Genomic DNA, 576716 nt, shown 5'->3' with positions numbered 1-576716 from the left:
GGATGCAGGGTCCACAGGGGACAGTGGTGGTGGGACAGTGCTGCCTAGCCCACGGTATAGGAAACAGTTGGCTGTAGGCGTTCCACCCTCCTCCTCCTCCTCCTCCTCCAGAAGCGAAAGCTCGTCCACAGAGCGCAGTCGTACGAGCACTCCATCTGCAGCTGCCACTGTTGCACACGAGGTGTCCCCCTATCGAGCAGCTAGTGGAAAGCGTCAGCAGGCTGTGTTGCAGATGATGTGTTTGGGCGACAGACACACCGCCGAGGTGCTGGCCGAGTACTTGAAGCGACAAACTGAGTCATGGCTGGGCAGTGTACATCTTGAGGCAGGCAAGGTAGTTAGTGATAACGGTCGTAATTTTGTGGCAGCCATAGCCACATACCTTGCTTGGCTCACACCTTGAACCTGGTGGTGCAGTGCTTCCTCAAAAATTATCCGGAGTTAACAGCCCTGCTCCAGAAGGTGCGAAGACTGTGCGCGCACATCCGCCGGTCGCCTGTACATTCCGTTCATATGCAGAAGCTGCAGCGATTCCTCCACCTTCCCAACCACCGCCTCATTATCGACATTGCAACAAGGTGGAACTCCACCCTGCACATGGTGGAGCGGCTGTGCGAGCAGAGGCAGGCCATAATGCATTTGTGGGAGGATACACGGCCAGGCACTTTGAGAGCAGACATGGAGTTGACAGGTGTGCAGTGGTCGAAGCTGAAAGACCTCTGTAAAGTCCTTCAGTGTTTTGAGAAATGCACACGGCTGGTAAGCGCAGATGATGCCATCCTAAGCATGAGCATCCCACTTATGCGTCTGCTCATGCAAACTTTGAAGCACCTTAAGGAGCAGGCATCTGCAGCCAATGTTGACGAGGAGGAAGAGGTGGAGGGAATCCTTGATGACATTCAGCCATTGTCTGCTCAGGGACCTCTCCTGGACGAGTTGGAGGAAGAAGAGGAGGAGGAGGATGATGATGGGGATGATTACTTAGGGGAGGAGGATGCATCTCGTGGGGCAAGTGAAAATGTTGGCGTGGCAAGGTCTGGTACAGGGTTTGTGCGTGACTGGAGAGATGTGGATTTGCCAGAAAGTGCTCCTCCAACCAGCACTCGCAGTGCATCATTGACACCGGGAACATTGGCCCACATGTCAGATTATGCCTTGCGGATGGGTCAGAACCAAAGCGCTGGATGGATTTGCCCTGACTTCCATACCAATGATCCCTTTAATAGAAGCCTGGGGTGAGAATCAGAGCGCTGAGGGATTTACCTTAACTTCCATACCGGAGATCCCTTTAAGAGAGGCCTGGGGTCAGTACCAAAGAGCAGAGTGGATTTGCCCTCACTTCCATACCGGGATCCCATTAAGAGACCCTTGGGTCAGAACCACAGAGCTGAGTGGAACGGTCCTAACTTCCATACCGGGGATCCTTATAAGAGAGGCCTGGGGTCAGAACCAGAGTGCTTAGTGGAATTGCCCTAACTTCCATACCAATGATCCCTTTAATAGAAGCCTGGGGTCAGAATCAGAGCGCTGAGGGATTTGCCCTAACTTCCATACCGGAGATCCCTTCAAGAGGGAAGATGTGCCTATGGGATGGAGGATGTGTGATGGGGATATGGGCATGGGAGGGGGTGATTCATTTCTGTCATGTGCTCTCTGCTCCTTTCTGGGGGACAGACAATGGCTGGGAACTTATGTTCCCGGGGATGCTAGATTTCTTCCACCCGGTCAGTGTCTGAAGAGGTGTTGTTGTGGAGTGGGAAAACTGATAGCAACCAATCATAGCTCAGGTTCTTTTAAGCAGTTCTGGTGAAATGAAAGATGCTTCGTGATTGGTTGATGATACACACATACACACATACATTCAATTTTATATATATATATATATATATATATATATATATATATATATATATAGATGAATCAAGAAAAGAGTAAGAAAGGAGAAAAAATAAGAAGTGAGATATAAGGGGGTGGGTAAGGGAAACGCCCTATTGTTGGATAAAGGGCCAGTCACACTAAGAGATATCGCTAGCAATATCGCTATAACTAGTGACGTTATAGCGATATTGCTAGCGATATCTCTGTGTGTGATACTTACCTACGACCGGCTCCCCTGCTGGTTATCGCTGATCGCGCGAGAACGTTCAGGACTGTTTCTCGTCGTCAGCTTCCTGCGGCGCCTCCTGCTGTGAAGACGAGCGACGCGTGGAGCCGGGCGGGAGGACGCAGGATCGCCTGGTGTGACAGGTAAGTAGCGACCCCCGTCCCCAGCGATGTCGCTAGTGAGATCTGCCTATGTGGCAGCTCACTAGTGACCACTTAGCGATGTACCAGCGATCCTGACCGCGTCATATCGCTGGTCGGGATCGCTGGTACATCGCTAAGTGTGACAGTACCTTAAAACTTGCAAACAAGATTAAGAGTCTGGGTGGGATAGTTCTCCATATTCCCTGAACTGTTGGAATTCTACAATGTAGTGCAAACTTTTGGAGAAAGTATCCTATCTACTATAAAGAGAAGCCATTAGGTCCTACATGTGCATTATATAATTAACCTTAGTAATCCAAACAGATAAGCTTAGCAGATTTGCCTTTATCCTTAGTAAAGTGACTCAAGCATGAGCAGCTATTACTAGGAATCTTAAAAGAAATGAGCAGGAGTCTCACAAGGCTAAAGGAGGAATAATTCTGGACCTATCTCTGCTTCATGTCCATTGAAAGGCCTAATTATTCCCTTCACATCAATCCAGAAGGGCTGTAGTACAGGGAAGGGTCTAAATATAGGTAAGAAAATTTTCTCATGACTTCAACAGCTCCAACACACAGGTCTAATCGAGGGGACCACCCTAATACCATCTGGTCAATATTTTGTCATTTGTTTCCTGTACATAGAGAACTTATGGACCGTAGACAAAACTTTTTTCATTTGAGAGACTGACAGAGATATGCTCAAATCATCTTCATATTGGGACAGAAATCTAGGAGGAGGTTGATCTAGAGAACAAAAAATAAGAATAAATGATAGATATAATGAATGACAAATTGTACCCGCACCTGTACAAAGGGTTTTGAAGACAGTTTGTTAGAGCGATTTAGGAGGGAACAAAAAAAAGTGCAAATCTAAACGCATTGCCAAGGTCCCACAGCAGTCTTGAACTGGCCCACAGGAAAGTAGGAGAGTCCTGTGCAAGAATGAGCCACCAGCCTCTTACATGACCAGTACTTGACACAATATGCCTGAATTACTATGGACAGACAATTATTCATTTATCAATCTACCCAGCTCATTGTTATATAAATGTGTGATTGATGATGATAATGTCACATTTGCATGTAGCTGAAAAGTGAGGCCCTGGAGTTGGTTACTGGTGTGCGCACCCCAGTCTGACCCTGTCCCACGGGGACTAATGGGGCAGGATCTTCTATTTCTTATAAAGCCTCTAATGAGGGTCAGTCTAATCCCTTCCCTAGTCAAATTGCCTTAAACTTCCTCCTAGAGGTTAAAAATTGAAACACAGGGTCTGTCAGGCTTGATGGAAACTTAGAAGAACTGTGGACTGGAGTGAGAGAGATGATAGGATGGCCAAGAGAAGTTTAAGTATCTCTGATTGGTAAGAGCACCAATCCATAGTATGTGGGGTCCCACCTATTTAATAAAACCAGCAAAGGTCCTTCCCAGCCTAAAAATACCAGCCAGCATCCACTGCTAAAGTGGAGCATCATATGAGATGCTCCAAGTCTAGCAGTTCGCCTATGCTCTTCTCGATTGCCCTGGTGCATTGGCAATCGGGGTAACTGTTGTTGATTTGTCCAAAAACAGCTGACATAAAGCCCTGGTGTTAGTACTGGAGAGTTGTCTGTCAGACACCCCCATCATTAACCCAATAAGCCAAAAAAAAACACACACAAAAATACTTTATTATTACTGGTTCACAAATTTTTTGGGCAAAACAGAAACATCCAAGGCAGGTCCAACATAGTCCAGGGAATCTAACATTGTCCACAAATGGAAACCTGAAAAAAACATAAAAAGTGAGAAATAAAAACAAAACACTGTCCCTTGTTTAGAGAGCAAAGCTCACACGCAGGTCCGATGAAGTACAGCGCTTCCCACAATGTTCCCCGAAACGGTCGATCAAGGCCTTTGAGCAGCAGCCACTCCCAGATCATGCTGTTCTCTGCAAGACCCAGAGACTATGAAGACAGTGACGTCAGTTTAGAAATTACCATGTTTAGAGATCACCGAGTTATAGTTTTCAGCACTTTTTAAAGGAAACAAGTGTGCATGTAAAAAGGAAGAAAAGAGAAAAGTGAGAAGGAGAAAAAAATGAAAAAGGATAATCAAGTCTAAGATTTGGCATTACCACCCATTTTGCATGAAAGGTGCTTCACAGCCACACTGTTCAAAAGAATGTATTTCGGAAGATATTTTAGTAGTACGTCATAGACCTCTTCTCTCAGAGATGAGTTAAAGGAAAACTAGGAAGTTAAGAATATACTGCAATGTTCCGCAACTGGTGACATTCCAATTTCCTGCCAATCTTCTCTTTTTTTTTGGAGGAGGGGGGGAATGATCAAATCTGTATGTGAGTATGATATCTTCTCCTTTGGGGCAGATGATTTACACAGAGGTAAAGGTCAAAATATAAAAATTGGTTTTCAATTAAATCAAAATACAGTATATCAGATATCGGATATAATTTTATCTGAATTATTCATAAAGCGGCATGGAGAAAGACTCCATAAAGAATTACATGTTTCCGATGTTCCTATTGAAAAAAAGTCTTTTATTTGAAATCCTTTGTTGACCCAACCCCACAAGGCCATGTGTTGTGTACCAGGACGAATGTCAGGATTGCATCATTTTCTTGTGAGCAACGTCCCTTAAATGCATCTCACAAGCTCCTCATTTACAGCAAATTTAGTGCCAAAGCAGACGGGAGATTCTGGGACTGGAGCCAAAGAAGAAGCTTGCTAGTGATCTTGTTCCCTCACCAATACCACAAGATGGCAAATCCTGGATATCCCAGGGCCTGCGAATCACAACCATAACTATAACCAAAAATAACCGGATGCAGGTAGAAGACATGGTGAAAAATAGGAAAAAAACTTGTGGAATAGACAGACCTCTAGCTACTAGGGATTAGAGAATCCACCACCATCTCCTACCCTCTGTACACTATCATGTAATTCAACACAAGTCTGATCATAGACAACTACTAAAACATTTGGGTTTCATTTTATTTTTGTAGAAATTCTATTTAATTCCTTTTTTTTTTCCACATAACACAAAAGTAATTGTTATCTTGTTGAGCTCCATGGAGAGATACATTGCAGACTTGACATTTGGAGGAAAAATCTGTAGTGTCTTCACAATTGGAAAAAAATCAACATTTCCCCTTGGCAAACATACGTAACTTGCTTCTCGGAGCTGGATCACCTCATCTTTAGCTGGATGTGCCTCGTTTTGGCCCAAGCAGTGCTGACACAGTGAGGTTAAAAATGTTGAGGTTAAATAATCTGCAGTGCCTTTGGGGTTTGCAAGCACAAACAATGTGGAATTTAGTTAAAACTCACATATATTTTTTTAGCACATTCTTCATGAATTTTTTTAATGTTGCTTTAGATCCTTTATATGTGTTCTTTACATTGAAAACATAGAGTTGTAAAAGAATTACATCCACATGAGTGTTACTGGAAATACTGGTCCACTAATTGGTGGACATTCTAAAAATGTATTAACCTTCTAAACTAAGCTGCAGAAAAATAGTGTACAAAAATATAGTGGTAAAAAATGGTTTCAATAAAAAAAAGATTGGACTTTTGATATAAGATAAACTATGATTGTGTTTTTCCCCATCTAATATATAAAGCTCAAGTGTGTGTATGTATGTATGTGTGTGTGTGTCCGAGATAGGCATCCGCACCGTCGCAGCTACAGCCACAAAATTTGGCACAGTCACACGTCTGGACCCCGAGAGTGTCCTAAGCTATGATGTGAGGCGAAATTTTAACCCCGCGCGTTCCAATTCACCAAACAATTTTGCCCCTATCTACAAAATAGGGAAAAAGTGTGTGTGTATCAAGCCCTGCCCCTCATTATGATGTCATAATGGTTGCCATGGCGACGCTGATGTCATCATAGGTTGCAAGCCCCGCCGCTCATTATGATGTCATAATGGTTGTCTATGGGATGGAGGATGTGTGATGGGTATATGGGCACTGGACTATGGGATGGAGGATACGTATGACGGGTATATGGGCACGGGACTATGGGATGGCGAATATGTATGATGGGTATATGGGCATGGGACTATCGGATGGAGGATGTGTGATGGGTATATGTGCATGGGACTATGGGATAGAGGATGTGTGATGGGTATATGGGCACTCGACTATGGGATGGAGGATATGTATGATGGGTATATGGGCACGGGCCTATGGGAGCGTGAATATGTATGATTGGTATATGGGCACGGGACTATGGGATGGAGGATAATTATAATTTGCTATAACTAACCACAGTTAGTTACTATGCCCGGGCAGCGCCGGGCTCTTCAGCTAGTCTAATATATAAAGCTCAAAGTGTGTATGTATGTATGTATGTGTGTATGTCCGGAATTGGCATTCGCACCGTCGCAGCTACAGCCACAAAATTTGGCACAGTCACATGTCTGGACCCCGAGAGCGTCCTAGGCTATGTTGTGAGGTGAAATTTTAACCCCACATGTTCCAATTCACCAAACAATTTTGCCCCTATCTACATACTGGGGAAAAAGTGTGTGTGTCAAGCCCCGCCCCTCATTATGATGTCACAATGGTTGCCATGGCGACGCTGATGTCATCGTAGGTTGCAAGCCCCGCCGCTCATTATGATGTCATAATAGTTGACTATGGGGTGGAGGATGTGTCATGGGTATATGGGCACTGGATTATGGGATGGAGGATATGTATGATGGGTATATGGGCACGGGACTATGGGATGGAGGATGTGTGATGGGTATATGGGCACTGGACTATGGGATGGAGGATATGTATGACGGGTATATGGGCACGGGACTATGGTATGGAGAATGTGTGATGGTTATATGGGCACGGGACTGTGGGATGTGTGATGGGTATATGGACAAGGGACTATAAGATGGAGGAAATGTGTGATGGTATATGGAAATGGGACTATCGGATGGAGGATATGTATGATGGGTATATGGGCATGGGACTATGGGATGGCGGATATGTATGATGGGTATATGGGCACGGGACTATGGGATGGAGGATATGTATGATGGGTATATGGGCATGGGACTATGAGATGGATATGTATGATGGGTATATGGGCACGGGACTATGGGATGGAGAATGTGTGATGGTTATATGGGCACGGGACTGTGGGATGTGTGATGGGTATATGGACAAGGGACTATAAGATGGAGGAAATGTATGATGGGTATATGGAAATGGGACTATAGGATGGAGGATATGTATGATGGGTATATGGGCACGGGACTATGGGATGGAGGATGTGTGATGGGTATATGGGCACTGGACTATGGGATGGAGGATATGTATGACGGGTATAAGGGCACGGGACTATGGGATGGAGAAGGTGTGATGGTTATATGGGCACGGGACTGTGGGATGTGTGATGGGTATATGGACAAGGGACTATAAGATGGAGGAAATGTATGATGGGTATATGGAAATGGGACTATGGGATGGAGGATATGTATGATGGGTATATGGGCACGGGCCTATGGGATGGTGGATATGTATGATGGGTATATGGGCACGGGACTATGGGATGGAGGATAATTATAATTTGTTATAACTAACCACAGTTAGTCACTATGCCCTGGCAGCACCAGGCTCTTCAGCTAGTTTTACATAAAATTGGTAAAACAGAAGGTATCAGGATACAACATATTCTCAGATAGTCTTTTAATAATTCAGACTTTTATTGACTTATGGACCAACATTACTTCATTTTGTGGGCATTTAAAGTGACACTAATAGTTTTAAAAATGAGAAAAACAAAAATTTATTTAGTTTTGTTCCACTTCACAATCCTATGGGGTGAAAACTAAAAATGAGATGGGAAAAGAAGTGGGACAAATAATGTTCTTTATTTACTTTTAAATGACTTATTACCAAGAATTTACATTGTATTCTTTATTTTCAAGTTCTGATTAAAAAAAAAGTTATTCTAAAAAATGTAGAGAAAGAAATATCTACAGTGGGGAAAAAAAGTATTTAGTCAGTCAGCAATAGTGCAAGTTCCACCACTTAAAAAGATGAGAGGCGTCTGTAATTTACATCATAGGTAGACCTCAACTATGGGAGACAAACTGAGAAAAAAAAATCCAGAAAATCACATTGTCTGTTTTTTTTTTCATTTTATTTGCATATTATGGTGGAAAATAAGTATTTGGTCAGAAACAAAATTTCATCTCAATACTTTGTGATATATCCTTTGTTGGCAATGACAAAGGTCAAACGTTTTCTGTAAGTCTTCACAAGGTTGCCACACACTGTTGTTGTTATGTTGGCCCATTCCTCCATGCAGATCTCCTCTAGAGCAGTGATGTTTTTGGCTTTTCGCTTGGCAACACGGACTTTCAACTCCCTCCAAAGGTTTTCTATAGGGTTGAGATCTGGAGACTGGCTAGGCCACTCCAGGACCTTGAAATGCTTCTTATGAAGCCACTCCTTCGTTGCCCTGGCGGTGTGCTTTGGATCATTGTCATGTTGAAAGACCCAGCCACGTTTCATCTTCAATGCCCTTGCTGATGGAAGGAGGTTTGCACTCAAAATCTCACGATACATGGCCCCATTCATTCTTTCATGTACCCGGATCAGTCGTCCTGGCCCCTTTGCAGAGAAACAGCCCCAAAGCATTTTGTTTCCACCACCATGCTTTACAGTAGGTATGGTGTTTGATGGATGCAACTCAGTATTCTTTTTCCTCCAAACACGACAAGTTGTGTTTCTACCAAACAGTTCCAGTTTGGTTTCATCAGACCATAGGACATTCTCCCAAAACTCCTCTGGATCATCCAAATGCTCTCTAGCAAACTTCTGATGGGCCCGGACATGTACAGGCTTAAGCAGTGGGACACGTCTGGCACTGCAGGATCTGAGTCCATGGTGGCGTAGTGTGTTACTTATGGTAGGCCTTGTTACATTGGTCCCAGCTCTCTGCAGTTTATTCACTAGGTCCCCCCGCGTGGTTCTCGGATTTTTGCTCACCGTTCTTGTGATCATTCTGACCCCACGGGGTGGGATTTTGCGTGGAGCACCAGATCGAGGGAGATTATCAGTGGTCTTGTATGTCTTCCATTTTCTAATTATTGCTCCCACAGTTGATTTCTTCACTCCAAGCTGGTTGGCTATTGCAGATTCAGTCTTCCCAGCCTGGTGCAGGGCTACAATTTTGTTTCTGGTGTCCTTTGACAGCTCTTTGGTCTTCACCATAGTGGAGTTTGGAGTCAGACTGTTTGAGGGTGTGCACAGGTGTCTTTTTATACTGATAACAAGTTTAAACAGGTGCCATTACTACAGGTAATGAGTGGAGGAAAGAGGAGACTCTTAAAGAAGAAGTTACAGGTCTGTGAGAGCCAGAAATCTTGATTGCTTGTTTCTGACCAAATACTTATTTTCCACCATAATATGCAAATAAAATGAAAAAAAAACAGACAATGTGATTTTCTGGATTTTTTTTTCTCAGTTTGTCTCCCATAGTTGAGGTCTACCTATGATGTAAATTACAGACGCCTCTCATCTTTTTAAGTGGTGGAACTTGCACTATTGCTGACTGACTAAATACTTTTTTCCCCACTGTATATGAAAGCTTGTGAGAGTGTCTCAGACTACAGCTGAACAGCATGGTGAATCTGGTGGCTACGTTAAGTGAGAAAGAGGTGGCCAAAAAATTGTGGAAATGATGAAAAATAAGCTGAAAAGAGTCCACCAGGTGTATTAATTCTGCATACAAACGTTAATATTACAGTTTGTATTATCAGTCGAGTTGAACAAAAAGGTGTCCAGTCCCCCAGTCCAGCATTCGGTGCGGTCCTTAATGGCAGCCAGACTTGTGCAGTCTTCACTTCTGCACGCAGCATCCTAGGACCGGCATACTGACCACATCTTGTGCTTTACTAGGTTCCACAAAGTCACAATGTTGCGTCATGTCGTCACCGTAGTGACTAGTAAACGCAACTCGTTGTCTTAGATTATCTTATCTTTTACATGTTCACAAATTAAAAACACAAACTTTTGTGCATACTATTGCCTATTGACTGGCTTCCAGCGAATAATAGAAATATGGTTAATTTATTTGTAGTAAACTTAACCCAGTATTTGGAGCTCTACAGAATTCATCGCAACTAATCAACACACTTCTGTTTATTATGTATTCCACTTTAGTAAACTACTTGCTTCTGGCAAAAACCCCTATTGCTATTAAAGTCTATTTCCAAAGCATTTTTGACTTAAAAGTCTCATTGAGAGTTAAGCTAAAACTCCTCTATGTAAATGTAATATGTCTAAGTGCCTGAGACCAGAACAACTCTACCCAGGCTACAACCAGTAAAGGTGACGCTATGGAAGTGGCCCAGTGAGGCTGAGCTGTGCCACCGTAGCTCAGACTCTCTCGATATTACTAGATCTCTGTCTCCACTTGTCGTAGCCTGGGCAGAGTTATTCCAGTCTTAGACATGATAGAGATGGAAGAGATGAAAGCAGCCATTTAAATGTGTTGGACCCTACCTTTTCAATATTTGCTTATCCAAATATCTGATCGATGGGGATGCAACAGAATATGGGATGAATCTCTAGTACCCGGCTGTGGCCACTATAGTTTTGATGATGCTGCTGTGTTCTGGCGACATCTGAGAACTTCCAGCCACTGCCGATTCTGGTAACAATTGATCATCAGGGGTGCCAGCTGTTGCACTCCTACCAATCATATATTAATACCTAAGGGTAGGCCATCAATAAAAAAAGTAGTGGACAACCACATTAATGGACAAAACATGTTGTTATCATTATAAGTAGCCAAATTGTATATCTTATTGGATGATCCTGTTATGTCGTGGTTACGCCCTACAACAAGAGATCCAATGAAGGGCAATCAAATAATTGGCAACAGGGTCATTGATGCACATGGGCAGCATAGGCTAGCCCAGAAGGACCAAACCCACAAAAAGAGCCTTGCCTCAAAGTATCAGAGTTACGATGGTCTCACAAGGAGGACCTAGCCAATATTAGGCTTTTATTAGGTTTTATTTCTGTACCTGATCTATGTACAATGCTGGCTTAACAAGAATTCTGGCTTATCAATTATAGCTGGTCATGCTGCAAGGCTTGTTAAAGAGTCAGACATTGTCCTATAGGATAGCCACCTGTCCTAAATGGTAATTTGCATATTTTTTCTCATATCATACATATATAGTTACGTAGGTTGAAAAAAGACCTAGGTCCATGAAGTCCAACCTTTCTCCACCAATTGTACATTTCATTGCTTGTAAGATTCCATATTGAGCTAGTCTCATTAAGGAAAATCATTGCTTCCCCCACTTTGCCACAAGGGTGTCGCACTCAGCCAGGAAGATCTTGCTCTACACTGATGAGGGGCAGAGAACCCAAATCAGGCTTCTATAGATGACATTAAAGCAGTTGGACATTGAGCTAAGCATCATGCAGACATTTGTGTAACACAGTCCGTGTACAAACCGTGAATCACGGACTGGCTGCGAGATATATCGAGATATTTTCCTGTGTGGCTGTCAAGTCAGGAAACCTTCACCCAGCCTGTGAATCACAGTCTGTACACTGATGATGTTATATGGACGTCTAAATGAAGCCAACTCTCCTAAGCAGTAATTGCGGATAATTTATTTTGCGCTACGAGAGAGCTAATTTGCACACTTTTCTCCCATGGAGCATCTTTAAACAGGACCAGTACCTCTCCCATATTATCAAATAAGAGTCGGACATACAGTTATAAGCATTTTTCATGCAAATTTTTGTTTTTAATCAAGCAATCTTTCCTGCCGATTAGTCATTTTTCACTTGACACCTGTTATCCTAAGCAGTCACTTACTGGAAAACATTACCAGTCTACTATAAATTGCCCAATCAATAGCTATTTGGAAAATGTCTGGCCATCCTCGTCATTTGGCAGTCAGGTATGGCAAACAATCAGTTCTGTTGATGCAATGCACTGAAGATAACGCGTCATATCTTGGTACATTTCGAGATCAAACGTCAAAAACGGTTGCATCATTCAACTTCATCCTGTTATCACAGTCAATTCACCATTATGCAACTGGTATTGTGAATCATTTATGTCCCAACGAGCAGATCAGGGCTGAAAAAGACAAAAAATTCCTTCCCCTCGACTAAAATGTTTTATGTTTCTCTGTTTTGCATTACCACTTGATCCAATTCCCCAGCCTTAAATGGAGAAGAGGATATGAGCGAGTACAACGCAGCGTTCTTCTGTTTATAACACAAAGGAACCTTTTATTTTCTGCATGAGCTGGAGAATTTCATTGGCTACAACATCATTGTTGGAAGTCAGCATGTTAATCTTGCCAAATGAAGCTTGTGCAAGAGTTACATCTATCCTGATAAGAAACAGTACATATGTACAGTCCTGTTTAGATATGATTTTGAATTAAACACATAGAAATTATACACCAATGATCAAGACATGTTTTGTCCCAATTTTTTGGTCCATGTTTTTCCAAAAGTCCTAAATTACGGTAAGTAAATATTAATAAAGATTTGAATTCTTTTTTACCTTAGGACTACAGTCACACTATTGATGATTCTCTCTTCTGAGGGAATTGGGTCGATTATGGTAATGACACTTGGATCAAACTCTGATTCGCATTTTATCATGCAGTCAGTTTACTGTGATCCAATTCTCTTGAATGAAAGAATCATATATATCACAGGTGTAGAGAAGACGGAGAACTCAATTGCTCCATCTACTTCAATGTCTATCCACATAAATCTGACTGCAAGCTAAACATTCCCAAAACCTTTAACCATCCAGTTTTTCAATGTATTTTTTTAAAATTGGTGCCTAGAACTAGACACAGTATTGCAGATGAGGCCTGACCAAGGAAGAGGTGAGGGGGATAATTAGTTCACATGATCTACGCTGTGTGACTTTACCTCCGATCAGAGGTAATGATTGCCACGCTTTTATGAACACTGAATGTTTGGGTTGGGGTAATCGAACCAAACTTTTTTTAACTGTTCTGCATAAACCGAACATCCAGGGGTTCACTCATCTCTACTAATAATAATATTTTAGTAAATGGCCCAATCAAATTTGTAGCAATAATCATAAAGAGACCAACACCTTTAGTAATTGAGCATTACACTCCAGAATTGTTCTTCCTGAGAACTGGGTTACTGTACAGTCACAGCTACTCTGTCCTCTCTATGCCCTCCTTAACTGGCCTCAAGGCTGGACATACAGTTGTGGTCAAAAGTATTGACACCCCTGCAATTCTGTCAGATAATACTCAGTTTCTTCCTGAAAATGATTGCAAACACAAATTCTTTGGTATTATTATCTTCATTTATTTTGTCTTAAATGAAAAAACACAAAAGAGAATGAAGCAAAAAGCAAAACATTGATCATTTCACACAAAACTCCAAAAATGGGCCAGACAAAAGTATTGGCACCCTCAGCCTAATACTTGGTTGCACAACCTTTAGCCAAAATAACTGCGACCAACCGCTTCCGGTAACCATCAATGAGTTTCTTACAATGCTCTGCTGGAATTTTAGACCATTCTTCTTTGGCAAACTGCTCCAGATCCCTGATATTTGAAGGGTGCCTTCTCCAAACTGCCATTTTTAGATCTCTCCACGTGTTCTATGGGATTCAGGTCTGGACTCATTGTTGGTCACCTTAGAAGTCTCCAGTGATTTCTCTCAAACCATTTTCTAGTGCTTTTTGAAGTGTGTTTTGGGTCATTGTCCTGCTGGAAGACCCATGACCTCTGAGGGAGACCGAGCTTTCTCACACTGGGCCCTACATTATGCTGCAAAATTTGTTGGTAGTCTTCAGACTTCATAATGCCATGCACACGGTCAAGCAGTCCAGTGCCAGAGGCAGCAAAGCAACCCCAAAACATCAGGGAACGTCCGCCATGTTTGACTGTAGGGACTGTGTTCTTTTTTTTGAATGCCTCTTTTTTCTCCTGTAAACTCTATGTTGATGCCTTTGCCCAAAAAGCTCTACTTTTGTCTCATCTGACCAGAGAACATTCTTCCAAAATGTTTTAGGCTTTTTCAGGTAAGTTTTGGGAAACTCCAGCCTGGCTTTTTTATGTCTCGGGGTAAGAAGTGGGGTCTTCCTGGGTCTCACCATTCAGTCCCTTTTCATTCAGACGCCGACGGATAGTACGGGTTGACACTGTTGTGCCCTTGGACTGCAGGGCAGCTTGAACTTGTTTGGATGTTAGTCGAGGTTCTTTATCCAACATCTGCACAATCTTGCGTTGAAATCTCTTGTCAATTTTTCTTTTCCGTCCACATCTAGGGAGGTTAAGCACAGTGCCATGGGCTTTAAACTTCTTGATGACACTGCGCACGGTAGACACAGGAACATTCAGGTCTTTGGAGATGGACTTGTAGCCTTGAGATTGCTCATGCTTCCTCACAATGTGGTTTCTCAAGTCTTCAGACAGTTCTTTGGTCTTCTTTCTTTTCTCCATGCTCAATGTGGTACACACAAGGACACAGGACAGAGGTTGAGTCAACTTCAATCCATGTCAACTGGCTGCAAGTGTGATTTAGTTATTTCCAACACCTGTTAGGTGCCACAGGTAAGTTACAGGTGCTGTTAATTACACAAATTAGAGAAGCATCACATGATTTTTCGAACATTGCCAATACTTTTGCCCACCCTCTTTTCTATGTTTGGTGTGGAATTATATCCAATTTGGCTTTAGGACAATTCTTTTTGTGTTTTTTCATTTAAGACAAATTAAATGAAGATAATAATAACAAAGAATTTGCGTTTGCAATCATTTTCAGGAAGAAACTGAGTATTATCTGACAGAATTGCAGGGGTGTCAATACTTTTGGCCACAACTGTAACATTGCTGAAACCTGTGCGATCGCACAGGGACCCAGGAGGTAAATGGACCAACTTATATCTCCTAAGCAGGTGGAATTGTGCATTATAATGAAATATTCTACTGCAAAGGGCCCATTTATTGTTCTTGCTCAGGGATCATCCCCCATCTGTGTCTTCTCTTGGCGTAGATACTAGTTAGTAAGGGGCATGCTGATGTAATAAGCAAGTACTGGGATGCAGTAACACAAATGCTGCATAGCAGGGATTAACTATATTTAATTAGTCAACAGCAATAAACTCCTCACAGGGAGATAGCAAGGGAAAAGGGGTACAAAAACTAAACTGAATAACGGTTGTTTAACTAGAAAAATATTTAAAGTTGAGAGTCCTCAGTGGTTGATACCTTTTAATGGCTAACTGAAAAGATGGTAACACATTGCAAGCTTTCGATCGAGACTACTCAGGTCTCTTCAATCAGGCATAGAATAAAGCAAAATCTGAAGAATCACATATTTATGCACAACACAGCACAGAAAGAAAGAATGCAATAGATATTCCTTAATTGATGTAAAAAGACATAAACCCATGCATCACATTCATTCCTGCACTAAGTGTGTCAAAGGTCATCATGAGTTTGTACTCCCAGACTTCTGTCTTTCTGAGATTTGAAATGACCTTTTAAAACAAGTAATTTAATGTCCATGATGCTATGACCAGGGATACAAAAATGTTTTGCCACCGGTAGATCCATTCTTTTGTCTATTATTGTGTGGCGATGAGAATTCATCCTTGTTCTCAGTTTTTGCCCAGTCTCCCCCACATACAGACCCCCAATTGGACATTTCATACAAATAATTAAGTACAACACATTAGATGTGATGCAGCTGAAAGTACCTGGGATCTTGTAGCCCTGATGTGAAAGTGAATTGTGGTCATTATAAATGGACAGATTTTACATTTTTTCTGGTTTCAAGGAAAGGTTCCTGCAGCTGTTGGAGAGGACATTAAGCTTCTGACAATGATGCTTCTTAAATTTGGGGGTTGCCTAAAACACAGTAGTGAGAGGTCTGGAAAAATGGATTGTAATCGGGCATCTTTTTGTAGTAAAGGTTGTGATTTCCATGCAGCTCCCCTTAGCACCTCCAGATTTGGATTGTAAGTGACTACTAGAGACACCCGTTTATTTTCATCTTTAGCTTTGTAATGTAGCAGGTGATTCCTTGATATTCTGGTGGCTCTTGTAATTTTAGTTTTTTATGTGTTTTGGATGTAAACTGTGCCATTTAAGGTATGTTGGACGGTCGACTGGCTTCTGATACAGTGATGCCTCTATTTCATTGTTCTTTAGTTTAATGATGGTGTCCAAAAAGTTAATTTCAGTGCTGGAGTAGTTGAGTGTTAAGTGGATTAAACTGTTCGTGAAACGTCTTTAGCTGTTGCTCAGACTCCATCCAGATGGTTAAAATATCATCTATGTAGTGGTAGTAGGCCAGAGGCCTGATGGGACATGAGGACAAAAATTTGCTTTCAAGCTTGGCCATGAAAAGATTTGCATACTGTGGAGCCATTTTACTTCCATTGCTATGCCAGTTTCCTGTAGATAGATCTAGTTGTCAAATTCAAAGTAATTGTGGGTGAGGATGAATTTTGTGAGTTTCACCACAGAATCAGCATCATTCCCGGTGTTTTTTTAATGAAGAATTTGCAGGCATTTAATCCATCCTGGTGTGGGATATTAGAGTACAAAGATTAACATCCATGGTGGCCAGGATGGTTCCTTCTGGTAGAGGACCTATTGCTGCTAGTTTATTCAATAGGTCAGTTGTGTCCTGAATGTAGCTTGGTGTATCCTTTACCAGGGATTTAAGAACACCCTCTACCCATCCAGATACCTGCTCAGTAAGGGTGCCCATGTAATATCACGGCCGCCGGGGGGGTAGCCTCCTCAGCCGCTCCAGTACTTACAGTGCTGGAGGCTGTTCCATCCCTGGTATGCTGCTTACCTTTGAGGTTCAAATGACTGCAGACAGAGGCTGGAAACAACTTAAACAGTTCAACTTTATTCTCTTTAAGGCACAGCACATCCCAAACGCCATCAGGGCGCTTTATATGATACCAACAGTACATGGTCTTCTACAGCACCACACTACTTCTTCTGTTACACATGAGTGGACCACACAAGTATCCGAGCATGCCACATGGAACATGGTGAACACGGCACTTCGACCCCTCTTCCTGCAACCGACTTCAGCCCACGAAGGTACCTGTCTACTTCGTTATAGTTCACCCCTTTACGGCACTGTTGCTCCTGTATGTGTACTAGGCTTGCAGCTCACTTGACTCTTGAAACAGCTCCCGCACTCAAGCTGTCACTTCCACAGGGACTCACTCACTGACCTCCCTGGTTTGACCAATTCCAGACACGGGCTGGTTTCCACAGACTGGCTTCACTGTTACTTCAGCTCCTCGACTCAGGCTGACTTGACCCCAGAGTCTCTCCTGTTAGCCTCACTAACCCTTTAGCTCCCAGTCTCTAGCTAAAAAGGGCCTCCAGTGACCCTTCTCACTGGCTGCTGCTGTAGGCACTTTCTTCACTCTACTGCGCAGGATGGCTACCCCCAGATCCACTGACCTAAGCAGGAAATCTCGCTCTCCTTTTGCTCCCGGCTAACCACTCCTCTAGTTAACCCTTCTAAAGGCTCCCATCTGGTTGTGCTCAGTGCCACATCTAGTGTCCCTTTACTAATACTACATTACCTATTGCGTCTCTACAATACCCTATAGCCGTGAACACATATGTACAAGTCACACATTATACACTCAAACATGTCCATTACAACCAGGCAAATCATGGAAGCATATTAGCCAGGCCTAAGTCCTGGCACCCCCTTACTCCCACACATGAAATAATTGGCCTCCCTGGATTTCCAGATTTGTGGATTTTGGGAAGCATGTAGAATGTCCCTATTCTTGGACTCTCTGGTATCAGGTCATCAGCTCTTTTGAATTTGTCAGGCAGACAAGATACCAACTTGTTTGCTTCCTTCATATAGTCTGATGTGTTCATCATGACTATTGCACCTCCCTTGTCAGCAGGTTTAATGATGATTTCTTTGTTGGTTTTTTGAGAGACGGTATGGCCTTTCTATCCTGGGCACTGATGTTGGATGCTTGTCTCCTGTTGGTGTCTATGATGGTGGATTTTATCAAATGTCTGAATGAGTCTATGTATTTATCCAAATGAGGGTTGCGTCCAGGTGGAGGTGTCCAGTCTGACCTCTTCTTGGTTGTTATGATCCCTTTTCCTTCGGTCTGAGTGTTTTCTGAATCTTCTGTATCATTGAAATATTCCCTCAGGCGCAGTCTCCTGAAATAATGTTCCATATCACTGCAGAGTTCAGTTTTATCTAGGGCCTTAGTAGGACAAAATAAGAGTCCTCTAGAAAGCACGGCCAGCTCCACTGTGATGGGTTTATAATCTGAGAGATTGATGACACAGTTAGATGCTTTTGTGTCTGGAATGGAGTGGTTGTCCAAGTTGTAAGGATTTGGCTTTGTTTTGTATCTGTTTGTATAGAGTCCTGAATTGATGCGCAATCTGTGTAGTTTCTTTTCTTTGTTATGAATCAGAAATATCCGTAGTTTGTTGTAGTATTGTTGGAATTTTTGCTCTGTGCTTTCTGTAAGTGTTTTCCTCAGAGTTTCAAATTGCCCTTGGATTTTACTCTTTATGCTGCAGCAGATACAAAAGGTGGTTCCTTAGTCTCTCAGAAGTCCTGTGACAAAGGTTTTGTGCATAATGGGTATTGTAGGTATGAAGAATTGGGTTTGTAATCCAGAGTCCTTTGGGAATTAGATTCTCCTTTTTGCATTTAGATAATAAAAAAATGTTGCTGTCCATTTGTGTATGTGGCTTTAGTTCCATAAAGATGCGGTACATTCTGGTATCCTCCATTTTGATACAGAAAAGATGGATATCTTTGTACTGTGTTAGCCAGTAGATAGAAAAATATTTAGAATTGAGAGTCCTCAGTGGTTGATACCATTTAATGGCTAACTGAAAAGATGGACCAAACTGCAAGCTTTCAAGACTACTCGAAACACACATTCTCTGCCCATTACTCGCATTTTCCATAGACTAACATTGGACTCGCTACTCGTTATGAGTACCCGAGAATTAAGAGCTAGTCGTAACGAGTATAGCAAGTTTGAGTATTTCACTACTCACTCATCGCTACTCAGGTCTTTCATCAGGCATAGAATAAAGCAAAATCTGAAGAATCACATAACTAGACAGTTGTTAAATAACAGTTTCACTTGTCGTGGCTCCGCAGCCCATGACTCTCTGAAGGTCCGGTGGGCAGTAGAATGCCGGCAGCGGTCGGTGTAGCTTCTTTAGGCATCCCCGCCTAACATACGGTCCTGCTTCTGGCGGCAGCGGGTAGTCTCCGATTTTGCCCTCTGAGCCCCTAGTCCACGTAACAGCTGAGTGATAGGATAGAGCTCTCCGCATGGTTCCACTCGGCGCACGTCTCTCTGAGCAGCCATCGTCACCAGAATGGCTGCTCTGCAATGATCTGCCTGGCGTGCCCCTCACTGGATGTCAACTGACACCGAACGTCCATCCTGCAATGCTCTATCTGTTGCACATTCCCTTGCACACCCGCTGGTGTGGGTGAGTCTCTCACGCTGCCACCCTGACTATGCATGCTGCGGCCTATCGCTCTTCTCACTGTGGCTACGATCCGCATCTGCTCAGCGTTCTGGCAATAAGCCCCTCTCTGTTCCCGCACAGCCCCTTTTAGCTTACTGTCCCTGGCCATGCCCTCTTCACCCAGGTTACTGACTCGCTCCGGCTGCAATTGCATCCCCTCCAGCAACAGGAGATGCGGCCCCAGCAGTTCCGGACATGGCACTTCAGCAGCCTTGGCAGCCCGGTCCTCCCTTCTACACTGACATCACCTATTTTTCTCGTTGGATGAATAGGTAAGGTTGACGCATAGCTTCTAGGTAACAAGTCAACTTCATATTACATAAAAGATTTACTTGGAATTCCAAAATCTTTACAAAGTGCATTTCGAAAAATCCTATTCATGAAGTCTGTAAAAGAAGTCAATATTAAGAAATATGAGGTAACACTCATACATCAGTATATGACACTGCCAGGTCTTCACTCGGTGCTTCAAAATTACTATCAAATTCCTTAATATTCCCCTTTATACGTGAAATTCTGGAATATTCATTGTTAATAAACAGAGATATGCTCTGATAACACGTGCCAAAATGTATGATATAAAAATGCCTCCACTGCAAAGTAAAGCGAGTTCCAAGTACTGAAATAATGCAATTATCTGGGGATTGTGTAACCCAGCAACCTCACCTTGTTTGCAGCACACTGGACCGAGACCAGCACATGAATCTCATACCCCAAAGTCCAGGATATTTTACATTTTATTGAGCATGAATAGATCATATGTCTATAGAAAAGAAGTAGAGCGAATTCCACGTGTAGCCATACGAAACGGCATAGTTATCTTGCTCCTAAAACACGGATAGAAATTTTTTACCGTTGAGTTCTTGACTCTCAGTCTGATATTAATCTTATTTTTAATTGTCTCCTCTGGTTTTTGCTTCGATTGTGGTTTCTATTCTTGTACATGTGGTGAGCATTTTATTTATTTTCCTAATGAATATTTTTATGAACACTTACTTTTATATTTTTATCATTGTGATTTAATCCACACAATATACATATGTTATAAAAAGCCATCTGAAAAAGTAAACATTTGCCGCTTTTCATTACTACATTAATTTTATAGATTGCTTTTATTTTTTTTCTCTCATCTTTTCCTATATGGGCCCTTAAGACCACTATACACATCAGACTAATGTCAGACAAACCCGCCGATACCACTGGGTCCAGCTGAAAATCTAATATGTATGGGAGCCTCAGACAATTTATTGTTGGGGAAATAAATTTGACAGCCGCATTTAACAGGTTAATAGCCACAGGTGGATCGCGATTCCACCCGCGGCTGTTCCTGGCACATGTCAGCTGTTCAAAACAGGAAAAGATGTAGGCTCACCGCCAGAGCCTACCTCAAAGGGAGGGAGTCTGATGTACTATTACGCCCAACGTCAAAAAGGGGTTAAAGGATAAGGATACATTATGGGGCATTTTATTTTTTTACTTAAATGCATAATACATTTTTGGCTAAAAATAATTATGGTGCTTTAATTTTGGGTTTCAAAAAACATTTTCTATCTTTCCTTCTTTGGTCTCTGTAGCACTGTCTATTGCTGCCTGCATATTGAGTGAACTGAGAGTCCATCAGTTAGTTGGTTCTCACAAGAGAGTATATAATTCAAATCTTCCATCTTCTGAGCTTCTATCAGTTTATTTATTGTTACTCACCTCTCTTGGCTCAGGTTTCCTTCACAATCAACAGAGACTTGCCCAACAAGGCGCTAACTAATAACTCTAACTCACACTACCAGGGATGTGCGCAGGGCTTGGCTCTTCAGTAACTCAGCATTTCGCACATTTAGCCACCATGCATATTCTTCTCAGAAACACCATATCAGTCCGGAGGATGTCTCCCTCTCTCTGAATCTTTCTCCAGTCTTTTATGTGTCTGTAATGAGGTGACCTCTCTCAGCCGAGCTGGTTAAGCCTCCAGTACTACCCGCACTGAAGCAGGAGTGGGAGCGATAAGTTTCACCACTAAATCCTCCTCATCACTCCAATAAAACCCATCCTGCAATTACCATCAATGAAATGGCTCAGTACACAAGCTGTTGCATCAACCAGTACTACCAAAGTTTAACATCTGTCCTGTATCTTTCCAGTCGTCCGCCTACATACCCCCCTCTTTTCCAGACCAGAGGTCTTGGCATTTTGGGCCACCATACAATTAATTCTTAATAATGTGTCTGCATTCCTCTATGATTTCCCTGGTCTATGTTCTATGGAGAAGTTAAAATTCTGTAGCAAGAGAAACCACCTTGTTACCCTGGCCTTTATTCCTTATTATGTTTCATCCACCTCAGTGTTGCATGATCTGACACAACCTTAAAGGGAACCTGTCACTAGAAATAACACTGTTAACCTGCAGATATGTGCCTCTACAGGATAACAGCGTTATTATGCTGTCTGGCGCCTGCAAGCAGCCGAATGCAGCGGGGAGAGAATGATCTTTCTTCTCCCCACCAGCATTCGAAATTCAATCATAGGGGCAGGGACGCCGATGGTTAAGTCACACTCTGAGTATAGAGAGTGGCCACTCTAACCGCACCCAGGCAGAGCAAAATCATGAGGTCGGTCATTGAAACATCAGACGCAGGAGAAGAACGTACCCACAGTACCGACCTTGTGCACAGGAATCTCACTAGATGAAAACTTGAAAAGGTGATTAAACAAGAGCCAAGTAGAGGGTTTTTTCACCAAAGTTATCCATTTAATCAGTATAACAGCGCCATTATGGCCATGCTCTTACTTTACGCTGCTAAACTATGCTGAATGGTTAAAACACTCTGCAGATTTTACAATTAAATGTAAATTCAAGAGTTGCTTCTGTTTTTAACTGAAAGCACAATCCCCGTGTTTTAATATCTGCCAATTTTTTTTTTAAGCACAATCTCTTAAATCCTGAGACTTATACGCAAGTGTTTGCTTTACTAAAGTGTATGCATTGTTTAAAATAATTTGTTCCCATTAATTGCTCCAATTAGCCCAATATTAGACATGTACACACACCACTTGAGTACAGCAGCCAGTTTCACTTGATGCTTGTGTCAAGCGACTATCCCTACATTTTGTGGCCCCATCTGATCTTGTAAATTCATATGGCCTTTTTTTACCTTAACTTCTAATATAAAAGTTCTGTCTTTATTTTTGGCATACCTGTTTTGTTTCCTCTACATACAGTGGGGCAAAAAAGTATTTAGTCAGTCAGCAATAGTGCAAGTTCCACCACTTAAAAAGATGAGAGGCGTCTGTAATTTACATCATAGGTAGACCTCAACTATGGGAGACAAACTGAGAAAAAAAAATCCAGAAAATCACATTGTCTGTTTTGTTTTCATTTTATTTGCATATTATGGTGGAAAATAAGTATTTGGTCAGAAACAAAATTTCATCTCAATACTTTGTGATATATCCTTTGTTGGCAATGACAGAGGTCAAACGTTTTCTGTAAGTCTTCACAAGGTTGCCACACACTGTTGTTGGTATGTTGGCCCATTCCTCCATGCAGATCTCCTCTAGAGCAGTGATGTTTTTGGCTTTTCGCTTGGCAACACGGACTTTCAACTCCCTCCAAAGGTTTTCTATAGGGTTGAGATCTGGAGACTGGCTAGGCCACTCCAGGACCTTGAAATGCTTCTTACGAAGCCACTCCTTCGTTGCCCTGGCGGTGTGCTTTGGATCATTGTCATGTTGAAAGACCCAGCCACGTTTCATCTTCAATGCCCTTGCTGATGGAAGGAGGTTTGCACTCAAAATCTCACGATACATGGCCCCATTCATTCTTTCATGTACCCGGATCAGTCGTCCTGGCCCCTTTGCACAGAAACAGCCCCAAAGCATGATGTTTCCACCACCATGCTTTACAGTAGGTATGGTGTTTGATGGATGCAACTCAGTATTCTTTTTCCTCCAAACACGACGAGTTGTGTTTCTACCAATCAGTTCCAGTTTGGTTTCATCAGACCATAGGACATTCTCCCAAAACTCCTCTGGATCATCCAAATGCTTTCTAGCAAAATTCAGACGGGCCCGGACATGTACAGGCTTAAGCAGTGGGACACGTCTGGCACTGCAGGATCTGAGTCCATGGTGGCGCAGTGTGTTACTTATGGTAGGCCTTGTTACATTGGTCCCAGCTCTCTGCAGTTCATTCACTAGGTCCCCCCGCGTGGTTCTGGGATTTTTGCTCACCGTTCTTGTGATCATTCTGACCCCACGGGGTGGGATTTTGCGTGGAGCACCAGATCGAGGGAGATTATCAGTGGTATTGTATGTCTTCCATTTTCTAATTATTGCTCCCACAGTTGATTTCTTCACTCTATTGCAGATTCAGTCTTCCCAGCCTGGTGCAGGGCTACAATTTTGTTTCTGGTGTCCTTTGACAGCTCTTTGGTCTTCACCATAGTGGAGTTTGGAGTCAGACTGTTTGAGGGTGTGCACAGGTGTCTTTTTATACTGATAAGAAGTTTAAACAGGTGCCATTACTACAGGTAATGAGTGGAGGAAAGAGGAGACTCTTAAAGAAGAAGTTACAGGTCTGTGAGAGCCAGAAATCTTGATTGCTTGTTTCTGACCAAATACTTATTTTCCACCATAATATGCAAATAAAATGAAAAAAAAACAGGCAATGTGATTTTCTGGATTTTTTTTTCTCAGTTTGTCTCCCATAGTTGAGGTCTACCTATGATGTAAATTACAGACGCCTCTCATCTTTTTAAGTGGTGGAACTTGCACTATTGCTGACTGACTAAATACTTTTTTGCCCCACTGTACATTACACCCCATAGCCATGGTGCAGTTGTTGCCTCATATTTCTAACCAGTCATTGGCCTATGTGTCATGACTCTGTTGTCGGGTGTCCCAGGACCAGGAGCTCCTTCCCTGTCCCTAACTCTAGGGATTACTTCTTATGGTGAAAATGACGGGGCCTCGTACGTTGCCATAGCTCCAGAATCCACCCTCAGTCTGTACCCTTCCCCCACCCAGGGAAGAGGGAAGAAGTATACCGTAGAAGAAGAAAGGGAATTATCACACACTCAAAACCTAGCAACAGTCATATATGAATCCACCAAACACCTTTCTCCAATAATAACCACTAACAACCTCCAGGCATGCAACAAAATCTAACTCTGACAATGAGTGCTATCCAGGGCCCAGCTTATATAGGAGATGGCAGTGGTTTACAGTGGACAGCTGAGAGCCTAAGCTCCAAGAGCTCTCGACAGAGCAGATTAACCTGCACTGACAAAAGAAATTTACACTGTTTAATAAGAAGGTGAAGTGCTTCTAATAAGCGCAGGAGTTGAAGAAATCAAACGCTGAGGTTTTCTGGCTCCTATCTGTTGCGGTAAACCTGTGACGCTATGTATAGCAACTCTGGATTTCAGGTATCATTAAATTACTTTTCCGTTTGGTTGTCATTATTTAAAAAAAAAAAAATTAAAGTTTTGCTACTGTTTGATTTTTCTGCATTTAACATTCCTCTCTGGCCGCACAGGAGGCTGCTCAGCAGACTCGTTGATCCAGGCGCTCTGGTCAGACCAGCTCTGTAGGTTCGGTTGATGCTGCTACCTCTGGTCCAGCTATAGCAACGCAAACTGGTAGGCAGCGAGCTACTGCAGGGACTATGTCCTCCTTTCGGTCCACTGAGCATGCCCGTGGGACGATCTCTCATTGGAGATCGGAGGTCACATGCTCAGATCCTTCTCCAGCTTGGATTGGACCATCAGGAGGGTCAGGAAGGTCCCAGAAGGACACTGCTATAAAAGAGCTGCATGGCGGCACGGCCATGCGCTAGTATAGACTCTTATTATGTCTTGTGTGAGTGATGATGGATGCATGCTTCTGGTGACTGAGTCATTATGACTCCCATTCCTTGGATACGCATATTATAGGGCTATTAGGGTCAGAGTCAGTGCCTTGTAGTGGCTAAGTCTAGAGCCACAGTGCTTCCAAGTCACAGCACCTTTCTAAGCACCATATTGGGCCATTCAGCACAAGGCACCTGAGTGACTGCATCCGCCTGCATGACGCCAAAACTACTCGGAGAACATCTGAGCATGCTTGGAAATCTCAAGTAACGAGCATACTCACTCATCACTACTGGGGAGTGCATGAGCAAAGAGGTATCAGAGGGCGTAATGGAGTATATGTCCCACTGTTTATCTCAATCACAGCATGATGATGTAGCCTCTGACAGTGACACAATCAGCTGGAGTCAGCATTCTGCTCAGTCCATGTCCATAACAGTTAATATTGTGCAGAGCAAAATTCCAATCTATCAATAGCACCTGTTTCTAATATGATCCAAGTCCCTTAACTCACAACAGACTGGGGGCTAAGGAACATACTACAGCAGAAAAACTTATTCTGCTTAATACTTTGGAAGACATGAAAACTCAGCCTTTATTCTCAAAAGACATGGTGCTGGAGAAGATGGACAAAACAATTCTAATATCAATCTGTGTTGCAGGCCCTGCTATTAGGATCCTGACAGCACCGGCATACAGCCTCCGCTGAGCAGGGACTCACCCGCACTGTAGGGACCCCTGGGGGCCAGAACAGCCAGAAAGTACAGATGCACAGGACCTGAACGCTGAAGTTTAACAAGCCGGCACAGGACCTACGGTCATGTGACTGCAAGGGGGCGGGGCTTAGCATCCTGCATTCAGAGAACGTAGAAAACTCAGAGTCGGGCAAAACGGAAGTCATACACAGTACAGGCAAACGAGGTACAGGAGAGGTAAACAGACGGGAGGTCAGACAAAGCCAAAGGTCATACACAAGAGGGCGGTGCAGTACCAAAGGGATGAGCAGAGAGCAGGCGAGTCACAAAAAGAGAGTCATACACGAGAGAGAGGTGCGGTACAAGAGAGGCAGGCAGAACTCGTAACAGGGACAGAACCGGATCACAACCAAACAAGCAACAAGTTATCAGGCACAAGGCACACGTATATAAGAGGTCAACTAACTCACCCGAGGGCAGGAGTATTACTGACACCAGACCTAGGTCCAGTGAACATTAAATAGCCACCCTCTGCCAGAGAGAGGCAGAACAATTAACCCCCAGTCTGACCAGGACAGCCAAAGCGAAACCCCATCCTGGATAATGACAGTACCCACCCCTCAATGGGGGGCCACCGGACCCCCAGGTCTCTCAGGGTACTTGGCGTGAAAGGCTCGGACCAACCGATCTGCATGAACCGATCGAGCAGGAACCCACGAGCGTTCTTCAGGACCGTAGCCTTTCCAATGTACCTGATATTGAAGGGCACGACAGACCAACCTGGAGTTGACAATTCGTTCCACCTCGTACTCCGACTGCCCGTCTACCAAAACCGGTGGTGGGGAAACTGATGATCCCTCCCCACCGGACCTCACAGGTTTCAAAAGGGCCTTATGGAAAATATTTGGGATCCGTAGAGATGGCGGGAGACGCAACCGAAAAGCCACCGGGTTAACTGCTTCGGTAATTTCATAGGGACCTATAAACTTGGGTCCAAGCTTAGCAGAGGGGACCTTGAGTCTTATATTCTAGGTGGACAACCATACCTTATCCCCAATCTGAAACACCGGTCCCGCGGATCATTTTTTGTCCGCAAAAAATTTAAATTTGTCCTGGGCCTTCGTAATGTTACTCTGGACCTCCCGACATACCTCCCCCAACCGCTGGATCGTCTCATCCGCCCCAGGACACCCAGAATTCAAACGGGAAAATTCCCCAAAATGAGGATGAAACCCATAATTGCAGAAAAAGGGAGATGTACCCGTAGACTGGTTAATGTGGTTGTTAAATGCATCATGACTAAGACTATTTTTTAGTTGAAACGCGTTGATCTTCTTCACTGGTGAGCTTGGTGTTTGCTATAAGAAATTTTTAAGAACCAACATATTTTTAAGTTGTCCAATAAAGCTTTGTAAATTTCAGCCGCCTCCGTCTCAAGCTGGATCTCTTTTTTTCTTCCTCTTGTTGTTAAATGCAAACTCGGCCAACAGTAACACAGAACACCAATCATCCTGTCGGGCTGAGGTCAAGCAACGCAGAATTTGCTCCACAGTCTGATTGGTCCGCTCGGTCTGCCCATTAGTCTCTGGATGGTAAGCCGATGAAAAGGACAGACCAATACCTAACCTCTTACAAAAAGCTCTCCAAAATCTGGAAACAAATTGCACTCCCCTATCAGACACCACATTCAAGAGTACCCCATGCAACCGCACCACATGCTCAACAAACAATCTGGACAATGTTTCCGCATTAGGTAGAGCTGCCAAAGGTACAAAATGTGCCTGCTTACTAAACCTGTCCACCACAAACCAGACGATGGTATTACCCTTGGAGGGGGGAAGGTTGATGATGAAATCCATGGACAGATGAGTCCATGGTCTCTCAGGAATTGGCAGTGGTACCAATTCTCCGGCCGGCCGGTTATGGGGGTTTTTTGGACGGGCACAAACATCACATGCAGACACATATTCCCCAGCATCAGAGGCTAAAGAAGACCACCAGAATACTCTAGCAATGGCCTTCTGGGTGGCCGAGATCCCAGGATGTCCACCCAGAACTGAGTCATGGAACTCCCGGAGGACCTTGAGAAGAAACTGAGCTGGCACAAAAAGTTTATCCACCGGCTTAGCCGGAGGTGCAAGAGACTGGGCTTCCCGAATCTCCCATTCCAACATATTAGAAGTACCTGCCACCACCACCCCAGGCTGAAGAATGGAGGATGGAGGTTCCGGGGGGGACACCGGATCTAGGCTGCGTGACAAGGCATCTGCTCTGACATTTTTGGATCCTGGCCGAAAAGTGATCGAGAAGTTAAATCGGGAAAAAAAAAGTGACCATCTAGCCTGTCTGGGAGTCAACCTTTTAGCTGACTCAATGTAGGCTACATTTTTGTGGTCCGTAATTACGGTTATAGGATGAACAGCCCCCTCCAAAAAATGCCTCCATTCTTCAAAGGCCAACTTTACGGCCAGAAGTTCTCGATTCCCCACATCATAGTTTCTCTCCGCAGGGGAGAATTTCTTTGAGAAAAAGGCGCAAGGTCTTAAATTGGTCAAAGTGGCGGGTCCCTGGGACAATATCGCCCCCACCCCCACCTCTGAGGCATCAACCTCAACAATAAGTGGTTGAGACGGGTCCGGTTGAATAAGAACCGGGGCAGACATGAAACATTTTTTCAAAAACTGAAATGCCGCTGCGGTTGACTAATTCTTGATATCGGCCCCATTTTGAGTCGTCAGTGAGGGGTTTAACCACCTGTGAGAACCCCTTTATAAATTTACGATAGTAATTGGCGAATCCTAGGAAACGCTGCAGAGCCTTCAAATCACAAGGTTGAACCCACTCAACAATGGCCTGCACCTTATTAGGATCCATACGATACCCTTCAGCGGACACGATGAACCCCAGAAAAGACAGTTCCTGAACAAAAAATAAACAATTTTCTAGTTTCGCAAAGAGACAGTTCTCCCGGAGCCTTTGGAGAACTGCCCGAACATGACCAATGTGAGCCTGTTTATCAGGAGAGTAGATCAATATGTCATCCAAATATACCACCAAAAAACGTCCAATAAAATCAGAAAACACATGATTTATGAAATTTTGGAAGACCGCTGGAGCATTGGTCGGGCCGAAAGGCATGACCAAATTTTCAAACAACCCTTCAGTAGTGAGAAAAGCGGTTTTCCACTCATCTCCATCCTGGACTCGGATAAGGTTATACGCTCCCCGTAGATCTAATTTCGAAAACCACTTAGCTCCGGACAACTGGTTGTATAAATCAGGAATAAGTGGAAGGGGACACGTATTCCTCACAGTTATCTTATTTAACTCATGAAAATCGAGGCATGGGCGTAAACCACCGTCTTTTTTCTTTACAAAAAAGAACCCCGCCGCCACGGGAGAAACAGAAGGACGAATGTGTCCCTTACGGAGACTCTCGGAAATATATTCCTTCATCGCATCTGGAACTAGGTCAATGGCACAATCAAACGGGCGGTGTGGCGGTAAAACCTCAGCCTCTTTTTCGGAGAAAACGTCCATTTTTCAGAACAATAGGGACCCCATTTAACAATGTCCCGAGATTCCCAATTAATCACTGGATTATGCAATTGTAACCAGGGGAACCCCAACACCAGTCCCGCAGGCAGGTTGTCCATCACAAAACATGAAGTATGTTCCTGGTGCAAGGAACTCACTTTAAGGAGAAACTCTTCAGTGCGAAACCTAACATCATTCTTAACCAGTGGTGTTTTGTCAATAGCAACAATGTGAATAGGAGTCTCCAACCTAACTGTCCCTAACTTATACCTGGACACGAAGTCAGAGTCAATAAAGTTCAATGACGATCCGCAATCCACGAAGGCAGAAGAGGATGTGGAGACACTCCCACAACAAAGTACCACTTGCAACAACATTTTAGAGAAGGCAGAAAAGGGTACCTGAGAGCCTGGGTGACCCCCACGACAATCACCTGGGCTCAGTTGCTTGTTGGTTAGTGGACGGGAGGGGCAATCCTTTTTCCAATGTCCAGAATCGCCACAGTGAAAACAGCATTTTCCTATGCGCTGTTGTCTCCTTTCATTCTCTTTGAGGTCGATGGTTCCCATCTCCGTGATTTCCAGTGTAGGACTGGCTCCCCTTACTTGGGAGAATAACGGTGTCTCAATTTGCATTACTCCCCTCGCCCGTAGCCTGCGATCCATTCGGACGGCCTGTGTCATAGCCTCCTCCAGGGAATCAGGCGGAGGGTGGAGAGCCAAGGCATCTTTCAGATGTTTAGACAGGCCTCTATGAACAAACCCCGGAGGACGGCATCATTCCAGCAGACCTCAGCAGCCCAGCGTCTGAACTCTGAGCAAAACCACTCGGCTGAGTGCTTCCCCTGGCACACACTCATCACCATGTCCTCAGCCATACGCATCTGATCAGGCTCATCATAAATATGCCCCAGGGCCTCAAAAAAGGCATCCACAGTCATACGCTCAGGGGCCGTGGTCGGAAGGGAGAAAGTCCAAGCTTGGGGGGCTCCCTTTAACAGAGACATAATGACCCCCACTCTCTGACTTTCATCCCCAGAAGAGTGTGGTCTTAATGAAAAAAAGCTTACAGCCCTCCTTGAAAACTATGAATTCTTTTGTATCTCCAGAAAAGATATCCGGTATCTTAACCGGAGACTCAGGGGAAACTAATGTAACATCCCGAGCCCCCGATAAAAAAGCCCCCTGCACAGTGTCAGTGATCAGCTGCTGAGACTGAGCCAGGACTCGTTGTTCTCCAAGGAGTTTCTGAGACATCTGAGTCAGGTGCTTTACCTGCTCCGAAAGAGCGTGCATAAGATCCATCAGACACACAGGGGAAGAGGAGCAGAGGAAAAAAAATAGTATTGGTCAGTTATAATATCAGGATCCTGACAGCGCCGGCGTACAGCCTCCGCTGAGCAGGGACTCACCCGCACTGTAGGGACCCCTGGGGACCAGAACAGCCAGAAAGTACAGATGCACAGGACCTGAACGCTGAAGTTTAACAAGCCGGGACAGGACCTACGGTCATGTGACTGCAAGGGGGCGGGGCTTAGCGTCCTGCATTCAGAGAACATAGAAAACTCAGAGTCAGGCAAAACGGAGGTCATACACAGTACGGGCAAACGAGGTACAGGAGGGGTAAACAGACGGGAGATCAGACAAAGCCAAAGGTCATACACAAGAGGGCAGTGCGGTACCAAAGGGACGAGCAGAGAGCAGTCGAGTCACAAGCAGAGAGTCATACACGAGAGAGCGGTGCGGTACAAGAGGGGCAGGCAGAACTCGTAACAGGGACAGAACCGGATCACAACCAAACAAGCAACAAGTTATCAGGCACAAGGCACACGTATACAAGAGGTCAACTAACTCAGCCAAGGGCAGGAGTATAACTGACACCGGACCTAGGTCCAGTGAACATTAAATAGCCGCCCTCTGCCAGAGAGAGGCAGAACAATTAACCCCCAGTCTGACCAAGACGGGCCAAAGCGAAACCCCGTCCTGGATCATGACACCTGCAAGCTGAGGAGGTAGGGACACTGTCTGTGGTAGTGGAACTGTGAGCCAGAGAAAACTTCGGAGTGGGAATCAGACAGGAAGGCAAAGAGCACTGTCTACTTTACACACAAAGGCACTTGTCAGATGAATCGTGGATGATGATTTTCCTTTGGTCAGCTCTGAAGCAGGTAATGTAACACATGCTACCAGTAGAGGAGGCTCTACAGCGCCTGAAAGGTCTGGCACAGTGGTGGGCAGTTGTAAGTGAAGGCTTCTCGTGCATGGGAGCTCTTTTCCACGTTTCCAGAGGACCAATCTTCTGCATTGTGCAGCTTGTACAGTTAGAAAATAAGCGTGCAGATAGAAAATAAGCCGGGTTCTAACTGGCACACATTGAATACAGCACTTCAAAGCATCGGCAGAGTCAGTCGGCACTACGCATGACCGAGCTCACATTAGGTTTCACTCTCCTCTGCCTGAATGCTGCTTTGAAGTGCCATGCTTCAGCTAATAAGCCCTGTGATATACTTCCTAATGATCAGTGCATCGTAGGGCTTGTCAACTAAACAGTCATCATTTCAAAGCAGGATTCAAGCAGAGAGGAGATTGAAGTCTGATATGGGCATGCATGCTTGACTGTCACTCATCGAAACATGGCCCCAGCCCCACCAGTGAGGTGCCCTGCTCTGTTTATTTGATTCTGGTCCTCAGATCAGAAGTACCAAAACCAGAATCAACAGAATATAAATGCCAGGGCATCTAATAAAAGTATATTAGAAGAGTGTTAGTTAGGAACAGTTAGGAGAATTTAAAAGGGATTAAATTAGTAGTGAAAAACCTCTTTAAATTAAATTTCCTATAAAAACAAAAAAAAACTTTTTCAGAACATATCGAGATATTTTTGGGGTGGGGTATTGGCATATTAACAGAAAGTTCCAAAATTGCTGAAGCTTTTGTACAGTGGACGGTTGCTGACCGCATGCATGACCAGGTGACCACTATGTGCTCCCTGCAGAGTCAATGATATTAAGCCCCTGCGCAAGACAAGTCAGATAGGCAGAAATTACCAGAAAGCACCAAATTGTTTAAAATTTTTAAAACTAAATAATATGAATTTCATGTGTGTCATTTTATTTCATAAAATTAACATTTTTACAAATATCTAAGGTAGCAGCACCAATTACAATATATATAACATGAAGAACGGGATAATTTATTTGCCGGGGCCAAATTTGATGCACTTCAGCAGAGTTGCCTCACCTGAACAGCCAGGTTCAGTCATACTTAGACTAAGTTCTTTGTCAAGCAGATATCCTGAGCCCCTGTCATATGGATTTCTGGGTCAACAAATTGGACCAGTGGCAAAAACTGGCCTAGTTTGCGATTAAAGTACTGTCATGTGTGGTGCCCCTGAGGGTTCAGTCGCCACAGAGGTACTGCACCCACCTCACGAAGAGTGCTGGGAGGTGGGTGGAGCTTAGTCTGCACCTAAAGAGCGGGAAGACATTAGGAGTCACGGAGTCTGTCAGTCAGGCAGTCAGTCTGACAAGGAGTCAGAGAGACGATCCCCTGAGTGGGATAGATGAAGGAAGTGCTGCAGCAGACCTCGTGACCTGGTTCTGCTGGCACAGGAAAGAGATGTTCAGAAAGCCTAATTCTCCATAAGAAAGATTGATTTGTATGGAACGTGAGGAGAAGAAGTGAACTAAGGATTAGGGTTAGAGCAGAGCCCTTCCTCAAGTTCTAAGCGCATGGCCGGGGTCCGGTCCTCGAGGTCGTATGGATACTAATGGTCCTACGACAGACACCAGAGGAATAGAAGTTGTCACCACTTTATTCCCACACAAGACTTGGGTGCACAACAGCAACGAGAGTGAGCCGGGACTTAGTAGCAAGGAGTCCCCGAAGCAGGCTACAGCTGTCTGCCGTACAAGTAATAATAATAATCTTTATTTATATAGCGCCAACATATTCCGCAGCGCTTTACAGTTGAACAGTTTCAAACACAACAGTCATAAGTAACAACGTTAACAATACAATAATTAAAGCGAAATAAGACGACCCTGCTCGTGGAGCTTACAATCTACAATGAGGTAGGGGAGATACAAAGCACAGGTTTGTATTTACAATGATGTATTTACAATGACGGTCCAGTGGGGGTTAGATGGAGATAGTGAATGGGCTACACACACACAAACATAACATGACTTTGATTACTGAATGTGATAGGCCGCTCTGAACAAATGTGTTTTGAGCGAGCGCCTAAAACTATGCAAATTGTGGATGGTCCTAATATCTTGGGGTAGAGCATTCCAGAGGATTGGCGCAGCACGGGAGAAGTCTTGGAGTCGGGAGTGGGAGGTACGGATTAGGGCAGAGGTTAGTCGAAAGTCATTTGCAGAGCGCAGCGGTCGGTTAGGCCGATAGACAGAAATGAGGGAGGAGATGTAAGGGGGTGCCGCACTGTGGAGAGCTTTGTGGGTGAGAACAAGTACTTTGAATTGTACCCTGTAATGAATTGGCAGCCAGTGTAACGACTGGCAAAGAGCGGACGCGTCTGAGTAACGATTAGCCAGATGGACAACCCTGGCTGCTGCATTAAGGATAGACTGGAGAGGGGAGAGTCGAGTGAGAGGGAGGCCAATTAATAGAGCATTACAGTAGTCCAGGCGGGAGTGGATCAGGGCGACAGTGAGAGTTTTTGTTGTTTCCATGGTGAGAAAAGGGCGGATTCTAGAGATGTTCTTTAGGTGTAAGCGGCATGAGCGGGCAAGAGATTGTATATGGGAGGTGAAGGAGAGATCGGAGTCGAACATAACACCCTGACAACGCGCCTGCTGTCGGGGTGTTATTATGGTGCCACCCACAGAGAGGGAAATGTCAGATTTAGGGAGGTTAGTAGATGGTGGGAGCAGAAGAAGTTCAGTTTTGGAGAGGTTGAGTTTCAGATAGAGAGCAGACATGATGTTGGAGACTGCAGACAGACAGTCAGTGGCGTTCTGTAGTACAGCGGAGGTAAGGTCAGGGGATGATGTGTACAGTTGTGTGTCATCAGCATAAAGATGGTACTGAAAGCCAAATCTGCTGATGGTCTGTCCAATTGGGGCCGTATAGAGAGAGAAGAGAAGGGGGCCAAGGACTGAGCCCTGAGGTACCCCAACAGTGAGAGGAAGAGGAGATGAAGTGGAGCCAGAAAACAGAACACTGAAGGAGCGGTCGGAAAGATAGGAGGAGAACCAGGAAAGAGCAGTGTCCTTAATGCCTAGTGACCGGAGCCTAGAGAGTAGGAGAGGATGGTCGACAGTGTCGAAAGCTGCAGAAAGGTCGAGAAGAATGAGCAGAGAATGGTCACCATTACGTTTTGCTGTCAGAAGGTCATTGGTCACTTTGATGAGTGCAGTTTCTGTCGAATGTAGGGGGCGGAAACCGGACTGTTAAGGGTCTAGGAGGGAGTGAGTGGAGAGGTAATGGGTAAGGCGTTAGTATATCAGGCGCTCCAAGAGTTTAGAGATGAAGGGGAGATTGGAGACTGGTCTGTAGTTGTTTGTGCAGGATGGGTCGAGGGTGGGTTTCTTTAGTAATGGAGTAATGATAGAGTGTTTGAAGGAGGATGGGAAAATGCCAGAGGAGAGGGAGAGATTAAAGATTGTAGTTAGGTGAGTTGTGACGACTGGGGAGAGAGACTGGAGGAGATGTGAGGGAATGGGGTCGGTTGTGCATGTAGTCGGACGAGAAGAGGAGAGGAGCCTGGAGACTTCTTCTTCTGTGATGGGAGCAAATGTGGAGAGTGAGCCAGGGGAAATGCAGGGAGGGATGGGAGTCACTGAACTTGGTGATTGGGAGCGGATTTCCTGACGGATATTGTCTATTTTCTCTATAAAGTGGGAGGCCAGGTCATCAGCGCAAATGTCTGTGATAGGGGCTTGTGCTTTTGGCCTGAGGAGGGAGTGAAAGGTGTCAAAAAGTTTCTTGGGGTTGTTGGATAGTGAGGAGATCAGGGTGGTGAAGTAGGTCTGTTTGGCGAGGTGAAGGGCAGAGTTATATGTCCTTAACATAAATTTGAAGTGTATGAAGTCTTCTGGTGTGCGTGTTTTCCTCCATAAGCGTTCAGCACACCTAGAGCATCGCTGGAGAAATCGGGTTTGCGATGTGAACCAGGGCTGTTTCACTCTGTGTTTGGAGGTTCTGAGGGTGAGGGGAGCTACTTGGTCAAGGGTGCTTCTAAGAGTGTCATTGAAGTGATGTACAGCCAGATCAGGACAGGACAAAGAAGAGATTGGGGACAATGATGAGTGTAGGGAGTCTGAAAGTGTATGAGGGTTAATGGCTTGTAGATTTCTGACTGAATGGTAGGTAGGAGGGTGCTGGAGTGAGCGAGGATTTGTGAGTGTAAAGGAGAGAATGTGGTGGTCAGAGAGGGGAAGCGGTGAGTTATCTAGGTAGGAGATTGAGCAGAGCCGGGCGAAAACCAGGTCCAGGGTGTTACCGTCTTTGTGTGTTTCAGAGGTTGAGAGCTGAGAGAGGCCTAGAGAAGTGGTTAGTGATAGAAGCTGGGATGCAGATGTGGAAGTGGGGCTGTTAATGGGGATGTTGAAGTCTCCCAGGATAAGGGTTGGTAGTTCTGAGGACATGAAGTGCGGCAGCCAGGCAGAGAAGAAATGGTCCAGGAAGTGGGTGGGTGAGCCTGGGGGCCGGTATATGACCGCTACTCTGAGGGAGAGGGGACGAAAGAGCCTGATGGTGTACAAGTAGAGTTCTAAGAACATCTGAAAGGAGGAACTCCAGTGTAACTCAGTACTGTGAGTACTTCACTACGAGCGCTAAGGAGGCAGACGTTCAGAAAAGGCACATATGTTGGCGGAGTGGTGGAATGGAGTACTTCATCTGGCCTGGAGGTTGGCTGAACCCCTGACCTGGAGGACACAGCATGGATGTGGCATCATGAATCATCCACTTATAAACTTTAAACATCATCATCCACTCTATCTCCCTTTTACAATGGACGCCCAGGGCCACGGACCGGGTCACAGCTGCCGTGACACTTCCCATTGAAATCAATAGGCCTGGCTCCGAGTACCCCGCTGCCCTGGGTGAGGGCAATCCACATGTCCAGCCCCATTGTAATGGCAGAGAGGGTGCTCAGCATGACGGTTGATTTGTCACACCAAAGGGGAAAAATTATCCACCATAAGCATGAAAAACCTAATATTTGTCAAAATGAATCAGACATGGATCAGTGCAGACGTTCATGCACCATTGGACAATGCCAGTGATTAATCGTCTGTACCATCTGTCTTCCTGCCTGTCCGTTATCTGTCATCGACACCATTCTGCTGCAACCAGGACTAATAGTACTGTAACCACCATTGCTGGCCCTAAACTATCAAGCATTTTATTGCCTACCCCATCTAACTTCTCTACCATGTTGCTCTTGCCTCAGCCACTGCACAGTTACACCAGCCACACACCTCCTGGCTGCCCACAGTATTTAATTGCACTTTACTGTACTGCAGCGGCCAGGGCTGCCGATACTAGCCCTAAACTGCCAAGCATCTCCTTGCCTTCCCAATCTTAACGATCTACCATTCTGCTCCTGCCACAGCCACTGCACAGCCACCCCCACCAGCTACACATGTCCTGGCTTCTCATTATGTTTCATAGTGCATAACTGTGCTGCTGATGCTGGGAAACGTACCCTCAGGTTTTTGTACTCTCAAGAAACAGCTTTGAAAATAGAGCTAATGTATTAAAAGGCTTAATGGCAAGCAAGAATGTCTTCACATTCAAAAAAATGTTTGCCTAAAGATTTGCCTAATTGCCTATAGATTTTGTGATTGGCAAACTAGTTATGGACCACAAAAAAGGAATGTTTTTATTCACTTCTGGGCCTCTTCCTTTACTTGTTCACATTGTAAATGGTACAGTACATCTCCTGAGTCACCATATTAAAGGGAAGAATCTTAGATGGTTTATAAAGAAAAAGCTATCGCTTCATTTGGCAAAGTGCAAAGCTCTTAATGCCCCCCTGTGGCAACACGGCATTTTATCTCTATTAACCAGATGTCTATTTTCAGCAAGCCAGGAGGAATAGACTGTTATCTACAGTATATGTTGACTTTTGAATTTATGCATTTTTTTCTTCAGTTGGTCTAGAATCTGAAAGGTTGACTGTTCTTGCAGGCTAAAATTATATTTTTGAATGGTAAATGTTTGCGTCATTTCAGCTCCTACAATTTATTATCTGCTAACTTTGTAAAACAGTCATGCAGGGTCACTGAACAATGATGTTTGCTGATATGCTGATTACACTCTGTCCAGGCCAGCTAATTTGTTGACTTCCAAAGGAGGAGGAAAAACTATGTCAGTAGATTACATAATCTAATATATAAAGCTCAATGTGTGTGTATGTATGTGTGTGTATGTATGTGTGTGTGTATGTCCGGGATTGGCATCCGCACCATCGCAGCTACAGCCACAAAATTTTGCACAGTCACATGTCTGGACCCCGAGAGCATCATAGGCTATGTTGTGTGGCGAAATTTTAACCCCACGCGTTCCAATTCACCAAACAATTTTGCCCCTAGGTACATAATGGGGGAAAAAGTGTATGTATGTATTGGCATCTGCACCGTCGTAGCTACAGCCAAAAAAATTTTGCACAGTCACACGTCTGGACCCTGAGAGCGTCATAGGCTATGTTGTGAGGTGAAATTTTAACCCCACATGTTCCAATTCACCAATTTTGCCCCTAGGTACATAATGGGGAAAAAGTATATGTACAGTCATATGTTAAAGTTTGGGCACCCTTATTAATGTTAACCTTTTTTCTTTATAACAATTTTCGTTTTTGCAACAGCTATTTCAGTTTCACATATCTAATAACTGATGGACTCAGTTATATTTCTGGATTCAAATGAGGTTTATTGTACTAACAGAAAATGTGCAATCTGCATTTAAACAAAATTTGACCAGTGCAAAAGTATGGGCACCCTTATCATTTTCTTGATTTGAACACTCCTAACTACTTTTTACTGACTTCCTGAAGCACTAAATTGGTTTTGTAACCTCATTGAGCTTTGAACTTCATAGCCAGGTGTATCAAATCATGAGAAAAGGTATTTAAGGTGGCCACTTGCAAGTAGTTCTCCTATTTGATTCTCCTATGAAGAGTGGCATCATGGGCTTGTCAAAACAACTCTCAAATGATCTGAAAACAAAGATTATTCAACATAGCTTTTCAGGGGAAGGATACAAAAAGTTGTCTCAGAGATTTAACCTGTCAGTTTCCACTGTGAGTAACATAGTAAGGAAATGGAAGAACACAGGTACAGTTCTTGTTAAGCCCACAAGTGGCAGGCCAAGAAAAATATCAGAAAGGCAGAGAAGAAGAATGGTGAGAACAGTCAAGGACAATCCACAGACCACCTCCAAAGACCTGCAGCATCATCTTGCTGCATATGGTGTCACTGTGCATCGGTCAACAATACAGCGCACTTTGCACAAGGAGAAGCTGTATGGGAGAGCGATGCGAAAGAAGCCGTTTCTGCAAGCACGCCACAGAGTTGCCTGAGGTATGCAAAAGCACATTTGGACAAGCCAGTTACATTTTGGAAGAAGGTCCTGTGGACTGATGAAACAAAGATTGAGTTGTTTGGTCATACAAAAAGGCGTTATGCATGGAGGCTAAAAAACACAGCATTCCAAGAAAAACACTTGCTACCCACAGTAAAATTTGGTGGAGGTTCCATCATGCTTTGGGGCTGTGTGGCCAATGCCGACACCGGGAATCTTGTTAAAGTTGAGGGTCGCATGGCTTCAACTCAGTATCAGCAGATTCTTGACAATAATGTGCAAGAATCAGTGACGAAGTTGAAGTTACGCAGGGGATGGATATTTCAGCAAGACAATGATCCAAAACACCGCTCCAAATCTACTCAGGCATTCATGCAGAGGAACAATTACAATGTTCTGGCATGGCCATCCCAGTCCCCAGACCTGAATATCATTGAACATCTGTGGGATGATTTGAAGCGGGCTGTCCATGCTCGGCGACCATCCAACTTAACTGAACTGGAATTGTTTTGTAAACAGGAATGGTCACAAATACCTTCATCCAGGATCCAGGAACTCATTAATAGCTACAGGAAGCGACTAGAGGCTGTTATTTTTGCAAAAGGAGTATCTACGAAATATTAAATGTCACTTTTATGTTGAGGTGCCCATACTTTTGCACCGGTCAAATTTTGTTTAAATGCAGATTGCACATTTTCTGTTAGTACAATAAACCTCATTTGAATCCAGAAATATAACTGAGTCCATCAGTTACTAGATATATGAAACTGAAATAGCTGCTGCAAAAACCAAAATTTTTATAAAGAAAAAAGGTTAACATTAATAGGGGTGCCCAAACTTTAACATATGACTGTATGTATTGGCAACTGCACCGTCGTAGCTACAGCCACAAAATTTTGCACAGTCACACGTCTGGACCACGAAAGCGTCATAGGCTATGTTGTGAGGTGAAATTTTAACCCCGCGCGTTCCAATTCACCAAACAATTTTGCCCCTATCTACATATGGGGAAAAAGTGTATGTATGTATTGGCATCTGCATCGTCGCAGCTACAGCCACAAAATTTTGCACAGTCACACGTCTGGACCCCGACAGCGTCATAGGCTATGTTGTGAGGTGAAATTTTAACTTCCCACGTTCCAATTCACCAAACAATTTTGCCCCTGTCTACATACTGGGGAAAAAGTGAAAGGAAAAGTGTTGGAGGCAAATTGACAGCTGCCAGATGTGAACAAGGGGGACTTAAAGAATGAGAGCGATGGCACCAAAGAGTATATGCCGTACAGTTACTAAGGTGGGGCCCTGACATGGGATACTCACCACACACACAAAATGCGCCACACAATACCACGTGCTTCAACACATATACCACCCTCAGCACACATTTCACCACACATACACCAACCCCGCCACATAAAAGTCGAAACACAAAAGTCGTCACTCAAAACGCGCCACGCTGTCCCAGAGCTGTTTAAAAGATGAAAAATGAGCTGTGATTGGTTGCTATCAGCAACAGTTTTCTTTGTACACAGTTGTGGTAACTGAGGCCTATTATTCTTATCATTTCTATGGTGTTATCGCCCTTCTGTAAAGCTGAAAATAACACAATTTATTACCGTGCCAACACAGACCACCCTCTGACACAGACTGCAGGGGGAGCCCAGTATCACACAGGATAGGATTACAAACACGGCTCAGCAGTCAGTATCACACAGGATAGGATTAGATACACAGCTCAGCAGTCAGTATCACACAGAATAGTATTAGATACATGGCTCAGCAGACAATATCACACAGAATAGGATTAGATACACGGCTCAGCTGTCAGTATCACACAGGATAGGATTAGATGCACGGTTTTTATGTGCAATATAATCATTATAATTTGTTATAACTAACCACAGTTGGTTACTATGCCCAGACAACGCCGGGCTCTTCAGCTAGTCAATCAATATGAGTTGGTCTCGTCTTTACATTACTGTGCATTAACTAATAAAAATGCCTTAAAACATTTTCTCTCTCTCATGATTCTGGCATTTGGCAAATATTAATAATTATTGTAATCTTAATTGACCTAAAACGTGAAAGGTTTATTCTGATTTCATGTCAGATATTGACAAAAACATGCATACATGTCTGTTTATATAGTATATGTGTTACGGTTCTGCAGCACAGGACTAGAGTAGGAGGGGGAAAAACTGCACTGCGACTAGGCTGATACCCTACGATGGAGTGGGCGACCCATTCCTTGCGAATAGACCCACCGACGATCCTATGTTAATCTCAAGCGAAGATCTATAGATAGGGGGAAGGGGGTCCCTGAAAGATCTAAGGACTGGGTACAAAAACAGGTCACCTCCTAATAGAAAACAAAGAGAAGGCTGCAGAAACAAACTGAAAACAGAAACTAAGACTAGCAGAACCAGAGATCCCAGCACTGCACTAATTAAACACACAGAAAGCAAAGCTCCAAGCCAGAACTCAAGCGGATTAACACTGTTGTCCAGCAAGGAATGGGAGACAGGTGCAGGCTAATAAAGGGTTGTACAATCACCTGATCCAAGACAAACCCAGCACCAGGGGAGAAAGACCAGCAGCCAGAACACTACAAGAAAATGGTGGATTGTCACAAACTGAACAAATTCTAACAGTATGTAAACTTCTGGTTTCAACTATATATATACGGTATATATTGTGGTGTAGTGACCACTGTGTCCACTAGGGCACGCAGTGTGGGTGTCCCAGAACAAACGGATAGCCTTGTCCAGAGTGGTAACAGGAGCAGGGTTGCTAAAGTATCGTTATGTATCTCAAGGTGGGTGGCCTTGGCATGGAGGCTTGCTTATGTGTTCATCAGCAGTGATACTGCTGAGGTGCTGTTTCAATGTGTTTGGGAAGTCTCCAGGTAACTGGTGAGATGGACGATACCAGCTACCTACAAACCCACCCAGGGGGTGTGTTTAAGAACGCTATTATAAAGTGTGTATGAGTGGTTGAAGGACCATATAAGGTGGCCAGGGTAGGTCAAATGGTGTGAATGCTGGGACCGGGTTGGTCCATTTTGGAAGGTCCCGTCTGAGAGATGGGGCTGTCTTCCTGACAGCAAGTGAATGCTGTGTTAATGGCTGCACGTGCCTAAAAGTTCCTTGGAGGGAATGGACATCTGCAGCGTGGTGAAGCAGCCATGAGGTAAACCCAGAGAGGGGATATAACTGTGAGGCTGAAGAGACTGCGTATGGAACATTGCATAACCTGTGTGACCACAGGCTTAACAGAGGGAAGCTCTGTCATGGACGCTATGCTGTTTTCTATTGCTTTGATGGTTTTGATGCAGGGACTGTTATTATTTTATGGAAAACCCGTGCCGGATCTGGTTATTGGCTGCCAAGCGAGTATCCCCTACCCAAATGACAACGCTATCTTACAATATATATATATATATATATATATACACACTATATATATATATTGTGGTGTGACAGGTGGTCGAGTTGTCAATGGGACGTATATGTCACATGGATGGATGTTCCCTGCGATGCAACCCGAAGTATTTTGTTGTTAGTGTACATGGTGCACTAATATGGTGTTTAGTGCACTGGGTCTGGGTTGCGGGTAGCTTTGAGAGATGGGAGGGTCTGGCTACCCATATTGAGGGTGCGGACTGTACCCCATTTTGCCTGAAGATATGTGTATGTTCAGGACCTGTGGTGAGCCCCTGACCATGTGACCAGCTCATGTGATCCATACCTCACCTATGGGTGTGGTTACAGGGCTATGAAATTGAGGTGTTTAGCACATGTGGGAGTGAGTGTGAGGGAGTCTGTCAGAGTGTGGACAGACTTCCATGTGTCCAGGTGGGACACTACAGAGTGGTCTGTATTCTAAAGAAGGAGAAGCCTTCCTGTGTCTGTGGCTGCAGATAGAGCTCTGCTATGGACATTGCCCTGGCCTGTGTGTTAACAGGGCTTGAGGGAACAGAGCCCAGCTAAGGACTGTTTTTGTGTTGCTGTAAGGCTGTTTGCGTTTTGTTCTTCCTTCAATGGTTTATGGAGAAAATAAACCAAATGGACTCGTTTTAGCCCTGCGTGTGCCAGTGTTTACCTCCAAGACCTGCAAAGGGGGTAACCCCCGTCCACAGACAGTGTGGAACGTTACAATATATATATATATATATATATATATACAGTATATATATACTTTATATATATTTATTTACAGTATAGTGACAACATAAAGGGAAAAAAATGAATGTTGTCACCTTTCAGTGCAATATGAGTTATATGTCCAGTGTATATAAGGCAAATTTCTCACTTTCAAATAAACTCCAAATGTAAACTTTGACATCAACATCAATCATTAGCTCCATAAAATGTATGACTTTTCTTGAACATATTTGTAATTATATTACCAATGTCTGATGGAAGAAAAATTATTTTAAACACAGTCCAAATCCTCCATGGTGAGTCATGTACTTAATTTCTGTAGGGCAGATATTTTTATACTTTGTTTACATCAGTAATCCTATTTTCATGACTTATGGATATGGGACGGACCCCCACTCCATGTTAAAACCACCATAACTACAGTAAACCTAGGCACTAGAATAAATACACAACACATTATTTTGGTTGTCAAAATGGCCACAGCTTTATTTAAATCACAGGATTAACACAATCACAGTAGGAGTCAGGTGAAGTGCTAGTACATTGGGATTGACAAGTACTGTGATATCCCAGCTGTCTGACATGCAGAACCAGGCCAGACAGCCATAAAGGGGCGGCACACACTGGCTTGCCATTCAAGCAGAGCCAGTAAACTTTCAGGGCACCAATGACCCTATTATCCTCACTCCTGTGCTTAACCACTGTGCCCGCCCCTGATTGACGTTACCATTACAACGTCCTTGAGGCTGGCCACCAAAGCCGAGCCTGTTCACCACCATGAGGTTTTACATCCTCTATTAGTTAAAATGAGTCCACCTTAACTTGCCTGCAACTTCCACCTGACTCCTAAACCGCAAAGCTGTGACGGGTTATAAATTCACATTTGACACCTTTTTTTTTTTTTTTTTTTTAATAAATCACTTTAGTAAACTTATAAGCTAGAAGTCCCTGCAAAAGCATTATGGGGACTAGCTTGGCAAACCTCCGACTCACAAAGAGTCATCCTACAGCACTCAGGAGAGGAAAAACCCCCTGTGGAGGAAACCTCTAGGGAACCATGGCTGAAGGATGGCCCTTCCCTTGGGCTTAGAAGGTTAATGCTGTTAACTCTTTATAGCCATGATAAAATTGAGCCAGGAACAAGATATACATGGTAATTTCAAAAATACAATAAAGCATTCATCATACAAGCAATAATCAAAACGTTTTAGGACAATGATTGTAAACAGGGCGGGTGGGCGGGAAATGCTTCCTCCTGTTCATCCTGTCCAAGAAAGAGGGAAGAGACACAGATTTCCTGCTCTATATAAGCCCCACCCTCCTCACAGTAACTCACCAGGCACAGACAAACTGTGCTTCTTACTCTGAAAGCAACATCACTCTAGCTTAAAAATCTACACTATACCAAAAAGCTGCAGGAGTAAAGGTCCACCCATCCCCAAGTCATGTCCTCCTCCGCCTATGGCTCCAGTGGTTTCTTGACTTATGGATATGGGACGGACCCCCACTCCATGTTAAAACCACCATAACTACAGTAAACCTAGGCACTAGAATAAATACACAACACATTATTTTGGTTGTCAAAATGGCCACAGCTTTATTTAAATCACAGGATTAACACAATCACAGTAGGAGTCAGGTGAAGTGCTAGTACATTGGGATTGACAAGTACTGTGATATCCCAGCTGTCTGACATACAGAACCAGGCCAGACAGCCATAAAGGGGCGGCACACACTGGCTTGCCATTCAAGCAGAGCCAGTAAACTTTCAGGGCACCAATGACCCCATTATCCTCACTCCTGTGCTTAACCACTGTGGCCGCCCCTGATTGACGTTACCATTACAACGTCCTTGAGGCTGGCCACCAAAGCCGAGCCTGTTCACCACCATGAGGTTTTACATCCTCTATTAGTTAAAATGAGTCCACCTTAACTTGCCTGCAACTTCCACCTGACTCCTAAACCGCCACCAGAGAGGCCATTTGACACCTTAAATGGACTCGCCCCCACCAACCATGCCTAATAAAGCCATCAACCATTTCTACATGCTATGGAAAGTCTGTGCACACAAGTAATAAAATTAAAATTCCAGAGCTCCGACAGATTAATTTTATCGATGCCATGCTACCAAGTTATAATCGATAATACGGTAACTACAGCAAAATAGCAGTTGTTAAACATCCTGCAATGAGGATCCCATAATGGGGAATGTGGAAAGTAAGCCATAATTAAGGTCATAGCCACAATCTGAATACCTGCATAATGACATCTGTCATGCCTCAAAAAACTATTATACCGCATGTATTGTAGCCAGCTCTAATAATTCACCAAATCACAGATTTTAGTTCTAGAAACCACCATTATTTACAGTAGCTGTGCAGTAAAATGTCTTAAACCCACTTACTATCACTACCCGAAAAGTGATGAACATATCAATAGAAAGATATTATAAATAGGGAGTAATTAAAACTATACACAATATAATATCAACATTATAACCGACCATAAAATAACATTCAGAATATCTGGAAGCAGCAATTTAAATAAACCTAAAGCAGAAAAAAGTCTACAAAGGCATTATTAATAACCCGGCCACGCCATTGTTAATTGTTTTTTATGCACTTGATAACATTTACTGTTGACCTCTCCAACTGGGTCAAAGGCATTGGGAATAGGCATATTGCCCTTTTTGTTAATGCACTTGATTACTTTACCCTTAGCGGCTCCCACTGGCTCAAGGGCACCGGGAGTAGGCATACTGCCCTTTGTGTTAATGCACTTGATGATACCCTTAGCCGCTCACACCAGCTCAAGGGCATCAGGAATAGGCATGTCGCCCTTCATGTTAATGCACTTGATTACTTTACCCTTAGTCACTCCCACTGACTCAAGGGCACACAGATCAGGTGCAGTGCTCTTCAGTTTTGTGCACTAGATAACTGCATTGTCCAGACGACAACCTTGTTTTCTTCACCCCTCCAGCCGCGGTCCCTGGCACAGAGGAGCCAATTTCTTCTGTAGGCATGCAAAATATGATTGCCCTGACCCCAGGGACATTACCCTAACAGGGTCCTATAAAATATAAATGCTTCTGGAGACCAGGGGGCCATACCTTGATGGTCACCCCTCCATACCAGGGGGCCATACCCGAGATGGTTACCCCCTCCACACCAGGGGGCCATACACGAGATGGTTACCCTCCACACCAGGGGGCCATACACGAGATGATTACCCCTCAAAACCAGGGTGCCATACCTGAATTGGTTATCCTTCCAAACCCAGGGGGGGGGGGGGGTCCGCGGCCAGTTTATTAACAAATAACAAACATTTACAATAAGTATTAAATACACAATCATATACGACATGAGGGGAGGGTTCTTGGAGCCCCAAAAATACTGGCTAAATATTTTGGCAAACACACAAGAACTTAAAAAAATCCACGTTACCCACAGCCGTAAACCACCAGCTCGAGGGCACCAAACATCCCATTCCGGGAAGTCCAACCACCAAAAGCTCCCGGGTAACACCCCGTCCAGAGTTACCCGTCCAGAGCCGTAACCAAAAGCCAGATCCAGAATTTTAACTTCCAATTCCTTTTTGCTGATTCAGCATCAACTCCAAGAACCCCACCCAGAGGTCCATACTTAATATGGTTACCCCTACTGACCAATTTATAAATAGCTTCAAGGACCCACTAAAAGGAAAACACATGTTTGTTTGTTTTTTTCTTTTTTGTTTTTTTTTAAATTCATGTTCTTATTAAAATAAACATAAAATAAACTTTAAAGCATAAATCACATTAATACGCTGGGGGGAGTCCTTGAAGCTCCCAAATCTGGTGATTACCAAACATAAAATGTACCAACAATTACACCCAGCTGTTACCCCACTAGATCGGGAGCACATAGCCACAAGGGTTCCAACGTTCACTTGAATTTCCTCCACCTTTCACCAGGTCCAGAACCATATTAACTTCCAAAAAGAGGAATCCATATCCCAATGAATCCCCCAGACCAATTTCTAACCAACTTCTAGGACCCCCCTAACCACCAGGCTCCAGGTAATCCACTCAGGCCTGTGCCATCTGCCATCTTAAGTAATATAAAATAAGCACTTGGTGAGTATACACTGATCCCCTTTTTTTTTTTTTTTTTTTAAGTTATTATTCACACCTTTATTAAAACAAACATACCATAAAACATCAAAACATAAATAATATTAACACGCTGGTAGGAGTCCTTGAAGCTCCCAAAATCCAGTGATTACCAAACATAAAGTGAACATAAAATGTACCAACAATTACTCCCAGTCGTTACCCCACCAGCTTGGGAGCACCATAACCACAAGGGTTCCGATGTTCACTTGAATTTCCTGGGGATCGACAAACCCTTGCCGAAACTCCCCTCCACCTTTCACCAGATCCAGAACCATATTGAATTCCAAAAGGAGGAAACCATATCCCAATGGATTCCCCAGACCATATTTAACCAACTTCAAGGACCCCTCCAACCGCACAAAATGTGGGATAAGTGAGGGTGAAAAACTCACAGGTTTACAACCAAGGTATACAACAGGTTAATAATGGAAAATATCCCATCGTAAGGTCCAGAAATAGACAGAGATGGGCAATGCTGTGTTATATGAGAAGCCGCCTGCTCCTCTACAGCAGTTACAGACTCTAATCACCAGCTGCGCATAAATGGTAAGAAATATGTAGGTCTAATATGAGCTGCCTGCAGTCATAGGTGTGTGTGCAGAAAACTGCAAGTTCTGTATCCCAGCCAGTCACTCTACTACATACAATTACAATAGACAGGAGACAGGGCTGAAAACTGGGCCCATGATGTGTACTCCAGAGCAATGTGCAGCCTCACACTAGGAGTGCCCCCTCACTGCCCGCCATGTGCTGAGTTATTAGTGCACACTCAAATGTGCCGAGTCACTCACCGATTATTTATTTTACACATGATAAAACATAAACCATTCAGGCCTGTTCCATCCACCATCTTAGGTAATATAAAATAAGCTCTTGGTGGGTACACTCTGATCATGCAACATACGAGGGGGAGGACTAAAGGCAGCAATCGCTACAGAAATCAAGCACTAAGCTGGAAGTCATGTCCAGGTTATATGTACAGCCAGGAAAATGACCTGGAGACACAGGATGTCTATACCCAGCATGATCCGTATATAGCAGATTGAGGAGTGATATCATGTATACAGACCTGTGGTACAGGTTAAGTATACAGCACAGGAATAGAGCCTTTACATATACACCACATATAGTGAGTAACCTGGTTACACTGGATCTGCACACCCAGCATCACAGTATGTAACAGAGATGAGGTCACACAGCTCATCAGACTCCATAACTGGGATGGGGGGATAATCCGCACACAGCATGATCAGTATATAGCAGAGTGAGGAGTGATATCATGTATACAGACCTGTGGTACAGGTTAAGTATACAGCACAGGAATAGAGCCTTTACACATACACCACATATAGTGAGTAACCTGGTTACACAGGATCTGCACACCCAGCATCACAGTATGTAACAGAGATGAGGCCACATACAGATCATCAGACTCCATAACTGGGAAGGGGGGTAATCAGCACACAGCAGGGTCAGTATACAGTGCACTGACATGAAGTGCAGCCTCTCATCATCATACATATACCATCCCCCGACTGCTCCTCTCACCATCATACATATACCATCCCCCGACTGCTCCTCTCACCATCATACATATACCATCCCCCGACTGCTCCTCTCACCATCATACATATACCATCCCCCGACTGCTCCTCTCACCATCATACATATACCATCCCCCCGACTGCTCCTCTCACCATCATACATATACCATCCCCCGACTGCTCCTCTCACCAGTGTCTCTAATACATGTGACTGCCCAGCTCCACCATAGTAATGGCAGACACTGTATGCGTCCCTGCTCTGTCCTATCATACATAAACCCAGAACTCATGAAGACTCTGTACGTATAATACAGCAGTAATGTGGTATATCAGAAATGTCTGCAGGGAGGTCACACAAAAGCTGCCTCTGCAATAAGTGAGGGAACATGGCAGCTACATGAATTACTGAGGTAATCTTGATCCCAGATATGATGTAGGAGCTGATACTACCCTAGTACACACTACACAATGTCTGAGGTGAGTGCAGAGTAGTATATCAAACATGTCTGCAGGGAGGTCACACAGAAGTTATGTCACAGTCTGTGAGGAAAAAAGCAGCATGCACATGAGGGACATGGCAGCTACATGAATTGCTGAGGTAATATTGGTCCCATACATAATGTAGGTGCTGATACTACACTAGTAAATGATGTCTAAGGTGAATGTGCTCCTATCATCTGTTGTGTGAGGTGATAACCCCAGTATTATACTCCCTGAAACTGCAGACATGCTTCCTCCTGTTCATCCTGTCCAAGAAAGAGGGAAGAGACACAGATTTCCTGCTCTATATAAGCCCCACCCTCCTCACAGTAACTCACCAGGCACAGACAAACTGTGCTTCTTACTCTGAAAGCAACATCACTCTAGCTTAAAAATCTACACTATACCAAAAAGCTGCAGGAGTAAAGGTCCACCCATCCCCAAGTCATGTCCTCCTCCGCCTATGGCTCCAGTGGTTTCTGGATATGGCTATTAAAGGACTGAGATTTTTCTGTCATTTCTGCTTTGGTTTACCTTATTTTGAGCATACATTTTTCATAATAGTAGTCTACGAACTGGTTTGACTCAGAAACTTTTCATCTAACACGTTTCAGAACCTTTCCTTATTTTTATCTATAGGGCTCTTTTTGGTAAATGTTTCTCACTCACCTGTTTGCCTTATGCACTTGGAAAAGCTCCTGCAGATTATCTTATACAGAACCATTGGCTTCCATTTACCAAAAACAACCCAAAATAGTGTCCTTCTTTAACAGGTAAACCAAGGATTGGCCATGCACAATAGATAACAGTTAGCTGAGCTAACATTCGATTGATAGCTTGCTCTTCCCCAGTCTTCCTGTTTTCTCTACAAGAGACCTGCTGCCATGATCATCTGTCAGTAGAAGTCTTTTGTCCAAGCTAAAGGACTTGGCAATTTCATTCCAACCACCCGATTCTTCCATTCCTTAATATAATCTGTTGGAGGAACAGTCTGGATATACTGTACATTGAATACATATTGCATTGTTGGCCATCCCATCGAAATTCGCAGGTTGGGAAAACTTTGTCCAGTAAGTATGACAGTTGCCACTAGGTTGATCTTGTTGGTCTTGACTAATACCTTCAAGATGTTATAGTAATGTCATCTGAAGCCGCAGTTTCGACTTGACCAATTGACCATTTAATTATTAGAGGAGGCCTCTTGACTACCCCTACAAATGATGCAGAGAAAAGGAAGTACCAGTAACTTGCATCCTAAATTATATTGCCCCATTCTTGGAATTATAATGCTGCATTCTTTTGTGTTCCCAAGAGATAGGCCGTAGGCCAAAAGGTCTCTGGCCATGCTTCCCAATTAAAGGATATACACACTGTGCTTGACTGAAAGCACACGGGAATCAGGAAAGAAAGCTGTGGGCCGAGCAAAGGTTTGGCAGTCTGCTAAGTTGTATGCACAGCCTAAAGCCCCCGTCACACACAGCGAGATCGCTGCTGAGTCACAAGTTTTGTGACGCAACAGCGACCTTACAAGTGATCTCGCTATGTGTTAGATGTAGCGGCGACCAGGCCCCCGCTGTGAGATCGCTGGTCGTTTCGGAATAGTCTGGACATTTTTTTGGTCGTTGAGGCCCCGCTGGGTAGCATGCATCGTTCTGATTGACACCTAACCAACGACCTCGCTAGCGACTTGAAATGAGAAACATAGGCGTTTTTAAGCGGTGCCTTTTCTGCGCCCCTCAGCTCTGATTGGTGGTCGCTACTGTGTTCTGATTGGCGTCCTTGCCCTTAAAGATTGTAACACAATGGCGCTTTTCTTCTTTGTTCCTGACCCCGTGAAGAAGGCAGCATAGCAGCGTTTGTGTTCTTTGTTCCTTCTTGCTGGTCACAGATCGAATTAGCGTTCTCCGGCTGAGATTCCGCACTGAAATATCTATTTATCAGCGGTTCTCCTGATCACAGTAGGTATCATTTGGGGTCTCAACTGCGTATCCATTTTCAAAACTTTATAGAACAGTTACCAATTATGTGCTTTCATTGCTCTTGTTGGAGGGAGGGTGTGGTTTCTTTGTCTGTGCGTATGTTTAATGCCTGGTCAGCCATTTTAGGTGGTCTTGTGTGCATGCACCCAACACCCAACAAAACAACTATTGTATCTTTTTTTTTGTTTGTTTCAGTTTGCACCATCATGAATAATGCAGAGTGTGCTGTCGTGGTTGCTGCATTACTTGTTGAGGAACATCGGCGTCAAGAAGAATCTCGGATGCAGGAGAGGCAAAAAGAAAGCATCGCATGTGGACAAGAGAATGGCTGCAGAGGAGGTCCGAATTGTCCCACATGCAGTTGGTGAAAGAGCTTCAGGAAAAAAATCCGCATGATTTCTGCAATTATCTGCAGATGTCTGAGGAATCATTAAAATTTTTACTGGCCAAAATTACTCCACTCATCGAACACAAGGATACAGTGATGCGTGCTGGCATCCCAGCAGATGAGAGATTGGCAGTCATGCTACGCTTCCTGGCCACCGGACACTCCTTGCAAGATTTGCATTTTTCTTCCACCATTTCAAGGCCACTGCTGAGCATTCTCATTTCGGAAACGTGTAAAGCGATTTTTAGTTGTCTTCGGAGCTACATAGAGTTTCCCAACACGGAGGCAGAATGAAGCAAGATCGTCAACGATTTTGATCAGCTGTGGCAGTTCCCTAACTGTGGTGGGGCTTTGGACGGTAAACAAGTCCGTATAACTCAACTACCTAACAGCGGATCATATTTCTTCAACTACAAGGGCTATTTCAGCATCATACTGATGGCCCTTGTAAACGCCAACTACGAATTCATTTATGTTGACGTTGGAATGAATGGAAGAGTTTCCGATGGTGGAGTTTTGGAGAATACGTTTTTTGGAGAGCGTTTGTATAATTCTGAACTTCACCTGCCTCCCAACTCAAACACTAGAGGAAACCTTATCTTTGTTTATATTGGCGATGAGGTATTCCCGCTTCATCCCAATCTTATAAAACCTTTCCCTCAAAAACTCTCACACCGGAGCGGAGAATTTACAATTACCGTTTATCAAGGGCACATCGTGTTGTGGAGAATGCCTTTGGAATCATGGCAAATCGCTTTCGGGATTTGCACACACCCATTAACCTGAAACTTGAGTCTATTGACTCTGTTGTTTTAACATGTTGTGTGCTTCACAATTTTCTTCGCCACCGGGATTCTATTTCATACTGTCCTCCTGGCTTTGTGTACTCTGTGAACCAGAGCGGAGAAGGTCAGCTCGGCGAATGGCGGGCAAACGAACACACAATTGCTGGCCTTCGGCCTTTGGGACCCGGAAGAAACACACAGGATGCAAAGACCTGCAGAGACAATTACTGTGCTTATTTTAATGGTCCCGATGCTGTTAATTGGCAGCACCAGACCTTATAGTGGACTACTACCGATATATTTAAGAGTACTTTGATTTTTGTACATATTTGTATAATATAATGTGTTTTTTGCTTGCTTATGGATAACTATGTTTCTCTTCAGTATTTTTACAGTTTTCAAATTCTTTGTCTAATAAATTTGTTTTTTTACGTCACAAAACCTTGGTTTCTCACTGTTTCTTTTAGTAAGTACCCTTATTATTATTAATATTATCATTGGCATATACATGGTACTGGAATCCGTGGGACTTTGGGTGTCGCCCCAGGCCAAGTGGATAGTTTGAGAATATTTGGGGTATTAGAACAGAGCCTTGGGGAACTCCAACAGAAAGCCGGTGGGATGAGACGGAAGTGGGACCCGCTGAATGTGCAGTTGGAAAGGGCATGGTTTTTAATGCCAAAGTAGGTGAGGATCTGTATTAGGAGGCAGTGGTCAACTGTCAATTTTGTACAGTGGTCAATTTTGGTCAGGACTGTCTCTGTGGAGTGATGGGGGCGGAAACCATATGGTAGATTGACAAAGAGCATGTTAGACGAGAGATGGGAGGAAATTTCAGCGAGGACATGCTGCTCTTAAACCAACGTATCCTCAATTGTATACCAATATATACATAAAAACATACATATTCCTATACATACACATCTACACACATATATACAAACACACATATACACACACCCACATATACACAATCAAACTTACAGACATACATGTATGCATACATATATAGTCATATGGAGAAAAATCCATTTCAGGATGCAATTGTGTCGCCCCTGAGGGTTCAGTCGCCACAGAGGTACTGCACCTCCTCCTGAGGTGTGGTACCCCACCATCCAGGTAAGGTGGAGACACCTGACCACACTCCAACACCTGCACCCCACATCACAAAGTAGTGTAGCAAAGCACCTTCAGCGGCTCCCTGCTTGGAGTGTAGCATAGCACCCCTTTTGTGGCTCCCTGCTTGGAACACGAAACGTGCTGGGAGGTGGGTGGAGTTTAGTTCACATAAAAGAGCGGGAAGAGTTGAGTCAGTCAGTCTTTCATTCAGTCAGTGAGTGAGGATGTAGAAGGACAGAGTGTGAGACAGAGAAGATCCCCGGGGAGAGGGATGGAAGAAGGAAGTGCTGCAGCAGACCACCGTGATCTGGGTCTGCTGGCACAGGAAAGAGACAGAGAAAGGAAGCTTGATTCTCCATTGGGAAGGATTAGCACGGAACGTGAGGAGAATAAGAGAACAAGGACCAGGGTTAGAGGAAAAACCTTTTCAATTTCTAAGCGCAAGGCCGGGGTCCAGTCCCCGAAGTTGCACGGATACTAATGGTCCAGCAGCAGACACCGGAGGAATAGAAGTAGTGACCACTTTATTCCCATTCAAGACTTGGGGGAACAACAGCAACATATTAGTGAGCCAGGACTTAGTAGCAAGGAATCCAGAAAGCAGGCTACAGCTGTCTTCCGTACAAGTAGAGTTCATAGGAACATCTGACAGGAGGAACTCCAGTGTAACTCAGTACTAGGAGTACTTTATTCTAAGGCGCTATAAGAGGAGACGTTCAGAAAAGGCACATATGTTGGCGGAGTGTTGGAAAGGAGTACTTCATCTTGCCTGGAAGTTGGCTGAGCTCCTGACCCGGAGGACACGGCACAGATGCAGGGACCTGCACCTGCAACAGACTGTGAGTAAAGCTTTGGAACTACATGCCCTGGTGTCCTCCACTTATTCCTGCACCAACCTGTCCAGCACTGCTACATCCCTTGCGCCTGACACTACACCATCTACGTGTCACTTCACCTACACTGCCCTGGGACTACAACCCTGCCTGTGGAGGGCTATAACATCACTGCTGCACAACGCCATCTGTCCCAGAGGATCTGTCTGCAGCGTCGGCTTACATCTCTATTGCGGAACACCACAGGTGGTGTCACGAATCACTCATCATAAGCACACTGAACATTTCCCTTTTACAATGGGCACCCAGGGCCACGGCCCGGGTCCCAGCTGCCGTGACATCTCCCATTGAAGCTCATCGGGCCTGGTACCGAGTACCCCACAGCCCTGGGAGGGCGACCCAAAATTGCTTCGCAGTAATGAAATGAGACCACTGGCGAGGTTTTTGGGAACGCATTAGCGTTCTGTAATAGCCGCCGCATGTCAATAACACTGGGCGGAGCTGATGCGTCGTGGGCGTGTGTAAGAACGGTACTGCGACCTAGTCTGTGTACTGAGGCGATAAAATGGCGGCCAGGTGACGTGCATTACCGTGGGGGGAGGCTGAGGTACGTTACCTCATAGAAGAGATGACAGCACGCGACTACAAGCGTGCAGAATATTATGACCACCTGGTTCTGCACAAGCAGGCTGTGTTGCGTAGGATTAAGCGTGGCCTGGCAACACAGTTCGGCATTCACCGCACCACCACGCAGATCCGGAAAAAAATGGCCGATCTGCATTACAGATGGCGTGAACACCTTGCCAGCATACGCTCACAGAGCGCATTTCATCGTGGTGAGTGTTGTTATACCTAGACGTCATAAGTTTGCCTCCATCAGCAGCACTCACTGCACTTGTGAGATATAAATGGCAGAGGCCTTGATCTGACTCATCGCTGTCTGACGTACGAGATCAGCGATCTGATACATGCCATCGATGCCCCCCCCGGGCAATGCAATGTAATATTAAAAAAAAAGAGAGAATAATGTAAAAAAAACATGTATAAAGACAAAAAAACAGTGGAAACCTCCATAATAACAGAATATTTAAAAAAAACAAAAACATATTTAGTATTGACACGTTCATAACTTCCCGTCACATTAAAATATCCCATTTGTTGACCCATTAAAACACCCCCTGATATATGGAGCATTATTTGGGCCCATCAGACACTGGAGCATCATCCATGAGGCCCTTCATATACTGGAGCATTCAAAAAGGGACAGATAATATGTGGAGCATTATTTGGGGCCATCACACACTGGAGCATCATCCATGAGGCCCATCATATACTGGAGCATAACAAATGGGGGACATCCGATACTAGAGCAGCATGTACGGGGCCCATTATACACTGGTGCATAAGAAATGGGTCACATTAAATATGGTGCATTATTTGGGCCCATCAGACACTGGAGCATCATCCATGAGGCCCATCATATACTGTAGCAATCTGTGGAGCTCATCATATACTGTATGGAACATTATATTTGACCATTTATTCAGTATGGGGAAATATATGGGGCTCATTATTCTGTAGGGCACAGTATGTGTTGGCCATGATACTGTATGGAGTAATATACTGTCCGATTTTTGGACCTATTGTATAATTTATCATGGATATCAGTCATGTAATGTAAGAAGTATTTGTCATTGCACTATACCAATTCTTTTCTGCCGTATCGTAGCATAATGAATTGTCGTATGTGTTAACCCCTTCACGACCAATGACGCCACATAGGCGTCATGAAAACCTGAGCCAATCTGAGCAGTGACGCCTATGTGGCGTCATGACTTTAAACCTGCGGGTCGGGTGACCGGGGTCACTAAAAGGTCACCCGACCCGCAGATACAGGGGGCTTTGTTCTTCAACACAGGGGGCGTGGCTTCGCCCCCACGTGGCTACGATCGCTCTGATTGGCTGTTAAAAGTGAAACAGCCAATCAGTAACATCGGACATGGCTAGAGACAGTAATGTGACCCCCCCACACACCGGCTGGTGGGGGTGATCGGCCCCCCACCACTGAATGACAGCGGCGATGTGCTGCCGCTGTCATCATCAGCTCCCCCCGCCTCCCTCCTCTCCCCCCCGCAGTCCGATCATACCCCTTCCCACCCCCTGGTACCTACCGAGTGCCGCTGTTGCTACCGTGTCCCGCGGTCCTGGATCATGGGCGCCGCCATCTTGGAAAATGGCGGGCGCATGCGCAGTGCGCCTGCCCGAATCTGCCGGCTGCAGATTCGATTCATTCATTTTGATCACTCTCACAGTGATCACTCTCACAGTGATCAAAATGAAATGAAAAGTAAATAAAACCCCCCTCTATCACCCCCATAGGTAGGCACATATAATAAAATAAAGAAAATATTGTTATTTTTATTTTTCTATTAGGGTTAGGGCTAGGGTTAGGGATAGGGCTAGGGTTAGGGCTAGGGTTAGTGTTAGGGCTAGGGTTAGGGCTAGGGTTAGAGCTAGGGTTAGGGCTAGGGTTAGGGTTAGGGCTAGGGTTGGAATTAGGGTTAGGGTTGGAATTAGGGTTAGGGTTAGGGTGGAATTAGGGTTAGGGTTGGAATAAGGGTTAGCGTGGAATTAGGGTTAGGGTTGGAGTTAGGGTTAGGGTGGAATTAGGGTTAGGGTTACAAATAGGGTTAGGATTGCAATTAGGGTTAAGATTAGGGTTAGGCTTGTGGTTAGGGTTATAGTTAGGGTTGGGATTAGGGGTGTGTTGGAGTTAGGGTTGTGGTTAGGGGTGTGTTGAGGTTAGAATTGAGGGGTTTCCACTGTTTAGGAACATCCGGGGGTCTCCAAACTCAACATGGGGCCACCACTGATTCCAGCCAATTTTGCGTTTAAAAAGTCAAACTGTGCTCCCTCCCTTCCAAGCCCCGATGTGTGCCCAAACAGTGGTTTACCCCAACATATGGGGTATCAGCGTACTCAGGACAAATTGCACAACAACTTTGGGGGTCTAATTTCTCCTGTTACCCCTGGGAAAATAAAAAATTGGGGGCTAAAAAATTATTTTTGCGGGAAAAAAATGTTTTCTTTATTTTCACGTCTCTGCGTTATAAACTTCTGTGAAGCACTTGGGGGTTCAAAGTGCTCACCAGGCATCTAGGTAAGTTCCTTGGAAGGTCTAGTTTCCAAAATGGGGTCACTTCTGGGGGGTTTCTACTGTTTAGGCACATCAGGGGCTCTGCAAACGTAACGACGACCGCAGACCACTCCATCAAAGTCTGCATTTCAAAATGTCACTACTTCCATTCCGAGCCCTGATGTGTGCCCAAACAATGGTTCACCCCCACATATGGGGTGTCAGCGTACTCAGGACAAATTGGACAACAACTTTTGGGGTCCAAATTCTCCTCTTACCCTTGTGAAAATAAAAAATTGCAAGCTAAAAAATCATTTTTTGAAAAAATGATTTATTATTTTCACAGGTTTGCCTTAAAAACTTCTGTGAAACACTTAGGGGTGCTCACCATACATCTAGATAAGTTCCTTGGGCGGACTAGTTTCCAAAATGGGGTCACTTGTGGGGGTTTCCACAGATGAATCACATCGGGGCTCTGCAAAAGCAACATGACCCCCACAGACCATTCCATCAAGTCGGCATTTCAAATCCTCACTACTTCCCTTCCAATCCCCGACGTGTGCCCAAACAGTGGTCCTCCCGCACATATGGGGTGCCAGCGTACTCAGGACAAACTGGACAACAACTTTTGGGGTCCAATTTATCCTGTCACCCTTGTGGAAAAAAAATAGCGTGCTAAAAATAATTTTTGAGGAAAAAAAAATGACTTTTTTATTTTCACGGCTCTGCGTTATAAACTTCTGTGAAGCACTTGGGGGTTCAAGGTGCCCACCACACATCTAGATAAGTTCCTTGGGGGGTCTAGTTTCCAAAATGGGGTCACTTCTGGGGGGTTTCCACAGTTTAGGTACATAAGGGGCTCTGCAAATTTAACATGACGCCCGCAGACTATTCCATCAAAGTCAGCATTTCAAAATGTCACTACTTCCCTTCCGAGCCCCGACGTGTGCCCAAACAGTGGTCCCCCCACATATTGGGTCCCATCGTACTCAGGACAAACTGCACAACAACTTTAGGGGTCCAATTTATCCTGTTACCCTTGTGAAAATAAAAAATTGCGGACTAAAAAATAATTTTTGGAGGAAAAAAAATATTTTTTATTTTCACGGCTCTGCTTTATAAACTTCTGTGAAGCACCTGGGGGTTCAAAGTGCTCACTATGCATCTAGATAAGTTCCTTAGGGGGTCTAGTTTCCAAAATGGTGTCATTAGTGGGGGAGATCCAAAGTGTAGGCACACAGGGGCTCTCCAAACACGACATGGTGTCCACTAACTAATTTTCCTTTCAAAAAGTCAAATGGCGCTCCTTCCCTTCTGAGCCCTGCCATGCGCCCAAACAGTGGTTCCTCCCCACATATGGGGTACCAGCGTACTCAGGACAAACTGTAGAACAACTTTTGTGGTCCAATTTCTCATGTTAGCCATGTGAAAATAAAAAATAGCGTGCTAAAAAATAATTTTTGAGGAAAAAAAATGACTTTTTTATTTTCACTGCTCTGCGTTATAAACTTTTGTGAAGCACTTGGAGGTTCAAAGTGCTCACTACACATCTAGATAAGTTCCTTAAGGGGTCTAGTTTCCAAAATGGTGTCACTTGTGGGAGGTTTTTACTGTTTAGGCACACAGAGGCTCTCCAAACACGACATGGTGTCCGATAACGATTGGAGCTAATTTTCCATTCAAAAACTCAAATGGCGTTCCTTCCCTTCCGGACCCTGCCGTGTGCCCAAACAGTGGTTTATAATAATAATAATAATAATAATCTTTATTTATATAGCGCCAACATATTCCGCAGCGCTTTACAGTTTAACAGTTTCAAAACACAAGTCATAAGTAACAACGCTAACAATACAATAATTAAAGCAAAATAAGACGAAATAAGACGACCCTGCTCGTGAGAGCGTACAATCTACAATGAGGTGAGGGAGATACAGAGTACAGGTGTGTATTTACAATGGTGTATTTACAATGAAGGTCCAGCCATCTTGCAGGAGTGAAGGATGGATGGAGATAGTGAATGGGCTACGCACGCACACTTACACAGAGAATGACTTTGATTAGTGAATGTGATAGGCCGCTCTGAACAGGTGTGTTTTGAGGGAGCGCCTAAAACTATGCAAATTGTGGATAGTCCTGATTTCTTGGGGTAGAGCATTCCAGAGGATAGGAGCAGCACGGGAGAAGTCTTGGAGTCGGGAGTGGGAGGTACGGATTAGTGCAGAGGTTAGTCGAAAGTCGTTTGCAGAGCGCAGCGATCGGCTAGGCCGATAGACAGAAATGAGAGAAGAGATGTAAGGGGGTGCCGCACTGTGGAGAGCTTTGTGGGCGAGAACAAGTACTTTGAATTGGATCCTATAATGAATGGGCAGCCAATGTAAGGACTGGCGAAGAGCGGACGCGTCCGAGTACCGATTACCCAGATGGACGATCCTGGCTGCTGCATTGAGTATGGACTGGAGAGGGGATAGTCGAGTGACGGGGAGGCCAATTAATAGAGCGTTGCAGTAATCCAGGCGAGAGTGGATCAATGCAACAGTGAGGGTTTTTGTTGTTTCCATAGTGAGAAAAGGGCGGATTCTAGAGATGTTCTTTAGGTGTAAGCGGCAAGAGCGGGCAAGGGATTGTATATGGGATGTAAAGGAGAGATTGGTGTCAAACATAACACCCAGACAGCGCACCTGCTGCCGGGGTGTTATTGTGGTACCACCCACGGAGAAGGAAATGTCAGATTTAGGGAGGTTAGTAGACGGCGGGAGCAGAAGAAGTTCAGTTTTGGAGAGGTTGAGTTTCAAATAGAGAGCGGACATGATATTGGAGACTGCGGACAGACAGTCACTGGCGTTCTGTAGTACAGCGGGGGTAAGGTCGGGGGAAGACGTGTATAGTTGTGTGTCATCAGCATAAAGATGGTACTGAAAGCCAAATCTGCTGATGGTCTGTCCAATTGGGGCCGTGTAGAGAGAGAAAAGAAGGGGGCCAAGGACTGAGCCCTGAGGTACCCCGACAGCAAGAGGAAGAGGAGATGACGTGGAGCCAGAGAACAAAACACTGAAGGAGCGGTCAGAGAGATAGGAAGAGAACCAGGAGAGTGCAGTGTCCTTAATGCCTAGTGACTGGAGCCTAGAGAGTAGGAGATGGTGGTCAACAGTATCGAAAGCTGCAGATAGGTCAAGAAGAATGAGCAGAGAGTGGTCACCGTTACGTTTTGCTGTCAGAAGGTCATTGGTCACTTTGATGAGTGCAGTTTCAGTTGAATGTAGGGGGCGGAAGCCGGACTGTGAAGGGTCTAGAAGGGAGTGAATGGAGAGGTAACGGGTAAGGCGGGAGTAAACTAGGCGTTCCAAAAGTTTAGAGATGAAGGGGAGATTGGAGACTGGTCTGTAGTTGTTTGTGCAGGATGGGTCGAGAGCAGGTTTTTTTAGTAGTGGAGTAACGATGGCGTGTTTGAAGGAGGATGGGAAAATGCCCGAGGAGAGGGAGAGATTAAAGATTGTAGTTAGGTGGGTTGTGACGACTGGAGAGAGAGACTGGAGGAGATGTGAGGGAATGGGGTCGGTAGTGCATGTAGTCGGACGAGAAGAAGAGAGGAGTCTGGAGACTTCTTCTGTTATGGGATCAAATGTGGAGAGTGAGCCAGGGGAGATGTAGGAAGGGATGGGAGTCACAGCACTTGGTGGCTGGGAGCAGATTTCTTGACGGATATTATCTATTTTTTCTGTAAAGTGGGAGGCCAGGTCATCAGCACAAATGTCTGTGATAGGGGCTTGTGCTTTTGACCTGAGGAGGGAGTGAAAAGTGTCAAAAAGTTTCTTGGGGTTGTTGGCTAGTGAGGAGATCAGGGTGGTGAAGTAGGTCTGTTTGGCAAGGTGAAGGGCAGCGTTATAGGTTCTTAACATAAATTTGAAGTGGATGAAGTCTTCTGGTGTGCGGGTTTTTCTCCATAGGCGTTCAGCACTCCTGGAGCATCGCTGGAGAAGTTGAGTTTGCGATGTGAGCCAGGGCTCTTTTACTCTGTGTTTGGAGGTTCTGAGGGTGAGGGGAGCTACTTGGTCAAGGGTGCTTCTAAGAGTGTCATTGTAGTGATGAACAGCCAGATTAGGACAGGAAAGAGAGGAGATTGGGGACAGAGATGAGTGTAGGGAATCTGAAAGTGTCTGAGGGTTAATAGCTTGTAGATTTCTGACTGTGTGGTAGGTAGGAATGAGCTGGGGTGGGCGAGGATTTGTGAGCGTGAAGGAGAGAATGTTGTGGTCAGAGAGTGGAAGCAGTGAGTTGTTTAGGTGGGAGATTGAACAGAGCCGGCAGAAGACCAGATCAAGGGTGTTACCGTCCTTATGTGTCTCAGAGGTTGAAAGCTGTGAGAGGCCTAGAGAGGTGGTTAGTGATAGAAGCTGGGATGCAGATGTGGAATTAGGGCTGTTAATGGGGATGTTGAAGTCTCCCAGGATGAGGGTTGGTAGTTCTGAGGACATGAAGTGTGGCAGCCAGGCTGAAAAGTGGTCAAGGAAGAGGGTGGGTGAGCCTGGGGGCCGGTATATGACCGCTACCCTGAGGGAGAGGGGACGGAAGAGCCTGATGGTGTGGACCTCAAAAGAAGGGAATAAGAGTGATGGGACTGGGGGGATGACCTGGAAAGTGCATTGTGGGGACAGGAGTATGCCAACTCCACCACCAGGTCTGTTTGTTATGATGACATGCGAGGTATCGGTGTACTCAGGAGAAATTGCCCCACAAATTTTAGGATCCATTTTATCCTGTTGCCCATGTGAAAATGAAAAAACTGAGGCTAAAAGAAAATTTTTGTGAAAAAAAGTACTTTTTTTTTTACGGATCAATTTGTGAAGCACCTGGGGGTTCAAAGTGATCACTATGCATCTAGATAAGTTCCTTGTGGGGTCTAGTTTCCAAAATGGGGTCACTTGTGGGGGAGCTCAAATGTTTAGGCACACAGGGACTCTCCAAACGCGACATGGCAACCGCTAAATATTCCAGCATATTTTCCATTCAAAAAGTCAAATGGTGCTCCTTCCCTTCCGAGCCCTGCTGTGCGCCCAAACAGTGGTATATGACCACATAAGAGGTATCGGTGTACTCAGGAGAAATTGCCCAACAAATTTCAGGATCCATTTTATCTTGTTGCCCATGTGAAAATGAAAAAATTAATGATAAAAGAAAATTTTTGTTGGAAAAATTAAAATTAAGCACCTGAAGGGTTAATAATCTTCTTGAATGTAGTTTTGAGCACCTTGAGGGGTGCAGTTTTTAGAATGGTGTCATTTTTGGGTATTTTCCGCCATATAAACACCTCAAAGTGACTTCAAATGTGATGTGGTCCCTAAAAAAAATGGTTTTGTAAATTTTGTTGTAAAAATGAGAAATCACGGGTCAACTTTTAACCCTTATAACTTCCTAACAAAAAGATTTTGTTTCCAAAATTGTGTTGATGTAAAGTAGACATGTGGGAAATGTTATTTAGTAACTATTTTGTGTCACATAACTCTCTGGTTTAACAGAATAAAAATTCAAAATTTGAAAATTGCAAAATTTTCAAAATTTTCACCAAATTTCTGATTTTTTCACAAATAAATGCAAAAAATTTGACCTAAATTTACCACTAACATGAAGCCCAATATGTCACGAAAAAACAATTTCAGAATCGCTAGGATCCGTTGAAGCGTTCCTGAGTTATTACCTCATAAAGGAACACTGGTCAGAATTGCAAAAAATGGCCTGGTCATTAAGGTCAAAATAGGCTTGGTCATGAAGGGGTTAAAAGGGCGCACTGACACTCTCTGGCCCGGGACACACAAAAAACTGGAGCCAGCCCTACCCCCCCCAACTTTAGCCAAATAACCCTAGTTTTCAATGCGTACCTATTATTAACAAGTAAATTAAGGTTGACAAGCTTCAGTAATAAGAATTGATGTAGTTGGCATTGAAAAGGGCACTGTAGGTGTGTTTACTGTCCTCCACTCCCTGACGACTTTAATAATAAAAATCAAATTAAATAAACTTTAGATTATTCTTCGGCCTTCAGTTTAGTATCGTCTTGTACATAATGGGGTTTTCTTTCATCCCACACCTGCAGACCCGGAGCAAGAGGAGGAGGGGAATGATGACCGGGTCTCAACTGCCACCCCACAGCCCGAGGATGCAAGGGGCTCGGGGTGGTCCATAAGCCCATCCCCACCTGCTGACGCGGCATCCACTCATGATGAACTGGAAGCACAAAACCGTAAGTGTGAAATAACAAACACGTTCCATGTTAATTTAATCCTTGTATAGAATTAAAGATTTATCTTTAACTATCCCTTTCCTTTTAGAAATCCCCTCTACTGCTGACCTTGTGGCATCGCTGGGGAGAGCCATTGAGGCATTACAGGAGCACAGAGCCCTGCTGCTGCGTGCATTGCGGCCCAAGAACAAGGTGGCAGCCACAACTAAATTTTTTTTTTTTTGGTTCGTTTTACCATTTGTTTTCTGTTTACATGTCTGGGCATTGTTTTGCCCAGGTATTAAAAAAGTTGTTGACTTGTTATCCGCTGTCGTGTTGTGTATTTTTTTTTTTTTAAATGTTATGTCCCTGAGGCAGGGGGAAGGCGCACAGTCTGCACCGTGCGATCCGCGATGGCTGTTCTATGTGCACACTCTGCACAGGACCTGGGATGAGGTCACAGGAGGGGAGGGAGGAGTGAGGGGGTCACATGATCGGGGCCTCCATGCCAATTTTTTTAATTTTTTTGATGTGTGGCCCATTTTACTCAGCCGAGTTTGAAACCCATGATCTAGCACATCCATTACATCTACTCACATCCATAACATGTACGCATCAATATAGATGCACCAAGCCCATTACTCCGCCAAGTTTTCATGGCAAAAAGGGTAGGCTTAATTCATCAAAGACCAGTGCAAGTTGTAAGAACTAAAAAAATTTTATTTAAATACAACATTTATTTCAACAATAACATAACTTAATAAAATGGTAAATGTTCTATTAGTGTACAATATTACTATCAAAATATAAACAATAGGTTAAACAGCACTACAAGTCCTGGTACTGGTTTTCGTCAGTCAAATAACCTCGCCTGGGCGGAGAAGAAATTTGAGTCAAAAAAGATTGTTGAAACACGGGATACTGGGGTGGGGGGGGTGGATCGTCAGGTCTTGCGGAGGACCAATCCTTCGCACAGGCGTGCTCCGAAGTGGCTCCGGCATTTGTGTCCATGACTGCTCAGAAGACTGTTGAAGACTCATCCAGTTGACCTTCTGCAGCTTTTCTTAACATTTCAAATATCACCCTTTCGGCGTGGCTCCTTTGTCTAGCATCCAGCCTACCCAGTCTATCAGCCGCAAAGTTCACAAAAGTATCCATGCAGGTCTTGGCCTGAATAGCCATAATTTTATTAGCCAAACACAGAAGATCAGGAGATGGCTCAGCGGCGGCCTTTCTTTTTTCGAGAAAGCTGTTGTCAACAAAGTAGAGTGCGCTGGCTCTTGACTGTACCCTTCACAAGGGTCCTCCATACTTTGCTCATTACAGGTGATGTCCTCAGTTGTTGGAGATACAAGTTCTTGCTCATGGGGCTGCAGAAAAAGAAAATAACGGTTAAAACAAAACACAACAAAATATTTTTGAACATCATGCAGCACAACACTGAATTACTTGGCATTGCATTTATCATGGCCAGCATGGGTTAACTCAAGGTAATGAGAATGGAGTCAGGCAAATAGAATATAGTTGTGTACTTATCTGAACTGGAAGGGAAAACTTTGGTAAACTGCAGAATTAAACAGGTAAAACCTTAGTTACTATTTTCAATTCCACGATAAGAATGCACATAAAAATGTAAATTGCTATATTCTGGGAAGCAAAGAAGGTACTTACATCTCCAACCGGGGAGTCTGGATCATTATGGATCGCAGGGTCTTCTTCCAGGGTCGGCCGCACCGATGATACCGTTGCCCGTGGTAGCTCCTGGTCACGGGTGAAGCCAAGCAAGTCATAATACCACAAAGAGGGCACATAAACCTCATCCTTGCCAGCACCTGACTTCATTGACTTTTGCACCTTGTTGAGCTCCTTTTTATACACCGTGCGTAGACCTTGGATTTTTTTGCAAACAAGGCTTTCATCCACCTTCTCGCTTGGATTATGCCGCTTAAAGAGGGCAATCATTTTCTCGTATGCCTCCCTTTTTTTCATTCTATTTCTGTAATCGGCCGACTTAATTTGCCAAAGGCAGGGCAGAGACCGATACAGCTCGATAAGTTCACGAACAAACTTCTCAGTGTTGAAAGACATCTTAAATAAAGAAACGCATACTGTGAGCATACATGTAAAATTAAAAAAAAAAAAAATACGTTTGAAGTGCACTACTGTAGTCGTTAAAACGTGGGTGTGGGCACACAAGTCCACCTAAAATGGCTGCCCATCCACAGATAGAAAAATTGCTCCTCCCTCAAGAGCTATGATAGCAAAGAACATGTAGAACATCAATAAAATTGATGAAATGGAAATGCTTTTGATAACACAAACGGTACTTTTAAAAACCCTCCCCCCCAAAAAAGTTGGAAGCGCACAAGTTTTCGGCTTTTATGGGTATGTGCACACAAGCCCACCTAAAATGGCTGCCCATACAAAACCATATGGACACAGATAGGTGCCACTACCTCCCACCCTCTAAAGCGATCACAGATGATAATTGGAAATTGTTATTTAAAATACATCTCATTTGAGACCCCTAAGATACCCACCGTGCACAAAGTATAGGTGTCCAAGAATAACGTGGAAGAATATAGAATTTGGTTTAGAGTCGCAGCCGGAGAACGCTAGTGCGATCTGTAAACCAACACACAGGCAGGAACAAATAACAGAGTCGCTGCTAGTTTACTGTTGTTCATGGAGTCAGGAACAAAGAACAGAAGCGCTGCTAGTTTACTGTTGTTCACGGAGTCAGGAACAAAGAACAGAAGCGCCGCCAATCAGAACGCAGTAGTGACCACCAATCAGAGACAAGGGGGCATGGAAAAGGCAGCGTTAAACCACACATTGGTGCCTACAACGTCACAGAGTATATCCCACATCGTGATCTGCATCGTCAGAGCAGAAGTGGTGTGACAGGGTTTCAACGACCTCAGACATCATTACAAAAATCGCTGTGGGTCGTTGTATCATTGCTGCGTCGTTGGGAAGATCTGTCTGTTTGACATCTCACCAGCGATCACATAGCGATGCAGCAACAAACCTTATCTGGTCGTATCGTTAGCGGGATCCCTGTAGCGTCATTATGTGTGACGGGGCCCTTAGATACTGTTAGGCATCGGGTTCCTGCCACTGCACAGCAGGAATCCAGAGCCTTGCACCCAGCGGTCTCCCATTCTTCTTTGGCCACAGTGGAGCCTGCTCAGCAGATTTGTCGGTCCCGGCGCTCTTCCCAGGCCATCTCCGTGGGTTTGCTTGCTGCTGCCACCTCTGGCACAGTTATGACAATGCACGCTGCTCAGCAGCGAGATTCTCCAGGGACTAAGTCCTCATGTCTGGCCACTGAGCATGCCCGTGGAGTGATCTCCCATTGGAGATCGAGGGTCACATGCTCAGGTCCTGCTCGTGTTCGGATTGGCCCATCCGAGAAGCCAGGAAGGTCCCGGACGCCCGTGGCTATAAAAGGTTTGCATGGCCGCTCGCCAATGCGCTAGGATAGACTGTATTTACAGACTATAAGGTGTGAGAGATATATGCACGTATGAATGTATCTGGTGACTGACTCATTATGAAACCCCTACCCTTGGTACGCATGTGTTGTGCAGCCTAGCCTGCTAGTGCCTAGGCTTAGGTGTAGGTAGGTCTGGGTTTGAGTCAGACATTGGTCCTCACCAGTGATCCAGCACGCCTCAGTGCACGTGCTCCACACTCCACTGCCAGCATCTTTAGCGGCGCTCAAGGCAGCGACGCCGCGCACTCAGTGGGCCTAGAGGGACTCTAACCCCGTGTCCTTGGGGTAGCGTTCTGTGGCTGTACACTGTGCGCTCTTTTAGCCGAGCTCTGTGAGCACAAACAGGCTCCGGCGTTTATGTTCAGCAGTAGTGCGACTCTGTGAAGCAACAGAGTCCGCCCCCATACACACCGGGTGACGATAACCCGCGTGTCTTTACAGTATACCGCCATATAGCATCCGCCATTACTGAGCAGCAGGTTACCACCCCTGCACGGTGGACCTCGGGCTGCGAACGCACCTTATTACCATCTTTATTATTTGGTGCGTTCCGCCAGCCCTAACAGATACTAACCAACCAAAGGGGTGTGGAAATGTTCAATGTCAAAAGATTCTCATATTAAAATGCTTCTTTTGTTTCTTTTTACATGAAGTCTTAGAACGTGGCAGCTTATGATCCTATTTTCTGAGTGGAAGATATTTTTATACTTTACTTATAAGAGATAATATGGCAGTTAAAATTTGGGATTTTTGCTTAATATTATACACTGTGTTCCAAATTATTATGCAAATGATATTTTTCTCTGATTTTCCTAAATAGTCGGTATAGAGTATACATCAAATTTTATTGAAGAAACCTCCCAATAATAACAGTATAATCTCCAAAATGAATAAAAACTCAAAATGCACTGTTCCAAATTATTAGGCACAGTATAATTTCTAAACATTTGATATGTTTTAAAGAACTGAAAATGCTCATTTATGGAATTTGCAGCATTAGGAGGTCACATTCACTGAACAAAAAGGATATTTTGGAGTTAAATAGCTTAACAGGCCAAGTTACATGTTAACATAGGAGCCCTTCTTTGATATCACCTTCACAATTCTTGCATCCATTGAAATTGTAAGTTTTTGGAGAGTTTCTGCTTGGATTTCTTTGCATGAAGTCAGAATAGCCTCCCAGAGCTGCTGTTTTGATGTGAACTGCCTCCCACCCTCATAGATCTTTTGCTTGATGATACTCCAAAGGTTCTCCATAGGGTTGAGGTCAGGGGAAGATGGTGGCCACACCATGAGTTTATCTCCTTTTGTGCCTATAGCAGTCAATGACTCAGAGGTATTCTTTGCAGCATGAAATGGTGCATTGTCATGCATGAAGATGATTTTGCTCCTGAAGGCACGTTTCGGCTTTTTATACCATGGAAGACAGCTGTCATATACTTTGCAGAGGTCATTTTCACACCTTCAGGAACCTTAAAGAACCCTACCAGCTGTTTCCCCTTGATTCCGGCCCAAAACATGACTCCTCCACCTCCTTGCTGACGTCGCAGCCTTGTTGGGACATAGTGGCCATCCCCCAACCATCCACTACTCCATCCATCTGGACCATCCAGGGTTGCTCGACACTCATCAGTAAACAAGACTGTTTGAAAATTAGTCTTCATGTATGTCTGGGCCCACTGCAACCATTTCTGCTTGTGAACACTGTTTAGGGGTGGCCGAATAGTAGGTTTATGCACCACAGCAAGCCTTTGAAGGATCCTACACCTTGAGGTTCGAGGGACTCCAGAGGCACCAGCAGCTTTTAAATATCTGTTTGCTGGTTTGTAATGGCTTTTTAGCAGCCACTCTCTTAATCCAATGAACTTGCCTGGCAGAAACCTTCCTCAATCTGCCTTTATCAGCACAAACATGTCTGTGCTCAGAATCAACCACAAATCTCTTAACAGTACAATGATCACGTTTAAATTTTTGGGAAATATCTAATGTTTTCATCTCTTGACCAAGGCATTGCACTATTTGATGCTTTTCAGCAGCAGAGAGATCCTTTTTATTTCCTAAATTCCTTGAAACCTGTGCCCTGCTTAATAATGTGGAACATCATCCTTAAGTAGTTTTCCTTTAATTGAGCTCACCTGGTAAACTAATTATCACAGGTATTTGAGATTGATTTCAGTGATCCAAAGAGCCCTGATACACAATACCATCTATGAGTTTATTTGAAAAACAAAAAATAAAATCTTTATGACACTTAAATCCAATTTGCATAATAATTTGGAACACAGTGTAAGCTAAAAATCACCTTTTTATAAATAATTCTTCATGTTTTGTGAATCATCTTCAATAAAATCTGGAGATGAGAAGTTTTTTAGATTGTTAGAAACTCTCCCCTCTGAGGCTGAGTGCAGACGGAGTTTTGAGCCCTGCGGATTTTTCCGTGCAGAATGGAAGAAAACCGCAGGTCAAATGACCTGCATTTTTCCTGCGGATTTCTTCCATTTTTCACGCGGTTTTCATGCGTTTTTTGTGCGGTTTCCATTGCGGTCTTCCCCCTGCGGATTTGGTGACAGGGGAGATAGAAAACCGCACAAAAGAAGTAACATGCTGCGGATTTTGTACCGCACGAAAACCGCGCGGAAAAATCCGCAGCGTCTGCACAGCGTTTTTTTTTTTTCATTCATTTTAAAGGTACTGTACATCACAATGCGGATATGCAACGTTTCTGCGCGGTAAAATCCGCTGCGGAAACGCTGCAAATCTGCATCGTGTGCACATGGCCTAATGGTGTCAACCACCCAAGCCGGTCATATAAAAAAGTATGAGATGAAAATAAGATGTATGCTTTTTAGCAGGAACAGTTGTCTATAGGCCGTCCATGCTGTCCCTGGTATTGCATCTCAGCCGCATTCACTTGGGAGACAGTTACATGGAGTGGGCCTGTTTTTGGAAAAAAAAAATCTATCTTTTTTTTCTAATCTCATACAGCCTGTTTAACCCCTTGACTACATCTACAAATATAATTTAGGTTTGCAGATGTACTTTAGAAGGATATCCTGGCTTCCTTCCCATCCTTCTTCGATTCAGGCTAATCTCCATAAGTGAGTACTAAACCCCCCATATGTACCACACACACTCTTACACATTACGATCTCCATTTCCCTTTAATACCTTTCAGATGCTGTAGAATCACTAAAAACCTGGGTCTGTCCTGCTGGCGATATCTATCTTTCCCTATTGTAAATTCCTTCCTTCCAAAGATAATACTGGCTTTTTGGTTTCAGATTTTTCATGCATTGGAAAAATAGCAGTGATATGTGACAACATAAGTTAAAGGGGTTTTCCGCCCATTTACTTAACTATACCTGTGACTCCAGTGTAATAAAAAAAATAAGAATATGCTCACTTTCTGATATCTTGTCGCTACTCTGTCCCTTTATCTGTGTCCTGTCCCACCTCCCCCTATTGATCTCTCTTTTTCTGTCAGCACTTGATAGCTGCAGCCAATCACTGATTGCCTGTAGTGTTCACATGTTTCCTACCCCGTAAGTGAAGACGATACTGTGAGGAGACTGCAGGCACATAGGATGCAGTAACGGACTGTACACAGACCAAGGTTGAAAGGGGTTCATTATACAGTAGAATCTCCACGCAGGGAGAAAACGGAGGGATAATATTCCCTAATTCAGCAAAAGGCTAATGGGGATAACTTAAGGAACAGGGACAAGTAAAACCGACAATACAATGCTCAAGAAAGACATTAGTGAACTTAAAAGGGTTCAAAGGCGGGCTACTAAAATGATAAATGGAGTTGGTTCACTACAATACCCAGAAAGGTTATCAAAATTAGGTCTATTTACTCTAGAAAAGAGAAGACTTAGGGGAGACTTAATATATATGTACAAGTATATCAGAGGGCAATACAGAGATCTCTCCAATGAACTGTATGTACCAGGACTGTGACAAGAACAAGGGGGCATTCTCTTCGTTTGGAGGAAAATCAATTTCTGCACCAGCATAGAAGAGGGTTCTTCACGGTAAGAGCAGTGAGGCTCTGGAATTCTCTTCCTGAGGAAGTGGTGATGGCCAACTCACTGAATGCATTTAAGAAAGGAATGGATGCTTTTCTTGTGAGTAACAGTATAGAAGGTTATGAATAACATAATATTATAGGTAGATGGTTGACCCAGCTTAGGGGAAGGAATTTTTTTTTCCCTATGGAGAAAATTGGCTTCTACTCTGTGGGTTTTTTGCCTTCCCCAGGATCAACAATGCAGAACAGCTGCACTAAAAATAGGCTGAACTAGATGGACATAAGGTCTTCCTTCAGCCTTCAAAACTATGTTACTATGTTATAATAAAATATAACGTATCACTCAGGCGCCAGTCACGGTTGAACTTCTGTCTGTGACTGGTGCTGCCTAGATTGCGTCGCAGTGGGGGTCTGTCACAATCCTGAGGTAAATGATGTAGTATCTTTTGACGTTGGTGGTGTCCCCCCCGGTGGTCCTGACGATGGCAGCGAATCCTCGGGATCTTATGCGGGTCTTGGGTCCAGTAGATGAGTTGATGAAAAGGGATATGTCCTTATCCTCAGCGGTGAGTGTTCCCAACACTACGGAGATTTGCAGCACTGCCCAAAACACGGTTTACAAAGGGCAGCCCGGTTCGCGGTGCCTAATCAACACACGCCTGAGGCTATGTGCACACGTTTGCGGATTTTGCTGGGGATCCGCAGCGTTTCTGGCCCTGCGGGTCCGCAGCAGAATCTGCGGAATCTGCTGCGTTGTACAGTACCATTTTACTCTATGTAAAATGGAAACTGCTGTGCACATGCTGCGGAATTTTCTGTGCGGTTTTGCTGCGGTTTCAAATCCGCAGAAAGAAATGACATGTCAGTCTTTTCTGTGGATTCCGCTGCGGTTTGCCATCTCCTCCATTGTAGAGGTGATAAACCGCAGGGCAAAACCGCAGCCTAATCCGCAGGTTAACCACAGGTCTTTTGACCTGAAATTTACCTGCGGATTTTACAAAATCCACGGGGAGAAATCCGCAGCACCTAAAAACTACGTGTGCACATACCCTAAGTCCCGTTCACAGACCTTGTCTCTCACGGTCAGTGCTGTCAGTGGGGACGGCTGTGGCAGTGTTGTCAGCTGAGTCAGAGGTCTCAGCAAGGGCAGTGATGTCGGCTGGGACAGCGGTGTCTGAGTGGTACTCAGTCGATGGTCTCCTGTCAAAGCACTCTGCCGTCCCAGGCTCTGCTCTGCCCAGATGCCTCTCAGCTGATTTCACCTCACAGGCGTCCCGCGCACCCGAAGTTCCCTCCCAAACTGTCTGGTCGCTCGCGCTCTGCAGCTCTGTCCACTTAGCCATGCCCCCTTTTCTCAAACACAGAGTACAGTCTGGAGTCTCAAGCTTTCTACCCCACAATGTAGGTGACAGCCCCAACGGTTCCGGACCCTTCACGGAGGAGATATGCCTAGTTAGTTCCTTCCCTTAACAATACGGGCGGAGGACATGGGCATCAGGTATGGAGAAGTGATGGAGGATTGTAAGTTAAGTATATGCTGTTTTTTTTAACCACACCAAGGACATACCGTATGTAAAATTAAAAAAAAGGCAAAAAAAAACTCTTAAAATTCCATGATGTCTTTATTATGCTTGATTACATTAGCTTAATTGGATAAATATTATACCTTATCTTCCATCAGTAATTGGAATGGTGTCCATACATGGATGCATACACCTTGGATTTTTCAACATTCTTCACCCCATAGAAGTTCAAAGTTCCCTCTAAAACTTTGGTAAGGTGTTCATTCAAAATAGCTGTCATGGGTTCACCTGGTGAGGTGGACTCTCTAAGCCATAAATTAGGGTGAGCAGCACGGACAGGAAACGATGGTATATTGGAGCTGAACTTGTCACACAGCAGGTGGAACAGTGAGGACCAATGCAAATGGACAAACAGGATGGCAGATGTATAAGAGTAGCAGGAAGCACTAGATAGAGCAGAGGCAAATGTGCAGATTGTACCGGATCGATAGAATAGAAGATGCAGCAGGGATGAGTTAGTTACTAGGAACTTGACACAGCAAAGTTGTAAATAAAGCAGCATCACAATAGGTGAGAAACGTTTATTAATATGTAACAAAACACAGCAGAGTTGTAGATGAGGTATTGCCAGAATAGCAGAGATAAGTTGGTTATCGGGTACCGTGTTCTAGGTTGAGAACAGCACCATTGTTTATTACAGGTACATTGTTGCAGCAGAGTTGAGTTGTAGGTGTGAATGTCATCACTACAAACAGGACTGGTAGCAGTGTAAAGAAGTGGTGCTGCCCATACTCCCCTTTAAAACATGTATATTGCTGTAATGTGTTATGATTTGTATTGTTAGTCATGTTGTTATATTCTGCTCAGCCACAGGGAGTTGATAGGGAAAGATAGAGTTAATATCTGGGACTAGCCCAGGGGGAGGAGTTAAGTGAGGGGACACCAGAGGTTTTGAGATAGGGACAAGCCTGCAGTAGTATCAGATCTCAGGGCTGGCTGAGTAACAGTACCGCATGCAGTGGGTGATTTTGTGACAAGAGGGAGAAGAACAAGGCATGTAGTAAACTCATGCGATTCTCCACCTGGCTTCTTCACTTCCTCTCTGCTGACATCCCCACCATCATAATTGGTGACTTTAATATCCCTACCGACACCTGCCAGCCAGCAGCCTCCAAACTCCTGTACCTTACTTCATCCTTTGGACTTACTCAGTGGTCCTCCGCAGCCACCCACACAGATGGACATACATTAGACCTCATCTTCACCCACCTTTGTTCCCTATCTAATCTCATAACATCTCCCCTCCCCCTATCTGACCACCACCTACTCACCTTCTCATTCCTGTCCTCCTCACCTGCCCCCCATGTCCAGCCACTAGCACATCTCCGCAGAAACCTTGCACACCTAGACATTCACAGGCTCTCAGACTCTCTTCTACCTTTGTCCTTCATATCTTCAGTCCACGACACGGACAGCGCCACCGCTTTCTATAACACCACCCTTACATCAGCCATAAACTCAGTCGCCCCTCTCACGCATGGCAAAATGTGACAAATTAATAGGCAACCCTCGCACAACAAAAAACTTTGACAATCATCCAGGGTCACGGAGCAGCGTTGGAAGAAAACACGCCTGCCAGACAACTTCACTGCTTTCAAACAAGCTACACTTTCCTTTAAATCAGCCCTCACCTCTGCTGAACAGACCTATTTCACAAACCTTGTATCTTCATTATCCTACCACCCAAAACAACTGTTCAAGACATTCAACTCTCTCCTCCGCCCATCAATGCCACCTCCAACCCCCCTCATCTCTGCCGAGGACTTTGTCACCTACTTCAAAAATAAGATTGACCAAACAAGGCAAACCTTTACTGTTCCACCACCCCAACCACTCCACATACCAGACCTCTGCCCTTTCCTAATAACCTCCCTCTCCAACACCACTGAAAGAGAGCTTACTCATCTCCTTTCCAAATCACACCTCACCACTTGTGCACTCGACCCGATCCCTTCCCACCTGCTCCCCAACCTCACTAACACGCTCATCCCAGCCCTAACCCATCTCTTCAACCTATCGCTATCTTCTGGTACCTTCCCTTCTGCCTTCAAACATGCTACCATCACACCCATCCTCAAAAAAACAAACCTTGATCCAACTGCTATGCCCAGCTATCTCCCCATATCACTGCTCCCGTTTGCTTCCAAACTCCTTGAGCAGCATGTCCATGCTCAACTTTCCTCCCACCTCTCATCTAACTCTCTCGTTGACAACCTCTAATCTGGCTTCCGCCCCCACCACTCCACCAAAACTGCTCTGACCAAAATTATTAATGACTTATTCACAGCCAAAGCTAACAGACAGTTCTCCATCCTCCTCCTACTCGACCTGTCCTCTGCCTTCAACACAGTCGACCACTGCCTACTGCTACAGATTTTCTTCCCTTGGCATTAAAATCCTTGCCCTGTCCTTGATCGCCTCTTACCTTTCCAACCGCACATTTAGCGTTTCCCACTCCCATACTTCCTCCTCATCCCGCCCTCTCTCTGTTGGGGTCCCTCAAGGCTCTGTCCTGGGGCACTTACTTTTTTCCATCTATACTCTTGGCCTAGGACAACTCATAAAGTCCCATGGCTTCCAGTACCACCTGTATGCGAACGACATTCAGATCTACCTCTCTGGCCCAGATGTCACCTCTCTGCTGTCCAGAATCCCAGAGTGCCTATCAGCCATATCCTCCTTCTTCACCTCTCGCTTCCTAAAACTCAATGTAGACAAAACCGAACTCATCATCTTTCCTCCATCTGCCCTACCCGATTTATCTACTATGGTAAACGGCATCACGCTCTCTCCCGCACCTGAAATCCGCTGGCTCGGAGTAACTCTCGACTGCCCTGTCCTTCAAACCACACGTCCAAACTCTTGCCACCTCCTGTCGCCTCCAACTCAAAAATATTTCCAAAATCCGTCCCTTCCTCAGTCCTCAATCTACTAAAACTCTTGTGCATGCCCTCATCATCTCCCGACTTGATTACTGCAACACCCTTCTCTGTGGCCTCCCCGCCAACTCTCTTGCACTGCTCCAGTCTGTCCTCAACTCTGCTGCCCGACTAATCCACCTCTCTCCTCGCTACTCCCCTGTTTCTCCCCTCTGCAAATCCCTCCACTGGCTCCCAATTCCCCAATGAATCCAGTTCAAACTACTAACACTGACCTACAAAGCCATCCACACCGTCCCCTCCCTATATCTCTGAACTAATCTCCCACTATCTTCCCTCACGTAATCTTCGATCCTCCCAACACCTAGTACAAGCCTCCACACTTATTTGTTCCTCACACAACCGCCTCCAAGATTTCTCCCGAATATCCCCATCCTCTGGAATTCCACGCCTCTACTACACGTCCGATTATCCACCACCCTCAGATCCTTCAGACAGAACCTGAAAACCCATCTCTTCAGGAAAGCTTACAGCCTGCAATAACCATTGTGCCGCCTCACCACCGCCCGAGCTGCTGCCTCACCACCGCCCGAGCTGCTGCCTCACCACCGCCCGAGCTGTCGCCTCACCACCGCCTGAGCTGGCGCCTCACCACCGCCCGAGCTGCTGTCTCACCACCGCCCGAGCTGCCCCCTCACCACCACCTGAGCTGCTGCCTCACCACCGCTCGAGCTGCCACACCCCCAACCTTCTGTCTCTTCCCCATTATCCTGTAGAATGTAAGTCCGCAAGGACGGGGTCCTTTCCCCTCTGTATTAGTCTGTCAGTGTAAGTTTGTTTACTGTAAACGATATCTATTACTTTGTATGTAACCCCTTCTCATGTACAGCACCATGGAATTAATGGCGCTATATAAGTAAAAAATAATTAAAATACGAGAGAAGAGTCAAAAAGAGGAAGTGAGTAGTGTCCAGAGTCAGTCCAGAATAAAAGATAAAAAAAAGAATCATTGGGGCCTGGGGCAGGAAGCCTAGTGGGACTATACAAAGTTGTCTGTCAAAAAAAAATGCCCACTGATGAAGCCTTTGGGTGAAACGTGAGATGGGGCTGGTGGACCAGGACCCATATACTTGACCCCCTTCCATTTACATACCATCTTATCTGTAAGTATTGACTTTGGTGCATCTTTCTCACTAAACTTTTTAGTACTAGTCATGGCACTTGCTTTTTGACTTTATCAGGCTAGTAGGGTTATTTGTCCTATTTGGTATTTGACCTTGTACTTGTATATTTCTTACTTTGTACATGTAACTGGTAACAATGAGAGAAACATTCTGTTTTGCTATGTGTTTGTCTTTTTGAAATAAAAAAATCTATTTTTTTAATATATTTAATAAAGTGTCAGATTATATGACACCCATGTGTGCACTAGTTTTCATATGTTGGTTTGTAAGAAAGTTGTCAGTTGGGTAAAGAGACAGTGAAGGAAGGATAAGCGAGACAAAGATGAAATGTCCCATGAGGTTGTCCAGATGTGTCAAAAAAGTGTAAGGGTATGTGCACACGCTGCGGATTCCGCTGCGTTTCCGCAGCGGTTTTGGCCTCTGCGGACCCGCAGCAGTTTTAGCTGTGGTGTACAGTACCATTCAAATGAATGGTAAAAAAAAAACGCTGTGTAGACATTGCGGAAAAATCCGCGCGGTTCTTCTGCGGTTTTGAAACCGCAGAAAGAAGTGACATGTCAATTCTTTCTGCGGAATCCGCAGCGGGTTCCTATCTCCACCATTGTGGAGATGGTGAATCCGCAGGACCAAACCGCAGGCAAAACCGCAGATAATCCGCAGGTCTTTTGACCTGCGGGTTATCTGCGGTTTTTGCAAAATCCGTGCGGATTAATCCGCAGCGTCTGCACACACCCTAAAACTAATTAATGGCCTCATTGGCATAGAAAACTCCTCTAAGGGAAAAGGAATAGGTTGTGGAACCGCAGGTGGAAATACATGTCTCTTGCTTGTCAGACTGTTATGCCATGATTGGGGATGAGCAGGCTCCCAGAATACTGTAGAGAATGCTGGGCTGTGTTGAGACAGAAATACTAAGCGAAATAGAAAGCGAGAGCCGCTCCAGGAAGAGAAGGCAAAGTACGTGATAAAGTTCCGTGTCACAACAGAAATATTCCTACGGATGAATACCTGCTGCCTGCTGCCCGTAGTGCTTCAAAAGTTATCATTCAGTAAAAACAGGTTTATTTATGCACTATTGTCTCCCGCATTGAACTCTGTAACGTCTAGTCTTGGTCGGCTGAATACAATGGTACCTTGCATTCTGCAAGGGCGTATCGCTGCCACAGCTATAGTCCAAACACCCAGCCAGGACACCCATTTTCCTGTAGCGCGCCGGAGAGGGAAGCATATGTATATCACCCATGGCTACTGCCCCACGCCACGTTACAGCAGTATAACAGATAATTAGACACCTAGCTGCAGCAGAGCCAAGAGGAATTATAGCTTGTGTGAGGGGTGCTAGGGTCGTAGTAATGGCCCGCAATGATAGCTGCTTAGGTGCACTCTGGCCCCCTGTCACATACACACAAAGTCCCTCTGACTCACTTGACTGGCCCCCAGGGTCCTCCCTGAGCCGGCGGGGGTTCCTTGCTTTGGTTACTTGACAAAGACAAGCAGATCCAGGTCCAACTTCAAACAGTTAACTTTACTCAACACTTGACACAGCTTGTCCAGTTCACATACGGATACAGCACACAGTTCCTTACACAGTCTGACATTCTCAGTCCCTGTGCTGTCCCTTGCCTCCATAGGAAAACTGCTGGGTCACACCGTACTTCCCAGCACCGCAGCTATATGTCTGACCAGCTTTAGGAGTTCCCCTTCCATTTCGCCCCATACACTCAGGCGTCTGCCTATGTAGCCGACGGTCTTCATGACGTAGCTGTCCTGCATTCCTTCTCTTTTCCAGTGTCTCACTACTCTTAGGGCCCTGTCACACATAGCAATCTCGTTAGCGAGATCGCTGTGTGTGACAGTGATCAGCGACCGGCCCCCTGCTGGTATCGCTGATCGCTGCAAGAAACCTCTGGACATTTCTTTGGTCGCTGGTCTCCCGCTGGCCAGCACGCATCGCTGTGTGTGACAGGCGGGAGACCAGCGATCAGGTGTAAAATAATAAAAAAAATTAAAAATATTGTTATTCTCACCTTCCAGCATCCCGCGCAGTCTTCCCGCCTCTCTCCACGCTCCCGGTCCCAGTAATCCTTTGCAAGAATGACCGCGAGACTTCGCGATCCCGCGAGAACGGACGTCATCACGGTAATTCTCGCAAAGGATTACTGGGACCGGAGCGTGGAGAGAGGCAGGAAGACTGCGCGGGACGTCGGAAGGTGAGAATAACAATATTTTTTATTTTAATTCTATTTTTGACATGAATATTTCATCAGCGCTAACGAACACAGCGATGCCGCACGCATTTACAGCCTCCTACTCCTCTGGTATCTGCTGTAGGACCTTTAGTATCCGTACAGCCGTGGAGACCAGGCTCCAGTTCGTGCGCTCTCAAGCTGAGGGAGCTCTCCTTCCTAGCTCAACCTCCAGCTCCCTTCTCCACGTCTGCACACTTCAACCTCCACAGACTAACTGACCACTCCTTCCTCTTGGCCCTCAGAGGGCACCCCTCCCCTCCATCCTGGTTCAGAGTTCCCCCTGGAGGCCTGGAGTGGAGCTGTGTTGCATGTATGGATTGACTGCGAGAGAGACCCATCATTGCCTCCAAGCCTGGCATTACCCTCCCCTGGAGGAAGGCAAAGCCACTGTGGCGACCATACTCCTGGGGGCGCCACACATGTGTCTGGTGACTGACTTATTTGAAACCCCCTTCCCTCTGATATTACGAATGGTGACAGAGTGTTGGTTATAGTCAGCTCCAGTTTGAGGCAAGCTAAGCGCCACTGTGCTTCCCGCACTTTACACTAGCGTCCGACGGTGTCCGGCTTTCCGGCCCTGTCGTCTAGCGGCTATTGTTACTGCCGCGCTGCAGTAGCAGCATTTATTGGCATTCGTGGCTGCGACGCCACACGCCAGCTGGTCCTGTGGAGTTAACAGGCCCAGCGCTTATTCCTAATTTATATTAGGGCGTCTCTGTGGCTTAGCAGAGTCCGCCTTCACTCCTCGGGTGACATTAAACCGAGTGCAGCACTTCACCAGCTAGCGAGTCTGCCATTGTCCAGCAGTGGTCTTGTCACCTACAGCACAGTGGACCCCGGGCGGCGAACGCACCTCCTATTATTTATATTTGGTGCGTTCCGCCGTCCCTAACACTCTTTATACTACTCCACACAGGACACATCCCCTATATACTACACCACACGAGACACATCCCCTATATGCTACACCACACGGGATACATCCTCTATACACTACACCACACATGACACGTTCTCTATATACTGCACCACACAGGACACATCCTCAAGACACTACACTACAAGGGACACATCCTCTATATACAGCACCACACCGGAGCGCTGAAAGATCCTCTTGTTTAAAATACCACACCACGGTATTTACCTGAGAGCCCCCTCACATACTTTGTCACCTGTTATTACCTGAGGGGCCCCCTCGTGCACTGTCACCGTTATTGCCTAAGGGACACCATCCCCACTGTGATACTCCTAATTTTCTGAGGGCCCCCTTCCCCCATTGTGTCACCCCTAATTACATGAGGGGCCGCTCACACACTTTGACATGCCTTATTACCTGAAGATCCCCTCACAAACTGTCCCCTCACAAGCGGTCACCCCTAATCACCTAATCTCTCTCTCACAGACACGCAACAGCTGAACTGACGGAACAACAGCGTTCCGATCAGTACACACATTCAGCTGTGACTGTGCTGACTCTGTGGCAATAAGCGCACACTGCTCTGTGAGGATCGATGACTGCAATAATGACCAGTATTGAAGCCGGCAGGCCATGTAAAGGAGCTGCACATTACATGTGTGGATGAGCAGTGCAGCCGGTTATAGAATTAAGCATACACCACTCTATAAGGAGCTGTGCATGTGAACCAATTACAGAAGAACGCAGGCGCAATGTGAAGGCATTCCATGATTAAGCCCTCTTAGGGTGAAACGCGTAGGAAATTGCTCCCCTCCATACTCCTCTTTATGTCGCTTTTACCTGATGGTATGAAGATTTTATATTCTCAATAAAGCAATTATCATTTTTATCTCCTGGAGACGCTGGAAAAATTCTTCTTTATGTTGTGCATGCACTATACACCCGGGTCAGGGTGTTTCCATGCATCGGAGGTGTGATCAGGAGTGAAGAGGGGTGAGCTGAATACTTCTTGTTTGTAGAATTAAGCATACACCACTCTATAAGGAGCGGTGCATGTGAACCAATTACAGAAGAACGCAGGCGCAATGTGAAGGAGCTGAATTTCGGCAAAGGAGCAGTGTAGTGGATGGGTGGGTCCTGGATGGGCAGGCACACCAGAGGATTCTCCGGTTATCCAATTGGCCAGTCCGACTATGCCCAAATCTACACATCTATCTAAAATAAATGTAAAATCAAGTACATTTGGACACCATGGTGTCAATGGAAGTACTTTATAAAGGTATGCTAGATGTCATTTTAAAAATCGATTTATTGTCTTAATAGTTTCAGGGCTTTTTTTTGTTTTTTTTGGGTAGATGTCAATGGTGTAAAAATACAAAACTGGGAAAGATCAGACATACTCAGTTTGAATAACCACAGCATGTCCAAAATCCATCAATCAGCCCTAACCCCTGTATATTAGTGGAAGATTCATACAATCGATGTTTATAGCAACTGGTAATTATTGGATTTTAGATGGAAACACTCCCTTATATAACCACATTTTTTACTGCTTTCCTCACATTCCCCTTGTCCTTCTACATCATTATGTGCTCGAAGTCTGTGAACTTTGGCAATGTCCTCCAATAAATGTGATATTTTCTCACTTCTCGTTTCTGTTAGGACGTGTGATTTCATATGCTGTAATAATACCCAAACCCTTCACTCTTTCATTGATCCACAATGCATTGTAAATAGTTCACATTCATTTAAATGATATTATTCAGATACAGTTAAGTCCTTACTGTACTAACACATAAAATCCTATGGAGTCTTCGGAGGGCAGTATATTGAGGGTCCATCAGGTGATTTATTATGAAATTATTTCTGACTTTATTCTCTATACTAAGTAGATAAAAATGTTTCACTATATAAACTAAACTTACTAGTGCTCATAACGTTAAGTACTTTACATTTGGCCTTTTATTTTTAATGTATCCACTACGATCAGATTTCCATTGATACGCTTAAAGAGGTTGTCCAGTTTCACCAGAAAGTTTTATTTTTCATCAGCAATAGCGCCACTCTTGTCCATGGGTTGTGTCTGGTATTGCAGATCAGTCCCATTAAAGAGAAAAGAGCTAAACTACGTACAATATCAGACCCATTTTTTTAAAAAGTCACACCATTTCTGGAAATATAATTGACTCTTTAGTTTAATTCTTGGACATTCTCTTTAAAAGGGACCTGTCACATTGATTAAGGTGTCCGAGGTAGCATGCTAAAGAGCAGAAGTGTCTGAGAACATTGATTTATTTATTTTTTCTTATTGATGATGAATGTACATTTCAGTCAGTTATATCCCTTCACTTTCTAGATTTTAGGAGTCTAAACGGTGGGCTTGCAAAGATCGCTGTCAATCACTGTGAAGCCCTCCCACCTGGCTCCTAAGTATAAAATGTGCCGGGATAAGTTATACGAAATCTTCTCTTTTACTTATTTCAATAGATAAGCCAGCCCCCTTCTCTTTTATGGCAGGAACTCCACCTTTTTAAAGAATAAGTGCCACACAATAGAGGTGAGGGGATGCATAGCCAAACTAATCCCTTCCTCTATGGCACAGCTAAAATTTAGATACAGAGGCAGACCCTTCCAAACTTTATACAAAACATAGGATGGGATCTGACAAAGTGAGAACAGAGGTTGTGGCTACCCCAGCTAAGTAGGGCACCACTAGGAAGTAATATGGATGCAGCGCAACAAGTCATTTTGAGATATATTTATAAGAGACTTGAATAAATGTTAGGTTTTAAAGGGGTTGTCAGGTATTAAACTACAAGTCTTCAGTCATTCTATGTGACTGCAGACTCGTGAATCCTCACATTGTGCACACTGCGCGCTGTGTGGATTCTCCAATGTCAGTGCGGGAAATGGTGGTCATGTCATCCACAAATATGCTGTTTGCCTAGCCTCGACATCATTTCGACTAGACACCCCTGCTTTCAGCCATTTATAATTCTAGGGTACTCATTTGTGGCAGAGGGGTCCCCTCATAACCTGCATGCAAGTACTACCTCTGCACCATTTGTACATTTGTAGCTATTATCAATATTATTATTATTACTTTTTATGTATTATTTTTCATTGTTAAAGTAAAAAAGATGTATGCCTTTTTCGATAAATCTGACTATTTAATTTGGGCTATGTTCACACTAGCCTGATTTTCCAATTTTAGTGAAGCATTATTATTATCTTATGACTAGTGATGAGTGAGCATGCTCGCCACTACTCGGTAGTCACCCAAGCATCTCACTGCTCGAGATGCTCAGAGCTCACCGAATATTTCCGTGGGTGCTCGGCGGGGGCTTGGGTCCCCTCCCTGCATGTTTGGAACTCTTTAGAGAGTCAATGAACATGCAGGGGTTGTCTGCCACACACGGTAATGCCGCAGCCATGCTGGTTATGGCATTACAGTGATTGGCTGGCCACACAGCGTCATCAGGTCTATATCAGACCTGGCACCGCCATGCTCGTCACAGTCTACTCTGGAATCAGACAGTGTAGAGAGAGTTGCTGCTGAGCTAGGTAGATATTTGCTTGTTTCTTAGTTAGTGTAGGTATAATGCTGAAAGACCCATCCACGTTTCATCTTCAATGCCCTTGCTGATTGAAGAAGGTTTGCACTCAAAATTTCACGATACATAGCCCCATTCATTCTTTCATGTACACGGATCAGTTGTCCTGGTCCCTTTGCAGAGAAACAGCCGCAAAGCATGATGTTGCCACCCCCATGCTTCACAGTAGGTATGGTGTTCTTTGGATGCAACTCTGCATTCTGTCTCCTCCAAACACGACAAATTTTGTTTCTATCAAACAGTTCTACTTTGGTTTCATCAGAACATATGACATTCTCCCAATTTTCTTCTGGATAATCCAAATGCTCTCTAGCAAACTTCAGGCAGGCCTGGAAATGTACTGGCTTAAGCAGGGGGACACGTCTGGCACTGCAGGATCTGAGTCCCTGGCGGTGTAATGTGTTACTGATGGTAGCCTTTGTTATGGTGGTCCCAGCAATATGCAGGTCACTCACTAGGTCCCCCTGTGTGGTTCTGGGATTTTTTCTCACCGTTCTTGTGATCATTTTGACCACACGGGGTGAGATCTTGTGTGGAGCCCCAGATCAAGGGAGATTATCAGTGGTCTTGTATGTCTTCATTTTCTTATTATTGCTCCCACAGTTGATTTCATCACACCAAGCTGCTTGCATATTGCAGATTCAGTCTTCCCAGCCTGGTTCAGGGCTGCAATTTTGTTTCTGGTGTCCTTCAACAGCTCTTTGGTCTTCACAAAATTGGAGTTTGGAGTGTGACTGTTTGAGGTTGTGGACAGGTGTCTTTTATACTGATAACAAGTTCAAACAGGTGCCATTACTACAGAAAATGAGTTGGGGACAGATTAGCCTCTTAATGAAGATGTTACAGGTCTGTGAGAACCAGAAATCTTGCATATTTTTAGGTGACCAAATACTTATTTTACACCCTAATTTGCTAAATAAATCTTGTCAAATTGGACAAGGTGATTTTCTGGATTGGTTTTCTCATTTTGTCTCTCATAGTTGTGGTCTACCTATGATGTCAGTTACAGGCCTCTCTCATCTTTTTAAGTGGGGGAACTTGCACAATTGGTGGCTGACTAAATACTTTTTTAGCCCACTGTATATACTATATACAGGAGGAGATGACATACAGCAACAATTTATGTGCAATATAATCATTATAATTTGTTATAACTAACCACAGTTAGTTACTGTGCCTGGGCAACGCCGGGCTCTTCAGCTAGTATTAAATAAAGACACACACACACCAGCCTATGTAGGAGTATTAACATAATTAACCTACATATGATATATGTGATGCAGTGACCGCTGTGACAGCCAGGGGGCACTGTCTGGGTCATGCACACAGGCATCTCCATTATTGTGATGGAGAAAGGATGAACGGCAGGATGGTAAATGACTAGAGTTGAGCGACTTTTGCTTTTTTAGGGTCGAGTTTCGTTTCATGAAACCTGACTTTTCCAAAAGTCGGGTCGAGCAAAATCGGCCGACTATAGGGAAAAGTCGGGGGTCCGACCGAAACACGAAACCCAATGTAAGTCAATGGGGAATTAAAGTCGGCAGTGAGAGGAGGACAGGAAACACACCTACAGTGCCCATTTGAATGCCAAAAGCATCAATTCTTATTACTTAATTTACGTCATAATACTAGTTACGCACTGAAAAATGGGGGTTATTTGGCTAAAGTTGTGGGGGGGTAGGGCTGGCTCCAGGTTTTCATGTGCCCTGGGTGAAAGAGCGCCCCTTTAACACATACCACAACTCATGATGCTCCGATACGGCAGAGAAATAGCGGTATAGTACAATGAAAAATACTTCACTTTTTACATCTCATGACGAGGCCCATCTATTTCTCCATACAGAATCATTGGTCCCATATAATGTTTGAAACAGTATACGATGAGCTCCACATAATGCTACAGTATATGTTGGTCTCCATGGATGAAGCTCCACTGTCTTATGGGCCCAAATAATGCTCCAAACATAATGGGCCCCATTTCTAATGCTCTAGTGTATAATGGGCCCTGTAAATGCTGCTCCAGTGTCTGATGTCCACCTTTGGAATGTTCCAGTGTATGGTGGGCCCCATCTATCATTCTCCAGAGTATAGTGCTCCCCAAAAATTGCTGTCCCAACATTGAAAACAATGAAATAAGTCTCCTCGCTAGGGATTCCCTGTACTAGTCTGGACTCCTCGTCGTCCCCATCTTCCATCTCACTGCACAGTATTTCAACCTTGCAAGTGCTGTGATCCTGAGCAAGCAGGGGGGGCCCACTCGTTGGCAACGGCACTGGCACAGGGCCCCTGATAGTACGGTGGTGTGTCTGACGGTGGGTGGGCCGAACCTGCACTTTCATCTGCAGCTTCCTCTTTGTCACCGTGTAAGATGGAACTGTATATGGGAAGGGTAACCTGAGTTTCATCAGGGTCAGATTCAGGCCGTGAAGCGTGCGAGGGGAATGTAGTGGTCTGGTTCAATGAACCAGCAGATTCATCGAGCAGTGGCTGGGCATCAGTGCACTTGTGTCGCCCCCAGGAGTACGGTCGCCACAGTGGCATTACCTTCCTCCTAGGGAGTGTGATGTCATGCTTGGGAGCAACGAAGGATCTCTCTAGCAGGTTAACTGATTGGGCGGCTTTATTCCCACGAGTCACGACCCTCCAAACAGCGTTCATCAAGGCAAAGTGTTTGTTTTACGTGGGCAGTATGGTTGCAAAGCTGAACCTTAAAGGAATGTCCAGAAGGGCTCCACCAGGAGTGGAGCCTACGGCGTAATTTGACTCAACGCGGGCAACCTCAACTATCCAGCAACAAAAAAGATGCACACATTGCAAGCTTAATTCCGTTAATGAACGAGACTCCGTCTTGCCCAGCAGTCCGAGTCCGGATTACTAGAGGGACACGCAAGGCTCTGGCACGTGAGATTGGCCAATAACTGGTGTGTCATGCCCTTACATGTCCATGGCTGCATGTGCGCTACACTGAAAAGGCCAGCGTTTGTCGCTTACAGGTGCAGATAACCCGCTGAACAACGTTAGTGATGGGGATCTGGGATTACAATTATTACCCGCGAACGATGATTTCCCAGTAAGTGCAGGTCAACCGCAGTTCCGGAATTAGGCCTAACCGTCATTCCTGAAAAAATGAAAATCTTACGTGTGCAAACCACAGGTGCTGTAGCTTGCTTAACAGCTCGCCAGCCATTCTCAGGCCCAGTATGGATTACACGTGATTGCACAAAGGTGAGAAAGGGTACCATATCACCGGATAACATGTATGGATAGCATAGTGTACACATTCAAAATATATGTCTATAGATCAGGAGGCAGGCCCAAACGGTGTCAGGCCCAGTATGGATTACACGTGATTGCACAAAGGTGAGAAAGGGTACCGTATCCCCGGAAAACATGTATGGATAGCATAGTGTACACATTCAAAATATATGTCTATAGATCAGGAGGCAGGCTCAGACGGTGTCAGGCACAGTATGGTTTACACGTGATTGCACAAAGGTGAGAAAGGGTACCGTATCCCCGGATAACATGTATGGATAGCATAGTGTACACATTCAAAATATATGTCTATAGATCAGGAGGCAGGCTCAAATGGTGTCAGGCCCAGTATGGATTTGACGGCCCAGAGTACACAGTGGAGGAGCAGGGAGAGGTAAAGATTGCAAATGCTGGGGTCCTGCCCAAGCAAGGGGGGCCCACTCGTGGGCGTCGGTACTGGCACTGGGCCCCTCATAGTACAGCGGTGTGTCTGACGGCGGGTGTGCACCACCATCGTCAGAGACACTTGATTGCACTATGAGGGACCCTGTGTCAGTGCCCGCGCCCAACAGTCGGCCTACCCACCTGTCCAGGGCAACGGCATTCGCACGGTTTCGTGCGTTAGGTGGTGACCCCGGCCATGGGGGGGGGAAGCAGCACAGTTAGGGAGTTTTAGAAAGTGGCATATGTTGATGTTGGACATTCAGCTGATGCAAAAGGCGAAATTGTTCAAGTCCCAGGAAGAGGAGGACCAAAGCAAGCCATTTTTCTGTCACCCTATGTGTCATCAGGAGAAGGTGGGACAAAATCCTTGGAAACCCATGCATGGTTCATTTTAATGAAGGTTAGATCATCCACATTTTGGGTTGACAGACGGGTCCTTTTTTCTGTCAGGATTGATCCAGCTGCACTGAAGACTCTTTCCGATAGTACACTTGCAGCTGGGCAAGCGAGCTCCTGTAAGGTATATTGTACCAATTCAGGCCAGGTGTCCAGTTTAGCAGCCCAATAGTCAAAGGGGAGTGACCTGTGCGGGAGAACATCGATATGGGAGGAAAAGTAGTTTGTAACCATAGTTGACAACTGCTGTCTCCTGTCACTTTCCATCGATGCAGTATTACCAGTTGTGTGAGCGGTACTTGAAAAATCAGTCCACAACATTGTCATGAAACCCCTGTCTCCAACGCCACTTCTGCTGTGTGCACCACGAACACCTCTGCCAAGCTGCCCCCGGCCCGTACGGCTCATGTGAGAACCATCACCGCTGCTGTGTGCTGGGAATGCCTCAACCAACCGGTTTACCAGAGGTGCTTGTTTATTAGCCAATATTAGGTCAAGGTTCTCCTGTGGCATGATGTTTTGTAATTTGTCTTTATAGCGTGGATCCAGGATGCTGGCCAACCAGTAGTCGTCATCGTTCATCATTTTGCAATGCGGGGGTCCCTTTTTAGGATCTGCAAGGCATAATCTGACATGTGGGCCAATGTTCCCGGTGTCAGTGATGCACTGCGAGTGCTGGTTGGAGGAGCACTTTCTGGCAAATCCACATCCCTCCAGTCACATACAAACCCTGTACCAGACCTTGCCACGCCAACATTTTCACTTGCCCCACGAGATGCATCCTCCTCCCCTAAGTAATCATCCCCATCATCATCCTCCTCCTCCTCTTCTTCCTCCACATCGTCCTGGAGAGGTCCCTGAGCAGACAATGGCTGAATGTCATCAAGGATTCCCTCCTCTTCTTCCTCCTCATCAACATTGGCTGCAGACACCTGCTCCTTAAGGTGCGTCAAAGTTTGCATGAGCAGACGCATAAGTGGGATGCTCATGCTTAGGATGGCGTCGTCTGCGCTTACCAGTCGTGTGCATTCCTCAAAACACTGAAGGACTTTACAGAGGTCTTTCAGCTTCGACCACTGGTGATGGAGTTGGTGTTCTTTCTGATGGCCTAGATTCAGTCTTTCGTTGATATAACAGTGGGATTCCCTGACTGCTTTGGCCTTGCAACGACACCTCAACATTTGCTGCTGTGCTAACTGGTGGGCTTACAGTGGGGGAAACAATGTAGCGTTGCTGACTACCTTCTTTGTGATCAGTTGCACATGTGGTACTTGAGGTTTGGTGTTGTGTCCATGCTTGCAAGTGCATGCTGGTTAAATGTCTAAGCATGCAACTGGTATTCAAATTTTTCAGATTTTTCCCTCGGCTAAAGGTCTTTGCGCACTTCTTACAGATAACCTTGGCCTGATCATGAAGATTTTGTTCAAAAAAGTGCCACACTGCACTCTTCCTACTTTGGAAGACATTTTGCGGCCTAGCACGCTGTGATATTTTGACCGTCTGGACAAGCTGTCCAGCAACTCTTTTGATTTTTGGAACCTGTCTTTGGAGTGCTCCGGGCCTGCCAGATAACAGCTGTTGCGATGTCGATGTCTGCTGTGGATGCTCCTCCTCCTCATCTGAGCTATTGGAAGCAGCACCCTCGTCCCCCAATGGATGCCAATCTGGGTCAACAACTGGGTCATCCATCACCTGTGCACCTTCCTCTGTGTCACCGTGTATGGTGGTATAGTGTGCGGGAAGGGGCACCTGAGTCTCATCAGGGTCAGAATCTGACTCTGTACACTGCGAGGACAATGTAGTGCTCTGAGTGAATGTACTAGCAGAATCATCTATCAGCTCCATGGAGTAATCAGTTGTATGGCCTGCGTCATCCTTCAATCTTGGTTGGGGTGAAGGACACAAGGAAAGGTGTGGTTCATGAACATGACCCTCCAATGACGACTCAGTGCTTTTATTTTTTACAACTTCAGAAGAGGAGATGATAGAGCTGGAGGCTGAGTCAGCAATGTAAGCCAAAACTTTTTCCTGAAGCTCTGGCTTTAAAAGTGGTTTGCCAACTCCAAGAAAACTAAGCCTTCGAGGCCTTGTGGAGCCAGACGATGATGCAGGCTCAACACCTCCTGCATTCGGATGAAAGAAAGGAGAGCCTAGAATCCAAATCCATTACAACCGTATAATGTTTTTATTTACCAAATATGACACACATTAGAGATACAGGAAAATTACAAAACCAATAAAATGGGCAATCACATGAAACCCGATACTAGAAAAATAAGCGGACAGCCTGTGATGGGCATGTGCAACCAAAGGACAGATACCACAGATTTACAATATAGTCACAATGACAGTAAAAAAATGGCATAGAGAGTAGTCACTGGACCAGCCACAAAACAGTTAATGAATCTATTATGCAGGAGTCACTATCAAAAAAACAACCCCAAAGCAGTGTTATGTGTTATATGGTACATGGAAATGTCAGTGCCAATGACTGGTAAATTGAGTATACATCACCCAATTTGTCCTGAGACTAAATGAGTGGGAACCTCAGACATACGCCATGTCAGTGTGCCATAAATCATGCAGTAAACGTCAAAATGAGCTCAGAATGAGCTGGTTAAACATACCCATCATGTCCCGGTGTATAAAGGCGTCTGCTTATATGCCCCTACGCGCGTTTCGCGGTATAGGAGACCGCTTCCTCGGGGAAGCTCATTTTGACGTTTACTGCATGATTTATGGCACACTGACATGGCGTATGTCTGAGGTTCCCACTCATTTAGTCTCAGGACAAATTGGGTGATGTATACTCAATTTACCAGTCATTGGCACTGACATTTCCATGTACCATATAACACATAACACTGCTTTGGGGTTGTTTTTTTGATAGTGACTCCTGCATAATAGATTCATTAACTGTTTTGTGGCTGGTCCAGTGACTACTCTCTATGCCATTTTTTTACTGTCATTGTGACTATATTGTAAATCTGTGGTATCTGTCCTTTGGTTGCACATGCCCATCACAGGCTGTCCGCTTATTTTTCTAGTATCGGGTTTCATGTGATTGCCCATTTTATTGGTTTTGTAATTTTCCTGTATCTCTAATGTGTGTCATATTTGGTAAATAAAAACATTATACGGTTGTAATGGATTTGGATTCTAGGCTCTCCTTTCTTTCATATCATTGAGAATCGTCTCCATGTTAATAGATTTAATGAGGCACCATTTATGTATTTTACTAACAATGTCATAAGGATGTTTCTTTGGAGTATTTTTCATATATACCTCCTGCATTCGGGCCTATTTTGCTTTTGCCACTACCATCAGATCCACCACCAACACCATCATTACCAGCTGGCAACCCCCGCCCAATTCCACGGCCTCTTCCACCAGCCTTCCTCATTTTTGGTAAAAATGTACACAAAATCCCACAAACTATATAGTAATGTAAAACAAGGTACAAGGTGTATATAGGACAGGGGAGACATAGAATTTCTGAACACACTTGTGGACACTGTTGGATTGTGTGAGGCCCAGTTAATATCACACCGCTATGTCACAGGCTCAATGTCGCAGGTGTGAAAAATGTCACTATAGGACAGGGGAGATGTAGAATTTCTGAACACACTTGTGGACACTGTTGGATTGTGTGAGGCCCAGTTAATATCACACCGCTATGTCACAGGCTCAATGTCGCAGGAGTGAAAAATGTCACTATAGGACAGGGGAGATGTAGAATTTCTGAACACACTTGTGGACACTGTTGTGTGAGGCCCAGTTAATATCACACCGCTATGTCACAGGCTCAATGTCGTAGGTGTGAAAAATGTCACTATAGGACAGGGGAGATGTAGAATTTCTGAACACACTTGTGGACACTGTTGGATTGTGTGAGGCCCAGTTAATATCACACCGCTATGTCACAGGCTCAATGTCGCAGGTGTGAAAAATGTCACTATAGGACAGGGGAGATGTAGAATTTCTGAACACACTTGTGGACACTGTTGGATTGTGTGAGGCCCAGTTAATATCACACCGCTATGTCACAGGCTCAATGTTGCAGGTGTGAAAAATGTCACTATAGGACAGGGGAGATGTAGAAATTCTGAACACACTTGTGGACACTGTTGTGTGAGGCCCAGTTAATATCACACCGCTATGTCACAGGCTCAATGTAGTAGGTGTGAAAAATGTCACTATAGGACAGGGGAGATGTAGAATTTCTGAACACACTTGTGGACACTGTTGGATTGTGTGAGGCCCAGTTAATATCACACCGCTATGTCACAGGCTCAATGTCGCAGGTGTGAAAAATGTCACTATAGGACAGGGGAGATGTAGAATTTCTGAACAAACTTGTGGACACTGTTGTGTGAGGCCCAGTTAATATCACACCGCTATGTCACAGGCTCAATGTCGTAGGTGTGAAAAATGTCACTATAGGACAGGGGAGATGTAGAATTTCTGAACACACTTGTGGACACTGTTGGATTGTGTGAGGCCCAGTGAATATCACACCGCTATGTCACAGGCAGAAATTGGCTAGTGTATGACAAACTACAAGGTGTATATAGAATTGGGCAGAATAGGAATCTCCCTAGAGTGTAGGTCTGTAAGAACGGAACATGTCCTCGACTTATCCTTACAGAGTGACACACAGATAGCTTCACTGTGGCCGTGATAACAGCCATTACACGGTACTGAGAGAGGAGCGTTCACGTACACCGCTGTCCGGTGTCCGTAAAGTCGTCAAGCTCCGTGTTTTTTAAGTATACGGACTGACACACGCTGTCTGTCTATAGTTTTGAATGTGATCAAACAGCAAATATACTTAACTGTTTGAAAAGCAGACAAAACTAGAAGGTGGAGGCTGTAAGAACGGAACATATCCTCGACTTATTCTTACAGAGTCACACACAGATAGCTTCACTGTGGCCGTGATAACAGCCGTTACACGGTACTGAGAGAGGAGCGTGCACGTACACTGCTGTCCGGTGTCCGTAAAATTGTCAAGCTCCGTGTTTTTTAAGTATACGGACTGACACACGCTGTCTGTCTATAGTTTTGAATGTGATCAAACAGCAAATATACTTAACTGTTTGAAAAGCAGACAAAACTAGAAGGTGGAGGTCTGTAAGAACAGAACATGTCCTCGACTTATTCTTACAGAGTCACACACAGATAGATTCACTGTGGCCGTGATAACAGCCGTTACACGGTACTGAGAGAGGAGCGTGCACGTACACCGCTGTCCGGTGTCCGTAAAATTGTCAAGCTCCATGTTTTTTAAGTATACGGACTGACACACGCTGACTCTCTATAGTTTTGAATGTGATCAAACAGCAAATATACTTAACTGTTTGAAAAGCAGACAAAACTAGAAGGTGGAGGTCTGTAAGAACGGAACATGTCCTCGACTTATTCTTACAGAGTCACACACAGATAGCTTCACTGTGGCCGTGATAACAGCCGTTACACGGTACTGTGTGAGGAGCGTACACCGCTGTATGGTGTGAAAAAATGCATGCTCAGTACCTCACCAGGACAAAAAAAAAATTTGGATTGCTTTTAAAAAAGCAGTTTGCAGAGCAGTGGGAAAACAGCAATGCAGCTATCAGGAAGCCTTATAAGGCAGCCTAACAAGCAACACAGCTGATCCAGCAAAATATAGCCTCCACTTGCACTGCACAAACAGTGACTGATGTGTTGTACAGGCAAAATCGCTAGCAGCAGAAGCAGTTTTTGGTGTCTTCTTCCCTGCCTAACGCTCTCCCTACAGAATCAGCAGCAGCAGCAGCTCTCCCTATTCTGAGATCAGCATGAGTAACATGGCGGTCGGCGTGCACGCCCTTTTATACCCCTCTGACACCCCCCAAAGCAAGCCAATCACTTGTATGCCCTTCTCAAAGATGGTGGTGACCCCTGCCTATGTCATCACGTTGCCCACAGTGTGCATGGATCCTGATTGACTGAAAAAGGGGGAAAACAAACTTTTGAAACGCGACTTTGGCGTTAAAGTCACCGAGCTCGTGGCCGACCTCACCCTAGGGTCCGGTTTCGTTTCATGAAACCCGACTTTACTAAAAGTTGGCGACTTTTGAAATTTTTCGACCCTTTTCGCTCAACTCTATAAATGACTGTTATGTATCCCAGGGTGGGTGACCCTGTGATGGAAGCTGCAATATGTGGTAATCAGCAGAGGTAATTCTGAGTGTTTGTTACTATGTATCAGGGAAGGCTTTCAGGTGGCTTGGTGAGATGGGCCGGACCAGTCACCTACAAACCCACCCAGGGGCATGAGTCTGAATGCCCAAAGTATATGTGTGTAGGGTTGAGTGGCTGAAATAGGACCTGCAATGAGGTCATAGCCATGTGATCCGGTGGGCGTGGCTACGGACCATATAAGGTGACCAGGGTAGGTTACATGGGGGAGAGTGCCTGGATCTGATCCGTGTTGAAGGTCCCGGAAGGTCGACGTGCTGGAAGGCGAGCTGCCTTCCTGATGAGCACATGCGGAGGCCGCTGACCCGGGGAGGCCTGTGTATAATGGTCTGCGAGTGTGTGACAGTTCCCAGGCAGGAATGGATGTCCGGAGTGAGAAGCAACTAAGAGGTAACCCCGGACAACGGGGAATTAACTGTGAGACTTTAGAGCCTGTTTGATGGACAAAGCACAGCCTATGTGAACACAGGGCTAAGGGAGCGGAGCTCCTTTATGAACTTTCATTTGGTCTGGTGTAAGACTGTTACCGTTTTCTTCATGCTGCTATGGTTTATGCCATGTACAATAAACCGTATGGACTATGTTATGTGAAAAAGCCAGTGCCGGACCTGGTTTATCTGCAGCCAAGTGAGTGTCCCACAATACACTCAGTGAGCGCTACCCTACATATGACAAAAAAGCAACTGTCAGAAATCTGCGTGATATGCAATATCTGTTTTTTTTTTTTTTAAAAATCTAAAAAATCGCGTGGGCTCCTGCTAATTTTAATAACAAGCAGAGAGAAAGCTGACGGCTGAGGGCAGATGTTAATATTCTGGGAAGGAGCCAATAGCCATAAATGTTCCCAGGCTACTAATATCAGCTCACAGCTGTTTGCTTAGCCTTTACTGGCTAGTTTACAGGGGAGCCCCAGAAAAAATTGACATGGGGTTCCCCTATAAAATCGAACCAGCAAAGGCTAGGCAGATAGCTGCGGGCTGAAATTGATAGACCGGGAAGGGGCCATGGATATTGGCACCCCCCCAGGCTAAAAACATCAGCTCTAGGAGCCCCAGAAAGGGTGCATCTTATAGATGCGCCAATTCTCACATATTTGTGGAGTTGATGTTTGTGGATGTTCATATTTGTGGAGTTGATGTCACCTTTGTATTGTCAGGTGACATCAAGCCCACAGGTTAGCAATAGAGAGGCGTCTATAAGTCACCTCTCCATAACTAATCCTATAGTTACATAGCCAGAATAAAGTCCTTTATTTGAAGTAATCACACAGACTCCTTTATTGAATCTTAATTTACCATACTTACTGAATGCCTAATCCCCGACGCCATCATCCCCTGCAAAAAAAAATAAAATAATAAACCAACATATAATACTCCCTGTCCAATGTAGCCCATTCCTGAGTGTCCCACAACGATCTCACGTGTAGAACAGTCACATCGGGAGATGTGGCTGCTCTACCCGGCTGTAACTATTATGTGGGTACTATGGAATCTGATTGCGTGGGATAAAACGAGTCTGAAACAAAAGCGGTGACAAATAATTGTTTTTAACAAAGCAAGAAGTAGAACATGAACTGGCAGAGACTTTCCTGCAATTATAACAAAGTGACAGCACAAAACAGAAATGTCAGCAAACTTAGTAGCGGGGCACGACCGCTCATACAAACAAGTCCAGCAGTAATATGCAGCAAGAGTGTGATTGGCACTTATACATGGAAGTCCAGCAGTAGTATGCAAACAAGAGTGTGACCCGCACTTATACGTGGAAGTCCAGCAGTAGTATGCAAACAAGAGTGTGGAAGTCCAGAACTATGCAGATAGAGGAGATGACACCATTCATGGAAGTCCAGAAATAGGTGGAGCATAACAGGGAGTAGGTCCTTAAATGTACATTTTGGGCTGATAAGACCCACTCAATTCCCGCAAAGCAGCCCACAACAGAACACAGTCTCAGAAGTCAGGACAGCAGGTAATCTCAGCAAGGATCCGAAAGAAGCTTAGAAGGCTGAAGGCAACTGGAAGTGGCGAGGCAAAGCACCGAGTAACGAACAGCAGCAGGAATTCCAGAGGCAAGCCAGGAGGAAGCTCAGAAGCAAACAGCAACAAAATACTCAGGAAAGGAAGATCTCCTGACCTGGACTTAAATAGCAGGGCAGACAGGAAGTTTCAAGACAGGGCGAAGTATCAGACTCCATCTTGGACAAGGGCAAAACAGGCTCCATGGACATATCTGGAATCCTTACATTACTCCCAACTTAGAAGCGGCCTCAAGACGATCCAGGACCAGGCTTTCCAGGATATTTCTGATGAAACAAGGCAACTTTTTGAGGAGCACAGATATTAGTCACCGGCTCCCAAGAGTTCTTCTCAAATGAATATCCCGGTCACTTAATGAGGTACTGCAGCTGATTCCTGCGGATCCTGGAGTCCACCAAGACAGGCTGAGGAGGAGGAGCAATACGACCCTGAAAGGTATTCAGAGACACAGGTTTTAATAAGGAGACATGGAACACAGGATGTACCTTCATGGTTCTTGGCTACTTCAGACAGCAGGCAACAGGGCTCATGATCTCAGAGATCTTGAATGGACCGATTAATTTTTGTCCTAGCTTCTGTGACGGAACATTCAATTTTAAATTCTTCGTGGATAACCACACAGAGTCTCCTACCTTAAACATGGGTGAAGGTCTCCGGAACCTATCGGCAGATTTCTTGTACCTCTCCTGTGCAGTAGATAGCAATTCCTTCAGAGTTTCCAGATTTTGTCTCATCACCGCCAACCTCTCATCTATTGCAGGCACCAGAGCATGGACCGGGGATCTGGAAAAAATACTAGGATGATAAACCAGGTTAGCAAAGAAGGGTGTTACCTTAGTAGATGCATTTTGCGAGTTATTGTAGGAGAGCTCTGCTAGAGGAAGCAACTTCAACCAGTCATCCTGCGAGTGGCTGATATAGCACAGAAGATACTGTTCCAGAGTCTGATTAGTCCGCTCTGTCTGCCCATTGGTCTGAGGATGACATGCTGAAGACATACAGACATTGATACCAAGCGCAGAACAAAATCCTTTCCAGAACCTGGAAGTAAATTGCACTCCCCAATCGGAGATGATCTCATCTGGAACTGTATGCAGCCGGAACACATTCTGAATGACCAGATCTACCGTCTCCTTAGCTGAGGGAAGACCAGTTCAAGGAACGAAGTGGACGGCTATGGTAAGGTGATCTACCATGACCAGAAAAGAGTTTTTACCCCCAGAGGTGGGCAATTCCACTCTAAAGTCCATAGAAATAGACCACCAGGCACGAGCAGAAATGGGTAGTGGTTGCAGCAATCCAGTTGGTGATACATGAGGAGTCTTAAAACGTGCACATACCTCACAAGAGAAAATGTAGCTCTTCACGTCCCTCAGACAGGTAGGCCACCAAAAGAAACGGGTCAGAATCTCCTGTGTATTCTGTACCTGCCAGTGACCAGCCAACTTGGATTCATGGACAAACTTGAGGACCTGCAGCCTTACGACCTTCGGAACATAAAAATGACGATCCCAGACCCACATACCGTTCTTGAGAACTAAGTTCACATTATCAGTAGGGTTAGCGAGAAATAGGTTTGCGTCATAGGCCTCCTTAATAGTCTTCCAAAAGTCTTTATCCTGGATGACTCTGACAAAGTTGGCATCTGACAAAATGGTCTTGGACGGGGTCCCAGGTATGGAATCCGTGGTATGGATTCTGGACAAAGCATCCACTTTCCCATTACGTGAACCTGGGCGGTACGAGATGACAAAATCAAATTGGTTCAAAAACAAACTCTAACAAGCCTGATGTGGAGATCTAGCAGATCTAAGAAATTCCAGATTACGATGATCCATGAGCACAACAACTTGTTGTGCTGCCCCCTGCAGATGGTGCCTCCATTCCTTAAATGCAGCGATGATGGCTAGAAGCTCTTTCTCTCCCACATCATAATCCCTCTCCGCAGCAGAAAGTTTACGAAAAAAAAGCACATGGATGTAACAGACCTTTGTCTCATGTTCTTTGCGAGAGGATGGCCCACAGAACACAATCCGAAGCGTCCACTTCCACGATGAAAGGATGTACTGGGTTAGGATGAATCAACAGAGGTACAGAAGTAAAGCAGGACTTAAGACAATCAAGAGCCTCTTGAGCCTGTGTAGATATCAAGAAAGTCTTTTCCTTCTTGGTTAGTTTCGTAATAGGATGAACAATCTCAGAGAAATTACAAATAAACTGTCTGTAAAAGTTAGCAAAGCCGTTAAATGTTGTGCCTCCTTGACATTCTTAGGTGTGGGCCAATCAAGAATAGCCTGGATCTTACTTGTCTCCATGTTAAGCCCCTGTGGCGAGATGACATAACCCAGAAATTGAATCTCTATGCAATGGAACTCACATTTCTCAAGTTTGATGTAGAGATGATTCTCTGTCAACCATCTTAAAACAGTCTTAACATGTTCCTGCAATGAATCAGAAAAAATCAAAATATTATCCAGATAGATTAAGACAAAATAGTCTGGGAGATCTCTAAAAATGTCATTAGCCAAGTGTTGAAAGGTTGCTGGAGCATTGCAGAGACCAAAAGGCATCACAATGTACTCGAAATACATCTAAATACTGTCTTCCATTCATCCCCAGAGCGGATCCAAACTAGGTTATAAGCTCCTCGAAGATCCAGCTTAGAGAAGATCTTAGCGTGTCGTACTCTTTCCAGCAGTTCAGGAATTAACGGCAAAGGATAACGGTTCCGAATGGTTACCTTGTTGAGCTCCTGATAGTCAATACAGGGTCTAAGAGTTCCATCCTTCTTTTTTACTAAAAATATGGGTGCTCCTGCTGGTGATGAGGAGGGGCGAATGAAACCCTTAGCCATATTCTCATCAATGTATTCCTTTAAGGCCTGCAGCTCCGGAGCTGCTAGTGGGTAGACATTCTTAAATGGAATAGCCGCCCCCAGAAGCAGTTCAGTAGGATGATCATAGGGTCTGTGAGGAGGAAGCTGATCTGCCATTTTCTTATCACAGATATCAGAAAATTCATTATAAATGGATGGTAACATAGATACCTTAGTGGTACATTTTGTATCCTGATATCTTGCCTGACTTGTTACTGGTGTGTCTCATGGACGAAAACTGATCTCTTTGGTCCCCCAGTTGATGATTTGGTTCTGTGCCTGCAGCCAGGGAATTTCTAGAATTAGAGGAAAATGTGGCAAAGAAATTAACATGAAGGAAAGCACATCCTGATGATTCGATTCTATACAAATCTCCAGAGGTACCGTCTCCTGATCCACTGATCTTGAAACTAGAGTGGAACCATTCACTGTTTCCATGGTTACTGGGGTGGCTCTCTGTTGCATCTGTATGCCATGCTCCCTGGCAAAGGTGAGGTCCATAAAGTTACCCCCCGCCACAGAATCCACCATAGCAGCACAGGAGATCCATTGTCCCGACAACAAGATCTTAATGGGGAGGGAGCAATGTGTAGATCTATCCTTCCATATCTTAGGAGAGGCAGTCATTGAAAGTGAATGAAAGACAGCATTGACAGAAAAATTGGACCCAGAAAAAACAGATTGAGCATCCTGATTGTCATGCTACTGCAGTGCAGTATCACGCAACCTCCAACAGGGGGTGCTGGTGAGGGAAGAGAGGTTGCACACACAGCGTAGCAACACTGAGCAGCAGCACAAGCACCACCAGGTGGCGAAACAGTGATCAGTCGAGCCGAGACAGAAACAGTCAGAAGCAGAAGTACCAGAGGTCACAGCAGTACACGTGGTCAGAAAAAAGCCAGGGGATTAGCAATGGTCGGAAGCGGATAACTCAAAGACACAAGACAGAAGCAGGTCCAAATGCAAGCCAAGTTAAAACCAGGGAGTCAACAAACTTACAGGGAAACACTAAGTCAAGACAGAAAGAAGCAATAAACAGACACAGGGCAAGTCAGGGATCACAGCAGGACAAATCAGGATATAACAGAGTCACATACACACGCCGAAGGCAGAACTATGCAACGGAGATAAATAGCAAACCTGAAATCAGACTGTGGCTGAGAAAAGTTAACCACTGAAATCACCAGACCGGGAACATGGAAAGACAGGACTCAAAACCCGATCATGACAGTGCCCTCCGGTCAAGGAGGGCCACCGGACCCCCAGGCTTCTCAGGATAACATAATACCAAAAAATTCTACTTAAGAAAAATTCCAAAACTAAATTATTATTAAATATATGATTTTTATTAAGTCTAAAAGACACCAACATAATTCCAGGGAGTGAACCTGAAGAAACCACGTGTGAAACGTGCGTTGGAGTGTGAGGCGGCGGTGTTCACATACACAGTATGAATCCAGGTGGGTAGTTTTTGATTAACTAAATACCTTCATGGCGTAGTTATTTCATGTTGAAAATGCACTATGCACTTTACATTTTTTTATATTAATCATGACAAATTTGCCCGTAAAATAACGAATGGATTTCTGATAGTATGATAAAAAACAGTGGGATAATTGATTATATGAAATAATGCACTGCATGGTATATTAAACAGAAAATTGTATAAAAAATTTTTTTTCTGCTTTTGAAAATCACCCTTTTTTTGTAGATTGAAACCTTATACAGTGGGGAAAAAAAGTATTTAGTCAGTCAGCAATAGTGCAAGTTCCACCACTTAAAAAGATGAGAGGCGTCTGTAATTTACATCATAGGTAGACCTCAACTATGGGAGACAAACTGAGAAAAAAAAATCCAGAAAATCACATTGTCTGTTTTTTTTTTCATTTTATTTGCATATTATGGTGGAAAATAAGTATTTGGTCAGAAACAAGCAATCAAGATTTCTGGCTCTCACAGACCTGTAACGTCTTCTTTAAGAGTCTCCTCTTTCCTCCACTCATTACCTGTAGTAATGGCACCTGTTTAAACTTGTTATCAGTATAAAAAGACACCTGTGCACACCCTCAAACAGTCTGACTCCAAACTCCACTATGGTGAAGACCAAAGAGCTGTCAAAGGACACCAGAAACAAAATTGTAGCCCTGCACCAGGCTGGGAAGACTGAATCTGCAATAGCCAACCAGCTTGGAGTGAAGAAATCAACTGTGGGAGCAATAATTAGAAAATGGAAGACATACAAGACCACTGATAATCTCCCTCGATCTGGTGCTCCACGCAAAATCCCACCCCGTGGGGTCAGAATGATCACAAGAACGGTGAGCAAAAATCCCAGAACCACGCGGGGGGACCTAGCGAATGAACTGCAGAGAGCTGGGACCAATGTAACAAGGCCTACCATAAGTAACACACTACGCCACCATGGACTCAGATCCTGCAGTGCCAGATGTGTCCCACTGCTTAAGCCTGTACATGTCCGGGCCCGTCTGAAGTTTGCTAGAGAGCATTTGGATGATCCAGAGGAGTTTTGGGAGAATGTCCTATGGTCTGATGAAACAAAACTGGAACTGTTTGGTAGAAACACAACTTGTCGTGTTTGGAGGAAAAAGAATACTGAGTTGCATCCATCAAACACCATACCTACTGTAAAGCATGGTGGTGGAAACATCATGCTTTTGGGCTGTTTCTCTGCAAAGGGGCCAGGACGACTGATCCGGGTACATGAAAGAATGAATGGGGCCATGTATCGTGAGATTTTGAGTGCAAACCTCCTTCCATCAGCACGGGCATTGAAGATGAAACGTGGCTGGGTCTTTCAACATGACAATGATCCAAAGCACACCGCCAGGGCAACGAAGGAGTGGCTTCGTAAGAAGCATTTCAAGGTCCTGGAGTGGCCTAGCCAGTCTCCAGATCTCAACCCTATAGAAAACCTTTGGAGGGAGTTGAAAGTCCGTGTTGCCAAGCAAAAAGCCAAAAACATCACTGCTCTAGAGGAGATCTGCATGGAGGAATGGGCCAACATACCAACAACAGTGTGTGGCAACCTTGTGAAGACTTACAGAAAACGTTTGACCTCTGTCATTGCCAACAAAGGATATATCACAAAGTATTGAGATGAAATTTTGTTTCTGACCAAATACTTATTTTCCACCATAATATGCAAATAAAATGAAAAAAAAAACAGACAATGTGATTTTCTGGATTTTTTTTTCTCAGTTTGTCTCCCATAGTTGAGGTCTACCTATGATGTAAATTACAGACGCCTCTCATCTTTTTAAGTGGTGGAACTTGCACTATTGCTGACTGACTAAATACTTTTTTTCCCCACTGTATATTGTCTACTGTGCATGTTGATCTGCTTCTTCTGTAGGAATTTTTTAGCGTTTTAAAATTGGAATTTAATAATAATTTAGTTTTGGAATTTTTCTTAAGTAGAATTTTTTGGTATTATTCTTAGGGTGTCTACTTAAAATTTAATGTTAAAATTTAGAGTTAATATCTAGCAAATCTCCTTTGTTTGGAATAAGTGTATTCTCAGGATAACATGTATGAAATGCCCAAACCAATCGATCAGCATGGACAGATCGCGCAGGGACCCAAGATCGATCCTCAGGACCGTAACCCCTCCAATGGACTAAATAATGAAGTGAACTGCAGACCATATGAGAATCCACAATCCGTTCCACTTCTAACTCAGTCTGACCATCCACAGAGACAGGAGGCAGAGGGGATGGGGATCCAGCAGAGGATGGTTCAAATTACTTAAGAAGGGACTTATGGAACACATTGGGGATCCGAAGCGACAAAGGAAGGTGTAAGCGAAAGGTAAATGGATTGAAAACCTCAATGATCTCGTAAGGACCAATAAACCTGGGACCAAGCTTAGCAGAAGGAACTATTAGACAAATGTTCTTAGTAGACAACCACACTTTATCTCCCACCAGGAATATAGGTCCTACATATCGTCGCTTATCAGCAAAATGTTTATGTTTGCCCTGAGCTTCCCCAATGTTCTTCTGGACCTCCCTCCACACCTTCCCTAACCGTTGAAGTATCAGCCCGTGGACATCCTGAATCCAGCCTAGAAAATTCACCAAAATGGGGGTGAAAACCATAGTTACAGAAGAACGGAGAGGTGCCAGTGGACTGGTTAATCCAATTGTTAAATGCAAACTCAGCCGCGGGCAATGAAGAACATCAATCATCCTGCTGAGACGTAGCAAGACACCACAAAATCTGTTCAAGTGACCGATTGGTCCTCTCTGTCTGACCGTCGGTCTCGGGATGGTAAGCAGAGGAGAAGGTCAAGCAAATACCCAATCTTTTACAAAATGCCCTCCAAAATTTGGAGACAAATTGTACCCCTCTATCAGAAACCACACTCAAAGGCACTCCATGCAGCCGTACAACGTACTCAACAAACATCTTAGATAGTGTTTCTTTTTGCATTAGGCAATGCTGTCAAAGGTATAAAATGCGCCTGTTTACTGAATCTGTCAACCACTACCCAGATAACGGTTTTGCAATTGGAAGGAGGGAGATCAGAGATAAAATCCATGGACAAATGAATCCAAGGTCTATCGGCAATTGGCAATGGCACCAATTCCCCGTCTGGCCGGATATGGGAGCTCTTAGCACAGGCACAGGTACCACAAGCGGACACAAACCTAGCAACATCAGAGGTCATGGTGGACCACCAAAACAGCCTAGCAATGGCTTTCTGAGTGGATGAGATCCCAGGATGCCCACTGAGAGGAGAATCGTGGAACTCCCAGAGAACGCTCAACCGGTACTGAACCGGGACAAAGAGCTTATTATCAGGCAAAGATGGAGGAGCAAGAAACTGAGCCTCCCGAATTTCATCCTCCAATTCAGAGAATACTCCAGCAACAAACACCCCGTGCTGAAGAATGGAGGAAGGAGGTTCGGGGGGTGATATCGGATCAAAACTGTGAGATAAGGCTCCACATTGACATTCTTGGAACCAGGCTGAAAAGTGATAGAAAAATGAAAACGAGAAAACAAAGCGACCACCTAGCCTGTCTAGGAGTTAACCGCTTGGCAGATTCAATGTAGGACAAAGTTCTTGTGGTCCATAATCACCGTAATCCGATGAACCGCCCCCTCAAAAAAATGCCTCCATTCTTCAAAAGCCAATTTTATGGCCAATAACTCCCGGTTGCAAACATCATAGTTCCTGTCTGCAGAAGAAAACTTCCTGGAGAAAAAGGCACATGGTCTTAAACTGGTCAAAGTAATGGGTCCCTGAGACAACACCACCTCCACTCCCACCTCCGATGCGTCCACCTCTACGATGAGCGGTTCTGATGGATCGGGCTGAACCAATACAGAAGCAGACATAAAACACTTCTTTAATGCAGTAAAACAACTGCCAAGGGTGACCAGACTTTGAGATCAGCCTTCTTGCGAGAGAGATCGGTGAGTGGCTTGACCACGTGAAAAAACCCCTTCATGAATTTCGATAATAATTGGCAAAAACCAGAAAATGCTGCAGACCCTTGAGGTCTCTTGGTTGCACCCAATCAACAATGGCCTGTACTTTTCCCGGGATCTATCCGAAACCAATTGGCAGAAAGGATGATCCCCAGAAAGGAAAGCTCCTGGACACAAAACAAACATTTCTTGGGTATTGCGAACAGAGAATTTTCCCGTAACCTATGAAGAACAGCACGTAAATGACCAATGTGGGATTCCTTGTCAGGCAAGAAAACAAGGATATCATCCAGGTATACAACCATAAAGCGCCCGATAAAATCAGAAAAAACATCACTCATGAAGTTCTGAAACACTGCAGGCGCGTTCATCAGACCGAAGAGCATGACCAAATTTTCAAACAGACCCTCCGAGGTGAGAAATGCCATTTTCCACTCATCCCCTTCCCAAATGCGGATAAGGTTATATGCTCCCCTGAGATCAAGTTTGGAAAACCACTTAGCCCCTGACAATTGGTTATAGAGATCAGGAATGAGTGGGAGAGGGTTGGTATTTCTCACCATAATTTTATTTAGTTCCCGGAAATCGAGGCACGGGCGTCAACTACCATCATTTTTCTTGACAAAAAAGAATCCACCGGCCACAGGTGAGACAGAAGGACGGATGTGACCTTTGCATAGGCTATCAGAGATATAGTTTTCATAGTGTTACGTTCCGGACCAGAAAGAATGTACAAACAGGCTTTTCGGAGAACATGTCCCCAAAGTCCTTCAGGTACTCAAGAATACCCTCCGGACTAATGGCAGACACAAAAACAGCAGAAAGACAATCATTGAAACAATTAGGACCCTGTTGTGAGTTCATTTTCCCCTTCGTCACTGAGGTCTGGTGAACTCCCTATTCTGGTGAAGGAAGGTAGTGAGCCTGATTATCAGGCACCTGGGACTAATGAGGATGACTGGCTGAGTGGAGTCACTGACTGGATATAAGGCTGCCGACGCCCTTCTGCCCTGCGGGTGATTTCTCTGTGGACTCCTAGGACACCAGTCTGATTCCTGCTTCCCTAAAGCTAAGTTTTCTGCTTTGACTTTTGCATTTATGTTTTGTTTTTGTTTTCCTTGCTTTTCTGGATTCTGCCATTCCCTGATGGGGTGAGCTGAATCTCCTTTTGCCTGTTTCTCTGTCTTCAGAATATTCCTGAGTACTGACATAGCTTTTTTGAAGCCTAGCGTCTTCAGGGCCTTTTTCACTGTCAGTCTGTTGGCTCTTATTTTCATAGGGTTTTTCACGGATTGCAGACAGCAGCCTTCCTGTCCTTTCCTATCTAGGTAGTTTGGGCCCCGTCTTTGCTCAGTCTATCTTTCTGTCTGTGTTAGTGTTTTCATCTTGCTTCACCGTCATTATATGTTGGGGGCTGCCTATTGCTTTGGGGTCTGCTCTGGGGCAGTTTAGATTTCCCCTTTCTTTCTGTAGGCCTATTTATTCTCCGGCTGTGATCGAGGGGTCTAGGGCATCGTAGGAACCCCCCACGGCTACTGTTAGTTGTGGTGATAGGATCAGGGGTCTGCAATCCGATAGCTGCCAACTGCTCTGGTTTTCTGGACTTAGCTAGCATTTCTGTTTTTGCCTCCTATGGTGACTCAATCATAACAGGACCCCATTTAACAATATCACGAGATCTCCTGTCTATAACAAGATTATGCCTCTGTAACCAGGGGAACCCCAACACCAGTTCCGCAGGAAGATTATTCATAACATAACATGAAATTTGTTCCTGGTGCAAGGAACCCATCTTGATAAGGAACTCCTCAGAGACAAATGTAATAACATTTTGAGCCAACATGTCATATCAATGGCAATGATATGGATGGGAGTCTCTAGCCTAACTGTCCCTATCTTTAACTTGGACACCAGACTAGAGTCAAAGAAGTTCATGGAAGATCAGTCCACAAAAGCTGAAGTGGATGCGAAACCACCTCCATAACACAGTTCCACCTCTAACAAAACTTTTTGAAATGATGATAATGGTATCTGAGAGTCTGGTTGACCTTCTCGACAATCACCCAGACGCGGCAGCTTGTTACTCGATGGACAAGAGGGGCAGTCCTTCTTCCAATATCCTGGATCTCCACAATAAAATAATTTCCCATCACATTGTCGCTTCCTCTCTTTCTCCTTGAAGTTGGTGGCACCAACTCCATAGTCTCCGTGAATGGCATCACCTCAGACTTGGCAGGCAATACAGGAATCTCATGCTGGATAATTCCTCTCTCCCGTAACCTCCGGTCCATACGAATGGCCTGGGTCATGGCCTCCTCCAGGGAACAGGGTGGTGGATGGAGGGCCAGCATGTCATTGAGATGATAAAGTCCTCTCCTGAGCTGGCATCTCAAAGCCGTCATCCCAAGACACCTCAGTAGATCACTGTCTAAACTTAGAACAATACCGTTCAGCATTGAGTTTACTCTGGGAGAGACCCATGATCATGTCCTCTGCTACCCTGACCCGGTCTGGTTCATCATAAATCAGTCCTAAAGCCTCAAAGAACCTGTACACAGACATACGTTCAGGGGCAGAAGCAGGTAAAGAAAAAGCCCAGGTTAGAGGCCCCTCCTGGAGTAATGAAATAATTATTCCCATCCGTTGACTCTCATCTCCAGAGGATCTGGGTCTAAGGGAAAAACATAGCTTACAACTTTCCCTGAATGCAAGAAACCTCTACTTCTCTCCAGAGAAAGTATCAGGGAGCCTGACCGTAGGTTCAGGAGAGTGTAAGGACACATCAGTGGGGTTAGATTGCCGATTTAGTCATGGAACCCTGAAAAGATGTAGCAGTCTGAATAAGCTCCCACTGGAGTTAGTTGTGAGAGGAAGCAAGAGCCCTATGTTCCAGTGACAAATCCTGCATCATTTGGGTCAGATTGGACACCTGATCCACCACTTTACAATGCGGATCCATGATTAGAGAAAAAAAAAAGCAAAATCCCCTTTAAATGTATTGGTCAGCTATAATGTCATGCTACTGCAGTGCAGTATCGCGTAACCTCCACCAGGGGGTGCTGGTGAGGGAAGAGAGGTTGCACACAGCATAGCAATACTGAGCAGCAGCACAAGCGCCACCAGGTGGTGAAAGAGTGGACAAACAAGGTGAGTCAGAAACAGTCAGGAGCAGAAGTACCAAAGGTCACAACAGTACACGTGGTCAGAAACAAGCCAGGGGATCAGCAACGGTCGGAAGCAGATAAGACAAAAACACAAGACAGAAGCAGGTCCGAAATGCAAGCCAAGTCAAAACCAGGGAGTCAACAAACTTACAGGGACACACTGAGTCAGGACAAACAGAGGGAATAAACAGACACAGGCAAGTCAGGGATCACAGCAGGGCAAATCAGGATATACCAGAGTCAGATACACACGCCGAAGGCAGAATTATAGCTGATACCGCCTGCAGGATGCAGCGGAGCTAAATAGCAAGCCTGAAACCAGACTGAGAAAAGTTACCGCAGTGAAAACACAAGCTCTCACGAAAACTATCTTCCCTACAATTGTTACTCTCACGCCGCTGTAAAGCATTCACTTGCATGGGAACTGGTTCATTTTCCCAAGAGGGTCTGCCTGCAGGTTCTTTAGGAGGAAGGGGAGAGTTAGTGACACGATTAGAGGCTGCAAATCTCTCCTGTCTACGTTCTGTAATACGGATGTCAATGCGCATGCAATGCTGTAAACACCTTTAACTCTTGAGTAGCATCTGCATGGTCTAACTCGTCCTTAATCACACTAGAAAGTCCCTCCTTAAAAATGGGTAATTGAGCATAACAGTCCAAACCGTATCTACCGCCAGCCGTCTAAACTCAGTAACATATTCAAGAACAGAACGCTTACCCTGATGTAATGACAACAATGCAGTTTCAGATGTAGTGCGACGATTAGGATCATCAAACATCATAGACATTGCAGCTGAAAAATCATCCAAGTTATTCAGTCGAGGGTCACGAGTCTCGATTAGTGGATTTGCCCAAGCAAGTGCTCATGAGGTAAGTAACATGATTATACATAAAACCTTGGATTGATCTGTAAGGAAGTAGGCAGCATGTGCATAAAAATAAAAAGTGCATTGGTTAATAAACCGACAAAATTTGTAGCGGTTTTCATTAAATTTAAACAGCGGTAACTTGGGAGGGCTAACTGGTGGTAACTGCCCCAAAGGTGCAGGCACCCGTACTGTTATTTGATTACCTAAGACCTGAAGCCTCTACCCAAAATGATCCTCCCAATTAGCAACCTTGTTTTGTAAAGCCTCCACATCCCCTTGTTAATCATGGATAATAACTGATCCAACTTTGCCTCAGCCGTCATTATCCCAGAAGACTCCTTAATGGCCTGAGTATCCTGTAACAATTATGTGGGTACTATGGAATCTGATTGCATGGGATAAAACGAGTCTGAGACCAAAGCTGTGACAAATAAGTGTATTTAACAAAGCAGGAAGTAGAACATGAGCTGGCAGAGACTTTCCTGCAATTGTAACAAAGTGACAGCACAAAACAGAAATGTCAGCAAACTTAGTAGCGGGTGCGACCGCTCATACAAGCAAGTCCAGCAGTAATATGCAGCAAGAGTGCAACCGGCACTTATACGTGAAAGTCCAGCAGTAGTATGCAAACAAGAAGTCCAGCAGTAGTATGCAAACAAGAGTGCGATGGGTACTTATACGTGGAAATCCAGGACTATGCAGATAGAGGAGATGACACCTTTCATGGAAGTCCAGAAATACATACTGTAGGTGGAGCATAACAGGGAGTAGGTCCTTAAATGTACCTTTTGGGCTGAGAAGTCCCGCTCAAGTTCCACAAAGCAGCCCACAACAGAACACAATTTCAGGACAACAGGTAACCCCTACCAGGATTCGGAACAAGCTTAAAAGACTGAAGGCAACTGGAAGTGGTGAGGCAAAGCACCGAGTAACCAGTAGCAGCAGGAACTCCAGGGGCAAGCCAGGAGGAAGCTCAGAAGCAAACAGCAACAAAATAATCAGGTAATCTGGATCTCCAGACCTGGACTTAAATAGCAGGGCAGACATGAAGTTCCAGGACAGGGCAAAGTACCAGACTCTATCTTGGACAAGGGCAAAACAGGCTGCATGGAAACATCTGGAATCCTTACACCGGTCTCCATCAATACACTGACAGGAGGTGATTGCTCCCCCAGTGTATCACTGCACTGCTGTGAAAGTTCACCAGAGTTCATCAGCTCCGATGCTGTCACTTAAGGCACTGCTGCGTGAGAATTTTCTCACGCAGCGGTGCCGCAAGTGACAGCACCAGAGCTGATCAGCTGATGAATTCCGGTTAACTCTCATGGCGACTCAGTGATACCCTGCAGGAGAGATCACCTCCTGTCAGTGTATCGCCGGAGACCGGGTAGAGCAATCACATCTCCCGATGTGACTGTTCTACACTTGAGATCATCATGGGACACTCGTTATTAAATGCACTATGGTGGACAGGGAGTATATGTTGGTTTATTATTTTTGAATGATTGCAGGAGACAAGGGCGTCGGGAGCTAGGTGTTCAGTAAGTATGTGTATTGTAATTATTGTAATTATGTAAATGTTTTTATTGTTTTTACAATTAAACACAGTCGCCAGATAATGGGACTACTCTCCCATCATTGGCTCATGCTGTCTCTGTTATATCCATCCATAGCAGGATGGGAGTAGTAGTCCCATCAGACGACGCCTGGGTGCACACACAGACACCCACAAACAGACACACACACAGACACCCGCAGGCAGACATACTCTACCGCAGACAGACACAGACACCCACAGACAGAAACACACACAGACACCCGCAAACAGACACACAAACACCTGCAGACAGATGCACACACATACACTCGCAGACAGACACACACACACAAAACCACAGACAGACACAGACAGACACGCACATATTCTCTGCTCACACATATTCTCTGCCCACACACTCTTTCTCCTTCTGACATCATTTCCTTTCTGCAGCGTTTTTAGTACGCAAATCTGCAGCAAATCCGCAAACATTTTTACACCTGCAGTTAGGCTGCGGATTTGACTGACTCAATGTAAGCAAATGACTGCAGAAACACTGCAGACCCACAAAAAGAATTGACATGCTGTGTAAAATAAAACGCTACGAATCAGGACGCAATTTTCAGCAGCATGTGCACACCAATTCTGGATTCCCATTGATTAACATTGCTTGAGCAATCCTTTGCAGATTTGGTGCAATTCCACACAGAAAAAATGCTGCAGATCCGCAACAAATCTGCAATGTGTGCACATAGCCTAAAACTGTAGTTTGTCCGTCACACGGATTACATATAAGTGAGCTCAAAATTCTGCCATTTCTGGCCTCCATTTAAATTTTGTTGCAGTTTGTTACAGAAGTTATTGACACCAGTTTGCTGTTAAAATAGTTACCTACAGGCCAGCTATTTAAAACTGTGGTCTGTCCGTCACACGGATCACATACAAGTGCGCTCAAAATTCTGCTATTTCTGGCCTCCATTTAAATTTTGTTGCAATGTTAGCGACGTTACTGACACCAGTTTGCTGTTAAAAATATTTACCTACAGGCCAGTTATTTAAAACTGGTTTTCCATCACACGGATCACATATAAGTTCGCCCCAAATTCAGCCATTTGTAGTGAACGTGGAAAATATTGTCCTCCATTTAAAATGGGCAAGGCGCGTGGCAAGAGACAGGAAACTGGACGTAATGGTGATGGTGAGGCCATGGGCAAGCTGAAGTTGTGTCACAACAAACACCCACATCTTCTTGCCCGACCTTCCTGTCCCAATTACTAGGGGACCGCAGCACACCACTGTTGAACCCAGAGCAGTGTCAAAGGTTGTTGGTTGGATTGCGGTTAATGCTTTCAGACAGTTTGCCACCACCACCACCCTGTTTTCCACACGGTCAAGTCTCAGTAGCCGTGAGTCTGGACCGCATATCCCTCAGCCTGATCCTCCTTCCTCCCACCATGCCGAGTGCCTGGAGGCAACTGATCCCACACTTGGATACTCTGAAGAGCTGTTCACTTTTCCATTTATAGATTTGGGCCTCTCGCCTGGCCCACTTGAAGCGGGTCAAGAGGAGATCGCATGTAGCAATGCCATAATATTAGAGCAGCCACGGTCACACAAAGGCGATGGTGGGAAAGTGTCACAAGAGGTGGACAATGATGAGACACAATTGCCAGAAAGTCAGGAGGGGGACCAGGGTGCGGAAGTGGAAGACGAGGTGGTGGATGATATAGTAACTGATCCAACCTGGCAGGAGGACATGCAGAGCAAGGACAGCAGCACACAGGGGGAGGGAGGTATAGCACCCCAACAGGCAGGAAGAAGCAGTGTGGAGGCCACAGACAGAAGGCAGGCAACCGTTCCCTGTAACACCAACATGACGGAAGTTGCCACTACAACTGTTAGGTCTTCCTGAGTCTGGTTGTTTGTTAAAGACTCTGCCGATAACCCCAAACAGACTATTTGCACCACCTGCCAGGCCACACTACTAATTTCCCACATTTCATGACTGCTTGTGGTCAAAATGTTGCCTTTTAAGCTCGTGAAGATGGAAGCTTTCCGCAACCTGATGGCGGCTGTCCTTCAGTACTCCGTCCCCAGCCACCACTATTTCTCCCAGTGTGCTGTCCCGCATTGCACAAGCATGTGTCCCACAACATTAGCTGTGCCCTCAACAATGCAGTTACTGGAAAAGTCCACCTAACCGCGGATACATGGACAAGTACTTATGGGCAGGGACGGTACATCTCACTGATGGCACACTGGATTATCAGTGGAAGCCGGGACCCAGTCAGACCTTGGGATGGAACACGTCCTTCCGACACAGAGGATCAGGTTTGCCCCCACAGTCTACACCTCCTGCACCTCATCCTATTCCTCCTCCTCTTCAGCCTCCATCTCTGAAATGACCACATCAGTCACAAGCTAGAAGCACTGCAGCACTGCCTCAGCCAAGCGGCAACAGGCTGTGCTGAACTAATATGCTTAGGTGACAAAGTGCACAATTCTGAAGAGTTGTGGACAGTTCTGAAAGAGTAGGCAGATCTGTGGCTGACACCGCTGAATCTACAGCCAGGCATGGTCATGTGTGACAATGACTGGAACCTAGTGGCGGCTTTGAAGCAAGGTGAGCTCAAACACATACCATGCCTGGCCCATGTGCTTAACCGTGGTTCGGCGGTTTCTCAAAACCTTCCATGAGCTGCTGGATCTGCTTGTGAAAGTATGCCGCCTGTGTGCCCATTTTAGAAAGTCAGCTACAGCTTCCGCCGCTCTTGCCATGCTTCAGCAGCATTTGCAGCTTCTGGCTCACCAACTGGTGTGTGATGTCCCCACGTGTCGGAGCTCTACACTGCAGATGTTGAGAAGGATTTGTGAGCAGAAGAGGGCAGTTGTTGCCTACCTGCATCAACAAGGCCACCGGTATTCAGTTCAGACTCCACACATACTTCAGGAGTAGACATAGATGTCGGATATATGTACCGTCCTCCAAAAGTTTGTGGACTCCACCAAGATAGCTAGCGGCGATGACGTCCTAATTAGCATCACAATCCTGCTTCTCTGTGTTCTGAAATGCTCTCTGGTCACAATCAAAGAGGATGCATTGCAGGAGGAGCATGAAGAGATTGAGCAAGGAACCATACAGGGTGATTACATACAGCCCAGCCTCACCTCATCTCAACGTGGATTGGATGACAATGAGAAGGAGGAGGAAGAACAGGAGCTAGTTTCATGTGCTATAGGCAGTACTACCTGCTCAACTGTTATACCGTCTGTTCAGTGTGGATGGCCTGAGGGCAGGGAGGAGGAGGAGGAGAGCACGGTAAGTTGTCCTCTTGGTAAGGACACAGAAGTCTTGCCTGTTGGTAGTCTGGCATGCATGGCTGAGTTTGTTACGCTGCCTTTCCCGTGACCCTCGCTTTCTCAAAATTTTGGGTGACAGTCAATACTGGTTGGTGACACTACTAGACCCACGCTACTAGGAGAACTTTTATCTCTTATTCCCTAGGCAGACAGGTCTACTAAAATGAGGCAGAACCCTTGTTGTGGAATTGTTAAAAAAAATTCCCTTCTGAAAACGCTGATGGCAGAGGTCACAGTTCGTTGGACAACCAAGGAGTACAGGTGAGAGAGACACATCTCCAATCCAGCAGAGGAAGGGTAACACTGTCAAAGGTCTTGGAGAGTTTTCTCAGACCCTTCCATTGCACAGGCCCTGAGGCACGGGGTTCTTTCCCAAGGAGTGCAAAGTTTGGGAAGATGCTGAGAGAGTACCTTGCTTACCATACCAACGTTCTCCATGATTCCTCCGTGCCTTATAATTATTGGGTATCCAAGCTGGACACGTGGCATGAACTGGCTCTCTATGCCTTGGAGATCCTAGCCTCCACTGCCGCTAGCGTTTTGTCAGAGAGTGTTTTTAGTGCCATTGGTGGAATTATAACTGATAAGCGCATCCACCTGTCAACTGAAAATGCTGACAGGCTGTCTCTTATAAAAATGAACAAGGGCTGGATTGGGCCAGACTTCTCAACACCAACGAATGATAGCAGCGTAACATAAACTCAAATCCAGTATCTTTTTTGGGAGGTCTATTCCCATGCACCTCTTCACACCCACACATGAGTATACGCTTTCTGATTTTGGCTATTTGCTGTTGTCCTCCTCCTTCTCCTCATCCTCCATCACCATATCACCAGGTCATCCGTGACCGTGGTCCGTGATCAACACTCACAGAAGTTTTTTAAAGGGTGTTTATGATGCCTGTAAAAAAAATGTTATACAGTATGTTCATGTATACCCCCAAAGGGTAAATGTTTGTCAGCCCATAAACTTAGGACATGGGCATTACAAGTATAAGAGACCCGCTCCTTTGGATTGCCTCCAAATTTTTGTCAGCCCTTCCATTCACTGCATAGGCAAACACTATGGGAGACCCACTTCCTAATAATGGGAACAATTTTTTCATGAGGCCCTCCTGTACATCTCTTCAAATGGGTATTGGGGTGTGTCCAAATTGTGGGCAGCCGTGCCACTCACTGCATACGCAATAACAGTATAGGAGACCCACTGTTTAATAACGGAAACAACAAAGCATAGCCAGCTGATGGCTCTCTAAGAATAGTAATGGCCAACTGCTGGCCCTTTAAGAAAAGTAAAGGCCGCCTGATAGCCCTATAAAAATAGGCTTTGTGACTTTCAGAGTCCCGCCTTCATAAATGAAACAGGATGTGTCTGATGATGTGTCACACACCGCATGGCCAGATAAGGTTGTAAAATGTTAAAATGACATTTCCCAGTGAATGTATTTGTCTTGGTTGAAAGGAATGCTAAAGTTCAAAAACACTCGCTACGTGTGAACATAGCCCAAGGTGTGGAGGAGCAATTTTGTTTTTGGTTATTTATTTTACCTTATATACAAGTCATTACCCTGGAAAGGATGTTCCTTAACATATTTCCTTGGAAGATCCATTTTGTTTTCGTTTTGGTATGTTTTATTGTGAGTCTGTAAAAGTGGCGTAAGACTCTGACAACATTGTTCACAGCAGTGACCTGGGAGTCAGAAATGCTTCCAGGGGTCTTCTCCGTGATGTTCCCATATGATTTGAGCACTGTTACCATTGATTTCTGCAATTTCTAGTCCCTCTGCAGACTGCCGGGGGGGGCGCCGGAAAAATGCTCGAGTTTGCCATAAACTTATATGGGGCTTGTTGCTAGGTTTTTTTTGGTTTTCAAGGGGATGTGTCACGGCAGCAGTGACTCGATCCATGGCCCTGGGGGTCCAATGAAAAATGATGATTAAAGGGAAAATAAAGTTTATAAGAGATGGTTTGTGACGCCACCTGTAGTACTCGGCCAAGAATGGCCGACGCTGCTTAAAGAGACCGCTGGGGCTGATGGTAAAGCAGCAGAGTTGATACAGCTCTCCACAGGTAGAGCTTAGTCCCACGGCAATTATATTGTTAAAGATGGTGATAATGGATGTAGTGCAGGGTGGATGGTGCAGTAAATAACTCCGAGGACACAGCAGGGTGCAGTTTCCACACTTTTAGGCTACGTGCACACGCTGCGGAATGGGGTGCGGATTTGGCCGCGCGGATTTTGTAAAATCCGCAGGTAAATCTGCAGGTCAAAAGACCTGCAGTTTTACCTGCGGAGTGCTCTGCAGTTTTGCCCTGTGGTTTTTCATCTCCTCAATGGAGGAGATGGCAAACCGCAGCGGAATCCGCAGAAAGAATTGACATGTCAATTCTTTCTGCGGTTTCAAAACCACAGGAAAACCGCGCGGAAAAATCCGCACCGTCTGCACTGCGGTTTTTTATTCCCATAGGGAATAATGGTACTGTACACCGCAGCAAAAACTGCTGCGGACCTGCAGCGGCCAAATCCGCTGCGGAACCGCAGCAGAATCCGCAGCGTGTGCACACACCCTTACTCACAGTTTGAAGTGCAGGCTGGGGCACTAGTTACAGATGACAATGGAGGTCTGGGGAGCCTGGAAGCAACTTAGGATCCACTAAGCCAGATGGGTTTTGAGGCCTTCTTTCTGCACTGTCCTCTGAGGTCCTTGCTGCCTAAAGCTATGCTCAAGTAGGCAAAAGAACACGGCACTCCAGAGAAAAAGGAAGGCTGTTCGGTGCTCAAAGTTAGGTATCCAACACATAAACATGTACAAAAATACTATGGCAGGCAGCTTGAGCCTATTGCAGGTGTCACTCCTTTATGGCAGCTCCGGGCTCTGGTCTGCTGCTGCGCCTTCTGGTGTTTGCTGGACCAGGAGACCTGCAATCCCCTGCCCTCCGGATTTAGCTGCTGGGACTGTTGTACCCATCAGTCACGGACTACGGCGTCCGGCTTCTAGCGCTGTACTGTGGGGTGAGTTTGGTCACAGCTCCACTCCCCAGGTTCTCTTTCACTTCTCCTCTCTCCTCTCGTCACTCAGACTCTGTATCTCTCAGTCCCAGAAACTGACTGACTGACCCTGTCTCCAGGCCAGAACTTATAAAGAAGCTCTCCTGAAACCAGATTTAGAGCTCCCCCTTTTGGTCTGGAGTCAGGAAAAGTGTTGGATGTAAGTGTTATCTGGTCATGGAACCCCTCCTTGCTTCCAGGCATGTCATCACCCCCCTGTAAGGGAGGCAATGCCACTGTGGCAACCGGACTCCTTTGGTGCCACAAGCACCTAGAACATTTTAGTGCTCTCCCATTACTACTTATGACATCCCTGTTTAGGGTATAAATAGATATTGTCTGAATCCTAAATCAATTTATAATCAGATTAGTTTTTATGGATCCCAAATTAAAACGAATATTCTAATCTCATAAATTTATGGTACATCATTTGCTTATGTCAAGAACGAGTTAACCTTGATTCTCATCCTGCCTAATGAAATGGAGACTATATAGAGGTTGGGATATGGGAGTTATAGACTGGTTGAGCATGCCTCTAATTCCCACTCAACATAATGGAGGGAGCCATGCACCTGCTGGAGGTGCTTGATGAGGTAGGGCTTCAGAATGTCCTTCAGGGTAGGACCTACACCTATCATACATAGTATATGCCATAGATACAACTGATATAGGCATACCACTTTAAAAACATATCCAATCACATAGCGTCTAATATTCGAGAACAGAAATAAACTTGTTGTGAAGGAGCTGTGCCTGGCAAAAGATGATGCTCTTGTTTCCTTCTCTCTGAACATGGCTTGTAGCATTTTACATGTAAATTCCTCCGTGTCGTAAAACAAAATTACCACCGCTGTGATGAATATCATTTCCAGACAACACACCCACCAGTCCCTGCTTATTAATCTGTGAGGATGAATTTTGCTTAATGGTTACCATGTAAGCCCTTGGGCCGTATGCCGTGCCAAGTATTGCTAGGGTAAAGACCTTAATGTGTTCACTAATTTCACTTCCTTTTTTATTATTATTCCAAATGATTTATCAACATTTCACACAAAAGCTCCGGCTCCGTGCTGAGTGGTTTTAATAATTTGTCCTGGACAACATCCCAATACCCTCAAATTCTACACATATTTGGGACTTGCTAATCTCTGTGGGGTTTTTTTCAATCAGTGGATTTAATGCAGTAAGTCCATTTTCCCTTTCGGGAACTCAGGTAATGTGAGGTGGTTTTCTATTCGGCTGCCAAATTTTTTTTTGAGGCCTGTACAGAACACGGCTGTTCTAGTATAACATCTTCATTGCTAAGATCACAGCCAAACATTTCATACATTGAGTCCTGTTGATTTTCTGCTGTACACCATGACTCATGTCTGTTTGCATTAGACGACCGGCGGCACTAAAGACCACCAATCAGCTGCTTGTTTGCTGATCGGTGATTGTTTAATAACCTTTGTTTACAGGCTGACGGCACTTCAGATGCGCATTGAGTCATCTACAATAGTTCATTCTATGCACAGAGGCGGCCATTCTTCTCAACAGCACAAATCCTATGTACAAAGAATGATGCGCTGCCAAGAAGGATGATCTGTTGTTCATCAAAAAAAAATTTCACCTAAAGAAAGAGGATTTACCTTGCTATTTTATTCAGAATATTGGTTCCTTCCAGCCATGTAATAAGATGTCACTGTGCATTATTCTGCAAACATAGAGGAGGAAGACATATTATTTTATAAAGGGTTATTGAGTAAGAGGACATAGCTGCTTGTAAAGGGTTACTCTGCAAAAGAATGAATCATCTGCTTGTAAAGAATAATTGTGACTCGAGTCACTACAGTAAATATTAGTCCCAGAAGTGGAGAAAAAGACTACAATAACAGATAGTAAAAATATATACTACTTACAGAATAAGTAAAGGGAGGTCAAACAATCCGAAGTCATGTCCAAGAAATGGCGTAGTACAACAAGGAGAAGACAGAGACAAAATCCAATACATGAGCCGAGGTCAGGAAAGCCAGAAAGACAAGCAGTTTACAGGGAGCAGACACAAGAGAAGTCAGGTCACAAGCAAAGAGTCGGAGTCCGGGAAGAGAATCAAGTCAAGCTGGGTCAGGCACAGAGCACAGAGGGATCAGTCTTACACAGGCAGCAGCAAGTGTACGATTGACAGTGGATGGAAGAGCTAGTATTCTTAAGTGGAAGACTAATCAAGGAAAGTTAACACAGATGATTGCAGCACAGACCCAGCACCACCAAAACAGACTGACAGCCCTTACACAAAGTAACATATCAGACAAGAACAGAGTGTAGATCGTGACAGCAATTCTGTGTTTTTCACTACCTTATTTGTACAAAGGCAAAGTCACAACATGCTAAGGCCATGTTCACATGTTTAGCATTTGAATATCATTTTACATCATTATTTGTAAGCATGGGCGTAATGACCATGGTTGCAGAGATCACGACCATGCCTGTGCAGGGGGGCCCATGCAGATAAGGAGCACACCGACGCCAGCACAAACTTCAAGTGAATGCCAAGTTGAAGTGTATTGCGGCACAGTGACCCATCGGGTTTGTGCATGGTAATACAAGTTGCTGGGCAATCAGATGATACTGGCATGCATGTGACTGAGGGTACAAAGAAGTGACGTCATGCGCTCCTTTTGCTTGCATGGTAAAGTCAGCTCCCGGCTTTAGAAGAGGATGCTGCTCTGTGGGGGAACGGAGGGAATAATAATAATAATAATCTTTATTTTTATATAGCGCTAACATATTCCGCAGCGCTTTACAGTTTGCACACATTTTCATCACTGTCCCCAATGGGGGCTCACAATCTAAATTCCCTATCAGTATGTCTTTGAAGTGTGGGAGGAAACCGGAGTACCCGGAGGAAACCCACGCAAACACGGGGAGAACATACAAACTCCTTGCAGATGTTGTCCTTGGTGGGATTCGAACCCAGGACCCCAGCGCTGCAAGGCTGCAGCGCTAACCACTGAGCCACCGTGCTGGGAAGGTGAGTTTAATTGTTTATTTTTTTCAACAATATTTTTTTATTTGGGGGATTTTTTATGCTTATTTTTTTGTCTATGCATTAAAGAATAGCAGCAGAATGAGAGACAGAATTAGGAACATACATGCCTGGATGTGGGAGATATACCAAAATGGGATATGTGTGTGTGTATATATAAAGGATGGGGCTAAGGCAGGATAAGGGACACATATACCAGAATTGGGGATATATATACCAAGATGGGGTCAGAACATATATACCAGAATAGATTAAATAAACAAATAAATATATATATATATATATATATATATATATATATACACAGTTGTGCTCAAAAGTTTACAGCTTGCTTGGCCTTTTTTTAGAGAATATGAATGATAACACCAAAACTTTTTCTCCACTCATGGTTAGTGGTTGGGTGAAGCCATTAATTGTCAAACTACTGTGTTTTCTCTTTTTAAATCATAACGACAACCCAAAATATCCAAATAACCCTGATCAAAAGTTTACGTACCCCATTTCATAATACCATGTATTTCCCCTTCTAACATCAGTGACAGCTTGAAGTCTTTTGTGGTAGTTGTGGATAAGGTTCTTTATTTTCTCAGATGGTAAAGCTGTCCACTCTTCTTGGCAAAAAGCCTCCAGTTCCTGTAAATTCCTGGGCTGTCTAGCATGAACTGCGCACTTGAGATCTCCCCGAGTGGCTCAATGATATTGATGCTGACAGAAGACTGAGATGGCCACTCCAGAACCTTCACTTTGTTCTGCTGTAGCCAATGGCAGGTCAACTTGGCCTTGTGTTTTGGATCGTTGTCATGTTGGAACGTCCAATTACGTCCCATGCGCAGCTTTCATTCTGATGATTGCAAATTTGCCTCCAGTATTTGCTGATAACGTGCTGCATTCATCTTTCCTTCAACTTTGATCAAGTTTCCTGTGCTTTTGTAGCTCACACATCACCAAAGCATCAGATATCCAACTCCATACTTTACTGTAGGAATGGTGTTCCTTTCATCATAAGCCTTGTTGACCTCTCTCCAAATGTAATTGTGGAGAAACGCATCTGCTAGCCGAAACCGCATGGACCAGGGATCGTCCCGCCTAACGCCCGCTCTACCTCCCGCTCTATCTCCCGGTGGGCTATACACTACACAGACAACACAGGGTTAGGGTAAAACAGTGTGGCAATACTTTATTGAACCACAACACCTAATAGCAAACAGAACAATCCCAGCAATTACCCCCAAGATAGTGCACATTACAGGGTCTCACCCTTCCGCTGTTTCGCCAGGATAATGGTAGATGTTACATCAGAGCTCCCAGGGTCGCTATTCCACCTGTGATACACACACAGAAAAGTGATATCGACAAACATATGGAGATGACTGAGAACAGTCCATAGAATCCGTACAAGGTCCAAAGCCAGTTGACAAAATGTCAGAGCTCCCAGGGTTGCTATTCCACCTGTGATACACACACAGAGAAGAGATATCGACAAGCTTAGGGAGATGACCAAGAATATTCCATAGACTCCGTACAAGGTCCAAAGCCAGTTGACATGAGAGTCACCACATGGCTTATCCGACCATCACCATGGAACCAGGCGACCGGCGGGTACCAAACCTGTCTTTCTCCAAGCATATCCATGGTTCAGAGATGGTCAATGGATCAGATCTGTGTCCTTCCAACCGGAGCCGAAAACCTCTAGGTTGATTCCATAGATCCGTGTCCCTCGTGATGGTGCCATGATGAATTGGCTGCAGTCCTCTCAAATGTTTTGCAGAATGTCTGACTGGTAGCTCTGTGTGAAGAGATCTGCTCTCTCTGTCTCTTTAGTCTTTTTATAGCCGAGGCATGTGATCTATTTTTAGATTTACCCAGTGTCCTTCAGTCCACCCTCACAGCCTTTCCCTGTCTATCTTCGAAGCCAACAACTGGTTATAGAATACAATACACAATTAGCCTATGAGCTCACAATAAACAAAGATAAACACACACTATGAACAAGTCACTATTACAGACTTGCACAGTATGTTAAATTGTAGGCAAGTCTGTCTTCTTGACTCACCAGAGATAAACACTTAAATCCACAAGCCAATATACAGATAAATAGTCAATTCTTCTTGGTTTGCAAAAATATATTCATCTGGGTAATTAAGATATACTCTGGTCTCTTCGCACTAATGTTTATGGTTGTGGCTAAAAAGTTCAATTTTGCTCTCATCACTCCAAATTACCTTCTTTCAGAAGTTTTGAGGCTTGTCTCTGTGCTGTTTTGCATATTGTAGGTGAGATACTTTGTAGCATTTGTGCAGTAATGGCTTTCTTCTGGCGACTTGACCATGCAGCCCATTTTTCTTCAAGTGCCTCCTTATTGTGCATCTTGACACAGTCACACCGCTAGTTTTCAGAGAGTTCAGTATTTCAGCTGATGTTATTTGTGGGTTTTTATATGCATCCTGAACAATTTTCCTGGCAGTTGTGGACAAAATACTTGTTGGTCTACCTGACTGTGGTTTTCTTTTTACAGAGCCCCTGCTTCTCCATTTGTTAGTCACAGTTTGATTCTGCTGACTGGCATTATCAATTCCTTGGATATCTTTTTGTATCTCTTTCCTGTTTTATATAGTTCAGCTACCTTTTCCCGGAGATCCATTGACAATTCTTTTGCTTTCCCCATGACTCACAATTCAGAAACATCAGTGGCTGGATGAAAGATGCAAGAGTCTGGATCCCAAAAACTCACTCAGCTTTTATGCACACACACTGAATACAAGAAGCAGGTGAGGATGTTACCTTTAGTAGCCATTCAAACCCTTTTTTGTCAACTTCTGTGCATGTTATCAGGCCAAAATCACCAGGGTATGTGAACTTTTGATCAGGGTCATTTGGATGTTTTGGGTTGTCATTATGATTTAAAAAGAGAAAACACAGTAGTTTGACAATAAATGGCTTCACCCAACCAATAACCTTGAGTGGAGAAAAAGTTTTGGTGTTATCATTCATATTCTCTGAAAAAAAGCCAAGAAAGCAAAAATTCTGTGTAAACTTTTGAACACAACTGTATATATAAGCCGCTGCATGGGATGTACCATCGACAGATAATGGAGGTGGCTGACATGGAGAAATCCTACCAGTGGCTGGAGAAAGCTGGACTCCGAGACAGCACAGAGGCATGAATCATAGCGGCACAAGAGCAAGCACCAAGTACCAGATCCATAGAAGCAGGAATCTACCACACAACACAAGGTGCAGACTATGCAAAGAATCCTCAGAAACAGTCCAACACATAGTAGCAGGATTCAAAATGCAAGCAGGAACAGCATATACCGAATGCCACAACCAAGTAGCGGGAATTGTATACAGGAACATCTGCACAGCATATGGGCTTGTCCCCCTAAGTCCACGTGGGAGACCCCAGAAAGAGTGGTGGAGAATGAAAGGGCTAAAATACTGTGGGACTTCAAGATCTAGACGGATAAGCAGGTGTTGGCTAACCAACCAGACATTGTGATAGTAGACAAGGATCAGAAGACAGCAATGATAATAGATGTAGCAGTGCCAAGTGACAGGAACATCAGACAGAAGGAATATGAGAAGCTGGAGAAATACTAGGACCTCAAAGGAGAACTGGAGAAGATGTGGAAGGTGAAGGCAACAGTGATTCCATCCCAGAGAGTAAACGCATGGCCAAGTGGCAAGGGCCTTATGAGATACGAGGGAAAGTGGGGGAAGTGAACTATAAAGTTTACCAACCCGGAAAAAGGAAACCCGAGCAGCTGTACCATGTAGACCTGCTAAAGGCCTGTAAAGACTGGGAATGTTTGGTCTCGGAGGGGACACCGGTCGTACCAACAGAGGGCCCTCTGGCACTGGCCAAGAACACAGCTGGGGGACAGGTTAAAATAAATGACTCGCTCACCAAACAGCAGCGGCAGGAGGCTCGGGCCCTCGTGCAGAGGAATACGGACATATTCTCAGTGCTGCCAAGTTGGACCTCAGTGATACAACATTACATTATCACTGAGCCCCAGGTAAGGGTGCAGATGAAACCGTACCGAGTACCAGAAGCCTGAAGGCAAGCCATCGCAGCCAAGGTGAAGCAAATGCTCCAGTTGGGAGTCATTGAAGAGTCCCGGAGAGAGTGGGCTAGCCCCATTGTGCTAATACGGAAACCGGACGGGTCGTTACGCTTCTGTAATGACTTCAGGAAGTTAAATGAGGTGTCAAAATTTGACCTCTACCCAATGCCTCAGGTGGACGAGCTAATTGAAAGACTGGGAAAGGCCCAGTAAGGCTACTTTCACACGTCCGTCGGTGGCATTCCGGCTCCGTGCGGCAAAAAGATGGAGTGCCGGATCCAGCCGTGAATGGAGGGACCGGAAGTATATGCGGCGCATCTTACGGCGCCTGACACAGCTATGTTGCGGAGTCGCCGTGGAAGAAAAGGATCCACGAGCCAGTGAACAGGGTATGAAAAAGAGAGAACGGGGTATGAAAGAGAGAGAGAGAGAACGGGGTATGAAAGAGAGCGAGAACGGGGTATGAAAGAGAGAGAGAACGGGGTATGAAAGAGAGAGAGAACGGGGTATGAAAGAGAGAGAGAACGGGGTATGAAAGAGAGAGAGAACGGGGTATGAAAGAGAGAGAGATATCCGGGCATGCGCACAGGGTAAAACCGTGCATGCGGTGGCCGGATCAGGTAGAAGCCTGATCCGGCGGCCGGAATGTGCCATAGCGTAACATTGTCCCGCAGAGCCGGGAGGGCCGCATCCGGCCATGTCCGGCTTTTTTCGCCGGACAAAAAAACGCTGCAGCACCCGTCCTGTCCAGCTGCCGGACAGAGGAATTCAGCCGGATCCGGTAAAAACCGGAACAAACGGAAGCACATGCGGCGCGATCCGGCGCATGTGCTTCTCAATGACAAAAAAACGCATCCGGCGGTAAAAAAAACCGGATCCGTTTTTTTACACACATGCCAGATTGTGCCTAACGGCACAAACCGGATGTGTGAAAGAGGCCTAATTCACCACACTCGACCTCACTAAAGGGTACTGGCTGCTTCCCCTGATAGAATCGGCTAAAGAGAAGACCGCATTTATCACGCCAGAGGGTCTGTTTCACTATGTTGTCTTACCCTTTGGGTTACATGGGGCTCCGGCTACATTCCAGAGGCTGATGGACATAGTATTAGAACCTCATCAGAAATACGCATCGGCCTACTTAGATGACATAGTCATCTTTAGTACCAACTGAGAGACCCACCAGGTACAAGCCGTGTTAGACTCGCTCCAAGTCGCGGGGTTAACAGCAAACCCAAAGAAATGTTCGATAGGGCTGACGGAAGCTCAGTACTTGGGTTACGTGATCGGTCGCGGGGTGATCAAACCCCAAGTAAACAAGATTGAGGCCATCCAAAACTGGCCCAAGCCCTTAAGTACTAAGCAGGTGAGGGCATTCCTTGGCAGGCCTGCAAGCTCCAAAAACACTGAAGGACCTTGCGTGACGTCACAGTCACGTGGTGTGTCACGTGACAGGCAGGAAGCGCTATGGAGCGCTAAAGGGGCCAGAATACTGTTGCAAATCCTATATAATCCAATATGTAAGGGACGGTACTGTACATAACAAGAGAGGGCACTGTATAATAAGCGACGGCAATATACATAATAAAGGAGACTATGTAATATATATACATATACGTGTGTGTATGACTGCAATATTGATGCACACCATAACACTTTCACTTAAAACAGTCCAATGCAGTTTATTGTTCCATCATAAACCGCACCGTAAGCCATGCTATACTTCACAGGCTTAAACATTGTCCATAACATTACATAGTACACGGCTTTAATCCGCTGTCACTAAACATGCTGGACCTCTTTGTCCAGTTACCGTGGGTGACCACATGCCGAACAATTCATTAGTGTCCACATCACGGGCACCAACAGTTATATCCCCATGTTCGGGGTTACCTCACAGGAGCTCCGGCTCCAGATGCCGACTCTTTGGCAGTCCTCTCTCTCAGGGAAGCATCCGAACTGGGATCATCGTCCCAGACAACGCTTTGCTCACCAGGCCACCTGACAGTCCAGATCCACAGACGGACAGTAGCTCCCCCAATGCAGTGCTGTCACTGACTCTGCAAACACCCATGGCCTGTCTGTGTGCTATTCAGGATGTCCGTTCCCACTTTGGAACCGTCCAACACACAGGCCTCACCGGGTGCTATTCAGGGATCCAACCCTCCTCCCAGGGTCTCCCAACACACCGGCCACCAGCTTCAGGGCCTCAGCGGGTTCTTTTTCGGACCTCCGTCTCCTCCTGAGACCATCCAACACTCACGCCTCACCAGGTCCAAGGTCGCAGCACGTGCTCCAGGGATCCGATACTTCTCCCCACACTGACCCTCCAGGACCTTGCACCCTGAACCATTCAGGTACACACTGTTTCCCCATGTGACCAGTCTCAGGCCCATTATATGGTCCATAACCACACCCATCGGTGAGGTATGGATCACATGGTTATGACTTCACTAAAGGTCCTATTTCATACAGCCACACACACACACAGGCTTTATCCTGGGCGTTCAGACACACGCCCCTGGGTGGGTTTGTAGGTGACTGGTCCCACCCATCTCACCAAGTCACCTGGAAGCTTTCCCAATACACAGCAACAAACCCTCAGCAGTATTATCTGCTGATCAATACACTTTCAAGCTTCCACCACAAGGCACCCACCCTTGTGATACATATCAGCCATTTACAATCCTGCCGCTCACCATTTCCCCATCACAATAAAGGAAACGCCTGCATGAATGTCCTGGGAAGCACAGGGGTCACTGCATCACAATATATATATGTATATATATATATATACAGTATATATATATATATATTATAGCTTTGTCGACATAAAAGGAAGGGGGCCCAGACACATTTCTTGCACAAGGGCCCCAAGCTGTCAGTGTCCTCAGTGCGAGTGCATGTCAGACCAAATGTGAATCATGAGGTAAAAGGAACTGGCCAAGGAGCTCAGAGACAGAATTGTGGCAAGGCACAGATCTGGTCAAGGTTACAAAAGAATTTCTGCAGTACTCCAGGTTCCTAAGAGCACAGTGGCCTCCATAATCCGTAAATGGAAGACGTTTGGGACCACCAGAAGTTTTCCTAGACCTGGCCATCCAGCCAAACTGAGCAATTGTGGGTGAAGAGCCTTGTTGAGAGAGGTAAAGAAGAACCCCAAGATCACTGTGGTTGAGATCCAAAAATGCAATAGGGAGATGGGCGAAAGTTCCACAAAGTCAACTATCACTGCAGCCCTCCACCAGTCGGGCCTTTATGGCAGAGTGGCCCGATGGAAGCCTCTCCTCAGTGCAAGACATTTGAAAGCCCGCTATGAATTTGCTAAAAAAACATAAGGACTCCCAGACTATGAAAAATAAGATTCTCTGGTCTGATGAGACGAAGATAGGACTTTTGGGTGATAATTTTAAGCGGAATGTGTGGAGAAAACCAGGCACTGCTCATCACAGGCCCAATACAATCCCAACAGTGAAACATGGTGGTGGCAGCATCATGCTATAGGGGTGTTTTTCAGCTGCAGGGATAGGACAACTGGTTGCAATTGAAGGAAAAATGAATGCGGCCCAGTACAGAGATATCCTGGATGAAAACCTCTTCCAGAGAGGTCTGGATCTCAGACTTAGCCTAAGGTTCACCTTCCAACAAGACAATGACCCTAAGCCCACAGCTAAAATAACCAAGGAGTGGCTTCAGAACTACTCTGTGACCATTCTTGACTGGCCCAGCCAGAGCCCTGACCTAAACCCAATTAAGCATCTCTGGAGAGACCTGAAAATGGCTGTTCATCAATGTTCACCATCCCACCTGACGGAACTGGAGAAGATCTGCAAAGAACAATGGCAGAGGATCGCAGGAGTGAAAAACTTGTTGCATCATTCCCAAGAAGACTCATGGCTGTACTATCTCAAAAGAATGCTTCTACTCAATACCGAGAAAAGGGTCTGAATACTTATGACCATGTGATATTTCAGTTTTTCTTTTTTAATAAATTTGCAAAAATTTCTACATTTCTGTTTTTTTTCAGTCAAGATGGGGTGCAGAGTGAACATTAATTAGACATAAAATGAACATTTTTGAATTTACCAAATGGCTGCAATGAAACAAAGAGTGAAAAATGTATTGGAGTCTGAATACTTTCCGTACCCACTGTATATTATAGTTAGAGATAGTTACTTACATCTGTCGTTCTTTCTGATGGAGTCATTGTCTTTTCTCATCTTTTCCATCTGGCTCATCTCGGCTGCAGAAATTACAACAAAGACACCCACCGACTTCTCACATTTCCAGCAGCTGAGCTACTGCTGTCGTATGTGTCCCTAATACTGTACATGCTGTTTGGTACGAAAACTGTGCTCCTCTTATTGCCCCACTAATGGCACCAATGTCTTCCTTACATGGTAATGCCTCCTTTGTGCCCTCTAGATGGTAAAGTTGCCCCCCTAGAAAATTTTAATACTCTGTGCAAGTGCCTTAGAAAACAGTGCCCACATTTTGCACTTAGAAAGTAATAATGCATCCTGTACATCACTGACGGTCACTTTACTCTGAGTGCCCCTATAACAATAATGCTTCTTAAGTGGCCACTTAACAGTTATTAATGTCCCCTGTGTCCCTCAAAGTGCAGTTCCCCTATACACAGTATAATTCCCCCCAGCTCCCCTATACCAAGTATGGTGGGCCCACAGCTCCCCTATACACAGTATAATGGGCCAACAGCTCCTCTATACACAGTTTAATTGACCCACAGCTCCCCTATGATGTATGATGGATCAACAGCTTTGCAATACACAGTATGATACACCCAAAGCTCCCTATACACAGTATAATGGACCAAAAGCTCAATATGATGGGCCAACAACTCCACTATACACAGTATACCCCCACAGCTCCCCTATACACAGTATAGTAGGTCCACAGATTCCCTATGCACAATATGGAGGGTCCACAGCTCACTTATACACAGTATAATGCACCCACAGCTCCCCTATACACAGTATGATGATCTAACAGCTCCTCTGTACACAGTATGATACCCCCACGGCTCCCCTATACACAGTATGATGGGTCAAATGCTCACCCAAAACATAGCATAATGACCCCCAGTATCCTTCACACTGTATAATGGTTCCCACAGTAGAACCTACACTGTATAATGGTCTCTACAGTAGTCCCCAAACTATATAATTGCCCCCACATTAGTTCTCATGCTGTATAATGACCTCCACACTTTATGAGAACCCTCCATAGATGTCTCTACAATGTCTGAGGTATCCATCCACAGTATGAGAGCGCACCACATTGTATCCCTGTATTAGCTCCCAAAACTGTGTAACGGCCCCCACAGTAAAACCCACAATGTATAATGGCCCTCATGTTATCTCCCTCCCACACTTTATGAAGTCCCCCCATAGATGTCCCTACAATGTATGAGGGGTGCGCCCACAGTATGAGAGCTCCAATACAGTATGATGCTCCTTAACACTGTATAAGGGCCCATTGCACTGTCTAAGGGCCCCCCCAGAGCAGTCCACAATCTGTTTAATGGCCCCCACAATAAACCCTAAATTGTAAAATTGCCCCCAAACTGAATAATGGCCTCACACTTTATGAGGGCCCAACAGTAGTTCCTACAATTTATGAGGCCCCCACAATATATTAGGGGGCCTCATACTTTATGATGACCCCACAGTCCCACCACAAGTTTCATCTAAAATAAAAAACATCATCTAGTCACACAATCAAGGCTTCTGACAAGGGACTTGCGGACCAACGAGCGGATGTTCTAGCGCCAACACACAAACAGGATATCAGAGTCCGATGCGGCACAATGATGACTTCACTCTAATCTCCTGCGTGTGTGTGTCACATCTCCCTGCCATTCCGTAGAACACAGGCTTAAAGTAACAACCGGTCTACGGAACAAAGAATGGGAGTGGAGGGGGATCATGTCTCCCTTCTCTACCGCACAGCTTAAAGAGGTTGTCCACTACTTTGTCATTGATGATTTATCCTTACGATAGTTCATCAATGTCTGATCAGTCGGGGTTCGACACCTAGCACTCCCAGCCAAACCAGCTGTTCTCGGTGATAGGTGTCGGATGTGCAGTACCGAGCCGTGCTCACTATCAGAAGATGGATCAGTTCCACAACTGAGCATTTCTGGCCTTTGGCCACTGCTGCTGGCACCAAGAACAGCTGGTCAACGGGGGTGCTGGGTGTCAGACCCCGATCAATCAGACATTGATGACCTATCCTAAGAATAGGTCATCAATGATAAAGTACTGGACAACCGCTTTAACTTCAGTTAAAGAGTACAGTTTATGGTAGCGGTGGCTCTGGGTGGGCCCCTCCGAGCACTGGGCCCATGGGACCTCACCCTCTTCCACTCCCAGTAACTTTGCTACTCCTTCAACCTATCATTAACTTCTCATATCTTCCCTTCTGCTTTCAAACATGCCACAGTCACATCTATCCTGAAGAAATCATCCCTTGACCCGGCCACTATGTCCAGCTATCGTCCAATATCGCTGTACCTCTTTGCCTTCAAATTGCTTGATCAACACGTCCATACTGAACTTTTCTCCCACCTCTCATCTAATTGACTTCTACAACCTACAATCTTGCGTAGGTCCCCACCACTCCACTGAAACTGCCCTAACCAAAATGACTACCAACTTATTTATCGCCAAAGCTAACAGACAATTCTCTATACTCCTCCTTCTAGACCTGTTCTCTGCCTTCAACACTGTGAACCACTCTTTTCCTTTTGGCGTCAAAGACCTTGCCCTTTCCTGGATCTCTTCATACCTTTTTAACCGCACATTTAGTGTCTCCTATTCCCATACAAACTCTTCATTCAAGGTTCTGACCTGGGACCCTTACTCTTCTCTATTTATACCTTTGGCATGGGACAACTTATATGGTCCCATGACTTCCAGTAACACCTGTATGCTGATGACACTCAGATCTACTCTCTGGCCTAGATGTCACCTCTCTGCTGTCCAGAATCCAAGAGTGTCTATCATCCATATCTTACTTCTTCTCCTCTTGTTTTCTAAAGCTCAATGTGGAAAAAGCTAAACTCTTTATCTTTCCGCCATCCCACTTAACTTCCCTACCCTATCTATCTATTACAATAAATGACATCACATTTTCCCTTACCGGAAGTCTGTTGCCTCAAAGTGAACCTTGACTCTGCCTTGTCCTTCACATGGCACATTCAAGCTCTTACCTCCTCCTGCTGCCTCCAGCTCAAAAATATTTCCAGAGTTTGGCTTTTCCTTAACCCTGAATCTACTAAAATGTCAGTGCCGGCTCTCATTATCACCCGCCTCGACTACTACAATACCCTCCTCTTTGGCCTCCCTGCTGACACTCACACCTCTCCAGTCAGTTCTTAAAGGACTGACATTTATTTTAATCCCAAATGTCTATTTAATGTAATAGTCTAATCTTTTTTCTAATATGCTTTCATTAAAATTAGAAATATATTTACTTTGAAAAATGGTGACATGTACAGTGCAAGACATGGGGCGGTGGATAGCCTTGCAGCGCTGGAGTCCTGGGTTCGAATCCCACCAAGGACAACATCTGCAAGGAGTTTGTATGTTCTCCCCGTGTTTGCGTGGGTTTTCTCCGGGTACTCCGGTTTCCTCCCACATTCCAAAGACATACTGATACAGAATTTAGATTGTGAGCCCCATCGGGGATAGTGATGGAAACTGTGCAAACTGTAAAGCGCTGCGGAATATGTTAGCACTATATAAAGAATATTATTATTGTTTCACTCACGGTATATTACATATTTTATATATGTTACTGCGTAGAAATATATTTTTGTTTGTGTTCTTCAGTGCTGCTTGCTTGCTTTTCATTCCTACTCAATTAGTGCTTTACTATGGCAAGTGACTGCAATTTAACCACAATGAAGCTAAATATTCATAATAAGCCAAAAAGGGAAGATTCACTGAAGAATATGGAGTATTTAATAGACCAACTAATTGGTTTTGCACTACATGTGATTACAGTTACTGAGCAATACCTCTTTATGACCTCTAGGTGTCATAGTGTTAGTGTCTTGTTTAGAAAAAAAAAATTGGAGATAATTAGTATCCAAATGTGAAATCTTTCTGGTATGTACACATGGGGCAGATACTCAGCAAATCTCATTGATGTGCTGCGAAAAAGAATAAATCAGTAGCTGAAATTGACCCATCTCCCAGTTTCAAATCGATTTCATATTCCTAGTAATTCTGTAACAAATCCTGTAAATAAGTGACATTTATAAATAATGCAGATTTTTATATTTGTAATATACAGCTAAAGTGTGAAACAAAAGATTCTGATGTATTTAATTTTCAAAATGTGATATTCAGCTTCTTAGCCTAATATGAATAATTGTAACAGTGACATCTACAGTCTACATGACAGTACTGCATTCAGTCAAATAAAACGCTCAAGGCTTGTGCATGATCTATAACAAAATTAAAAATGTAATAAAAATTGAGTGGGATACTTGCTTGATACATTCTATTATTTCTAATTTGCAGAGTCCACAAACATAAAACAGATAATGTTAAAATAAGAGCAAATCTTATACCTCATGTATAGTAATGGAACAGAAGTTGTGATACTTAACCCCTTAACCCCCCCCAAGGGTGGTTTGCACGTTAATGACCGGGCCAATTTTTACAATTCTGACCACTGTCCCTTTCTGAGGTAATAACTCTGGAACGCTTCCATGGTGATTCTGGGAATGTTTTCTCGTGACATATTGCACATCATGATAGTGGTAAAATTTCATTGATATGACTTGCGTTTATTTGTGAAAAAAATGGAAATTTGGCAAAAATTTTGAAAATTTTGCAATTTTCCAAATTTGAATTTTCATGTCCTTAAATCACAGAGATATGGCACATAAAACAGTTAATAAGTAACATTTCCCACATGTTTACTTTACATCAGCACAATTTTGGAACCAAAATTTTTTTGTTAGGAAGTTATAAGGGTTAAAAGTTGACCAGCGATTTCTCATTTTTACAACACCATTTTATTTTTAGGGACCACCTCGCATTTGAAGTCACTTTGAAGGGTCTATATGATAGAAAATACCCAAAAGTGACACCATTCTAAAAACTGCACCCCCCAAGGTGCTCAAAACCACATTCAAGAAGTTTATTAACCCTTCAGGTGCTTCACAGGAATTTTTTGAATGCTTAAAAAAATGAACATTTTTTTTCACAAAAAAAATTACTTCACGTCCAATTTTTATTTCATTTTCCCAAGGGTAACAGGAGAAATTAGACTGCAAAAGTTACTGTGCAATTTATTCTGAGTATGCAGTTACCCCATATATGCAGGTAAACCACTGTTTGGGCGTATGGCAGAGCTCGGAAGGGAAGGAGCGCCGTTTGACTTTTTCAGCGCAAAATTGGCTGGAATTGAGATCAGACACCATGTCGCGTTTGGAGAGCCCCTGATGTGCCTAAACAGTGGAAATTCCCCACAAGTGACCTCATTTTGGAAACTAGACCCCCCCAAGGAACTTATCTAGATGTGTGCTTAGAACTTTGAACCCCCAAGGTCTTCACAGAAGTTTATAACGTACAGCGTAAAATTAGAAAATCATATTTTTCCACAAAAATGAACTTTTCACCCCCGATTTTTAATTTCCCAAGGGTAACAGAAGAAATTGGACCCCAAGAGTTATTGTGCAATTTATCCTGAGTACGCTGATACCCCATATGTGGGGGTAAACCACTGTTTTTGCACATGGCAGAGCTCGGAAGGGAAGGAGCACTGTTTGACTTTTTCAGAATTGGCTGGAATTGAGATCGGATGCCATGTTGCGTTTGGAGAGCCCCTGACATGCCTAAACAGTGGAAACACCCCAATTCTAACTCCAACACTAATCCCAACCCTAACTATAACCCTAACCACAAACCTAACCCTAACACACCCCTAACTTTAGCCCCAACCCTAACCCTAACTTTAGCCCCAACCCTAACTCTAGCTCTAACCCTAACCCTAACTTTAGCCCCAACCCTAACTTTAGCCCCAACCCTAACTCTAGCTCTAACCCTAACCCTAACTTTAGCCCCAACCTCAACCCTAACTTTAGCCCCAACCCTAACCCTAAGTTTAGCCCCAATGTTAACCTTAACGTTAGCTCTAACCCTAATGGGAAAATGGAAATAAATACATATTTTTTATTTTATTAGGGGGTGATAAAGGGGGGTTTGATTTACTATTTATAGCGAGTTTTTATGTTTGGCCACTGTCACATGCTAAAAGACGCTTTTTATTGCAAAAATAGTTTTTGAATCACCACATTTTGAGAGCTATAATTTTTCCATATTTTGTCCCAAAGAATCATGTGAGGTCTTAATTTTTGCGGGAAGAGTTGATGTTTTTATTGGTACCATTTTTGGGCACATGACATTTTTTGATCGCTTTTTATTAAGATTTTTGGGAGGCAGAATGAACAAAAACCAGCAATTCATGAATTTCTTTGGGGTGGGCGTTTATACCGTTCTGCGTGTGGTAAAGCAGTTTTATTCTTTGGGTTAGTACGATTGCAGCAATTCCTCATTTATATCATTTTTAAATTTTTTGGCGCTTTTATACAATAAAAACAATTTTATATAAAAATTATTTTTGCATCGCTTTATTCTGTGAGCTATAACTTTTTTATTTTTTCGTTGATGATGCTGTATTGTGGCTTGTTGGCTTGTTTTTGTGGGACAAGATGACGTTTTCAGAGGTACCATGTTTATTTATATCCGTCTTTTTGATCGCGTGTTATTGCACTTTTTGTTCGGCGGTATGAGGATAAAGCATTATTTTTTTGCCTTGTTTTTTTTTTAAGGCTTTCACTAAAGGGGTTAACTAGTGGGACAGTTTTATAGGGCGGGTCGTTACGGACGCAGCAATACTAAATATGTGCATTGTTATTGTTTTTTTATTTACATAAAGAAATGTATTTTTTGGAACAATATATTTTTTTCTTTATTTAGGAATTTTTTAAAAATATTTTTACACGTTATTTATTTATTTTTTTTAATTGTTTACTTTGTCCCAGGGTGAAACATCACTATATAGTATCAGATCGCTGATCTCACACTTTGCACAGCACTGTGTCAGATCAGTGATCTGACAGGCAGTGGAGGAGGCTTGCCGGTGCCTGCTCTCAGCAGGCACTGACAAGCCACCTCCCGGCAGAACCCGGAAGGACCCCGTGTCCATCTTGGATCCGGGGGGCCTGCAGGGAGGAGGCCCTCGGAACAACGCAATCATAGTGCGTTGTTCTGAGGGTCTCAGGGAAGCATGCAGGGAGCCCCCTCCTTTTGTGATTCTTCTCTATGCCACAGGAACGCTGCGATCATGTTTGATCGCAGTTTTCCAAGGGTTAAAGTTCTGGAACTTAGTGCTGGGTGTCAGCTGTGATAATCAGCTGACACCAGGCAGCGATCAGCCGCGTTCCCCCCGTGAGCGCAGCTGATCTCGTATGATGTACTATTCCGTCCATGGGCGTTAAGTCCCAGGGCACATGGACGGAATAGTACGTCCAATATTGTGTCTCATCACAATATAGGATTTGCCATAAATGTCTGATAGATGTGTGTCCCACCTCTGGGACCTACCTATCTCCAGAACAAGGGTTCTATGAACCCCTATTCTGGCTAGTAGCATAGTGGCTCTCTCCTATTACTTGTATGGTAATTCAGAAAACTGCAGAGCGCCTCTCCTGTGACAGCTGCCATGCCATTAGTGAAGAAGGCAGATCAGGGAACCCAGTTCTAGGCATAGGTGGTAACCACATATATTAGACATTGATGTTAATTTGATGTTATATGCAGTGGATTAGACTGCCCTTATAGAGAATCTGTCACTGGGATTTAACCCCCCCCTTAAAACTATAAACGCATATAGCTCTTTTGAAAGAAGTCCAGCAATATGGTTAGGCCAGTCCATTCCTCAGTTATTGAAAAATTAGCATTAGAATCGATATGCAAATGAGGATGAAGAACTATTTGTAGATCTGAAGCTTCTGTCACCCCAGCTCTATTCCCAAGAAAAAAGGGGAAAGACACCACTGCAATAAGCGCACACTAAACCTGATAGAAATAAATTTTTATTGATGCAAAAGGTTAAACATTAAAAACATAATAAAACATGGTGAGCATCCCACAATGTATATAAAGTCAAATATGGCATATATAACATATCAGACCTGGTATAATAACCTATATACAATCCACATGCAATTCAACCCTGCTTATAATAACCACAACCACCACCCTATAACTAGGCTCATGGAGACCAGAGGCCTTAATGTTGCACAGTAATCACATGCAATCAATCAATGCAACAAGCCCTGCATACTACCTGATAATACCTGTATGCCACAAGTGGCCACAAAACCAGGTGACCCAAATAACAACCAATACTCAGTATGCCCCATCAAACCGTCTCAGAACCGCTAAGGGAAAGGAGGCTGCAATAAAAATATAAGAAGTGGGTGCTGACCCAGGACCACACCCCACGCGTATCGCCACAACCCGTGTGGCTTCGTTGATTGCATGTGATTACTGTGCAACATTAAGGCCTCTGGTCTCCATGAGCCTAGTTATAGGGTGGTGGTTGTGGTTATTATAAGCAGGGTTGAATTGCATGTGGATTGTATATAGGTTATTATACCAGGTCTGATATGTTATATATGCCATATTTGACTTTATATACATTGTGGGATGCTCACCATGTTTTATTATGTTTTTAATGTATAACCTTTTGCATCAATAAAAATTTATTTCTATCAGGTTTAGTGTGCGCTTATTGTAGTGGTGTCTTTCCACTTTTTTCTTGTTCATTGTTTATCCCACTGTTGCGGCACCTATACCTTCCAATTATATACTGGTTTATTTACACAGTTGGTGCGCCCAATTTTTTTCATTAGCCCAGCTCTATTCCCCACCCTGCAGCACCTCCTCCTGCTTGGCTCACAATCTCTATGCTATTTGATGTGACTTTAAGCAAAGGAGTTGTCAGTCAAGCAGGAGGAGGCAGAACTGACCGAGGAATAGAGCTGGAGTGACAGAGGCTTTAGATAAAAGCAGTGATTTTTCAGTAATGGAGAAACGGACTGCCTGTGCTTTGTGGACTGTGCTCGGACCTTATTTCACAGATGTGTGAAGCAGCCCTTAGCATTTGGCAAGCTGCACTGAAAGTTTGTCCTGGGGTGGAAAACTCATTTAAGTGCCCCCCCCCCGGATAATTAGTTGCATTCTTTTACCAACCGTGATAGTGATTGTATGGCTTATAGGATTTGTGCTTCTTACATCTTTTTAGGACAGTAGAGATCTGCAATAAAGAATAGTTTCTCCTTCCTCTTCTAAATATTCACATATTTTCATACATAGAAATATTCAGCTCTTTTATAAGTTTCTCACAAGCCGTTAGTGTTTTCCTTGAAAGAAAGTTTTCTGATCGCAGTAATCAATTAATAGTCTGCAGCAGTCATTGTCACCCTTTTTTTTGCTTGATTTGCATGTAAATGTGTATATTTCTTGGTATAGGGTACAGCTTAGGAAGTGAATAAATGGAAGAGGAAAGCAAAACTAGGTGAATCCGTCATTATGTGCTTCATAAAGATCTGACTGAAGAAAACAAGGATTGTCCCGAGATTAATGTTGTCATGCTCTAAGTCATGCTCTAAGTCCCGCAGTTAATGCATTGTCTCAAAGGGCTGCCGTGAAAATTGCTTTTCCCAGGAATTTATTCTCCTAAATGGGAATAGCTTATTTGCATATTTTCCCGAGCGGCATCCTGTTAACTCGTTAAGACAACACCTACAGCGTTTAACATTCAGCCCGAAGCGACATCGAATCTGGAAATGGAAACCCAGCTACATATGGAATCATGGGGTCCATTATCCTGAAAGTATCTAATCTTTGAAAGCATCATAGCTGAGGATGGATGAATAAATCAAGTTTGATAAACCCATGATAAGATCAGTGTTATAGCTAAAAGACCATGGACACATCTTGATTTTAACCTACAGGGAGTGTAGCCAAATGGCCAGTCCGTTCCTCAGTGTTTTCACTGAAAGTGTAACAGTACTTTCAAGTACTTTTTAAAAATAAGCTGTCATTCGTAGATACAGAATTATTCTGCCCATGTTATCACACTTATATCTGGCAGTTTTACCATTTTTTTCCTCCACAGGCTCAATCTCTTAATTTGCAATTGACTCTGAGCTGGTGGGTGTAGACTAACTGCTATGATAGCTCCCATGCACAGCATACAATGATGGACTTCTGTTCTTCACTGCAGAGAGAAGACAGAGCACCATGGAGGAAATTAAAAAGTTGTCCTGAGTTGTGCACATGTGACTCTAACAGAAAATTTGTTAGAAAGTTCAGCACAATCGTTATGTGTCTCACTCTGACTGTTTTCTCACTGTGATTCTCACTCTTCTAACAGGACCATCATCAGCACAGGAATGCATCACCAGAACCACCAGAACATCAGTGTCACGCCCGCCGGTGGCGCATGTGGTTCGGTTCGTGGACCCACTGTGCCACAGGACCGGGCTTACTTAGGAAAGGGTGTGACTAAGCAGCTACCTGTTATTCACTGGAGCTCCTGATGGTGGAGTCAGACTTGAACTGCAGGTAGCCTCCAGGTACCACTACTAGACAGAGCCCAGTACTGCAGCTGCGACTCCAAGGGTCAGGAAGGCTCGGAGTATCTGGCAGGACAGGATAACAGAATTGGACACAGTTCAGATTACACAAGTTCAGGATCATCGGCACCAGCTGGTCTCAGGTAATCAGACCAGTGTCAGACTGGTCAGGTTCTAGAACACAAGGCAGACTTAGGTATTGGTACAGGTTCTGACTGGTCAGGATCTAGAACACAGGACAGATTCAGGTATAGGTACAGGTTCAGACTGGTCAGGTTTTGGAACACAGGATGGACTCAGGTATAGATACAGGTTCAGACTGGTCAGATACTGGAACACAGGATTGACTCTGTTATAGGTACAAGTTCAGACTGGTCAGGTATGAATTCAGGTTCAGAGTTCAGGCCTGGGCCAGACAAGCCCTGGGAAGGTTTGGGTACAGACATGACCTGACTTAGCAGCTTGAAGACAAGCTAGACACTAAAATCCTAGATGTTGAGCAGACAAGGAACCGCAGGTGCGGACAGGCACAGAACCACAGGTATGGACTGGCATGGAACCGCAGGTGTGGACAGGCAAGGGCGGACAGGCGCGGAACTACAGGTGTAAACATGCAGGGAACATAAGTGGGGACAGACACAAAATTGCAGGTATGGACAGGCAGGGAACTGCAGGTGCAGACATAGTTGGCAGGTGCAGACAGGCACAAAAATGCAGGAGCAGACAGGCAAGGAACCGAATGTGCGGGCAGGCAGGGAACTGTAGGTGCGGACTGGCAGGAAACTGCAGGTGTGGGCAGGAATGGAACCGCAGAGGCAGACAGGTTCAGAACAAAAAGTGCATACAGGGAACACAGAAGCAGGAGCGGGATGCAGTGACGGGACGCAGGCAGAGCAAGGGTTAACAGATTTGTTTACAGGGGAATACTCCACGCAATGAGGTAAAGGGTTAAACAGCATGAATGGAAAAGGATGTAGGGGGACAAAGGGTTATACAGGGGAGACAAACAGCACATTAAATCAAAGCATATTCTTAAGGTGAAGAACAACAGTTCAAAATAACATCGGTCCAATAGCACAGATGTCAGGAAGTACTTAAACTGCAGCTCCAGCTTCAAACTCAATGGCGCCAGCAACGGCCGACGCAGTGTCCTTATTAATGGGGACCAGCAAGCAAACAATACCCCTTCTTCTGGTCACAGTGGTCGGTCTCCGGTACCTTTCACTGCCCCTAGTCCATATACTGTAGATGCCTAAAAGGTTACGGGCCATGGTGCTGTGGCGTCCCTGAGGGTTCAGTCGCCACAGAGGTACTGCACCTCATCCAGAGGTGTGGTATCCCACTACCCAGGTAAGGTGGAGGCACCTGACCACACTCTTTCACCTGCATCCAACACACACTTAGTACAGCAGGGCACCCTGGATAGACCCTAAGGGAGGATGATCTCATCCCTGCTGGTTAGGAAATGGTGTTGGGAGGTGGGTGGAGCTTAAGTTCAGAGCAGGAGAACTGAAAGGAAGTCAGGGGCAGTTCTCCCCTTGGGGGAGAAGTGGAAGGACGTAGTTGAAGCAGCTCCCTTTCGGGAGGAGCTTCCGGATGGAGGAAAGGTTGAAGGAAGCTCTCTGTGGAGGGAAGGGATTCCAGAGGCACGGACTGGGCATAGGCCATCCGTGTGGCTCGTTCCACGCTAACCACCGTCAGGTGGAGGGATCAGGTCGCAGAAGGGTCTGGTCTTGGCCTCAGCCTAGTGGAGTGGACAACAGGACTCAGCTAGAAATCCGACAGCTGTGGTAACTTTAGGGACCACAGCCACTAACCACAGTTATCTTTGCCGGAAAGGCAGCCAGAAAGGAGCAAGGAAATGCAGTGGGCACGTTATCTGACAAGGTACGTGGCTGCTGGCCTGGGACACTAACTGTGAGGTGTTGTGTAGGAAGAGACGAGAAAGCAACACAGTTAGATGGCCAGGAAAGGCATATACTGAAGGGAGTGCTGGAAAGGTGTGCTCCATCCGTCTGTGAGTTGACTGAGCCCGTCACCTGAAGGACATGACACCAACCGGTCATCTGTGTGCACCAGAACTGTGAGTAAAGCTTTGGAACTGCACCCAGCTGTGTCCTCTGAATTCTTGCCTCAACACTCACTCAGCACTGCTTCATCTACCATCAGCAAGCATAACATCCTTAATAGCAACTACTGCCCTGGGACAACAGCTCTGCCTGTGGAGAGCTATTCCAACTCTGCTGCATCACACCATCAGTCCCAGAGGATCTGCACTGCAACGCTGGTCACTTCTGACCACAAACCACAGGTGGCGTCACAAACACTTTAAAAACTTTTTATTTCTCATCCCCTGTAAATATACCCCTTTTATTGGATGTCCAGGGCCATTGCCACTGTGACACTGCCCCTTTAAGAAGCGCCCCCCGTACCGAGTACTCCCCACGGCCCTGGCGGGTACTCCAGTACTGTCTAAGCCCGATGTGACTCCTGCACAACTCTCCTCACAGTCTCAGTCAAGCGAACCCACAGTAGATGACGGTAGCACAGGTCACGGTCTTGTACGAGCCCAACGTGGCTTGGCAGGTGTCACGCCGCCTGTCATGTCGCTCTCACTTGGCGGTTGGACCTCGGGCCCGACGTCACCTCTTCCGCTGCCGCTCCACGGGTCCCGTCGGGTGTGCAAGCGCACTTATTGTACTTAGTTACATGTCTGCACAAGCTTCTTAGTGCGCATGTGCGCACTTCTCTGGTCTGCCTCCGGTGATGTCCTCTCTATGGTATTGGAGGACCTGACCCGGAAGTCCTAGTGGTCATGTGCTATATCAGGCCACCTCTTCCTATGGGAGGTGCCTGATTATTGTTGTGCTTCCTGGCTTGGTCTGCCTTGCCCTTGCCTGGCTGTGCGCTCTATTCGGGTCCTCTGCCTTGTGCTCCATTGTGCCTCCTGGCACATGCTGTCTCTGCCTTGTGCTCCATTGTGCCTCCTGGCACACGCTCTGTCCCTGTACTCTGTCTTTTGCTCCGTTGTGCCTCCTGGCACATGCCCTGTCGCTGTACTTTGCCTTGTGCTCTGTTGTGACTCCTGGAACGTGCTCTGCTCCTGCACTGTGTTCTGTCGTGCCCCTTGGCACACACTCTGCTCTATGCTCTGTGGTGCCTCCTGGCACACCTTCTGCCTAGCCCTGCACTCAGGCATGCTTCTTTGCACGCGCCCTGCTTTGCTCGCTCCCGGGAGTGCTAGTCAGTGCACGCCATACGTGCCCTCGTGTATACGCCTTGCACTATCCTGTATCTAGCGCACCGCCGTGTACCCGTCTTGTACCGTCCGGTACCCTGCGTGCCCCTGTGTCCACGCTTTGCATGTTCCTGCAGATACACTCACTCGTGTCTCCTGTGAGCCGGCCACCTGGTGCCAGCAGTCGTGGTACCTTACCCCCTTGGGCTTGCCCCTGACACTCCCTGTATAGGGGGTGGTCCTCACTAGGTCAGCTCGCCCTGGGAGGGATGGTGCCATGACCCAGCGTGTCCACTCCAGGAGTCGTCATAGTAGGTGTTTACTGGCCCAGTCAGGGTGCAAGTGTCTGTCCTGTCCCTGATCACTCTTAAAGGGCACGTATGTAGTACTCATGGACACGGTACGCTCTGCATCTTGCTTCCTGGTAGTCACTGGCACACCCTGCACGTTCCTATCCCCCTCTGGTCCCCGCTGCTGGTGACGGACAACGGCGGTCGCTGGCCTGCACAATGCTGGTGCTCCCCGGACGGAACACTTCTCTCTCTGTGGCTGCTGAACGGCCGGCTCTTTTCTGTCCTGTGTGCACAGTTCTGCTCTGTCCTGTGTGCACAGCTCTGCTCTGTCCTGTGTGCACAGCTCTGCTCTGTCCTGCACACGGCTTCTCTCCTGTCAGCGGTCGCTCTGAAGCCGGTCGGATGCTGCCACAGTGCCTGTACTTGGTGGGGGAAGGGGCAGTGGAGCGCAGCGCTCTGTGTGCTGCTCTGCATTCGCGCCAAACTCCCGTCCTTCGTGCGCTTTTCCTTTTTATATGCCGGCTGCTGGGCGTGCTTTCTACATTTCTCTCCCAGCCTCTCCAGGTCTGCAGGAAGGTTCCTCCCACTCAGTCTTCCCTCAGGTTCCAGGGGAAGGTAGGCCTCCTCAAAGTTGTCCCCCGGGAACAGAGGATGCAGCCTTTCTAGTTCCAGACCCGGCACGCAGGTACCAGCGGTCCGGTCAACCTCCTTACAGCAGGTTAAAGGTATTTGATCAGACACAACAAGTTTGTAGGTAGATACTGATTCAGACACAGCAGGTTTAGGAAAGGATACTCCTCCTGACACAGCAGGTTTAGAGGTAAGGACAGATTCAGACACAGCAGGTTTGGAGGGCGATACTGATTCTGACACATCAGGCGTGGAAGCAGAGACTGCAATTGTAGGAAAGTATACTGCTTCTGACACAGCAGGCTTAGAGGTAAGGACAGATTCTGAATCTGACACAGCAGGTTTAAAGAAAGGTGAGGATTCAGACACAGCAGATTTAGGAAAAGATACTGCTTCTGACACAGTATGGTTAGAGGTAGGAACAGATTCAGACACATCAGTTTTAGGAAGGGATAATGCTTCTGACACACCAGGGTTAAAGGTGTTGACAGATTCAGACACAGCAGGTTTAGTAAGAGATACTGCTTTTGTGGCGCCCCCAGGAGTATGGTCGCCACAGTGGCATTACCTCCCTCCTAGGGAGTGTGATATCATGCTTGGTAGCAATGAAAGGGTCTCTCTATCAGGTAATTCCAGCACACAGCACAGTTCCTACTCCGGGCAAACAGAGGGAGCTCTGACACAAACTGCTGAGGAGCTGCTCTCTGTGGTCAGGAATAGGAAGCTAGTTAGTTCGAGCAGAGAGAGGGAAGAGTGTGGACATGTGGAGACGAGCTGGGGATTTAGCAGGAGTCAAGCTCACCCCTAAGCTGAAGCGCATTGACCAGACCCCGGTGTCCGAGGCTGTGTGGATACTAAAGGTCCTGCAGCATAAACCGGAGGAACAAGAGGCTGTAAATGTTCTGTTCCCACCTAAGACTCGAAGACACAGCAGCAACATGTGTGAGTCAGAGAGAGAATGCTACAGCTGCCTGCCATGCGAGTGGAGTTCTAAGAGAGAGCAAGGAAAAAGAACTTGAGTGTAATTCATAACTACAAGTACTTCAAATTAGCGCTAGAAAGGAGACTACACAACCCATCTACATAGAGATTCCCAAGTTGCTTCCAGGCTGACCAACTCCTGTACCGTCTGTGATCTGAATCCTGGACTGTACCTTCAGTAAAAGGTAAAAGAAACTGCACTCTGTCGTGCTCTTTGAATCCTTCATGCAACCCCTTCAGCACTGCTACATCTCTGTGTCTAAACACTACATCCTCTACCTTAACATCTACTACTACTGCCCTGGGACTACAGCTCTGCCTGTGGAGAGCTTTACTAACTCTGCTGCATCATACCATCTGTCCCAGAGGATCTGCACTGCAGCGCTGGTCACCTCCCTTCTGACCAGAAACCACAAGTGCCGTTACAAATTATCTACCTATAAACTTTATTCAGCTTCATTCCACCTATTTTACATGGACACTCAGGGCCACGGACCGGGTCACTGCCACCATGACACATCCTTTTAAGACACCGGCCCGGTACCGAGTAATCCCACAGCCCTGGGGATGATCCACTTCTGACATAGCAGGGTTAGAGGTAGAGACAGATTCAGACACAGCAGGTTTAGGAAGAGATACTGCTTCTGACACAGAACGGTTAGAGGAAGGGACAGATTCAGAGACAGCAGGTTTGGAAGCAGCTACTTATTCAGACACTGATAGATTCAGACAAAGGTACAGATTCAGACATAGAAGGGTAAGAGAAATATTCAGAATAGATACAAGAAGATTCAGGGCCAGGTCCTAATTAGAGATTGGAGAGTCCAAACAGTAAATTTCAGGGTCCGTACTGAACATCAAGTGTTCAGGCATTGATCCCAACCCCGACATTTCCAGAAAGTCTGTGTTACTCTTCGGGTTCAGCGCACCAAACATCGGGTGTTACCCACGCTGTCATTTGCATCACAGTGTGAAAAACACCAGCGACTCTGGCCAGCAAAAGATTATTACTGCCAATCAGAGAGCCCAAGCCTGCTGTTGCTGATAACAGCAAGAGCAGGCACCACTGATGGGAGTATTCATCAGCCTGCTCTATAAATACATTTTAAAAAAGGGGTCTGTTCTATTTTGATAACCAGCACTGGCAAAACTGACAGCTGCAGGCTGCAACCCTCAGCTGTCATCTTTATCATGGCTGGTTATCAAGAAGAGAGGGGAAAGTGCTTCTATTTTGGCAGTCTTGAGCATATAATCTGCTCCTGTCCAGAGAAACTGGGAAAGTCCAGTTCCTAGGGTCTGTTGGTGAGGCAACCCCGGGCAAGAAACACTCCTCTCTAACGCTGACTCTGACTGTATCTGTTTCCTGTGGCAAGCAACGCCCTCAATATCCAGTAATAAAGATAAAATAAAAAAACAACAATATACCATACCTCTCTGTCGCTCTGTCCCACGCCATAATCCATATCTGGGGAATAATCAGTTTACAACCAGAGCGGTGCTAAATGCGACCGCCCCGGCTGTAAACTACTGGTGAATTATTATTATTATTATTTATTGTTATAGCGCCATTTATTCCATGGCGCTTTACATGTAAGGAGGGGTATACATAATAAAAACAAGTACAATAATGTTAAACAATACAAGTCATAACTGGTACAGGAGGAGAGAGGACCCTGCCCGCGAAGGCTCACAATCTACAAGGGATGGGTGAGAATATAGTAGGCAAGGGTAGAGCTGGTCATGCAGCGGTTTGGTCGATCGGTGGTTACTGCAGGTTATAGGCTTGCTGGAAAAGGTGGGTCTTCAGGCTCTTTTTGAAGGTTTCGATGGTAGGTGAGAGTCTGATATGTTGTGGTAGAGAGTTCCAGAGTAGGGGTGATGCGCGAGAGAAATCTTGTATGCGATTGTGGGAAGAGGAGATAAGAGGGGAGTAGAGAAGGAGATCTTGTGAGGATCGGAGGCGGTGTGCAGGAAAGTACCGGGAGACAAGGTCACAGATGTATGGAGGAGACAGGTTGTGGATGGCTTTGTATGTCATGGTTAGGGTTTTGTACTGGAGTCTCTGGGCAATGGGGAGCCAGTGAAGGGATTGACAGAGGGGAGAAGCTGGGGAATAGCGGGGGGACAGGTGGATTAGTCGGGCAGCAGAGTTTAGAATAGATTGGAGGGGTGCGAGAGTGTTCAAGGGGAGGCCACAGAGCAGGAGGTTGCAGTAGTCAAGGCGAGAGATTATGAGGGCATGGACTAGGGTTTTTGCAGATTTTTGGTTGAGGAATAAACGGATTCGTGAAATATTTTTGAGTTGAAGTCGGCAGGAAGTGGAAAGGGCTTGGATATGTGGTTCGAAGGAGAGATCAGCGTCAAGGATTACCCCAAGGCAGCGAGCTTGTGGGACTGGGGAGAGTGGGCAGCCATTTACTGTAATGGATAGGTTTGTTGGGGGGGGTCACGTGAGATGGGGGAAAGATGATGAATTCTGTTTTGTCCATGTTAAGTTTCAGAAATCTAGCAGAGAAGAAGGATGAAATAGTGGACAGACATTGAGGGATTCTGGTTAGAAGGGAGGTGATATCTGGTCCAGAGATGTAGATCTGTGTGTCATCAGCATAGAGATGATACTGAAAGCCATGAGATTCTATGAGCTGTCCCAGGCCAAAGGTGTAAATGGAGAAGAGCAGGAGTCCTAGGACTGAACCTTGTGGGACTCCGACAGATAGGGGGCGAGGTGAGGAGGTGGTGTGTGAGTGGGAGACGCTGAATGTCCGGTCTGTTAGGTATGATGAGATCCAGGATAGGGCCAAGTCTATGATGCCAAGGGATGAGAGGGTCTGTAATAATAGGGAATGGTCCACTGTGTCAAAGGCAGCCGACAGGTCCAGGAGGAAGAGGACAGAGTAGTGTCGCTTGCTCTTGGCGGTTAAGAGGTCATTGGTGACCTTAGTAAGGGCAGTTTCAGTGGAGTGGTGTGACCGGAAGACAGATTGTAAGCAGTCGAAGAGGGAGCAAGAAGAGAGATGGGAGGACAGTTCAAGGTAGACGTGTTGTTCCAGTAGCTTGGAGGCATAGGGGAGAAGTGAAATAGGTCGATAGCTAGATAAAGAGGATGGGTCAAGAGAGGGCTTTTTGAGGATAGGTGTGATGGAGGCATGTTTAAAGCTTGAGGGGAAAACACCAGTTGTTAGTGATAGGTTGAAGAGATGGGTTAGGGTTGGGATGAAGACTGTGGTGAGGTTTGGGATGAAGTGGGAAGGGATCGGGTCAAGTGCACAGGTGTTGAGATGTGATCTTGAGAGCGGAGTGCAGAGTCGATCTTCTGTAATGGTGGAGAAGTTGGTTTTGGAGGTGGAGGGCTGGGAAGTCAGGAGGAGGGGCTCTGGGGCTTGTTGACCAAAACTGTCTCTGATGTTATCAATCTTCTGCTTGAAAAATGAGGCAAAGTCTTCTGCTGAGATGAGTGGGGAGGGAGGAGGTGCTGGGGGACGGTGGAGAGAATTGAAGGTGTTGAATAACTGTCTGGGTTGTGAGACAGGGAGGATATGAGAGATGAGAAGTAGATTTGTTTAGCTGTGGCGAGTGTGGTCTTGAAAGTAGTGAGGGACTGTTTGAATGCGATGAAGTGCTCGTTGGAGTGGGTTCTTTTCCATCTGCGCTCAGCAGCCCTGGAAGCTCGCCTCACTTTTTTGGTCAGGCTGGTGTGCCAGTGCTGTCTGTTGATTTTGCGAGCTTTGGTATGTGTAAGTGGGGCAGCAGATTCCAAAGCTACAGCTATTGTGGTGTTATATACAGCAGCAGCGCCATCCGCATTGTGTAAGGAACTTATGTCTGTGAGAGGGAGGAGGGATTCAGAGAATGAGTGTAGGTCAAGGTGTTTAAGATTTCTGCGAGGATGTGAAAGTTTGTGGGGTGGGGATTGTAGACATGGAGTGGAGAGAGAAGAGAATGTGAGAAGGTTGTGGACAGAGAGAGAAAGAGGTGAGTTAGAGAGGTTAGATAGGGAGCAGAGGCGGGTGAAGATGAGGTCCAGTGTATGGCCATCTTTGTGGGTGGCTGTAGAAGACCATTGAGTGAGGCCGAAGGAGGAAGTGAGAGATAGAAGTTTAGTGGCAGCTGAGAGGGAAGTGTCAATGGGGATGTTGAAGTCGCCCATGATGATAGTAGGGATGTCCGCGGAAAGGAAATGAAGTAGCCAGGTGGTGAAGTGGTCAAAGAAGGTGGTGGCTGGCCCTGGGGGCCGGTAGATGACAGCCAGTTGGAGGTTGGAGGGGGAGTAGATGCGCACAGAGTGCACCTCAAAGGAAGGGAGGGTAACAGAGGGTGGCAGTGAGATTGGGGTGAAGGAGCAGGTATCTGACAGGAGAAAACCAACTCCTCCGCCATGTTTGCTGCTGGGGCAGGGGGTGTGAGAAAGGTGGAAGCCACCATATGAAAGTGCAGCAGGAGAGGCTGTGTCAGAAGGGGTGAGCCAGGTTTCGGTGATGGCGAGGAAGGAAAGTTTGGTAGTAATAAAAAGATCATGGATGTAGGAAAGCTTGTTGCAGACAGAGCGAGCGTTCCACAGAGCTCTGTTAGTGGGACTGGGGAAGCGGGGGCTGGGTGAATGGGTATAAGGTTGGAGTGGTTACGGAAGGTTGTGATAGAGCGTGGATGGGAGGTAGAAATGACTGTGGGAATGTGGTGAGGAGGACCAGGATTTGGAGAGATATCACCAGCAGTGAGGAGCAGAGAAAGTGTTAGCAGGTAGGAGCAGGAGAGGACACGAGGGGGCTGTCTGTGTATGGAGACAGAGGATTGTATGTTAAGGAACAGTTTTGAGGAGGAGGTGAGGTGGATGGGGAGGATTGAAGAAGAGATGAACAGTTCATTACTAGAAGTAGGGATTAGGGGAATTAGCAGAAAGTGAAGGATTATAGGGGTGAAAGTGAAAACAAACAGAAACATTGTTTACAGTGACTGTACAGTTACCTTCAGTTCCCTTCTGGTTCAATTCTGGTTTTAATTCTAAAATTTATGTTCACACTTCTAGCATACACTTATAGGAATCACACTGCAGACTGAAGTCTATGCAGACTTGAGCTATGCAATATATGTACAACTAAGTGCATTCAGGTGTGAAGCAGAGAGGAGTGGTCTCTGCTTATCTTGGTCACACAATTAAGAGTGGACCAGATGCATATGATCAAGCCAGAGTAAACAAGGTCTTAAATAACTCTGGGGTAAGCTGGGGTTAGCTGAAAGGCATACCATGTGAATGCTAGGTTCAGAGGCAAGTCTATGTGCAAAGCTGGGTGATGTACTATGTGCACTTCATAGACAGACAGCAGGAGAGCAGGAGAGCTGGGTGGATGAACATACCATGTGAATGCTAGGTGCAGAGGCAAGTCTATGTGCAAAGCTGGGTGATGTACTATGTGCACTTCATAGACAGACAGCAGGAGAGCTGGGTGGATGAACATACCATGTGAATGCTAGGTGCAGAGGCAAGTCTATGTGCAAAGCTGGGTGATGTACTATGTGCACTTCATAGACAGACAGCAGGAGAGCAGGAGAGCTGGGTGGATGAACATACCTGTCGGTAGAATAGAGATGCTTGTTAGAGTGCGATGGTGGCAGGTAGCAGGGCACAGTCTGTATACATCCTTCTGGTTTTAATTCTAAAATTAATTGTTTAATTCTAAAATTAATTGTTCGGCTAATCCAAGCGACACCCTTGATCTCCTGTAATAAAGATAAAATAATAAACCAACAATATACCATACCTGTCCGTCACTCTGTCCCATGCCATAATCCTTATCTGGGGGATAATCAGTTTACAACCGGAGTGGCGCTAAATGCGACCGCCTTGGGTATAAACTACTGGTGAATGCATGAGAAGCTACGGGTGCAGGCTCAGTGACTAGCGGTGACGTGAATGAGTCTGTGCTCGCTGTCGGCCTAAACTCCTGTGATCTCAGGACCATGGGAAAATGCAAGTGATGAGGTCACTGTGCATTTTCCCATGGTCCTGAGGTCACAGGAGTTCAGGCCAGCAGCGAGCACAGACTCAGTGACGTCACCACTAGTCACTGAGCCTGCGCCCACAGCTCCTCATTCATTCACCAGTAGTTTATACCCAAGGAGGTCGCATTTAGCACCACTCCAGTTGTAAACTGATTATCCCCCAGATATGGATTACGGCATGGGACAAAGTGACGGACAGGTATGGTATATTGTTGGTTTATTATTTTATCTTTATTACAGGAGATCAAGGGTGTTGCTTGGATTAGCAGAACAATAAAGATGGCAAAACTGTGTGGTGAATACTTTATTCTGGCTATGTGTTTATTTAACCCCTTAACAACTATAAGATTAGTAATGGATAGGTGTCTTTTTGACACCTCCCCATTAGAGTTGAACGACTTTAGTCGGATCGGGTTTCATGAAACAAAATTTGTTTCAGATGAAACTGGTCCGACTAGGGCAAAAAAAAGTCGGAGTTTCGTCCAAAACCTGACCCCAATGCATGTCAATGGAAATAAAAGTCGGCATTGAGCGGATGACATTCATCCACTCAATGCCGAATTTTATTCCCCATTGACTTGCATTGGGGTCGGGTTTCGGACGAAACTCCGACTTTTTTTGCCCTAGTCGGACCAGTTTCATCTGAAACAAATTTTGTTACATGAAACCCGATCCGACTAAAGTCACTCAACTCTACTCTCCATTACTAAGCCGTGGGCTTGATGTCACCTTACAATAGAAAGGTGACATTAATCCCACAAACATTAACCCCACATGCCACCGCTACAGAGCAAGTGGGAAGAGACGGGCAAAGCTCCAGAATTGATGCATAGATGCACCTTTTCTGGGCAGCTGCGGTCTGCTGTTTTTAGGCTGGGGGGCCCCATATCCATGGCCCATTACCAGCCTAAGAATAGCAGAAGGCTATGAGTTTTGCCGGGTTGCTTTAAAAACATAGGGGGAAACCACGTCAGGTTTTTCATTCATTTTCCTCTGCTCACGCCGATCACCGGCAGAGCAGGGGAGAATGAGAGCTACGTTCAGCACCTCCTGCAGGAGAACAGCGCTTTACAGTAGCGCTTCTTCCCCGTCTGCCGTCCGTGCACACGGAGGACATCAATATGTGTTCTCCAATGTGCACGTGTGCGAAATGTTTTGCCGTCCGTGGTGACGGCAAAAAACGGACACACAGTCCGCGAAAATACGCTGATATGTACACAGACCCATTCATTTGAATGGGTCTACGTGAGCACGTATCTCCGGTACGTGTGAAAACTGTCACCACATGTAGCGGAGACACGGACGTGTGAAAGAGGCATTAGAGAAGCCTATTGGATTTTACGTTTTAATACAAAGTTCCCTAATGGAATGAACTACAGAAACAACTTGTATTACATTTATTAATTGCATATATGTGTTCCTTATATCCTCGTTGCTTGTCTAATACCGCCGCCCATGTGTTTTCGTTTCATCTCTGTGCATTTCTAATTAATCACTGGGTTTCCAGGACAGGTCAAATTTCTTGTTATATTCCCAGGTTTAATTCCTTTTCCCTGTCCTATGACTAAGGGCACTTTATCGTGCCAGAAAGGCATCAGGTTTCTTTTATGTTTTTTAACTTGATTTAATAAATTGTTACCATTTTAATCAGGATGCTGAATGAAATCCTTTTTTATTATATTAACCCCTTCATGACCGAAGGTATTTTCTTTTTTGTGTTTTCATTTTTTGCTCCCTTTCTTCCCAGAGCCATAACTTCTTTAATTTTCCATCAATATAGTCATGTAAGGGCTTGTTTTTTGCGGGATGACTTGTACTTTTGAATGACACCATTGGTTTTACATACTGTCTACATACTGTTTACTGGAAAATGGGAAAAAAAATCGAAGTACGGTGAAATTGCGAACAAGTGCAATCCCGCCGTTGTTTTTTGCTTTGCTTTTTTACTGTGTTCACTACATGCTAAAACTGACCTGCCATTATGATTCTCCAGGTCATTGCAAGTTCATAGACACCAAACATGTCTAGTTTTTTAACTAAGTAGTGAAAAAAAAATTAGAAGGTTTGTTAAAAAAAAAAAATTGTGCCGATACCCGTAGCATCTCCATTTTTTGTGATCTCAGGTTGGGTGAGGGCTTATTCTTTGCATGCCGAGCTGAAGTTTTTAATTATACCATTTTGGTGCAGATACGATCTTTTGATCGCCCGTTTTTCTCGCTACGCCGTTTAGCAATCAGGTTAATACTTTTTTTATTGATAGATTGGGTAGATTCTGAGCTCGGCGATAATAAATATGTGCATGTTTAATTTTTTTATTGTTTTATTTTGAATGGGATGTAAGGGGGTGATTTGATCTTTTTTATATTTTTAAAAACCTTTTTTTTACTTTTGGCATGTTTCAATAGCCTCCATGGGAGACTAGAAGCTGCCACAACCTGATCAGCTCTACTACATACAGGCGATGATCAGATTGCAAGTATGTAGCCGAATTACTCACTCGTTATGACCACCAACCACCGAGCGGCGCTCACAGCAATCAGGCAGTGACAATCATAGAGGTCAGCAGGAGACCTCTGGTTGTCAATCCAACCTATTGTGACCCGCGATCACGTGACGGGGGTCACTGATGGGCGGATTTTCGGCGCGCTGGTCGGAAGTGTGTGTTAAATGCCGCTGTCAGAGTGATTAATAGCTGCGGATGGATCGCAATTCCACCCATGGTTGTTCCGGGCACATGTCAGCTGTTCAAAACAGCTGACATGTGCCAAGAAAGATGTGGTCTCAGTGCCGGAGCCCACATCAAAGAAAGTGTGTACAACATTGGAGTGGTATTAGGCCCGATGTCGGAAAACGGTTAAAGAGAATTGTGCCAGGGGATTTATTTGGAAATCTTCCTCACAGACTGGAGCAGCATTCTTTTTTTGTAAATAAAAAGGATGGTTCTCTTCGATACTGTATCAATTATAGGGGACTCAACCAAATAACGATCAAAAATAAATATCCCCTGCCTCTCATCTCCAAGCTGTTTGATCGTCTTAAACATTTCAGAGTGTTCTTGAAACTTGACCTCCGGGAGGCGTATAACTTGATTTGAATACACTAGGAAGATGAATGGAAGATGGCCTTTAATACTAGTGATGGCCATTATGAGTATTGTGTTATGCCATTTGGACTCTGTAATGCACCTGCCATCTTTCAAGAACTAGTGAGCGACATCTTACGGGATCTTCTCTACATGTGTTTTCTTAGTCGACATTTTGGAGTTCTCTTCAGATCTGCCTACACACAGGAGGGATGTTTTCCAGGTTCTGCAGAGATTAAGGAAGAACCGTCTGTACGCCAAGTATGAAAAGTGCGTCCTCGAGCAGATTTCTCTTCCATTCCGTTTTTCTCGGGTACATCATCTCCGAAACTAGCCTGAAAATAGATCCAGAGAAGGTGTCTGCTGTCTTGAAGTGGCGCTGTCCTGACAGTCTGAAAGCTATCCAGCAGTTTCTCGGATTTGAGAACTACCACAATCAGTTCATTTCACCTTTCTCCTCACGGACTGTTCCTATTTTTGCTTTGACCCGCAAGGGGGCCATCCCTAAAATATGGACTAAAGAAGCAGAGAACCTTTGTGTCTTTAAAACAGGCCTTCTCAGCTCCGATGCTGCATTCAATGGGCAAAATTAAGCAGTTCTTCTTGGAAGTGGATGCTTCTTCCTCAGGGGCCAGAGACACTCTTACCCAGAAATCTCCTTACAGCCATATGGTGACGTGCAGATTCATTTCAAAGATCTCAGTTCCAGAATGCAACTACTCGATAGGCGATTGAGAACTGTTAGCAATTAAACTGGCTGGCAGTTCTTGCTTGAAAGAGCAATGCACCCAATGGTAATTTACACAGACCACAAGAATCTAGCCTATCTCCATTCCTCACAGCAGCTGAATCCACGAAAAGCAAGGTGGTCTCTGTTCTTCAACTGCTTCAACCTTATTCTCCATTTCCGGCTGGCAGATAAAAACATCAAGGTGGATCCAGTATCTAGGTTTTTTCTGTTTTCAGATAATGAGAAAGAGCCTCAACACATCCAGCGTTCCAAAATAATTACAGTGGGGAAATAAGACATGAACAGTCTATAATTTTAAGGGTAGGTTAATTTTAACATTGAGAGATAGAATGTCAAAAATAAAATCCAGAAAATCAAATTGTATAAATTATATAAATGTATTTGCATTTTGCAGTGAGAAATAAGTATTTGATTCATCTGGCAAACAAGACAATACTAGGTGGCAAAACCTTTGTTGGCAAGCACAGCAGTCAGACGTTTTTTGTAGTTGATGATGTTGAGGTTTGTGCACATGTCAGGAGGAATTTTGGTCCACTCCTCTCTAAACCATTAAGATTTGAGGCTGTCACTTGGCAACTTCCTCCTTAAGTTTTTTATGGGATTAAGGTCTGGAGAATAGCTGGGCCACTCCATGACCTTAATGTGCTTCTGTTTGAGCCACTCCTTTGTTACCTTGGCTGTATGTTTTGGGTCATTGTCTTGCTGGAAGACCCTACTTCGACCCATTTTCAATGTCTTGGCGGAGGGAAGGATGTTGTCACTCAGCATTTTACGGTACATGGCTCCATCCATTCTCCCATTAATGCGGTGAAGTAGTACAATGCCCTTAACAGAGAAACACCCTCAAAACATAATATTTCCACTTCCATGCTTGACAGTGGTGACGGTGTTCTTTGGATCAAAGGAAGCATTTCTCTTCCTCCTGATGTTCATTGGCAAACTTCAGATGAGCTTGCACATGTGCCTGCTTGTGCAAGGGGACCTTGCGGGCACTGCAGGATTTAAAACCTTTACAGTATAATGTGTTACCAATGGTTTTCTTGGTGACTGTGGTCCCAGCTGCCTTGAGATCATTGCCAAGTTCTCCCCATATAGTATTAGACTGATCTCTCACCTTCCTCATGATAAAGGATACCCCGCAAGGTGAGATTTTGCATGGTGGCCCAGATCGATGTCGATTGACAGTCATTTTCTATTTCTTCCATTTTCTTACTATTGCACCAACAGTTGTCTCCTTGTCACCCAGCGTCTTACTTATGGTTTTGTAGCCCATTCCAGCTTTGTGAAGGTCTATAATCTTTTCCCTGACATCCGTAGAAAGCTCTTTGGTTTTGCCCATGTTGTGGAGGTTAGAGTCTGACTGATTAATTGAGTCTGTGGACAGGAGTCTTTTATAAAGGTGACTATGTAAGACAGCTGTCTTTAATGCAGGTAACAAGTTGATTAGGAGCATCTAACTGGTCTGTAGGAGCCAGAGATCTTAATGGTTAGTAGGGGATCAAATACTTATTTCTCACTGCAAAATGCAAATAAATTTATATAATTTATACAATGTGATTTTATAGATTTTATTTTTGATATTCTATCTCTCAATGTTAATATTAACCTACCCTTAAAATTATAGACTGTTCATTTCTTTGTCAGTGGGCAAACTTACAAAATCAGCAAGGGATCAAATACTTATTTCCCCCACTGTAGATAGATAGATAGATAGATAATAGATAGATAAATACTTACTTAGATAGATAGAATGTCTCATATGACCCAGGCAAGATCACATTGGGGAAAACAGAGGGAATACTGTGAGAACTTGGCTGCCAGACAATGTCATTGATGAACTAGAGGTAAATGGGAGCTATATTTAGTATAGGAGCCTTAGCTTTGTCAGCATATATCTTTCCATGTATCTAGGACATCTAGTTTTAGAACTTTCAAGGTTATATGATAAATGTAAATTTGGTTATTTTTATACTCCCTCATGTGAGTGGTCACAGGTCACGTTCTTATTAAAATACAGTATATCGCCCGAAGCTTGCTATACGTATTCCACCCAGAGCAATGACACAGAAAACGATGAAATGCCTGGAAATCCATTAATACTGGGAATATGAGCCATGGAATAAACAGGAATTTAGTGATTTGCTATTTAACCACTGACAAGTGCCATGATTTTGCTCGGCAATGTAGATGTATATTCTTCTTGATAATAATTGCATTGCAAAATCATGCTGAAATATATGCAGTAGGAGTGAGGACACGCGTCGTAGCTTTAGTGTGGTTTGCTGTGATTCTCAGAGAATCGCTGCAAAACCATCATATTTTTCCATGTGCTTTCATATGTGCGAACTGCATTAGAACTAACATAATGGATTCTCCTTTTACCCCTTGTGACAAAGTCACTGGCAAAGTGCTGGAGGGGAGAATATGTTTTACTGAGGCTATTAGCTTCAGTGAATTGAAACCCAGAAGTTTTCTCCAGCACATGTGTTGAGAGGGGTTAATCGGCCATTTTAAGGGCTGAGTTTTTGTGGACAACCATAGAGTGGGTGGGAAGTTGTCCACCTTTTCTCCACCCCTGGGTCTGGTCTGGGGTTAAATAGTCGGCCTCCTGGGGCATTTAGTGTGCCTGGAGAGGCCAACTCCAGAGAAGTGTTTGTGCTAACCAGAACTGTTTTTTGCTAACTCTGAGAGGGTGGATCCCCGCTACTGCTTTGTGCTAACACTTTGTGTTTATTTTTACTTCACCATGGTTTATGCTGCATATATAATAAACCGGTGAAGATCTTAAAGAGACAGTGTTCTCGTGTCTACCTCCGTGTACAGCTGAGTGAGCCAATCTACCACACCTTTTTAGCAAGGAGAACCTAACATTTTGTGTTATGGTATATGAAAAAAAGTAATGTTTTTATTCATTCAAGTAATCCCAAGATTTTTTTTTTTTTCAGGAAAAATATTTATTTTGTTGGACATTATAAGTTTAGAAGCAATTTTTACAAACATTTCAAAAAATTTTACCCCTTTAGCCCCTGAGGGTGGTTTGCATGTTAAAGACCAGGACAATTTTTACAATTCTGTCCAATGTCCCTTTATAAGGCAATAACTCTGGAACACTTCCATGGATCCCAGGGTTTCTGAAAATGTTTTCTCATGACATATTGTATTTCATGATAATGGTAAAATTTCTATGCTATGACATGCGTTTATTTGTGAAAAAAATGGAAATTTGGGGAAAATTTTGCAATTTTCCAACTTTGAATTTTCATGCCCTTAAATCACAGAGATATATCACATAAAATACTTAATAAGTAACACTTCCCACATGTTTACTTTACATCAGCACAATTTTAGAACCAAAATTTTTTTTGGTTAGGATGTTATAAGGGTTAAAAGTTAAACAGCGATTTCTCATTTTTACAACACCATTTTTTTTTAGGGACCACATCACATTTGAAGTCACTTTGAGTGGTCTATATGATAGAAAATACCCAAAAGTTTTTTCATTTTACCAAGGGTAACAGGAGAAATTGGACCTCAAAAGATGTTGTGCAATTTGTCCTGAGTATGCCGATATCTCATATTTGCAGATAAACCACTAATTGGGCGCATGGCAGAGCTCGGAAGGGAAGGAGCACCATTTGACTTTTCAATGCAAAATTGGCTAGAATTGAGATCAGAAGCCATGTCGCATTTGGAGAGCCCTTGATGTGCCTGAACAGTTGAAACCCACCCCCAGAAGTGACAACATTTTGGAAAATAGACCCCCAAAGGAACTTATCTAGATGTGTGGTGAGCGCTTTGAACCCCCAAGTGCTTCATAGAAGTTTATAAGGTGGAGCCATAAAAAATAAAAAATCATATTTTTTTCCACGAAAATGATCTTTACGCCCCCAATTTTTTATTTTCCCAAGGGTAACAGAAGAAATTGGACCCCAAGAGTCTGTGTGTAATTTGTTCTGAGCATGCTGATACCCCAAATGTGGGGTCAAACCACTGTTTGGGCACACGGCAGAGCTTGGAAGGGAAGGAGCGCCGTTTTACTTTTTTAACGCAAAATTGGCTGGAATTAAGATCAAACACCATGTCGCGTTTGGAGAGCCCCTGATGTGCCTAAACAGGGAAAACCCCCCAAAATGACACCATTTTGGAAACTATACCCCAAAGAACTTATCTAGATGTGTGGTGACCACTTTGCACCCCCAAGTGCTTCACATAAGTTTATGACGTAGAGCCATAAAAATAAAAAATTATATTTTTTCCACAAAAATGATCTTTTTGCCTCCAATTTTTTATTTTTCTCAAGGGTAACAGAAGAAATTTGACCCCAAAAGTTATTGTGCAAATTTCCTTGAGTATGCTGATACCCCATATATGGGGATAAACCACTGTTTGGGTGCATGGCAGAGCTCAGAAGGGAAAGAGCACCAGACTTTACCATTATGGTTTGCAGGTGCGATGACCCACTGGAAGAGCTCCTGAGGTGCCAAAACAGCAGAACTCCCCATAATTGACCCCATTTTATGAACTACACCTCTCAATGAATTCATTTAATGGTGCAGTGATCATATTGACACCATGGGTATGTCACAGAATGTTTTAACCTAAGATTTTACATTTTCACACAAGAAGTGGGTACAAATGGCAACAAAATTTGTCCCACAATTTATACTGAACGTGGCAATACCCTATACAGTCATATGTAAAAGTTTGGGCACCCCTATTAATGTTAACCTTTTTTCTTTATAACAATTTTGGTTTTTGCAACAGGTATTTCAGTTTCATATATCTAATAACTGATGGACTCAGTTATATTTCTGGATTCAAATGAGGTTTATTGTACTAACAGAAAATGTGCAATCTGCATTTAAACAAAATTTGACCGGTGCAAAAGTATGGGCACCCTTATCATTTTCTTGATTTGAACACTCCTAACTACTTTTTACTGACTTCCTGAAGCACTAAATTGGTTTTGTAACCTCATTGAGCTTTGAACTTCATAGCCAGGTGTATCAAATCATGAGAAAAGGTATTTAAAGTGGCCACTTGCAAGCAGTTCTCCTATTTGATTCTCCTATGAAGAGTGGCATCATGGGCTCCTCAAAACAACTCTCAAATGAACTGAAAACAAAGATTATTCAACATAGCTTTTCAGGGGAAGGATACAAAAAGTTGTCTCAGAGATTTAACCAGTCAGTTTCCACTGTGAGGAACATAGTAAGGAAATGGAAGAACACAGGTACAGTTCTTGTTAAGCCCAGAAGTGGCAGGCCAAGAAAAATATCAGAAAGGCAGAGAAGAAGAATGGTGAGAACAGTCAAGGACAATCCACAGACCACCTCCAAAGACCTGCAGCATCATCTTGCTGCAGATGGTGTCACTGTGCATCGGTCAACAATACAGCGCATGCATAACGCCTTTTTGTATGACCAAACAACTCAATCTTTGTTTCATCAGTTCACAGGACCTTCTTCCAAAATGTAACTGGCTTGTCCAAATGTGCTTTTGCATACCTCAGGCGACTGTTTGTGGCGTGCTTGCAGAAACGGCTTCTTTCGCATCACTCTCCCATACAGCGTCTCCTTGTGCAAAGTGCACTGTATTGTTGACCGATGCACAGTGACACCATCTGCAGCAAGATGATGCTGCAGGTCTTTGGAGGTGGTCTGTGGATTGTCCTTAACTGTTCTCACCATTCTTCTTCTCTGCCTTTCTGATATTTTTCTTGGCCTGCCACTTCTGGGCTTAACAAGAACTGTACCTGTGTTCTTCCATTTCCTTACTATGTTCCTCACAGTGGAAACTGACTGGTTAAATCTCTGAGACAACTTTTTGTATCCTTCCCCTGAAAAGCTATGTTGAATAATCTTTGTTTTCAGATCATTTGGGAGTTGTTTTGAGGAGCCCATGATGCCACTCTTCATAGGAGAATCAAATAGGAGAACTACTTGCAAGTGGCCACTTTAAATATCTTTTCTCATGATTTGATACACCTGGCTATGAAGTTCAAAGCTCAATGAGGTTACAAAACCAATTTAGTGCTTCAGGAAGTCAGTAAAAAGTAGTTAGGAGTGTTCAAATCAAGAAAATGATAAGGGTGCCCATACTTTTGCACCGGTCAAATTTTGTTTAAATGCAGATTGCACATTTTCTGTTAGTACAATAAACCTCATTTGAATCCAGAAATATAACTGAGTCCATCAGTTATTAGATATATGAAACTGAAATACCTGTTGCAAAAACCAAAATTGTTATAAAGAAAAAAGGTTAACATTAATAGGGGTGCCCAAACTTTTACATATGACTGTATGTGGCTGTACAGTGTTACTTAGCCATGTGGAGAGACTCGGGAGGAATGGAGCGCCAAGTGTATGGGTCTGTGCACATGTCAGTTTTTTTCCACAGACACTTTGACATGTCCATTTTTTAATGTCAGCACGGGCCATAAAACATCCTGCACATGTGCATACACATAACACAAATGGATGTCATCCATGTGATACGCATCGGCACCGGGGAAGAAGCGTTACAGTAAGCGCTGTTCCCTGGGTGCTGAACACGGCTCTCCTCATTCTTCTCTGCTCTGCTGGCGATCGGCGTGAGCAGAGGAGAGTGATGAGAGTTACATTTAAGTTAGAGAAAACACTATTACTCCCATCAGCCTACCCCTGCTGCTTCTAATAACAGTTACAGCAGGAGCGGCGGGTGGGAGTATTCATCTGCCGCTCCTGCGCTGTAAATAAATACGGTAATTTAAAAAAAAAAACGGTGTGGATTCCCCCCTATTTTTGATAACCAGCCAGACAAAACTCACAGCTGGGGGCTGCAACCCTCAGCTGTCAGCTTCAGCAATGCTGGTTATCAAGAATAGAGGGGTCGCCACTCCATATTTTTTAATTATTTAAATATAGAATTAAAAAGCGGCATGGGGTCACCCCTATTTTTGACAACCAGCCTTGTTAAAGCTCACAGCTGAGGGTGATGTCATAGAGGTTATCTCCGGTCACTTGGCTCCTTTCCCAGCCAGGCTGAGCTGCAATGAGATCCCCGCTAGCACCGTGAGCGCTTACTGCGCTAGCAGGGATCTCATCACAGCTCAGCCCAGCTGGGAACGGAGACCAGTGACTGGAGGTAATCTCTATGATGTCACTCCCAGTCACTGATGCTGCATTCCCAGCAGCTCATTCACCAGTGGTTTTCAGCCTGCACAGTCGCATCTTGGCACCGTCCAGGTTGAAAACTAATTATCCCCTAGACATGGATTACTGCGTGTGAGAGTACGACGGACTGGCATGGTATATTGTTGTTTTATTATTTTACTCTTATTACAGGAGATAGAGGGCTTCGGTGGAATTAGGCGAGGTTGTATCGTTTAATTAAGATTATTAAAGGAGTCTGTGTCATTTTTTTTCAAATAAAGGACTTTATTCTGACTTTATTTGCAATACAACTTTAGGATTAGCAATGATGGGTGTATTATAGACGCCTCTCCATTACTAAGCCATGGGCTTGGTGTCACCTGACAATACAAAGGTGATATCAGCCCCACAAATATGAACCCCACTTGCCACCACTACAGGGAAAGTGGGAAGAGCTGGGCAGCAAAGTTCCAAAATTGGTGCATCTAATAAATGAGCCTTTTCTGGGAAGCTGCAGGCTGCTATTTTTAGACTGGGGGCCAATATTCATGGCCCCTTACCAGCCTGAGAACACCAACCCCCAGTTGTCTGCTTTAGCAAAGCGGATTGTCAAAAGTGAGGGGGACAAAACGCCGTTTTTTAAATTGTTTATTTAAATAACTTAAAAAACAGCGTGGGGACCCCTTTATTCTTGATAATCAGCCTTGCTGAAGTTGACAGCTGAGGCTTGCAGCCCCCAGCTGTGAGTTTTGTCTGGCTGGTTATCAAAGATAGGGGGGAACCCATGCCGTTTTTTTTTAAAGTACCGTATTTATTTACAGCGTAGGAGCGACAAATGTGTACTCCCATCCGTCGATCCTGCTGTCACTGTTATTAGAAGCAGCAGGGGTAGGCTGATGGGAGTAATAGTCCCATCAGCTGCCGGATGCTGTCTCTTTTATTACTTAAATGTAGCTCTCCTCATTATGCCCTGCTCTCGCTGATCGCTGGCATAGCAGGAGAGAATGATGAGAGCCGTGTTCAGCACCTGGCGCCAGGGAAAAGGGCTTACTGTAACGCTTCTTCCTTGGTGCCCATCCGTGTGGTACTGATGTGGCACACACATGCCACACATATTACACACATGGACACTGACATCTCCGGTACCAAAAATATCAGAAATATCAGGACGTGTGAAAGAGGCCTTATAGCGGGTTTTTATGTTTGCCTGCTGTCGCACACTAAAAGACGCTTTTTATTGCAAAAAATTGTTTTTGCATCATCACATTTTGAGAGCTCTAATTTTTTCATATTTCAGCCCACAGAGTCATGTGAGGTCTTGTTTTTTGCGGGACGAGTTGATGTTTTTATTGGTACCATTTTCGGACACATTACATTTTTTGATCGCTTTCTATTCTGATTTTTGGGAGTCAGAATGAGCAAAGACCAGCAATTCATGAATTTCTTTTTTTTGGGGGGGGGGGTTATACCGCTCTGTATGTGGTCAAATTGATAAGGCAGGTTTATTCGTTGGGTCAGTATGATTACAGAGATACATCATTTATATGTTTTTTATGTTTTGCCGCTTTTACCTAATAAAAACTATTTTATAGAGTAAATAATTGTTTTTGCATCACTTTATTCTGAGAGCTATAACTTTTTTATTTTTCTACTGATGGAGCTATATGGCAGCTTGGTTTTTGCGGGACAACATGACGTTTTCAGTGGTACCATGTTTATTTACATCCATCTTTTAGAGTGCATGTTATTCCACTTTTAGTTCGGCAGTATGATGATAAAGCATTGTTTATTGCCTTGTTTTTTTTTCTTAATGGTGTTCACTATTATTATTATTATTCATTTATATAACACCATTGATTCCATGGTGCTGTACATGAGCACTAATGGGGTTAACTAGTGGGACAGTTTTATAGGTTGGGTTGTTATGGACACATTGATACTAAATACGTGTACTTTTATTGTTTAGATTTTTTTCATCCAAATATTTATTTATTGATAGAATACATACTAATTTTTTTATTATTTTTGATTTTTAAATAATATTTGTACAATTATTTAAAACAGTTTTTTTTTACTTTTTTCTAACCTTTTTATTTTGTCCCACTATGGAACAATCACTTTTTTGCAGGCTGATCGCTTCTATAGGATGCAAATGAAGCAGCATCTGCATGCCATAGAAGCTGTCAGTGCTGCACTGACAGGGAGACTTGCTGATCATGCACAACGCATGATCAACAAGTTTCCTATCTCCGGTGACCATGGCTCACCATGGCAACGATCGGGACCCCGCGTCACGCTGCGGGGTCTCTGATCCAAAGGCATTGGGGCTGTCAGCCCTGTGCCGTCTTCCGGAATGCTGTGATCTTGTTTGATTGCAGTATTTTGGGGGTTAAAGTACTGGGACCGGTAATATTTTATCCATAGTCAAATTGGAACTTCAATAAATTGAGGTAAAAAACACGCCCCTAGTTGCAATAACACATTTGACAAACTCTATACATTAATAACCTATGCTAGCCTGCTATCCCTTCCTGACAGTGGAGGTTGGCACCCTAAAAGATACGATTATTTGGCGCCCCCACTCCACGGCGGCTGTCCCAGACTCGCCCTAAATGACCCTTATAAACTACAGGTGGGAAAACAATAAGCAAATGAAAGAGATGAAAAAGATAGTGCTTAACCCCTTAACCCCCAAGGGTGGTTTGCACGTTCATGACCTGGCCAATTTTTACAATTCTGACCACTGTCCCTTTATGAGGTAATAACTCTGAAACGCTTCCATGGATCCTGGTGATTCTGACATTGTTTTCTCGTGACATATTGTACTTCATGTTAGTGGTAAAATTTCATTCAAATAACTTGTGTTTATTTGTGAAAAAAATGGAAATTTGGTGAAAATTTTTAAAATTTCGCAATTTTCCAACTTTGAATTTTTATGCCCTTAAATCACAGAGATACGGCACACAAAAAACTTAATAAGTAACATTTCCCACATGTTTACTTTACATCAGCACAATTTTGGAACCAAAATTTTTTTTTGTTAGGAAGTTATAAGGGTTAACCGCTTCCCGACCGCCCACAGTAGATAAACGTTGGCGCTTGCTGGGCTTTGTGCAGCGCCGACGTTTATCTACTGTCGGCGGTTTTGTGCCCCCTGGGACCCCCACATACCTTATAACGCGAGGATCCCGGTGCACAATGCATGCTGGGACCCCCGACGTCATCGAGACCTGATTGGTTCAGGTCCTGATGACGTCAGCTTCACAGCAGCCAATGAGAGCGCTCGCTGGGAAAGCTGCTTGTTTCCCGGCGATCTGACTCATTGTAACGCAACTTCTCCTCTGATCTCACACTGACAGATGATCAGAGGTGAAGCAGCATTACTGTGTGACTAGATCGCTGCCTGGTACAGCTGATCGCTGCCTGCGATCAGCTGTGCCAGGCAGTGATCTTGTCACACAGTAACGCTGCTTCTCCTCTGATCATCTGTCAGTGTGAGATCAGAGGAGAAGTCACGTTACTATGTGCCAGGCAGCGATCTTGTCACATAGTAACGCTGCTTCTCCTCTGATCATCTGTCAGTGTGAGATTAGAGGAGAAGTCACGTTACTATGTGCCAGGCAGCGATCTTGTCACATAGTAATGCTGCTTCTCCTCTGATCATCTGTCAGTGTGAGATCAGAGGAGAAGTCACGTTACTATGTGCCAGGAAGCGGTCTTGTCACATAGTAACGCTGCTTCTCCTCTGATCATCTGTCAGTGTGAGATCAGAGGAGAAGTGGCGTTACTATGAGTCAGATCGCAGGGCAGCGATCTTGTCACAAAAAGAAAAAAAAAGTAAAGAAAAAAAAGCAGGCACGCAGGTTAGGGCTAGGGTTAGGGCTAGGGTTAGGGCTAGGGTTAGGGCTGAGATTAGGGTTAGGGGTGTGTTGGGGTTAGGGTTGGCATAAGAATTGGGGGTTTCCACTGTTTAGGTACATCAGGGGCTCTGTAAATGCAACATGACGCCCGCAGACCATTCCATCAAAGTCTGCATTTCAGAACGTCACTACTTCCCTTCTAAGCCCCACCGTGTGCCCAAACAGTAGTTTTCTTCCAAATATGAGGTACCACTGTACTCAGGACAAATTGGACAACAACTTTTGGGGTCCAATTTCTCCTGTTACCCTTGTAAAAATAAAAAATTGGGGGCTAAAAGATCATTTTGTGGAAAAAAAAATTATTTTTATTTTCATGGCTCTACGTTATAAACTTCTTTGAAGCACTTGGGGGTTCAAAGTGTTCTCTAGATAAGTTCTGCAAGGGGTCTAGTTTCCAAAATGGGGTCACTTGTGGGGGGTTTTCACTGTTTAGGTACATCAGGGGCTCTCCAAATGCGACATGGTGTCCGATCTCAATTCCAGCCAATTCTGCATTGAAAAAGTCAAGTGGCACTCCTTCCGTTCTGAGCTCTGCCGTGTGCACAAACAGTGGTTTAGCCCCACATACGGGGTATCGGCGTATTCAGGAGAAATTGCACAAAAAAATTTGCGGTTCATTTTCTCTTTTTACACTTGTAAAATTAAAAAAAAAATGGTTCTGAAGTAAAATGTTTGTGAAAAAAAGTTAAATGTTTATTTTTTCCTTCCACATTCCATTCATTCATGTGAAGCACCTGAAGGGTTAATAAACTTCTTGAATGTGGTTTTGAGTATATTGAGAGGTGCAGTTTTTAGATTGATGTCACTTTTGGGTATTTTCTGTCATATTGACCCCCCAAACTCACTTCAAATGTGAGGTGGTCCCTAAAAAAAATGATGTTGTAAATTTTGTTGTAAAAATGAGAAATCCGCTGGTCAACTTTTAACCCTTATAACTTCCTAAAAAAAAAAAATTATGTTTCCAAAATTGTGCAGATGTAAAGTAGACATGTGGGAAATGTTATTTATTAACTATTTTGTGCAATATCACTCTCTGATTTAAGGGCATAAAAATTAAAAGTTTGAAAATTGCAAAATTTTCTAAATTTTCGCCAAATTTCGATTTTTTTAACAAATAAGCGCAGTTCATATCTAAGAAATTTTACCACCATCATGAAGTACAATATGTCACGAGAAACAATGTCAGAATAAGCAGGATCTGTTGAAGCGTTCGGGTGCGAAGGGGTTAAAAGTTGACCAGCGATTTCTCATTTTTGCAACACCATTTTATTTTTACGGACCACATCACATTTGAAGCCACTTTGAGGGGTCTATATGATAGAAAATACCCAAAAGTGACACCATTCTAAAAACTGCACCCCTTAAGGTGCTCAAAACCACATTCAAGAAGTTTATTAACCCTTCAGGTGCGTCACAGGAATTTTTTGAATATTTAAAAAAAATGAACATTTAACTTTTTTTCACAAAAAAAATACTTCAGATTCAATTTTTTTCATTTTACCAAGGGTAACAGGAGAAATTGGACTGGAAAAGTTATTGTGCAATTTGTCCTCAGTACCCTGATACCTGATATGTGGGGGGAACCACTGTTTTGGTGCATGGCAGAGCTTAGAAGGGAAGGAGCGCTGTTTGACTTTTTCAATGCAAAATTGGCTGGAATTCTGGTCGGATGCCAGAGCTCAGAAGGGAAGCAGCGCCATTTGACTTTTTTGGATGGAATTGAGATCGGACACCATGTCGCAATTGGAAAACCCCTGATGTACCAAAACAGTGGAAACCCCACACAAATGACACCATTTTGGAAACTAGACCCCCCAAGGAACTTATCTAGATGTGTGGTGAGAACTTTGAACCCCCAAGGGCTTCACAGAAGTTTATAACGTACAGCCGTACAATTAAAAAATCATATTTTTTCCACAAAAATGATCTTTTCACCCTCAAGTCTTATTTTTCCAAGGGTAACAGGACCCTAAAAGTTATTGTGCAATTTGTCCTGAGTACGCTGATACCCCATATGTGGGGGTAAACCACTATTTGGGCGCATGGCAGAGCTCGGAAGGGAAGCAGCGCCATTTGAAGTTTTTTTGCTGGAATTGAGATCGGACACAATGTCGCGTTTGGAAAGCCCCTGATATACCAAAACAGTGAAAACTCTCAACAAATGACACCATTTTGGAAACTAGACCCCCCAAGGAACTTATCTAGATGTGTGGTGAGCACTTTGAACCCCCCCGTGCTTCACAGAAGTTTATAACGCCCGGGCGTGAAAATAAAAAAATCGTATTTTTTTCCACAAAAATGATATTTTTGCCCCTAATTTTTTATTTTCCTAAGGGTAACAGGAGAAATTGGACCCCAAAAGTTGTTTTGCAATTTGTCCTGAGTAGGCTGATACCCCATATGTGGGGGTAAAACACTGTTTGGGCGCATGGCAGAGCTTGGAAGGGAAGGAGCGCCGTTTGACTTTTTCAACGCAGAATTGGCTGGAATTGAGATCAGATGCCATGTTGCATTTGGAGAGCACCTGATGTGCCCAAACAGTGGAAACCCCCCCCAATTATAACTCCATCCCTAACCCCACCACACCCTAACCTCAATCTCAGCCCTAGCCCTAGCCCTAACCCTAATTGGAAAATGGAAATAAATACATTTTTTTAATTTTATTATTTTTCCCTAACTAAGGGGGTGATAACGGGGGGTTTGATTTACTATTTATAGCAGGTTTTTATTTTTGGCAGTTGTCACACACTAAAAGACGCTTTTTATTGTAAAAATAGTTTTTGCATCACCACATATTGAGAGCTATAATTTCTCCATATTTTGACCCACCGAGTCATGTGAGGTCTTATTTTTTGCGGGACGAGTTGATGTTTTTATTGGTATCATTTTCGGGCACGTGACAACTTTTGATCACTTTTTATTCCGATTTTTGGGATGTAGAATGAACAAAAACCAGCGTTTCATGAATTTCTTTTGGGGGGGTGCGTTTACACCGTTCTGCCTGCGGTAAAATTGATAAGGCGGTTTTATTCTTCGGGTCAGTACGGTTACAGCGATACCTCATTTAGGTTTTTTTTATGTTTTGGCGCTTTTATGCAATGAAAACAATTTTATATAAAAAATAATTATTTTTGCATCACTTTATTCTGCGAGCTATAACTTTTTTATTTTTTCACTGATAATGCTGTATGGTGGCTCTTTTTTGTGGGACAAGATGACGTTTTCAGCGGTACCATGCCTATTTATATGCGTCTTTTGATCGCGCGTTATTGCACTTTTTGTTTGGCGGTAATGATAATAAATCATTATTTTTTGCTTAGTTTTTTATTTTTATTTTTTAAGGGGTTCGCTAAAGGGGTTATCTAGTTTTATAGGGTGGGTTGTTACGGAGGCGGCGATACCAAATATGTGTACTTTTACTGGGTTTTTTTTTTATTTCCAAAAAATGAATTTATTAGGGAATATTTTTTTTTTTTTTTATTTAGCAATTTTTTTAAAATTATTTTTATACCTTTTTTTTTTTTTTAACTTTATTACATTGTCCCAGGGGGGACATACCTGTCATGTGACAGATCACTGATCTGTCACATCACAGATCACTGTGACAGATCAGCGATCTGTCATAGGCACTTCACAGGCTTTGCAGGCACTGAGGAATCCAGCTCCCTGCAGGCGCCCGAAGGTCCCAGTCGCCATCTTGGATTCGGGGACCTGCAGGGATGGAGCCCCCCGCAGAAGCGCTGCACATTGCGCTGCTGTGGGGGGCTCAGGGAAGCACGGAGGGAGCCACCTCCCTGTCGATGCTTCCCTTTAACCCCTGATACACCGCGATCGTGTTTGATCGCGGTGTGCAAGGGGTTAATGTGTCGGGGGCGGTCCGTGACCGCCCCTGACACATTGTGCCAGGTGTCAGCTGTGATAATCAGCTGACGCCCGGCCGCGATCTTCGGCGCTCACCACGTGGGCGCCGATGATCGCTGTGACGTACTATCCCGTCCCTGGGAATTAAGTCCCAGGGCACATGGACAGGATACTACGTCACATGACAGAAAGGGGTTAATATAATACACAGGTTATTAATGTACAATATATAAAAGACAGGCTATTACATAAAAACATAGAGAAACCTCTTGTATAACCAATAGATAGTAGCAAGTCTTGTCTTTTTGGGTATTAATAGACTACAGAAAACATAGATTCCAAATGCATTATCAGATAGAGCCAAAAACAATCTGTCTGCAGTAATAATAAATTTTATAATAATAATAATAAATTTTATTTTTATAGCGCCGACACATTCCACAGCACTTTACATTTCAGAGGGGATTTGTACAGACAATAGACATTACAGCATAACAATAATCACATACAGTAGATTATAACAAATACCAAGAGGAATGAGGGCCCTGCTCGCAAGCTTACAGTCTATGAGGAAAGAGGTAGACACGAAAGGTGGGTGGTAACAGTTGCCCTGATTGTATGGACCAGCCATAATGTTAAGTGTGTAACAGTACAGACACAGAGGGCTAATGGATGCATAAAGCATGTGGGAACATGATGCGGGGAACCTGCTTATGGTAAAACTTTTGACTGTGCCACACAGGGATAGATTAGGTTAATGTGTTGAGGCGATAGGCCAGTCTGAATAAATGCGTTTTCAGGGCACGCTTAAAATTGTGGGGATTGGCGACTAATCGTATTGACCTGGGAAGTGCATTCCAAAGAATTGGCGCTGCACGTGTAAAGTCTTGGAGACGGGAGTGGGAGGTTCTGACTATTGAGGATGCTAACCTCAGGTCATCAGGAGAACGGAGGGCGCGGGTAGGGTGGTATACTGAAACAAGGGAGGAGATGTAGGGTGGTGCTGAGCCATGGAGGGCTTTGTGGGTGAGGGTAATAAGTTTATACTGAATTCTGGAGTGGATGGGTAGCCAGTAGTGTTGAGCATTCCGATACCGCAAGTATCGGGTATCGGCCGATATTAGCGGTATCGGAATTCCGATACTTAGTTCCGATACTTTTGTCATATCGGATTCCGGAATCGGAATAGGAAGTTCCCATCATGCTATGAGCCTGCTTGCTTTGATTAAGCCAATGGGAATCCTCCGAAGTGTGGGCACATCCTGTTAGGCATGTAGGCATGTTAACTATTGGCATGGCTGTGATTGGCTGCCGAAATGATGTCATGATGCACTATAAAAGCCACCGCAGCCGCCATTTCTGGTCACTCTGCTGTGAATTCAGTTAGGGACAGGCTGCTGTAGAAGACTGTGAGGGACAGTTAGAAATAGCGATTCCACCAAACATCTAGTGCTTTACCCAGGCTACATAAACCACCACTGTAGCCTTCTTTGCCCTAGCAGCAGTGTTCACAGCTGTCTGCAAGGGCTGTGTGAGTGCAGCTCACGCTGTGGAGTGGGTCCTGCAGCCACGTCAGGCTGTAGGCCACCCAGTGTGATTACTGCTGCCTCATACATCTTTTATTTTTTGAGCTGCATTTTTTACATAATTTCAATCTAGTGTGCTTCCATCCGTATCCATATACGTTGGTTGCAAACACTAGTAGTAGACAGCGGAGCCTTTCTGCAGCCTTTCAGTGCTAGTGTCCACTTTGCTGCACTGTTCACGGCTGTCTGAGAGGTCTCTGACTGTGTGTGAGTGCAGCTCACGCTGAGTAGTGTGTCCTGCAGCTACGTCTGGCTGTAGGACGCTCAGCGTGCGTCAGTGCCTCACACATATTTTTATTTGAGTGCAGCTCATTTTTTCTTCTATTAGTGTGCATCCATCCGTCTCCATCTACGGTGGTTGCAAACACTATAAAGGAGTACACAGCGGAGCCTTTCTGCAGCCTGTCAATGCCAGTGCCCACTTAGCTGCACTGTTGACGGCTGTCTGAGAGGCCTCTGACTGTGTGTGAGTGCAGCTCACGCTGAGTAGAGTGTCCTGCAGCTACGTCTGGTTGTAGGACGCTCAACGTGCGTCACTGCCTCACACATATTTGTCTTTGAGTGCAGCTCATTTTTTCTTCTCCTATTAGTGTGCATCCATCCGTATCCATCAACATTGGTTGGTTGCAAACACTATATAGGAGTAGATAGAGGAGCCTTTTTTTCTGGCTTGTGCCCTGCCGGCGCAGCCAGATTAGTATTACCCAATTTTTTTGGAGCCTCATCTTTTGCATTGTAGGTTACCTGCCTGCATTGTAATAGCTCCAAAAAGTTGGTGATACTATCAGTTTCAATTCTTTGTTCACATACTTTGAGTTTGTTTCCAACAAAGAAACCACAAAAAAAGTTCACCAAACACTACATTTTGAACTTGTGTAGGCCACATCAGCTCCTATTAAAGTCTAGTCCACACACACACACACTTCATAAAATTAGTGTTTCTTGTACCTGTAACCAGCTGTTCAGGAATAAGGACACTAAGGCCCCCCTTTGTACTTTTTTGCCTATCTTAAGCAGTCTTGCAAGATGAAGAAGGCAGGGAGTAAGGCGCGTGGGCGTGGGCGTGGGCGTGGAGTTTCAGCAGGGAGAGGACGTGGGGATTCTGCAGGGAGAGGACGTGGGGATTCTACAGGTAGAGGACGTGGGGATTCTGGGCCTGCTGCGGGCACCAGTGGATCAGCATCCCCCAGTTTTAGCAGGCAACAGTCCTTTATGCGCAGCTTTGTAGGACCTCAACGTACCCCACTGCTGCGGGAGGAACAAATTGAAGCCGTTGTCGGATGGATGGCAGCTAACGCATCGACTTCAATTACTTCCGCATCCTCTCAGGGTCAGAGCACCGAAGAGCAACCATCTGTCTCTTCACCACCTGCCAAAGTGCCCAGGCAGTCAGAGAGACATGGACAGGAGCCATCACAGTCTCTACTTCTGTTCTCGGAATCTGTTGGCTTGGAAAGAGGGGGCCAGCCAAGCAGCATTCCTGAATGTGAAGAAGAGGGAGTATGCAGTGATGCGCAACTTCTTTGTCCCTCTGAATCTGAAGAGGCGAGTGGGCCAGTGCCTATGGTCAGCACACCTCAGTACGCATCAGATGATGACGAGACTCAGTTGCCACTTTCTGGTGCGTACGGTGCTGGCGAGACAACCCCGGAGAAGCAGCTGTTTGAAGAGGGGAGGGAAGATGATGAGGTCCTTGACCCATCATGGCGTGAGCAACAGGAAGGTGGTGGGAGCAGCTCGGAGGAAGAAATTCCCCTACCGGCCAAAACAGGAGGCAGAGGGAGGGGGAAGACTTGGTTGCCTGTACCCTCCACTTCGGCACCCGTTAGGAGCATTCCTCCTTCCAAAGGCAAACCGGGCGCTCACAAGAGTTGCAGTGCGTGGTCCTTTTTTGACACAGTTGCAGATGACATTTGCTTTGTCAAATGCAAGCTGTGTCATCAGAGAGTCAAAAGAGGGAGAAATGTCAGCAACCTCAATACCACAAATATGTGGAAACATGTGCGCACCAAGCACAAGTTGGAGTTGCAGAGACACCCTGAAGACGTAGGCCAACGTACAGCACCACCTACCACCTCTTCAGTTCGTGTTGGGCCCTCTTCCTCCAGCTCACACACTGCTGGTTCGGCTTCCTCACAGGATCGCCAAGGAAGAACCTCTGCCACTGTTGTCCGGAGACCCTGTCAGATTACACCCATAGCAGCACGTTCCCATCCATCACAGCCATCGGTAGCACAGGCATGGGATAAAAGGCGCCCTTACTCGGCAAACCATCCCCGAGCACAGTCTCTGAATGCTGGCATTGCCAAACTTCTGGCAGTTGAAATGCTGTCATTCAGGCTGGTGGACACTGACACCTTCCGGGACTTAATGGCATTGGCAGTCCCCCAATACAACGTGCCCAGCCGCTTTTATTTCAGCAGGCGAGCCGTCCCTGCCCTGCAGAAACATGTTGAGGGCAAAATAAAACATGCGCTACTAAACGCCGTTAGTAGCAAGGTCCACCTGACCACCGATGCGTGGACCAGTAACCATGGACAGGGACGATACCTTTCCCTCACTGCCCACTGGGTCAATGTTGTGGAGCCGGGTACGGATCTGGAGAGTGGCGCTGTACGTGTTCTTCCAACGCCACGGATTGCAGGACTCCAGTCTGTACACATAGACTCCTCCTCCTACTCAAGTTCCTCAGAAACAGCAGAGCAGGAGCCTGTTACGACCGATATGAGCACAGCCGTGGCCAAACGTCAACAGGCTGTACTCAAATTAATTTCTTTGGGGAATCGAAGCCACACAGCGCAGGAGCTCTGGAATGCTATCAAGCTGGAGAGCGATGTGTGGTTTGGGCCAGCGAATCTCCAGCCGGGCTTGGTAGTGTGTGACAATGGCCGAAATCTGGTGGCAGCTCTTGGCCTAGGCAACCTCACACACATCCCATGTCTGGCACATGTTCTTAACTTGGTCGTGCAGAGCTTTCTGAGGGACTATCCGGATCTTGCTGCACTGTTGCACAAGGTCCGCATAGAGTGCGCTCACTTGCGACGTTCCAGCACGGCAAGATCGCGCCTCGCTGCTCTGCAGCGACGATTTGGCCTTCCGGAACATCGCATCATATGTGACCTACCCACCCGGTGGAATTCAACGTTACATATGTTGGAGCGGTTGTGTGAGCAGCAGGCAGCAGTCATGGAGTACCAGCTGCATCAGGCGCAAACAAGTCGCACTGTGCGCCGTTCACACTTCAGCACCATTGAGTAGGCCTCTATGAAGGACATCTGCCTCGTTTTGCGTGCCTTCGATGAATCCACGCGGATGGCGAGTGCAGATGATGCACTAGTCAGCATGACTGTCCCCCTTATCTGCCTGCTTCAACAAACACTGCAAGCACTAAGGGATGAGGTTTCAGAAGAGGTGGAGGATGAGGAGTCCCAAATGCCATCTGCTTCTGGACAGTCTGCGCTACGTGTTTCCTCACAAAGGCCTAGGCAGGGGACACTTTGTGAGGAGGATGAGGAGGAGTCGATGGAGGAGGAAGACATCTCTCCAGAGGAGGGAGGTACACAAACCTCTACTCAGTATGTACAGCGAGGGTGGGGTGATGCAGAGCAGGCCGAGGTCACGCCTCAAACAGGGGACAGCGGTTCTTTGGCAGTTGGGAGTCTGCAGCACATGGTTGATTTCATGCTGCAGTGCCTGAGAAACGACCGCCGCATCGCCCACATTCTCGTCTCGGCTGATTATTGGGTGTACACCCTCCTAGATCCTCGCTACCGGGACAGCGTACAAAGGCTCATACCAACGTTGAACCGGGAGCGTAAAATGCGGGAGTACGAAGAGTCACTGGTGCAGTCCATAATGTTTTCCATTCCACCCGACAGCATTGTTGCTAGTGCTTTACAAAGCAGCTCTGTGCGTCGAGGCAGTGGAGGAAACTCTGCACAAAGAGGGAGCAGAGGCAGCGCCGCAGCACAAGGCAAGACCACTATGGCCCAAATGTGGCAAAGTTTTGTGTGTCCACCACAATTGTCTACACCATCAGCGACGCCTCGAGTCAGCAGGAGGCAACGCTTCCGTCAGATGGTGTCAGACTACATGTCTTGCCCTGTCGCTGTACTCCCAGATGGCTCTTCCCCCTTCAAGTTTTGGGTCTCTAAGCTGGATACATGGCCAGAGCTTAGCCAGTATGCATTGGAGGTGCTGGCTTGCCCTGCTGCCAGTGTATTATCGGAACGTGTCTTTAGTGCCGCAGGTGGTGTACTAACAGACCGTCGCACGCGACTATCTTCCGATAATGTTGACCGGCTGACTTTTCTGAAAATGAACAAGGCCTGGATCTCCAAAGACTTTGCCATTCCTCTTACAGACTAAATTAGTGGTTGGCAACTGTATCCAGGTCTGCTGGTGTGTTCATTTTTCTACCACCTGAACTATAATCCCTTTGCTTCAACACAGCCAGTTGTCGCTCAGATGTGTCGTCTGCACAGAGAAACACACTAGCTCCTGTGTTAGTGGGGTTCAGTAATGCCAGCTGATCCCCTGCTGTGTGGACGGCAAAGTCACCAGCTCCATCAACATTCAAACCACTACTGATTTTTAACCGTGCCCAACTTAGGTCTCTGGCTCCACTGTCTCTACTATTTCCCCTGACCTCCAACCCCGCCATCTACATCTCTGAAGTGGCGTCAGCACAATCTACACTTGTTCCTGTGTTCCTGTGGCTCAGTCCCATCAGTTTATCCCCTGATGTGTGTCCGGCAAGGTCTCCTGCTCTGTCCACATTCCCATAACCAGTAGTGGGAATGAGGACAGAGCTGGCGAACTTGCCGGACAAACATCAGGGGATCAACTGACGGGACTGAGCACCAGTAACACAGGAACAAGTGTAGATTGTGCTGACGCCACTTCAGAGATGTAGCTGGCGGGGTTGGAGGCCAGGGTAAATAGTAGAGACAGTGGAGCCAGAGGCCTAAGTGGAGCATGGTTAGAATCAGTAGTAGTCCACAACCTCCATAAAAACCGCTGCCCATTGGCCTCTGCATGCGGAATGCGTAATCCTGGGCTCCAACAGCGTCAGTTGGTGTTCAGAAGTGTCGTCTCCACAGAGCCAAACACATTCGTTAGAGTGTTAGTGGGGTTCAGCACTGCCAGCTGTTCCCCTGCTGTGGAGATGGCAAGTCTCCTGCTGCCTTCACCTGCCAAAATCCACTAGGCCACAGCCTGCTCCTCGCCTAATCCTGGGCTCCAACAGCGTCAGTTGGTGTTCAGAAGTGTCGTCTCCACAGAGCCAAACACATTCGTTAGAGTGTTAGTGGGGTTCAGCACTGCCAGCTGTTCCCCTGCTGTGGAGATGGCAAGTCTCCTGCTGCCTTCACCTGCCAAAATCCAGTAGGCCCCAGCCTGCTCCTCGCCTAATCCTGGGCTCCAACAGCATCAGTTGGTGTTCAGAAGTGTCGTCTCCACAGAGCCAAACACCTTCGTTAGAGTGTTAGTGGGGTTCAGCACTGCCAGCTGTTCCCCTGCTGTGGAGATGGCAAGTCTCCTGCTGCCTTCACCTGCCAAAATCCAGTAGGCCACAGCCTGCTCCTCGCCTAATCCTGGGCTCCAACAGCATCAGTTGGTGTTCAGAAGTGTCGTCTCCACAGAGCCAAACACCTTCGTTAGAGTGTTAGTGGGGTTCAGCACTGCCAGCTGTTCCCCTGCTGTGGAGATGGCAAGTCTCCTGCTGCCTTCACCTGCCAAAATCCAGTAGGCCCCAGCCTGCTCCTCGCCTAATCCTGGGCTCCAACAGCGTCAGTTGGTGTTCAGAAGTGTCGTCTCCACAGAGCCAAACACATTCGTTCGAGTGTTAGTGGGGTTCAGCACTGCCAGCTGTTCCCCTGCTGTGGAGATGGCAAGTCTCCTGCTGCCTTCACCTGCCAAAATCCAGTAGGCCCCAGCCTGCTCCTCGCCTAATCCTGGGCTCCAACAGCATCAGTTGGTGTTCAGAAGTGTCGTCTCCACAGAGCCAAACACCTTCGTTAGAGTGTTAGTGGGGTTCAGCACTGCCAGCTGTTCCCCTGCTGTGGAGATGGCAAGTCTCCTGCTGCCTTCACCTGCCAAAATCCAGTAGGCCCCAGCCTGCTCCTCGCCTAATCCTGGGCTCCAACAGCGTCAGTTGGTGTTCAGAAGTGTCGTCTCCACAGAGCCAAACACATTAGTTCGAGTGTTAGTGGGGTTCAGCACTGCCAGCTGTTCCCCTGCTGTGGAGATGGCAAGTCTCCTGCTGCCTTCACCTGCCAAAATCCAGTAGGCCACAGCCTGCTCCTCGCCTAATCCTGGGCTCCAACAGCGTCAGTTGGTGTTCAGAAGTGTCGTCTCCACAGAGCCAAACACATTCGTTAGAGTGTTAGTGGGGTTCAGCACTGCCAGCTGTTCCCCTGCTGTGGAGATGGCAAGTCTCCTGCTGCCTTCACCTGCCAAAATCCAGTAGGCCCCAGCCTGCTCCTCGCCTAATCCTGGGCTCCAACAGCGTCAGTTGGTGTTCAGAAGTGTCGTCTCCACAGAGCCAAACACCTTCGTTAGAGTGTTAGTGGGGTTCAGCACTGCCAGCTGTTCCCCTGCTGTGGAGATGGCAAGTCTCCTGCTGCCTTCACCTGCCAAAATCCAGTAGGCCACAGCCTGCTCCTCGCCTAATCCTGGGCTCCAACAGCGTCAGTTGGTGTTCAGAAGTGTCGTCTCCACAGAGCCAAACACATTCGTTCAAGTGTTAGTGGGGTTCATCATTGCCAGCTGATCCCCTGCTGTGGAGATGGCAGTCTCTCCTGCTGTCTCCGCATTACAAAGACAGTAGGCCTCTGCCTACACCCTCCTATTTCCTGGGCTTCAACACAGCCAGTTGTAGTTCGGAAGTGCCGTCCACACGGAAAGAGATACTTGCTCCCGTGTCTCAGTGGGGTTCAGTAATGTCAGCTGATCCCCTGCTGTGTGGATGGCAGTCTCTCCTGCTGTCACCTCATTCAAAATACAGTAGGCCTCTGCCTACACCCTCCTATTTCCTGGGCTTCAACACAGCCAGTTGTAGTTCGGAAGTGCCGTCCACACGGAAAGAGATACTTGCTCCCGTGTCTCAGTGGGGTTCAGTAATGTCAGCTGATCCCCTGCTGTGTGGATGGCAGTCTCTCCTGCTGTAAACTCATTCAAAATACAGTAGGCCTCTGCCTACACCCTCCTATTTCCTGGGCTTCAACACAGCCAGTTGTAGTTCGGAAGTGCCATCCACACGGAAAGAGATACTTGCTCCCGTGTCTCAGTGGGGTTCAGTAACGTCAGCTGATCCCCTGCTGTGTGGATGGCAGTCTCTCCTGCTGTAAACTCATTCAAAATACAGTAGGCCTCTGCCTACACCCTCCTATTTCCTGGGCTTCAACACAGCCAGTTGTAGTTCGGAAGTGCCGTCCACACGGAAAGAGATACTTGCTCCCGTGTCTCAGTGGGGTTCAGTAACGTCAGCTGATCCCCTGCTGTGTGGATGGCAGTCTCTCCTGCTGTAAACTCATTCAAAATACAGTAGGCCTCTGCCTACACCCTCCTATTTCCTGGGCTTCAACACAGCCAGTTGTAGTTCGGAAGTGCCGTCCACACGGAAAGAGATACTTGCTCCCGTGTCTCAGTGGGGTTCAGTAACGTCAGCTGATCCCCTGCTGTGTGGATGGCAGTCTCTCCTGCTGTAAACTCATTCAAAATACAGTAGGCCTCTGCCTACACCCTCCTATTTCCTGGGCTTCAACACAGCCAGTTGTAGTTCGGAAGTGCCGTCCACACGGAAAGAGATACTTGCTCCCGTGTCTCAGTGGGGTTCAGTAATGTCAGCTGATCCCCTGCTGTGTGGATGGCAGTCTCTCCTGCTGTCACCTCATTCAAAATACAGTAGGCCTCTGCCTACACCGTCCTATTTCCTGGGCTTCAACACAGCCAGTTGTAGTTCGGAAGTGCCGTCCACACGGAAAGAGATACTTGCTCCCGTGTCTCAGTGGGGTTCAGTAACGTCAGCTGATCCCCTGCTGTGTGGATGGCAGTCTCTCCTGCTGTAACCTCATTCAAAATACAGTAGGCCTCTGCCTACACCCTCCTATTTCCTGGGCTTCAACACAGCCAGTTGTAGTTCGGAAGTGCCGTCCACACGGAAAGAGATACTTGCTCCCGTGTCTCAGTGGGGTTCAGTAATGTCAGCTGATCCCCTGCTGTGTGGATGGCAGTCTCTTCTGCTGTCACCTCATTCAAAATACAGTAGGCCTCTGCCTACACCCTCCTATTTCCTGGGCTTCAACACAGCCAGTTGTAGTTCGGAAGTGCCGTCCACACGGAAAGAGATACTTGCTCCCGTGTCTCAGTGGGGTTCAGTAATGTCAGCTGATCCCCTGCTGTGTGGATGGCAGTCTCTTCTGCTGTCACCTCATTCAAAATACAGTAGGCCTCTGCCTACACCCTCCTATTTCCTGGGCTTCAACACAGCCAGTTGTAGTTCGGAAGTGCCGTCCACACGGAAAGAGATACTTGCTCCCGTGTCTCAGTGGGGTTCAGTAATGTCAGCTGATCCCCTGCTGTGTGGATGGCAGTCTCTTCTGCTGTCACCTCATTCAAAATACAGTAGGCCTCTGCCTACACCCTCCTATTTCCTGGGCTTCAACACAGCCATTTGTAGTTCGGAAGTGCCGTCCACACGGAAAGAGATACTTGCTCCCGTGTCTCAGTGGGGTTCAGTAATGTCAGCTGATCCCCTGCTGTGTGGATGGCAGTCTCTCCTGCTGTCACCTCATTCAAAATACAGTAGGCCTCTGCCTACACCCTCCTATTTCCTGGGCTTCAACACAGCCAGTTGTAGTTCGGAAGTGCCGTCCACACGGAAAGAGATACTTGCTCCCGTGTCTCAGTGGGGTTCAGTAATGTCAGCTGATCCCCTGCTGTGTGGATGGCAGTCTCTCCTGCTGTCACCTCATTCAAAATACAGTAGGCCTCTGCCTACACCCTCCTATTTCCTGGGCTTCAACACAGCCAGTTGTAGTTCGGAAGTGCCGTCCACACGGAAAGAGATACTTGCTCCCGTGTCTCAGTGGGGTTCAGTAATGTCAGCTGATCCCCTGCTGTGTGGATGGCAAAGTCTCCTGCTGCCTACACAGTCGTACCACTACTGATTTTTAACCGTGCTCCAATTAGGCCTGTGGCTCCACTGTCTCTCGTATTTCCCCTGTCCTCCAACCCTGCCAGTTACAGCTCCGAAGTGGCGTCTGCACAATCCACACTTGTTCCTGTGTTACAGGTGTTCAGTCCGGTCAGTTAATCCCCTGATGTGTGTCCGGCAATGTCGCCTGCTCTGTCCACATTCCCATTATGGGAATGTGGACAGAGCAGGCGACATTGCCGGACACACATCAGGGGATTAACTGACCGGACTGAACACCTGTAACACAGGAACAAGTGTGGATTGTGCAGACGCCACTTCGGAGCTGTAACTGGCGGGGTTGGAGGACAGGGGAAATACGAAAATCAGTGAAGCCACAGGCCTAAGTGGAGCTTGGTTCAAATTAGTAGTCTACAACCGATCTTAAAATTTCTTCAATGCAGCCTCAGCCTGCTCCGTGCTTGTCCCTGGGCTTCAACACAGCCAGTTGTTGCTCGGAAGTGCCGTCTTCACAGAGTAAAACACTAGCTCCTGTGTTTGTGGGGTTCAGTAACGTCAGCTGTTCCCCTGCTGTTTTGATGGCAATCTGTCCTGCTGCCTCCCAATTGACAGCACATCAGGCCTCAGTCTGCTAAGTGCTTGTCCTGGGCTCCAACATCGCCAGTTGCTGCTCATAACTGACTTTGGCACGGGTACTCCCTCCTGCCCAGCTTGGTTCCAGCCCTGCCTGCTGTTTCCGGGAAGTGTCAATGTCAGTTTGCCACCCCAAGTTGCCATGTCGTGTTGCGGTTGGGTTAGCCGAGGCTAGGGTGCCAGCAGTTTAGGTGCTTCCTATGTGGACTGCGGGTTCTGGTAAGAAAGGCTTGTTCCATAGTGCCAGTAGGACAAGCACCCCCTGTAGGACTGTGTGATTCGGTAACTGCGGCCAGCTTGCGGCATGCCAACTTTGCTTTTCAGGGGTAACTTCTGATACCCCTCCGGGTTCCAGCACCGTCAGCTGGTTCTCGTCAGAGCCTTTGGCCTAGGTGCCTCCATCTCGGTATCCGAGTTCCGGCAACGTCTGCTGGTCCTTGGTAGTGCTTTGTAGCACAGGTACCTCCTGCTTAGTAACCGGGTTCCAGCACCGTCAGCTGGTCCTCGGTTGTGCCATTGGCTCTTATTCCTTCTGCTGCCCCTCCGGGTGCCAGCACTGTCAGCTGGTCCTCGCTATTTCCATTTGCTCTTGCAGCTTATGCTACCCCTCCGGGTTCCAGCACCGTCAGCTGGTTCTCGTCAGAGCCTTTGGCCTAGGTGCCTCCATCTCGGTATCCGAGTTCCGGCAACGTCTGCTGGTCCTTGGTAGTGCTTTGTAGCACAGGTACCTCCTGCTTAGTAACCGGGTTCCAGCACCGTCAGCTGGTCCTCGGTTGTGCCATTGGCTCTTATTCCTTCTGCTGCCCCTCCGGGTGCCAGCACTGTCAGCTGGTCCTCGCTATTTTCATTTGCTCTTGCAGCTTATGCTACCCCTCCGGGTTCCAGCACCGTCAGCTGGTTCTCGTCAGAGCCTTTGGCCTAGGTGCCTCCATCTCGGTATCCGAGTTCCGGCAACGTCTGCTGGTCCTTGGTAGTGCTTTGTAGCACAGGTACCTCCTGCTTAGTAACCGGGTTCCAGCACCGTCAGCTGGTCCTCGGTAGTGCCATTGGCTCTTGTTCCTTCTGCTGCCCCTCCGGGTGCCAGTACCGTCAGCTGGTTCAAGAGGACAAAGAACAGGAATACAACCACCAAGATGCAGAACAACAAGAGAGAGAAGACAAAGAAGCATAAAAAAAACAAAGCAGAAGAACATTAAGCATAAGACTAATACTCTGAGCAAATGATATTATCTTATTTATAAGCAGAAGAAGACTAAGCAGTGTATGGGGGTGAGTCCGTTCCTCCTCGTGGTGCCCCTGGAAAAGGCCTGCTGCTGCAGGCCAAACTGAACGCGGACAAATCCTGTTGTAAATCTTTTGTGACAGGCAGAACGGAAGGTGTAAACTTCTAACTTTTCTAGATAACAACTACAGGAATGCCTGACACAAACAAGAATATGATGAAGAAGAATAGGAAGAAGATGAAGAAGCTGAATATGTAGAATAATAATTGTTGAATAAGAAGAATATGAAGAATGTAAGAAAAGGAAGAAGAAGAAGAAGAAGAAGAAGAAGAATGTAAAAAAAGGAAGTAGAAGAATTTAAAAAAGGAAGAAGAAGAAGAATGTAAAAAAAGGAATAAGAAGAAGAATGTAAAAAAAGGAAGAAGAAGAAGAATGTAAAAAAAGGAAGTAGAAGAATGTAAAAAAAGGAAGAAGAAGAAGAAGAATGTAAAAAAAGGAATAAGAAGAAGAAGAAGAAGGTAAAAAAAGGAAGAAGAATAAGAAAGAAGAAGAAAGAAGAAAGAAGAAGAAGACATACATGTCTGGCAAAATATAAATGAGGCTAACATAGTCAATATCTTTGTAACTCCTAACATCTTTAAAAAAAAAGTTTAATTCCTGCTATTCCATTTGATTGGGCTAAACCTCTATGGCTTTAATGTCTCCTCCACCTCCCACAATACATTCTACATTATTCTTAGTTGTTTTTCTTCATGTAGAATTAACCTACAAGGAAAGAAAGGGTTTTTTTTAATTCCGATATTTTGGCCCCATTGACTTGCATTGGTTCCCGGTATCGGAATCGGCGATACCGATACTTTTTTTTAAGATCGGCCGATCCATTCCGATCCGATATTTTCAAGTATCGGCTGGTATCGCTCAACTCTAGTAGCCAGTGTAATGACTGGCAAAAGGTAGAGGCATCTGTGTAGCGATTGGTGAGGAATATGATCCTGGCTGCAGCATTCAAGACAGATTGGAGAGGGGAGAGTTTGGTAAGAGGGAGACCGATTAGAAGAGAGTTACAATAGTCCAGACGAGAATGAATAAGAGAAACAGTAAGAGTTTTTGCAGAGTCAAAAGTAAGAAAAGGTCGAATTCTAGAAATGTTTTTGAGGTGCAGATGACAAGAGCGAGCCAGTGATCGAATGTGGGGGGCAAAGGAAAGCTCAGAATCAAGTATGACCCCAAGACAGCGGGCCTGTTGCTGGGGAGTAATAGTGGAGCCACACACAGAAATAGCAATGTCGGGTATAGGTACATTAGTAGAGGGAGGAAACACCAGGAGTTCAGTCTTTGACAGGTTCAGTTTCAGAAATAGTGAGGACATGATATTAGACACAGCGTTTAGACAATCGCCGGTGTTTTCTAGAAAGGCTGGCGTAATGTCAGGAGAAGAAGCGTATAATTGGGTGTCATCAGCATAGAGATGGTACTGGAAACCAAATCTACTGATTGTTTGACCAATAGGGTCAGTGCACAAGGAGAAGAGGAGGGGGCCTAGAACCGATCCTTGGGGGACCCCAACAGTAAGGGGAAGGTGAGATGGGGAGGAACCGGCAAAAGATACAGTAAAGGAGCGGTCAGAGAGATAGGAGGAGAACCAGGAGAGAACGGTATCCTTGAGGCCAATGGAACGGAGCATAGTGAGGAGGAGCTGATGATCCACAGTGTCGAATGCTGCAGAGAGATCCAAGAGAATTAGCATGGAGTAATGACCATTTGATTTAGCTGCTAGCAGATCATTAGAGACTTTAGTGAGGGCAGTTTCAGTGGAGTGTAAAGAGCGGAAACCAGATTGGAGAGGGTCGAGAACAGAGTTTTCTGAGAGATAGCGGATAAGTGTCATGTCGGACACTGTTCACACCAGGGTGTCCGGCAGACAGCGGTAATACCCTGTTGGGTATTCTGTTCCAGTCGGGATAGGGTTAACCAGGTTGTCATGCTGGCTGAGGGCTGGGCCACGCCCTTGGTCTTTAAATAGTTCGTCCTGACTATGGGCGTCGCCGACTATAGCTTTAGCCTAGTGCTAGCAATACCGGTCAGCAGTGGTGGTGTTGGAGCGTCTGATATCTGATGCAGTATATCCCTCAGTGGTTCTTTCTCCAATCTGTTATATATATATTTGGTTGCCCTTGCACATTATTGTATTCCCTTGTGTATTAACTGTGTGGTGTTTCTTTTACCCCTGTCCATACGTATTTGTGGGGTCTGGTGTCTGGTCCCCTCACTGGGTGGAGGGTGGTGGGTTCAGCTTAGGGCTGGACAGGAGACAGGGACAGGGTGGAGGCTCAGGCAGGCACACCTTCAGTGTAAACCCTGGGTAGAGGGACAGACAGGGTTTTCCCTAGTCTGAGGGACATCGCAGGGGTCCCAGGGTTTTTGCCTAAAGTAACCTAGGCATTCCATGACATTATAGTCGGCCCAAATAATAAAGTGAGAGAAAAAAAAAAAAAAAAAAAAAAGGTATAGATAGGGAATATAGGGGTTACTTACTATGGATCCTATACTTTCCCTAACCAAGCAGCTGGAGGCTCTATCCATACAGGTCACTGAACTCAGGGGGGCGGTCCAGCAACAAGGCCTGTCAGCTCCTGCAGTACCTGCTGAGGCAGCAGCCAGGGCAGCTGAGCCCAAGTTTCCCCTTCCTGAACGATTTGCTGGTGATCGTGGTAAGTTCACGGTGTTTCGTGAATCATGCAAATTGTATTTCCGTATGCGTCCACATTCCTCAGGTAATGAGGCTCAACGCGTGGGCTTGGTGATTTCTTTGCTGAGTGGTGACCCACAGGCCTGGGCCTTTTCGCTCCCTTCAGACTCACAGGCATTTGAATCTGTAGATTTTTTTTTCTCTGCTCTGGGTTTGATCTATGACGATCCGGATAGATTAAACTTTGCAGAATCTAAGATACGCTCACTGCTACAGGGTGATCGACCAGCTGAGGATTACTGCACGGAATTCCGGCGCTGGGCGGTGGACACGCAGTGGAATGACCCTGCGCTTAGAAGTCAATTTTTGCATGGGGTTTCTGGAAGGGTTAAACAGACTCTCCTAATGTACGAGACTCCCGCCTCTCTGGAGGCTGCGATGGCACTTGTAGTACGCATAGACCGACGTCTCCGTCAGGGGGCGCTGGTTTCGTTGCCTCCAGGAGGTGGGGGAGTGGTCGGTGAGGTTGCCGCTGGTGAATCCGTGGAACCCATGCAGATCGCTGGTATAGCACAGTCACCGAGTAACAAGCCTAAATGTCCTTGGCACAGAAGGCAGGGGCTCTGGTTTTTTTGTGGCAAAGGAGGACATTTTATTAACGCTTGCCCCCTGGTACCTAAGAAGGGCGCGCCGGCGGAAAACTGATAGGCTCAGAGGGTTTGGAGGAGTCTAGTCTGAGCCTTTATGTATCCTCCGTCATGGTTTCCCAGTGTATGCTCCCTGCTAGGGTGGTACTTGGGGGGCAAATGCTCTCTATTACAGTATTTATTGATAGTGGCTCAGCTGCCAATCTCATTGATGAGAGGTTCGCGCATACAGCGGGATTTCCGGTGGAGAAATTGCCGAACCCCATCCGGGTGGTTACCATCAATGCTTCCCCGTTGTCTCAAGGGGAGATCACAGAGTGTGTGTTGGATATACAACTCCACATCGGAGTATTACACTCAGAGCGGGTAACTTGTAAGGTGCTTAGTAACTTACCGGCTCAGATGGTTCTGGGCTTTCCATGGTTGTCAATGCATAATCCTGTTATTGATTGGAAGACCCAGGACATAATTCAGTGGAGCAGGGAGTGTCAGGAGAGGTGCCTGGCTACATGTATTTCCGCTTTGACCCCCAGTATCCCGGAGCCGTTGCTGGATTATGCGGATGTATTTTCTGAGAAGGGTTGTTCGGAACTACCACCGCATCGCCCCTATGACTGTGCTATTAGGTTGAAACCAGGGGCCAAGTTACCTAAAGCTAGAATGTTTAATATCTCAGGTCCCGAGAGGCTAGCTCTCAAGGAATACATTGAGGATAGCCTGAGCAAGGGTCATATTAGACCTTCCTCTTCTCCTCTGGCTGCTGGCTTCTTCTTTGTTAAAAAGAAGGATGGCGGTTTACGCCCGTGTCTGGATTTCAGAGAACTCAACCAGATTACGGTCCGTGATCCTTACCCTATGCCACTTATACCCGATTTATTCAACCAAGTGGTTGGTGCCAGGTGGTTCTCCAAACTGGACCTCAGGGGGGCGTACAATCTTATAAGAGTCCGTCAGGGGGATGAGTGGAAGACAGCGTTCAATACCCCTGAGGGTCACTTTGAGAGTTTGGTAATGCCGTTTGGGTTGACTATGGCACCGGCGGTCTTTCAACACTTCCTTAATGATGTCTTCTCTCAGTTGTTGGGGAGGTTTGTTATAATTTATCTTGACGACATCCTCATTTTCTCTCGCGACCATGATACACATATAGAGCATGTTAGACAGGTTCTGCAGTTGCTCAGAGAGAACAGACTCTATGTCAAGCTTGAAAAATGTGTGTTTTTCGTACAGGAGCTACCGTTCTTGGGTTATATAATCTCCGCCTCAGGTTTTAAGATGGACACCGCAAAGGTGCAGGCGGTACTACATTGGGATCGGCCTGATAATCTTAAGGCGCTTCAGCGATTTCTTGGCTTCTCCAATTACTATAGGAAATTTATTAAGAACTTCTCTATGATTGCCAAACCACTGACTGACATGACTAAGAAGGGTACCGACTTTTCTGACTGGTCTGAGCCTGCGGTACAGGCGTTTGAATTCCTCAAGAATAGTTTTGCCTCAGCGCCCATTCTGGTGCAGCCCGATGTCTCCTTACCGTTTGTCGTGGAGGTGGATGCGTCGGAGGTTGGAGTGGGGGCTGTACTGTCTCAGGGCCCTTCTTGGGCCAAGTTGCATCCGTGTGCCTTCTTCTCCAAGAAGCTGTCGCCTGCGGAGCGTAATTATGATATTGGCAACAGGGAACTATTGGCCATCAAATTGGCATTTGAGGAGTGGCGACACTTCTTGGAGGGGGCTGTTCATCAGATTACTGTGATAACCGACCATAAGAATTTGCTTTATTTAGAATCTGCTAAGCGCCTGTCCTCCAGACAGGCTCGCTGGGCATTATTCTTCACCCGGTTCAACTTCATTGTTACCTATCGACCTGGGTCGAAGAATGTTAAGGCAGACGCTTTATCCAGGTGTTTTCCGGGTGGAGAGTTATGTGAAGAGCCGGTGCCTATTCTCCAAAAGGGTGTGGTGGTATCTGCCATCAGGACAGAGATTGAGGCAGAGATTGCGGAGGCTCAGGAGGTGGTACCGCCGGGGTTGCCTGCTAATAAATCTTTTGTGCCGCTACATCTACGCTCTAGAGTGTTGGGCGAACATCACGACACTGTACTGGCAGGTCATCCAGGGGTTAAGAGCACTCTGGAACTGGTATCGCGTCGTTTTTGGTGGCCTAAAATCCGGCAGGATGTGGCCTCATATGTGGCTGCCTGTACCACGTGCGCACGGGCCAAGACTCCTCGTTCCCGTCCCGCTGGTAGCTTGCAGCCTCTCGGGGTGCCCAGTAAGCCATGGACTGAGATTTCCATGGATTTTATTACTGACTTGCCCGCCTCGGCAGGGAACTCGGTCATTTTGGTAATTGTTGATAGGTTCTCCAAAATGTCACATTTCGTTGCTTTACCGTCTTTGCCCAATGCTAAGACTCTTGCTCAGATATTTATTCGCGAGGTGGTCAGACTTCATGGTGTCCCGTCTGACATTGTGTCTGATCGAGGTACGCAGTTTGTGGCAAAGTTTTGGAGAGCTTTTTGTTCTCGCCTTGGAATCAAATTATCTCATTCATCGGCTTTCCACCCTCAGTCGAATGGACAGACTGAGCGGATGAACCAAAACCTGGAGCAATACTTGCGCTGCTTTATTTCCGACAATCAGGAAGAGTGGTCAGCGTTTCTTCCTCTGGCAGAATTCGCAATAAACAACCATTGCCAGGAATCGTCTGGGGAATCTCCTTTTTTTTGTGTGTATGGTCAACATCCTCAATTTTGCACCTTGCGTCAGGGATGCTCAGTTGGCGTCCCTGAAGAGGACCAGTTGGGAGCTCAATTGTCATCTGTGTGGAGGAGAGTCAAGCAGCGCTTGTTGAAGGTGGGTTCCAGGTACAAACGGGTGGCTGACTGCAGACGTGTGCCAGGTCCGGACCTGTGTGTGGGAGATTGGGTGTGGTTATCTACTAGGAACATTAAGCTCAAGATACCGTCACTTAAGTTGGGTCCCAGGTTCATTGGCCCATTTAGAATCTCCGCAGTGATCAACCCAGTGGCATTTCGTTTGGAGTTGCCGGCTGTGTATAAGATTCATAATGTATTTCACAAAGCATTGCTAAAGAAGGTCGTGGGTTTGGTGGATGGTTCCCCCGGGCCACCACCTCCCGTCTTGGTGGATGGCGCGTTGGAATTTGAGGTGTCCAAAGTGGTGGACTCTAGGGTTGTGCGTCGCACTCTACAGTACCTGGTCCACTGGCGTGGCTATGGTCCTGAGGAGAGGACATGGGTGCTGGCCTCTGACATTCATGCTGATCGACTGGTTACTATGTTCCATCGTCGCCATCCGGACAAGCCAGGTCCTCGACATGGTGAGGTTCCGGAGGTCCCTCGTAGAAGGCGGGGTACTGTCATGTCGGACACTGTTCACACCAGGGTGTCCGGCAGACAGCGGTAATACCCTGTTGGGTATTCTGTTCCAGTCAGGATAGGGTTAACCAGGTTGTCATGCTGGCTGAGGGCTGGGCCACGCCCTTGGTCTTTAAATAGTTCGTCCTGACTATGGGCGTCGCCGACTATAGCTTTAGCCTAGTGCTAGCAATACCGGTCAGCAGTGGTGGTGTTGGAGCGTCTGATATCTGGTGCAGTATATCCCTCAGTGGTTCTTTCTCCAATCTGTTATATATATATTTGGTTGCCCTTGCACATTATTGTATTCCCTTGTGTATTAACTGTGTGGTGTTTCTTTTACCCCTGTCCATACGTATTTGTGGGGTCTGGTGTCTGGTCCCCTCACTGGGTGGAGGGTGGTGGGTTCAGCTTAGGGCTGGACAGGAGACAGGGACAGGGTGGAGGCTCAGGCAGGCACACCTTCAGTGTAAACCCTGGGTAGAGGGACAGACAGGGTTTTCCCTAGTCTGAGGGACATCGCAGGGGTCCCGGGGTTTTTGCCTAAAGTAACCTAGGCATTCCATGACAATAAGACGGGAGTGGACCAGGCGTTCCAGGAGTTTATAGATGAAGGGAAGATTAGAGACAGGTCTATAGTTAGTGGCACAGTTTTGGTCGAGGGATGGTTTTTTAAGTAGTGGATGTATGATGGCATGCTTAAATGAGGAGGGAAAAATACCAGAAGACAGAGAGAGGTTAAATATTTTAGTTAGGAGAGGGGTGACAGCAGGGGAAAGGGACTGGAGGAGATGTGACGGAAGTGGGTCACTGGTGCAAGTAGTTGGGCGAGAAGATGCAAGGAGCCTGCTTACTTCTTCTGTGACTGGTTCAAAATCAGAGAGTGAGCTAGATGCAGTGGGGGAGGGAGGACAGTGCATGGTATGTGGTGATTGGGAGATAATTTCCTGTCGAATCTGGTCAATTTTTTCTTTGAAGTAATTGGCCAGATCGTCAGCTCGGAGCTCCGTGGTTGGGGCCTGTACTCTTGGATTGAGTAGAGAACGAAAAGTGTCAAAGAGACGTTTCGGGTTATTGGACAGTGAGGTGATGAGGGTGTTGAAATAGGTTTGTTTGGAGAGGTGAAGGGCAGTGTTGTATGTTCTAAGCATAAACTTATAATGGATGAAATCTTCGTGCAGATTGGATTTTCTCCACAGACGTTCGGCGCACCTGGAGCATCGCTGCAGGAAACGTGTTTGCACTGTGTGCCAGGGTTGTCGCCGTCTGTGTTGTGGTGTTCTATTTATAGGGGGTGCAAATTCATCCAGGGCACTTTGAAGTGTTTCATTGTAATGCTTCAATGCAGAATCAGGACATGAGAGGGAGGAGATAGGGGCCAATGAAGACTGCAAGTTCTTCATAAGTTTCTGGGTGTTAATGGCCTGTATGTTTCTATAAGTCTGGATAGTGGGGGTGACCTGAGCAGCCTGGCAGTTCTTTATAGAGAATGAAAGAAGATTGTGGTCAGAGAGCGGGAGAGGGGAGTTTGCAAAATCATCCACTGCACAAAGCTGAGAGAAGACCAAGTCGAGGGAATTTCCGTCTTCATGCGTTGGAGAATTAGTAAGCTGCGAAAGGCCAAACGAGGAGGTTAGAGATAAAAGGTGAGTAGCAGATGGGGAGAGTGGAAGAGCAATGGGGATATTGAAATCGCCCATGATGAGGGTAGGGATGTCACAGGAGAGAAAATGTGGAAGCCAAGTGGCAAAATGATCCAGGAACTGATGGGAGGGGCTGGGAGGACGATACACCACCGCCACTCGCATGGAGAAGGGGGTGTAGAGTCTGACGGCATGGACCTCAAAAGAAGGGAAGACTAGTGAGAGTAGTTGAGGGATAACCTGAAAGGTACATTTTGGTGATAGGAGCAGACCAACGCCTCCACCAGCTCTATTGTCTGATCTTGGGGTATGAGAGAAGTGTAGCCCCCCGTATGAAAGAGCAGCAGCAGCGGTAGTGTCAGACTGCTGGATCCAGGTTTCAGTAAGAGCCAGGAGGTTAAGAGAATTAGAAAGGAAGAAGTCATGGATGAAGGAGAGTTTGTTACACACTGAGCGAGAATTCCAAAGTGCACAATTAAGAGAGACAGATGGCAGGCAGGGAATATTAATCAGATTAGAGGGGTTTCTGAGTGCAGCAGTTGGGGAGTTTGACTTTCTATAACATGGGGGACCAGGGTTGGGAGCAATGTCTCCTGCGACTAGGAGAAGGAGGATAGAAAGAGTGAGCAGATGGTTAAGTGATTTGTGAGAACGTCTCTGATGTAGAATGGTGGGACTGACTGGATCTGTGCAATTTAACATTGTGAAAAGAGGGTGAGTGCTATACATAGGAGAGGAAAGGAGCGAGGGGCCGATATGGATGGAGTGTAGAGAGTTAATGCCAGGGCGGTGGATGTGTGTGAATGCAGCGGCCAGGATAAAAAAAATCAGACAAGCACAAACAAGAGGTAAAAAATAGCGTGGTTCAATAAAGGAACATCAGAATTATATCCAAATTGGTTCCCATAGAAGGCAATGGATGATATCAATTGCCAGGAAAAAATCAAAGAAACAGATGGGGGTTAACCCAAACTTAGCTTCCAACCTCGATGCGTTTCCCCATCCACACGGTTCATCAAGAGGCACAATAAGGAACCAGCCAATTCATAGTTGTGAGGTGTCCAGATAGAGAGGTTTGCCGCAGCTTTATGGAATGCAGCATGTCTATTTATCTTGATAAATAATACAGTCTATGGATATGATGCGGTGATTCCGCATGTGTTCAATGAGTTTCTCGCATGTGAGTATGAGCCCTAACTATCTAAATATGTACTAAAGGGAGAAATGTGGAATGTGAGTGTGCTGCGCTGCTGGTAAGGATTTCACAAGATATCAAGTGAATTCGCTACCATCAACCAACACACCCACATTTCTCCGTTTGGTACATATCAATGTTGGGTTGGTTTATCCAATCAGCGGAGCAGTGTAATATGCAGGTACTGGGATGCAGTAACACAAATGCTGCAGAGCAGAGGTTAACTATATTTAATTAGTCAACAGAAGGGAACGCCTCACAGGGAGATAGCAGGGTAAAAGGATACAAAATTAAACTGAATAAACTGTTTAACTAAACAGTCTCTGGTTAACAGTTTCACAGAATGCTGGCGGTGTCCAGTGTAATGTTTCCTGGTGTGGGCCCTGTCTTTGCCGCCACAAAATGGTCAAATATGTACTATTTTATATGTGTTTTGTAAATGATGGGAGTTATGCTTTCTCTGCTGGAGACAACTGCACACACAATTTTACCCCACTCCCTTACTTGCCTGAAGCTTAGAGCTTTGCAGAGATACCCTAACTGGGAGGGGAGGCGTTTTTAGCTAGTCTGTGAGGAAAGACGGTGTGAAGAAAAATGGAGAAAGTTCTTGGAGCAGTTACATGTTCTCTCTCCAGGAACAATGCTGAGAAGGATCAGGGCTTCAGCCCCTAGGCCATCTATGCTTCTAGAGTTGGATGGTAAGCTGAGAGGCTGTGTGGTTTACTGAGTGTCTACTCCCAGTAAAACTACAGCAACAGAGAATCAGTGAGGGATTATGCCAGAACAAGCACATGCTTCACATAGGATTCAAGCTGCATGTTGCCGGGGCAGAAAACACTGTGAGTACTGGTAGTACTGGAAGTTTCAGACTCTGGGAAACCTATGTCCCTGAAGGGATTAGAACAGCAGGAAGTTTACACTGAACCACAGCAGAGGGATAACTCCCACCGTGCAGAGCAGACTGTAAACCTGGTGAGAGAATTGTACTGTATTTTATCCTCTGAACTGCATCTGGACTTCAGTAAATGATAAAGCGACTTTCCTTGTCTCCTGCCTTGCTACTCTGTGCCATCTACTTCTATCACTATCTCTGGGGGCCAGCCCTAGTTGGAGGTGGTTAAACATCTGCACTGCCATCATCATCTACCCCCCCAGGGATCATCTGCAGTGCAGGCTGTCTTACAGTCGAACACTCCAACTAGCGTCACAAACTCTTTTTCTAATTTTTTTGTTTTGTTTTCCTTTTTATTTTTATTTTATTTTTAACCCCTATTTCACTGTTCCCAGAGCACAGACACCGGGCACGGCTGCCACCCCCGTGACCCCCTGAATCCAACGCTGCCCGGCGACCTGAGTACCCCGCTCTGGCATCCTCATCTAGCACACGGTCCTTCTGGTGACAGAGGGCAGTCTCTGGTTTTGCCCGCTGAGCCCCTAGTCCATATATCTATGGAGTAAGAGAGTAGAGCTCCCAAAAAGATTCCTCTCAGCATGGGTCTCCTTGAGTAGCCGCTGTGACCTGAAGGGCAGCACTGCAATACTTTACCCAGAGTGCGCCTCTCTGGATATTAGCCGACACCCGGACATTCATACTGCAATGCTCCGTCGATCGCACGCTCCCCTGCGCACCCATGGGTTTCGGTGAGTCCCTCACTATGCTGCCCTTTCTCTTCACACCGTGGCCTGTCGCTGCCCTATCAGTGGTTGCGGTCTGTACCTCATCAGCGTTCTGGCAGGAAGAACGCTTCAATTGCCACGCAACCCATTTTACCTTACACTGACTGGCCACACCCCCTTCACCCTGGTTACTGGCTCACTCCGACTGCAATCTTGCTCCCCCCAGGAACGGGAGGTTCGGCCCCAGCAGTTCCGAACCCGACGCTTCAGCAGCCGTAGCAACCTGGTCCTCCCTTCTACATCCCTGCCTTCCTTTAGCTCGCCATTCCACGGACTAGAGTTCTTTCACCAGTCATTCACACTTTCGACTTCTTGGATAATTCTCTGCCAGACAAACTGATTGGTGGGCGGGAGACACTCCCAGTAGGAATTTCATGAACGACGGTCTGAGTTCAACCAAAATCATCTTCATGGCGGGCAAAAACTTCCTGATATAGTCCCATCAATTTTGCCCCCATCTGCTCTAAAATTCTAACACTTTTTTTCTTGCTGCCAGGCCGAGACTCAGATATGGCTGTAACTGCTAGAGTCCAGGGATGCCCTCACACAGCGGCCAGTTGTACTACTTCAGGTGGCATTAGCTTCTCTGGCATGCCCAGGATCTGAGCCATTTCACTCTTGGGTAAAAGGGTGATACTTTTGGTCCCCAGGTTGGCACACAGCACTACAATGTTGCCATCTTGAACTGTAGCTAGTGTTCGAACAACGAGCAATACAGGGGGTATTTGGTCCATCGCTGCTGGCTTGACCTGCACTTCCATTCCCTCCAGAGGAGTACAAGCTAGCACTGGCAACGTGAGCACTGTCTGTCCAGGGAGTAAAGTAATCTTTGCAGCAGCAGGCACCATCACCTTTCCTAAGACTCTTCCGTCTTCCAACGTTTCCTGGGCTTGAGCTGCTCGGATTAGCTTCTGAAACACCTTCCGTTGGGAGGTTCGTGGGCTCCATTGGTTCAAGAAAGGTCCCTGCAGCTCACTAATAAGTAGTTGTCCCATCTCCTTCAGCATGTCCATCCCCAGAGTCATTACAGGTTCACGACCAGCATCTCCTGTGACCAACATGACCCGCTTGCGGCCTACATCCTTCCAGCATACTTTAATCTCCATCCAGACCACTCCTGCAACCGGAATGGGCAACTGATTGGCAGCTGTTAGTCTTATTACTGATCCACACTCTGGCCGCAAGACCTCCGGAAAGTGTCGTCTGAAGTAGGCTTCCCGCAGAGTAGTCACTTGTGACCCAATGTCGATCAAGCAGTGAACAGGTCGCCCATTCAATTTGGCCCAGACTGTAGGGCTCGCAGAAACTATATTTTCGGGACTTCATTCCCCCTTTTTCTGTCTTCCTGGCTCCAGGCTGCGTCCCTCAGCCATAGAGCCTACTAGTTTAACGGCTGCCTCAGTGGTGGCCATCTCCAGCTCGCACAGCCTTGAGCGCAATGTCCAGTCTTCCCACAATTAAAACACATCAGCCCCCCTTCGGCACCAAGGGATCTCATTCCCTGATGGGGTCTGGCAGAAAGGTGGAATCCTGCATCACTCCTGTCTCTATTTGGGCAAGCTCCTCTCAGTGGCTCTTGAGCTGGAACATGGTCTCTCCAGAAATTGGTCCATTCTTTCCACATCTCTTGAATCTTTTTCCAGATTTCTCAGGCCCACTCCAGCTCTGCTGCAGGTGGGGTAGGTACTTCATAGCTATGGACCATCCTTGCCAGGGCTGCCACCCCCTGCTCCTGCTCTCTTACGTGCGCCTCTGCAACCACCTCTAAGAAGGTCATACGTGGGCTAGCGAGCAAGCGTTCTCGCAATGCCTGTTTTAACGGTGCATCCTTAAGACCCAACACAAATTGATCCCTCAAAATTCTATCAGGAGGCCCCACTCCCAAGGTTCCAAAATCTTCCCTTTTTGCAATGTGTGCATGTATCTCCTGCAATGCATTAATATATTACATCACAGACTCCCCTTGTCACTGGATGCGACCAAATAAACATATGCACAACTCTCCAACATTAGTGGGGTCCCTGTGCAACTCCTCCAAAACCTGGACCACTTTCTCAAATGTATCCTGCTCATGTGAAGGGCGGAACCTCACAGAACATCGGGCCTACCCGACTAGTGCCATTAACGCTATCTCCATCTGTAACGTAGGGACCATGGGGTGCATTCGCAGCATGCTCCTGACCCGTTCAGTCCAGTCCCACAACATCATGTTATCTCTATCCAAAGAGAAAAAAGTAATGCTGGATGCTTTAATTAAAAATATCCTTGTTGGGGCGGGGTCTGCGTGCTGAAGATGGAGGGAGTGTGATTCCAGAGCTCCAGTGACTCCAGACTTACATTGGCTCATATTGGCATTCAGCGGCTTCCTCGACCGCCGTGCAGTGCACCGCCGGCTTCCTAACACCCCCGGGCACATGATGACCCGTGGTAGAACACAGAGAAACGCTTCTCCTCCGTGCCTGCCTGACTTCTTTCTGAGGACTCAGACTGCACATGCAGCAGGGAAAATGGCAGCAGCTTCCCCTCCCACAGGATTATCTCGTTCCTCCCACAGCTCCCAGGGCTCAGAGAGAGGTGAGACATCAGCAGATACACATCACAGTAACTCTGCACCTATGACTAGGGGGGACATGAGGGATTTCCTGGCATCTATACGCACTTCTTTAAGGGAGGACAAGCAGGACATGTTAAAGGAGATAAGAGGAGAAGTTAACTCTTTAGGAGTACGTACAGACCACTTAGAAAACAAGATGTCTGAGTATGTTTCTGTTATCAATGCTCTTGTGGATGAGAATCAAGCCATGAAAGGTAGATTGGCAGGGGCATTTGATAAAATACACGATCTGGAGGACAGATCTAGAAGAAATAATCTTCGTATAAGAGGCATCCCAGAGACTATAGGAGATAAAGATCTGGCCCCCTTCCTCCAAAACTATATGCCAGCTGTCCTGCCATCGCTCTCCCCAAGGGACCTGTTAGTTGACAGGGTCCACAGGACGCCCAAACCCAAGCACTTGGATTCGTCTCTCCCCAGGGACACTCTTGCAAGGATACACCTGTATACTACTAAAGAGACCTTTCTGAGACAAATAAGAAATCCTCCTGAGCTTCCTTCTGAGTTTCAGGCACTGCAAGTTTTCCCAGATCTGTCGGCTGCTACGCTGTCTAAGAGGCGGGAATATGCCCACATCTGCAGAGCCTTAAGGGAGGTCTCCGTGAAATATCGGTGGGGTTTCAATCCTGTGAGGCTTTTCATTACTCATGACGGAAGTACAGTCATCTGTTCCTCTCCTAAGCAAGCGGAGGAGAAGCTCACGAGCTGGAAGATCCTTTTTTCACCGAGACAAGCTGACACGGGTTGGAAGGTGGCTTCGGAGTGGTCTATGGCTTGACTGTACTGCATGGTATGAGTCTGGATAACTGGACTCTCCTGCTACGCTTCCTAGTTGGCCTTGGTTCGTGAACTTTTCACTTCCACCCCCCTCGTAGATCCTTGATCTCCGGATCGTCCGAACTGTTCTGGATGTTTATACGAGTGGCTCTCGTATATTTGACAATGTTTTGGTTTCTTATCTTTTTCTTTTTTACTTTTCCTTTCTTTTTTTGTCTGTTTTCTTTTTTATTTTCTTTTTGGCATCCTTTCGGGTCAATACTCTGGCCCGTCTGTAAGTATATCTGCTCCCATTTTTTCTTCCAGGTTTTTTCCTCCCAAATACCCAGGCATCTATGTGCTACAATGGACTCTCAGTGTATTTGTAGACGTGTTGATTCTAGCATGCTATATGTGACTATATTAAGTGTGCAATTCCATTCTGCCGGCAGCACTGTGAACTTCTCGTATCAGTATTATGAGTATACAAATCTTATCCTTGAATGTTAGGGGCCTAAATTCCCCTGAAAAACGCTCTATGATGTGGAGGGAGGTGGGGAGGTCATGGGCGGATGTTGTCTGCCTTCAAGAAACACATCTATTGGAAGCCGATAATTTCAGGCTTCGACACCCTCACTTCCCCCACATGTTTTTTGCTAATGGTCAGCCCAAAAAGGCTGGTGTGTGCATTATGGTGAAACGTACAATAGCATTTCAATTATCACAATATGCTGACTCCGTAGGTAGATGCTTGACAGTCACTTGCCTGCTAAATGGAGAGGTGCACACGTTGACAAATGTATATGCTCCCAATTTTTGAGAACTACCTTTAATGATATCTCTTTAAAAGCGAAGGGTAGCAATATCATATGTGGTGATTTCAATCTCCCCATGAATGCGGACCTTGACTGCTCTTCAGGAAGGAAGAGAACTAGGAGGGGTTTGAACCTCCTATCCCATGAATTTCACCTACATGATTTTTGGAGATACACGCATCGGAAAGAGATTATACTTTTTATTCTCCTAGGCACTCCACATACTCCCGTATCGACTATTTCTTAATAGATAGTGCGACACTAAGCAGGTGTCTAAATGCCACTATTGGCCTAATCGCCTGGTCTGACCACGCTCCTGTCTCTCTGACCCTTGCTCTTGCCCACCAGGCTGACCCTGCGTTCAGGTGGCGTCTTCATGACTCATTGCTGCTGAGGGGGGAGGTGGTTGATAAGGTTTCCTCGGAGCTGGAGGGCTACTTTCAAATAAACGATAATGGGGAGGTCTCTGATGAGACCCTTTGGTCTGCTCACAAAGTGGTGGTTAGGGGGGTTCTCCTACAACAAGATTCATATTTAAAGAAGAAAAGAAAAGCCAGTAGAGAGGCTCTGCTCTCCCGTTTACATTATTTAGATGCTATTAATAAGGCTGCACATACGCCCTCCGTCTCTGAGGAGATCTCCCAAATTAGATTTAAATTAAGGGAAAATTTCCTATACAAATATGCATACAATATGAGGAAACTTAAAACTAACTTATATGCTACCGGGGACAGGGCGGGAGCGCTTCTAGCTCGCAGAGTTCGTAAACGGGAGGTCATGTCACGAATTGACCACATATTGGATGAGCAAGGTAGAGCCCTTAGGAACCCACGGGACATAGTGCAAGCCTTTGCTCAATATAGTTCACTGCCCTCTATAATTTAAAAGATGATGCCTCCACCCCTCAACCTGACCAAACATCTATTGATGCATACTTAGATTCTGTTAATTTGCCATGTATTACCATTTACCAATTAAATTATTTAAACGCCCCCTTCACGGCTGCAGAAATTCAGCAGGCGATTAAACAGACTAAACTTCATAAAGCCCCAGGCCTGGATGGCTTAACGAATGATTATTATAGGACCTTTTCTCAGCAATTAACACCATATCTACAGCGTCTGTTCACACACTGGAGAGACGCTGGTACTGTGATGGCCCCTAATTTAGAGTCCACTATTTCCACTATACCAAAACCGGGGAAATCACTCACACATCCTGGAGATTTCAGACCCATTGCTTTGTTAAATTCAGATGTCAAACTGTTTACTAAAATCATAGCATCTAGACTGAAACTAATTATACCGACTATAGTGTTACCAGATCAGGTGGGCTTTGTTGCAGGACGGGAGAAGAAGCATGGCATACGACGTATGTTGAATTTGATTAAAATATCTGAGATGTCTGGCCAACCCTGGCCATGTCACTTGATGCTGAAAAATCTTTTGACGGGGTGCACTGGGGATATTTAAGAGCAGTCCTGAAGAAATTTGGACTGTCGGGCCCTATATTATCCGCAATCTGTGCCATGTACTCGACCCCCTGCGCCAGGGTTTTGACGTCTGGCTTCTTGTCCGGCCCGTTCCAGATCACGAACGGTACGAGACAGGGGTGCCCGCTCTCGCCTGTTATTTTTGCGCTGTGCATGGAGCCGCTTGCCGAGCGCATTAGAATGTAGGCGGGCATTTCTGGGATTAGGGTTGGACAGGTGGAGCACAAAGTCGGTCTATACGCCGATGATGTCATTCTATCCTGTGTAAATTTAGAATCTTCGTTTTCTGCGATTATTTGTGAACTTGGGGAATTTAGCAAGGTCTCATACTATAAACTGAACCCCACAAAATCCCTGTTGTTTCCGGTGGCGGTTCCTTGTGCGGCAAAGACAAGGCTGGAGGCCATTTTTCCGTTTAAGTGGATAAGAGAAGGTATTCCATATTTGGGCATTATACTGACGGGTTCTGAGCAGATTGTGGATAGGAACTTTACTAATTTGGAAATACAGCTTAAGAAACAATTGGAGCAGCTTCATGCTGTCCAGACCTCCTGGATTGCAAGGATTAATGCCTTTAAGATGATTGTCCTACCTAAAATATTGTACCTACTCCGGTGCATACCAATGATAATCCCTAAAAAAAGAATTCTAAGATTACAAACTATGGCATATAGTTATATTTGGTCATATAAAAAGTCTAGGATCTCCAGGGCCCTAATGTATTTCCCGTATAAAAAAGGGGGACTGGGGCTACCAAACTTGTTAAAGTATCATAAAGCCGCTATAATGACGGGACTGAGAGACTGGTGGCAAGCGGACAGAGACCATAAATGGCTTCAAATAGAAAACTATTATGCTACCGCCAGGTCTACCCGATATATTTTGGAGGCTGAAGCTATTAAAACTACTAAATATTCCCCACTTTTGCCAACTATGAAAGCTGCGCTACATCATTGGAGGACAGTGGTCCCATCTCTTATTAAACTATCACGCCACTCCATATTGTTAAAGGCCCTTGAGATGCATATTCCATACCTTAATCTTCAGTCATGGGTTGCTGCCGGAATTATGAGTCTGGGAGACCTGGTGGGGAGTGGTGGGTTAATCCTGTTTGACCAACTGGCTGCTGAGTTTCCGGCCACCCGGAGGTGTTTTTACCAATACCTACAAATACGTCATATGTTGCATAATTCACCGGACTCGGTTTTTTTCAATTCACAACTAAATAACACAGTTAACGGTTATTTTCTGCTGCCTGATTCTGGCCCGAGAGTTATCTCATTATTATATAGAGCCCTGAATGACCCGCCAGATAATACAAAACTGCCCTATATGATCAGGTGGGAGCGGGATCTGGGTTTTCTCTCCGAACCTGTTGACTGGGAGGAAGGATTGTGTGAAGTTGTACGGGTCTCTTCATGTGTGAACCATCTGCAGCAGTTGAAAAAGACGCACCTGAGATGGTACCAGTTCCCGGTCCGAACGGCACATTTTGGAGCTGGTGGGTCTGGTGAATGCTGGAGAGGGTGTGGGATGAGGGGTACTCTTGAGCATACTTGGTGGTCCTGTCCGGTGCTCCAGCCTTGGTGGAGGGGTGTTGATTTATTGATCTCACAAGTCTTGGGTATCCAGATGACTCTGACCCCAAGCCAGGCCATTTTACACATTGGCCTGAATGAAATTCCTCATATTCTTAGAGGTACGCTGTCACATATTTTGATAGCTGCTAGAGTGTTGACAGCGGCTAGATGGAAAGATCCCACCCCTCCAGAGGTTGCAGGACTAATTGATAGAATTAACACTCACTGCCAGCTTGAACTAGCACTAGCTCACTCGATGACATTTGGCACCCCTGGATACATAGTAGACACTCCACGGTTGCCCCGCTCCAGCCTGCTTAGCCGTATATAATTAAGATGCCGGATATTAGATATTGGATATAGGATGTTGTTTGTTTTCTTTCCTTTTTAGAATATATTACTGTACTGCAGAACACTGAGACTTATTATGTGTACTTGCTGTTACACATAGTTCTATCGATGCCACAAATGCCTGTTCCTCCCCTCACCACTTACCCTTCCCCCCCTTCCTTTCCTGTTTTTCATTTGTCGGTCCCCACTTTCTGCTCCTTATTTTCTCCTCTCGTTCCCCTAGTTTCATATATATGGTGGTTGTAACTATGGTTGTCATTGTTTTGACTTGTTTTCTTGTTCAACCTCAATAAAAATAATTGAGAAAAAAAAAAAAATCCTTGTTTTTATTTGAAAATCATTTAAAAAATCACATCAGGGTAGTCATTAACTGGTTGACGCGTTTCGGCAAGAGCCTTAGTCGTAACCAAAATGTTATCTCCCGTGAACTTTGGGAGGTTACTGAGCATTTCCCCCAACGGCAGACTGGTCCTGGGGGCACCCATAGTGGACTGGTCTGCAGCATCTATATCCCCGGACTGCATCCTGCCAACTATGCCAAATGTAATATGCAGGTGCTGAGATGCAGTAACACAAATGCTGCAGAGCAGGGATTAACTATATTTAATTAGTCAAACAGTAGGGAATTTCTCGCAGGGAGATAGCAGGGTAAGGCTGTGTTCACACACAGCGTTTTTTTAGCAGTTTTTACCGCGGTTTTCACTATAAAACCGCTATAAAACCGCTAAAAATAAGGTGCACAGTCATTTCTATGCATTTTGCACTTTTTGTGCACATTGATGCGTTTTTTACCGCGAAAAAAACGCATCGCGGTAAAAACCGCAGCATGCACATTAATTTTGCGTTTTTTTCCGCGGTTTAGGCTTCTCCCATGCTTTTAGAAACCGCTGCGGTAAAAAACGCATCAAAACCGCGCAAAAAACGCGCAAAAAACGCCGCGGAAAAATAGGTGTGGTTTCTGGGAAGGGATTCAGGTTTTTGTGCAGAAATTTTCTGCAACGTGTGCACTTAGCCTTAAAGAGTACAAAACTAAACTGAATAAACGGTTGTTTAAATAAACAGTCTCTGGTTAACAGTTTCACTTATCGTGGCTCTGCAGCCTGTCACTCGCTGAAGGTTCCATGGGTTGCAGAACGCGGGAGGTGTCCAGTGTAATGTCTGCTGGAGTCCTTGCCTAGCACACGGTCCTTCTTCTGGCAGCAGTGGGTAGTCTTTTACCAGCTGAGCCCCTAGTCCATATATCTGTGGAGTAAGGGAGTCGAGCTCCCCACAAGATTCCTCTCGGCACGGGACTACTTGAGAAGCCGCCGTGACCTGAAGGGCTGTGCTGCAATGCTTTACCCAGCATGCGCCTCTCTGAATATGAGCCGACACCCAGACGTTCGTATTGAGATGCTCCCTCGATTACACGATCCCCTGCGCACCCGCCGGTTTCGGTGAGTACCTCACTATGCCTTTATCTTCACTCCGTGGCATGTCACTCCCCTCACAGCGGTTGCGGTGTGTACCTCATCAGTGTTCTAGCAGGAAGAACGCTTCAATTGCTGCGCAACCCATTTTACCTCACACTGACTGGCCCTGCCCCCTTCACTATGGTTACTGGCTCGCTCCTGCTGCAATCTCGTTCCCCGCAGAAACAGGAGGTTCGGCCCCAGCAGTTCTGCACCCGACGCTTCAGCAGCCGTAGCAGCCCGGTCCTCCCTTCTACAGCAGCAGAAGCTGGGGTATTACTGTCTAAGGCTATTCAATTGTTGTGGTTTCACAGCATTGCAAGTTGAGCGCAAAAAAGTAATAAAACCGCATGCTATTTGGTTAATGCCCTATATCGGCATTTTATCAATCTCTCGTCTATTAATGATCTAAATAGTACGTTTCTTCATTATAGGAATACTAGATGGTGGCCCGATTCTATCGCATCGGGTATTTTAGAATATGTATGTAGTTTATTTATGAATTTTTAATAATAATGCAATAATGCCTCCCCCAATCCTGATATGCATGGTCCTCTCACCCCCCAATCCTCGTAAGCATAGTCCCCTCAACCTCCAATCCTGGAATGCATGGTCCTCCTCACCCCCCTTTCCTGGCATGCATGGTTCCGTCATCCCCCTTTCCTGATATGCATGGTCCCCTCACCCCCAATCCTGATATGCATGGTCCTCTCACCCCCCCAATCCTGATATGCATGGTACCCCTTACCCCCCAATCCTGGTAAGCATGGTCCCCTCACCCTCCAATCCTGGTATGCATGGTCCTCTCACCCCTTAATCCTGGTATGCATGGTCCTCTCACCCCTCTTTCCTGGTAAGCATGGTCCCCTCACCCTCCTTTCCTGGTATGCATGGTCCCCCTCACCCCCCTTTCCTGGTATGCATGGTCCCTTCACCTCCCTTTTCTGGTAAGCATGGTCCCCTCACCCCCCTTTCCTGGTATGCATGGTCCCCCTCACCCCCCTTTCCTGTTAGGCATGGTCCTGTCACCCCCCTTTCCTGTTATGCATGGTCCCCTCACCCCCCTTTCCTGGTATGCATGGTCCGCCTCACCCCCCTTTCCTGGTATGCATGGTCCCCTCACCCCCCTTTCCTGGTATGCATGGTCCTCCTCACCCTCCTTTCCTGGTATGCATGGTCCCGTCACCCCCCTGTCCTGGTATGCATGGTCACCCTCACCCCCCTATCCTGGTATGCATGGTCCCCCTCCCCCCCTTTGCTGTTATGCATGGTCCCCTCACCCCCCCTTTGTGGTATGACATGATAAGACGATTATATATAGATTGTACTGTTACATAGAGATATATCTATATACTGTAGATCAATGTATATTTTTATTCTAAAATTTCTAGATAATAATTGAAAAAAATTACAATAGTCACATTTTTATACTATATTTTTACATACGATAAACAACACAAATTAGTGAAAAATTTGAACACGTTTTTTATATCCCTGCTATTGCAACAACCCGCACAATAAAGTCAACATGCTATATATTGTGATTGGTAAATTGCATAAAAATGTCAAAATTGTATATAGGGGCTATTCACTGTCCACTCCGTGGGTCGGTGGGTTGCTTGGGTAGATGGATGGATGGGTGAATGGAGGACTGGATGGATGAATGCATTGATGGGTGGATTGATAGGTGGATGGAGGAATTGACAGGTGGATGGAGGAAGGATGAAGGAATGGATGGATGGGTGGATGAATGGAGGACTGGATGGGTGGGTGAATGGTTTGACAGGTGGATGGAGGAATCGATGGATGCATGGATTGAGGATTGGATGGGGTGGGTGAATAGATGGGTAGGATGGTTCTTGGATGGATGGAGGAATGATGGATGGATTAATGGGTGGATGGATGGATTGGTGGTTAAAGAATGCATAGGTGGATTGATGGAGGAATAACATACTGTAGTAACATACAGTAGTTAGCAAGGCCGAAAAAAGACATTTGTCCATCCAGTTCAACCTATTCTGTCAGAATAAATCCCCAGATCTACGTCCTTCTAAAGAACCTAATCACTGTAAGATACAATATTGTTGCGCTCCAGGAAGACATCCAGGCCTCTCTTGAACTCCTCGACTGAGTTCGCCATAACCACCTCCTCCTCAGGCAAGGAATTCCAGATTCTCACTGCCCTAACAGTAAAGAATCCTTTTCTATGTTGTTGGAAAAACCTTCTCTCCTCCAGATGCAGAGAATGCCTCCTAGATAGGGTAACTTAATGGGATTTTCCCATGAACAAAAGTTCATTCTAATCAATAGATTTTAGAATGATGGATGGAATAATGGGTGGATGAATGGATTGTTCGGTGAATGGGTGGGTGGTTGGGTGAATGGATTGATAGGTGGATGGATTGGTGGAATGCACAGATTAAAGGTTTGGTGCACTATGGATTGATGGACTCTTAATAAATAGATGTGTAGTATGAAAGGATGGATGGGCTCATAACATTAATCTTTATATAGTTGCACCATATCCCGTAGCTCTTTATCAATTCAGAAGGTACCTGGACAAACAAAAAATAGATATTATATTGTGAATGGCTAGTTTGATTGACTCACAGTGGGAAGATAGGTTTACTTAATGGGACTTTCCCATGAACAAAAGTTCATTTTAATCAACAGATTTTGGAATAATAACAACTTCCACAATTGGATCTGTTTAAATAAAATGTTCCTGTGCTGAGATAATCTTATAAATGTGCCCCTGCTGTGTACTGTGTAATGGCTGTGTCTGACCATGCAGGAACAAGGTCTGATCATAGCACAGCTCCTGGGCAGGGGAGGAAGGAAAAGAGTATACAGACAGGACAGCACAGGATCACAGTTGATTCTTTCTGTGAGGCAGAACATTTCCCTGCCTGTTTTTAAACAATGGTTTACTTCAAAGAAGGAATTGTTTGAGATCCCGACTGTAATGTCAGTATCCTCTCTTTTGCCTCCTCCCCTGCCCGGGAGATGTGATATGATCAGACCATGTTCCTGCATGGTCAGACATGGCCATAACACAGTACTGTATAGTTGAGCACACAGTGATGCAGCAGAGTGTGCTGTGTTCGTCAGGAGGTTCATGCAGAGCTATCAAGGGATAGCTGGTCATGGTATTCGTGGGGATGACAACTAAGTGGAATGTTACAAAATGTTTCAAAAATGTTTGAGAGAAAAAGTTAAAAAAAAAAAACCCTTTTCTCCACTGAGAACGTTTTGTAAGCAGAAAGAAAATAAGAAGGGAAGTTCAATTACTTCTATAAATGAACATAAAACATATCTATCAACCGAAAACAAAACAGAAAAACCTGGAGTAAAAGTGGTTAATGTTATTACCCTATAAAGTGACAGATAAGGAAAAAAAACATCTCCCAAAAGTATGAATTGGCATGAAATAATAGTAATAATTATAATGATAATAATAATAATAATAAATACATTTCTTATCTCTTTAACCCTTACAGAGCCCCTTTTTGTTTCCGCCCTTTTGTTTTTTCCTCCTCTTCTTACAAGAGTGATAACTGTTTTATTTTTCCGGCGACTTATGAGGGCTTGTTTATAGCAGAATGAGCCGTAGTTTTGAATTAAACCATCCCCTTTACCAAAATATGTACTGAATACCAACCAAACAAATTCCAAATAAGGTATAAAGACGGCAATTCTGCCATTGTTTTTTCGGATTTCGTTTTTAACAGTTTTCCTTGTGTTGTAAAAATGACCTAAATACATAATTCTCCATGTCAGTGCGATGGCGGCTATGCCAAACTTGTATTGTTTGTAATTATTATTATTTATAGTTTAACCCCTTAACGTCCATTGATGGACCCAGTCCGTCATGGCCAGGTGTAAGTTCCCGCACCAGGACGGACTGTGTCTGTTATGCATTTAAACTACCACTGCCATGCCATCGGTCCCCACACCCAGATCGCTGTGATCAGTCAGTCAATTTGACTGACCAATCACAGCATGACCGTGGGACGCCCTCACACCCAGGGCTGTGGGGTACTCGGTACCGGGCCAAATGAGCTTCAATGGGAGATGTCACGGCAGCTGGGACCCGGCCCGTGGCCCTGGGCGCCCATTGTAAAAGGGGAATGTTTAGTGTGCTTATGATGAGTAATTTGTGACGCCACCTGTGGCGTTCGGCAATAGAGATGTAAGCCAACACTGCAGACAGATCCTCTGGGACATATGGTGTGGTGCAGCAGTGATGGTATAGCCCTCCACAGGCAGGGCTGTAGTCCCAGGGCAGTGTAGGTGAAGTGACACTTAGATGGTGTAGTGTCAGGCGAAAGGGATGTAGCCGTGCTGGGCAGGCTGACGCAGGAATAAGTGGAGGACACCAGGGCATGTAGTTCCAAAGCTTTACTCACAGTCTGTTGCAGGTACAGGTGCCCGCATTGGTGCCGTGTCCTCCGGGTCAGGAGCTCAGCCTAACTTCCAGGCAAGATGAAGAACTCCTTTCCAACACTCCGCCAACGTATGTGCCTTTTCTGAACGTCTCCTCTTATAGCGCCTTTGAGTGAAGTACTCCTAGTACTGAGTCACACTGGAGTTCCTCCTGTCAGATGTTCCTATGAACTTTACTTGTACGGCAGACAGCTGTAGCCTGCTTCGGGGACTCCTTGCTACTAAGTCCCAGCTCACTAATAAGTTGCTGTTGTGCCCCCAAGTCTTGTGTGGGAATAAAGTGGTCACTACTTCTATTCCTCCGGTGTCTGCTGCAGAACCATTAGTATCCGTACAATCTCGGGGACCGGACCCCGGCCTTGCGCTTAGAACTAGAAAAGGGTTCTCCTCTAACCCTGGTCCTTGTTCTCTTATTCTCCTCACGTTCCATGCTAATCCTTCTTCTCAATGGAGAATCAAGCTTCCTTTCTCTGTCTCTTTCCTGTGCCAGCAGACCCAGATCTCTGTGGCCTGCTGCAGCACTTCCTTCTTCCATCCTTTCCAGGGGATCTTCTCTGTCTCACACTCTGTCCTTCTACATCCTCACTCATTGACTGAATGAAAGACTGACTGACTCAACTCTTCCCGCTCTTTTGTGTGTACTAAACTCCACCCACCTCCCAGCACGTTTCGTGTTCCAAGCAGGGAGCCACCAATGGGTGCTTTGCTACACTCCAAGCAGGGAGCCGCCGAAGGTGCTTTGCTACACTACTTTGTGGTGTGGGGTGCAGGTGTTGGTGCGTGGTCAGGTGTCTCCACCTTACCTGGATGGTGGGGTACCACACCTCAGGAGGAGGTGCAGTACCTCTGTGGCGACTGAACCTTCAGGGGTGCCACAACTGCGCAGGAGATGAAATATCAGCACCACGCGCCCGGTCAGTGCAGGTGCTCAGCGCTGCCAGTGGCTGAGCTTCCGCACTAACAGCAAGGAGCGGCGTCCTCCTAATTGCTGCGATCGAGCGCGATCTCAGCGTTCAGGAGGAAGGCAGAGGGACAGGAGCTCCCCCTGGCTTCAGATCAGCATCCCCACGACGTCATCGCGGGGCCTGATCGTTGCCGTGGTAACCCGGGGTCGTCATGACAACCCCCGGGTCACCAAGGTACGGAACACATCTGAGACCATGCCCACAGCATGGTGTCAGAAGTTTTCAATATAGGTATAATGCACTGCAATCAAAGTGTAAAAAGTGAAAGTCCCATAAAAGGACTAGATAAAAAAGACAACTTTTTAAAAAAAAAATTTAAAAAATATAAAAAATATTAATAAGAATAATAATAAAAAACACTATTAAATACACATTTTTATGAAAAAAAAAATCTAAACAAAAAAAGTACACGTTTGGTATCGCCACGTCCGTAAAAATTCAATCCATAAAAGTGTCACACTAGTTAACCCCTTAAGTGAGCGCCGTAAAAAAAACACAAAAAAGTACTGTATATACTCGATTGTAAGCAGACTCGAGTATAAGCCAAGGCACCTAATTTTGCCACGGAAAACTGGGTAAGCTTATTGACTCGAGTATAAGCTGGGTATGCATTGTCCCGTCATCCCAGTCCTGCTGTGTGGCTCCCCCGTCCCATCCTTCTATGTATAGCTTGGCTCCCCCCATCCCATCCTTCTATACATTGCTTGGCTCCCCCCAGTTCCACCCTTCTATGTATGGCTGTACTCCCCTGTCCTCCTCCGTTCTCCACTGTCCTCCTCTGTTCTCCCCTGTCCTGCTCCGTGCTCCTCTGTGCTCCCCTTTCCTCCTTCTCGCTCCCCCGTCCTACCCTGTCATACTCACCCTCCCCGCGCCGTTGCTGCAAGTCCCTGCGTTTCAGTTGTCTTGGCTTCCTGCAGCTCTCCTGTGCTGAGCGGTCACATGGTACCGCTCATTAAGGTAATGAGTATGCGCTCCACGCCTATGGGAGGTTAGACGCATGCATATTCATTACCTTAATGAGCGGTACCACGTGACCGCTCAACACAGGAAGTGCTGCCCTGCTGGGACAACGGAGATGCAGGGACGTTCAGCGATGGCACGAGGATATGATGTCATAGCCGCCGGTTCCTGCCGCTCCCCCTCCCCTGCCTGCTTTCTGCAAAATGACTTGTGTATAAGCCGAGGGGGGCATTTTCAGCACAAAAAATGTGCTGAAAACCTCGGCTTATACACGAGTATATATGGTAGCAAATTATGTTTTATCATCATACCGCTTGGAAAAAGTGGAATAAAACACGATCAAAAAGACGAATGTAAAAAAAAATAGTGTAACTGAAAACGCCATCTTGTCCCGCCAAAACATAAAAAAAGATATAAATGAGGTATCGTTATAATCATACTGACCCAAAGAATATAACTGCCTTATCAACTTTACCACACGCGGAACGGAGAAAAAAAAATTCCTGAATTACTGGTTTTTGTTCATTCTGCCTCCACAAAAATCAGAATAGAAAGCGATCAAAAAATGTCATGCGTCCCAAAATGGTACCTATAGAAACTTCAACTCGTCCCACAAGAAACAAGACCTCACGTGACTCTGTGGGCTGAAATATAGAAAAATTATAGCTCTCAAAATGTGGTGGTGCAAAAATTTCTTACAAAAAAAGCGTCTTTTAGTGTGTGACAGAAGCTAAACATAAAAAAGGATATAAATCTGGTATCGCTGTAATCGCACCGACCCGAAGAATAAAGTCGCCTAATCACTTATACCGAACGAGGAATGGCGTAAAAAATAGATCCAATTCTTCACCTTTTGTGGATTTTTTCATTCTGCCTCCCAAAGATCGCAGTAAGGCGATCACAGTGGTTTACCCCCACATATGGGGTATCGGCATGCTCAGGACAAATTGCACAACTTTTGGGGTCCAATTTCTCCTGTTACCCTTGCGAAAATAAAAAATTGGGGGCAAAAAGATCATTTTTGTGGAAAAAAATATGATTTTTTATTTTCACGGCTCTACATTATAAACTTCTGTGAAGCACCTTTGGGTTCAAAGTGCTCACCACACATCTAGATAAGTTTCTCTGGGGGTCTAGTTAACAAAATGGTGTCACTTGTGGGGGATTCCACTGTTTAGGCACATCAGGGGCTCTCCAAATGCAACATGGCAATTTTGCGCTGAAAAAGTAAAATGGCGCTGCTTCCCTTCTGAGCTATGCCATGCGCCCAAACAGTAGTTTACTGTGACATATGGGGTATCAGCATACTCAGGACAAATTGCACAACTTTTGGGGTCCAATTTTTCCTATTACACTTGGGAAAAAAATTGGGGCAAAAAGATTATTTTTGTGGAAAAAATATGATTTTTTATTTTCATGATTCTACGTTATTAACGTCTGTGATACACTTGGGGGTTCAAAGTGCTCACCACACAGCCAGATAAATTCCTTGCGGGGTCTAGTTTCCAAAATAGTGTCACTTTGTAACAACCCTGCTGGCATCACTGCATGGCCTCTCATCCCCCACACACCAACTTACTCACTGCTCCAGGCCATGCTGTGACTTCTGTCTGCTGCTGGCTCCATGCTGTGTGCCTCTTGCTTCCTGCCTGCTCTCTGCATGCTTCCTGGCTGTGTGCATAGGGGGTGGCGCCAGCACTCTCTGGTTCTTATGGAATCAGTGTGCACCTGCCTAATGTGTCCCTGGCCAATTACCAAGACCCCTCTAGTATTTAGGGCAGCTCCAGCCGGTGGAAGCTGCCTGAGCAACGCCTTTACTCAGTTAGTGTCTTGCTACTGAGTTGCCAGGTCCTGTCCTGTGTTTCGCCTTCTCTGGAGGCTTAATTCCTAGTCCTGTATCTTGTACCTGTCTGTCTGCCCTCCAGGAGGCAGTATATCCTGGTCTCTGTGTCCGTGTTCCTAGCCTTGCATTGTACCTGTTCGTCCGCCCTCCAGGAGGCAGAATATCCTGATCCCTGTGCTATTGTTCCTTGCCTTGTCTCGTACCTGTCCTCTCTGCCCACCAGGAGGCAGTATATACAGGTCTCTGTGTCTTTGTTCCTGTACCTTGTCTCGTATCGTTACCTTGTCTGAACTCTGTCCTACCTCTGTCTCTCGGTCTCCTTGTCTGTGGCTTCTTTCCCTGCTGTGTCTATTCTTGTGTCCTCTCCGTCTGCCTGTGCTCCGCACTCTTGCGGCTCTGCCTGTGCTCCGCACTCTTGTGGCTCTGCCGGTGCGCCGAACTCTTGCGGCTCTGCTGGTGCTCCGCACTTCTGCATTTCTGCTTTGTTCTGCTTCTGCAGCTGCTGAACCTCTTGCTGCAAATGTGGCGCCCCCAGGAGTATGGTCGCCAGAGTGGCTTTGCCTTCCTACAGGGGAGGGTAATGCCAGGCTTGGAGGCAATGATGGGTCTCTCTCGCAGTCAATCCATACATGCAACACAGTTCCACTCCAGGCCAGCAGGGGGAACTCTGAACCAGGATTAAGGGGAGGGGTGCCCTCTGAGGGCCAAGAGGAAGGAGTGGTCAGTTAGCTTGCGGAGGGTGAAGTGTGCAGACGTGTGGAGAGAAGCTGGAGGTTGAGCGAGGAAGGAGAGCTCCCTCAGCTTGAGAGCGCACGAACTGGAGCCTGGTCTCCACGGATGTATGGATACTAAAGGTCCTACAGCAGATACCAGAGGAGAAGGAGGCTGTAAATGCCCTACTCCCATTTAAGACTTGAGGCACAACAGCAGCTTGGATAGAGAGCCAGGACTAGAGAAAGGAGTCCCCGATAGAGGCTACAGCTGTCTGCCGTGCAAGTGAGGTTCTTGGGAACGTCTGACAGGAGGAACTCTAGAGTAACTAAGTACTGGAGTGCTTCACACCACAAGGCGCTAGGAAGGAGACTGCATAGCCTTTCTATGAGAGAGAATCCCTGAGTTGCTTCCAAGCTAGCCTGCTCCGTTACCATCTGTAATCAGGACCCTGAACTGCAGTTATCAAGTAAAGGTGCAGAAATTGCACCCCGCTGTGTCTTGTCTGCTTCCTACCTTTCCGGCACTGCTACATCCCCATGCCAACCACATCTACACTGCCCTGGAACTATAGCTTCACCTGTGGGGAGCTATTACATCTTTGCTGCACCATACCACCAGTCCCAGCAGATCTGTCTGCAGCGTCAGCTTAACATCTCCCTTGCCGAACACCACAGGTGGCGTCACGAACTATTCCATTACACCATTACATTTCACTATTACTTGGGTGCCCAGGGCCACGGACCGGGCCACTGCTGCTGTGACACATTCCACTGACACCGGCCCGGTACCGAGTACCCCACAGCCCTGGGAGGGCGACCCAATTTGGTGTCACGAACAGGATTACGGAGCCCGGTATCCCTGGGTCCTGTGTGCCATAGACTGTGTTTGTGCAAAAGACTGTGTGAAATTGGCGCCAGTTGCCTCCATTACCGCGCTGCTTGGCACACGCGGGAAGAAAGAGGCGGGCCTTTGTGGGCGGATGTAAAATAATGCATATCCTGTAAAATACTCAGGACTAGTTACCAGATAAAAATATAGTGGTTTATTTGGATTCTTCCATCAAAGAAAGGTTATTACAGAAAAACAGGTGAATAAAAATAAGTGTAAGAGATATTGTCCATTGTTCATAGCAAAGCAGCATGTATTCTTCTTTCTCTCCGGGATCTCACATGGCAAATGGCGTCTGTCTCTCAGTTCGGCTTCTTCGTAATAAAGTAACATACCAGCTGTTGAGTTATGTCATCTTGCGTCTGTGTCTCATGATGGTGAGGGAAGAAGAAGAGCGACCTCTACAGTTAGCCATGAATTATATACGTCTCCTAAAGCACGTGGTCTCTACATATATGGAGCTGTCTTTCTACCATGAGCCAAGCTTAAAAATAGCCTATGTCATGTAAGCTAAAGCATTCTACAGAACTGGGTGTAATAAGTAATATTTAACGAATTATTAATATTTAACAATTCCCCCTTTTGAGGGAGACAGACATTAATTGGAACCCTCAAATATAACAAGATCTTCTTTCTTCTTTTCTTCTTCTTTGACAAAATAATTTATTATTAATAATAATAATAATAATAATAATAATATTAGATTACCGTTATAAGTACTCAATGACATAATTGATGTGAATTCATGTTATGGTAAACCGTGAACAATATTCATATAAAATATGTATAATTATACTTCCCTAAGTCTAAATTGAAGCATCTCAGGTCCAGTCATCATCATCTGGTGTCATCTGGTCTTCATTTTGATGTCTTCTGTCTTCTTCTTGGTTCTTTTAAAAACACAGTTTTTCTATAGCATATAGAAATTGTGTTGTGTATCAAATCAAAGTCCATAATTTCAAATGTTAATACGAAAACAAAGTCTATGCAGCTTTAATATCTGTGCAGTGTCATCTTTAAAAACCTGGGCTTATATTGGCTCGCCTTGGATATTCTGGAATCCTCCATCGGTACTGGTCTTTGAACAGGTGTGACGTCTTTGGTCAGCAAAGTAAGGGTTAAAATGACTCTTCCTTGCTAAACATAGCACCATAACCAGTCCTTGTCCTAATGCACAGGACATATGTCAGGGTTGTAGCTTCCTGATAATTACCTTCATTGTTCACCAGCTTTCATTGAAGCTTTTCAGGTGATTGAAAACCTCTGGAACTTGATAAGAACGTGATAACACAGTTCATCTCAGCATCATAGGATCATCGTCCTCTGGTTGTCAGGTTAGACACTTTAATTGTGACTGTCGGTGGTGGATACTGCACTTGTGACTGTCAGTGGTGGATACTGCACTTGTGACTGTCAGTGGTGGATACTGCATTTGTAATTAACACAGTCTATTACTCAGTAATCATAGCTTTGTTACCTTCTGGGACTTCTGGATCGCGGCATTCTTCTTCTTGCAACTGATAAAAATCAATGAAGTTTAGAAATGTGAAAAGTCTTTATTAACATAATTTCAGTATCTTGCTTGAAGTCTTCATTCCCTATTCTATACCAAATCTGGTAATTTCCCTATCCCATAATATCACAGCGTACCATAGCAATCAGTAATATCCATATAATTATTATCAGAATTTGTACCATATATGGATTTCAATATTTGAAATAATAAACGATAATACATTATTATCCGCATTTTTCATGTGATAGAACATTTTTTTATGTCATAGGTGTAATTACCTTTTTCAACCCATAGGTGTCACTGTGTTTTATGTAACCAGTGTTATCATCTTTATTAATAAGGAATATATTCATTATACTAATAATATGTAGGAATGTAAAGCCATGAACCAAAATAAGAATATATGAGTGAGCGAATGAATGAATAAAAGAATTGTTGCATATAACTCAGAAGTGAAACATTTCCTTAGTAATAGAACCATATAATTGCTATATTTAATGAAGCAATATTCTCAGTAGATATTACTTTACTAAATATTGGTGAAAGAATTAAAAATAATGAAAAATAAGAATAAAAATAAAAATAAGAATAAGGCCTTTATGTTGATGCAGAGTAGTTATGTCTTCAGTAACATATACCCTTAATATTTCCATGATCTGGATTATTTCATAATTGTCATAAACTTGTGTTACCAAAATATTCAAATTATGCAACTTTGCATGTAATTCCTCTTAGTGTAAAGAAATGAATCCTTATAATACTTGTTATTATACCCAATACTTATACCATTGCACCTTATTAATATTTTTTCCTATTAAAATGTGTGAAGAAGAAGTATTAATCAAATGTGATGATGTAGTCAGGATCAAAAACATATTTTCCCCCTTAATACCAAAAAATATTGTTCTATGAAATAATTCATTTATCAAAACCAAAATTAAAAATAATTAATGTATAAATTATGTAAATTTATACTTGCTTATACCATTATTTGTCTGAAGATGTGTAACCATTAAAAGTAATTTGAATATCATAAAATTATCCTTTGGAAAAATTAATTTAAATGTAGTTTAAGATTAACACACTTGGACAGAGAAGGAAGGTCCACTATTCCCAGATGCAGCTGGTGAATACCAGGCTCTGTGCTGGTGCCTGTTTAAAAGAGCTAAAGCTGATAAGGAAAGAATAGATTTTCTTCCTAAACTATTTTCTATTTTGTTGTGCGATTGCACTTATCCACAATTAACTAAATCAAGAAATAATTACTATAGAAATACAGAAATATATGTTGTGTAGATAATATTTCATTATGTATCTTAATATTCTAATAATTTATCTGATCTGCATATTTCTCCTAAAGATAAAAGCTTTGGGTTTTTTTTTTTTTCCTCATGCATTCAGGATCCTGAGGCCTCACAAACATATCACATCACTCGCTCAGCAGCTGCTCATACACTCAGTCACTGTCACTCAGACTGTGTCACATATTAAGTTTAAACCAAATACCTCACATATGAAGGTGTGATGAATACACGTATTTTAACCCAAATTATCCTAATTATCAATGCATTGTAAACTATTTAAATTTAGTCTCTTAATATTTCTTTGAATATTCCCCACATGACATAAATATATGTATATGTATAGCTATACTTGACATTTAGGCCTAGAAAAAAAAAAATTCCATTGCTTTGCAAAAGTTGAGACCCCCTTAAAAATTCTTTACCTATGGAACAGGGACATAGTATACTGGTCTGGTATACTTATTATTAGAACAAGGTTGAAATTTTCACCTGTTGAGGTTGTCATTCAAGCCATGCAGGAAAGCACACACCCAGAACATTTTAAAAAGCAATGAGTTATTTCCTTTTAAGGGTTAGATATATAAAATCATGCAATATTGCAACTTCCTGTGTAAATAAAGGCATAAATCCTTGGAATAGAATTTTTCCCGATTAAGTCCTGCTTTGAAATGAAAATTCTAAGGAAACATAAAAAATAAGGTTAATATCATATAATTCTAAATATTATTACTGATGTAGATTTTAATTTTCATTAAAAAATACAGTTCTACTATTTCTACTTCTACAAACACTCTATATATACTGTATGACTATGTATATATCCACAAACCATAAAACTACAGGATTATACTCTATAAAATAATTACATATAACTCACTAATTGTATAACACTGTTACACAAAATATATATATATATAATTACTTTTCCTAGCCAATTCCTACACCCATACTTATTTCTCTGCAAAAAATATCCTGAAAGGTTCTTGCCATTTTAAAGCTGATAGATTCTTGGAGCAGAGTATTCAGTTTACAGGCCATGATGTCACTCACCACCTGTTTCTGTCTGTTAAATTCGGCCATCTTTGTTACAGAAAGAAAATCAGAACTCATCATTTTTCTTAATTCCATTTGTGTCTTTTCGGTGTTCTTTTGCATCATTCCATATGGCTTATAACAAACATGTGATCTCCTTTGTACTTCATATATTTGGGGAAAACTCATTTTAGAAGGTTTTGCTAATACAGGCTTCTGATAAGATTTTACTCTGCCTGTCTTTCCAAAATTAGCACAATTTACTTTCCTTTCACGATTCTCGTGTTTTCTGGCAAAATCAAGGGATTGCGCACATTCAAACAATGAATCTTTTTGTGACGCAATAACACGAGATGCAGGATTTAGAAACCAAAATTTGCTTACAAAACTCCTTATGAGGGACGGTGTTTTGACATTCTCACTCAGCATTCTATACAAACGTTCATATATGGACATGAACGTAAAAATACATTCCTTCCGACCAATCCTTAATTTTTGAAGAATATCAATATCTGGATGATTTTCATTTGATGAACAAAAAATGAGAATTTTTAATCTGTCTTTATCAGTTAAATTCTCATGTGTTTCACCAGATAACTTTAAAGACAATCTCCTAGCAAAATTTACAGGGATCCACATTTTGAACAACTGATTCTTCTCCTCGTTAGATAAATCAAATTTATCAGAACAACTTTCAAAAATCTCAGAGTTTCTACAAACATGGATTTTGTTGTCATAAGCAGGTATTATTTCGCATATCTTAAGCAAACTTTTCCTTCGGATTTGGGCCTGTGAGTCGTCTATTTTTAGTGGTACGTCTTTCCCTTGTACGTCCTCTACGTCAGTTCTGAAGTCTCCTCCTACTTCTCCATCTTGTTCCACGTCTGCAAGGTCACCTTCAATAGCTGCTACTTGTAACTGTTTCTCCACATTACAGTGAATCTCGGGAACATCACAACAATCATTTTTAGATTTCTCTGACACAGATCTATGAAATATATCTACCATCTGTAGAATATTTTTTAATCTCTCTCTTTCTCTATTGAAAAACTTAGAATCTAACCTCTGATTCTCGAGTTCACACTCGGCATATAAACTTAACCATAAAACTTCTGAATTAGAATTGTCTACAGACTTAAATTTCAATTTACTCTGCTTAGCAAGACAATTAATGACATCCATTTCTCTTACCTTGAAATGTCTCAGCTTGTTGTCTTCACACGTCTTGGCTTCAGCACGTCTGACACTTTGGCACTTGTAGTACTTCTCAATCTATCTGGCACTGATAGTCCTCACGTCTAGGTTCCGTCTGATTCTTGTGAATAGTGGAATTCCTGACAACTTGCACATATGATTTGACGTTAGCAAAGTCCAATCCCCCTTGTGGGCAAGTGGAGGGAAAATCCACAAAAAAGTACAAAAATTCAGATCTGGCTGGCTCTCCAATGTAAAATAATGCATATCCTGTAAAATACTCAGGACTAGTTACCAGATAAAAATATAGTGGTTTATTTGGATTCTTCCATCAAAGAAAGGTTATTACAGAAAAACAGGTGAATAAAAATAAGTGTAAGAGATATTGTCCATTGTTCATAGCAAAGCAGCATGTATTCTTCTTTCTCTCCGGGATCTCACATGGCAAATGGCGTCTGTCTCTCAGTTCGGCTTCTTCGTAATAAAGTAACATACCAGCTGTTGAGTTATGTCATCTTGCGTCTGTGTCTCATGATGGTGAGGGAAGAAAAAGAGCGACCTCTACAGTTAGCCATGAATTATATACGTCTCCTAAAGCACGTGGTCTCTACATATATGGAGCTGTCTTTCTACCATGAGCCAAGCTTAAAAATAGCCTATGTCATGTAAGCTAAAGCATTCTACAGAACTGGGTGTAATAAGTAATATTTAACGAATTATTAATATTTAACAGCGGAGCCTGACGCTGAGCGCGAAGAAGCAAAGTGCCGCGCAGGAAGAGAGGACAGCGTGCGAGAGGAGGAGCTGAGACCTACAGCCCGAAGCGTCGGGCCTGTGAAGCGGCAGCCGGTGAGCTCACCTAACCCCCGGCCCTGGCTAACGTTAACTAGGGGGAGAAGAAGATGTCCGCGCCAAACAGCGATGCAGCGGCAGGCGCCATTGCTAACCCCACGGTACCGCCAGGAGGAGCGCCCGCCGCAGCGGTCCCCATAATGCCGCTATCCATGCCCTACATCCCAGGAGCGGCCTGGCTACCGCAGTACTCGGGTGAGTCGCATACCCTGAGTGAATTTAAAGAGAGACTGTGCAGTTTGTTTAAAGTATACCCTCTATCTGAAAGCCAGAAAGTGAATATCCTGATTGGACAGCTAACAGGTGCAGCACAGAGAGAGGTGAAAGCCTGGCAGGACAATGATAAAGAGACTGTTGCAAAGATCCTGGCCAAGCTGAGGAGCACCTTTGACACCCGTACTGCAGCTGAGATCAAGATGAGGTTCTTTGTCTGTAAACAGAAGGCGCAGGACAGTATCAGGGATTATGCTCTCAACCTGCAGGAGGTGCTGCGAGCAGTTAAGCAAGTTGATCCTGACAGTGTAAAGGAGGAAGATAAACTGTTAAAGGAGCAGTTCATTGAAGGACTCCTATCCAGTACCCTCAGAAGACAGTTGCGTATTATAACCCTGCAAAACCCTGATCTGAACTTTGCTGATTTTAAGGACAGGGCTATTCAGGTACTGCAGGAGTCCACTGACAGCCGTCCAGCTCCCCCTAGGCACCGAGCGATCACCTACCATCAGGAAGCAACAACTTTTCCTTCCATCCCTGTGGAGGCTGATGCACAGACTCTGGATAAAGATCCAACTGAGGAGCTGCGTCTTCAAGTCCAGGAGCTGACCAAAGCGATGGCTGCAATTACCAAAACTGTGCAGTCCCTACAAGTGTCCTCCAAAGAAAAGATCCAGCTTGCTTCCAGTCCAGAGGATGTCCCGTGGCTCCGGAGGAGGAGAACCCTGCCACTTCGAGGAAGGAACAACGATCGCTATGACCAGGACGGACGTCCCATCTGTCGTCGCTACTACAAGGCAGGTCATCTTGCCAGGTACTGTCCTTTAAACGAGCAGCCCCTGGGGCAAAGGGCCAACCCCCAGGAGTAGGATCCCCAGGCCAAAAGAACTGGAGAGCCAAGTATGTGGGAGGGAGACCAATCCTTCCTGTGGTGATTGACGGCATCCCCATGAACGCTTTGCTGGACACTGGCTCCCAGGTGACCACAATGCCGTACATTCTGTACAAGAGATATTGGGCTGATTCAGTGCTTACTTGTGGCCCAACTCATGAACTGACAGTAGTTGCTAGTAATGGTCAGTCTTTACCGCAGATAGGATGTAAAGAAATTACTGTCAAAGTGGGGCGGGTAGAGCTAAAGTCTCAAGGGTTAATAGTTGTTGATATTGACCGACGTGAATGTAATCCCATGAAGACTCTTGGTACAAATGTAATTGAAAACTGTCTGTCCGAGGTTATTGTCTTGTTGCAACAGGTGGCTGAGACTGCTGGTTCCAGAGAACGAGTCCTGCAGAAGGAGATCCGAGCCCTGATGCAAAGGCAACAGGTAGAGCTCTCTGGCAGAGAGATTGGCAGCGTCAGAGTGAGTGATGCTTTTCCCATTGCAATACCCCCCAGATGTGAAATGTTGGTTTGGTGTCGGGCAGCTATAGGTCTTAGAGGGAGAGATTACCGGGCGTTGGTAGAACCAGTATACTCCGAGAGCAGGCCCACTGTCCTGACAGCCAGAGGGGTGGTTGATGTACGAAAGGGGAGAGTACCTGTACGCCTTTTGAATTGTGGGGAAGAGGAAGCCACAATACCTCGGTACGCCACAGTTGCTAAGCTGATCACCGTTAATAACAACTCTTTGCAGGCAGCAGAACCCTTGGTCTCATCTGATCAGGTGGAGGGCAATGGCTCTGTGAAGCAGCCAGATGAGTGGTGTCAGGAACTGCAGGTGGGAACTGACTCTGCACCTTCATACCAGAAAAGTGGGTTTTACAGAGAGACACAAGAGTATGAGCGGGTATTCCGTAAACACCCACTAGATTTTGGGCAGGCAAAGGGGGTTCAACATCATATCCCCACGGGAGACCATCCACCCATAAAGAAGAGGTACAGACAGTGGCGGATTAAGTGGACCATGGTCCCGGGGCTGTTCATAAAACTTGGGCCCCAGTACCCCCCTTCCCAGGAAAACATTTTCTGTCAAAATTTTGTGGCTCTTCTCACAAAAACACTGCATATGCTGATTTTTAGGTATACAAATTGTAACATTTATTAGACCATAAAAACAAAGAAAAATTACTTTTTTTGTCACAAGAAATTGTATTGTATGGTCAAACAATATAAATAATATTAAATATTCCTCAAAATCAACAGTCAAAATATATAATGTGGTATATACTGGCCTGTATTTCTTTATACAAGGTAAACATAAGGCTACATTCACCGTACCACATGAAGTGCAAATAAGAACATGTAAACATAATATTAAACAATAATTCAGCATAATTATTTATCTATACAGATGTATATCTGTGTGGGTGGTAGCCTAACAGGAAAAGTGCAATGAGCACAGGCAGCAATTTCTTAATGGACTAGAAACTCGGATTTTTTGTGACACTGAAGATCATAAACTGCTCACAGAGTTTTTCAGCGAGATTTTTTGGTGCTAAAGTCGTTGATGATTTCTGAGAGGTCTAGACTCTTCAAAAGCTCTTGTTCAATGCTCATTAAAGAGAGATGATTGAGTCTGTCTTGTCTCATTTGACTCCTTAACTCATTTTTAATTCGTTTAAGTTTTGAAAAGGATCTCTCACCTGTGCAGTTTGAAACCATCATGCATAAATACAGCTAGCTGAGCGCTGCGGTCCCCGTGCGGGAATTGACAGCCGTACTGACCACAGCACTTGGTTTGCTGCGGGTCCGTACGGAAAACCCGCCACCATTCCGCCACGTGTGGACATGGCCTAAAAAGACGTTGCACATAAGCTGTAGGCCTACGGCCAATACGCACAAAATCGCCCAACGTGAACCTGGCCATAGGGGACGTGATGTGAGGACCTGAATTGGTTACGTTGCATAATGCGTGCAGTGCACTGCTCACTGGTCCGAGGCTGTTCCTAAAGTCTGGGCACCCGGCACCCCTCTTGACCAAGGCCCCCCCTGCCCCCCCCCCTCATGCCCTCCACATCCACATAAAGTAGGTGAGAGAAAGATGTGGTAGGCAACTAAGGGCTAAAACACGTGTGTCGGCGATCAAGGACGGAGGCCCAGATGTTATGCGGTGTACTCTTAGAGGGTAATCATCAATAGGCAGGAAATGTACATTCAGTTTATAATATTTAATGAGCAATCAACATAGGGCTAAAATACATGTATAACAAAGAGTGTTTTTCCCCACATCCACATGAGTCAGTCATGACATACCTCCGCCCCAACCTGCTGCGTCTTACCCCCAAGTTCGGAGAGGTGAGGAACAGGCAGTGCTGCTGCTGCAACACTGTCCACCAGGCACCAGAGAGTTCTTCTTCCTCCTGTGATACACGGCGTTGGCTGGGCTGTCAGTTGCCGGGCCCCGCTGTATCTATGGACACCAACGAAGGGGAGGGAACAGAGGAGCCGCTGCCAGAGTGTGAGTGGCCAGCGTCACTCTGATGCAGCCACGTGATGCCAGTTGCTGGCCGGAATGAGAGCTGACGCTGCGGAGAGAGGGGAGGAGGATCAGGTGACTGAGCCAGCCATTCAGCGCAGCTCAGCCGCTGACAATTGCCGCGACACGCAACTATTGGGGGAAGCCAAAATTGCACTGCGGCGGCTCCGGATTGGCCCCCAAAAAACCTTGGGCCCGGGGCGACTGCCCCATCCTCCCCTATAAAGATCCGCCACTGGGTACAGACCTATACCCCCAACACAGTACCAGTGTGCTAAGAGTATGTTGAGGGAGATGAAGGAGGCAGGGGTCATCAGAGACAGTTGTAGCCCCTGGGCAGCTCCAATAGTGTTTGTAAAGAAAAAGGAGGGTACCATGAGAATGTGTGTTGATTACAGGAAAATTAACAGCATTACACATAAAGATGCCTACCCATTACCTAGAATTGAGGAATCATTAGCTGCACTTAAAACTGCTAATTACTTTTCCACCTTGGATCTCACTAGTGGGTATTGGCGGGTTCCCGTGGCAGAGGCAGACAAGGAGAAAACAGCATTTACCACTCCAATGGGTCCCTGTGAGTTCAATTATATGCCATTCGGGCTCTGCACTGCTCCAGGAACATTTCAAAGGCTGATGGAGTGCTGCCTGGGACACATGAACTTTGAAACGGTCCTGTTGTACCTGGATGATGTCATTGTTTTCTCCAAAACCTATGGCGATCATCTGGAGCACCTGGCTGAAGTGTTTGAAGCCTTTGTCCAATTTTGGCCTGAAGGTGAAGCCCTCCAAGTGTCACTTCCTGAAGCCCAAGGTGCAGTACCTCGGTCATGTGGTCAGTGCAGAAGCTGTGGCACCAGATCCTGATAAGGTCTCAGTCATCCGGGACTGGCCGAAGCCCAGCAACCTTCATGAAGTACGCCAATTCCTTGGACTGGTAGGCTACTACCAAAGATTCATCAAGGGCTTTACGGAAATAGCCACCCCTATGCAAAATCTCCTGGTGGGGCAGTCCAAGAAGACCAAACAGAAAAATTCCACCTTTGAATGGACTGAAGAGTTGGAAAGGTCCTTCACCAGATTGAAGATGGCTCTCACAGGAGACGAAGTTCTGGCCTACCCAGATTAAGACAAAGCTTTTGTGCTGTACACAGATGCCAGCAACGTGGGACTAGGAGCAGTACTGTCGCAGGTACAGAATGGGAAAGAAAGAGTGATCTCCTATACCAGCAGGAAGCTGCGCCCCACTGAAAGGAACCCTAATAATTACAGTTCTTTCAAGCTGGAGTTCCTTGCCATAGTCTGGGCTGTCACTGAAAGGTTCAAACAATACCTAGCCTCTGCTAAGTTCACTATCTTCACGGACAACAATCCGTTGACGCATTTGGACACTGTAAAACTAGGTGCACTGGAACAGCGATGGATGGCTCGACTGTCGAACTATGAGTTTACCATCAAGTATCGGGCAGGGTACAAGAATGCCAATGCTGATGCGCTGTCCAGAATGCCTAACCTACCAGATGCCGGAGAAGACCCTGAGGCTCTAGAAGAGATAGAGCTACCTCCCTTCCACCAGCCACTTGCGGCCCAGCTTGCTCAAGGAGTGAGAAACAGATGGTCTGGCTTGAAGGAGGTCACCCTGAACCCATTGCCCCATCATGATTGGGCAGAAACACAAGATAGTAACCCTTCAGTCCGCCTGGTGAAGGAGCTGCTGACACGAGCTGACTCACGTCCAGCGGCGGATGCTCCTGAAGAAACTCAGCAGGTGTGGAAGGAGAGAGGCCGGCTGTTCATTTATGAAGGGAAGCTGTGTCAGAGGAGTATCAATGCCCGCACTCATGAGCTGGTTTGGCAGGTGATATTCCCAAAGAGAGAGGCATCAATGGTCCTGGAAGCATACCACAATGGAGCTGGACACTTCGGATGGAAGAAGTTGGAAGTATTGCTCCGAGAGAGGTTCTACTGGGCTGGTATGAGGAAAGCCATTGAGAGGTGGTGCCGGGAGTGTGGACAATGTAACCTGCGCAGAAAGGATCGGGACAACCAGAGAGCTCCTCTACAGCCAATCATCACCAAGCAGCCCCTTGAGTTGGTAGCCCTGGACCATGTGAAGCTGGTTCCAAGCCAGTCAGGCTACATCTATGCACTTACCATTGTGGATCACTACTCAAGATTCCTGGTAGTTGTGTGTTATGATTGAGTCACCGTAGGAGGCAAAAACAGAAATGCTAGCTAAGTCCAGAAAACCAGAGAAGTTGGCAGCTATCGGATTGCAGACCCCTGAAATTATCAACACAACTAGCAGTAGCCGTGGGGGGTTCCTACGATGCCCTAGACCCCTCGATCACAGCCGGAGAAATAGCTAGGCCTAAAGAAAGAAAGGGGAAAACTAAACTGCCCCAGAACAGACCCCAAAGCAATAGGCAGCCCCCAACATATAATGATGGTGAAGCAAGATGAAAACACTAACACAGGCAGAAAGATAGACTGAGCAAAGACGGGGCCCAATCTAGCTAGATAGAAAAGGACAGGAAGGCTGCTGTCTGCAATCCGTGAAAAACCCTATGAAAATAAGAGCCAACAGACTGACAGTGAAAAAGGCCCTGAAGACGCTAGGCTTCAAAAAAGCTATGTCAGTACTCAGGAATATTCTGAAGACAGAGCTACAGGCAAAAGGAGATTTAGCTCACCCCAGCAGGGAATGGCAGAATCCAGAAAAGCAAGGAAAACAAAAACAAAACACTAATGCAAACAGGCAAAGCAGAAAAACTTAGCTTAGAGGAGCAGGAATCAGACTGGTGTCCTAGAAGTCCACAGAGAAATCACCCGCAGGGCAGAAGGGCGTCGCGTCGGCAGCCTTATATCCAGTCCGTGACTCCACTCAGCCAGTCATCCTCATCAGGTTCAGGTGCCTGATAATCAGGCTCATTACCTTCCTTCACCAGAATAGGGGGTTCACCAGACCTCAGTGACGAAGGGGAAAATGAACTCACAACAGTACCTCCCCCTTGAGGAGGGGTCACCGAACCCTCAACCATGCCACCAGGGCGATCAGGGTGAGCCCGATGAAAGGCACGCACCAATCTTTTGGCATGAATATCAGAGGCAGAGACCCAGGAATTATTCCCCTGACCATAACCCTTCCACTTAACCAAATACTGGAGTCTCCGTCTAGCCAGACGGGAATCCAGTATTTTCTCTACCTCATATTCCATGTTACCTTCAACCAATACAGGGTCTGGAGGTGCCACCCCAGGAACAACTGGTTCAACAAACCTCTTCAACAAGGACTTATGGAACACATTATGGATTTTAAATGTGACAGGAAGAGCCAAACGGAAAGAGACCGGATTAATAATCTCCAAAATCTTGTAAGGTCCAATAAATTTAGGCTTAAACTTAGGAGAAGCCACCTTCATAGCAATATTTTTTGATGATAACCACACCATATCACCAATCTTAAACTGGGGACCAATGGTCCTATGTCGATTGGAAAACCGCTGGGCGTTTTCCTGGGAGAGAGATAACTTATCCACCACTTGGTCCCAGATCTGGTGCATTCTTTCCACCACAGTGTCAACACCTGGGCAGGCAGAAGGCTCCACCTGCCCTGAAGAAAATCGAGGATGAAACCCAAAGTTACAAAAAAAAGGTGACATCAAAGTGGCAGAACTAGCTCTATTATTTAAAGCAAATTCGGCCAAGGGCAAAAATGAAACCCAATCATCCTGATCAGCGGAAATAAAACATCTCAAATACGACTCCAAGGTCTGGTTTGTTCTCTCTGTCTGCCCATTGGTCTGAGGGTGAAAAGCAGAGGAGAAGGACAGCTGAATTCCCAGCTTGGAACAGAAATCCTCCAAAATCTAGACACAAACTGAACTCCTCTGTCAGATACAATGTTCTCAGGAATCCCGTGTAAGCGAACCACCTGTTGCAAAAACAGGGGCACCAACTCAGAGGAAGATGGCAACTTAGGGAGTGGTACAAGATGAACCATCTTAGAGAACCTATCACAAATCACCCAAATAACAGTCATTCTTTGAGTGACCGGCATATCATAGATGAAATCCATTGAAATATGGGTCCATGGCCTCCTGGGGACAGGCAAAGGCATCAACAACCCACTAGAACGAGAACAAGATTTAGACCGGGAGCAAGTCCCACAGGACTGCACAAAATTCCTGACATCATGAGACAAGGTGGGCCACCAAAAAGAGCGACTCACCAGATCTCTAGTACCAAAAATACCTGGATGACCAGCCAATGCAGAGCAATGAACTTCAGACATCACTCTCTTCTTCCACTGGTCAGGAACATACAACTTTCCACTGGGACAACGCTCAGGTTTGTCCTCCTGGAACTCCTGCAGAGCAAGTCTCAAATCGGGCGAGATGGCAGAAAGAACTACCCCTTCGCCTAAGATGGTAGCAGGCTTGGTCACCACAGGAGAATCAGCAAAGAAACTCCTAGAGAGGGCGTCTGCCTTGACATTCTTAGTTCCAGGAAGAAAAGAGACCACAAAATCAAAACGTGTAAAAAACAAGGCCCACCTAGCTTGTCTAGGGTTCAAGCGTTTATACGACTCTAGATAAATCAAATTCTTGTGGTCAGTGAGGACCACAACTTGATGTTTAGCTCCCTCCAACCAATGTCTCCACTCCTCAAATGCCCATTTCATGGCCAACAGTTCCCGATTCCCCACATCATAGTTACGTTCAGATGGAGAGAACTTTCGGGAAAAGAAAGCACAGGGATTCATTTTAGCTGTTACAGAATCCTTTTGGGACAAAACAGCTCCTGCACCAATCTCAGAAGCATCCACCTCTACCTGGAACGGGAGTGAGACATCAGGTTGCCGCAAAACCGGGGCGGAGGTAAATCTTCGCTTCAGCTCCTGAAAGGAAGAAACAGCCTCCGGAGACCAATTCAACACATCAGCACCCTTCTTAGTCAGATCAGTCAATGGCTTGGCAATACTAGAAAATTTTGCTATAAATTTCCGATAAAAATTAGCAAAACCCAAAAACTTCTGGAGGGCCTTCAAAGAAGTGGGCTGAACCCAATCATAAATGGCCTGTACCTTGGCCGGGTCCATTTCAATAGTTGACGGAGACAAAATAAATCCCAAAAATGAAATCCTCTGTACTCCAAAAAGGCATTTCGATCCTTTGACATACAGGGAATTCTCCCTCAAGATCCGGAACACAGTCCGAATATGTTCCACATGAGAATCCCAATCCTTGGAGAAGATCAAAATATCATCCAGATAGATAATCAAAAATTTATCAACAAAATCTCGGAAAATATCGTTCATGAAGCACTGGAAGACAGAAGGGGCATTAGTGAGCCCAAAAGGCATCACCAGGTACTCAAAATGTCCCTCCAGAGTATTAAACGCCGTCTTCCATTCATCCCCCTGCTTAATGCGGATAAGATTATACGCCCCCCTGAGGTCAAGCTTGGTAAACCAGCAAGCACCTCTAACTTTAGAGAATAGATCCGAAATCAGGGGTAACGGATACTGATATTTAATAGTAATTTTATTGAGGGCACGATAATCAATACAAGGCCTTAAAGAACCATCCTTTTTGGCCACAAAAAAAAACCCGGCACCTAAGGGTGAAGAGGATGGTCTAATATGACCCTTCTCCAACGCCTCCTTAATATAGGACCGCATAGCCTCGTGCTCGGGTACAGATAAATTGAAGAGCCGACCCTTGGGAAATTTACACCCCGGGCTTAGTTCAATTGCACAGTCATAACTCCTATGAGGAGGCAAGGACGCAGACTCATTCTCACTAAATACATCATAAAAGTCTGCCAAATAGTCAGGAACATCATGCGACTGAGGAGAGGTGGAAAAAAACGGAGCCTCACTAAAGGTACACCGACAACCCCAACTCACCACAGACACAGATTTCCAATCCAAAACTGGATTATGAATTTGCAACCAGGGAAACCCCAGAACAACGGCATCATGCAGACCATGCAACACCAAAAATCTGCAATTTTCTTGATGGTCTGGGGCGACCCGCATGACCACCTGGGTCCAAAACTGAGGTTTATTTTTAGCCAAAGGAGTAGCATCAATCCCCCTCAAAGGGATAGGCGCCTGCAGAGGTGTCATCGGAAATCCACAACGTTTAGCAAAATCCAAGTCCATTAGGTTTAGCGCTGCTCCCGAATCCAAAAAAGCCTTGGCGAAAAATGTGGACAGGGAGCAGATCAGAGTAATTGCCAGAAGAAACTTAGGTTGAACACCACCAACAGAAAACGTGTGTGCAAAGCGTTTCTCTCGTTTAGGACAAACAGAAAAAATATGCGAGGCATCTCCACAGAAAAAACACAGCTTATTACGCCTTCTGAACTCCTGACGTTGCGCCTTAGGCAAAACTCTATCACATTGCATAGGTTCAGACGTCTGTTCAACCGGTGGCAACACCTCTCGTGCAATCCTGCGTTCACGTAAACGCCGATCAACCTGAATGGCTAATGACATAGAATCGTCCAGACCAGAGGGAACAGGAAATCTCACCATAGTATCTTTTACGGCTTCTGACAAACCCTTCCGAAAGAGAGCAGCCAAGGCATTATCATTCCAGGTAGTAAGGACCGCCCACTTTCGGAACTTTTGACAGTACAACTCTGCAGAATCTCGACCCTGGTTCAATGCCAACAGGGTCTTTTCCGCCTGATCAATAGCATTAGGTTCGTCATACAACAACCCCAAAGCTTGAAAGAATGCGTTCACATTAGTCAGAATAGGATCATCTGGTTTCAAAGAAAACGCCCAATCCTGGGGATCGCCACGCAGCAAAGAGATGACAATTTTAACCTGCTGCGCGGAGCTCCCTGACGAGTTAGGCTTCAAGGCAAAAAATAATTTACAATTATTTTTGAAACTCAAAAATTTAGATCGATCCCCAAAAAATACATCAGGTGTAGGGATCTTTGGTTCAACAGCATGCGAACGAGCAAGGTAGGCGGAAATTCCCCGCACTTCTGCAGCGAGCTGCTCCACACGATCAGACAATTGCTTTATCTCCATTGAGAGAAAAAAAAAATTCCCCCTACGGCCTCAGAGATATAGAGGAAAGAATATACACACCTTTTTTTTTTTTTTACACAATTCTTTCCTGCTATTGAGTACCCTAGGATCTGCGGTATGGTGGGTGATTCTGTTATGATTGAGTCACCGTAGGAAGCAAAAACAGAAATGCTAGCTAAGTCCAGAAAACCAGAGAAGTTGGCAGCTATCGGATTGCAGACCCCTGAACCTATCAACACAACTAGCAGTAGCCGTGGGGGGTTCCTACGATGCCTTAGACCCCTCGATCACAGCCGGAGAAATAGCTAGGCCTAAAGAAAGAAAGGGGAAAACTAAACTGCCCCAGAGCAGACCCCAAAGCAATAGGCAGCCCCCAACATATAATGATGGTGAAGCAAGATGAAAACACTAACACAGGCAGAAAGATAGACTGAGCAAAGACGGGGCCCAATCTAGCTAGATAGAAAAGGACAGGAAGGCTGCTGTCTGCAATCCGTGAAAAACCCTATGAAAATAAGAGCCAACAGACTGACAGTGAAAAAGGCTCTGAAGATGCTAGGCTTCAAAAAAGCTATGTCAGTACTCAGGAATATTCTGAAGACAGAGCTACAGGCAAAAGGAGATTCAGCTCACCCCAGCAGGGAATGGCAGAATCCAGAAAAGCAAGGAAAACAAAAACAAAACACTAATGCAAACAGGCAAAGCAGAAAAACTTAGCTTAGAGGAGCAGGAATCAGACTGGTGTCCTAGAAGTCCACAGAGAAATCACCCGCAGGGCAGAAGGGCGTCGGCAGCCTTATATCCAGTCCGTGACTCCACTCAGCCAGTCATCCTCATCAGGTTCAGGTGCCTGATAATCAGGCTCATTACCTTCCTTCACCAGAATAGGGGGTTCACCAGACCTCAGTGACGAAGGGGAAAATGAACTCACAACAGTTGTGCTTGTCAAAGATCAAACTGCCAGGACAGCAGCCAGAGCATTCCAACAGCACTTCTGTAGACCACATGGGTACCCGGAGAAAGTGCTTATAGATCAAGGTCCAGCTTTTGAGCCAGAAGTGTTCCAAGAATTCTGTAACCTGTATGGTGGTAAGAAGATCCGGACAACACCGTACCACCCACAGACCAATGGCATGTGCGAGAAGATGAACCAGGTAGTGATTGACCTCCTGAAGACTTTGCCCTTGGAGGAGAGGAGTCTGTGGACAGAGAAGTTGCCCGATCTGGTGGACCTCTACAACCATATCCCAGTGAACTCCACCAACTGTACCCCAGCCTATTTAATGAGAGCCAGACCTGGTAAGCTGCCTATTGACTTGGACATGGGAGTCCTGACACCTGAAGTAGCGTCACCAGATGCTGATTGGGACATGGAGAGGCAGCAACAGTACCGGAGAGTTCAAGAATGCGTGGAACGGAGTCTGGCTCAGGCAAGGCAAAAGCAGGAGAAGCTTTACAATCAAAATGCACCTGCCGTTCCTTTTTCGCCGGGGGAGCAAGTCTTGAGAAGGAAGAGAAGATTGCACAAGGTGGATGATCAATGGGAGGCTGAACCTTATACCATTCTGCCCTCGAACTTTGATAATACTAAGGTATGCCTTGTGAGTAAAGATGGAGGAGAGACCTCAGCAGCGGTATCAAGAGATCATTTGAAGTTGTGTCCTGACCAGTTGAAGGAAAGGAAAGAGGAACCAGATAACATCCAACCCATAGTGGAAGAAGAGAAGGTCAGCACAGTGCTTGGAGAATTCCCTGCGAATTGGACTAAAGTAAACGATGCTATAGTGGTGCCAGTGTTGATATTTCCTCAAGTGGTAGCACAAGAAGAAGTGACTCAAGAAAATCAGGAAAATCAGGTAGCAGATGCCACACCAGCAGTGGAGCCAAAGAACCCTCGCCCTGCCAGTGGTGAATCTGCCATGCCCCTGGTGAGTCTAAGAGTCGGAAGGAGAATGCTACCCAGTTTGCCCATGCCAGAGTTACGCAGGTCTACCTGCACCACACAAGGTATACCGTCCCTTAGATATCACATATAGCAAAGTTAATGTAAATGTTGAAATTTTGTAAATATGTAGCTGTTTTTCAAGTTTTGTGCCTACAGGTAACCTGTAAGAGTTTCTTTTGGAGTTTTGTTTTATGGACACTGAACCACAGGACTTGTGTGTGGTCAAAAACTTTTACCATTTGCCCAGGAATGGACCATGGACATTGATGCTGGACTTATCATCATAGGACAATTTTTGGAAACACTTGGTTTTTGTAACTTTTTCATTTTTAATCTTGTACAAATATCATTGTTCAATTGTTTATATATTTCATGTTTTTTTTTGTTCAGCCCAGGAGTGCTGACTTGCACTAGGGGGGAATGTGGCGCCCCCAGGAGTATGGTTGCCACAGTGGCTTTGCCTTCCTCCAGGAGAGGGTAATGTCAGGCTTGGAGGCAATGATGGGTCTCTCTCGCAGTCAATCCATACATGCAACACAGTTCCACTCCAGGCCAGCAGGGGGAACTCTGAACCAGGATTAAGGGGAGGGGTGCCCTCTGAGGGCCAAAAGGAAGGAGTGGTCAGTTAGCTTGCGGAGGGTGAAGTGTGCAGACGTGTGGAGAGAAGCTGGAGGTTGAGCAGGAAGGAGAGCTCCCTCAGCTTGAGAGCGCACGAACTGGAGCCTGGTCTCCACGACTGTACGGATACTAAAGGTCCTACAGCAGATACCAGAGGAGTAGGAGGCTGTAAATGCCCTACTCCCATCTAAGACTTGAGGCACAACAGCAGCTTGGATAGAGAGCCAGGACTAGAGAAAGGAGTCCCCGAGAGGCTACAGCTGTCTGCCGTGCAAGTGAGGTTCTTGGGAACATCTGACAGGAGGAACTCTAGAGTAACTAAGTACTGGAGTGCTTCACACCACAAGGCACTAGGAAGGAGACTGCACAGCCCATCTGTGAGAGAGAATCCCTGAGTTGCTTCCAGGCTAGCCTGCTCCGTTACCATCTGTAATCAGGACCCTGGACTACAGTTATCAAGTAAAGGTGCAGAAATTGCACCCCACTGTGTCTTGTCTGCTTCCTACCTTTCCAGCACTGCTACATCCCCGTGCCAACCACATCTACACTGCCCTGGGACTATAGCTTCACCAGTCCCAGCAGATCTGTCTGCAGCGTCGGCTTAACATCTCCCTTGCCGAACACCACAAGTGGCGTCATGAACTATTCCATTACACCATTACATTTCCCTATTACTTGGGCACCCAGGGCCATGGACCGGGTCACTGCTGCTGTGACACATCTCACTGACACCGGCCCGGTACCGAGTACCCCACAGCTCTGGGAGGGCGACCCACAAACTGCAGCTCCTCTCTGCAGCCTTGCGGTTCTTCTCCAGTATGATCAAGTCCGAACCTGTTCCTTCATACACCACTCCTTCCTGCCAGTACCAATACCTGTACCTTCTGTGTGAACCGGTCTCTACCTATTCCATACACCACTCCATCTAGCCGGTGTCTCTGTGTCTCAACCGTGCCCGCCTGCCAGTGTCTCATCCGTGCCTGCCTGCCAGTGTCTCAGCTGTGCCCGCCTGCCAGAATTACCAGCCATGCCCACCTGCCAGAGTACCTGCTATGCTCGCTTGCTGTGCTTACCTGCCTGTCTGTCAGTCGCACCTGTCCTAGCATCCTGTTCCCCAGTGGGATCAGAAGACACAGCCAGACACCACCCTGGAGTGGCACCTGGCAGCTACCTGCCGCACAAGCCTGACATTACCATCAGAAGCTCCAGTGAAGACCTGGTAGCTTCCAGGGTTGTCTGGTTTGTGGCACAGTGGGGCAACAACCCCCTCGCTCGCGCCAACCTGCCAAGGTGCGAGCGTGACACACTTGTGGGTGGTTTCCACTGTTTAAGTACATCAGGGGCTCTCCAAACGCAACATGGCGTCCGCTCTCAATTCCATCCAATTTTACGTTCAAAACCTCAAATGGTGTTCCTTCCCTTCCGAGCCTTGCCATGTGCCTAAAGAGTGGTCTTCCTCCACACATGGGGTATTAGTGTACTCAGGAGAAATTGCACAACAAATATTGTGGTTCGTTTTCTCCTGATATCCTTGACAAAATAAAAAAAAATTGTGCACAAAGTAAAATTTTTGTGAAAAAAAGTTAAATGTTTATTTTTTTCCTTCCACATTGCGTCAACTCTTGTGAAGCACCGGAAGGGTTAATAAACTTTTTAAATGCGGTTTTGAGTACCTTGAGGGGTGCAGTAAATAAAATGGTGTCACTTTGGCTATTTTCTGTCATATTGACTCCTCAAAATGACTTCACATGTGAGGTGGTCCCTAAAAAAAAATGGTTTTGTAAATTTTGTTGAAAAAATGAGAAATCGCTGGTCAAATTTTAACCCTTATAACTTCCTAACAAAAAATTTATGTTTCAAAAATTGTTCTGATGTAAAGTAGACATGTGGGAAATGTTATTTATTAACTATTTTGTGTGATATAACACTCTGATTTAGGGGCATAAATATTAAGTTTGAAAATTGTGAAATGTTCAAAATTTTTGCCAAATTTACATTTTTATCACAAATAAACACAAGAAATTTTGAAGAAATTTTACTACTATCATAAAGTACAATATGTCACGAAAAAACAGTCTCAGAACGAAAAATTGTAATTCTGGAGTTTCAATTTTTTTTTCTTTTTGTGATTTATTGGTATTGGATAATTAATTTTATATGTAACCAACGACTTTTAACGATAACAAATGTGTTTATTTTTGTCTTGTTTTTTTTTTATTTTAAAACTTTTCTCTTTTATTGTTTCTAAATATTTTTCTTAACATTTTTAAAAATATTTATTAGTTAATAATTAATTGTTTCGATTCTCTAAGGGCCTTAAATCTGAGATTATTTGATCGCAAGTACTATAGACTACAATACTCCAGTAATGCAGTATATACTAAAAATTGACGCTGTCCTACGAACCCCACCCAAAGGATGAGCTCCATAGGAGGACAAAGATGGCAGAGATGGGGATCTTCATGAAGATCCATCATCAACCCAAAATAGCAACATGGATAACCGGCAACTGAACCATTGAAATACCGCTGTCAGAGGTTAACATCTAAAAGGTTAAACAGCAGTGGTCTGAGTGAGCTCCGGTCGCTGCTGTTAGAAGCAGATGCTGGCTGTATGACGCAGCAAGCACATGGTGTATATGGCTGAGGCTCAGATCCTGCTCAGACCCTGGCAGAAACGTACAGTACCGCAAGAACTTACCGCTTCAGAATAAATGCCCTGGCGATCCCTGGCTGTCCGCCACCAATGGCGTCACATTAATAAGTCATGTTACTGCTGCTACCAATCACTGCTCTCAGTGGTCACATGCCACACACGCAAGTGTCGCTGTTAAGTCTATCAACAATCGGATGGACCACGGGGATCACTGGTGTAGTTTCATCACATAAGTAATGGTTCTTTTATTGCTAGTTGTCATGCCGCGCTCACAGGAGGCGGGGCTTCTGTCCCAAGGTCACTCCCTCCGGTACGGCGGTCCCTCATGGGCCTCCGTCGGGTGCGCACGTGCAGCTCTCGTCCTAGAGGCTCCTATATGTCACGTTTGAGCTTGCGCGCTCCTGTCAGTGCTGTCTCCGGGTCAGTCTCCTCTATGGTAATGGAGGACCTGACCCGGAAGCTGTAGTGGTCATGTGCTTTCTGGCTAGGATCTGAACCGGAACCTGTCTTGGTCATGTGCTATATCAGGCCATCCTCCCCTATGGGAGGTGCCTGATTATTGTTGTGCTTCCTGGCTGGGTCTGCTTAGTCCCAGTCAGGCCGTGTGCTGTTCTCAGGTCCTCTGCTCTGTCTGGTATTCTATTGTGCTCCTAGCACTTGCTCTGAACTTTTACGCTGCTTCATGCTCAGTAGTGCCTCTTGGCACACTATAGTATCCTGTCTCTGTCCCTTGCTCTGTCGTACCTCCTGGTACTCTCTGTCCCTGTGCTCTGTAACACCTCCTGGCACGACTGCTGCTCCATTCAGTACTCTGTTTTACTCCTGGCACGCGTCCTGCTTTGTTTACCTCTGGACGTATTACTCGCTATACGCCATACGTGCTCACGGCTACCTGTCTCGCACTATCTGTAGTTTGCGCACTTCCGTGTACAGTCCTTGTGTTCCTGGTACCCAGTTCCCATACACCCATCCGTGCCTCCTGTGAGCTGCCCCTCTTGGTACCGGCTGTCGCGGTTCTGACCTCTGCGGTCCTGCCCCTAACGATCCCTGTATAGGGGTCGGTCATCACCTGGCGTGCTCGGCCCAGGGGCTCCAGATCCGCGACCCAGAGGGTCCACTCTTAGACGTTGTCTGCTCCTGAAATGTCACACTATTACTATTGTTATTATTATTTAAACTATTTGATAACTTTTTAAACGTTTTTGACAACCCCTTTAAAGGGTAACGTGTCTGTCGTAATCTTCTTGAATAAGAATTGAAAGTCCACACTTTAGTGACTTGTCGATGGCTTTGTACCGGGGTTCAGAGGCAAAATAATGAAAATCCTGTGACTCTCTGAACACTTCTGGAACCAGCTATATAAAGATATAGGAGAGTTTGTAGGGGAGCGAGGGGAGGTAGTGAGAGGATGACGGGCGGGGGGCTTTGCCTGTGCTGTGTCTGGTTTGTAAAGTGACTCTCCCTTTCTGTCTGCCTAACACAATTATTGGGGGGTTGTATATAATGTTGTGATCCTGAGTGTGTGGAGATGTAAGGAGCCACAAAACAGGTTTAACACTTGGATTAATGGGACATTGACAGCCGGGGTTTCGCCATGTCATAAAGCAGGTGGCTATTGATGACCTTGCAGTGTTATCGGCGGTGGGTAGACGCCATCACATGATTCCTTACTTCCACGAACTTTTACTACATGACCAAATTTAATTTTATGAATGCAAAAAAAATGCAATAATTGACATAGAAAACAAGGTAACGCATTCATTAAAGGGGCCGGGGATTTATTGAGGAAGGATGTTCTGGGGCAGAGGAGAAACAATTCTTCTTATCCACAATGCCCAGCCAATGACCTCCACCTGACCTGCAGGGGCCACCGTCTCATGGGGGGCGAGGAGCGATGCAGACTGGGCTCCCTCACCAATGGTGCAAACCCTTTAATTATGTGTGTGCGAGTTTTATGATGTGACGGTGGGCTACTGTCCGCTGGGACCCAGCTAAGGCCACAAATTTCATTTCATATGGGACAGGCTGAAGGAACTTGGGTGAAAGGGCAGGGCTTTTTTGCAATAAGTCACCCAGATTACACCCGGAGTGTTTTCTATGAATGAAACGAGTACAGGAACCAAGTGTGTGAGACGTTCCAGACCTCTGACCCTTTCACATTACAGGACTGCTCACTCACTTCCGAAATACTCAGGGGTGTAGTGGCACCAGTCAAAGCATAGCTGCAAAGTTCTGTGAGATTGGTGCCAAACGCAGAAGGAGTCAGGAATGAGTCGCAAGAGAGAGGGGAGAGAAAGAGAGGAGAGAGATAGAAGGAAGAGGGAGACCGAGAGAGAGAAGGAAGGAATAATGAGAGAAATTGAGGCAGTGAGGGATGGAGGGAGATAAGGACAGACCGAAGGGAAAAAGGGAGGGAGAAAGAGTGAGAGAGGAAGAACACCGGCAAGAAAGAGAGAGAAAAGATGGGAGGGAATGCGAAAGAAGGAATAAGTGATAGAGAAAATAAATGAAAATAAAATAGGAGCGAAGAAAGAAAGAGATAAAGAGAGAGATAAATAAAGAGATAAATAAAGAGATAAAGACATAAAGAAAGAGAGAAAAGGGAGAGAAACAGAAAGGAAGGTGTGATAGAGAGAAAAAAGGAAAATAAAATAGAAGCATGGAAATAAAAAAGAGAAAGAAAAATAAAGAGAGAGATAAATAAAGAGATATAAAAAAAAAGATAAAGACATAAAAAGTAAACAGAGAGAACAAGAAAGAAGAAGGGAAAGAGAACAGAGAGGGTTGGAATGAAAGAAAAAAGTAGAGAGAGAGGAAAAGACAGGTGAAGCGAGAGTGAAAGGAAAGAAAGAAAGGAAGGAGGGGGAAGAGAGAAGAAAAGACAAAGAAAGAGAGTAAGTGAAATGGTGGCAGACTGAAAGGAGAGAAAAAAGAGAGTAGATGAAGTTAAAGAAAGAGATAACGTGAGAGATATACAGCGAGAGAAAGAAGATTGGAGGAAGAGATGAAGAGGAAGGGGAGAGAAAGCGTGATACAGAAAATGAAAGAAACTGATGAGCAACAAATAGATGAGATAAAAGAAAGGGAGAGTTATGTGAAATAGAGCGATAGAGAGTCATACTGCGATAGAGGGAAAGTAAGAAGGGATAACAAGACACAGAGAAGGGGAAATAGAGATAGGAATGGGGAGAACAGAGAATGAGAGATTCACAAAGTGAAGAGATGAAAGGAGAAGCGGAAAAAGGTTGAGAAAAAGAAGAGCAGAGGGAGGCAGAGCACGGGAAAGGGAAGAAAAGACTGAAACATTGGAGAAAAAGAGACTGGATGAGAAAGGAGAGAGCGAGGGGGAAAGAAGGAGACAGAGGGACAAGGAGGGACGATGATGAGGCCCACATCCTGCTGCAATGTCCTAAAATGCAAAGCAGTGAAGGGCGCCTGCATCCCAAGACAGGCTGCCCATCAAATCCCAGCTCCTAGGGACGAGAGGGAACTCTACAATGAGGGAGATAAACTCCATCCTGGATTAATGAACCACTCACAGCCACAGCGTCCATGTCCCCTAAAAATTCTTGGCAAGTAGTGGGAGGATAGGAGTAGTAGGCTGAGTTGCCTATGTACTTCGAGAATCTAGAAGACACTGTGCAGGATTGACGTGTTTCTAAGTTGGATCAACTTCTTTATCAGGAGTCATCATGGGAGAATGCAAACACTAGAGTTTACCTACTGTTCAGGCACAGACCCCGAACATGAACTTCTCTAGTATATCCGTTTTACTGTTTGGTATGGCACCCCAAACATCAGGTGTTTCCCATGCAGTCATCTGCATGACAGAGAGAAAAATATCGGCGGCTCGGATCTGCAGTAAGATTATTACAGCCGGTGAGAGCGCCAGCAGCTGTGACCTGTGGTATAAAGTTTACCTTCAGGCACAGAAGCGACAACTGATGACAGTACTACTCCCCTCAGCCTATGCCTGCTGCCAGCGCCGGCACTATAAATACATAAATTTAAAAATAAAATTACATGGCGTCTGTTCTATTTTTGATAACCATTGTGGCAAAACTGACAGCTGCAGGCTCCAACCCTCAGCTGTCAGCTTTATCATGGATGGCTATCAAGAAAACAGGGAATTACTAACACTAAAGTCATATTGCAAATAAAAAACACACAGAAAAAAGTCCATTATTTGAAATAAAAATCCACACCAGTTTTACAAGTTTATTTAAAAATAACAAAGTTATACTCACTTTACATTCCATTGAAGTCCTTGTCACCTGAAAAAAACAGAATAATAAACAACAAAAATACTCATCTTATGTGTAATCCACCAATGTCCATGCCCCCTGTAAAAAAAATAAAAATAATAAACAACCATGTCCCTCACCTGTCAGAAGTGCAGCTAATCCATACTGTCCCATGATGATTCGAATGATTTGGAGAGTGGTCACAACAGTGAATCTTCTATGCCATCCAAAGTAAACTCTACCATCTGAATCTCCTAGTGAGGGTCTGGCAAAAAATCTTTGATGCTATCATCGCCCCAATCCTCCTGTATGGCAGTGATTATGGGCCCCTCACACATTACCAGACTGGTCAAGGTGGGATTCCAGCCCAACAGAAATATTCCACCTGGAATTCTGTAAGTCCCTTCTCCATCGGAGCGTCACCAACAGTGCCTGTCGGGCTGAGATGGGCAGATTCCCTTTACACCTACCAGTTCTGAGGAGGGAGCTGTTCAAGCTCACCTACATCACAGCAACCCAAGCTTCCATCAACACAAAGCACTGCTACATATAGCTGGTCCACCAGAACCAGGACCCCCGAAACACCTCACCCAAACCCAACCTGACCGAAACACCAATCACATCAGCATGAAAATAAGCCAGAATCAGTAAGATGGTAGCCTAGGACCAGGATACGTACGTCGGTGACTGGAGGAATGATAGCATTACCTCACAGTTACTGAAAGTGCACAGGACTCTACAGATAAGGAGCCAGTCTGTAGTCTATCTGGAGAAACTCTCGGACCCTGGAGACCGCCATATCCTGAGCCGGTATAGACTCAGTGTCCACAATCTGGCCACTGAGTCCAGCCGGCACAGATAGAGCCACAAACCAGGGAGGACAGGCTGTGCCCACACTGTGAGCTGGAGGATGAGACTCACTTCCTGCTACACTGCACCAAATACTCAGCAGTGAGGGACACTGACTTTAGGAGACTATCTGATCTCTTCCCAAATTTCAACTCCATGAAGGAGGAAGAGAAATCATTTATCCTACTGGGGTAAGTAGAGAGCGTGGTGGAAATAGCAGCACAGTATGTGAGTGCGGGGGAGAGGGCGCAGTATGTGAATGATGAGGAGATAGATAGATAGAAAGATAGAGAGATAATCAGAAAAAAACAGGCAGCACTCTAAAAATTAAAGTGAAAAACCATGGCTTTACTGATCCATTACCTGTTAATGGATCAGTAAAGCCACGGTTTTTCACTTTAATTCTTGGAGTGCTCCCTGTTTTTTTCTGATTTTCTATTTTGGAGGTTTGGACATCACCTTAACAGGTTATATTGCACCTGGCTTCTTTTGGTAGTGCTGCCAAATTTCCTTTAATTATGTTAGATAGATGATAGATAGATAGATAGATAGATAGATAGATAGATAGATAGATAGATAGATAGATAGATAGATAGATAGATAGATAGAGGCAGCGGAGAAAAATAGAGAAATAAATACTATTTATACAGCTCTGGCAAAAATTAAGAGACCACTGCATGGTTTTATAAAAATCAGCTTCTCTACATGTCTCACAGCCATTCCATTCCAATGTCAGTTGAATTCCAACCAGAGGACACCTCATTCTACTTAATGTGCTTCTGATTAGGTGATCACCTGAACAAAATCTTAATTAGCAAAGGAAAGTATAGAAAACCCTGTTATGGTGTTCACAATCCTCTTGCAATAGGACAAGCTGGATGGCAAAACAAGTGCTAGTAATATCCCAAAAGTAATAGGATTGAAAAAATAGCTTTCAACCATGCCAAAGGAGTTGAAAAGAAAAGTCTTGAGTGAGGAAAAGAACGGCTCAATTCTGGCTTAGGCTACTTTCACACATCAGGTTTTCGGCGTCAGGCGCGATCCGGATCCGGCAAATGTTTTGTAAAACCTGATGTGCCGGATCCGGTTTTCTGCCGGATCCGTCTTGTTCTTGACAGACAAAACCGGATCCGTCTCATCCGGTTCATCCGTTTTTCTATCCGTTTTTCGACGGATTACGCCGGATCTGGTTTTTAAAATTGACCCTTGTGGCCTTCCGAAAGGGATTGGCTACTGGAAAACTATATATAGCATGTTCCTACAGCCCTTCTTTGACAGGTTGTAGAGGAGAAAGTGCAGGTTGGAGAGAAGAGCAAGTTACTGGCGAAGATGGATGTTGTCATTGGAAATATTACCACTAGAAGTTCTGTGACGGTTTCAGTAATGAGGGACAATTTTGCACTATACTTTATGTCACCTCAAGGCAGAGTACACTGGCAGGATGACAGAGTGTGAAAGATTTGTGCCCTAACCAAACTTGTGTACCTTCTGGACCAACAGTATATACCTTTGCCAACCAAAGTTGGCTATCTTGTCATGGTCTTACTATTTTTAGCTTTAGGCCACAGGTGTGTACCTGGTTGTGTTTTATGCAAAGTATTTCACCTTTTAACAAAAGTTGTGTACATTGTTAGGAAATCACCAACAATAAACACAACTTTTCAGGTGAAATACTTTGCTTCAAACACAACCAGGAACACAACTGTGGCAAAAAGCTAAAATTTACCCACAGTTATATACCTGGTTTTGAATACCTTTTTGCCTTTTAAATACCCTGTATTTAACCTTTTTTTTAAACATATTTCGCCGCAGAAAGAAATGACAGACAACCAGTGTAAACAATAATTTAACTTTTATTTAAAATATTTTTTTTGTGTAAACTGTTTTTAAAGTTAAAAAAACTTTTTTAATAAAGGTTTGAAACCAACCAAATGGGCATTTTTATTACAAAAAAAACATTATAACTCGGTGTAGTGTGGGGTGGAAATACTGCTGGAGGGGCTGCGGGACACTTCGACAATGGGAGTGTGGAGAGAGGACTGGGATCGTGGTGGGGAAGGAACAGTTAGAGGTGATGGTGTGGAAAAAGCTACAGAATGGGTGGACATGTGGGAGGCAGAAGAGGTGGTGGGCGGTGGAGTGGAGGGTTGGGCAGGGACTGTAGGAGCAGATGATGTTGATGGAAAGTTGTATGGGGAAGGAGTTTGGTACGGGGAAGGAGTTTGGTACGGGGCAGGTTGCTGGAAGTGGGGAGATGTCTGGTACTGGGGAGGTTGCTGGTACTGGGAAGGTTGCTGGTACTGGTGAGGTTGCTGGTATGTAATAGGAGGGGGAGGATGGAAAGTGGCTGGAGGGGGTGCAGATGTAATAGGAGGGGGAGGATGGAAAGTGGCTGGAGGGGGTGCAGATGTAATAGGAGGGGGAGGATGGAAAGTGGCTGGAGGGGGTGCAGGTGGAGGAACTACAGTGGTGGGAGGTGGAGGTTGGGAGGTAACCTGCTGTAGAGCACCGTGGCACGAATGCATTACATGCATCTGCTGGGTAGGAGATAGTGTTGCCATGCGCTCCACAACAGACATGAAAAAGGTGTGGTTTGGCGAAGATCTTGCTTCTGAATGCATGGTTTGCAGAAGTGTCTTCACCTCCAGAATGCTGGAGTTGATCTGCTGAAAGCCTGCGGAGATTTGCTCTGACAAGACTTTTAGACAGTTCTGGAAAGATGCATTCAGATGCAAGAACTCTGGCGCATAACTCTTTTCCTGACCCCTCTGCCGCTGCCGCCCAGTACCCGCAGGTGTACTAGAGGTGGCAGGGGCAGAAGGGTGGGGTAAAGGGAAAGCGATCTCCTCACCAGCAGCTTCATGTAATGTAGGCGGCCACGATGCTCCTGTGCTGGTGGATGGGACAGATGGGTCGAATGTGCGGGAAGGCTGGGAAGGTGCAGATGTACCGGGGCGGTCGAAGTGTCCCTCGGTGCCGGTCTCCTCAGGGATCGCCTCAGAAGGGTCCAATCGTGCAGGCTCCCGAGTGCTGCTCACCGTGCTGTGGAATAAAGAGAAAAAAAAACAATTAAAATACTGACATGGTATGGCCCTGGCTGAAAAAAAAAAGTTACATCTAACATTTTTTTTCACATGTGGTGTGTAATATTTACCTTCTAGTGACCATTGTTTCCCGGAGGAACGACAGGGCTTGTGCGTACTTGTACTTGCTCCTGCGTCCTCCAGATCCACTCGGGGCCCGCATCTCTTTATTGAACTCCTTCTTGAAACGATCCCTCACAGACCGCCACCGATTCACAATTCTGTTCCCCGAAACGAGAAAGGAGTGGTTAGTATACAACATCAGTGTTTCACAAACTCCAGTCCTCATGGTCCCCAGGGGTCATGTTTTCAGGATTTCCATAGTAAATAGAAATCCTGAACACATGATCCGTGGGGACCACGAGGACTGGAGTTCGGGAAACACTGGTTTACATCAAGCAACCGGTACTGTATATACTTAAGCTCTTTAATCTGGGCCCGAACATCGAGGTCCTCCCAGCGGCCCACAAGGAGCGAACAGATTTCCTCCCAGAGTTGTCGGGTAACGATAAGGTCAGCGTGGCGGCGGTCAGCCATATTCCAGAGCGGCTCCCTTTCTCTGACGAGATCGATGAGGTGGTCCACATCGAGTCCTCCATCCTCACCGTCAGAGTCGGGAGCACGCTGTGAAGGCTGTTAAAGAAAAAGACAAAAATAACATAATTAGCCTCCACAAAAGAAATGAAATAAAAAGTGCAAAAAAACAAAGCAAAAATATTTATACTTACACGCTGGTGACCGCCGCGTTGCTGTGGCCGATGACCCTGGGAGGCACTGCGAGGACCTCTTGGCCGAGCACCAGATTGGGAAGACTAGAGAAGAAAACAAAAAATGTTATGTCTTTGGATGTAGGCATTTGTTTGCTGTGTGTGGTCTGCAGAACATTGTTTTCTATGTGTTGTGTGTAGTGTGATGTTGTGTTTCTGCGTTTGATGCAAAAAACTTACCAATTGTGAGCCCACTCCAGGTGTCTGTCCACCCCTTCCTTCTTCTTCTGGGAGCTCCTCTTCATCTTGTGAATCCTGTTTTGAAATAAAAGGCAATGAATAGACATATATTACAGAGATGATGGATTTTGGAAATAAAAACTTACCGTCAAACGCTGACGATGCGAGGGAGGGCTCCCAGAAGATGATGTGCTGTCTTCCTGGTGGCCACACTCCATGCCTGTGGGTGGTGTTCCAGCTGCTGCCATTGCTGCTGCTGCTGCTGCATCTATTGGGCGGCTCTTGAATAAAGAGAAACAAAGGGCCAATGAATATCTTGATATTCAATAGCCCTAGTTTGGAGGAATGGGGGATTTGATAATTACCGTCTCTCATCTGCTGCTGGCCTCCCCTCCTCAGCATGTTCCATTTGCTGCTCCATTTGGGGTGGTGGTGGTGCTGATGGTGCTGCAGTGGTCTCCTGCCTTCTCCTGCTGCGCTTGGTTGCTTTCTTGGGTGGCATGTTGGGTGTGGCTGTGGGTCCCACTGTCTTGCTTTTATATATGTCTTGTGGGCAGAGCTACTGAGCATGCTCAGACCAAAAAAACTGGATCCGGCCACCGGATCCGGCTTTCGCCGGATCAGGCGCATTGCGGCGCTCATAGGCTTTCATTGTATGAAAAAGCCGGACACGCCGGATCCGGCGTGTCCGGCTTTTTCGCCGGAGACAAAAAACGTTACAGTAGCCGTTTTTTCCAGACGCCGGATCGCGACACATTGCCGGATCCGGCGAAAACCGGATGAAACGCATGGCCATCCGGCGCAAATGCAAGTCAATGGGGGGGAAACCGGATCCGGCATTGCATTTCGCCGGATCCGGTTTCTGTCAAAAGCGCCTGATCGCGCCTGACGGCGAAAACCTGATGTGTGAAAGAGGCCTTAACCAGCAGAGTGATACAGTGAGCGTCATGTTGCCTCTATCCTTAAAATTTCTAAGATGGCAGTCCATTACAACAAGGTCAAGTAGCAGACATTGGTGACAACGAAGTTACAGACCGGCAGAGGGTGAAAACAACTCCACTGACCAGGATGACCGTCATCTTGTTCGAATGTCACTCAGCAATCGCAGGATGACATCAAGTGACCGACAAAAGGAATGGAAAATGGCAGCTGGGGTGAAGTGCACGGCAAGCACAGTTCGTAACAGGCTCCTAGAGGCAGAGCTCAAGTCTTGTAAAGCTGGAAAAAAGCCTTTCATCAATGAGAAAAGGAGAGCCAGGCTGAAGTTTGCCAAAGACCATAAGGATTAGACCATAGAGGACTGGAGTAAGGTAATCTTCTCTGATGAGTCTAATTTTCAGCTTTGCCCAACACCTGGTTGTCTAATGGTTAGACAGAGACCTGGAGAGGTGTACAAGCCACAGTGTCCTGCACCCACTGTGAAATTTGGTGGAGGATCGGTGATGATCTGGGGATGCTTCAGCAAAGCTGGAATTGTGCAGGTTAATCTTTGTGAAGGATGTATGAATCAAGCCGCATACAAGGTTATCCTGGAAAAAGTTGATTTCTTCTGCTCAGGCAATGTTCCCCATCTCTGAGGACTGGTTTTTCCAGCAGGACAATGCGCCATGCCACACAGCTAGGTCAATCAATGTTTGGATGAAGGACCACCACATCAAATCCCTGTCATGGCCAGCCCAATCTCCAGACCTGAACCCCATTGAAGACCTCTGGAATGTAATCAAGAGGAAGCTGGATAGTCACAAGCCACCAAACAAAGAAGAACTGCTTCAATTTTTGTTCCCGGAGTGGCATAAGGTCACCCAGAAGCAGTGTGAAAGACTGGTGGAAAGCAAATATGCATGAAAGCTGTGAACTCTTCCTGAGTTAAAACATTAGTATTGTCTCTAAATGATTATGGAATTGTTTTCTTTGCATTATTTGAGGTCGGCAAGCACTGCATTTTTTTTGTTCTTTTGACCATTTCTCATTTTCAGAAAATAAATACAAAATTTAGTGCTTGGAGATTCGGAGACATGTTGTCAGTAGTTTATAGAATAAAAGGGCAATTCACATTTTACTCACAAATATACCTATAAAGAGAAACATCTGACCAGCTGAACATTTTGCAGCGGTCTGTTATTTTTTGCCAGAGCTGTAGGTGATAGAGGCAGAGAATGATGTAATAAGAAGAGTTGAGCGACTTTTGGTTTTTTAGGGTCGTGTTTCGTTTCGTGAAACCCGACTTAAAAGTCGGGTCGAGCAAGATCGTCCGATTATAGGGAAAAGTTGGGGTCGTCCCGAAACACGAAACCCAATGTAAGTCAATGGGGAATAAAAGTCGGCAGTGAGAGGACAGGAAACACACCTACAGTGCCCATTTGAATGCCAAAAGCATCAATTCTTCTTACTTAAGCTTGTCAACCTTAATTACCTTCATAATACAAGTTACGCACTGAAAAATGGGAGTTATTTGGCTACAGTTGTGGGGGGGAGGGCTGGCTCCAGGTTTTCATGTGCCCTGGGCGAAAGAGCGCCCCTTTAACACATACCACAACTCATCATGCTCCGATACGGCAGAGAAATAGCGGTATAGTACAATGAAAAATACTTCACTTTTTACATCTCATGACGAGGCCCATCTATTTCTCCATACAGAATCATTGGTCCCATATAATGTTTGAAAAAGTATATGATGAGCTCCACATAATGCTACAGTATATGTTGGTCCCCATGGATGAAGCTCCACTGTCTTATGGGCCCAAATAATGCTCCAAACATAATGGGCCCCATTTCTAATGCTCTAGTGTATAATGGGCCCTGTAAATGCTGCTCCAGTGTCTGATGTCCACCTTTGGAATGTTCCAGTGTATGGTGGGCTCCATCTATCATTCTCCAGAGTATAGTGCTCCCCAAAAATTGCTGTCCCAACATTGAAAACAATCAAATAAGTCTCCTCGCTAGGGAATCCCTGTACTTGTCTGGACTCCTCGTCGTCCCCATCTTCCATCTCACTGCACAGTATTTCAACTTTGCAAGTGCTGTGATCCTGAGCAAGCAGGGGGGGCCCACTCGTTGGCGACGGCACTGGCACAGGGCCCCTGATAGTACGGTGGTGTGTCTGACGGCGGGTGGGCCGAACCTGCACTTTCATCTGCAGCTTCCTCTTTGTCACCGTGTAAGATGGAACTGTATATGGGAAGGGTAACCTGAGTTTCATCAGGGTCAGATTCAGGCCGTGTAGCGTGCGAGGGGAATGTAGTGGTCTGGGTCAATGTACCAGCAGATTCATCGAGCAGTGGCTGGGCATCAGTGCACTTGTGTCGCCCCCAGGAGTACGGTCGCCACAGTGGCATTACCTTCCTCCTAGGGAGTGTGATGTCATGCTTGGGAGCAACGAACGATCTCTCTAGCAGGTTAACTGATTGGGCGGCGTTATTCCCACGAGTCATGACCCTCCAAACAGCGTTCATGAAGGCAAAGTGTTTGTTTTACGTGGGCAGTATGGTTGCAAAGCTGAACCTTAAAGGAATGTCCAGAAGGGCACCACCAGGAGTGGAGCCTACGGTTAAATTCGACTCCACCTGGGAAACCTCAAACATGCCAGCTACAGAACAGATGCACACATTGCAAGCTTAATTCCGTTAACGAACGAGACTCCGTCATGCCCCGCGGTCCGAGTCTGGCTTACTAGAGGGACACGTGAGGCTCTGGCACATGAGATTGGCCAATAACTGGTGTGTCATGCCCTTACATGTCCGTGGCTGTATGTGCGCTACACTGAAAAGGCCAGCGTTTGTCGCTTACAGATGCAGATAACCCGCTGAACAACGTTAGTGATGGGGATCACTGACTACAATTATTACTCGCTAACAATGTTTTCACAGTAAGTGCAGGTCAACCGCAGTTCAGGAAATAGGCCTAACCGTCATTCCTGAAAAAATGAAAAACTTACGTGTGCAAACCACAGGTGCTGTAGCTTGCTTAACAGCTCGCCAGCCGTTCTCACACCCAGTATGGATTACACGTGATTGCACAAAGGTTAGAAAGGGTACCGTATCCCTGGATAACATGTATGGATAGCGTACACATTCAAAATATATGTCTATACATCAGGAGGCAGGCTCAGACGGTGTTAGGCCCAGTATGGATTGCACGTGATTGCACAAAGGTTAGAAAGGGTACCGTATCCCCGGATAACATGTATGGATAGCATAGCGTACACATTCAAAATATATGTCAATACATCAGGAGGCAGGCTCAGACGGTGTTAGGCCCAGTATGGATTGCACATGATTGCACAAAGGTTAGAAAGGGTACCGTATCCCCAGATAACATGTATGGATAGCGTACACATTCAAAATATATGTCTATACATCAGGAGGCAGGCTCAGACGGTGTTAGGCCCAGTATGGATTGCACGTGATTGCACAAAGGTTAGAAAGGGTACCGTATCCCCGGATAACATGTATGGATAGCGTACACATTCAAAATATATGTCTATACATCAGGAGGCAGGCTCAGACGGTGTTAGGCCCAGTATGGATTGCACGTGATTGCACAAAGGTTAGAAAGGGTACCGTATCCCCAGATAACATGTATGGATAGCGTACACATTCAAAATATATGTCTATACATCAGGAGGCAGGCTCAGACGGTGTTAGGCCCAGTATGGATTGCACGTGATTGCACAAAGGTTAGAAAGGGTACCGTATCCCCGGATAACATGTATGGATAGCGTACACATTCAAACTCCGGATAATTTTTGAGGAAGCACTGCACCACCAGGTTCAAGGTGTGAGCCAAGCAAGGTATGTGGCTGAGTTTTGAAAGGGCTATGGCTGCCACAAAATTACGGCCGTTATCACTAACTACCTTGCCTGCCTCAAGATGTACACTGCCCAGCCATGACTCAGTTTGTCGCTTCAAGTACTCGGCCAGCACCTCGGCGGTGTGTCTGTCGCCCAAACACATCATCTGCAACACAGCCTGCTGACGCTTTCCACTAGCTGCTCGATAGGGGGACACCTCGTGTGCAACAGTGGCAGCTGCAGATGGAGTGCTCGTACGACTGCGCTCTGTGGACGAGCTTTCGCTTCTGGAGGAGGAGGAGGGTCGAACGCCTACAGCCAACTGTTTCCTATACCGTGGGCTAGGCAGCACTGTCCCACCACCGCTGTCCCCTGTGGACCCTGCATCCACCACATTAACCCAGTGCGCAGTGATGGACACGTAACGGCCCTGGCCATGCCGACTGGACCATGCATCAGTTGTGAGGTGCACCTTTCCGCTCACTGACTGCTTGAGTGCATGGACAATGCGGTCTTTCACATGATGGTGGAGGGCTGGGATGGCTTTGCGAGAGAAGAAGTGGCGACTGGGTAGGTCATAGCGTGGTACTGCATAGGCCATGAGTTCGCGGAAAGCTGCGCTTTCCACCAACCGGAAGGGCATCATCTCAAACGAGATTAGTTTGGCAATGTGGGCGTTCAAACCCAGTGTACGCGGATGAGAGACTGAGTACTTTCTTGACCTACTCATAGTGTCTGGGAGGGTGAGCTGGACTTGAGAGCTGCATATGGTGGAAGTAGCGGTGGACAGGGCGGACTGAGAGAGGGTTGATGATGGTGATGGAGTTGGTGTTCTTTCTGATGGCCTAGAATCAGTCTTTCGTTGATATAACAGTGGGATTCCCTGACTGCTGTGGCCTTGCAACGACACCTCAACATTTGCTGCTGTGCTAACCGGTGGGCTTACAGTGGGGGAAACAATGTAGCGTTGCTAACTACCTTCGTTGTGATCAGTTGCACATGTGGCACTTGAGGTTTGGTGTTGTGTCCACGCTTGCAAGTGCATGCTGGTTAAATGTCTAAGCATGCAACTGGTATTCAAATTTTTCAGATTTTTCCCTCGGCTAAAGGTCTTTGCGCACTTCTTACAGATAACCTTGGCCTGATCATGAGGATTTTGTTCAAAAAAGTGCCACACTGCACTCTTCCTACTTTGGCAGACATTTTGCGGCCTAGCATGCTGTGATGTTTTGACCCTCTGGACAAGCTGTCCAGCAACTCTTTTAATTTTTGGAACCTGTCTTTGGAGTGCTCCGGGCCTGCCAGATAACAGCTGTTGTGATGTCGATGTCTGCTGTGGATGCTCCTCATCTGAGCTATTGTAAGCAGCACCCTCTTCCCCCAATGGATGCCAATCTGGGTCAACAACTGGGTCATCCATCACCTCCTCTTCAATGTCATGTGCACCTTCCTCTGTGTCACAGTGTATGGTGGTATAGTGTGCGGGAAGGGGCACCTGAGTCTCATCAGGGTCAGAATCTGGCTCTGTACACTGCGAGGACAATGTAGTGCTCTGAGTGAATGTACCAGCAGAATCATCCATCAGCGGCTGTGCATCAGTGCACTCCATGTCAGATTCATCTTGGCCTGGGCAATTCACCATTTGACTTGATAATCCAGGCATGGAATGTGAAAACAGCTCCATGGAGTAATCAGTAGTATGGCCTGCGTCATCCTTCAATCTTGGTTGGGGTGAAGGACACAAGGAAAGGTGTGGTTCATGAACATGAGCCTCCAATGACGACTCAGTGCTTTTACTTTTTACAACTGAAGAAGAGGAGGCGATAGAGCTGGAGGCTGACTCAGCAATGTAAGACAAAACTTTTTCCTGATGCTCTGGCTTTAAAAGCGGTTTGCCAACTCCTAGAAAACTAAGCCTTCGAAGCCTTATGGAGCCAGACGATGACGCAGGCTCAACACCTCCTGCTTTCGGTCCTATTTTGCTCTTGCCACTACCATCAGATCCACCACCAACACCATCATTACCAGCTGCCAAACCCCGCCCAATTCCACGGCCTCTTCCACCAGCCTTCCTCATTTTTGGTAGAAATGTAGATAAAATCCAACAAACTATATAGTAATGTAAAACAAGGTACAAGGTGTCTATAGGACAGGGGAGATTTTGAATTTCTGCTCACACTAGTGGACACTGGACACTTTTGGATTGTGTGAGGCCCACTGAATATCTGAGCGCTATGTCACAGGCTCGATGGCACAGCTGTGACCAAAGTGACTAGAGGATAAGGGAGATTTTGAATTTCTGCAGACACTGGACACTTTTGGATTGTGTGAGGCCCACTGAATATCTGAGCGCTATGTTACAGGCTCGATGGCACAGCTGTGACCAAAGTGACTAGAGGATAAGGGAGATTTTGAATTTCTGCAGACACTTGTGGACACTGGACACTTTTGGATTGTGTGAGGCCCACTGAATATCTGAGCGCTATGTCACAGGCTCGATGGCACAGCTGTGACCAAAGTGACTAGAGGATAAGTGAGATTTTGAATTTCTGCAGACACTGGACACTTTTGGATTGTGTGAGGCCCACTGAATATCTGAGCGCTATGTCACAGGCTCGATGGCACAGCTGTGACCAAAGTGACTAGAGGATAAGGGAGATTTTGAATTTCTGCAGACACTGGACACTTTTGAATTGTGTGAGGCCCACTGATTATCTGAGCGCTGTGTCACAGGCTCGATGGCACAGCTGTGACCAAAGTGACTAGAGGATAAGTGAGATTTTGAATTTCTGCAGACACTGGACACTTTTGGATTGTGTGAGGCCCACTGAATATCTGAGCGCTATGTCACAGGCTCGATGGCACAGCTGTGACCAAAGTGACTAGAGGATAAGGGAGATTTTGAATTTCTGCAGACACTGGACACTTTTGGATTGTGTGAGGCCCACTGAATATCTGAGCGCTATGTCACAGGCTCGATGGCACAGCTGTGACCAAAGTGACTAGAGGATAAGGGAGATTTTGAATTTCTGCAGACACTTGTGGACACTGGACACTTTTGGATTGTGTGAGGCCCACTGAATATCTGAGCGCTATGTCACAGGCTCGATGGCACAGCTGTGACCAAAGTGACTAGAGGATAAGTGAGATTTTGAATTTCTGCAAACACTGGACACTTTTGGATTGTGTGAGGCCCACTGAATATCTGAGCGCTATGTCACAGGCTCGATGGCACAGCTGTGACCAAAGTGACTAGAGGATAAGGGAGATTTTGAATTTCTGCAGACACTGGACACTTTTGGATTGTGTGAGGCCCACTGAATATCTGAGCGCCATGTCACAGGCTCGATGGCACAGCTGTGACCAAAGTGACTAGAGGATAAGGGAGATTTTGAATTTCTGCAGACACTGGACACTTTTGGATTGTGTGAGGCCCACTGAATATCTGAGCGCTATGTCACAGGCTCGATGGCACAGCTGTGACCAAAGTGACTAGAGGATAAGGGAGATTTTGAATTTCTGCAGACACTGGACACTTTTGGATTGTGTGAGGCCCACTGAATATCTGAGCGCTATGTCACAGGCTCGATGGCACAGCTGTGACCAAAGTGACTAGAGGATAAGGGAGATTTTGAATTTCTGCAGACACTTGTGGACACTGGACACTTTTGGATTGTGTGAGGCCCACTGAATATCTGAGCACTATGTCACAGGATCGATGGCACAGCTGTGACCAAAGTGACTAGAGGATAAGTGAGATTTTGAATTTCTGCAGACACTGGACACTTTTGGATTGTGTGAGGCCCACTGAATATCTGAGCGCTATGTCACAGGCTCGATGGCACAGCTGTGACCAAAGTGACTAGAGGATAAGTGAGATTTTGAATTTCTGCAGACACTGGACACTTTTGGATTGTGTGAGGCCCACTGAATATCTGAGCGCTATGTCACAGGCTCGATGGCACAGCTGTAACCAAAGTGACTAGAGGATAAGGGAGATTTTGAATTTCTGCAGACACTGGACACTTTTGGATTGTGTGAGGCCCACTGAATATCTGAGCGCTATGTCACAGGCTCGATGGCACAGCTGTGACCAAAGTGACTAGAGGATAAGGGAGATTTTGAATTTCTGCAGACACTGGACAGTTTTGGATTGTGTGAGGCCCACTGAATATCTGAGCGCTATGTCACAGGCTCGATGGCACAGCTGTGACCAAAGTGACTAGAGGATAAGGGAGATTTTGAATTTCTGCAGACACTGGACACTTTTGGATTGTGTGAGGCCCACTGAATATCTGAGCGCTATGTCACAGGCTCGATGGCACAGCTGTGACCAAAGTGACTAGAGGATAAGGGAGATTTTGAATTTCTGCAGACACTTGTGGACACTGGACACTTTTGGATTGTGTGAGGCCCACTGAATATCTGAGCGCTATGTCACAGGCTCGATGGCACAGCTGTGACCAAAGTGACTAGAGGATAAGTGAGATTTTGAATTTCTGCAGACACTGGACACTTTTGGATTGTGTCAGGCCCACTGAATATCTGAGCGCTATGTCACAGGCTCGATGGCACAGCTGTGACCAAAGTGACTAGAGGATAAGGGAGATTTTGAATTTCTGCAGACACTGGACACTTTTGGATTGTGTGAGGCCCACACATGGATGGGAAATCTTGAAAAATGAAATTCTCAAAGCACAATTGTTAACAATTCCGAAAAGAGGGAAGAATAGGAAGCATTTAAGGAAGCCAGGATGGATGAACACAGAACTTAAGCACATGCTAAAAAGGAAGAAAAAAATGTTTATAAAATGGAAAGAGGGAGGCATATCTAAAGAAGAATATAATGCTGTCTGTAGAACCTGCAGGGCACAAATCAGATTATCTAAAGCTGACAATGAATTGAGGCTTGCAAGAGATGTCAAAAGCAATAATAAAGGATTTTGGGGATATGTCAAAAATAAAAGAAAAGTCAAAGATGCTATAGGATTTTTGCAGGATGAAAATGATGAAATGGTAAGACAGGATGTTGAGAAGGCCGAACTTTTAAATTCCTATTTTGCATCTGTTTTCTCTCAGAAAGGAAATGTGACATCAACTGTTCTTCACTGTCCTATTAAGGGTATAGAAGAATCCAGGATATCTATAAACAGAAAGATAGTGAGGAAACACTTAGCTAACCTAAATGAATTCAAGTCTCCAGGTCCAGATGAATTACACCCCAGAGTACTGAAGGAGATAGCAGAAGAAATTTTTGAACCCCTCTCCATAATATTTGAAAATTCTTGGAGAACAGGAGAAGTCCCAGAAGACTGGAGAAGAGCAAATGTTGTTCCTATCTTCAAAAAGGGGAAGGTGGACCCAGGCAACTATAGGCCGGTGAGTCTGACTTCTATACCAGGAAAGATCTTTGAACAAATTACTAAACAACATGTATGTCAGTACCTGGATAAGAATGAAGTGATTAAACAGAGTCAGCATGGGTTTGTAACTAATAAGTCATGTCAGACTAACTTAATTTCCTTCTATGACGGAATCACTGATTGGGTGGATCAAGGAAATGCTGTAGATATAGTATATCTTGACTTCAGCAAAGCATTTGACAAAGTATCTCATACAATCCTTATTGAAAAAATGACTAAGTATGGAATGGACAAGGCAACTGTTAGGTGGATTCATAACTGGCTTAGTGATCGGACCCAAAGAGTGGTCGTAAATGGCTGCACATCCAGTTGGAAGAATGTCTCAAGTGGGGTACCACAGGGCTCTGTCCTGGGCCCTGTATTGTTCAACATCTTTATCAACGATTTCGATGAAGGAATTGAGGGTAAACTGATTAAATTTGCTGATGACACAAAGCTAGGAGGGATAGCTAATACTAGAGAAGAGAGAGAGGATTCAAAAAGATATAAATAAACTGGAGAAGTGGGCAGCAACTAACAGAATGGTTTTTAACAGGGACAAATGCAAAGTACTACATCTGGGCAATAAAAATGAAAAAAGCATATACAGAATGGGAGGAATAGGCCTAAGCAACAGCACATGTGAAAAAGACTTGGGTATACTAATAGATCACAAACTGAATATGAGTCAACAGTGTGATGCAGCAGCAAAAAAAGCAAATGCAATTCTAGGATGTATTAACAGAAGCATACAGTCTAGATCACGTGAAGTCATTATTTCCCTCTACTCCTCTTTGGTCAGACCTCATCTGGAATATTGTGTCCAGTTTTGGGCACCACATTTTAAAAAAGACATCAACAAACTGGAGCAAGTTCAGAAAGGAGCAACCAGAATGGTGACCGGTCTGCAAACCCTGTCTTATGAGGAAAGGTTGCAGGATTTGGGATTGTTTAGTTTGCAAAAGAGAAGACTGAGAGGAGACTTAATAGCTGTCTACAAATATCTCAAGGGCTGTCACATTGTAGAAGGATCATCTTTATTCTCATTTGCACAAGGAAAGACTAGAAGCAATGGGATGAAACTGAATGGGAGGAGACACAGATTAGATATTAGAAAAAACTTTTTGACAGTTAGAGTGATCAATGAGTGGAACAAGCTGCCACGAGAAGTGGTGAGTTCTCCTTCAATGGATGTCTTCAAACAGAGGCTGGACAGACATCTGACTGGGATGATTTAGCGAATCCTGCTTTGAGCAGGGGGTTGGACCAGATGGCCCAGGAGGTCCCTTCCAACTCTACGATTCTATGATTCTATGAATATCTGAGCGCTATGTCACAGGCTCGATGGCACAGCTGTGACCAAAGTGACTAGAGGATAAGGGAGATTTTGAATCTCTGCACACACTTTTGGACACTGGACACTTTTGGATTGTGTGAGGCCCACTGAATATCTGAGGGCTATGTCACAGGCTCGATGGCACAGCTGTGACCAAAGTGACTAGAGGATAAGGGAGATTTTGAATTTCTGCAGACACTGGACACTTTTGGATTGTGTGAGGCCCACTGAATATCTGAGCGCTATGTCACAGGCTCGATGGCACAGCTGTGACCAAAGTGTCTAGAGGATAAAGGAGATTTTGAATTTCTGCAGACACTTGTGGACACTGGACACTTTTGGATTGTGTGAGGCCCACTGAATATCTGAGCGCTATGTCACAGGCTCGATGGCACAGCTGTGACCAAAGTGACTAGAGGATAAGTGAGATTTTGAATTTCTGCAGACACTGGACACTTTTGGATTGTGTGAGGCCCACTGAATATCTTAGCGCTATGTCACAGGCTCGATGGCACAGCTGTGACCAAAGTGACTAGAGGATAAGTGAGATTTTGAATTTCTGCAGACACTGGACACTTTTGGATTGTGTGAGGCCCACTGAATATCTGAGCGCTATGTCACAGGCTCGATGGCACAGCTGTGACCAAAGTGACTAGAGGATAAGGGAGATTTTGAATTTCTGCAGACACTTGTGGACACTGAACACTTTTGGATTGTGTGAGGCCCACTGAATATCTGAGCGCTATGTCACAGGCTCGATGGCACAGCTGTGACCAAAGTGACTAGAGGATAAGTGAGACTTTGAATTTCTGCAGACACTGGACACTTTTGGATTGTGTGAGGCCCACTGAATATCTGAGCGCTATGTCACAGGCTCGATGGCACAGCTGTGACCAAAGTGACTAGAGGATAAGGGAGATTTTGAATTTCTGCAGACACTGGACACTTTTGGATTGTGTGAGGCCCACTGAATATCTGAGCGCTATGTCACAGGCTCGATGGCACAGCTGTGACCAAAGTGACTAGAGGATAAGGCAGATTTTGAATCTCTGCACACACTTTTGGACACTGGACACTTTTGGATTGTGTGAGGCCCACTGAATATCTGAGCGCTATGTCACAGGCTCGATGGCACAGCTGTGACCAAAGTGACTAGAGGATAAGGGAGATTTTGAATTTCTGCAGACACTGGACTCTTTTGGATTGTGTGAGGCCCACTGAATATCTGAGCGCTATGTCACAGGCTCGATGGCACAGCTGTGACCAAAGTGACTAGAGGATAAGTGAGATTTTGAATTTCTGCAGACCCTGGACACTTTTGGATTGTGTGAGGCCCACTGAATATCTGAGCGCTATGTCACAGGCTCGATGGCACAGCTGTGACCAAAGTGACTAGAGGATAAGTGAGATTTTGAATTTCTGCAGACACTGGACACTTTTGGATTGTGTGAGGCCCACTGAATATCTGAGCGCTATGTCACAGGCTCGATGGCACAGCTGTGACCAAAGTGACTAGAGGATAAGTGAGATTTTGAATTTCTGCAGACACTGGACACTTTTGGATTGTGTGAGGCCCACTGAATATCTGAGCGCTATGTCACAGGCTCGATGGCACAGCTGTGACCAAAGTGACTAGAGGATAAGGGAGATTTTGAATTTCTGCAGACACTGGACACTTTTGGATTGTGTGAGGCCCACTGAATATCTGAGCGCTATGTCACAGGCTCGATGGCACAGCTGTGACCAAAGTGACTAGAGGATAAGTGAGATTTTGAATTTCTGCAGACACTGGACACTTTTGGATTGTGTGAGGCCCACTGAATATCTGAGCGCTATGTCACAGGCTCGATGGCACAGCTGTGACCAAAGTGACTAGAGGATAAGGGAGATTTTGAATTTCTGCAGACACTTGTGGACACTGAACACTTTTGGATTGTGTGAGGCCCACTGAATATCTGAGCGCTATGTCACAGGCTCGATGGCACAGCTGTGACCAAAGTGACTAGAGGATAAGTGAGATTTTGAATTTCTGCAGACACTGGACACTTTTGTATTGTGTGAGGCCCACTGAATATCTGAGCGCTATGTCACAGGCTCGATGGCACAGCTGTGACCAAAGTGACTAGAGGATAAGGGAGATTTTGAATTTCTGCAGACACTGGACACTTTTGGATTGTGTGAGGCCCACTGAATATCTGAGCGCTATGTCACAGGCTCGATGGCACAGCTGTGACCAAAGTGACTAGAGGATAAGGCAGATTTTGAATCTCTGCACACACTTTTGGACACTGGACACTTTTGGATTGTGTGAGGCCCACTGAATATCTGAGCGCTATGTCACAGGCTCGATGGCACAGCTGTGACCAAAGTGACTAGAGGATAAGGGAGATTTTGAATTTCTGCAGACACTGGACACTTTTGGATTGTGTGAGGCCCACTGAATATCTGAGCGCTATGTCACAGGCTCGATGGCACAGCTGTGACCAAAGTGACTAGAGGATAAGTGAGATTTTGAATTTCTGCAGACACTGGACACTTTTGGATTGTGTGAGGCCCACTGAATATCTGAGCGCTATGTCACAGGCTCGATGGCACAGCTGTGACCAAAGTGACTAGAGGATAAGGGAGATTTTGAATTTCTGCAGACATTGTGGACACTGGACACTTTTGGATTGTGTAAGGCCCACTGAATATCTGAGCGCTATGTCACAGGCTCGATGGCACAGCTGTGACCAAAGTGACTAGAGGATAAGTGAGATTTTGAATTTCTGCAGACACAGGACACTTTTGGATTGTGTGAGGGCCACTGAATATCTGAGCGCAATGTCACAGGCTCGATGGCACAGCTGTGACCAAAGTGACTAGAGGATAAGGGAGATTTTGAATCTCTGCTGACACTGGACACTTTTGGATTGTGTGAGGCCCACTGAATATCTGAGCGCTATGTCACAGGCTCGATGGCACAGCTGTGACCAAAGTGACTAGAGGATAAGGGAGATTTTGAATCTCTGCACACACTTTTGGACACTGGACACTTTTGGATTGTGTGAGGCCCACTGAATATCTGAGCGCTATGTCACAGGCTCGATGGCACAGCTGTGACCAAAGTGACTAGAGGATAAGGGAGATTTTGAATTTCTGCAGACACTGGACACTTTTGGATTGTGTGAGGCCCACTGAATATCTGAGCGCTATGTCACAGGCTCGATGGCACAGCTGTGACCAAAGTGTCTAGAGGATAAGGGAGATTTTGAATTTCTGCAGACACTTGTGGACACTGGACACTTTTGGCTTGTGTGAGGCCCACTGAATATCTGAGCGCTATGTCACAGGCTCGATGGCACAGCTGTGACCAAAGTGACTAGAGGATAAGGGAGATTTTGAATTTCTGCAGACACTTGTGGACACTGGACACTTTTGGATTGTGTGAGGCCCACTGAATATCTGAGCGCTATGTCACAGGCTCGATGGCACAGCTGTGACCAAAGTGACTAGAGGATAAGTGAGATTTTGAATTTCTGCAGACACTGGACACTTTTGGATTGTGTGAGGCCCACTGAATATCTGAGCGCTATGTCACAGGCTCGATGGCACAGCTGTGACCAAAGTGACTAGAGGATAAGGGAGATTTTGAATTTCTGCAGACACTGGACACTTTTGGATTGTGTGAGGCCCACTGAATATCTGAGCGCTATGTCACAGGCTCGATGGCACAGCTGTGACCAAAGTGACTAGAGGATAAGGGAGATTTTGAATTTCTGCAGACACTGGACACTTTTGGATTGTGTGAGGCCCACTGAATATCTGAGCGCTATGTCACAGGCTCGAAGGCACAGCTGTGACCAAAGTGACTGGAAGATAAGGGAGATTTTGAATCTCTGCACACACTTTTGGACACTGGACACTTTTGGATTGTGTGAGGCCCACTGAATATCTGAGCGCTATGTCACAGGCTCGATGGCACAGCTGTGACCAAAGTGACTAGAGGATAAGGGAGATTTTGAATTTCTGCAGACACTGGACACTTTTGGATTGTGTGAGGCCCACTGAATATCTGAGCGCTATGTCACAGGCTCGATGGCACAGCTGTGACCAAAGTGTCTAGAGGATAAGGGAGATTTTGAATTTCTGCAGACACTTGTGGACACTGGACACTTTTGGATTGTGTGAGGCCCACTGAATATCTCAGCGCTATGTCACAGGCTCGATGGCACAGCTGTGACCAAAGTGACTAGAGGATAAGTGAGATTTTGAATTTCTGCAGACACTGGACACTTTTGGATTGTGTGAGGCCCACTGAATATCTGAGCGCCATGTCACAGGTTCGATGGCACAGCTGTGACCAAAGTGACTAGAGGATAAGTGAGATTTTGAATTTCTACAGACACTGGACACTTTTGGATTGTGTGAGGCCCACTGAATATCTGAGCGCTATGTCACAGGCTCGATGGCACAGCTGTGACCAAAGTGACTAGAGGATAAGTGAGATTTTGAATTTCTGCAGACACTGGACACTTTTGGATTGTGTGAGGCCCACTGAATATCTGAGCGCTATGTCACAGGCTCGATGGCACAGCTGTGACCAAAGTGACTAGAGGATAAGGGAGATTTTGAATTTCTGCAGACATTGTGGACACTGGACACTTTTGGATTGTGTAAGGCCCACTGAATATCTGAGCGCTATGTCACAGGCTCGATGGCACAGCTGTGACCAAAGTGACTAGAGGATAAGGGAGATTTTGAATTTCTGCAGACACAGGACACTTTTGGATTGTGTGAGGGCCACTGAATATCTGAGCGCAATGTCACAGGCTCGATGGCACAGCTGTGACCAAAGTGACTAGAGGATAAGGGAGATTTTGAATCTCTGCTGACACTGGACACTTTTGGATTGTGTGAGGCCCACTGAATATCTGAGCGCTATGTCACAGGCTCGATGGCACAGCTGTGACCAAAGTGACTAGAGGATAAGGGAGATTTTGAATCTCTGCACACACTTTTGGACACTGGACACTTTTGGATTGTGTGAGGCCCACTGAATATCTGAGCGCTATGTCACAGGCTCGATGGCACAGCTGTGACCAAAGTGACTAGAGGATAAGGGAGATTTTGAATTTCTGCAGACACTGGACACTTTTGGATTGTGTGAGGCCCACTGAATATCTGAGCGCTATGTCACAGGCTCGATGGCACAGCTGTGACCAAAGTGTCTAGAGGATAAGGGAGATTTTGAATTTCTGCAGACACTTGTGGACACTGGACACTTTTGGCTTGTGTGAGGCCCACTGAATATCTGAGCGCTATGTCACAGGCTCGATGGCACAGCTGTGACCAAAGTGACTAGAGGATAAGGGAGATTTTGAATTTCTGCAGACACTGGACACTTTTGGATTGTGTGAGGCCCACTGAATATCTGAGCGCTATGTCACAGGCTCGATGGCACAGCTGTGACCAAAGTGACTAGAGGATAAGGGAGATTTTGAATTTCTGCAGACACTGGACACTTTTGGATTGTGTGAGGCCCACTGAATATCTGAGCGCTATGTCACAGGCTCGATGGCACAGCTGTGACCAAAGTGACTAGAGGATAAGGGAGATTTTGAATTTCTGCAGACACTGGACACTTTTGGATTGTGTGAGGCCCACTGAATATCTGAGCGCTATGTCACAGGCTCGATGGCACAGCTGTGACCAAAGTGACTGGAAGATAAGGGAGATTTTGAATCTCTGCACACACTTTTGGACACTGGACACTTTTGGATTGTGTGAGGCCCACTGAATATCTGAGCGCTATGTCACAGGCTCGATGGCACAGCTGTGACCAAAGTGACTAGAGGATAAGGGAGATTTTGAATTTCTGCAGACACTGGACACTTTTGGATTGTGTGAGGCCCACTGAATATCTGAGCGCTATGTCACAGGCTCGATGGCACAGCTGTGACCAAAGTGTCTAGAGGATAAGGGAGATTTTGAATTTCTGCAGACACTGGACACTTTTGGATTGTGTGAGGCCCACTGAATATCTGAGCGCTATGTCACAGGCTCGATGGCACAGCTGTGACCAAAGTGACTAGAGGATAAGTGAGATTTTGAATTTCTGCAGACACTGGACACTTTTGGATTGTGTGAGGCCCACTGAATATCTGAGCGCTATGTCACAGGCTCGATGGCACAGCTGTGACCAAAGTGACTAGAGGATAAGGGAGATTTTGAATTTCTGCAGACACTTGTGGACACTGGACACTTTTCTGGATTGTGTGAGGCCCACTGAATATCACAGCGCTATGTCACAGGCAGAAATTGGCTAGTGTATCACAAACTACAAGGTGTATGTAGAATTGGGCAGAGTAGGAATCTCCCTAGAGTGCAGGTCTGTAAGAACGGAACATGTCCTCGACTTATCCTTCCACAGTGACACACAGATAGCTTCACTGTGGCTGTGATAACAGCCGTTACACGGTACTGTGTGAGGAGCGTACACCGCTGTATGGTGTGAAAAAATGCACGCTCAGTACCTCAGCAGGACAAAAAAAAAAAATTGGGATTGCTTTTAAAAAAGCAGTTTGCAGAGCAGTGGGTAAACAGCAATGCAGCTGTCAGGAAGCCTTAGAAGGCAGCCTAACAACCAACACCACTGATACACCACGATATAGCCTCCCCTTGCACTGCACACACAGTGACTGGTGTGTTGTGCAGGCCAAATCGCTAGCAGCAGAAGCAGTTTTTTTTTCTTCTTCCCTGCCTAACGCTCTCCCTACAGAATCAGCAACCTCTCCCTATGCTAAGATCGGCAGAAGTAAGATGGCGGTCGGCGTGCACGTCCTTTTATACCCCCTGTGACGCCCACCAAAGCAAGCCAATCACTTGCATGCCCTTCTGAAAGATGGTGGTGACCCCTGCCTATGTCATCACGTTGCCCACAGTGTTCGTGCATCCTGATTGGCTGAAAAAGAGCGCAAAACAAACTTTTGAAACGCGACTTTGGCGCGTAAGTCGCCGACCTCGTGGCCGACCTCATCCTAGGGTCGGGTTTCGTTTCATGAAACCCAACTTTGCCAAAAGTCGGTGACACTTGAATTTTTTCGACCCGTTTCGCTCAACTCTAGTAATAAGGAGAGGTAAAGTGTCGGTTACACGGGCTAGAATAGCGCTATATCGGGGGTGGAGGAGGGAATGATAGGGACGGACACATCATGGAGGAGTGCGGAGACAGTGAGTGAGGCGGCGTTTCGCCATCAGAGGGCGCTGTACCACCTCGTATGTGCGCTGCTCCTGCCGCTGTCCGGGTGCAGAGCAGGAAGGGCCGCAGTCAGAGGCCAGCAGTGAGCGGAGGTGGCCCCCGAGCTAGGATACCGGGGGCACTGGCCTGCAGGTGCTGCTCCGGTGGGCTCCGCATACTCGCACTGCTGCACTTAGTGGAGGACAAACTCTTGTCAGGGAGTTGTGGAGACGCGGCGGCCGGGAGTTCTGCGCCCTCACTGCACGGAGAGCAGGCAAAGAGGGGGCTATCGACCACCCGGCATCACTCAGCCGTGCCAAGATGTCCTGTGAGAGCCCCCATAAGCTGCCCCCCACCAGCTCACTCTCTGTGCCCACAGGTGGTCGCACTGTGCCCCCCACCAGCTCACTCTCTGTGCCCACAGGTGGTCGCACTGTGCCCCCCACCAGCTCACTCTCTGTGCCCACAGGTGGTCGCACTGTGCCCCCCAGCTCTGCCACCTTCCAGCACACGGAGCTCTAGGTTGTTTGCAAAAATTAAACAAAAAAAAAAAAAAAAATGTCACCTGATTCACTGTGAAATTGTTAAAAAAAAAAAGAAAAAACTCCCCACCCCCAAAACAGACACACACACTCATACACACCGCGGAGACCGCCCACCGCAGACAGCTAAGACCCCCTTATAGATTTAAAGAGAGACTGCATTGCCTGACGTTCATTCAATAGAGAGCTCAGCCCGCACATCAGCTCCAGACTGCCGCACTGAGGATGTTACCTCGCCAGGGCTTGCTGGGACTTCTGGTGACTATGTCTCTGAGCCAGCTCATGGGAGATCACACTGTCCAGGGTAAGCACCTCAACCCCTCTTCTCATTTCTTTTTTTTTTTTTTTTTAAATTATTATATATATATTTTTTTTATTCTTTTTTGGGGAGTTTTTTCATCGTTTCGTGATCTCTGCATTGGACGGGACACAATTTGCAAAAAGTTTTTTTTAGAAAGTGGATTTCGGTTGTTTTTTTTTTTTCTTTTTTCCTGGACTGGAATTTAAAAAAAAAAGTTTGTTTCCAGGAGTTTGGAGAAATTAGTGATCTGATGAATTAATGGGAAAGGTAAAAGTTTTCCCTGGTGTCCCGGATATTGTTTGGAGTTATGGCGGATGACGTTAATTCTGGGAACGATTGGGAAGATACCTGAGGGTTGTAGTGGATAAAGGTGACGGCCGCATTGTGTCCTGGCGTCTGATAGAAGTAGGATAAATGCATTATTTTACAAAAAATAGTCCAGCATTGGAGAGATTATTGTAAAGTGCTGCAGAATATAGACATATAATAATAAAAAATATAGTATATTTATGTGTGTATATATATATTTATTTTATAATATTTTGCCACTTTTTATTGTATAGTTATTTGCAGTCTATTGCTCCCTGTTATCAGCCATTTTTTTAAGAGTCTTTTGGTTATTTATTTATTTCCATATTGTTAGATATTTATAAACAAAAAATTGACACAAAGCAGAATCTATGGTCCAGATCTAGGAAAGGACAGCTTTATCTTTGGTACCTCTGGCTGGGGTGTTGAGCAGTTTGTACATTTTTTTTTTTCTTTTTTAATGAAAAAAAACTTTTTCAGCCCTGTTGTTTTTGTAAGGGATCCAGCTTAATGGGATATTTTGAAAGAATGTGCGAATGTTCCGAAGCCCACTCAGATTGCGACACCGCGACACGCACGCATATCACTTATAGGATGAACGCACTCGATGCCGCAATAAACGCAGGAAGAATTGTGCTTCTATGTTATTTCTAAGCCTGTGTCGGCGATAGAGGGAGACGGCGTGTGGGATCTGCTGCCTCTCAAGGGGTTAACCCGTGTGCGCCGTGTCTGGGGATAGGCTGGTGTTACTACTGCGGGGGTTATGAAACGGGACAAAATAAAAGTAAACAGTGGAGTGGAAGTCGCGCAGTGGAGCACGCTTGTTTTGTCTGAGTCACCGCTAAGTGACACTGATATGGCTGCTGCGCTATGTCTTGCAGCTGGGAACTGTTGGCTACAGCAATCCAAGAATGGCCGATGCCAGACCCTGTACAGGACGGAACTGAGCAAAGAGGAATGCTGCAAAACTGGCAGACTGGGCACGTCCTGGACGGAGGAAGACGTACCCAACAGCACGCTTTTCAAATGGATGATATTCAACGGAGGAGCACCGCACTGCATACCCTGCAAAGGTAGGGCGCTCCGCACCATCCTAATCGTTACAGCATGTTAATATACATCGGTAGTGTCTGCGGACATTATGGGGTGGGAAGGCGTGGGGGTCCGTTTCCCATAGATCACGCTACAGCCATTAGGGTTAAGTTCTACAAGCTGTTTCTGAATGTGACGCGCATACCCTCAGCCCTACCGTACCTGGGGTCCTTTAGGCTGTGTGCACACGCTGCGGATTTTGCTGCGGTTCCGCAGCGGTTTTGGCCGCTGCGGTGTACAGTACCATGATTCCCTATGGGAATCAAAAACCGCAGTGCAGACAGTGCGGATTTTTCCGCGCATTATCTGCGGTTTTCAATCCGCAGAAAGAATTGACATGTCAATTCTTTCTGCGGATTCTCCTGCGGTTTGCCATCTCCTCTATTGAGGAGATGAAAAACCGCAGGGCAAAACCGCAGAGCAATCCGCAGGTAAAACCGCAGGTCTTTTGACCTGCGGTTTCACCTGCGGATTTTACAAAATCCGCGCGGATGAATCCGCACATAATCCGCAGCGTGTGCACACAGCCTTAGTCTGGGGCTGCAGATTGTGACCACCTAGACTTGATTATTAAGTGTTAGTTTTCACGGGGGGGATTTATTAAAGCAGTGAAGGGGACATCTGCACTCAATTTTGAACCAGATTTTTGGAAGAACTTGTGCTCCCTCTCTGTAGATCATGTGAACTGATGGGAGTTTTTGGACCTTTTTCCCTGGCTACATTTCTGAGTTTCTTATAGTTTTTTTTTTTTTTTTAGTTGGTGTTACTTTGTTTCTTTATAAAAGGAGCTTAGCGTTGTGTGATACGTCTGAGATGCATTGTTTTGTTGTTAATGCGCCATTTGATACATGTTGACCTGAGCTCACAGATCGTTTTTATTTTGCAAAACAGAAACGTGTGAAAACGTGGATTGTGGATCTGGGAAAAAATGTAAAATGAATAAGAAAAATAAGCCAAGGTGTGTTTGTGCTCCGGACTGCTCCAATATCACCTGGAAAGGCCCCGTGTGTGGGCTGGATGGCAAAACCTACAAGGATGAGTGCGCTCTGCTCAAGGCCAAATGCAAAGGAATCCCAGAGCTGGATGTGCAGTACCAAGGCAAATGCAAAAGTATGTCCAAGGCGTTATTGTACCAATGCACTAGATATAACCGTGAGCGGGGACTATAAACCCCTCTGTATGTTATGGATTGTGATGTTTTGGTACGGCCGTGTCACTAGTTCTGGTTTTCGATTGGGCACATTTTTATGGCTCTCTCCTGTGTCTATTTCAGAGACGTGCAGAGACGTCCTCTGTCCGGGAACCTCCACGTGTGTGGTGGACCAAACCAATAATGCCTACTGTGTGACGTGTCATCGGCACTGCCCGGAGCCAACCTACCCGGAGCAATACCTATGCGGAAACGATGGGATTACGTATGCCAGCGCCTGTCATCTGCGGAAAGCAACCTGTCTCCTGGGCAGGTCTATTGGATTGGCGTACGAAGGAAAATGCATAAGTAAGTATCTGCACCGTCTGGCGTTAGACATCTGCCTGTGGCACAACTACTGCACTTAGTAGCCAAGATCTGCTTAACTTGAGATTGTCCCCAATAATGGCAAATACAAAGAATTCAGCTGAATATGAAGATTGTGCAAAAGTAAAACCGATACCAATAATGATAAAAATAATAACTAAAAATGTTATTAGTGCCTAGTTCAGCTGTCCAGTTATTAATGTCATTGGCCACCTGGTAAAAAGTATTGGGGTAGTACGAAATTACTACAACTGTGCCATAGGAGAAGGGTGGTCTGCAGCCCCTCCAATGGCCGTAGAGATGCATGTATTGTTTGCTAATGGAGAGATTACTGACATATGATTCTTATTTGCAGAGGCAAAGTCGTGTGAAGATATCAAGTGCAGCTTCAGTAAGAAATGCCTGTGGGACAGCCGGGTGGGCAGAGGACGCTGCGCGGTGTGTGAAGATTACTGCCCGGACAGCAAGTCCGATGACGCGGTTTGTGCCAGTGATAACACCACCTACCCCAGCGAGTGCGCCATGAAGCAGGCAGCCTGCTCGTTGGGTGTACTTTTGGAAGTCAAACACTCCGGATCTTGCAACTGTAAGTGACTTTCCGCAAAAAAAAAACAAACAAACAAAATCCAATCTAAGATATCGAAAGGCAACCCCTCCGTAATGAAGACTAGAGAGAATTGGATACCAGCACAATGGCTAGCTATTTATCGTGCTCCATTCCTAGCAGAGAAGCTGACTCTTATTGCCTCTTGGGCAGGAAAAGCTATACTTTCTATTTACCAGGGGTTGCCTGAGAATATCTTTTCCCTCTATTTTTCTAATTCCGCTTCTATGTGCTTCGCTGAATGCTTCATTAATGCTTTTGAGTGATCTAACTCCCCCCCCCGTGAGACTCACCGGTTGATCCGGTCTCTTGTCTTTTTTTGCGCGGCAGCCGCTACTAACTCTCGAGGACACGAGCAGTACACCTAGAACACGAGCGCTTTTTGTCTGATTACAGGAACCTGCAATAAAAGCCTGATCCATTGGGTTCTTCAGAAACTTTCTGCAGTTAAGACTTCATAGATTAATTTAAAAAAAAAAAAAAACACAGGAAAAAAAAAGTATTAATTAAAAAACAAAAAAGTTGATGCCGAAACGCATCGCTGAAAGTCACATACAATGCAACGCTGTTTTATGGCTGTTCAGAGAGCAAAACAAACAACACAAAAACAATCATGCACTGAGCTTCTGCGCTGTTGTTGTCCTTATTTAAACAACAGCTCCCCTATATTCCCCTATATAGCCATTAATGAAGATCCTGAGGACGAAGAGGAAGAGGAAGACCCCGACTACAGCTTCCCATTATCTTCAGTCCACTGGTAAAACTGTTGGAACAGCCTTTGGCAAGGAGTGATGTCCATACTGTACATAGGTGTATGCTTATTTATTTTGAGGAAGAAAAAAAAAAGTATACATATAGTTGAGTCTGGTAGACATTTATTTATACTGTGTCATGTTTCATAATTTATACATAAAATGTCTTTTTTTTTTTTGACTGTACACCTTGTTTTGAAGAAATATATTCGTCAAAGGGAGAGCAGTGTTATTTATTGTGAGAAAACCTTTGCTTGTAAAGTTCAGCTTTTTTTGTTAGTCCATTCCTTATCACTGACCATTGCTGTCCGCTCCATACATTGATGTCATAGAGTAAGCGTCGGCAGGGCCGGATTATATGGAGGGTATATTTATGGCGCCATTCACCAAGTTGGGAATCTCTTCCATCCTTACTTCCTACCTTGGTCTATTAAAATTACAGAGCTTTAAAAGGTTTGCTGTTGGGCCCGGAATTTTTTTTTTTTGATTAGGGTATTTACTACTCACCTTTATGGATATCCCAAGATTATATTGATCGATCAAGAGGTGGTCAAGCTTGCATGTGGCTCGAAAGGAATAGTTTCCATTAATTCTCCAAACTTCAGCACATGCACATCCGCCTCTATTATATATTGCTGTGATAGGAGTTAAGGTCAGGTCCATGGATCCTACAAAATTATTTACACAATGTCCTTCTCCAAACATAATCCTTATTTGTGGCTGCCATAGGGGTTAAGGTTGAGTCCACTGATCTGACCCTACAAAATTATCGACCCAATGTCCTTCCTCTAACCATAATCTTTATTTGTGGCTGCCATAGGGGTTAAGGTACAAAATGATTTACCCAGTGTTCTTCTCCAAACATAATTCTTATTTGTGGCTGCCATAAGGGTTAAAGTCGGACACAGGGACCTGCCCCTACAAAATTATTTACCCGATGTCCTTCGTCAAACATGCGGTAGTCCTTATTTGTGGCTACCATACCAGATAAGGTCGGGTCCAGGAACCTGTCCCTATATTTGGCAAATGTCCTTCCTCAACCATACTCATTTGTGGCTGCGTTAAGGGTTCAGGTTGGGTTCATGGACCTGCCCCTACAAAATTATTTGCCCAATATCTTCCACCAAACATAATCCGGCCCTGAGGGTTGGCAGAGTTCCGTAGATCATAGCTTGGTGAATTCTCTGTAGACCGCCATGGTGGTTCCCAAAGCCTTGTTGTGCAGAACCGAGCCTGTTTCTGTTTTTTAGAGCTTTTTTCTTTCATTTCCTCACATTTGCATGTCAGTTCCAGTATGTTTATTTATTGGATTTTATCTTTAGTCCTGTACATACATCCTTTTGGGTTTTGTTTACAAGGAATCTTGACTGATCACAAGCTTCGAATCTATATATATTTACATGAACCCAAGATTCATTGAAAATCTGTCATTAATGGCCATTAATATTACGTGGCCATGAATAAAACCACAAACGTAAGGACTCTATGGGAACATATCCCGTTAATCCATGAACTCATGCCAAAACATTAGTGTTGTTCTGTTTTGGTTGTAACCATATCGGAGCTTTATCAGTCCAAGTTTCTTGCCTTTTTCCACAATTAAACTTCTTGGTTTTCTGATTCAATTTTATATTTTCAAAACATGGCAAGTTAAATATAAATTCATTTAAATATATAGTTTTGTACTTTTTTACCATGTAAATGTGCAATGTATATAAAAGTTATAAAGTGTATTTGTAAATAAATTATGGTTGAACAATAAAATGGAAATTTCCTATGTAGCTCTGTAATCTGTGTGGATTTGGTCTTATAGTGTACTGTAGTTACTGTAGGGTTGGGTAGGGAGTAAGTCATTAAATCTATCGCTTATCCTATAGTACAAGCGCATATGTATATCCATAATTGGGAGTAAACAGGACATTCATTGCAGGGAGTGCGAGGTTAATCAGTACAGTATTCCCGAGGGTCTTCTACAGTGAAACTCTGCCCTATTTGTTCAGGTCTTTAAGATCAATTTTGTTTGTCTTGTCTCTCCCCGTCCCTCCTCCTCTGGAAGACTTCATCTGTCTGGCACTCTGTGACTTCCAATCTTATCAAGTTATGTCAAGCGCCCCTTAAAAGTGAGAAACACAAACAGCTAGACCTTCCTAATTGCCAGTTCAAAATTAAAAAGCGGAAACCCAATTAAATGATGGAGCCAAAAAAAGAAAAAAAAAAAAGGTGGGAGAAAGAAAAACACTTGTTGTTTGTAGAAAGTGCGGTTTATTAATAGTTGCATTCGCATCACTGCTCATTTTAAAGAGGATTTGTCACAGGGTCACAACTTCTTTTAATAATAATTACGCCCCCCCTCCCCTGTGACTCTACAGCGTCTTCTTCTCTTGTAGATACCGGCTCGGCTCTGGAGATATGGACCCTTTCCTGATTTATTTTTAACATTTTTGAAAACTTGTTTGTTTTTTTTAATGGAGAAGTTTTCATCAATGGGGGTGGGGTGGGATTTGGACACCACCAACCACTAAAATGAAGTGGCACCGAAGATCTTCACCTTGTTTCTGAGATTGAATAGAAAGGATATGGATGCCAATTGCTCGGAGACTTGCGGTGGTGCAAGATCCTGAAGAATGCGAGATCCCAGCAAGAAAAACTTTTAGTTGCGACACATTAAAACCCATGTAGAATAAAATACTTCCACCATCATAGAAAAAAGCAGACTCGTTTCAGTCCTTAGTCATTGCCTCACCATGTCTGTGCCTCGTCAGCTTTTTGATTGGAAGGGATTGAAGTTTTCCAAAATTTGGGGATACTTTAAATTGTACACGGGGGTGTTACGCATCCATATTATATGGGCTTGTAATACAGTGAGTTATACCAAGTACCTTCAATTTCTTTCTTTTTGATTGTATATATTCTGTATTAAAAAAATATATATTTTTTTGCTTCTCCTTTCGATGCAGTTTTCCATAGGCATTAATCCCCAAGATGATTGCTTCTAGTGGAGAATATGGTGCATTACAGGTGCACCATTTGGGGGCACACAGAGAAATAGGGAACATATGATACAAAGGGGTTTCCTGGTGACATGATACTGATATTATTCAACCTACATAAGAAAAGATCCTATCTGATGACATCTGCAGCTCCATATTGAATGAGGCTGCACAGTGCAGCTCCGGTCAATGTCTAGTAACAGCTGATCGGAGGGCGTGCCATGTGTTGGACCCCCATCAATCTCATATCAAGAGTATAGGTTCTTGTTGTTATTATATAACCAGAAGACCTCTTTAAGGTAACGGTCCTATACAAAAGCTGGTGACTGACACTTTTTCAGAGGAAGATGCAATAACATAATGAGAAATATCCAAGACTGATGTCTCCATACCCAAACCAGCGAGCCTCGGATATGGAAGAGGTGGGTTACCTCATTACGAATACTGTGCCTTGGTGACAGGTTCCATATATCTACAATATGAATGTGATTTCACAGCCACAACTGTCAAATTTGGACCTAATTTTTAACAGATGATGCTGGGATCTATAGGAGGAACCGGGAACGGTCAGACGTTCACTGTGCAGCTAATGGGATGGCTTGTCTGTAAGAGTCCAATTCGTTCTCTTGGGGATAAGGATGAGGTGAGCAGAAGGGGGAAACAATGACCCAAGCTGAGCAGTAATAGCCCCAGATATGGGGTCGCCACATAGTCTGATTACCAGGAGAGAGGGTAGACTGAGGTCTGTGGGGGAACAATCGAATAAAGTTCTCAGATTAGTAGTTTCACCAAACTCTTTCCTACCAGACCATGCACAACTAGCGTGTAATCTAATGGAAAGTGCAATCTCCCCCCTCGTGCCTGTTCACACCCGCTGATAGCCTACAACAAGCCATTGGTAAAGCCATTAGTCCTTCTGTGTGTACATTACTGACAACTACTGGTCTCTTGTTTGCCTATTCTAGTGGTGTCAAGCAATCATCATAAAACTCCAGTTTCCAATTGCCTTTTGTGTTTGAGGGTGGACCGAGGGGGGGGTGTAAAACACATCTCATTTTTGTAATGGGGTTGTTTGCACGCAATTACTCTTTATTACTGCCATTGTTTCCTACAACTATGTCAGCAAACACAAAAACAGCCGTGGATGATGAACCAGAGGTGAGCTTGTGATTGGTGCAATCTTCAATGTGTGATTTAAAAAAAAAAAACTTACTATATTATCCAGTTAATTGAGCTGATAACATGGAGGCAGAGCAGCCTCACCGGTCAATAATATATATTTAGGAACAATGTGTTGGCAGCTTCGTATCCAACGCTCAGACACAACTGCTCACTTTTGGCAACAAAGGCAGCGTTAAAATAGAAAGTCTATATCCGTCGCCCTTGTTGTGTCTGGTGATAAATACGTGGGAATCATAAGAGACAAATAGGTCTAAGTGGGTAACAATTATCCATAACCCAAAGCGAGACGGCGTCCTTCAGAGCAGACCTCATTCCGGGCGGTCACAGGAGGTAACTTTTGATCCGACTGATTTAGAAACCAGAGACATCATTCCTGAAAGGGAAGCAGATGATGAAAGATGGGACTGATTAATCCGAGAGCAGGTAGAGGCTCCCGCACGTCACATCCATGTCTCTGCACTGACAGGTAAAAAAAATATCCACGAAGCAACAATTCATTGTGTCATCTCTGTGCTCTGGTCTGGCATCTAGGAGCTCCACCACTCTAAAGCCCCCTTCACAAAAGTGTCACCGATTTTGTGACGCAACAGCGATATTGGTAGCGATCTCGCTACGTGTGACACTTACCTCCGACCCGGCTCCTCGCTGGATATCACTGATCGCGCGAGAACGTCCTGGTCCACTCTCGTCGTCGGCTTCCTGCTGGCGCCGATGAGCGACTCCATGGACGCAGGCGGAAGACGGATACCCTCGCTGCATGTGACAGGTATCGACCGCCGACCGCTGCTGCATCGCTAGTGAGATCTGCCTGTTTGGCAGCTCACTAGCGACCATTTAGCGATGCACCAGCGATCCTGACCGCGTCATATCGTTGTCGGGATCGCTGGTGCATCGCTAAATGTAACGGGATCTTAAGGGTTCATTCACACCATGAAAAAAGGACCAATTATTCTGATCAGACTTACAAGAGTTTGACCACAGTGTGGTCCGAGTGTCATCAGTGGAGAAAAAAAAAAAAAGTCTCTCCATCTTCTTCATTCTTACAGTTCGTGAAAATCGGACCGCATTTGGATGTCATCATTTTTTCCCGGACCCTTTAACTCGCGTTGCCGATTTTGATCTGACCCTCGGATCAAAATCAGTCACGGACCTCTCGCTCCTCAAAAATCACGGAAGTTTGAAACAGCACTCCTAAGTGAAAATTGAATGTGTGAATGAGCCCTAAATTTTACTTTAACAAACTCAAAGGTGTAATTAATACAACCCTTCGGGGATGAAAATTTGCATTAAATTACCCAGGAGGGGTAAATAAACCCAATTTAAGGGATGTAATTAAAACTTTTATTTTACTCTCATAAAAGGTGGCTCAGTGGTCAGCACCGCAACCTTGCAGGTCTGGGGTTCAAATCCCACCAAGGACAACATATGTAAGGAGTTTATATGTTCTCCCCTGTGTTTGTGGGGGTTTCCTCTAGGTTTTCCAGTTTCCTCCCACACTCCACACTGAGTACCAATGGGGACAGGGATGGAAATTAATGGCGCCATATAAGTGAGTAAAATAAATAAATATCAGCTACATGTGGGTCGGACAAATACCGGTTGTGTTCTAAGCTCTAGAGGTGGCCGGTGTGAACAGTGAATGCGGCTGAGCAGCATAGCTGTGTAATGGCAGTTCTCCAGCATTGCAGCTTCTATTCACTTCAATAGGAGCTGAGCTGCAGTACCAGGGAATGGCCACTACACAGAGAGTGGCGCTATGCTGTTCGCTTTGGTCACTGTTTACATACGCACATGGTAGAGCTGATAACCACTGATGGGTGGGTGTGCCAAAATTACCGGCAAACATCATTCTCCAGGTTAGTACGAATAAGCTGATACCAAAGTTGTGTATTTTTTTTTATAAGTTTTAAAAACAATTTGTTTTATGTCACCGTTTTTCTAGACCTGTCGCTATTTTATGTGTCTGTACATGGAGCTCTGTGACGGCTTGTTTTTTTGCATACTGAGCAGCAGTTTTTATCACAAATTTGATGTTTTAATCTCTTTTTATTATATTCTTTGCAGAAAGTTTTACAATGAAAAATATTACAATTCCGTCCATTAATTCTATTTTTTAGTTCTCCACGGGGTTTACCGTATGAGCTAAATTATTGTATATTTCGACACATTGGACTTTCACAGATGGGTGATTTGCCTATTTTTTATTTCTTTAGTTCTGAATGTAGAAAAGTATTGAAACTTTTATGCTTTTTATTTGTTAGTAACTTTTTTATTATTTTTCATTTATTTTTTAGTCCCTTTAGGAAAATTGAACCTGTGATCGCTTGATTACTTGTACTATGTACGGTAATATGTCAGCAACGCCGTACATATAGGGATCTGCTATGAAGTCGAGGCTGAGATTCACTGGAGCATCACAGCAACCCATCTATTGCCCCTTGCAAACTTTAGGGGGGACGATGTGCGTCCAGAAGGAAACACACATGGCATCACATGGATCAATGTTATCGAATAGAGATGTTCAGATGATGATATGTTTTCACATTGACCAAGTGTATATGAGAAAAGAATGGCAGCATACACTAGTGTCTTCTGTATTTCGGATTAGACTTGCCCATTCAAGTCTATGGGTGCGGAAAAAAAACCTCATACAGATCATCCTGATTGCATCCGATCTTTATGGATATATTGCAGTTATTAACATTAATTTTATTAACTACTGATGTATAAACACAGGTGACATAGCATGTAAAATACGGATGTAAAATACGGACATTTGAATGTAAATTACAGACATACGGACGTAAAATACGGACATAAAGACGTAAAATACGGACAAACGAATGTAAAATACAGACATACGGACGTAAAATACGGACATACGGCTGTAAAATATGGACATAAGATACAGACATATGGACGTAAAATACGGACATACAGATGTAAAATATGGACATGAAATACAGACATATGGACGTAAAATACGGACATACGAATGTAAAATACAGACATATGGACGTGAAATACGGACATACAGATGTAAAGTATGGACATAAAATACAGACATACGGATGTAAAATACGGACATACAGACGTAAAATACGGACAAACGAATGTAAAATACAGACATACAGATGTAAAATATGGACATAAAATACAGACATACGGATGTAAAATATGGACATAAAATACAGACATACGGATGTAAAATACGGACATACAGATGTAAAATACGGACATAAAATACAGACATACGGATGTAAAATACGGACATACAGATGTAAAATACGGACATAAAATACAGACATACGGATGTAAAATATGGACATAAAATACAGACATATGGACGTAAAATACGGACATACAGATGTAAAATATGGACATAAAATACAGACATACGGATGTAAAATACGGACATACGGATGTAAAATACGGACATAAGATACGGACATACGGACGTAAAATACGGACATAAGATACAGACATACGGACATAAAATACAGACATATGGACATAAAATATGGACACACGGATGTAAAATAAGGACATACAATCCGGACATAAGATACGGACATAACGATGTAAAATAAGGACATACGGACGTAAAATACGGCCAAAAGGATGTAAAATACGGATTGCACAAGTATATAAAGTACGGACATACGGATGTCATCAGCCTATTTTCTGGATGAAAATCATCTGATTTTTCGGTGCTCGTCTGCCCCCGGTCTAACGCTAACAAGCTGTAACAAACGGCATATTCTCTGCGGTGGATTTTCCTGACATTCCCGCACTACGTTTAGTGAAGCCGTTCACCCATGCGATTAGTAGGACTGGATATTTTTTCTACGTCTCACACACGGCCACACTTCTTGCCAGACGAAAAAGGAAATTTGTAACTTTTTTTTTTCGCTATAAAATATGTATTGTAGCAGGTTCCTGAGCGCGGTCACCCGCCGAGGACGGAGCCCACACACCCACACTCCTATATACGATGCAGATGTTGGGCTAACACAATTCACAGATGTGTTATTTTCTCCGGTGTCAGCTGGTATAAGGGGAAGAATGCATTGAGCTCGGGGTAAAACACTGGCATGTGGTCCGAATGTTTATCCACAAACAGCGGGACAGAAAATAATCCTCACCTTTACTTTATTGATGTAGACATAAGACAATCGCGGCTAGTTATGTCGGCTGGGAGTCTTATGATGCTCCATGTAACCCGGGATGAGGCTTCTATAATCGAGCCGGTTACAATTGTAAGCCCTTTATTTATTGCTTTTACTTTCTTAAATAGCGCCATCATATACCACAGCGTTGTACGGACATTATATTAGCCCTTTCGGCAATGCAGATTTGTAAGATGCCTCTGCTAATCGTTGAGCGCAACATGGGTTAAGGCTTTTACAGTAATAAAACACACTGATGGAATTTTTCATTGACTTTAATATAAAAAAATATTTGTTATAATTGTATAATTGCACCGATTAGATGGACAGCAGAAGATGTCTCCTGGCAGACGTTCCCTCCTCTGTACACCTCTCCTGTAGAAAGAAATGGTGCTGAGTTGTAAGGGGTATATTACAGTACTGTTATACCTCTGCCTTTCTCGTTCGCCCCGGTACCGTATGTCAGAGTGCATCAGTGTATGTATATTTGTTTCTACATAATGGTACTGCTACACTAGTATGTGTATTACTGTTTCTTGCAAAAATGTATGTTTGATAACATGTTCCTTTGTCCTGCTATATATAGGGTAAGTGCAGTTATATTATTGGCCACTAGATGGGGGCATCATAGTAATGTAGTTACTGATAGGATGTAGCATAGGAAATAGTTAAACTGTAGGAGGGGCTGCTGTGTGGTAAGGAAGGAGAGCTGTTGATGTAGAGGTCAGAAAGGCCCAAGCGCCTGAACAGTCCACATGGGTTATAGGCCCAGGATGCCACAGCAGACCCATAACGTTAAAGCAGTGAAGCCCAGCCATCCGGGGGTCCTTAGGACAGAAGCACTGCATTAAGTACCAGTGTTGCAGCAGTTTGGAAGAGAAGAAAGAAAGCGGTCTGGGAAGAGTACAGGGCGCAGATTGTCCAATATGTGTCAGGTCACTGCGTGGGATGATGCCCTTCAATCCAGGGCGAAACGGACAAGGGGATCCCCAAATACAGTTAGTCTGGACAAGGAGGACGCTGCAGTACCGCCAAAGGCGCTATTACCCCGTAATGTACTGGAGGACGTGGCAAGTAGTGCAGGGAAAGATGAAGATACATGTGATATGCAACCTATGGTTAATGCTGTGAAATAATTGGATGTGCTGAGAAATGGAAACAGTAAAGATATTTAGTTTCAAGTTGAAATGAACTGTGTCTCAATTCATGCGAAATCGTCTGCAGACAGCCTTCAGTGGCGCAGAAAAGAACCTGACGATGCTAGACCTGAGGACACAGGTATGTTGACTAAGGGACACTATGTTTATGTGAGGGGAGGTAAGGGTGGGATGGAGCAGAAGTCCTCAGCCACGACTACCACCCTGGCCGAACTTTACAGAGTGTCAAGACAAATAGAAGAAATTCCAGGGTCTGGCAACAATCCATAGAAATATGAAAATCCTTGAGCAATACAACAAAGAGACATGAAAACAAAAAAAAAAAATGTAAAGAGAATTATTAATGACACAAAAATTACATACATGAATCAAGACAGTTGAAAAATAAAGAAAATATTTACAGCACGGAAAGAAACTGAGTGACTTCGGCGTGCTTGAAAAGTATGTTCGAGTCCCCGCGGCTGCATGTCTCGTAGCTGTTCAACAGGTATACAGACACGGGGAATAGAACATACTGTAGTTTTCGAGAACGCTGAAGACACTCGGATAGCACCCGAGCATGATCGGGTAACACCTTATCCCAGCACATTTGCTCATTACTATTTTCCTCCCCTTCTTCCCAGTGCCATAAAACTTTTTTTACTTTTCTGGCCACATAGAGGATGTGTTCTTTGCCAGATGAGTTGTACTTTTGAATGACACCATTTATTTTACCAAATAATGTACCGGAAAAGGAGAAACAAATTCCAGGTGCAGTGAAATTGTGAAAAAAAAAAGCGTCATTCTGACATTGGTTTTTGGGAATTGTTTTTACGGTATACATTGTGTGGGATAAATGACCTTGCAATATGATTTTGCCCTTCAGTACGATTCCGGTGATGCCAAACTTGTCCGGTTTGAGACCCGTAACGTTTTCATTTTTGGTCTACACAGCTGTGTGATGGCTTGTTTTCCATGGGGCGAGATGTTTTTATTGATACAATATTGGGATACATGTGACATTTTGATCGCATTTTTTTTGGTATTGCAGCAGCCAAAGAAGCAAATTTTGGCGCTCTCGAAATTTTGCCGTTTACCGATCAAGTTAATTATTTTTATATTTTGGTAGATCGGATTTTTCTGAAAGTGGCAATACCGCAGATGTGTATTTTTAAAAAATGTATTAAATTTATTTTTAATAGGGGAAAGGTGGGTGATTTGAACTTTTATGTTTTTTTTTTATTTTTTCATATATTTTAAAACTTTTTTTTTACTTTTCACAGTACTTGTTAGTCCTCTTATGGGACTTGACGCTATGTTACTCTGATCTCTTGTGCTACATACAGTGAAGCCACAGCGATGTTGAAAACAGGCGGGGTTTCAAGGGAGCTTTGTAATGAGAAGTAAGGAGGTCTTCAACAGACCCCCGGCTGTCATCATAACCCATCAGCAACCCGCGATCACGTCAAGGGAGCGCCAATAGACACATGGAATGACCGATGCGTTCTTCAGGCCATTGTTAGAGTATGACAGTGGTGATTGACAGGTTAACAATCGTGGGTGGCACTGCGCTACTCGCGATTGTTAGAAGCAGGTCGCGCCTGTAATCCACAGCCATTAGCTGCTGAGTCTGGGGTGAGCTCACCCCGTGAGCGTGCTCCATATACCTGCTACCGACTTGCGACATACATATAAGGTGGATGTTGTGAAGGGTTATTTCTATAAGCACTTTGCAATTTTATCCATTTATAATGATGAAAAAAAACCTTTGAAGGGAATCTGTCACAATGTTTTTGCTACCTAATCTGAGTGCAGCATAATGTAGGGAAAGTAACCCTTATTCCAGCGATGTGTCACTCACTGGACTGCATGCTGCAGTATTTATAAAATCACTGTTTTATCAGCAGATTATCCCTACAAGACTAGTAAACCTGCTGCCATGTAGTCCAACAATGCCCCCACCACTAATTGACACTTTCTGCCTATGCATAGTATACACAGAAGGCTGGCTGCCAATCAGAGGTGTTAGAAGGGTTATAAGGAGCTCAGAATTCAGAGAACTGCAGAAACTACAGAAAATGAAACAGTTTTTAATTGAAACTACAGAAACCAGTAAAGTAAGTGACACATCGATGGAATCAGCCTCTCTGCCCCTGGTGAGATTCCTTATAGAAATAAACAGATGCCCTTTTCTAGGCAACTGTGGGCTGCTATTTTTAGGCTGAGGGGACAATATCCATGGTCCCTTACAAGCCTGAGAATACCAGTCCCCAGCTCTCTGCTTTAGCTTGGCTGGTTGTCCAAAATTCCACCGCATGCCGTTTGTTGTTTATTTAAATAATTTAAAAATACTTTGTGGGGACCCCTCTATTCTTGATAACCAGCCTTGCTGAAGCAGACAGGTGAAGGTTGCAGCCCCAGCTGTCAGTTTTGCCTGGCTGGCTATCCAAAATACAGGGGAACCCACACTGCTTTCTTTTTTAATTATTTATTTACAGCACAGTAGCTGACTGATGAGCAGTCCAACTTCTGCTCTTACTGTTATTAGTGGCAGCAGGTGTCGGTGGATGGGAACCATAGCCCCATCAGCTGACACTAGTGACCAGAGGTGAACTTTACACCTCCAATCAAGCGGTGTGCTCACGCTGGCTTTTGACAGCATAGGAATCGCAGGTTTCTGACCGGCAGTGATGATTCTACCCCATGAAACGGAAGCCAGGGGGATAGCCATGGCTAATGGTGGCTGCTTTGTCGCACCCTAGCCCTCCGTCACATAAACACGTCCCTTCTGTGGTGCACTTGGTGGTCCATTTACTGGTACATCTGGGTCCTCCTCGGTCTGCTGGGGCTTCTTTCCTTTAAGTACCACGTAATGACAGGCAGAGTCCAAATCCAGTTTCAATAAAACAAGTTTACTCAGCTCGTCCAGTTTAGTCGCAGAAATTGCTCAAGGTTCTTCACAACGTATCATTATTCCGTTTCCTGTACTGTCGGACACCTCACTTCTCCAGGAATATCGCAGGGTCGTACCATCACATTCGGCACCACAGCTTCCTGACTAACTCACTTCACGAGTTCCCTGTCCCCTTCGCCTCGGACGTTTAGGGTTGTTCACACAAAGTTAGCCGCTACCATATTGATGCTGCCCTGTATTCCTCCACCACCATGTGACTGTCAGCCCATAGGCCCTGGATGGCTGGGCTCCCCAGCTTAAAAGTTACGGGGTACAACTGTCCTGTCCTGGCTCCCAGCACCAACTGACTAACTCCAGGAACATTCTAACATTCTCCAGCAGGACTTGGCACCTGTCCACACTGCCAAAAGTACCAATACCTGGTTTACAAACAACAGTATCACTGTGCTTGATTGGCCAGCAAACTCGCCTGACCTTAACCCCATAGAGAATAGAGAATCTATGGGGCATTGTCAAGAGGAAGATGAGAGACACCAGACCCAACAATGCAAATGAGCTGAAGGCTGCTCAAAGCAACCTGGGCTTCCATAACACCTCAGCAGTGCCACAGGCTGATCACCTCCATGCCATGCCGCATTGATGCAGTAATTGATGCCAAAGGAACCCCGACCAAATAATGAGTTCATTTACTGAATATACATTTCAGTAGGCCAATACTTTGGATTTTAAAATCATTTTATGAAGTTGATGTTATAAAGTATTCTAATTTACTGAGATAATGACTTTTGGGTTTTCATTGGCTGTAAGCCATAATCATCAATATTAACAGAAATAAACACTTGAAAAACATCCCCGTGTTTGTAATGACTATATAATATATGAGTTTCACTTTTTGTATTGAAGAACAGAAATAAATTAACTTTTTGATGATATTCTAATTTTATGAGATGCACCTGTAGGTGTATGGGTGGACTGCAGAAGGCGGGTTATCAAACTTGGGGTTATTCAGTTTGGAAAAACGACAGTACAGACATCTTTCTAATGATCTTTTTACTCTTAAGGTACTGTCACACTTAGCGATGTACCAGCGATCCCGACCAGCGATATGACGCGGTCAGGATCGCTGGTACATCGCTAAGTGGTCACTAGTGAGCTGCCACACAGGCAGATCTCACCAGCGACATAGCAGGGGTCGGGGGTCGCTACTTACCTGTCAGACGAGGCGATCCTGACGTCCTCCCGCCCGGCTCCACGCTCGTCTCTCCACAGGAAGCGCCACAGGAAGCTGACGACGAGAAGCGGTCCACGACGTTCTCGTGTGATCAGCGATAACCAGCGAGGGAGCGGGTCGTAGGTAAGTATCAGACACAGCGATGTCGCTAGCAATATCGCTATAACGTCACAAGTTATAGCGATATCGCTTAGTGTGACAGGCCCTTTAGACCTGTGACAGGGACAAAGGGCTTCCTCTACGTCTAGAGGAAAGAAGGTTTAATCATAATCACAGATACAGAATCTTTACTGTAAGAGCAGTGAGACTATGGAACTCTCTGCCACGTGATGTTACAATGGTTCATTCATTTCTAAAATTCAAGAGGAGCCTCAGTGCCTTTCTTGAAAATTATGTTATTATACGTTATGGGCATTAGATTCTGTGATGGGACAATGATCCGGCGGAACTAGTCCATTTGCCATATGTGGAGTCGGGAAGGCATTTTTCCCCTAATATGGAGCTATTAATCTCTGTCGTGGGGTTTTTGCCTTTCCCTGGATCAACATTTTAGACTACAGGTTGAACTCAATGGACTTAAGTCTACCTTCAACCATAAAAAACTATGAAACTATCATTTACTGCACACATGACAATCATCTACAGTCTTTACATTCATTTCTCTCCCTTCCATGTAGATTACGTGTGTCAGCAGCTCTCCCATTGTTTATATGGGGGATGTGCTGCCAACATCAAGGATTTTTTCCAACAAACGAATTATTGTTTGTCGTTAACACCTTTAACTGGGCAATGATTGGGACCAGTTGTACTGACTATTAAAGGCTATTTACTTAGATCACTCTATATTGCCTGCCTATTAGTTACCTTGTGTTACTCGGCAGGATTCAATCTGCATAAGAAAAGGACAAGGGAGAGATGGGACTACATTATGACAGGGGAATAAACACTGGTGATTACAGTCAACATAAGAACACAAAGCATGCACCAACCATGAATGCCCAGAGGGCCATCAGATTCAGAGTGCTGTACCTTGTGCTAGATAACTTAGCCATTATAATGACATAGGTATCATGCTAACAGTCATATTAGGGTCCTGTATAACTTTTGAGGTGTACGGAGTCATAATAGAGCATCCTTGGACCTCTCAAGATCCTACTGTTCCCTTATCTTCCACCAATTTCATGCGGAGAGTTTTCCTTCGATATTCATAAGGATGCCATACATGGAGCTATAACCCCATAATGTGGCAATGCGTGAACTCCAGTGGCCTTCCGGTCAGTAGTGGGACTCCTTGTGCTGCTGCTCTTGGGCTTGGCTCTGATAGCTGTCGGCCAAATGTTCTCTCTCCAAATGAGAAGCACATACCCAGCGGCTTATCTCCCCTGAAACAAAAGGATTGGGCATGGAGATTCAAAATGCCTGATGCTTCTCTCTCCCAACATCATCTTTTGGGGAACAATCCAAAACCCCCCATGCACATCAGATGGTCTTCAGCTTCCATTGAAATCAGCACCTTCAGCCAGCTTTTATCCAATGTGTTTAGGGTCGCGTAAGATTATAATTGCCTTTCCAGGTAGACCTTAAGGTGCCCATGCAAAGTGCGACGGACCCTCCCTTTTCGGTGCGGACCAGACTAGTATTATTTCTCTGTGTTTCCTTAATCTCTCAGTACAAAAAATGCTGTCTCCTGAATGAAAGCTCAGCTATCAAAAGTGTATGGGAATCTCTAGGTTCCACTCCCACGTCCATCAAAGGACACGTTTGTTAACCTTTGAACATGCGTGATATGTGTCTTCAATTCCGCAATCATAAGAAATCCAGAAATATTGGATTTTTTTGCTATTTTTGCACAATGCCTCCCCCTAATATACACTGCATATGAGTTTTAAAAGTTGTTTTGCATGAGATTGCATCACAGAACATTGTGATTGATGTCTTTGTGAAGCCTCAGCCCAATCAGGCCTTTTCCAAGCATCAGCAATATTTATCACCCACAATTTCCAGAACAGCTCTACATATATTTCTGGGCAATATTAGCTGATTAAATTTCTAAATTTACACTCCTGTGCTCCAGTTATGAAATCCAAATCTATAAAAACCTGTGTAATGTATGATCGGAAAACGTACAACAGCCCATGTCACATCGCATTCAGTTGTGTTCGGATGATGAAAACAATACCCTGACAGGATGAAGACAATTGTGAATGATTGGGCTCCCGCTGTGCTTTACAATGCACAGAGATACTGCATTGTGTGAAGTACTTGCCAACAATTTGCAGATAAAGCTTATTTCCATGCTCTGCATATCCATGGCCAGTCCATCAGTGAAAGCGTATATGTCCACAGCATAATGCTTCAGGGTGCTGCCTGAAGATTGCAGGAGTAATACCAATAAAATAAGGGTATACAATTACTTTTCCAATTTTATTTGCATTTTTAAATAATGTTTAGGCTATAATTTTATTTTAATAAATAGATTAAATAAATGTGCGCGTGTGTATACACTGCTCAAATAAATAAAAGGAACACTTAAACAACACAATGCAACTCCAAGTCAATCACACTTCTGTGAAATCAACTTCTCCAGTTATGAAGCAACACAGATTGTGAATCAATTTTTCCTGTTGTTGTGCAAATGGAACAGACAACTGGTAGAAATGATAGGCAATTAGCAAGACAAGCCCTATAAAGAAGTGGTTCTGCAGGGGTGACCACAGACCATTTTTCTTTTCTCATCCTTTTTGGCTGTTGTTTTGGTCACTTTTGCATTTGGTCATTGCTCTCACCCCTAGAGGTACAGTAGTATGAGGTGGTGTCTACAACCCACAAAGGTTTCTCAGGTAGTACAGCTCATCCAAGATGGCACATCAATACGAGCTGTGGCAAAAAGGGTAGCTGTGTCTGTCAGCACTGTTCAGAGCATGGAGCAGATACCAGAAGACAGGCTAGTATTACTAGGAGACGTGGAGGTGACCGTAGGAGGGCAGCAACCCAGCAGCAGTACCGCTACCTTCTCCTTTGTGCAAGGAGGAACAGAAGCCACGCCACAGCCCTGAAAAATGACCTCCAGCAGGCTACTAACATCTATGTGTCTGCTCAAACTGTCAGAAACAGACTCCATGAGGGTGGTATAAGGGCCCGATGTCCACAACTGGGTGTTGTGCTTACAGTCCAACACCGTACATGACGATTGGCATTTGCCAGAGAACACCAAGATTGACAGATTCAACATTGGCAACCTGTGCTCTTCATGGATGAGAGCAGGTTCACACTGAGCACATGTGACAGACATGACAGAATCAGGAGACAAAGGAGTGGATTCAGAACAACTCTGTGACCATTCTTGACCGGCCCAGCCAGAGCCCTGATCTAAACCCAATTGAGACGTGAAAATGGCTGTCCAACAACGTTCACCGTCCAACCTGAGGGAACTGGAGAGGATCTGCAAGGAAGAATGGCAGAGGATCCCCAAATCCAGGTGTGAAAAACTTGTTGCATCATTCCCAAGAAGCTCATGGCTGTACTAGCTTAAAAGGGTGCTTCTACTCAATACTTTTCTAAGATGGTCCATCTTCTATCACTCCCAAAGTTGCCATCTTCTTCTGAGTTGGTGCCCTTGTTATTACATCAGGTGGTTCGGTTGCACGGGATTCCTGAGAACATTGTGTCGGACAGAGGAGTCCACTTTGTTTCCAGATTTTGGAGAGCTTTTTGTTCCAAACTGGGAATTCAGTTATCTTTCTCCTCTGCATTTCATCCTCAGACCAATGGGCAGACTGAGAGAACAAACCAGACTTTGGAGTCCTATTTGAGATGTTTCATATCTGCTGATCAGGATGACTGGGTCTCATTTTTGCCTTTGGCTGAATTCGCGCTAAACAATAGAGCTAGTTCTGCCACTTTGATGTCGTCCTTTTTCTGTAACTTTGGGTTTCATCCTCGATTTTCTTCAAGGCAAGTGGAATCTTCGGCCTGCCCAAGTGTGGACTCGGTGGTAGAGAGAATGCAGCAGATTTGGGACAAAGTGGTGGATAAGTTGTCCCACTCTCAGGAAAAGGCCCAACGTTTTTCCAACCGGCATAGGACCATTGGTCCCCAGTTTAAAGTGGGTGATATGGTTTGGTTGTCTTGAAAGAATATCCCTATGAAGGTTGCGTCTCCAAAATTCAAGGCAAGATTCATTGGACCTTATAAGATTTTGGAGATTCTTAATCCCGTTTCTTTCCGATTGGCTCTTCCAGTTACGTTTAAGATCCATATGGTGTTTCATAAATCTTTGTTGAAGAGGTTTGTGGAGCCCTTAGTTCCTATGGCGGTGCCTCCTGACCCTGTATTGGTTAAAGGCAATTTGGAGTATGAGGTAGAGAAAATATTGGATTCTCGTTTGGCTAGACGGAGACTCCAGTACTTGGTCAAATGGAAGGGTTATGGCCAGGAGGATAATTCTTGGGTCTCTGCTTCTGACATTCATGCCGAAGATTGGTTCGTGCTTTTCACTGGGCCCATCCTGATCGGCCTGGTGACGTGGATGAGGGTTTGGTGACCTCTCCTCAAGGGGGGGGTTACTGTTGTGAATTCGCTTTCTGGCCTCCCTCTGGTTATTACTGAAGGTAGTGGAGCTGGTCAGATTGACAGAGGGGTTGCGAGTTCTCTTTCTGGGCTCCCTCTGGTGGCTACTGGAGGTAATGAAGCTGATCTGATTGACAGAGGCTTGCCACCTGATAATGATGATGACAATTGGAGGTCTGGGGTTTCAGATTGGGATTTAAGACAGCCGACTCCCTCTATCCCTGCTGGTGATTTGCTTCCTGTTCCTTCTGAGGTCTGATTTCTCCAGCTCTGTCCCTACATGTTCAGCTAAATGGTTTATTTGCTACTCTGCTTGCATTTGATCTGGTTTTGTCTTTCTCTTCTTGGTGCGGGTCAGCCAGCTCCGGCTGGGGCTGTGCTGAATCACCGCCCATATGTTACTGCTTGCGCCACTTTGTTTTATCCCCTGTTAGATTGGTCTCTTTTTGCTCTGCTTTCAGAATATACCAGAGTGCTGATATAGTGGGGGGCGAAGTCGTGTGACTTCAGTGTTTTTTGCATCAGATGTGTTGGACTTTTTGCAGGGTTTTTTGCATGATTGCAGACAGTGTCTTTCCTTTCCTGTCTAGTCAGTGTGGGCCCCATCATTTGCTCAGTTTATTTTCCTGCCTGTGCTTGTGTTTTCATCTTGTCTCACCGACAATATATGTTTGACGGCTATCTATTCCTTTGGGGTCTGCTCTGGGGCAGTTTAGATTTCCCCTTTCTTGCTTTAAGGGCATGTCACACTAAGAGATATCGCTAGCAATATCGCTATAACTAGTGACGTTATAGCGATATTGCTAGCGATATCTCTGTGTCTGATACTTACCTACGACCGGCTCCCCCGCTGGTTATCGCTGATCGCGCGAGAACGTTCAGGACTGTTTCTCGTCGTCAGCTTCCTGTGGCGCTTCCTGCTGTGAGGATGAGCGACGCGTGGAGCCGGGCGGGAGGACGCAGGATCGCCTGGTGTGACAGGTAAGTAGCGACCCCCGTCCCCAGCGATGTCGCTGGTGAGATCTGCCTGTGTGGCAGCTCACTAGCGACCACTTAGCGATGTACCAGCGATCCTGACCGCGTCATATCGCTGGTCAGGATTGCTTGTACATCGCTAAGTGTGACAGTACCTTTAGGCTTAGTTAGCTCTCCAGCTGTGCTGAGGCGTCTAGGATCATCGTACTGTAGGTACGCTCCACGGCTACTGCTAGTTGTGTGGATAGGATCAGGGGTCTGCAATCCGCTTAGGCACCAACCTCTCTGGTTTTCTGTGGCTTAGCCTGGACCTGCTGTCCTCCTTGGTCACCCATTCATAACAGCCCCCATACACACTAGACTGTTGACCAATTTTGCCAATATTGGCAGGTTTAGACAAAGTTAGTCTAATGTGTATGGGGGCCTTTACGGCTGGAAAACTAGATGACAAACAATATGGCCACCGATTTAACTCCCAAAGAGGTTGCCCCCAACTCTCTCCAGGCTCCTGAATGAGAAATTTGACTGGCTTTGTCACGTCTGCATCACTATATTATGACACGGATTTTCTGTTCAGTAAGGGTACCGATTCACTTTGTGACGCACCAGCGATCCCGACAACGATACGACCTGGTAAGGATCGCTGGTATGTCGCTACATGGTCGCTAGTAAGCTGTCAAACAGGCAGATCTACTCAACGATGCAGCAACGATACAGCGATCCGTATAACGACCTCGGCGGTCGTTGGGACCTTGTCACACAACAGCTATTCTGACGACTCACGCCTGCGTCCCTGAGTTCTGCGTCGCCAACGAGGTCGCTCGTCGGCGTCAAACACAGCAATGCATGCTGGTCAGCGGGACGCCAACAATGAAAAAATGGCCTAGGACATTCGAGCACGATCAGCGATATCCAGCGGGGAGCCGGTCGCCGCTATGTGTCACATGTAGCGAGATCGCTGGTGAGGTCGCTGTTACGCCACAAAATCGGTGACTTATCAGTGATCTCGCTAACGATCTTGTTATGCTAGATGGGTGACAACTCTGTGGGAAGTTGTGCCAACAGTCATATTGGCGGTTTTCTTAAAAGACTGCTGAATATATTTTTAATATCAGATAGAGGATGACATATTGGAAGCAAAAATTATTAATTTTTGTAAAATTATTATTTTTATCAAATACTGCAACATTTATACAACTTTAAGGAATAATTAAGTACAGTGTAAATTACAGAAATTATACTTTGCTTTAAAATCTACAGATTTGACAAATTTAAATAATTATCCCGTGCATTTATTGTGAAGAGCAGGGTTAATGTGTCAAATATATTTTGCTCTAAATTCAATAGTAAATGTGCAATGGTAAACGTTTCAATTATCACAATTATTTTTTTAATTCATGTCCTAGCTAGAACATGTGTGAAAAACAGCAAAAAAAAAAAAAAAAAAAAAACAGGCAAAAGTTTTGGAAACTTTTCCCAGGATGTTTACAAAGCAGCTTAGACACCAATAGTCCGCCGTAACAAGATTAGGAGGCAAACTATGCTGCATGTTATTTTTACAAAGATGTTATTTTGTTAATTTTCCTTATGCTTTGCTACTGGTATTATGTTTTATTTTTGTTTATTCTTTTATTTATTTTTTTTTTTTTTACAAAAAAAGTAAAATGGTATTGTTTTTGCCAAATTTCGAAAAAAAAAACAAACTACTGATAGGAGACGTTTGAAAAAGAATTTTGAGACAAGAAAAGGATAAATATCTGGTTGACCGTGTAAAATTCATTGTGACAAGTAAAGGAAATTGTGAGAGAGAAAAAAAAGACGACAAGAAGAAAAAAAAAGATAGCTTAACCACTTCCGTATAATACAAAATACAAAATGTGATGTAATCATACATGACTTTATTAACAACTGTATATATTAAAAAAAAAATGTTGATGATAGAATTGTTGATTTAACCCGTTAAGTGGGAGATTCTTGCGAGAAAAAAAAGCAGATTAATGTGTTCCAGGCATGGCTAAGTACTGAAAAACGGTTAAGGCTCTTTCATCAAGTTCTTTTCTGGGAAGGCTCTGTAGACACAATAGGGATTACAAGTCTCTTTGATGAAGTCTCTCTCATTTGAACCTGTTTCTCTTTCCCCCATGAAACTAAAGATAATCTCCCTGAAATGAACATTTCCCCTTTTGAATGATGGCTCAGACAAATGATAAGGGTTGAAAAAGCAGAGACACACTGACAAAAGAAAAGCAAAAACATCCAAAAAGTAAAAGCAGAAGATTAGGTATTATGACATCCCATTGAAATACAGAGTGGGTTACTGGGTGGAAAGCAAACGGAGTCATCTCAGAGCATTCACGCACTCAGCGAGGGGCAGCCTCCTAGCCCTGTATGGACTAATATTCTATACAGTCATTCCGTGAAGTCTTGGTGGTGGCGGTTTTGTTTTCTCTTACATTATTCTTGTTTTTGTTGTTGTTGGCTGAAAATAAAACATACACAACAGTGTTATAAAAGTACACCGTCCATACAACAGTGGATCTCAGAGAAAGAACTGAACTCCAAGTGCATGCAAGGTGCCAGTACGTAAAGGTTTTAATTTTTAGTTCCTAAATCAATAGTTCACGCAAAGCTAAGAAATATTTCAATTCGAGATGAGCGGATCTGACGACATTCCATTTCGACAAATCGTGGTGATCAAATTGGGAAATTCGATATGTAGTAAATTTATATTGAATACTCTGGAGGCTTAACCCCTTTAAAGACCGCCGATACGCCTTTTAACGATCATTAAGGGGCCTTATTCCTCAGTGCCATGGTTTAACCGCGCTGAGGAACAAGGGAGTACAACCGCCTGGCATCAGCAATTTCCGTGGATGTGAGCTGTTCATGACAGCTGACACACTGCTGTATTGGCCCAGGATGGTTTTGTAACCGATTGGGAGTTGATTAACCCCTTAAATACTGGTGTCAATCGTGACAGCGGTATTTAATTGGTTTCAAAGGGGTCACAAGACCCCCTAGTAACCAGACCCCCGCAATGAGAATAGTGGGTCCTGATGGTTACCATGGTACCCCGATATCATGTGATGACCCCAGGGTACAGTAGCCTGTCAGATCCAGCAATAAGCTGCGCCACATGATAATACCATCACTGTGCCCCTTACATGGCAATAATGCCTCCTTTATGCCCTCTAATGTAAAATACCTTCTAGAAAATATTAATGTCCTGAGCAAGGGCCCTACAAATCAGTGCTCCCTAGGAAGTAATACCACCCCTTGTGCATATTTGATGGTCATAGTACTCTGAGTGCCCTTGTAACAATAATGCTTAAGTGCCCATCTAATAATGTCCTCCCGAGTCCCCCAATGTACAGGTCCTTTATATACATTATGATGGATGGGCCCACAGCTCCCCTATACACAGTACAATGCACGAAAGCTCCCCTATACACAGTATAGTGGGCCCACAGCTCCCATACACATAGGTAATTTCCCCACTGATCCCCCAAAGCACAGTATGACGCCCATAGTAGTCCTCATACTGTATAATGGACCCCGCATTAGCTCCCAAACTGTATAATGGCCCCTGCATTAGCTCCCACACTGTATAATAGCCCCTGCATTAGTCCCTAAGCTGCATAATGGTCTCTGCATCACCCCCACACTATGTATAAGGCTCCCTGTTATGAATGGGTCACCGAGGAAGATAGCAGGCCCAGGCTAAGCAGATTGCAGACCCCTGATCCTATCCACACAACTAGCAGTAGCCGTGGAGCGGCACAGCCGGAGAGCTAACTAAGCCTAAAGCAAGAAAGGGGAAATCTAAACTGCCCCGGAGCAGACCCCAAAGGAATAGATAGCCCCCAAACATATATTGTCGGTGAGACAAGATGAAAACACAAACACAGGCAGGAAAATAGACTGAGCAAATGATGGGGCCCACACTGACTAGATAGGACAGGAAAGGAAAGTTATGGATGAGTCACCGAGGAGGAAAAACAAAAACAAGCTAAGCCCCAGAAAACCAGAGAGGTTGGTAACTAAGCGGATTGCAGACCCCTGATCCTATCCACACAACTAGCAGTAGCCTTGGAGCGTACCTACGATGATCCTAGACGCTTCGTCACAGCCGGAGAACTAAATAAGCCTAAAGCAAGAAAAGGGGAAACCTAAACTGCCCCAGAGCAGAGCCCAAAGCAATAGACAGCCCCCAAACATGTATTGACAGTGAGACAAGATGAAAACACAATCACAGACAGAAAAATAGGCTGAGCAAACGATGGGGCCCACACTAACTAGAAAGGACAGGAAAGGAAAGATGCTGTTTGCAATCATGCACAAAACCCTACCAAAAAATGTCCAACACTTTCTGATAACAAAAACCCTGAAGTCGCTAGACTTCAATTCCCTATATATCAGCACTCTGGTATATTCTGAAGACAGAGCAAAAAGAGACCAATCTGATCAGGGACAAAAAGCAAACTGGCATAAACAGAGACATAAGAATGGAAATTCAGCACAGCCCCAGCAGGGGCTAGCTGACCACAAAAACTGAGTAAACCAGACCAAATCTCATGTGAGAAATAGCAGAGCACACTTAGCTTGAGAAGGCAGGAACAGAACTGGAAACCAGAACCTCAGGGCAGAAGAAAATCACCAGCACAAAATTAGGGAGTCGGCTGTCTTAAATCCAGTCAGAGACTCCTGATGTCCACTCACAGTCCTCCTCCTCAGGTGGCAGGTCTCTGCAATTTAGATCAGCGTCATTACCTGCTGTCACCACCAGAGGGAGCCCGGATGGAGAACTCACGACTCCTCTGTCAACACAGCCATCTCCACCACCCTCACCAGAAGCCAGAGGTAAACCAGAAAATGAGTTCACAACAGGAAAGACACTGTCTGCAATCACGCAAAAAACCCTGCAAAAAGTCCAACACGTCTGATGCACAGAAAACACTGAAGTTGCACGACTTCGCCCCCACTATATCAGCACTCTGGTATATTCTGAAAGCAAAGCAAAAAGAGACCAATATAACAGGGGACAAAGCAAACTGGCACAAGCATTAACATATGGGCGGTGATTCAGCAAAGCCCCAGCTGGAGCTGGCTGACCCGCACAAAGCAGAGATAGACAAAACCAGATCAAATGCAAACAGAATAGCAAATGAACAACTTAGCTGAACCATGCAGAGACAGAGCAGGAGACATCAGACCTCAGAAGGCACAGGAAGAAAATCACCAGTAGGGATAGAGAGAGTCGGCTGTCTTAAATCCCAATCTGAAACCCCAGATCTCCAATCGACATCCTCATTATCAGGTGGCCGGCCTCTGTCAATTAGATCAGCTCCACTACCTCCAGTAACCACCAGAGGGAGCCCAGAAAGAGAACTCGTAACCCCTCTGTCAATTTGACCAGCTCCACTACCTTCAGTAATAACCAGAGGGAGGCCAGAAAGCGAATTCACAACAGCTCCCCCATTGTTTATGATGCCCCCACATCACACTACAAGTTTTCATTAACATAAATCATATACTAACACCTAACCCAGGATCCTGACAAATCCAGCGGTAAATCAACGCACTGTCATAGCGCCAACACACGTACAGAAAGTCAGTCCCAATGCAGTGTGATGATGTCACCGCGTCATTGGCTCCACGCCCATTCTGTAGACTGCAGACTTAAAGTGACCTTCAGTTAACGGAACAGAGAGAGGTAGTGCAAGGAGACATTGTCTCCCTGCTCCAACGCAGGGATTATCTGTACCGGCATGCTGTGCACGCTGATCAGTTAGGGTTAGCATAGCTCTGGGTGGGCCCCTCTGAGTGTGGGGACCGGGGCAAACACCACCTCTGCCCCCCCACTAACTATGCTATAGGTAACCATCCATTTCGGTGAGAGTACTGCTGCCATTTACTGACTTAAGTTGGACATACATATTAGATATTTGTCAGTCCGACGATCATTTGGTTGACAGCTGTCTCTCTTGACTCCCTCATATTTAGGAATAAACATTCCTGTGTTCTGTATGGCAGTGGGATATCTTCCCGCTGAACAATAGGATCAGACACTGAAATTACAAGTAATTGATCCTTCTCTCCCAGACATCACTTGTCAGGGGGAAGTCAGAAGGTGCTCATACACAGTAGATGTTTAGTCGATCCAGCCAAAAAGTCAGATATGGTCAACTTTTATCTAATGTTGGCCAACTACATGTTCAGTCCGTGGATGGAGTCAAAGTCTTAATATGGCAGGGTAAGCATCACTCCTATAGGTAGTCCTCTTAATATGGTAGTGTAAACATCACTCCTATAGGTACACAGATAATTTTAAAGACAAAATGAGCAATGATATAACTTCACTCTCCAGATCTGTACTACTAAACAAACAGGAGCATATGTTCTTCACAGTTTCGATGGCCATAAATAGCCAATCACTCTACTAAGCTTTCTCTGGCAGTCCCATAGACAATGAATGGAGCTGAGGTCAAACATGGTTCCCAGGTTCTAGAGCCCCATTATCAGGTTGGATCTCCAGTTCTCATTAAGTTATCTCCCATTCTTGTCAATGGGGGGTTGACTTATTTCTTTTGGAAAACCCTTTTAAGGAAGAAAAGCTGCCGAATGTGTCTAGCAGTAGCTCACTCCCCTCCTAATACTGAGAACACACTTGGCTGATCAGATCATGTATGTGCATGGAGGAGAGTCATAAGATACAGCTGTCAGCTGATTGAATATTGGGAATATATGAAGTGCTACAACTATGTATGAACCATGTAACGACTCCACTGCTAATCAACTACGTAAATACACTTAAGCTGCTGCTTAAAAAATACCAGAGAAGTTATGAATTCGCTAGTCTGAAAAAGGCTTAATGAAAAGTTATAATGGCATACCTGTTTCTTAGAAGTTTGCCATTAAAATAGCAAAGAATTGGACCATGCAATTTAATGTGGCATATTTCCGTGATAGTTCCCCTTGGTGTAGCCAACCTTTAGTTGGTTGAACCTTTACATAAGCAGACTACCTGGATACATACTATTTACTGGATTCCTACATACTCGTGGCTCAGACTCCGGACTTGCAAGTCCAAATGGAAATAAATTGCTCAAAAAAACAAAGGGCACAATTATATCCCACATCAGATCTTGATGAACGAAAGCGTCAAGCTGAAAATCTTTACTGCTATAAACTATGCAATTTATGGATAACAATTGACCTATCAATTGCCAATGGAAATTGAAACTATAAACCAACTAGGCGATAGATTCCACATCACCCCAGAAATCAAAGTAAAATGTATATCATGACTTATTAGTGTGTACGGCCCTATGTTTCCGTAAACACTCCTGACAACATCTGGAAATGCTCCTGAAGAGATAGTGTCCTGGAGATCTCCTCACAGACCTGGGTCAGGACATAGGTAAGCTCCTGGACAGTCTGTGGCTCTACTTGGCAGCATTGGATGTACTACTACATAATATTCCGGAAGTTCTCAATTAGATTTAGGTCTGAGATATGTGAAGACCAGTCAGTTGCATCAGTGCCTTTGTTATCCAGGCGTTGCGTATACAATCTGGCCACATCTGGGAACCTAGAGTCCACTAGCAGCTGTCAGGGTACCATTCACTATAACATGGAGGTTTGTGGAGCCTCTAAGGATATGCTTCCCTAACAATGTTCCACCATCAAATCAGTCATGCTGGATGATGTTGCAGGCAGTATAACATGTACTATGGCATCTCCAGACTCTTTCAGATCTGTCACGTGTGCTCAGTATGCACCTGCTTTCTTCTGTAAAGAGATCGGGATGCCAATGACTGATCGGACAATTCTGGTGTTCTCTGATGAATACCTATCAAAGTGCACATTGCTGGGCTGTGAGGACAATCCCCATTACAGGACATCAGACCCTCATGCCAACCTCATGAAGTCTTTTTCTGATAAATTTAGTCAAAATATGCACACAAATAGCCAACTGGAGGTCATTTTTTTAAGGTCGTTCGAGTGCTCTACATTTCACACAAAGGGGCACATACCAGTTCTGTTGCTGTCTTAATACCCGTATAAAACCATGCCTGACACTCCTCATATAATGGCCCATGTTCTGGAATCTGCTCCACACTCTTGATTGTGCTTGGATAGACAGCAAACCTTAATGCAATGCATGTATGGATGTGCTATCCAGGAGGACTACATGTGCAACCTGATTGGGTGGTAGGTACCGCCTCATGGTACCAGTAGTTACAAGGACACTAGCCAAATTAAAAACTAGAGAACCAGGAAAGACTAGGACAGAGTAATTTTATGGCACCACCACTTACAAAACCAGTCTCTTTTTGGAGGTTGTCTTGAGTTGCCTCTCCAGTGCACCTGTTGTTACTTTAATTTCCACCAAAATCTCTCTGTAAACACTGTTAACATTTACCGTCTTTTTACTATTCCTGTTACAGTCTTGTCCACGAAGAATTTACGGCTGAACCTAGAATCTCAACAGCGTTCAAAAATTAAAAAAAAAAAAAAATCTTACACTAGTCCCCAACCTAATAATTCAAGGATATAAAATAAACCTACTGGCTACATATGTAGTCAAATAATAGATAAAAACATGTAAGCAGAAGTCTAATTGCAAGTCAAACCAGTCTAGTCCAATAAGTAGATTTGTGAGAGGACTGACCACACAAAAAGGGCATAGTTACAGCCATCTCATTATTCGGCTGAACATCAATGGAAATTCAGCCACACACGTTAATGAAGTGACACATGACATTGGGGGCGATCAGGTGACCTGGATTTCCGTCATGCCAGATCAAATCCAATCAGATCTCACTTTGTTCACCGAGGATGTGACCACACAAAACAACCCAATGGTTAAAGATGTTAGACAATAACATATATGTCTAGTTTTATAAAAGTCAAGAAAAATCTTCTTTCTGTAACCTTCCTAGGTGGAATTGAAACGCTAGTTAAACATTCCTAACTTTTAAAATTTACGTCATTCATACATTTTACAGTCATAGGGGAAAATTCACCCTACACTTGATCAAAAACACATTAGTGTAGGGCGAGGTAAATTCACTAAAATTGCCACCAATACATGAATTTGGAGCATCTGCCAAGTTGCCCGTGAGTCAGAATCAGAAAACTACTCCAGTTATGAAGTTGAGTACATTTCTGCTATAATTTTTGCCACTTTCTGGTGTGAATAGTAGTGAATAGGTCAGGCTGAACAGCTCGGGTTGTCCAAATTCTAAAAAGATTCAGAAGTTATAAAAGTAATGAAAAGTATCCTCACTGGCTTTAATCCCAGTCAATCCAGTGCAGGCCACTCTAATAGTCTCCACCAGGACAAGAAATGATGATGTTAGTCAGTCCCCTGACTGATAAAGCTTGTGGTTAACTGCAGTGGTCAGGTGCAGCAGCACTGCAGCTAATCACAGGCTTCAGTAGTCAGGTGACTGGAGAACAGGATGTCATCACTTCCTAAGTTCCTAACCTTGCAGAGACCACCAGAGCAACCTGTGAGTGAGAATATTTTCTATTTTAGAATTTATAACATTCTTTGCCATTTAACCTATTTCTGAGTGGGTGATTTTCCAAGTACTGCATGAGTACTGCAGGAATTAAGTACAGTCATAGATAGACCATTAATTTTAATCTTTAAAGATTCCATAATAACAGGGTCTGTACCACAGAACTGGCGTATGGCAAATGTGGTGCCAATATTCAAAAAGGGGACAAAAACTGAACTTGGAAATTATAGGCCAGTAAGTTTAACCTCAACTGTGGGTAAAATCCTGGAGGGTTTTCTAAGAGATACTATACTGGAGTATCTGAAGAAGAATAACCTCATGACCCAATATCAACATGGGTTTACAAGGGACCGTTCCTGTCAGACTAATCTGATATGCTTTTATGAAGAGGTAAGTTCCGGACTTGACCAAGGGGATGCAGTGGACGTGGTGTACATGGACTTTTCAAAAGCTTTTGATACGGTGCCACACAAAAGTTTGATACATAAAATGAGAACAATGGGGATAGGGGAAAATATGTGTAAGTGGGTTAAGAGCTGGCTCAGGGATAGGAAACAAAGGGTGGTTATTAATGGAGCACACTCGGACTGGGTCACAGTTAGCAGTGGGGTACCACAGGGGTCAGTTTTGGGCCCGCTTCCTTTTAACATTTATTAATGCCCTTGTAGGGGGCATAGAGAGTAGAATTTCAATATTTGTTGATGACACTAAACTCTGCAGGGTAATCAATACAGAGGAGGACAATTTTATATTACAGGAGGATTTATGTAAACTAGAAGCTTGGGCTGATAAATGGCAATTGAGCTTTAATGGGGATAAATGTAAGGTCATGCACTTGGGTAGAACAAACAAGATGTATAATTATGTGCTTAATTGTAAAACACTGGGCAAAACGGTCACCGAAAAAGACCTGGGTGTATGGGTGGACGACAAACTCACATTTAGTGGCTAGTGCCAGGCAGCTGCTGCAAAGGTAAATAAAATAATGGGATGCATTAAAAGAGGCATAGATGCTCATGAGGAGAACATAATTTTACCTCTATATAAGTCACTAGTGCGACCACACTTAGAATACTGTGTACAGTTCTGGTCTCCGGTGTATAAGAAAGACATAGCTGAACTGGAGCGGGTGCAGAGAAGAGCGACCAAGGTTATTAGGGAACTGGGGGGTCTGCAATACCAAGACAGGTTATAACACTTGCGGTTATTTAGTTTGGAAAGTCGAAGGCTTAGGGGTGATCTTATTACAATGTATAAATATATGCGGGGACAATACAAAAACCTTTCTTATGATCTTTTTACTCTTAGACCTTTGACGGGGACAAGGGGGCATCCTCTACGTCTGGAGGAAAGAAGGTTTAAGCATACTCACAGACGCGGATTCTTTACTGTAAGAGCAGTGAGACTATGGAACTCTCTGCCATATGATGTTGTAATGAGGGCTTCCCTACTAAAATTTAAGAAGGGCCTGGATGCCTTTCTTGAAAACTATAATATTACAGGGTATATACACTAGTTTCCTTGATATTGCATTGATCCAGAGAGCTAGTCTGATTGCCGTATGTGGAGTCGGGAAGGAATTTTTTTCCCCAATGTGAAGCCTACTGCTTGCCACATCGGTTTTTTTTTGCCTTCCTCTGGATCAACATGTTAGGGCAAGTTAGGATAGGATATGGGTTGAACTAGATGGACTTAAAGTCTTCCTTCAACCTTAATGACTATGTTACTATATTACTATGTTACTATGTAATTTGACACTTTTTTGTTTTTTCCTCCTTTTTTTCCCAAAAGCCATAACTTTTTTTATTTTTTCCCTTGACTTAGACAGATGAATGAGTTTTTGTTATTTGTAGGACGAGTGGTAGTTTTCAATGGGACCTTTCATTTTATCATTTGGAAAACAGAAAAAAAAATCAAAGTCAAAGATTGACAGCGGCATTTAAGTGGGCGACGCTCAGCTCCACCCGCTGATGTTAGAGGCAGGACCTGACTGTGTATCACACCCATTATCTGCCAGCAATGATGCAAGCTCAGTTTCGGAAAATTGCATCAAAGACATGGACTAGATACACTATATGGCGTAATAATACATTACATGTCAGGAAGGCATTAAAACATTTTTGTATTTTGACAACTCTTTTAACCAGTTAGATCAATATCTAGAAGCAAGATCTGTAAAAGGTGTTACTGATCAGACGAAAAAATCTTATCTACCAGAAAATGCAGTTGACTGGTATAAAACCTTTGTTTCTTCAATCATTATTATGACCATGACTGTAGTGTGTAAAGTCATGTTGAATGAATCAACAATCTATTCTATTATTTCTAAACACTGTTTTTCTTTGATTCCTTTGTATCTGCGTTCATACTGCACCCACACACACAAATGATACACCATTTGAAAGGTAAATTTGCCCCCTTCAGCAAGAAAATAGCCAAACAAACCACACATCCATGATTTGATGACAAAATACAATTTAAACATTAATTTTCATAAACCTGCAGTAAGCAAAAATGACCTGCAGGTGGCACCACAGTAGCCCAAAGCACACTACCAACACATTTGTAAACATGCACTGCTTTTTCGGGGATTACTTCACCCCACACACACAATACATAATTTGAAAGGTAAACTTGCTCCCTTCAGCAAGAAAACAGCCAAACAAACCACACACATTCACAATTTATCACTAAATACAATTTAAACATTCATTTTCATAAACCTGCAGAAAGACACAATGACCTGCAGGTGGCACCTCAACCGGAAGACATTTTTTGGCCTCTACTTATCAAAAGAATTTATTGCATTACCAATCTACATATATAAATACCTGTCTGTGTTCATCAGCTCATGAAATATATTTACATTTGACCAACTTGCTTTTTCTGAAATTGCCTGCACCACCGATGACCAATGTGCAAAAATTTTGCACGGGCCAAGCTAGTATTTAGTGTAATTGTGTAACCCTACAACTCTAAAAACAAATGTGCCCATTGGTCACTGTAATAATAATAATAATAATAAATTTTATTTCTGTAGCGCCGACATATTCTGCAGCACTTTACATTTCAGAGGGGATTTGTACAGACAATAGACATTACAGCATAACAATAATTACATAGATTATAACAGATACCAAGAGGAATGAGGGCCCTGCTCGCAAGCTTACAATCTATGAGGGGAAAAAAAGGGAGACACGAAAGGTGGGTGGTAACAATTGCCCTGATTGTATGGACCAGCCATAATGTTAAGTGTGTAACAGTACAGACACAGAGGGCTAATGGATGCATAAAGCATGTGGGAACATGATGCGGGGAACCTGGTTATGGTAAAACTTTTGGCTGTGCCACACAGGGATAGATTAGGTTAATGTGTTGAGGCGATAGGCCAGTCTTAATAAATGGGTTTTCAGGGCACGATTAAAATTGTGGGGATTGGGGACTAATCGTATTGACCTGGGAAGTGCATTCCAAAGATTTGGCGCAGCACGTGTAATGTACATTTCATTGGTCCCCCCAAAAAATACATAAAGGCAAGGTAGACACTTAATATTTCCAATTAAATGAAGAATTTCGCATTTAAATTTGGTTCAATGATGCTGTGGATAGAAAAAAGTAGGTCCTCACAATCCTTTGAGCGCCTAAAATCATGAATAATGGTTGGCCTCCTAAGGTTTTGACTATAGAATAAGTGGAAGAAATTACATTCAGATACTTAGTAATAGACATTAGGATAAGTTACAGAGCTAATGAGCATTCGGATATCGTTGGGACACAAGAAAGAGTTAGATGTTTCTCAATTATTAATGTTCTTTCACAAGAAAATGTACTCTTATTGGCCACATCTTCAACATATGCTACACTTGTGGCATTTATGAATCGGTCTGATAGGACGGATATCTATTTGACCATACTCCACTTGTCCAAAATTCATTTTGATAGTTGTGTTTATGTCTAAATCTATGTTCACTTCTCACAGAATATGTAGTGAACCTCTTGGGTTGCTACAGAATTGACTTCAGACTATCGTTAGGAGTGGCGTTCCCCTGCCAATCACTCTTTACCACTTACACAAGGATCTGGACTTCACTGCAGGGTCCCCAGGTGACGTCCTTAAGGGGGTTTTACACATAGCGATATCGCTAGCAATATCGCTAAAACGTCACTGATTTTGTGACGTTATAGCGATATTGCTAGCGATATCGCTATGTGTGATACTTACCTTTGACCGGCTCCCCCGCTGTCCATCGCTGATCGCGCGAGATCGGGCGGCTCCATTTCTCGTCGAGCGCTTCCTGCTGTGTGAGACGAGCGACGCGTGGACGCGGGCGGGAGGACGTCAGGATCGCTGTGTGTGAAAGGTGAGTATCGTGTGCTGCGTCGCTGCTGCATCGCTGTGAGATCTTTCTGTGTGAAAGCTCACTAGCGATCATTTAGTGATGCACCAGCGATCCTGACCGGGTCGTATCGCTGGTCAGATCGCTGGTGCATCGCTAAATGTAAAAGGGCCTTTAGAGTGGTCTCTGTTAGTCAATATGTTAAGCCAACACAAGATCAATGAAGCTTACTCATATCAGTTAAAGTCACGGTAGGTGGAGTTTTTACATAGAAGTAGTCAAGCAGAAGGTCAGGGCAGGCAGATTAGAAACGGGGTCAGGATACAAATCCAGTCAGTAACATAACTTCAGAATTACACCTTTAGCATTCACAGGAAAAAAAATTCTCAGGCAGTGAGAAATGGAAGAAGGGTCCCCAAAGTGTCAAGGGTGAGCTGGGCAGTGGTGGAGGAAGATGATTCCAGCTTTTTTAATGGGCAGCACTTACACCCCATATAATCAGTACTAGAATTCCTAACAGAAAGTCAGTGGCAGCAGCCATGTGAATACACTTGAAAAGCAGCCACATGGTGGTGAGCAATCATGACAGTTACTATAATTGAGATATTAATTACAATTAAGGAAAATACAATTTATATATTAGTGCAGCTTGTAAATTCTTAATTTCTGACTTCCGATACTCTAGCATAAAGATAAGGGCCATTATCTAGAAGGAGGTATACAAAAAATTATTTTCGAGGATACAACCTATTTTTCTCATGGACCAGTTGTCTGTCAGTTGAAATAATTTAGATGCCATAGCTGAAAGGGCTCTACCACCAGTTATTTTTCACCTATCGATTCAAGTGATTGCTGGAAGTTCTATGTAGATCCGAATACTGAAACCCCAACCGATCATCAGAACAAGCTACATGAATCCCTGATGTGATTGAATAACTTTGTACCCAAAGTATGGTGCATAGATGGGCTAAGTACAAAACTTATCAGCAAAATCTACAAAAACGAAATATGTATAACCTGGAGCAAGTAGATTCTCAGGACCACACTTCCAGCAGATATTAGTCGGAAAATTAAATTAATAAGTGGCTAAATATTTCACTTATGTACCGTGTAATTCTTTTACATAGTTGCAACACATTCCATGGCGTTGAACACACGCTCTCTGTCTCCTCTGGGGCTAACAATCTAAATTCCATATAAACCTATCAGTATCTTTTGGTGTGAAGGAAGAAGCCCACGAAAACACTGAGAATACACAACTCCAACCAGATTTTGCCCTTCTTCTGAATCAAACCCAGTTTTCCAGTCCCGCATCACAACAGTGCTAACCACTGAGCCACTTTGTCATCTAATGCCCAAGACAAAATCAATCTAAAGATAAAAGTTAAAATAAAAATGTAAAGATAACTAGATACGGTCTTTTTCTTTTGTAATCTTCTATGTTTCATAAATGGTTCGATTGCGCTAATAAAATTATATTATCTAGTTTCTGCACTTGCAATTTTTTTTAACTGTTGGGTAACCTTAGGCGCGACACAGGTACTGACCACGTCAAAAGAACAACTCTTTCAGAAGACCAACCCTTTTCCGTGACTGATTTTCCCAACTATTCTATGTATACTAGACTTCTTTTTTAAGAGGACAACATCTCTTTTTTCCTCCAATTTTTGATGGTTGTCAATTTTTTTCCTACAATTTTTAGTGGTTGTTAAATTATATCTACTTTCCAAAAGGTTTGCAGGTGGCCTGCATTAGGACGGAAACCAAGTTCATAAAAATGTGCAAATCTTTCCATGTATTGCTATGGAGGTAACAAAACTTCTGTCTCATCCGAATTCCTCAAGACACAGTGTGTACATGAGATGAAAGAGAAACTCGGAGAACCTGGGAAATGTCATAGTGTGTCAACAATAATTTGATGCTAACAAACAGACATTAGCACGTTTAGGCCACCGAAGTCAAGGGTCAGAAGAAATGATAACATGAGCAGCTCTCACCTACAACAAAGTGGGTAAAATATCTAAGGGTCACATACTTCGGAAAATTTGGAACGATACAAACAGCTTCGATATGTAAAACTAAATGCATTACATAGTGGATTGGAAGCTGAACTGTATCCAGACCACTATGTTTAGATGTGAAGAACTTACTATGGAATGTTAGCAAAACAGATCACACAGCAAAATCATCAACATACAACGTGCAAGATAAAAGTGCTTCAAGGTCTACTTCTTGAGCTCTGCAGATAATACATTTCCTCTACAGTACTGGTATATCAAGTGTAATGGACCTTCAACATGTTATTCCAGATGTTATCAACTTCCTCTTTTTTTGGTAAGCAAGAAAAGATACTAGATATCTCAAAGTAAAGGGGATTGGGATTCTGAAGAGCAAGAGGAAATGTTTTAGAACCCTGTTCAACACTAGATGGCTGCATTTAGAAAGGGCCGCCTACTGCTGTAAAATCACCTACAATGGGCTACATGCAAGCTGATTGGCCTGCCCAACAAAAATTCTATGCGCCCAGAACGATCGTTAATGTGATCATTCTATGCACACAAAACAATTTGCTTCTGAGGATGATAATTTTTAGGCTTACTTAAAAATTATTTCACTCAAACGAGCATTTTGGTTTTCGTTGGCTGATTGCCCGTCTGTTAAAACCGGCCAATAATCTGGAATCGAGCGTTCCTAGGAATGTATATTCACAATTATCAGCCTGTCAAAAAGGGACCTAACCTACTATGCTAGAAGAGCTCATAGACTGGTAAGAGTGTCCATCGACCACAGATAACTTTCTGCTGCATGTACACTATTTCTCAAAACCCCAGTCGGTTCAGACCTCTACTTTATGACTTTGAGGGCTCACTCAGAAGAGCATATAACTAGGATTAGTGCTATGTAATGTTTTATAGGACAGCACTGGGACCAATGTTATTCCATGGGGAACTGCAGATTTCCATTTTTTCTCACACGATTGTACATAGTACATGGTGTACATAGTACACAGTTATTAAAGTTGAAGGAAGACTTTAAGTCCATCTAGTTCAACCCATATCCTATCCTAACCTGTCCTAACATGTTGATCCAGAGGAAGGCAAAAAAACCATGTGGCAACAGTAAGCTTCACATTGGGGAAAAAAATTCCTTCCCGACTCCACATGCGGCAATGAGACTAGCTCCCTGGATCATCGCAATATTAAGGAAAACATTAGACTATACTTGAATGTCATCCGAGTGTAGTCCGATTTACACGGACACAGACAATAGAGAAGATGGAGAAATCAAGTGCTCCGTCTTCTCTGCACCTGTGATACCATGCGAGAAATGCGAGAGAATTGGATCACAGTAAACTGACACTGATTAGAGTTTGATCCGAGTGTCATTTACATAATCGATCCAATTCTCTGGCATGAAAGATTCATCGATCGTGTGAGCAAGCCCTTAATACAAGCACAATGCCATGTACACAAAAGTGGGCACACACTATTGCTACCCTACCCGACCCCTCATACACATGCATACTGCCCAATAATGAGAATATGAACATAAGGATGAGTGACCTCATGGAGATCAACATCCAACACTGCGGAGACACCATCACATGTTTCTCAACGCAGTGATCTAGAGCAATGCCCCCATCCCTTATGGGAAATATGCAAAAGCATGTAAATCAACAGCCGCGGAGACACCATCACATGTTTCTCAACGCAAGCAATGACTAGCCAGGTCTTTCCCAGGGAAGGAACAACCACGGGAAGGGCAGTCTCCAATGAAGGAAACCACCTATGCCAAAACATGGTATCCATCCACAGACAGCTGTTTCGGGGTATTGCCCCTCATCAGTGTGGAGTAGGAAACTGGCTAGTAGGAGCAATGCCTAGTGAAAGGCTATGAACATAAGGATGAGTGACCTCATGGAGATCAACATCCAACACTGCGGAGACACCATCACATGTTTCTCAACGCAGTGATCTAGAGCAATGCCCCCATCCCTTATGGGAAATATGCAAAAGCATGTAAATCAACAGCCGCGGAGACACCATCACATGTTTCTCAACGCAAGCAATGACTAGCCAGGTCTTTCCCCGGGAAGGAACAACCACGGGAAGGGCAGTCTCCAATGAAGGAAACCACCTATGCCAAAACATGGTATCCATCCACAGACAGCTGTTTCGGGGTATTGCCCCTCATCAGTGTGGAGTAGGAAACTGGCTAGTAGGAGCAATGCCTAGTGAAAGGCTATGAACATAAGGATGAGTGACCTCATGGAGATCAACATACAACACTGCGGAGACACCATCACATGTTTCTCAACGCAGTGATCTAGAGCAATGCCCCCATCCCTTATGGGAAATATGCAAAAGCATGTAAATCAACAGCCGCGGAGACACCATCACATGTTTCTCAACGCAAGCAATGACTAGCCAGGTCTTTCCCCGGGAAGGAACAACCACGGGAAGGGCAGTCTCAAATGAAGGAAACCACCTATGCCAAAACATGGTATCCATCCACAGACAGCTGTTTCGAGGTATTGCCCCTCATCAGTGTGGAGTAGGAAACTGGCTAGTAGGAGCAATGCCTAGTGAAAGGCTATGAACATAAGGATGAGTGACCTCATGGAGATCAACATCCAACACTGCGGAGACACCATCACATGTTTCTCAACGCAGTGATCTAGAGCAATGCCCCCATCCCTTATGGGAAATATGCAAAAGCATGTAAATCAACAGCCGCGGAGACACCATCACATGTTTCTCAACGCAAGCAATGACTAGCCAGGTCTTTCCCCGGGAAGGAACAACCACGGGAAGGGCAGTCTCCAATGAAGGAAACCACCTATGCCAAAACATGGTATCCATCCACAGACAGCTGTTTCGGGGTATTGCCCCTCATCAGTGTGGAGTAGGAAACTGGCTAGTAGGAGCAATGCCTAGTGAAAGGCTATTCTCAATAATGAGAATAGGCAGCTTAGGCAAGCTATTCTGAAGCTTACAGATTGGCTTCACTAAGTAGAAATTCAGGACTCATCACCCTAATGATCACTGAATGTCAGAGAACTGATTGCGGGGATTTAGCTGATCTATCAGTGCCTGTACAATATTACTTACATCTCGTAGCTGCCTCTGGGTCATTTTCTGACTCATCTGTCCGGGATATTTCTTATCACGGAGATGTTCCAGACTATTAATGACAGCTTTATTTTCACAAGTAACAACTTTATGTTGCAGCTTATCACGGCAAAAGTATGAAAACTCGTAAAAACTATACAATCACAATAATCATAACGACCCCTAGAAAGAACCGTCAGGTTGAGTGGAGAGGAGCAACAGCAAGAAGGAATCTGGTGAGAGTCTACGGTTATGTAACATCTCATAAAAATGTGACAATGTCCAGGCTCAGTATAAGAACGTACTAGAAGCCTAGCAAAAGTCCGACAATTATTTGCCCATCATCCTGCAACATTTTATTGTTATATCATCTTAATTATACTAGCATCTGGCACCATTAAAAATCAAATTCCTAGGAATATTCCAAAACTTTGTAAGTTCATACTTTATATCTCGCTTTTGTACTGCTCCACTGATTCACCATTTTCTTAGGAAAGGAAATTCATCACTATTTGGCAAGCTCGCGGACAGTTTAAGGCAACCTTACCATGTAGAAGCTCAGGACTCAACATCACGAACCCCTAAATGCAGTAAAGGCTATGGACACCTTTGACATGGAATAATTATTTTTGCATATGGTACTAGTTACTTTTTGTTAAGAAAATTGCATTCATTTTCAGTCTGCAATCTTCACCTACTCATTCTGATATGCAGTTTGCAGCCTGATACAAATTGTATACTATTTTTTGTGGGAGTGTCTCTCCTAGTAATATAGGCTGGAGGTGAGTTATGAGTGTCACTCCCAATAATATAGACTGGATATGAGACCTACATGTAGCTATGATATTGCTGTCTCCACTTGTCATGTATCACCACAGTCCCAGAACTGTACTTCATCTCAATGTGCTTTCCTTCTTGTCTATAGTCCTTTTCTCCATGCTTGACAATGAACTTTAGTACCTTTCTCCCTCTCCACAGCAGATCTGTATACAGCCCCCTCTTATCCCCTCCTGGTATCTCTAACACTGAGAGAAAAGAAGGTTAGCAGAGACAGACATCAGGAGCAGGAGGATCTAGTGGATTTGTTTTGTTTTTTTTTGCAGATCACTCAGATAGACTTACAGACACTCATCAAGATCGTAGACAGTTTTCCCGAAGACTATTTGGAAAGTTAAAGGAGTTAGGGGAGTGGTGGAGGGTTAGAGGTGTTCACGCTGGTAACATAGTTGAATTCTATAATGTGATTAGAAACCTGATGGTGATAGAAGCTGACAGAGGAAAAATGAGGGTTGAATTTTTCCAATGCAACCTGTTTCAAAGGTGATTGGTTCCTTGGTTCTTTATATACTGGCTTATTTACCTCATATGCTATCCTATGAGTAAGGGAGTCTTAGTATGCCAAAACACATCAGGTGTTGAGGTTTTAACTTTTGCTGGACTTTTAACTTGATTCAGTAAACTTACATTTTTTATCCAGTTGGTTGTGCCGAAAACTACCCACATTTGTTCCTATTTTACTGGTATTTTATGAGATTTACCAACACAAGGTAGCAAGAATTTGTGAAGTGTAAAGGAAATGATACACGGTTTTCTAATCATTTTAAAAATATAAATCTCAAAAGTGTGACGTGTATTTATATTCAGCCCCCTTTAGTCTGATACTCCTAAGTAAAATCTCGAGTGACCAATTGCCTCCAAAAGTCAAATAATTAGTAAATTGAGTCAACCTGTGTTTAATTTATTCTCAATAAAACTACAGCTGTTCTGTGAGGGCCTCAGAGGATTGTTAACATTAGAGATCAAACAGCGTCATGAAAACCAAGGAAACAGAAAGGTCAAGGATAAAGTTGTATAGAAGAATAAAAGTAAGGCTAGTTTCACACTAGCGTATGGAGGAGCTGCAGACGACTGCGGGCTTCCTCCGTGAAGCTCTGCCCACGACCACACCTCCTCCGGTCAGCTCCGCCTCTGTCAGCATGCGGCCTGCGTACCTTATCTGTAGCATTAGGTGCTAAACGCAACGCCAAAGGCAACGTGTTGCATTTTGGTGCGCTCGCCGCACTGTCAAAAAAACCGCATGCGGAGGCATCTGCATTCATCGGCACGGCCTGCATACCTAATGCTAAAGATAGGGTACGCAGGCCACATGCCGACAGAGGCGGAGCTGACCAGAGGAGGTGCGGCCGGGGCTGGAGCTTCACGGAGGAAGCCCGCAGCCCCTCCATACGCTAGTGTGAAATTAGCCTAGGGTCAGGTGGTAAAAAATAGCCAAACATCTGAACATTTCATGGAGCACTGTTCAATCCATCATCTAGAAATGGAAGGTGTATGATAAAATTGCAAACCTACCAAGACATGGCCATTTACCTAAACAGACATCTCAAGCAAGGAAAGATTAGGCTCATGGTCCCATTGGAGGAGCTGCAGACATCCACAGCTCAAGGTAAGAGAATCTGTACACAGGACAAGTATTAGTTGTATTCTCCACAAATCTGGCCTTTATAGAAGAGTGGCAAGACGAAAGCCATTTCTGAAAGCTAGCCATAAGGAGTCCCACTTGCAAAAAGTTATGTAGGGGACACAGCTAGTATGTGGAAGAAGGTGCTTTGGTCAGATAAGACCAAAGTAGAACTTTTAGGGCTAAATACAAATACACTATGTGTGGCAGAAAATTAACAATGCACATTACACTGAAAACACCATCCCCACCATCAAACATGGTGGTGGCAGCAACATGCTGTAGGGATGCTTTTTTTTCCAGCAGTGACAAGGAAGCTGGTCAGAGTTGATGGGAAGATGCATGGAGTTAAATACATGGCAATCCTAGAGGGAAACCTGTTAGAGGCTGCAAAAGACTTGAGACAGATACATAGGATCACCTTCCAGCAGGATAACTCTAAACATACTGCCAGAACTACAATGGAATGGTTTAGATCAAAGCATATTCATGTGTGAATGGCTCAGTCACAGTCCAGACCTAAATCCCATTAGGAATCTGCAGTAAGACTTGAAAATTGCTATTCACAGATGCCTCCATCCAATCTCACTGAGACAGAGCAAGTTTGCAAGAAGAATGGGCAAAAATTTTAGCCTCTAGATACGAAAAGCTGGTAGACACATACCCCAAAAGACTTGAAGCAGGAGCAGCAGGAATTGCAGGGAAAGGTGGTCGTACAAAGTATTGACTCGAAGGGGGGGGGGCTGAAGGCAAATGCATGTTACAATTTTCAGATTTATATTTTTGAAATATTCAGAAAACCATGTATCATTTTCTTTACACTTCACAAATACTTGCGACTTTTTGTTGGTACATCACATAAAATCCAAATAAAAAAACATTTAAATTTGTGTGTGTAAAACAGAAATAAGTGTGGAAAAAATGTATGGGGTATAAACAATTTTTTCAAGGCACTGTATACAAGGACTATACATACGAACAAAGAATATTGTGTGCTGATGCCACTGGACATGAACGATGGCCAAAATATGTTAAGTAGAGGGCAGAGTGCCATTTACTAGACTGAGTAAGAAAATATCTTTTTATGTTTCATAAAAAAAGACTTTGTCATAAACATTTCTTACAGACCAGACAAAAACAATGACAGAGATATTTAGATACGGTAGATTGTTTATGAGCGCAACCATTTTAGACAGCCGCAAATATAATTTGCCTATAACCTGGCGTCCGCACAAAACATAAGGTACTTTTTTACATGGAAAAAAAAAAAAAAAAACACAATAAAAACAAAACGCTTGACTTTTTAAATTTTGCTCACCCCTATTTTAGCTATAATTCTGTAACATGCAGTAACAGCCATCACAGCTCCAATTGGCATTTACTTATTTCTTCCAGGCTTCTGAATGGCAAATTTGACTTGCCATGTAGTGAAGAAGGGGAGCATCAGTGAAGAACATGAAGGAAGAGAGCATCGGTGAGTAAAGCTGGCAACGCACATTAGACTTATGTTGGTCAAACCCGTCAATATCAAGGAATTCGGCTGACAGTCCGTGAATGGGGGCACTGGCCGACCGATGGTTGGGTGGAGATGTCGATCAACTGCGGACTGCCGATCGCATTTTGTGAGGAGTTTAGAGAGGACATCATACTGCGAGGGATATCATACTGTGATGGGACTGGTGTGGGGACATCATTCTGTGTGAAGGATTTTGAGGGAACATCATACTGTGTGGGGGCTTTGGGGGGACATTATTCTGTGTGGGCGGCTTCGTGAGCATATCATATTATTTGAAGGACTGTGAGATACATCATACTGTGAGGGGAGCTGTGTGGGGACATCATATTGTGTGAGAGGTTTTGAAGCAGCATCATACTGTGTGGGGGGCTTTGAAGCAACATCATACTGTGTGGGTGGCTTTGAGGGGACATCATACTGTATGAGGGGTTTTGAAGTCACATCATACTGTGTGGGGGGCTTTGAAGCAACATCATAATGTTTGTGGGGCTTTGTGATGACATCACACTGTATGAGGGGTTTTGAAGCCACATCATACTGTGTGAGGGGCTTTGTGGGGACATTATACTGTGTGGGGGGCTTTGAGAGCATATCATACAATTTGATGGGCTTTGTGGGGACATCATACTGTGTGAGGAGACTGTGGGGGCATTACAATGTGTTAGGAGCTGAATAACAGAAGCAGTATGAAACATACACTTTATAAAAAGCAGTAAATTACATGGTTTTGACTAGCTGCTAGGGGTAAGAATATGTTACAAGAAGCCCTATCTTCACCTGTACTAGCAGTAGCAGCGAGTCAACAAACTTAATGCTGCTCAATATTAAAGAAGCCCCTCCTCCTCCCATCAAAATTTTTAACCTCTTGAAATATTGCAGTCATATTACACAACACTGTGTGCTTACAATTGCTCATTTTGCCTTTCTACCCAGATAATTCTTCTCTTTTCCATTAGGTCTATAACATCATGTGATTAAAAACTGACTAGCTAGATCCTTCTAAGCTCTATGTAGTAACAGGAGGCCAATTTCCTCTGTATGAGTCAAAAGTCACTGCAAAAGTCCCTGGCAGGGGGGAGAAGTGGAGAAGCCAGGTCAGGACTTGAAGAGCGGAACGATAAAAGCAGGGAAAAGAGACTTCCTGCTTCTACATAAAGCAAAGAAAAGAGAAGCATTATCTGGGTAGAAAGATAAAATGAGCAACTGTAAGTACACAGTGCCATATAATATGATGACCGCAATATACTAAGAAGATAAAAATTTGAAGAGAGGAGGAGGAGGGCTTGTTTAAGTGATAAAAATTAATATCGAACAATGATAATAAGAATTAGGTTTGGCCTGTTGGTTCAGCCTTCCACAACTGTCAGTCTCTCTTGTGGCCCCTTGGGAAAATTAATTGCCCATCTGCATCCTAAGGGTGCCAGCAGATGCTGCCCATAAGTAGCAATATATAAGTCAACAGGTGAGACAAAGACAAGTCTTTGGGTGTAAAAGAATGGGAGCCAGTATAATTAATCCATATTAGATTTCCAGCATTATTGTAGCATACTTTGGGGTCAACTGGTTTTCAAAGTTCCAGGGGTCTTCCTGAACATTTAATCTGTACAAGTGTCAGGGTAAAAAAAAAAAAAGATTCTTCTTTTGGAGTCTAGCATTAATGTTTTCCTCTTCAATTACATCGCGGCAAAGAGCAGACAAGATGGTTTATAGCACAGAATAGGTCGGGAATGCACAACCAGTAGGCCTAACCACAAACGGCTGTTTTGACCTTAACGGATATCATCAATGTGAATTTGGTTTCTGGCCCAACAGTATGAGATAAAATTTACAGCAGACTCAACTCGCATTGTTTTGAATTAAAGTCATGAATTGAGAAAGCAAATAAAACATTACAACATTTATAAGTGCAATTTAGAAAATATGATCAAGATTGAAAGCCCTCGGAAATGGTTTTGGTTAACGTAAATGCCAAAATGCATTATGAAACCTTACATTTCATTCCATCTTCTCGTGAAAACAACTCTGGAGACCAGAAATATTGTGGCAGTCGTGTAAGCCTAAACAAACAATTGCTTCCTCTACATTATTGGCAGGATTTTATACTGACAGTGGTCGGGATGAAAGCAAGGATCCTGGCGGGTCAGAGGACTTTGCCATTTAGGAACGGTTGTTTATACAAGAATTCCACTGGCAGTATACTATTAAGCATATTATTGCGTAGAAAATTGCACACTCATGTGCTGTGTGTAAAAGCATTAAATTACATCACGATAACACAGCAGGAACAGTTGATGGTATGGTCATTAACCCACTTGACATAGTTCGATGCCTTTGGGTAATATCCGACACCTCACTCATCTTTTACGTTGTGGCTAGAACATGCCATTTCGATCTCATCCTCTATATCATCTGATATCATCCACTACTATATCATCCGCTCTCAAGTGGCTATAGGTTGGGAAAATGAAATACAATCTTTTCGATTTGGACATTTTACCTCTTCTTTTATCCCTATACTGAATCAGTGAAGTCTTCTGAAGCCTAAACTTAGATGTCACTAAAGGGAATCTGTCACCACATTTGACCTATCTAAACTATTAATAGGGTCATACAGGTTATACAGTAGAATGCTGAAAAAAGTCCTACCTGTAGGCCTCATATCAGATGACTTGTTGATGAGAAATCATCTTTTATCACTGTTCTGCCTTCTTCCACGTATGACGTTGTGTGGATTCCAGCATACGGCTAAACCCTTCATCCACTCCCAGTAACAAGACTGTATGGGTGCTTAAGTCTATGTTTATTGAGATGATGAACTTAGTAACAGAGAACAACAATGGTGGATAATATCGGATGATATAGTGGATGAGATCGGATTATATAGTAGTGGATGATAGGTAAAATCTACAAAGAAATAGACAGTACAGTATATCAGTACTGGCAGATAACAAAAACAGCAGCAGTAATACAGGGTGCTATTACATCAGTAACAGGCATATTACAGAGGTTGCACAATGCAACACATAATGCAGTTCAGAAGGATATCTAAGCAAACTTAGGCTGCAGCATTGCACTACCCTAAACAGAGATGCATCTATCTATATGCAGTGTGAGGAGCATTACAACTAGCTAGAAAATACATTGCACAATATACTTTTCTCATAAGACACTGCACGGTGGCTGCATGATGGCTAGCTTACACAGATACATTGCACAAACACATAACTGTATTAAACCCTCACTGGAATCCGCTTGACAGAAGCAGTGATTTGCAGGGAACAGGACACGTGTGTGTAACTCAGAGATCCGGGAAGAACATGGCTACAACTTCTCTAACCCTGGGAAACTGAAGGGGCGGTTCTAAACAGAACAAGCTCTCTTAAAGGGAGAGGTTCCTAAATCCAAGAACAGAAAAAGGGAACAACTATGACATCTAATGGTCATAGCTGGTACAGCACTTATGAAATTACTTGCTGCACATAAATGGGCAGAACAATCACTTTATATAAATTACCTCTTCCAAGTAATAGGGAGGATGGTGACTGGAAGAAAACTCTGCCTCCAGAGATTATTTTACATGAAGGGTTAAGCACCTGCATCTCTGCCTGCAATCCCTCTCTTCCTACAGAGACATCAGCGTACTCACCGCCAAGGCTCCCATCCTGCTTCTTCCGGGTCTGCTGCTGCCCGGGGTGCACGCACTCCTAGCAGGTCTCCAGTCACTGTGCTTAGAGTACGAGTGCGTACAATTCCTCTTTCTTAATGGGGCTGCGCGTGTGCCTCTAAAGTGTCCCCAGCCAATAGCTGGAGGTATCTAATATATAAAGCTCAAAGTGTGTATGTATGTATGTGTGCGTGTATGTCCGGGATAGGCATCCACACCGTCGCAGCTACAGCCACAAAATTTGGCACAGTCACACGTCTGGACCTCGAGAGCGTCCTAAGCTATGTTGTGAGGCGAAATTTTAACGCCGCGCGTTCCAATTCACCAAACAATTTTGCCCCTATCTACATACTGGGGGAAAAAGTGTGTGCGCGTCAAGCCCCGCCCCTCATTATGATGTCATAATGCCCCTATTTGCATACTGGGGAAACAGTGTGTGCGTATCAACCCCGCCCCTCATTATGATGTCACAATGGTTTCCATGGCGAAACGCTGATGTCATCATAGGTTGCAAGCCCCGCCGCCGCTCATTATGATGTCATAATGGTTGACTATGGGATGGAGGATATGTATGACGGGTATATGGGCACGGGACTATGGGATGGCGGATATGTATATGGGCACAGGACTATGAGATGGAGGATGTGTGATGGGTATATGGGCACTTGACTATGGGATGGAGGATATGTTTGACGGGTATATGGGCACGGGACTATGGGATGGCAGATATGTATATGGGCACGGGAATATGGGATGGAGGATGTGTGATGGGTATATGGGCACGGGACTATGAGATGGCGGATATGTATGATGGGTATATGGGCACGGGACTATGGGATGGAGGATATCTATGATGGGTATATGGGCATGGGACTATGAGATGAAGGATGTGTGATGGGAATATGGGCACTCGACTATGGGATGGCGAATATGTATGATGGGTATATGAGCACGGGCCTATGGGATTGTGGATATGTATGATGGGTATATGGGCACGGGACTATGAGATGGAGGATAATTATAATTTGCTATAACTAACCACAGTTAGTTACTATGCCCGGGCAGCGCCGGGCTCTTCAGCTAGTTTTACTATAAAAACCGCCTCCTCCAATATGGAGGTATCTGTGCAATGTTGTGAGTTTGTTCCTAACACGCTAGTAGGTTCTCAGGTCCCTGTACTAGCAGCTCAGTCAGCTGCACCCGCCAGTGCTCACCTCAACGGCAGCCAAGAGAGCTGCACCAGCCAATGCTCATCTCTCCGTCAGACTGTCCTGTTTACACCTGCAGTTCCTGTCATCTTCTCTACCTGCCTGCCTGCATCTGTTGGACATTTCTCCGGGCCATTCCAGTTATCCGCTCCTAGGGGTTAGCCGCCATCTACCCAAGGTCAGTCCTGGAGTAGCACCTGGATCACCTCCCTTGTCTCTCCACGGACTGTGGTGTCGTTAGCTGCTGAGTGTCTGGGGTCGGATTGGGTGAGGCTCCTAGTCACGCCCCTCCAGGTCTTCCTTGGGCTTTCACACAGTGGGTCCACCAACCATCCCGTTACAGTTTGCACAGGCTATGGAATCCACTGGCTCCCAGGCGTCTTCCATCTCAGACCTATACCAGGAGGTCTCCTGCCAGAAGGATCAGCAGGACAAGATTCTATACTATCTACGGTCTGTGAATACTCGTCTCGATACGCTGGCGGTACAGGCCACTTCCACATCCTCCCAGGTGGCAGTTACCACCACAGTGACCCACTCGGCAGCCAGTTATGCACCAGGTTCCGGACCTCGTCTGTAGGCTCTTCCACGCTTTGGCAAAAAATCCCACCCAGTGTTGGGGGTTCATTAACCAGTGCACGCTTCACTTCAAACTACTGGCTTATCAGTTCACCTCAGAAAGAGCCAAAGTGGCCTTCATCATGTCACATCTATCTGGTGAGGCCCTGGCATGGCTCAATCTTCTGTGGAAAAGAGGGTATCCATTAGTGTCGAACCTACAGTTCTTCTTGTAAGCCTTTTGTAAGGTCTTCGATGAACTCGGTCACGTTTCTTCTCCAGCCTCTTCTCTGCTCCGGTTACGCCAAGGTAACCTCTCAGTGAGCCAGTATGAGGTCCGTTTCTGTACCTTGTTTTCAGAACTCGCTTGGAACAATGAGGCTCTGGTGGCAACCTTCTGGGAAGGTCACTTTGGGCGAATCAAGGATGAACTGGCAGGCTGGGAGATACCCCCCTTTCTGGATGATCTGGTGTCTCTTGCAAACAGGATTGACATTAGGTACCAGGAACGGACTAAAGAGGTGAACTGCGAGAGAAGATCGGTATGCCTGGCTCCCATCTTCCAACGACCAATCATTAAACAAGTTCCTGCTGTGACTTCGTCGGTTGAACCTATGCAGATTGACCAGGTGAAGCTATCCAAGCGCTGACAAGAGGTTCGTCGGGCCAAAGGGAGATACTTCTACTGTGGCAACTCCAAGCACCTTATTCGGTCCTGCCCCGAGAGACAGGGAAATGCTACTGCCTAGGGTCGGTAGGAGAGGCTACCTTGGGCAACACTTCTACCTCTCCATCGTTGATCCTTGCTGTATCTGTCTCCTGCGGCAAAGGGTCTTTTGTTGAATTGGCCCACCTGGACTCCGGCTCCATGATTAACTTTGTTCAACAGACTGTGGTTGATAAAAGATTCCAGTCCTACGTCTTCCGGATCTGTTGGTGATTTCTTCAGTGGATGGAAAGCCTCTTCCCGAGTTCATTCAGTTCATCACAGAGCCTGTGCATTTTCAGGAGGGGACGCTGCATTTGTAGAAGATTTCTCTTCATGTGCTGTCTGGTCTCTCTTATCCTCTACTTCTAGGTCTCCCTTGGCTGTAAAAACACGAACGTGTTCTGGACTGGAAGTCTGAAGAAGTACTCTGTTGGGGCTCGGGATGTCACGAAATGTACCTTGCTCCCGTTTGTCTTGTCCGGTCTCCTTCTTCTGCTAATTTGCCTGGCCTTCTTGCGGCATATTGGACGTATGTGGGCGTCTTCGACAAGAAGGAGGCTGAGACCTTGCCACCTTATAGGCCATATGACTGCCCGATTTACTTCCTGCCAGGTAGCTCACCTCCACGAAGCTGAATCTACCCACTGTCCCAGGCCGAGACTCGTGCTACGTCCGAGTATATAGAAGAGAACCTTGCTAGATGATTTATCCGAAAATCCTCATCTTCGACTGGAGCTGGGTTTTTCTTTGTGAAGGAGGAGGGCTCTCTGCAACCCTGCATTGACTACAGAGGCCTTAACCTAATCACGGTAAAAAATAAGTACCCCTTAACCCTGATCTCCAAGCTATTTGATCGCCTGAAAGGTTCCAGAATCTTCACGAAGCTTGACCTACGAGGGGCATACAACCTGTTTCAAATTAGCCACGGAGACGAGTGGAAGACAGCCTTCAACACCAGCGATGGTTATTACGAGTATCTCGTTATGCCATTTGGACTCTAATGCTTCAGCTGTCTTCCAAGGACTGGTGAATGACATCTTCCGGGACCTGCTCTATACGTGTGCAATGCTTCAGATGTCTTCCAAGAACTGGTGGATGACATCTTCCGGGACCTGCTCTATACTGTACGTGTGTGGTAGTATACCTCGTCGACATCTTGGTATTCTCTCCTGATCTGTCAACACAGGAGGGACGTTTGCCAGATTCTAATAAGGTTAAGAACCTACCGTCTCTACGTCAAATATTATTATATTATTTATTTATATAGCACCATTGATTCCATGGTGATGTACATGAGAAGGGGTTACATACAAATTACAGATATCACTTACAGTAAACAAACTAACAATGACAGACTGATACAGAGGGGAGAGAGGACCCTGCCCTTTTGGGCTTACATGCTACAGGATGGTGGGGAAGGAGACAGTAGGTTGGTGGGTTGCAGCAGTTCCAGTGTTGGTTGAGATGATAACTCCGGTAGTGGTGGGGAGGTAGCGGGGTCATTGCAGGCTGTAGGCTTTCTTGAAGAGGTGGGTTTTCAGGTTCCGTCTAAAGGATCCAAGTGTGGTTGATAGTTGGACTTGTTGGGGCAAAGAATTCCAGCGAATAAGGGCTATTCGGGAGAAGTCTTGGAGGTGGTTGGGTGAGGAGCGAATAAGTGTGGAGGAGAGAAGGAGGTCTTGGGAGGACCGGAGATTACGTGAGGGAAGGTATCGGGAGATTAGTTCAGAGACATATGGGGGAGACAGGTTATAGATGGCCTTGTAGGTCAGTATTAGTAATTTGAACTGGATACGCTGAGGGAATGGGAGCCAGTGAAGAGATTTGCAGAGGGGAAAAGCGGAGGAGTAGCGAGGAGAGAGATGAATTAGTCGGGCGGCAGAGTTAAGGATGGACTGGAGAGGTGCGAGGGTGTTAGCAGGGAGACCACAGAAAAGGATGTTGCAGTAGTCGAGGCGGGAGATGATGAGGGCATGCACAAGCATTTTAGTAGATTGAGGGTTGAGAAAAGGACAGATTCTGGAAATATTTTTGAGCTGGAGGCGACAGGAGGTAGAAAGAGCTTGGATGTGCGGTATGAAGGACAGGGCAGAGTCAAAGGTTACTCCGAGGCAGCGGACTTCTGGTACTGGGGAAAGTGTGATGTCATTAATTGTTATAGTTAGGTCGGGTAAGGAAGATCTGTGAGATGGAGGAAAGATGATGAGTTCAGATTTGTCTACATTGAGTTTGAGGAAGCGAGAGGAGAAGAAGGAGGATATGGCTGATAGACACTCTGGGATTCTGGACAGCAGAGAGGTGACGTCTGGGCCAGAGAGGTAGATCTGAGTGTCATCAGCATAAAGGTGGTATGGAATCCGTGGGACTTTATGAGTTGCCCCAGACCAAGTGTATAGATTGACAAGAGTAGGGGTCCTAAAACATAGCCTTGGGGGAGAGGGAGGGTGGGATGAGGAGGTGGTGTGGCAGTGGGAGACGCTGAATGTGCGGTTGGAAAGGTATGAGGAGATCCAGGATAGGGCAAGGCCTTTGATGCCAAAGGAGGAGAGGATCTGTAGTAGGAGGCAGTAGTCAACTGTGTCAAATGCAAAGGACAGGTCTAGAAGCAGGAGTATAGAGTATTGTCCATTTGATTTGGCTGTAATTAGGTCGTTAGTAATTTTGGTCAGGGCTGTCTCAGTGGAGTGAATGGGGCGGAAAACAGATTGTAGATTGTCAAAGAGCATTGTTATGATGAGTCACCGAAGGAGGAAAAAACAAAATACCAGCCAAGTCCAGAAAAACCAGAGAGGTTGGCAGCTATCGGATTGCAGACCCCTGAACCTATCCACAACAACTAGCAGTAGCCGTGGGGGGTTCCTACGGTGCCCTAGACCCCTCGATCACAGCCGGAGAGCTACATAGCCTAAAGACAGAAAGGGGAAAAACTAAACTGCCCCAGAGCAGACCCCAAAGCAATAGGCAGCCCCCAATATATAATGACGGTGAAGCAAGATGAAAACACTAACACAGACAGAAAGATAGGTTGAGCAAATGATGGGGCCCAAGCTAACTACATAGGACAGGATAGGAAAGCTGCTGTCTGCCATCCGCAAAAACCCTATCAAAATGAGCCAACCGACTGACAGGAAAAACAGGCCCTGAAGTCGCTAGGCTTCAAAAGACTATATCAGCACTCAGGTATATTCTGAAGACAGAGCAAAAGATCAACAGATCAGAGACAAAAATGGAATTCAGCTCACCCCCGTCCGGGGATGGCAGAACTCCCAAAAAACAAGGCAAAACTAAAACAAAACTGAAGAGTACAAAGCAGAGCAGAAAAACTTAGCTTTGAGACGCAGGAATCAGACTGGTCTCCAAGAATCCAGCAGGAAAATCACCAGCCAGGAAGAAGGGCGTCGGCAGCCTTATATCCAGTCCTCAATTCCAGCCACCCAGTTATCATCCAGCTGCCCAGGTGTTTGGTAATCAGTCTCACTACCTTCCTTCACCAGAGGAGGAAGTTCATCAGACCTCAATGGTAAAGGGAAAAATGAACTCACAACAGTACCTCCCCCTTGAGGAGGGGTCACCGAACCCTCATCCATGCCACCAGGTCGATCCGGGTGAGCCCGATGAAAGGCACGCACCAATCTTTCGGCATGAATATCAGAGGCAGAGACCCAGGAATTATCCTCCTGACCATAACCCTTCCACTTAACCAAATACTGGAGTCTCCGTCTAGCCAGACGGGAATCCAGTATCTTCTCTACCTCATATTCCATGTTACCTTCAACCAATATAGGGTCAGGAGGTGCCACCACAGGAACCACTGGTTCAACAAACCTCTTCAACAAGGACTTATGAAACAATTTATGAATTTTAAATGTGACAGGAACAGCCAACCGAAAAGAGACCGGATTAATAATCTCCAAAATCGGTTCCATGACAATTGTGTACAAGACAATTGTGTACGGACAATTGTGTACAGAAAATTGTGTACAGGCCAATTGTGTCCAAGGACAATTGTGTACAAGGACAATTGTGTACAGGGCAATCGCCTTGTACACAATTGCCTTGTACACAATTGTCATTGTACACAATTGGCCTGTACACAATTGTCTGTACACAATAGTCCGTACACAATTATCTTGTACACAATTGTCCTGTCACCTCCAAAATCTAGTAAGGTCCAATAAATCTAGGCTTAAACTTAGGAGAAGCCACCTTCATAGCGATATTTTTTGATGACAACCAAACCATATCACCCACCTTAAACTGGGGACCAACGGTCCTACGCCGGTTGTAAAACCGCTGGGCCTTTTCCTGGGAGAGAGACAACTTATCCACTACTTGGTCCCAGATCTGGTGCATTCTCTCCACCACAGTGTCAACACCTGGGCAGGCAGAAGGCTCCACCTGCCCTTAAGAAAATCGAGGGTGAAAACCAAAGTTACAAAAAAAAAGGTGACATCAAAGTGGCAGAACTAGCTCTATTATTTAAAGCAAATTCGGCCAAGGGCAAAAATGAAACCCAATCATCCTGATCGGCATAAATAAAACATCTCAAATACGACTCCAAAGTCTGGTTTGTTCTCTCCGTCTGCCCATTGGTCTGAGGGTGAAACGCAGAGGAGAAGGACAACTGAATTCCCAGCTTGGAACAGAAAGTCCTCCAAAATCTAGACACAAACTGAACTCCTCTGTCAGATACAATGTTCTCAGGAATCCCGTGCAAGCGAACCACCTGTTGCAAAAACAAGGGCACCAACTCAGAGGAAGATGGCAACTTAGGGAGTGGTACAAGATGGACCATCTTAGAGAATCTATCACAAATCACCCAAATAACAGTCATTCTCTGAGAGACAGGCATATCAGAGATAAAATCCATTGAAATATGGGTCCATGGCCTCCTGGGCACCGGCAAAGGCATCAACAAGCCACTAGAGCGAGAACACGGTTTAGACTGGGAGCAAGTCCCACAGGACTGCACAAAATTCCTGACATCACGAGACAAGGCGGGCCACCAAAAAGACCGACTCACCAGATCTCTAGTACCAAAAATACCTGGATGACCAGCCAATACAGAGCAATGAACTTCAGACATCACTCTCTTCCTCCACTGGTCAGGAGCATACAACTTTCCACTGGGACAACGCTCAGGTTTGTCCTCCTGAAACTCTTCCAGAGCACGTCTCAAATCGGGCGAGATGGCAGAAAGAACTACCCCCTCGCCTAAGATGGTAGCAGGCTTAGTCACAACAGGAGAATCAGCAAGGAAACTCCTAGAGAGGGTGTCTGCCTTGACATTCTTAGTGCCCGGAAGAAAAGAGACCACAAAATCAAAACGTGTGAAAAACAAGGCCCATCTAGCCTGTCTAGGATTCAAGCGCTTGGCCGACTCAAGGTAAATCAAATTCTTGTGGTCAGTAAGGACCACGACTTGGTGTTTGGCTCCCTCCAACCAATGTCTCCACTCCTCAAATGCCCATTTCATGGCCAACAGTTCCCAATTCCCTACATCATAGTTACGTTCGGATGGGGAGAACTTTCGGGAAAAGAAAGCACAAGGATTCATTTTAGATGTCACAGGATCTTTTTGGGACAACACCGCTCCTGCACCAATCTCAGAAGCGTCCACCTCCACCTGAAACGGGAGTGAGACATCAGGTTGCCGCAAAACCGGAGCAGAAGTGAATCTTCGCTTCAGCTCCTGAAAGGAAGAAACAGCTTCCGGAGACCAATTCAGCACATCAGCACCCTTCCTAGTCAAATCCGTCAATGGCTTGGCAATACCAGAAAAATTAGCTATAAATTTCCGATAAAAATTAGCAAAACCCAAAAACTTCTGGAGGGCCTTCAAAGAAGTGGGGTGAACCCAATCATAAATGGCCTGTACCTTGGCCGGGTCCATTTCAATAGTTGACGGAGACAAAATAAATCCCAAAAATGAAACCCTCTTTACCTCAAAAAGGCATTTCGATCCCTTGACATACATGGAATTCTCCCTCAAAATCCGGAACACAGTCCGAACCTGTTCCACATGACAGTCCCAATTCTTGGAGAAGATCAAAATATCATCCAGATAGATAATCAAAAATTTATCCACAAAGTCTCGGAATATATCGTTCATGAAGAACTGGAAGACAGAAGGGGCATTAGTGAGCCCAAAAGGCATCACCAGGTACTCAAAATGTCCCTCCGGAGTATTAAACGCCGTCTTCCATTCATCCCCATGCTTAATGCGAATAAGATTATATGCCCCCCTGAGGTCAAGCTTGGTAAACCAGCAAGCACCTTTAACTCTGGAGAATAGATCAGAAATCAGGGGTAACGGATACTGATATTTAACAGTAATTTTGTTGAGGGCACGATAGTCAATACTAGGCCTTAATGAACCATCCTTTTTAGCCACGAAAAAAAAACCAGCACCTAAGGGTGAAGAGGATGGTCTATTATGACCCTTCTCCAATGCCTCCTTAATATAGGATCGCATAGCCTCGTGCTCAGGTACAGATAAATTGAAAAGCCGACCCTTGGGGAATTTACACCCCGGGTTCAGCTCAATTGCACAGTTATAACTCCTATGAGGAGGCAAAGACGCAGACTCATTATCACTAAATACATCATAAAAGTCAGCCAAATAGTCAGGAACATCATGCGACTGGGGAGAGGTGGAAAAAACAGGAGCATCACTAAGGGCACACCGACAACCCCAACTCACCACAGACAAAGATTTCCAATCCAGAACTGGATTATGGATTTGCAACCAGGGAACCCCCAGAACAATGGTATCATGCAAATTATGCAACACCAAAAATCTGCAATTTTCTTGATGGTCTGGGGTGACCCGCATTACCACCTGGGTCCAAAACTGAGGTTTATTCTTCGCCAAAAGAGTAGCATCAATACCCCTCAAAGGGATAGGCGTCCGCAGAGGTGTCATAGGAAATCCACAACGTTTAGCAAAATCCAAGTCCATCAGGTTCAGAGCTGCTCCTGAATCCACAAAAGCCTTGGCGGAAAATGTGGACAGGGAGCAGATCAGAGTAATTGCCAGAAGAAACTTAGGTTGAACACCACCAACAGAAAACGTGTGTGCACAACGTTTCTCTCGTTTAGGGCAGACAGAAATAATATGCGAGGCATCTCCACAAAAAAAACACAGCTTATTATGCCTTCTGAACTCCTGACGTTGCACCCTAGACAAAACTCTATCACATTGCATAGGTTCAGACATTTGTTCAACAGGTGGCAACATCTCTCGTGTAGTTTTGCGTTCACGTAAACGCCGATCCACCTGAATGGCTAATGACATAGAATCGTCAAGACCAGAGGGAACAGGAAATCCCATCATAGTATCTTTTACAGTTTCTGACAAACCCTTCCGAAAGAGGGCTGCCAAGGCACCATCATTCCAGGTAGAAAGGACCGCCCACTTTCGGAATTTTTGACAGTACAACTCTGCCGAATCCCGACCCTGGCTTAATGCCAACAGGGTCTTTTCAGCCTGATCAATAGCATTAGATTCATCATACAACAACTCCAAGGCTTGAAAAAATGCGTTCACATTATTCAGAATAGGATCATCAGGTTTCAAAGAAAACGCCCAATCCTGGGGATCGCAGCGCAGCAAAGAGATGACAATTTTAACCTGCTGCACGGAGTTCCCCGACAAGTTAGGCTTCAAGGCAAAAAATAATTTACAATTATTCTTGAAATTCAAGAATTTAGACCGATCCCCAAAAAACACATCAGGAGTAGGAATCTTTGGTTCAGCAGCATGTGAATGAGCAAGATAGGCGGAAATTCCCCGCACTTCAGCAGCGAGCTGCTCCACACGATCAGACAATTGCTTCATCTCCATTGAGAGAAAAATTCCCCCTACGGCCTCAGAGATATAGAGGAAAAAATATGCACACAAAAAAAAAAAAAAATTCTGACACTTTTTTTTTACAATTCTCTTCTGCTATTGAGTACCCTAGGATCTGCGGTATGGCTGGTGATTCTGTTATGATGAGTCACCGAAGGAGGAAAAAACAAAATACCAGCTAAGTCCAGAAAAACCAGAGAGGTTGGCAGCTATCGGATTGCAGACCCCTGAACCTATCCACAACTAGCAGTAGCCGTGGGGGGTTCCTACGGTGCCCTAGACACCTCGATCACAGCCGGAGAGCTACATAGCCTAAAGACAGAAAGGGGAAAAAACTAAACTGCCCCAGAGCAGACCCCAAAGCAATAGGCAGCCCCCAACATATAATGGCGGTGAAGCAAGATGAAAACACTAACACAGATAGAAAGATAGGTTGAGCAAATGATGGGGCCCAAGCTAACTACATAGGACAGGATAGGAAAGCTGCTGTCTGCCATCCGCAAAAACCCTATCAAAATGAGCCAACCGACTGATAGGAAAAACAGGCCCTGAAGTCGCTAGGCTTCAAAAGACTATATCAGCACTCAGGTATATTCTGAAGACAGAGCAAAAAATCAACAGATCAGAGACAAAAATGGAATTCAGCTGACCCCCGTCCGGGGATGGCAGAACTCCCAAAAAACAAGGCAAAACTAAAACAAAACTGAAGAGTACAAAGCAGAGCAGAAAAACTTAGCTTTGAGACGCAGGAATCAGACTGGTCTCCAAGAATCCAGCAGGAAAATCACCAGCCAGGAAGAAGGGCGTCGGCAGCCTTATATCCAGTCCTCAATTCCAGCCACCCAGTTATCATCCAGCTGCCCAGGTGTTTGGTAATCAGTCTCACTACCTTCCTTCACAAGAGGAGGGAGTTCATCAGACCTCAATGGTGAAGGGAAAAATGAACTCACAACAGAGCATGTTAGATGATAGGTGGGAGGAAAGTTCAGCATGGACATGCTGTTCCAGGAGTTTGGAAGCAATGATATTGGGCGATAGCTGGACATAGCCGTTGGGTCGAGGGTTGGCTTTTTAAGGATAGGCGTGATTGTGGCATGCTTGAAAGCAGAAGGGAAGGTACCGGACGTTAGTGATAGGTTGAAGAGGTGGGTTAGGGACGGGATAAGTGTGGTGGTGAGGTTCGGGAGGAGGTGGGATGGGGTCAAGTGCACAGGTTGTGAGGTGCGATTTGGAGAAGAGGCGATTAAGCTCCCCTTCAGTGATGTTGGAGAGTGAGGTTATGGGGTTTGGGCATTGGTCTGGTATACAAAGGGGTTGTGGTGGTTGAGTGATGAAGACTTGCCTTGTTTGGTCAATCTTGTTTTTGAAGTGTGTGGCAAAGTCCTCGGCAGAAATGAGGGAGGTTGAAGGAGGCAGTGGTGGGCGAAGGAGGGAGTTAAAAGTTTTGAATAACTATTTTGGGTTGTAAGATAGGGAAGATACGAGGGTTGTGAAGTAGGCCTGTTTAGCAGAGGTGAGGGCAGATTTGAAATCGAGTGTTGCCTGTTTGAATGTGAAGTCATCTTGCGAATTTGTTTTCTTCCAGTGCCGCTCTGCAATCCTGGACACTTGCCGAAGCTTTTTAGTGGTGTTATTGTGCCAGGGTTGTCTGTTGATACGTCACATTCTGCCATGAACGAGAGGGGCAACCGTGTCAATAGCTGATGCGAGAGTGGCATTGTAGAAAGCAGTGGCACCGTCTGTGTCATGGAGTGAGGATATGGATGCCAGTGGTAGAATAGAGTCAGAGAGCGCGTGGGTGTCTATGTGTGCAAGGTTTCTGCAGGGGTGCGCGTGTTGCTGGACATGGGTGCCAGGTGAGGAGGACAGGGACGAGAAAGTGAGTCGATGATGGTCAGACAGAGGGAGAGGGGAGTTGGTAAAGTTAGAAAGAGAGCAGAGACGGGTGAAGACCAGGTCTAATGTGTGTTCTCTGTGTGGGTGGCTGAGGAGGACCACTGAGTAAGTCCAAAGGATGAAGTAAGGGACAGGAGTTTGGAGGCTACTGACTGAAGGGTATCAGTGGGGATGTTGAAGTCACCCATGATGATAGTGGGGGTGTCAGTTGAAAGAAAATGAAGAAGCCAGGTAGAGAATTGGTCAATGAAGGCAGTGGTCGGGACTGGAGGTCGGTATATGACGGCCACTTGGAGGTTGGAGGGAGAGTAGATGCGGACAGAGTGGACTTCAAAAGAGGGGAGGAATAGGGAGGGAAGAGGTGGGATTGGGTTGAAGGTGCAGTTGGAAGAAAGGAGAAGACCCACTCCTCCACTTTGTCTGTTGCCAGGGCGAGGAGTGGGGGTAAAGTGGAGGCCGCCGTAACACAGCGCAGCAGGGGAGGCGGTGTCAGAGGGTGTCAGCCATGTTTCTGTGAGGCCGAGGAAGGCAAGTTTGTCTTTGAACAGTCCTCCCTTTCGTTTCTGGGGTACATCGTTTCTGAGACCGGTCTGAAGATAGATCACGAGAAGGTATCCGCTGTCATGAAGTGGCCCCGTCCAGACGGTCTCAAGGCTATCCAGCGGTTTCTTGGGTTTGCGAATTATTATCGCCAATTTATTTTGCATTTTTCTTTACGGACTGCTCCTATTTTTGCCCTGACCCGCAAAGGAGCCAATCCTAAAGAATGGACTCCTGAAGCAGAAGAAGTCTTTGTATTCCTCAAGCAGGCATTCTCCTCGGCTCCGATGCTGCATCACCCAAACCATAACAAACAGTTCTTCCTGGAGGTGGATGCATCTTCCACAGGGGCCGGAGCCATCCTCGCTCAGAAGTCCTGATCCGGTTGCATGGTGACCTTCAGCTTTTTGTCTAAACTCTTCTCGGCAACAGAACATAATTACTCTATTGGCGATAGACAACTGCTCTCGATCAAGCTGGCTCTGGAGTGGCGGTACTTGCCGGAAGGAGCGCTGCACCCTGTGGTCATTTACACTGACCACAAGAATCTGGCTTATCTGCAATCTGCTCAGCGGCTTAACCCTTATCAAGCCAGATGGTCTTTGATCTTCGCTCGCTTCAACTTCACACTCCACTTTCGTCTGGCTGATAAGAATGTTATGGCGGATGCGCTCACCTGGTCCTTCCAGACCTCCGACCAGTAGGAGGAAGAGCTTAACCATATCATCAAGCCCTCCAAAATAATCACAGTCTGCTAGACTTATCTCATCTACCCTCTGGTAAGACTTACATGGCTGAATATGACAGGAAGAGGGTTCTTCTCTGGGAACATTCTTCTAAGGTAGCAGGCCATGCCGGACAGAAGAAGACTACTCTCCTTATCTCTCGACACTATTGGTGGCCGACTGTGCACAAAGTTGTTGCAAATTTCATCTCTTCGTGTGCTCGAAATAAGACTCCCAAACAGCTTTCGACCGGTCGGTTGCTTCCCTTGCCTGTGCCGTCTTTTCCCTCTCAGAATAGCTCTATAGATTTAATCACGGATCAGCCAATGTCGACTGGATGTACTGTCATCTGGGTGGTGGTGGATAGTTTTTCCAAGATGGCTCATTTCATCCCGCTATCCGGTATTCCATCTGAACCAGTACTGGCAAAAGAATTCATTCTTCAGATTTTTTGTCTCTATGGTCTACTGCTTCATCTAGTCTCTGATAGAGGTGTTGTTTACCTCTCGTTTCTGGAGCGCCACCTGTAAGCTACTGGATGTTACTTTGGATTTCTCATCTTCTTTCTATCCTCAATCCAATGGCCAAGTGGAACGAGGCAATCAGATCCTGACTAATCTCCACCAGCATTTTGTTAATGCTTATCACAGTGACTGGACTGAACTCCAGCCTTGGCCGAATTCTCTTACAATAACAACGTGAGCGAGTCTTCAGCCAAATCTCCATTTTTTGTGGTCTACTGTCAACACGCCAAAGTGCCTTTCCCTGTGGATGTCACCTCCAATATTCCAGCTGACGATTTGCTCGTCAGGAACTTTTCTAAGATCTGGGAGGACATCAAAGTGTCTTTGCAAAAATCCTCCGAACGGATGAAAAGGCACGTGGATAAGAGACATCTGGATTCACCTCTCTTTCATCCTGGAGATAAGGTCTGGCCCTGAGGAGATGTCCTGGGAGCCCAGGGAAAAAATCAATGCCCCTGTTCTCCTGGAGAAATTTCTGATGGGCTTGAAAAAGAGGGGGCGTAAGGTGGAGGGCACTGTAGCGCCCACATCTCTGCTTGCAGTCCCTCTCTCTCTGCAGTGACATCAGCATACTCACTGCCAAGGCTCCAGTTCTGCTTCTTCCAGGTCTTCTGCTTCCCGGGGTGCATTCACTCCTAGCACTTCTCCGGGCTCTGTACTTAGAGCACGCATGTACACTTCCTCTTTCTGAATGGGGCTGCGCGCGTTCCTCTAAAGTGTCCCCAGCCAATAGCTGGAGATCTCTATTTAAACCACCTCCTCCAACATGGAGGTGCCTGTGCAATGTTGTGTTTGTTTCTAACACACTTGTCAGTTCTCAGGTCCTTTTACTAGAAACACAGTCAGCTGCACCCACCAGTGCTCACCTCAATGGCAGCAGAGCCAGCTGCACCCGCTAGTGCTCACCTCAAAGGCAGCAGAGACAGCTACACCCACCAGTGTTCACCTCAACGGCAGCAGAGCCAGCTGCACCCGCCAGTGCTCACCTCAACGGCAGCAGAGCCAGCTGTAACTGCCAGTGCTTACCTCAATGGCAGCAGAGCCAGCTGCACCCATCAATGCTCATCTCCCAGGGGTCAGTTGCTATCTACCCAAGGACAGTCCTGGAGTAGCACCTGGATCACCTTCCTTGTCTCTCCACGGACTGCGGTGTCGTTAGCTGATGCATGTCCATGGTCGGATTGGGTGAGGCTCCTAATATACAGAGAAGAGGCTGACAGCACTCATTAAGTTAGGAGGCACGTTCCTTTAGCTGTATCCGGATCACCCACCTCCAGACTTGTACTTGCCTTCGTCATCACGGATGGGTGCACGACAGCCAGGGTCCAATCGATCCAAATATATAGAGAAGGGGCTGACAGCACTCACTGTTAGGATGCACGTTCCAAATAATAGCAGTCCAAAAAAAGATGAGAACAGCATCCAATCCAGGTGTAGTAGAAGAAAAAAGCTTTATTCCGCCATGATAAAATACGACGTTTCGACCAGCAATTGGTCTTTGTCAAGTATGCTTGATAGTACAACGCAGGGGACAGTGACAAACATGAGACTGACGGGGTAATAACACAACTTAGCTTTACAAATTCCTTTGCTGCAAAGCACCGCAGAGCAGAATAAAGGCACCAGGATCATGAACTCACAAAACTAGCCGATACACCACAGCAGCCAGCAAGCTCCTTACTCCAGGCTTGGACACTGTAGATTGCTTTATCAGCGACAGCCAGCTGATGAATAAGGTGACTATTTAAAGGATGGTGAGAGTGGTCGCCACCCACATCAGTTAATCTAGCAATTCTGCAGGCTGCCAGTAGGGGAAACTGACATTAACCCTTGCTGGCCTGAAGGGATAAAAGCTACATTCCCAGCCAGATAATATCAGCTCAAAACTGTCTGGTTTACCTTTGCTGGTTTCATGAAATAGGGGTGAACCCCACGTAATTTTTAAAATTTATTTATGTGGTTTAAACAAGCAAAAAAAAAGCTGTAGAATAAACTCCACATAAAAGGCCCTAAAGGGTGCAATTTTAAAATATGTAGGGGGGATGTGTAATGTTGTATCCATAGGATATCTATTCATTATACAGTATATCTAAAAACAACACAGAAAAAAAAAAAAAAACAGCCTTACCAACACCAGGCCAGATTGCCAATATACTAGCAGGATGCAGCAGACCCCCATGATAAAGGCGTGGGCACCACAGGTGCAACATACTAATGCAAACAGCCACTCACAAACATACCAATTCATGGAGGGGGTGGCTGGGTAGTAATAAAAATGCACTCAGATGAAGCTTGCTTAGGGCGCCAGTCACACAGATACATGTGATACACAGTGTCTGGCTTACAACCTATTTATGACACCCATACTATTAGATCAGGCGGGCTGTCCAGCGCTATATCAGTGCACCCCACAAGACAGATGCCCCAATTCATGCAATCAATACTAAAGAGCCTGACTGCATCCTGCAAAAAATAGAAAAATGTGCAATAAAAAGATGAGAAATAATGTATAAAACAAATACATTACATGAGGTATTGGTCAATATCTTGGCTAAAATACACAAGCACGTAACCCACGTCAAGGGTCCTCATATTTATTAGATAAAGTACATCTAATATCTTTTCTTATAAATGATTGCTTTATTATTTTTGTTAAGTAGCTTTTAGGTTTACATAGAGTATTATAGTATGTATAAAGTGATATTAAAAACGCATGAGATACGGATCTGAGTCGAGAAAATAATCACACACCAGCAAGAAAAAAAAAAAGGTAAACCATATGGATTCCACTCGTCCAACTTTCCTGGATGACAATGTGAGAATGGGACCGCTTTTTATACGTTAGTGTGAGCGAATGGTAATTGTGATGAAATAATGAGTTAACCGGCCACATTAGACAATGACATGGCTTATCAGTCAGTAGTCAGGTGATACTCTACAGCCTCTGATAATAGAGAAATTGTAAAAAAAAAACAAAAAATATAATCCTAGTCTTCTCCGGCAGTCCCAAAAACAATGAATGGAGCAACAGCTGTTGGACTCAGGCCTGTTGAGTCGGAGTTGTGGACTCAGTGTCCATTTTGGTGAAGTAGGAGTCAGTATAAAAAGTCAGACTCCTAAAACATATAAATCAGTAACGTCGTTATAGGTTTACCGCGACAGAAAGGAGCCAGAAGACAGCAGCATCTGATTTGATGCACTTCACCTTCATATTAAACAGTGTAAATTTATTTTAGCAGTAAAGGGGTTAATCTGCTCAGTTGAGAGCTCCTGGAAGCCTTTCCTGCATTAAGACTCTCAGCTATTCACTGTTAGCCAACCCCCATCTCCTATATAGTCTGGACCCTGGGAAGCACACATTGTCAGAGCTAGCTTTTTGCTTCATGGCTGGAGGTTCTTGTTGGCATTTATTGGAGTAGAGGTTTGGTGGATTTATCTGTGCCTGTTGCTAGGTTTTGCATGTGTGATAACTCCTTTTCTTCTCCTACTTTGGTTTTACCCCATCCTCCTCTCCCCGATGTTTACCTCTGTTGTTTGTGTGAGTATATTTGTATGATTGGTTTTTCCCTTTATCCCTGTTTGTATTACCTTGTTAGACTGGTTGGTGTATTACGGTGCACTGCTACTCCCCTCTTCCCTGGGTGGGGCAATGGTACAAACTGAGGGCATATTCAGGAGCTAAGGCTACTTTCACACTTGCGTTTTTCTGCGCTGCGTGCGCAGTGCAAACACGTATAAAAAACGCATCATGCGTTTTTTATGCGATTTGTTTTTTGCGCAAGGTTTTTGCAAAAAAACGCATGCTTTTTTTGCGCCGAAGTGCACATTGTGTGTGCAACAGGATGCATTTTGTGCGCCCGGGTGCACACTACAAATAAACGCATGCGCATTTACGTGTACAAACGCATGCCAATGCACACCCATGTTAAGTATAGGAAAAAAACGCATGCGCAAAAATGCAGCACAAAAAAACGCAAGTGGGAAACCAGCCTTAGGCATGGTATGTGGCTTCAGCGCCTTCACCATCAGAAGTTACCTGGTAAACAGTGCGAGCTGGGGCACCCCTTGCGCTTTGGACAGGGTAAGAGCTCCTGGTTCCGGAACACCCGACAAAAGATTCATGACAATTGTATCCCCTATTCATTACATAGAGGATAAGGTATTATTTTGGGAATAACTCTCTAAACTGAATCTGTCATCAGGTTTTTCCATCTACTCCATGAGCAACATAATATAGTGACAAAGACTTTGATTCCATCGATGTGTCACTTATTGGGCGCCTTGCTGTAGTTTTGATAAAATCAATGCTTAACCCCTTAACGACCGCCGATACGCCTTTTAACGGCGGTAATTAAGGGTACTTAAACCACAGCGCCGATAATTCACGGCGCTGTGGAGTAAGTAAATAGCGCCCCCCCAGTGTCGGATTTTCTCCGGGGTCTCGGCTGCAGGGGGTAGCCGAGATCCCAGAGAACATGAATCGGGTCGGTTTTTACCGACCCCGCTTTTGCGATCGACGTTATTAACTCTATAACGGCGACCGCAAAAAAAAAAAAGCCGCGATTTTACATTTAATTTCTCTTTCATCTGATGTGACCGCATATCAGAGGAGAGAGAAATAAGGTCCCCGATCCCCCCCCCCCCCGTACCTCCCGGTGGTCCCCTGTCCCCTCCCGGTGGTCCTGCGTCCCTGCGGCTTCCTCCGGTGGGCGCCGCCATCTTGGATCCGGAGAAAATGGCGGGCGCATGCGCAGTGCGCCCGCCGGGAATCTGCCGGCTCCGGCTGGCAGATTCCATTCATTCATTTTGATCACTATGATAAACTATCATAGTGATCAAAATAAAAAAAATAGTACATACCCCCCCCGTTTATCACCCCCTTAGTTAGGCAAACATAATGAAATAAAGAAAATATTTTTTTTTTCATTTTTCCATTAGGGCTAGGGATAGGGCTAGGGTTACGGGTACGGTTAGGGCTAGGGTCAGGGCTGGAATTAGGGCTAGGGCTGGAATTAGGGCTAGGGCTGGAATTAGGGCTAGGGCTGGAATTAGGGCTAGGGCTGGAATTAGGGCTAGGTGTTGTGAGTTCATTTTCCCCTTCACTACTGAGGCCCGAGGAACTCCCTCTTCTGGTGAAGAAAGGTAGTGAGCCTGATTGTCAAACACCTGGGGCTGATGATGATGACTGGCTGAGTGGAGTTAATGACTGGATATAAGGCTGCCGACGCCCTTCTGGCCTGCGGGTGATTTCTCTGTGGACTTCTAGGAAACCAGTCTGATTCCTGCTCATCTAAAGCTAAGATTTCTGCTTTGCCTTTTTGCATTAGTGTTTTGTTTTCCTTGCTTTTCTGGATTCTGCCATTCCCTGCTGGGGTGAGCTGAATCTCCTTTTGCCTGTTGCTCTGTCTTCAGAATATTCCTGAGTACTGACATAGCTTTTTTGAAGCCTAGCGTCTTCAGGGCCTTTTTTATTTTACTTTTTTTATTTTCACGGCTCTGCGTTTATTAACTTCTGTGAAGCACTTGGGGGTTCAAAGTGCTCCCCACATATCTAGATAAGCTCCTTCGGGGGTCTAGTTTCCAAAATGGGGTCACTTGTGGGGGGTTTATACTGTTTAGGCACATCAGGGACTCTGCAAACGCAACATGACGCCCACAGAAAATTCCATCAAAGTCTGCATTCCAAAATGGTGCGCCTTCCCTTACGAGCTCTCCCATGCACCCAAACAGTGATTTTCCCCCCCATATATGGGGTATCAGCGTACTCAGGACAAATTTTACAACAACATTTGTGGTCCAATTTCTCCTGTTACCCTTAGGAAAACAGCGGGCGGTAAAATCATTTTTGAGGGAAAAAAAAAGATTTTTAATTTTCACGGCTCTGGGTTTATAAACTTCTGTGAAGCACTTGGGGGTTCAAAGTGCTCACCACATATCTAGATAAGCTCCATCAGGGGTGTAGTTTCCAAAATGGGGTCACTTGTGGGGAGTTTACACTATTAGGCACATCAGTGGCTCTGCAAACGCAACATGACACATGCAGACCATTCTATCAAAGTCTGCATTCCAAAATGGCGTTCCTTCCCTTTCGAGCTCTCCCATGCACCCAAACAGTGGTTGCCCCCCCCCCATATGGGGTATCATCGTACTCAGGACAACTTGCTCAACAACTTTTGTGGTCCAATTTCTCCTGTTACCCTTGATAAAATAAAACATAGCGGGCTAAAAATATCATTTTTGAGGAGAAAAAAAGTGATTTTTTATTTTCACTGCTCTGCGTTATAAACTTCTGTGAAGAATTTGGGGGTTCAAAGTGCTCACCACACATCTAGATAAGTTCCTTCAGGGGGTCTAGTTTCCAAAATGGTGTCACTTGTGATTTTTTTTCACTGTTTAGGCACATCAGGGGCTCTCCAAAAGCGACATGGCGTCCAATCTCAATTCCAGCCAATTCTGCATTGAAAAAGTCAAACGGTACTCCTTCCCTTCTGAGCTCTGCCGTGCGCCCAAACAGTGGTTTACCCCCACATATGGGGTATCAGCATACTCAAGACAAATCGCACAACAACTGTGGGGGTATGATTTGTCCTATTACCCTTGTAAAAATAAAAATTTGGGGGCGAAAATATCATTTTTGTGGAAAAAAAAAATGATTTTTTATTTTCACGGCTCTACGTTATAAACTTCTGTGAAGCACTTGAAGGTTCAAAGTGCTCACCACACATCTAGATAAGTTCCTTAAGGGGTCTAATTTCCAAAAGTGAGTCACTTGTTGGGGGTTTCCACTGTTTAGGAACATTAGGGGCTCTCCGCAACATGGCATCCGATCTCCATTGCAGCCAATTCTGCGTTGAAAAAGGCGCTCCTTCCCTTGTGAGCTCTGCCGTACACTGAAAAAGTGGTTTACCCCCACATATGGGGTAGTGGCGTATTCAGGAGAAATTGCACAATTTATTTTCTCTTTTACCACTTGTGAAAATAAAAAAAAATTGGTTCTGAAGTAAATCTTTTGCCAAAAAAAGTGAAATGTTAATTTTTTCCTTCCACATTGCTTTAGTTCCTGTGAAGCACGTAAAGGGTTAATAAATTTCTTGAATGTGGTTTTGAGCACCTTCAGGGGTGTAGTTTTTAGAATGGTGTCACATTTGGGTATTTTCTGTCATGTACACCCCTCAAAATGACTTGAAATATGATGTGGTCCCTAAAAAAAAATGGTTATGTAAATTTTATTGTAAAAATGAGAAATCGCTGGTCAACTTTTAACCCTTATAACTTCCTAACAAAAAAAATTTTGTTTCCCAAATTGTGCTGATGTAAAGTAGACATGTGGAAAATGTTATTTATTAAGAAATTTATGTGACACATCTCTCTGATTTAAGGGCATAAGAATTTAAAGTTTTAAAATTGCAAAATTTTAAAAATTTTTGCCATATTTCCATTTTTTTCATAAATAAACACAAGACATATTGAAGAAATTTTACCACTAGCATGAAGTACAATATGTCACAAAAAAACAAACTCAGAATCAGTGGGATCTGTTAAAGCGTTCCAGAGTTATAACCTCATAAAGTAACAGTGGTCAGAATTGTAAAAATTGGCCCTGTCTGTTATGATTGAGTCACCATAGGAGGCAAAAACAGAAATGCTAGCTAAGTCCAGAAAACCAGAGAAGTTGGCAGCTATCGGATTGCAGACCCCTGAACCTATCAACACAACTAGCAGTAGCCGTGGGGGGTTCCTACGATGCCCTAGACCCCTCGATCACAGCCGGAGAATTAAATAGGCCTAAAGAAAGAAAGGGGAAGTCTAAACTGCCCCATAGCAGACCCCAAAGCAATAGGCAGCCCCCAACATATAATGATGGTGAAGCAAGATGAAAATACTAACACAGACAGAAAGATAGACTGAGCAAAGAGGGGCCCAAGCTAACTAAATAGAAAAGGACAGGAAGGCTGCTGTCTGCAATCCGTGAAAAACCCTATGAAAATAAGAGCCAACAGAATGACAGTGAAAAAGGCCCTGAAGACGCTAGGCTTCAAAAAAGCTATGTCAGTACTCAGGAATATTCTGAAGACAGAGCTACAGTCAAAAGGAGATTCAGCTCACCCCAGAAGGGAATGGCAGAATACAGAAAAGCAAGGAAAACAAAAAAAAAAAAACAAAAATGCTAACAGGCAAAACAGAAAACTTAGCTTTAGAGGAGCAGGAATCAGACTGGTGTCCTAGAAGTCCAAAGAGAAATCACCCGCAGGGCAGAAGGGCGTCAGCAGCCTTATATCCAGTCCGTGACTCCACTCAGCCAGTCATCCTCATTAGGCTCAGGTGCCTGATAATCAGGCTCATTACCTTCCTTTACCAGAATAGGGAGTTCACCAGACCTCAGTGACGAAGGGGAAAATGAACTCACAACAGTACCTCCCCCTTGAGGAGGGGGTCACCGAACCCTCACGCCACCAGGGCGATCAGGGTGAGCCCGATGAAATGCACGCACCAATCTTTTGGCATGAATATCAGAGGCAGAGACCCAGGAATTATCCTCCTGACCATAACCCTTCCACTTAACCAAATACTGGAGTCTCCGTCTAGCCAGACGGGAATTCAGTATTTTCTCTACCTCATATTCCATGTTACCTTCAACCAATACAGGGTCTGGAGGTGCCACCCCAGGAACAACTGGTTCAACAAACCTCTTCAACAAGGACTTATGGAACACATTATGGATTTTAAATGTGACAGGAAGAGCCAAACGAAAAGAGACCGGATTAATAATCTCCAAAATCTTGTAAGGTCCAATAAATCTAGGCTTAAACTTAGGAGAAGCCACCTTCATAGCAATATTTTTTGATGATAACCACACCATATCACCAATCTTAAACTGGGGACCAATGGTCCTATGTCGATTGGAAAACCGCTGGACCTTTTCCTGGGAGAGAGATAACTTATCCACCACTTGGTTCCAGATCTGGTGCATTCTCTCCACCACAGTGTCAACACCTGGGCAGGCAGAAGGCTCCACCTGCCCTGAAGAAAATCGAGGATGAAACCCAAAGTTACAAAAAAAAGGTGACATCAAAGTGGCAGAACTAGCTCTATTATTTAAAGCAAATTCGGCCAAGGGCAAAAATGAAACCCAATCATCCTGATCAGCGAAAATAAAACATCTCAAATACGACTCCAAGGTCTGGTTTGTTTTCTCCATTTGCCCATTGGTCTGGGGGTGAAAAGCAGAGGAGAAGGACAACTGAATTCCCAGCTTGGAACAGAAAGTCCTCCAAAATCTAGACACAAACTGGACTCCTCTGTCAGATACAATGTTCTCAGGAATCCCGTGTAAGCGAACCACCTGTTGCAAAAACAGGGGCAACAACTCAGAGGAAGACGGCAACTTAGGGAGTGGTACAAGATGAACCATCTTAGAGAACCTATCACAAATCACCCAAATAACAGTCATTCTTTGAGAGACCGGCATATGAGAAAATGAACTCACAACACCGGTCATTTAGCTGTAAAATGGCTCTGTCACTAAGGGGTTAAAGTGCACCTGTCACCTCGTTTTGCCGATACAAGATACGGCCACTGCCTTTCAGGGCTTTTCTACGGCATTCTATAATGCTGTAGATAAGCCCCCGATCCAACCTGAAAGAGAACAAAAACAAGTTTTATTATACTCACCCAGGGGCGGTCCGATGGGTGTCACAGGTCCGGGTCTGGCGCCTCCCATCGTCATGCGATGTCGTCATCCTGCTTGCTTCGTGTCACGCTCCTGCGCAGGCGTAGTTCCCTTCCCCGTTGAGGGCAGAGTCAAGTACTGCAGTGCGCAAGCGCTGGGCCTCTCTGACCTTTCCCATCTTCTTGCGCAGGTTGACGACATCGCCAGAAGATGGGAGGCGCTGGACCCGGGCCTGCAAGATCCATCGGATCGGACCGGACCGCCCCTGGGTGAGTATAACAAAACTTGTTTTTGTTCTCTTCCAGGTCGGATCGGGGGCTTATCTACAGCATTATAGAATGCCGTAGACAAGTCCTGAAAGGCAGCGACGACATAGAGCAGCCAAAAGAGGCAGTAGGAAGACTATCAGTAATGGACTAGCAAACCTGCTGCCATGTAGTCTTCCATGTTAATTAACCCCTGCCACCACCACTGATTGGCAGCTTTCTGCCTATGCAGTGTACACAGAAAACTGCTAATTAGCCATTGGGGTGGGGTTATACAGAGCTCATGACTATGGAGGATTACTTGGCAGCAGCTTTGCTAGTAATTTTGATTATAAGTGATATATGTCTACAGTCTATAATTCTGATATGAAAACATCAGCTGCAAACTGGAACATGATAATTAGTGTCATGAATAATGTGGATTAGGTTCTTCACCTTGAAAAAAATCATGGATACCTTTTTTTTTGGACTGGGAAAAAAATTATATATATACATATCTCTTTATATCACTGTATGTATATATACACACACATATATATATATATATATCAAGGTTAAATATATCCCTTGAGCCACACTTACTGGCCTGTGCTCTGCTCTCTGTGCTCTGCTCTCTTCCTCTCAGCTCGCCGCTCCTTCACTTTAGACTGTGTGGAGCATCGGAGCACGCCGACGGTGACGTCACCGCGTTCACTTTCGCCCTTCTGCGCTTTCTGTCCTTCGGCTGTTACCGTAGCTCGGTTCCACATTCCACAAGCAATATGGCAGCCTCAATGTCACCGGCGCTTAGACAAGTGTTGTGGGTTAGGAAAGCAGCGACGGCCATTGTCCCACCGAGCAGGTAACGGAGCGCAGCCGGTGTGTCAGCCGCTGTCATGTGAGGGGCTGAGGTGTGTGTGACTGTCCTCGGGCTGTGTGCCCTGCACCGACAGGCGGGAGCCTTGTTATATAGCACTGACAGTATTCACTGCAGGCTTATTAGATTCTCCCCTGACTGCGGAGGAGGATGAAGTCACATGTAATAATGTCACAGTGGTGGTCGGGATCACATTGTGCCCTGGTGGGGTCTTCATACAGTGAGATGGTGTGAGAAGCCCCAGGGGCCCCTAATGGCGAAACACGTGTACTACACGGTATGTACTCTGCCCTGCCAACCCGCGTACCGTGCTGTGTGACCACACTACAGTCGGGGTCCACCAGTGACAATAGTCAATAACGGTTTTTTCAGCCCTTCGTGCCGCCCCCCCTCCCGCGGGCTGTACGTCCTCCCTCCCCCCTCCCCCGGGCTGTACGTCCGCCCCCCCCCCCCCCCGGGGGCAATACGTACGTCTGGCCCTCCCCAAGCCCAGAAATCTGCTGCTCGTACCCACCCATGGGAATGTTGATTCAAAATTCAGCAATTATTACTTAACTACTTTAACCCCCGTCTCTAGTATAAAAATCCAGCAGTGTCATTGGAACGGTCACCCATCTCTCCTGTCCTCCTGAACGGCGCGTGTCAGGTCTCGGCGAATTAGACAGGCTGAGGCTTTTGGCACAATTCTCCTTTGTACACCGCGCAGGTTCTTAGAAGGTCCAACATTTCTTTTTACCGTCAGGCTGTGTGCCCACGTAGCGATTTTTAAGCGTTTTTGCCGCGAAAACGTATAAAAATCGTGTACAGAACGCCCCCCGTGCATTCCTATGGCATTCCGCACATGCTGTGCTAATGCTGCGCTTTTTTCCACAGTGGACTCGCATCGCGGAAAAAATCGCAGCATGGTCATTCTTTTGTGCGGAATCGCAAAGAATTGCCGCGATTCCGCACCCATAGGAATGCATGAGAATCGCTTACTTCCCGCATGTGGCTATGCCCACCATGCGGGAAGTTAAGCGTCTCATGTGCGGTTGGTACCCACGGTGTGGAGGAGAGGAGACTGTCCTCCAGGCCCTGGGTACCATACCCCTGTAAAAAAAAAAATAAAAAATCGGGGTATATTTACCTTCCGATGTCCCGCGCTGCATCCCCGGCCTCAGCGTTCCCAGTAATGCCTTGCAGCAAGGTCCTGTGATGACGCAGTCTCGCGTGACTCTAGCAGTCTCACGAGATCGCTATAGCAACGCGAGACTACGTCATCACAGGTCTCGCAAGGCATTACTGGGAACGCTGAGGCCCGGGATGGCAGCGCGGGACATCGGAAGGTAAATATACCCCGATTTTTTTTTTATTTTTTTTTCCATTTTTCATATTCTATCTTTTACTATTGATGCCGCATAGGCGGCCTCAATAGTAAAAAGCTGCTCACACTTGTCAAACACTATGTTTGACGAGTGTGACCAACCTGTCAATCACTTTATCAAATCGCTTGGAAAGTGCTTGAATATCGCACACGAAAATCGCAGCAAAATCGCTATCATAATCGCGGTGAAATCGCGCAGAAAAAACGCGCGATTTCTGGGAAGGAGTCCGGTTTTTGGTGTGCGTTTTAACACGCAACGTGGGCACATAGCCTTAATATCAAGCTTGTATTTTCTTTTGTTAGTCTGTCATGTCTGGTTCTGACCACATGAATGAGGGATAAATGGCAGAAAAGTGTAAGACCCTCGGACCCTCCTGACTGGTGGGTTCATACGGACAACATTTTTTCAGTTCACCAATTGTAAACATTCAGTTACCGAAAAGTGACCCCTCTATGGAGATTTCTTAGCAAAGCTTATAGACATTTCTATTAAAAACCTTTCCCTGAAAACAGATTTCAGAAGTGGGCTCATGGTATTCTGCAGCTTGGACATGGTAAGGGGGTCTTCAGGCCTGACAGCTTAGTTTAGAGGACTCATTGGGTTGTCAACCTTTGGGGGAATTTTTGTTATTGCCTAATTGCCTGTAATTGGGGCTAAAATAATTTTTGCAATTGGGTTTTAATAAAAATTTGCCCTGCTTGTCTTCTATAGAGTGTGTTAATTTGGGTTGTCCTATTTCGGACTGCAGGGTCATCTGTTCTCCCGGAGGTAAGCTGCCGGCAGACATGTGTGGCGATGACTTCTTGTTGAGAACACAGGAAAGCTCGGCAAGCTAATGCCTCCGTGTATTAGCCAAAGCCTCATTTGGCTGACAGTCATCTCATGTGCAAAGCCAAACTGTGCAAGATATTTAATGCAACCCAATTGCAAAAATGAGTATTGTCCCTGAAGGCAGACAAGCCGTATAAGAGATGTTTGTATAGATCAGTACATTAACCTAGTGTCATGGCAAGAATGTTTTCTTTTGCTTTACTGTTCCTCTAAATTTTGCCCCGTGCTGTAAGCAAGGAGCAATAACTCTCAACCTCCATTCTGGTGCCTTGGTCATAATAGAAGGTAACTTGTGTAGTTGTGAAAATAATTGGGTTGTAGGTTTACTGCTTGTACATTTCAATTAGTGTTTTTGGGGGGAATTTCGTAAGAACGAAATATACAGTAAAGGCAAAATAAATGGACCAAAAAATGACAGCGAGCAGTCCTGAGTTTTACCAGCGGAAATCCGAAATAGTCAGGAAACGTTACCTTTAAACGAAACCCCGATATAAAGAGTTGGCGCGCTGGGGTCCAGGAGAGAGAAAAGTAAGATATTAAACCGAGGATAAAAGTATCAGATTTTGATCAAGATGGCAGAGGATTTGGGCCACCACATTACTGAGGATATCTATGAGGGGTAAGCAGATGAGGAACTTTTTTTTAAGGTTACCCCAGGGGATCAGTCGTTGGAAGGAGCTTGATCTGATTGAGAATTACATTGCCATTTTCTATTCCCATGTTCTGGATAACAAGGTACAGTAATTTTCGGTAGAGACACGTGTCTACTGTACGTGATGCAGTTAGGTGCCTTCTCATGGCTGCTTATAGTGGTATCTCAGCCTATTCGTGGTGTAGTTCATACAGTTGTGGCCAAAAGTATTGACACCACTGCAATTTTCTCAGATAATACTCAGTTTCTTCCTGAAAATGATTGCAATCACAAATTCTTTGGTATTATTATCTTCATCTAATTTGTCTTAAATGAAAAAACACAAAAGAGAATGAAGCAAAACATTGATCATTTCACACAAAACTCCAAAAATGGGCCAGACAAAAGTATTGGCACCCTCAGCCTAATACTTGGTTGTACAACCTTTAGCCAAAATAACTGCGACCAACCGCTTCCGGTAACCATCAATGAGTTTCTTACAATGCTCTGCTGGAATTTTAGACCATTCTTCTTTGGCAAACTGCTCCAGGTCCCTGATATTTGAAGGGTGCCTTCTCCAAACTGCCATTTTTAGATCTCTCCACAGGTGTTCTATGGGATTCAGGTCTGGACTCATTGCTGGCCACCTTAGAAGTCTCCAGTGCTTTCTCTCAAACCATTTTCTAGTGCTTTCTGAAGTGTGTTTTGGGTCATTGTCCTGCTGGAAGACCCATGACCTCTGAGGTAGACCCAGCTTTCTCGCACTGGGCCCTACATTATGCGGCAAAATTTGTTGGTAGTCTTCTGACTTCATAATGCCATGCACATGGTCAAGCAGTCCAGTGCCAGAGGCAGCAAATCAACCCCAAAACATCAGGGAACCTCCACCATGTTTGACTGTAGGGACCGTGTTTTTTTTCTTTGAATGCCTCTTTTTTCTCCTGTAAACTCTATGTTGATGCCTTTGCCCAAAAAGCTCTACTTTTGTCTCATCTGACCAGAGAACATTCTATCAAAACGTTTTAGGCTTTTTCAGGTAAGTTTTGGCAAACTCCAGCCTGGCTTTTTTATGTCTCGGGGTAAGAAGTGGGGTCTTCCTGGGTCTCCTACCATACAGTCCCTTTTCATTCAGACGCCGACGGATAGTACGGGTTGACACTGTTGTACCCTCGGACTGCAGGGCAGCTTGAACTTGTTTGGATGTTAGTCGAGGTTCTTTATCCAACATCCGCACAATCTTGCGTTGAAATCTCTTGTCAATTTTTCTTTTCCGGCCACATCTAGGGAGGTTAGCCACAGTGCCATGGGCTTTAAACTTCTTGATGACACTGCGCACGGTAGACACAGGAACATTCAGGTCTTTGGTCTTCTTTCTTTTCTCCATGCTCAATGTGGTAAACACAAGGACACAGGACAGAGGTTGAGTCAACTTTAATCCATGTCAACTGGCTGCAAGTGTGATTTAGTTATTGCCAACACCTGTTAGGTGCCACAGGTAAGTTACAGGTGCTGTTAATTACACAAATTAGAGAAGCATCACATGATTTTTCGAACTTTTGTCCACCCTCTTTTTTATGTTTGGTGTGGAATTATATCCAATTTGGCTTTAGGACAATTCTTTTTGTGTTTTTTTTCATTTAAGACAAATTAAATGAAGATAATAATACCAAAGAATTTGTGTTTGCAATGATTTTCAGGAAGAAACTGAGTATTATCTGACAGAATTGCAGGGGTGTCAATACTTTTGGCCACAACTGTAAGACAGATTGGTGTAGATCCCACCGATCTCAGAGGGTGTGATATTCAAAGTCTGTGATCGGCGACCTCTGTGCTCTGCTCACATCATCACTCCTATAGACGATGTAAACAGCAGTGTAATTGTTGGGACTCTTCACTAAGCTCTTCAGTGCTGTGGCCCCTGGAGATCGGTGGACACAGGCAGAGACCACCAGAAGAACGGACGATCACAGATTCTGGAGCTGTTAAAAGAAGTGACAAAAAACAGAACTTGCGCACAGCAAATCGTTCTGTCATTGCGGCATATTTTCATTCGTATTGACTCTATTTCATGTGGGATCCTCCTGATAAAGATATTGTGTCTGCATGACCTTACTGGCCACTTCCGCAGATTATCAGAAGTGGCCGGTCTGTTGGACAAGCAGTGCTTCCAAGTAATTTGCTGCTACAGAGCTTTGAAGCCCTGCTCTGAAGTTGTCTGACCAGCCAGCTTCAATTCCTTCCTCTGCACTTCTCTGATGGCGCCTCTACTAGGAGCGTGGAAGAGCGCACCATCGCTCTTTGGCCATCGGTTTAGCCATGCCACTCGCAGTGGGCTCCTGAAGAGATGATTGAAATAACCCATTCATTCAGATTGATTTATCGGATGTGTTTCTAAAATGTCAAGTGCAATGCTTGTCGTTATTGGCAATATCCAGTCTCATCCGAAAAGTATTATTCATAATTTTTTGGGGAAAAAAAATTGTCTTGTTGTATTGTGACCTTTCGAAAATCAAGAATGTAAAAAAATTCTGAAAAAAATCCCCCAAAAATCAATATTTATCATCCCACCCCCACATTTGTTTGGTCATTGCGCCCAGTTTGTTGTGTAATGATGGTTGAATCGGTCAGAGGGTAATGAGGCCTGATGATGCGGCTGCACAATAAAACTGTCACTCGCATCGCCCCCCAGGTTACTGTAAGAGTACGTGGAAGAGCCAAATTAGATGCATAAATGTTGTGTTTACGTGTTTGGTAATTGTATTTGAAGGGTTGCAGTAAAGAAGACCAGAGTACGTTCCGCCTGTAAAAAGTGTTAGCTTGCCCTTGGACGTATTTTGCGTTTGGTTGTGTAACCACATTGTATCACAGAAAAGGTCACATTCATGTTATTGTGATGGGGAAATCTGACTGCGTCTTCTCAAGTCACTGTGTTTTTCATCATAAAATACTGAACACAAAACCTGACAGCTGTGGAGATATTGGGAGTCACATAGAAAGCTGCAGACGGCGCCATATTAGTCCTGCGCCATCATTACACAGCTATGGCGGTATAGTAATCCAAGGTAATGAGACGCCTCCCTTCTCATCAGTGGCTCTTCCCATCCTACATGATTTGGGCTTCATTCAGACATCAGTTTCTCACACGCTTCTTCTATTTATGTTTTTCATGGATAGAACTTGCACCCATTATTGTCTGAGGCTGTTCACACCAGAGTTTCAGAGTCATGGAGTAAGTCGGTGTCCATTTTGGTGGAGTTGGTATAAACAGACTTCAAATTTTTTTCATACTAATTTGGGAAAGTTATGAAATGTCCTATAAATGTCTGTTTTGTTCCTGATCCAAGGATCTCCGCTTTTAGTGGAGATGAATCTGTGCTGCACTTTATGCACATGCTCAGTAGTGACCAGTGCTGTGAGGTCGGACTGGAGATGAATCTGTGCTGCACTTTATGCACATGCTCAGTAGTGACCAGCGCTGTGGGGTCGGAGTGGAGCTGAATCTGTGCTGCACTTTATGTACATGCTCATTAGTGACCAGTGCTGTGGAGACGTAGTTGAGATGAATCTGTGCTGCACTTTATGTACATGCTCAGTAGTGACCAGTGCTGTGGAGTCGTAGTTGAGATGAATCTGTGCTGCACTTTATGCACATGCTCAGTAGTGACCAATGCTGTAGAGTCGGAGTGGAGATGAATCTGTGCTGCACTTTATGCACATGCTCAGTAGTGACCACCGCTGTGGTGTCGGAGTGGAGATGAATCTGTGCTGCACTTTATGCACATGCTCAGTCGTGACCAGTGCTGTGGAGTCGTAGTTGAGATGAATCTGTGCTGGACTTTATGCACATGCTCAGTAGTGACCAGTGCTGTGGTGTCATAGTTGAGATGAATCTGTGCTGCACTTTATGCACATGCTCAGTAGTGACCAGTGCTGTGGAGTCGTAGTTGAGATGAATCTGTGCTGCACTTTATGCACATGCTCAGTAGTGACCAGTGCTGTGGTGTCATAGTTGAGATGAATCTGTGCTGCACTTTATGCACATGCTCAGTAGTGACCAGTGCTGTGGAGTTGGAGGTTTCTCTTACTGACTCACACGCCTGTGCATTTTTGGCGCTGAGTGGCCTGTACCAAATAAAGAAAACGTACGATTTTTGAAAAGTCACAGCTCAAACTCGCCTATGTGTCAGTGGACAAATCAGACAGCGCTCGGATGCCTTCTGTGTGCTCTTATTTTCAAAGCAATATATCAGAAACCTCCATAGTTTTTTTTTTTTTTTTTCTTACATACCAGAAAATCTGCTAAAACTCTGAGGATTAAGGCTGTGTGCACACGCTGCGGATTTTGCTGCGGTTCCGGCCGCTGCGGACCCGCAGCAGTTTCTGCTGCGGTGTACAGTACCATGATTCCCTATGGGAATCAAAAACCGCAGTGCAGACGGTGCGGAATTTTCCGCGCGGATTATCTGCGGTTTTCAATCCGCAGAAAGAATTGACATGTCAATTCTTTCTGCGGATTCTCCTGCAGTTTGCCATCTCCTCTATTGAGGAGATGAAAAACCGCAGAACAAAACCGCAGAGCAATCCGCAGGTAAAACCGCAGGTATTTTGACCTGCGGATTTTACAAAATCCGCGCGGATGAATCCGCACCTAATCCGCAGCGTGTGCACACAGCCTAAAAGTTACACTGATGAAAAGTGGACCTTTTTTTTTATACGAGAAAAATTACTGATGTATTAATAAGGCCTTAAAGGGGTTGTCCACTACTAGGACAGCATAGCTTTTATTCCTTTACATTAAAAATGACATCTACAACCAGACTTTCTCTTCTGATGTCTTGTATCATCTGACACTGATGGTCCCATTTTGCCTCCTGTAGATTTTACCATGCGTCGAGGCCGTCATAACATCTTTAATGAATAACAGATAAGCAATTTTGTATCATTCACTCCATGATATTACATGGTGTTTGCATTGGGAATAGTGAAGTAGGTGGTGTCTGATAGTTTGAAAAATCAAATCAATCTTTATAGCCTGCAAGGCATGATGTATAATGGCAGGTGCCATGTCATAATTAATATTTAGGTTAAATACCGCAATCTCAGGCATTTGGTTCTTTGGGTCATAGTGTGATACCATAGACAGGGTAAATGTTCATTGGCTGTCTTATGCATTTAAGCAAACATCGTGTCTTTTTGTCTCTCTCTCTCTCTCTCGTCTGTGTTCCTCCCGTCCCTTACCCTTGATTAAACGGATAGTTAAAGGGATAGTTTTTAGGGGAAGCTTCGAGGGTGAGCCACCGTTGAGCGGGGGTGCCACATTGCATAAAGCCAGGGTGCCAACCTGCGCACCAAGGTAGGGAAAATTGATTAGGGATATCTGAGGACTAGTTACGTCAGTTTAAAGCCCACTGCTAATCCCTGGAGTGACTTGTTTGCCTTGCTATTCAGTAGATTTCTCTTTTATTGGCAGTGATCTGGCTGTTGGTCATTTGAATGGTTTATAGGAGATGTGTTTTATCAAATATTTTTGGACGGAGGTCCACTAACTGAGTCTTTGGCATTATTACCCCGTGCTTTTTCAATAACCCCACCCTCTACCAATTTCATAATCACCCCCCTCCTATTGTTCCCTTGTTTGTACCCCCTTTATTACACTATATCAGGGTATATATAGATATATAGTGTAGTGCAGTAACCTCTGTTAAAGCTATGGGGCGCTGTATATGGTACTCAGAATATGCATGTGGGCGTGTGTGTGAACGCCCAGGATAAAGCTTGTATGTGTCTGGTTGTGTGGAATAGGACCTGTAGTGAGGTCATGACCATGTAAGGCTGGTTTCACATTCGCGTTAAAACAACGCTGCGCCCTGCGTCGTTAAGCCCCGCCCTGAGCCGGCTCCCTGCCCGCCCCCATCCGGGATCACCGCCTACTTTCGCATTTGCACGCATGCGATCGGCGCACCCTATCTTTAGCATAGGGTGCGCAGGTCATGCGCTGCCAGTGTGAAAGTAGCGTGCTGTGCACTTTTGACGGTGCGCCGTGCGCGCCGAAATGCAGCATGTTGCATTTCGGCGCGCACGGCGCACCGTCAAAAGTGCGCAGCACGCTACTTTCACACTGGCAGCGCATGATCTGCGCACCCTATGCTAAAGATAGGGTGCGCCGATCGCATGCGTGCAAATGCGAAAGTAGGCGGTGATCCCGGATGGGGCGGGCAGGGAGCCGGCTCAGGGCGGGGCTTAACGACGCAGGGCGCAGCGTTGTTTTAACGCGAATGTGAAACCAGCCTTACCCATACTTCACTTGTGGGTGTGGTCACGTACCCATATAGTGTGACTGAGGTCGGGTCACATGGGGTTGTGTGTTTGATCCTGAGTGGTCAGAGTCCAAGGTCCCGGATGGCCTGGGTGTGTTGGACGTGTCTGGGACTGAACTTCCTGGAAGAGCACATGGAAAGGCCCGGACCTCGTAGAGTCTGTGACGGCTCTGTGTAGGGGAGCTACTGCCCAGCTGTGGGTCTGCAACTGTAGACGGCCTAGTGAGCAAGGCACTGTCTGGAACAGTGATCCCAGTGCTTCCCTGATAACCTGTGAGGGATAAACTGTGAGTAACTCTGATCGAGGTCAGTAACATTCTTTGTATGTTTTATGTGGTAACCCTGCATGTTTAACGGACATTGTACTGGAAGCAACACGCTATGTTCATGAAGAGCGGTTTACGCTGATGTCTAATAAACCGAATGAACGAATCAAAGACCGGCCAAGCGAGTAAATCCCCGTCCACTCATTTGGTGGATCTCTACAATAGATATCCTGGTGGATATAGTTGTTGTTGATCAGGTATTGTTTCTGGCTATCCTGAAAAGTTTGTTGGTACATTGTTATATAGATAAGGAACAACAGGGTGTATCTAGGGTTAGCTGCCGTCGAGCAGGGGCGCCAATTTGTGTTCGATAGGGAGGCAACCTCCGTAGCTAGGTAGGGGAGCATTAGGGATCAATAGGGTTAGTTAAGCCCTGGGTACATTCCTCCTTAGTATACTATCATAACCATTTTTCTGACCAATTTGTATAGCCTGGTCAGGCGTATTATGGCTAGTTTGTTTGCTGTGTATTTTTAATGTAAAGGAATAAAAGGTATGTTATAAAAGAAGGGCTGTGGAGTCGGTAAGCCAAACCTCCGACGACTCAATTTCCATGACTCCGACTCCACCAAAATGGGCTCCGACAGCCCTGTTTTAAAGTATTATTATTTTGTGAGCTAAACTGTCTAAAACCTGCTTATCAATTTTTTACTTAATACCACTTCTATGACAACCCCCATCTTGATCTGAATGTTTATACTGCCCTCCCGTGCTGGTGCCGTTCCGGCTGTGTCGGCACTCGCGATCCCGAGGCTCACGTGTGGGTGACATGATCCCTGCAGGGTCCGATCAGCGCTGGCGTCACTGTCCTCACTTTCAGACGTATAAGTAATCTAGAGGAAGTGGATATATCGACTCTTGTCCTTTGGCCACACGGTCTTGTGTGTATGACTAATGTGGACTAAAAAAAATATATATATTTCCTTGGTACATATAACAGCGCTATGGCTACATCTGGGCATCGTGAAGAGTTGGTTATTGGAGAACACATTGTGATGTCTCCTGCATGTGTAATTACGGAGTACGGTGTGAGCACAGGGGCTACTCGTGGCTTTTACATGATGGACGTTGTGGGGGCTTCGCTGCTCTTTTTCTATTTAATCACAGCCAGAACATTCCAGAGGCGATGAAAGCCGGGACACAACGTTCTCAACCTTTAGTTTCCGAAAACTCACCATCAGTTTGGTTCTCACTTTTATTGGAAATAGTCGCAGCGTGTTGGCACTGGCTTACCGATCACAGAGCCGATGGCATTATTCTGGTAGGGTTGTATGGCCCTAAAACAATGGCACTGTCAGTCATTGTTCTAGCTTGCTCACCTGTGACTGCACCATTACGATTCCAGCTAAAAGGAGCAAATTGCTCAGAAAAATAAACTTGCTCAATGGCCAAATTACTATAGCTAGTCATTGGGGGTCATAGCCATCCAAGATACGTTAGTCAACATCCAGTTTCGTCAACAGTTCTGCTAGAAATGTCTTGGTGCCAGATACTATAAGACAATGATGGCCAACCATTTAGAGCCCGAGTGCCCAAACCTCAATCCAAAACCCACTTATTTTTCGCAAAGTGCCTTGAATACTGAGGTTTTAGATTAGAAAGATAACTCGTACATTAACACGCTATAGAGTCAATATCAAAAAGCTTGTAAGCGCTGCACTCCAAGCCTAAGGGTCCCGTTACACATAGCGATGCTCCAGCGATCCCGACAACGATACGACCTGGTAAGGATCGCTGGTGCGTTGCTACATGGTCGCTAGTGAGCTGACAAACAGGCAGATCTACTCAACGATGCAGCAACGATACGGCGATCCGTATAACGACCTCGGCGGTCGTTGGGACCTTGTCACACAGCAGCGATTCTGACGACTCTGACCTCGATAGGCGTGATTCAGCGTTGCCTTTTCCACACCCCTCTGCTCCGATTGGTGGCCACTACTGCGCTATCACTACGCGGTTTGCTTTGGTGTCCCTGTCTGAGTCGCTAGTGCACTATTTATTCGTGGATCCACAGTCACTGACATGGGGACACGCGATTATTATAACTGTACATGTTAAATGTTATGATTGCATATAATTGATAGCTGACCTATAAAAGGAAACGCTACAAAGATCCTAATTTGAGACCACCAATCGGAGCTGAGGGGGCGCTGAAAAGACAAAGCAAAATCACGTCTGCGTCCCTGAGTTCTGAATCGCCAACGAGGTCGCTCGTCGTTGTTATGGCGTCAAACACAGCGATGCATGCTGGCCAGCGGGACACCAACAATCAAAAAATGGCCTGGGACAAACGAGCACGATCAGTGATATTGCAGCGGGGGGCCGGTCGCTGCTATGTGTCACACGTAGCGAGATCACTGGCGAGGTCGCTGTTGCGTCTCAAAACCTGTGACGATTCAGCGATCTCGCTATGTGTGAAGTACTCCTAAAGGCCCCGTCTCACTAAGCGAACTCGGTAGCGAGATCGCTGCTGAGTCACAACTTTTGTGACGTAACAGCGATCTCACCAGCGAGATCGCTGTGTGTGACAGCGATCAGCGAGCGGCCCCCCTGCCGGCATCGCTGATCGCTGGAAGAAACCTCTGGACATTTCTTTGGTCACTGGTCTCCCGCTGGCCAGCACGCATCGCTGTGTGTGACAGGCGGGAGACCAGCGATCAGGTGTAAAAAATAATAAAAAAAATAAAAAATATAGTTATTCTCACCTTCTGACGTCCCGTTCAGCCATCCTGCGCCTCTCCACGCTCCGGTCCCAGTGATCCTTTGCACGAATGACCGCAAGACTTTGCTATCCCGCGAGACCGTGACATCTCGCGGTCATTCGTGCAAAGGATCACTGGGACCGGAGCGTGGAGAGAGGCAGGGTGGCTGAACGGGACGTCGGAAGGTGAGAATAGCTATATTTTTTATTTTGATTCTATTTTTTAAAGGGATGGCCAGCAATGCCGGGCGCTCGGCATCGCTGTGCTGATCGCTGGTGAAGCTGTCTGTGTGACAGCTCACCAGTGATCACATAGCGACTTACTAGCGATCCTGACACCTTGATATCGGTGTCGGGATCGCTGGTAAGTCGCTTAGTGTGACGGGGCCTTAAGATACTAGCCACTAATTGTAGTGAAGGTCTGTTCCTGAGAAAAGAGAGTATTTTTAATCAAAAGTAAAATTGCAAAGTTGTTTGTTTTTACAACCCTTTAACACGATGAGAACAAACCCTTTAAGGCAGGGATTTCAAACTGAAATATACAGAGGGCCAAAGTTATAAGCTTGCTGAAAGTTGCACGCCAACCTTGCTATTTGTTAAAAAAAAAAAAAAAGTGTCTACAAATGAGGAAGATTTTCCTGATTAAATGAAACGATTAACTTTTGGAATTATAGTGGAGTAATATGATATGTTATGTAACAGCAGTAAAAAGCATATGGCCTAATTTAACTATGTAATAACAAAGGATAAAAAAAACCATGAAAAAAACAGATAATAAAGTATGATGCAAACAAAAGTGCTTCCAAACACAGTATGATACCCCCACAGTGAACTCCTCCACACGCAGAGCATGATGACTGTTGTGAGTTCATTCTCTGTTTCACCAGTTGTGAGTTCTCCTTCCAGACTCCCTCTGGTGGTAACAGGAGGTAGAGAGGCTGATTTGATCGGTGGAGATCTGCCACCTGAGAATGAGGATGACGATTGGATCTCAGGAGTCTCAGATTGGATTTAAGACAGCTGACGCCCTATTCAGTTGCTGTTGATTCCTTCTGGCTTGTCAGCTCTTGGTTTTCAGCTAGGTTCCAGTCATCTAAAGCTAAGTTTTTCTGCTAATGTTCACACTTGATTTTGTTGGTCTATTCAGTTTTTTGGTGTGGTCAGCCAGCCCCTGCTGGGGGCTGTGCTGAATTTCCACACTTATTTATCAGTATTTTGCCAATTGGCTTTTTGTCCCTTACTAGTTCGGTCTCTTTTTGCTCTGTCTCAGAATATTTCAGAGCGCTAATATAGTGGGAGAAGTCTAGTGACTTCAGGGTTAATTTTGCTATCAGAAGCGTTGGACATGATTTTTGTATGACTCCTGTATAAGTCGAGAGGGGGACTTTCAGCCCCAAAAAATGGGCTGAAAATCTCGGCTTATACTCGAGTATATATGGTGTTCAGACAGTGATAATCTCCTGCTGATAAATCACTGTTTGTATTGAAACTACAACATACAGGCTAATAAATGACACATCCATGCCATCTATATCATGCTGCTCTCAGATTTAAAAGCAAAAACCTGCTGACAGATTTCCTTTAACACGTGTACGGGACTACTAGTACTAGACTTATGTGGCAGACACTTATTTACCTGGAGAGCAAAAGGATAAAGCATATGAATTCACATTTACAAACCTTTCGTTCTGCAGTTTTTGGTTGTGGATCCCGACTTAGGAGCAGTGGGAAGATGATCCCAGACTGTATCCTTTACTTTTGGGTGGGTTTCAGGTTGGAAAAGTAATGGGGCAGCGTGTTGTGCCAGCTTGTCAGTGCCTGCAGCCATTCCCTGGTGTTCTGTGCTACTACAGCGCCAAGATCAGGTGTTCTTTCTGGAACATGCCAAGTTTTGTATTTATGTATTTTCTGCAAGTTACAGCTTTTGTGGAAGGAAGTGAGCTTTATTAATATGTCATTAAATTATGTTACCTGGCTTGATGTCTAAAGCATGGCTTCGAGTTTGGCACTAAACTTGTGAGAAAGGAGGAATGTATTCCCCTTAACCCTTCTGCCAAAGTTCTTGCAAGGTGACATGAGACACTTAAAGAAATGTCTGTTCTGTTTTTTTTTTTTATTTTACTGTATTATTCTGAATTTTTTTTTTGTCACCAGATTTAAAACTGCATACGTTACATAGCTCTTAGATCTGTTTGGGAGATATTAGCAATCAAAGTATTTCCCTCCTAATGAGTTAGTGTTTAAGTCCAAGTAGGCATTATCAGATGGTTTTCACTGGGGGCGTGTACTTCTCCCTGTATGATGGTGACCAATCATAAGGAGCCAGCCAAATACCAAGAGAAGGAACACGCCCCCACAATAGCTTAGAACACGGAGTGTCAGCTTCTTAGTCTGCACCAGAGAGGGGAGAGGGACTCCTGGCGCTATATACAGTGGGGAAAAAAAAGTATTTAGTCAGCCACCAAATGTGCAAATTTTCCCACTTAAAAACATGAGAGGCCTGTAATTGACATCATAGGTAGACCACAACTATGAGAGTCAAAATGAGAAAACAAATCCAGAAAATCACCTTGTCTGATTTATTTTGCAAATTATGGAGGAAAATTAGTATTTGGTCATTAATGAAAGTTCATCCTAATATTTTGTTATATATCCTTTGTTGGCAACGACAGAGGTCAAACGTTTTCTGTAAGTCTTCACAAGGTTGGCACACACTGCTGGTGGTATGTTGGCCCATTCCTCCATGCAGATCTCCTCTAGAGCAGTGATGTTTTTGGCCTGTTGCTTGGTAACACAGACTTTCAAATCCCTCCAAAGGTTTTCTATGGGGTTGAGATCTGGAGACTGGCTAGGCCACTCCAGGACCTTCATATGTTTCTTACAAAGCCACTCCTTCGTTGCCCTGGCAGTGTGCTTGGGATCATTATCATGCTGAAAGACCCATTCACGTTTCATCTTCAATTCCCTTGCTGATGGAAGGAGGTTTGCACTCAAAATCTCACAATACATGGCCCCATTCATTCTTTCTTGTCCTGGTCTCTTTGCAGAGAAAGAGCCCCAAAGCATGATGTTGCCACCCCCATGCTTCACAGTAGGTATGGTGTTTGGATGCAACTCAGCATTCTGTTTCCAACATGATGAGTTTTGTTTCTACCAAATAATTCTACTTTGGTTTCATCAGACCATATGACATTCTCCAAATACTCTTCTGGATAATCTAAATGATCTCTAGCAAACTTCAGACGGGCCCGGATATGCACTGGCTTAAGCAGGGGGACACGTCTGGCACTGCAGTCCCTGGCAGCGTAGTGTGTTATTGATGGTAGCCTTTGTTACGTTGGTCCCAGCTCTATGCAGGTCATTCACTAGGTCCTCCTGTGTGGTTCTGGGATCTTTGCTCACCATTTTTGTGATCATTTTGACCCCACGGGGGGTAAAATAAATACATTTAAGTGAAGAGAAAAAAATATTTCAGAAATTGTAAAAAGAAAAAGGTTTTATTTGTTGCCATTTTCCAGGATTTTTATTTTTTGTTTGTTGAGTGATATGCTTGAAGGCTTGTATTTTTGCATGGCAATCTAACGCTTTTATTGACTCTTGATTTATATATGACGTTTTTATCTATTTTTATTGCATTTTTTAAAATTTAACCCCTTATGACCAATGATAGATAGGCTTAGCACATCATGAGCGATTGTCAGTTCCCTCACCATGACGTGCTATGTCCGTCATGACTTTAAAATGTCACTGTGTGTAAACGCGTAGTGACAGTTCCATACCGACAGCTGTCACTGACAACTGATCAGCACAGGAAGAGGTGCGGAAACCCATGCAGTCGGTCCCCGCACTCAGGGCGCTGTGATCGGTCAGTCAATCTGACTGACTGATCAATGCATTATCACGCAAGAGGTGCTGAAATATCAGCACCTCCTGTCTGATCACTTGGCGCAGCTTGTGGCTGAGCTCCTGCAGTAACAGCTTGGGACGATGCCAGCACCGCACTGCCTATTGCTGTTTAACCCTTTAAATGCTGGGATCGAGAGCAAGCACAACATTTAGGAGGCAGACCATGGGAGGGAACTCTCTCTCTGCTATATCTAAGGTAGATGGAGGCACTGTGGACACAGTCTGGCCTATGATCTGGTGGTGTCTGTCTTTTTACAATTGCATAAAAGTGCCGTCGGCCACAGTTTTGTGCACTTCTGAAAAGATGGACACTACTGAACAGAGGCCACAGTAACTCTGCTGCCTCATTATAGTGATTGGATCTCTTGAAGGTTTCATCTGAATTACGTCATTAGTCGATTTAGATGGAAACCCCGATGAAAATGCTCAGTGTAGAGCGCAGGATAAATGTGATAAAAAATGTTAGGTAAAATGTTCCCAAAAAAAGCTTCAACTCAGTCCACAAAATAAGCAGGTCCTCACTCAGGTCCGTCATCTGTTAACGGAAATATACGAGACTTCTACATTACTGGTAGCACAAAGACTCTGGAAAAGCGAAATGGATCCTCGCCCCCCCCAAAAGAAACTCAGCGAATTCTGCGCTCCCAAATCCAAATGCCCCTTCCCTTCTGAGCCCCCCAGTAGGCCTACACTTCATTTAACATTATCATATTTGACGGGTATAATTTCCAAAGTGAGGTCACTTGATGGGTGATTTTGCTCTTCTAGCAGTTAGGGGCTCTGTATATGGAGTATGCAAATTATTCTAGGAAAATCTGCGCTTCAGGAGGCAAATAGCACTCCTGTATCAGTGCCATTCCAGGGGTATCGGCAATCTCGTTTCCGGGGCTCACGTGTGTTTGTCATGTGTTCCCTGCACCCAATCAGCACTGGCCTCTCACATCCTCTTGATTAGTAACATGTCCGAAGGCGCAGACAGTGACGCCAGCTCTGATTGGGCGCAGGGCTCGCATGACATAACAGCCTCATATTGAGATCGAGAAGGGATTGTCTTAGTAGTGGACAACCTCTTTAATAATGGACAATATACTGGATTGTATACTGATGCTATCCGTGTGCTGTACATGGGGGAAGCGGGCATGTCTCCATGGTCTTTGCACCAACGGACTGCTACGTGAAAAGCCCCATAGCATATAATGGGTACGTGTGGTAACTGAATATCACAGACCATGCATGGTGAAACAAAGATGTCTGAATGGGACGGCTTTTGTTCTTCAGGCCAGTATGATACCAGATTTATATTTTTGTTTTTAGCTTTTTTTGCTACTTTTGCATAAATTTTGAAAAATGTATTTTTTTTTTTTTTTTTGCGTTTTGCTGTAATTTTTGTTGTTCCGCTGCCAGTTATTTTTTTTTTTTTGGGATGTGTTGACGTTTTCAGTGATACCATTTTTGGGCACCTTTTACTCCATTCTTGTGTGTATGTATAATGAAAAAGTTGTATTTTTGACATGCTTTTCTTTTTCTTTGTTCCAGTGTTCACCGTACGAGATTAAAAAAAAAAGTGACAATTTTATAACTCTGGTTGTTCCAGACACAGCAATACTAGTTATGTGTATGTTTTTCACTTGTTTTCTTTTCACATTTTTCAACTATGGAACGTGAATATTTTTCACTTTTGGTTGCGGATGTCGCTACAATACTCATTTACCGCAGTGCAGGAGACAGTCACCTACCATTTTCATACTGGCACAGCTTGCCTAAGGCAGGGCCAGACATTACCATTACTTGGTGTCGGAGTGCCATGACAACTGTCAGGGTCTACATTTGGGTTCCCGGGGTCCCAGATGGAGTTAATGAGTGAGCACTTTCTCTGTTAACCATTTAGATGCTGCTGTCGTGATTACCAGCAGCATCTAGGCAGTTGAACTGCTGCGATCAGTGCTAAAATTAATCCTGGCTGTAGCAGCAGGACGTCATTTATGATATAAAGCTGACACTTGCAGCATTTTCATCCCTTCGGGGGGCTCAAAAAAAGGAGGCGCTGAGTTATAAGGCCCTGTCACGATCGTTGTAAAAAGACGTATTTGCGGTCGTTAATGGGTGAATTGAAAACTCTGCAATTGTCCGGGGTTTTTTATTTTATTTTATTTTTTTTCACAAGCTTTTTTTTTTTTTCTTTTTCTGCATTTAATGGGTACTGTAATATTATTTTAAGGGCCTTTTTCTGGAAGCTGTTAATGACTTGAATAAAGCCCGTGTTTAGTGAAAATGAGCTGCTGTTTTGCTTTCAGCCATCATTTCCCATCCCAACACAACACCATTGTTTAAAAGTTCTAAGTCAGACATTTTTCCAGAAGGTCCCGTACAAGGGGAAAACTTTCCGTACAGCTGGCATGTCCTCCAATGGTTCCTCTACACATTGGGGAAAATAACCGTATGTTCCTGCAGGTTACTTATCTTGGCGGTGGCTGGAGGGCTTATGTGATATGGCTTTTCATTGCCTTCATTTCCGTTCTTCATTAACAAGAAGAATTTTTAATTTCTGGTGAGCAGCATACAGTAGTATTCCTGGTAACAATTGGCTTTTTTAGAAGATCTATAAATTTGGTTCTAATAAAAAATAACATCCTCATATTTTAAAGCCCCGTAGCTGATATATGTTAATACACAATTAATGTTATACTGGGGCTTAAACATAGTAACATAGTTATTAGGGTTGAAGGAAGACTATAAGGCTACTTTCACACATCCGGTGTGTGGGGTCCGGCGGCGTGCGGCGAAAAGCCGGGCCGCTGGATCCGGCCTGCAGCCGTGACACCGGATGTGTGTGCGGAGTCCATCTAGTTCAACCCATATCCTACCCTAACTTGCCCTAACATGTTGATCTAGAGGAAGGCAAAAAAAACCCATGTGGCAAACAGTAAAGGGGTTAATGCATGAACAACGCAGAATAAATGTTAAGTGTATGTTCACTGAGACTTTCACCAAGAAAAGGAGTCCTGTGTCCCTTTTTTCTCGCTCACCCATGACAGCACCACGGAGAGAGGGGATCCGCCCTTCAGGGACAGGAACCTACAGAAAAAGGGCGGTACCTCTCCTCCGCCTTCAGTTGAGTTCCTGTGCCTGACGGAGGGACCCACAGGATGGTACCTGTGCATCCAGGACTCCGGGGCCGGCCTGTCCGGCTATCGGCAGCGGGGAGGCCCCTGTCGCGGCAGGTGTGGTGCCCGAAGCCGCCACCGCCGGGGCCGATACGGGCTGCCGGGTGAGCGGGGGGGAGAGACGCTGGAGTCGCCACTCCGGAAAGGAGATTGGGGCTCAGCGGGACCCGGTGGAGCGTGGGCAGCGCCATGGTACGGAGAGTACCAAGATGGCCGCTGCCCCGGAAGTAGACCAGCGACTTCCGGGTCCCGGAACCGGACGCATGCGCAGGAGCGCGCTTCCCGACCAGCGCATTCAGGGGGAGCGGTGACGCCATGCGGCGCTAAGTTTAAAAAAGGTGAGGCGCAGAAACTCCTGGCTGGAAGCGATCCTAATAATGGAGGATAGCGACCAGCAACAGGAGCAGAGGCAGCAGCTGAAACAGCAGCAGCACCACCAACACCACCACCGACAAAAGGAACGAAACACGGAGTGCCGTTCCAGCAGTCACTCCACGCGGCGTAGCACATCAGCAGCGAGGAGCAAAACGCCACCAGGAGATCAGCCTATACAGGACCTGACTCCGTCTCCCGAACCGGTACCTGCAGCCGCGCGCCTTTTTTTTGGGGTAAGTGATCTTCGTGAATGTCACCCTTGTAATGCAATCCCTCTCTCTTATTAGGGAAAAAAGAAGGCTAAAAAGAACAGGGAATGTCCCACTTGCACTAAACCCCTACCGGTATCATGGGAGAAAAAACTATGCGAGTCCTGTACAAAAGAAATTGTTTGTCAGGAGACTCCGGATTTCGCATCTGACCTAATGGCCGCAATTAAATCAGAGGTCCAGAGTGCCCTCGAATCCCTTAAACATAAGGATAAAACGAGGAAAAAAGACACGGTAGAAACCTCCCAGTCAGATTCTTCCAAATCAGGGGAAATCTCGTCTAAATCCTCAGAATCCGACTCCTCAGACGAGGAAACAGGAGGGCACCATTGTTTTCCCCTAGAAGAGGTAGACAAACTGGTGAAAGCTGTAATGTCTCCCATGGGGGTATTGGACCCGAGGCCGGATAAGACAGTCCAGGACATAATGTTCGGGGGGCTAGGCCAGAAAAAACGGAGAGTATTTCCACTAAACGAAATCGTCAAGGGTCTAATCAAAAGGGAATGGGATAAGCCAGATAGGAAAAATACTATGGTCCCTTCCCTTAAAAGGAAATATCCCTTTGAGGAGGAGGCATCCACGTCTTGGGATAGAGCCCCGAAACTCGATGTAGCAGTTGCTAAAGCCTCAAAGAAATTCGCCCTTCCCTTTGAGGACATGGGCACCCTCAGGGACCCCCTAGATAAGAAGGCGGATACCTTTCTAAAGGGGGCTTGGGAGTCTGCAGGCGGTAACCTCAGGCCAGCGATAGCGGCGACATGTACCTAAAGAGCCCTAATGGTATGGGTGGACCAACTTGAGAAACAGCTGAGGGAAGGGACACCTAGAGATAAAATTTTAGATTCTATCCCAGTAATAAGGAGAGCGGCTGCATTCCTAGCAGACTCATCGGCCGATTCAGTCAGACTATCGTCCAAAACAGCAGCACTTTCAAACGCGGCCCGAAGGACACTATGGCTTAAAAGTTGGCCAGGGGACCTTCAGACCAAAATGAAATTATGCTCCATCCCCTGTGAAGGAAAATTCTTTTTTGGGGAAACGTTAGATGACATCCTCCAGAAAGCAGGGGACAAGAAAAAAGGATTCCCAAATTTAGGGCCAGCGGCATTTAAAAGACCCTTTCGGAATAGGAGGTTTTTTCAGAGAAGACCACCAAGGGAACAAAAGTGGGATGATAAAAGAAGAGATAGAGGCTTCTTCTTTAATAACTCTCCCCGGGACAAAAAGCCCTCCAAGTGACAGTACGCCAAGGGTGGGGGGAAGGTTATCCTTTTTCCTTCCAGCCTGGAGGAGAATTTCAACAAACCCATGGATAATAAACCTAATCCAGGAGGGCCTAAGGATAGACTTTTTCTCTCTCCCGCCTCAAAAATATGTAACAACACCGCTGAGATCCAGCATGCGAGAACAGGGAGCGCTAGAAAGCGAGGTTCTAGGCCTAGTAAAAAAAGGAGTCCTCCAGGAGGTCCCCCCGCAGGATATGGGCAGAGGATTCTACTCCCCTCTTTTTCTAGTGACCAAACCAGACGGCACCTTTCGTACAATTATAAATCTGAGAAAGCTAAACAAATACGTCAAGAACCAGAGCTTCAAAATGGAGTCGATCAAATCTACCACCAAAGTCCTGTTCGCAAACTGCTACATGACGGTGTTGGACCTCAGCGACGCTTATCACGTCCCTATCCACAAAGACTCCAGGAAGTATCTGAGGTTAGCCATCTCAATAAAAGGCAAGGTGAAAGAATTTCAGTACAGAGCCCTGCCGTTCGGAATATTGATAGCCCCGCGAGTATTCACCAAAATAGTAGCGGAAATGATGGCTCATATAAGGGAACAAGATATAATAATAATCCCGTATCTAGACGATTTCCTAATAGCGGGCAGCTCGGCTCAAAAATGCAGGGAACAGAGAGACAGGGTGATGAACACTCTACAAGACCTGGGCTGGCTTCTAAATCTAAAAAAATCAAGATTGGAGCCCAGCAGGGTACAAGAATTCTTGGGCCTAACACTAGACTCAAACATTCAGGAGTGTCGCCTCCCAAACCACAAAAAGGAGAAGATCGCTCAAATTACAGCAAGAGCAATCCAAAATCCCTCCATGACACTAAGGAAGGCCATGTCACTGTTGGGTTCACTATCTGCCTGCCTACCAGCAGTTCAATGGGCTCAGTTACACACGAGAAATCTCCAGTGGGATGTATTGGCCAACCAGGCAGTAATAGGGGGACACCTAGAGGGTCGCATTACTCTAAATTCAAGCACTATTCATTCCCTAGCTTGGTGGGGAATCCAGGAGAACCTGTCCAAAGGGATCCCCTGGGCACCAAAGATAACACACATAGTGACAACAGATGCCAGTCCCACAGGATGGGGAGCGCACGTGAACAACGAGGTGACTCAGAGCGTATGGGGAAATCAAGAACTAAGAGCCTCCTCAAATCAAAAGGAGCTTCTAGCAGTAGGCTATGCCCTAACACACTTCCTACCCCTACTCCAGAACCACCATGTCCGTATCCTTTCGGACAATCGGGTCACAGTGGCCTATATAAATCACCAGGGGGGAACCAGGTCCCGAGCCCTAATGGACACATCCGCCAAAATCCTCAAACTAGCGGAGGCGAGCCTGTTATCTCTGACAGCCCTACACATCCGCGGTACAGAGAATCAAAGGGCAGACTTTCTGAGCCGCACCCAATTACGACAGGGGGAATGGATGCTAGCAGTCCATTTTTCGGCAGATTGTAAAAATGTGGGGGACCCAGACGTAGATCTGTTCGCCGACTTCAAAAACAAAAAAGTAGACGCCTTCTGCTCCCTAGATCCCAGGGGGAATCCTCTAACTCTGGACGCATTTATGCTCCCATGGACACAGAATCTAACATATGCCTTTCCCCCCAATCATGCTCATTCCAGCAGTCCTAAAGAAAGTCAGGGAGGACAGGGCAAGAATGATACTGATAGCCCCCTTCTGGCCCAAAAGAACCTGGTTTTCCTGGCTAAGAATGCTCTCAGTAACCGACCCATGGGTCCTACCGGATCTCCCGGACCTGCTATCGCAGGGCCCAGTGCTACATCCTCAGGCACCGAACCTCCATTTAACAGCATGGAATTTGAAAGGGCACTGATGAGGGTTTTTCAGAAAACCTGATAACTACACTACAGAGTAGGAAACCGGTTATAATGAGAGCTTATGGCAGAATATGGAAAAAATTTCTATCCACCTCTAGGGCTAAGGTTCAGGACGGGGTTCAGATTGATAAGATCCTAGAATTTCTACAAGAGGGCCTAGAACAGGGTCTGGCGGTCAACACATTAAAAGTACAAATAGCGGCATTAGGCGCCCTCTATAACCATGATGTGGCAGGTGACCCCTGGGTAGCACGGTTTATTAAAGCCGCAACCAGATCGAGGCCAATAGCCAGTCAAAGATTACCATCATGGGACCTGAATCTTGTACTTTCAACACTGACAGGCCCTCCGTTTGAACCAATTCACTCGGCATCCCTAAAAATCCTATCTCTTAAAACGGTGCTTCTGGTGGCACTAACATCAGCCCGAAGAGTGAGCGATATTCAAGCCTTGTCAGCGGGGCCTCCTTTTACAAAAATTCTAGAGGATAGAGTCATCTTAAAACCTGACCCAGCCTATTTACCTAAAGTGTCATCACATTTTCACAGGTCCCAGGAGGTAGTCCTTCCTTCCTTCTGCCCAAATCCAAAAAATAAGGGGGAAGAAAAGTTCCACACTTTAGATGTTAAAAGGTGCCTAGTACAGTACTTAGAGGCCACCAAAAAGTGTAGGAAGGAAGGCTTTCTCTTTGTATGTTTCCAGTGTCCTCGGAAGGGGCTCAAAGCATCCAAGAGTACCCTGGCAAGGTGGATAAGGGATGCGATTGCCCTGACATATTCATCCAGCGGGAATACCATCCCAGAAGTGCTGAGAGCTCATTCCACAAGGGCAATGGCGACCTCATGGGCTGAAAGATCTGAGGTATCAATAGAACAAATCTGTAAGGCGGCCACCTGGTCATCACCTTCGACCTTTTTTAGGCACTATAGATTAGATCTAGCCTCTACATCTGACCTGACCTTCGGGAGAAGGGTCCTTCAGGCGGTGGTCCCTCCTTGAGCTACCAATCTCTGAAATTCTCTCCGTGGTGCTGTCATGGGTGAGACAGAATAGCTTAGTTACTCACCGATAACGGTGTTTCTCGGAACCCATGACAGCACCCGCTTATTCCCCTCCCCTTCACGAGTATGGTGAGCACGTTTTATTTTAGTAGAGTGTTTCCGTTTAGGCACGGTGCTTTGATAAGTAAGCAGTATTATAATATTGTGTATGTATTTCTGCTGTCTAACTAACCTGGAGAACCTCTGATGCTCTGTAACCAACTGAAGGCGGAGGAGAGGTACCGCCCTTTTTCTGTAGGTTCCTGTCCCTGAAGGGCGGATCCCCTCTCTCCGTGGTGCTGTCATGGGTTCCGAGAAACACCGTTATCGGTGAGTAACTAAGCTATTCAGTGGAACGGTCACCATGAGTTCGCTCTTCTGGCGAGCTCATTAGTCACATAGAGATTGAATGGAACACCAGTGTCAAGACTCCAACCCAGCAGCTCTTGTGCACCAGGTGCAGGTCTTCCCTCTGAGCTATTCAGTTCGCTGGACAGTTCCTTACTAACCCAGATACTAGTACCTGTGTTGTTTCTGATTGTGTCAACCATGGGACCTTGATTGCATCCAAACTGATTGAACTGCTTACTTAAACCTGGCATTGCACTTCCTTCCTTGCGAGATTATTGAGCTCCCGGCCTTTAAGACCCCGTCACAAACAGCGATATCGCCAGCGAGATCGCTGATTTTGTGACGCCACAGCGATCTCGCCAGCGAGATCGCTGTGTGTGACATGGATCAGTGACCGGCCCCCATGCCGGGTATCGCTGATCGTGCTCGATCGTCCTGGGCCATTTTTTGATCATTTGGTCTCCCGCTGGCCAGCGCGCATCGCTGCGTGTGGCAGCGAGAGACCAGCGATCAGCGACGCTGGTTTCCAAGGTAAACAGCGGGTATCTAAACCAGCGTCGCTGATCGCTGGTCTCTCGCTGCCACACACAGCGATGCGCACTGGCAGCCCAACAGCGATCAGCCTAACGATGTCCCAGCGATCCCATCCATGTCGGATCATTGGTGGGATCGCTGGGACATCGTTATGTGTAACGGGGCCTTTAGTCTAGCTCTTCCCCACCTGCTGCCTCATTCCAAGATTATACTGCTGATACCATGTACTTGACCCCTGGCTATTCCTCACTATGCAACCTGTGGATCCTCTAACTATACTGCTGCTCCTGTGTACCGACCCCTTGGCTATTCATGACTACGCTCCCTGCCGGTACTGCCCTTAGTGGTTGCAATACCACTACTCCAACCCAGGTCAGTCCATAACAACTAGTGTGCGCGAATCACCACAGGCTCTTTCATTAGCGAAATACTGCACCCCTGATCAAGTGCAGAGACGAAATTTAGAAGAGTTTTTACAACGTTTAAAGGGAATAATTAGGAAAGGTTCCAAACACGTCCATTAAAAATCCAAAGTTATTTTATTATAAAAGGTATCAATTGCAACTACATCACAATTGTAAAAGCAGATGTGTCAGATGCTAGCATCTTTAGTCATTAAAGGGAATGGGTCATCAGAAAATTACTTTTTGTTTAAATCCGATATCTATATTAAAATGTATGTCTTAAAAAAAAAAAAAAAAAGGTGGATGATTTTTTTATACCACTATCTATATAAAAAAAAATCTAAATTCTTGTAATTTTAACACTAAGTCTAAGGCCGGGGTCACACTTGCGAGTACAATGCAGGCAACTCGCCACGATACCTGGCACTGCTGCTGGTACTCGGGACTGAAGCACTCAGCTGCATAGAAAGCAGCAGTTGATTGTATAAGTTCGGTATCGCAAGACCATTTGTCTGTGTGGATGACACTATATAAATATTCTTCATAATAAGCAAATATACAGTCAGGAGAACTGAACTGTGATCTATTTTGTCCTAACTTTGGGACAGGAGTTGTGTAATAATCATCATTATCTGCAATAGTAGCTTCTGGAGAACTTCAGTGATACAGTCCATGCAATTTCATCATGCAGGAATTTCTCCTGACTGAGATTGTCATCCCCTTTAGAAAACACCAAAACATGTAATTCCCAGGGAGATAATGTGAAATCACATGCATAGAAGTGTTCTATGAATTTGTAGAAACACCAAGAAAAGTAATGCAAGCAATGTAAAATCATGCTACAAATATTTATTTCCTTTTACTGCATGCAGAAATTACAGTTTAAAAATATATAAAGGAATGAAAAAGGTATTGAAAAAGTGGGGAACAATTGCTAAATTTGGAAATGATGCCAGAATATATTGAAAAAGGAATATTTATATTCAAAACAGGATATGGATAACCACACCCATGGTTTGTTTTAACAGAAGAGAAATGGTATAAAATATAATTTGAACTAGTATTATACCTAAGTAGGTTTCTTATATAGCAACGCATTCGTCAGCCATATACAAGTGACAAGGTATAAAGTGCTCTGTAGGCCTCCTACCTAAGAAATCGTGCATTGATTAAGCATAATAAATGATGCATATAGATGCTACCCAGAGCATTCCAATAGTTGTGGCAAGATGTTGGCAGGCTCCCACCATACCGAAAGCACGTTTCACAGGAAATGCTTTGTTTAGGCACTATGGTGTTTCTGCTAATTATTCATATTGGCCTCCATATATAGATTGATAGCTTAGGCGTTAATGAATTTGTAGATAGAAGCAACTAAATAAGATGGACTTTTTTGATTGAATCAATTAGTATCTACCAGTACTTTAAGCTTAATGGGAATCTATCACGTACTTTTTGCCCTAGGAGATGCGGCCACCGCCATCAGGGGCTTATCTACAGCATTCTGTAATGCTGTAGATAAGCCCCCGATGTAACCTGAAAGATAAGAAAAACGAGTTATATTATACTCACTGGGGGGGGGGGCGGTCTGATGCGGTCCGGGTCCATTTGGTGTCGCTGTCTGGGTCCGGCGCCTCCTATCTTCTAGCGATGACGTCCTCCTCCTTGCTGCATGCCATGCTCCTGCACAGGCGTACTGATCTACCTTGTTGAGGCCAGACCAGAGTACTGCAGTGCACAGGCGCCGGGAAAGGTCAGAGAAGTCTGGCGCAGGCATGAAGCAAGAAGGAGGAAGTCATCGCTAGAAGATAGGAGGCGCGGGACCCGAACCACGACACCCATCGGACCTGGACCCCCCCCCCTCCGGTGAGTATAATATAACTCGTTTTTCTTATCTTTCAGGTTACACTGGGGGCTTATCTACAGCATTACAGAATGCTGTAGATAAGCCCCTGATGGCGGTGGCCGCATCTCATAGGGCAAAAAATAGATGACAGATTCCTTTTAATAAAGGGCCAGTTTGGAGGCATCTGATCGTGCTTGTTTCTATATTGTTGTCAGACAGAATGTCCATGATAACCAGCCGGTCTCAGATTGCAAAGAACTTTAGCCCAAGGTCGTTTTGGTGCTAAACTGGGGATTGACAGGATGCAATGTGATTTAGTTGCATTGAAGTGTCAAATTTCTCCATCTCGGCTATATTACTTTTTTAAAGAAAATTTTTTTAAGAAAAATGTCTCACGGTGGAGAACCTCCCTTTATTAATTTGATAAATAATTGTGTAATAAATATAAGAAGGTATTAGTTTTTTAGGCCGCGCTTTCCTTGGCTGGTTAGGAAATCCTGCATGCCGCGGGGTGATTCCCCTCCCCGTCTGCGTGCCGCAGTGTGGTCCCTGCGTGCCGCCCTGCACACTTTGAACTTGATCACATATGTCTTTATTACAACTCGAGGGACGGAGGCTGAATGTCCATCATATGTGATAAACCGCGGGGCGGTTCCCTTCCCCGTCTGCGTTCCGCGGGGCGGTTCCCTTCCCCGTCTGCGTTCCGCGGGGCGGTTCCCTTCCCCGTCTGCGTGCCGCGGGGCGGTTCCCTTCCCCGTCTGCGTGCCGCGGGGCGGTTCCCTTCCCCGTCTGCGTGCCGCGGGGTGAGACGCCCTGCGTGCCGCCCTGCACACTTTGAACTTGATCACATATGTCTTTATTACAACTCGAGGGACGGAGGCTGAATGTTCATCATCTGGACATATTGTAACTTTTTTAAACTCATTTATTTAATGCTCACTTGAAAAGCTCAGATGTTGAATCCGTCCGGTGGGGTTGGTATGCGATAAACATTCCCATCTGGATGGGTAGTATGACCTCAAACAATCTGGTATGTAATTCACAGATCCGAAGCTAAGGGAACAACACTTTCAGTTTTCTAATTACCTGCTCCTCTCCCTTTCAGGTACTTATAATGGGGCATATGCGGACCCGGGAATTACCGGCATCCTTACATTGTAATTGCGCTCTGTAAATGGTGTGCTATTTGCTATATCGACATCCATGTTAGTGAGTGTTTTGGTTTTTATTCTCTTCAACAAATGCTTGTAATAATGACTTATGAGCGTGAGACAACGCAGACCACGAAGTAAGCTGTACCGGTCCTGCAGAAGAGACAGAAGACAGACGGAGGATTCTTCCCTTAAACCAGCCCCCAGCGGTTTTTGACGTTTAGTACAGCGTCTCTATGATTTACGATCTCTCAAAAAAATGTTAATGCAGAGCGGTTTTACCTTCACCGTCCTGTAAATGCTGATGGCTGTTTTACATCAGATTGGTGGCAGTTATTTGGCAGGATTTACTTGCCCTCACAGTATGGAAGACGATTAGCCATGTGAGCTGTGCAATGGTCTTTCCTTCTTTGGCAACTGGTCTTTTTTGTAAATGTTGTGCTTAGTAGAAGTATACACTTATAATACCTCTGCTCTAGGGAAACCCAGAACTCGAGCAACCATAGTTGGGTCCTGGCTCTGCTCATCAGTGTGGGTCACAGCGGTCAGACCCCCACCGATCAGTAGGTTTTCAGCAGACAACCAATTTAATCTGTGTTATCAAATTGCAAAACACCTTCTACCAAATACTGCTGTGTAGTCCTGGCGTGCTTCATATTTTCAGCGTTTTAGACACATAATTTGCGAAAATGAGAATGGAGCCCTTTGTATGTAACTAAAATAAATGGCAAATATGTGAATAGTAATTAGCAGAGCCATTGTACAGAACAAAATGGTTGCAAATTCGTCCAAAAAATTGGCTTGATTTGGAATATCATCAGAAGTAGGGACTCTGAAAGACCCATTTCCATTTTTAAGATGTGGGAGAATATATTCCTATGACATTAGTTGGAGATGGGCCATAGTAGGTGTTTAGAATATTTTGGAGTTGCTAATGCTGACCGTCCAATTTGGTGACCACATGAGGTGATTCCTGATCTAAATGTTTTGTTAACAGGTTCTTTATCTTTTTAACCACATCTATTTATCCATGTTCTCTTGTGACACTCTTCATGGCCACATGACTCTTCTGTCACTGTTCTAGATCCTACAGCCTTCTTTGATCAACTGTCTCTGGGGATAGAGCCACCTTGCCATGCAAGACCGGGTACACCAAACTGAGCCATGTTGCGGAGGAATGCTTTTTGGCAAATAGCTCCAGCAGTGTGTTAGGCACGCTCATGTCTTGCCCATTCGGCAATAAACTAAATGAAACATTGACTTTTAATTGAAGATTAAAAACATAAATTTCTCTAGTCACCTTCCACGACATCCACCTTGGAGGTTGTCTCCCCGCCCTAATAGGAGACAGGAACACAAAGAGGTTAAATAACCCTCCCCTTCCTGCTACCTCAGTGTTTTTCCTGTCCCCTATCGGGGCATGAAGAGGTCACAAGGGGCTGCCGTGGCCAGCGAGCGGAGCCCCTATGTACTCTCGAAGCTGGGCAGCCGAGGTCGGGAGGTTCGCCTCTCCTCCATGTGCTGCTCCCGTCTCCACCGTCGGTGTGACTCGGGACGTTGACCGCCCCTCCTGCACCCTCCGGGGTAAAGCGGGGCGGTATGGTGCCTGCCGGGGTCCTGCACAGCTCCCCGGCTTCCTCCTTCCTCCCAGCACTGCATTGGAGCCACGTGCGTGTCAGAGGGGGCGGGCAATGGACCGGAAGTAGCGGTGACGCGCACTTCCGGTTTGCGGCCCCCGGCGTCCTGTGAGGGGGAAACGCGCGCCGGCACCCGGGGGACCAGGGAAAGGAGTCCAATGGCAGCGGGGGTCGAGCGATGTTCCTCCCCAGGGACGGGGGGGAGGAGCACCCAGCAAATGAACGCAGCAACACCCACAAAAGGGTGCCACAGCTCCAGGTAAGCGCAGTGTGTCTGTGGTGTGTGCAGACATGGATGGTGAGAAGCCATCGACTGCAGCATCTGCGGAGCCCAGCATTCCCCCTCCTACAGTGAGTAGCAGGGCCGGTCCCTTGCCTGTCAAATAATTGGTGGCACAGGTCTGAGTAAGCCTTCTCTTTCTTCTTGCAGGAAGACAAGGCCTCTACGCCTAGAAACCCCCGCAAGTGTGGTATATGTGGTGCCAGGTTTCCTTCTGACTACAAAAACAAGTTATGCCAACCTTGTATGCAAAATATCCTGCGCACCGAGCAACCCTCCCTTTTTGAGAGCATAAAAACTCTCATTAGGCAGGAGGTTCAGACCTCCATGGCAGCCCAGGGCCCTACCCAAAAAAAAGAGGAAAAGGGCACATATGGGACCCGACTCAGACTCGGGAGAAGTCCGTTCCTCAGGATCGGAGGATATTTGGGAAAATGAGGGCTCCACGACCACCTCCAGTCATGATGCGAAAAAGTACTATTTCTCCTCTGAGGATATGGAGGAGTTAGTCTCCATGGTAAGAAGTACCATGGCAGTGGAGGAGGTCAAGCTCTCAGTCCAGGATGAGATGTTTGGAGGGTTGAAACCCAGAGGTAGGAAGGGTTTCCCGGTTCATGAGGTGATACAGGACCTAATAGCTCAGGAGTGGTCCTCCCCCGAAAAGGCACTCTCAGTGTCCTCTGAGCTAAAAAATCGGTTTCCCCTAGAGGGTGATGGTTCTATTTGCGAGATCCCTAAGGCCTCTTTCACACATCAGGTTTTCGCCGTCAGGCGCGATCCGGCGCTTTTGACAAAAACCGGATCCGGCGAAATGCAATGCCGGATCCGGTTTCCCCCCCATTGACTTGCATTTGCGCCGGATCGCGCCGGATGGCCATGCGTTTCATCCGGTTTTCGCCGGATCCGGCAATGTGTCTCAATCCGGCGTCTGGAAAAAACGGCTACAGTAACGTTTTTTGTCTCCGGCGAAAAAGCCGGACACCCCGGATCCGGCGCGTCCGGCTTTTTCACACAATGAAAGCCTATGAGCGACGCAATGCGCAGGATCCGGCGACAGGATCCGTTTTTTTTGGTCTGAGCATACTCAGTAGCTCTGCCCACAAGACACACATATAAAAGCAAGACAGTGGGACCCTCAGCCACACCCAACATGCCACCCAAGACAGCATCCAGGTGCAGGAGAAGGCAGGAGACCACTGCAGCACCATCAGCACCACCACCACGCCAAATGGAGCAGCAAATGGAACATGCTGAGGAGGGGAGTCCAGCAGCAGATGAGAGACGGTAATTATCAAATCCCCCATTCCTCCAAACTAGGGCCATGGAATATCAAGATATTCATTGGCCCTTTGTTTCTCTTTATTCAACAGCCGCCCAAGAGATGCAGCAGCAGCACTGGCAGCAGCTGTAACACCACCCACAGGCATGGAGTCTGGCCAGCAAGAGGACAGCACATCTTCTTCTGGGAGCCCTCCCTCGCATCGTCAGCGTTTGACGGTAAGTTTTTATTTCCAAAATCCATCATCTCTGTAATATATGTCTATTCATTGCCTTTTATTTCAAAACAGGAATCACAAGATGAAGAGGAGCTCCCAGAAGAAGGAGGAAGGGGTGGACAGACACCTGGAGTGGGCTCATAATTGGTAAGTTTTTGGCATCAAACGCAGAAACACAACATCACACTACACACAACACATAGAAAACAATGTTCTGCAGACCACACACAGCAAACAAATGCTTACATCCAAAGACATAACATTTTTTGTTTTCTTCTCTAGTCTTCCCAATCTGGTGCTCGGCCAAGAGGTCCTCGCAGTGCCTCCCACGGTCGTCGGCGACAGCAACGCGGCGGTCACCAGCGTGTAAGTATAAATAGTTTTGCTTTGTTTTTTTGCACTTTTTATTTCATTTCTTTTGTGGAGGCTAATTATGTTATTTTTGTCTTTTTCTTTAACAGCCTTCACAGCGTGCTCCCGACTCTGACGGTGAGGATGGAGGGATTGATGTGGACCACCTCATCGATCTCGTCAGAGAAAGGGAGCCGCTATGGAATATGGCTGACCGCCGCCACGCTGACCTGATCGTTACCCGACGACTCTGGGAGGAAATCTGTTCGCTCCTTGTGGACCGCTGGGAGGACCTCGATGCTCGGGCCCAGATTAAAGAGCGTAAGTATATACAGTACCGGTTGCTTGATGTAAACCAGTGTTTCCCGAACAACAGTCCTCGTGGTCCCCACGGATCATGTGTTCAGGATTTCTATTTACTATGGAAATCCTGAAAACATGACCCCTGGGGACCATGAGGACTGGAGTTTGGGAAACACTGATGTTGTATACTAACCACTCCTTTCTCGTTTCAGGGGACAGAATTGTGAAGCGGTGGCGGTCTGTGAGGGATCGTTTCAAGAAGGAGTTCAATAAAGAGATGCGGGCCCCGAGTGGATCTGGAGGACGCAGGAGCAAGTACAAGTACGCACAAGCCCTGTCGTTCCTCCGGGATACAATGGTCACCAGAAGGTAAATATTACACACCACATGTGAAAAAAAAATGTTTAGATGTAACAATTTTTTTTCAGCCAGGGCCATGCCATGTCACTTTTTTAATTGTTTTTTTTTCTCTTTATTCCACAGCACGGTGAGCAGCACTCGGGAGCCTGCACGGTTGGACCCTTCTGGGGCGATCCCTGAGGAGACCGGCACCGAGAGACACTTTGACCGCCCCGGTACATCTGCACCTTCACAGCCTTCCCACACATTCGACCCCTCTGTCCCATCCACCAGCAAAGGAGCATCGTGGCCACCTACATTACATGAAGCTGCTGGTGAGGAGATCGCTTTCCCTTTACCCCACCCTTCAGCCCCTGCCACCTCTAGTACACCTGCGGGTACTGGGCTGCAGCGGCAGAGGGGTCAGGAAAAGACTTATGCGCCAGAGTTCTTGCATCTGAATGCATCTTTCCAGAACTGTCTAAAAGTCTTGTCAGAGCAAATCTCCGCAGGCTTTCAGCAGATCAACTCCAGCATTCTGGAGGTGAAGACACTTCTGCAAACCATGCATTCAGAAGCAAGATCTTCGCCAAACCACACCTTTCCAGGACGTCCACCTGACAGCACTATGGAGGACGTCCTCCTCCTCCTTACAGGGACAGGAAAGCACACGAGAGGTTAAAAGGCCATGTCCCACCCCCTTTCCCTCAGTGTTTTTCCTGTCCCTGCACGGAGGGACACGCGAGAGCTTACCGGAGGGACCCAGGGGATCGTGCGGCCGGTCCAATCCTTCCCCTGTCAAGAGGTCCCGGAGCCGAAACTTCCCGGTGGGGAGTCCCTCGGTTCCAAAGGCCAGGAGCAGGACGGCGCTCCTGGAGGGAGCCGTTCCTCCCGGTGGGGGGGCTCTCGGCTCCAGGACGGGTCGGCTCCCCGCAGGCGGCTGGCCATGCGGGCACCGACAGAAGCAGGGCGGCGGGCCGAGCCCGCAGAACGACGCTGACGCTGGGCAGTGGAAGCCGGAGGGCTCGCGCCGAGCGCGGTCGCGCGCAGATGCCCGGCAGGAAGTGGAGGCGCGGCTTACCAGCGTCACATCCGGTGACGTCAGACGCCGGTTTCAAATCCAGGGCGCGCGCGCTCCTGGACCAAAGCCTTCTCCAGAGTCGTCACAGGCGGTTCCAGGCTGTGTGACTGCATCGGACGCCAGGGGATGGAAGGCAACACTGCATCTGGTGGAGGGGTAAGTGCGCATAGCGCAGACCACCCTCCCCACTCGTCCCCACAGCCCAGATCTGATGAGGTGCCCCTTATATTATTAGGAAAAGGGAACCCCGGCTGAGTCCCCCTCGGGAAAGGACCCGGCGAAAGCTACCGCCAAATCAGTCAGATGTCCGGTGTGCAGAGTAAAGCTGCCAGACACCTATAGCAAGACCCTATGCGGTCCCTGTACCTCCAGGGTCATAGGCGAGGAACAGCCATCTCTGCTTTCCGAAATGAGGTCGCTGATAAGGGAAGAGATTCAGGCCTCTACGTCCCGGCGTCGATCCCCCAGCCCTGGGCCAGGTCGCAAGCGTCCGAGGTGGGAACCAGTCCCAGTATCAGAGGCGAGCCCTAGCGAGGAATCCGATTTCCGGAACTCAGATCAGGAGGAAGAAGGCGAGATCCTGGGGGATAGTCAGGAACAGAACAGAAAGTACCTGTTCAGACTGGAGGATACGGACGAGCTGGTACACGCGGTCAGAAATACCATGCAGATGGAAGAAGTCCCTAAGCCACAGTCCAGACAGGACTTAATGTTTGGAGGACTGGTGTCCCGCAAACAGGTGGTGTTCCCTGTGAGCGAGCACATCAAAGCAATGATCCAGGAGGAGTGGAAGGAAGCAGAGCGTCGGTTGACACTCTCCCGAAACTTTAAAAATAGACTGCCCTTCGATCCCGAGGAAACTCGGGCGTGGGAAGAGGTCCCTAAGATCGACGTCCCGGTTGCCAAGGTTACGAAGAAATCGGCTATCCCAGCCGAGGACTCGTCCGGTCTTCGAGACCCAATGGATAGAAAGGCGGACGTCTTGTTAAAAAGAACATGGGAGACGTCGGCGGCCCTGATTAGAGCCAACATAGCAGCCACCTCGGTGGCCAGGTCTATGTTCCTGTGGTTGGGGCAGTTGGAGGAAAACCTAACCAACAAGACCCCGAGGTCAGAGATTCTAGCATCTCTTCCTCTTTTGAAATCAGCCACGGCGTTCCTGTCGGATACGTCGGCGGAATCAGTTAGGTTTGCGGCCAGAAACAGCTCCCTCTCTAATGCGGCCCGGCGAGCAGTCTGGCTTAGATCCTGGTCGGGAGATAACCCTTCTAAGGCCAAGTTATGTGCCATCCCTTTCTCGGGTCTGAGGGTGTTTGGTCCAGCCCTGGATAATATCCTTGAGCTGGTGTCTGATAAGAATAAGGGATTCCCGGAAGAAAAGCCCAGACGGTCCCAGTCCTTTCGGAGAGGCTCCTTCTTCAGGGGACAGTCAGAGTTTAGGGGCCGGGCGAGGTCTAATAGAAGCTCCTACAGAGGCTCCTTCAGCCAAAGTGGGAAGAGCAGAGATCCCCCATTTGCATCGACATCTAGGTCGAGGAGACAATGACGCCATAGGCATTGGGGGGAGACTTCGCCACTTTGCAGCAAACTGGTCGCGAGTCACCAACAATCAGTGGGTTCTCAGAACCATCAGAGAGGGTTACAGGATAGAGCTCTATTCTCCTCCCCCCGACAGATATATTGCCCCCACTGTCGTCCAGGAGGACTCCGCAATGTGGTCGGATCTTCAGGACATACTAGACTCAGGGGTCATAATACCAGTTTCACCATCAGAAAGAGGGAAAGGTCACTACTCTTCCCTGTTTGTAATTACAAAAAAATCCGGAGAGGCCCGCACCATCATAAACCTGAAGCCACTAAATGCTTGGGTCAGATACAGGAGGTTCCGGATGGAGTCAATCCGATCCGCAATTCCTCTGATAGACAGGGACGCAGTTATGTGCACCCTAGACCTAAAAAAGGCATATTATCAGGTTCCTATTCATCCCTCATCCCAAAGCCTACTAAGGTTTGCGATCAGTTCACCAGCCCGGACCTGCCATTTTCAGTTCCAGGGTCTTCCATTCGGGCTGGCCTCAGCTCCCAGGATCTTTACAAAGCTGGTGGTAGAGGTGGTGGCCTACCTGAGAGATCAGGGTATTGTGATTGTGCCGTACCTGGACGACTTCTTACTGGTGGCAAGATCCAAGGAAGCGCTCATCCGAGACAGGATCCGAACAACTACTGTGTTGGAGTTCCTGGGCTGGGTGATCAACTGGGAGAAGTCGGACCTCACTCCAAACACCAGAAAGGTATTCCTGGGAGTCATCCTAGACTCAGCCGACAGAATATCCTGGCTACCCGAGCAGAAGCAGAAGTCCATTCAGGCCAGAACCAGAGGTCTGTTGAAGCGTCAATGCTCCATAAGGGAAGCAATGGAGGTCCTGGGCCTTATGACAGCCTGCATCCAGTGTGTCCGTTGGGCCCAATTCCACTCGCGGTTGTTACAAAGAGAAATTCTCGCGAGGTGGGACAGGAGTCAGGCGTCGCTAGACAAACCCCTAAGACTCTCAGGACGAGTAAAGGAGTCCCTTCGCTGGTGGTTACAGGCCAGGAATCTTCAGGTGGGCGTGCTTTGGACAACCTCTCCATACGTGGTAGTCACCACAGACGCAAGTGCGTGGGGATGGGGAGCCCACATAGAAGGGAAGATCTTCCAGGGGAAGTGGCCAGCAAGCATCAAGGCCAGATCCTCCAATTTCAAGGAACTCTTCGCGGTCTGGGAAGCGTTGCGGAGAAACCGGTCGGTACTAAAGAGTCGTCATGTCCGCATTTTATCCGACAATACGACGACAGTGGCATTCCTGAAACACCAAGGAGGAACCAGACATCAACCACTTCAGGCACTGGCGGAAAAGATATTCACGTGGGCAGAACGGACAGTTCGATCCGTGACCGCGGTACATCTAGAAGGTTCCCAAAACGAAGTGGCGGACTACCTGAGCAGACAACAGATCCACCCGACAGAGTGGGAACTGAACATAGAGATCTTCAACCAGCTTTGTCAGCGCTGGGGGAACCCCAGTATAGATCTCTTCGCAAGCCGCAAGAACGCGAAGGTTCCCAGATTCTACTCCTTAAATCCGATGGACCATCCAGAGGGCGTAGACGCCCTGAGTCAGACTTGGGGAGAATCCCTCTCTTATGCGTTCCCACCACTGGCCCTCATACCGGCAGTGCTCAGAAAGATACGCGAGGACCACGCAAGAGTGATATTGATAGTGCCATACTGGCCGAGGAGAAGCTGGTTTTCCCTTCTGGGAGCCATGGCAGTAGAAGATCCAGTCGAGCTGCCCTTGTGGAAGAACATCATCCACCAGGGCCCGATCCACCACCCGGACCCAGCAAGACTCCATCTATCGGCTTGGATCCTGAGAGGGACATCCTGAAGGCAAAAGGATTGTCGGAGCAGGTCATATCCACCCTACAGGCCAGCAGGAAGCCGGTGACGTCGGCAATCTATCGGAAGATATGGAGGAGATTCTGTCTGGAGGGTGGCAGGTCCGAGCTCGTGGCAGGTACCCCGGATCTCCCTAACATACTAGGGTTCCTGCAGGCAGGCTTTAATAAAGGCCTCAAGCCCAGCACTCTAAAAGTCCAGGTTTCAGCTTTGAGCGCCTTCTTTGATTATCAGTTAGCTGCACATCCCTGGGTGATAAGGTTTATAAAAGCCACACAACGCCTGCGTCCCACGATTAGGCAGCTCACCCCGCCATGGGACCTGGGCCTGGTACTTCGGTTCCTCTGCTCGGACACTTTCGCCCTTAGTGAGAAGATACCCATCCGTGCTCTCACTCGTAAAACGGCCTTTCTAGTAGCCATTACCACGGCCAAAAGAATAGGGGAGATCCAGGCCCTATCCACTAAGGATCCATACCTCCAGATAAGAGAGGATAGTATAATCCTTAGGTTAGACCCGGCATTTACCCCGAAGGTAGCCTCCACAAGAAACCTGAACCAGGAGGTAGTGTTACCCTCTTTCTGTGATAATCCCCGAAATGAGAAGGAGCGGCGGCTCCACTCGCTAGACGTGAGGCGCGCAGTTATAGAATACCTAGAGGCCACCAATAGTTGGCGTATCGACCCGAACCTGTTCGTTCTCTTTGGTAGTAGGAATAAAGGGAAGAAGGCCTCTAAGGCGTCCATAGCGCGTTGGATTACCTCAGTAATCTCGGACGCCTACCAGGCTGAAGGCGCCAGCCCGCCTGATTCCTTAAAAGCCCACTCTACAAGGGCGGTATCGGCCTCATGTGCCGAGCGGGCAGGGGCGTCAGTTGATCAAATTTGTCGAGCGGCAACCTGGGCTAGTCTTAATACATTCTGCAAACACTACAAACTAGATGTGTTAGCTGGCCAACAAACCGCATTCGGGAGAAAAGTTCTCCAAGCAGTAATCCCACCCTGAGGAGGTGCTTTGGTACTCTCCATAGTGCTGTCAGGTGGACGTCCTGGAAAATAGGTATTAGACCTACCGGTAATGATGTTTCCAGGAGTCCATCCTGACAGCACGGGTAGTTCCCTCCCTGTTATGTTATACTATGTTGTATTATGTTATGTCATATGCTGTAATATGACTGTTTCATTAAACCGTTACTAGCATCATCCACCTTGTGGTACTTGTCAAATCACTGAGGGAAAGGGGGTGGGACATGGCCTTTTAACCTCTCGTGTGCTTTCCTGTCCCTGTAAGGAGGAGGAGGACGTCCTCCATAGTGCTGTCAGGATGGACTCCTGGAAACATCATTACCGGTAGGTCTAATACCTATTTTTTCAGGTCTGTTGTGGAGCGCATGGAAACGCTCTCTCCTACCCAGCAGATGCATGTAATGCATTCATGCCACGGTGCTCTCCAGCACGTTACCTCCCAACCTCCTCTTCCCACCCCAGTAGTTCCTCCACCTGCACCCCCTCCAGCCACTTTCCATCCTCCCCCTCCTATTACATACCATCCACCTCCCCAGTACCAGCAACCTCCCCAGTACCAGACATCTCCCCACTTCCAGCAACCTGCCCCATACCAAACTCCTTCCCCATACAACTTGCCATCAACATCATCTGCTCCTACAGTCCCTGCCCAACCCTCCACTCCACCGCCCACCACCTCTTCTGCCTCCCACATGTCCACCCATTCTGTAGCTTTTTCCACACCTTCACCTCTAACTGTTCCTTCCCCACCACGATCCCAGTCCTCTCTCCACACTCCCAGTGTCGAAGTGTCCCGCAGACCCTCCAGCAGTATTTCCACCCCACACTACACAGATTTATAATGTGTGTATTTTAATAAAAATGACCAGTTTTATGGTTTCAAAGCCTTATTAAAAAAGTTTATTAAAATTTAAAAACAGTTTACTAAAAAAAACATTTTTCAATAAAAGTTAAATTATTTTACACTGGTTGTCTGTCATTTCTTTCTGCGGCCAAAAAGGTTAAATACAGGGTATTTAAAAGGTAAAATGGTATTCAAAACTAGGTATATAACTGTGGGTAAATTTTAGCTTTTTGCCACAGTTGTGTTCCTGGTTGTGTTTGAAGCAAAGTATTTCACCTAAAAAGTTGTGTTTATTGTTGGTGATTTCCTAACAATGTACACAACTTTTGTTAAAAGGTGAAATACTTTGCATAAAACACAACCAGGTACACACCTGTGGCCTAAAGGTAAAAATAGTAAGACCATGACAAGATAGCCAACTTTGGTTGGCAAAGGTATATACTGTTGGTACAGAAGGTACACAAGTTTGGTTAAGGGCACAAATCTTTCACACTCTGTCATCCTGCCAGTGTACTCTGCCTTGAGGTGACATAAAGTATAGTGCAAAATTGTCCCTCATTACTGAAACCGTCACAGAATTTCTAGTGGTAATGTCATGGTAATCTTGCAAGGTGGTTTCTTCAGAGGTGTCCTCAATGGAAATGGGTTCCTTGCAGAAAACAAAATTGTGGAGTACCACGCAAGCTTTGATCACCTCGTCCACAGTTTCTGTCTTGAGGTTGATCGCAGTCAATAGGACCCGCCATTTGGCTGTCAGAATACCAAAGGTACATTCCACCATTCTTCTTGCTCTTGTGAGGCGGTAATTAAAAATGCGTTTTGTTCTTGACAATCCTCTGCTACCGTACGGTTTCAAAAGGTGTTCTGACAGCTCGAAGGCTTCATCCCCTACACAGACAAATGGCATAGGTGGACCAGATGTTTGCGGCAGCGGTCTAGGGGGTGGGAACTGGAAGGTGTTTCCATACAGTTTACGCCCCATGGCAGACAGTTTGAAAACTTGAGAGTCATTGGAGCGGCCATAGGCCCCAATATCAACAGCAATAAATTTGTATTCCGCGTCAGCGATGGCCATGAGGACAATTGAAAAATATTTCTTGTAATTGAAATATTCCGATCCCGATCCGGCTGGCTTTACAATGCGGATATGTTTCCTGTCCACAGCGCCCAAGCAGTTGGGAAACTGACATATCTGTTGAAACTTTTCTGAAATTTCAATCCACCTCTCTGTTGTGGGCTCTGGTAAAAACTCTTCAGCTAAGGAGTCCCACAGTGCACGGCATGTGTACTTCACTATTCCAGATATGGTGGAAATCCCGAGTCTGTACTGGAAATGCAGTGACGAAAGGGATTCTCCAGTTGCAAGAAATCTGTGGGGAATTAAACAATCAATTAGTTTTAAATCACAGCATTACATACCAAAACTCAGCTATAACACTTGGAGATGCAAACTACCACCAACAAGATTGCAGTGAAAGTGTGCTCTGATGCGAGCATATCCAATAAATGTGGCTTACCTTAAAGTCACCATCAGACACTCTGCGGGTGAAACAGAGACGCGGCAATAGGTGTCTGCTTTTCTTATGAGGTGTGCAATGCGCTCCACCAAGTAATCAAAATTCTCCATTTTCATCCGAACATATCCAAAAAATTTATCCGGGTTTCGTCGAAGGTCCATGCAGTGTGTAGAATAGACCCCACGCGTCATTCTCTTGGCTGTGATGGGGTGGATCCACAAACGTAGTCTACGATGCCTGATGCGCTGCTGTCTCGCTCTCTCCTCCAGAACAATCACCCTCAAACGATTCGCCTCCGCTGTAAAATCCGCCAAATTCTTCAAAATATTTCCAATGACAACATCCATCTTCGCCAGTAACTTGCTCTTCTCTCCAACCTGCACTTTCTCCTCTACAACCTGTCAAAGAAGGGCTGTAGGAACACGCTATATATAGTTTTCCAGTAGCCAATCCCGTTCGGAAGGCCACAAGGGGTGTTTTTAAAAACCGGATCCGGCGTAATCCGTCGAAAAACGGATGAACCGGATGAGACGGATCCGGTTTTGTCTGTCAAGAACTAGACGGATCCGGCAGAAAAACGGATCCGTCACATCCGGTTTTATGAAATATTTGCCGGATCGCGCCTGATGCCGAAAACCTGATGTGTGAAAGTAGCCTTAGATAGACGTCCAAGTGTCTAATGTCACTAAGAAGACGTCCTTGCCCTTTGAGGATGCATCCCAATTGAAGGATCCGATGGATCGCAAAATAGAAAGCCACCTTAAAAAGATCTGGGAAGCTTCTGCGAACCTGCTCAGAGCAAATATTGCATCCACCTGCGTAGCCAGATCTTTGTTTTTCTGGCTACGTACGTTGGAAGACCATCTATCGGGGGGTACCCAAAGAGAGGACATCTTAGACTCCCTGTCAATCCTCCAAAAGGTAACAGGTTATTTAGCTGATGCTTCAGGAGAAACGGTATGGGTGGCAGCAAGGTCCCTAGTCCTTTCAAACTCGGCCAGGAGAGCCTTGTGGCTGAAGTCATGGGGTGGCGACATCACCTCCAAGACGAAACTCTTTGCCATCCCCTTCCAGGGGCATCACGTATTCGGGCCTGTCCTGGATAATATCCTTGAGAAGGCTTCCAACAAGAATGTTACTGCCAGAACAGAAATCCACCAAAAGGTGGGTTTTTCGTCCCTCAAGAGAACAGACCTCTCAGAAGGCATTCAGAGGGAAGGGCAAGACGGGTCGATGGAGCTGCCCAAAAGGGGGTAAAGGAAGAAACATCCTTGTACCCCAACAGCAGCAGCCCCCGGAGAAGCAGTGACTCCCGGGTCGGGGGTCGACACACACAGTTGCTCGCCCAGTGGCAGGCCACGACCTCGAACCAGTGGGTCCTGCACACTATACAATTTGGGCTGAAACTGGAGTTCGAGCACCCCCCCCCCCCCCACATGCCCTAAGAATTACCCCGGCACAGTCCCCAAGTCTGCAAAAAGTCATGTTGCTTCAAATAGAAGAGCTGCTACGGGAAGGAGTGGTCTCGTATGTACCTCCAAAAGAGGCGGGCAGAGGACATTACTCTCGCCTGTTCTTGATAAAGAAACCTTCAGGAAAGCACAGGCTCATCATAAACCTGAAGCCCCTGAACCACTTCATCAAGTACCGAAGGTTCAAGATGGAGTCGATGAAATCAGCGATCCCTCTTATTGGACGAGGCTGGCAGATGGCTAAAATAGATCTAAGGGACGCGTATTACCACATTCCCATTCATCCAGGTCACCGGAAGTTCCTGAGGTTCGCGGTCTCCCACGACCAAGGAATCGGCCACTTCCAGTTCAATGCCCTGCCGGTTGGGGTATCCCCGGCACCGGCTTTACGCGTTTCGAACCCCATTTTGATTATACACATGTGTGAAGTCTCTCGGTTGGTTGAGAATGTTTATAACTAGTTTGCAATTTGCCTCTGAAGAAGAACCTGTTGTGGGGTTCGAAACGCGTAAGGCGTGGGGGTCCTCTTCCCCTTTCTGTTTTTATTATGAAAATATGTGAATAAAGTTTCCTGTGGATTTTATGAAGTCTTCAGTGCCGGATCTTCCTTCTCTTCTTACATTTGCTACACATGGTGGTCAACCATTTGATCCATAGGCACGACCGGCTTACAGGACTATTTTTGGTGAGCACAAATCCATTTCCCTTTTCCCATTTTTTTCAAGTTAGATCTAGGGCTCACTCCAAGTACGTTAAAAGTACAGGTATCTGCCCTTAGTTCTTTTTTTGACTAAGACCTAGCCAAACACCGCTGGGTCAAGCGGTTCATGACCGCGCCAGGCAGAATTCGCCCTTCGCTCCCTAGTCGGGTCCCCCCCGGGATCTAAATTTAGTACTCAATAGCCTGACGCAGGCCCCGTTTGAGCCCCTGTCAGAAATTCCATTAAAAATGCTCACACTCAATACAGTGTTTCTTGTGGCAATCACATCGGCTAGACGAGTGGGGGAGCTACAGGCCCTATCAGTCCAGGAACCTTACCTTCTACTCAACTCGGACAGTATAGTACTGCGTCTAGACCCCTCTTTTATGCCCAAAGTGGTGTCAGACTTTCATAGAAGTCAGGATATCGTGTTGCCCTCATTTTGCCAAAATCCTTCTAATACGAAGGAAGAAAAATTTCATACCTTGGATGTCCGCAGAGTGGTTCTCCACTACCTCGGAGCAACCAAGGATTGGAGAATCGATCAGAACCTATTCCTTCAGTATTCAGGAAGAAATAAGGGGAAGAAAGCGGCAAAGAAACGATAGCAGGTTGGATCAAGCAGTCCATCTCCCTGGCATATTCTTCAAGACATCTCTCTCCTCCCGAGTCGTTGAAAGCCCACTCCACTCGATCAATCGCTACATCCTGGGCAGCAAGAGTAAACACGTCTTTGGAGCAGATATGCAGAGCTGCCACCTGGTCCTCTGTGCACACCTTTACCAAACACTATAGACTGGATTTCAATAGGGATCTGACGTTCGGCAGACGCGTCCTGCAAGCCGTAGTCCCTCCCTAAAAAAATTAACGTTGGCATAACTCCAAGGTGGCTGTCGTGAAAGGTGACTAGAGAAAATAGAATTAGACTTACCGGTAATTCGGTTTCTAGGAACCTCCCACGACAGCACTAATTTCCCTCCCTATATAATATGTTTACCTGATGATTCCTGCTCTACTGGCGGTAACTATTCATGCTGGTATATTAAGAAAAAACACTGAGGTAGCAGGAAGGGGAGGGTTATTTAACCTCTTTGTGTTCCTGTCCCCTATTAGGGCGGGGAGACAACCTCCAAGGTGGCTGTCGTGGAAGGTTCCTAGAAACTGAATTACCAGTAAGTCTAATTCTATTTTTGATTTCTAACAAATGGATTTCTTGCTTTTCTTCTTAGTGCCCTCCTACACGTCAGAGAAAGTTGGCCAAATCAGGAGATTTCAGCCATAATGAATGATTGTTGGCTTCCTGGTGTGGTGAAACAAGCAATTGTTGTTTCTGACCAATGTCCGATCGACGGTTCATTATGATTCAAATTATCGGGAAAGTTGGATGTTTTTCAACTGGTCCTAGGCACTGGCTGTAAAATCCAAAATGGCCGATGAATTCTGAGATCATATTTATCCTGCCAACGAATGACCATATGGCCAGCTGACAGCAATTTGCCCATATTTGTCTTGTGTACGGGGGCCATAAGACTTTTAACAGCTACACGTCACACATCAGCAACACTTGATAGACCCCACTATTTCCCAAATCTGGTCCTCAGTCCCCCAACGGATCATGTTTTCAAGATTGATTCCTTGATATGTCTTGATTTAATCTTCTGTGCAATACTAATGATATCCTGAGAAAATGGATCATTGGGGGGGACTGCGAGGACTGAATTTGTGAAACACTTCTCTAAGTGGTCCACCATTTTGATGGTAAATTTAGGATCAAATTCAGATCTGTAGGTCTCGCATGTAGACTGAGCCTTATAAAAGGTATAATAAGATGACATCCAGATTAAGAACAATTTAATTTAAATGATAGAAAAACTATTAGCACAATACTAACTTCTGTGACTAAAAGGACGAGGAATAAAGTGGTCCCGCTGTAGACTTTCTGTGTGTGGTCAAAATTGCTTACACATAATTCATAACAGATTGCTGATAGCTGGCGCGGTACGATTAGTATTTACTCACCAGAGAGCTCCCCTCATGCTCGGAGGAAGGATGTGAGCTTTGTCATTCATTTTCCCCCTGTCTATCACAGGAAGAATGGGGTGCTATGTTTCTTCAATGTGCTACCTCTTAATAGTGGGATTCTGACCTTCGGTAATATGGTCAATTTAAGGATGGAGGGTGAAAGCCACTTTTGATAGTTGCACAGTAAATGGGTAGGAAAGAAAAAATATGGAAGGATTTTCAATATATACCCTCTAACCTATTGAGTTCATTATTGTGCTTTTTTTTTTTTTTTTTATTTGTATTGTTCCCCTCCCAAGACAAGTTGTAGATGTGAATGACACCATTCATTTTACCATACAATGTGCTGAAAAAGAAAAATGTGAAAAAATGTTTAGGAACGTGTAATTGTGATGTACATGTATATGTATATATATGTGTGTATGTGCGGGGTATATATAATTATAATTGCTGTGTGTTCGTCCTGCAGTCTCAGTGTTGAAGAGTTTAATATTTTATATACCGTACATAAGAAGGAAAAGTCAGGGAATTATGGAAATTACAGTATGGATACATATTACTGATATAGATGGTGAAGAAATGGAAGTGATATCTCAAAATATCTAGGTTTATTCAGTATGGCGTATGAGCACCACTCGCAGGAATCTCCACACTTTCACACCTTGGCTTTTATCAGTGAGGTTAATGTCAGGATTTTTCTGCCATGCTGAATGCCCTTGGGCACACAGATCATCAAGATCTGCTGCTGGCAGCTATCTTTGCAATAGCCTACACAGATATGCAGGACAGGAGACAGTTCTGAGAAGCTGCAGGCAATTGGACCATGTTTAGACCACATAGGCTGCTGAAAGTAGCACCAACAACTTGTGGCCTTGAATTTTCGTGTTAAAAAATGGTTCCTGGGATATTTCGGAGAAATGTCTGTACCACTGGTTTCGCAACTAAATCAATGTAATGCCAAGTTGTTAGTGCATCTGGAATGAAGACTATAGGGGTCCAGCTACCGTACATTATTCCTCCCCACTCCATTATCCCGGGCGTAGGACTGGACCCTCTTGAAGGCCTCTTCATCTGGTTGTTCACGTTGTCTCAAGACTAGTGTTGAGCGATACCATCCGATATTGAAAAATATCGGATTGGATCGGCCGATATCCAAAAAGTATCGGGTATCGCCGATTCCGATCCCGCAAGTCCCATTCAAGTCAATGGGACAGAAATATCGGAATTAAAAAAATCCTTTCTTTCCTTGTAGGTTAATTCTACATGAAGAAAAACAACTAATAATAATGTAGAATGTATTGTGGGAGGTGTAGGAGACATTAAAGCCATAGAGGTTTAGCCCAATCAAATGGAATAGCAGGAATTATTATTATTTTTTTGTTTTTTAAAGACGTTCGGAGTTACAAAGATATTGACTGTTAACCTCTTTTATATTTTGTCAGATATGTATGTTTCACTACTTCCATGCTCTTCACCTTCTTTTTTACTTCTCCCACACTTTCTCCTTCATCATCCTCAGCAGCAGCATCTTTTTCATCAACTTCTTCACCTTATTCATCTTCTTCTTCACCGTCTTCCTATTAGGCTAAGTGCACACGTTGCAGAAAATTTCTGCTCAAAAACCTGAATTCCTTCCCAGAAACCGCACCTATTTTTCCGCGGTGGTTTTTGCGCGGTTTTGATGCGTTTTTTTCCGCAGCGGTTTCAAACCACATGGAAGAAGCCAAAACCGCGGAAAAATCCGCAAAATTAATTAGCATGCTGCGGTTTTTACCGCGATGCTTTTTTTTTGCGGTGAAAAACGCATCAATGTGCACAAAAAGTGCAAAATGCATAGAAATGACTGGGAAGCTTATTTTTAGTGGTTTTATAGTGGTATTATAGTGAAAACCGCGGTAAAAACCGCTAAAATAACGCTGTGTGTGAACACAGCCTTATTCCTTTTTTTTTTTTTTACATTCTTCATATTCTTCTTATTCAACTATTATTCTTCATATTCTACTTCCTCATCTTCTTCCTATTCTTCATCTTCATCATATTCTTATTTGTGACAGGCATTCCTGTAGTTATCTATAAAAGTTTGAAGACTACACCTTCCATTCTGCCTGTCACAAAAGATTTACAACACGATTTGTCCGCGTTCAGTTTGGCCTGCAGCAGCAGGCATTTTCCAGGGGCACCACGAGGAGGAACGGACTCACCCCCATACACTGCTTAGTCTTTTTCTGCTTATAATTTAGATATCATTTGCTCTGATTTTTAGTGTTATGCTTAATGTTCTTCTGCTTTTGGTTTTTCTGCTTCTTGGTCTTCTGTCTCTTGTTGTTCTGCATCTTGGTGGTTGTCTTCATGTTCTTCGTCCTCTTGGTCATCTTCAGGGTCATCTTTTTGGTCTTCTTCGGTGTAGTCTTCAGGGTCGTCGTCAGGGAGATCCAGAGTGAGAACCAAAAACCATTTCCACAAGCTCGAACTTGGAAAAGTAGCAGAAGATACAAGAAGGCTGAGGAACTGCTGAGAATCAGCTGACTGTTCTGGAACCCGGATGGTTAGCAGAAGGAACAAGAGCAAATGGAACTAGCGAGGACCAGCTGACGGTGCTGGGACACGGTTACTAAGCAGGAGGTACCTGTGCTAGAAAGCACTACCAAGGACCAGCAGACGTTGCTGGAACTCGGATACCGAGAAGGAGGCACCTAGGCCAAAGGCACTGCCGAGAACCAGCTGACGGTGCTGGAACCCGGATGGGTAGCAGAAGCTGCAGGAGCAAATGGAACTAGCGAGGACCAGCTGATGGTGCTGGAACCAGGGCTGTGGAGTTGGTAAGCCAAACCTGCGACTCCGACTCCTCAATTTCCCTTACAGCGACTCCTCCACGACTCCGACTCCCACATACACTCACTGGCCACTTTATTAGGTACACCATGCTAGTAACGGGTTGGACCCCCTTTTGCCTTCAGAACTGCCTCAATTCTTCGTGGCAGAGATTCAACAAGGTGCTGGAAGCATTCCTCAGAGATTTTGGACCATATTGACATGATGGCATCACACAGTTGGCGCAGATTTGTCGGCTGCACATCCCTGATGCGAATCTCCCGTTCCACCACATCCCAAAGATGCTCTATTGGATTGAGATCTGGTGACTGAGGAGGCCATTTGAGTACAGTGAACTCATTGTCATGTTCAAGAAACCAATCTGAGATGATTCGAGCTTTATGACATGGCGCATTATCCTGCTGAAAGTAGCCATCAGATGCCTGTTCTTAGCTGAGAGGAGTGGTACCCAGTGTGGTCTTCTGCTGCTGTAGCCCATCTGCCTCAAAGTTCGACGCACTGTGCGTTCAGAGATGCTCTTCTGCCTACCTTGGTTGTAACGGTTGGCAATTTGAGTCACTGTTGCCTTTCTATCAGCTCGAACCAGTATGCCCATTCTCCTCTGACCTCTGGCATCAACAAGGCATTTCCGGCCACAGAACTGCCGCTCACTGGATTTTTTTTCTTTTTCGGACCATTCTCTGTAAACCCTAGAGATGGTTGTGCGTGAAAATCCCAGTAGATCAGCAGTTTCTGAAATACTCAGACCAGCCCTTCTGGCACCAACAATCATGCCACGTTCAAAGGCACTCAAATCACCTTTCTTCCCCATACTGATGCTCGGTTTGAACTGCAGGAGATTGTCTTGACCATGTCTACATGCCTAAATGCACTGAGTTGCCGCCATGTGATTGGCTGATTAGAAATTAAGTCTTAACACACAGTTGGACAGGTGTACCTAATAAAGTGGCCAGTGAGTGTATATTGCTTATATTTAAGTGAAAAATTTATTGCAGTACAATGTGAACATCAGACACTTAATCATTTTTATGATACAATAATCAAGATATTTAGATAGAACATAATATCTGTTTATTGGAATACAACTTTAGAACACAAAAACTGCAATAAATTGTAAATACACTATGTAATATCGATTACATACGGTACAAACCAAAGTTTGGACACACCTTCTCATTCAAAGAGTTTTCTTTATTTTAATGACTATGAAAATTGTCGAATTCACTCTGAAGGCATCAAAACTATGAATTAACAAGTGAAATTATATAATTAACAAAAAAGTGTGAAACAATTGAAAATATGTCTTATATTATAAGTTCTTCAAAGTAGCCACCTTTTGCTTTGATTACTGCTTTGCACACTCTTGATGAGCTTCAAGAGGCAGTCAACAGAAATGGTTTTCACTTCACAAGTGTGCCCTGTCAGGTTTATTAAGTGGGATTTCCAGCAACTGGCGGGGTTGGAGGCCAGGGGAAATACTAGAGACAGAGTGGAGCCAGAGGCCTAGTTGGAGCACGTTTAAAATCAGTAGTAGTCTACAACAGATATTAAACTTGATGAAATTAGGCCTCAGCCTACACCCTGATTGACCCTGGGCTCCAACATCGCCAGTTGCTGCTCAGAAGTGTCTTTGGCACGGGTACTCCCTCCCTACTAGTAATGGGAATGTGGACAGAGCAGGAGACATTGCCGGACACACATCAACTGATGTGACTGAGCCCCAGTAACACAGGAACAAGTGTGGATTGTGCAGACGCCACTTCAGAGCAGCAACTGGCGGGGTTAGTGGGGTAGAGTCACGTCAGTTGATCCCCTGATGTGTGTCCGGCAATGTCTCCTGCTCTGTCCACATTCCCACTACTAGTAATGGGAATGTGGACAGAGCAGGAGACGTTGCCGGACACACAGGGGATCAACTGACGTCACTGAGCCCCAGTAACACAGGAACAAGTGTGGATTGTGCAGATGCCACTTCAGAGCAGCAACTGGCGGGGTTGGAGGTCAGGGGAAATAGTAGAGACAGTGGAGCCAGAGGCCGAAGTGGAACACGGTTAAAAATCAGTAGTAGTTTGAATGAGGAGGGGGCAGAAGACTTTGCCGTCCACACAGCAGGGGAGCAGCTGGCGTTACTGAACCTCACTAACACAGGAGCTAGTGTTTTTCTCTGTGCAGACGGCACTTCTGAGCAACAACTGGCTGTGTTGCAGCCCAAGGATTACAGTTCAGGTGGTAGAAACATGAAAACAGGAGACCTGGATACTGTTGCCAACCAATTATTTATTCTGGAAGAGGACAGGCAAATTCTGGCGAGATCCAGGCCTTGTTCATTTTCAGAAAAGTAAGCCGGTCAACGTTATCGGAGGATAATCATATAATCATAGAATCGTAGAGTTGGAAGGGACCTCCTGGGCCATCTGGTCCAACCCCCTGCTCAAAGCAGGATTCGCTAAATCATCCCAGTCAGATGTCTGTCCAGCCTCTGTTTGAATACTTCCATTGAAGGAGAACTCACCACTTCTCGTGGCAGCCTGTTCCACTCATTGATCACTCTAACTGTCAAAAAGTTTTTTCTAATATCTAATCTGTATCTCCTCCCATTCAGTTTCATCCCATTGCTTCTAGTCTTTCCTTGTTCAAATGAGAATAAAGTTGATCCTTCTACAATGTGACAGCCCTTTAGATATTTGTAGACAGCTATTAAGTCTCATCTCAGTCTTCTCTTTTGCAAACTAAACATTCCCAAATCCTTCAACCTTTCCTCATAAGACAGGGTTTGCAGACCGGTCACCATTCTGGTCGCTTTTTTCTGAACTTGCTCCAGTTTGTTGATGTCTTTTTTAAAATGTGGTGCCCAAAACTGGACACAATATTCCAGATGAGGTCTGACCAAAGAGGAGTAGAGGGAAATAATGACTTCACGTGATCTAGACTGTATGCTTCTGTTAATACATCCTAGAATTGCATTTGCCTTTTTTGCTGCTGCATCACACTGTTGACTCATATTCAGTCTGTGATCTATTAGTATACCCAAGTCTTTTTCACATGTGCTGTCACTTAGCCCTATTCCTCCCATTCTGTATGTGCTTTTTTCATTTTTATTGCCCAGATGTAGTACTTTGCATTTCTCCCTGTTAAAAACCATTCTGTTAGTTGCTGCCCACTTCTTCAGTTTATTTATATCTTTTTGAATCCTATCTCTCTCTTCTCTAGTATTAGCTATCCCTCCTAGCTTTGTGTCATCAGCAAATTTAATCAGTTTACCCTCAATTCCTTCATCTAAATCGTTGATAAAGATGTTGAACAATACAAGGCCCAGGACAGAGCCCTGTGGTACCCCACTTGAGACATTCTTCCAACTGGATGTGCAGCTATTTACGACTACTCTTTGGGTCTGATCACTAAGCCAGTTAAGAATCCACCTAACAGTTGCCTTGTCCATTCCATACATAGTCATTTTTTCAATAAGGATTGTATGAGAGACTTTGTCAAATGCTTTGCTGAAGTCAAGATATACTATATCTACAGCATTTCCTTGATCCACCCAATCAGTGATTCCGTCATAGAAGGAAATTAAGTTATTCTGCCATGACTTATTAGTTACAAACCCATGCTGACTGTTTAATCACTTCATTCTTATCCAGGTACTGACATACATGTTTAATAATTTGTTCAAAGATCTTTCCTGGTATAGAAGTCAGACTCACCGGCCTATAGTTGCCTGGGTCCACCTTCTTCCCCTTTTTGAAGATAGGAATAACATTTGCTCTTCTCCAGTCTTCTGGCACTTCTCCTGTTCTCCAAGAATTTTCAAAGATTATGGAGAGGGGTTCAAAAATTTCTTCTGCTATCTCCTTCAGTTCTCTGGGGTGTAATTCATCTGGACCTGGAGACTTGAATTTATTTAGGTTAGCTAAGTGTTTCCTCACTATCTTTCTGTTTATAGATATCCTGGATTCTTCTATTCCCTTAATAGGACAGTGAAGAACAGTTGATGTTACATTTCCTTTCTGAGAGAAAACAGATGCAAAATAGGAATTTAAAAGTTCAGCCTTCTCAACATCCTGTCTTACCATTTCATCATTTTCATCCTGTAAAAATTCTATAGCATCTTTGACTTTTCTTTTACTTTTGACATATCCCCAAAATCCTTTATTATTGCTTTTAACATCTCTTGCAAGCCTCAATTCATTTTCAGCTTTAGCTAATCTGATTTGTGCCCTTGCAGGTTCTGCAGACAGCATTATATTCTTCTTTAGATATGCCTCCCTCTTTCCATTTTATAAACATTTTTTTCTTCCTTTTTAGCATGTGCTTAAGTTCTGTGTTCATCCATCCTGGTTTCCTTAAATGCTTCCTATTCTTCCCTCTTTTCGGAATTGTTAACAATTGTGCTTTGAGAATTTCATTTTTCAAGATTTCCCATCCTTCCTGGACATTTTTGTCTTTAAGGATATCCAGCCATTGGATCCCTCCAATTCTCTTTCTGAATCCCTTAAAATCTGCCTTTCTGAAATCTAACCTTGACGTCTGAGTCTTCACAGGTCTTCCTCCTCTAGTTATCCAAAATTCTAAAATAGCATGGTCGCTACCTCCTAGGGTCCCAGCCACTTTTACCTCCTCAACCATTTCCTCCCTGTTTATAAGGATTAGATCCAAGGTAGCAGTTCCCCTTGTTTTCTCGCGTGCGACGGTCTGTTAGTACTGTGACGGTCTGTTAGTACACCACCTGCGCCACTAAAGACGCGTTCCGATAATACACTGGCAGCAGGGCAAGCCAGCACCTCCAATGCATACTGGCTAAGCTCTGGCCATGTATCCAGCTTAGAGACCCAAAACTTGAAGGGGGAAGAGCTGTCTGGGAGTACATTGACAGGGCAAAACATGTAGTCTGTCACCATCTGACGGAAACGTTGCCTCCTGCTGACTGGAGCCGTCTGTGATGGTGTAGACATTTGTGGCGGACACACAAAAGTTTGCCACATTTAGGCCATACTGGTCTTGCCTTGTGCTGAGGCACTGCCTCTGCTCCCTCTTTGTGCAGAGCTTCTTCCACTGCCTCGACGCACAGAGCTGCTTTGTAAAGCACTACCAGCACTGCTCTCGGGTGGAATGGAGAACATGGTGGACTGCACCAGTGTGTCTTGGTACTCCCGCATTTTACGCTCCCGGTTCAACGGTGTTATGAGGCTTTGTAAGTTGTCCCGGTAGCGAGGATCTAGGAGGGTGTACACCCAATTATCAGCCGTGTTGAGAATGTGGGCGATGCGGCGGTCGTTTTTCAGGCACTGCAGCATGAAATCAGCCATGTGCTGCAGACTCCCAACTGCCCAAGAAACGCTCTCCCCTGCTTGAGGCGTGATCTCTGCCTGCTCTGCATCACCCCACCCTCGCTGTACATACTGACTAGAGCATTGTGTACCTCCCTCCTCTGGAGAGATGTCTTCCTCCTCCATTGACTCCTCCTCATCCTCCTCACAAAGTGTCCCCTGCCTAGGCCTTTGTGAGGAACCACGTAGCGCAGACTGTCCAGAAGCAGATGGCATTTGTGACTCCTCATACTCCACCTCTTCCAAAACCTCCTCCCTTAGTGCTTGCAGTGTTTTTTGAAGCAGGCAGATAAGGGGGACAGTCATGCTGACTAGTGCCTCATCTGCACTCGCCATCCGCGTGGAATCATCAAAGGCACGCAAAGCGAGGCAGATGTCCTTCATAGAGGCCCACTCAGTGGTGCTGAAGTGTGACCGGCGCACAGTGCGACTTGTTTGCGCCTGATGCAGCTGGTACTCCATTACTGCTGCCTGCTGCTCACACAACCGCTCCAAAATATGTAACGTTGAATTCCACCTGGTGGGTAGGTCACATATGATGCGATGTTCCTGAAGGCGTAATCAGCGCTGCAGAGCTGCAAGGCGCGATCTTGCCATGCTGGAACGCCGCAAGTGAGCGCACTCTATGCGGACCTTGTGCAGCAGTGCATCAAGATCCGGATAGTCCGTCAGAAAGCTCTGCACGACCAAGTTCAGCACATGTGCCAGACGTGGGATGTGAGTGAGGTTTCCTAGGCCCAGAGCTGCCACCAGATTTCAGCCATTGTCACACACTACCAAGCCTGGCTGGAGATTCACTGGCAGAAACCACACGTCGCTCTCCTGCTTGATGGCATTCCAGAGCTCCTGCACTGTGTGGCTTCGATTCCCCAAAGAAATTAATTTCAGTACGGCCTGTTGACGTTTGGCCACGGCTGTGCTCATATCGGTCGTAACAGGCTCATGCAGCGCTGATTCTGAGGAACTTGAGTAGGAGGAGGAGTCAATGTGTACAGACTGGATTCCTGCAATCAGTGGAGTTGGCAGAACACGTACAGCGCCACTCTCCAGATCTGTACCCGGCTCCACAACATTGACCCAATGGGCAGTGAGGGAAAGGTATCGTCCCTGTCCATGGTTACTTGTCCACGCATCGGTGGTCAGGTGGACCTTGCTACTGACAGCGTTTAGTAGCGCATGTTTTATTTTTCCCTCCACATGCTTTTGCAGGGCAGGGACGGCTTGCCTGCTGAAATAAAAGCGGCTGGGCATGGTGTATTGTGGGACTGCCAATGCCATGAATTTCCGGAAGGTGTCAGTCTCCACCAGCCTGAATGAGAGCATTTCAAGGGCCTGTAGTTTGGAAATGCCAGCATTCAGAGCCTGTGCTCAGGGATGGTTTGCCCAGTATGGCCGCCTTTTATCCCATGGCTGTGCTACCGATGGCTGTAGAGTGGCTTGGGAGTGTGAGGATGACTGGGAACGTGGTGCTGTGGGTGGAATGTCACTGGGTCTCCGGACAACAGTGCCAGAGGTTCTTCCTTGGCGATCCTGTGAGGAAGCCGAACCAGCTGTGTGTGAGCTGGAGGAAGAGGCCCCAACACGAGCTGAAGAGGTGGTAGGTGGTGCTGTACGTTGGCCTACGTCTTCAGTGTGTCTGTGTAACTCCAGCTCGTGCTTGGTCCGCACATGTTTCCACATATTTGTGGTATAGAGGTTGCTGACATTTTTCCCCTTTTGACTTTCTGATGACACAGCTTGCATTTCACAAAGCAAATGTCATCTGCAACTGTGTCAAAAAAGGACCACGCACTGCAAGTCTTGGGAGCGCCCGTTTTGGCTTTTGGAAGAGGAATGCTCCTAACGGGTACCTCAGAGCTGCTCCCACCACCTTCCTGTTCCTCACGCCATGATGGGTCAAGGACCTCATCATCTACACTCCCCTCTTCAAACACCTGCTTCTCCTGGGTAGTCTCACCAGCACTGTACGCACCAGAAAGTGGCACCTGAGTCTCGTCATCATCTGATGCGTACTGAGGTGTGCTGACCATAGGCACTGGCCCACCCGCCTCTTCAGATTCAGAGGGACAAAGCAGTTGCGCATCACTGCATACTCCCTCTTCTTCACATTCTTGAATGCTGCTTGGCTGGCCCCCTCTTTCCAAGCCAACAGATTCAGAGAACAGAAGTAGAGACTGTGATGGCTCCTGTCCAGGGCTCTCTGACTGCCTGTGCACTTTGGCAGGTGGTGAAGAGACAGATGGTTGCTCTTCAGTGCTCTGGCCCTGAGAGGACGTGGAAGTCATTGAAGTCGATGCGTTAGCTGCCATCCATCCGACAACTTCTTCAATTTGTTCCTCCCGCAGCAATGGGGTACGGCGAGGTCCTACAAAGCTGCGCCTAAAGGACTGTTGCCTGGTAAAACTGGGGGATACTGACTCACTGGTGCCCACAGCAGACACAGAATCCCCACGTCCTCTCCCTGCAGAATCCCCACGTCCTCTCCCTGCTGAAACTCCACGCCCACGTGCCTTACTCCCTGCCGCCTTCATCTTGGTAGACTGATAAAGATAGGCAGAAAAGTACAAAGGGGGGGCTTAGTGTGCTTATTCCTGAACAGCTGCTAACAGGTATAAGAAACACTAATTTTATAAAGTGTGTGTGTGGACTACACTTTAATATGAGCTAATGTGGCCTACACAACTGTCAAATGGAGTGTTTGGTGAACTTTATTTTGTTTTGTTTTTTTAAAAAAAAACTTAAAGCATGTGACCAAAGATTTGAACGCGATAGTATCACAAACTTTTTGGAGCTATTACATTGCAGGAAGGTAACCTGCAATGCAAAAGATGAGGCTCCAAAAAATAGGGTAATACTAATCTGGCTGCAGCTGAAGGGCACAAGCCAGAAAAAAGGCTCCTCTATCTACTCCTATATAGTGTTTGCAACCAACCAATGTAGATGGATACGGATGGATGCACACTAATAGGAGAATGAAAAATGAGCTGCAATAAAAGAAAAATGTGTGAGGCAGTGATGCACGCTGAACGGCCTACAACCAGACGTAGCTGTAGGACACACTACTCAGCGTGCGCTGCACTCACACACAGAGACCTCTCAGATAGCCGTGAACAGTGCAGATAACTGGGCACTAGCACTAAAAGTCTGCAGAGAGGCTCCACTGTCTACTCCTATAGTGTTTGCAACCAACTTATATGGATACGGATGGATGCACACTAATAGGAGAATGAAAAATGAGTAGCAAAAAAAGAAAAATATGTATGAGGCAGTGACACACGCCGAGCGGCCTACAACCAGACGTGCCTGCAGGACACACTACTCAGCGTGAGCTGCACTCACACAGACCTTGCAGACAGCTGTGAACACTGCTGCAAGGCAAAAGAAAGCTACAGTGGTGGTTTATGTAGCCTGGGTAAAGCACAATATGATTGTGAAAATCGCTCTCTAACTGTCCCTAACTGAATTCACAGCAGAGCGAACCCGAAATGGTGGCGGCGGCGGCTTTTATAGTGCATCATGACATCATTTCAGCAGCCAATCACAGCCATGCCATTAGTTAACATGCCTACATGCCTAACAGGATGTGCCCACACTTCTGAGGATTGTCATTGGCTGAATCAAATCAAGCTGGCTCATAGCATTATGGGAACTTCCGATTCCGGTATTCGATATGCTAAAAGTATCGGAACTCCGTATCGGAATTCCGATACAGTGAATATCGGCAGATACCCGATACTTGCGGTATCGGAATGCTCAACACTACTCAAGACCAGTTTCTGAGTTTAATTGCATACAAGACAAAAATGTGACACCACTGAAGAGGACAGGCCTCCATATAAGCTTCCGATCTCCATCTGGGGACCCTTTGGCAACGCCTTTGAGAGCATCACGTACCAACGTGAAAGTGTCTCAGGAACTATTTCTCAACACGACTACTGTGAGCAGCCTACATGGCCTTAATGTGCTGTCATGACCTGCAGCATCTCAAGACTTGTCTCCCATGGAGCACATCTGGGACATCGTTGGTCGGAAATTGCAAAGAGAACTGCCAGCAGAGGATCTTGGTGATTTCCCCAAGTGCATTTAGTGGAGCAGACCATTCCTCAGAAAACATTAATAACCTTATTGATCGCGGCCAGCGAGACTGTAAGTGACGGGATTTCTACACGTGGTGCTCATGCTCTATACTTACTGAATCGAGATGCTTAGATGTTTTGAAAATGTTTCCATTTTGCTGTAATTTGTATATCATTAACACTGGAGATGAACGAATTTGTTCGGATTCGGTTCCGAATACAATAGGAATCGAATATTGTTTTTGGAATATTCTTCGGACAGAGACGAGCGTCATTAGAGTCAATGGGAGTAGAAATTACCGAATATGTTCGGAACCGATCATAAGACATTCGGCACGAATAGTGTTTGGGGCCAAAATCCGAACACATTCGCTCATCTATAATTTCTATTCATCTTTGATTTCCATAATTTCACCATTATTTCTTCTAGGTGTTTCAATGTTGATGAGTTTGTGTGTGTTCTTGAATACATTTTATATTTTAATAATAAAAAAATTTGGCAATTTTTTTTTTCTTTTGGACTTAACCATTCAGGTAAATTTTATATTTTGAATGATTGGACTTTTATAGATGCCGCAATACCAAATATGCTTATTTTTATGTTCGGTCATTTTTTTCTTTTGCGACCCTTCACAGTTTATTTGTATAGTGTTGTGATGGATTTTAGACTTGTATTGCATTTGGAGCACAAATCAGAGGATTTCCTAGCGTGTGCCACTGTGTCGGCATATATCCACTATAAGTATAGGCAATGTTTTGGCGGACAATGCAAAATCCATATGTGCAAACACAATATGTGGAAAAACTTGATAACAATAATTGACATCAAGTTTAAATAGTATACATACTTTTTAATGAGTGAAAATTGCTGAAAGAAGTCATGTGCGACGGATTATAACTGCTTCACATCTGCAAGGAAAAATAAGCAACAAGTGCATGAGATTTCAGAAATCTCCATCACTTTGCTGGTACACAAAAATGCTGTTTTTTCATGTCAAAAGCGCAACATGTGAACATTACCCATACTTAGGCTACAGAAGACTATATAACTACTTTGTGTAGTCTGTCTGTTAGTGACGATCCAGTGCACCATTTTTTTATTCACCTAGTATAATAAAAAATGCTAAGGTCTGAATGAGAGTTTGTGTCTCATGATGACATTTAAATTTCATGTTTTGTGAGAAACAAAATCCATATTATAGTGAGGAGTAAACCACTGGAGTCTCTATTCAGATTCTTCATAGCTGGGTCATGGGAACATTTGTCAACTGCAAATATCACACTTTTATCTTCAAAGCCTGCAGAGTATTCGGCCTTCTAAACCGTATGGCTTGTCATCAGCTTCTATTACCCTTTAGATAGGCAAATCAAAGGGGCTTCACAGTTTCTGCAAAATACTCTGCCCAGAAAAATGAAGGGAACACTTAAAGGGAACCTGTCACCATGAAAATGCAGACCAATCTACAGGGACCATGTTACAGAGCAGGAGGTGCTGAGCAGATTGATATATAGTTTTGTGTGTATTTTAATAGTTTTCCTTTGCTCATTTTTGGCTTTTAGGACCGCCCACTGGACCCATCAGTGATAAGCGTAGATACCGATAGAGCTGCCAATTACTGATGGGACCACCCACTGGACCCATCACTGATAAGTGTAGATACAGAGAGCTGCTAATCACTGATGGGACAGCCCACTGGACCCTTCAGTGATAAGCGTACATACAGAGCTGCCAATCACTGATGGGACCGCCCACTGGACCCATCAGTGATGAGCGTACATACATAGGGCTGCCAATCACTGATGGGACTGCCCACTGGACCCATCAGTGATAAGTGTTCATACAGAGAGAGCTGCCAATCACTGATGGGATCGCCTACTGGATCCATCAGTGACAAGCGTACATGCAGAGAGAGCTGCCAATTACTGATGGGACTGCCCACTGGACCCATCACTGATAAGCGTACATATAGAGAGAGCTGCTAATCACTGATAGGTTCAGTGGGCGGTCCCATCAGTGATAAGCGTACATGCAGAGAGCTGCCAATCACTGATGGGACCGCCCACTGGACCCATCAGTGATAAGCGTACATACAGAGAGGGCTGCCAGTCACTGATGGGACCGCCCACTGGACCCATCAGTGATTAGCGTACATACAGAGAGAGCTGCCAATCTCTGATGGGACCGACCACTGGACCAAGAAGCCCAGAAAGAGCAAAGGATTAAATTATGAAAACTAAGGTTATACTGAATCTTTTCCCACAAAATTATATGCTTAACTCCCCCTGATCTATAACATGGCGCCTGCAGATTGGACTGAATTTTCATGGTGACAGGTTCCTTTTAAATCATATAATGGATCTCAACGAATGAAAGCTTCAACTTGAGAAACATTTACAGATATAGATTGTGTAATAAATTGAGAACAAAATGATGAATCAATGTTCAATTGAAACCAAAGTCATGAACCAATTCCGGGCTAGATTACATATCACCATGAAAATCAAAGTAAAAAACAATTACTGTAAACCACAAGTAAATTCAATTTGCTTGAATTTCATCATGGAAACATTTATATTGTCTCATTAGTGTATATGACCTCCACGTGATTACAGGGAACCTACGACAATGTGTGGGCCTGCTCTTGATAAGACGGACTCCTCCCTTATCTGGGAAAGAGCATCATTGAGCTCTGGACTGTTGGGGGAGCTACTTGGTGGCATTGGATGCATTGACACATAAAATTGGATTCGTGTTTGGGGAACATGGACTCCAGTCATTGGTATCAATGCCTTCATCATTGGCATTGTTCTGCAGCTGGAAGAACCCATGGTCACTGCACTAGTGTACGGCCTGGCAATGGCTCTGAGGATTTGATCCTGCAGGTTGCGATTGGTTATCATGTGGAGGTTTGTCCAACCTTCCATTCCTTACCCCAGACCATCATTGATCTGCAGCTTAACGATCATGACGGATGATTTTACAAGCGGCATCATGTTCGCGACTTCATATCCAGACATTCACATTGGTCATAAGTGCTCAGTTTGAAGCTGAATCTGCTTTCAACTATGAAGAAATTGGGATGCCTAGGGTACACCTGTCAATTTTAGTGTTGCGTGTTACTGGGTTGTGGACACAACACGTCCCGAAACAGGGCCCTTATGTCACTCTCATAGAGTTTGACCTTTTGGTCAAGAAGATGCACACAGACGAAAGGAGGTCATTTTGTAGGGTTCTGGCACTGCTCCTTGTACAAAGGTGCAGATACCAGTCCTGCTGCTGGGTTGATGCCCTTCTGGTGTCCTGAGCTGCTCCATGCTATTGAGACTGCTGGGAGATGGCAGTCCTTGTGACGTTACGTGTGGATAAGCCATCCTGGTGGCGCTGGAGAAACATGAAAAATGAGTAATTGTCTGTGGCCACCACCTGCTTTTACCTTTCCAGTTGTACTTGTTTTCAATTTAATTTGTAGCAAAGCAGGTAACATTGACTCTCAATCGCTAACTAAATGCTCATTCAGACATCCATGCACATCAGTCTAATATTAGATTTCCAGTTCACAGAGTGGCCACGACTCTTCTGACCCAAGGGTTATGACTTCATGTATTTCTGTGATTCTGTCCCGCTTGGGTCGGGAGAGCAACGGCCTATCTGCGCATTGCGGTCTGATTTTCAAGATCAAAATATTAGTGATCCGATATAAGATTTGCTCCCCCTTTCCTTTTTTTTTTCCAGTTGGAGTTCACCATTTTACCGCATGGATCTTATACTTTATATCACTCTTATAGAGCACCCATCTCCAGTCCATGGCTGGCCATTCTATCTAAAGTACCACTCCAGCATTTTTTTTCTTCTAGTTTACCATTGGAGTGATGCTTCTACTAATCTAAGGTCCCTGCCCTTAGTAATATGCCTACCTGCCGCCGTCTTCCCCTTCTATCACTGCCACTCTTGTTGGTCTCCAGCAGTTTGTGTCCTGCTGGATTTCTCCAGTGTTTCATGGAGCGATTTGGAGGTCACTCTTCAGTGCAAGTCTGAGAGCCTCGTTCTGACCTCGTTCTGGCTTTCATAGACTTGTATTGAGAGCTTGTGACATAACTTTGGACTTCCAGACAGTAAGAAGTTGCAGTCACAAAGTGGTGCTGATGTACCGGAGCCCTGCCAGAAAAAAAGGTGAAGACATCAGAGGGTGAGTATATTGGCAAGGACCTTACATTAGAAGCACCACTCCAGCGCTGGAAAAAAAAATACTGGAGTGGTGCTTTAAGAAAAGAGGTGGGCATTCTTAGACTGGTGATTTTTTTTTAAATAATACTCATCAAAAGTGACCAGAGGGTTCCCTTGTGTCCCCGCCAAAGGGACCTGACTTTCTAGCGAAAATCATGTCAAAACTCCATGGTGCTCCTCGCATGGGATAGGCAAGATCTCACTCTTGGCGCTAATTCAGCGCTGCCGTTCACATTACTAAGCGCAAACTGAACAGTAATTGCTCCAGGGATGACACCGTTCATTGACTGCTGAGTAAATTGCGCTCAGCGCTATGTTAGCACATAGAGCGAGATCCCGCAGTAACGTGGGATCCAAATCATTCACAGCGATGTGGCATCCCACATTCTGGAAGTTCTAAATTTTGATGCAAAGTGGGTTTGTTAAGAGGTGAATTGGGTACCTTCTGGCATTTTTTTTGCTAATGTTATTTTGAAAAATCCTCAAATCTAAGGCTGTCCACTCCTTCCTTAAATAGAGAGGACACTTCCAGATTGGAGATGGGTCTTCTTTCAATAAGCTCTGACGTAAAATCAGCAGCCGGTAAGTGCTGACTCCTGTGTGGTTGCCTGACCATCACACCATGAAAGGTCCTCCACACACTCTTCCATCTGCAGGAGGGGTAATGGACAAGAAAGATTCTTGTTGAAGGAGTTTGATTTAGCCAGTGGACTTGTGATATGTTAATCCTTGGAGAAAAAACAAAAACCTCCTATCAGGGCTGTGGAGTCGGTAAGCCAAACCTGCGACTCCGACTCCTCAATTTCCCTTACACCGACTCCTACTCCACTCCGACTCCCACATATATTGCTTATATTTAAGTGAAAAATTTATTGTAGTACAATGTGAACATCAGACATTTAATCATTTCTATGATCCAATAATCAAGATATTTAGAAAGAACATAATATCTATTTATTGGAATACAACTTTAGAACACAAAAAACTGTAATAAATTGTAAATATGTAATACACTGTATAATATCGATTACATACATACGGTACAGACCAAAGTTTGGACACACCTTCTCATTCAAAGAGTTTTCTTTATTTTCATGACTATGAAAATTGTAGATTCACTCTGAAGGCATCAAAACTGTGAATTAACACATGTGGAATTATATAATTAAAGTGTGAAACAACTGAAAATATGTCTTATATTCTAGGTTCTTCAAAGTAGCCACCTTTTGCTTTGATTACTGCTTTGCACACTCTTGTCAGAGCAATGCCTGTCTTGGGCGTCCTTTTGGGCAGCTATGAGGTGTACCTGACTGGTGCAAAAAAGGAGTGTTAGTCTGTGTGCTACCCGGCTTTCATTCTTTTTGGTACAGATATGATATGGATAGACAGATATGGATAAATGGATATATAGATAGAGCAGATTTCTAATCTGCTTTTGCTATTGAAAACATTATCTATGAGCTCAAAAACCTTTCAGGTGATGCGGTTTTTTAAAAAGCTGATCTGCTTTTGCAACTGAAAAACGTATCCTCAAAAAACGCAGGAAAAAACGCTGTGTGTGAATGTAGCCTTAGATCAGGAATAGAACAGTCATTTATAGGACATTTCATAACTTTCCCAAATTCCTATGAAAAAATATTCAGCATATTCTGCATTGAACTACTGTACCCAATTTATTATATATTTTAGGAGTCGGTCCATTTTATACCGACTCCAACTCCGACCCCACCAAAATGAGCGCTGACTCCACGACTCCGACTCCACAGCCCTGCCTCCTATTGCTGTCCTTTCATCTTAAAGTCTGTTTTTGGCTTTATTGGGTGGTTCTTAACACTGCTTGTGGGTAGGTTGACAGTTCTCAAAAATATTGCTTTCGGTGTGAGACCTTTTTTCCAAGTATATTTTTGTCGTGCGTGTGCTGTCACTATTTTACTTGGACAGCACACTAATGCATCATAATGTACATATTATATTATTCTGTGTATTCATATGAATGTCTGAATGAGGCCTTAGGGTAAGTCCAGGTGGAGTGGCCGAAAATCACTACAATCTGCTAAATGGTTTTTTGGGTGAAGCAGCTGTTCTCTGGCCAAGTCATGTATCTGGTAAACCATGGTATACCGCATCAGTCTTCCGCTGCTCCATCTGGCCTTACCCTAAGAAAACCATTGGGAACAATAGCACGCCAATGGTAAAAGATTACACTAGTTAGCAGTATCTGATATCTCCGTGATATCTGCCTGTCATAGATTCTTTACGATGTTCGTGATTACGGCTGATCGGTCATTTGGGTTCTGACCATGTGATTGTTCATGGGCCGTTTATAATCACCGTATTTGCTTTTTTTCTTAACCCAATTTTTTCAATTTTCTTACAAAATTTATTTTTGATATAAACTTTTTATTCAGACTGCTTTCATTGTCAAACAGCGTAGGTACAATGAACGTTCAGTATGTTTCTCAATCTGCTTCATCCACATACATGCGGTGAGTTTCTCCATCTAGATGATGCTCAAGCAGTTGTTTCCACTTATAATGAGATGTCTTTACGTCACAATAAACAGATGCCAGATTAACATAGTTGGAGATTAGGGCGGCTTTTTGAATCTGTTTATTTGATAGATACTCAGTTTTTGTTTTTTTTTTGTTTAAAACGAAGATGCAATTTTAGCTTCCATTACCAAGAAAGAAAACCATATCCCAGAGCCCATTAAGTGCAGATGTCTATTAATGCAATAAAGATTTTAAAAGCCCTGTTTCTTTTTTTTTGATCACCAACAGAAGGTAAGCGAAAAAAAAAGGATATTTCCAATAGTAGTTAGTGTTTTACAGTACCTACCTGTTTTGCGGGTGTCTGTCAGGGTTTGTTCACACGTTATGTTGCTTGCAGAGTTTTTATCTGCTTTCTTTTTCATTTGCAAAAATGCTGAAAGAATTGACAAACTGATGATTAAGAAAAAATAGTAAAGAAAAACTCAGACAAGTAAAAAACTAGAGATGTGCAAACCCGAACAGTAAACCGAGTAAGATCGGCGGCTCTGATCAGTCATAAGCTTGAGATGACAGCGCGTGTCCGTAGCTGTGACCAGAGGTAAAAAGTTTATCTCCGGCAACTGATGTTGGCTGATGGGACTAGTGCTTCCGTCAGTCTATGCCTGCTGCCGTTAAGTGCAGGGCAATCTAATAGATGCACCCTTTCTTGGCCGCTGCAGGCTGCTATTTTTAGGCTGAGGAGAGCCAATATCCATGGCCCTTACCAGCCTGAGAATACCAGTCCCCAGCTGTCTGCTTTAGCTTAGCTGGTTGTCAATATTGAGGGGACCCCACACTGTTTTATTTAAATAATTAAAAAAAAGAAATTTTAAAATGGTGTTGGGACTCCTGTAGTCTTGATAGCCAACCTTGCTAAGGCTAGGTTCACATTTGCATTCAGGAAGGCTGCGGATGGCTACCTACTTCCTCCTTTCTTCCTCCCTGAAGCTCCGCCTACGCTTCGCCTACTTCTGTATGCGTCCTGCTTTTCCCTGCCTACCTATCTTTAACATTAGGTATGCAGGGACATGCGTTGTATGTGGTTGCGTCCGCATGTGGCGATTTAACGTGTGCGGCATCCGCATACAAAGCATGTCCCTGCATACCCAATGTTAAAGATAGGTACGCAGGACGCATACAGAAGTAGGCAGAGCTTTAGGGAGAAAGAAAGGAGGAAGTAGGCAACCATCCTGAAAGCAAATGTGAAACCAGCCTAAAGCTGACAGCCAATGGTTGCAGCCTGCAGCTGTCAGTGTTACCTGGCTGGTTATCAAAAGTACAGGGGAGAACACACCGCTTTTTTTTTCTTTTTCATATGTATCGCTCATGCCGGTTGATAAATACGCCCATCAGGCGCCGCTTGCTCTTGCTGTTATTATCAGCAGCAGGCGCAGGCTGATGAGAGCAGTAGTCCCATCAAACGACTCCAGTGACCGGAGATAAACTTTTTATCTCCAATCACAGCTGCAGGCTCACACTGTCATTTGACATCGTGGGAAATGTGGCTCTCTGACTGCTCTCTATTACCGCTTATCAGAGGCAATGTTTGCTGCCCTGTCATGCACATGAGTGTGGCAAACTCTGGATGTTCGCGCCCCCTATTCAAGTGAATGCGGTCCTGGTTCGCGGATTGTTCTGGTGCCCGAAACAAACTTTTTTTCATCTGTTTGTCCAAACTCGCCGGACCCGAACATTCAGGAGTTCGTTCATCACTATAAAAAACAAATACAGCGTGTGAATGAGATATTTGTAATCTCATTCACTTTTCTGGTACTGTGAAATGCAGCGTTTGAACATACCCATAGTGTAAAGCTGACCATAAACATGAGCTGATGGCGGACTACCCCTTACACTTCATTTGTTCATGTGTTTCCCACAGGAAGAAAGGAGAAAGCTGCTCCCAGTCACCTCTGGTAGCACATTATTTTCTACTATTTTTTAGTTTTGGTAGTTTAAATTCCATCATTATAATCCTTCACTACCACGACATCTGTCAGTGGAGATTCGGGAGGCACACAATCGTATGGTTGACAGGTCTCATTGAAATTGACAGGTTCTACCAACTTTTTCATCTTTTGTGTATGGTGGTGGTGGTCTTAAAGAATCCCCATACGTATTCTTGAGAAAAATATTGGCCTGTCGAACAAGTATCAAATGTGTACGGGCTGACTTAACTCTTCTTAATGGCAAACGTAAAAGGAGGGAGGTGGAGGGAAGGTAACTCCATACCCCAATCTTCCACACAGATATTAGGCTCATGTCATCCAAACCTGCAAAATTGAGGGACTCAGCCAACAATCTTAGTTGTATTGGATCTCCCGAAAACTTATTGTCGGGGTAGATGTCGATCAGTCTTTTCTGATTTCAGGCTGACAATTGCTCTTCTCTCCTGGAGATGAGGTGCGTCAGAAAACACAGGAGTGCTCGGCCACGCGAGCCCTCCCGTGTATGGGAGAGACGGTCCAGATGGCTACCGGCCAAGCGATGCTTCACCCAACAGCCATCTTATGTGAATGGCGGCTGTAAAGTGGTTGACCACTACCTATATTATTTATTGCCTATCCTTAAGATAGGCCATCAATATTTGATTGGTGAGATTACAACACCCAACTACCCTGCCGATCAACGTTCACCGGCGGGAGTCAAAAGTTCTCGGATGCTGCCGAACCACAGCATCTCCATCAAAACTTTACTGGGGGTGGATCTACAGTACACCACCGTGACCAGTATGGAAACGATAGCTGCTTTGGCAAAATCCCGAGAATTTCTGGATGCTGGTGGCAACAACGATCGATGTGGGGGGGGGGTTGCTCTGTTTCTGTTCACCTCCGAATTCATTGACCTTGTTTTGGTACATTACAGAGTCAATGCGAACTTGAAGCGCCATTCTATGTAGGACAGCTGATATACGTGTACTTTCTGGAGGAGGTGACCACTGCTTCTCCCATAGCTATAATATAACGGGCTAAGCATCACTCTGTCCGAAGCCTTTATAGACTGCGCAAGCGTGATGCGCCTGCGCAGTCTGGCTCCAGACAGAATGAGGCATCCAGCAGTAAGAAGTGTGTATGGTGCCCGGAGATGGCGGTATGCGTACATAGCGCAATCTCTGGCGCCATACTTACCAGACCGGGAGGAGCGTTGCTTCTGTGCGGCCGGAATCGCGCATGCGCATAGTGCGATCCGGCGCCATTTTACTGAAGACACATTTGCAGTGTGTCTTCAGCAATATAGCGCCGGACAGTGCTATGGGCATGCGCGTACTCCGGCGCCAGACTCCTCCCCCGGCCTCCAGCAGAACGTGACAGCGCTGGAGCAAAGGAAAGAAGGGGGGAGTATAAATGTTTTTTGTTTTTTTTTGTATGTGTGAAGTTTAATAGGGGTGAGGGGGACCATACATATCAGGATAAGGGGGTGAGGGGACCATGCATACCAGGAAAGGGGGGGTGAGGGGGACCATGCATACCAGGAAAGGGGGGTGAGGTAACCATGCATACCACGAAAGGGGGGTGAGGGTACCATGCATACCACGAAAGGGGTGAGGGTACCATGCATACCACGAAAGGGGGGTGAAGGGACTATGCATACCACGAAAGGGGGGTGAGGGGACCATGCATACCAGGATAGGGGGATGAGAGGACCATTCATACCAGGATAGGGATAAGGGGGTACCATGCATACCAGGATTGGGGGGTGAGGGGACCGTGCATACCAGGATGAGGAATAGGGTGCCATGCTTACCAGTATTGGGGGGGTGAGGGTACCATGCATAAGGATGAGGGGTGCCATGCACACTAGGATAGGAGGGGGGCAGCACATACCAGGATGGGAGACCATATACCAATAAAAATGCTCGCCACCCGGGCGTAGAACGGGTTCATAGCTAGTAACTGTATGTTAAGTGTAGAATAGATATCCAAAGGTTTACTATTTATGTCCAGTGATTTTCCAAATTAGTGCAGAATTCCAAATCAGATTTGAACGCTACATTTTCTTTTTCTTTTTGTACAATTTTTAAAGAAGCAACATTTCAGGTAAAGACCCTTCCTCGTGCATAATAGGAGATATCATGAAGTTCACAGATCGCGTTTTCTGGTATGGTGGACCCTACTGCTTGACCAGTAGAGCATCAGAAATGTTGCTGTGTGTTTAGAGGACTGGCAGATCATTGCCCTTGGTCTAATGTCAAATAAAAAACACAAACCTTTCATGTCTGATTCGGTTTCCTCCAAAACAAATTATCCTGCTCATGTCTCTCGTAGTCTTGAACATCTTGTAAAACCTATAATACATGCTAATGTTCACATCTGCAATTATGGCGTTTTTCTTTGATCTCCGCATTTAGCAGAGTAACTCACAACTTGACACATTCTGTTTTTAAGCTTACGCGCTCTTTTGCAACCGCTTTCCATATGTTGACGAGATGATATAGAGCCAGTTGGTTAGAGTGCGTTTACTCTGCTTGATCCCAACCGTTAAAAAACTGCCAATCGGCCACAAAGGAGCTAACCATCAGTCGTTTAAAGGGAACCGATCAGCAGGCTTTTGTGCTCCATGCTGATGTCATTAATGTCAAGTGACTGTAATACTGAACAAATCCATGCCTCCATTTTTGCAATCCGTGCTTCAGAATAATCCCTTGTCCAATTTTTATGCTAATTAGCTGCAAGTGCATGGGGCTTGACTGTACACTTGCAGCTCTACGGCCTCTTTCCTTGTCCATTACCAGCCTCACGTTGCTGGCTGACAGGTCACTATTCTCTGAGACCTGCTCCCCCACCTAGAAATTGCCCAAGCGCCATCATTCCCAGGGTAGCACATTCCTGATAAGGCCCTGAAGACCTTTCTAGAATCATATTATCGATCTGCGCATTCGCCACTCCGGAATCTTTGGTTCTTATGTGAGATCTCCGGAAGGGGAAGAGTGCCTGTCAGCCTGTGATGGAAGATCAGTGGGGAAAGAGGATATAGGCCGGAGAGCTGTAAGTGTACAGCCAAGTTCCCGGCACTTGCAGCTTATTAGTATGGAAAATTCTCTGAAACTGAGTGCTAAAAAGAAAGTGCATTTACAGTATTTAGTGGTACAGAAACACAGATGGCATTTTCGGTAGAAGAACCTGCGGACCGGTCCCCCTTTAATCGGCAGCTTAGAGGCCAACTGCAATCCCGGTGTGCACACAATGATCATTTGTGTTCATTTTCCTCGGCAGCACATATTCTGTTTACACAGGTTGATATGCTGCCGAGAACTATGTTTTTTAAGCATTGAAAAATCATTTCACCTAACGAATGAGTGTTCTGATGCGATTGGCAGCCTGAGTAGCTTCACCAGATTTCTGGAAACGAGCATTCCCTGGACCACGTGGTCTTGATAATCGGCCAGTGTAAGTGCACCTCCAGGTATAGATGTTTTTTTTTTCAACTTGGAGTTTAGCCTGAGATGTCTATAGTTCACCCTGTAAATCCAGTTTTTGGGTTTATATATTTCTGTTTTTAGTCTATTTTTATAGAAAATTGAGAAATATTTCTAAGGTTGAGAAGCTCCGTTCCTGTCGTAGCTGCAAAAATAAACTCCACAGACACCGAACATTTGTTTTAGCACATTTCCATGTCAGCCTGCGCTAAAAGATAATCTGAGGGTAACGTGTTCAAATGTCTGTTTGCAAATTCTAAAGAATATGAGATCAACCTCGACTTAAAGGATTGAACGCTGTAAAGCTGGCGTGATGGCACAAATGATTGCCTCCTGGTCTGTACAAGCCATCTACGCTATCCACATATCTGAGGGTTTACAGACGGCACTTCCATTGAAGTTACTCCCACGCAATCGTTGCTCCTTACCTCTGAAACTTAGACTTGCAGGGTTCACAATTTATTTGCAGACCCACTTGCTAGACGGCTGTAAAATATACTCCCATCAGTATTACAATGTATGCTGCTCAGCATAAATGAGAACACCTCTTTTGAAAAGTAAGATTTTAACCCCTTTACCCCCAAGGGTGGTTTGCATGTTAACTCCCTGGCCAATTTTTACAATTCTGACCACTGTCTCTTTATGAGGTAATAACTCTGGAACGCTTCCATGGATCCCGGTGATTCTGACATTGTTTTCTCGTGACATATTGTACTTCATGTTAGTGGTAAAATTTCATTGCTATAACTTTATATAGCGTTTATTTGTGGAAAAAAATGGAAATTTGGCAAAAATTTTGAAAATTTCGCAATTTTCATGCCCTTAAATCACAGACATATGGCGCACAAAATACTTTAATTAGTAACATTTCCCACATGCTTACTTTCCATCAGCACAATTTTGGAACCAATTTTTTTTTTTTGTTAGGAAGTTATAAGTTTTAAAAGTTGACCAGCGATTTCTCATTTTTGCAACACCATTTTTTTTTAGGGACCACATCACATTTGAAGTGACTTTGAGGGAACTACAGTCATATGTAAAAGTTTGGGCACCCCTATTAATGTTAACCTTTTTTCTTTATAACAATTTTGGTTTTTGCAACAGGTATTTCAGTTTCATATATCTAATAACTGATGGACTCAGTTATATTTCTGGATTCAAATGAGGTTTATTGTACTAACAGAAAATGTGCAATCTGCATTTAACCCCTTACCTACAAATGACGTAATATTCCGTCCATGTGACCATGGACCTAATTACCATGGACGGAATATTACGTCATCACGATCAGCGGCGCCCACGTGGTGAGCGCCGCTGATCGCGGCCGAGTGTCAGCTAATTATCATAGCTGACACCCGGCACAATGTGTCAGGGGCGGTCACGGACCGCCCCCGACACGTTAACCCCTTGCACACCGCGATCAAACGCGATCGCGGTGTACCGGGGGTTAAAGGGAAGCATCGGCAGGGAGGGGGCTCCCTCCGTGCTTCCCTGAGCCCCCCACGGCAGCGCAATGTGCAGCGCTGCTGCGGGGGGGCTCTTTCCCTACAGGCCCCCGGATCCAAGATGGCGACGGGGGCCTGCAGGGAGCTGACTTCCTCACTGCCTGCAAAGCGCAGGCATGAGGAAGTCTGCAGCAGTGCCTGTGACAGATCGCTGATCTGTCACAGTGATCTGTGATGTGACAGATCAGCGATCTGTCACAGGACAGTGATGTCCCACCTGGGACAAGGTAATAAAGTAAAAAAAAAAAAAAAAGTGTTAAAAATAATTTTAAAAAAATCGCTAAATAAATTAGTAAAAAAAAAAAAAAATTCCCCAATAAATCCATTTTTTCAAAATAAAAAGAAACAAAAACAATAAAAGTACACATATTTGGTATCGCCGCGTCCGTAATGACCTGCCCTATAAAACTGTCCAATTAGTTAACCCCTTTAGCGAACCCCTTAAAAAATAAAAAAACGAAGCAAAAAATAATGATTTATTATCATACCACCGAACAAAAAGTGCAATAACGCGCGATCAAAAAGACGCATATAAATATCCATGGTACCGCTGAAAACGTCATCTTGTCCCGCAAAAAACCAGCCGCCACACAGCATCATCCGCAAAAAAATAAAAAAGTTATAGCTCGCAGAATAAAGCGATACAAAAATAATTATTTTTTATATAAAATAGTTTTCATTGCAAAAAACCGACAAAACATAAAAAAACGACCCAAATGAGGTATCACTGTAACCGTACTGACCCGAAGAATAAAACCGCTTTATCAATTCTACCGCACGCGGAACGGTGTAAACGCACCCCCCAAAAGAAATTCATGAAACGCTGGTTTTTGTTCATTCGGCGTCCCAAAAATCGGAATAAAAAGCGATCAAAAAATGTCACGTGCCCGAAAATGGTACCAATAAAAACGTCAACTCGTCCCGCAAAAAATAAGACCTCACATGACTCGGTGGGTCAAAATACGGAAAAATTATAGCTCACAATATGTGGTGATGCAAAAACTATTTTTACAATAAAAAGCGTCTTTTAGCGTGCGACAGCTGCCAAAAATAAAAACCGCCATAAATAGTAAATCAAACCCCTCGTTATCACCCCCTTAGTTAGGGGAAAAATAATAAAACTAAAAGAAAATGTATTTATTTCCATTTTCCGGCTAGGGTTAGGGCTAGGGCTCAGATTAGGGTTAGGGGTGTGTTGAGGTTAGGGTTGGAGTTATAATTGGGGGGTTTCCACTGTTTGGGCACATCAGGTGCTCTCCAAAGGCAACATGGCGTCTGATCTCAATTCCAGCCAATTCTGCGTTGAAAAAGTCAAATGGTGCTCCTTCCCTTCCAAGCTCTGCCATGCGCCCAAACAGTGTTTTACCCCCACATGTAGGGTATCAGCCTACTCAGGACAAATTACAAAACAACTTTTGGGGTCCAATTTCTCCTGTTACCCTTAGGAAAATAAAAAATTGGGGGAAAAAATATAATTTTGCGGAAAAAAATGTTTTTTTTATTTTCACGCCCAGGCGTTATAAACTTCTGTGAAGCACTTGGGGGTTCAAAGTGCTCTCCACACATCTAGATAAGCTCCGTGGGGGGTCTAGTTTCCAAAATGGGGTCACTTTTGGGGAGTTTCAATAGTTTAGGTACATCAGGGGCTCTCCAATCGCACATGACACCCGCAGACCAATCCATCAAAGTCTGCATTCCAAAATGTAACTACTTCCCTTCCGAGCCCCGACGTGTGCCCATACAGTAGTTTTCTCCCACATATGAGGTATCAGCGTACTCAGGACAAATTGGACAACAACTTTTGTGGTTCAATTTCTCCTGTTACCCTTGGGAAAATAAAAAAATGGGGACTAAAAGATGATGTTTGTGGAAAAAATACGATTTTTTTATTTTCACGGCCGGACGTTATAAACTTCAGTGAAGCACTGGGGGGTTCAAAGTGCTCACCACACATCTAGATAAGTTCCTTGGGGGGTCTAGATTCCAAAATGGTGTCATTTGTGGGGGGTTTCCACTGTTTTGGTACATCAGGGGTTTTCCAATCGCGACATGGTGTCCGATCTCAATTCTAGCCAAAAACGTCAAATGGCGCTGCTTCCCTTCCGAGCTCTGCTATGCGCCCAAATAGTCATTTACACCCACATATGGGGTATCAGCGTACTCAGGACAAATTGCACAATAACTTTTAGGGTCCTGTTACCCTTGGAAAAATAAAAATTGGGGGTGAAAAGATCATTTTTGTGGAAAAAATATGATTTTTTAATTGTACCGCTGTACGTTATAAACTTCTGTGAAGCCCTTGTGGGTTCAAAGTTCTCACCACATATCTAGATAAGTTCCTTGGGGGGTCTAGTTTCCAAAATGGGGTCACTTGGGGGGTTTCCACTGTTTAGGTACATCAGGGGCTCTCCAAACGCGACATGGCGTCTGATCTGAATTCCAGCCAATTTTGCATTGAAAAAGTCAAACGGCGCTCCTTCCCTACTGAGGTCTGCCATGCGCCGAAACAGTGGTTCCCCCCCACATATCAGGTATCAGCGTACTCAGGACAAATTGCACAATAACTTTTGCAGTCCAATTTCTCCTGTTACCCTTGGTAAAATAAAGAAAATTGAACCTGAAGTATTTTTTTTGTGAAAAAAAGTTAAATGTTCATTTTTTTTTTAATATTCAAAAAATTCCTGTGACGCACCTAAAGGGTTAATAAACTTCTTGAATGTGGTTTTAAGCACCTTAAGGGGTGCAGTTTTTAGAATGGTGTCACTTTTGTGTATTTTCTATCATATAGACCCCTCAAAGTGGCTTCAAATGTGAAGTGGTCCCTAAAAATAAAATGGTGTTGCAAAAATGAGAAATCGCTGGTCAATGTTTAACCCTTATAACTTCCTAACAAAAACAAATTTTGGTTCCAAAATTGTGCTGATGTAAAGTAAACATGTGGGAAATGTTATGTATTAAGTTTTTTGTGTGCCGTATCGCTGTGATTTAAGGGCATAAAAATTCAAAGTTGGAAAATTGCGAAATTTTCAAAATTTTCGCCAAATTTCCGTTTTTTTCACAAATAAACGCAAGTTATTTGAATGCAATTTTACCACTAACATGAAGTACAATATGTCACGAGAAAACACTGTCAGAATCACCGGGATCCATGGAAGCTTTCCAGAGTTATGACCTCATAAAGGTACAGTGGTCAGAATTGTAAAAATTGGCCCGGGAGTTAACGTGCAAACCACCCTTGGTAGTGAAGGGGTTAAACAAAATTTGACCGGTGCAAAAGTATGGGCACCCTTATCATTTTCTTGATTTGAACACTCCTAACTACTTTTTACTGACTTTCTGAAGCACTAAATTGGTTTTGTAACCTCATTGAGCTTTGAACTTCATAGCCAGGTGTATCAAATCATGAGAAAAGGTATTTAAAGTGGCCACTTGCAAGTAGTTCTCCTATTTGATTCTCCTATGAAGAGTGGCATCATGGGCTCCTCAAAACAACTCTCAAATGATCTGAAAACCAAGATTATTCAACATAGCTTTTCAGGGGGAAGGATACAAAAAGTTGTCTCAGAGATTTAACCTGTCAGTTTCCACTGTGAGGAACATAGTAAGGAAATGGAAGAACACAGGTACAGTTCTTGTTAAGCCCAGAAGTGGCAGGCCAAGAAAAATATCAGAAAGGCAGAGAAGAAGAATGGTGAGAACAGTCAAGGACAATCCACAGACCACCTCCAAAGACCTGCAGCATCATCTTGCTGCAGATGGTGTCACTGTGCATCGGTCAACAATACAGCGCACTTTGCCCAAGGAGAAGCTGTATGGGAGAGTGATGCGAAAGAAGCCGTTTCTGCAAGCACGCCACAAACAGAGTCGCCTGAGGTCTGCAAAAGCACATTTGGACAAGCCAGTTACATTTTGTAAGAAGGTCCTGTGAACTGATGAAACAAAGATTGAGTTGTTTGGTCATACAAAAAGGCGTTATGCATGCACTGTATTGTTGACCGATGCATAGTGACACCATCTGCAGCAAGATGATGCTGCAGGTCTTTGGAGGTGGTCTGTGGATTGGCCTTGACTGTTCTCACCATTCTTCTCTGCCTTTCTGATATTTTTCTTGGCCTGCCACTTCTGGGCTTAACTAGAACTGTACCTGTGTTCTTCCATTTCCTTACTATGTTCCTCACAGTGGAAACTGACTGGTTAAATCTCTGAGACAACTTTTTGTATCCTTCCCCTGAAAAGCTATGTTGAATAATCTTTGTTTTCAGATCATTTGAGAGTTGTTTTGAGGAGCCCATGATGCCACTCTTCATAGGAGAATCAAATAGGAGAACTACTTGCAAGTGGCCACTTTAAATACCTTTTCTCATGATTTGATACACCTGGCTATGAAGTTCAAAGCTCAATGAGGTTACAAAACCAATTTAGTGCTTCAGGAAGTCAGTAAAAAGTAGTTAGGAGTGTTCAAATCAAGAAAATGATAAGGGTGCCCATACTTTTGCACCGGTCAAATTTTGTTTAAATGCAGATTGCACATTTTCTGTTAGTACAATAAACCTCATTTGAATCCAGAAATATAACTGAGTCCATCAGTTATTAGATATATGAAACTGAAATACCTGTTGCAAAAACCAAAATTGTTATAAAGAAAAAAGGTTAACATTAATAGGGGTGCCCAAACCTTTACATATGACTGTATATGATAGAAAATACCCAAAAGTGACACCATTCTAAAAACTGTACCCCTCAAGGTGCTCAAAACCACATTGAAGAAGTTTATTAACCCTTCAGGTGCTTCACAGGAATTTTTTGAATGTTTTAAAAAAAATGAACATTTACCTTTTTTTCACAAAAAAAATTACTTCAGGTCCAATTCTTTTATTTTAGCAAGGGAACCAGGAGAAATAGGACAAATTGCACAATAACTTTTGCAGTCCAGAGTACGCTGATACCCCATATGTATGTGGGGGGGAACCATTGTTTCGGCGCATGGCAGAGCTCGGAAGGGAAAGAGCGCCGTTTGACTTCTTCAACCCAATTGGCTGGAATTGAGATCGGTTGCCATGTCGCATTTGGAGAGTCCCTGATGTGTCTAAACAGTGGAAACCCCCCACAAGTGACCCCATTTTGGAAACTATACCCCCCCAAGGAACTTATCTAGATGTGTGGTGAGAACTTTGAACCCCCAAGGGTTTCACAGATGTTTATAACGTACAGCCGTAAAATTAAAAATATTTTTTCCAAAAAAATGATCTTTTCACTCCCTATTTTTATTTTCCCAAGGGAAACAGGACCCCAAAAGTTATTGTGCAATTTGTCCTGAGTACGCTGATACCCGGTATGTGGGGGTAAACCACTGTTTGGGCGCATTGCAGATCTCGGAAGGTAATGAGCGCCATTTTTTTTCAACGCAGAATTGGCTGGACGCCATGTAGCGTTTGGAGAGCCCCTGATGTGCCTGAATAGTGGAAACCCCCCACAAATGACACCATTTTGGAAACTAGACTCCCCAAGAAACTTATCTAGATGTATGGTGAGCACTTTGAACCTCCAACGTAGAGCCATAAAAATAAAAAAATTATATTTTTTTTCCACAAAAATGATCTTTTTTCCCCCAATTTTTTATTTTCCCAAGGGTAACAGTGGAAATTGGACCTCTAAAGTTCATGTGCAATTTGTCCTGAGTAGGCTGATGCCCCATATGTGGGGGTAAACCACTGTTTGGGCGCATGGCAGAGCTGGGAAGGGAAGGAGCACCGTTTGACTTTTTCAACACACAATTGGCTGGAATTAAATCAGACACCCTGTCGCATTTGGAGAGCCTAAACAGTGGGAACCCCCCAATTCTAACTCTAACCCCAACACACCCCTAACCCTATCCATAACCCTAATGGGAAAATGGAAATAAATACATTTATTTAAATTTTATTATTTTTCCCTAACTAAGGGGGTGATAAAGGGGGGTTTGATTTTACTATTTATTGTGGGTTTTCATGTTTGCTCAACCACAGAGAAAAAGAGTACACAAAGCTGTTTGGAATGCTCAAAACAATGACAATTTTATTATCATTACATAAAAATAAAAGTATATAAAAATACACTTAAAATTATTTATGGGCAACAGTTTGTTCAATATTACAAAGGAAATGAACAGTGGTAAAATATGTGGTATATATAATACTAAAGGACTGGGTTTGTCACACCCCTAGACGTAAGAAAATATATTCCTAAAGCCCCCTGAGGAAGCCCACGCGAAACGATCTTTTTGATCGCGTGTTATTGCACTTTTTGTTCGGCGGTATGATGATAAAAGCATTGTTCTTTGCCTTGTTTTTTTTTCTGAAGGGGTTCACTAAAGGGGTTAACTAGTGGGACAGTTTTATAGGTCGGGTCGTTACGGACGCGGCGATACTAAATTTGTGTACTTTTTGTTTTTTTTATTTCCAAAAGAAAAATTTATTGGGGAATTTTTTGTTTTTAAAGACTGAGTTTTATAGAACAATTTTTTTTTTTTTTACTTTTTTTTTTAAATAAGATGAAAGTAAGGGTAATATAACTTTCCTTACAAAATCTTCAGTTTTATTAAAATTAGTTGATGCAAAAATAAGTACACCCCACATCAAAAACTTCTACATCTAGTATTTACTATGACTTCCAGGACTTTTAAGGACAGCACCAAGTCTCCTAGGCATGGAATTAAACTGGCGACATATTGCAACATCAATCCTTTCCATTTTTCAAGAACAATCTCTTTTGGAGGCTGGATGGAGAGAGATGACAACTTGTCTCTTCAGAATTCTTCATACGTGTTTGGTTAGGTTCAGATCAGGAGCCACTTTGCCGCTGAGTCACTTTCACTCTGTTCAGAAATACAACAGTTTTGTTTTTAGGATAATTGTCATGTTAGAAAGGTGGTTGTCTGCCAAGGACACGAAGTGATGGCAGCATCTTTTCTTTCACTATAGAGCAGAATATCAGTGAATTCATGATACCATCAATGAAAATCTCCTCTTATGGCATGTTTTCTCTGACACTTGAGTCTGTCTTTCGCCATCGGTGTCTGTCATGAGACTGATCACATAATCATTTTTGTTTTTCTGCTCTTAACGTAGAAAAGCATAAAAAGTCATAAACTGCTGAATGGAAAAAAAATTTGTTTGCTTTAAATTAATTTAATAATGTGGGGTTTTTAACTAAACTTTTAATATCAGACCTCAAATGACGTCTGTGGACAGTCATCATTGGGTTTGCTTCTTTTCCCGTAGACTGAGTTGATTCTGCGCCTCAGGAAAATGTGGATGTTCAGTGATTCATCCATTTACAATATTTGCTCACATGGAATTACAATATTTTTTTCTTACAATAAAGAACCACACCTTGTTAAATTCTGCTCGAGACCTCTCTTCCCCCCTCTGTCCATTCTGTTTTGCACTTTTTGTCTCAAGCCATGCAGCTAATACAATTTAACAAATACTTTCTTTTTCTTCTTCACCTCTGATGCCATCGTTTTGGGTTCAGTCTCAAGCTGCTTTATTACAGCTTTGTGTTCTTATGTCTATTCGTGACAAACCCGCTACTGTACGTTCCCATAGAGCAATTTTTGCCACCGGCGGTCTCTCTGTGACGGGGGGCCTGTGGCAGACATAAAGTGCAGCCTGTTGTGAACTGCTAAATGGGAGACTGCCAAAAACTCAGCATCTTGAACTACTGTAACTGAGGCGAAAAAGAAGTTTTGTGTCCGCTTTGTCTCTCATTCTTACTTTTTTTTCTCTACAGTATGTCTCTCACACGTCCTCTATAAGAGCCTCTGTCTCTTGCTCAGTCTCTTTGGCTATTCCTCTATTGCTCTAGTAATTTCTTTGCACTCTCTTGTTCCTGCTCTTCACTCTATTTCATTCTTGATCATTCTCTTTTTCTTGCTTGAGCTTTTCTGCTCGCGCTGTCTCTCGGGCTCTTCTGCTCGAGCTGTCTCTGGGGCTCTTTTGCTCGCGCTGTCTCTCGGGCTCTTTTGCGCGCGCTGTCTCTCGGGCTCTTTTGCTCGCGCCGTCTCTCGGGCTCTTTTGCTCGCGCCGTCTCTCGGGCTCTTTTGCTCGCGCCGTCTCTCGGGCTCTTTTGCTCGCGCCGTCTCTCGGGCTCTTTTGCTCGCGCCGTCTCTCGGGCTCTTTTGCTCGCGCCGTCTCTCGGGCTCTTTTGCTCGCGCCGTCTCTCGGGCTCTTTTGCTCGCGCCGTCTCTCGGGCTCTTTTGCTCGCGCCGTCTCTCGGGCTCTTTTGCTCGCGCCGTCTCTCGGGCTCTTTTGCTCGCGCCGTCTCTCGGGCTCTTTTGCTCGCGCCGTCTCTCGGGCTCTTTTGCTCGCGCCGTCTCTCGGGCTCTTTTGCTCGCGCCGTCTCTCGGGCTCTTTTGCTCGCGCCGTCTCTCGGGCTCTTTTGCTCGCGCCGTCTCTCGGGCTCTTTTGCTCGCGCCGTCTCTCGGGCTCTTTTGCTCGCGCCGTCTCTCGGGCTCTTTTGCTCGCGCCGTCTCTCGGGCTCTTTTGCTCGCGCCGTCTCTCGGGCTCTTTTGCTCGCGCCGTCTCTCGGGCTCTTTTGCTCGCGCCGTCTCTCGGGCTCTTTTGCTCGCGCCGTCTCTCGGGCTCTTTTGCTCGCGCCGTCTCTCGGGCTCTTTTGCTCGCGCCGTCTCTCGGGCTCTTTTGCTCGCGCCGTCTCTCGGGCTCTTTTGCTCGCGCCGTCTCTCGGGCTCTTTTGCTCGCGCCGTCTCTCGGGCTCTTTTGCTCGCGCCGTCTCTCGGGCTCTTTTGCTCGCGCCGTCTCTCGGGCTCTTTTGCTCGCGCCGTCTCTCGGGCTCTTTTGCTCGCGCCGTCTCTCGGGCTCTTTTGCTCGCGCCGTCTCTCGGGCTCTTTTGCTCGCGCCGTCTCTCGGGCTCTTTTGCTCGCGCCGTCTCTCGGGCTCTTTTGCTCGCGCCGTCTCTCGGGCTCTTTTGCTCGCGCCGTCTCTCGGGCTCTTTTGCTCGCGCCGTCTCTCGGGCTCTTCTGCTCGCGCCGTCTCTGGGGCTCTTCTGCCCGCGCCGTCCTCGCTTTGGGCGGTTCTCACTGCGCCCTCCTGCTTGCTTTGGGCGTTTCTGACCGCGCCCTCCTGCTCGCTTCTTTGCGTCTCGTTCCTGTATTTGTCTCCCTTTTTTTTTTTTTTTAACATAGATTTTGAATGTCAGATTTCTGTTTTTATTTTATTCCTTGAATCATTGATAACTTTGAGTCTTGCTTTGCAGGTTGTTGAGTGCTTCCACATGGAGACAGGCACAAAACCAAACCCAAGACACCGAACTCATCACTGTAGATGAAAAATTGGTAAGTTTCATAAGATGTACCCCTCATATTTCTATAAAATCGATGTTTGAGTTGCAGTTGCCAGATGTTTGCGATTTACAACTGATTACGTTTTAAATATGTTGTCCTGTCTTAACCTACATAACAGCAGTTACTCTATGTGATTGCAGACTTGTTACTTAAGATCGGACAACCCCTTCACGACAACTGCTGTACATGTATGGCATGAAAATCTCGCATTTTCACTCCGAGCTCTGATGAGATCAAAAGCTGGGGCCATCACCGTATGAGACCTGACACCCTGCAGCAACGCCCACGATTGGTGCTAGGGCTGATCGCGGGCGTTTAACCCCTGTGATGCCACTATCAATAGTGACAACGACATTGATTGGCAGAGGGAGGGGGCTCCCTCTCTGCTCCGATCGGCACAGCGCAGTGGCCGAAAGATAGTGCGGGGTCAACCAGGTGTTGGGGACATGCAAACTCCTTCTCAGTACAGGACCTGACACACCTCCTCCCTTGGTGCAATTGTCTGATCTAATGCCCTGCAATGCAAATAGTATTAGATCAGCAATCAGAGCAGAAGTTGATGTCCCATCCAGGGACATGGTTAAAAAAAAAGTTTTTAAAATTCTAAAAACATTTTTTTTTCTTTTAAATCGCAAAATAAAGATAAAAAAATATTAATCCAAAAAATACATACCGTGTATTTATGTAAAAACAAAAGTATAGTACTCATATTTGATGTCGCCGCATCCTTAACGACCATACCTATAAAACTGTGGAATAAAACGCAATCAAAAAGACGAATGTAGATAAATATGGCATCACAGAAAACGTCATCTTGTCCCACAAAAAACAAGCCGCCATATAGCTTCATCAGGAAAAATAATAAAACTATAGCTCTCACAATACAGCGATGCAAAAACAATTCTTTTCTATAAAAATATTTTTTATTGTGTAAAAGCGCCAAAACATAGAAAAAAATTATATACATGTGGTATCGTTGTAATTGTACTGACCTGAGGAATAAAGCTGCCTCATCAATTTTATTTTTGTCAAAAAAAACACAATTATTGTGTGACAGCAGCCAAACATTAAAATTGCTGTAAATCTGGTATCACTGTAATCTGACTGACACAAAGAATAAAGTTGTCTAATCACTTATACTGCATGAGGAATGGCGTAAAAAATAACTAAAACCAATTCTTAACCTGCTGTTTAGTTCATTCTGCCTCCCAAAGATCACAGTAAGGCTTGGTGCACATTTATCCTGCACTCTGCGCTGAGCTCTTACATTGGTGTTTCCGTGTAAATCTCTGAAATACGTGATTCAGACGGAGCCGTCGGCGGAAGATTTCCTATAATGAGGCAGATGATGGCACTGTAGAAGCCATCTGGCCTGTGATCCGGCGTAGTTCGTCTTTTTAGGTGTACATATAAGCACAGTCGACCACAGTTTTGTACACTTGTGAAAAGGACAGCCCTGAACAGAGGCCAGAGTAACTGCTGCCTCATTATAGTGAATAGATCCCTCTGGGGTTTCATCTGAATTGTGTCATTCGGAGATTCAAATAGAAACCTCAAAGTAAGTGGTCAGCGTAGAGCGCCAGATAAATGTGATCCCAAATGTTATGTAAAATGTTCTCAACAAAAGCTTCACATCAATCCACAAAAAAAAAGGCAAGTCCCACTCGGGTCTGTCAGTGGAAATATAGGGTACTTCAACGTTACTAGTAGCACAAAGGATCTGGAAGAGCTCTATGAGCCCCACAGTGTGCCTAAACCAGATTTAGCGTCCACATGTTTGGCATTTCCATAGCGATGATAGTCTGCCTAATTTACAGGTGTATGTCTCTAGAAGCTCGAGCTGGGGTCAATGTGTGGGCACTACATAGATTAGGCGCTACAATGTACAGGCACTGTAAACGCTTATGGCTCCTCACCACACAAAAGAAATCCAGTGAATTCTGCACTCCCAAATGCAAATGCCCCCTTCCCTTCTGAGCCCCAAAGTGTGCCAAAACCACATTTAGTGTCCACATGTTTGCCATTTCTGTAACGATGATAACCCGCTTAATTTTCACTCTGCAACATTCGCTGCTGCTTGTTTCTGGCAAACACCCATGGAGTCAAAATCGTCGCTACACCTGTAGACTAATTCCCAGAGGGATGTAATTTCCAAAATGGGATCCCTTTAGGGGTGGATTCTGCTCTTCTGGCACTTTAGAGCTCTGTATATAGATTTTGCAAACTATTCTACGATTTGTTCTCGAAGAGTCCAATAATGCTCCTTCTGTTCGGAGTCTCGCCATTTGGCTAAGCAGTACTGTACAGCCACATATGGAGTATTGCCATGTTCAGCAAAAATTGTGTGCAAAATTTTGGTTTAATTTTTATCCGCTTCTCCTTGTGACAGTGTAAAATCTGGGGCAAAAACTAATTTTTGTGGTAAAAATGTAATTATTTTGTCTCCACCGTCCAATGGTGTAAAATTCTGCAACACACCCCTGGTGTCAATATGAGCACTGCTCCCCTAGATGAATTAATTGAGACGTGTATTTTGTAAAATAGGGTGAGCATTGGGGGGGTTCTGCGGTTTAGGCAAAACTATAAAATGTGCACTACAATTTGGCGCTCCTTCCCTTCTAAGCTTTGACCTGTGCCTCAAAAGTAGTTTTCAACCACATATATGGGGTATTGCCTTACTCGAGAGAAATTGCATAACAAATTGTACCGACCGTACATTTTTTCCGTTTATCCCTTTTGAAAATTGGAAACTTAAGACCAAAGCCATTTAAAAAAAATGATAGTTTCCATTGACTCAGACCAATTTTGTGAATTGCCTGAGAGTTGAAAATGCTCACTGCACCACTCAATAAAGTCTTCAAGTGGTGGTTGCAAAATTGGGTCACTTGTGGGGGTTCCTGCTGTTTTGGCATGTCATGGGCTCTTAAATGTGACACAGCTATTCCAGCCAAAATTGCTGTCCAGAATTCAATTGGCGATCTTTCTTTTCTATTCACCCAAACTGCCGTTTTCCACCACATTTTCTGTCCATTTTCTCCTGTTACCCTGGTGAAAATAAAAAATTTGGGGGTGAAGCATCATTTTTTCAGGAAATGTGTATTTTTCCATTTTCACGGCTCAAAGTTAAAAAATTCTGTGACGCGCCTGTGGGTTCAAGGTAATCATCATAACACTAGATAAGTCCCTTGAGGGCTGTAGTTTCCAAAATAGGGTCACATATGGGGGATTTCCACTGTTTAGGCACCTCAGGGACTCTGGAAACGCGACATGGGGTCCGCTATCTATTCCAGACAATTTTGGCTCCAAAAGTCAAATGGATTAATTAACCTTTTTTGTGGGAAAAATTAAAATGCTTATTTTTTCCTTCCACATTGCTTTAGGACTTGAGAAGTGCCTCAAGGGTTAGTAAACTTCTTGAATGCGGTTTTGAACGCCTTGAGGGGTGCAGTTTTTAGAATGGTGTCACTTTTCAGTATTTTCTTTCATATAGGCCCTCAAAGTAACTTCAGATGTGATGTGGTCCCTATAAACAATGGTTTTGTAAATTTAGTTTGAACTTGCTGATAAACTTTTAACCCTTCAAACTTCCTAACCCCCAAAAAAATATTCTGTTTCAAAAATTATGCTTATGTAAAGTAGACATGTTATTTATAAATTAATTTGTACAACTTGACTAACTGGTTTAAGGATGTAAAAATTGAAATTTTGAAAATTGTGAAACGTTCAAAATTTTCTCCCAAATTACAATATTTTCACGAATAAATGCAAAAAATTTTGACCTAAATTTACCAATAGCCTAATGTACAATGTGTTACAAAAAAACCATCTCAATCGCTGAGATCCCTTGAAGCGTCACAAATTTATTACCACATAAAGTGACAGTGGTCAGAATTGTAAAATTTGGCTTGGTCATGAAGGTGCAAGAAAACAGGCTCGGGAGTGGGATGAAGGGGATAAGAATAGATGCACACCCCTCAACAGATCTCGATGATCGCTTCTTGACCTCACCGTAGCATGTGACTGCTGGTATGTGAATTCTGGATTGTTGGGTACCCTGGTTTGTGTTTCCATCTTGGTTACTTCTGCATTGTAAGTGATAAGGAGGAGGCTTCTTGCATCCATTAGCCCCCCAGGTTATGGAGGATATTTTTGCCATTGTTACTTTTATAAGCGTTACTCATCGTTCCCGTGTTGTGCCCATCTTTTTTCTTAAATTAGTTAAAAACAAGAACTTTTCAGGGATAGCGAATGTACTCCTCATATATCAGATGCCATCCGGATGACTTTCTTAGTCTGGAACACTGTGCTACACCTGGAAGCACATCTCATTTTCAGCTGTCCTCTGCCAGAAACACAACCTTTAGTGGGAAGACAGAGCGAGTGGATTTATGGCCATAATCATTACTCCGAAGATAAAAGGATAAGCCGCTGTGAGATCTCTCCCGCATTGGTGACGTAGCGTAATACACAGAGATATACGACATAATCGGAGACTGTTGCCTGTGTCAGGTGGATCGGCCAGGTTATGTTTTTATATATCTTTACCGATGAACTGTGTGGCAGAATTGGCGTTCACAATCTGGTAATAAAAGGGATGACTTTTATAATGCCGATGTAAAGGCTGCCCGATTCCTGAAGTCGGTATTGAAAAAAAAAGGGTTTATCCAGGCTCGGGGTTCAAGTCTGCAGTCACTTTGTGTGCGCGCTATCGGGATCCTTCGGTGGCAGGAGCTGGTGGAGGTGTGAGTTGCATACAAGTGATTTGAGCAAGGCTGGACATGTCTAGTCAGAATGTGGCCGGGAGCATGCAAATCACGTACCTGGAGTCACATGTCCGCCTACTCCTCATGCAAATCACGTGCCTGGAGTCTCATATCTGCCTACTCCTCATGCAAATCACGTGCCTGGAGTCACATGTCCGCCTACTCCTCATGCAAATCACGTACCTAGAGTCACATGTCCGCCTACTCCTCATGCAAATCACGTACCTGGAGTCACATGTCCGCCTACTCCTCATGCAAATCACGTACCTGGAGTCACATGTCCGCCTACTCCTCATGCAAATCACGTACCTGGAGTCACATGTCCACCTACTCCTCATGCAAATCACGTACCTGGAGTCACATGTCCGCCTACTCCTCATGCAAATCACGTACCTGGAGTCACATGTCTGCCTACTCCTCATGCAAATCACGTACCTGGAGTCACATGTCCGCCAACTCCTCATGCAAATCACGTACCTGGAGTCACATGTCCGCCTACTCCTCTTGCAAATCACGTACCTGGAGTCACATGTCCACCTACTCCTCTTGCAAATCACGTACCTGGAGTCACATGTCTGCCTACTCCTCTTGCAAATCGAGTACCTGGAGTCACATGTCCGCCTACTCCTCTTGCAAATCACGTACCTGGAGTCACATGTCCGCCTACTCCTCATGCAAATCACGTACCTGGAGTCACATGTCCGCCAACTCCTCATGCAAATCACGTACCTGGAGTCACATGTCCGCCTACTCCTCTTGCAAATCGAGTACCTGGAGTCACATGTCCGCCTACTCCTCTTGCAAATCACGTACCTGGAGTCACATGTCCGCCTACTCCTCATGCAAATCACGTACCTGGAGTCACATGTCCGCCTACTCCTCATGCAAATCACGTACCTGGAGTCACATGTCCGCCAACTCCTCATGCAAATCACGTACCTGGAGTCACATGTCTGCCTACTCCTCATTCAAATCACGTACCTGGAGTCACATGTCCGCCAACTCCTCATGCAAATCACGTACCTGGAGTCACATGTCCGCCTACTCCTCTTGCAAATCGAGTACCTGGAGTCACATGCCCGCCTACTCCTCATGCAAATCACGTACCTGGAGTCACATGTCCGCCTACTCCTCATGCAAATCACGTACCTGGAGTCACATGTCCGCCTACTCCTCATGCAAATCACGTACCTGGAGTCACATGTCTGCCTACTCCTCATGCAAATCACGTACCTGGAGTCACATGTCCGCCTACTCCTCTTGCAAATCACGTACCTGGAGTCACATGTCCGCCTACTCCTCATGCAAATCACGTACCTGGAGTCACATGTCTGCCTACTCCTCATGCAAATCACGTACCTGGAGTCACATGTCCGCCTACTCCTCTTGCAAATCACGTACCTGGAGTCACATGTCCGCCTACTCCTCTTGCAAATCGCGTGCCTGGAGTCACGTGCCCGGCTACTCCTGCCGCCGGCATCTGAGACTCCTGCCAGCGAGTGCTGTGCCCATTTACATATTTGCAGTCACGCAGATACAGTGCCTTGAAAAAGTATTCATACCCCATAACATTTACCACATTTTTTTCACATTACATCCACAAACTGAAATGTATTTTATTAAGATGTGATGTAACAAGTATTTGTGAAGTGTGAAGGAAATGATGCACGGTTTTCTAATTACCATATTTTAAAAATATAGATCTGAAAATTGTGCCGTGCATTTATATTCAGCCCCCGGAGTCACTACTTTGTATGAGACGTTTTCATTGCCATCTTTTGGGGTCTGTCTCTACCTGCTTTGCACATCTAGGGGCTGAACTTGTATTTGTTGGATGCATATTCTCATGCTCAGACAGAAGGAACACTAGAGTACCCACGTTTGTTTCCAGAGTTGGAAATTCTTGCACATTAGCATTTTCGATATCTCGGTGGATTACATTCCAATAAAGAAGTTCATGTTGTCAAAAATTCCTCTCATTCTTTGTATTCTTCTCGTCACCTAAGTGCATTGCTCCGGAACTTCCGCAGTTCACTTTTTGTTCCAGCGCTTACTTAGGTTAAATAGCTTCAGTGTTGTCAAATTTGGGAAATAAGAACCAACCAAGTGATAACTATGATACATAATGGTGGATGTTGTGGCTGCGCTTTAGGAACATTTCCAATACAATTGCCCAGTTCTTACAGCCATTATTCACATTACCATATGATGTACTGAAAAACAAAAGCAAAACAAAGCAGAGTTTGGTAAATTGGTGAAAATAAAACCATATGATTCTTTTTATTCTTCAGTAGATGGACTTGTATCAGGGCTTGTATTCTGCATGGTGGACTATGGTGTTAATACCATTTCGATGCAAACCTGGTACAATTTTTATTTTATCTTTTAAGCGTTTGAATTTTTTTTTTTTTAAATACAAATTGTCTGCATTTTCGGAGACTTTACGTTATTTTTCCTTTCGATTTTGCTATAGTTTTTTGTGTAGTGAGCGCAGGAATTTATTGACACCATTTTTGATCACATGTAATATTTTGATCGCATTTTATTGCATAGTTTTGAAGGGAGCTGCGATGACCGAAATGTGACATTTCCAACATTTAGGTTTTTACTCCATTTACCATATGAGTAAATTTTATATTCACATTGATTGAATTTTTATAAACTTAGGCTAGTTTCACACTAGCGTTTTTTTGCGCTGCGTTAGGAGCGCACATGAAACGCATGTGAAAAGCGCATACAAACGCTTGTAAACGCTGCGTTTTTTTGTAGCATTATTGTGCGCATAACTACCAAAAATCGCAGTGTTTTTATGCATTTGTAAGCGTTTTTCATGCGTTTGCATTTTTATGCGCAATAAACTAGAGAAAAAATCCTTGAAAAATTCTTGCAACACACTCCACCAATGGGACACCAGTGGGTGTGTCTATGGAAATTCTTTATATAGCCCCTGTTTACACCTGAATTCTTCACATTTGCTTGCATTTGACTTGAGAAACATGGATCTGCGTTGGAAGAGCTTTGACTTGGATCTGGACATGAGGACGGCTCAGGCTTATGCCGTTGCTTGCCATGAACAGAGGGAGAGAGAGAGGCAGCGAAGAATGCAGCAGCGGCGTATGTGGATACATCCCATTATTGAACTCCGGGAATGCCGTGGAGCGCACCACACGCTCTACAGCGAGCTACAGGCAAACCCGGAGAAATTTACAGATTATACCCGGATGACCAAAGAAACCTTTCACTATTTGCTTGGTCGGGTAAAAGAAATCATCCGGAGACAGGACACGCAGCTCCCTTGTGTGATTACTCTTGAGGAACGGCTCCTGGTCACATTAAGGTACGTAGTTTTCATAAACCAAAGGCTGCAGATTTTTTTTTTTTTGTTTTTTTAATTAAATGTGTGTAAAAACAATTACGTATACACAAATATTATTGTTTTCTTTGTGTTACAGATTCCTGGCTACTGGAAAGACCCTCTCGTCACTGCACTTCCAGTAGCGGATTGGAATCTCCACGTTGTCTGGAATTGTAGCGGACACCTGCCGGGCTCTCTGGAACGTTCTTTGTCCAGAATTCATGCCCATGCCCACTGCAGCAAAGTGGTTGGAAATCACCGAAAGATTCAGTACTGTCTGCAATTTCCCAAACTGTTTAGGAGCGGTGGATGGGAAACACATCCGGACATGGGCAGGAGGTTGTATGGCAACAACTTCGATTTCCCCATGCCACGTCCTCTTCCCAACACCGAAGCTCCGCCACAGCCATTCGTAATGGTTGGTGATGAAGCGTTCCAGATGTGCCAAAACCTCCTGCCGGGACTTGGACCTACAAAAAAGAATTTTTAATTACAGGCTGACCAGGGCCAGGAGAACAGTAGAGTGTGCTTTTGGTATACTTGTATCGAGATGGCGCATTCTTGGCACAGCTATTAATCTTAAACTGGAAACAGTGGATGAGGTGGTCAAGGCCTGTGGTGTTCTACATAATTTTGTAATTTCTCGAGAGCACCCTGATCTTTGATCTTGATGATATTGCTCCTAATCCTTTGCCAGAATTTACACAGCACCCTCTCAGGTCATCCGTTGAAGTTGGCCAAATGAGGGAACAATTTGCGGCATACTTCTATTCAGATGTAGGATGGGTGGAATGGCAAGAGCAAATGTTGTAAAAATGTTATTGCATGTTATTGGTATGTTAATAAAAAAAACATTTTGATACCTGTACTGAGTGCATTCTCTGTTTTTACACTCCCAATACCATTAGCAAGTAGCCAGGTGTCTCAGTGAATTTATGATGCTGTGTTTTGTGAATCATGAATTCACTAATACTCCTGAGTAGGTAACTCTCTACATTCATGTAATATTGCACAGACTGGCTACAGCAAGGTGTTCCCCAATTTCAGTCCTCAAGGTCCACCAACAGATCATATTGTAATGAAATAAAAAGAGGATTCCATACAGCATGATCTGTTGGTGGCCCATGAGGACTGGCGTTGGGGAACCGTGCAATAGTACAAGAATGTAGAGATTGCTGTGGAAAAGACAAGTCATGTAGATTTGTTGCGTTGACAACACATATCTCCAAGACTGACACAAGAAACATGTCAGTAATGGAGATATCTGGTGGCAAAAGCGTTAAGTGTACGGCGCAGTGTGTGTAGTTGGCGATAGACACAGTAACCAATCCCGATTTTGTGAAAGCACAAAGTGCACATTTATTTTGTAACAAAAAAAAATATATATATTTTATTAGGAATGACGTTTGGGATATTTTGGGTGTGTGGAGAGACGAGGAACGACTGGAGGTTGAGGAAGGGGTTCTAGGAGAAGGGGCGACGAAAGTACTGTGGGAAGGGAGCTCTGGAATAGACAAGGAGGCATGTTGAGAGACATTAGGAAGAGAGGGTGGATGGACGAACAGTTTTTATTTTTTATTTTTCTTTGGTGCAGGAATATCCTGCCCGGACCGACTGGCAGCCTGTGAACGCCTTACTTTTGTTGACCGCCTGGTGACGGTGGACTGTGGCGTTGCCCTGAAAAAGCGAATGCGGATCCCAACTTTGCTGCTGCAAGTGGCAGTGGCGGTGCTCCTAGAAGAGGATAAAGTTGGGTCGGTGCTCCGAGCAGGAGGCTGCCTGTCTGGGATCTCAGCCAAAGTTCTTTGGGGACTCCGGGGAGGAGAATTGGTGGCGGTTATCTTTCAATGAGGAGTGGTGGTGGTGCTCCTTTGATGAGGAGTGGTGGCGGTGCTCTGTTGCTGAGGAGTGCTGGCGGTGCTCCTTTGGTGTTGACTGGTGGTGTCAGTGGCCCAAGCAGGTTCTGTGGTGGTTTGGCTCCAAGCTGGTGGTGCTTTGGCGGTGGTGGTGCTCCATACAGGAGCAGCGCTTGACGTAGTGGTGGTGGCGGAGGAGTGTCCAGCAGCACTCAGACTTGAGGTGGTGTAGTGGTGTCCGGCTTCACTGGGAATGCAGGTGGCCGTGCAGTGGTATGCAGCAGAAGTCTGTAGTGTGGTAAAGCGAGTCAGCGGTGAAACTTGGAAATGACACCACTGACTGCTGAACATACCGATTCTGCTGCATAGCCTGCAAGTAAGCAGTGTTGCAGGCCTGTAACACACTCAGCTGTTGCTCAGGACTAAGGTGTACCGCCATGCCCTGTTCAATTTTACTGAAAAAATGGTGCGCTGGTCTGTTGAGGTCGGCCTCCAGACGGTCAAGGCACTGGTCGACCGAGTGGAAGCGGTGTTCCATGTGGTTAAAACCACGTTCCATCAGGGAAAAACCGCTTTCCGTTCTGGCGGACAGCGCCTTGAGGCTGGCCTGAAAGGCCTCGCTCAAGTGCATGAACTCTGGCATGACAGGCCTGTCCGAGGTCCTCTGCCGCTGGCGGGTAGTGCCCGCATAACCAGTGACAGGGACCTGGGACAGGGGAACACCTGATGGACCAGCTTCCTGGTAACCAGCTGTCTGTGTTGCTGACCTGCAAGATGCTTCCTGGCTGTCGGATGGCTGGGACGGGTCCGAGGTCGATCGATGAAGAACCGTTCTCGGTTGCAGGGTGCTGCTCCAAGTGCTGTGGAAAGAAAGGGAAAACATGAGTATCATGTATTTACAAGAAGCATCACCTGTGGCATAGAAAAGCACATAGTAATAACAAACCAAAAAAAAATCCACTTACGCTCTGCTGGCAAGGACCGGTCTCAGGAAAGCCAACTCTCGATAGTAGCGGTACTTTCTTCTGCGCCTTGCCGATGAACCACTCTGAACCTGTCCCTCAGCACGAACATCAGTGTTGAAGTGGTCCTTCATCGAGCGCCAACGTGTGCATATTTTGTTCATTGTTGGGGGGGGGGGGGGGGGGAAATACAATAAAATTATAAAATGCACTTAAGGCAACTTAATTATCAGCACACATAACATATTGAACTTTTCACTACAATATATCTTGCCAAAAATACACCAGCACCATCAGGACCAAAAATCAATGCAGCAGTTGAAGACCAAAATCAATCACAGTGTGCCACATGGCATTGGTGTTTTTAATGCAAGAATATATCCTTCCAAAAAAACACCAGCACCATCAGGACCAGTATCACAGAGCATCTTTATACTTACTGAATGCCCTTTTTGAAGTTGGAGAGGCGCTGTCCCAGCCATCCATCATCGCTGCGGCCACCTCATTCCAGAGCTCCCGGGTCACCACTGTGTCTTTGTACTGCTGGTCATGGCTGTCCCACAACGGGATACGCTCCTCACTGAGGCGGATCAGGTGCTCGTTGTCGATGTAGACTTCTTCGTTATCCCATTGTGGAACCTAGAAAAAAGAAATATATTAGAATGTTTGTAATTTTGGAGAATGAAAAAGATAGAAAAAGAAACAGAGAAGAAGCAAGATAAAAGATGAAAATAAAGACCGGGGAAAAAAAAGGCACATTATATACTCACATTGCGTCTCTTCGCCACGACTTGACTACGCTGCTCCCGCTCAGACTGCTCCCGCTCAGACTGCTCCCGCTCTCCATCTTCACTGCCCGTGTCCAATGTCTGTAAAGAAATCAAAAATTAAAACACATTCCTAGAGGCAGCTATACTTACCCAAAGGCAGCAAGATCCTCACCTCACGATCAGCTTGGGCCAGTTCTTGCCGAGATGGCGAATAGACTTATCCAGAAGAAGACATGCTGAAATGAAAACAAGATAAACATTAGTACAATATAAAATTGTACAGGACACACAGACATTATGTTGAAGAGTACTCACATTTTGGCTCCTGAAGCTTGAATCCACACTTGGAAGGCTCTTCTGGGCTTTTGTCTGCAGTCTGCAAGGCTGTCTGTAGAGTAATTGTCCCTGAAGACACCTTCTTTTATCTACACTCCTCCCAAACAATGTTGCTTGTTTAGGGGGAGTTTTAGACAAGTGTCTAGACATTGTTTACTCAAAGCGCATGCGCGCACAAGGCGCTGACGTGCGCACAAGGCGCTGACATGCGCGGTGCCAAGCGCTCGTCAGAGATCACATAGACTGTAATGCTATTTTTGGGTAGACATCGAGCGCACACGTGCTCGCGCGATTTTTTAAAGTATCTAGGCGGAACAAAAAATGCAACATGTTGCGTTCGGTGCGCCTGGACGCACACCTGTAAAATGCGCAGTGTACGCTAAACGCTGATGAGCGCATACATTCGCAAGACCCTGCGATCACCATGTTAAAGATAGGGGAACATTGCGCGTGCGCCCGATAGCGCACGATGCGCTGCGCGATAAACCGCTAGTGTGAAACCAGCCTAACAATACAAAATTCTGTGATTTTTTTTTTTTGTTTTAGTTTTTTTTGTTTATTTTCATTAAGTAAAGGGACGTCATTTAAACTTGTAGGTGCTTGTAAAATATATATGTAATGTGTTTTTTGGGGTTTTTTTTTTTTTTACTACTTTTAGACCTTTTTAATTCATTTTTACTTTTAGTCCCCTTTGATCCTGCATGTGTCTGGTCTCTTGTGCAGATACTGCAGTATATAGTGGAAATGGGGCGATCTCCTATGAAGCCCACCCTGTGGCTAGTCTTTATGGGAGTACAAAACTGGTGGCAACAGTGGTCTTCAATAGATTTCCATAGCTGTGGGCTCCTCATAAGCAAATCTTAGGGCACAGGAACAGTTGTGCCAATGCAATTGCGCTACTTAAATGAAGTGGTGGCTGTATAGCACAGCCGGCACCTAGCACATATGGAGTGATCCTCCTCTATATATCAGCACCTGACATGGGATGTACATGTGTCATATGTCAGTAAGTAAAGTGTCTGTTTACTAAGAATTTGTAAAGTTGAGTAAGGAGAATACAGTAATTTGTGAAACACTGTCCATGTAAAACCCATGAGGCACGGACCAACAGCGGGGTCTCCTGACCAGAGTTAGACCACCTCATATGCATATACGAGGTTGTTGACTTCAGGCTGGGAGACCAGCGCCGCTTCGTGCATCGCTGTTTGTGTATTGACTGTTTCCCTGGATGACTGAATTTGCCCCAAAAGGTCTTTTTACACGGGTAGTTTCTGGCCCGACCACAAGGAGCATCGATCGCCAGTATAACCAATCGCTCCTTTAATGGCCCTTTTATATAGATCATCGAAAAGTGGACAAATGATCTGTTAGTAAAGATCTTCAACCTGCATTAGATTACTTGGGTAAATTTACATTTCTGTTGCCTTCAGAGCTGAAATTCTCCAGCATGATATGTATTCTGGGAAGCGTTGTCTTTATAACAGGTCTTGCACAGTAATGTGATACTTTTATAGTGCCTTTTATAGGAGCTCCGATAATCGGCTTGGGATGTTTCTGGCTTGTTGGCCATTTCCAAAACCAACTGTTAATGCAGCTCTGCAAAATAATGCAGACTGTACCTACTCGGTACAGAGCTCAGGCTGTTGTGTGAAAGCATCATCTCCTGCCGTTATAACCTGACTCTTCCCCAGAGCTACCACCCTGCTCATGTGTCAGTGACCCCATCACCAGACGGCGCTGCCCACCTCCCTGGCTGTATGCTGTATGTGCACCTCTGCTGGTTGCTGTAAACTGTATCTTTATAGAAAATGTATTTTTATGATCTATCATTTGTCAGTAGACCAATTGAAATCCATAGGAGGCTTTTAAAGAAACACTTCTCCCATCAAATGTTCATCCTCTGTAATATATTGCAGTCCTCATATTATATAGCACCTTGTACAATTGCTCAGTTTGCCCTGCTACCCAGTCAATTCTTCGCTTTTCCATTAAGTCTTTCACATTGTGTGAATAAAACCTGACTAGCTGAATCCTTCTAAGCTCTATGTAGAAACAGGAAGTCTTTTCCCTGCATGAGTCATCATTAGAACTACAATTTTACATCACCGCAGTGTCCTTGGTAGTCCAGCTTCACCCCCTCTTGAACTCCTGGCCCATCTGCTCCACTCCTCCCCCCTGCCAGGGACTTTGCAGTAATTTAGAGTTGTAGTTCTAATGAAGACTCATACAGGGAAATTGACCTCCTGTTTCTATATAGAGCTTAGAATGGTTCAGCTAGTCTGGTTTTAATCATGTGATGTCATAGACCAAATGGAAAAGAGAAAAATTATTGGGTAGCAGCAAAATGATCACTTGGAGAACAACTTGCCTGGTTCCATGACTGCTGACATCAGAGAGCTTGTCTGCTCATGAAGAAATCTCTACATTGACTTCAATGAGAGCTATGAAAACAGCCGAGCACACTCGCATGTCACTATGTCATAAATAATATGCAAGGTATTACGGCCTCTTCATTACTCTACAACTAACCGACTCACAACATTGTCTTCAAAAGGAAAGGTCACAAAACAATATTAGGATTCCCCACCATCAACTCAAGTTGCCGCCGGCTTTTCTTCTATAGAAAAACATTGAGAGTTGGCGTCAGAAGTGGTTGTCCACAAGAAACCGCCACCAAAACTTATTTGGAGACTGATTGCTTGACATCTTCGCTGTTCTTTCAACTCCTTAAAGACTAGGCAATTTTTCATGTTTAAGCTTTTGTTTTTTTTTCGTCCCTTCTTCCGAGAGCCTTAACTTTTTTTTTATTTTGTCAACATAGCTGTATGAGAAGTTGTATATGGCTCCTTCTTCACTGTATGTAAATATGGTCTTGTTAGCCAACTGGGCATGGTCGGCAACTCTTCTGAGTATCTTTACGAGGACTCGCCCCACTAGGGAGTCATCTGGGGACCAGAGAGGAACAAAAACAGCAATAAATGCCAGATTTACACCAGATAAAACCGTTACATAATAAGGTAAAATATTCGGTCTTCTATAGTTCTCAAGCACTACCTTTCACATGCTCATTTAGGTAGTTTCTCCATGATATGCATGAATCCAGCATTTTAGAGGACCAGTCTTTTCTCAGGTATGGATCACTATATAATTGCGTTCCCCAGAAAATAGCAAAGTTGGAGAATCATTGTTAAAACTCTGCTTTTTACTGTTCTTACTGAAAATGTGTAAAAAAAAAAAAAAAAAAAAAATTGTCAGCATGGGTAACGTATTGTCTGAGGGGTTAGTACTGTTGTAGTAATTGGTCCTGGTTCTGAATCCAAGGGAAGGGGTTTGTAAGTTCAACCATAATTTTCAAGTGTTTCCTCCTGACAAAACATAAACATACTGACTGGTTAATATGTAAATTAGGTTGTGTACTGTCCTGTGGAATTTGTTGGTGTGGAGACATTGGGTGGGGGTTCAGCGGGTGCCCTGGTCCACTCGCCTTAACCGCATGGACTAGGGATCATCCCACCAAATGCCCGCTCTCGTTTTCAAGTGGGTGTAACGCTACTCAGACAACACAGGGTGAGGGTAAAACAATGTGGCTATACCCTATTAAACCACAAAGCAGGCAGATAACACGTAGAACAGTCCCAGCAAAATACCTAAGATGGTGCAAATTAGAGTCTCACCCTTCTGCTAACTCGCCAGGATAAGAGCAGCTGTGACTTCAGAGTTTCCACGGCTGACTACCCCACCTGTGACACTCATAGACAGGAGGTAAAGACAAGCTTAGGAGCTTAGGAAGCTGGCAGTCATTTGAGGTACAAGGCCACTTGACCAGATGGTCACAACGTCCCTTCTCCAAGGAGCCATGCCCACACAAATGTATCCTTGAGGCTCAGGCTACCGGTGGGTCCAAATCCTGACTATGCCAAACATATCCATGGATTTGCGATGGCTAATGGAGCAGATTGACATTCTTTCAGCAGGGACCTTAGTCACCTAAGCTGGCATCCTGTAGAATGACAAATCTGTGTCCCCCGTGATGGAGCCATGATGTCTTGGCTGCTGTCCTTTAGAGTCTCTGGTTCTTTGGATGTATCGATGTCTTGGCTGAATATCTGTCTCATGTTACAGAGGCATCTTTTTATAGTTAACAAGTGTCCTTCATGCAGCATTCACAGGAAAAGCTGAACAATGGAGATGAGATCAACATGCATTATTTGATTATTTAATCTATTTGCATAGTTTTTCCTCCTTTGCAAGTCAACAAACTAGCTGGCCTGGACAATATGTAATCAGCATATCAACAGACATCACCAGTCATCCAGGATAACAGCACAATGTTACATCAAATGTGAACGTACAAGTCAATATTACAGGCTTATACAAGCAAAAGTCTGTGTTTTCTTCACCAACCAGAAAGAAGCACACAAATTCAAATGTCATCATATAGAGAAGTCTGTTCATCCTTCCTTGCTGAAAATAATAGACGTCTGGTTGATTAAAATAAAATGATGTGTCATCGTATATGAGTAAAATCAAGAAAAATGAGCATGATTCCCTTAATAATGGTCATGGCTAACTTTGTACCCTCATCCCATACACAAGGGGAGCTGCAGCACCCAATTGTTTTTTTCTGTTTCCATGAAGAATAACAGAGGAGGTGCGCTATGCAGAATTTAAAGGAAACCTTTTAATGCTTCTCTTTTAGGGATTTTTATTTTTTGTGGCCTGTTGAATTGCCAGCGCCTGTTTTGGAGCGGTTTCCATCTGAATCCACTACACAGATGTAATGTGCACTTTTTTTTTTCAGCCAGGCATTTTTTTTAAATCTCTTCAGGGGAAAAAACAAATTTTGTCATATAAGAAACAAAGTGGATCACCCATACAGAGGAATAGAAAGTTTTCTAAGCGTTTTTTTGAAGACACGTTTACTGATAATTTTGGACTAGATAGTCAAAAAAAAAAAAACCCAAAAACTCCATTTGAACATATCCTTACAGAGCAGCGGCTACATTATTAATAAAACCATTGAGCAGGCTCTGTTTTTTATGCTACCATATCACTGATAAATGCTGGACCCTGCCGGTCCTCATTTTTTATTCCTTAGGCATTATAAGGATAACTACAATAGGTTGTCTGAGAATAGAAAATAAAAATAATCATAGCAAATAAAAAAAAAAAATACAAATGTTTGCTTGGATGTCCTCCAAACATATTACATTCTCCTTCTTGGATTTGAGCTTTCTTTTCAACTTTTTCTAAGAATTTCCTTACCCCAGGAGCTGCAGACTGGAGCACAGCTCTGACTGTTCTAATCAGTTAACCGTTGATGGACCACAGTCTCCCAAGTCCATTCACCTACCTGTATGATGGTGTGAAGCCTGTAGGGGAACGTAAGACTTTACTTGGATGTAACCTCCCCCATTATGACAGCTGGAATACAATTAGTGAAAAAAAAATCTATTGATGACATTCCACTCCTAATTAGTAGCAGATTAGAGTTTTGGCAAATCTCTCTTAAAGCGCTCTGCAATGTGTGGTCTGTTATTTCATATGCAGCCTGATATTTATACTTGTATTCCAAGCACAAAATTCACTGAGAGATCCAACGTTCCTGCTAATGGGTCACAGGAAATTCATACTTGTCGTTTAGTTTAGAAACTGTTTTTGTTATTTTTGTTTTGCTGATTTGAAGCTTGCATATATCGTTATCATTCAGGATAAAACATTCTGACTCTTTACACGTGAGAAAGAAAACAAATTTACCAAAGAAAAGCTACTGATTACAGAATATGTTCTAAACCCATGTAGCTCTGCCACACATGAGATGAGGCATTACATCGCAATTTTTTTTTCCAGAGCCATATTTACACCTCATGCTGTTCGGGGCATTAAGCCTAAATACTCCCAAATTGAAATATTAATTTACACTCGCTAATCATCTTCATGGTTCACTTATTTACCATTTACAAATTATCATTGTAATTGCTCATATAGGAAAAATTCACTAATAAAAATATTACTTACTATTATGAGGACTTAGGAGAAGACGTTCAGGTAGACCTTATTCACTCGTGTGATCTTCTACCACTCCTCCGAAGATGAGGTAAGCTCTTACCACTCCTCTTCCGTTGGTGGGATGATGTTCTACCACTGCTTCCATGGTGGTATGGCCGCCTACCACTGCTTCCATGGTGGTATAACTGTCAACCACTCCTTCAGCGTTAAGATGACTTTATATCTCTCTCTCTTTTTATTTTTATATAGCGCTAACATATTCTGCAGCGCTTTACAGTTTGCACACATTATCATCACTGTCCCCGATGGGGCTCACAATCTAAATTCCCTATCAGTATGTCTTTGGAATGTGGGAGGAAACCGGAGTACCCGGAGGAAACCCACGCAAACACGGGGAGAACATACAAACTCCTTGCTGATGTTGTCCTTGGTGGGATTCGAACCCAGGACCCCAGCTAACCACTGAGCCACCGTGCTGCCCTTTATACCACTTCTTCTGCAAAGGCGGGGTGAGCTTCTACCACACCTCCGATGTTGGGGAGACCTTCTACCACTCCGATGGTGGGGGAGACCTACCACTTATCTGATGGTGGGGAGACCTTCTACAACTCCTCCGATGGTTGGGAGACCTTCTACTACATCTCTGAGGGTGGGGAGACCTTCTACCACTCCCCCCACGGTTAGGAAACCTTCTACCACTCCTCCAATGGTGGGAAATACTTTCTACCACTTCTATGATGGTGGGGAGACCTTCTATCACTCCTCCGATGGTGGGGAGACCTTTTACCCCTCCTCCGATAGTGGGGAGACCTTCTGCCACTCCACAGATGGATAGTTGACCTTTTGTGATGGTTCAGTAACCATTTCCATATTAAGTAAGAAACCAGATAGTCACACTACCTCACCTTTTTTTTTAGCCATTGACCTTCACCAATGTGAAGGGTTTCATCTTGTTTTGCTAGAGGACACTCACTTGTAGAGCATATTCTTTTGTGAAGTGTGTAAATAATATACAGATTGTCCAGCCGCCTTCTATACAAATTTCGTGACTCCTAATTTCTCAATTTACAAATTCAATAAACCATTCACCTTGAGATATAATGAACCAAAAGGGAAGATGAGGATGAACACATCTATATGATTTAATGGCATTGTATAACAGAGTAGCACAGAAAGGATAACCTGGCGAAATAGTTCTTCAGTGCATTATCTTTATAATTACTGTGGCACAACCAGGGCTGTGGAGTCGGAGTCGTGGAGTCGGAGTTAGTTTTGGTCGGAGTCGGTAGAAATGTACCGACTCCGACTCCAGCTTTAAAAAAAATGTATTAATATTTCATAATTGAACTTTCATATGAATTTTATAAATGTTACTCAAATATATATGTACTATGAACAACAGTGATAAGCAGTTCTGCTGGAGATAGAGACATTTCTTACTTCTTGTGTGTCACTGTTCTCCACTGCCCTTATCTAATCTTATACTTTTTTTAACCTCATGCTGCCCCAACCCCCCTACTTACAATGTATGAAACTGAAAGTGAAAATGTGTTGCAAATTCTTAGTAGTAAAGCTCCTCCTCTAGACTAGATCATACTAGGTGTGCGTCTTCCAAGCATCTCACAGCTGCCTGCTACTCAGAAGAGGAAGACTGTAAGAAGTATTATCCTTTCAACAAACTTTGCATCAGTTAACTGTGAGTACATGAGGAATAATAACAGTATTACTGACCACTATATCAGTTGTACGACCTGGCAATAATTTTGTACAATTGTTTTTAGGAAAAAATCTAAAGAGACATTTACAGCGCTTTCATCCAGAAGTACTGAAAGCAGTGGATGAGAAAGACTGCATCCAAACCAATGAACCAGTGCCCAGCTCTTCCAGCCAAACAAAGGAGCAGAGAACTTTGCAGCCATCAGTTGCAAGATATTTTGTCAGTGACAAAGTTACTGTGACAATGACAGTAGATACATTTAAAAAAACAGATCATAGAGCTTGTTGTAAAGGATAGTGTGCCTATTTCATTATTTTCACGACCAGCTTTTATGTGTCTGAATGGGGAAATGGCCCGCAAGCTTGGTGTTTCTCTGGAGAGAGAGAGTATTAGAAAATTAGTAATCGAAGAAGCTTTGAAACAAAAGGAAAAACTTAAAAAAAACTCTCAAGGGACGCTTTCTGTTTCTTAAAATGGATGCCTGCACACGTCACAGAGTGAACTATTTTGCCATCAATGTCCGATTTGTTTGTGACAAAAATGAAATAGTTACCAAGACATTGGCAGTAAAAGACACCAAAGCTCATCACACCAGTGAGTTTCTCCAGGTCTTGGTGGAAAAGGTTCTGCAAGACTATGAACTTAAAAAAGAGCAAGTTCTTTCTGTCGTAACTGACAATGCTTCAAATATGATAAGTACTATTAAGCTAATGAATGAGAGTAATGATGGTGACCAGTAGCTAGAAGAACATTCTGGGTCCACAGACACACAAATGTTTGAAATAGAGGAACACAGTATTGTAACTGGGGAGCAAACTGAAGTTGCTTCAGATGAACAGCAACATGATAGTTTAGATGATCTTGTTGAAACTGTGTCAATATGTTCTTTCATTCATCACATGCGCTGTGTTGTGCATACGCTACAGCTGGCTATAAGAGACAGTCTGCAAGAAGGACATGCTGCTGCACTGATTGGCAAGGTGAGAAAATTGGCTACTGTTGCCAGAACCCCTAAAGTTGACTCAATTTTGAAGAGACGTGCTGGAAAAGGGGCAATTATTGATCAAGCCACACGATGGGGCAGTACTTACTTAATGATTCAGCGCTTGGTTGAACTGAAAACCTTTCTTGTAGACATGGCTAACCCTCAACTGACGCTAAATGGAAGTCAGTGGAATCAGGTGACTGAGCTGGAAAAATTGCTAGAGCACCCATTTACAGTGACTAAAAAATTACAAGCAGAGGACTTAACTCCAGTTATTAAAGGAGTGGAAGAACCTGATGTTTCGCCTGTCCCAAAGAGGAGGGTTAATTGCAAGTGGCATTGCTACATCACTGAAACGGAGAGAGGAGCTACTATTACAAAATAACATTCTTTTGGCAGCTGTTTATGTAGACCCAATGCATCGGATTCTTCTAGATGATCAACAGCTAAGTGAAGGAAAAGAAGCTCTGTTTGAAATAGCAGTAAGGATGAAAGGGTTGCAGAACAGTCAGGAGGAACAAGAAGAATTTGGTCGTCCTGCCACATCTTTACCCTCATCATCAACTGATGAAGAATTTAATTTCGAAAAATATTTGGATCACAAGGACCGTGCAAAGCGTTCCCGCATAGAAGAAGAGTCCTCCCCATCAAGGAACACAGCCAGTACATTTCAGCAGAATTTTTCATGTGCACTAAAAGAAATTGAGAAATTTGACCGTTCATCAAAAATAACAGTGCAACAAGCGATTCCTCTGTATCCTGACATTGTCAGAGATGTTGCCCGAGTGGTTACTGCTTTGCCACCAACACAAGTTATTGTAGAGAGGTTGTTCTCTGCTCTCAAAATAATTAGATCAGATTTGAGGGCATCCATGAAGGAGGATCTGACAGAGGCAATACTTTTTCTGAGGACAAATTTCTAGATTTCTTCTTATTAACTGGATAAAAGTGTTTATTGCATATTTACTTACAGTTTAGAAAAGTTTATAAAAGTTATTTGCTATATTCTAATTGTATTCTAATAAGTGTAGTTTTTGCTCTAAGTGGTCTGATTACTTATATGATGGTGAGAAACTGAATAAGCACGATGTTTAATATTTTACAACAGTAAATTTGTTGTTATGAATTGGCCATTTATGAAGGAGTCGGAGCTGGAGTCGGAGTCGGAGCCTGATAAAATCCAGGAGTCGGAGTCGCAACTGTGGCTTACCAACTCCACAGCCCTGGGTACAACCCTTTAATTATGATTGGTCTTTGCCCTTTCCCACAACTTGATCTTAATTGATAAAGTGCTAAATGCATAATCGCTAGTCACTTCATGTAAAAAATAAAAATCACTCCCAAGTGTGAGCCATTGGCGTTGTCACTTCTGTACAAATTGCTGTCAGATAGCCTGGTGACAAGTGTAACTCATCTCTGGCAGCATAGCCACCAGGGGTGGATTGCAGGAGGTGGGGATGGGTCTGTGTCTCTGCTTCTGTCAAACTGCATGCAAGCTTGAAACATGGGCTTTCAATTCAGGACAGGCAGAGCGTATGCTGGGAAATGCGAAAAAGGGGATTCCAGCTCCTGTAGTGCTGGCAGAATGGTATTGAATAGAACCCACTTACTGAAGAAGAGTGGATGAAACATTACTGAGCAGAGGGATGAGGGCAGTAATACCTTGGCTTCACATTTAGTGTAAGCTTTTAAGGTAATTTTAAGGTGACCTATTCCCCCAGGATAAGCCATAAACTTGTTGGAAGTCCAGCTGCTCAAACCCATGATGTTCAGAATGTACGAGCCATTTGGAAGGAGGGAAAGTAAGCTTAGTCCCTATATTCTTGTATTGTCATGAGCCCTGTAGGCTTGAGTTGCCTAGATTACATTGTTCCACACTATCCAAGCAATGTGCCACTGCTTTGAGCTGCAGGTTTGGTCTGTTGGCTTAGCACTCTCTCTCACTGGTGTGATTGACATTCGGCTCTTATGGATTCATCATTTGTTTTCCAGCTGAGGAGAAAGTTCCAAGAAAACAAAAAAAATCTACTAAATGGATTCTAGGAAGAAGAGACATTCCTAAAAATGACAATTTCATGAATAAAACATCATGCACATACACAGATTTGAAGACTTTTGTTGACAAGTGGAACATATCCAATGTAATTTTTTCCAGGCAGCAGCTTCAAGAAAAAAAAAAATCCCATTGTGTTCTTTTGCTTGCTTACTTGATCCTGTGCCGTCTGTAGTATTTAGCCCTCGCATTGATTCCCTCTCTGTAGAAATGAGTTTAATACATTGAAGTTTGTGCTTCTCGACTGTTCAATCGAAGGCAGTTTTCACACTAAACCTAGAAAGCAGCAGGATACTGGCATCGGCAAACATGAGCTAATGCTCAAATTGGGTTACTCTTCTACTGTGCAGCTGTCGGGGAAGTGGATTATACCGAAAGCTGTAGCGTATTACATGGCAAAGAACGCCAGACTCCTTTCCATTTTCCAAAGTTTTGTGTTGCCAGACAACAAGCCTGTACTTATATCTTCACCTTGTGTTTTCATATCATTGGTAGAAGGTACTGATAAGGAGAGTAATTGGGCAAAGTAAATTTTAACCCCAAGTAAAGCAGTTGAAATTGGGGAAAATATCGGCAAATTTTTTTTTTTTCAGTTGTCCGGTAAAAAGTTGCACTTTTTACTCTTATTTTATTCCTCCTGCTTCCTTGGGTATTCATTTTTCGGTTTTAATAGATTTGGAGCCTTTTTATTTGGTGCTAATTTTTATTGTTTCTACCAATTAGGTGTTGTACTCGTGATTCTTTGGGGGTGTATCTTTAAGATGTTTTGTTACCCTGTGAGAAACGCCCCTTTGGAAAGACAAGAAAAATTAGCCCCAAGTAAGAAGGTGCATTTCTTTGGAATCTTATGGCAGATTGAAAAAAGCAAAGCAAGAAAACATAAGTTGGTGGAGGATCAAGAAAAAGACAAAGCTGGAGGATTAAAAGCAAAAGAAAGCCAATACTCAGGGGAGCAGCGGGAATAAAATAAGAGCAAAAACGGTCCGATTTCCCTGTTGATTGGCCGGCCTTCAGCTTTTATTCACTGATGCCATAGACAGAAGTAGGCTGAACTCCTGTTGTAAGGGCGTGATCATGTATTGTACAAATCGGGCTGAGATTGATCCATAATGCACAGACTGGCAGTGGGTCTCCTGACCCGAGCGTGACAGCCCCCTAGAAATATATGAAGTTGTCACGCTCTGGTCTGGAGACCCATGGTCAGCCCGTGCATTGTGGTCCGTCCTCGGACCGATTTGCACGCACGTCTGAGTGCGCCCTAAGAATGATCCTTCCACCTACACAATCTTACACATTTTACTTCACCTCTATTGTTCTTCTTGGCACTGCACAAAGGATGAACAATCTTTTCTGCAAATATTCATAAAGGTCTTTTGGAGCAAATAATTATAGAATTTTAAGCACAATTAAGCCTTTACCCAAAGACGATATCGGACTGTGGTCGGTCGGCTGTAACTGCTGTTCGCTGTTATGTAGGGCCGACACCAGGTTGTGTGGGTGACATAATCTGTGGGCCCCTCTTCCAATTATTTTTACATGGACGTAGATGTGTAAGGGATTTTCTTAGCGGGAAGAAAAAAATTCCACCATTTTATTTTTGTTTTTTTTTGTGGCCAGCATCTGCCTCGCTACTGTTTGGCCATATAAACATATTTGGTATCACTGACTGAATCCAATACAACATTTATGAAAGGAACTGAAGCTTAGGAATTGAGGGTTTGTGTGGAAGAATGGACCCAAATCACACCGGAGCAATGCATGTAATGAGTTTCTCCATACAGGAGGCATCTTGAAGCTGTCATCACCAGCAAAGGCTTTTGTACAAAGTAGTGCATTTTAGTAAGTGGGATCAATCCTTTTTCACTGTCATTTCTCAATATTACAGATAACTTAATTTGTGGACATCTATGGTTTGATTTCTTTGCCTGTGTGGATTAGATCGTTTATCAACATCTGGTGTTTATAGCACCTTTAAAAATATATTTACTTTGAAAATTGGTGACATTTTCAATACATACTTCACCCGCTGTATATATAAGCCTCAATTTCTTTTGCTATGTCTCTAATGGGAGTCCTTCATTAGAAGTTTTTTCTCTTAAAATATTGTAATAATCATATATAGCATTGTAGACTTAGAATTGCTCATAGAAACAGGAGGTCTCTTTTTCCTGCATTAATCATCATTAGAACCACAATTCTACTCCATGTAAAGTCTTAAGGCCCCGTTACACGCATCAATGTCCCAGCGATCCCACCAACAATCTGACGTGGATGGGATCGCTGGGATACATTTAGCTGATTGCTGGTGAGCTGTCACATAGACAGACCCACCAGCGAGCGAGCTGGTATCCAATGTAAACAGCGGGTATCTAAGAGCAGCGCGGCTTTTAGATACCCGCTGGTTTCCAAGGTAAACAGCGGGTAACTAAGAGCTGCGTGGCTCTTAGTTACCCGCTGTTTACGTTGGATACCAGCTCCCAACGTCGCTGATCATTGCTCTCCCACTGCCACACGCAGCGATGCGTGCAGGCCAGCGGGAGACCAACGGTCAAAAAACGGCCCAGGACAATCCTGCAGGATCAGCGATACCCGGCGGGGGGGGGGGGGAGGGGGCGGTCGCTGATGCGTGCCACACACAACGAGATCACTATCGAGATCGCTGTGGCGTCACAAAATCAGCGATCTCGCTGTGTGTAACGGGGCCTTTATCTGACCACAGCATCTTTTTCCACATGCCATGTAGGTGACACAGCGAGCATGAAAAGAAGGTGCTCTGGTCAGATAAGACCAAAGTAGAACTTTTTAGGCTAAATACAAAATGCTGTGTGTGGCAGAATACGAACACTGCACATCACCCTGAAAACGCCATCCTCGCCGTCAAACGTGGTGGCAGCATCGTGCTATGAGGATGCTTTTCTTCAGCAGGGAAAGGAAAGCTAGTAAGCGTTGATGGGAAGATGGAAGGTGCTAAACACAGGGCAATCCTGGAGCAAAACTTGTTTGAAGTTTCAATGTGTGTGAATGTCAGAGTCCAGACCTAAATCCCAATGAGAATTTGTGACAAGACTTGAAAATTGCTGTTTGCAGACACCTCCATCCAATTTCATTGCGTTAGAGCTAATTTGCAAAGAAGACTGGGCAAAAATATCAGCCTCTAGTGATTTAAAACTGGTAGAGACATAGCCCAAAAGACTTGTAGCAGTAGTTTCAGCAGAAGGTGGTCCTACATAGTTTTGACTCAGGAAGGCTGAATATAAATGCATGTCACAATTTATATTTTTTAAGTAAATAGAAAACCATGCATCATTTCTTTTACACTTTACAAATACTTTCTGTTTCTATAGCACATAAAATACTTTTAAGTTTGTGGGTGTACAGTTTTGCGCAAATGTTTATATACCCCAGCAGAATTTTTGCTTTATTGCCCTTTTTTCAGAGAATATGAGTGATAACGCCAAAACTTGGGCAGCAGGGTGCCTCAGTGGTTAGCACTGCACCCTTGCAGCTCTGGAGTCCAGGGTACATCTGCAAGGAGTTTGTATGTTCTCCCTGTGTTTACGTGGGTTTTCTCTGGGTTCTCCGGTTTCCTCCCACATTCCAAAGACGTACTGATAGGGAATTTGGATTGTGAGCCCCATCGGGGAAAGTGATGATAATGTGTGCAAACTGTAAAGCGCTGCGGAATATGTTAGTGCTATATAAAAATAAATTTTATTAACTTTTTCTCCTCCAATGGTTAGTGGAGAAAAACTACCTTTTCCCGTAGATCCGTTGACAATTCTTTTGCTTTCCCCATGACTCACAATCCAGAAACGTCAGTGGCTGGCTGAAATATACAAGAGTCTGTCTGGATCCCAAAAACTCACTCAACTTTTATGCACACTCATTGATTACAAGCAAACAGGTCACAGGTGAGGATGTTACCTTTAGTAGCCATTGAAATCCATTTGTGTCAACTTATGTGCCTGTTATCAGGCCAAAATCCCCAGGGCATGAACTTTTGATCTGGGTCATTTGGATGTTTTGGGTTGTCATTATGATGTAAAAAGAGAACACAGTAGTTTGACAATAAATTGCCTCACCCAACCACTAACCATGAGTGGAGAAAAAGTTTTGGTGTTATAATTCATATTCTCTGAAAAAAAAAAAGGTCAAGAAAGCAAAAATTCTGCTGAGGTATGTAAAGTTTTGAGCACAACTGTAATTGAGAAAATGTGGAAAAGTTCAAGGGGTTTGATTTTCTCAAGGCATTGTGTGTGTGTGTATATATAATATATATGTGTGTGTATATATATATAGTGAGGTCCAGAAATATTTTGACAGTGACACAAGTTTATTTAGTTTAGCTGTTTACCAAAATATTTTCAATTTATAGTTATATAATCAATATGGTCTCAACTAGGAGTTGAACTAATTTTTAAAAATTTAGTTCCAAATATGATCGGCGGCGAATATTGTTTTTTCATTTTTTGCCGAACATTATTGGAGTCATTGGGAGTAGAAATGAACAAATATGTTCAGAACCGATCAGCAAACATAAATTTGGCCCGGATATGGCAAATTCAAATTCGGCGACCGATTCAGAACATATTCTCTCATCTCTAGTCTTATCGTGCAGTCTCTCAGCTTTAATTTGAGGGTATTCACATCCTAATTGGAGTAATGGATTAGGAATTACAGCTCTATAATATGTACCTGCCTCTTTTTAAACAGAGCTAAAGTAATTGAACGGCTGCACGGGCTATTCCCTTGTTAATCCATTATTAGTTAAGCAGGTAAAAGACCTGGAGCTGATTCCAGGTGTGGCATTTGTATTTGGAAGCTGTTGCTGTGAACCCTCATGCAGTCAGCTCTCAATGGAAGAGAAACAGATCTACATTTGGCTAAAAAAAACGAAACAATCCATCAAGAGATTGCAGAGATGTTAAAAAGTGGCCAATTCGTAAGTTTGGTACAATCTGTTAAAAAAAAGCTCACTGGTGAGTTTGGGAACTCCAAATAGGTCTGGAGGTCCACAGAAGACAACTGTGGTGGATGAGCACAGAATCCTTTCCATGATGAAGAAAAACCCCAGACAGAAGCAGCCAGATGAATTCTGAAGTGTATAGGGCCATACTTTCTGTTCAGATTCTACCAAAAATGCAGCAAGGTTGATTCGATGGTGCTTCACAGTACAGATGGACAATGACCCAAAACATAAAAAGCAACATTGCAAAAGCAACCTGGGAGTTATACAAGGCAAAGAAATGGAATAGTTTTCGATGGCGAGTCAATCACCAGATCTCAACCCCATCGAGCAGAATTTCACAGGCTTAAGACAAAACTTGTGACAGAAAGACCCATAAACAAGCAACAACTGAAGTCGGCTGCAGTAAAGGGGCCTGCAAAGGAGGAAACCCAGCGTTTGGTGACGTCCATGGCTTCCAGAGTTCAGGCAGTCATTGCCTGCAAAGGACTCTCTACAAAGTATTAAAAATGAACATTTTATTTATGGTAAAGTTAATGTGTCCAATTACTATTGAGTCTCTGAAATTAGGAGATTTTCTAGGAAAATGGTTGCAAATTTTAAACGTGTCATAAAATTTTTTTTATTCAACCCCTTTTAATTAAACCTGAAAGTTTCCACTTCAATTCCATCTCAGTTTTTATTTTAAATCCAAAATCGTGGTGAATAGAGCACAAAGATTCAGCCACTGTCCAAATATTTATGGACTTCTGGATTGGATTTATGTACATGTGTGTGTGTATATATGTATGTATGTGTGTGTGTGTATGTATGTGTGTGTGTATGTATGTATGTGTGTGTATATATATATATATATATATATATATATATATATATATATATATATATATATATATACACACACAATACTCTTAAATTGCATTAAAATTAGACTCTTGTACCACATAAAAAACACAATGTGTTTGAATATCTGAACAAGTACAAATTTAAAGCTCTTAAATCACATCTAAAAAATCTGGTTATGAAGGTGGGACAGGCATGGACTGGTGGTCAATGGTTCACAGCAGCTTGCGCACATCTACAGGGGCAAAGCTTTCTTGTGCTCGCCGGTCTGGATCGTGCACCATGTGGGTGGCACACTTACTAAGAGTGGTGACTTTTAACTGGTTGGTAACTCGGGGAAATTCAGTTCTAATTTCCAAGCTTTGTAGTAGAAGGGTCAGGTCACACCATTCTTTGTCCTTGACCATCGTAATTGTAGTTCTGGGTAAATATACTTTTCTGTTTCTGTGTTCTAATTTTTGCTAATTATGTAGAAGGTATACCCTTGGACAAGGCTAAGACTCCCTAGCGTCAGAAACCATTCAGTAGATGTCCTTCATTGCCTACACATGACCTCTGCAAACTATGTTGGATGCTGAGCCGACAGACTTAAAGCTTCAGTTGAGTTAAAATAATGTTTTTACATGAGCGTTAGCTAGAGGAGGAATATTTCTCAATTTAGGGAAAGGAAATCTACAAATTAGAAACATGCTGACAGATAAGGAAATAGATTTGAGGCAGTCTGACCTTGATCAAGTTGACACAGCTCACGTTTCATGCAAGGCATGTCCTGTATTGCTGCGAGGAGAAGAGAATAGGTATTGATGAAGGTATGGCGTATATTTTTACACACACACTTTGATCAGAAAAAAAGGCAAAAAGTCTTGACTGCTTGTCTTAGAAAGCTGAAGTCACTCAAGGAATCTGGATACACGTCAATGTGATGTGCTGCCTCTCAGGACCGGGCTTGGGGGCTTTATTCCTGTGTCAGGAAGCATTCTTTACAGTGCACCTATTAACGGGATGGCTTCTTTATGAAAACTATACCTTGGTATAAAGTTCTAGGCCTTAAGAACTTTCCTGTGCCTTTTCACTCCTGGTAACTATCTAGATAAGCAACTGGTTCATTTTTATAGAGAAAATTTAGATGTGGCATTTTTAAGTGTTCATTGAATTATTTCATGGTTTTTTTTTTTTTGCTTTTTTTTATACAATTGATCATTAGAACCTGTAGATATTTTTTCCTTTTCTGAAAAATAAACTTGTTTTTGTACAAAAGAGAAAAAAAGTGATGGTACTCACCATTCTGTCGTGAAAATTCTTTATTGATTAAAAGGCATTGGCACGGGAGGAATGTACAGAGAGTGGACAACGGCCGTTTCACGCACTTGCGCTTCAACGTGTCGAGTTGAGGACTCGTTGAAGCGCAAGTGCGTGAAACGGCCGTTGTCCATTCTCTGTACATTCCTCCCATGCCAATTCCTTTTAATTAATAAAGAATTTTCACGACAGAACAGTGAGTGCCATCACTTTTTTTTCTCTTGTACAAAATCAGATTACATGTTTGCTTTTCTGGATTGAGCACCCGTTCTGACGGTATTTTGGCGGTCGGTCTAGGTGTGTGATTTTCGACTTGGATAGCAGTCATGGAACTGCTTTGGGGTTAAGGAGTAGTGCGGAATCGTATTCTCTCTTATGAAAAATAAACTTGTCCACAAAAAATCCTCATTCAAGCTGCCATAGTGCATCTGTATTGCAAGACTTGGACACCTTTCATCTTTAAGGTTATCTGTCGTTAGGATTTCACCTCCCAAACTATTTATATGCATGTCTAGCTCTTTTAAAGAGAAGTCCAGCAATACCTTTACATGGCCATTCTGTTCCTTAAATTCTGAGAAATCGGAGTTTGAACTGATATGCAAATGAGGCTGAAGAGTTATTTGTAGATCCAAAGCCTCGTCAGTCCAGCTCTATCCCCACTCAGGGCCACCTCTTCTTTCTTGACTGACAGCCTTCATGCTGTGTAACTTTAGGCAAAGGAGGTGGCGGTGCCAGTTGGGGAATAGAGCTGGAGTGACAGAGGCTTCAGGTCTACAAATAGATCTTCAGCCTCATTTTCATATCAATTCAGATGTTGCTTTCTCAAGAATAGAGGAACGGACTGGCCATATGCATTTAAGGTATTGCTGGTCTTGTCTATGAACGACCTATAAAAGCTGAAATCCTGTTGACAGGTTGCCTTTAATATTGAAATTACATAACTGAAGAGCTTCACGCTGTCAAGACACTTTCAAATTATTGCATTACACAGCCAACATCTGACGATAATCGCTGCGGTTTACCCGTTAAATGCCGCTGTCACTCACTGATAAAAACATTTAAACCACGCGATCCTGCCCTGTTGTCTGTTCCAGCCATCCTTGCTCCACCTTTGCCTGGAAGCTGGTATCCTTCTGAAGGCACCCGTGCCTGCCATGCGGATTCTGCTGTGATGTCCAGCCATAGACTGGGCAACATTGGAGACTGATTCTTATTTTTTGGTCTATACTGCAATAAAGTTGTATTGCATTATATAGAACAAAGTTTGCAGGTTCCAGTCTCTGATGGGGGACTTAAAAAGCAAAAAGTTAAAAATCTAAAAAAAAAATAAAATAACTCCACTTTTCCCGAGTTCAAAATAAAGGAATTAAAAATAAAATGATCACATTAGATGACTATATGTACATACTCCTGGCCACATTCCACATGATGAGCCAGGTCGCGTACATATAGCCGCAATGTGACATATCGCATGCTAGCAGTCACATGACCGGTCGGTCTCTCCGCCAGCACCACAGAATAATCACCGTGTGCGCTATGAGGAATCACAAGTCTGCAGTCATATAGAGTGACTGCAGACTTTCATGACAATCCTGGACAGCCTTATTAAAAATTATCTAGGGCCATAAAATTAGTAGCCTATCCTTGGGATAAGCCTATAACCATGGGGGACATTCTGCACCCTGCCGATTAGCCCTTTAAGTAGTAGCTATGGTCTGTTTTGTAGCCGATTTCCAGGAAGCCGAGCCGATCCACACTGATCTTATTTTTTTTATCTTTTTTTTTTTTTTTTATCGTTTTTGCCTCGCTTGGCGATCGGTCACTTTTTTTTTTTTTGAACTTCATAAACCCCTTCATTACAAGACACCATTATGTAAAACATGATTTGTACTGCTTATGGATGAAAAATTGATGGAACAGGGTATGCACTAATGTAATTAAAAAATGATTTTTCTATCTGTATTTTTTGCTGTTTTATTCTCATTTCTTTATGTAGTCTCTTTCTGTATGTAGTAATGTTCTTGTGGTGCAGTTACATCAGGGTGCTATTAGTTCCTGGGATGTCTCTAAAGACTATAAAAAGTCTTTTAATACACACTTTGCTTATTTTGTTTTTCCCTCGTCTCCATTTGTGATACGATCTTTAATCTGTACGATAGTTGTTTAAACAAATAAATGACCGGACTGGTTGCAATATGTGAGCAGATCCTGCACATTAACAAAGTAGCATAGTAACATAGCTAGCAAGGCCGAAAAAAGACATTTGTCCGTCCAGTTCAGCCTATATTCCTTCAGAATAAATCCCCAGATCTACGTCCTTCTGAAGAACCTAACAATAACTGTAAGATACAATATTGTTACGCTCCAGGAAGACATCCAGACCTCTCTTGAACCCCTCGACTGAGTTCGCCATCACCACCTCCTCAGGCAGTGAATTCCAGATTCTCACTTCGCTAACTGTAAAGAATCCTCTTCTATGTTGGTGGAAAAACCTACTCTCCTCCAGATGCAGAGAATGCCGCCTTGTGACCGTCACCTTCCTTGGTATAAACAGATCCTCGGAGAGATATTTGTATTGTCCCCTTATATACTTATACATGGTTTTTAGATCTCCCCTCGGTCGTCTTTTTTTCTAAACTAAATAATCCTAACTTTGCTAATCTCTCTGGGTATTGTAGTTCCCCCATCCCCTTTATTAATTTTATTGCCCTCCTTTGTACCCGCTCTAGTTCCATTATATCCTTCCTGAGCACCGGTGCCCAAAACTGTACACAGTACTCCATGTGCGGTCTAACCAGAGATTTGTACAGAGGCAGTATAATGCTCTCATCATGTGTATCCAGACCTCTTTAATGCACCCCATGATCCTGTTTCCCTTGGCAGCCGCTGCCTGGCACTGGCTGCTCCAGGTAAGTTTATCAATAACTAGGATCCCCAAGTCCTTCTCCATGTCAGATTTACCCAGTGGTTTACCGTTCAGTGTGTAATGGTGATATTGATTCCTTCTTCCCATGTGTATAACCTTACATTTAACATTGTTAAACTGCATCTGCCACCTTTCGCCCAAGTTCCCAACTTATCCAGATCCATCTGTAGCAGAATACTATCTTCTCTTGTATTGACTGCTTTACATAGTTTTGTATCATCTGCAAATATCAATATTTTACTGTGCAAACCTTCTACCAGATTGTTAATAAATATGTTGAAGAGAATAGGTCCCAACACCGACCCCTGCGGTACCCCACTGGTCACAGCGACCCAGTTAGAGAATATACCATTTATAACCACCCTCTGCTTTCTATCACTAAGCCAGTTACTTCCATTGTCCGGAATATCTCTTTATCTGTACTGCACAGAAGAGCTCATCCCGTTATGTCAGCGGATCTGATACTAATGAGTGACTGAAAATTAAAATGAGAGCAGTGTGTCTACTGTGACCGCATGGCGTTATGATGGCGGTGTTCAGCATGGGTATTATGGTCACTTTGCACCTTTCACCGTCACTGAAATTTCAAATTTATTTGCTGGATTTTAACGTTTCCATATTCAGTATTTTTAGTTAATATTGTGCACCATCTTAACCACTTCAAGTCTGAGCTAATTTTCGATTTACTTTGTTTTTTGCACATTTTCATTTTTCCTGTTTTTTTTTTTTTTTTTTTTTTTTTTTTTAAGAACTGTAATCCAATGAGGGCTTTGGGGTTTTTTTGCAAGATGAGTTCTAGTTTTGCAAGATCTGCATCACTTTACCATGAACAACAACAAAAAATCTAAATGGAGTGGCGGTAAATATAATTCAAATCTGCCAGTACATTGCGGCTTTCGGTTTTGTGCCATTCAATACTCTAGTAAAAAGAGGAAAGGTAGAGAGAGAGAGAAAAAAGAAAAAGTTACAGTAATTGCCTACAGTCAAAACTAGACCTCAAAAACCAGTCTTCACTGCTTCCAGTCGGCTGCAGCCAGCACTGAAATCCACAAGTCTTAAGGAACAAGAAAAAGAAAAATCCCAATCTGTCTCGTTGTTTCCAGCCACACAGAAACATTGTTCAAGGTTTTGTAGTCCGCGGGGCGAGAATGTGTATGTGCATGTGTCCGTACACCTGCCCAGGTGCCCGCCTTCCGGCACACACCCACCCACCTCTCCTCTTGTGTATGTATATAAAAGAAAAGTAAGAGAAGAAAGAAGGTAGAAAAGTAGAGAGCCAGTAAGGAGGAAAAGGGAAGATCTAATTTGAGAGTGCAAATGGGATTGGGGGGGGGGGGATTTAGGTAAGAGTCCGACTTCTGAGAGAATGTGTGGAATATTAGTGTTTAGAATGAGTGTCCCGCCAAAGGCGCAACGTATCCGTGAACTGTCTATGGTTCTTCGCCTCCCAACTTGCCAGTTCCTCTAATCTATGTTTGCTCTACCCTGGTCCTCCAGTGTTGTAGTGATTCAGCATTATCCAATTTCCACACGCTAGGGACTAGAATGCTGTCAGAGGCAAGAGGTTGATTAAGGAGGGTGCGTTTATTTTTAGGGATGCCTTCTGGGAACAGATGCAGCAAACACATCCCCGGGGATGCCACTAATTGCAGATCCAAAATTTTATTTCTAGCCTGGATTATTTCTAGCCTGAAAGGCTTAATTTTTTGGCACTTCCACCACACGTGAATCATTGTACCCACCTCCGAGGAGCATCTCCAACAGTTGGGATTAATTTCTTTATTAAATTTATAGAGTTTTGACGGGGTCATGTATCACCTCAACAGGACCTTGTGCCCATTCTCTTGTACCCTTATGCATCTAGAGGATTTTTCTTTGTGCTATTAGTGCCCTTTTAATTTCAGAGGGGGACAGAGATCTGTTCATGTCCGCCTCCCATTTGGTTATAAAAGGTAATTTCCCTTGAGACTGCTCCGAAATTGGTAGTTTGTATATGGCCGCTACAAGTCTCTTAGGAGGATTATTTACTGGAATGAAGGATTCAAGTCCTTTTACTTCCCTATTAATGTTGGATTCTCTAAAGATAGATTTGAGTTCAATAGAAAATTTGTGAGAGAAATGGATTCAACTCTGTAGTGCCCATAAGTTGGTTTAATTCCTCATTAGAGGGAATGATCCCTTTATCTAATGTTTCTTGTAACTGGGTGGTAAAGTCTCGTATAAAGCGGTGTGTTGTTATTTTGTGATGGCCAAGATGTGAGAAGATCTCTTAGTTGGAGAAGAGATGATGGGAGGGGAGAGCAGAGTTGTCCGATCTGTGGACTGGACCATATTTTGTATGTTGTAGTCATAAATGGGTTTTTAACCAAGGAGGGCCTAATATGGTTGTGGGCGAGGAAGTCTAGTTGCCTGAGTGGGAATTTGAGGTTTGCCTCTTCTAAATAAATCCATGTTTTGTGTGTAGGATGCCTGATCCAGTCTACGATCCTTTGCAGGTGTATGGCTCGTTGATCTGTTCTGGGGTCTGGAAGATCAGTGCCTCCCTTATGGTGTGGATGAGCCATTATATATGTGCTGCAACTCTTGGCTTCTTATTTTGCCAGAGGAATTGTCCAAAAAGTCTCTGCAGCTCTAAGAAAAAAGGTTTGGGAAGGTGAATCGAAATAGTTTGTATTAAATATGTTGCTTTGGGGGAAATAATACTTATCAAAAGATTTCTCCTACCCAACCATGAGATATATGGATATTTCACTTGGGTATAAGTTTAGTTATGCTCTGTAGCATAGGAGGAAAATTCAGTTTAGAAAGTTCCCGCAAATTAGGCGAATTCGAGATGCCCAAGAATTTGATAGAGGGGATGGACCAGTTAAAGGGAGATCTGGCAGCAAGTTGGGTCTTCAGAGAATTCGGGGCGGTTTTGTTCAGGACTTGCGAATTACACAGGTTCACCTTGAGGTTGGAGAGCGCTCCAAACACGTCCAGAAGCTCCAGTATCGCCGGAAAGGCCTGTTTTGGGTTTCTGATCATTATCAATAAATCGTCTGCATATGCAGCTACTTTGTTCCAATCCGCCACAGTTGATGCCCGCAGCCCTGCCGCCCCCCCCTAAGTTTGTTTAGGAATGTTTCAAGGGTTATTATAAAGAGCAGGGGAGAGCGCGGACACCTCTGTCTGGTGCCATTATAAATATTGAAGGATGCAGACAACTGATCAATCACCTTTACTCTTGCGGTTGGCCTGCTATACATTGTGAAGATCGTTTCAGTGAATTGATCTGGAATATTGAAAGCTGCTAGAGCTTCTCTCATATAAAGCCGATCCACCTGATCGTTTTCTTTTTCCTTTAATGGTGCTGTCTGAGTGCTTATTTTTATTTGTATTTATTGTATAACAACCACCACCCAGGATATAATTATTAATCCAAGGTTAAGAAGAAATCTGTGCCAAAATCTTTTAATATTAAAAATATAATTTTATTGCTAAAAAATATAACATAAAGACATAATAAAATACCAGGGAACACCTCCTGTTAGGGACACATCATGAGCCTGAAGGAACTTATGTCGTAAGACACAAAATAGCAAGGGGTGTATATTAATAAAGTGCAAGTGCTGGCCGTAATTAAATGTAAACCTATCCCCACCATAGAGACTAGATGGACTGCACCCCCAGTTTTACTCATTATGTAATAAGGAATTTTCACCAAATTTTTCATGTAGAACTGAACACTCAATGTAATTGGCACTGCAGAGTAGAATAAAACATTTTTGTGTTCTTTTTTTAATTCACTTTTCCTTTGCGGAGATATTACCAATCAAAGTGTTTGGGACTTAAGCAATACAGTTTTTTTAAAGACCAAGTAGGCATTACTAGAAAGATCACTGGGGGTGTGTACTACTTCTTTATGACTGATGAATCATAAGCAAGCAGCAACACACTGGGGAAAGAACATACCCAACGGTAGCGTGGAACTGGCTCAGTGTGAGACATGTATTGACAGACAGTCTGCTCTTCTCACTTCAGACCTGGGTGTAATTAACATGTTTCATCACCAGCAGTCAGTGTGGGGGGAGAGACAGTACAGCAGAGTTGGCAGCAGGTCTGTTGATACGGTAAGCCAAACCATCGACTCTGATTCCTCAGTTTCCCTGACTTCCGACTCAGACTCCACAGCACTTCCGCAATATTGAGCATGTTCATAAAGTGCAGCACAGATTCATCTCAACTATAAGCCGAGATCCTTAGATCAGGACTAGAACAGACATTTATAGGACATTTTATAACTTTCCCAAATTGTCAAAACATTTACATCACATACTGCATTATAGGTTTTCAGAGTTGGTCAATTTGATACCAACTCCAACTCTGACTCCACTAAAATAGACACCGACGCCAACTACACAGCCCTGGTTGGCAGCCCTGCACTTGCTTTAGCACTGCTAATGTCCATTTGGCCTTGCCAATAAAGCTCATTTGATTTGATAAGAAAGCTACTAAACTGTTTGTAAACTTCTTCATCACTGCTCCTCCTGCACATTGACTGCTGGAGATAGAAGTTGAAAGCTATTAGCTAATCCCACCCAGGTCTGCTGTGCCCCAGCACATGTTCTGATTCCGCAGTGAGGAGAGCAGACTGTGTCAGTACATGTCTCACACTGAGCCAGTTCTAAGCTCTTGTCGGGGGGCGTTTTCCTCTTTCCCCATTGTATGGCTGCCTGCTTATGATTGGTCAGAGGATGAAGAACACGCCCATAGTTAAATCCCTCTGATAATGCCCACTTGGACTTTATTTTTTTATTTTTTTTAACTATTTAGGTGCCTAATACTTTGACCACTAATATCTCCGTATTGTGTGTCCAGTTGAACGTGGAAAATTTTGAAGATTCTCTTTAAAAACTAATATTAAAAAGACTCTAGCGTAAAAATATTTTGTGTCGACTAGTGATGAGCGAACGTGCTTGGACATAAGGCGTTATCTGAGCTTAACCGTGTACTAACCAAGTGTCTATGGGGTGCTCGAAAAATATGTCCAAGTCCTGCGGCTGTTGAACACCCGCAACACATGCAGGGATTTCCTGTTTGTTAGGCAATCTCTGCATGTGTTCCAGCTGTCAAACAGCCACAAGACATGGAGTCGCGGGGACTCAAACTTATTTTTCGAGCACACCGAAGACCGGTTAGCACCTGAGCATGCTCGGATAACACCTTATCCCAGCACGTTCGCTCATCACTAAAGCTGTCTGGTTTAGGAGATAACCTATATGACTGGGGTTCTTTCTTTAGAAAAAAGAAAAATCTTGAAAGAAGAAAAATGTTGAACGATTTCTGAATAGTGAATATTGCCGGCACATTAGTCACCTGGGGCATATTACTTGCACTTTACTATTTGGGAATAGGTTTTGGTTAATGTATTATAGAATGGTAGAGTTGGAAGGGACCTCCAGGGTCATCGTTTCCAACCCCCTGCTCACTGCAGGAGTCACTAAATCATCCCAGACAGATGTTTGTCCAGCCTCTGTTTGAAGACTTCCATTGATGGAGAACTCACCATCTCTCTTGACAGCCTGTTCCACTCATTGATCACGCTCACTGTCAACAATTGTTTTCTAATATCTAATCTGTGTCTCCTCTCTTTCATTTTCATTCCATTGCTTCTCGGAGCATATGTGCCTGTGTTCAGGGTGCATATAGCCTCCATCTATGTATGTATGTGTGTATTAGTGTAGTATAAGGACTTTGTGCGCTGATATGACCAAGTTTTAGTAGAACCGAAGCCTTTTTCATTCACGTTTTAGCACTGGTTTGTCAGGACTCCCATGCATACCACATCTTTGGCAGACATTCAACACCATGCAGCAATGTAGCAAAGCTGCCACGAGAGGGACATCAAAGTCTGAGGTCCAACAGGAACAGCACTTGTGATCTGCTGCTGAGTGACATGTCAGCCTTCCGGCCCGCTATACATCATGCCCTATCTGATGTATCCAGTGCATAGAGAATGACAAATTCATTGCTTGTAATTGCTGACTGGCATATAATGCCGAGGATTAGAGTGTCATGTCATCTCGCTGAGCACATGTCTGGGTCCTGCAATTCATCCTGCTAGTCACTTTTTTTCCCCCTCACTGCTGGTTTCCTCTTATTAACACTTGAACCTTCTGACATATACAGAACGGGGCACAAGACACAGGAACTTGGTTTGAAGTGGCATTGAAATAAATGTTTGTTCAGCAGATTTGGTATTTGTGTAGCATCATTAATCCTTGTCTCGCAGCGATCTGCGACCACTGCAATGTTTGTTCACTATCACTCCTGTTGTACTGCTGGTAACATGTCCATGATTGCCTTTCAGTTCCCGACTTTATTTTTTTTGAAACCTCACGATACTTTCCTGGTAATAATAATAATAATCTTCATTTTTATATAGCGCTAACATATTCTGCAGCGCTTCACAGTTTGCACACATTATTATCACTGTCCCCGATGGGGCTCACAATCTAAATTCCCTATCAGTATGTCTTTGGAATGTGGGAGGAAACCGGAGTGCCCGGAGGAAACCCACGCAAACATGGGGAGAATGTTGTCCTTGGCGGCATTCGAACCCAGGACTCCAGCGCTGCAAGGCTGCAGTGCTATCCACTGAGCCACCGTGCTGCCCAAGCACATTTATCTGTTAATCCTGGGTATATATTTCATTTCGACTAATTACAATGCATCTATGAGGAACATTTTATCATACACTCATCGTATCTGCACTATCCGGGTATGTCATCATACCCCCCTGATGTGTCTGCACTATCCGGGTATGTCATCATACCCCCCTGATGTGTCTGCACTATCCGGGTATGTCATCATACCCCCCTGATGTGTCTGCACTATCCGGGTATGTCATCATCCCCCTGATGTGTCTGCACTATCCGGGTATGTCATCACCCCCCAGTGATCAAAATGAAATAAAAAGTAAATAAACCCCCCGATTATCACCCCATAGGTAGGCACAACTAATAAAATAAAGAAAATATTTTAATTTTTCCATTAGGGTTTGAAAGAGGGTTAGGGTTGAAAAGAGGGTAAGGGTTGAAAAGAGGGTTAGGGTTGAAAAGAGGGTTAGGGTTGGAAAGAGGGTTAGGGTTGGAAAGAGGGTTAGGGTTGGAAAGAGGGTTAGGGTTGGAAAGAGGGTTAGGGTTGGAAAGAGGGTTAGGGTTGGAAAGAGGGTTAGGGTTGGAAAGAGGGTTAGGGGTGGAAAGAGGGTTAGGGGTGGAAAGAGGGTTAGGGGTGGAGTTAGGGTTAGGGTGGAATTAGGGTTAGGGTTGGGGTTAGGGTTGGAATTAGGGTTAGGGTTGTGGTTAGGGTTATGGTTAGGGTTGGGATTAGGGTTAGGGGTGTGTTGGGGTTATGGTTAGGTTTGGGATTGGGATTAGGGCTGTGGTTAGGGGTGTGTTGGGGTTAGGATTGAAGTTAGAATTGATGGGTTTCCACTGTTTAGGCACATCAGGGGGTCTCCAAACGCGACATGGTGCAACCATTGATTCCAGCCAATTTTGCGTTCAAAAAGTCAAACGGTGCTCCCTCCCTTCAAAGCCCCAACGTGTGCCCAGACAGTGATTTACCCCAACATATGGGGTATCAGCATACTCAGGAAAAATTGCACAACAACTTTTGGGGACTAATTTTTCCTGTTACCCTTGGGAAAATAAAAAATTGGGAGCTAAAAAATTATTTTTGTGGAAAATAAATGATTTTTTCATTTTCACGTCTGCATTATAAACTTCTGTGAAGCACTTGGGGGTTCAAAGTGCTCACAACACATCTACATAAGGTCCTTGGAAGGTCTAGTTTCCAAAATGGGGTCACTTGTGGGGGGTTTCCACTGTTTAGGCACATCAGGGGCTCTGCAAACGTAATGACGACCGCAGACTATTCCATCAAAGTCTGCATTTCAAAATGTCACTACTTCCATTCCGAGCCCTGACGTGTGCCCAAACAATGGTTCCCCCCCCACATATGGGGTACCAGCGTACTCAGGACAAACTGGACAACAACCTTTGGGGTCCAATTTCTCCTGTTACCCTTGTGAAAATACAAAATTGTGAGCTAAAAAATCATTTTTTGAGGGAAAAAAATGATTTTTTATTTTCATGGCTCTGTTATAACCTTCTGTGAAGCACTTGGAGGTTCAAGGTGCTCACCACACATCTAGATAAGTTCCTTGGGGGGTCTAGTTTCCAAAATGAGGTCACATGTGGGGGGTTTCTACTGTTTAGGCACACGGGCTCTGCAAATGTAACATGACGCCCGCAGACCATGCCATCCAAGTCAGCATTTCAAAATGTCACTACTTCCCTTCCGAGCTCCGACGTGTGCCCAAACAGTGGTTCCCCCCCACATATGGGGTACCAGCATACTCAGGACAAACTGTACAACAACTATTGGGGTCCAATTTCACCTGTTACCCTTGTTAAAATAAAAAATTGCGGACTAAAAAATATTTTTTTATTTTTTAAGAAAAAAAAATATTTTTTATTTTCACGGCTCTGCGTTCTAAACTTCTGTGAAGCACCTGGGGGTTCAAAGTGCTCACTATGCATCTAGATAAGTTCCTTAGGGGGTCTAGTTTCCAAAATGGGGTCATTTGCGGGGGAGCTCCAAAGTTTAGGCACACAGGGGATCTCCATACACGACATGGTGTCCAATAACGATTGGAGCTAATTTTAATTTAAAAAAGTCAAATGGCGCTCTTTCCCTTCTGAGCCCTGCCGTGGGCCCAAACAGCGGTTTCCCCCCACATATGGGGTACCAGCGTACTCAGGACAAACTAGACAACAACTTTTGTGGTCCAATTTCTTGTGAAAATAAAAAATAGCGTGCTAAAAAATCATTTTTGAGGAAAAAAATGATTTTTTATTTTCACTGCTCTACGTTATAAACTTTCGTGAAGCACTTGGGGGTTCAAAGTGCTCACTACACATCTAGATAAGTTCCTTAAGGGGTCTAGTTTCCAAAATGGTGTAACTTGTGGGGGAGCTCCAATGTTTAGGTACACAGAGGCTCTCCAAACGAGACATGGTGTCCAATAACAATTGGAGCTAATTTTCCATTCAAAAAGTCAAATGGCACTCCTTCCCTTCCGGGCCCTGCCGTGCACCCAAAAAGTGGTTTATGACCACATATGAGGTATCGGTGTACTCAGGAGAAATTGCCCAACAAATTTTAGGATCCATTTTTCCTGTTGCCCCTGTGAAAATGAAAAAACTGAGGTTAAAAGATAATTTTTGTGAAAAAAAGTCCTTTTTTGTTTTACAGATCAATTTGTGAAGCACCTGGGGGTTCAAAGTGATCACTATGCATCTAGATAAGTTCCTTGGGGGGGTCTAGTTTCCAAAATGGGGTCACTTGTGGGGAAGCTCCAGTGCTTAGGCGCACAGCGACTCTCCAAACGTGACATGGCAAGCGCTAAATATTCCAGCATATTTTCCATTCAAAAAGTCAAATGTGCTCCTTCCCTTCCGAGCCCTGCCGTGCGCCGAAACAGTGGTTTATGACCACATATGAGGTATCGGTGTACTCAGGGGAAATTGCCCAACAAATTTTTGGATCCATTTTATCCTGTTGCCCATGTGAAAATGGAAAAAAATGATGCTAAAAGAAAATTTGTGTTGGAAAAATTAAAATGTCCATTTTTTCCTTCCACGTTGCTTTAGTTCCTGTGAAGCACCTGAAGGGTTAATAATCTTCTAGAATGTAGTTTTGAGTAGCTTGAGGGGTGCAGTTTTTAGAATGGTGTTACTTTTGGGTATTTTCTGCCATATAGACCCCTCAAAGTGACTTCAAATGTGAGGTGGTCCCTAAAAAAAAATGGTTTTGTAAATTTTGTTGTAAAAATGAGAAATTGCTGGTCAACTTTTAACCCTTATTACTTCCTAACAAAAAAAAAATTTGTTTCCAAAATTGTGCTGATGTAAAGTAGACATGTGGGAAATGTTATTTAGTAACTATTTTGTGTCACATAACTCTCTAGTTTAACAAAATAAAAATTCAAAATTTGAAAATTGCGAAATTTTCGCCAAATTTCAGATTTTTTCACATATAAATGCAAAAATTATCGACCCAAATTCACCACTAACATGAAGCCCAATGTGTCACGAAAAAACAATCTCAGAATCGCTAGGATGCTTTGAAGCATTCCAGAGTTATTAGCTCTTAAAGGGACACTGGTCAGAATTGCAAAAAATGGCCAGGTCATTAAGGTCAAAATAGGCTGGGTCATGAAGGGGTTAAAGGCGTCGGAGAGATGATTTTGTCAAATGGTGACTTGCTTGGAGAGTAGTATATCGTGCTCCTTGTGGAACAATTTAAAAGATATTGGATGTAAGTGGATGCCAATGTATGTGTGGTAAGACAGTATAATAAGAATATATCTGTTCCGTCACTTATGTACAGTGTTAAGCAGAAGACATTAGCAGGATCCTAGGCCAGGACTACTGACTTGGCCGGTAGATTAGGCCCCTGCGAAGCTCTTCCTGCTCGCGGCACTTCTGATTAGTAGACCGGCCCCCATGCGTAATACCAGCTCGACGATTGCGCCCCAGGCCTACTAACCAAATAAGTTGCCTTGGACGGCATCTGGTATGTGGATTGCAGTGTTCTGGTCAGCACGGACTACCAAGGTGACCACTGAGCCAAGATGCTAGAAATATTTTTTCTTAGCTCTGTTAATTCATTACAAAGGTATTACTTGTTGGAGGAATTTTTTTTTTTTTTTTTTTTTTTTACATATTTTTCCTTTTATATGTTTTTCAATGCACCAATGGAACCAAACCTATTGTCGTTATATGCCTGTAGCTAGCAGATATGTACAGCAAATCCAGGCTGGGGACATTCTCCATGGAGGCATTGAGGACACCCGACAGCTCAGTGTCCTTGCACCTGGAAGTTATCCTATCCTGCCTCAATCAGTCAGTGCTTTTGAAGTCTTAAGTAACTAGAACATATATTGTCCTAAGAGCTTACATGACGCCTGGTATTCGCTATTATAAATCACTCAACTTGCTCTGAAAATTACACTGTGTTGTGATGATGTGAAGTCAGCTGGCAGCTGCATCCTTTACAAGCGCTTGATCTGCGCCAGCCAGCTTCCTCCAACATTGAGCTTGTTCTGCATTGTGAACACTCCCTGATACCGCGACCTCAACATGTCAATGTTTCAGCGGTTTTTTCTTGCTGTCGAAGCGGTGCCCGGTGCAATCGCCTCTCTTGTATCGGCTTCTCCGTGATTCAAGAGTGCCGGTGTAAACTATTCACGGTTTGTACTGGACAACAAGTTCACGGTGGTCCTCTGTTAGATTCACAGACATTTAAGGGGTTTTTCCATGGTTAAGTGTCTTTATTCTACCATCCGCTGGAGGTTAGAGATGAAAAAGCTAGCTAGGCTCACCCATCTCTACTACATGCCGCTTCCTTTGTTGACTGGTTGCATCAGTGACGCCACGTCTTCAGCACGTGACTGCGGCAGCCATTTACTGGGCTAGTGATCAGCCGCGAGACATGCAGCCGCGGGGACTCGAACATAAACGCCGAAGACACTCAGTTAACACAAGACCATGCTCAGATAACACTGTATCCCAGCACATTCACTTATCACTACTGGGCACTATGATCGGTACGTTATAGACAGCATGAGACCCCTGAGCCCAGTGATTGGCAGCGATCACCACTGCAGCCTGTTAATAAAGACCGGGGGTAAGTGGCGCCAAGTCATCGCAGATGCAGTGATCTGTAAGTATAGTTAATTTATTATTTTTTTTAAACTCTACAAAAGCATTGGTCAAAGAAATTTAAAAAGTTTGTCAACTACCTTACAAACACTTGTCATTGACCCCATGTGCTTCAATTATATATGTGCAAAAGAAAAAAACAGATCGGCGCCGCTCTTCCATTCGATTGCCACCATCCCTGCCGAGGTCTGCACTTTCTTTTTTTTTTTTTTTTTTTTTATAGCGGGTGACATCACGCAATTGCGGCAGCTAAATGACTGCCGCTCATACTCTTCCGTCTTGATGTTCAGGTGTATGGAGGAGCTGCGCCAATCCAGTAGGTTAGAGGACCTTTCACCAAATTTTCCATGTTGCACTGGACACATGAAGTAATAGTGACTGCAGAGCGGAATAAAACATTTTTCTTTTTTATTTCGCCTCTCTGTTGCAGTGATGTTAGCAATCATAGTATTTGGCGCCTAGTGAGTTGGCTTTTGTTACATACACATTGTCACGTGAGTCTTACAGCCAATCAGCAGCCACTAATGGGCAACTTCACTCTGACTTCCTTCAGACGTATCTGACATCTGCAAGGGGTCAGAGAGCAGCAGCAGCCCCCCACCAGTACTAGATCCACAGGAAGAGAGAGCGAATCTGCGCATTGGAGATCGCTAATAACAATGTAATGCGAGACCCAGCGCCAAAAATGGCTGGAACGACCGCAGAGTACAGGCTGTTAATTGTTTTTCATGGGAGAATATAGTAATTGAGAATAAGTTGTCCTAGTAGTGGACAACAGGGCTGTGGAGTCAGTAAGCCAAACCTCCAACTCCTGACTCCCTACCCCACGGCACTGGTCACTGTTGAGCATGTGCATAAGGTGCAGCACAGATTCATCTCCACACCAACCCCACAGCACTGGTCACTACTGAGCATGTACATAAAGTGCAGCACAGATTCCTCTCCACTACTACTCCACAGCACTGGTCACTACTGAGCATGTGCATAAAGTGCAGCACAGATTCATCTCCACTACTACTCCACAGCACTGGTCACTACTGAGCATGTGCATAAAGTGAAGCACAGATTCATCTCCACTCCGACTCCACAGCGCTGGTCACTACTAAGCATGTGCATAAAGTGCAGCACAGATTCATCTTCACTCCGACTCCACAGAACTGGTCACTACTGAGCATGTACATAAAGTGCAGCACAGATTCCTCTCCACTACTACTCCACAGCACTGGTCACTACTGAGCATGTGCATAAAGTGCAGCACAGATTCATCTCCACTACTACTCCACAGCACTGGTCACTACTGAGCATGTGCATAAAGTGCAGCACAGATTCATCTCCACTACTACTCCACAGCACTGGTCACTACTGAGCATGTGCGTAAAGTGCAGCACAGATTCATCTCCACTCTGACCCCACAGCACTGGTCACTACTGAGCATGTGCATAAAGTGCAGGACATATCCATCTCCACTACTACTCCGCAGCACTGGTCACTACTGAGCATGTGCACAAAGTGCAGCACAGATTCATCTCCACTCTGACTCCACAGCGGTGGTCACTGCTAAGCATGTGCATAAAGTGCAGCACAGATTCATCTCCACTCCAACCCCACAGCGCTGGTCACTACTGAGCATGTGCATAAAGTGCAGCACAGATTCATCTCCACTCCGACCCCAACAGCGCTGGTCACTACTGAGCATGTGCATAAAGTATAGCACTGGCTCACTATTGAACATGTACTCTACTGAGCATGGCATAAAGTGCAGCACAGATTCATCTCAGCTAAAAGCCAAGATCCTTAGATCAGGAACAGAACAGACATTTATCGAACATTTCATAACTTCCCCAAATTATTCTAAAAATTTTTTTACATCACAGCCTGCGCTGAGCTACAGAACCCAATATATTATATTTTTTAGGAGTCTGAATCCTAAATTTATGCAAACGCCACCATAATGGACTCCTACTCCACAACTTCAACTCCTACTTCACAGCCCCGGTGGACAATTTCCACACCAGATTTTAGGTGCATGGAAGATTTCAACAACAAAATTAGGTGACAAGAATAAGAATGTTGGTGGATTAGCGTCAGATGAATTGGTCCCATCAAATAGCCTAATCCTTGTTGTTGGCTGCAAACTGCACATCCACAGCAGAATTCGGAGTGATCTGGTAATAAAATTTGTCGGATTTCTAAGGTATGAATATGCAGATACAGCCTCGAGTTGTCTGGACGTGCTACTGAGGCATCGGTTAGTGTATTGCTTCATTATGACTTCTGCAGGTTCCCTGGACGTACTGCCGAGGCATTGGTTGGAGGGTATTGCTCCACAATGACTTCCGCAGGTTGTCTGGACGTGCTGCCAAGGCATTGGTTGGAGGGTATTGCTCCACAATGACTTGCTTACGTTGTCTGGAGGTTCTGCCGAGGCATTGGTTGGAGGGTATTGCTCCACAATGACTTCCACAGGTTGTCTGGACGTGCTGCAGAGGCATTGGTTGGAGGGTATTGCTCCACAATGACTTCCACAGGTTGTCTGAACGTGCTGCCAAGGCATTGGTTGGAGGGTATTGCTCCACGATGACTTGCTTAGGTTGTCTGGAGGTGCTCCAGAGGCATTGGTTGGAGGGTATTGCTCCACAATGACTTGCTTAGGTTGTCTGGAGGTGCTGCAGAGGCATTGGTTGGAGGGTATTGCTCCACAATGACTTCCACAGATTGTCTGGACGTGCTGCCAAGGCATTGGTTGGAGGGTATTGCTCCACGATGACTTGCTTAGGTTGTCTGGAGGTGCTGCAGAGGCATTGGTTGGAGGGTATTGCTCCACAATGACTTCCACAGGTTGTCTGAACGTGCTGCCAAGGCATTGGTTGGAGGGTATTGCTCCACGATGACTTGCTTAGGTTGTCTGGAGGTGCTGCAGAGGCATTGGTTGGAGGGTATTGCTCCACAATGACTTGCTTACGTTGTCTGGAGGTTCTGCAGAGGCATTGGTTGGAGGGTATTGCTCCACAATGGCTTGCTTAGGTTGTCTGGAGGTGCTGCAGAGGCATTGGTTGGAGGGTATTGCTCCACGATGACTTGCTTAGGTTGTCTGGAGGTGCTGCAGAGGCATTGGTTGGAGGGTATTGCTCCACAATGACTTCCACAGGTTGTCTGGACGTGCTGCCAAGGCATTGGTTGGAGGATATTGCTCCACGATGACTTGCTTGGGTTGTCTGGAGGTGCTGCCAAGGCATTGGTTGGAGGGTATTGCTCCACAATGACTTGCTTAGGTTGTCTGGAGGTGCTGCAGAGGCATTGGTTGGAGGGTATTGCTCCACAATGACTTCCACAGGTTGTCTGAACGTGCTGCCAAGGCATTGGTTGGAGGGTATTGCTCCACGATGACTTGCTTAGGTTGTCTGGAGGTGCTCCAGAGGCATTGGTTGGAGGGTATTGCTCCACAATGACTTGCTTAGGTTGTCTGGAGGTGCTGCAGAGGCATTGGTTGGAGGGTATTGCTCCACAATGACTTCCACAGATTGTCTGGACGTGCTGCCAAGGCATTGGTTGGAGGGTATTGCTCCACGATGACTTGCTTAGGTTGTCTGGAGGTGCTGCAGAGGCATTGGTTGGAGGGTATTGCTCCACAATGACTTCCACAGATTGTCTGAACGTGCTGCCAAGGCATTGGTTGGAGGGTATTGCTCCACGATGACTTGCTTAGGTTGTCTGGAGGTGCTGCAGAGGCATTGGTTGGAGGGTATTGCTCCACAATGACTTGCTTAGGTTGTCTGGAGGTGCTGCAGAGGCATTGGTTGGAGGGTATTGCTCCTCAATGACTTCCACAGATTGTCTGGACGTGCTGCCAAGGCATTGGTTGGAGGGTATTGCTCCACGATGACTTGCTTAGGTTGTCTGGAGGTGCTGCAGAGGCATTGGTTGGAGGGTATTGCTCCACAATGACTTCCACAGGTTGTCTGAACGTGCTGCCAAGGCATTGGTTGGAGGGTATTGCTCCACGATGACTTGCTTAGGTTGTCTGGAGGTGCTCCAGAGGCATTGGTTGGAGGGTATTGCTCCACAATGACTTGCTTAGGTTGTCTGGAGGTGCTGCAGAGGCATTGGTTGGAGGGTATTGCTCCACAATGACTTCCACAGGTTGTCTGAACGTGCTGCCAAGGCATTGGTTGGAGGGTATTGCTCCACGATGACTTGATTAGGTTGTCTGGACGTGCTGCCGAGGCATTGGTTGGAGGGTATTGCTCCACAATGGCTTGCTTGGGTTGTCTGGAGGTGCTGCCGAGCCATCAGTTGGAGCTTATTTCTTCGTATTGACTTCCCCGGTTGGCTCTCGGCATTTTCTTAAGTTTTTTAGCATCTCTCCAATGTGTTACATCAATTAAGTTTTTCCAATTAACTTCATCAAGTGTGAGATAAATTAAGATCACGGCTTCATTTCACATGTTTTGAGTTTCGAGAACTCGGTCGCTTCAGAAAGGTCTCATCTTTTTACCAAGAGCTATAAATTCATCATCCAAACAATGGGCATTTGCCACAACGGGAACTGTGCCCATCAATGGCCTCCATCTGGAGCGGCTTTCTCCATCTACTAGTTTGCCCTGTGGTCTGTAGCCTTTTATGACAGTCGTTTAATTCCTAAGCTAATGACTTTGCCTCGCGCACGCTGGTATTTAAAAGGAATCCGTCAGCAGCTGTTGCTGTATAATCCAACAGCAGCACAATGTAGGGGCAGAGACCCTGATTCCAGCGCTGTCACTTAGTGGACCGAGTGCAGCAGTTCTGATAGAATCTGATTTCTTTGCTGCACGTTTAGCGGAGCTCAGTTGTTGATCCATGTATAACCCAGCGTGAGAGAGGGCTGCTAATGAATGCTGGGGTCGGGCTTGGACTAGGAGGCACGAAGAAACTAGTCTTCTAGTGATAATCTCCTGCGTATAAAACATTGTATTAAAACAGCACACATCACTGGAATCAGGGTCTCTGCCCCTATCTTTGCTTTTGTACCTATTTGCTGTTTGATTTGGTGAGCTGAAGAGGTAAACGGGCACCGCTGGCCAGCGGGTAATCTAGAGCAGGGTTCCCCAACTCCAATCCTCAAGGCGGGAAATCCTGAAAACATGACCTGTTGGTGGGCCTTGAGGATTGGAGTTGGGGAACCCTGCTCTAGAGCTGCGCACAGTGTCTGCAGGCACCCAAGCCACAGAGGTGGGCGCCTTTGTCCCCATGTTGACTGAGCGAGCGTAGAAACCTCTGGATCTATTATCACTTGTAAACCTTTTATAGCCCTTGTAAAGATCCGGCATTGAGCATTCGGGGGCTACCAGCTCCAGCATTTCTAGCAGGAACCTTGCCTTAATCACGTGCATCAGGTATTTTCCATTTTTTTTTTCTGTGTTCTACATAGAAGAGGAACAAGTCATTGAGGGCCCGACCATTTGCATATGCAAGAAGTAAGCAGATTCCTTTGTAAATGCATGAATGCGTGTCCTATGGTTGTACTGAGTGTAGGGTGTTTGGCGGTGTCAGTGTGCATGTTTCTGGATGGAGGGTGTGAGACCGGGGACCGCCGCTCCTCCAGCATCTCAAGTGTCTGTTTTGTCTGGACTCCCTTCACGCAGCATTCTTCTGCAAAAGCAAATCAAGGCTGCAGTCTGGAGCACTGGGTCAAAGAATATGGCCTCTTTTTTTTTTTTTTTTTCCTATTTTCCCTTCTGAAGAACAAGCGGGAGGGGGGTTGATGTTTTATTCACTTTACACCATTTTATATCACATCAAAGAAAAGCCATTTCTGAGAGTCTGATAATAAGCCATGGAAATCCGGCCTGTCCTTCAGCCGCAGACCAAGGGGAAGACTCTGATTTTCTGCTTGCAAACACTTGTCTGCTGCAAAAGTTTTAGCGCCCCAAACGCAGACCGCTCATTAATTGTGTGAGACGGCAGGTTTTTTTTTTTTTGCCTCCAGACTTGGATTAGGGTTTACATTAGACACCCAATGAAATGCGCTCCAAAACGTGAATTTTTTTTATTTTTTTTTTTTCTCCAGTGGTGAAAGAAGAAAAAAAATCCCCAACTCTCCTTAGGCTCTTAGGCTGTGTTCACACTTTGCGTTTTTGATGCAAATTTTAAGCTGCGTTTTACAGTACCAGCAAAGGCTATGAGATTTCCCGAAATCCCATACGCAAGATGTGATGGGTACGTTCACACGTTGCGGTTTAGTAGCTTTTTTTTCAGTGTTTTTTTTTTTTTCAGAGAAATTAAAAGCTGCGTTTTACAGAACCAGCAAAAGGCAGGAGATTTTAGAAATCTCACGCTTGTTTTATTTCTCCTTTTTTCTTGAATGACTTGGAATTCTGCAGCATGTCACTTCCTTCAGCGCTTTTTAAACCCATAGAAAGTGAGGAAAAAAGCTGCAAATAAACGAATGTTTTTGTGGCATTTTTCACTGTTTTTTTTAAGCGTTTTTGTGAATGAAACTAACTTTATTAAACGCGTACTGTAGACAAGGCATTAGTAGACCTTGTTCACACACTGCATTTTTGCTGCTTTTTTAAATGCGAATTTAAAGCTTTTTACACTACTAACCAGTGCCCTGAGGTTTCAGAAAGCTCTTGCGCACGCTTTTTTTTTTTTTATTATTCTGACTGAATTGTAAAACAGCTGTTTTTTTTTTTGTTTTTTTTAAATCCACTGCATGTCTATTTTTGCGGCGTTTTTTCCACCATAGAAAGCAATGACAGATTGCCAAAACGCACCAACCTCTGCTTTTTGTAAGTAGCTTTACTGCCAGGAGAGCAGGTTTTTTTCCCTGCGGAAAAAAAGGTGCAAAAATGCAACGTGTGTACTTGTGCATAATCTGTGCAGTAACGTAGCGAATACATGCCAAAATGGGCGTTTTCAGCGCCAAAAGAGCAGATTTGCAAAAAAAAAAAAATGCAGCAAAAGTGCAACGTTTGACCATAGCCTGATGGTTCATTAAGGAATTGTCCGATGTTAGAAAGCTGCCTCATCCGTCCTTCTATCCCCAACGGGAGCCGCTTTTGAAGTTTGGAAGACTCTGCACTGTCTGAATAGCGGACAAGCCCAAGGCATGGAGTAGCACTCTGTCAGCCACCACTCTTAATTTCTTCCTTTTGCTTTCCTTGACCTTGTCAGGTTATCTTGACCACAAGCATTTTCTGACAGATGGACGGTGCAGAATTGGGCAGGTTTTGTGCTTGGCAACAAGTGTGCCTCACCACTAGAGGGCGCTCATCTGTGTCACTGCCCTATTAGCTGATCACTTGACTCGGTGCATGGCTGTCAAAAATAAGAAAGACCGAAAATACAAGGTGATGGCTTGAAAACGGATTGTCCGTCTAAGGCCTCATTCAGACGTCCATGTTCCATTGTTCAACACGTCCTCATTATACTCTGTCGTGCTATTCACATGTACGTGGTTTTTTTTCATGGGCTCTGTGTTCATGCAAAACTCAGACATATCTGTTTTTTTTCTGGTCTATCTGCTGAAAAGTGTTGAGATAAGTGTATGAATCCATGAAGAACACATACAGCACACAGGTGGCGTCAGTGATATATGTGCTGTCCGTGATCATATTGCAAAGTATAGGAAATTTGTCATTTATTCATCCATGCAAAACCCTGATGACATGCTGATGGTAAAAACGGACACACGGGACCAAGCGCTGGCGGCGCCCGGGACCAAGCGCTGGCGGCGCCCGGGACTGATGACATGCTGATAGTAAAAAACGAATACCGGGACCATAAACTGACAGACCAGGACAAGTGCTGACAGCAATGGTACATAACTTGTTTCTATTTTTAAAAAAAAAGAAAGAAATGGATTATTTTAGTAGCTTAAAACTCTGAAGTCAAAATCTGTTCGCTCAATCAGTGAGGGTAACACATGATTAAGCAGCTATGAATGAAATTCTCTGAATAAAAAGGTGTGTATGTATGTGTGTGTGTATATACACTCACTGGCCACTTTATTAGGTACACCATGCTAGTAAGGGGTTGGACCCCCTTTTGCCTTCAGAACTGCCTCAATTCTTCGTTGCAGAGATTCAACAAGGTGCTGGAAGCATTCCTCAGAGATTTTGGACCATATTGACATGATGGCATCACACAGTTGGCGCAGATTTGTCGGCTGCACATCCCTGATGCGAATCTCCCGTTCCACCACATCCCAAAGATGCTCTATTGGATTGAGATCTGGTGACTGAGGAGGCCATTTGAGTACAGTAAACTCATTGTCATGTTCAAGAAACCAATCTGAGATGATTCGAGCTTTATGACATGGCGCATTATCCTGCTGAAAGTAGCCATCAGATGTTGGGTACATTGTGGTCATAAAGGGATGGACATGGTCAGCAACAATACTCAGGTAGGCTGTGGCGTTGCAACGATGCTCAATTGGTACCAAGGGGCCCAAAGAGTGCCCAGAAAAAATTCCCCACACCATGACACCACCACCACCAGCCTGAACCGTTGATACAAGGCAGGATGGATCCATGCTTTCATGTTGTTTACGCCAAATTCTGACCCTACCATCCGAATGTCGCAGCAGAAATCGAGACTCATCAGACCAGGCAACGTTTTTCCAATCTTCTACTGTCCAATTTCGATGAGCTTGTGCAAATTGTAGCCTCAGTTTCCTGTTCTTAGCTGAGAGGAGTGGTACCCAGTGTGGTCTTCTGCTGCTGTAGCCCATCTGCCTCAAAGTTCGACGCACTGTGCGTTCAGAGATGCTCTTCTGCCTACCTTGGTTGTAACGGGTGGCAATTTGAGTCACTGTTGCCTTTCTATCAGCTCGAACCAGTCTGCCCATTCTCCTCTGACCTCTGGCATCAACATGGCATTTCCGGCCACAGAACTGCCGCTCACTGGATTTTTTTTCTTTTTCGGACCATTCTCTGTAAACCCTAGAGATGGTTGTGCGTGAAAATCCCAGTAGATCAGCAGTTTCTGAAATTCTCAGACCAGCCCTTCTGGCACCAACAATCATGCCACGTTCAAAGGCACTCAAATCACCTTTCTTCCCCATACTGATGCTCGGTTTGAACTGCAGGAGATTGTCTTGACCATGTCTACATGCCTAAATGCACTGAGTTGCCGCCATGTGATTGGCTGATTAGAAATTAAGTCTTAACACACAGTTGGACAGGTGTACCTAATAAAGTGGCCAGTGAGTGTATATATATATATATATATATATATATATATATATATATCTCGGGTGAATGCGGCAATAAGTTCTGATACGTTTGCTGAATAAGTGAGCGTCTGTTGTGTTCTGCTGTAAGCGGCGGTTGTGCACCCGCCCCAGGACTCTGAATGGCATTTTGATCTCCACAGATGTGCTACACTGCGAGCCGTCAAAGTGCTGGGGCGTGCTTATACTTGGCATTCACAGTATATCGCTGTATCTACAGGTAAATTCGTGTTTTCAGAGGTGACTGGTTTCCTTTGACATTGAAGAAAGACACAAGTCATGTTCATCCAAAGGAAAGCAAAAAACCCATGAGGCAGATGCGAATAGCTCTATATTAGGGGAAAAGTCATCATAACCTGTAATATTATATTAATCAAGAAAAGCATCTAGGCCCTCTTTCTACTATTTTAGTGAATCCGCCATTACAACATAATGTGGTAGAGTGTTCTATAGTCACTGCTCTTATAGTAAAGAACCCTTAGTCTCACTGCTCTTATATTAAAGAACCCATAGTCTCCCTGCTCTTACAGTAAAGAACCCATAGTCTCACTGCTCTTATAGTAAAGAACCCATAGTCTCACTGCTCTTATAGTAAAGAACCCATAGTCTCACTGCTTTTACAGTAAAGAATCCATAGTCTTATTGCTCTTATAGAAAAGAATCCACAATCTCACTGCTCCTATAGTAAAGAACCCATAGTCTCCCTGCTCTTATAGTAAAGAACCCATAGTCTCCCTGCTCTTATAGTAAAGAGCCCATAGTCTCTCTGCTCTTATAGTAAAGAACCCTTAGTCTCACTGGTCTTATAGTAAAGAACCCTTCGTCTCACTGCTCTTATAGTAAAGAACCCTTAGTCTCACTGCTCTTATAGTAAAGAACCCATAGTCTCACTGCTCTTATAGTAAAGAACCCATAGTTTCACTGCTCTTATAGTAAAGAACCCATAGTCTCCCTGCTCTTACAGTAAAAAACCCATAGTCTCACTGCTCTTATAGTAAAGAACCCATAGTCTCACTGCTCTTATAGTAAAGAACCCATAGTCTCACTGCTTTTACAGTAAAGAATCCATAGTCTTATTGCTCTTATAGAAAAGAATCCACAATCTCACTGCTCCTATAGTAAAGAACCCATAGTCTCCCTGCTCTTATAGTAAAGAACCCATAGTCTCACTGCTCTTATGGTAAAGAACCCATAGTCTCACTGCTCTTATAGTAAAGAACCCATAGTCTCACTGCTCTTATAGTAAAGAACCCTTAGTCTCCCTGCTCTTATGGTAAAGAACCCTTAGTCTCCCTGCTCTTATGGTAAAGAACCCATAGTCTCCCTGCTCTTATGGTAAAGAACCCATAGTCTCACTGCTCTTATAGTAAAGAACCCATAGTCTCACTGCTCTTATAGTAAAGAACCCATAGTCTCACTGCTTTTACAGTAAAGAACCCATAGTCTTATTGCTCTTGTAGTAAAGAACCCATAGTCTCACTGCTCTTATAGTAAAGAACCCATAGTCTCACTGCTTTTACAGTAAAGAATCCATAGTCTTATTGCTCTTATAGTAAAGAACCCATAGTCTCACTGCTCTTATAGTAAAGAACCCATAGTCTCACTGCTCTTATAGAAAAGAACCCATAGTCTCACTGCTCTTATAGTAAAGAACCCTTAGTCTCACTGCTCTTATAGTAAAGAACCCTTAGTCTCACTGCTCTTATAGTAAAGAACCCTTAGTCTCACTGCTCTTATAGTAAAGAACCCATAGTCTCACTGCTCTTATAGTAAAGAACCCATAGTCTCACTGCTCTTATAGTAAAGAACCCTTAGTCTCACTGCTCTTATAGTAAAGAACCCTTAGTCTCCCTGCTCTTATAGTAAAGAACCCATAGTCTCCCTGCTCTTATAGTAAAGAACCCATAGTCTCCCTGCTCTTATAGTAAAGAACCCATAGTCTCCCTGCTCTTATAGTAAAGAACCCATAGTCTCCCTGCTCTTATAGTAAAGAACCCATAGTCTCACTGCTCTTATAGTAAAGAACCCATAGTCTCACTGCTCTTATAGTAAAGAACCCATAGTCTCACTGCTCTTATAGTAAAGAACCCATAGTCTCACTGCTCTTATAGTAAAGAACCCATAGTCTCACTGCTCTTATAGTAAAGAACCCATAGTCTCACTGCTCTTATAGTAAAGAACCCATAGTCTCACTGCTTTTACAGTAAAGAACCCATAGTCTTATTGCTCTTGTAGTAAAGAACCCATAGTCTCACTGCTCTTATAGTAAAGAACCCATAGTCTCACTGCTTTTACAGTAAAGAATCCATAGTCTTATTGCTCTTATAGTAAAGAACCCATAGTCTCACAGCTCTTATAGTAAAGAACCCATAGCCTCACTGCTCTTATAGTAAAGAACCCATAGTCTCACTGCTCTTATAGTAAAGAACCCATAGTCTCATTGCTTTTATAGTAAAGAACCCATAGTCTCACTGCTCTTATAGTAAAGAACCCATAGTCTCACTGCTTTTACAGTAAAGAATCCATAGTCTTATTGCTCTTATAGTAAAGAACCCATAGTCTCACTGCTCTTATAGTAAAGAACCCATAGTCTCACTGCTTTTATAGTAAAGAACCCATAGTCTCACTGCTCTTATAGTAAAGAACCCATAGTCTCACTGCTTTTACAGTAAAGAATCCATAGTCTTATTGCTCTTATAGTAAAGAACCCATAGTCTCACAGCTCTTATAGTAAAGAACCCATAGCCTCACTGCTCTTATAGTAAAGAACCCATAGTCTCACTGCTTTTATAGTAAAGAACCCATAGTCTCACTGCTCTTATAGTAAAGAACCCATAGTCTCACTGCTTTTACAGTAAAACTATTATAAGTAATGGTGCGATAGTCTTGGGCCGGGCTCCCATATATCTGTACTATCCATATCCGCTTTTTTTGTTTCTCAACTGAAGTAGAACCGACATCAGTTGTCAGCCAACATTGTCCCCGGGTCCTTCCGGCGAGTTGGATCGATCATGTAGCTTTTACCTTATAAACCAGAACTGTGAGCAGCCTCCGGATTGAAGAAATATATGGAAGCTCCCAATACTTATGAAATATTGGAAGAAAGCAGACTGAGATAATTAGTATTAAAAATGGCCAAAGCAACCAAATATTAAGCCTAGAACAGAAGTGTCGGAAGCGTCTGGGTGTAATCATGTATGCTGTGGAAGCGTGGGGTGCACACGATCCCGGAGATGCATGTAGACCAAGTGGACCCTCAGTAATCCAACGGAAACCGTATAAATATGATCAGAAATCCTTTTATAAAGTGGCTATATAGTGGTGTTCAGAAGGAGCGATAACGCCGTCGCTTGGGACATGGTTGACGTTTCTGACCCCACTAAAGGAGTGAGCAATGGAAAACATCCAGGAAATACTGATAGCACACACAATGAATTATGCAGTGGATTTTTTTTGTAAGACAATGCAAATTGTATATTTTAAATAGAAACTGTAGAAATTGCCAGTGGAGGTTTTTATTTTATTTCTTTGCATGGTGTAAATCAGAATTAACAATGGCTGAAAATGTAGAACGCAACATTGTACACGTAAAACTTTTTTGCATTTGATGAACTTTGCTGAACTTTCGAGCCATGACTATTCACCGAGGCCTGGATTTGTAGGGTGTTGGTGCCGCATCCGTCCACCCGTACAGTGAGAACAGTAACAGATCGGTCTTAATTGGATAAACACAGTGAAAGCCTATCTTGTTGTTCCCCCTTGCGTGGGATCCCGTTAGGGGGACATTATCCAATCACTTTCTCCAGTCTATTTATCCTTATTTAATAGGAACATACCAGGCTGACACTTCCCGAACGCCGCTCCCCGCTGTGACGGCCTGTTTGTTTTTTTCACTTCTGCCTTCATTTTAAACGTTGATAATCATTATTCTCCGGGCCACCGCTAGGTCAAGCCCCGAATCTGCCAACAACAAATATTATGTTTACATTACAGAAAAGGTCACATGGTAAAACTAACAAAAAAAAAAAAAAGGGCCGAGCCCCGGCGGGGGTCCGGTAATTTTGTTGATTAAACAGTTATAAACTTTCTATATACAAAACACTTTTTTCTTAAAAGAAAACATTTGAGTAATTTTGTAAGCAGTCTCCTTTTTGAGTTTCAGCTTCTTTTCTTAATTAGTTTATTTTATTTGTTTCTGTTTACTGTTCGCGCATAAAACAAAAGTAAGGCTGGTTCCCAAATCTAAAAGTCGGCCTTAAGCTGACCACTACTGGAATCATTTACCGGTCTCGGAATGGAAATTTAATTTTTTCTTCATTATTTTTTGTTTACATTGGTTGACCATCTGGTTTTTTTTTTATTTATTTGAGACCCAATTCTAGCGATCAGTGGATTTCCCTTTATTGGATCTTTCAGCAATCACAAATCACCGATTTTATGAATTGTTGGACACAGCCATTAGTTAAAATTTTGCCCAGGAGACTGGATATGTAAAAAAAAAATCTGGTCATACTTGTCTATCGCAGCCCACCTGGATCCATCCAATGACGTGCTGCTCACTCACCTGACCTCTGTAGACCGTGATAAGCCGCAGTGGTCCGGCGACTTGTGGATCAGTGACGTCACTGCTTCTTGCTTCCTTTTAGACCAGGTGGGGGCTGGTTGATGAATGACTGATTTTTTTTTTTATTTTTGTAAAATAGATACAGCTCTGGCAAAAATTAAGAGACCACCACATCAAAACTCTGTCATAGGCAGCCCATTCTCCAGACCTGAACCCCACTGAAAACCTCTGGAATGTAATTGAGAGGATGATGGATAGTCACAAGCCATCAAACAAAGAACTGCTTAAATTTTTGCGCCAAAAGCAGTGTGAAAGCAGTGGAAAGCACGCCAAGACGCATGAAAGCGGTTTTTAAAAATCATGGTTATTCCACAAAATATTGATTTCTGAACTCTTCCTGAGTTAAAACATTAGTATTGTTGTTTCTAAATGATTATGAACTTGTTTTCGTTGCATTATTTGAGGTCTGGAAGCACTGGATATTTTTTTTTTTTTAAACTTTGACCATTTCTCCTTTTCAGAAAATAAAAAACTATTTATTGCTTGGAGATTCGGAGACATGTTGTCAGAAGTTTATAGACTAAAAGAACAATTTACATTTTACTCAAAAATATACCTGTAAAGAGAAAAATCAGACAAACTGAACATTTGGAAGTGGTCTCTTAATTTTTGCCAGAACTGTATATTTAGAGCAAAAATATTAACTAGGGCAAGGGGTGTACAGTCTTTTTTGGTCCAAAGGCAATGCTGTTCGAACACCACTGTCGTAGGTCACATCAAAGCTTAAAGTGGTTTTCCCATCCGAAGTATATATTGACAGTACGGTATATGCCATAAATCTCCAATAAATGGGGATTCCATACTTGTAGACAATGGGGGTCCTCCGCTCCCCCATTTGACACATCAGAAAAAAGGAGACAAGGTGGTTACAGAAACAGACAATCATTTCATAAGCCTCAAATGACATCAGAGAAACTCATTCATGCCCAACCATTTCAACGTTTATAGGGTACTGCCAGGGAGAAGTCCCAAATATCAGGATGCCACACTGATTGGCATCATAGGCCACATGGCTTTTGGAGCACGAGTTGTGAACCCAAGGAATAGAGGAATTATTTGCTTTTTTTTTGCATTTTAAAAAAGTTATTTTCCCTCCCCCAAATAAAGCAAGTTATCCTGTCTCCTCATCGTTCCCTGGCAGTCCCACTGATGGTGGATGGAGTGGACCTCTGTTCTGGATGCCCTTGTATAGCCTCCTCTCTGGGTTCCAGAACCCCCATCTCAGGATCACAGCAATCGAGCCCCTCACAGTCAGCAAAATAATTTCTGATTTTTTGTTTTTATGGGTGCTACAATGTTCCTCACCTGTGGTCCATTCTTTTCCATTTTTATTACCACATGTTTCACTGCATGGCATCGACAGGTTTCAGCTATACATTTCCATCCTTCAAAAAAAATACTAAAAATCCTTTAAATTCTAAAAAAAAATGGAGCGCAACCTGTCTGTACTTGTACTAAGCTGAATTACCCCACTGAGTAATGAAGATGTGAAAACATGGCTGGTTAGTATTTGCTGTCTTCCAGTGAACAAGTTCTGAAGATATACTTGGGGTAATGGTGTCTGGGTGGCAGGGTGCTATTCCCACTCGTCCTTTGGTGCCATGGGGAGTGGAAAGGTTGACATGTTTCACCCTTCTTCTGATATGTTATCTAGCTCCAGCCGGAGGGCAATCACTCACAAATTTGCACACTTGACGTTTTGTGGGAGTTGGTGATGGAGAGAGCGGTTGTCTGCTCAGACAGAAGCACGGTGACAAATTATTAATGCACCATGTCCCTTGAGCCGTTCAAAACTTTGTAGACCTTTGTGTATTGCGATCACACAGTTTAGATAATGACCAGAGAGGGTGGTCCCCGCAGGTCAGGACAAAGGTCGTTGCAAGGGCGGCGGGAAATCGCATGCTGAGCTCTTATTTTCTTTACCCAGCTTGAGCTTTGTGATTAACTAATAACCACAAAAACACAAACTCTTAATTAGGGGGAAAAAAAAAAAGAATAATCCTCAAGTTGACCCAAGCAAATATCTACTCCTGGAACGTGACGCAGTGATGAGGACTCCGTTTTTCTATCATTACATCATACATTTATACAGTATATAGTGCTTGCAGAATGCTTCTGTGCATATGTCTGTATTGCAGCCCAGCGTCCTCGTACCTGCGCACTCATCTAGCACTTTAGGCAATGACGGCCCATTTCTGTGTTTTGTGCATTGGGAGGTTTGGCCGCCTGCAGGGCCCTTGCACCCTATCCACTCATTAGTGCAAAGTATATGCCCCTGGCAAAGATAAAGGTAAGCTTTTAGAATAAGGTGTAGGGTTCGCACATCCCATTCCGTCATCCACGACAGTGGACTGTGTCCTTTCACACCATCTCTTACCTCCTGGCATCCATGGCTCTTCCTTTGATCAGCCGACTTGATTCACAATGTCATAATTACGGGGTTTTATACATATGATGTCAGACCAGGTTGGATAATCAAAAGGGCGGATACCAGGATGTGAAGTGTGCAACTCCTGTCCCCATGCAGTGGCCACAGGTTGTTGTCGTGACCGATAGAATGAGAAGTGCAAGTCAATTAGCAGCAAACTATCTGAAAAGGTCACCATGTGGTTGTCATATGGGCTCACACACTTCAAAATCTGCTCAAAGTGCTTCAGGTTAGAATTGAGATTGGGTATGACAGTTCTGTGACCCAACAGGTGGTTAAAAGCTAACCATCCCTCAAATTAATCTATCCATTCATCTATTTAAATATTGAAGATGGTAATCAAAGTCCTACCGGAATCGTGACCAGTTGTGTTTCAGGTGGCTGGCCACTTTAAGATCAGTGTCCACTATATGACAACGGCCACATCCATGGGTCCCTCCACTTCTGTTTTGTGCGTATCACAGGAGAGAATTTCCTTTAGGGCTCATTCGCATGTCTGATTTTTGTGTATTCATGCTATCTGTGTTTTTTACGGCTAGTACTCGTACCAATGATATTCTAAGGGGCCTTTCTCTTGTCTGATTTTTTCTCCTCGCACCGAATGATCCGCGGCAAATATCGGAGACGTCCAATTTGGATCTGATGGTCGGATCAAAATCTACAATGCAAATCAATAGATCCATAAAATAAATTGCACCGCATTTCCACGGACCCTCAGAATGGAGAACATGCAGAATTTTTTTTTTAATTTTTCCACGTACGAGAAAATCTGATGACACTGGTACCACACTGTGATCAAACTCTGAGAAGAATTGGTGTGATTTTCTCGTACACAAAAAAAATCAGATTTGTGAATGAGGACTTATTGGCACAATTTCAGTGCAGTCTGTGAAGGGGGCTGGCTGTAAGACTGACTTGAATTGGTGAGTTAGCCACTTTCTGCTGTTTCTGCGGGTAAAAAAGCAGATTTTTTTTTAAATTGTGAACATTCCCTTACATGTTACATGAAAAGCCACAGACAGCACTGTATGTAATTACTGGAGGGGGACTCGACACGGTGCTGGAAACCTGCCTCCTCTTTTTTTCTAATGATGATCCAGGATCCATAGAGTCCTTCATTCAAATATAGATGGCCTATCCTAAAGATAAAAAAAACACTATCAAAAAGGGATTTACAGAAAACCATTCCAGCGATCAGCTGATCACACGTCAAGCTCATAACCCCCCAGATTTCAGGTGATGTGGCTGGTGGATGTGTTTCTTTGGGGTGGTTTCTGTATTACAAATGAATGGGCAGCCCCCAAAATGACAGTCTTTATTACCAGCTCCATTATTCAGCAACAAGTAGTAAAATCAAAACTCTGTCCGATCTTAAAAACTGATAAGTAAGGGGTAAATTGCAAAGTTTTTTTGCATGCAAATTGCCTCTTCAGAGATGAGGAAGACTTGAACTCTGTACCACCACCTGTAGGAAGCAGCAATCCTACAAGTCATTATCGACCCTTTATCAAGCCTTGAAATGTGATTTAGGACAAAAGCCAAATCAAAATCTCAGTCTGCAGAAACGGTGTTTCTGGGTGTTGCCCCTCATCAGTGCAATGTATGAGATCTGATTTGGCTAGGCGAGAGGCTCTGTACTGGGGTCTAAGGAGTAACATTTGCCCTTGTGGAGAGTGACATACCGGCTCTGGCATGCCAAGGTAAAGAGGCTCATTTGCCGTGCAATGCTCCTATGGGAATTTAAAATGCAAATTGACAATTTTACCCATTTATGATTATGGTAAACGCTTTAACATTTTGTGACAGATGAACTTTAAAGTCTATTTTCACTCACTTTTGTGCAAATGATAGAAAAACCGATTCCTTTTACTGCAGGGATGGTTAAGGTTGGTGCATGGTGACTTACAATTGTACACAAGACTTTTGCAACTTTTCATTTTTCTTGCAAAAAGCTGTCGAAATAAAAGAAAATTCCCGCTGTAGATCGTGGCATGCACCGCGCTTAGCGCCACATCCCCGCTGCATCCATGTGTCTGTGATGCCTTCTTCACACATCATCCTCCTTACTTTACCCGGTGCGGATTGTGCTGGATGGACAATAAGCGGGCAGATTTGCGACGTGGAAGGGCAGAGGCCAAGTTCATGCAACCTCTTAACCCACTACTGAGAGCGTCTGCCAAGAGAGGAAGCTGCTGATTTACGGTCTCTGCTGCTTTGTCTAAGTACCTACAGGTTAAGATCAGAGCCTGAAAGCCAGCCACTTTCCAATATTTAAAATTACACACCCCACAAAGCTGCTGCCAATCCTCCTCCTCTGAAAATAATGCATAAATTCCAGACGTCATACATCACACCTGTTGTCATGAATCACCAAAAAAAAAAGAGACCGCACAAAAAGTTAGATAACAACCAATCTATTTCTTTTCTTAAAGTTTTCTTTTATTTTAGAATGTGTATAGGGTAAAACTTAAGTATACAGATATGTGAGAAGTTTTATAGATGAGATCCCCAAGTTATCGGGGTAGCAAAGCCTATCTGAGCGCTGCTGGCCTTGGAGACTGAAGAAGGGCGCGATACGAAGCCTACAGAGTCAGCTTCACTATCGGATGAGCTGAGCACTTCTGCCCCTTAGTTATAGTGATCGATTGAATTCTCTCAGCCCCTACACCCCGTCGTTAATAAAAACATTTGACGTATCAAAAGGTTTTGCCTCTCAAAGACAACTCCTGTCCATATGTTCCTTTATGACATACGGACTTGATTTATGACCCCCATTATTACATAGAGGAAAGAACAACTAAAAATAGTAACTCCAGCTTGTGCAATACAGTACATGGACATCCATAATGTTAAAGCGTAACTGACATTTTAATTTTTATTCAATAAATCAATTATACACATGAAAGTAAGAAACCCTGTCCTATATCTGATCAGAGAAATCTGCTATTCTTCCTCCTGGACTGATCATTCCTTCTCAAAATTCTCTATCCTTGGATAAAATCTGTATTCAGTAAAAAGTGTGTTACATTACTGAAATAAGAGATGTCCGTTGGTGCTGATGAGATTCTACGTGGATGGGAGGAGCTAGAGGCAAAGCGCCTCCCACCTGCCTTCTACTTAACAGATGAGTTATAAGATTTTATGTAGGCGACAGGAGGAGCTCTGCCTCTAGCTTCACCCTTCTTCCCCTCTCGCCTCACCCTTCTTCCCCTCTAGCTTCACCCTTCTTCCCCTCTAGCTTTACCCTTCTTCCCCTCTAGCTTTACCCTTCTTCCCCTCTAGCTCCACCCTTCTCCCTCCTTTTCTACATGGAATCTTGTAAGCACCAACTGTCATCTCCTATCTCAGTAATGTAATAATCTGTCTTCACTGGATACCGATTTTACCCAGGAACTGAGAATTTTAAAAAGGATCAGTCCAGGAGGAGAAAAAAAAGCACATTTCTCTGATATTTGATGGCTGTGTTGTTCAGTTTTTTGCCGACAGCAATTATTTGTCTTTTACCAGGGTTGTGGAAAGCCAGAAACAGATCTGTCACCCATTCTAACATTAGACCCTTAATGCATTATCATTTAAACCTCTAAGAATCCATATAAGAATGGATGTAGAAACCTTTTTTGCCGGTTTCCATCCGATCTGAAGTAACAGCCGTGGGGACTCGAACATATTATTCGAGCACGCCAAGGACACTGTGTTAGCACCCGGTCATGCTCTGGATCAACCTATATAGATAATTTATAATATTTTCCCCCAGTATCTGTCTCGGTTGCTATTTTGTGATGCAAATGTCTCCATCCGATGTGGTGTTTTTGTTATTGACGGTACAGATTTTATGATTTTTTTTTTTTTTTTTTTTTGCTCCGTCCATAAGTCAGTCCAGATGTTAGCAGAATGTTATCAAAACCTGGATTTGCACAAAGTTAAATGCGTACCTTAAAATACACTGTAGTGACCCAGTCAGCGTCTGGAAGTAATTCAGCAGTCAGATGAGGACTACCAGTTCTGCAGAACATCAGCGGAACAGGCTGCAGGCTTTGACCCAATTGCTCAGTGGATAGTGCAGCGTTGCTACGTAGAAGCCCCTTATCTGGGAACATCTTTTGAACTGCCACAAGTTCAGACTAAAACTTCCAGCAATACCATCATATTAGCCATTGGCCTTAACCCTTTGTGTTAAGTAACAAAAAAAATAGGGTAATATATATTTTTTCCTAAAATGAAAACCTTTAGGTTGAATTCAACATTTGCCTGCTAATTTATTTTTTAGGATTCTGAAAGGCATTTTACAGAACGTGGCTCATCGTGTTTTTCTGCATGCAGAAAAAAGTGAAGTACCACATTGTCATGTAAAGGGCTAATCCGATAATGTGTGGTCATTACTTCTGCAGATGATGGCCCTATAGACATCCACTTGAATTCTGTACCCGAGTCGCTCCAGCGCCATCAGTTCTGTGTCTGAGCTGCATTTTGCGGCAATGGCCTCTACCTAGTAATGAATGCTCTGCTGTATTGGCTCCTTTCACTGTTTATATCTGGAGCTGAAAATAGCTGGTTGGTGGGGGGTGTCGGCTGTTGGACCCACATGGATTTAATATCAATGACCCATCTGTAGCATTAGAATCTTTCTTGACCTGTAGGGTATGTGCACACATGGCGGATTTGGCCCAGTGTTCCAAGGGACGTACAGTACCATCTTAGCCTATGGAAAACAAAAACTGCTGTGCACATGCTGCGGAGAATTCAGCGCAGAAACGCAGCGGTTTATTTTCCGCAGCATGTCAATTCTTTGTGCGGATTCCGCAGCGTTTTTACACCTCTTCCATTATAGGAATCCGCAGGTGTAAAAACGCAGGCGAAATCCGCAGGTAAAACGTAGGCATTTTGACCTGCGGATTCTGCAGATTCCGCGCAGAAAAATCCGCACACAAATCCGAAACGTGTGCACATACCCATATGCTTTCTTTGGTTGACGCCTATTCACACTACCGTAGATGTGCAGAGCCTTCTTTTTTTCTGTTTCTATCTGTAGCATTAGTTATTGATATCCTAAAGCTGGACAACCCATTTTTTGTGTAACCCACCTGCATCTATTATCTTCAGGATTGTGAATATTTTCTTTCATAAAAAAAACTCAACCATACAATAGGTATACTTGCACTAAAAAGTGCATTCCTGCGCTATATGGAAGCACACTGAAGGGCCGCATGTTCTGCTGGCCAGCACTCTGCATATTGCTGTGCCTCGTACATGGCAACGTATGATATGGTCTAACACACACACACACACACACACACACTGGTCACAGAAATAAAGGGAACACTAAAATACCACATTCTAAAGATCATTGAATGAAATATTCCCGTTTCAAATCTTTATTCATTATATAGTAGAATATGCTGAGAACAATAAAATAAAAATCATCAATGTATGGATGGATTTGGAATGATACTCAAAATCAAAGTGGAAAATCAAATTACAGGCTGTTCCAGCTTCAGTGGAAATGCCTCAAGACAAGGGAATGATGCTCAGTAGCATGTGTGGCCTCTACGTGCCTGTATGACCTCCCTACAATACCTTGGCATGGTACTGATGAGGCGACGGATGTTCTCCTGAAGGATCTCCTGCCAGACCCTGATTAAAGCATCAATCAACTCTTCGACATTCTGTGGTGCAACGTGGTGTTGATGCATGGAATGAGACGTGAGGTCCCAGATGTGCTCGATTGGATTCCGGTCTGAGGAACTGGCGGGCCAGTCCATATTGTCAATGCCTTCATCATGCAGGAACTGCTGATACACTCCAGCCACATGAGGCTTAGCATTGTCCTGCATCAGAAGGTACCCAGGACCCACTGCACCTGTAATATGGTCTCTCAATAGGTCTGAGGATTTCATCCTACCTAATGGCATTCAAGGTACCTCTGGTTATGGAGGGCTGTTCGGCCCTTCAAAGAAATGCCTCCCCACACCATTACTGACCCACTACCAAATCGGTTACACTGGAAGCTGTTGTCGACGGCATCTCCAGACTCCACAGCACATGTGCTTAGTGTGATCCTTCTCTCATCCATGAAGAGCACAGGATGCCAATGTCGAATCTTGATGTTCTCTGGCAAGTGCCACTCGGCCTGCTTGGTGATTGGCTGTAAGCCACATACCTTTTTTTATGTTTGCAACTAATACTTGATCTCCACTATTGCTAGATTGCTGTTACGTACTGTTTTAACCACAACGCACTTCCACCTGTGGAATAATCTGATGCCATAGTTAGTACTGGCATTGTCCTATATTTTCTGTCATGGCCACATATAACCACACGTGGCTTTTACTGGAAGCTAACACTTTTTTTTGATTGTTCGGTCAGAGGCCGTTTGTGGCTTTATAACTGCTTCCTCTCCATCCAAGTAAGACGGTCCGATTTTTCCGATCAGCAGTTTTTCTTGGAAGTGGCAAGAAAAAAAAAATCAACCCTCTCCCTCAGTCTATCAGTCGGTGAATATCGGATGTCTGAGTGCAGTCTGATGTTTTTCACCGACCCATAGACTTGCATTAATGATTTTGTGCGATAATGATTTTGATCTGACATTTGTATCAAAATCGGGCATGTTTCTGATTTTTTTTTTTCTCCAGGGATCATTCGGTCTGAGGAGAGAATTGGACATGTGCACAACCCCATAAAATATCATGGGTCCGAGTGCTGTTGGTGAAACCCTCGGATATCTCTTGTCCGATATGACTGGTCGCGTGCACAAGCATTTTACACGTCCGTGTTTAGCACCAGCAATTGTTCGTCACTTTTTTTTTCTACCTGCTGGAGTTTTATTAATTCCTTTTTTCCCCCTCTCTTTTTCTAGTTTAGTCTCTTCTCTATTTTGTCATGTGAAAGGCTGATCATCATGATGGACCCTATAAGAAAGGAATGGTTTCATGCCACATGTGCTCACTTCATCCTGATAAATGACATGATTAGCTGAGTCTTATCATAACAAGCCTTTTCATGGAAACGGAGCCAATAAAACTTCTTTTATAGAAGTTTTTATTTTTTTATTTCATCTTCATGTTTTGGCCTGTGAAGTTGGAAGATTTTGACTTCTAAATAGGAAAAAGCTGAATGTATTACCTGCAGGACTGAGCGTTCAAGGATAGTAGGTGGGGCGAAGGAAGTCATTACTAAGATCACTGGCATTTTTGTTGGGTTTTTTCGAAGGTATGAGTTAATTTATTCAAGGAATGATTGCCAAAAGGAGGATGCCAGCTGCTGTGCGCCAGTCTAATCTACATTTATACTGATACGCGCTGATTATAGGAGGACAATCCTGGCCGCAACTGAACCCCTATATTCCCCCTATCTTGTAGAATTCGGCCTGTCCGCAGCCTGACTCTTTGAAGTCATAATGGTCAATTAGAAAGTGAAGAACGTAGCGGAGGTGCCTGTGATTCTGGGTGGCTCTGGGGAGCAGCCTGGGGGGTTGTTTTACACCTACAGCCCCATTTGTTCCTCTTGTTTTCCTTTTTTTTCTTTCTTCCCTCTTTGCAGATATAAGACTTGTTTTCTCACATTACCCTTAGGTCTTAATCTGTGCATTTAAAATAGTTTTGCAACTTCAAAGACGATATACTTGTGTTTTCACATGGCCACCCAGCACTCAGCTACCCAAGATTTGTATGGGTGAAAGTGTGCATCTTATATAACGTGAGAATATACATATGTGCCTGTTATGTGTACTGCGTCTGTTTATAGAGAGATGCACAATGCATTTATACACAATATGTACCGATAGATACAATCATGGCCAAAAGTGTTGTCACTCTTGAAATTGTTCCAGAAAAAAAAGTATTTCTCCTAGAGAATTATTGCAATATTATTATTTATTTATTTATAAAGCACCATTGATTCCATGGTTCTGTACAGAATGGGTTACATACAAATTACAGATATCACTTACAGTCAACAAACTAACAATGACAGACTGATACAGAGTGGAGAGAGGACCCTGCCCTTTCGGGCTTACAGGCAATTGCACATGTTTTGCTATATACGTTTATTTCCTTTGTGTATTGGAGCAACACAAAAAAAATGAGAAACAAAGGCTAATTGGACATTATTTCCCACAAAGCATGGACAAAATTGTTGGCACCTTTCTAAAATTGTGACTACATAACTTTGTTTCAAACATTTGATGCTCGTTCAAACTCGCCTATGGTAAGTAACAGGTGTGGGCGATATGAAAATCACACCTGAAACCAGATTAAAAAAAAAAAAAAAAAAGGAGACGGCGACTCAGTCTTTGTATCGTGTGTCTGTGTGCGCCACACTAAGAATGGAGAACCAAAATTGAACAATATGAACAATCTCAAGGTTACAAGTCCATCTCCACAGATCTTGATAATCATTTGTCCACGGTGCGCAACATAATCATGGCATTTACAACCCTTGTCACTGTGTCTAATCTCTCTGTATGTGTACGGCAGATCAAAATTGATAAAAGGTTGCAACGCACAATAGTCAGGATGGTGGATACTCAGTCCCAATCAAGTTCCAAAGAAACTCATGCTGTCTTCCAGGCTCATGGTGCATCAGTGTCAGCATGAACTATCAGTCGACAGTTAAATGAAACGCTTTGGCAGGAGTCCCAGGAGGACCTCACTGCTGACACAGACATAAATAGCTAAGCTTCAATTTGCCAAAATGTACGTGAATAGGCCAAAATCCTTCCGGAAAAACGTAAGGTCAGATGAAATCAAGATTGTTTTTGTTAATTTGTTAAAGCACATCATTCTACTTAAAATGAAAAAATATAGTACCTACAGTCAAGTATGATGGAGGTTCAAAGATGTTTTGGGGTTGTTTAATAGAATCTGGCACTGTGTGCCTTGAATCTTTGCAAGGCATCATGAAATCTGAAGATTACCAAACGATTTTTGGTAGCAATGTAGTTCCCAGTGTCAGAAAGCTGGGTTTGCGTCATGGGTTTTCTAGCAGGACAATAGCCCCAAACATACTGTAGTTCAAGAAGCACCCAGAAGTGGATGGGAGCAAAGCACTGGAAATTTCTAAAGTGGCCAGCAAGGAGTCCGGATCTAAATCTCATTGAATTCCCATGGAGAGATCTTAAAATTGCTGTTGGGAGAAGGCGCCTTCAAATATGAGACCTGGAGCAGTTTGCAAGAAAAGTGGTCCAAAATTCCAACAGTAAGTAGCTTATTGATAGTTATATGAAGCGATTGATTGCAGTTATTTAATGCAATGTGTGCAACCAAATATTAAGTTGAGGGTGCCACCAATTTTGTCCAGTCCATTTTGGGGGTTTTGTGTGAAATGGTGTCCAATTTGCCTTTCTTTCTCTTTTCTTTACAAAGGAAATAAACTTGTTTTAATAATGCAATAATGCCTCATTATCTGGAACAATTTTAAGAGTGACAATACTTTCGTCCATAACGATATATAGTGTATTTATCGCATATATGTGTATTTGATGGAGCATACAGTTATTTTCTCCATACTTTATCGGATTCTTACAGAATTAGGGGGGAAAAAAAAATCTGTCTGCTGGTACAGTAAGGCCTCATGCACCTCCATAGGTGCCCTTTTACAAGTTTGTTCCAAATATTGCTGAATGTATGAAGCCTTGCCTGGGCTGTACAGACACTGACATCACTCACTATCTCTGTTGGGGCTCACAATCTAAAATTTCTATCAGTATGTGTTTGGAGTGATTCCATGCCAAAGGTACACAATGTTTCAGCTCAACACATAGACAGTATGAAAAATCTACCCGCCATTGTAAAAATGCCAGGTTTTTGTGATATAAAAAATGAATGCCAAAAGGAATCCTTCCAAAACCTTTATCACCCATAATCTGTTCAAATCCATTGGGAAACAAACTGAAATAAGAATAACAAATCTAAAATATTGTGTTTGTTGTGTTCAGAATTAGCTAATCACATTTAAACTCGTTATACGGTAGTCAGTACACCGCTGCTATCATATACAGTGATTCTGATTAACCCCAGGTAAAGTTAGATGTTTTGTAGGATTTTCCTGACATTTTCTTAGTTGTTTTTTTACAGCAAAAGCAATGATCTGTAAACCGCTTACAACACAGCAAAGGGGTTTAATTATCAGAAGGTTACAAAAAATTACAAAGCATTAGATATGCACCTCTCAAAAAAGAACACTTAAACAACAGAATATAACTCCAAGTAAATCAAACTTCTGTGAAATCAGGCTGTCCACTTAGGAAGCAACACTGATTGACAATCAATTTCAGAGGAAAATTATTAGCAATTTTCAAGACACCCTCAATAAAGGAGTGGTTCTGCAGGTGGGAACCACAGACCACATCTCAGTACCAATGCTTACTGGCTGATGTTTTGGTCACTTTTGAATATTGGTTGTGCTTTCACAATCATGGTAGCATGAGACGGACTCTACAACCCACACAAGTGGCTCAGGTAGTGCAGCTCATCCAGGATGGCACATCAATGCGAGCTGTCACAAGAAGGTTTGCTGTGTCTGTCAGCGTAGTTTCCAGAGGCTGGAGGCGCTACCAGGAGACAGGCCAGTACACCAGGAGATGTGGAGGGGGCCGTATACGCCATTTGCTTCCAAGTATACCCACCTTTCCTTTCCTGTATTGGTATTCCCCATTTTTAATATATATATATATATATATATATATATATATATATATATATATATATATAATGTGTGTGTGTGTGTACAGTACAAACCAACAGTTTGGACATTTTCTTTATTTTCATGACTATGAAAATTGTAGATTCACTCTGAAGGCATCAAAACTATGAATTAGCACATGTGGAATTCTATAATTAGCAAAAAAGTGTGAAAAACTGAAAATGTCTTATATTGTAGGTTCTTCAAAGTAGCCACCTTTTGCTTTGATTACTGCTTTGCACACTCTTGGCATTCTCTTGATGAGCTTCAAGAGGTAGTCACCGGAAATGGTTTTCACTTCACAGGTGTGCCCTGTCAGGTTTAATAAGTGGGATTTCTTGCCTTATAAATGGGGTTGGGACCATCAGTTGTGTTGTGCAGAAGTCTGGTGGATACACAGCTGATAGATATTATGGCAAGAAAAAAGCAGCTAAGTAAAGAAAAATGAGCGGCCATCATTACTTTAAGAAATGAAGGCCAGTCAGTCTGAAAAATTGGGAAAACTTTGAAAGTGTCCCAAGTGCAGTGGCAAAAACCATCAAGCGCTACAAAGAAACTCGCTCACATGAGGACCGCCCCAGGAAAGGAAGACCAACAGTCACCTCTGCTGCGGAGGATAAGTTCATCCGAGACACTAGCCTGAGAAATCACAGGTTAACAGCAGCTCAGATTAGACACCAGGTCAATGCCACACACAGTTCTAGCAGCAGACACATCTCTACAACAACTGTTAAGAGGAGACTTTGTGCAGCAGGCCTTCATGGTAAAATAGCTGCTAGGAAACCACTGCTAAGGACAGGCAACAAGCAGAAGAGACTTGTTTGGGCTAAAGAACACAAGGAATGGACATTAGACCAGTGGAAATCTGTGCTTTGGTCTGATGAGTCCAAATTTGAGGTCTTTGGTTCCAACCACCGTGTCTCTGTGCGACGCAGAAAAGGTTAATGGATGGACTCTACATGCCTGGTTCCCACCGTGAAGCATGGAGGAGGAGGTGTGATGGTGTGAGGGTGCTTTGCTGGTGACACTGTTGGGGATTTATTCAAAATTGAAGGCATACTGAACCAGCATGGCTACCACAGCATCTTGCAGCGGCATGCTATTCCATCCTGTTTGTGTTTAGTTGGACCTTCATTTATTTTTCAACAGGACAATGATCCCAAACACACTTCCAGGCTGTGTAATGGCTATTTGACCAAGAAGGAGAGTGATGGGGTGCTACGCCAGATGACCTGGCCTCCACAGTCACCAGACCTGAACCCAATCGAGATGGTTTGGGGTGAGCTGGACCGCAGAGTGAAGGCAAAAGGGCCAACAAGTGCTAAGCATCTCTGGGAACTCCTTCAAGACTGTTGGAAGACCATTTCCGGTGACTACCTCTTGAAGCTCATCAAGAGAATGCCAAGAGTGTGCAAAGCAGAAATCAAAGCAAAAGGTGGCTACTTTGAAGAACCTAGAATATAAGACATACAGTATTTTCAGTTGTTCCACACTTTTTTGTTAATTATATAATTCCACATGTGATAATTCATAGTTTTGATGCCTTCAGAGTGATTCTACAATTTTCATAGTCATGAAAATAAAGAAAACTCTTTGAATGAGAAGGTGTGTCCAAACTTTTGGTCTGTACTGTATATGTATTGTAATAAGATATTTTAGCCTTTTCTAAGAAAGCCTAATGAGAAACAAAGTTTAACCTGTCTACATAATATGATTTGTAGAGTGGGTGTCACTGAAGGAATATCATGTAGCAGAATAGGCAAGCAGGACAGGGAGACTCCTGTGCTTGGATTACAGAAGTGACACTGGGTGGGCTGGAGAGAGTCAGAAAGGAAAAGAGTGATTGATAGTAAGATTGTTAATCCTACTACAAAGTCTTGCCCTTGTGACCTTGCAGGGTATGGGCTCCAGGTAGGTGTTTGGAGCTCAGCTTTGAACAGTTGGGTCTTGTCTTTGTCTATTGATACAGGTACTGTAGTGTTCAATAATGCTAATCCCAACAATCAGAGTCCTTGTCCTCACTGGTTGTAGCTAAACTCTTTCCAGGCCACCATAAGCTTAAGTCCTTCAAAACCTGTGAGCATACCTAGAAGAAATGAAGAATTGCTGTTGTGAAGCATGGTATGGAACCATTCGACCATCAAGTGTGTTTTGCAGAGGCCGTATTGGTGCAAACACTTTGTGAAGGCCGGTTATTCTACTAATGAACTCTTGACAAGACGTAGCTGCTCATTGGAGGCCATTTCGATGAAGAAGCTTGAGAGAATCCCAAGGGGGTGTAAAATTAGAGTAAAAAGGGGGTAATTTGAGGAATTCAAAGTTTAAAGCTGGGGTCCGATTTTCATCCAGAAAAGTGGTAATTTTTTTTTTCTCACTTATCATCCGTATGCAATTTGTGTTCTTTTGTTGAGCAGCTATTAATCTTTTACAGGACTATTTAAAGTAGAGCACTGTAATGAATCTGTAAGAATGGGATGTTATATTGATGGTCCATATGACGTCCAATTTGTTTTCTCACACCCATTCAATGTCAGTGTGAAATTGCAGCATGCAAAAAAAGATAGCTGAAAAAAACCCCCGAAGATTTGCACTGTCCCATTGTATAACATTGATCTGAGTGCAATCCCTTATTTTTATTGGATTGCACTAGTCCAAGATATACACTTATAGGAGTGAGTTCTTACACACAGTCTGGTTTGTTTCACTCGTGTTTCATTACGTCTTGTTTCCATGTGTTCCCTTGTGGCTTTGCTGCCTTCATGCTAAATATGCAATGTTCACATTCCAATAAGAAAGAGGAAAACCATTGCACGAGCAGGTGTATCCAAACCATACATATATATTCGTATTGAATGCGCTATAATATATAGTGTTCTATACTATATGAATATATGTATACACACAATTCTTTCGTACAGAGCCTGTAAGCATTCCCCTGAGGCTGGAATACGATGTGAGCTTCCAATCTCGGCCAGATGCCCTCCGTCAGCCCTTCCGATGCTGCATTTATACTCATTTGAAGCTGCTATATGTATAAATAATTGTGTGTAATGTACATAGTGAATCACCTAGACTGGTCAATAGATTGGGGCATTGTAGACAAGGAATATTGGCTGGGAGTGTAGTAATAATTAAGATAGGGGAGCACGTGGATAAGGTAGTAAGGACTCCCTTATAGAAGTCAGTTTGGGCCAGGGCGCCCATTAGCTCGAGTGGGCTGGCTAGCCCTGAGCAATGCAGTGTCACGCACAGATAAGCTTAAGGCCCAGCCATTCAGTGTCTGTGACCAGGAGAACATCAGAAGGATCTACAGCAGCAGTGCTAGTGGTGCAGTATTAGTGGGACTGCAGTTGCCGATGAAGACTAAGCAGTATGGGCAGGTCTCTCAATATGTGGCAGCTTAGTGCATGGGCTGATGCCCTCATGACCGGGGTGAAACGGCTGAGGGAGTCCTCTAACAAAGTAAGGCTGAACAATGAGGACGCTGTAGAATCGAAGGGTGCAGTCCGTCCTGGAAGCGAGCTTAGTACAGGGACAGAGGAAAAGCTGTATGTTGTGAAACATGATGATGATGATAAGAATATGAATATGCTGTGTACAAGTCTCAGTAAAGTTACTAAGTTAAAAGTTGAACTAGACTGTGGCTCATTTTGTACCCCGGCGGACCATGGAATCCTCCAGAAACGTACTGAGGACCCTGATGGTGCAGAGGAAGGAGCTACAGGTACGCAGTCTGATGGACAGTGTGTTTGTGTCGGGAGGACAGGGTGCAGTAATGCAAATGTTGGCAGCCACGACTACAACCTTGGACCTCCCTCACACCTGCACATGATGAAAGTCATAGCGAATCAGAAAAACTATACTAAATTTCTAATTGGAGATATATGCTAATATTATCATTTTTACGCCTACTACATATTGGGATGGGATCTTGGAGATGGGAATATCCCTTTAATAATATATTGGCTGCTGAGTGATCTTATGTGTGTAATCGCCCCACACATCAGATTCTTAATAGATTTCATGAATTTTAACTGGAACTGCTTATGATCTGAGTACAAATTTGTCATATGTATGGGCAGCTTAAAAGTGCTCACATACCTTAGATAGCTCTTGATTTATCTCTACCCGATCCCCCACACACTTAGTAGAACATCCATGTGTCTTTTTTATGGTGAGTGTGTGTTAATCTGCCACCATACTCCATTGGGGAGGCCCTCACAGTCGCACTGAATATTTTGAATGGTTCTGCCAAAGTTGTTGGGTTTAGACGACTTTTATCTAATGTACATGGTGGCCTGTACTCTCTTTATCCCAAATATATGCACACCCACCTGTGCAGGCATAGGTATGAGCGGCTGGTTAAAATATCTGTCGCCTGAATGGGCGATCAGTTTACGGCTATCCGATGTGTATGACCCCAACATGCACAAAACCACAAGAAACAAAGTATGTTTGCTCTCTGTTTTAGGATCAGGCTGTGGAGTCGGTAAGCCAAACCTGCGACTCCGACTCCTCAATTTCCCTTACACCAACTCCGACTCCCACATATATTGCTTATATTTAAGTGAAAAATTTATTGTAGTACAATGTGAACATCAGACATTTAATCATTTCTGTGATCCAATAATCAAGATATTTAGATAGAACATATCTATTTATTGGAATACAACTTTAGAACACAAAAAACTAATGAATTGTAAATATGTAATACACTGTATAATATCGATTACATACATACGGTACAGACCAAAGTTTGGACACACCTTCTCATTCAAAGAGTTTTCTTTATTTTCATGACTATGAAAATTGCAGAATCACTCTGAAGGCATCAAAACAATAAATTAACACATGTGGAATTATATAATTAGCAAAAAAGTGTGAAACAACTGAAAATGTCATATATTCTAGGTTCTTCAAAGTAGCCACCTTTTGCTTTGATTACCGCTTTGCACACTCTTGGCATTCTCTTGATGAGCTTCAAGAGGTAGTCACTGGAAATGGTCTTCCAGCAGTCTTGAAGGAGTTCCCAGAGATGCTTAGCACTTGTTGGCCCTTTTGCCTTCACTCTGCGGTCCAGCTCACCCCAAACCATCTCGATTGGGTTCAGGTCTGGTGTCTGTGGAGGCCAGGTCATCTGGCGTAGCACCCCATCACTCTCCTCCTTGGTCAAATAGCCCTTACACAGCCTGGAGGTGTGTTTTAGGTCATTGTCCTGTTGAAAAATAAATGATGGTTCAACTAAACACAAACCAGATGGAATAGCATGCCGCTGCAAGATGCTGTGGTAGCCATGCTGGTTCAGTATGCCTTCAATTTTGAATAAATCCCCAACAGTGTCACCAGCAAAGCACCCCCACACCATCTCACCTCCTCCTCCATGCTTCACGGTGGGAACCAGGCATGTAGAGTCCATCCGTTCACCTTTTCTGCATTGCACAAAGACATTGTGGTTGGAACCAAAGATCTCAAATTTGGACTCATCAGACCAAAGCACAGATTTCCACTGGTCTAATGTCCATTCCTTGTGTTCTTTAGCCCAAACAAGTCTCTTCTGCTTGTTGTCTGTCCTTAGCAGTGGTTTCCTAGCAGCTATTTTACCATGAAGGCCTGCTGCACAAAGTCTCCTCTTAACAGTTGTTGTAGAGATGTGTCTGCTGCTAGAACTGTGTGTGGCATTGACCTGGTCTCTAATCTGAGCTGCTATTAACCTGCGATTTCTGAGGCTAGTGTCTCGGATTAACTTATCCTCCGCAGCAGAGGTGACTGTTGGTCTTCCTTTCCTGGGGCGGTCCTCATGTGAGCCAGTTTCTTTGTAGCGCATGATGTTTTTTGCCACTGCACTTGGGGACACTTTCAAAGTTTTCCCAATCTTTCGGACTGACTGACCTTCATTTCTTAAAGTAATGATGGCCACTCGTTTTTCTTTACTTAGCTGCTTTTTTCTTGCCATAATACAAATTCTAACAGTCTATTCAGTAGACTATCACCTGTGTATCCACTAGACTTCTGCACAACACAACTGATGGTCCCAACCCCATTTATAAGGCAAGAAATCCCACTTATTAAACCTGACAGGGCATACCTGTGAAGTGAAAACCATTTCTGGTGACTACCTCTTGAAGCTCATCAAGAGAATGCCAAGAGTGTGCAAAGCAGTAATCAAAGCAAAAGGTGGCTACTTTGAAGAACCTAGAATATAAGACATACAGTATTTTCAGTTGTTTCACACTTTTTTTGTTAATTGTATAATTCCACATGTGTTAATTCATAGTTTTGATGCCTTCAGAGTGAATCTACAATTTTCATAGTCATGAAAATAAAGAAAACGCTTTGATTGAGAAGGTGTGTCCAAACTTTTGGTCTGTAATGTGTGTGTGTGTATATATACAGTCATGGCCAAAAGTATTGACACCCCTGCAATTCTGTCAGATAATATTCAGTTTCTTCCTGAAAATGATTGCAAACACATTCTTTGGTATTATTATCTTCATTTAATTTGTCTTAAATGAAAAAACACAAAAGAGAATGAAGCAAAAAGCAAAACATTGATCATTTCACACAAAACTCCAAAAATGGGCCGGACAAAAGTATTGGCACTCTCAGCCTAATACTTGGTTGCACAACCTTTAGCCAAAATAACTGCGACCAACTGCTTCCGGTAACCATCAATGAGTTTCTTACAATGCTCTGCTGGAATTTTAGACCATTCTTCTTTGGCAAACTGCTCCAGGTCCCTGATATTTGAAGGGTGCCTTCTCCAAACTGCCATTTTTAGATCTCTCCACAGGTGTTCTATGGGATTCAGCTCTGGACTTATTGCTGGCCACCTTAGAAGTCTCCAGTGCTTTCTCTCAAACCATTTTCTAGTGCTTTTTGAAGTGTGTTTTGGGTTATTGTCCTGCTGGAAGACCCATGACCTCTGAGGTAGACCCAGCTTTCTCACACTGGGCCCTAAATTATGCTGCAAAATTTGTTGGTAGTCTTCTGACTTCATAATGCCATGCACACGGTCAAGCAGTCCAGTGCCAGAGGCAGCAAAGCAACCCCAAAACATCAGGGAACCTCCACCATGTTGGACTGTAGGGACCCTGTACTTTTCTTTGAATGCCTCTTTTTTCTCCTGTAAACTCTATGTTGATGCTTTTGCCCTAAAAGCTCTACTTTTGTCTCATCTGACCAGAGAACATTCTTCCAAAATGTTTTAGGCTTTTTCAGGTAAGTTTTGGCAAACTCCAGCCTGGCTTTTTTATGTCTCGGGGTAAGAAGTGGAGTCTTCCTGGGTCTCCTACCATACAGTCCCTTTTCATTCAGATGCCGACGGATAGTACGGGTTGACACCGTTGTACCCTCGGACTGCAGGGCAGCTTGAACTTGTTTGGATGTTAGTGGAGGTTCTTTATCCAACATCCGCACAATCTTGCATTGAAATCTCTTGTCAATTTTTCTTTTCCGTCCACATCTAGGGAGGTTAGCCACAGTGCCATGGGCTTTAAACTTCTTGATGACACTGCGCACGGTAGACACAGGAACATTCAGGTCTTTGGAGATGGACTTGTAGCTTTGATATTGCTCATGCTTCCTCACAATTTGGTTTCTCAAGTCCTCAGACAATTCTTTGGTCTTCTTTCTTTTCTCCATGCTCAATGTGGTACACACAAGGACTCAGGACAGAGGTTGAGTCAACTTTAATCCATGTCAACTGGCTGCAAGTGTGATTTAGTTATTGCCAACACCTGTTAGGTGCCACAGGTAAGTTACAGGTGCTGTTAATTACACAAATTAGAGAAGCATCACATGATTTTTCGAACAGTGCCAATACTTTTGTCCACCCTCTTTGTTATGTTTGGTGTGGAATTATATCCAATTTGGCTTTAGGACAATTCTTTTTGTGTTTTTTCATTTAAGACAAATTAAATGAAGATAATAACAAAGAATTTGTGTTTGCAATCATTTTCAGGAAGAAACTGAGTATTATCTGACAGAATTGCAGGGGTGTCAATACTTTTGGCCATGACTGTGTATATGTATGTATGTATATATATATATATATATAATATAGTGTTACTGAAGACGAGCAATGCCTGTCCTGGGCATCCTTTTGGGCAGCTATGAGGTGTACCTGACTGGTGCTAAAAAAAAAGGTGTGTTAGTCTGTGTGCTACCCGGCTTTCATTCTTTTTGGTACAGATAAGATATGGATAGACAGATATGGATATATAGAGCAGATTTGTAATCTGCTTTTCCTATTGAAAACATTATCTATGAGCTCAAAAACCTTTCAGGTGATGCCGTTTTTTAAAAAGCTGATCTGCTTTTGCAACTGAAAAAAGTATACTCAAAAACCGCAGGAAAAACGCTGTGTGTGAATGTAGCCTTAGATCAGGAATAGATCAGTCATTTATAGGACATTTAATAACTTTCCCAAATTCCTATGAAAAAATATTCAGCACATTCTGCAGTGAACTACTGTACCCAATTTATTATATATTTTAGGAGTCGGAGTCGGTCCGTTTTATACCAACTCCAACTCCGACTCCACCAAAATGAACACCGACTCCATGACTCCGACTCCACAGCCCTGTCTAACACTACCAGAAGAAAAGTAGACATGACATCATTCATGGTAAAACACTTTTCTAGAAGATTGTGTACTTTGAATAGGCTGCATTTTCTGCATAGTCCAATTTTGTGATATATGCCCTGTATGGGATATTGCAGGAACTTGCTTTGCCAGGCAATGAATGTTACAGATTTTTTTATGTTGTCTGAGTTTTTTTCTGTATAAAATTGGCTTATCTTTTTGCTAATTATGCAAATTGTCTCTTCAGAGAGGAAGAGGACTAGAACTCTAGTGCCACCTACTGAATGTAGCAATCCTAAAAGTCAATGTTGACCCTTTAACGAGCCTTGTTACATGACTTATGATAAAAGCCAAGCCAGAATCTTAATTTGCAGACACTGTGTTTCGGGGTACTTCCCCTCGTCAATGCAAAGTGTGAGATCTGGTTTGGCTGTGAGAGAGGCGTCTGACAGATATCCAAGGAGAAATTATACTTCTTGGATATCTTATCTTTTTGAGAATGCTCACTGCTAGACCAAATAAACTTCATGTTTCGTTACATCATGGAATGTTCGAGTTGGAAGGGACCTCCAGGGTCATTGTCCAACCCCCTGCTAAATCCAGGGTTCACTAAACCATCTCAGACAGATGTCTGTCCAGCCTCTGTTTGAAGACTTCCATTGAAGGAGAACTTGCCATCTCATGGCAGCCTGTTCCACTAATTGATCACCCTCACTGTAGAAAAGTTTTTTCCTAGTATCTAACTTTTATCCTCTCCCTTTCAGTTTCATTCCATTGCTTCTCGGGTTTCCATGTGCAAATAAGAATAACGATGATCCCTCTACAATGTGACATCTCTTCATATTATTATAGACAGCTATTAAGTCTTCTCTTAGCCTTCTTTTTTGCAAGCTAAGCATTCCTAGATCCTTTAACTGTTCCTTGTAGGACATACTCTGCAGTCCGTTCACCATACTGGTAGCTCTTCTTTAAACTTGCTCCAGTTTTTCAATGTCTTTTTTAAAATTTGGTGCCCAGAACTGGAGACAGTATTTCAAATGAGGTCTGACCAAGAAGTAGTAAAAGGGGATAATTATTTGACGTGATCTACACTCTATGCTTCTCTTAATACATCCTAGAACTGTTTGCCTTTTTTGCTGCTGCATCACGCTGTTGACTCATGTACAGTCTGTGATCTATTAGTATTTGAAATAGCACACAGAAGTGAGGATATGAATAGGCACCAGTGTTGCGACAGTTTTATAAATGCAGACTGACGATTTCTGAAGAGACTTATTATGACTTATACTTCATGGGGGTGCAGTAGCCAACAACGCAGTAAATATCCAGAAAAGAGAATATGAAAGGCAGCACTCACCAGTTTTTTCTGTGAATTAAAAGTCCTTTGTTTCAACATAATCCAGACATCCATCTAGCAGTAGGGCGGCGTGCAGGGGAACAGGTGGACGATAGCCGTTTCACACTCACATAGCGCTTCTTCAGGTCCAATCTATATATATATATATAAAGCTGAGTGTGTGTATCAAGCCACGCCCACTCCACATAGCCCTGCCCACTGACGGCTGGAGAGCGGGGTTTACAGAGGGAAAGTGTGGGACGCAGGTGGAGAGCGAAGTTGCGAGGGAGAAAGCAGGACACGGAGAGCAGGGCTGTGGAGGGAGAGCAGAACACGCAGAGCGGGGCTGTGGAGGGATAGAGCGGGACGACGCATGGAGCGCGAGGCTGTGGTGGGAGAGCAGGATGGCAGGTGGAGAGCGGGGCTGTTAAGGGTGAGAGCGGGATGCGGGTGTAGAGCTGGGCTGCTGAGGGAGAGAGCGGGACAGCCAGTGGAGACAGGCTGCGGAGAGAGAGCAGAACGGCAAGTGGAGAGCTAGACTGCGGAGAGAGCAGAACGGCGAGTGGAGAGCTGGGCTGCGGAGGGAGAGTGCGGGACGGCGAGTGGAGAGCAGGCTACGTAGTGAGAGCGGGACAGCCAGTGGAGAGCAGGGCTGCAGAGGGAGAAAGTGGGACTGCAATTGGAGAGTGAGGCTGCGGAAGGAGAAAGTTTGACGGTGGATGGAGAGCGGGACTGCAGATCGAAAGCGGGGCTGCTGAGAGAGAGAGCAGGATGGCCAGTGGAAACGGGCTGCGGAGGGAGAGAGCGGGATGGTGGATGAGAGCGAGGCTGCGGAGGGAGAATGTGGGACGACGGGCTCTTCAGCTAGTGTTGAAATAAAGGACTTTTAATTCAAAGAATAGACTGGTGAGTGCTGCCTTTCATATTCTCTTTTCTGGATATGTGATCTATTACTATACCCAATGGATCACAGACTGCACATGAGTTTCTGTGAACTTCTGACTTATTCAGAATGTGTTATTCCTCTACTTGAAAGGTATAACAGATTTTAATTAAATTTTGAACAATTTTTGAAAAACCTTTTAAATCCTTTGTTTTATGTATTAACATGACCAGTACTCTGTGTGAAAGGGGGCTGGATGGTTGACTCATTTCTATTGCTGAGCCAGTCAGCCCCCTCTCAGAATCCCAGCCTGTGATTAGGCAAAGACCGGGGCATGCTTAGTTATGGAAATGAGCACGTAGCCAGCCTCGTTCACACACAGCAATGATGACATGCTGACACAGAAAACACTTTCCTACTTTGTTCACAAGTCAGATATGGAGAGAATATTTATTTTTTTAAACACATCATAAGATAAATTTGAAGCGGACACCCCTTTTTAATTCTGCGTCCAAATGTGTCTCTTATAATTTAATTTTTCTTTTATCAAAGCACATTGTTCTGTAAGAGATTTCAGTAAGTGCACTGTTAGCTAAACGTCAGACAGAGGAGTGGACACATAGCTGTTTCTGATATAAAACATTAGTTTATCAGTGGATATAAAGGCCCAAAGTCAATGAGAATCAGCAGAACACAAGTTCCACTGATGCTGGCACCTAAGAGCCTCAGTCTGGCAAAGGACCAGTCTCTGGAGCAGTCTGTGAAGTTATTGGCATCATGAAGAAAATGGGGCATCTTATGAATACTGTCTAATTCTTAGTGTGAGCTTACAGGTTGGCCACTACTTTAAAGATGATGGCCTATCCTTAGGAAAGGTCATCTTTTTCTGAGTGATGTGGAGGTGCGATAACCCTGTACCCCCTCCGATGAATTGTTCTTAATGTTGGCGGCGGCCTGAATGGACCAATTACGGAGCGCAATACTGTCTACTGTATAGTGGCCACGGCCGGGTACTGCACATCTGACCTCTATTGATTTTAATAGGGCGTGGATGTTCAGGACCCATGCACGGTCACTAAACAGTAGACGGAGCTGTACTGTGCAGCTCCATAACTGGTCAGTTACAGCCGCCACTGACTCTGAGAACAGCAGATCTGCATGGAGTCGCACCTCACCATTCAGATGTTAATCACCTATCTGTTAAAGTATTGGACAACCTCTTTTAAAGGGGTGTTTTGAAAGTAATCTATCCAAAAGATTGGGGATTACTTTACTTTGGGGGTCTGACCGTCATGGCCCCTACCAATCCCAAGAACCATGGCCCAGAACAGCCCCAGCTGAATGGAGTGGCAGTTGATGATGTGCAGTGCCATTCCATTCATTGTGAATGTGAGCCCCGGAGATTGCAGAGTTCAGCATTTGCCTGAATTTGACGCTCCTATTAGAATAAATGGAGAGGCAGTGCGTATCATTCACCTCTGCTCCATTCAGCCTGGGCTCTTCAGAGCCCCAATTCTCTGGATTGATTGGGGGCCACATCGGTCAAACCCCCAATGATTAGAAAGTTATCCCCGATCCTTTGAACGTTCAAACTTGAAAACCTTGAATGATTGTTCGCCAAGCAGCTATCTCCTCCTACTTTCCCAGACACGCATTTGCTTTGCCCGAGCGCTCCTGTGTTCTCTATGAGAGATCTACTGCCAGACATCTCCAGCAGCCACTTATCTCTTGGAGGACAAAAGGATCGGCAATCTGAACTCTGATATACCAGATCCTTCTGTTTCCTGACATCTGTTGGGAGACTATCGGCCAAACCCGTCAATATTGTCAGGTTTGGCTGTCATTAGTCTACTGTGTATAAGGACCAAGAGACTAGACTGCGTTAAAATACTCCATATTTATCATAGTGGTCCATGAAGTTTAATACTGACGCATCGTTACACTTTTTTAGTTGGCTTACTTTGTGCCAGGAATTTTTGTGTATTTTTTGGCACATGTTGCATGTTAGGAGCATGTATAGAAAGTGTCTAAAATGCATAATAAATATGGTGCAAGTCATGAAAAACTTTTTTTCTGGCTCAAGTTGCTCCTGAATTGTGGCACATGTAGCTTGATAAATCTCCCCCATTACATCCAACCTGTCTGATCAATTTGTTCCCACACAAGTGACATCAGACAAAAGTCGGGGTGCCCCACACACGATGGCCTTTGCTTAGTCTAAAGCCGTCGTAGATGCTTTTTTTTTTCAGGATAACTTTTTTTTTTTTTTCCTCTCTCAAACTTTCGTTTTTGTACACTCACGGTCAACAATTGCATGAGATGGGACATAATAGGACATTTTTCCAGTTGAGCACATGTTATTGTAGGCTCAGTTCATACTTTCTATTGGGTTAGGCTTTTTTATATACTTAATTTAAGCTTCATAGTATTGCGACGGTGCAGCGATCTTTTGGTGACCCGCGCAGGATAGGGTTCAGACTGGTGCCATATAGTTCTTTTCAAGAGTTCATATTGTTTTCAAGGAATTGTAAAGCTCAGGCTTTCACCTATTGAAATGTCACTTAAAGGATAGGTTTTCTTGTCACCAGCAGAAAGCCATGTAGATGGAAGGATCACAAAAGAGTGTTGTAAGGGATTTTCAAAGTGTGAGAAATCACGGTGTCTAGACTCAGTGCACCAGCAAGGAATAAGAAATTTGGGACCTTGCTGCCTCCTAGGTGTCAGAACTCTGATAGAGGCCAAGCTTTTTATTCCATATCTTTGGCAGCAAGGGAATTATGATATGGTACCTTGTATATTTGGTCTTAACAGCTTTTGCTGTCAAGGGATCCAGTGCCAAGATAGTGGTACGTACAACCACTCTGTGCCAACCATCCACTTTGGAAAAACCTTTTACAAATGACCTTTTTTAGAGTGGTTGTCTGATAGGAGATGCTAGTGAAACATACTATAAAAAGAAAACAAAACAAAAAACACAAATGCGCCATGACTACCCGGCCCAACGTGTCATCTTTCATTCACGGTGACAGAGATTGTGGTTTCTTTTCACTTCAACCCCGCCCTAACCCTGGGTTCATGATGGGTTCATGACGAAACCAGCAGGGAGATGACCAGGTCATTTCCAAAAGTAAGTTGGCTACTTATTGACAGGCTGACGATGTGCAGACCCCGTAACATGCGGAGATTGGCTTTCAAGCACATTTTCACTGATTTGAAGAAGGAAAAAGATTTTGGATTTTTGGGTCTGTAATAAATTGATGTAGATGTTTTAGGAAAATGCTAATACGATAAGATGCAATATACTTTATTGATCCCGAGGGAAATTAAAACAAGTAATCACCTATTGGTAAAATAGGTTGTAATTTTTTGATTGGTGAAGGTCTGACCGCTTGAACCCGCTCCGTCTGGCAGAAGGGGAACTTTTATCGTAAGAATGGAGCAACAGTGTGACTGTATGAGGCTGCCAAGAGCTAGCTGCACTTGGCTTTTCCACCAGCACCCCCAGGAATGAATGGAGGAGTGGTCGAGTGCCCCGTGGTTGCAATCACTTTATTTTTATTATAATAATTATTATTTTCTTCTGTGGGCAAAGATTGTACTACATATGGCTGCCTATTCATGACATGGGCAGCCAAGAGTTTCCATATGGATACCTGAAAAATGGGATACAGACATTGTCCAGACAAGTATTGACTGCGGTGAGGCAAAAGTATGAATCTTTGGAGTCTTAGAACCTCCTTTCCTGTGTTGAATGCCTTTTTTTTTTTATTCTGGGCAAACAAAATATAGCTGAAAACCTGACACCGCCGGTGAGGAGAACAAACTGAGCCGAAAGTTCCACAAAGTTATCGAAGCCAAAAGCTCCATAGGGGACATGTCTGAATCCCAATTGTACAGGTAGCCAAACAAGTCAAAAGTCATGAACGGGCAGCCAAACCTGATATGAACCTGGCCATAGGAGTTTGGGAAAGACTTTTGTGTCCTCTCCTGGACAGGATTTGAGACAATTGGCACTAAATATACAACTCACACCGCCATATGCATGAGAATTATATGATATCCTATAAAAAGCAATGTTTAGTAAGCACACTGACTGTTGACGTGACATCAGAACCAAAGCCTAACATCTGGAGCAGTGGTGAAACTCGCCTGTGGACCAAGGGAGGGTGAGTGCAGTGGAGATTGTTACTTTATAATAGTCGGCAGCCGAGGATTAACTTTTTCATGAAACGGAACAACCCCTTACACCTTCTAAAGTTCAGGGAATTTTTCATCTTTGCACTTTTGTCTTTTCCTACCCTTCTGAGAGCTTTTTTGGGCCCTTAACGGCATGTACAAAGAATTTTTGAGGCATTCGAAAACTTTTCAAGGGGAAACCGCTTCAGTTAATGCTTCTTCTTCGGGATATTTTCACACGGCATCATTGAGATACCGGTGGACCCACCAAATTATCCTAAGTGAATCTGCCTCAGGAAAAAGACAGCAGCCTATTTCCTGAAGCTGCTCTGCTTTTGATAACATTTTTGTGACAAAAAAAACCTCCAACTCCTCTTAAGAACACAAAAATGGATTTCCCTCAAAAATTAATTTGTAGAGTTTTCCAAGAATTTTTGAAGAGGATTTTGCAGCTGAGAGGATACCATAGAAAAAACCTCTTCAAAAGGTCTGTTATGAACATTCCCTAATTATTTGACCGGCTGGATGTGGATGTTCTTACACACTCGGAGACAGGTTCGTCATGTCATTCTAAATTTCTAAACAACTGGGTAATTGGTGACCGCCATGAAAAATTGGCATCATATGTGTGAAACCTACGGTAGAATCTGAGCTTGGTGTGTCCGCCATTGTGCCACTCTTCCCTCACGCCTTATCTTGCTCTCTACATGTAGCCACGGTCCGTCTGACATCGCCAAGCCTGCTTTATGAGGTGAAAAGAAAAACAAAACGAGACATGGCTCACTTGGGTTGATGATGATCTGTGACAACATCAAGACGCTTGTTGCTTTGCTATAGAACAAAGAAAAAAGTTTGGTTTGAGGCTGGAGGCTTGTAAAAGCGAAACTATTTGATTAAATTGTCCGTCTTCCAGCAAAGTTCCTGTCACCGCTGGTAGAGCCGAAAACAATATGCTGGATGCACTGACACAAATCGCTGCATGTGACTCTGTGATATTCGCTGCTGGAAAGAAGGCAGGAAAAAAGATCTGCAAATTTTGTTACACAACAAATGTCTTTGCCTTGCGAAAGTATTCGGCCCCCTGGAACTTTTCAACCTTTTCCCACATATCATGCTTCAAACATAAAGATAGCAAATGTAAACTTTTGTTGAAGAATCAACAAGTGGGACACAATTGTGAAGTTGAACGAAGTTTTTTGGTTATTTTAATTTTTGTGGATATTCAAAAACTGAAAAGTGGGGCATGCAATATTATTCGGCCCCTTTAAACTTAATACTTTGTTGCGTCACCTTTTGCTGCGATTACAGCTGCAAGTCGCTTGGGGTATTTCCCTATCAGTTTTGTACATCAAGAGACTGAAATTCTTACCCATTCTTCCTTGGCAAACAGCTCGAGCTCAGTGAGGTTTGATGGAGATAGTTTGTGAACAGCAGTTTTCAGCTCTTTCCACAGATTCTCATTTGGATTCTGGTCTGGACTTTGACTTGGCCATTGTAACACCTGGATACGTTTATTTGTGAGCCATTCCATTGTAGATTTATGTTTGGGATCATTGTCTTGTTGGAAGACAAATCTCCGTCCCAGTCTCAGGCCTTTTGCAGACTCCAACAGGTCTTCAAGAATGGTCCATCCATCTTCCCATCAATTTTAACCATCTCCCCTGTCCCTGCTGAAGAAAAGCAGGCCCAAACCATGATGCTGCCACCACCATGTTTGACAGTGGGGATGGTGTGTTCAGGGTGATGAGCTGTGTTGCCTTTACGCCAAACATATCATTTGGCATTTTTGCCAAAAAGTTTGATTTTTGGTTTCATCTGACCAGAGCACCACCTTCCACATGTTTGTGTGTCTCCCAGGTGGCTTGCTGCAAACTTTAAACACCACTTTTTATGGATATCTTTGAGAAATGGCTTTCTTCTTGCCACTCTTCCATAAAGGCCAGATTGGTGCAGTGTACGACTGATTGTTGTCCTATGGACTGTCACGGGGGCTTAGTTCAACTAAGGCTGAAATACCCGGGGCCCCTGTGGTGTCCCTTTACTAGGGGAAACCCTGTCTGACCCTCAACCCAGGGTTTTTGCTGAAGGTGCAAATGCCTGAGCCTCCGACCTTTCCTTATCTCCTGCTCAGCCCTGCACTTAACCCTCCACCCTCCACCCAGTGAGAAGTCACCACCAAAGCTCCCACACAAATAATGACAGACAGGGAGAACTTAAACTGCACTGCGCCGCGCACACACACAGGAATAAACAGTAATGTGAACAGGGCACAACTAAACACAAATATGGGAAGGAGAAAGGATAACGACGGATCATACGACACCAGATATGAATCTCTCTCTCTTGAACACCTCCACTCCAGACCGGAACCACTTGGTATGAAACACAAGCTATAATCGGCGACGCCCATAGGCCAGCATGACTATTTAAAGACCGTGGGCGTGACTAACCATCCAACCTGGTCTCCAGCAGGATTAACCCCCGAGAGCCTGAAGATCAGGCCGGCGCCACTGAGGCTATAGTGGCTGGAGGTGGAACTACCTCTGCCTGCCGGATGCTGTGGTGTGAACAGCGTCCGACATGACAGTACCCCGTCTTCTACGAGGGACCCCAGGGCCCTCAAGACTCATAGGACCCGGCTTGTCCGGATGACGACGGTGAAAAGAACTGACCAGCCGATCCGCATGTATGTCTGAGGCTGGAACCCAAGACCTCTCCTCTGGACCATACCCCCGCCAGTGCACCAAATACTGAAGAGTACGGCGTACTACTCGAGAGTCCACTACCTTGGCGACCTCGAACTCTAACTCGCCATCCACCATGACTGGAGGTGGCATCGGCGTCGTGTCCACCAAGCCTACCACCTTTTTCAATAAAGCCCTGTGAAACACGTTGTGTATCTTGTACACCGCGGGAAGTTCCAAGCGATAAGCTACTGGGTTAATGATGGCAGAAATCCTAAAAGGCCCAATAAACCTTGGACCCAGTTTTAAAGAAGGGATTTTGAGTTTTATGTTCTTCGTAGCTAACCACACCCATTCACCCACACACAGGTCCGGACCTGGCACGCGTCTACTGTCAGCCACCCGTTTGTACCTGGCACTCATGCTCAACAAACGCTGTTTCACCCGCCTCCAGACTGATGACAATTGGGCTCCTAGCTGATCCTCCTCCGGGACACCCCCGGAGTCACCCTGACGTAAGGTACAAAACTGAGGATGTTGACCGTACACACAAAAGAATGGAGACTCTCCTGATGACTCTTGGCGGTGATTATTTAATGCGAATTCGGCCAGAGGAAGGAAAGTAGACCACGCCTCCTGGTTGTCGGACACAAAGCATCGTAAATACTGTTCTAGATTTTGGTTCATGCGCTCAGTTTGTCCATTAGACTGTGGATGAAACGCCGATGAATGTGACAACTTGATCCCCAACCTTGAGCAAAAAGCTTTCCAAAACCTCGCCACAAATTGCGTACCCCTATCAGATACTATGTCAGACGGTACTCCGTGGAGTCTGACCACCTCCTTCACAAATACCTGAGCCAACGTCTTAGCATTGGGCAAAGAGGACAACGCCACAAAATGCGCCATCTTTGAAAAACGGTCAACCACCACCAGGATGACCGTGTTCCCTGCTGAGGCTGGCAAGTCAGTGATAAAATCCATGGAGATTTCTGTCCATGGCCTATTGGGTACCCCCAGAGGCTGTAGCGTGCCAGCAGGACGGGTTCGGGGTGACTTAGCCCTAGCGCACGTGATGCAAGCTGCCACGTACGAGACCACGTCCTGCCGGATTTTGGGCCACCAGAAACGACGCGATACCAGCTCTAAGGTGCCCTTCACCCCTGGGTGACCAGCCAGTACCGAATCGTGGTGTTCCTTCAACACCTTAGGCCGAAGATGCAGGGGTACAAATGATTTGTTGGCGGGAAGTCCTGGTGGTACCTCCTCTTGGGCCTCGGCAATCTCCGCCTCTACCTCAGTCGTGAGAGCCGAGACCACTACCCCTTTCTGGAGGATGGGTACCGGCTCTTCCCGAGGTTCTCCCCCCGGAAAACACCTAGACAAAGCATCCGCCTTGGTGTTTTTAGCCCCGGGACGGTACGTCACAAGAAAATTGAAACGAGTAAAAAACAATGCCCAGCGAGCCTGCCTAGGAGACAGACGCTTGGCCGACTCCAGGTAGAGCAGATTCTTATGGTCGGTGATAACTGTGACCTGGTGATCCGCCCCCTCCAAGAAGTGTCGCCATTCCTCAAAAGCCAGCTTGATGGCCAACAACTCCCTGTTGCCGATATCATAATTCCGTTCGGCCGGCGACAACTTCTTGGAGAAGTAGGCGCATGGATGCATCTCGCTCAAGGACGAGCCTTGAGACAGTACTGCCCCCACTCCCACCTCCGACGCATCAACCTCTACCACAAAAGGTTTAGACACGTCTGGTTGCACCAGAATGGGGGCTGAAGCAAAACTATTCTTCAGACGCTCAAATGCACGTATAGCCACCTCAGGCCAGTTCGCCAGATCGGCACCCTTTTTTGTCATGTCCGTGAGCGGTTTGGCGACAGTCGAAGAGTGTTTTATAAATTTCCTATAATAATTCGCAAACCCAAGGAACCGCTGGAGTGCTTTCAGACTCTCCGGCCTCTCCCATTGCAACACCGCTTGCACCTTAGCGGTGTCCATTTTAAAACCAGCTGCGGACACAATATATCCCAAAAAGGGCAACTCCTGGACAAAAAATAAACATTTTTCCAGCTTAGCATAGAGCTGGTTCTCCCGGAGCAACTGTAAGACCTGCCTAACATGCTGCAAATGAGTGTCCCGATCGCTAGAATAAATGAGGATATCATCCAGGTATACAATCACAAATCTCCCCAGGACATGAGCAAAGACATCATTAATAAAATGTTGGAAAACGGCAGGCGCGGTGGTCAACCCAAACGGCATAACCAGACTCTCAAAATGACCCTCAGGAGTGTTAAACGCCGTCTTCCACTCATCCCCCTGACGGACCCTTATGAGGTTATACGCCCCCCTGAGGTCCAGCTTGGAAAACCATTTTGCCCCCGCTACCTGGTTGAACAAATCCGGGATCAACGGCATTGGGTAGGGATCACGGATAGTAATCTGGTTTAACTCTCGGAAATCCAGACACGGGCGTAACCCCCCATCTTTCTTCTTAATGAAGAAAAACCCCGCGGCTACAGGCGAGGACGAAGGCCGGATGTGACCTTTGCTCAGACTCTCCGCGATGTAGTCTTTCAGAGCTTGTCTCTCAGGACCAGAAATATTAAACATCCTGGCCTTAGGTAATTTGGCCCCGGGTTTTAACCTAATAGCACAGTCATAGGCTCTATGTGGAGGCAGTTCTGAGCAACCCTTCTCAGAGAAAACATCCGCGAAATCCTGCAAAGCCTCCGGCAGGCTGGGCGTCACGGCGGACACATGTGGCCAAGCAATTGTCTTGGCAGAAACCACTCCATTGTACTATGTCCTGAGTTTTCCAATCAATTACCGGGTTGTGCCTGGACAGCCATGGATAACCCAGGACCATTTGAGCTGGGAGATTACGGAGGACCCTACATGTCACCGACTCAGAATGTAGGACCCCAATGTGGAGTTTCACCTCTGCCACAAACTCAGTAATCTCCCCTTGAGGGAGGGGAACAGCATTAATGGTCACCACCTGTATGGGGTGAGGAAGTTTTTCAATCTTAAACCCGGCGGTGTGTGCAAACTCCTCGTCTATGAGATTGGTGGCGGAACCGCTATCCACAAACACTGATATAGGTAGCTCTCTGCCGGCGACAATAACCTTGGCAGGGAGCATACATTGAGATACCATCATGGAGGATATGCATACGCTCAGTTGGGTCTCCTCCATACCCTCTGAGCTTAACAGTTTTCCGCCGGTTTGACCCTCTTAGGTAGTACCGGGCAAACGTTAACATAATGACCTCCTTTACCACAGTAGAAACATGCTCCGGACTTCCGGACTCCCGGAGCGCGAGGCTGAACCTGTGCCACGCCAGCAATCTGCATAGGTTCAGGGGACTCATCTACTTCAACCACACCTGCACCTCTGTTTTCCCCCAGAGGTAGCGTCTCCTGTGCCCCCTGACGAAAACGGCGATCAATACGTATCACCAAACTCATGGCAGACTCCAATGATGCCGGAGTCTCATACATCAGGAGGGCTTGTTTCACCCTCCCTGATACCCCATGAATAAACTGGCTCCGCAGTGCTGGGTCATTCCACTGTGTGTCTACAGCCCAGCGGCGAAATTCCGAACAATAGTCTTCTGCCAAGCGCTCCCCCTGGCGGAGGGCGCGGATTTTAGATTCCGCTAGAGCCAGTCGGTCAGGGTCATCGTAAATGAGCCCGAGGGCAGAAAAAACATTATCGACCGAATGAAATGTAGCAGAGTCAGGTGGTAAGGAAAATGCCCATGCTTGGGGGTCACCACTCAGTAATGACAACACCAGCCCTACTCGCTGGGCCTCATTACCTGAGGATATTGGCCGCATGCGGAAGTATAATTTGTAGGCCTCCCGAAATACGACAAATTTGCTGCGATCGCCTGAAAATCGTTCTGGCAGCGGAAACTTCGGCTCTGCACCGATACCTGCAGATGCCGTTTGCACCTTTGCTACTACCAGGCCCTGCTGCTGAACTGCCCCATTCAACTCGGAGACCTGTATGGACAGCGCCGCCAACTGGCGGGTTATGGAATCTAATGGATCCATGGACTCCTGAAAAAATGTGGGCCGATTATAATGTCACGGGGGCTTAGTTCAACTAAGGCTGAAATACCCGGGGCCCCTGTGGTGTCCCTTTACTAGGGGAAACCCTGTCTGACCCTCAACCCAGGGTTTTTGCTGAAGGTGCAAATGCCTGAGCCTCCGACCTTTCCTTATCTCCTGCTCAGCCCTGCACTTAACCCTCCACCCTCCACCCAGTGAGAAGTCACCACCAAAGCTCCCACACAAATAATGACAGACAGGGAGAACTTAAACTGCACTGCGCCGCACACACACAGGAATAAACAGTAATGTGAACAGGGCACAACTAAACACAAATATGGGAAGGAGAAAGGATAACGACGGATCATACGACACCAGATATGAATCTCTCTCTCTTGAACACCTCCACTCCAGACCGGAACCACTTGGTATGAAACACAAGCTATAATCGGCGACGCCCATAGGCCAGCATGACTATTTAAAGACCGTGGGCGTGACTAACCATCCAACCTGGTCTCCAGCAGGATTAACCCCCGAGAGCCTGAAGATCAGGCCGGCGCCACTGAGGCTATAGTGGCTGGAGGTGGAACTACCTCTGCCTGCCGGATGCTGTGGTGTGAACAGCGTCCGACATGACATGGACAGACTGTCCCACCTCAGCTGTAGATCTCTGCAGTTCATCCAGAGTGATCATGGGCCTCTTGGCTGCATCTCTGATCAGTCTTCTCCTTGTTTGAGATGAACGTTTAGGCCTCTTTCACACATCAGGTTTTCGCCGTCAGGCGCGATCCGGCACTTTTGACAAAAAACGGATCCGGCGAAATGCAATGCCGGATCCGGTTTCCCCACCATTGACTTGCATTTGCGCCGGATCGCGCCGGATGGCCATGCGTTTCATCCGGTTTTCGCCGGATCCGGCTTTGTGTCTCAATCCGGCGTCTGGAAAAAAACGGCTACTGTAACGTTTTTTGTCTCCGGCGAAAAAGCCGGACACGCCGGATCCGGCGCGTCCGGCTTTTTCACACAATGAAAGCCTATGAGCGCCGCAATGCGCCGGATCCGGTATTTTTGGTCTGAACATGCTCAGTGTAGCTCTGCCCACAAGACATATATAAAAGCAAGACAGTGGGACCCTCAGCCACACCCAACATGCCACCCAAGCCAAGAACCAGGAGCAGGAGAAGGCAGGAGACATCTGCAGCAGCACTATCAGCACCACCACCACCACGCCGCCAAATGGAGCAGCAAATGGAACATGCTGAGGAGGGGAGTCCAGCAGCAGATGAGAGACGGTAATTATCAAATCCCCCATTCCTCCAAACTAGGGCCATGGAATATCAAGATATTCATTGGCCCTTTGTTTCTCTTTATTCAACAGCCGCCCAAGAGATGCAGCAGCAGCAATGGCAGCAGCAGGAACACCACCCACAGCCATGGAGTGTGGCCAGCTGGAAGACAGCACATCTTCTTCTGGGAGCCCTCCCTCGCATCGTCAGCGTTTGACGGTAAGTTTTTATTTCCAAAATCCATCATCTCTGTAATATATGTCTATTCATTGCCTTTTATTTCAAAACAGGAATCACAAGATGAAGAGGAGCTCCCAGAAGAAGGAGGAAGGGGTGGACAGACACCTGGAGTGGGCTCACAATTGGTAAGTTTTTGGCATCAAACGCAGAAACACAACATCACACTACACACAACACATAGAAAACAATGTTCTGCAGACCACACACAGCAAACAAATGCCTACATCCAAAGACATAACATTTTTTGTTTTCTTCTCTAGTCTTCCCAATCTGGTGCTCGGCCAAGAGGTCCTCGCAGTGCCTCCCAGGGTCGTCGGCGACAGCAACGCGGCGGTCACCAGCGTGTAAGTATAAATATTTTTGCTTTGTTTTTTTGCACTTTTTATTTCATTTCTTTTGTGGAGGCTAATTATGTTATTTTTGTCTTTTTCTTTAACAGCCTTCACAGCGTGCTCCCGACTCTGACGGTGAGGATGGAGGGATTGATGTGGACCACCTCATCGATCTCATCAGAGAAAGGGAGCCGCTCTGGAATATAGCTGACCGCCGCCACGCTGACCTGATCGTTACCCGGCGACTCTGGGAGGAAATCTGTTCGCTCCTTGTGGACCGCTGGGAGGACCTCGATGCTCGGGCCCAGATTAAAGACCGTAAGTATATACAGTACCGGTTGCTTGATGTAAACCAGTGTTTCCCGAACAACAGTCCTCGTGGTCCCCACGGATCATGTGTTCAGGATTTCTATTTACTATGGAAATCCTGAAAACATGACCCCTGGGGACCATGAGGACTGGAGTTTGGGAAACACTGATGTTGTATACTAACCACTCCTTTCTCGTTTCAGGGGACAGAATTGTGAAGCGGTGGCGGTCTGTGAAGGATCGTTTCAAGAAGGAGTTCAATAAAGAGATGCGGGCCCCGAGTGGATCTGGAGGACGCAGGAGCAAGTACAAGTACGCACAAGCCCTGTCGTTCCTCCGGGAAACAATGGTCACTAGAAGGTAAATATTACACACCACATGTGAAAAAAAAATGTTAGATGTAACTTTTTTTTTTCAGCCAGGGCCATACCATGTCACTATTTTAATTGTTTTTTTTTCTCTTTATTCCACAGCACGGTGAGCAGCACTCGGGAGCCTGCACGATTGGACCCTTCTGAGGCGATCCCTGAGGAGACCGGCACCGAGGGACACTTCGACCGCACTGGTACATCTGCACCTTCCCAGCCTTCCCACACATTCGACCCATCTGTCCCATCCACCAGCACAGGAGCATCGTGGCCGCCTACATTACATGAAGCTGCTGGTGAGGAGATCGCTTTCCCTTTACACCACCCTTCTGCCCCTGCCACCTCTAGTACACCTGCGGGTACTGGGCGGCAGCGGCAGAGGGTCAGGAAAAGACTTATGCGCCAGAGTTCTTGCATCTGAATGCATCTTTCCAGAACTGTCTCAAAGTCTTGTCAGAGCAAATCTCCGCAGGCTTTCAGCAGATCAACTCCAGCATTCTGGAGGTGAAGACACTTCTGCAAACCATGCATTCAGAAGCAAGATCTTCGCCAAACCACACCTTTTTCAGGTCTGTTGTGGAGCGCATGGAAACGCTATCTCCTACCCAGCAGATGCATGTAATGCATTCATGCCACGGTGCTCTCCAGCACGTTACCTCCCAACCTCCTCCTCCCACCCCAGTAGTTCCTCCACCTGCACCCCCTCCAGCCACTTTCCATCCTCCACCTCCTATTACATACCAGCCACCTCCCCAGTACCAGCAACCTCCCCAGTACCAGCAACCTCCCCAGTACCAGCAACCTCCCCAGTACCAGCAACCTCCCCAGTACCAGCAACCTCCCCAGTACCAGCAACCTCCCCAGTACCAGCAACCTCCCCAGTACCAGCAACCTCTCCAGTACCAGCAACCTGCCCATTACCAGACATCTCCCCACTTCCAGCAACCTTCCCCGTACCAAACTCCTTCCCCGTACCAAACTCCTTCCCCGTACCAAACTCCTTCCCCGTACCAAACTCCTTCCCCGTACCAAACTCCTTCCCCGTACCAAACTCCTTCCCCGTACCAAACTCCTTCCCCGTACCAAACTCCTTCCCCGTACCAAACTCCTTCCCCATACAACTTTCCATCAACATCATCTGCTCCTACAGTCCCTGCCCAACCCTCCACTCCACCGCCCACCACCTCTTCTGCCTCCCACATGTCCACCCATTCTGTAGCTTTTTCCACACCATCACCTCTAACTGTTCCTTCCCCACCACGATCCCAATCCTCTCTCCACACTCCCATTGTCGAAGTGTCCCGCAGCCCCTCCAGCAGTATTTCCACCCCACACTACACAGATTTATGATGTGTTTTGTAATAAAAATGCCCAGTTGGTTTGAAACCTTTATTAAAAAAGTTTTTTTAACTTTAAAAACAGTTCACAAAAAAAAAATATTTTAAATAAAAGTTAAATTATTGTTTACACTGGTTGTCTGTCATTTCTTTCTGCGGCGAAATATGTTTAAAAAAAAGGTTTAGTACAGGGTATTTAAAAGGTAAAATGGTATTCAAAACCAGGTATATAACTGTGGGTAAATTTTAGCTTTTTGCCACAGTTGTGTTCCTGGTTGTGTTTGAAGCAAAGTATTTCACCTAAAAAGTTGTGTTTATTGTTGGTGATTTCATAACAATGTACACAACTTTTGTTAAAAGGTGAAATACTTTGCATAAAACACAACCAGGTACACACCTGTGGCCTAAAGCTAAAAATAGAGACCATGACAAGATAGCCAACTTTGGTTGGCAAAGGTATATACTGTTGGTACAGAAGGTACCCAAGTTTGGTTAGGGCACAAATCTTTCACACTCTGTCATCCTGCCAGTGTACTCTGCCTTGAGGTGACATAAAGTATAGTGCAAAATTGTCCCTCATTACTGAAACCGTCACAGAACTTCTAGTGGTAATGTCATGGTAATCTTGCAAGGTGGTTTCTTCAGAGGTGTCCTCAATGGAAATGGGTTCCTTGCAGATAACAAAATTGTGGAGTACCACGCAAGCTTTGATCACCTCGTCCACAGTTTCTGTCTTGAGGTTGATCGCAGTCAATAGGACCCGCCATTTGGCTGTCAGAATACCAAAGGTACATTCAACCATTCTTCTTGCTCTTGTGAGGCGGTAATTAAAAATGCGTTTTGTTCTTGTCAATCCTCTGCTAGAGTACGGTTTCAAAAGGTGTTCTGACAGCTGGAAGGCTTCATCCCCTACACAGACAAATGGCATAGGTGGACCAGATGTTTGCGGCAGCGGTCTAGGGGGTGGGAACTGGAAGGTGTTTCCATACAGTTTACGCCCCATGGCAGACAGTTTGAAAACTTGAGAGTCATTGGAGCGGCCATAGGCCCCAATATCAACAGCAATAAATTTGTATTCCGCGTCAGCGATGGCCATGAGGACAATTGAAAAATATTTCTTGTAATTGAAATATTCCGATCCCGATCCGGCTGGCTTTACAATGCGGATATGTTTCCCGTCCACAGCGCCCAAGCAGTTGGGAAACTGACATATCTGAAGAAACTTTTCTGAAATTTCAATCCACCTCTCTGTTGTGGGCTCTGGTAAAAACTCTTCAGCTAAGGAGTCCCACAGTGCACGGCATGTGTACTTCACTATTCCAGATATGGTGGAAATCCCGAGTCTGTACTGGAAATGCAGTGACGAAAGGGATTCTCCAGTTGCAAGAAATCTGTGGGGAATTAAAAAACAATCAATTAGTTTTAAATCACAGCATTACATACCAAAACTCAGCTATAACACTTGGAGATACAAGCTACCACCAACAAGATTGCAGTGAAAGTGTGCTCTGATGCGAGCATATCCAATAAATGTGGCTTACCTTAAAGTCACCATCAGACGCTCTGCGGGTGAAACAGAGAAGCGGCAATAGGTGTCCGCTTTTCTTATGAGGTGTGCAATGCGCTCCACCAAGTAATCAAAATTCTCCATTTTCATTCGAACATATCCAAAAAATGTATCCGGGTTTCGTCGAAGGTCCATGCATAGTGTAGAATAGACCCCACACGTCATTCTCTTGGCTGTGATGGGGTGGATCCACAAACGTCGTCTACGATGCCTGATGCGCTGCTGTCTCGCTCTCTCCTTCTCCAGAACAATCACCCTCAAACGATTCGCCTCCGCTGTAAAATCCGCCAAATTCTTCAAAATATTTCCAATGACAACATCCATCTTCGCCAGTAACTTGCTCTTCTCTCCAACCTGCACTTTCTCCTCTACAACCTGTCAAAGAAGGGCTGTAGGAACACGCTATATATAGTTTTCCAGTAGCCAATCCCGTTTGGAAGGCCACAAGGGTCAATTTTAAAAACCGGATCCGGCGTAATCCGTCGAAAAACGGATAGAAAAACGGATGAACCGGATGAGACGGATCCGGTTTTGTCTGTCAAGAACAAGATGGATCCGGCAGAAAACCGGATCCGTCACATCCGGTTTTACAAAACATTTGCCGGATCCGGCGTTCCGGCACGACGCCGGATCGCGCCTGACGCCGAAAACCTGATGTGTGAAAGTAGCCTTATAGGGACGGCCGGGTCTTGGTAAATTTGCAGTGGTATGATACTCCTTCCATTTCAATATGATCGCTTGCACAGTGCTCCTTGGGATGTTTAAAGTTTTGGAAATCATTTTTTATCCAAATCTGGCTTTAAACTTCTCCACAACAGTATCACGGACCTGCCTGTTGTGTTCCTTGGTCTTCATGATGCTCTCTGTGCTTCAGACAGAACCCTGAGACTATAACAGAGCAGGTGCATTTATACGGAGACTTGATTACACACAGGTGGATTATATTTATCATCATTAGTCATTTAGGACAACATTGGATCATTCTGAGATCCACAATGAAATTCTGGAGTGAGTTTGCTGCACTGAAAGTAAAGGGGCCGAATAATATTGCACGCCCCACTTTTCAGTTTTTGAATTTCCACAAAAATTTAAAATAACCAATAAATTTTGTTCAACTTTACAATTGTGTTCCACTTGTTGATTCTTCACCAAAAATTTACATTTGGTATCTTTTATGTTTGGCGCATGATATGTGGGATAAGGTTGAAAAGTTCCAGGGGGCCGAATACTTTCGCAAGGCTCTGTATATAATTAATATACACTCACTCACTGTTGGCAGTAGAGATGGGCGGAACCCTGAGTGTTCTGGTCCAGGGGGTTCGGCCAAACAGGTAAAAATAAATAAATAATCCCTGCATGTTTGTGGCTGTCAAACATCCGCGAGACATGCAGCCGCAGGGACTCAAACATATTTTTCAAGCACGCCGAATAAGACCTTATCCAAGCACATTAGGTCATCACTAGTTAGCACTCTTGAAATTGTTCCAGAAAATGAAGTACTTCTTCCAGAAAAAATTGCAATTCAACATGTTTTGTTATATGCATGTTTATTTCCTTTGTGTGTATTGAATTGACAAAATTGTTTTGCACTCTTCCAAAATTGTGTGTAAACAACTTTGTTTCAAGCATGCCATGCTCGTTCAAACTCACCTGTGGCAAGTAACAGTTGTGGACAATATGAAAATCACACCTGAAAGCAAATAAAAAGGGGAGAAGTTGGCTCAATCTTTGCATTGAGTGTCTGTGTGCCACGTTAAGAATGAAGAACAGAAAGAGAAGAGAAACCAGGGGATCAGAATCCTCATAGGAAAAGTCTTTCTGTAGCATACTCCAATTGAAGGCTAAAGCCACGTTCACATGTGGCAGAATGGCTAAGGATCTGTGGTCTGCATTATTCACCGCAAACATGCAGCAATAAGTACGATAAGTGCAGTACATGTTTTCTAAACCCTTCTACACTTACAGTGGGGCAAAAAAGTATTTAGTCAGTCAGCAATAGTGCAAGTTCCACCACTTAAAAAGATGAGAGGCGTCTGTAATTTACATCATAGGTAGACCTCAACTATGGGAGACAAACTGAGAAAAAAAAATCCAGAAAATCACATTGTCTGTTTATTTTTCATTTTATTTGCATATTATGGTGGAAAATAAGTATTTGGTCAGAAACAAAATTTCATCTCAATACTTTGTGATATATCCTTTGTTGGCAATGACAGAGGTCACTGTAGTAGAAAGAACCTTCTCAATAATGAGCACGCTGTAAATTTTGTGCCATATTGTACACAGATTGCGTCAGAATGATCCCACTGCGTCCGGATTGGTTCAGAATCCACATGAAAACATTGGTTCAGACTCTTTATATGCTTTTCCACTGTTGGAAATCCACATTGAGTTTTATTCCAAAAAGGTTTCTAAAATTGCCAAAATAAAAAAGTATATAAACTATAGGAACACGGAAAAGCGGTCTTATCTGGGTAAAATTGAGAGAGAATAAAAGAAATACACTCACCCTTTCCAGGAGGGCTTAAAGCATGTAAGATCCGTAGTCATCTTGCTGCACGTCCAAAGGTCAACTCCGTGACCGCCAAGGCTGTCAGATTTTTCATGGACTTTTAGTGCGCTGCTTGACAAAACATCGAATCTAGATTATGTTGAAGGATTAACCCTTTAATAATCTTTCAACATAATCTAGATTCGATGTTTTGTCAAGCAGCGCACTAAAAGTCCATGAATTAGTTCCATGAAAAAACAAGATAAAAAAGTGACATTGAAAAATGACATTGTCAAGTCAAAAGGCAGCAAGAGAACACGTGGAAACCGTTCCTTATCTGAAAACTGCAACAAGATCGATTTCTTTGAAGACCATGTCGGATTTGTCCGTCCCCAATGTTTGTGTGCAGGTACATGCACATGGAGTTTTTTGAGGAGGTCAGAAACAACATGTTTTCTGGTGGAAATCACTTCAGGAAATGCTCGTTTTTGGGGAAGTTTTGGATGAATTTTTCTTTTCCTGAAGCCATATATTGACGAATCTTTAGGGTATTTGAACAGAGTATTTTTGCTTAGTTTTTTGGAGCAGAAACTGAGTGTAAACTCTCCACATCGTATTCAACACTCCTCAAAAAGTTGGAGTTTCTGTTCAGTTTCCGCTCTATAAACTCTGCAGACGGACTTGGTGAGCAAAGTGTCAAAACTGTTTACACTAAAAAAAAAAAAAAAAACTGGTGTAGCGCGCTCAAACTTTTCCAACGTTTGGTGTTTTGATGCCAGTTTGAAGCATCTCTGATAGAATAGGTGCAGCTGCAGAGAAGTCTGGGCAGGACAGGGTGCAATGGGGAAAAGTAGCATTTCTTGCTAGATGCACCCAATTCCTCATCATGTGGCGTGCCTCTCAATGGATTTGGCACATCCGACCCCAAAACGCACCCTTCATTGAGCATGTGTTCTGCCAGTCCTCATGAGCCGGGTGCTCCGTGTGCGTGTGTCCTTACAGCGTTTTGAAGACATTATTTCCTGATGTGTTTTTTTTCTGCCTTTTGATTGGACTAGTTTGGAGCGGATTCCATCAGGAGCACCCTCATCGAGGTGACGTGCACTTTTTTTTTTCTCTCGTGCAAGACATTTTTCAAAACCTGAAATGGAAGTGGACGCCAAGCATATGAACAGCAAAGTTTTACAAAACAAAGAGGAAGAGTCTTTTTCAAGTATTTTTGAAGAGATTTTCCAGGTTTTTTTTTTTGAGCAGATCCATTGTGCACGTATCGCATAAGGCTATATTCATATGCTAAGCTGTTACCTGCACAGCCTATTTGCAGGGAGCACCACCATTATTGTACAACCCATTTGCAGAGCGCACCGCCATTACCTGCACAGCCAGGGCTACAGGGAGCACCGCCATTACATGCACAGACCTTTTGCAGAGCGCACCGCGGTTACCTGCACAGCCCATTTGCAGGGAGCCATCACCGTTACCTGCACAGCCCGTTTGCAGGGAGCATCACCGTTACCTGCACAGCCCATTTGCAGGGAGCATCACTGTTACCTGCACAGCCCGTTTGCACAGAGCGTCACCGTTACCTGCACAGCCCATTTGCAGGGAGCATCACCGTTACCTGCACAGCCCGTTTGCAGGGAGCATCACCGTTACCTGCACAGCCCATTTGCAGGGAGCATCACCGTTACCTGCACAGCCCGTTTGCAGGGAGCATCACCGTTACCTGCACAGCCCATTTGCAGGGAGCATCACAGTTACCTGCACAGCCCGTTTGCACAGAGCGTCACCGTTACCTGCACAGCCCATTTGCAGGGAGCATCACCGTTACCTGCACAGCCCGTTTGCAGGGAGCATCACCGTTACCTGCACAGCCCATTTGCAGGGAGCATCACCGTTACCTGCACAGCCCGTTTGCAGGGAGCATCACCGTTACCTGCACAGCCCATTTGCAGGGAGCATCACCGTTACCTGCAGAGCCCGTTTGCAGGGAGCATCACCGTCACCTGCACAGCCCGTTTGCAGGGAGCATCAACGTCACCTGCACAGCCCGTTTGCAGGGAGCATCACCGTTTCCTGCACAGCCCGTTTGCAGGGAGCACCGTGGTGCAGGAAAAAAGGAAGAGGACGCAACGCTAAAGGATTGCTGCTGCCACTTCGTTCTCAGAATCGGTGGTTGCGCCAGAGGTTGGATCCCCGTCAGTTAGTAAATGAGATCATGGCAATATATCCCGTATGTAGCTAAGAATAGCAGATCTGGTACCATAAGAATAAGCTTTGTGGTCCGGAGTCCGTCCGTGTATTATTCCTCCACGTTACACCGTGACACCTGTGTGTTGCTGGCAGAGGGTGGCGGTATTCCTTGCACACACTGGCAGTGTGCACATAAGCCTGGTCCATTTCTGGGGGATGTATGGGTTGTAAACTGTTTTTCTTTCAGTGGTAAGTTTCCTTGTATCCGACTTTAATGATGCAGTTTAATAGATACAGACACACATTAGACAGCCATAAACACTGCTGGATGTAGAACTATTGCAGCATTCATTCTTTCGGGCCCAGGGTGCACCTGTTCTGAAAAATCATGCGTATTTATTGCTATCCACTTTAGCCAACAAGCTGTTCTTAGTTAACAAGCGTCTTTGCTTTGTCAGCCTGCAGGGTGTTTTGTGGACAATTTTTTCCATACAAAAGCACGAATGTCATCTGAATGCGCCAGTCTAGACGTTGCTGCAAGCCCCTTTGGCAGAATGTGGGTCATGGCAGGCCGTGGAATCCCTCTCTGCATTATACACACTACACTAGATGTGCTTTCATTTCTGCATTAATATCCAGTTGTCTCAACAGACTGCACTTCTGACGTCTAATGTATCCTCATGGAGAAAGCAAGAATAATTTACACGGAAAATATTTATATTGTGCAGCCATAAGAAGTAACGCATCAGAATTTCTGCAAGTCATTTTTATTTTTTTTTTGTCATTTACACTACTGGTTTTTCACCAGACAACTCCAGTAATGACGTGGCTGTCACATAGACATATGCGAGAATCGCTGCTTGTTTGCAGCTCTCCATATGCCTATGAGGTGTCCTAACACCTTTTCAGGGGGGTTCTGTCAGTAGGTTCCCCCCCATCTGATGTAGGTGCAGAGACCCTGATTCCAGCTGTCTCTTACTGAGCTACCGTACTTGCTGTCCTTTTGGTCCAATCACAATCGACTGAGAAGATATTAGCCGAAGCATTGTTCATCCGACTGTCGTCTGAGTATTTGAGCCTTAGGCCAGGTTCACATAGCGTTATTGCAGTCCGTTCAACACATAGTGTTGACACTGCGTTAACGCTACTCCCCTAACGCGTTTGCGTTATGCGATCCCGCTAGCGCAGATGCTTCATCTGGGCTAGCAGTGACGGACCCCCGAACTCTACAGACGGCATCCAAGGGTCCGTCACAGAATGACGGCACATCGCTAACACATGCCGCTTATGACATGTGTTAGCGATGCGCTTGTCTATAGAAGTCTATGGGTGCGTTAGCGCATCCGTTACAGAACCTTAATGCCGCTATGTAACGGATGCGTTAAACGCACCCCCGTAACGCTGTGTGAACCCAGCCTTAAGGCTCTGTTCACATGTCCATTTGTCTGTACCATTTGCATGTTCTGTTTTAAGAACACACTCATTCAGGCTTGCGTTGGCCAAGAGGACAACAGGAGAATCCTCCAATGTAAACAGAAGCAAAGGGGCCCCATTAACCCCTTATTAACTGCCGATACGCCTTTTAATTGCGGCAGTTAAAGGTACTTTTTCCTCAGTGCCGCTTTTTAACAGCGCTGAGAAATAACGGTATAGCGCCCTCCAGCGTCGTAATTTCTCCAGGGTCTCGGCTACCGGGGGTAGCTGAGACCCCAGAGAACATGATTTGGGTTGGTTTTTACCGATTCTAATGTTGCGATCGTCATTAATAATGGAATAACGGCGATCGGAAAAAAAGAAAAGTCCGATTTCCCATTTAATTTCTGTCTCCTCTGATGTGATTGCACATCAGAGGAGAGAGAATTGGGGTCCCCCGATCCTTCCCCGGTACCTCTGGTGTCTCTAGATCCTTCTGCATCCCCCCCCCCCCCCCCCCGTGATGTCTCCTGGCCGGCAGCGTCTTCCGGGAAGAAAATGGCAGGCGCATGTGCAGTGTGCTCGCCAAGATCTGCTGGTCGGCACCCAGCAACAATAGGAAATTTTTCCTATTACTTCATTTTGATCACTGTGATAGACCCTATCACAGTGATCAAATAAAAAAAAAATAGTAAATCAAACCCCCCTTTATCCACCCCCTTAGTTAGATAAAAAAAATAAAATAAAAAATGTATTTATTTCCATTTTTCCATTAGGGTTATGGTTGTGCTTATAGTTAGGATTGGGGTTAAAGTTAGGGTTGAGCTAAAGTAAGGATTGTGGTTATGGTTGGGAGTAGGATTATAGGGGTGGGTTACGGTTAGGTTTGGCATTAGAGTTAGGGATGTGTTGGTGTTAGGGTTGGAGTTAGAATTGGGGGGTTCCACTGTTTAGGTACATCATTGAATCTCCAAACGCGACATGGTGCTGCTATTGATACCAGCCAATTTTGCATTCAAAAAGTCAAATGGTGCTCCCTCCCTTCTTAACCATGCGCCCAAACAGTAGCTTTTCCACACATACGGGGTATCGGTGTACTCAGGAGAAATTGCACAACAAATTTTGTGGTCCATTTTCTCCTGAGACCCTTGTGAAAATAAAAAAAATTGGTTCCAAAGTAAATTTTTTGTGAAAAAAGTAAAATGTTAATTTTTCCTTCCACATTGCTTTAGTTCTCGTGAAGCACCTGAAGGGTTAATAAACTTCTTGAATGTGGTTTTGCACAATTTGAGGGGTGCAGTTTTAAGAATGGTGTCACTTTTGGGTATTTTCTGTTATATATGAGGTGGCCCCTAAAAAAAAAAAAAAAAAAAATGGTTTTGTAAATTTTGTTGGAAGAATGAGAAATCGCTAGTCAACTTTTAACCCTTGTAACGTCCTAACAAAAAAAAAAGTTTCCAAAATTGTGCTGATATAAAGTAGACATGTGGGAAATGTTATTTATTAACTATTTTGTGATTTTGTGACACCACTCTCTGATTTAAGGGTACAAAAAATAAGTTTGAAAATGGCCAAACTTTTGCCAAATTTCCATTTTTTCCATAAATAAATGCAAGTTATATTGAAGAAATTTTACCATTAACATGAAATACAATATGTCAAGAAAAAAACAATCTCAGAATCAGTGGGATCCATTGAAGCGTTCTAGAGCTATATAACCTTAAAAAGATGAGAGAGGCCTGTAATTGACATCATAGGTAGACCACAACTATGAGAGTCAAAATGAGAAAATAAATCCAGAAAATCACCTTGTCTGATTTATTTTGCAAATTATGGTGGAAAATAAGTATTTGGTCATTAACAAAAGTCCATCTCAATATTTTGTTTTATATCCTTTGTTGGCAATGACAGAGGTCAAACGTTTTCTGTAAGTCTTCACAAGGTTGGCACACACTGCTGGTGGTATGTTGCCCCATTCCTCCATGCAGATCTCCTCTAGAGCAGTGATGTTTTGGGCCTGTCGCTGGGCAACAGGGACTTTCAAATCCCTCCAAAGGTTTTCTATGGGGTTGAGATCTGGAGACTGGCTTGGCTACTCCAGGACCTTCATATGCTTCTTACGAAGCCACTGATTTGTTGCCCTGGCGGACTGCTTGGGATCATTATCATGCTGAAAGACCCATCCGCATTTCATCTTCAATGCCCTTGCTGATGGAAGGAGGTTTGCACTCAAAATCTCACGATACATGACCCCATTCATTCTATTCTTTCATGTACCCGGATCAGTTGTCCTGGTCCCTTTGCAGAGAAACAGCCCCAAAACATGATGTTGCCACCCCCATACTTCACAGTAGGTATGATGTTCTTTGGATGCAACTTAGCATTCTGTCTCCTCCAAACACGATGAGTTCTACCAAACAGTTCTACTTTAGTTTCATCATAATATGACATTCTCCCAATACTCTTCTTGATGATCTAAATGCTCTCTAGCAAACTTCAGATGGGCCCTGACAGGTACTGGCTTAAGCAGTGGGACACGTCTTGCACTGCAGGATCTGAGTCCCTGGCAGTGTGTTACTGATGGTAGCCTTTGTTACACTGGTCCCAGCTCCGCTGTATGCAGGTCATTCACTAGGTCCCCCCCGTGTGGTTTTGGGATTTTTGCTCACCGTTCTTGTGATCATTTTGACCCCACGGGGTGAGATCTTGCATGGAGCCCCAGATCGAGAGAGATTATCAGTGGTCTTGTATGTCTTCCATTTTCATATTATTGCTCCCACAGTTGATTTCATCACACCAACTGCTTGCCTATTGCAGATTCAGTCTTCCCAGCCTGGTGCAGGGCTACAATTTTGTTTCTGGTGTCCTTCGACAGCTCTTTGGTCTTCACCATAGTGGAGTTTGGAGTGTGACTGTTTGAGGTTGTGGACAGGTGTCTTTTATACTGATAACAAGTTCAAACAGGTGCCATTACTAGAGGTAATGAGTGGAGGAAAGAGGAGACTCTTAAAGAACAAGTTACAGGTCTGTGAGAGCCAGAAATCTTGCATGTTTTTAGGTGACCAAATACTTATTTTCCACCATAATTTGAAAAATAAATCTTGCCAAATCAGACAAGGTGACTTTCTGGATTTGTTTTTGCATTTTGACTCTCATAGTTGTGGTCTACCTATAATGTCAATTACAGGCCTCTCTCAACTTTGTAAGTAGGAGAACTTGCACAATTGGTGGCTGACTAACTACTTTTTTCCCAACTGCACCAAATTGGCTCTGTCACTAAGGGGTTTATTCTTATCGGGCCTGTTTGGTTTGCCAATTTCAAAACAAGAAAAAGTTCGGTATGCCGCACTATTTCTTCTGCTGCAAAAAATGGACACCATACGGAAAGGAGACCGACCCATGACCCGCCGCCTCTGTTTGCATCGGTTAGCATTTTGGGAATGAATTCCATTTTTTTATTGTTCCTAAAGCTAAACATACAAAGGGACGTATGAACAGAACATAAAATGAAATAAAATGTCCTAATTCACTGATGACAAAGATCTCCATACAGAATGTACAGTACATTGAAATTTGGAGAACCAGAACCCTGACTGATATACAGATATTCTGTAACAAAGTGTAAAGCGCATTCCACATATACCGCAAGTGTGGCACTATTTCTGGAAAAAAGGAAAACCTTTTTATTTCATACAACAATTTAAATGGTTTCTTTATTTCCAGGCAGCTTGTTCTCATTTTCATTTTATAAGTTCTTCTTATTGATTATTATAGCACCATTTATTACATGGCGCTTTACCTGTAATAAAAAAGTACAATACTCTTAAACAATACAAGGCACGACTGGTACAGGAGGAGAGAACCCTGCCCACGAGGGCTCACAATCTACAAAGGGATGGGTGAGGATACAGCAGGTGAGGGTAGAGCTGGTCGTGTAGCTGTTTGGTGGTCACTGTAGGTTGTAGGCTTGTCAGAAGAGGTATGTAGGTAGAGGAAGGTAGATGTGTCAGGTAGATGTGTCGTTTCTTCAAAGAATATCACTTAAAGTGATGACCATCAGGGGCCTCCCTTGTCTACACTGTCCTGTCCACTGCCTGTTCTCAAGTGTAATCCATCTCTAGCAGCAGAGACACCGCATCAGATTGTGTGAGATGGGGACGGGTCCCCCCACCCCCTGCTCATGCTCTCCTGTCCGTCATGCTATTTACAGGCATAACAGAGAGGAGCTTCAGCAAGAGAATGCTCTAGCACCTATAGTGCTGACAGAATGCTCATGAAGATTAAGTTCCTACTGTCAGAGAGGATTTCAAGTTACAGATCATATGTTCCTGGACATGGTTAACTGATATCAAGTGCACCAAAGGCTGCATTAACTTGTGGACAATGAAGGCAGCTGGTCCACGTTATTCTACAGGCACGCTTTAACAATAAGAATATAAAGCAGTATTTCAAGCATTCATATATTTCCTTGTGATGGATTATCTTTTTGGGCCATTATTTCACATTTTGCCCCCTGTGTAAAGCTGCCTTTGGGTCTGTTCCATGGCTCGTCCAGCATGTGGGTAAGGGGTATAGTAATGAACGGGGAGCACCTGGAGCAGATGTCTTTGTTATAGAGGATCAACTGCAGCTATTGTAAAATGCGTTACAATGATGACTGTAATGGCTGGCTGGAATGAATGATTTCATGCCTATTAAAATAACTTATAGTGCCCCGCTGAGCCCTTAATTAACAACGCATTGCCTATAAAGTAATGTGTGAATATTTAACGAAAATAGGAAATGCCATTAAAGAAGCAAAAACTGATTGGAACAAATTGCACTTGTAACTGTAAAGACAGTACAGCCGCGGCTGCGGGAAGTCGCCATACTGGAGCATTTGTGCCGCTCTGCACCCCAACGCTGCCGTAAAACATATATTGGGGACTGGAGAAAGCCTGCTGGCATCTTTTATGGCTTTCACTAATAAACATATTTGTCCATAAAGTTCGATACGATAAGATTTGAGCCCATGTCGGGGCTGAGATTTTTGGTCCTGGAGCCGCGGGTGTTGGCAATGCTTCGGAGGGCAGACCTCGCTCACTTCCAGAGAGAAGCAAAGGCTTATAGCAATCTGGAGGCCGCATTGTGTTCTGTAACCCGCGTCGTGGAGTGGAGGTTACGTAACATTTTTGTTGGCATTCCTCAGATCTGACATTATATTGTAGGACTGGTCCTGAAGTACACAATTCATTTTTGTGCCGCAAGGTGCGTTACTTGCTTTTGTCAGCAATAACATTTCCAATGCTGGAACTAGTAATTTCTCTACATAAAAAGTCATACGCGTGTGACTTATAGCGGAGCATCACCCTCCTGGAGCCAAAGGTGACGCTATGACGGTATATTAAACCATTTTATATACAGCAGTTCCCTTGAGGGTATGTTCTCATACACGCAGGTAATGGTGCTGTAGATCGCTACGATCTAATGAGGCCATAGAAACAGTTTATGGTCTGACTTACTGCAACATTCTCTGAAAAGTTTTCTTGTAACTCCAGTTGTGACCAGTCCGAAAGTGTCCACCAGAACAGGTTGGCATCCGGTTTTGCACTCATCCAGTTGCTGAGGCTTGATTGTTATAGTCACGTGAAAGAAATTGAAGGTGTAAGAAGCCATTTTTACACACACAGATGTTATTAGTGTAAGGGCTATTGTGAAGTCTGGTGGATATCAGCCCCTAAAGGAGAACTACCAATCCCAGGATAAGCAACCATGCGCCCCTGGGATTGGGTGGTGCTGGAGATCAAGGATACAAACCAGTGCCTTTGCTGAGGTCGCTGTCGGTACTACAGCAAAATCTGTGCAGCCGCATGGGACACAGTGTCCTGTGAGGTTCAAAAAGTGCCCAACAACCAGGTGAGGTCAGTTAGTGATCAGGTGAGAGATCTCTAGACCCGATCCTTAGTTATCAACTAAGGTGGGAAGAGAGCTTTCCTGTAAATAAATCGTCATGAGATGTGCGTCAGATGACCACCGGAGTAACCAGTGCTGAGGCGAAGTGTTACTGTAATAGATCCTCATGAGATGTGCGTCAGATGACCACCGGAGTGACCAGTGCTGAGGCTAAGTATTACTGTAACAGAACCTCATGAGATGTGCATGAGATGACCACCAGAGTGACCAGTGCTGAGGCTAAGTATTACTGTAACAGATCCTCATGAGATGTGCGTCAGATGACCACCGGAGTGACCAGTGCTGAGGCTAAGTATTACTGTAACAGATCCTCATGAGATGTGCATCAGATGACCACCGGAGTGACCAGTGCTGAGGCTATTACTGTAACAGATCCTCATGAGATGTGCGTCAGATGACCACCGGAGTGACCAGTGCTGAGGCTATTACTGTAACAGATCCTCATGAGATGTGCGTCAGATGACCACCTGGGTGGCTATGGGAAGATATGGAATTTATTTTTATTTTTCCATCTACCTAACTGTATGAGAGATTGTCTTTTGCGGGACGAGTTGTCTTTTTCAATAACACCATTCATTGTACTATATAATTACTGAAAAACAAAGAAATAATTTCCAACTACAGTGAAACACCACAATTTCGCCATTGTTTTTTGGGTTTTGTTTTTATTGTGTGATAACAATAATCTGACAACATGATTATTTTTTTGTTATTGAGCTCCGTAATCTATGAGCTGAGATGACTTCATACCAGGCAGATGCCGGCTGTTACACACAGCCTGCTCTTGCCTGACACTGCAGCAACCTGAACTTGCTCCGATCACACCAGTTTAACCACTTAAATGTCAATCATTTTAAAGTGATTTTGTTATATGTGCATATTGTTAGATGTGTCATCACATCTTGGTTCTAATCTTATATTTGAATGCCCTCTTTTTAACCTTTTCACAACCTTGGATGTATAGGTACGGCCAAGGTGGTGTCCCTGCATTTGATGCATCTTTCTCTGCACATGACAGCTGATCAGATCATCTGTCATGCGCCTCTCTCAGCCGCGGGGGTATTTGCAATCAAGTTAAATGCCCCTGTCAATCTCTGACAGTGACATTTAACTCACATGGGCCAGAAACGCATTATAAGGCATGCCCATCGGTGCCCCTGTCACTTGATCGTGGGGCGCCGATGGGTTGTCACAACTGTCCTGGGGTCTGCAGAAAACTCCCATACCTGTTATGATCCTCCCTCCATTGAACCATGGCCGGAGTTCATGCGAGATTGATTTTCGCTACACATAGCAGTGCTATGGCAGTGTGATTGGATGATTGCAGCTTCAAGTCTCCTGAGGGGACTATTGAAGCAAATAAAAAGTTTAGAAAAAAAAGTTTTTAAAAACTAAAAATATAAAAGTTCAAATCGCCCCTTTTTGCCCCATTCAAAATAAAGCAATTATAAAAAAACATACATTTTTTTATCAATTTATCACAAAAGAACAGTACAGTATATAGTGCCAATCATAACCTCTTTATTTGAACTTATTAAAAAATTATTCAGAAATTCACCAGAAAATGGAATCATACATCATTAATAAGGCCACTGCCATCCAATAATAGGGAAAACAGACCAACACAAATAATCCACAAGACTCATGAAAATAGTGGTCTTATAACACCTTGTATTATATCCCCTATTGTGTCCTATCACTCATACTTATTGTGTCCATGGTAGTCAGACTTTAATATAGTTAGGTAGATTGCACTTACATGAGTAGTGGATTGGAGTGTGGCATCCCTGATCGCCCCAACGCGCGTTTTGTCCCATCGTCAGGAAGCGAACACTGGGGGAAATGGGTGAGCTCGTTAAATAGTATGAGCAGCCAATCAACAGTTTCTGTTTGGAGGTGCGTGCATGGTGAAAAGATCCGTATTCACAGGTAGTACTTCCGGTATTGTCTGCGCATGCCCCACCGATGTCACCCATCTACTGGGACACAAGCTTAGCATGGTCTGTCATAGAGACGGCGCATGTGCCCGGCTCCTATTGCCCATTTACCCTAGCATCGATGGGTTTGAAGGCGTCATACCGGAAGTCAACGGTATTGTGTATATAAAGCATAATAGTACGATGTTGTAATGAATACTATGCTAAAAAATACGTGAGATAGAGAGAGATATATATATATATATATATATATATATGTGTGTGTATGTATGTGTGTGTGCCAAAAACAGGAATAATTAAAAAAATCATGGATGGTGGATTATTTATGTGAATGGAATAAATACCTACAGAGGCCTAATCAGACTATTAATAATACAAGGTGCTAAGTGAATATTGCATATAAAAAATGAACAAGAGCAAAATAGACAATATTAAATAACATGCAATGACTAACAAGTGAATATATCAAATATATCTCAAGAATAAAAATATTAAATACATTGCTATTACAATTGAACCCGCCATATATAATGGCATATGTACAGTATGTGCAATGTGAGGAGACTGGAAAATAAAGTACAAAAGTGACAAGTGTCAATAATAGTACAACTAAGAAATAGTGACAAGAAAATCCATGATTTAATAGCACAAGCATAAAACTTATGGATAAAGAATATAATCAATAGATGGTAAAACTCTAATTTTCAGCATATAGACACCTATTGGACAAAACTGACGAAATAGTCAAGTCCACAAAACCGTACACATGTAGATATTATCTTCCTTGTGTTCTCATCTTTTATTGTACCATCTTGATCCAATGTACAGCAAACAGGCCAACAGCGGATATTGAGAGTTTATATACCTCAATTTGCATGAGTGATAGGACACAATAGGGGCTACAATACAAGGTGTTATAAGGGCACTATTTTCATGAGTCTTGTGGATTATTTGTGTTGGTCTGTTTTCCCTAATATTGGATGGCAGTGGCCTTATTAATGATGTATGATTCCATTTTATGGTGAATTTCTGAAATAATTTTTCAATTAGCTCAAAGACCTCTGAATTTGCTATGGCTCCGGAGCACATTAATTAAGCTGCCAGTGTGCAGACCGGATCTAACCACTGCAGTGCACCAGCAATGGTTCGGTGTCATCATCACACCTGAAACGCGTAGATCTATACTGTGCCTTTTCCGTGGATTTTGTAGTCCTGCTATAAATTTGGAAATGTAACCATTTTTTCACTCCGGATTACTATTATTCACTAATAAAGAAAATATAATTCATTTTAAAGCCACAATCGTTCAGAACCGATGGGCCTGAGGAAGGCATCTGCCATCTTGCTCCTCCTTAGAAGCTCAGTCATGGGCTGAGCTTCATAGGAAAAAACATGATTTCACTATATACCGTTACGCTGCTTAATATTGTGGGTTTTTTTCATCTCTAATGGAATAAAGTAACACCTTATCCGAGCACGTTCGCTCATCACTAGTGCCAGCCATATAGCAGTCTTCAGGTTCCATATGTGTTGCCACCTAGGTTTCCCAGACCTCTGGGTGGCAAATTTCAACAACTAGGGACAGAAAACTAATGTCGGCTAGAAAATGTCAGTACTGGTACTAGGAATCTTGGTTTATGAACATCACAATGGCAGCCATACTTGTGTCCTCCCAGCTTTCCCCGAAACCTTTTTCTAGAAAACGGCTCAACATGAATGTTAACTTGACAGAATAGTACAGTTATTTACTGTATTATTTTTTGTATGTTCTTTACTAATTCAGTTCTTGATAAAACCGTCCAAAACCAATATTTCAGGGAACTTCAGATGGAGGCTAAATGATGATTTTTGTAGTAGTTTTCCCGGATGTGCCTGGTTGAACAGGGAACATATTGTTCCACCCCACTTAATTAACAGACTTGTAACTTATAGAAGCCGCTTTAGAAAATGATAATTCTTCTTTAGCCTGATGGACAGGATAATAGTTTGTATTGATTATGATGGACTTGTGTCATTGTGATCTGCATTTGTATAAGGTATTTCCCATAAAGAGACGTCTTTCCCGTAGGAAAAACCCTGGAAACCCTGGGTGGGGTGCAGTAGTTTTTCTTAATTAGATCCCGACATAGACAAAAGTGTTTAGTAATGTTAATTACTTTCCCTTTTTTTTTTCCCGTTGAGTAATCCTCTCGCTTCTGAAGTTAGCCATTGGTCTGGAAATATGTCAACTTCTGAGTTGGGACCTCAGGACACCTTGGTTTAATATTAACTCCTCAGTGTTTTCTCAGCTTTGTATCCCTGTTTGTGAAATAAATTACTTTCCAAGAATTCGCTTTCTCATTCTTTCCTCGAGATACGGGAACGTGACACCCAATCCTAATGACATACGGTACTTTTCTTCTTCGATTAGGATATCTCCACAATCACTGGATTTCCAGAAGAGGAACTGAAAACCAGGAAAGTTCACATCTATGTCCCGGCACGTAACGCCATGCAGTCCGGCGTTCAGAACACCAAGAAATGGAGAATTGATTTTGATACTCGAGAGCGTTGGGAGAACCCACTAATGGGATGGGCATCTACGTAAGTATGTCATTACTACACGTGTCTCTGGAAGTGTGAGCGCCTCTAGCACGGACTATAAAAGCGTCCCCTACTTATCGTGTTTTAGATTGATGGTGTATTTGACTGAGGACACACAAACTAAATAGACAAAAGCTCTGGGACACACATCGTAATCGATGAATTCAGGTTTTTCCTTCACTCCTATTGCAGCTAGTGCCTAATATCCGACCCCACTGCCCCCCTCCACCCTGGAGTATAACATTTGACACCACTGTCCCCCTCTTCCCCGGTGTATGACATCCAGCCAAGTCAGGAGAACGTTACCCCCCCCCCCCCCCCCCGACATCATTGTGCCAGTTGTAAATTTTTTGGTGCAGTAGAGATAATTGTATGAGCTTGTTTTTCAGAAGTTGGCCTAGGCCCGTCAGTTCCCCTGAAGAGAAATCGTAATGGTTCAGCATACAGTGGATATAAAAAGTTGACACACCCCTGTTAAAATTACAGTATTTTTTGGTATGTAAAAAAAAAATACCAACAAAAATCATTATATAACTTTTTTCACCTTTTACAATACCCACAGGTGGAAAAAGAAAAATAAAGAACTAAAAATAATGTGGTTGGATAAATATGCGCACCCTGAAACGAATACTTTGTTGAAGTACCCCATGAATTTACGACAGCAATCAGTAGGAGTCGGAGTAGGAATTAACAATCTCTGACCACTGTTCCTTGCAGTAGCTTCAAATCTGTCAATTTGTGAGGGCATCTCCTGTGTACAGTGCCCTCTTCAGGTCACCCCCAGATATTCAATTGGATTTAGGTCTGGACTCTGGCTGTGCTATTCCAAAACTTTGATCCTCTTCTAGCTAAGCCTTTTTTTTGCTGTTTTGGAGGTATGCTTAGACCTAAAGGTTTTGTTGGAAAATTGAAGGAGCTCTCTCACTAACTTTTTTTTATGCATTCAATGTGTGTGTGTCCATGCATGTAATATAGTGTGAGTGTGTTAATATGGCCACCTACCGCCGCTTTCTCAGGTGTCCAGCGCCGTTCTCTGTGACGTCACTGCAATTTTGACTAGCCCCCTCATTCTTTGTGCTGTGCATGAGCCGGAAGTCTGTTACAATGAAAACCTGTGGATCCTTGTATAAAAATACTCTGTTGTAAAAAAAAAGTAACAGTAAACAGCAAGTGCTAGTAGAAAGATAACAAAACAGGGCATTTGGTTGATAAGTTTTTTTTTAAAAAATGTATACTAAGCCACTCCACCAAACGTCAAGGTATACCCATCTCAGAGCAGTCCCTAACCGATGTATTTAAAAACCTGACCATGTGAATAGTACCTATATGAGCAGGATTCAGGCAGGTATTGTCCAATGTGGACACGCTATGGAAGACGGCTTTTGTGTGCATGGCCCACAAAGGAGGGGTAGAAACCTCCCCAGTCTTGCAAAAACAATAAACCAATTAGACACAAACACATGGGCCATGCACACAACAAACAAGTCTGTATGACAATGTTCACACCACCATAAAAACAAAACACAGTAAAACAAACGTATAAAAATACTCTGTTGTAAAAAAAAGTAACAGTAAACAGACTTGTTCGCTGTGTGCATGGCCCATGTGTCTGTGTATAATTGGTTTCTTGTTTTTGCAAGACTGGGGAGGTTTCCACCCCTCCCTTATGGGCCATGCACTCAAAAGCCATCTTCCATAGCGTGTCCACATCGGACATTACCTGCCTGAATCCTGCTCATATACAGTTGTGGCCAAAAGTATTGACACCCCTACAATTCTGTCAGATAATACTCAGTTTCTTCCTGAAAATGATTGCAATCACAAAATCTTTGGTATTATTATCTTCATTTAATTTGTCTTAAATGAAAAAAGCACAAAAAGAATTGTTCTAAAGCCAAATTGGATATAATTCCACACCAAACATAAAAAAGTGGGTGGACAAAAGTATTGGCACTGTTCGAAAAATCATGTGATGCTTCTCTAATTTGTGTAATTAACAGCACCTGTAACTTACCTGTGGCACCTAACAGGTGTTGGCAATAACTAAATCACACATGCAGCCAGTTGACATGGATTAAAGTTGACTCAACCTCTGTCTTGTGTCCTTGTGTGTACCACATTGAGCATGGAGAAAAGAAAGAAGACAAAAGAACTGTCTGAGGACTTGAGAAACCAAATTGTGAGGAAGCATGAGCAATCTCAAGGCTACAAGTCCATCTCCAAAGACCTGAATGTTCCTGTGTCTACCGTGCGCAGTTTTATCAAGAAGTTTAAAGCCCATGGCTCTGTGGCTAACCTCCCTAGATGTGGACGGAAAAGAAAAATTGACAAGAGCTTTTTGGGCAAATGCATCAACATAGAGTTTACAGGAGAAAAAAAGAGGCATTCAAAGAAAAGAACACGGTCCCTACAGTCAAACATGGCGGAGGTTCCCTGATGTTTTGGGGTTGCTTTGCTGCCTCTGGCACTGGGCTGCTTGACCGTGTGCATGGCATTATGAAGTCTGAAGACTACCAACAAATTTTGCAGCATAATGTAGGGCCCAGTGTGAGAAAGCTGGGTCTCCCTCAGAGGTCATGGGTCTTCCAGCAGGACAATGACCCAAAACACACTTCAAAAAGCACTAGAAAATGGTTTGAGATAAAGCACTGGAGACTTCTAAGGTGACCAATAGAGTTGAGCGAAACGGGTCGAAAAATTTCAAAAGTCGCAGACTTTTGGCAAAGTCGGGTTTCATGAAACGAAACCCGACCCTAGGATGAGGTCGGCCACGAGGTCGGCGACTTACGCGCCAAAGTCGCGTTTCAAAAGTTTGTTTTGTGCTCTTTTTCAGCCAATCAGGATCCACGGACACTGTGGGCAACGTGATGACATAGGCAGGGGTCACCACCATCTTTCAGAAGGGCATGCAAGTGATTGGCTTGCTTTGGTGGGAGGGCGTGCACGCCGACCGCCATCTTACTTCTGCCGATCTTAGCATAGGGAGAGGTTGCTGCTGCTGATTCTGTAGGGAGAGCGTTAGGCAGGGAAGAAGAAAAAAAACTGCTTCTGCTGCTAGCGATTTTGCCTGTACAACACACCAGTCACTGTGTGTGCAGTGCAAGGGGAGGCTATATTGTGGTGGATCAGCGGTGTTGGTTGTTAGGCTGCCTTCTAAGGCTTCCTGACAGCTGCATTGCTGTTTACCCACTGCTCTGTAAACTGCTTTATTAAAAGCAATCCCAATTTTTTTTTTTTGTCCTGCTGAGGTACTGAGCGTGCATTTTTTCACACCATATAGCGGTGTACGCTCCTCACACATTACCGTGTAACGGCTGTTATCACAGCCACAGTGAAGCTATCTGTGTGTCACTCTGTGAGAATAAGTCGAGGACATGTTCCGTTCTTACAGACCTGCACCTACTAGTTTTATCTAGCTTTCAAACAGTTAAATATATTTGCTGTTTGATCACATTCAAAACTATAGAGAGACAGCGTGTCAGTCCGTATACTTAAAAAACACGGAGCTTGACAATTTTACATACACCGGACAGCCGTGTACGTGCACGCTCCTCTCAGTACCGTGTAACGGCTGTTATCACGGCCACAGTGAAGCTATCTGTGTGTCACTGTGGAAGGATAAGTGGAGGACTTGTTCCGTTCTTACAGACCTACACTCTAGGGAGATTCCTATTCTGCCCAATTCTACATACACCTTGTAGTTTGTGATACACTAGCCAATTTCTGCCTGTGACATAGCGCTCTGATATTCAGTGGGCCTCACACAATCCAAAAGTGTCCAGTGTCCACTAGTGTGTGCAGATATTCAAAATCTCCCTTATCCTGTAGTCACTTTTTTCACACCTGTGCCATCGAGCCTGTGACATAGCGCTGTGATATTCAGTGGGCCTCACACAATCCATAAGTGTCCAGTGTCCACAAGTGTGTGCAGAAATTCAAAATCTCTGTGATCCTGTAGTCACTTTTTTCACACCTCTGCCATCGAGCCTGTGACATAGCGCTCTGATATTCAGTGGGCCTCACACAATCCAAAAGTGTCCAGTGTCCACTAGTGTGTGCAGAAATTCAAAATCTCCCTTATCCTGTAGTCACTTTTTTCACACCTGTGCCATCGAGCCTGTGACATAGCGCTCTGATATTCAGTGGGCCTCACACAATCCATAAGTGTCCAGTGTCCACAAGTGTGTGCAGAAATTCAAAATCTCCCCTGTCCTATAGACACCTTGTTTTACATTACTATATAGTTTGATGGATATTGTCTACATTCCTACAAAAAATGAGGAAGGCTGGTGGAAGAGGCCGTGGAATTGGGCGGGGGTTGGCAGCTGGTAATGATGGTGTTGGTGGTGGATCTGATGGTAGTGGCAAGAGAAAAATAGGACCGAATGCAGGAGGTGTTGAGCCTGCGTCATCGTCTGGCTCCATAAGGCTTCGAAGGCTTAGTTTTCTAGGAGTTGGCAAACCGCTTTTAAAGCCAGAGCATCAGGAAAAAGTTTTGTCTTACATTGCTGACTCAGCCTTCAGCTCTATCGCCTCCTCTTCTGAAGTTGTAAAAAGTAAAAGCACTGAGTCGTCATTGGAGGCTCATGTTCATGAACCACACCTTTCCTTGTGTCCTTCACCCCAACCAAGATTGAAGGATGACACAGGCTATACTACTGATTACTCCATGGAGCTGTTTTCACATACCATGCCTGGATTATCAAGTGAAATGGTGAATTACCCAGGCCAAGATGAATCTGACATGGAGTGCACTGATGCACAGCCGCTGATGGATGATTCTTCTGGTACATTCACTCAGAGCACTACATTGTCCTCGCAGTGTACAGAGCCAGATTCTGACCCTGATGAGACTCAGGTGCCCCTTCCCGCACACTATACCACCATACACGGTGACACAGAGGAAGGTGCACATGACATTGAAGAGGAGGTGATGGATGACCCAGTTGTTGACCCAGATTGGCATCCATTGGGGGAAGAGGGTGCTGCTTCCAATAGCTCAGATGAGGAGCATCCACAGCAGACATCGACATCGCAACAGCTGTTATCTGGCAGGCCCGGAGCACTCCAAAGACAGGTTCCAAACATCAAAAGAGTTGCTGGACAGCTTGTCCAGAGTGTCAAAAGATCACAGCGTGCTAGGCCGCAAAATGTCTGCCAAAGTAGGAAGAGTGCAGTGTGGCACTTTTTTGAACAAAATCCTCATGATCAGGCCAAGGTTATCTGTAAGAAGTGCGCAAAGACCTTTAGCCGAGGGAAAAATCTGAAAAATTTGAATACCAGTTGCATGCTTAGACATTTAACCAGCATGCACTTGCAAGTGTGGACACAACACCAAACCTCAAGTGCCACATGTGCAACTGATCACAAAGAAGGTAGTCAGCAACGCTACATTGTTTCCCCCACTGTAAGCCCACCGGTTAGCACAGCAGCAAATGTTGAGGTGTCGTTGCAAGGCCACAGCAGTCAGGGAATCCCACTGTTATATCAACGAAATACTGAATCTAGGCCATCAGAAAGAACACCAACTCCATCACCATCATCAACCCTCTCTCAGTCCGCCCTGTCCACCGCTACTTCCACCATATGCAGCTCTCAAGTCCAGCTTACCCTCCCAGACACTATGAGTAGGTCAAGGAAGTACTGAGTCTCTCATCCGCGTACACTGAGTTTGAATGCCCACATTGCCAAACTAATCAAGTTTGAGATGATGCCCTATCGGTTGGTGGAAAGCGCAGCTTTCCGCGAACTCAAATCCTATGCATTACCACGCTATGACCTACCCAGTCGCCACTTCTTCTCTCGCAAAGCCATTCCAGCCCTCCACCATCATGTAAAAGACCGCATTGTCCATGCACTCAAGCAGTCAGTGAGTGGAAAGGTGCACCTCACAACTGATGCATGGTCCAGTCGGCATGGCCAGGGCCATTACGTGTCCATCACTGCGCACTGGGTTAATGTGGTGGATGCAGGGTCCACAGGGGACACCGGTGGTGGGACAGTGCTGCCTAGCCCACGGTATAGGAAACAGTTGGCTGTAGGCGTTCGACCCTCCTCCTCCTCCTCCTCCAGAAGCGAAAGCTCGTCCACAGAGCGCAGTCGTACGAGCACTCCATCTGCAGCTGCCACTGTTGCACACGAGGTGTCCCCCTATCGAGCAGCTAGTGGAAAGCGTCAGCAGGCTGTGTTGCAGATGATGTGTTTGGGCGACAGACACACCGCCGAGGTGCTGGCCGAGTACTTGAAGCGACAAACTGAGTCATGGCTGGGCAGTGTACATCTTGAGGCAGGCAAGGTAGTTAGTGATAACGGCCGTAATTTTGTGGCAGCCATAGCCCTTTCAAAACTCAGCCACATACCTTGCTTGGCTCACACCTTGAACCTGGTGGTGCAGTGCTTCCTCAAAAATTATCCGGAGTTAACAGCCCTGCTCCAGAAGGTGCGAAGACTGTGCGCGCACATTTGCCGGTCGCCTGTACACTCCGTTCGTATGCAGAAGCTGCAGCGATTGCTCCACCTTCCCAACCACCGCCTCATTATCGACAATGCAACAAGGTGGAACTCCACCCTGCACATGGTGAAGCGGCTGTGCGAGCAGAGGCAGGCCATAATGCATTTGTGGGAGGATACACGGCCAGGCACTTTGAGAGCAGACATGGAGTTGACAGGTGTGCAGTGGTCGAAGATGAAAGACCTCTGTAAAGTCCTTCAGTGTTTTGAGGAATGCACACGGCTGGTAAGCGCAGACGACGCCATCCTAAGCATGAGCATCCCACTTATGCGTCTGCTCATGCAAACTTTGACGCACCTTAAGGAGCAGGCGTCTGCAGCCAATGTTGACGAGGAGGGAATCCTTGATGACATTCAGCCATTGTCTGCTCAGGGACCTCTCCTGGACGAGGTGGAGGAAGAAGAGGAGGAGGAGGATGATGATGATGGGGATGATTACTTAGGGGAGGAGGATGCATCTCGTGGGGCAAGTGAAAATGTTGGCGTGGCAAGGTCTGGTACAGGGTTTTTGCGTGACTGGAGGGATGTGGATTTGCCAGAAAGTGCTCCTCCAACCAGCACTCGCAGTGCATCATTGACACCGGGAACATTGGCCCACATGTCAGATTATGCCTTGCAGATCCTAAAAAGGGACCCCCGCATTGCCAAAATGATGAACGATGACGACTACTGGTTGGCCAGCATCCTGGATCCACGCTATAAAGGCAAATTACAAAACATCATGCCACAGGAGAACCTTGACCTAATATTGGCTAATAAACAAGCAACTCTGGTAAATCGGTTGCTTGAGGCATTCCCAGCACACAGCAGCGGTGATGGTTCTCACACGAGCCGTACGGGTCGGGGGCAGCTTGGCAGAGGTGTTCATGGTGCACACAGCAGAAGTGGCGTTGGAGACAGGGGTTTCATGACAATGTTGTGGACTGATTTTTCAAGTACCGCTCACACAACTGGTAATACTGCATCGATGGAAAGTGACAGGAGACAGCAGTTGTCAACTATGGTTACAAACTACTTTTCCTCCCATATCGATGCTCTCCCACACAGGTCATTCCCCTTTGACTATTGGGCCGCTAAACTGGACACATGGCCTGAATTGGCACAATATGCCTTACAGGAGCTCGCTTGCCCAACTGCAAGTGTGCTATCGGAAAGAGTCTTCAGTGCAGCTGGATCAATCCTGACAGAAAAAAGGACCCGTCTGTCAACCCAAAATGTGGATGATCTAACCTTCATTAAAATGAACCATGCATGGGTTTCCAAGGATTTTGTCCCACCTTCCCCTGATGACACATAGGGTGACAGAAAAATGGCTTGCTTTGGTCCACCTCTTCCTGGGACTTGACCTATTTCGCCTTTTGCATCAGCTGAATGTCCAACATCAACATATGCCACTTTCTAAAACTCCCTAACTGTGCTGCCTCCCCCCCCTATGGCCGGGGTCACCACCTAGCGCACGACACCGTGCGAGTGCCGTTGCCCTGGACAGGTGGGTAGGCCGACTCTTGGGCGCGGGCACTGGCACAGGGTCCCTCATAGTGCAATCAAGTGTCTCTGACAGTGGTGGTGCACACCCGCCGTCAGACACACCGCCGTACTATGAGGGGCCCAGTGCCAGTACCGACGCCCACTAGTGGGCCCCCCTTGCTTGGGCAGGGCCCCAGCATTTGCAATCTTTACCTTTCCCTGCTCCTCCGCTGTGTAGTCTGGGCCGTCAAATCCATACTGTGCCTGACACCGTCTGAGCCTGCCTCCTGATGTATAGACATATATTTTGAATGTGTACGCTATCCATACATGTTATCCGGGGATACGGTACCCTTTCTCACCTTTGTGCAATCACATGTAATCCATACTGGGCGTGAGAACGGCTGGCGAGCTGTTAAGCAAGCTACAGCACCTGTAGTTTGCACACGTAAGTTTTTCATTTTTTCAGGAATGACGGTTAGGCCTAATTCCGGAACTGTGGTTGACCTGCACTTACTGGGAAATCATCGTTCGCGGGTAATAATTGTAATCAGTGATCCCCATCACTAACGTTGTTCAGCGGGTTATCTGCACCTGTAAGCGACAAACGCTGGCCTTTTCAGTGTAGCGCACATGCAGCCACGGACATGTAAGGGCATGACACACCAGTTATTGGCCAATCTCATGTGCCAGAGCCTCACGTGTCCCTCTAGTAAGCCGGACTCAGACCGCGGGGCATGACGGAGTCTCGTTCGTTAACAGAATTAAGCTTGCAATGTGTGCATCTTTTCTGTAGCTGGCATGGTTGAGGTTTCCCAGGTGGAGTCGAATTTAACCGTAGGCTCCACTCCTGGTGGTGCCCTTCTGGACATTCCTTTAAGGTTCAGCTTTGCAACCATACTGCCCACGTAAAACAAACACTTTGCCTTCATGAACGCTGTTTGGAGGGTCATGACTCGTGGGAATAACGCCGCCCAATCAGTTAACCTGCTAGAGAGATCCTTCGTTGCTCCCAAGCATGACATCACACTCCCTAGGAGGAAGGTAATGCCACTGTGGCGACCGTACTCCTGGGGGCGACACAAGTGCACTGATGCCCAGCCACTGCTCGATGAATCTGCTGGTACATTGACCCAGACCACTACATTCCCCTCGCACGCTACACGGCCTGAATCTGACCCTGATGAAACTCAGGTTACCCTTCCCATATACAGTTCCATCTTACACGGTGACAAAGAGGAAGCTGCAGATGAAAGTGCAGGTTCGGCCCACCCGCCATCAGACACACCACCGTACTATCAGGGGCCCTGTGCCAGTGCCATCGCCAACGAGTGGGCCCCCCCTGCTTGCTCAGGATCACAGCACTTGCAAGGTTGAAATACTGTGCAGTGAGATGGAAGATGGGGACGACGAGGAGTCCAGACTAGTACAGGGATTCCCTAGCGAGGAGACTTATTTGATTGTTTTCAATGTTGGGACAGCAATTTTTGGGGAGCACTATACTCTGGAGAATGATAGATGGGGCCCACCATACACTGGAACATTCCAAAGGTGGACATCAGACACTGGAGCAGCATTTACAGGGCCCATTATACACTAGAGCATTAGAAATGGGGCCCATTATGTTTGGAGCATTATTTGGGCCCATAAGACAGTGGAGCTTCATCCATGGGGACCAACATATACTGTAGCATTATGTGGCGCTCATCATATACTGTTTCAAACATTATATGGGACCAATGATTCTGTATGGAGAAATAGATGGGCCTCGTCATGAGATGTAAAAAGTGAAGTATTTTTCATTGTACGATACCGCTATTTCTCTGCCGTATCGGAGCATGATGAGTTGTGGTATTATGTGTTAAAGGGGCGCTCTTTCGCCCAGGGCACATGAAAACCTGGAGCCAGCGCTACCCCCCCACAACTTTAGCCAAATAACCCCCATTTTTCAGTGCGTAACTTGTATTATGAAGTTAATTAAGGTTGACAAGCTTAAGTAAGAAGAATTGATGCTTTTGGCATTCAAATGGGCACTGTAGGTGTGTTTCCTGTCCTCCTCTCACTGCCGACTTTTATTCCCCATTGACTTACATTGGGTTACGTGTTTCGGGACGACCCCGACGTTTCCCTATAATCGGCCGATCTTGCTCGACCCGACTTTTGGAAAAGTCGGGTTTCACAAAACGAAACTCGACCCTAAAAAACCAAAAGTCGCTCAACTCTAGTGACCAACAATGAGTCCAGACCTGAATCCCATAGAACATCTGTGGAGAGATCTAAAAATGGCAGTTTGGAGAAGGCCCCCTTCAAATATCAGGGACCTGGAGCAGTTTGCCAAAGAAGAATGGTCTAAAATTCCAGCAGAGCATTGTAAGAAACTCATTGATGATTACCGGAAGCGGTTGGTCGCAGTTATTTTGGCTAAAGGTTGTGCAACCAACTATTAGGCTGAGTGTGCCAATACTTTTGTATGGCCCATTTTTGGAGTTTTGTGTGAAATGATCAATGTTTTGCTTTTTGCTTCATTCTCTTTTGTGTTTTTTCATTTAAGACAAATTAAATGAAGATAATACCAAAGAATTTGTGTTTGCAATCATTTTCAGGAAGAAACTGAGTATTATCTGACAGAATTGCAGGGGTGTCAATACTTTTGGCCACAACTGTAGGTACTATTCACATGGTCAGGTTTTTAAATCGTCGATTAGGGACTTCTCTGATATGGGTTACTTTGACGTTTGGTAGAGCAGCTTAGTATACTTTTTTTGCAAAAAAAATTATCAACCAAATACCCTGTTTTGTTATCTTTTTACTAGCACTTGCTGTTTACTGTTACTTTTTTACAACCGAGTATTTTTATACGTTTGTTTTACTGTGTGTTTCTGTGTTTCAGTCTTTTGGTGGTGTGAACACTGTCCAACAGACTTGTTCGGTGTGTGTATGGCCCATGTGTTTGTATCACATATAGGATGCGGACATCTGCCTCTAACAGCAGCAAGCATGGCTAGCTCCAACAGCAGCATTTAAGTGGCACGATCACGTCATACAACTGTTCTGGTGCTCATCGACCCCCATGACACACGTGGGTTGGGGCCGCCATCTTTGTACTCTCATAAAATTAACCCATACGGTAAAATTGCTGTAGAGAGAAGAATTGCCATTTTTATCGGCTGCCAAACTTGCACAAGAAATGCAGAAAAAGCGATGAAAATGTCATATATAACCCAAAATTTTATCTCTAATGCCATCAACGCGCCATGCAAAAAATCAAGCCCAAACACAGCTCCCATTCAAGGAAAAATAAATTGGTTACAAATCTCGGAAACACAAACCAAAGTTCAGAGTTTTGTGCAAAATATGATTGCGTTCCGGCGCCTGCATGTCTTGCGGCACTTGGTTATGGCAAGTTATGGCACTTGGAAAACGAGGAAGGAAACTAAAGTACACAAATCTGGAAGGGGTTATAGAGTGGAGCAGAATTTAAAAAAAAATCAGTTTGTTTTTATTTTTATCCTACAAGCCTATTATTATTATCATTTATTGTTATAGCGCCATTTATTCCATGGCGCTTTACATGTAAGGAGGGGTATACATAATAAAAACAAGTACAATAATCTTAAACAATACAAGTCATAACTGGTACAGGAGGAGCGAGGACCCTGCCCACGAGGGCTCACAATCTACAAGGGATGGGTGATAATACAGTAGGCGAGGGTAGAGCTGGTCGTGCAGCGGTTTGGTCGATCGGTGGTTACTGCAGGTTATAGGCTTGTCAGAAGAGGTGGGTCTTCAGGCTCTTTTTGAAGGTTTCGATGGTGGGTGAGAGTCTGATATGTTGTGGTAGAGAGTTCCAGAGTAGGGGTGATGCGCGAGAGAAATCTTGTATGCGATTGTGGGAAGAGGAGATAAGAGGGGAGTACAGAAGGAGACCTTGTGAGGATCGGAGGTTGCGTGCGGGAAAGTACCGGGAGACGAGGTCACAGATGTATGGAGGAGACAGGTTGTGGATGGCTTTGTATGTCATGGTTAGGGTTTTGTAATGGAGTCTCTGGGCAATATGGAGCCAGTGAAGGGATTGACAGAGGGAAGAAGCTGGGGAATAGCGGGGGGACAGGTGGATTAGTCGGGCAGCAGAGTTTAGAATAGATTGGAGGGGTGCGAGAGTGTTTGAGGGGAGGCCACAGAGCAGGAGGTTGCAGTAGTCAAGGCGAGGGATGATGAGGGCATGGACCAGGGTCTTTGCAGATTCTTGGGTGAGGAATGAATGGATTCGTGAAATATTTTTGAGTTGAAGTCGGCAGGAAGTGGAAAGGGCTTGGATATGTGGTTTGAAGGAGAGATCAGCGTCAAGGATTACTCCGAGGCAGCGAGCTTGTGGGACTGGGGAGAGTGGGCAGTCATTTACTGTAATTGATAGGTTCGTGGGGGGGGTCACATGAGATGGGGGAAAGATAATGAATTCTGTTTTGTCCATGTTGAGTTTCAGAAATCTAGCGGAGAAGAAGGATGAAATAGTGGACAGACATTGAGGGATTCTGGTTAGTAGGGAGGTGATATCTGGTCCAGAGATGTAGATCTGTGTGTCATCAGCGTAGAGATGATACTGAAAGCCATGAGATTTTATGAGCTGTCCCAGGTCAAAGGTGTAGATGGAGAACAGCAGGGGCCCAAGGACTGAACCTTGTGGGACTCTTGACAGATAGGGGGCGAGGTGAGGAGGTGATGTGTGAGTGGGAGACGCTGAATGTCCGGTCTGTTAGGTATGATGAGATCCAGGATAGGGCCGAGTCTGTGATGCCGAGGGATGAAAGAGTCTGTAATAATAGGGAATGGTCCACTGTGTCAAAGGCAGCCGACAGGTCCAGGAGGAGGAGGACAGAGTAGTGTCGCTTGCTCTTGGCGGTTAAGAGGTCATTGGTGACCTTAGTAAGGGCAGTTTCAGTGGAGTGGTGTGACCGGAAGCCAGATTGTAAGCGGTCGAAGAGGGAGCAAGAAGAGAGATGGGAGGACAGTTCAAGGTAGACGTGTTGTTCCAGGAGCTTGGAGGCGTAGGGGAGAAGTGATATAGGGCGATAGCTAGATACAGAGGATGGGTCAAGAGAGGGCTTTTTGAGGATAGGTGTGATGGAGGCATGTTTAAAGCTTGAGGGGAAAACACCAGTTGTTAGTGATAGGTTGAAGAGATGGGTTAGGGTTGGGATGAAGACTGCGGTGAGGTTTGGTATGAAGTGGGATGGGATCGGGTCAAGTGCACAGGTGGTGAGATGTGATCTTGAGAGTAGAGTGGAGAGTCGATCTTCTGTAATGGTGGAGAAGTTGGTTTTGAAGGTGGAGGGCCGGGAAGTCGTGAGGAAGGGCTCTGGGGGTTGTTAACCAAAACTGTCTCTGATGTTATCAATCTTCTGCTTGAAAAATGAGGCAAAGTCTTCAGCTGAGATGAGTGGGGAGGGTGAAGATGAGGTCCAGTGTGTGGCCATCTTTGTGGGTGGCTGTACAAGACCATTGAGTGTGGCTGAAGGAGGAAGTGAGAGATAGGAGTTTAGTGGCAGCTGAGAGGGAAGTGTCAATGGGGATGTTGAAGTCGCCCATGATGATAGTAGGGATGTCCGCGGAAAGGAAGTGAAGTAGCCTGGTGGTGAAGTGGTCAAAGAAGGTGGTGGCTGGCCCTGGGGGGCAGTAGATGACAGCCAGTTGGAGGTTGGAGGGGGAGTAGATGCGCACAGAGTGCACCTCAAAGGAAGAGAGGGGTAACAGAGGGTGGCAGTGGGATTGAGGTGAAGGAGCAGGTATCTGACAGTAGAAAACCAACTCCTCCGCCATGTTTGCTGCTGGGGCGGGGGGGGTGAGAAAGGTGGAAGCCACCATACGAAAGTGCAGCAGGAGAGGCTGTGTCAGAAGGGGTGAGCCAGGTTTCGGTGATGGCGAGGAAGGAAAGTTTGGTAGTAATAAAAAGATCATGGATGTAGGAAAGCTTGTTGCAGATAATAGACTATAGACAAAAGTAGCACTGCCTCTTAGGTAATAAAGCAGAATCTATAATCTGTTCTTCTGATACGTTCCTGACTTAACTCATTTGATGTCTACTCTTGAGCGTAAGAAGCGGCGATACGGGTGTTCTCCTTACCGTCTTAGCACAGGTAGTCCCGCAGTGTAAGCTTAGGGTTTCTCGAGTTGTTACCTTCTGGCCCATCCCACACTTTGTGAGGCTTTCACGAGAATGTATACACATGGTTAGCAGCTCGCCGGCTTGTGTATACCTCTTCATGTTTCGGAGCTCTGCGCGACATATGTTGTTGGTGAGAGAAATTTGTTACAGAAGATTAACTATGTAATTACGCTTTTATAATAAACATCGAAGCTGCTAACAGTCGAATCAACCTGGCCGCTCATGTAGACATTCACAAAACCAAGTTTGGTCATTTTCCTCCACGTAATCCCCAGAATGCGAGAACGTTACTAGTCCTAATAAACACTGGAGGTCCCTTGTGTCTCTGGAGATGTGTAAGACAAAGACGTGATCGTGAGGACAAACATATTGCTGGACTTTACATGAGTTAGATCATACAAATGTCCAGGGAACAGTAGGATAAATATGGAGTAAAACATGTGATGGATCAGTCACTTGAATGGGACCTTGGTGATTTCATCTAGGGCTTGGCCACAACCAAGTGGAGGGCACCGTGCCAGGGTAAAGAATAAAGAGGACATACATAGGCCCCGTCGGTGGTGGTGCTGGAAGTTGGACCCTACTCATCGGATATTATTGGCTAATTTCAAAGGGGTCATCCAGTTTACCAATTTTCATTAACGTGAGTGCGATATCAGGATCAATATCTCTTGGCCAGAGCCGGGGAGCAGTTACAAAGAGTGTCTCTGAGGACTACTAAAGGGGATTTTCTGTTTTTTTAAAACTCGCCCAGGAGAAATTGAAACATGTCATAACACTCCTTAAAGTCCCTGCTGCTCCTGTGTTGTCTTTCTGAAGGTCTCAGAAGTGATAATTTCCCATACATCCGTCACTTTGGCCGCTGCAGTCACTGACCTTAGTGGTGGTGTTTGGATTGCACCTGACCACTGAGGCTAGTTGCTGACCGTGATGGTCAAGTGAGTGTAGATAAGTTGTACTTATTTTGTTATTTGAGATGATCCTTTGCTAGAAATGAGCAAAAAGATTCTTACTACCAAGTCCCGGCGTTCACTTCAGTACAGCAAAAGCAGGGCAGCAAGAACTTATTTACACTTCACACAAATGTCCACATCCCGAGCTCCTCTTTAGACCACTAGATTCCTTGACATGTATGTCATGGTGTCATAGCAGCCTTGTAAATGCCATGGATTGTGCAATCTGTATTCCGCGTGAGGAAGTTCTTGGCGCCCTGGAACGGCTGCCACTGAGTATCGACGTGTATGGCGGGCTTGGGTAGCACAGATCATTTGTTTGTTCTCATTTTGAAAAAATCCCTTTTATTTTTCCCTGAGGTGTAACAGCTGGCAATAGAGCCCCCTAGAGATGGTCTGAAATTGAGAACCCCAATAATAATAATTTATCAACCTCCAAGAAAATCCCTTTTGGGCCATAGTTAGACAACAAGCTATAGTACAAAACTGACAGCTGCTTCTGAAACGAGAAGTGACAGATTTTCTTGTGGCTCCTGTGTCAGAGTGGCTGGAAGCATAAAGCAGTGCCCTTCTTTGTGGATGCGCGTGCCCTCCTTTGTGGAGGAGTGCCCTCCTTTGTGGATGCGTTCCCTTCCTTCACGGATGTGTTCCCTTCACGGATGCGTTCCCTTCACAGATGCGTTCCCTTCCTTCACGAATGCGTGCCATCCTTCGCGGATACGTGCTTTCAGGAGACCACACACTTCTTTCTTCTGCGCCTTATAAAGAAGAGATTGGACAATGACACTGAACACAGCTTTTAATTCTGTATTTTGTTTTGTAGTGCCGACCCCTTGTCTAATATGGTTCTGTCATTTACCTGTAAAGAAGATGCCATTGCGTTTGCTGAAAAGAACGGTGAGTAACGTTACTGAGCCTTGTCATTCGCATTGGCATTTTAATTTTGCCATTCTTAAGCTTTTGTTTTGGTGCCAAATGACTTGTGATGTTGTATGCCTTAAGGGGATTCTCCACAATGTCTACTTGTGATGGACACTTTGACAATGCGCAGGTTGTAGAGTGTCCCCTGATGCTGGGACTCTCAGCAATCGGCTGTTGTGTTTGGAGAAATTTGGCAATGGGTGTTTACTTTCAGCATGACCACAGAGTAAATTAAATAGGACCTTTCTCTGGATTTTCGCAGGCTGCAGAATGCGTTAACTGAGCATGTTATGACAAGGAGTTTGTAACTTTTTTCTGTCTTTTTCTGAACGTTGCTCAGCTGATTTATGGTCACTGCAAAGATCAGCTCAAATTTAAGTCAGCTGATAAAAACACAGATAAATTAATTTCCAACTCTGCAGCCAGCAAAATACACTGAAACAAAAAGCCTGTAAAAGCCAATTTTCTATGAAACCCAACTGCAAAAATAATTTGGAGTTCAAAATACATGCATTGGAAGAAGTTTTCTACTACTTTTCTAAGATCGACAGAGATCTGACAATTGGCACTGCCAACGATCAACTGTTACCACCAGCAGCAGCCAGGTGTGAGCAGTGCAGAGAGCTCCTGTTCAATAGGAGGTGAACTGCAGTTCCTGGCAGCGGCAGCTGAATGGTGCGATGGCGCTGCGGTGTTCTGCTGTCTACATGGTTTACACCAAGTGCTGCTGTAGGAGATACCATAACGTTGGAGTGATGGCCCCCACAGATCCTATACCAATGACCTATCCCAATAATCGGTCATCAATATAAAAGTAGTGGACAACCCCCTAACTTTTTAACCTAGGAAAGTATGAAGCCTGCACTAGGCCGATACTCGTGTTAAACAGCCGCCACCTACCTAGAACTGCACCAACTGGAGTTGGCTCTGATCGCTTTCGTTGGAACCATTTAAGTGCCACTATCAATCTCTGGAAGCAGCACTTAAGGGGTTGTGTTGGAGCCCACGATTGCGGGGAACCAATGAGTTAGGCTGGTTTCACACTTGCGTTGGGCAGCGCTGCGGAGGGCTGCGTACTTCCTCCATTAAGCGCCACCCACTGCCAAACCTCTTCCATTCAGCTCCGCATGTGTCTGCCTTTGTAGCTGTCTTTAACATTGGGTAGCAGGCTATGCGGATGCCTCCGCTTGCGTCATTTTGATACTGCGTCGAATGCAACATGTTGCATTTTGTTGCAGTCGGCGCAGTGTCAAAATGACGGAAGCGGACGCATCCGCATACAGCACATGTCCCTGCGTACCCAATGTTATGGATAGCTATGCGGGAAAACGCAGGATGCATACAGAAGTAGGCGGAGCTTCAGGGAGGAAGAAAGGAGGAAGTAAGCAGCCATCCGCAGCCTTCCTGAACGCAAATGTGAAACCAGCCTTATTGAAGACACTGTATATGTGAATTCACAGAAGAATAATTCTTAAAGAATAATGGAGACGAAAATATACCAATAAAAATGCCACCCGGGCATAGAACGGGGTCAGTAGCTAGTGTGTATGTGTGTGTATATATATATATCTATATATAGATATATATAGATAGATGTAGCTAGATTACATGGAAATTTTATTTTGCAGCTAGTACAATAAGGGTACATTGCCACGATCAGTGTTTGTTGAGTCTTTGTCGCCGAATAATTTTAGCATTCCATTCAGCACCTTAGTTTACTTCTGGTTTTGTTCCTTGTGTTTTTGCATGCGTTGTTTACATGCATTTTTTTAATGCATTTTTGCACTTTTTTGTCTTAATAAAGTTGGTTGAAACGCAGGCAGCAGAGCAACCAAAATGTTGCCCAAAGCAAAGAGTTTAACACTTAAACACATTTACAGACACAAAGTCTAAAGATTTAGCTTGATACAGTCATGGCCAAAAGTATTGACACCCCTGCAATTCTGTCAGATAATATTCAGTTTCTTCCTGAAAATGATTGCAAACACAAATTCTTTGGTATTATTATCTTCATTTAATTTGTCTTAAATGAAAAAACACAAAAGAGAATGAAGCAAAAAGCAAAACATTGATCATTTCACACAAAACTCCAAAAATGGGCCGGACAAAAGTATTGGCACCCTCAGCCTAATACTTGGTTGCACAACCTTTAGCCAAAATAACTGCGACCAACCGCTTCCGGTAACCATCAATGAGTTTCTTACAATGCTCTGCTGGAATTTTAGACCATTCTTCTTTGGCAAACTACTCCAGGTCCCTGATATTTGAAGGGTGCCTTCTCCAAACTGCCATTTTTAGATCTCTCCACAGGTGTTCTATGGGATTCAGGTCTGGACTCATTGCTGGCCACCTTAGAAGTCTCCAGTGCTTTCTCTCAAACCATTTTCTAGTGCTTTTTGAAATGTGTTTTGGGTTATTGTCCTGCTGGAAGACCCATGACCTCTGAGGTAGATCCAGCTTTCTCACACTGGGCCCTAAATTATGCTGCAAAATTTGTTGGTAGTCTTCTGACTTCATAATGCCATGCACACGGTCAAGCAGTCCAGTGCCAGAGGCAGCAAAGCAACCCCAAAACATCAGGGAACCTCCGCCATGTTTGACTGTAGGGACCATGTACTTTTCTTTGAATGCCTCTTTTTTCTCCTGTAAACTCTATGTTGATGCTTTTGCCCTAAAAGCTCTACTTTTGTCTCATCTGACCAGAGAACATTCTTCCAAAACGTTTTAGGCTTTTTCAGGTAAGTTTTGGCAAACTCCAGCCTGGCATTTTTATGTCTCGGGGTAAGAAGTGGGGTCTTCCTGGGTCTCCTACCATACGCTCCCTTTTCTTTCAGATGCCGACGGATAGTACGGGTTGACACTGTTGTCCCCTCGGACTGCAGGGCAGCTTGAACTTGTTTGGATGTTAGTCGAGGTTCTTTATCCAACATCCGCACAATCTTGCGTTGAAATCTCTTGTCAATTTTTCTTTTCCGTCCACATCTAGGGAGGTTAGCCACAGTGCCATGGGCTTTAAACTTCTTGATGACACTGCGCACGGTAGACACAGGAACATTCAGGTCTTTGGAGATGGACTTGTAGCCTTGAGATTGCTCATGCTTCCTCACAATTTGATTTCTCAAGTCCTCAGACAGTTCTTTGGTCTTCTTTCTTTTCTCCATGCTCAATGTGGTACACACAAGGACACAGGACAGAGGTTGAGTCAACTTTAATCCATGTCAGCTGGCTGCAAGTGTGATTTAGTTATTGCCAACACCTGTTAGGTGCCACAGGTAAGTTACAGGTGCTGTGAATTACACAAATTAGAGAAGCAGCACATGATTTTTCGAACAGTGCCAATACTTTTGTCCACCCTCTTTTTTATGTTTGGTGTGGAATTATATCTAATTTGGCTTTAGGACAATTCTTTTTGTGTTTTTTCATTTAAGACAAATTAAATGAAGATAATAATACCAAAGAATTTGTGTTTGCAATCATTTTCAGGAAGAAACTGAGTATTATCTGACAGAATTGCAGGGGTGTCAATACTTTTGGCCATGACTGTACATAATAGAAATATATTAGAGAGATATCCTGCAGATATATAATTTCCCAACTCCTTACATATTATAAAGTTTCACCCTTTAGTGCCTTTCATGAAGCACTAAAGAGTTTTGCCTAGTTTAACCTAATAAGTAAATAAATCATTTTTAAAAAAAATTATGTAGAGTCCTCACTATTTTTGATAAACAGCAAAGGTAAAGCAGACAGCTGTTATTAATAGGCTTCCCAGCCCACAGCCATCCCAGAAGTGGCTCATCACATTAGATTCACCAATTCTGGAGCTTTGCCCCACTCTTCCCAATTGCCCTGGTGCGTTGGCAATCGGTGCAGTGGTTTTTGGGGTTGATGTCAGCTGTGTACTATCAGCTGACATCAAGCCCTCGTATTAGTAATGAAGAGGTGTCTGTCACACACCCCAGTTACTAACCCAGTAACTATAAAGATAAAAACACACACACACACAAATATTATATTTTAACGCTCTCTGACGTTTTCCCTGGTTCACCAAATTTTAAAAAAAAATCCATGTAAGTCCGTCGTATTCCACAACTGGAAACGTGAAGGACAATTTTGGGATACATGACTATTTGTTCTGCTTTTTTAATCCACTTATTGTGAGGGTTGTGATTTTGTATTTATTTACTCACTGTGCAGGATTAATATTATACAGTGGGGAAAAAAAGTATTTAGTCAGTCAGCAATAGTGCAAGTTCCACCACTTAAAAAGATGAGAGGCGTCTGTAATTTACATCATAGGTAGACCTCAACTATGGGAGACAAACTGAGAAAAAAAAATCCAGAAAATCACATTGTCTGTTTTTTTTTCATTTTATTTGCATATTATGGTGGAAAATAAGTATTTGGTCAGAAACAAAATTTCATCTCAATACTTTGTGATATATCCTTTGTTGGCAATGACAGAGGTCAAACGTTTTCTGTAAGTCTTCACAAGGTTGCCACACACTGTTGTTGGTATGTTGGCCCATTCCTCCATGCAGATCTCCTCTAGAGCAGTGATGTTTTTGGCTTTTCGCTTGGCAACACGGACTTTCAACTCCCTCCAAAGGTTTTCTATAGGGTTGAGATCTGGAGACTGGCTAGGCCACTCCAGGACCTTGAAATGCTTCTTACGAAGCCACTCCTTCGTTGCCCTGGCGGTGTGCTTTGGATCATTGTCATGTTGAAAGACCCAGCCACGTTTCATCTTCAATGCCCGTGCTGATGGAAGGAGGTTTGCACTCAAAATCTCACGATACATGGCCCCATTCATTCTTTCATGTACCCGGATCAGTCGTCCTGGCCCCTTTGCAGAGAAACAGCCCAAAAGCATGATGTTTCCACCACCATGCTTTACAGTAGGTATGGTGTTTGATGGATGCAACTCAGTATTCTTTTTCCTCCAAACACGACAAGTTGTGTTTCTACCAAACAGTTCCAGTTTTGTTTCATCAGACCATAGGACATTCTCCCAAAACTCCTCTGGATCATCCAAATGCTCTCTAGCAAACTTCAGACGGGCCCGGACATGTACAGGCTTAAGCAGTGGGACACATCTGGCACTGCAGGATCTGAGTCCATGGTGGCGTAGTGTGTTACTTATGGTAGGCCTTGTTACATTGGTCCCAGCTCTCTGCAGTTCATTCGCTAGGTCCCCCCGCGTGGTTCTGGGATTTTTGCTCACCGTTCTTGTGATCATTCTGACCCCACGGGGTGGGATTTTGCGTGGAGCACCAGATCGAGGGAGATTATCAGTGGTCTTGTATGTCTTCCATTTTCTAATTATTGCTCCCACAGTTGATTTCTTCACTCCAAGCTGGTTGGCTATTGCAGATTCAGTCTTCCCAGCCTGGTGCAGGGCTACAATTTTGTTTCTGGTGTCCTTTGACAGCTCTTTGGTCTTCACCATAGTGGAGTTTGGAGTCAGACTGTTTGAGGGTGTGCACAGGTGTCTTTTTATACTGATAACAAGTTTAAACAGGTGCCATTACTACAGGTAATGAGTGGAGGAAAGAGGAGACTCTTAAAGAAGAAGTTACAGGTCTGTGAGAGCCAGAAATCTTGATTGCTTGTTTCTGACCAAATACTTATTTTCCACCATAATATGCAAATAAAATGAAAAAAAAACAATGTGATTTTCTGGATTTTTTTTTTCTCAGTTTGTCTCCCATAGTTGAGGTCTACCTATGATGTAAATTACAGATGCCTCTCAACTTTTTAAGTGGTGGAACTTGCACTATTGCTGACTGACTAAATACTTTTTTTTCCCCACTGTATTTTAAAGTTTGTGAAATCAAGACGGTCCCTGTACTCACATATAGGTTTTTTTGTTTTTTTTTTAAAAAATTCAACAAACTGGACGCGTTTCAGCCCATCCAAAGCTTTCATTAGCAGTTTGCCGATTTTAACTTTTGGGTGAGCTGTACCGCGTTCATTTGTTTTTTTAATAAAAGAAAATAACCTATATGTGAGTACAGGGACCTTCTTGATTTCGCATTATCTATTTTTCCACATGTACCACCATTACCAGTGGATTGCCGATCACTATGGATTGCTATATTTTAACATTGGGACTTTTACGGATATGTATTATTGGAGGAACCAAAAAAATGTGTGAAAAATAGTTTAAAAAGAATAGGAAATGTGCAGTACCCGGTGTGAGCGGCTGGGTACTGCACATCCGCCTCCTATTGATTTGAATGGGAGGTGGCTGTGCTGTACTTAATTGGAAGTGGGCATTTCGGGCCGGTGGCTGCCACTGCTGCCAGCCTCAAGAACAGCTGATCGGAGGGGTGCTGGGTGTTGGACCCCGACTGATCAGACATTGTTGAGCTATCCTAAGGATAGATTATTATCAATAGTAAAGTAGTGGACACCCTATTTAAATAGAATTGAAGTGCAAAGTTTTAGTACAAATGTCTTATTTGTAAAATTTACCATTCATATTTGCATGCACTTCTGAGCCCCATATGTCCTTCTGCACGGGCGCTTCATCCAGACGGTCGGGCTGTATAAAAAGCAGAATAAAACCATTTTCCTCCCATCCCTGCTCTCGCTCGCCTCCCATCTTTACGTCCGGTATATAACCCGTCCCTTTGATGCTTGATACCACCGCACGGCCACGTGAGATTGAAAAAATATCACTTGCCGGTAATTTTCTATGTTTAGTTTCTGTTCCCCGTGTTTACATCTAATCAAGGTCTGGTTCTATGTCATTTTTACAGGATGGAGTTACGAGCTTGACGAGAAGAGGATTCCAAAGCCAAAATCCAAGTCTTATGGAGCAAACTTTTCTTGGAACAAACGGACCAGGGTATCCACAAAATGAATTGTTATTGGCCGTCCGTAAGTCTGACTGCGAGCGAAGTCAGCTGCGCTGTATTTATAGCCCCGGAATAATACAACTCTTAATCTCCTAATAAATATGACCTTTAAACTACAAACGCGTCTCCTGGTGTCTATTTAAAATGTTTTTGAAGTTTCCAATTGAGCCTTTGATAAATTTATCTATATTTAGAGGCGATTTAGGGAGTTCATAGCTCTAGGAAACTCCTGAACGCCAAGTCCGGTAATAGCCAAGAGTCCAAATCAGCTGCAGCGCTCAGCAATGTGGCGGTATTTTCATAGACATTCGCTAATCCATCAAGAGAAATTCTTGCTTTGTTCTGGCTCCTGTAGTCGGCTCTTAGATTTCCTTTCGCTCGCTGGCACAGACAATGTCAGTGCGCCTCTGCGCTCTTCATTGTCATCGCGGCGGAGATTAATTTTATAGGGTATTATAGTAGAAATCACTTATGACGAGAACGAGAGGCATTTACAGATACAGTACGTACAAGACATGGGGATAAAAGCTGTGACAACTATTTTATGAGGGGTGGGATGCAGTATTTACGCCCCTCCATGTTATAATGTGTAAAGCTATTTTAGTATCATCATTGTGTGATGTGTCGTCTGAGCTCCAGTACCCCCTTAATTAGTATAAAAAAATCTGCAGCGCTTGCCCTAGTGCCACAGCCCCTATACCACTGTTGTCAACACAGCAATCCTGGTGGTTGCTTCTGGTATTGCAACCAGTGATCATCAACTTGAGTATGATGTTAAGCAGCAGCATCAGACACCGCCACATGGACATCGCTGTGTCAAGCACCACTTTTTCTTCAGGAGTGCACAGCTACTATGACTCTGCTTTATGCTTGCCTGGTAGCAGTGCGCTCATGATGATTAACAGTTCCTACCATGCATGTAGAGGCATTGGAGGACTGCAAGGGGACTAAAGCTAGCCAGAATCAGTGATCCAGCCAGCTCCAGAGCAGAGCAAAAAGATTGCAAGTGCTCAAAAACTGTCCACCTCTGATTAGACTGCAGAAGTGGCTAACATGGGCAACAGTAGACTGTAAGTCTAAAAAAAAATCTTCCTTTCTGGAGAACAGAAACGATTCTAAATTAGGTAAACTGCAAATTTTTTTTGTTTTTACACCCCCAAAAAACACTTTCAGGAAAAATTTTATTTGGTTTCAAGGCCCCATTTTCTTATCTAAAGCTGATCTGATTATTACAAAACCAAAGCACCAGCATTATCTTCAAGACTGGTTCCTTTTAAAAAAAAAAAAAAAAAGTTAATAGATATTATGGGATAAGCCATCACTTTATCAGTAGGAGTCTGACATCTGGGAACCTGACCGTTCCTGTGCTCCCCACAGTGCTTTGTCCCCTTCACTCTGCTACGCAGTGGGACCCCTGCCTCCTGACAAGACTGCAATGCTGCTTCATTAAAATGGTTCGCTGGCTTACAACATTGATATCCTTAGGTTAAATAATCAACATGACCATGGTGGGGGTCCAACACTGCACATCCACAGATCATCCATTATAAACCCCAACAGAGGACACATGCAGCCTTGGAACCTGCACCCCGCTGCTCTATTCATTGTGTAGTGGCCGCTGCCGAGTACAGCAGATCAGATCCTAATCATGTACATGAGAGCTTAAAAAGGCATATTGAGAAGACAAAAGCGTCCTAAAACAATGCTGCTCATGGATCTGCAGGGCTCGATCCCATATATACATCCCTGTGTACAAGACATTTGCAGGAAGGGTTTCCGGTTTCTCAGTAGGTTCCCCATCACTGTCCATGGGCACAAATATTGTAAGCGGTGCAGAACTCGTCACCATGATCAGGTTTCATGTACATACTGTAACCCCGAGTGTAACGATTAGTCTCTGGGTCCTTCAAGGTAAAAACCTCATTTCACTTCAAGAACACCAACATCGCTGTGAACAGTTGTTTCGTTTCCAAACATCCGCTAAATGTCAGCAACACATCCATATGTATGATCCCGGTGTCAAGCCCAAGGTGATCAAGTCATCAAAAATGGAAGAAATGTATCCTGTAAGACATGAGAGATATTCCAGGATTCATCGTGGCTTTGCTTTATATTTAAAACCTATTGAAGTCTCAAGAGCGATATCCAAGAAGTATCGTTTCTCCTTGCGGAGAATGACATGCTAAGCATGCCGAGATGAGACATAAAGCCGCAATGCTCCTCTGGGAAATATGCAAATTGTCTCTTCAGAGAGGAAGAGGACTAGAACTCTACAGTCATGGCCAAAAGTTTAGACAATGACACAAATATTAATTTTTACAAAGTCTACTGCTTCATTTTTTCTAATGGCAATTTGCATATACTCCAGAATGTTATAAAGAGTGATCAGCTTAACAGCAATTACTTGCAAAGTCAATATTTGCCTAGAAAATTAACTTTATCCCCCAAAACACATTTCAACATCATTGCAGCCCTGCCTTAAAAGGACCAGCTAACATCGTTTCAGTGATTGCTCCTTTAACACAGGTGTGGGTGTTGATGAGGACAGGGCTGGAGATCAATCTGTCATGATTAATTAAGAATGACACCACTGGACACTTTAAAAGGAGGTTGGTGCTTGGCATCATTGTTTCTCTTCTGTTAACCATGGTTATCTCTAAAGAAACACGTGCAGTCATCATTGCACTGCACAAGAATGGCCTAACAGGGAAGAGTATCGCAGCTAGAAAGATTGCACCTCAGTCAACAATCTATCGCATCATCAAGAACTTCAAGGAGAGAGGTTCCCTTGTTGCCAAAAAGGCTCCAGGGCGCCCAAGAAAGACCAGCAAGCACCAGGACCGTCTCTTAAAAGTGTTTCAGCAGCGGGATCGGGCTACCAGCAGTGCAGAGCTTGCTCAGGAATGGCAGCAGGCAGGTGTGAGTGCATCTGCACGCACTGTGAGGCGGAAACTCTGATTTTTCCCCTTTTCGATTGTTTGGGACATCTGGAAAACGGCTTATTCGGAGAAGACCAGGTGAGCGCTACCACCAGTCTTGTCTCATGCCAACTGTGAAGCATACTGAAACCATTCATGTGTGGGGTTGCTTCTCAGCCAAGGGAATGGGCTCTCTCTCAGTCTTGCCTAAAAACACAGCCATGAATAAAGAATGGTACCAGAATGTCCTCCAAGAGCAACTTCTCCCAACCGTCCAAGAGCAGTTTGGCGATCAACAATGCCTTTTTCAACATGATGGAGCACCTTGCCATAAAGCAAAGGTGATAACTAAATGGCTCAGGGAACAAAATATAGAGATTTTGGGACCATGGCCTGGAAACTCCCCAGATCTTAATCCCATTGAGAACTTGTGGTCAATCATCAAGAGACGGGTGGACAAACAAAAACCTTCAAATTCAGACAAAATAAAAGCATTGATTTTGCAAGAATGGACTGCTATCAGTCAGGATTTGATCCAGAAGTTGATTGAGAGCATGCCAGGGAGAATTGCTGAGGTCCTGAAGAAGGGTCAACACTGCAAATATTGACTTGCTGCATTAACTCATTCTGTCAATATAACCTTTTGTTACTCATAATATGATTGCAATTATATTTCTGTATGTGATAAAAACATCTGACAAACACACATAAAAACCAGAGGGCAGCAGATCATGTGAAAATATAATATTTGTGTCATTCTCTAAACTTTTGGCCATGACTGTAGTGACAACTATTGGAAGTAGCAAACCTCAAAGTCAATGTCGACCCTTTAACGAGACTTGTTAGACTTTTTACGATTGCTACTTCCAATAGGTGGCACTAGAGATCTTGTCCTCTTCCTCACTCAAGAGACAATTTGCATATTTCCCAAAGGAGCATTGTGCTTTAAGTCTCCTCATCTCGGCATGCTTAGCATGTCATTCTCCGTAAGGAGAAACGATACTTCTTGGATATCGGTCAGACGCCTCTCACACTTTGCACTGACGAGGGGCAGTGCCCCGAAACAGTGTCTGCAAATTGAGATTGTGGTTTTGGCTTTTATACGAAGTCATGTAACAAGGCTCGTTAAAGGGTGGACATTGACTTTTAGGATTGCTACTTCCAATAGGTGGCACTTATAGTTCTAGTCCTCTTCCTCTCTGAAGAGACAATTTGCATATCTCAAGAGCAGAAGACTGAGAAGAGACGGATAAATAAGAGTCTCCTATCTACAGAATACAAGTAGAGAATCGCCTTTTATATTCTTGGCAAAAACTCCTCTCATTTCCAGTTCTCACCAGTACATCCTAATGGTTGCTCACATAGGGAAAAGAAGTTCTCATGAATGAAGTGATGGATCTAGAATCTCAAATTCCGGTTTCAATTTTGGCTTTCTGTAATTTCTCTGCCTTTAAGATTACAATTTTATGGCTAACCAATAATTCATCAAGTTTAAAGGGTTTGTCCGCTACAATTTTTAATTTTCAGAATTGGGACCATGGTGATCTTAAAATAAAATGGACGGATATGACCTCTTTGATAGGCCAGACAGTCTCCAAGCTCTTTATTCTGGCTCCCGTGACCGCTACAGACAATCGCTGGCTGCAGCGGTCAAAGGAGTCCTGATAGGAAAGTATGTGTTTTTTTTGGTGGGGAGGTTCAATTACAATTTGCCAAATTTCAAAATAATAAGCCCTTTAAAATTTGAATATTTATGATGTAAAAATAAAAAGTTGTCCTTCCATACCGAAAGTGGAAAGCTGCCTTACCTGATACAAAACTTTACCTTTAATTGGGCACTATTATGTAAAGAAAAATGTAATTAAAGGAGTTGTCAATGACTATATATTATTTTTCTTTACTATGTACCTAAAAACTAAATGGCAGGAAGTTATGAACAGCGGCAACTACCTTCCTGTTCTGCCCGGTGCTGGCACAGAGCGGTCATTGACTGCTCCGGTCAGGGATACAGCTGCTCTGGACAGCGATACAGCTGCTTCATGTCAACAGATCAGATCATCTTCTGCGCTGCTCTGTCAGTGGGGCGTCGGCTATCAGTATGAAATGGGAGTCCCCGAGGCGTGCGCGCGGCGGCGTGGGGGAGCGAGAGGGTGCGCGCGGTGAGCAGGGCCGTGGGGTACTCAGTACCGGGCCCGTCGACTTCAACGGGGGGACGGTGTCACGGCGGCGGCGACCCGGTCCGTGGCCCTGGGGCGTCCATTAAATAAAATAGGGAAGGGGATAAGGGAAAAGTTGTTGGTGATGTGGTAAAAATGAAGATAAAGATTGTAGATGGTTAAATACATGATGCCACCTGTGGTATTCTGGTCAGAGGTGACCAGCGCTGCTGTGTTGTTCCCCTGAGTCTGTTGATGTGGCGCAGCTGAGGTAAAAATGGCTCCCCACAGGTGGAGCAATAGTCCCAGGGCAAAGATGTTAGATTAATAGTCAAAATGGCTGTGAACGTCGGGGTGCAGAGAAATGAGAGGACACAGAGAGGTGCAGTTTCTTTACCTTTTACTGGTAACTGGTTGCAATCCAGAGTACCACATACCGGTGATGGTATGAGTCCGGCTCGCCTGGAGGCATTCAGGGGATCCACCTTGCCAGGTAGGGGTTAGGACCTACCTTTCTGCACTTTGTGTGTGGGTCTCCACTGTATATAACTAAGCTGCGACCCTCTATTCCTGATGGTTTCACTAACCTGTACGGCTGTCCGCATGAGCCTATTCCACGGGTACCATTCTCTTCACCGTCAGCCTCGGGCTCCTTATCCGCTGCCGTGCCCTCAGGTGTTCAATGTCGCACTGGGATTTACAATCCCCTGTACTTTCAGATTCAGTGATCAGGACATACAGCTCCTGACACCAAGGACTCTGACATCCCTTTTCTCTCTTAGCGCTTCGCTCTGGGGTCTGCTATATGCAGATTTTTAGCTTCCCCAGAGCCTCTCTGTCTCTGCCCGTGTCCTTTCCCCCTCTTCATGGATCAGCTCTGCCTATTGAGCTCCTCTCCGATCAGCTCCCTGTCTTGAACTGACTGGACCTTCCAGAAAGATCTTTTCACCTCACGTTTAAATGGAATCTGTCACCCCTTTTTTGAGATATCATATAATGATATCATTCAATTGTGTGTCACATAAGGATTCTCTTAGTACTTTTGCTTCCCCCTGACCCCGCACCTTTCATGCATAAATACCTTTTTTATATCGGTTCAGATGTATGTAAACTGCTGCTGTCCGGTCCGCTGGGCGGGGCTTATTCACCTGCTCCCCCTTTCCCGCTCTACGCATTTCTTCTTGTGTAGAGCAAGACAGGGAGGGGGGGAGCAGTTGAATAAGCCCCGCCCATCGGACCGGACCGTGGCAGTTTACATACATCTGAACCGATATAAAAAGGTATTTATGCATGAAAGGTGCGGGGTCAGGGGGAAGCAAAAGTACTAAGGGAATCCTTATGTGACACACAATTGAATGATATCATTATATGATATCTCAAAAAAGGGGTGACAGATTCCCTTTAACTGTCTTGTCATTTCTCCTCACAGCTCATAGCTGCTCTCGTTTCCATGACAACCCCCTCAGCTCATTTCTAGCTGACTCACCAACCCCCTCTGATGGACAGAATTTATAAGGCAGCTCCCTTTTCTGACCTGCAGCAGGAATTGTGATTTAATCTGTTACCTGGCATGGGGGTCCCCTTTCTGCCTCCAAGCATGACTTCATCTCTTAGAGGGTGGCAATGTCACTGTGACAACTGGACTCTGGGGTGTCACAACATCAGCAGAGGGGAAGAGAAGCTGCTGCTTTGACGTGAGGTCAGCAGAAGATGCTGAATCTCCTGCAGGAGTGGTCTGTGGCACAACAGGCTGGTAGTTAGCAACTACCTGCCTGTTATTTCTTAAGCCCCTGTTAAAAAAAAAAAAAAAAAAAATAGTCCTGGATAACCCCCTTTAATGAAACGGCACCGATATAGTTTAAACAGGACACATGTCTGCCCCAAAGCGTCGTTTCATACACCTCTGCTATGTGCCGTTCCTCTGTTGTTCCTTTTTTGTCAATTAGACGGTGTCATCTGACTGTGTCGGAGCACACCTAATTTACAGAGGGAATGGTAATGACCAATTGACCGCTTCTTCATATAGTTCCAGGAGGAATGATAGTGGTATGTGACAATTCTTTCCTAAAAAAAAAAAGTAAGTAATGTATTAGAAATGTTAATTTGAGGGGAATAAAATTACATTGACTTGCAAAAGTATTCACTTCCATTGGTTTTTTAAATATTTTGTTCCATTACAACCTGTTTAAATATTTTTGTAATCCGATTTGTGTGTGATGCATCAGCACTAAATGATCTTTAAGTTGGTGAAGTGAGAAAAATCTAGGCAAAAATGAAATTTATGGGCTTAATAACTAAAAATTGGCATGTGCATCTGTATTCACCTCTTTTGCTATGAAGCCCCTAAAAATATCTGGTGCAATAAATTGCCTTCATAAGTCACATGCTTAGTGAAAGATTGTACACAAGGGGACTTCATAAGTGTCACCTGGCCTGTCAGTATATACACTGTATCTTTTCTGAAAGGCCATAGAGGCTGTAACACCATTAAGCAAGAAGCACCACTAACCAAACATCACCATGAAGACCAAGGAGATCTCCAAACAAGTCAGGGACAAAGTTGCTGAGAAATACAAGTCACTGTTGGGTTAGAAAAAAATGTATCCAAGCTCTGAGGATCCACTGGAGCACCACCAAATCCATTATCATCAAATGGAAAGAACATGGTACCACAACAAACCTGCCAAGAGAAGGCCACCCAACAAAGCTCTCAGCCCGAGCAAGGATATCAATAATCAGAGGCAGCAGAGACCAAAGGTAATAGTGGCAGAGTTCTCAAGCAGAGACTGGAGTATGTCCATACGACCACAAGATGCCGTACACTTAATATAGGTGGCCTTTATGGAATAGTGGGAAGAAAAAAGGCCTTTACTTACACACAAAAATTGTAAGGCTTGAGGGAGACTGCAACTGTATGGAGTAAGGTGCTGTGGTCAGATGTGACCATCATTGAACTTTTTCGGCCACCAAGGTGAACGCTATATCTGGCGCCAAACTGACATAACTCATTAGCTAATGAACACCATCCCCACAGTGAAACATGGTGGTGGTCAGGGCTGTCTTTGCCACTAGGCACCCGTGGGCACGTGCCTAGGGCGGGACGATGCGGGAGGGCGGCACCTGGGAAGTTTTTTTTTTTTGTTTTTTAAAAATGGAAGTCCGGGTCGGACCCTCCCCTCTCCTCTTGAAGATATCATACTCACCTGTCACCTCCAGTGGTGCCTGCAACTCCGATGGTCTCCGGCACCAGCATTCTTCCATGTGGTACCGCTCATTACAGTAATGAATATGGACGCCACTCCTCTCCCATAGGCGTGGCGTCCATATTCATGATCTTAATGAGCGGTATCACGTGACCGCACAGGAACTTCAGGAAGAATGCCAGCGCCTGGAGCAGTAAACAAGATACCTGCAGGCAGGGACCGCGCGAGGTGAGCCCAGGCATGCATACAGGGAGGGGGAGATGAGTATGAGCCGGGGGGAGGGGACAGATGGGTGCACTGAGGAGATGGCTGCACTGGGGAAATCGGTGCACTGGGGAGATGGAGATGGCTGCACTAGGGAGATGGGTGCACTGAGGAGATGGCTGCTCTAGGGAGATGGGTGCACCGAGGAGATGGCTGCACTAGGGAGATGGGTGCACTTGGGAAACGGTTGCACTGAGGAGATGGGTGCACTAGGGAAAAAGGCTACTTTCACATCAGCGATTTTTGCCAAAGTATCTGCATTAGGCTAGTTTCACACTAGCGTTCTTGGTCGCAGGGCCGCCGCTAAGCCCTGCCCAGGCTGCGCCCCCTCTGGTCAGTTCCTCCTCTGATCGCATGAGTCTGCATGCGATCAGCGTCTCCTATATTTAGCGTTGGATATGCTGACCGTGCGCTGTCTGATTTTGCTGGCGCTGGGCCCAGCGCACAAAAACGTGCTCTGTTGCATTTTTGTGCTCTGGGCAAAATCAAACCAGCGCATGGTCAGCGCACGATCAGTGTATCCAACGCTAAATATACAGTCATGGCCAAAAGTTTAGAGAATGACACAAATATTAATTTTTACAAAGTCTTCTGCTTCATTTTTTCTAATGGCAATTTGCATATACTCCAGAATGTTATAAAGAGTGATCAGCTTAACAGCAATTACTTGCAAAGTCAATATTTGCCTAGAAAATGAACTTTATCCCCCAAAACACATTTCAACATAGAATCATAGAATCATAGAGTTGGAAGGGACCTGGGCCATCTGGTCCAACCCCCTGCTCAAAGCAGGATTCGCTAAATCATCCCAGTCAGATGTCTGTCCAGCCTCTGTTTGAAGACTTCCATTGAAGGAGAACTCGCCACTTCACGTGGCAGCCTGTTCCACTCATTGATCACTCTGTCAAAAAGTTTTTTCTAATATCTAATCTGTGTCTCCTCCCATTCCGTTTCATCCCATTGCTTCTAGTCTTTCCTTGTGCAAATGAGAATAAAGTTGATCCTTCTACAATGTGACAGCCCTTTAGATATTTGTAGACAGCTATTAAGTCTCCTCTCAGTCTTCTCTTTTGCAAACTAAACATTCCCAAATCCTGCAACCTTTCCTCATAAGACAGGGTTTGCAGACCGGTCACCATTCTGGTCGCTCTTTTCTGAACTTGCTCCAGTTTGCAGCTTGCTCCATCATTGCAGCCCTGCCTTAAAAGGACCAGCTAACATCGTTTCAGTGATTGCTCCATTAACACAGGTGTGGGTGTTGATGAGGACAGGGCTGGAGATCAATCTGTCATGATTAAGCAAGAATGACACCACTGGACACTTTAAAAGGAGGCTGGTGCTTGGCATCATTGTTTCTCTTCTGTTAACCATGGTTATCTCTAAAGAAACACGTGCAGTCATCATTGCACTGCACAAAAATGGCCTAACAGGGAAGAGTATCGCAGCTAGAAAGATTGCACCTCAGTCAACAATCTATCGCATCATCAAGAACTTCAAGGAGAGATGTTCCCTTGTTGCCAAAAAGGCTCCAGGGCACCCAAGAAAGACCAGCAAGCGCCAGGACCGTCTCTTAAAAGTGTTTCAGCTGCGGGTTCGGGCTACCAGCAGTGCAGAGCTTGTTCACGAATGGCAGCAGGCAGGTGTGAGTGCATCTGGACGCACTGTGAGGCGGAGACTCTTGGAGCAAGGCCTGGTCTCAAGGAGGGCAGCAAAGAAGCCACTTCTCTCCAGAAAAAACATCATGGACAGACTGATATTCTGCAAGAGGTACAGGGAGTGGACTGCTGAGGACTGGGGTAAAGTCATTTTCTCTGATGAATCCCCTTTTTGATTGTTTGGGACATCTGGAAAACGGCTTATTCGGAGAAAACCAGGTGAGTGCTACCACCAGTCTTGTCTCATGCCAACTGTCAAGCATCCTGAAACCATTCATGTGTGGGGTTGCTTCTCAGCCAAGGGAATGGGCTCTCTCTCAGTCTTGCCTAAAAACACAGCCATGAATAAAGAATGGTACCAGAATGTCCTCCGAGAGCAACTTCTCCCAACCGTCCAAGAGCAGTTTGGCGATCAACAATGCCTTTTTCAACATGATGGAGCACCTTGCCATAAAGCAAAGGTGATGACTAAATGGCTCAGGGAACAAAACATAGAGATTTTGGGACCATGGCCTGGAAACTCCCCAGATCTTAATCCCATTGAGAACTTGTGGTCAATCATCAAGAGACGGGTGGACAAACAAAAACCTTCAAATTCAGACAAAATAAAAGCATTGATTTTGCAAGAATGGACTGCTATCAGTCAGGATTTGATCCAGAAGTTGATTGAGAGCATGCCAAGGGAGAATTGCTGAGGTCCTGAAGAAGAAGGGTCAACACTGCAAATATTGACTTGCTGCATTAACTCATTCTAACTGTCAATATAACCTTTTGTTACTCATAATATGATTGCAATTATATTTCTGTATGTGATAAAAACACCTGACAAACACACATAAAAACCAGAGGGCAGCAGATCATGTGAAAATATAATATTTGTGTCATTCTCTAAACTTTTGGCCATGACTGTAGGATACACTGATCACATGCAGACTCATGAGATCAGAGGAACTGACCAGAGGGGGTGCCGCCGGGGGCAGGGCTTAGCGGCGGCCCTGCGCTGCGCCCAAGAACGCTAGTGTGAAACTAGCCTAAGTCATACTCACCAATGGGGAGGCAGCACTAAAAGTGCCTAGGGCAGCATAAACTCTAAATACGGCCCTGGTGGTGGTCATGCTGTAGGAATGTTTTTTGGCAGCTGAGACCGTGAAAAAGGTCTGAGTCGAGGGGAAGCAGGATGGTGCGAAATTTAGGGATATTGAACAAAACCTGCTTCAGTCTGTCAGTGATTTGAGACTGTGACAGAGGTTCACTTTCAACAAGACAAGTGCCCAAAGCAGGGGTGGATTAAGGGTAGTCAGGGCCCCAGGCTGTTCAGACCCTGTGGGCCCCCCCGGTCATGTGATGGGGTCTTGTGACGGGGTTCGGGAAGTCGCTAGTTTTCATGACGCATACGGAGCGTCAAGGGGCGGGAAGGGGTTAAATACTGAGGTAAAAAACGCAGCAAATACACAACGTGTGCACAAGGCCTCACAAATACTGAGGTAAAAAACACCAAATACCCAGCGTGTCCATGAGGCCTTATAAATACTGAGGTAAAAACTCACCAAATACTCAGCGTGTGCACGAGGCCTTATAAATACTGAGGTAAAAACTCACCAAATACTAAGCGTGTGCACGAGGCCTTACAAATACTGGAAGGCTTCCACCCAACAATCTAGTCCTTACTCACCTGTACCTAACATCGAAACCAGCTAATAGTCTGAAATCACCTGCTGACCTGGACCCATGACCTGTCAGACAAGTTACTTCACATGAGTCACACAGAGGCTTCTACTTCATGAACTTCCCCAGATAGAAGAAGCAGCCTCCGATGTGCAGCCTGTGGTCGGATACACAGGAAGAGACGCTCCTCATCACAGGCTGTGCCCAACATGGCAGCAGAGGGTTTAACGCCACAGACAAGTCCCGTCTGCTCACACACTGGACATGACGCTGCATCTGGCGACGAACAAGCTCACATTGCGCAATGTTAGTCATGTCCCAGATGTTCAGCATGTGGAGGACCAAGGGGGGACAAAAAAGACCCCAGGATTGGAACAGGAGCATGGGAAAGTGGACGGCGGTCGGAGGGGCAGGGTTTATATAGGGGTCAGAGTAAGTAAATATAAACACACACACATATTGCTACATGCGGGCAGCGCACACATGCACAATCCTCAGGTTGTATAACTTTCAACTGGTCAAAACATTTCTCTCAGTAGGCCAAGAAAGAAAGATGGCAGGAATAAAGTACAAAACAAAAAAACTTGTGTGATGCAGAGGTGACAAGACCTGCCATCTCGTCCCCACCTTACTTGAGGTGCCCACATATAGTAATAATATTAATCTTTATTTTTTTATATAGCGCTATCATATTCCGCAGCGCTTTACAGTTTGCACACATTATCATCACTGTCCTTGATGGGGCTCACAATCTAAATTCCCTATCAGTATGTCTTTGGAGTGTGGGAGAAAACCAGAGAGCCCGGAGGAAACCCATGCAAACACGGGGAGAACATACAAACTCCTTGCAGATGATGTCCTTGGTGGGATTCGAACCCAGGACTCCAGCTAACCACTGAGCCACCGTGCTAAAGTTGATGGAAACAGACAACTTCCACTATGATGATTGGTTACCGGCCCCCGGCCACACATCTAGTCACACCCATTTAGCACTGCTGATCACACTGACTGGTACTGAGGGCACAGTGGCTGGCATTAAGGGCACTGTGGCTGGTACTGTGGGCACACTGACTGGTACTGAGGAAAAGAAAGAAAGAACAGAGAGAGAAAAGAGAAAACAGAGAGAGTGAAACAGAAAGAAAGAAAAGAGAGAAAGAAAGGGGACAGAAAAAAGAACAGAGAGGGGAAAGAACAGAGAGGGAGGAGGAAAGAAAGAACAGAGAGAAAGAAAGAAAGAACAGAGCGGAAGAAAGAAAGAACGGAGCGGGAGAGAGAAAGAAAGAGGGGAAAGAAAGAACAGAGAAAGAAAGAAAGATTCTATAAAGATACTATAGCAGCCCGGTTCCCATCGTGTTGCCCACCTGAACCTCCTGGTGCAGGACATATCATGATCCACCCACATGGCCGACATCCCTGAGTCCAAGGCGATCCCGCTGTCCGCGCTGTTGAGAAGATGGTGATGGATCTGAAGCATTCCCTGAAGTGCCTCCATGATTCCGTCACAATCTCCTCCCGAAATTACCTCATTTCCGGTCAGCTTCCAGCGTGTCACCTCCGATGGAACGTCATGTGCGAGTTTTCAAGTGCTCCTCGGGGCTCCGCCGTGTACTCCTGTGTCCGCGGGAAAAGTAAGCTCCTGGTCGGTACAGTGGGGCAGACTCTCAAAATCTGGGACGGTTGGGATGTATGAATGCTCCCCATCATACACCTTTTAAACGCATTGGCTCCGCACACCTCATACACACACAGTTCCGCTTTGTATGCCTCGTACACAGACTGCTCTGCTCAGTACACCTCGCGCTCACACGGCTCCACTCAGTACACACATGGCTCCACTCCGTAAGCCTTGTAGACATGCGGCTTTGTGCCATACACCTCGTACAAACGCGACTCCACTCCGTAAACAAATGGCTCAGCTCCGTACACTTTGTACACATAGGGCTCCGTTCTGTACACCTGCTGCTCCGCACACTTCGTACACACTCACACGCGCGGCTCCGCACACCTTGTACACACTCACCTCGCACACGCGCGGCTCCGCCCAAATCGTACATACTCCGCTCAACTCGTACACGTTCCGCTTTGCACAACTTGCTCAAGCACGGCTCCGTACACCACGGGCATGCGCGGCTCCGCTCCACTCCGTACACTTCGCACACTCGCGGCTCCGCTCCGTAACTTCGCACACTCGCGGTTCCGCTCCGTACACCTCGCGCGCACACACACAGCTCCGCTCCGTACACCTCGCGCACACAGCTCTGCTACATCCACCCTGTAAACCCCTCCTGACCCCACACATACTTCCCTCATCCAGCACGATGACAACCTGCACAGCAGAGTCCTGCATACAATACATAGAGTGCTGTGCAGTGTGCACACAGGACCTGTGATGAGGTCACAGGAGGGGAGGAGTCAGGGGTCACAAGATCAGGGGACTCGGACTGAAGCCTCTGATCATGTGACCCCTGACTCCTCCCCTCCTGTGACCTCATCACAGGCCCTGTGCTCACAGAGCGGGGATTTATGAGTGAGGGGCAGTGGCTGCAGTGGCGCCGGTGGGCTGGTCTGGGAGGGCAAGGATGGCGTCGGTACATGGGGGGGCTATGGTGGCGGATTATAATGGGGCAATTTACCCTGGGCTGGTGGGCCCCCCCACACCACTGGGCCCTGGGCTACCACCCAGATTGACCTTATTATAATCCGCTTCTGGTCCAAAGCATACTGCTAAAGCAACATTCAAGGGGTTTAAGGGGAAACGTGTAAATGTTTTGGAGTGGCATAGTCAAAGCCCAGATCTTAAGCCAATTGAGAATCTGTGGTCGGAGTTGAAGATTGCTGTTCACCAGAGGAAATCATCTAAGTGGAGCAGTTTTGCCTTGAGGAATGGGTCAAAATCCCAGTGGCAACATGCTGAAAGCTCATAGAGACTTATCCAAAGCAACTTGCAGCTATAATTGCCGCTAAAAGAGGCTTTACGAAGTATTGACGTTAGGGGGTGAATAGTTATGCACACCGAAGTTTAAATTATTTTGTCCTATTTGTTGTTTGCTTCATAACCAAAACCAAACCAAGTGTTCTCAGTTGTAGGCATGTTCTGTACATGAACTGATGCAAGCAATAAGAAAGAATGTGAAATTCCAGGTTAGGAAGTAGCAAAACACACAAAAAATGCGAAGGGGTGAATACTTTTGCAACCCACTGTATTTACGAAAAGAGACGAACAGGAGAGGTGACCGATCCCTTTGAATGTAATGTTTAGCAGTCTTGGGTGCCAGACATGTACTTTGTTGCTATATATATATTTCTGGACTGTCTAATTTTTTTCCGCCATGTAGTAGCCAAGTACAATCTCCTTACAGAACAGAGACGGTTAAGCACCATATTGTACTCGTTGATAGTTTGTCAAGGTAGAAATAGAATTTCCTTGTCGAATGCAGCGACAGGTGCAGTCCCAATATAAGACGTAAGTATAGGCGGGTACAATGGACGCCGCTCTCTCACCAGCTCCAACAGGTGTTTTCCAGTAGTAAAAAAATATATATATATATATATTCTCCACTAACAGTAAATCGGAGTGAACAATGCTCTGCGGAGCCCGTCACAAGAGGACGGGGACAAATCTGGCCATACTGGAAGCTGTTTCCCGGAGCGGAGCGTATTCTAGTGATTCTGGGAAACGCTTCTCCACCTCCTCGCTCAGACCGCTAGGAGGGAAAATAAGGAAAACCAAAATGTCCTTGTAAGTTTATTTACACAGGCAGAAGAATTTCATGTTTTGGGCTCGGAACGCTAATCAAGAAAATTATACGTATAAAGCATTTAATTGCTGAAATGATAGATACCTTTTTACGATTCGGCGCTTTCAGATCTTAATCTAGCATGTATGTTATATAAACACGTGCGAAAAACACTGCCTGCTGCAATTAGCCACATTTATTTTTCATCCAGCCCTACTAAGAATAGACTTTAAAGGTTCCAAGCTGGAAAGGCGCTGCCATCACTCGCTTTATTTTGGGAGGTTTTAGTCTTCGCTGCACTTTGAATTTTATAGGGGAGAGTTTAGCGGATTTCTCAAAAATGGCAAAAAATAAATGAGGCATTTTTTCACGAAAACTTTTTATGTGAAATGTATTTTTTCACATATCAATGAAACCAAAAAAAATTAGCAAATTTTCACACTGGCCTCTGGACCTGATATTGGACTTACAATGTTAGGCTCGTTGTCGGACTTGCACGTCCTGATCTTTACAGAAGACTCTTCAGCAGTCTCATTATCATCACAGACAGAAAGAGGCCCTTATACAAGAATAGTATAAGGGTCCCTGTACAAGAACAGCATATGGGCCCCTGTACAAGAACAGCATATGGGCCCCTGTACAACAACAGCATATGGGCCCCTGTACAAGAACAGCATATGGGCCCCTGTACAAGAACAGTATACGGGCCCCTGTATAGGAACAGTGTATGGGCCCCTGTATGAGAACAGCATATAGGCCCCTGTACAAGAACATCATATGGGCCCTTGTACAAGAACAGCATATGGGCCCTTGTACAAGAACAGTATACGGGCCCCTGTATAGGAACAGCATATGGGCCCCTGTACAAGAACAGCATATGGGCCCCTGTTTAAGAACAGCATATGGGCCCCTGTTTAAGAACAGCATATGGGCCCCTGTACGAGAACAGCATAAGGGCCCTTTGCAGTACAATTGTTCTGTCTATGACAGATTCTGCTTTGGCAGTGGAAGTGGCTTCTTGGGTCACTGTTTGGCTGCACAGGTCGCACCATTGATATGTCCCATGCCCGTGATCACATGCGCTTTTAATGACACACAACAGTGTAGATCGCTTTACACTTACAATAGGGGACATCATGGCCACCTCCTCCCCCTCAATTCACGTTGACCTGTGCCAAGATTTTAGCATGCCTAGTTTATACTTCTGTATGAACAAATAGGATTTGAGTCAGTTTATTGCTGCTAATGTTCAAGTGAAGCAGGCAAGAGTCCAATATAAGACCTTCTAGCCAGTAGGAAGATTGCAAGATTTTTATTTGATTTGTTTTTTTTTTTAACGTAGATAGTGATAGTAAAAATAGAAAAAAAATAAAGATTTAAGAAAAAAAAAACAATACACCTAACGGAAAAACTAATTCAAGCCAAGAGGTCATTTTCTGATGCACATTTCCTTTAACTGTCATTTTTTTGTACTTCAAATGTGTGAGATATGTGCACGGCCCCGCACTTTCAGGCAGATCGATTTCATTTGATAGTGATTTGCAGATTACCTATTTATCTAAAAATATGGCTGTTTTACCTCTGGGAAATCACTTCAAAGTATTAACCACTAGGTGTCGCTCTGCTGTCCAATTTGCTATCAAGACAGATTGAGGGGAAGGAGAGGAGATCAGGGGCAGAGACAAGTACTGGCATCACAGAGAAGTGGGCCTTCAGTTCAGAGCAAGTAAATTGTTAAACAAGGGCAGGAGCAAAGCATGCAGGGAAGTAATGAAAAGGAAGTTCCAGCACCGATAGTGCTGGCAGATGAAGGGAAACTGTTTAATCAAATAAACAGATCAGGGGCAGAGACGAGTACTAGCATAAGAGAAGTGGGCTTTCAGTTTAGTGAAAGCAAATGATTAAACAATGGTAGGAGCAAAGCATGTAGGGAAGTAATGAAAAGGAAGTTCCAGCACCTATAGTGCTGGCAGATGAAGGGAAACTGTAAAGAGTGGATGGCACCTTGCAGAGCAGGGGAATCTGGTCATATGAGATTAGCATGGGCACCAACAGAGATTTTTGGGTTGTTATGGGGGTGAGGGCAGCGAGATCATGCTCTGTGTGTGAGGACAGGTATACGTTACATCTGGAATAACCTCTGGCAGTATGTGGCAGAATGTTGGATCCACAATCCATCGATCACGGTGATAATTCAGTAGCAAAATCTGACAACGTTTGACCGGCCTGTAAATCCTCTCTATGTTCAGCCATTTATTGTGCAGTCATAATATTTGACTGTTCTTGTTTGGTTTTCTGTAGTTTTGCTCCTGATCTGTCAGGATTCGCCCCCGGGGCCGTTACATTTCAGGTGTACACATTTCATTTCTGGGAAAACATCTGAACGTTATATTGACAATGTGTTTTTCCACATGTCGCTGCAGACGCGCGCCGCCGCCGCTGTACATCGGTTTCTCACAGGTTTTAGTTATACGTCGACCCTTTTTCATTACTAGATTAGCGACCACAGTGCCACCAACAGGTCAGAGAAGTTACTGCAACCTATTTTCATATCTGTACCTACAGTCTCAGAGTTTCTATGGGGGGGGCGGTGAAAACTTGTACAATTTCTCATGCGTAAAATTAAGCCAATTTTAGATCTTTGGCTATGCCAAAATTCTGAATTGGTATGAAGATTGGAGATGCGATGTGCACATGTCCCTTCTGTAGAACTTTAGGAAACAATCCGACTGGTCCTTCACTAGCCCAACCAAAGTTATGAGATGTCTTTGGGTTTTTTGTGGGGGTATTTTAACTTGTACCCGTTCACCTGTTTAGGGCTGATTTGTGATGCCAGGGATTTTCCTGAATGGCGTTTTTTGGTGGAAATTAAAGGCTTCCCGATTTTCATTGTCCGGTTCTCCGCCCTCCTCACAATTGGATGATCGCACATGGTCACCCTGCCCGGACCTCCTGCTGTTATCTATAAGCTTTGGGAATACATGACACCAAGTGTTCAGATTCCTTACTGCGCCACCACAGGTCAAATGAAGTATTACACAGTCCATATTCAAAACTAATTGGATGCGTATGGGACACAGGACAGGAGCAGTCCCCCAGAGCGAGACCCTCTAGTGAAAAGATGAGGATCAAACAGAGCCCTTAATGGGGTGTTTATGAAAATGTTTTTTTCTAAAATCGACAACTCCTTTAACGAAGAACGTGCCGAGCCTGGATAGAAACTCCTGTTAAATCATGTCATTGTTCCAAGTGCTGAAGACTTGGAAGAAAAGTGGACCTTCCCAGGAGTAGCTGGTACAGTACACATCCTTCTCTTGATTAGCAGCTGTGCTGAATCTGGAACACTGACCTGATGTTTAGCGGAGGAGCCAAGATGGTTTATGAGGTTAATCCGGCAGAATTAGGCTAGACAGTGACTTCGGTCAAGACGGCCGTCGCATGACCGGAGTTCACCCTGTGCCGCTGCTACATTGCAGCTCTATAAAAGTGATTGGGATTAGTGATGAGGGAGCGTGCTTGTGTAAGGTGTTATCTAAGCATGCTCGTATCCTATTCGAGTATTTTTGGCATGCTCGAAAAAATGCTTGAGTCCTCGCGGCTGTATGCCTCGCGACTTTCGACAGCCATACATGAGGTTAAGGTCAGGCGAGTTTGCTGGCCAATCAAGCACAGTGATACTGTAGTTTGTAAACCAGGTTTTGGTACTTTTGGCAGTGTGGACAAGTGCCAAGTCCTGCTGGAGAATGAGATTTCCATGTCCAAAAAGCTTGTCGGCAGAGAGAAGCATGAAGTGCTCTAAAATTTGCTGGTAGATGGCTGCGGTGACTTTGGTCTTGATAAAACACAGTGGACCTACACCAGCAGATGACATGGCTCCCTAAACCATCACTGATTGTGGAAACTTCACACTAGACCTCAAGCAGCTTGGATTGTGTGCTTCTACACTCTTAAGAATCATAGAATCATAGAATGGTAGAGTTGGAAGGGACCTCCTGGGCCATCTGGTCCCACCCCCTGCTCAAAGCAGGATTCGCTAAATCATCCCAGTCAGATGTCTGTCCAGCCTCTGTTTGAAGACTTCCACTGAAGGAGAACTCACCACCTCTCATGGCAGCCTGTTCCACTCATTGATCACTCTGTCAAAAAAATTTTTCTAATATCTAATCTGTGTCTCCTCCCATTCAGTTTCATCCCATTGCTTCTAGTCTTTCCTTGTGCAAATGAGAATAAAGTTGATCCTTCTACAATGTGACAGCCCTTGAGATATTTGTAGACAGCTATTAAGTCTCCTCTCAGTCTTCTCTTTTGCAAACTAAACATTCCCAAATCCTGCAACTTTTCCTCATAAGATAAGGTTTGCAGATCGGTCACCATTCTGGTCGCTCTTTTCTGAACTTGCTCCAGTGTTAGGAACGGCGGAACGCACTAAATAAATTAATAATAAAGTTCGTTTGCCGCTCGGGGTCCACCGTGCAGAAGGTGTTAACACTGCTGCTGAATAATGGCAGACGCGCTATATGGCGGTATAACGCGCACGAGTTAAACGCTGTCCGATCTGCGCTGAGCGGACTCTGTTAGCTCACAGAGGCGCTGTAACATAAACAAACATAAACGCTGAGCCTGTTAGACTCACAGGTCTCAGCTAAATTGCATGCACGGTATTCGGTCACAGGACACGGGCCCAAGGCTGAGGTCGGTGTCCGTCTAGACCTACCGTGCGTGCGGTATCGCTACCGCGGACGCCGGTAAGTGCTGCTGACTGACTGCAGCTCAGCAGCAAACACAGCCGCTATATGATAGTGCCGTGAAACATGACACAATCGGACGCTAGTGTAGAGGTGCGGTATGCACAGTGGCCTATGGCTAGCCACTGACTGGCGCTGACTCTTTCTCTAGTTCCCTATCCACATGCGTAATATCAGAGGGAGGGGAATCATAATAAGTCAGTCACCAGAATCATACATCCATCACCATTCACACATCTAGCAAGTAAAGTCTATACTAGCGCATGGCCGAGCGGACATGTGGGCCTTTTATAGCCTTGCGCTGCCGGGACCTTCCAGATCTCTGAGATGGACCAATCAGATCTGGAGAAGGACCTGAGCACGTGACTCCCGACCTCCAATGGGAGATCGTCTCGTGAGCATGCTCAGTGGAGCGGCAGAGGGACTTAGCCTCAGGAATGGCTTGCTGCAGAGCAGCATGTGAGGCTCTGGATTCCTGTTGTGTCGCTGCATGAATCCGACACCTAACATTCAGTTTGTTGATGTCTTTTTTAAAATGTGGCGCCCAAAACTGGACACAGTATTCCAGATGAGGTCTGACCAAAGAGGAGTAGAGGGCAATAATGACTTCAAGTGATCTAGACTGTATGCTTCTGTTAATACATCCTAGAATTGCATTTGCCTTTTTTGCTGCTGCATCACACTGTTGACTCATATTCAGTCTGTGATCTTTTCCTCCAGACTCTGGGACCATGATTTCCAAGGGCTAGTGTGAAGTATCCACAATGGTTTGGGGAGATTTCTGCCAGGAAATTTTAGAGTACTTCATACTCCCCGCTGCTGACAAGCTTTTTGGAGATGGAAATTTCATTCTCCAGCAGGATTTGGCACCTGTGCACACTGCCAAAAGTACCAATACCTGGTTTACAAACAATAGCATCACTGTGCTTGATTGGCAGCAAACTCGCCTGACCTTAGCCCCATAGAGAATCTATGGGATATTGTCAAGAAGAATATGAGAGACACCGACCCAACAATGCAGATCAGCTGAAGGCTGCTATCAAATCAACCTGGGCTTCCATAACACCTCAGCAGTGCCACAGGTTGATCACCTCCATGCCACGCCACATTGATGCAAAAGGAGCCCTGACCAAGTATTGGGTGCATTTACTGAACATACATTTCAGTAGGCCAACATTTCAGATTTTAAAATAATTTTTCAAGCTGATGTTATGAAGTATTCTAATTTACTGAGATAATGACTTTTGGGTTTTCATTGGCTGTAAGCCATAATCATCAATATTAACAGAAATAAACACTTGAAATAGATCGCTCTGTAATGGCTCTATATAATATATGAGTTTAACTTTTTTGTATTGAAGAACTGAAATAAATTAACTTTTTGATGATATTCTGATTTTGTGAGAAGCACCTGTATCGTCCACCCGTCCTTTTCAGAACACATGCACAGTACCGGCCAAGCGTGCACATATTCCAGCAGGAACGTACGGCCACGGTGTTACCG

At 44.7% G+C, this 576716-nt stretch overlaps 2 protein-coding genes and 1 long non-coding RNA gene across 4 annotated transcripts; 2 read left to right on the top strand and 1 right to left on the bottom strand.

Moving 5' to 3' along the window:
- The first annotated feature begins 260888 nt into the window (after positions 1–260888).
- Positions 260889–267796, top strand: FST (follistatin). 2 transcript variants are annotated; one of them, XM_073583393.1, is made up of 6 exons: positions 260889–261745; positions 262933–263124; positions 264035–264253; positions 264417–264641; positions 265015–265245; positions 265660–267796. In XM_073583393.1, coding segments are annotated over exons 1-6 (948 nt in total). In that variant the 5' UTR covers positions 260889–261666; the 3' UTR covers positions 265662–267796. The 2 variants fall into 2 exon arrangements, with proteins under 2 accessions (XP_073439494.1, XP_073439493.1); XM_073583392.1 differs by having other exon boundaries at positions 260890–261745; positions 265945–267796.
- A 19263-nt stretch (positions 267797–287059) lies between these two features.
- On the bottom strand, positions 287060–336464 carry LOC141096676 (uncharacterized). The gene is made up of 2 exons (XR_012233750.1): positions 336328–336464; positions 287060–287660 (listed from the first exon to the last, which is right to left on the bottom strand). It is a non-coding gene; the product is annotated as an uncharacterized lncRNA (long non-coding RNA).
- Positions 336429–554989, top strand: NDUFS4 (NADH:ubiquinone oxidoreductase subunit S4). The gene is made up of 5 exons (XM_073583390.1): positions 336429–336586; positions 416612–416690; positions 531820–531992; positions 547909–547982; positions 554771–554989. The coding sequence occupies exons 1-5, from the start codon at positions 336507–336509 to the stop codon at positions 554872–554874; spliced, it is 510 nt and encodes a 169-aa protein (XP_073439491.1). The 5' UTR covers positions 336429–336506; the 3' UTR covers positions 554875–554989.
- The last annotated feature ends 21727 nt before the right edge of the window (positions 554990–576716 follow it).

This window comes from Dendrobates tinctorius, unplaced genomic scaffold (assembly GCF_039654945.1).
Source record: "Dendrobates tinctorius isolate UK_male_01 unplaced genomic scaffold, ASM3965494v1 ptg000078l, whole genome shotgun sequence".
In the NCBI taxonomy this organism is placed as follows: Eukaryota; Metazoa; Chordata; class Amphibia; order Anura; family Dendrobatidae; genus Dendrobates; species Dendrobates tinctorius.
This window is presented reverse-complemented; position numbering and strand designations above follow the sequence as displayed.

Bases quoted from the DNA above. Each gene is read 5' to 3' on its own strand.
- FST (XM_073583392.1), top strand. From the start codon at position 261,667: ATGTTACCTCGCCAGGGCTTGCTGGGACTTCTGGTGACTATGTCTCTG. The intron at 261,746-262,932 runs GTAAGCACCTCA...TATGTCTTGCAG, and splicing joins GGGAGATCACACTGTCCAGG to CTGGGAACTGTTGGCTACAG. The intron at 265,246-265,944 runs GTAAGTGACTTT...TCCCCTATATAG, and splicing joins ACACTCCGGATCTTGCAACT to CCATTAATGAAGATCCTGAG.
- NDUFS4 (XM_073583390.1), top strand. From the start codon at position 336,507: ATGGCAGCCTCAATGTCACCGGCGCTTAGACAAGTGTTGTGGGTTAGG. The intron at 531,993-547,908 runs GTAAGTATGTCA...TTTGTTTTGTAG, and splicing joins CTAATGGGATGGGCATCTAC to TGCCGACCCCTTGTCTAATA. The intron at 547,983-554,770 runs GTGAGTAACGTT...TCATTTTTACAG, and splicing joins TGCGTTTGCTGAAAAGAACG to GATGGAGTTACGAGCTTGAC.